The following is a 576,716-nucleotide window of genomic DNA, read 5'->3' on the forward strand; positions in this document are numbered from 1 at the left end:
TGGAGTGAAACGATAGCGATTCTCCGCGAAAATAAGAACAACGTCCCAATCAGGTTTGGGCCACCCTCAATGTCATCAGAAGGTGAATTAAGAGGATTTGCTAATTCCATGGTCGGTTTCAGAACAGATCTTCCCAGATGCAGCTGTTATGACCAGCTGGGTACCACGCAGTGCTCTGCACAAGCACATACGCATAGACATGCATATAGACAGACTCACGTACAACTTCCTTGCATGCCGAAGAAAACTCCTCCCACAGTCTATCCCTGGCACACATTTAAACGGCTATTTTATACATATTAACCCTGTGAAACGCTGTAGGACTTTGCTATTCACCTCCTAGATAATAAACTATCCGTTTGCAAGCCTGTCACACAGTTCACAGATCAAAGAATCAAGGTGTCACCAGCCTTCTTTAGTATAGATATCACTGGTTCTTTACTGCCTAGTTATGCTTGCATAGCCCTTAGACACTTTTTGTCTTGAGGTTACTTACCCCATTCAAGTACTCTATCTTCCTTTTCACTCCATCTGTGCCACAGGCTTGCTGGCTGAAGGAATATCAAACAGAAAAATGCAACCGTGCTCCCCCCATTATTTATCTTATTTTCCTCCCATCCTGCTTTTCTGGTTTTGAACATAGTTTTCCCTTTAAAAATAAATAAATAAGTAAATAGATAATTATTAATTTTAGACGAAAATATAACAAGGGAATCTTTATTAAAGAGATTATTTTATTTCACTGTGTGTTCAATATCTTTATGAGATAATCTCAATTCTGTGTACCTCAGAAAAAGATAAATAAATAAACAAGGGGGGAGAGAAAGTGAGCCTTGGTGTAAGGTTTATATCTCTTGTAGAGCAAGAAAGTTGCTTAGTTTTCTCTCTGTGCTCTTTAGACCCAGTCTTCATCACTTACTTAAAAGAGAAGCATGATGAACAAGTTCTTGTACAACTCTTTCTGCCAAGATAATGCCTGTGCCAGTAATTTACAAGTAATGGGCTACAGCTGTGATCTCCAGCTCTTGAGCTGTTTTGGTATTTCAGTAATTACAACAGTTTCATTAACATTTAAAGGGAATAGTCAGCTCAATATCAGTAAGAGACTATTTTGTACAGCATGGATCCATTTTACATTTGCATTTGACATTTGATAATCTCTACACATAAGTTCTGAGCTGCAGAAATGAGATGTCACACAAAGGAAAAATTAACCTAGATATAAATTCTTAGTATATCCAGGACTGGTAGTATTGTGAAAAGCACCCCTTTCCCAGTCTAATATTCATTTGAAACATGAAACATAATTTTTATGCCTTTATTGGGTACTTGTGATATCTGTGGATATTTAAAAGGAATGCAAGTGGGAGGCTGGTTGAATAATAAAATAGTTAACAGGACATATATGTGGACATATTGTCTATATGTTCATAATAAAAACAGGTATGTTTCTGAGACGTCAACTATACATTTTATAGTAGTCTTCATTTTTGACTACCATTCTCCTTGGCAACTATTTCTACCATGCACAACTGAAGCAATTAATGAGAATCAACAAAGAAGCATCATTACGGTAGTAGTAGTAGAGGGTGAGTAGTAAACAATAAATAAAATTCAGTTTAGACAGGTTTGAGCTGATGAACTTGGGAATAAACAATCTTAAATTCTGCATACCCTACAAACTTAGGAATTGGACTGTTCTATAAAAATTATAGCTCATTTTTTATTGAATGATAGTTCAACAGTTGTAAAAAAAAAGCAAATTAAATGTTAGGAACTAATGGTAAAGGAGTAAGGAACAAAGCACATGGTCCACTTTCATTAACCGTGGATTTTCCATGTCCTGAACGCTATATAGAGTTCTGATCCCCCATTGCTGAAGAATATGACAGATATGTAGAGGGATTAATAGCTACAAATATATCATATGTAAAGACTAATTTGCTTATGAGGAAAGATCAAATAGATGAGGACTCCTCACATTCTAGGAAACCAGTTACCAAAGAGGGATAAAATACTCTATGAAGTGGTGGGTTACCTAACAAAATATAGTTTTTAGTTCTAAACTGAACAATCATAGAATAATAGAATGGCTCAGGTTGGAAAGGACCTTAATGATCATTCATGGGCAGGGATGTCACCCGCTAGATTGGGTTACCCAGGGTCTTGAACACCTCCAGGGACGAGGCATCCACAGCTTCTCTGGGCAAACTTACTTCTTTACACACCATGTATTTAAACTTTAAAATTTCTTGCTGTAGAGTATGTGAATGTCAAAACTTTATATGTGTTCAAAATATCAGGTCCTCAGAAAATAAAATTCTGTTCTCACAGGTGATACTTTCAGTTGAGGAAATTTCTGAGCAGAGAATTTTCTGGAGGCTGGCAGAATATTCTGGAGAACATTTACTATAATGATTTGTAATGTTTTTATATTCTTTCCTATGCATCTGCCATTGACTACTCTCAGAAGTAATATGGATACTATGAAGATGGTGGTTTGGTATGACCAAACTTATTTTCTTCTGAAATAGTCAATCCCTTTAAAAAATTACAATAATAAAATACTGTCTTTACTAGCAATGCAGATAATTTTCTCTTCCTTCCTAGGCTTTTTTTATGCCAAGAAAAATGTGATACAAAAACACTTCAGTCACTGTTAAAGACAAATTTGTTTCGTCTTCTAAGAAATTATAAGTGCAAATCAAGCTCTAAAAACTTCTTAGTGAAGCCTGGTGAAAAAATCAAGGCACTGACACCATCTTGGGAATAGTCAGGCAAGAATGATTTGAAAAAATATCTTTTCACACTAGATATAGCCTTTAATATTTCAACATTATTGAGCCATTCAATACAGAAAAAAAAAAAAATCTGATAGCTCAGTTCTATGTATGAATCATTAATTTTATTCTAAAAATCAAGGGGAGCATCAAGGGGTAAAAACACTTAATAACACTTCCCCTGTGCTGCATCTTCCTCAGTATAAATCCACACATTTTCGGGTCAGTGAAAGTAGTAGAAAAAAAAAAAAAAAGTTTCAGAATTTTTATTATTTGTGTAGTTTTATGTAGTTTTATGATCTTTTGCAGAATTTGCAAGGGGAGTACTTTGCATGGTTTTAAAATGACATATATTTACCTATGTACAATGTATCACTAAAATGGTTAATAAATAATTAAATATAGTTAAATTTGTAACTTTGGAATTTTGTCCACTCTCCATGTATACAGAAAAGCTGGGGAGGGACTCTTTGTCAGGGAGTGTAGTGATAGGACAAGGAGTAATTGCTTTAAAATAAAAGAGCACAGGTTTAGATTAGATATAAGGAGAAAATTCTTTACTTTAAGGGTGGTGAGGCACTGGAACAGATTGCCCAGAGAACCTGTGGATACTCTCCATCCCTGGAAGGCCAGGTTGCGACCTGATCTAGCAGAAGGTGTCTCAGTCCATGGCAGGGGGGTTTGAACTAGATGATCTTTAAGGTCCTTCTAATCCAAATCACTATGTGATTCTAAGATTCTATGATTTTTCCATTCCTTTATAGCACTTAAAATAGCACTTTCTCAAAATTATAAGGTCTGAGCTGCAATTCAGTTTTGGATTTTAAAATTTTTGTGTTCTGTTGCTCATTATCATTGTACAGTTGATTTGCTATTCATATAGCCTTTTTTAGAGAGCTGTGAAGAAAAGTCTTGTGTTTGTTTTATGATAAAAGGGCAATTGAGCTCTGATGTCATCTAAATAATTTGATCTGCAACTAGAGCACTTTGTTGAATATATGTTGCATGGGCATTAAATATGTTGCACAGCATCAGCCTAGAAACAAAGTATTCACAATATCCATGCATTTTAAGCAGGCTGAAAGTTCTAGCCCTAATTCTCATTGATTGAAAAATGAAGTTGCACAAACTACATCTCTCACTGTGGTGTCATTGAGATGGCTTTAATATATTTTTCAGGCAAGCAGAATTCCTTACTTTAATGCAGAAAAATAAATGAACTACTGTGTAACACTTTACACATGCAAATAACAAGAAGAGCTTTGGGGTAAAGACCAAATATCAGACTAGTGTATAACACAAATAATGGTTTTGGTTGGGACAGTTAATTTTCTTTGTAGAAAATTAACACAATGTGTATGCTTTGGATTTTTGATGAAAACAGTGGTGATAACACACCAATGGTTTTAGTTATTGCAGAGCAGTGCTTACACAGAGCCAAGGATTTTTCTGTTTCTTGTGCTGCCCTGCTAGAAAGGAGGCTGGGAGTGCACAAGGAGCCAGGAGGGGACACAGCCAGGACAGCTGACCTAACTGATCAAAGAGATGGATGATGCCATACCATATGGCATCATGCTCAGCAATAATAGAGGGGGTAATGAGGGAAGAATGGAGAGGAAGTTTGGAGTGATGGCATTTGTCTGCCTGAAAAAACATTACGTGTGATGAGCTCTGCTTTCCTGGCAGTGGCTGAACACCTGCCTGCTGATGGGAAGTAGTGAATGAATTCCTTGCTTTGCTTTGTTTGTGTGCTTTGTTTAACCTAGTAAGCTGTCTTTATCTAAACCCTTGAGTACTTTTACCTTTCTGATTGTCTCCCTTTTCCCACCTGGGAAGGGTGAGTGAATGGCTGTGTGGGGCTTAGCTGCCTGCTGGGGCTAAACCACAAAAAATGGTAACAGATACCCTCTTGTCAGAACTTGCTTATTTGCAAAATACACACAAGGTTCTACAGCTGCAGTAGCAAAGAGAAGATGTATTCTCCTGCAGGAACATTACTGTCTGATTTGATGGGATTTGGTTTGTGGCTTCTTGGATGTGGTACTTTGGGACATGGTTTCATAGGTGATACTGGTGGTTGGGGGAGGTCTTTTCCAACCTTGTGATTCTTCTGTGATCCTATGATTCCTCTGTGATCCACACTAGGCTGAGGTAAAATAGATTCTTCTCAAAGCAGAGAGGTTATAAAGGTCACTAATCATTGAACTGGAAGTGAGGAAAAGAATAGGAAGCAGTAAATACCATACACAACCAGACTAAAGCGAGAACTGGAACCTGCTCATGTCTCTCAGCATTTATTTCACTGTCAGGAAATCAAACGCAGACACCACCAGAAGTACAAGATAGGACCGAAATGCTGACACAAGAAGGTATCAGTTTCAGCTGGGAAATGGGTCACTGTTCAATGTGTGTGTGCATTTATGTGCATGTTTGTGCATGTACTCATGTGTGAGAATTTCCAGTGCTTGCCACCTTCCAGTGGGCTGGCATCTGATAGTTCGCATGTGCCCACAGTTCCACTATGTGAAAATGAAGTTAGCTTAAGTCTGTAAAGGCACAGCAGAGATATCTCACAGGAAAATGTGTCTAGACCAATCACATCAAAATAGTAATCCACCCAAAGTACACCAAGACCCATAGTCTATACCATTCTAGCAGTGTCCGTGGAGGCATTTGATACATCAGGCAAGGAGGCAAGGAGAGCAGTAATCTCATCCGGGCACATTAGTTGTGAGAACAGTCACATGGCTATGGTTATCTCAACATGAAGCTACACATCCAGTGTAGACCCACTTTTACTTTCTCTTCATAATCACAGAGTCATTTAAGAGATATAGATGCCATAAAGTTGCAATGTTTAAATCTGTAGCAAGCCATAATGTATTCAACAAATACAGGAGATAATACAGAGCAGACACAGCAGATTCTTGGGCATCTCAACTCATTTCATAAATTTCAGATGGAATTTCATCATCACTGTTTCCATAATGATGAACACAATCATTTCAATAACTGCATCAGAAATGAGTAAAGCCCAAGTCTGTTGAAGAGATGAACTGTGATCATTTTTAGAACAGCAACGAGAAAAATTAGACTTTCATTCTGGTGTGCTATTGTTAACATTTTTTTTTTTCCCTCTCTTTTGGAGTTGAAATATTTAGTAATTTCTTGTCAGCAGTAAAATTGTTTCACTTAAGGCTCTTTAAAGCCCTTTCTGAAAACTACTTTAATACTTTCTGACAACGTCTTTTTTGTTGTTGTTCAAAAATGCAATTAATTTACTCTATCTTTTGCTATATTGAAGGGAAATAAAACCTAAAACTGCAAATTTATGTATTTTAGATAAACAAATATAATGCTTATTATGATTATTTTTTTTCCTCCTGGCTTTGCAGAATATTTATTTTGATCCAAAATGTTTTTCCCTTATTTTTCTATTTGATATTGCAAACAATGAAAACACATTCATGAACATCTTTTTTTCAGAACTGAAAATTCTGTTCTTGCTCTGCCACAGACTTCTGATGCATAATTCTGAAAGACCTGCAGGCATGGATAGGTATAATAAAGATGGGGTTTGGTCATCAAAACAGGGAAAACTCTAGGAAGAGTAATTGTGAATACATTCAGAAGTTTCTCCCTCATTGACATGAATAAAGCATTAAAATAATTTATTTTTAATTGAGTTATTTTTTTTTCCTGCCTTGACAAATGTTCCTGATAAAATAAAAAATGCAATCCTTGATTTGATAAGTTTTGGAAAATAACCTTGGGAATAGTGGGTCAAATGTCCAAAAGACATATTCCTTCATTGTAAATGCAGCTGCAGAGAAAAATGGTTGCTAAAGAAGCTGGAAGTTTAAATATCACATCCTTCTTTGTCCTTTCTATCTCATTTTCTGCCTTATGCATAGACCTTTGGAGAGATCTCAAAGGTTTTCCCACTATCTAGAGACAAGAATTAATATTATAGAAGTTTCTCACTATTTTTATACTAGCAGTCTTAAGGAAAGTCCCCTTCCAAACATGTTTGAAAGTTAATGTATTCTCCTTTTCCATTAGCAAAATGTTAATAAACCCAAGTTTTTGATAACTGATAGTATTTTATTGAGGTAACCATAGTTCATTAGTAAATGAAGCTATTTGTATTGTTTGCATATAACTACAAGTTAATACAGTATTAGAACTTGTTTTGTGTGGAAAAAATATACAAATACAGTATATATACACTGTTTAAAAATTATTCATACAACTAACAATTATGAATAGTGACAGGGGGCTTAAAATGAAACAGTTGTCAAAGTAGTTGACATTATCCTGACTATTCTTTTTTCTTATACGTACGTGGAGTTGGGATATTAATACATTTGAATATAAAATGATTATTTTTTTTTTTTTTAGTGAAAATAAATAAATAAATAAATGGATGAATAGAAGCAATGAGATTTGCCACCGAATCTCTGGAAACAGAAGTAGAATTCTGAAATAGATGAAAAATTCAAAGATAATATTGAGTTATATCATTAACTGTGACATTATTAGATTGTCGTTTATATGCAATCATATTCTACAGGCTCATTGAAGTATTCTCTAGAAAAAGTTATTAGGTTCCTTTGTTCAAAGAACTGCTGTTTTTAGCTTAATTAAAGTGTATTTTAAATCCTTATTGCAATATGTTTTCTCCACTGAGCTCATGCTATATCTAGTCACCTTTGAACAATGTCTGCTATTGTAATTTTCAAGACTGTGAATTGTAAATCAATGCAAAGCATTTTTCTATTTCTGCTTTTAGTCTATGCAACTTAAGCTTCAGTGAGAATCACAGTGAAGATTTCCCAGAATAGGTTTCTTGGGCAGATCAAAGTCACCATTTTCAAAGAAAATAAGACTTGCTATACCGGATTTGACCACACATTAATTGGCTCTTGCCTTGGGCAGCAGATTCAGAGTGAAAAACAAAATCATTAAAGAACATTTTTGCCAGTTGTGAAAAGGTGAAATAACAGAAAAAAAAAAAAAAAAAAAAAAAAAAAAAAAGGAACAGCAGTGCAATTTTTGTTTTCCTACACTAATACTTGAAGGCAAATTAAGGTTATGTCAACTTCATTAAGCTACACATTTTACATTAAAATTATCAAAAGATATTTCAAAAAAATCTCTCTTATACTTTCAGCCACAGTATATAGAGAGAGTGTATGAGTTGGTGAAATATTAATTCCAGGAGTACAATATATGCACTAAAATGTAAGATTTGATCCCTGTTTGAAGTTTTCAGATCTTTGTGTATCAGCTTGTTTCCATCTTCAGCATAAGTTTTGCTTTACTAGAGAACTTAACACTTAACTAATATAAAGTATGTACATTAAATTAATTGCAGACAAAATTATGCACATCCTGATGAATTCAGCTGAGTGATGAGAAAAAGTCGCAATGGATAAATCACCAAATATATAAATGATAGAAATGAAGACCTAGGTTCTTCCACACAGAAATGGATGAGTACCTGGGTAAGATGGAAAAAAAAAAAAAAGAAAAACAAACAAAAAAGTATCTTCCCTTCCCTTCCCTTCCCTTCCCTTCCCTTCCCTTCCCTTCCCTTCCCTTCCCTTCCCTTCCCTTCCCTTCCCTTCCCTTCCCTTCCCTTCCCTTCCCTTCCCTTCCCTTCCCTTCCCTTCCCTTCCCTTCCCTTCCCTTCCCTTCCCTTCCCTTCCCTTCCCTTCCCTTCCTTTTTCTTTTTCTTTTCCAAAGTCATAATAAATAAACCAAACAACAAAAAATTAAAAGTACAAGTGAAACTCTAACATATAAAACTAAAAGACTCAGCTTTTGTCCTTCTGACCTTCAGTCAGCTTCTGTCCTTTTGTCCTGTTGCTGAAGTAACTTTGCTGTAAATAAATAAAGAAATAGACTCAGTTTTTTGTTCCTCAATACAAAGCTGTTTATATCCACAATCAAATTTTCTATCTTCTGAAATGGATAAAGAGAAAGTTCATTATCACATCAGCTCTAGCAAAATAAACTTTCCTACAAACTAGTGCTACTACAATTTAAAACTCTTCTCGCTGATGTAACAGTCTGCCAGGATTTGATTAGCAACAGCAAGGGCTAGGTTCAATTTCAAGGGGTCATATCAAATTGAGTCCCCATCTAAAAACCTGAGAAAATTAAATTAAACTGTCTGGGTGCTCAGTGAGCTGTACTTCTCTACTCTCAAATGATGAATCAACTGGCTTAATGAAACAGTAAGATGTTGAAGGGAGTAAAAAAAGAGGAAAACAGACATTTAAACAGCACAGCACACAACAGTTGTCTATCTATTTGTAAAACAAGAAACAGTACTCTTTTTTTTTTTTTTTTTTTTTGATGAGTGAACTATTGTGGTAGCTGATCTACTTGCAGACTTCTTCCATAACACTCAAATATTTACTGTGCTTGCGAAGTGTGATGGCTGTATCAGCTATTCTGCTAGGTAGCAAGAGCTCAACGAGGATCCAGCTGTCTTGATCCTGCAAGCTGTGCACTACCCTCTCCTGTGGCTTGGGGAGCTGCTTTTTTTCTGCAATGCTTTATGCTCTTTGTCAGGAGAATACAGTACGCAGAATCAGACAGAATTTGTAGCCTTTGTAAAACATCTGAAACTAATGATCTTTCCAAAGGAACACTTTTCAGGAAGATGTGGCAAAAGGATTTGAAAATTTATAGTTAGAAGAAATCCGGTAGTCCCATGTTCAAGGTATATGCTGATGCCATTCATTCGTTGTTTGTACGAAAGAAGCAGTCATATCCTGCCTCTCCTGATAACAGAAGTGTAAAGGAGATTTAAAAGACATGAGAAAAGAGCTCCAGTGGATAAGGTTTTGGACCATGGCCAACAGAGTCAGCACAGCAAAGCTCTCCTTAGCCCTAAGCAATGCAGCTAGGCACTCCTTTTCAGCTTTTTGCACTAGCAAAAAGCTTGTAGTGTGGTACTCATAGTGCTGGCTCATATGGTCCCCAGTGAAAAGCATCAAATTTCTTCAGGCATCACCTAAATTAACTGCGTCTAGAGCAGAATCTGGATGCCACCTTAAGTGCCAGAAACCCAGAGGCTGACATGACAAAAACTAGCATGAAGCCCCTTTTTAAAACTAACCTTAGGTTCATATCCTTTAAGCATCCCTACTAATCCAAAATCCCTAAAAGAACTTCTAATCTGCTCAGTCAGTAGTGTATTAGACCCTTTCATCTGAAGGTAAAGAACTCCATAGGCAATTACTAACCCAGTGAGCTGTTCATGTCCCTTATCAATGAAAATACAAAATGTTAATGAACAATGCAAGATTAGCCATTTAAAATCAGTAGATCACTGTGAAAAAAGAGTTCCCAGTCCACACCCCTAAAGAAAAGAAAAGCAATGTACCCTGAGTGATTCTGGTAACTAATCAAACATATCCCACATGCTATAGCAAGACCTATAGTGAGATCTCTATTTAATAAGGCCTCACACTGTACAGCAATATCAGCTTTATCCTAGGTGGCAGCTGTACTTATCAAAGCCAATGTCTGCAGAGTCAGAAACCACTTTTAATCTGCAAAAGCAATTATTCATTTATTCATCTGGATTCTGATTATATTTCATCACTACTACATTCAGTGGCAAGCAATGTTATAGTTAGACCTAAAGCATTCTAAAATCCTTCTGATGCTGGCTAGGAGCTGCTGACTAAGAATGCTTATTTAAAGCACTGTAGTCCCAAGCTGTCTAACCTTCAACATTTTAATGCTCAATATGATCACCTTATTAGAAATATAACAAACAAACAACAAACAAACAAACAAAAACCTCAAATGAATGGCACACTCCTAAAAGTGAGAGTCTTGCTGTTAAAGCTATTTGATACTGGTTGCCTTTCTGGTCTCAAGATGAATGAAGTTTTTTTTTCATGGGAGCAAGGCATACCACTAACAGCACTAAGTAAGGGAAACTAAGTAAGGGAAATTTTAGTTTAAACTAAATAGGCCCCATGAATATTTTTACTATTTTAGTTCCATTTGGCTTTGACTATCGAGTTAAAATATGACTTCATTATTATTATTATTATTGTTATTGTTATTGTTATTGTTATTGTTATTGTTATTTATTTATTTATTTATTTATTGTTATGATAGTACAAATATCTGGACTGCAAACCAGGTTAAACTCCCCTGACTTCTTTGAGGGTCATTGAATTTGAGGGCATTTCTATTGTGTGAGGTTCTATTCATCCTAAAGACGATGTTTAAAATATGATAGATGAAGTACTTCTGAGAATGGGATGTTATCCAAGACAAACATGTGCAAAGTTCTTTCTTTAGATATGACTAAATAGGATAGAGGAACCACTGGCTAGTCACAAATCTATAGAAAAGGTAAAAGACTTAAAATGGATTACTAAGCAAAAATCAACAATGACATGAGGTTGTGAAAAAAAGCACAATTGCAGCTGTGATAATAGAAGTATTTTATTGCATAGGAAATAAAATATGTGTATTAAATATGTAACTTTACATCATAAAAGTGGGACCTCAGCTAGATCAATCTGTTCATTTTTTGGGCACCACTTATTGGGAAAGATGAGAAAAATCTAAAGAAAAGCAATAAAATTAGTATCAACAGAAACAATAGTAAAAAGCTGGACAGCCACTTGCCACCTATGAGGAGGATATTGAGAAGATAAGACCAGGCTCTGCAGAGTGACGTGTGGCAGAAGATGAAGAGACAATAGGCATAAGTTGAAACAAGATATGGTCAGATTGGCTATGAGAGAAATCTTTCTCACCCAGAGGACAGTCAAGTGCTGGTGCAGGCTAAACAAAGAGGTTGTGCAGTCTCTGTGCGGAGATTTTAATACCAGTCTGGATACAGCCCTGACCAATCTGGTTTTGACCTCACCATTGCTACTGTTTTGAGCTGGAGATTGGACTGGAAACCTCAACATTGAATTATTTTTTAATCCTAAAAATGATGTTTGGAAAACATGGTTTATGTAAAAGTTTTGAACAAAAACATCAGTTTAACCCAAAGAAGAAAGAGCAAATAGTTTGTAAATATAGCAAGAAGGGGTAGGAAATATTTGTTCTCTACATCTTTGATCAAGTGGGACTTTAAATGAAGCAAGAAAGATTTAGCTAAGACATTAGGAAAATTCTATTTAAATTGGAGAGATGGTGAAATAGGAGGATTAAGTGCCAGAAAAGACTCTGAAGATGCCATCACTCAAGGTTTTAAGACAAACTCCTGTCACTAAACTTACTAGAATAGATGTTTATGTTCAGGCAGAAGGTCTGAACTGATTTCCTCAAGTCAAGCACTGATATTTCCACGAGCTTCTTGCAGCCTTTAGAATTATCCTATGGCCAGCTCAGTCCTCATTTTTCTCAGTTTCTATTTTTTGTTCTTTCATCTTCATCCTAGCTGTTGTTCTTCTTTGGCAGCAAATTACAAACTTTTTCTCCCTTTTGCTCCTAAATTTCCCTTCCCTTCCCATATCTGAGTCAACCAAGCCCCCTCAGAGTATGCTCCTCTGCCTCATTGCTAATATTGGTGTACTGTTACTGTTTCTCAATTTTATTTATTCTGCTTTGATGATACACAAGTCTTTTTCTCACTGACTAATATCTTCTCTTGTAAATAGTAAAAGAGCAGTGACTATATAACAAAGCTCATTTTCAGATGCTTTCTTTCAATACCCAGCACCAACTAAAACTTTCAACAAAACTGTATGAGATAAATAAAAAAAAAAAAAAAAAGAAAAAAAAAAAAAAAAGAAGCTTTATTTTTGAAGCCCTGAGATAAGAAGGGCCTTTCCTAACATTTCTGTGGTATTAATGAATTATCAAGTCATACCAGCACTTCTAGGAAATGTAATAGAACATGAACACTCACAAGGATTTACAGGTTGGTCCTTAAAGTGAAGATGGAATCTTTGAAAAAGATCAAAGGAAAACCAAAAATTAAAGAAAATTCTGTTCAGCATATGAGAATGTTAAACTTTCATACAGTTTAAATACTTTGTAGATACAGTTGAAGATGAATGGCAAAAGGCATTTCTGTGACCCTAACGGGAGACCTGTCTAAGTGAGTGTGCTATTATCAGAAATAATTGACAGAAAGTTTTTACACAGGTAAATAAATAATTTCCTAAGCTGGAATTCCTATCTTTAAAAAAGAGAAAAGACCTAGGCAGCTTAGTTTAAATTCTTCAGAAACAGGGAAACAAATCATAACCATTATCATAAAAAAGTCCAAATGAAAACATAACAAGTAGCAGACAAAATCAATTTAGTAAGAATAAATTATGTCAAGTTTTTCCACCTTCCTTGCAGGAGAGGGTAACAGCCTTGTGAATAGAGGAGTAGTAGTAAATACACATATATTTTGAGATCAATAAGACTTTTGACACTGCTTCACAAGACATCTTACAAGCTGACGGCAAAAACATAGATTAGATAACAGAAAGATAAAAAAAAAAAAAAATCACTAAAAGCGTGATTATCAGTGATTCACTCCTAAAACAGAAGGATGTAGCAAATGCATCTGTTTAGGTCCAGTAGGTCCTGAATAATACAGTATTTCCACTAACAGTCTGGAAAATGGAATCAAGAGCTTGCTAATGACATCTACAGAGATCACCAGGCTCCGTCTGTCTGTAAGCAGATTGGGGAACAGATTTCAAACTCAAAGTGACTGTGACATACAGTTTTCACTTCACTGAAGACAGGTGCAAATTCTACCTAGGCAAGAATTATGAGCTAAATGATCCTGGATAGGGAAGAGCTGGAAGAGAGGGCAGACAGCCAGACGTGAACCAGAGTGAAAATGCTGAATGTCAATTCTGATCTATAAACAAAAGTATAATCCCTGCTATAAGTGAGGCAGCCTGATCTGAATCTACTGCAATCGTTGAAACTTCACCATTTCAAACAAGACATTGGCTCATGAGAAAAAGATCCAGATATGATGATAATAACCATCAGTTTGAAAAAGGTGGCTTCAAAGGAAAGACTGAGAGAACTGGAATTATTTACTATATTTTTATCCATTTTAAAGAATATTTCTGATTCTTACATTTTGTCTTTTATATTAATAATTTTGGTAGATATGTGTGGTAGTTTTACCTTGATGAGAAGCTAAACTCCACCACAAATTCTCGCTCCTTCTCCTCGAAGTGGGGGTGAAAATATGATATAAAGGGCTCAAGGGTTGAGATAAGGTGAGGCAGATTGCTCACTAATAGCTGTCATGACCAAAACAGACTAAACATAGAAAGATTAATACAATTTATTGCCTATTGCTAGCAGACTAAAAACACCTTCCCCTCTGCCCAACCTCTTCTACCTTCTCCTCCCAAGCGGTGCAGGGGAATAGGGAATGGGGGCTGCGGTCAGTCCCTTATGCTTCATCTCCCCTGCTCCTTCACAGTCGCTCTGCCCCTGCTCCATGTGGGGTCCCTCCCACAGGATGCCGTCCTTGCCAAACTGATCCAGCGGGGGCTGCCCACAGGCAGCAGCTCCTCAAAAACTGCTCCCACATGACTCCATACCATAGGGTCCATCCCCCAGGAGCAAACTGCTCCAGCACGGGTCCCCCACGGGTGGGCGGAAGCTCCCCCCAGACCCCCTGCTCCTGCGTGGGCTCCTCTCCACGGGCTGCAGCTCTGGCCCGGGGTCTGCTCCTGCGGGGCCCTCCATGGGCCGCAGCCTCCTCCAGGCCACATCCACCTGCTTCACCGGGGGCTCCTCCACAGGCTGCAGCGTGGAGATCTGCTCCATGTGGGACCCATGGGCTGAAGGGGGACAGCCTGCTCCACCAGGGACCTCTCCACAGGCCGCAGGGGAACTTCAGCTCCAGCACCTTCTGCCCTCTTTCTGCACTGACCTTGGCATCTGCAGGGCTGGTTCTTACTTCTTTCTCTCCCACCTGCTGTCATGCAGCAGTTCCAGTTGGATACGGCTGGAGCTGGCTCTTATCTGACACGGGCCCCCCCGCTACCAAGTCCTTACCATGTAAACCCAATTCAATACGATCAGAGTATTTCTAATAACACAAACTAGTAAAAATAATATATTATGACTAACATTTTCACCTTTGCTTCTTAATAATTTGTGCTAAAATATGTTAACACTCTATCACAAAAGATTAAAACAAAGATGGCAGACAAAAATAGATGAGATATATTTGCATATTTCATAGTTGTTAAATATCACTTTTTAAAAACCTGAGACTCATAATTAAGGGAAAAGTATGTATTTCATTTTTTTAGAATACATGGGACAAGTTCTTTATTTACAACCAAGTCTTGTAGCTCTACTGTGTTAATCTAGTAGAAAAAACAGAGGACAAATAAAAATAGCTTTTTTCATTCCTTTCTAGGCCTTGCTTCTCAAATGGATGAATAAACACTCTTTAGATGTGACAGAATGAGGAAAATCTTTATATAATTAAGGTCCATGTACATTTTATGTAGAGAACAATTAGAAATTAAAGATATTTGGCTAAGCACACAGAAGGAACCACTGAAATATACTTGTTATCCGTTATCTTAGAAGAATGTGATGTTGCATTGCTCTGAGCAGGGAATCTCCAACTTATTATTAAGTAACTGGGATAAGTAACTTCTGCTCCGCTAGGACTTTCAGAAGGGAGCAGGAACATTAGGGACAGGTTTTATTTACTTTGTGCAGAACCAGTGAGGGTCTTGGATCTTTCACTTATACTTTGGCAGATTTTGTCATACCAATAAAACATTATTGCTTGAGTTGAACTGAGTAATGGACTTTGCCTTCCACGAAGGATTAAAAAAGTGTAGAGTTTTTATGAATATATCCAATGTGCTACTGGAATTTAGCCGTGCTTCCTAAATGTGAAGTATTATATAGCAGATGAAATCTGGGAGCAGGCTTTTGGCAGAACTGGTAAATCTTTTGTTACTGTGATCTGGCTGCACTTGCTTTGTGCATTATTTCCTCTGATGGTGCTTGGGCTGTAGGAAGAGAATGTGGCTGAACCAATCATGTATGTATTCCCCAAATTACATACATTTTCCCAGCCCTGGACCTGTGAACCCCGATATGTCCTTAGGATGACATACTCACTGATGCTTCCTGTTCTACTTTCTGCACCTCAGGCTCCACAGGAAGAGACGCAGATGGGATAAGAGTGGCATTCAGAACTGATCCCGAATCTCAGTCTCTGGGTGTGCTGTGATGGAGTCCCACAGGACTAGCCCAATTCAAATTTGCTTCTACAAGAGAACTTTAAAGAAAGTCACATTAATTAATTCGGTGAAAAAATACGTCTTCAGTTGTACAATGTGAGTAAAATGCTTATAATTTATTAGAAAGTTATTTATATGTCTCCCTGATTTCCATACTATTACAAAATTTTTTAGAGGTAGAAAAAATGCAATCATCTTCCAACCTAGAAATTCTGTGATTCTGTGACATGAGAAGTGTTCGGAATCCGATACAGTAAATCTTAATGGATATGAAAAACACAGAACTTTGTAGCAGAGTAGGATATATGGTAAAGTCAGCAGTCCCAATTTTTCTAACACATAAGCTATTTGACACTTAATGCTGTGCAGATGCTTTTAAAAATAGTGACTCTGGCTTACTCTGCATTGACTAAATTAATTCACCTAATCTGATGTTAGTTTATTTGTTTGTTTTCTGATCCTGTGAGGAGAGAACTAGATTAATAAAAACACTCCTCCAATGTTTCTGTTTTTCTTGCAATCCAGCTGATTGATTTTTGGGACCAAACAAGAAAGCACAGCCCTCCAAATGAATACATCTGAATGTGTCTCTCAGGTTCCTTTGTTATCTGTTAAAATCTTTCTTGCAATTAGCACCAAATGAAGAAAGACACAAATCATTCTGATTTCTGTTTTTCTGATATATTCAATTTGTATAATCTATCACCAATGTAGCTGTGACTTCTCTGGAAATGGTTCCATGATCAGGACATCCATGATTCACACCACCAGCACATTATAAAAGATCAATCCTTACTAGTGGAAATGTATAGATAATTAACTGATTATTCATAACCTGCTTCAATGAGGACTTTGCGGACACAGTTCTCCATTAAGTGAATGGATTCATGGCTCATTTGGATTAGACATGTAACTCTATCTTTATTAAACTGATCTGCTTCTGCATTCCTCCCCTCTCTTCAAAAATTCAGAAAACCCACATCTACTTTTACATTTCAGTTTCTCTCACTCCTCCTCTCCCTCTGTTCATCAGATTCTCCTTCCTCTTTCTTTTTCTTTCTCACCATTGTCCATTTTTATAAACAATGTTATCTTTTGACCTCTGTATCCTCATACTCCACGTAAAACTATTTTCTGCATCTCCATTATCACTTGTCTCATTTTTTTCACCTCCCACTCTTCTGCTTTTTTCTTCCTTGCTCCTTTCATATCTACTTTTCTTCATTTCTTTCTAGAATCCATTGTTTTTTTTTGCAGCCTCCCATTTCATTTTTTCCTCTGTGACCTTCCTCCTGATATTTCGTGTTATTCATTAATATGCCACCCTCATCTCAAAAGGGGAAAAAAAAATAATCTTCTTATGTATGGATGACATATACAATTTTTGTGTTATCCATGCTCATAGTTCCACCTTCCTTTATTCAATGACCTGTACCAGTCTGTATCTTCTTCTTTCCACATTTTTTTCTCTTCCTGGTTACTTAAATAATTCCAGATACCTCGTTCATTTTTGTGCCATCTAACAAAATTTTCTTCCTTCCTTCCTTCCTCCCTCCCTCTCTCCTTCCCTCCCTCCCTCCCTCCCTCCCTCCTTTCATTCCTTCATTCCTTCCTTCCTTCCTTCCTTCCTAGCCTCCTTTGCAAAATTATTCTCTCCTGATTGCCAGAGACTTAATATTGTCAGACATTACAGGTGTCTTTTGGAGACACTTGCCTCCAAAATAGATCAGTGCCTCTGCTCTCCAAAATGTCTGGATGTTTCAGCTTTTGTTTATTATCACTATGTTTTCTCCCATGTCTTGGTTTGCAATAGATTTAGTACCTCTATTCTCCATACCTTTATTTGTCTTTTGGCCCTCTTTCTCACCTTAGTACTGCCGTACTAAAAATGGAAGTTCTTTGTTGTACTGGTATATTTTCCTTTTTCACCTTTGTAGACCAATATGAAATTCTTTCATTTTCATCTCATGTTCTTTCATTTTCAACTCCTTTTGCTGACACAGATTGCATTTCCCTAACTCCCAGCTCTACTTAACAGAAAATACCTATTTATTTATGTATATTACATCCTAATTCATTTTCTCACTACATTCGCAGTATTTGTTTTTCTATATCTGTATAAAATTGACAGTCTGATAGTTACAAGATTCTAGCATTGGTGTAACTTTCTGAAATGCTGGTAAATATGAGTACAATCTTTTTTTATTTCCTTACATGAGTTTCAATTCACAGAAATCTTTACCTTTGTAGTTGCTCTCTATTCATCTTTTAGAATAAATTATGCAAAAAATATGTGAATACTGCTGATTATAAAGAGTGGAAATCTCTAATAACTGTTTACAAACATATACTTATTGATTACTCAAGCTGTAGCCACCTTACTTGGGCTGTAATATAAGAATAGCATTATCTGATACTTGACTTGACACCTCTATGGCACCTGTAAAGTAATGTCATCTTCATCATATTGTGAAGTATGTGTATGATATGTGTATGATGTAGATGAGTAAGTCTTCTGGCAAGTTTTCCTGGTATATAATCAGTGAAGAGAAAGAGCTGCCCCTAGAGAGGGTTCAGGACACTTGAGTTAGTCCTGACCCTGTCATCTATTAAATTAGATTCCTAAAAGTTTGGGTAAATGCTATGAACAGGATCTTGAGACGGCGATTGTACTTGTGAATGTTTAGAAATGAATATTTAAAGGCCCTCAAGGAGCATAATAATTAGAATCTTACTAGATCTGAAGGTCTATGAGAACTTTAGTTGAAAAAACAGATTCTACCAAGGAAGACAATCTCTCGTCTTAGTATATTCCTCTAGAAATGGATGACAAAAAATATATATAATAAATAAATAAAAGCACAGTCTTCATATTTGGCATACCTAATACTTCTTGAGTGAAAATATCAAATTAAGTATTTAATATTCCCAAGATTCATGAGTATATGAAGTCTTAATTAACATCAGAATAAAATTTTCCAGCAGAAAAATGTCAACACTTTCCTTCATCTCACTTGAATCTCATATGGGAAATGTCAGAATCTCTAAATATAAATGTATAAATATTTACAGTTTTCAGGGTTCTTTTTCATTCTACACCTAATAAAGGTGAATGACAGTGACTTCATGAGTCTTAAGCAAGCCTAGAGGAACTTTCTCATCTCTGATGTGTAACTTGGCAGAGCTCAAATGTTTACAAAATGTATCAGATAGATAATGTTCTCTTCCAAACTCAAGTACATTAAAGAATGACAAGCCTTTCAAATTTTATGATACCTTAATGATACCTGTAATATGAATCCTAAATAAGGATAGCACTAATAAATACATATCCAGCACTATTATTAGAAAATAGTTTTGCAAAATAAATATATGTATGCCTAATGAGCACTTGAAAAAGTGATGAATGTATATAATGTTGAAATAGAATTAAAGTTGTTTTTCTCCATAGGATAATGAATATTTCTCCATAACTTATTTTGCTGAATAATTTGCATAATGTGACACCACTTTGTAAAACAAAAAAAAAAAACGTGTTTGTTAAAAAATAAAAATAAAAATAAAAATAAATAAAAAATAAAAATAAAAATAAAAATAAAAAAATAAAAATAAAAATAAAAATAAAAATAAAAATAAAAATAAAAATAAAAATAAAAATAAAAATAAAAAAATAAAAATAAAAATAAAAATAAATGAAAGAGTTTCTTGGAATTTACTTACATATAGTGAGAAAGCAGAAACTGCTCATGTTTCAAAGATAAGCTGGCAACTGTCACAGTAAAACTGACAGCTTCACAATTTTTTGGCATTTAATATAAAACTTTTCTCCTGCAGACACCTGTTTAAGTCAGAAACTCTTAAAATATTTCTGACTGAAGAGCAGAACGTGAAGGCCATAAGCTCTGGGTATACTTTACAGATTCAGAATTAGTACGCTAAGGCAAAGCATTTATTTGGTCTTTATCATTCTACGGTTATCCTCCCTGACTGGTGTTAACATGGCAAATTCATGTTCCCTAAAGCAGAATCACTGGCAGTGGCATTGCATCTGGCTGCATGGCTTCAATCTTGAATCTGAACACATACCTTCAGACTTTAAAGTGGACTAAACACCTGCTTGAGAATTTTAGGGAAATAAGGCTCCTGGTAAAACACTGCAAGCCATTTGGAGTATGGAGACAGGAAAGTAGGTAGCGACATACTGTGTGTGAACAGTAAGTAAGCTGGGTAGTGAGGGTAAGGGCAACCTTTTGCCCTTGCAGCCCGATAAAAGTGGATGTATTGAGCAGGTTCTGGGAATGCATTGGTGGGATTTCATACTTCAAAAACCTTTAAAATGTATTCTCTCTTTAAAGAACACTTTTATTTCTATCCCTGAAATAATGACCCTCTCGATATGGTGCAGGCAGCCACAATGACTGGGGAATGGGGAGGCTGATAAATATTGATTTTACTATTAAAATCTCATGGTTTGCTTTGTTTTGAAGATTTGTCTTTTTTTTTGTTTTGTTTTGTTTTTGTTTTTGATGTCTTTCAGACATATTTCGTAGAGAGTTATGTAAAAGAAAATTTTGAAATTAAGTCCAAGGGAGATGTGTTTTGGAAAGCTATGCTGACATGCATAGCAGGCATGTTTAGAAGTAATTCTAATTTGAATAGACTGCCTAGATATTACATCAGTAAAAAGTTACATTGAAGAGACAGAATGATGTTACTTTGTCAAGCTTCAGAAAATTAAAAAAAAAAAAAAAAAAGCTGTTTCCCAAGACTAATAATTGAACACATAGATATTAATTAGCTGTACAACTATTTCAGTGCTTTTCTTTTTGTAGATCATTTATTTTGGGAAATCTATTCTGTAAAATTCTAGTGAAGTCTTCTGCATTCGGTATCACATCGTTATAAATGGTCACATTATGAATAACTTTAAAATGAAGGGAATGATCTTCAACATTCATGGTCTTTATTATTCTCTCTTTTACCATCTCTTTCATTATATGTTGTCTTACATATTTATGTATGTATGTATCTATGTATAATCAGGTATGTACAGGGTTCATTCACGTGTACGGATATATACATTCAAACATGTGTCATACACAGGGAAAATGCTTAATGAAAAGTCCAAATAAGAATAGCAAATATAGAGCAAATATGATGAGTATGAAAAAAGCCATGCAGCAGATGACAGTGTGTTAGACTATCAACTTGTAGATGATTCATTGTATATGAATCCTTTCATCTAATATTTGTAAGCTCACAGCAGGCACATTCTCTAGTCTATTGCAGAAAGTTTTATTGATTTACAGAGGCAAAACAAAATTTACCTGAGGCAGCAGTTCTTCTAAAACATTGTTGGTATCAGAAGAAAATAAAGAAAATCTCATTGTTAGATATGATTTGTGATACAGTTCCTCTCATGCGCTGACTATTAAGGCCTTTTTAAAGAATTGATCTTTACTGACCACACAGAAGATATAAGGATATCTTATAAGATATTAGGATATCTTAATAAGATATATTTTCTTCCTGTAAGAAAATCAGTCTTGAAAACTTAAGATTTTTCAATCACTTAACCTGCTATTAAATACCACTGACAGGATTTCATTCCAAGGTGAACTTTGCATTATGCAGTTAGCTGTGATACCAGAAGAGAGAAAAAATGAAGGGAAACAAACAATAAAATAAGGCCCACAACATGATTCTTATCAAAGTCCATGCTATTAAAGTAATGAAATTGCAGCTATACAAAGCTGAAGATACCGATTATGTGTAATGGTGCAGATCCAGGTTGCATCAGCACTGAGTTTCAGGCAGTTCACATTCCATTTTACCTGCATTTGCAGAAAGTTGAGCAAGTGTCAACTCCCACTTAGGATTCGGTTGATCATAGTGTTACAGAAAGTCAAACTGACAGTTAAGAAGAAACAAAAGGTTCTGGGTCAAGTCTCTGCTGGGTTTTAATTCATTCTCATTATGAACAATAATATACCAAAGTGCTTGTTATATTCTGAAACTGAAAAACATGCATAAGTATGGAATATGGTTAAATTGTTTGCTTGGATAGAGGAAAGGCAAGTAAAAGCTTTTTATTTATTTATTTATTTATTTATTGGATTAATTTCAGTAAGTGTGTGTCTCTGTCTGTCCAAAATGAGTGTTAGGTAATATATTGTCTGGGCTAGGTGAACATGGCATGATAAGCATAGCATCAGGTGTGCTGTCTCTTTTAATTGTGTTCATTTCAGAAGGACCGATTAGGTCCTAAAAGTTCCACCTAAAAGATAGAAAATAATATGAATTGGCCCAAAAAAGAGGGGATGTCAGGGAAGATACCACCGTCAGGGGAGATACCATCCCAAGGAATTACAACATCCTTAGGACCTCCTGACTCCTGGGATCAGTTGACGGGCTGACCCTCTCTTCCCCCCCCATTGGGACGCCTTTGGGTGAGATCTGAATACTTGCTTATAAATCTCTCTAGAGTCTTTGATCTTTTTAACGCGTTTATTTCTAGGCCGTGCACCTGTAACACCTGTAACACCTATAACACCTGTAACACCTGTGTATTTCATGCATGCTAGCTTGCTTTTGCAGACAGTCACTATCACTGGCTATCCAAAAGAACCTGGTTATCTGTTGCTGTAATAAACCATACTTGATTGCATTGTGATAGCTCTCATTAAGTGCAACTAGGGTAAGGGTGGTTATCCATGATAGTTCAGTGTTCTGAATCCAACCAGACCCCCAGACGGTTAAATGCGTTTTTGGTGAATGTCTGAACGGACCCCCAGACGGTTAATGCGTTTTTGGTGAATGTCTGACTAGACCTCCAGGTGGTTAACGCGTTTTTGGCGAATGTCCGACTGGTTCAGTACCCTGAATCCGACCGGGCCCGTAACAGTTAATCAGCTACACCCCTTAACGCGATGGATGCTTTAATTCTGTTAATTTCAATAGGAGCAATAAACATTAGAAGCACTTTAACACCCCTTTCTGAATTGTCCCACTTGACTAAATTTGATCTAATTTAAGCAGGAAGGACTGGATACAAAGTTTATTTAACTCTTTGCCTGGCAAACTGTTCATTTTGAAGTTATCACGCTAAAAGAAAACTAATTGCACTAGTAAAAAATATTATAGATATGATTTTGTAGCTCCAAATGCAGCACGCCTGAGATACTTAGGCATTTAAGTCACCAGTTACATAGGTCTTAAAATATTTTCTGCACCCATACATTTAAACCTGTTTAACATACATGTTAAAGTTAATACTGTCATATGGGTTGCACAAATGAGTCATTGTAAAACATTACACAATGTCTGATATTGAGATGATCTATTTAGAAATTATGGCACTTTTCTTCCCATTCCATCCTTAGACATTTTTGGTGGCTTGATCCTAACCAGCAGTGAAACACCTATACAGCTGCTTGCTCATTCCCTGCCCCAAGTGGGACAGGGGAGAGAAAAAGTGCAAAAGTGAGAAAACTCATGGGTAGAGGTAGAGACAATTTAATAAGTGAAGGAAAGAGATTAAAAAAGCAAGTGATGCAGTGGCAATCTCTCTCAATGTCCCACAAGCAGACCAATGCCCAGCCAGTCTCATAACAACTGCTGCCTTGGAAGACCCCCCATGAACCCCAAACATGTTTTTATTGCTGAGCATAGCTCTATATAATGTGGAATAGGCCTTTGGCCTACATTTACCTAACATAATTTTACATTATGTCATATTATATTTTTTTTAAAACATTCTGCCGTTGACAGAGATTTATTATGGACTCATGTTAACTCCTGTTTAAGTTGATAGTTAACTTTTTGGGAACTACACCCATGCCATGACCTAGTCAGCTATAATTCAAGAGTGTCCTATTATTTCTACTGTCAAAAATGCCAAACAGCTGTTCTATCTTTTCACATAATGAATATGGTATTTCATATTTAACATAATGTACTCAATAGGTGCCCGTTAGAGTTTATCTCCTTAAAGTTAATGAGAATCTTCTCATCAGCTTCCCTTGGATCTGGTTTTAATCCCACATCCTTTTATTCCTTATTTTCAGTTCATAGTGCATTAATATAACTTGGTCAAACAGGTTCTATCTGTTTTTCTATCAATTAAATCAATCCATGTGGCCTTTATTAACATAATACCTCAGCACATCCCAATATTACATGAATGTTATTTTTTAAATGTTGTGGCCAGAATTCAACTAAGAACAATATCCTGCTTCTACTTTGTTTCTCCTATGTCAGGAATTTTCAACCAGTTTTACATGGAGTTGGAAATGTCTGTATCTGTGAAAAGTTTTGTTTTGTTTTGTTTTGTTGTTTTGTTTTCCCCATTTATGTTTATCTTTGGTAAATATACATATACATTTTGACTGTATTCCTTCAAGAATATGTCTGTGCTCTCTGTCATGTTGTGACTTCTGACACTGAGCTTATGATTTCCTGGAAAAATATGAAATCAGATTGGTATATATTAGTATATATAACATCTTTAGACAAACATGTTAACTCAAGTGGACTGTGCATCCTTAGAAAGAAGAATAAATATCTCAATATGCTGTGATAAACTGTTTAATAAAATAAAATAATAATGAAACCCTTCTTTTCAGTCCAGGCTGCTATTCTGCCATACATTTTATTGGTCTGAAAGGTAGAATTCTTGGCAGAGAAGTTGTCCCATGGGCCGCATAAAGGGCACATGGTACAATTCAGCATAGTGTAACTATAAATGACCAGAATGGAGTCTGAAAGGTCTGCTAAATTCAATATCTGATTTATGTTTCATGCCGGGGTTAGGAAGTTTTGAATGTGATCCAGGCAGAACGCTAGGTTCATGCTACAGCTGAAACTATCCAGGTGAGAGAAGGTATGTGGAACAGGAATGTTTCCTGGTGATTAATACACCCAACGCTCTTCATTTCACAGAAAGATATTTATTTTAAAAATTCTTCAAGTAGTCATATGTGATAGACATTTATAGGCATGTGTGCTATCCATTATCTTTTAGTTCCAAGTGTATTTTTCTTTGGTAACACTTTTCTGCGGAATTCATTATAAAGGGGAGGGTAAGGTCAAGTCTAGTGAAAGTGATGAAAATTAATGAAAAAATGATTAATGAAAAGACTATGCAAATAAGGTAGAGTAGAGGGTAGTTTTGTCTTTTTTTACAAACTATCAGGAGCTATTTTTTAAATGACCTGTCTTTGCTGGACTTGGTTAGCAGATTCTCACATCATTCTTCAACTGCTGCTGTTTTCAGAGTGTGTTCTGTATACAGCTTATAGGTATATACAGACATATGCAGAACATACACTTCATAATATATACAATATCGACCTTGAACAGTTCTAATTTATAAAAACTACTGATCAGAAAAAAAAAAAAAAAAAAAAAAAAGTTTAAATATTTCCTGAAAAATATCTTTGGACCTCACATTACTTTAGCTACACATATACATACAATGCATAGTGTATATGTGCATATGTGTATATATATATATTAAATAAAGATAGAGATATAGATATATATAGATGATAGATATAGATAGATTAGATACAGATATAGGTAGATGATATAGATGATGCAGATATATATAAATACGTGGCTGACCAGTCAAACATCAAGTTTTATAGAAACACAAAGTTTTATAGAAAATGTGTTTTTCCTAATTTTAGACAACACTGGAGAACTTGCGTCTGATCAGATCTGTAGAACTACTCGATACTTTCTAGAAAGAACACTTTTGACCCCTCAAATATATTTTTTTTTCTAGAGAGAAAAATAGAAGTTTGGAAACAGATAATGGTTATTAAAAATGGTTAAAAGGAAAAGTTTTTTAAATTATTTCTTTTCTAAGGCAACATAGAAATGTGAAACATGCATGAACTAATAAACTTTTATTTTTTATATAATTAATTATATAAAAACCTACTAAATGTACAATTCTTTAATTTTCTGAAAATTACTGTAGACATCAGAATAAGAGGTTGTAGAATAACATATTTATCAGTGCTTTGACTAAAGAATAATTATTTAAATATATAAAAACAAAGTAAGCTTGACAAATAATGAGCTGTTTGAAAAGCAGGAAAAAACACTTCAACACTTTTTCCTTGAGAAATTGGTTTGGATCGAAATTTTCCAGCATGATGCTATGAACAATGACATTTTATTGGTAGCCACTCCCAAATGATTATACACTGCTGATTATTTTACTTTTAAGATGGTGTTTATTTATGTATTTTAGCAACACATTTTATTATTCTTTGCTTCTTTGCTTGTACTAGAAAATGTAAAGAACAAGTGGGTAAGGAATTGGCTGTATGGTCTCACTCAAAAGAGTTGCAGTCAATGGCTCAATGTCCAGGTGGAGGTCAATAAGGAGTGGTGTTCCTCAGGGGCTAGTATTGGGATGGGCACTATTTAACATCTTTGTTGGTGGCATAGACAGTGGGATGAAGTTCACCCTCAGCCAGTTTGCAGTTCACACCAAGCTGTGTGGTCCAGTCAACATGCCAGAGAGAAAGGATGCCATTCAGAGGGACCTGGATAGGCTTGAGAGGTGGGACTGTGCAAACCTCACGAGGCCAAGTGCAAGGTCCTGCCTCAGGATACAGGCAATCCAAACACAAATAGAGGCTGGGAGGAGAAAGAATTGAGAGCATCCCTGAGGAGAAAGACCTGGGGTTGTTGGTTGATGAGAACCTTGACACGAGATGGCAATGTGCACTTGCCAAGAAAGCCAACCATATCCTGGGCTGCATCAAAAGCAGTGTGTCCAGCAGGTCGAGGGAGGTGATTCTCCCCCTCTGCTCTGCTCTTGTGAGACCCCACCTGGAGTGGGGGTCTATTCAGCTCTGGGGCCCCCAGCACAAGGACATGGATCTTACTAGAGCAAGTCCAGAGGAGGGCCGTGAGGATGACCAAAGGGCTGGAGCACCTATCCTGTGAAGACAGGATGAAGGAGATAGGGTTGTTCAACCTGAAGAAGAGAAGGATTTAGGCAGATCTTATAGAAGACTTACAGTACCTATGCAAGCCTACAGGAAAGCTGGGGAGGGACCCTATCAGGGAGTATAGTGCTAGGACAAGGAGTAATGGTTTTAAATTAAAAGGATATATTTAGATTAGGTATTTGAAAGAAATTCTCTGTGGGTGGTGAGGCACTGGCACAAGTTGCCCAGAGAAGCTGTGTATGCCCCATCCCTGGAGGTTTTCAAGGCCAGGTTGCATGAGGCTCTGGGCAACCTGATCTAGTGGGTGAAATGCACATGGTAGGGGTGTTGGAACTAGATGATCTTTAAGGATCCTTCCAACCCGAGCCATTCTATGATTCTGTTATTCTATGATTATTATATATATATATATATATTTTTTTTTTTCCTCCAACCATTTCAGTTGAGACTCACTAGTTTAGAATGTCAATGGTCAGTGAACCATTCTCATGTTGAACCTTTGTCTTAGGAGACTGACAACCAGAGGGTTAATTAACTTTGGCAGACATTTGTGTACTTCCATTTTTTTTAAAGGAGTGAAGAAGAACTAAGATAATACTATTCAAATTTTGGCAATAAACATACTTAATGGAGTTTTAAATGGTATTTAAATTATGTCTAAGTAGATCTCTAAACTCATTTAGCAACCAAATGACTACTAATGCTTTAGATAAAAAGACTGCTGTATTGGGTAATGATCTTTGAAAGGAAAGTAATATGGGTCAATGGAAAATTCTCTATCATATTAGTTAACAATTTATGTTTTATTTTATCTTAAACATTTGAGGGTGGATTGTTTATTGTGTTCTTTCTTTGTCCAGAAATAGAAGCTGCAGGAAAAAAAATACTGTGTAGACTTCACAGCAAGGAAATTTGTACTGCTAATTATGATTCTAGCAGGAAAAAAAAACAAAAACAAAAACAAAAACAAAAAAAAAACATGCACAGGTCTTTTCAGAAGTCTCATTTCCTTAAATGATTCACTAGATATAAAATAATAATAATAATAATAATAATAATAACAATAACAATAACAATAACAATAACAATAACAATAATAATAATAATAATAATAATAATAATAATAATAATAATAATAATATGGATGGACTCATGAAGCTGGGGATGGCATTAACACTTTGTTTAAATGTTTTTGTAAGGAACACAAGGTATGTTGCCTGGGCAATCACAGTTTATTTATTTATTTATTTATTGTGTGCTTTCCAGAATAATAGCAGAGATAAAAGCTCAGAAAATTGACCATAGATAATTTATTTTGATAGGAACATGTGAAGCTTTTTTACCAGTTTCATCCGTCTGTCTGGATAATACACTAGATGTAATTCTATTCAACTATCTTTATCTATCTGGAAATTAGTTATTCAAAACTTCACCTAATGCTAGGTATTTAAAACAGCTATTTAAATCTAAATCAGAGCTAGACGATATGCTTTTTCTGTATAGTCAGTAGAAATCTAGCCAACACTCTCACTTATATTTAATATGTAACTCTTCTCACATTAAGACAGAAACACAGGCTTGGTCAGATATATTCTAAACTACACTGTTAGCAGGTAGAGATTTCTCTCGAATGAGTTTAAAGGAAAGCTTGATGACTGCTTTAAACTTGATGCCTGATTTCTGTGCGAAAATGAATTCCACAGCAGGGGGTGTCTGTTTACACAACAGACAGAAACATCTCACTAGTTCCATTGTAAATGCTAAAAAAGACAGAAAACAAATTAGCTGGTAAGCTAGAGAAGAGAATATACTAATTAGCATATGGTTCAGGATAAACCTAAATGACAGAAAAAGTAACAAAAAAACATTTTTTGCTTAAATAAAAAAAAAAAAAAAAAAAAAAAAACACATCATCACCATTAGAACAGATTCAGAGCAGATACAAATGATTAACCTTTTTAAGTGTTCCTTTGTTCAGCTTTGTATCACTTTGTTAGGCTGCTACTTAAAAACATCCAGAGAGAGCACTCTATACTATAGTTAAAAAAGTGTATATATTTAGTTGGCTCTCTTTTTATACCATACAGCCTTCATAATTGCATCTTCAAACATAGTAACTATGGTTGCAAACAGCAGGTTAAACATTTCAGTCATGACCTTTACTTGTTATCTTCTGCTAAATTTGTTGCATGACCAGGAAATTTCTGTGTATGCTTTTTCTGCCTTTTACTTTCCTCACCCTCACACCCCTGCATCCTGTCTGCCAGAAAGGAGGAACAATAAGATGCCTTTACACAACTGTATGTATGGTCATTTGCACTGCCTCCTTTTCCCTACTCTCCTTTATATACAAACACTTAAATAGGCTTTTGTTCACATTAATTAGTTACCATTTGTGAAAAACAATGTAGGCTGATAATGTTCTCCGGATGATACTTTCCATCATCATGTCATTTTGTTATATATAGAGTGGTAATTCGTGTCGAGAAAATGGTTGATATTAATAAAGAAGGGGGAGATTTGGGAATGTGGCCATGGGGGTTGGAAAGCCCCGTGGTTGAGATAACATTGGACTCTTAACGATGAGGCCATCAGGAATGTAAAAGAGTTTAGAGGGAACAAAGAAGGGTGATTCAGGAGACTCCATGCAGTCTCCGGTTGCTTGTTCCCCAGCCGTTAAGGCATGGAAGTTTCTGGGTGTTTGCTGTTGTTATGTTCAAAGTTGTTTTGAAAAGAACTGCTGTGGAGAGAAGGGTATAAGAGGAGAGCCTGCCCTCAAAAAAAAAAAAAAAAAGAAAGAAAAAAAAAAAGGAAGGCAACACGATGTGATGAAGTTATGATCAATAAAGAAGCAGGAAAAAGGAGCGAAGAGAAACAGGTTATCAGAACGGAGACCAGGACGGGCACAGGCACATTGATCACCTCATGAAGATAGGTTCTGCCAAACTCAGCAAACCGCTCAGAGAAGCTCGTACAGAAAGTCCTGGAAATAAGCGCACCGGAGCTGGGAAGAATCTCGAGCTGAGTGAAGCGGACCCATGCACACAACTGCCTCTCTCTGGTAAGCAGTTGTGCATTATGGGGAATCATACATCCTTAGGAACAAAGACTGTCCTGGTAACCTTACAGCTTATTCTCCTTATTAACGGTCGGACAGTTTATGAGCCCGAAATATGGGACCAAATTGAGGTCAAGGTGTGGGACTCAGAAACTAAAAATGACAAGGTTGCAGTGGGAATGCTCGGCACCTGGCGAGCAATCTCTGAGGCCTTAAAGAGCCGTGTGGGACCACAGTCAGAAGCATGTGTTTTGCCAGATAGTGAGGGAGCTGTGGGCTTGTTTATTGATCTGACTGCTACGCCATGGGCCCCTCTGCCGCAACAGCCATCGAAGGCTTTTGCTGTTACGCCCCCTGGTGACCTGAACGTGCCTTTTGACCCAGGCCTATTGGCCTTGAGAAGGAGATGGGTATGCTTTTCTTCGATCTGGGAAGAACGGGATACATAAGGCCTGAAGACCGAGTTGCTTGACAACTTAAAGCAAGACATCTTGTTCAAAAGGAATGGAAAATGAAGACTTATTAGTAATCAAGAAAAGGAATGGAAAATGGAGACTGTTAAGTCATGGAACTTAAAGGATTGTTTGTTACCTTTTCTGATCGTGAATATGTATAGGCGTACTCGATTTTAGTAAGTTATAGAACTTAAAGGATTGTTTGTTACCTTTCCTGATTGTATAGGCATACTCGGGTTTAGTATGTAAAGCAATGTTCTGTATATTTAGAATGTTTGATGTTCGTGTGTGCATGTTGGTGGAGCGTAAACTCCCCGCACACCCAGCGCTGTTTACTTGCCTTTTATACCTTTTAGAAATATTTCTTTTATAAATATTACAAAATTCAGATTGAGTTGAGACCTCATTTATAACAATTTGATATTTAGAAAGGGATAGATATATATCTGGTGGTGTGTATTAAGGGAAGTTATTATGAATATAACACAGGCAAAACATTTAACAAAGTACAAAAGAACAAGCAGCAGAACATGTCTGTAAAGCAGTGAGTCCTAATGCAATAAGATAAAGAAATTTAGAATTGTTTTGAAGGGATTTGCGGATGGAACAGTAACATTCCTGACTATAGGGATACAGATGGAACACGGTTTTCCCTGTGGGGAGTGGCCAGATGAGAGCGCTGCAATCTACAGCAGTCCCCAAGCATGTAGGCGTGAACTGAATTGCAGCAGGATGAGGTGAAGTATGCTGTTGGCATCAGGACTTCAGTATGAAGTGCTAAGCAAATGGGCAAACATTGTCAACAAATATGAGCAAAATAGACCTGAGTTGTAGAGGATGTGCTCCCACGCGCCAGGTGAAGGGATGAAGGGAACAATTTAACTTTTTTTCTTTTATTTTTTTTTTCTGTTGTGTATCACAAAGGGTATGCGTTACTAAAGTAAGAAACCTGCAGAAGTCATGGCCAAAGAAGAGAAAAGGCTGTATCTGAAGTTTGTGTGGACATAGGACAGAAAGTGAATTTTTTAAGAGGTAACAAAATTCACACTGAAAACCCAAAGGAAGAATATCTGATTACACTTGCAAACTGCTAACAGTGATGTTTCTTGAGAACGCAACCTGAAACAGCAAGGCGATGTCACAACAAACATTCCCCAGAGTGCTGAGTCTCCTCTTTGCTGTCTGCAGTTGGTGTCAGGAACGTGCTGAAAACAAAACAGTGAACAGAGACACTAAAGCTGTTTTTGGCTGGAATGCTTGGATGTTTATAACTTATGCATATTTTTAAAAGTGTGGTCAAAACATGAAGCACAGCAGTACAGCTCAGCCATATGTGAGTGGTCATGAAGTTGGAAATATGGATGCTTTGTTGTATCCTTTGCAAGGCAATTTTACTCTGTTGCTTTTGTTGTTAGCCTTACCAGATCACAAACTCTTGCTGCAGGCATACTTTTGTCCTGTAGTTTCAGAGATGCTAGGTAAAAATCCTGCTCTGCTGAAAGCAGGAACTTTCTGTGGCTTTGTCTAAATTGGTTGACCAAGAAATAGCCCTTACCAGTCTGTCTTTCTTTCTTTCTTTCTTTCTTTCTTTCTTTCTTTCTTTCTTTCTTTCTTTCTTTCTTTCTTTCTTTCTTTCTTTCTTTCTTTCTTTCTTTCAATAAATTCTACTCGTGGAGGCACTCCCTGGCCAGGACTTGTGTCTGTCTCCAATGTGCATACACATACATACTTGTTTTGTCTGAATATTTAATCTGTAATTTCTTATCTTTTTAATTCACACACAGAAAATAACAGTTTTCTATTAAAGAGAAAGAAAGAAAAAAAAAGTCCATAAGACTCCTAGGAGAAGGAAGTAAAAAACTGAAACAAAATGGCATTTAATGGCACCAGAACCTTACTTACACCTAAGTGCCACTTCTTTTACATCTGGGTCAACGTGTACCTTATTTGATTAGATACATGACATGCTCACTGCTTATTGTTTCATCAGAAAGACCCACACTGTACATAAAAGCAAGAATAGGCCAGAATATAAAGATAATAAAGATAGATGTATAAACTGGAGGATATTTTCAGACTTATAAGTCTGAAGGGAAAATGAGAAAAGTCAAAACAGTGCTTGTGAAATGATGTAAAGACAGTGATGTAAACATATTTTTCACATCTTTTACAAGGTGCAAGACTGAAACGTATAGGAGCATATTGTAGCTACAATGCTTTGGCCCAGCAGAGGCAGCCCAGTATAGAATTTTAATTTTCCAGGGTAAGGGGCCCATAAAAACTAAGCTTCAGAATCAGAAAAAGGAATGGTCATATATTAGAGGAGTGAGGAAGCATGCGTGCTTAGATCCACCTGGAAAAGATCGAAAATGCTGTCCCTACCATATAAAGTTAGGTACTCAGTGTGTTTTCAAAAAGGACAGAGGGAGTTAAGAAATACTTTTTTAGTACAAGAGTTGTAAAAGATTCTAAAAATTTTCTTCTAACAGTGAATAAATCATTTTTGTGCATTATATTCCATGATGATCACTATTTATTATTATTGTTTCCACTCAGGAAAGCTAAATGTATTGGAACAGATTCCTCCAGCTGTGTTTGGCTTGCTTGAATTGTTGGACAGGTCTAAAAAGAAACTGGAAGCTGGCTGCTGTTGCCCATTCAAGATTTCCCCTGAGGTGAGAAGAAAGGAAAACCTTGGAAAAGAAAACATAGTTGCTTTTTCAGCTCTTACACTTCCATATCAGTTTAACCATTATGTTAGGAGTAACAAAAGACGTGCCTGCTCTCACTTGCACCATAATGAGGGCACCTACAGTTTAAGAGCTAAGGAGTCAGTTCTTGAGGACTCAACAGGGTCCTTAATAGATTTCTTTAATCAGTCATTATCTCATGAGAATCAAACCATATATTAAATGCAAAAAGGTAGAACTGAAAGATTAAATTAGGACATGTACAAAGCAATGGGGAAAATAAGAATTATTTCAATCCTGACCATCTCTAAGATTATATGGTTTTACTTTAATAAAAGCAGGATATTTGTGAAATCAAATAGAGTACATGCATTTAAAATAGGTAGTCTTGTATAAAGATGATCCATACTGCATGAGAACTAAGGAAAAAAAAAAGGAGTTGACCACTGCCAGAGTTGTGGCAGTCACCGTTAATGTCCTTTAAAAAATGTCTTTGTAGATTTTTAAACAATGCTATCAGACTAGAGATGGAATTAACATTAAATATGGATACAGCAGAAATGAGACCTGTATCAACTCCCCAGATATCTCATCTACCTGTTATTTGCATGTGTTTTCCTTTATATAGGAAAAAAAAAATAATAATAAAATCTTACCATGTCACACTGCAGTCCTTTAATAATGTTATATCTTTTAAAGAAAATTAAAATGCATTTATGTCAAATTAAGTCAGTCTTCAAAAACTTAGGCAAATATGCTTTTCTTGAAAGACAGATTGTAGGGATTTGAACATACTGCTAAGTTTCTTTGTGAAGGAAAATATGTAGTGCTGCAATATAGGATTTCAGTACTTTCAATGTAACTGAAAGAGCCCCTCTTAATAATTATGTTGTTTCCAATGACCAAAAACCCAACGAGAGAACATATATCTAGGAGTTGATCTGAGCCCAAGAATGCAATTGATTTCCATTCATCTGTTTAAATACTTAGCAAAAATGTGATAACTAACTGCCTGTGAACTGTGTCTATAAATGTCTATAGATCAATACATCTTATTTAAGATTGTCTTAGTTTAAAATTTTAAAGATTTTTGTGAGGTATTTATGTTTTTTATTATTTTTTTTTTTATGAAAAAACTTCCATCTTATCATAATTATATCTAACTAGGAAATAATATAGCAAAAGCAAAGGTTGGTAATTCATCGTGGACAATAAAATTTTAAAGCCAGGTATTGTCAAATTGTCATTGTGTTTCAGAGAATTTTCCTCTGGAATTATGTCAACAATGTAAATATTGAGAAGATGATAGGTAAAGTTATCAGTACCTGTTCCTTTTCTGCATTTCCAGCATAGTTTTTACAGAAGTGCTTGGCTATTACAAACAGGGAAAGAGGTGAGCTCTCTTCTGTGTCATGGGAAGAGGAATTCTGCAAACATTTAAATTGAATTTTTAATAAAACATTTGGTGGGAAAGGCATGTCGTTTCCCTCTGGAGGAAATAAAAATGCTCTTGTTTGGTTTGGATTTCCAGTGCTCTGATTTTCTTTCACAAACTACTAATTAGGCTTTCACAGATCCACAAGGTTAGAATTTCACTGCAGTGTGAGCTCAGATGAATACTTTAGCAAGTCATTGTCTATGAAGTCATGAAATGCAAGCTTCTTTTTAATATGATACATCAAGTAAGTGATCATATCCTACTCAGATTTCAATTTCAAATTTATTTATTTATTTATGTATTTTAAAGAGTAAAAACAACAGTCCTTAATTTGTTCTAATTCACTGTTTCATTAATTATTTGAACCAAAGGTGCTCCCTCAAAATTACTGTTTAGAATCAAAGGACAGAAAAATCAGTTCTTTCTGCCACTGTTTATCAGGCAAATGAAAACTGTGAATGCTCAGTGGCATACTGGCTCTGCTCCTGTGTGCACCTCAGGTACTGGATAAGCAAGAGGTGGACCACACAAACCTTTCAAGGCTTGAGCTGAGTGATTGCCAGTACCTTATAAAGCTTAATATAATATGTCTCCTTTGATAATCAGAGCTCAGTTAAAAATATGTGCCAGTCTGGTGAGAAATGAATAAAGCTGATGCAAAACCTATTTCAAGTGGTTATATCCAATACCAAATGTCACATTTTACTGGTTGACACACATTTATCACTTCATTTCATAGTACAGTAAACAACTCATAAGTCACTGGCTAATTTGATTGACAGTAGCCTTCGGCATTCTTCAGCAATCATGTAGTATACTACACCAAGTCAGACTTTTAGGGTAATTTACTTCAACAATATAAAAAAAAAATAAAAACAAAAATCCTGTAGTCTGTTAAAAACGAAACAAAAAGGGGAAATCAAAAATGAGAGAACAATAAATTATAGAAATTTCTCATTTGAGTAAGTAACAGCTTTAATAGCTTTCTCTAAGTACTGAGTACACTCAATTGAACATCTGCTTTCCAGCTGTGTATATTGATATATTACCAGAGTTTTATTCTCTCCTACTTTAAATATATCCATAAGTTTTTCAGGGCTCCACTACCTGACTTTCTGACAATGCCTTGATTGTGAAAGATATAAAAATGTCAAAAATTCTGTAGGCCATTTTATGCCCAGGATATTATTTTTCAATTGAATCCAAAGACAGATGTCTATGAACAATTAAACCATTCTCCAATCACACCTTGTTCCAGCTGGGATCATAGAATTAAAAGGAAATAAGCCATCATGATTCACTTATTGCTGGAGTACCTAGTGTTTCCTGTACTGCTGATAGATTCTTATTAAACAATTCTGTCAATGGAAAATGAATATTGTCCGCTGTTTGAACTTCTAAAGTTAGTTCTTTGATATTAAATTTGGTTTTCTTCTCTTATAATAATTCATACACTTAGTGACTGGCTTCAGAAATTCCCATTAGATGGAGATTATGTTATCTAAAGCTTACTAAATCCCATGTCAGGTCTCAGGGAGTTTATCTGTAAAGCAGAACACTGAGAAAGATCTGTAGCAAAAAGGGGAACTTACTACTAAATATATACATATATATACACATATACATATATATACATATATCCCAGTGTCTCCTCTATTAAAAAAGATGTGGAAAAGGCTTCTTTATTTCCCCTCAACTCAATACAAGGTTAGCTTTCTCAACTCCCTTTGTCACTGTTTTTTGCATGGCAACCACACAACTCAGAGTTATGTCTTTAAAAGAGACCATATAATGTGCATATGAACGAAATATCATCAGTATGTTTATGTTTAGTGATTCACAACAGCCATATTCTCACTCATATGGGAAGCATTTGATTTCCAGACTGTGCCCAGAAAGGTTGTTAATAAAATATTTCTGCACTTTGTAGATAGACAGTTTATGATCTTAGGTTATATATTCTAAATGCACTCTTATTATTTTCCCTGGACACGATAGAACAGACACAGGCATACTTAGTTTCAAAAAGCTAATATAAAATTGAAATAGAAATTTACTGATTGATTTGTTTAATTTTATTAAATGACACCAAAGAAACATGATTGTGTCTTTCAGAAACATTAGAGATTAAGAGGATACATTAAAGTGTGTAAGTTAAATCTGTCTTAGTCCTGGTAAGTTTTCTGAAAAGATTGACATGTATTAAACTCCTGACTGTGGAAATTGCAATCTAGTGAGAAGTCATTTCCCTTAAAACCTTGAGATTCACAAAGCATTAAAGGAGGTGATTGAAAGATAAATCCAAAAGGCAGAAAGTTGGCACTACTGATTTACATGACTTATCTGCATTTCTGAGTGCCATTGTAAACCTGTGCACTGCACTGGTGTACATTACACACTTCCTGCATATGTCTGTGCACACTTGACTTGGAAAAAAATCCAGGGTCAGCTTCTGTTCACAGGCCCCAGCCAAACAAATCCTTTAAGCATGTGCTTAAATTCAGCAGAGGAATAATATCATCGACATCAATGAAACTCCCCACATGTTTAAACGATTTAAATGTTCACAGGTTCAGGGAAGTTTTATTTAGGATTTATACTGTTGTAACAGTAACCACTAACATGACTTTTACTTTCTTTCCCATCTGCCCACTGTTTATAGTAGAGAAGAGATTTGTAGGGGCAGGCAACTATCCTTTTTATTTAAAAACAACTGACTTGCAGAACAAAGGGCTGCTGAATAAACAAGTCCTGCTTCAGGCTGAAAGCATAACCAGCGAACTTGGCTTAGGTATAGGTTTATACAACAGCAGTAATCCCTTGTGTCCTCTTCCGTTCTCTCTCTCTCTCTCTCTCTTTTTTTTTTTTTTTTAAATCTAACAAAATTTATGCATGCATCATTAAGTGTGTCTAAAACCCTAAAACCAAAAATAACGTAAATACATTAATTGACTAAATTTTTGAGAAAAAGATGGTCAAATATCTGTCTGGCAAAGAGAGATGCTGAAATAGCACTTCACAGAAAATTAGATTTTATATTTTATATACATTTAGCATTTAGTATCATCTTTTCTATAGAGGTTATTCGAGCAGTTAACACACGTACATATTATCTGAAACAGACATTTCAGAAAGGAAAAATCCCAACTTTCTTCATATTAACAACAGTTGCAAACTTTTGTTTGTTTGTTTGTTTGTTTGTTTGTTTTTCCCTTTGAATTAAAGAAGACTGTGAAGGAACCTAATCTTTTTATTCTTTCTACCCACCTTTTTTCCCCACCTGGATCCAGCTAGGAGTAAGCTGTTTAGCATTCATAATGCGGCTTGATAAAAAACAGTCCAATTCAAATGAGGAACGTTCTTAGGTATTGAATACATCTACCTAGAGGTCCATGCATTTATTATGGCTGATGTAGAGGGAGTAGTATTTAGACAGAGAGAAATTTAGCAAAACATCCACAATCACACAATGTGTCAGAAAAGATGTTTTTAGAATTCCTGAGATTATGACATGTTAAACTTCAGACCCGACTTCAGCTCCAGCAATTCACCTACATTCAAAGCTTGAGAAATTATAACTGGATACTCCACTATGTAAAAAGTTGTTTTCTGTTTATATAACATACTTAAAATCTACTAAATGTGGAATAAATTTTTTGGGCTGATGTAGAACAGGAAGATTTTTTGTGCAAATGCTTATTCTTCTGATCTTATTGTCATGGTGAAAAGTCACATAATATTTGTTTTATTTTCTTCAACCCATTTTGTTATCTTTTGGACTTTTGTTGTTGTTGCTAATTATCTCAAAAAATAAATACTGATATATGCTTAAAAATCAAGACCTTTATAAGACTTACAAATATTAAAATTTCCACAATGCATCTAGGATCTTCCTGTTTCAAAGATATACTGATTACTTTGTGTTTTATGCAATATAATTTGAGGCAGACAGATTGGTAGGTTTGAGCCCTAAATTGCCCTAAGCTACCTCTGCAGTGGAGGATTTTCATCTCAGCAAGAAAATTCCCCCATAGATTCACTGAGAGCTTAGATGTACTCACTTTTACCCTGGTGCTATCTAAGTCCCTGCATTGGTTGTAACATCTTGGTAAAGTGGTAAGCTTAAAGTCTGCACCAAAGTGCCAGTACAAAGCAGAATCTTGCTGTCTTATTTTGCAAAATCTGTATCTTCTCTGTATTTATTGAATCTTAAATAAAAAGATCCTCCCTCTGGATTAAGATGCTCAAAATCTTCCAAATCAGCTTCACTAAATGTTGTGGGTCAGAATGGACAAGATTTGCCAAGAAATCATTTTTGCTATTGGCTTGGATTATTGACAAACTGCAATTATTTGGAAAAAAAAAAAAAAAAAAAAAAAAAAAGCTTAATAAATTGTGTTTTTTTTTTTTTTTTTTTTTTTTTAACATCTGAAATCAGAATAGTGACAAACTAATTAGCATTCAAAGGCATTCTGAAATGGGAAAATGTTGCTGTAGGAGTGAATGTGAACAGTATGAAAGATTTATGCTTACACCTGGGAAAGTCACAGCAGATTGAACTCCAGCAGGTGAGATACCACTGTGTAGGAAAGGCAAGTAATTGTATGTCACAATATCAATGGAGTGCCTGAAATGTTAGAGGAAATTACTACACAAGTTTGGAAGAAAGGTTTGCTCCCTTATGCAAAGTGTGCTCTGACTCTTGTATGGGGCCTGTGACAGAGACCATTTCATGTCTGTGGAGAATAGTCAGACTTACTAATGTCACTGATAAGCACTGGTCTTGGGCAAGGGGGGAGTTTGCTTCTGCTTCTCTCTTACACAAACTTTGTGGATGGATGTCCACAGGCTTTGGTATGAGAGGTTACCAAAAGAGGGATTTTAGTGGTGGCAGGACAGTCTTGTTTTGTCAGCCAAACAGAATCTTGAAGGCCATGGTGACCAGAGTGAAATCTTTTGCTTGTAAAATTAATATTAAAATTAACACCCCTGGATATGATAATGAGCTTAATGCTCATTAATGCATGTCAGTACATGCTAAACATGTAAGACTATAGTACTCAACTGTCCCCACAAATCATGCTAAATGTCACCCGAGGGCAAGGAACAGATAAGAGTATGATATAAAAGGAAGAGTGTAGAAAAAGTGTTAGTGTTAGGAAGAAGAGTTAGTGTTAGAATTAGATGAAGTGACAGAAAAGTTGGAAAGGGTGGGGCAGAAAGAAGAGACTGGAGACCTGGAAGAGGCAGTCGATGTGCTGTGTTCCTTCTCCACAAGACAGGGACACCTGCTTGGTAAGCTCTGTGCTTACACCTTTTGGTGAGGAATACCCAGGATAGAATTTTCCTAGCACTATTATCATATATTAGTGCTATAACTGTAACTGTATTTATAAATGACAATTTTGAATTTGTTATTTCTGTTGCCTTATTAAATTCTTTCAGCTTTATGAAACTATCTCAGTGAAAGTCCCTGAAAGGGCTCTGAAACAGGTGAATATTTGACTCTGATAAGTACCCTTTAACACAACAATGTCCTAAGGGAGAACATGAATAAAAATGTCAGGAGGGTATTGCCAAGGAGATTATGAAATCATGCTGAATTTAGGCATATGGGAGAGGCTGACAATGTGAGGTTTCAAACCAGAGACTAAGTGAAACTCCCACAAGAGCTGAGAGTTAAAAACAAACAAACAAAAAGTGATTTGTGTAGCCATAGGATGAGTTTTATTTTGTCAAGAATTTCCAGGTTTGGACCTCATCATTAAAGCAGCTTCTTGTAAAATGTAAAGGAGGATGTAGTTCATTCTTCTGCTGATTTTTTTTTTCCAAGTAAAACTGTATTTATTTAACATATCTCTGTTTCATGATCCATTGATTCAGTAGTCATAGAGTTTTTCCAAAGAGTTTTTCAAAAATATTAAATACATGTGTTAAAAGAAAGTAACTTCTTTCTACACTTAGATAATTTAAACTGATTAAACTGCCTTCAACCTCCCTTTAGATGTTAAATTTAGTGTCTTCAGTAAAAGAAAAATAATAAAATCTTTTTGCCTCCAAAGACAGGAGTTTGCCAGGAAATTTATCCAGATGGGTGAGCAGGAATTTTAATAAAAATAGAATACTGACTTTAGGATTTGGAGTTTTGACAGTCCTTGAGATTAGCCTCTCTCAGTTTCCCTTGAAATTAAAGATGGCAACAGAATTGATTTCAATGAGAATGTAGTGAGCTTAACCAAGAGCAAATCTGCAAATCCCACTCTATGAACATCTAAATCAGAGAGATTAATTTACAAAAAGCATTTGTAAGGTTCTTTTTCAGCTTTCTTCCTATGGAGCTTTACCCTAATGAAACAAACATGCATTTTGAGAGGATGAATTTTCAAAAGAAAAAAATAGTCTCATTTTCTGTTCTGTGGATTAGTCATATACTCTAAATTCACCTTCTACATAATAATTGTGTATGTAAATACACGGATAGGACGCAGTTATGTGTGTATAAGGTCATATGCACAAACTCACTGGAAAAGAAGATGGTAATCATGCACTCTAATGAACTTCTCTTGTTTGTAGAGAAGATACAGATAACAATAATGATAAATGTATATATATATATATGTATATATATATATATATCTGTTAACCTATTTCTTTCATCCAAAATATTAAGAGTAGTTACTAATTGGGCCATATTCCTCCATGAGTTACTTTCATGATGACAGAAGTCAATGGCTTAGTTATTTAAGATACTTCTGAAACCTAAAGTTTCCCCATACTTCTTATCATAATATATAGAGTATTCAGATGAGAAACTTGGAACTAAAATATCTCAGCTTGTTTGGGGAGTGTGCTGAACTGTGAGGACATTTTTTTTTTTTTCTCCAGCCACACTTTTTACCTTTGTCTCAAATAACATGTCTAAATTTAAGAGCAGCATTGTCTGTTTCGGCACTGGCGTCATGCTTAGAGTTTCTGCTTCATCTGCCTTGTAATATCTGCCTCTTCTTAAACTTATTTTCAGTTTTCATTTCTAACTTGCATTTGATTTCTCTTTTCATAATATGCAGGTTCAAAATGAAAAAATATACTCTAAAAGACTCTGAAACCTTATGGAGTAACACTAGGAAAAAATAGGTTTTCATGTCCTAGAAGAAAATAAATCTGCCTCTTTCCTTTCTTTTAAGAAATAAAATTAGACCGTATTAGATAGCACTTACTTTGGTAGTTTTTTATTTAAGCAAAGTAGATGTATTCTACTTATGTCACAGTGGAAATGGACTTTGCTGCAACTTATAAATTTCTGACATTATGAGTCATGTTCATTAATGGCATAGATTTCTACAGTTCAGACAGCCATCCTTTTTAATTTGCTAGAAATAACAAATTGGACTTTTTTCTGTTCCCACTTTCTCATTTACTTAATTTTCATTATATCTGGCTCTTTATCCTGATAAGAATGTTTTGAAGCAGGGTTTATATTAAGTTTTTATTTCCTTAGAAATCAAAACACAAAACAGGACTAAAGGGAGGAACCCAAGTTAAAAAGGAACATTAGCATGAACAGTTAAATTTCCCATCACTAGTCATGTAACTTAGGAAAAAAGAGAAAAAATACTTAAAAATGGAAATGGAAAAAAAAAAATGCTAAATGGCATTTTCAGTTAACATTATTGACTGAGAGTATACAAGTTGGTCTCCAGCAGAGTCTTCAGTTTTACACAAATAAATAAATAAATAAATAAAGCAGTGTAAATGACAAATTGTCATACAATTCTGGTGCTTGCAGTATATCAGATCATGGGTAAAGAAGCTGTGTTGTATAATTTCCCCAGAGCAGTCAATAAAGTATTTAAGGAAATACTTTCAATCTCCCTCATTCTTAAAACATCAGTCCCTGAAATTTTAAGATAGGAAGCTGCCAATCCTTTGTGCTGTGATTTTTCAAAACAAGTGCAATCACCATGGAAAACACATTCTCTCAAGGCTTTCAGTTGTTTACAGAGTCAACAGATTTGTGTAATGCAACGAAACATTCTTTTGCAATTTAGTTGTTTTAAAGTCTAAATGGTTCATCTGCTTAGCTTGTTAAAGTCTCCTTTTCCTTGGCAAGCTTTCCCAACAGAGCTAAAGCATAGATAAAGAAGGCACGAATGAATACAGAAGGGTTCATTAGGAGCACGTGAACGATTCATTTGAGATAACTGCAAAATTCAAAATGTTTTTCATTTCTTTCCCAATTATAGTAAAATCTTAGACAATCCAGGACAAGATTTCTCATACTTACTTTTGTTTGTTTGTTTGTTTGTTTGTTTAATTCCCCAATTTACAAGGTGTTTGTTTACAAATACCAGCCATTGAATGCCCTGTGTAACATTTTTCAAGGCAATCAGACATTCCATTTTAAATCCTAATATACTTTAGAGTTAAAGAAGAAGCATCTAAACTTTTCCTCATTGCCCTAGTTCTCAACTAAAGACACAGAGTAAATTAAACATTTCTTTATCTTTTTCCCTACAAAGTGCCAAAAATTTTTTTAAACCTTTTGAACACTTGTGAACACCTCCATAACCCTTACCCAATTCACTTCAAATATGGTCAAAAATCTTAAAACAGTATTAGCTGTGACTTGCCAAGTTTGAGGTCAACATTTCTTTAGTTGCAATCATCACTCCAAAATAAAATTTAATTAAGCAGAGTTATATCAGTCTACAAAGTATTCTGATCTGGCCCTATGCATAATGTGTTATACCTGTGCTGTACATGTATTTTAAAAGACAGCTGTGACAACATGAAATGTATCTGGTATTTTTAGATCTGCCTACTTCTTCTTTTCTTCAATGAACATACCTTTCTACCCCTTCTGAGGTCATAATTTCCATATTTAACGTGCAAAATATCACCTCCTGCTTTAGGTAATTACACGGTAAAGTTCCTGAAAACCTTGTCACCCTTATTAAAGCTTAGAATATCTTCCAGCCATAGTTTTGTTAAGTGTTCTCTGCCTGCAGAGTCTTGATGACATAATTCAGACCTGTATTCAAGACCCTCACCTTAGGCCTACTTTCTAACATTCTAATTGCATGACATTATGGTTTCTTGGAAAAAGAGAAGTAAAGCATTCCATGTTATGTATTTTGATAGTTTGTGGAGATGTTGGGGTAGGGAGGTGTGGTGGTTTTACCTTGCTGGGCAGCTGAACTCCACCACAACTCCCCCTCCTCAAAGGGAAAAGGGTAGAAATTGCGATGAAAAGGGCTCAAGGTTTAGGATAAGGAAAGGTAGATCCCTCACTAATTGCTGTCATGGGCAAAACAGAACTGGTTCTCATTCCTTGTTCTCCCAGCTGCTGTTATGCAGCGGTTCCCTTTGGATATGGCTGGAGCAGGCTTTCATTTGACATGGAGCAGCTCCTGGACTCTGCTCCCAGAGGCTAACCCTGCAGCCCCCTGCTACCATGGGGGCTTACCATGTAAACCCAATACAATATGATGAGAGCATTTCTAATAATACAAACTGGTAAAAATAATGTATTATGACTAACATTTTCACCTTTTCTTCTTAGTAAGTATTTTTTGTTTTGCTAAAATATGTGACCACTTTTAAAAAAAAGAGAAAAACATCCAAGCTTTTTTAAAGGAAAACCCAATATTTTGATATTTCCCCCTGTAACCCTGTTGTTATTCCTTATCTGAAAATATTGATGACAATATCTCCTATCATGTGTTTAGAAGCAAAGTAAATAACTACTGTGATATCAATAAATATATACCACAAAGCCACATATCATTTATTGTGAGAAAAATGAATGATATACATTTTTCATAATATATTAAAAACAAATCCAAACAAGATTCTGATGGTTTCATTATTTATGAGACAGATTTTTTCTCTACTTTAATTATGTAAAATGTAGGTATCTAGTTTAAGTTCATCATATAGACCCCACTCTATATCTTGTCAATGAAAAAAACAGTCACCTTTACAAAATAGTTCATCCTTACTGGTATGTTAGATAGGAATCTTGACCGAGAACAAATATCACAAAAAACAAACAAACAAACAAACAAACAAACAAAAATCTGTATTGAATATATAAGCAACAGATATTAGTAAAATCATGTTCATTTTTATTAGGGTTTTTCCTTATAATTTTAGTTTGAATCTTGCTTCATCAATAAAAAATGGCTTACAAAGCCAAACACTGTATGTATAATCTATATGTCTTCAGCCCATTATCCTACCTGAACTGAGTCATTCAGCTTTATTACGGTTAAAATGAAGAACACATATTACATTAAATTTCCTTTTTCTTTTTTTCTTTTTAAATCACTGGATGATCTATTATTTAACATTAGGCATTCTTATTCTTCAGTTTTTAATTACATTATCAATCACTTTTTTTTTTTTTTTTTTTTTTTTTTTTACTTATCTTATTCTTAATGGATATTTGAAAGTAGTTCACTGAGGATTTTTATTACATTTTCTTTGCTATGCTTCTTTCAAGAGTGGGTTTGTATCACACCAGTTGCTAAATGCACCAAGTTAAAGACCATACCTATTCACATAAGATTGCTGCACTTTTTGAGGGAAGTGAGTTATATAAATAACAGAAGGGAAAATAAAAGAGGAATGAAAACTTATTAAAATAAGATCCTAGGACAACATGGTTTGGTACCTAGTTACTGAAGTTATCTTTAAGGTAACTACTAGAGTGGCTGATATGTTACATGAAGAATAAAAACAAACGAGCAAAAAAAACACAAACAAACAACAACAAAAACACAATAACACCTCTAATGAGGGTACATAGGGAAGAAAGAGTTTATTTAATGAAGGAACTATTCCTATATAATAAATGTTTAGAAAAAAATAGAATGACTGTGAGGTAGGAGTATTAGATCACTGACAAATTGTTAGTAGCCTGATATGAGTCAGAAAGAAGGGAGGAAGAAGAGACAGAACTGAATACTAAGAGCCACTTCAAACTCACATGATGAATGAAGGCATCTGGTGGAATCTGTAAATTCAATAATTAATTCTGAATGATGGGGGTGGGGGGGCTGGAGAGGGAAGGGGGAAATGGGTTGGAAGGATGCTGAAATATCCAGAATTTGAATTTCAAGTGGGGAATGTGCTAGGAAAAAATAGTGAAGACATCAATGACTGTAAGTAATGACAAGCATCTGAATTAGATCTTTACAGCGTGTGTCTGTGAATAGAGTCAAGTCTAATAGAGTGTGCGTTTGTGAATAGATTAGAGACAACTCTAATATAGACTTGCTGTATGATGTTGCTTATGCAACAGGTATGCAAAATGGAAAGCATGACATTCAAATCTTGAAAAGCACTCAAATTAATGTGTTAATAATTTATGAAGACTTTTTATCACAATGAAATATAGCAAAGCAATCAGAAAGTTCTGGTTCAGTAATGACAAAGGATGGAGAAAATCCAGTGCTTAAGGTCCTCAGGTTCACACTAATCCTAGATGATTATCTAAGATTAGGACCATAACTTCGGGCTGACTAGAGACTTGTTAAAGGTTTTCTTTACACTTCTGTTTGCACTTTCTTGTTCATTAGGCAGTGTTTCTTTTTAAGTATATATTTAAAGCAGGGAGAAGGTTTAGGTTTGAAATATTATATATCATATGCCTAATATGTTACGTTCATTATGTGCATTTATAAATAAAATCCCCAAACAAGAAGATTCAGAACTAAGTCATTAATATATGTATTATGTGTTTACATATTAATATATGTATTAGTGTTTTATGTATTATAGTTTATTGCTGGATTTTAAGATTTCACTATGTTTTCTAAAAATATTAAAGGACCAATTCAGTGTTCCAAATATCATCTACAGTCATTTTAAATGCTGCAAGATAACCAAGACATAAGCATGAAGTTCTTATGCTTTCATTATGAATAAAACTATATCATTTCCAAAACTTTTTTTTTTTTTTTTTTTTTTTTAGTCTGAGATAAATGAACATTATGTTATACAAAGCATGTTTTTGTTGTAGAGCAGGTTTTCTTACTAATTTGATTGTTAAGTGGAAATAGTTGACCTAAAATTAGATAAATTACTGTTTAGTGGACTAGCTTATAAATTGTAGAGTAGAGAAACAATGTGCTGAGATGTCTAGGTCTCTACTAACATTATAAGTGCTGAGAGTGATAAGTGATAATCAGAACAAAATAAAATTGTGACCATCATTAAAAAATGCATATCCAATACTCCATGGATCTGCAGGGTCTGCTACTGTCGACTGTCTCAAAAAGCAGGTGCTACACTGCCATTTTGAAGTATCATTTACTGAAGTTTTAATAGAATTCACTGTATCAGAACATCTTTGATTTTTTTTTTCCATAGTTTCAAATGCATACTTATTCTTCATTGTTTTTTTTTTAGCACCTATCCTTCATGCTTCTTTGAAATCCATAATCTAAAAGAGGTTGACTTTATTTTTAACTGACATTTGAAAGTGGCAAAGTTTCTTCTACAAATTGCTTGTCACTTAAAATAGATTGTTGACACTCTGTCATCAAGAGATAATGCTACCTATAATTAGTCCTCTTCAAAAGTTTATACCTTTACATACAAAAAATATACACATTAGGCATGCCTCTCAAAAAAATATGATGTATCAATGCATGCAAATCACCGTGTCTTTATAAATATTTTCTTAGGAAGCAGAACATCCTATTAATATACAACCAACCAGAAAGCACTGATCAACTTTTCACAGGGTCAAATTTTCAGTCATCCCAGATTTTCAGGTAAAATTTGGAAAGATGGAATATTAAATGCAGTCAAAATGTTAAAAAAACAACAACAACAACAAAAAACCTTGAAAAACTGTTAAAAATGTAACTGCTCAGAATTATTTAAATTTACTAAGATCAAAATTTACTTGTTATGAAAAAGACAAAGCTTATTTTCTGCAAAAAGATAATCAATATATTATTTATCAAGAAGTTTTTTAACGTGTGTTTCAATTCAAATTCAGACTTCTAATATATGAGAAAACCTGTTCGTTCTGCATAAATACATTCAATTTAAAAATGGGATAAAAAGAATTTTTAAAATATTGAATTTATGTCTTACTTTTTTTATATTTTTTACAATCTATGTTTACATAATAGGTTTGAGCAAGGTATTGAACATAAATTTAATTACAGGAGAACAATGTCCGTAACTCAGTCAGCATTCCATTACCACTTGTTTCTTGTATCCTGCCTTTCTAGCAATCAAGGTTTTCATTCAAACCATGAACTGCATCACAAGTTTATAAAAAAAATATGGAAATAATATATATTGCAACATACACAAAAAAATAATTTTTTATACTATTTTGCAGCTCATATCTTCCAGCTGTACATTCATTTCAATTATAAACACCACTCTCTCTATATAAATATATATGTATGTCTTCAATATCGCATAAAGTGCAAGCACTGGTATCTATCTATGACCAGTTTTTGCAGCTGACACCTTCTCATAAAAAGAGAAATACACTGTAAAGTGAGCTGGTCCTTAAAGGACAACTAAAAAGACCGACAAATAGGACCTTCCGCTTGTGCATTTTAAGATTCTGACAGAATGACCTGTGTTTCTGCCACTTCATAACTTTTATGCAAGAGTTGTCACAAAAATAGCAGAAAAATATTGTCATGATAATCTGATAATCTCTGGGTTTTGGTTCTGTAATGAGATCTTTATCCTCATTTCTGTGAAGAAATAAGAAATAATAAGAAATGAAGAAATAAGAATATTAGAATGAAGAAATAAGAATAAGAAATAAGAAATAATAAGAAATGAAGATCTTTATCCTTATTTCTTTGTTTGTTTGTTTGTTTGTTTTGTTTTTGATTTTTAGGGCTAGACACGTCATTTATTTTGAAAAATCTAAAAGTCAATTACCTAGACAAAACTAGAGGTTCTAGATACTGTCTCTAGAGGGGGGGAAAGGCTCCACTAATATTTAATTCATTTCAACAGCTTCAGAACACGGTGAATTCCAATATAAAGACTAGCTTAAACATACAGAACTGATTTTAGTTTTGGATATCACATTTTCCAAAGTTAAGCCCCATCATAAGAGATTTCTTGAGGTAAATTACAGACTGGATGTTCATGATTGAACTTGTAGCTAAAAGCACACCTCCTTTGTTCAGCTGACTGGACAGTTCTTTCAATCACAGGGTGAGAGTTTTGAACTGACAGAAGAAAAAAATAAAAATAAAAAATCACATAATATACTAATATTGCAGAAATAAGAATGGAGATATGAGGAAGTTTTCAAAATTTAGAAACTTGTAGTGCTAAAGTGCTATGAACTGAATGTTTTGTAGTTTGCTGACTCACTTGTTTTCATTCTCACTCATAAGTTATTAATATTATAAGCAGAGAAGAAACATCTATGATAAAGAATGTCCCCCCAAGATCTGAAAACCTTTGTCACCTTTGTAATTAAAGATTCATGTAAAGGTAACTTTTTAAAAATCCATGTTTTTGGAATGACTAGGATTGTAATTAGAATAAATAAATTCTGAACCTTAAGATTTTAATCAGGTTTCTGATTTGCAGATATAACATATACTGTGACTTCACTATTTCCTGTACTCACCCATATGTTAACATTTTAAAATAACCCTTTACTTTTTGTTTTAAGATACAGAATCATTCTCTCCTATTCACTGTGTTGACTGAAGGAGGGAGTCCTAAGATATGTCCCAGGAGAAATCTGGTGTGAGGCTGGGGACATTGCAATGTATATGGATTGGCTTGCACATGGACATTGCAATGAAGTGGACTTCCCTCACAGAATCACAGAATGGCCAAGATTGAAAGGGACCTCTGAAGATCATCTAGTCCAACCCCCCTGCCAAGCACACTGAGCACATTGCTAGAGCATATTGCTCAGGATGGCATCCAGGCAACATTTGAATATCTACAGAGAAGGAGACTTCACTGCCTAGGCAACTTGTTCCAGTGCTCTGTCACCCTCACAGTAAAGAAGTGCCCCCTCATATTCAGCCAGAACCTTCTGTGCTTCAGTTTGTGCCCATTGTCTCTTGTCCTGTAGCTGGGCACAACTGAAAAGAGACTGGCTCCATCCTCTTGACACCCTCTCCTCAGATATTTATCTATACATTAATGAGGTCAGTCTTCTCTTTTCCAGGCTAAACAGGTCCAGCTCTCTCAGTCTGCCATCACACTACAGACCTCTGATTGCCTTTGTAGCCTTCCCTTGAACTTGCTCCAGTAGTTCTATGTCCCTCTTGTACTGGGTAGCCCAGAACTGGACACAATACTCACATTCCAGTTCAAAAGTAAGTAGATTCTAGCTGAAACCTTCAGCCCTGCAAGTGTACACAAAGTCAAATGTTTGTTTTAAACAACAAACAAATAACAAAAACAAAACAAAACAAAACCACCAAACAAACACAACAACATCAACAACAAAAACACCAAAGTTCTGCTTTGCATGTGAAGAATGCTTTTGAGGTCAAGATTTTATATATATTTATATATTTATATTTATATTTATATTTATATTTATATTTATATTTATATTTATATTTATATTTATATAGCGCCTATCACTGTATTGATAAACACTGTTTGGAACTACTCTGATGGCAGTGGTAAGAACAGGAGTTGGCCTGTTAGTACCTCAGCACTTCCATTTCCAACTGATTTAAAAAAGAAAAAACACACCACAGGACTTGAGGCAAGACCGTATTTGAGAAAACTATGCGATGGGCTTACCTAAGAGGCTGTACAGTAAGCAGCGTGGCAAAGGTCAACCTGAGAAGACTGTAATTATATTACTTAATTGCTTATAATGGCAGCTGTCAAAAGAGTACATTCAATATATGAAATTACATGTATGCTTGCAGTAAGTGTAACTTCACTACTCCTTATGCAGTGAGATACCTCTTATACTTGCCAGCATATGATTGTGGAAGACTTTACAAGAAGAATCCCTGAGGACTTTCTGCATCTGATCTCATGTCACTCAAGAACCTTACTCTTTTCCACCAAAACATACAGAGAAATAGCTCTTAAAATATATAAATAAATAAATAAAATCACTATTTAAGAAAAATAAGCATATTATAAAAAGCTTATTAAATATTTTGCTTTTAGCTAAAGCACTGGTATAGTACATCTATTTCAGATGCTATCACAGAATCACAGAATCACAGAACTGTCTCCTCTCCTCTCCTCTCCTCTCCTCTCCTCTCCTCTCCTCTCCTCTCCTCTCCTCTCCTCTCCTCTCCTCTCCTCTCCTCTCCTCTCCTCTCCTCTCCTCTCCTCTCCTCTCCTCTCCTCTCCTCTCCTCTCCTCTCCTCTCCTCTCCTCTCCTCTCCTCTCCTCTCCTCTCCTCTCCTCTCCTCTCCTCTCCTCTCTTCATATAAAGCCAATGAAAGAGAGAAAGAGAAAGGGAGAGCGGGGGAGAGAGGGGAAGATTATTAAAAAGATTGATTTAGAACATCTAATTGGTGAGTTCCTAAAATCTTTTAAGTATTCCACAGAATATTGGACAACCGATAGAAAATCACTAGACCAGAACGTCCCTATTATTATTATTATTATTATTATTATTATTATTATTATTATTACTTATTGTTATTGTTTTATTGTTATTGTGGACAATTTACCACCTATACTTGTTATTATTTATCTCTTATTATCTAGTATTCCTGATTTCTATGTCATTTGTTATTTTCATACAATTGCATACAATCTAATTTGGAACATATAACATCAGAGAGAGGAATAAATTTTAATCAAAGAAAGAAAATTCAAATAACTGAGTGAAATGTCAAAGTCTATAAAAGACTAGTGCCCCACCCCCTCTGATATCTACATAAAACAAGAAAAAGTAGAGGCAGAAAACATCAAACTGCTCAAAGATTTCTCCTTTCCTCACACACTAATAATTCACCTATGGAACTCATTGATACAAGATATATTTAAACAAACAACAACAACAAAAACAAACAAACAAAAAAAAACAAGTAATCTAAATTATTTTAGACACTTACATGAAAGACACAAGGGACATGGAAGGAAATTAGATGGTCAGTTTGAAGGGAATGTACCAATGTATCACAGATACATTGAATTTGAGAGAAATTCACTATTAGAAAAATCACTGTGAACAGAATATTATTTTTGTGTGAAAAAACTATTTTACATGAAAATGAGTTAAAAAGGAATACAAGAAGATGTTTCTAACCAGAGAAAGTACTATGGTCTATCAGGACAACTGGACTGGACCAGAGACTATAACCTCTGTATTACTACCTTTATGTTTAAAGTTCCTACATTTTATCTTTTTATAAGACGTCTACAGTTATTTGACAGTTATTTGTTCTAGACTTTTTTTTTTTTCTTGACAAAGATGTTGCTGGCTAAAAGCATACTATATTTTTCATTTTTAAGGTACATGCACTCCATGTACTGCTCATTTTGAGGCAGTTTTGCTTTCCAGAAATATGCTGTAAGTTTAAATCACAAGTGTACTTTTATATTCAGTTTAAGACCAAAATAAATATACCACCAGCATGAACACTTTTCTGAGAAGGCAAAAGGATTTCTGCTTGTCATAACTAATGATGGTGATCAAAGCCAACCAGGTGCTCACACTGACCCTGAGCTTTGATCATTTACTACACTTTTCAATATCTGAGCCTGGGAGTGAGTTGCCCTAATGGCCTCTGATCGGATTAATGGCATGTGGCAAGAAAAAGGAGCAGGAGATAAGAAGAAGTGAGAAGGAGAGGGGAATGTCTAAGTATGCAGCATGTGTAAATCTAAAAACCCCTAGGCAATTGAAGTAAGCTCATATTCAAAGCTTTTCACACACTGAACATGGTGATGTTAATGAAATACTTGTATTTTTTTATTGAATACTTTTTCATGAAAGCTGCTCCCAAAGGGCAATGACATGATCCTTTATGCAAAAAAGTAGCAGTTACTCATATGAGCAAACTGAGTAATTTCAAAGGTTTTTTGTGTGTGTGCAAGTGCTTTTCTGAAGTCTATAAATTTTTTGACTCCTCCAAAGTAGATATCAATGCAACATTTAATACATTATAGGTATTTCTACTGAGTTACTATCCTTTCACCCATGGCTGGTAATATTGTTCATGACACCGTTAACTTCAAACTATGAGGCAGTCTGACTAAAAATGTTGCTTATCTTGCTAACATTAGTTTCTCATTTGTTCTAAAGATGGATTATGTGATTGTGTTGATAGCTAAAGACATTTTGTAAGACTTGCTCCTCCCATCAAGTCTGATTCACACATATGTGAATCTTTCTGTAAACAGTTGTCGTTTTTTTTTTGTTGTTGTTGTTTGTTTGTTTGTTTGTTTTTGTTTTTGTTTTCTTTGCCAGCACCTGGCTAATTTTAAGTACAGAAGCAGCAAATTTAAACATACAGATATCATTTTTTTTATCAAGGTTCTCCGGCTGCTGTGCACATTTCAGATGTTCTACAGCCAGAAAAAAAAAAATAAAATAGCAGATGACATTATTGCATGGGCCAGAAGCTGGCCCAGGAAAAAGCAAATATAAGAAAAAAGAGCTCTGGTAACATCTTGGTAAGATTCTTCTTCACAAGTTCAGATAGAACTGAGAACACCAGTGTTATGTTTTTTCTTTCTAGAAAAGTGGAGTCCTTTTCTCAGCACTTTAACAAAGAAAGAATTGAGGACTGTCCTTTTAATAAAAGAAAGAAATTTCAGCCTTCAAAATACCTGCAATTCATAAATTCCCAGCATGGGAAAGTTTTTGTTTGTTTGTTTTTCTGTGTTATGCCATCATTTCTTCTCAGAAAGAGTAGTCAGGCATTGGAATGGGTTGCCCAGGGAAGTGGTGGAGTCACCATCCCTGGGGGTGGTTAAGGAAAGGTTGGACTTTGTGCTTAGGGACATGGTTTAGTGGGTGACATTGATAGTAGGGTGATGGTTGGACCATCTGGGAGGTCTTTTCCAACCTTAATGATTCTATGACTCTATCACTATTGTAAACAAGAAAAAGAGAGTAATCAAAATTACATTATTATACTGAAACCTACAATTCTACTAACATTGCATGTTTTCAGCTGCTGCTGGCCATCAGCAGCTATGTTAAAACATAGTTTCTTATCAGTAACATTCCCTCTAACTGAAATAATATCATCACAGTTAAACGAAACAGACACAATTTTTATGAGGAGACCCAATAGTGGTCTTCCACTGCTTAAAGGGGCCTACAGGAAAGTTAGGGGAATGTAGTGATAGTTTAAGGGGTAACAGCTTTAAACTAAAAATAGATATTAGAAAGAAATTCTTTCCTATGAGTTTGTTGAGGCACTGGCACAGGTTGCCCAGAAAAGCTGTGGATGCCCCATCTGTGGAAGTGTTTAAGGCTAGGCTGGAGGGGGCTTTGGGCAACCTGGTTTAGTGGAAGGTGGGAAGGGGGGAGGAGTGGGAAGATGGAACTAGATGATGTTTAAGGTCCCTTCCAGTCCAAAACATTCTGTGATTCTATGAAACAGAACAGTCTGAATATCTGCCTTGCTGACATAATTTTGCAAGATTACTATTTTATACAGAGTTCAGCTGTCAGTGTTCATTCAGCATAACCCCACATGTTAAAAAAAAATTGATAGAATAAATAAGATCTTCTCAACTAATTTACTTACTTTGTATGTACATTGCTCTATACCATTTCAGTTACCTTTGGACTGCTTGTTACTACTGATGCTCCAGATATTTGGCTTTTCAGTAGTAACAGTTATAAAAAGAATAAAAGAAAGCCCCCACAGTTGTTTTTGTTTTTTTTTTTTTTTTCCTCTCAGCATTTGTATGTTCACCCTTACAAACTTTTGAGAGTAGCTGCCACTTTAATCAATTCTGCTGATAATGGAGTAAAAGTATATTTTAAGATGGAATTATGGTCAAAACAGAAAATTAAGCTGAGATCACACACTTTCACTGGCAACACCACAGATGAATATATTTGCAAATAGATGGATGATGTTCAGTATCGCAAATAACAGTACAATGAAATGGTGTTTTGGTCTTCCTTTGAAGTGTCTTTTCTATATAAATGGTCTGCTTTAGGCTTAATTCTTCAGACAGTTCCCTTGTTGCATGTTTGTGTGGCCTCAGAAGCCACTGTACTATATTAAAAGTAAAGTAACCTCTGGTAAAGGTTGGTATTTGCATGGTGTCAGACTGCACCTCATTTAATTCTGTGTCACAGTAAATTATGGTTGCAGCTTTTGCAACTTTAAAAAGCCCAGTGATGCAATTGTGTTGTGTACTAGGTGATATCATGAAGCGCTGTCCTTGACATGTAATTTAAATAACATTCAGTGTATTAAGTCTACCTAAAGGAAGTATTTAGTGGTGTCATGGGCAAGAGAGATGAGATAATCTGTCTTATGTTCCCCAAACCAGAGTTCTGTTACCAACTAGAAAGTAAAGCTGATATGGTGCTGTATGGAAAAATCTGTTGAAATGAAGAATTCCACAAACTTCTACTATGGTGTTATTTATATCCTTCTACTGGTATGTTTGCCATTTTCAAGGCTATAAATGGAACATCCAAAATATTCAGCAGAGGCTGAATCAATTCTACAACTATTCCTGTCTATATGCCTTAAATCACACTAAAGATAGCGCGACATGTGGAACTTCATTAAAAATATATATATATTTATTTATTTATTCATTCTATTTCATATATTTTATTATTCCAGGGGAATTAGGGCGTGTCCAAGATGTCTGTGACACCAAAATAAATATTTTTCACCTCAGCTAGCTGGCTTTAGAAATGCCACCATGTAAGGCATATTCTCTTCTATATAATTACATGTTAAACTATTTTTTCTACTCCAAGTATTTATACTATGAAGGATCACCATCATCAACAGGTGACAGTTCAAAAAAGAAGTTTTGACTTGGCTTAATGAAAGATGCTTGAGGTCATAGGAGCAGACATTGTATTTTCCTTGTGATAGTCCACTATGCTTTTTACAAAAGGACCGTACTCCTTTTCTGCAGTGCCATCACAGGAGAAGGTAATTTTAGTGGAGTGAATGTGTTCCTTGGAATAGAAAAATTCTAGATCTGATCCAGACGTAATTATTGTCCACCAAAAAGCTAGGCTTCAATTTTTAAAAAGAGATAATAAAACAGACTTTAGCTACAGGAGGAATTTAGCTTTTATGGAATGCATGTCCCAGTTGTACTAATTGTCAGGCTTCCATATGCATAAAAATTGAGACATTTAAAAATATTCTACTCTCAAAATAATAACACAGACCCCAATTTCCAAATTTTCTAAATGTTTCACAGGATAGGATTTACACCAGCTAACTCTAAGGATGTTCCTAAATCTAGGGCAATTCACTCATTCTTTGGTGGAAGCAGAAGGTCTCAAGGCTGAATTCTGCAAAAAGGAGTGTTAAAAAAGTATCAGTAATTCCATGAAAATTATAATTGCATAGCCAAGTCTTCTGAAGTCAAAAAATTCTGAAACTCCTGAGATGCTGTTACATTTCCTTTTCCACATTGAACCTTGTGCTGTTGGTGGCAGATAATTTTTTCAAATTCCATTATGTGATTGATTTAACAGCCTAAATCACATGTTAGAGGTGATTTTAGCATTTAATAACTCACTCTTTACTTTAAAAACAACTTGAAAATTAAATGCCATCTATTTCTCCCTTTTTGAAAATCACACTCTGTGCTTAATGCAATCTTTAGGCACCTTGTTAGAACTGGTTCTAAATCCCTTTTGAAAATGCCACACTTGTAAAGATGCTTCTAAACAATGGCAGTCAGAAGATTTCAGTGTATGCATGGAGTACTTTTCCCTGCCTTTTCCCTCTGTTAACATAGCAATATCTGAGTCTTTTTTTTTTTTTTTTTTTTTTTTTTTTTTTTTTTTTTTTTCTCAGTTATTTCACAGAAATGCAATGTCATGCCTGTACCAGGAAAATGAATCAAAACATTTTTTACCTGTGTACGGTATGTGTGGAAATACAAGGGTCAAGAAAGAAGAGTGTAACAGATATTAGGTATATCAATGCCTTTGATTGATTTGCTGAAACCAAAATGAGTCTGTAAAATGCAGGGGATGAATACAGTTGTTATTAGGATTGATTTGCCTGGCTTGTATGTAATGATCTAACTAGAGCTGAAACTACAATATTTTCCCTGTTTGTGTGTGTGTGTGTGTCTGAGTCTGTGTCTGTGTGATTGCTCTCTAATATTCACCTCACCTGAAATCACATGTGCTAGAATATGTGAGAAAATATTACAGTTAATAAACCTTCAGTGCTTCTGTAGGATGCATGACAGCTGCAAAGAGAGTAAGACTTTGAAAGCAACTGGTGTGACCCCAGTTCTGCAAAGACCATACCAATTTGCTTCATGCTGTGAATTCTGAGTACCCGTATTGACACTAGGTAGACTGTTTATTGCGTGGCTAAAGATGCACATGAATCTTTTCAGGATAAGGCCCTGTAGCTTTGATAGCTTTAGAGCTAGTCCAGAAGGACTTTGCACAGCATATGGATACATGCGTGCATACCACATGCAACTGGTCCTACACACCCAGTGAGTTGTTCTTTATCCTTTTTATTATTTATTTTATTTTATTTTATTTTATTTTATTTTATTTTATTTTATTTTATTTTATTTTATTTTATTTTATTTTATTTTATTTTATTTTATTTTATTTTATTTTATTTTATTTTATTTTATTTTATTTCTCATGAGTAATATGAACTAGAATGAAACACGGGTAGCTGAAACAGTACAAGCCATGATCACATTTAGAAACAGCAGGATACAACATAGCAACACTGCTGTGCTACAAATGCAGTATTTAATGCTGGTAGACTGCTGTTGTGACTGGAATTGGAGTTTTAGTCAAGTAAAGAGATATTTCTTGGTTTTACAGGGTCACACCCTACTGTCTAGTTTTAAGTAGCACTCTGCATTGATCTCAGTGGGTAGTTGTGTTTAAAAATTGATGGCGTGACCTGGCCCTTAATATGGAGTGACATCTGAAAGGAACATATGCATTTTGCATATGTATTTTGTTGTTCTCTGCTCAGTGAGAAAAGGGAGAGGAGGAAGGAGAAGGAAAAACAACAGGTTTCGTGCTATCATGATGCGTGTGGAGGGCAAAAAGTTTAAGCAGCATTAATAGCCTGAGCTCCAGCCTGCCCAATAACTGATATTACCTTATTTTATTTCTACTGACTTGAGTGTAATCTGCCCTGCATTTGCATCTTTCCAGAAGTAATCAGAATATACTTGAATATATATCTGTAATTAGATATATAAAATACAAATATTTCTATAAAAAATGAATAGGTTTTATACAGAAGATTTTTTTTTTCAATCCATATATTAGTACATTAATACATAAAAATATTACCCTAGAAATATGATGAATAATAATGATAATAATAGTAATAATAAATCCTGTTTGTTTGAGACAAACATAAATTCTTTACCCACTTTGCACAAAAAATACTAGTCTTTCTGAAGATATTGGGACAAATTTTGCTGTCATCTATAATAGACAAGAGTTAGAAATGAATATGGAGTAACACAAAATGGTATTTCTCCTTTTATTTAAGACCAGAAATGTACTTTAAATAGATGTGAAGTCAAATGCAGAAATATTTTCATTTAAAAAAAAATAATAATAATACATGAAACATCTCACAAATATTCTGCTAATGAGAAGATTTGGGGTTTGGAAGCAGAGCCTGAACGTTCACATTAACATTTCCAACTATCTCTCTCTGGTTGGAAGCTTATGGGTATTTCATGTCCCTTAGGGTGCAGTCTTAAAGCCTACAACAAACCTTAATTTATTTATTTATTATTTGGCCAGAGAATAATTACAGTAAGCTTTGTCTATCTAGACTTAAATTCAACTTTTCCATATGATATCTGTCTCGCTTATTTGTGAGTTCATATGGTTTGTATAAACTTCTATTTTCTTTGAATGGCCAACGATCTTTTTATTATATTAAAAAAAAAGCCTTCAATTCAGACTTTCAGACATATTGTAATCATTTTGATCTTACTGTTTTGCTTTTCCTTATCCCAACGTCCGCACATAAACTTGCATCACATAGCAAGGCTACATACTCAGTGTGAGACAAAGCTTCTTGTTCATGTTTTGTTTTGTTTTGTTTTGTTTTGTTTTGTTTTGTTTTGTTTTTGTTTGTTTTTGTTTGTTTGTTTGTTTTGTTTTGGTTTGGTTTGGTTTTACTTCAAACCTTACCAAAGAGTGTGATCTGGATCAAATTACTATCTTTACAAATTACTATATATATTATATATATATATATTTACAATATACTATATATAAAAATTACAACACAGACACAGGCATATATACAATGAAGATTAAAAATAAGTCACTACCCTTACTGTAACTTCCTCAATGTCAAAAACTGTGTTGTAAATTCTCTGGGACCGCCTGAACAACACATGAGTATTTTAGGTCTTATGTCAGCCTGGTACCTGCCTGCCTATTTGCTGGGCACTGTCTGTCATGTCCTTTATGGTATCACTCCCTCTGTTGTGAGTGAATGAGAGAGGAGGGGTTCTAAATAGCTCAATCTATCTTCCTTTTGTTCAAAGGTCCCTTGGACACACCTTTTCCTGACAATGTACTCTTATCCTATCTGTGTGCTGCTGTAGGATAGGTTGTTAGGAATTCTGAAAGGGTTGTTAGGCATTGGAATAGGCTGCCCAGGGAAGTGGTTCAGTCACCATCCCTGGAAGTCTTTAAAAGACATTTAGTTTTAGAGCTTAGTGATATGGTTTAGTGGAGGACTTGTTAGTGTTAGGTTGGACTAGATGATCTTGGAGGTCTCTTCCAACCTAGATGCTTCTGTGATTCTGTTCTTGTGCTAACTCTAAAACAAACAAGTTGGCAACACAACATTTTAAATAACCTAAGGTATTGCTATTATATCTGAATAATTTAGGTCATGTCCAACTTACTTACTGGCTCCAACTTACAAATGAATAGATTTGATAAATCTTATTACAAGGGCTGAAGTTTTGTAGCATGCACAGTACACAAAATTTGCAGCCAAGTCAGAAAATAGCATCAAGAGGCAACTTTAAGACCTTCTTCTGATTCTGCACCACCTTAGAGCTGAAGAGGTATCTGGCATAATTTTGCAACCTCTACAGGATTGCCCAGTAAACCAAAGCTCTATGCATGCTCTTGAGAGTGTGATGTGGCCTTATTAATATCTTGATGCTTGGAGGATGAAAGAAAGGATGCAGTTCTCAAGAAACATGCTTTATTGGCTTCCTATAGGGTGTTACTTTACTTTCATTTACTATTTTCCATTAATTTACAGGCTCAAAAGTTACTAGGGGAGACCTGGCAGGCAGACAAGATGTGGATGTTCAGCCTATAGCTGAATGGTAAATGATACCAATGAAAATATCTACTATTGTCTGACAATTATTTGATAATGGATAAAATGCCATCTTCAAAGGGCCTATAAACCAGTATGTAACTGTACAGAGACTTATTACCTAAGAATATGGTGACCTATACAGATATATTATAGACTTTTTCAGCTCTTATTATGCCCCTAAACTATCAGATACTTGCATAAGCAAACATAAAGCCTTTTGAGATTATTTGTGCAAATTAATTCTTGTCTATTTGACTGTCCCTAAGAAAAATAAAAGGAAAAAAAAAAAAAAAAAGTAACAGACCTCGAGGGTCTTTTCTCTGAATGCCTGCTTAGATGTTTTTGTTTTCTGACTGCCCTCATGACTCTTGTTTTGTTGACTTTACAATGGCTTAGTTTCGGTAGAAAAGAAGATAGTAATACTTTCAATGTAAACATGGTCACTACCCATCTTCCCTGATTTTTAAGTCTTATCTAAGTGTGTGATCTTATTTTCTTATTTTATCTGTATTGTTTGCACTACAAAAGCAACTCTAGCTTTGCTAATATGTTTACTACTTTATAGGAGAGTGCAGAAACTGCAAATTCAGGAAAAAGCAGTTGGGGAATTTAGGTTTCTCATTTTGAAGGCAGCACATCTCTAACTATCTGTCTCTAAAGGACTATCACTGCTTAGTTAGATTCTACATTCAGGAAAAGGAAAAACAAAAAAGGAAGAATAAAAAAGAAAAAAAAAAGAAAAAAAAAGAAACCTACCTCAGTAGTCTGAATGCTAAATGAGCAGTGCTGTCTTAATATGTAGTCTAGACCATTCACCAAAGCTCCAGATAAAAGAAGAAAGTAATATTTATTCCTGTACTTTGAGTATCTAGTAGTTTCTTTTTAGGTAACCCTTCACTTGTCCTGTAAACATTCTTGATTGCCTGAGTTTATGGTAAAAGGAGCCTAGACCCCTGCCCCTAATATACGCAGCCTGAATTGTCCTGCAGGGGCTGGATACTCACTCTGGAAGTAATGTGGCATCTATACACTTTGAACAATCCTGTACTTGATTTGTGAGACCAATGAACACAAATAATTCCTTGGTATAATTTAATATTCTTTTCTTAAATATCTGGCATTATAATTCATCATATAACCTCCCATAAAAGTTAGGCAATAGTAAAAATGCCTTTTTCCCAATTCAATGGAGATGGAGACATCTTCCCACCACATCATCAGGAAACAACCCACAGTATGTTTTTGTTGTTGTTGTTGTTGTTGTTGTTGTTTTATTATTATTATTATTGTTGTTGTTGTTTTGTTTTGTTCTGTTTTGTTTTTCCCCGTTTAAATAATAGTTCTTGTTCCTGAACTGGACAATCTACTTTTCTCAGCAGGAAATATTTTCCTCATGCTACAAATTAAGGAGAGGTTTCTGGGTTTAATGCTATATACGATTTCACTTGCAGGTTCAGCCATTTCAAAGGTAGCGAATAACCACATATAGAAACTGAACAACACTCTTCAGAGTGAAGATTGAATATGCCACACATCTAATGAATGGCTGCCTGTCGCAAACTGCTGTAACAGTAATACTGTACTGTGTACCTGATCTTCAGACCACTGCAGAGCTAAAATGTTCATATAGCATGTCATTATTCCTTCAGTCAATTCTTACTGTGCTTTTATTTCCCTACATTATATTGTGCATTTTGGAAATTCTGCAATACTGCTTATCTGAAAAAATATATCTCAATGTACTGTTTAAAGTGTAGTTCCCAACCAAGATTTTAAAAATTAAACCCAAAGGAATAGAGTGAACAGAAATAGATTTCTGGTTTTGCACTGATTGAAAACTGCTGTTGTATAATTCCCACTTCACTCTGTTAAGATGTCATAATTTAGATTTCTGTTTGCATCTTTTTTTCTTTTCCTTGTGCTTCTTTTCAGAATGAGGAAACAGCATTCCTTTTCCTTATGGGTGTTACAGGACTATCTAATGACAAAATATTGTATATTTTGACAGCAAATTACTCATCTTTCACACCAAGAAATCATTTTGTGCCTGTGGCCCTATGTTAACTAATATGAGAAAGGTATCTTAAGCTATGTCTCAGATCATCCAAAGGCATCTTATACAATAATGCATGCCATTATACATGTATGACTGAATTATTGCTTTAAAATTTCAGAATCTTGTCAAAGTAGTGTATAATTGCTATGTAGCCTATTTGACACATTCTTAATGTGTTCATAATCTCTTAATGCAGAGCAATATTTTAAGATATCGATAAACAAAAACACTCTTAAGTAAGCTGTCTAAATAGTTTTTAGTCCAGATTTGCTGTTTAAGGTGCTTTTCCCATATTACTATTTGAAGTATACAAGGAATTTTTCCAGGACTTGGTAAACATTATTCCATTACTTGGTCTTCTGGTTTCAGTTAGGATAGAGTTAGTTTTCCTCCTAGTAGCTGGTAGGGTGTTATATTTTGGACTAGGATGAGAAGAGTGCTGATAACATGCTGATGTTTTAATTGTTGCAGAGCAGTGCTTACACCAAGCCAAATTTATAAATGAAGTCTCAACTCAATCTGAATTTAGTAATATTTATAAAAGAAATATTTATAAAAGTTATAAAAGGTAAGTAAACAGTGCTGGGTGTGCGGGGAGTCTATGCTGCACCAATATGCACACACGAACATCAAACATTCTAAATATACAGAACATTGCTTTTACATACTAAACCCGAGGATGCGTATACAATCAGAAAAGGTAACAAACAATCCTTTAAGTTCCATGACTTAACAGTCTCCATTTTCCATTCCTTTTCTTGATTACAAACAAGTCTCCATTTTCCGTTCCTTTTGAACAATATGTCTTGCTTTAAGTTGTCAAGCAACTCGGTTTTTGGGCCTTATGTGTCCTATTCTTCCCGGATTGAAGAAAAACATATCCATCTCGTTTTCAAGGACAATAGGACCTGGATCAAAAGGCACGTTCAGGTCACCAGGAGGCGTAACAGCAAAAGCCTTTGATGGCTGTAGCAGCAGAGAGGCCGCTGGCATAGCAGTCAGATCAGTAACGAGCCTGCAGTTCCCCCACAGTCTGGCAAACCACACGTTTCTGACTGTGGTCCCACATGGCTCTTTAAGGCCTCAGAGATTACTTGCCAGGTGCTAAGCATTCCCACTGCAACCTTGTCATTTTTAGTTGCTGAGTCCCACACCTTGACCTCAATTTGGTCCCATATTTCAGGAGCATAAACTGTCCGATCGTTAATAAGGAGAATAAGCTGTAAGGTTATCAGGACAGTCTTTGTTTCTAAGGATGTATGATTCCCCATAATGCACAACTGCTTACCAGCGAGGGGCAGTTGTGTGCATGGGTCCGCTTCTCTCAGCTTGAGCTTCTTCCCAGCTCCGGTGTGCCTATTTCCAGTGACTCTCAGTGCGAGCTTCTTTGAGCGGTTTGCTGAGTTCGGCCGAACCTATCTTCATGAGGTGATCAGTGTGCCTGTTCCCGTCCTGGTCGCCATCCTGCTTGCATGTTCCTTTTCATTCCTTCTTACTACTTCTTTACTGATGACATAACTTGATCATGGTTTTTTTTTTTATTATTATTATTATTATTATTTATTTATTTATTTATCTTGAGGACAGGCTCCCCTCTTATACCCTTCTCCCCACAGCAGATTTTTTTTAAAAAACAACTTTTCATTGGTCAAACAACTTTGCATATAACAGTAACAGTAAACACCCAGAAACTTCCATGTCTTAATGGTTGGAGAACAAGAAACCGGTGACTGCATGGAGTCTCCTGAATCACCCTTCTTTGTTCCCTCTAAACTCTTTACATTCCTCATGGCCTTATCGTTAAGAGTCTAATGGTATTAATCACGGGGCTTGCCGACCCCCATGGCCACATTCCCAAATCTCCCCCTTCTTTATTAATATCAACCATCTTCTTGACAGAAATTACTACTCCATATATAACAACAAGGACTTTTCAGCTTCTCACTTTCTCTCGCCAGCGGGCAGGCTGGGGGGTGCAGCAGGAGCTGGGAGGGCACAGACCCAGTCTGGCCAAAGGGGTATTCCATACCATCTGATGTCATGCTAAACAATACATAGGGTTGGCTGGCCGGGGTTTGGGGTGTGGGGAGCGGCTGCTCGGGGATAGGCATTGGTCATCAGGTTGTGATATGTGGAGTAATAATTCATGTCAAGATGTTTGATATTAATAAAGAAGGGGGAGACGTGGGAGTATTGCCATGAGGGTCAACAAGCCCCATGGTTGATGATTACATCAGACTCTTAATGATGAGGCCATCAGGAATGTAAAGAGTTTAGAGGGAACAAAGAAGGGTGATTCAGGAGACCCCATGCCGTCTTGGGTTGCTTGTTCTCCAGCCATTAAGACATGGAAGTTTCTGGGTGTTTGCTGTTACTGTTATATGCAAAGTTGTTTGACCAATGAAAAGTTTTTTTTTGAAAAGAACTGCTGTGGGGAGAAGGGTATAAGAGGGGAACCTGTCCTCAAGATGAGAATGCAACACGATATAATGAAATAATGTCATCAATAAAGTAGAAAAAAAGCATGAATAGGAACAGGCAAACAGAACAGGGACCAGGACAGGAACAGGGACATTGATCACCTCATAAAGATAGGTTCGGCCGAACTCAGCAAACCGCTCAAAGAAGCTTGCACTGAAAGTCTCTGGAAATAGGTGCATCGGAGCTGGGAAGAAGCTCATGCTGAGAGAAGCGGACCCATGCACACAACTGCCCCTTGCTGGTAAGCAGTTGCGCATTATGGGGAATCATACATCCTTAGAAACAAAGACTGTCCTGATAACCTTACAGCTTATTCTCCTTATTAACAATCAGACAGTTTATGCTCCTGAAATATGGGACCAAATTGAGGTCAAGGTGTGGGACTCTGCAACTAAAACTGGCAAGGTTGCAGTAGGATTGCTGCTGAGCAGTCTCTGAGGCCTTAAAGAGCCATAATCTGAAATGTGTGGTTTGCCAGATAGTGAGGGAGATGCAGGCTCATCCACAAATCCTTCTGCTACACCATTAGCCTTCCCCCACCTCCCCCCGCAGCTACTGCCATCACAGACCTTTGCTTTTATGCCCCCTGGTTACCTGAACATGCCTTTTGACCCAGGCTCTATTGGCCTTGAAAATGAGATGGATCAATCTGGGAAGAATAGGATATATAAGGCCCGAAGGCCGAATTGCTTAACAACCTAAAGGAAGACATATAGTTCCCACAACTAGCCCTGGAATTCTCTCGTGTTAGTACTCAAGAAAAGGAATTGAAAATGGAGACTGTTATATGATCTGAGAAAAATTAATGAAGACATGGAAGATACAGGAGCACTTCAACTAGAATTAACAACTCCAAGTATGCTCCCCCAGTCATGGACATTAATAGTAATAGACTTAAAGGATTTTTTATTAAACACTTTCCAGAATTCAGAAAACTTTGTCATGTTTATGTTTCAATTGATACCTTTTCTGATTGTACATATGTACAGGCGTACTCGGGTTTAATATGTAAAAGCAATGTTTAGAAAGTTTGATGTTCGTGTGTTTGTGTTGGTAGAGCAGACTCCCAGCACACTCAATACTGTTTACTTGCCTTTTATAAATATTACTAAATTCAGATTCATTTACAACATGATGGTGAGCAATTGCATTGTGCATCACTTGTTTTGTACCTACATTTATTATTATTGTTGTTGTTTTGTTGTTGTTGTTGTTGTTATTATTATTATTTCCTGTCTTAATAAACTGTCTTTATCTCAACTCACAGGCTTCACTTTCCCATTTCTCTCCCCCATCCCAGAGAGGGAGGGGAGAGGGTGAGTGAACGGCTGTGTGGTTAGCTTCTGGCCGGGTTAAACCACAACACTTGGCAATCCTAATTCTTAGGAAGACAAGAAGACTACAAAAGCTAATTCTGAATATGCACAGCTACAACTACTGAAATTCTTTGCCAAAGAAAATGTCACTACTATTGAAAAATTTCAGTGACGGTTTTATAAAACTGATAAATACCTGCACGTTTTCATAGGAGACACACAAAAATGTTTTACGTTGGAAGTTAATTGACTTTTAGGATATGAATGACAAAGAAGAACATCATGGCAGCCTAGCATGAGAAATTCTTCTCCAAGCATGTGAAAAATTGCTGTTGCTTCCTACCACATGCATTTTACTCATCATTGCTCTTCAGAAGGAAAATCGTTTAGATTATGAGTTTCTGTTTAATAAAAGTATGTCAGATGTGTCAAAAAACTGATATCAGAAAAGGTACAGAGACATAATACCTAACATTTATGTTAGCGGTTTTGTATTTTATTTATTTATTTATTCATTATTAGGATTTACTGTTGTTAACTTGAAAATGAACATTTATTCTTTGTTCATTAATCTCTGAAAATACAACTAATTTCACTCTCAAATATAGACTGCTGTATTTTATTTTATTTTATGTATTTTTTTTAAGTTTAGATTGTTTTATTTTTATTTTAAAAGAAGTAACACATAAAAATATGAACCTAGAGTAAAACATCAGGAGTTATACTCATTGTAGCACCAGTTACAACCAGGACATTTCTCCCTTATCATCTTCACTATATTCTGTATGTACCTCACATCAGTGTAAACTCCTTATAGGAGCACTAGTTGGGTTTATCATACTGACATAAAACATTATAAAATTCCATGCAGCATAACTCTGGTTAGTGTGAAATTTATTATTTTTAATGGATATTTAGAAGTATTAAAATGACATATTTTACATGTTTTACTTGAAACAATTGTAAACATTTTAAATGTAGTATTTTGTTTTTAAATTATACTGGGACTTCATTCTGTATATATCATTTTTTTATATAAATTAAACCCAAACGCTGGGGAAAAGAGTTGCATTAAGAAGCAAACCTTGAAAAAAAAACAACCAACCAACAAACAAAAAACACATAATGCAAAGTACACTCTTAACGAATTCAAAACTAAGAAAAGTGGAATTGATTGATATTCTAATTTATGCAAGAGATAGCATGCAGTCACCTTCCTTTTACTTGCTAAAGTCAGACTTTTCATGAAAATTCAGCATTTCAGAAAGCTGTAGACAAAACAAAAACAAAAAACATCCCACAAACCCTTCTAAAAGTTATTGTTGCTATTACTGAGGTGCTATTTGTAAGAAAAACAAAATGCTGACATTAACAATGTTTCTCCAAGCACACATTTCATATCCTGCTTTTTCACACTATATTTTAATGAAGCTGGCAAAGGTCTTTCTAAACCAAAAGGTTTCATTATGTTATATAACAAGACATTTCAAATTTCAGATTTTAATTATCCTTTCCCATATAAGATATTTGTATATAGGAAAAAAATATTTCTAAATATATATTTTAAATTACTGTCACACGTTGTGTACTGAGTCAGTAATTTTTATTTTTTTTTTAATTTCACTAACAATTATTTTAATTGTTGTAATTTAGCATCTTGATATACAAACAATTCCTGGAGTACAGATATAAATAATTATTTTACCTTTATTTGGAAAAAAAAAATAATATGTTATTTGCAGTTTGCTTTTACTGTGTTTGCAGTTGGAATTTTCCATTTATTTTTATCATATGTCAGAACAATACTTAATTTTCCAGAAGAGAAAATAACTACTGTATTTGCAAAATTATCTAAAATTTTAATATTTTGCAAAGCACATTTCAGTAAGTCATTTCTCTTTATGTGGAGTGGCACACATTTCAGTTTCAACTTATGCTTATAAAATTCTTCCTACAAATATTTGATTTCTGTGGTTTATTATATTGTAAAAGAAATTCATTTTTCAACACTGTGCAATGTAATTTTAATTTAATAAACAGATATATGTTAAACATCTTTACTAGATTAATGTAAATCTGTTATATATGTTTTGTTGTTGTTGTTGTTGTTGTTGTTGGCTTTTTTTATGTCTGTACCATTTGCAACACTTAGAGAGGAAACTGCCAATTTTTGAAGATAAAAAATAAAATAGCTTGATTTTATATTTAAAATTAATTCATTATTTCAGATAACTGAAATGAAACAAATTCAGAGTGACGTGTCTCATCGCAGATAGAGCTTTTCCTTGGAGATACTGTTCTCTTCATACTGTGGACAAAGAAGAAAGAAGGCTAATATCATAACGTTTTCCAATTGATGAAGAAGACAATAAGATAGTTATATGTACTGAGGGAAGTGTCTGGAATGTAATGTTATCCTCAACCAGACTAAGCCAGATGGCTGTACTTATGCCACAGGAGTTGCTGGTCAATGAAATCCCAGTGAGCAGAGGACCCAGGGATGGAGAGATGAAGAGGCACAAGGGAAAACAGTACTTAAAATGTAGTGTTTGAATTTTTCAATCATTCTTTGAACTCCTTTGAATTCTTGACAACAGGGGACTGGTTACAGAATAAGAGAACCAATAGTTCTGCATTGCAAAAGAAACATTAAATCTACTCTAAATTATACATGCTGAGTGGGCATGTGGCAGAAAACATGCATAAGTTACAGCTTGTGTTTAAGATCAGAAGCCAAATTAGTGAGCCTACATACTTCCTAAAATATTGAATAGAAATCATCATTCCAGGAGGTCAGAGTCAAATATATAGAATTTAGATTCACAGTTGGCCTCATTAACACCTGCTGCAAACACTGAAATCTTTGTAATGATTTTAAGAGGTTTCAAACCTGGCTATAGTTGTCTGTCTCTTCCTTCAGCAGAATAGCTTACTGACATCAATGAAAATCTTTCCTTCCTTACAAATCTTTTTTTTTTTTTTTTTTTAATTCTTCCCTTAATCCATGTTTCTGCTGTTCTCTGACTACACAAAGCATGTACTAGTAGGTTTTTTTTTTTTTTTTTTTTTTTTTTTTTTTTTTTTTTTTCCTTAAGGGTAGCTAGTAGTCTAGATTTAAAAATTTTAAGGGACTAATTTTTGTAATTAAATGCAAAATAGCATATTGTAACATTTAGATGGTGTTTTCAAAATTTTTCTGTACTGGCCTAATTTGGTTTTTATTGATGTCAGTGGGAGTCCTACCATTAGTAAGAACAGAAAGAATCTCTTCCTAAAAGCTTTTGAAAACCTACCTGTTTTTTTCCATGTAAGATGAAAAATATATTGAAACAGAATCTTGTTTACAGTAAGGTCTCTTTCTATTGAGCCAAATATATATATATATATATATTTTAAGTGCAAATATAATTTACAAGTTCTTTAAAGCCTTTCTCCCCCCATTTTCCCCTTTAGAAGTACAGTAAAAGGTAAGATAAATGGAAATCTGATCCAAGGGATCTCCATATTTTTAGGTCAATAGAATCTGAAATTACTGCTATGTAAAACTGAGTTCAGAAGAGTCTGAAAATATATGTTTAGGTTTTAGGTTATTCATGAGAGTCACAGAAGCAGGGCAGTTCAGCTATGTCATTGTGGAGAAAGACCAAGGAGCATTTCTGTGGACTTTCTGTAGTTATTCCCAGATGAACAGATAAATTCCTGTAATCTAGTTTATCCTGGCAATCAAATCAGATGGGAATTGACTAGTTGAGTTCTTGCCTTGCAGCTATAGAAAAAACTTTAACTGTACTAAACCACCTAAACCTGAGTAGAGTTTCCATACTGATGCTGTCTACCAATGCCAAAAATTTGTAAAGAACTTGACATTACCCTGGTGCTTTATGAGCTAAACCTAATGAGAGGTCAGCTTGGTCTCAGTGGCTGTCAAGAAGGCAGTCTGTGAAAAGGCATCAGTGTCTTCCCAACTGAAAAGTCTCCTGGAAGGAAGGCTGGCTAGATTAACACCTTATTGAAATTGCACATAGTTACAGTCCACAAATGAAACTGTATTAATCACAACAAAGCTTTAGTGAAAGATCAGCCAGGCTCCACATGTAAACCTTTTCAGTTAGGCCGAAGAGCAGATGCACATCCTGGGTCTCTGAATGTACTGAATCTTGTTATTATCTTTATGAATACTCAGTGCATCAGGAACACAACAGGGATCCGATTATTTTCCCCAGGAACAATCAAGGGATTAGCAGAATATAGACAGAGATTGAATCTGCATGAAAAATTGTCCATGCTGGGTTCTATTAGAAGGTGCTGCTGTGCAAAATTTGCTGCTAATCATGTGGCAAAATTAGAAGAGACTTCATAAAGAAAAAAATAGTAAACAGAATAATAAAAGTAATTTTAATTATTAAACTTAAATATTATAAATTATATGCCATTCATCACTGCCACAAAGAAGTATTAAAAAAAAGCCAAAAATCCATATGCTCCATGTACTCTAATTTAATTCTGCATAATTAATTAATGTAATGCAGAATGTTTAAAAATATGAATAATCGTCAAATTACTATCCATTTTTCCACAGGCAGTATCTAAGTTTTAATACAGAAAACTATTACTGTTAACCTATGCTTATGTTGACTGAAACACAATAAAACTTCAAATGGGTATTATAGACACAATTGCAGTTATCAGCCACTAATGATGCTAAATGATGAATCACTACATTTTTAATAGAATAATCAAAAACCAGTGTTTTCATGATCTTTCTCAGAATATTTTTTATGCCTTCTATTGTTCTTCCAATTAATCAATAACAAAATGCACTGTTTGAATAGGAAATGTTGATACAGATATAACAGATATAACAGGTAATTCACTATACTGCCTGGAAATAAATGTTTTCTTGATGTTAGTTCTGGTCATTTTCCATCATTTTTCCAAGACACTGAAGTGACAGTGTCACTTTAGTACAGAAATCTTTTACTACATAAATGAAGACTATGGAAGTACAATAAAACGTTTGCTAATAAAGCTTTGAGGGCCATATTGATCTGTATATTTATCTTCATCTCTCTACTACTTACTCTACTATTAGTGAATCCTCTCCTAAGTTAAAACTTATTATTTACTTAAAAAAAAAAAAAAAAAAACACCAAATTGGGAAAACTCATTTCAGTAAACATCTGTTTAACTACTTCCTTAAATGTCTTATTTTCATAAAGAAACAATGGGTAATCTAGTTGTTCATCATAAAGTAAATTATTTTATAACTAACATTATCCTGCTCACAGCAGAGAAGGAGTTGAAAAGATCTTTCATATATTGGAAGTAGAAAGATACAACAGTTTAAAATGATATTAAATAATCCAGAGATGTCTTCAAATACTTGTGTTCATGGGATTCTATTCTTAGAATATGCCGTAATAACCTATAATGGGGCAGCATTTTTCTCCAAAATAGTTTAGTTGAAATCACGGGGAGATTTTGAGTAATAATAAGTGTAGTTCTGAGTAAATTATTGCTACTGATTTTATTATTATTATTATTATTTTCCCTCAGAATGTCTTTTTTTGTTAGATAGACAAAACATTTTTACTTCTCCTTAAGCAGGTCTGAAGTTCCTGGTATTCCTCAGACAAAGGCTTTGAGTCCACTGCAGTGATGTCCCTAAGCTCTTGTCCAATACTCACAGTATAGTTTAGAAAACCATTCCCTAGCACACCAGGATACAGAGCACCAGTCATATATTTTAACTGCTTGGACCAGTTTCTTGGAACACATGAAAAAAAAAAAAAAGAAAAAAAGAAAAAATAAATAAAAATAAAAATAACCTGCAACTATAACAAATCTTCCCAGTTCAGAGGACTATTTTTGCACTAGTCTCTAAGTCTCGTGACCACAAGAAGTCCTGTTCATATTTGGCTTTGGCTCTTGGCTTCCCTGTTCTCTTCAGTGTCAATTGAGAAACATTCAGCTCTAAACTCCATTGCTTAGAAGTTCCCAGAAAAATCTTCTTTTATACATATCTCAAATTAACTAATTAACTCTTGTTCAAACCTGCCTCTAGGGGGGGGGTCCCACTTATTTGGCTGTCTCATTCTTCCATGGCACTTATTATAATTAACATACAAGATGATTTCTCTGCCCAGTCAGTTGTAATAATTTAATTTACATCTATTGAACAAAATGCAGACATTAAAACCTTCCACCACAACATGAACTTTTCAAAACCTCAGTTAAAACTAATTTATTTAGTTCTTGCCTTTATTTTCCTGTGTCTTTAGATGATCCTCAAATGGACATATACTTGGAAAACATACTCTAATTCATGTAAAATGACCTTGGGTTCAATTAAGAGTGTTATTTGTATTTGGTAGCATGGGACGAATTGAAAAAAGTTTAAGAAACTATGCAAATAAGGAACCATATATGCAACCTATGTTATCGTTCACATTTGTGCTTGAAGATTGAAAGTTGGCAAATATGACACCAATCTTAAAAGCAATTCCCAGAGAAAACCTGGAAAGCACATTTACACCAAACAAAATAACGAAAGACATACTGCGATTGTTGACTCTTGGTCATATCATATGTTGACTCTAAATATAGTCTGCTAGAAAGACCCAACCATGGGAAGATCTGTGAACTACTTGGAATACCTGGAAAATCTATTATCTCCATATCTAAATACATGAGCTACACCAAGTAAAGAAAAACTTCTAACAGAAAAGTTGTTATAAGCTGAATGAGTATTGCCATTATAGATGTTTGCCCTATTCTTATCCATCTCTAGATGGCATGGTGATTTGTGGCTTCTACCGCATTTGATTTCTTAGGTCCTTTTATAGTTCTTCATTGTAAAATTTCCTCTTGTTTTTGGAAGATTTAAGGCAAATTACTGGAGCTTGTGAGTTCAGTCAGCTTGGAGAGAAGGATATTGAAATTGGTAACCATCTTCAAAAGAGGGATTGTTATTCCCATGGTAGATATGACAGCCCTATATGACATTTCCAGGCTGCCTAGTTTAGCCTAGTATACTATCTACTCCACTGTCTTTGTATTTCTCTCTCTGTCTCTCCCTCCATATATATATATATATATATACAAATGAACATGTCTGAGGCAAAGATTTGATTTTCTTGAATCCTTCATTATTCTCCTATGAGTTTTCCCTATGGGAGTCAAGCACATTGCACTTACCTTATTATTTCATTTGAAATAACCTGAACTGGATTTATGTACACCTTGAAACATATTCTACTTGCTCCCTCAACACTGCTAGACAGACATAATATAGCAGTATGCTTCAGGGAGGCAAATGACTTAAGTTGTGAATGAAACAAATTATATTAACCGAGGGGCACAGCAAAGAGTGTTGTTTTAATTACTACAGAAAAGAGTATATAGAAATGATTTACAGCAGGAAATGATAAGTCTGGGAACACAAGGTGGTGCTATTTATGCTTTACATAATAGCGTAAAAGTTCAAAGCTCTGTGCTGCCTGCTGGCATTCGCCATTTTCCACATTAACTTTACAGGGCTTTGGACTAAGTGGGAGGTGCGATTGAGTCCATAGTTCTCCTCATGTACCTGTTCTAAAAATGACGGGACATTTCCTTGGCAACAGTTACCTGAGTTCAGCTTGACTGGAAGGTATGCTAATTTGTCCTTGTCATCTCTTGAAGGCAGGACAGCAGTGTTAGGTGTTTTGCTGTACCAAGTACCACAGGGAAATCCAGTATTACAAGAAATGACACACTTGGCTGTTTCTGGATAGAAGGAGGTTAGGAGCCAAAACAGCAAATACTTTCTCTGTACTATTCCCCAGATTAAAGAACTGCCTTAGAAGGATTTAGGATACCAGGTGGCATGGTAGACAGATGATACTTTGCTTTTTCACCAGCTTGCTCCATGAAATTGCATTGTGCTTTCAGTTGTAATTAGGCAAGGTCATTATCAAGCGTAGAATAATAGCTTCTATTCAGCTGGGTGAATCCCTTTGAATTTCTCCATGGATGGTAGATCTCCCACTGCAACTACTTTGTTGAAAAACTCAGGGAATAGTTGTCCAAAGAAAAATCATAAGATTACTGTGAATGTTGCTTGGAAGGGAATAGGACGTTGGTAATAAGTGATGACTTCACTGAAATTTAAGTGTAATACAATCACTGCATTCATCAACTGGATCCATCCAGCATGTCATATTAAAGACATTGTCAGAGTAAGATTTCTCTCTGCTTATTGATTCACGAAAACAAGAACTATTCATTTTCTTCCAGAATGAACACAAGAACTCAAGAAAAAATATTTAAATTCAGGATTTTTTTTCTCTCTTTCCAATTAAAAACAACAACAAAACAACAAAAACATATAAGTATATAGTATATATATCTTCTAATTTAATAAGCCTGAATTAAATCAGAGCAAATTATTTTTTTTTTTTTTTACCTTATACCAGATTACCAGATGGTAGATGACTAGTTTAGTGGCTAAGGAGCAGTAAAAAGCAAAGAAGTTCATAATGTTCTTCATAATGATCATAAGATTGTCTTGTCTTCATTCATTGAATATTTCACTATTGGTATAAAAGAAATTTATAAATAATCAATTAATAATTGAGCCAAAAAAAAAAGATTAATGGAAATATTTTTAACCTTACTTATAGGAACTTGAGATTTTGATAATATTCTTTTCTTTTTGCTAAAAATATACTTGAGAAAAAAAAAAAGGCAAGTCCAAAATATTTGTGGGAAATAATACTAATTTTGATTCTGATTGAAATCAAAAGTAGGTAAGTTTCATACTGTTGAAATCATACAATATATTTATACTGTGTTTTTTTTTTTTTTTTTTTTCTGATGCAAATCTTTCTTCTTTTGTATGTTCATTATGAATAGAGAAAATAAAACACTACATGATAGTTACTTTACCAAGGGTTCATGGTTCACGTACCAGGACAGTAAGCTCTAACTGATAAGCAAAAATATTTTGGAAGGAAAAATGAAATTATGATGATCAGAAGAAATCAGATAGTTTTTGACACTTTGGAGAGAACATCAAATAAAGTTTTGGAGCTCTTTCACCGTCTGCTAGTATCTTTGAAAGCTCTGTTTTTTCAGACTTTACCTACCTGGTATTTCACTGGTATTTCACTTAAGTTTAGCAGCAGTCTGTGCTTTCTGCTTCTCTTCATTAGCTTCAATTTATGCAGTCAGCTTTTTTTCTACTGTTTTGCTGAAATAGTTGTTTTTCTAAATTGTTTTGTCAAGCAGTCCTTATTTGCTCAGCTGCTTGTTTTCTAGACCTTCACTTTGCAAGACATTTCTTTTACAGCTACCAGTTGTCTCTTCCTGCGCCCCCCTTCCTCCCCCCTACGTTCTGGGCCTGCTCTTCAATCTTCTTTTGAAAAAGTTTCAAGTAATTTCTTTTTCTGAAAACCGAAGTGCTGGAATTTTAAGCTTTAATTTTTCAGCACGAATTGTTCAGTTCAAATAGTTTTGCAGAAATAAACTTGTTGATTTTTTATTCTTGATAGTATTAGCAATCTGAAATTTTTTCAAATAGAAAGCCCCACTTGGTTTAACCAGACATTCGGAAAAACCTCTAATCTAGAAAGGAATCCAAAAATGCACTTTTTTTTTTTTTTATATCACTTGTTTAAAAGGGAGTTATGACAGAGTTGCTGCAAGTAATTCCAACTTCCCATTTATTTTCAAGAAGTTAACAGGTTAAAAAAATAAAACAAATGGATATGGGAACCATAGCCTACATGTGTGCTGTTATACTTGATGGTTTTAAATAATCCACATGAATTAAGGTCTTTTTGTTAATCTCTAAAATACGAGCATCTGTTGTGGTTTAACCCGGCCTGCAGCTAAACACCACACAGCCGTTCGCTCACCCCTCCCTCCTCCCTCTCTGGGATGGGAGAGAGAAATAGGAAAGTGAAGCCATGAGTTGAGATAAAGACAGTTTATTAAGACAGGAAAATAATAATAATAATAATAATAATAATAATAATAATAATGACAATAGTACTACTACTAATAATATGTACAAAACAAGTGATGCACAATGCAATTGCTCACCACCCGCTGACTGATGCCCAGCCTAACCCCGAGCAGTCCAGCCCCCCTCCCCCGGCTAGCCACCCCTATATATTGTTTAGCATGACATCAGATGGTATGGAATACCCCTTTGGCCAGTTTGGGTCAGCTGTCCTGGGTCTGTCCCTTCCCAGCTCTTGCTGCACCCCAGCCTGCCTTTTGGCAGGACAGAGCAAGAAGCTGAAACATCCTTGGCTTGGTGTAAACACTGCTCTGCAACAAAACATTGGTGTGTTATCAGCACTCTTCTCATCCTAAGCCAAAACATAGCATTCTACCAGCTACTAGGAAGAAAATTAACTCTGTCCTAACTGAAACTAGGACAGCATCTCTAATTGGAGTATAATGGAACAATCAGTAGCCAATGTATTTTCAAGAACAAAAGTTCACATTTGTTGTATTTTTGGTCTCTTTTTAATAGCCTGCTTTATTAGTTTGTTGTTTATTATTCAACAATTGAAATATCTGTATAAGGAAGTCATACAGCTAAGAATCATTTTAGGTATCTTTCTTAAATACCAAGTGGCAATTCAATAACAATTTACATCTTTAATCAATGTGCTTGTCTCTTCAAGTGTATGGTTACATTGGTTTGCAAAGGGTAACTACTGAAGGAATATGTTGAAGGAATTTAATTATATTTAAACAAGTTGCTTCCAATCTTCGGGTATTACGAAATTAAGAAGGAATGATCATTAATCTCAATGGAGCTATAACTAAAACTGGTGGAGGACTAAGACAAAGCCTATCAAATAGCAGATGTAATAAAATTTAATCCCAAACTATTCCGTATTTCACTTGGAAAGATGCATGACCTTGTCTTACTTATACAAGTCTTACATTTGTTTCTGCTTCTTCATTTGCTTCTGGTGAAGGTAACTTAGAGCAGAAGTGCAATTGGCTTACTACACCTGGAGTGCTTAAAGCCAGTGATGGTGTAATATCCCTTGATTAACAAATTTGTCTCACCTACTGTTCAAGGTTGGTAATAAATGTACAAAATAAATAGAAAGATTGATTTCCCTGAGAGGACAATTGTATCATCCATGACAAAACAATTCATAACTAAATCAACATATTGCGTAATACTTTCCAGATGTTATATTTCTGTGTGATATGGTTTGAAGGATGAAGCACAGGTCTTGCCCAGTGCACCTGGCCAATTACTTTTGTCAGTTTCTTGTGTACAGACAGTGTGGTTTGATAACTTGATAAACTGTAGAAAGTGTAGATATTTGGGGAGAACTCTCTGAAAATGAAACAATGAAACTGTGTTTTTAATCTGGCATGTGGATCACATCTCACAGTGCTTGTACTACTTGTTGTCAGTGCCCATACAGTAAGGCTAGTAAACAAATAATTCTTCTCCAACCTTCCAACTTTTTTTTTTTTTTCCTTTTCCTTTTTATTGTCTATAGAAATCTTATCCTGCTGCAAGCTAACCTAAACTTATGTACGTTTTGTACGTTAATTAGTGTTTTCTTCTTTTTGTATTTGGGAGAAGTCTTTAAGTGACTTCTGAAACATCAATTAACAGTGCAAATTGCAATCCACTGAGTAAAATCTAATTCTGATTTGAACTTTTCCCTTCAGTCCCTTAAACCCCTTCTTTCCTAAAGGATAGAGGTTCAGATTTGTTTTCCTGACTCCAAGGAGATTCAAGAGATCCTTGCAAGCTGTAGAAAGGAAACAAGCTCTTATCTCAGTGAATATCCTAATTATGTCTGGGAGGCAATAAAGTTGAAGTGATTTACCTTTTCCGTAAGATAGGCATTGAACAGGCATGGGACAGCCTTCTCTGAAAAACTTTATAACTCATACCTGTTTAAAAATATCCAGTCTCTTCCATCAGTTAAATCAATACAGCCCTACAAACTAAAATAATTACACATTGTAATTTTTATATTCTTCAAGTTGCATTCCACTCATGTTGGGTGTGATGCCTTTTCAGTAGGTAATCCATGAGATAAAATTGTGTTTTTTTCCACTAACGGAAAGATTGTATGGACAAGACTGGCCAAATATACTTCTGCAAAATTCCATGATGTTTGTGACAATTTTTTCGTCTATCCGTGTTTTACCTGGAGCACTAGTGGGGAGAGAGGCCATGCCCACTTCTTGTCTTGTAGAGTTCCAAACATTTCAATAATCTGGACTGTTGTCATTTATTTTAAGTGTTCTTGGACAGATTGTTCAAAATGTCTTTAGATAAATTAGAAATAAAAATATATTTTCTTCCTTGAATGTAACGTTTTAGTAAACCACTATTAAATTATTGACTTTGAACACTGGTTTTGTTATAATTATACCAACAGAAGTTACACTTAGTTGGGGGTGAAAAAAAATATAAAAAAATCCCAAACCATTCCTGTGCAGGCAGTTCTTAGAAGAAGACAAAACATCTCAAAAAAAACATCTAACCACACTATCTATACACCAGGAAATAGAAGAAAATGTTGCCCTTGATCTGGAGCCATACCACATTGTAGAGATTATAGGCTCTCAGGGTTTTTAGGATACATTATTCCTTCCCTAGCAAAATACCCTTTTATGCTAGTGCTGTTTTTTATTTATGGTAACTTATTGATCAAAGCAAGGAATGCCTTCAGGGAAACAAAGAGTCTTGCAAGGAGCTAAATCAACTGCATATCTTTCACTCACAGCACACAGACCTTTCTTTGATTCTGTGATAGGGAGGGAGCATACATATTCAAAACACTGCTTCTGGACCTGCTATCATCATCACTACCACCACAAGCACTAAATAGGGACTTTGGCAGCAAAAGCAAATTCTGGTCCAGGCTGCATATTTCCCTCAAATTCACACAGCTGAGAATATTTAAAACTGGATCAAAAAGTGAGGGATATTGGGCTTATTCACATCTGTTGTTTCATCCATTACTCTCACTTGATCATGCTGCTTTCTGATAGTCTCTGGCAGGCATCAGATATTTATAGTATGGTAACATCCAGGCTGGTTAGAACAAACACGAATAACATGGACATAGAAATAACTGCACGACACCCTTATAACACAGGAAATTATATTCAATTAAATGCAGCATTAAACGGGTGGAAGATTTTCTGGTGAATTATCAGAGATTCAATATCTTAGGATCCACCATTATATTGGAGAAATATTTGCCTTTTTGGGTTGCTCTGTGAAATAGATTGACATATCACTTTCATATGTTGGTAAAATCAACATTGCAGTATGATGACCAGCAAGGTGCCTCACAATGGCTTAAATTGAATGGCCCCCTTAATCACTTTATAGTGGTTTAGGAAGGAAGGAAGGAAGGAAGGAAGGAAGGAAGGAAGGAAGGAAGGAAGGAAGGAAGGAAGGAAGGAAGGAAGGAGCTTTGAATATCATATAATCATATACATATAATAATATGAATGTCATAGAAGCTGTAGTTGTGAACATGAAAAAGACTTTGTTGAAATTAGGTCTCTATCCAGCATATAAATAATAGAATCATAGAAACACAGAAAGGCTTGGGCTGGAAGGGACCATAAAGATCACCTAATTCCAAACCCTTTGCCATGGAAGGGATGCTAGATCAGGTTGCCCAGGGCCTCGTCCAACCTGATCTTGAACACCTCCAGGGTTGGGGCATCCACAACTTCTATGGGGAGAAAACAAAGTCTATACCAATAAATATTGGTATAAAAAATTGGTCTGTACCAATCCACTTTTTAGATAGTACCTGAATATCAAATTACAATTTTCTGGCAATGTAAGAAAAACAAAGCAAAACAAAACAATAAAATTCAACTCTCCCTCAAAATCTGTTTGTATTGAAACAGACTTAAATTACTTAAAAAAAAATACATAAAATTTTGTTTGGTTTGAAAATAAATTCCTATTTTGGATAAGACCATAGTTCTGAATTCACACTATTTCCTTTAAAACCAACTGGAAATATTAGTATTATTTTTTTGTTTGTTTGTTTGTTTTCAGAAAGAAGGCATTTATACTCAGATTATTATATTTTTTTAAAGATTTCAAATTTGAAAATATTTTAGATATCTAATCTGTTTATCTTTCCTGTGTAGTGTGTATTCAGTGAAGAAAGGTGAACATTTTCTAGTGGGTTATTCATTCTTCCTACTTTAAATGGCTGATGAATAAAGTTTCCTAGAGATTTTAGATTCCTTCTTCAACTACTAAAGAAATTTTGACAATGTAGTTCCATACACAATAAAGTCAGGATAAACAAACCTTTTTTTCTCCTTATTTTATTTTTATTTACTTATTTTATTTTACTTTATTATTTATTTTCTGGAATACTTAAATCTTATTATAAGCTTAGGCACATTTTATGTTTCCAGCTAAAGACTTACATATGAATATTAATATTTTCTCACTCTTCAGCTTAAAATGTCCTCAGTGATACATATACCTTTATGTTAATTAACTTGGGCTTGCTGTGATCCTGTCAAGTTAGAATTAAATGGAGAACTTACTCCAAACAGGACACACGTGAGTTTCAACTGTAAATAGATCCCCCTGCTATAAGTGGAGAGCCTGTACTTTGCATATATGTGAATCTTCCTGTAAGGAGAACTACTGCTTTTGGTGTAAAGAACTTTCTATTTCAGAGTAGGTTTTATAGCTTACCTACACAGACAAGCTCTCTGACATGTATATATGGTATTTTAAACAGTGTTCCTGATGTGTATTCAAGACTTACAAATGTTTATTTACTTTAAAAGCAAGCAAGATTGCTTATTTATTATTTATTTATTTATTTTAAACCTTGTAGTACTCAATACTGTCACCTTTCAGAAAAGATTGTTCTGACCACAATCATGAATTTCCAAGTCCTACCTTCTAGGAAAGTATCTTAAAGATGATTCAAAGGTACTTTCAAAGTGTGGTATTACGATATAGGAGTTAAATAAGGTGGCCAGCAGAAAAATGTATTATGGTGGTGTTGAGGAAAGAGTCAGCTCAGCTCAGCTTCACATTTCAAGATGAATTGCAATAATTTAACTTTATATATATATATATATATATACATGCATATATATATATATATATATGTATGTATGTATATATATATATATATCTGCTTGTGAACTCAGCAAATCTAGGTTGGCTCCAAGATAGAAATATGAAGTCATATACTGCCATTTTTCCAGGTACATTTCACAGCAGAACAAACTACAAGTTATTAGTTGGATAAATACTTCCAACCTGAGAAACAGTGGTAACAATGATACAAATTTAGCATAGGGTTGCATGTAAATCTCATAAACTTTCAAGATCAGCAAAAATTGAATAAAGTCAACAAAGACAGATCATTTAATAAAGTACTTAGATAAATCCTAGACTGTGATCCACTTTTTGTCTTCCTTATTGGTTTCCCTGAAATAGACAGGTGAATCAAGCAGCGTGGCCACTAATAGTCTTCAAGATTATCAGTATTTTCTAATCCAGCAGATTATGATTATGTCCACACTTCTGTTCTCATGATTATACATGGCAGATTAAATTTGATATTTTGCCATGATTTGAAAGTGTCTGCAAAAAGTACTACGTTTGTGTGGACCCTAACAAGAAAAGTGTCCCATGTAGTTGGTCTGAAATGAGCAATTTTGATACCAGACAGGATAGCTGACCAGCAATAAACTTTGGTAAAAATTTAACTTTCACTGCAAGCTATCAAGTTAGGATGTTATTCTCTCTTCCCGCTATAAGAAGAGGTGAGACTGATGTGCTGAAAGGCCCCAGGACAAACCAGAGAAGGAAGAGGCTGTATCAGGGCAGCTCAGAACTGATCTGAGACAGAGGATTCCTCACCAGCTGGGCTTCAATGGAGCTCTAACTGTAAAGTCTACTTTTTCTTTACAGCTCACTCCCTCTTGCAGAAATTCAATAAAGATGACAATGCAACTATTGTCTTGTATTGGAGTGAATCCCATTCAAAAGAAGTGGTCCCATAACAGCATGTGTAACAATCAGGACCTGCCTTTAAAATCCAAATAAACCAGATAGAGACTTGGAACTTGATTTTCTGTGGACAGAAGATTCCAAATTAAATCACTAGTTAAAAAATGTGCAAGTCACTCTGTTTGGATACTTTCAAACTGAGGGGGAAATTAAATGGCAATTTTTTATTATATTCTGTTTTACTTAGTGCAACAAGAAAACCTTTCTGAAAACAAGTATTTTGATTCAGTTTACATTTTCTTCTAAAATGATCACAGGTGCATTCATGAAAGTCAGATCTACGAAGTAAGATTTTCTAATTGTTACTCTTAATAAAATCCTAGTCTGAATATTTTCTGTTGTGTCAGCAGTCTCAGCAAAAAAGTTATGTTTGTACTTGAATATGTTCATACATTTATGCAAATCCATGCATATATATAAATATATATCTATGAATATATATATTTACAGAATATATGTATATATACACAGAAAGGGAGACACACGGATTTCTTCAGCTGAATGCCCATCTATCTTTCAGATGGTGATATGACAGAATCACAGAATCACAGAACTGTCTAGGTTGGAAGAGACCTCAAGATTATTGAGTCCAACCTCTGACCAACAAGTCCTAACAACACTAACAAGTCCTCCACTAAACCATATCACTAAGCTCAACATCTAAATGTCTTTTAAAGACCTCCAGGGATGGTGACCCCACCACTTCCCTGGGCGGCCCATTCCAGCACCTAACAACCCTCTCAGTAAAGAAGTTCTTCCTAACATCTAACCTAAAACACCCCTGGCGCAACTTTAGCCCATTTCCCCTTGTCCTGTTACAAGGCACGTGGGAGAATAGACCAACCCCCACCTAGCTACAGCCTCCTTTAATGTACTTATAGAGAGCAATAAGGTCTCCCCTGAGCCTCCTTTTCTCCAGGCTGAACAAACCCAGCTCCCTCAGCCGCTCCTCGTAGGACTTGTTCTCCAGACCACTCACCAGCTTCATCGCCCTTCCCTGGACTCGCTCAAGCACCTCGATGTCCTTCTTGTAGCAAGGGGCCCAAAACTGAACACAGTACTCGAGGTGTGGCCTCACCAGAGCCGAGTACAGGGGGACGATCACTTCCCTAGCCCTGCTGGCCACACTGCATCCTATACAAGCCAGGATTCCGTTGGCCTTCTTGGCCACCTGAGCACACTGCTGGCTCATATTCAGCCGACTATCCACCATCACTCCCAGGTCCTTCTCCACCTGGCAGCTTTCCAACCACTCATCTCCCAGCCTGTAGCTCTGCTTGGGGTTGTTGCATCCCAGGTGGAGGACCCGGCACTTGGCCTTGTTGAACTTCATGCAGTTGACCTCAGTCCATCAGTCCAACCTATCCAGATCCTCCTGCAGAACCTTCCTACCCTCAAGCAGACTGACACATGCACCTAACTTGGTGTCGTCTGCGAACTTACTGAGGGAGCGCTCGATCCCCTCATCCAGATCATCGATCAAGAAATTAAAGAAAACTGGCCCTGGTACTGAGCCCTGGGGGACTCCACTTGTGACTGGCCTCCAACCGGATTTGACTCCATTCACCATGACTCTTTGGGCCTGGCTATCCAGCCAGTTTTTAACACAGTGAAGTGTATGCTAGTCCAAGCCAAGAGTAGCAAGTTTCTTCAGGAGAATGCTGTGGGAAGCGTTGTCAAAAACCTTGCTGAAGTCAAGGTAGACCATGTCCACAGTCTTTCCCTCATCAATGAAGCACATCACTTTGTCATAGAAGGACATCAGTTTTGTCAAGCAGGACCTGCCTTTCATAAACCCATGCTGGCTGGGCCTGGTTACCTGGTACCCTGCAAGTGCCACATGATGACACTCAAGATAATCTGCTCCATGAGCTTCCCTGGCACTGAGATCAAACTAACCAGCCTATAGCTTCCTAGGTCTACCCTCCAGCCCTTCTTGTAGATGGGCGTCGCATTTGCTAGCTGCCAGTCGACTGGGACCTCCTCTAATAGCCAGGACTGTTGATAAATGATGTTAAGTGGCTTGGCCAGCTCCTCTGCCAGTTCTCTCAGTATCCTCAGGTGGATCCCATCTGGCCCCATCAACGTGCGTACATCCAAGTGCCGTAGCAGGTCGCCAACCATTTCCTCATGGATTATGAGGGCCACATTCTGCTCCCCATCCCCTTTCACCAGCTCAGGGTACTGGGTATCCAGAGAGCAACTGGCTTTGCCACTAAAGACTGAGGCAAAGAAGGCATTAAGCATCTCAGCCTTTTCCTCACATTTTGTAACAAAGTTTCCCCCCGCATCCAGTAAAGGATGGAGATTCTCCTTAGTCCTCTGTTTTGTGTTAATGTATTTGTAAAAACATTTTTTGTTGTCTTTGACAGCAGTAGCCAGACTGAGCTCCAGATGAGCTTTGGCCTTTCTAATTTTGTCCCTGTGCTGCCTCGCAACATCCTTATAGTCCTCCCAAGTTACCCACCCTACTTTCCAAAGATTGTAAACCCTCTTTTTCCTCCAAAGTTCATGCCACAATTCTCTGTTCAGCCAGGCCGGTCTTCTTCCCCACCGGCTCGTCTTTGGGCATGTGGGGACAGACTGTTCCTGCGCCATTAAGACTTCCTTCTTGAGGACTGCCCAGCCTTCCTGGACTCCTCTGCCCTTCAGAACTGCCTCTCAAGGGACTCTACCAACCAGTGTCCTGAACAGTTCAAAGTCGGCCCTCTGAAAGTCCAATACAGTGGTTTTACTGGTCCCCTTCCTGGCTTCTCCGAGAATGGAGAACTCTACCTTTTCATGGTCACTCTGCCCAAGACAGTTTCCAACCACCACATCTCCCACCAGTCCTCTGTTTGTGAAGAGAAGGTCTAGTGGGGCACCTCTCCTAGTAGGCTCACTAACCAGCTGCGTCAGGAAGCTATCTTCCACGCTCTCCAGAAACCTCCTAGACTACTTTCTCTGGGCTGTGTTGCATTTCCAGGATATATCTGGGAAGTTGAATTCCCCCACGAGAACAAGTGCTGACGATTTCGCAACTTTTGTCAGCTGCCTGTAGAACTCCTCCTCTGTCTCCTCATCCTGGTTCAGTGGTCTATAACAGATCCCCACCAGGATGCTAGCTTTGTTGGTCTTCCCGCTGATCCTAACCCATAGGGACTCAACCTTATCATTCCGAGCCTCAAGTTCCATGACATCAAAACTCTGTCTGATGTAGAGAGCCACACCACCACCCCTTCCATGCTGTCTGTCCCTTCTGAAGAGTCTATAGCCAGACATTGCAGCACTCCAGTCATGAGAGTGGTCCCACCACGTTTCCATGATGGCAACCAAGTCGTAGCCTGTCAGCCGCACGATAGCTTCCAGCTCCTCCTGTTTGTTACCCATGCTGCATGCATTAGTGTACATGCACTTCAGCTGGGCCATTGCTTTATCTCCCGGCCTTGCCATTGTTCCCCTGGCACAGCTCCAACAAGCCTTGTTTCAGCCCCTTCTTACCTAGTTTAAAGCCCTCTCAATGAGCCCCGCCAGCTCCTCACCTAGGATCTATTTTCCCCTTAGAGATAGGGACCCATCTGCAGCCATCAGGCCGGGTGCCAAGTAAAATGCCCCATGGTCAAAAAAAAACAAAATTTCTGTGTTGGCACCAGCCTCTGAGCCACGTGTTTATCAGGTGGGTTTTCCGTGCCCTCTCTGTACCCCTCCTTGCCACCGTAGGGATGGATGAAAACACCACCTGCACTCCCGCTCCATCCACTAACCGTCCCAGTCCCCTAAAGTCTCGTTTGATAATCTTCAGGCTTCTCTCTTCAGTGTCATCACTGCCAGCCTGGACTATTAAAAGACGATAATAGTCAGAGGGGCGAACCAGGCTGGGAAGCTTTCTGGCAATGTCCCTGACCCTGGCCCCTGGCAGGCAGCAGACTTCCCTACGGGTAGGGTCAGGCCGACAAATATGTCCCTCTGCTCCCCTGAGAAGGGAGTCTCCCACAACAATCACCCTTCTTTCTGTCCTGGTGGAGGCAGTCCTGAGGCGTGGAGTTGAATTCCTCACCCTAGGCATCTCTCAAGCTCCAAGGCCTTAAACCTGTTGCTTGAGGGCACCTGGGAAGGTGGGGCTGGTAGCGGGGGGCATCGCCTGCGATGTTGAGCAGGGACCTGTTTCCATTCCTCCTCAAATCCTAGGTCCCCTGCCTCTGCCCAACAGCAACAGGGCAGGGGGTCCACCCCCATTTGGGGTGTCTCACCCCTGTACCTGTCCTTCAGGCCGCGCAGGGAGTTGCTCCACAAGTCTATCTCCTGCTCACACTCCCTGATATCCCTCAACCTCTCGACCTCCTCATTGAGTTCTGCCACAAGGCAGACCAGGTCATCCACCTGCTCGTACCTCATGCACTCAGTCTCTCTGCCCCCCGCAGGTGGTAGCAAGAGGCTCAGGCACTCCCTGCACCCGGAGACCTGAACTGCCGCAGCTTTGAGTGGGCAGTCGGTCTGGGTGTGTACTGACTTCCTGGAGAGCACACTGTGTCTGGTGTACACCATTGCAGCTGAGCTAGCAGTAGCCCGCCATTACAGGAGGTGTTCGTATGGGTGTGGGGGAACGCTCTGCCCTTCCTGCTTGCCCTGCCTACATGAACTACTGTGCCACTCCCTTCTGATGCGCCACGCCCTGTTTGCCATTCTGGTTGCCATGCTCCTGGTCACTTGCGCTCCGTAGGGGCAGCTTTTGAACGGCTGGGGAGGGGACGCTGCTGGATACGCCTACGCCTTGTTCTTGCCTCGTTCACCTCCCTCGGGAGGGCTGTTGGGTCCTGGCAGCTCCCTCGAGTGGGCTCGGTGCAGGTGCAAAAATTAGCCCTGCCCGTCAGATCCCCTGCTCCGCTGCAGAACGCGTCTGCCCCAGAGCCTATCGCCTTGTCAAGTGGCTTGTGGTATTGCTATTTAAAGTAGTATTGCTATTTAAAGTATTGCTATTTAAAGTTTTATAGCCAAAGGCCAAAAGCTTTGCTCATGGACTTTAGACAGATGTACAGCCTGATTACTTAAGGACTTCAGAAAACAAGTACAGGCTAAAAGTATGTCAGATATAAAAGAAAAAAAAAATAGATAAGGGGCTAGAAATTTGTCAGATCCTACAAATTTGAAATTTGTTTTATCACAGTCTTTAAGAGCTTATTTAAAGCCTGAATGCACTAAGAAAGTCAGCAGCAATGATCGAAGAACAAAATATTTCCCCAGTATTAATGACTGGCTTAAATCTCTATACCTTGGACAATGCATGTCTTCTAAAAGATCATTAATTGTCAAAGCCTGAAATGATGAATAGGCAGGAAGACGGGAGTCTACTGAGACTCCAGTTTACAGAAAGATGCAGAGGTCTGATGGGTGATACCTAAATACAACAGAAATATGTAGCTAACTGGAGAAGGCAACAAAGCCTACGGCAGTCTTGTGAAAAAAAAAATAATAAATAAATCATAAAACTTCCACTGTATATCAACAGCCTGAACATATGAAGGAAAAGACTGTGAATTCATTATCTAGTGCTGGAAGTGGCCTCCAGAGGTCACTTATACCAATCTAAAATTCAAAGACAGGTCTAATCAGAGTAGGTGTTTGAGGGCTGCATCCTGTTGGGTTCTGAACACCTCCAAAGACATAGATCTCACTACCTTTCTAGGCAGCCTGCCATAGGATTTGACCACTTGTGATTAAAAAGTAAAATTGTATAAATAAATAAATAAATAAATCTAATATCTAACTGAATCTCCCATGTTCCAGGAAATAACAATTTTCATGCCAATTAGCTTGTGTAGCTTTTATTCTACAAATTATATATTTATTAAAAAAAATAACTAAAAATGCAGTGATGTTGTGATATAAGTGGCTCCACTGAATTGGAATATGTCCCTCTTATACTAACAGAGATATGTGAATACAACATTGTAGATAGGAAATGCATTGATTCCCTCATCACTAAGGCATCTAGACATTTATCTAGTAATATGCTTTGACCTTGCAACAACATTTGAGTATACTATGAGTGTCATCAAAGTAGTTTTCTCAACATTAAGGGCTTTGTAATCCCCTTTCTAGCCAGTTTTATATTCTATACATTAAATAATAGGTTATAATTTAATTTTTAAATAAATAAACATTATTTTAACAAATTTAATGATTATACTATAAAGAAAAAATACATAAAGTTTCTATAATGTTAAAGCAAACTTACCAATATGTACATTTAGGTTACAGCAAGCCTTTTTTCCAGTTTCTTCAAGTTTATTATTTGCTTTGGGAAATGTTTTTTCTTCAGCAAATCATTCCAGGTGCAGCCCTCTGTAGCCATTTGATCCATGGAAACACAGGATTCTACACTGAATCCTCTCATATCTGTGGGAAAAGTTATTTCTCAGCCTGTAATGTGCATATCAACAGCAGAAACTTTGGACCTACATGTATTCCCTGACTACCTCTTGTCTTTCCCTGCCTATTCAAGGTTCAGTGTAGCCCCATTAAACTCAAAGTGTATGTAGCCTGCACCAAAGAATAATGATGTTTTTTATTTGCCATTTACATTAACATGAAAAAATACATTCATAATCCTGATCATTAATATTTTTTGGAACTACATAGCACATATTAATCAATGGAAAACTGCTAAAAGTCTCTAATATTTTGTTACAGATAATGTTTATCATGTTTTAGAGAAATACTTTGGAATGTAAAGTATGTTAACATTTTACCTAAGAATATTATGATGCAGCACATTTCTATATCATTTGTCTGAGATGTGGAAAACAAAACAAAAATGGGATCTTTCATCCTCCTCTCTTCCAAATTTAGGTAATTTAGTAGATGAAGAAAAAAATTTTGAATTTTAGGGACACACACACTCAGGCACATCTATAGATGTCTAAATATGACTATATATATACACAGTCATATGTATGTAAGAGTATATGTATTAAAAGCTTTATTTGACTCAATTCCTGTATATGTATTTGTTAGTGTATGGCATTCATAGTGAGACTATGAGAGTGAGTGTACACATTCCCTCATATTTCCATACATAATTAATTTTCAGTTTTCTGGCTTCTGAATTTAGAGAACTAGATATGCTATAATGCCAACTGTGAGTCACTGCATTAGAAATAAATGCTTAATATAAACACCCCGTCGAACAATTGTATTTAATAGAATACGTCGTAAAAAGAAAAAAAAAAAAAAAAGAAAAAAAAAAAAAGATAACAAGGAACAATGATCCTTCCACATGTTTTAGAATATTCATTTTTTTTTTAAACTTTTCTCTGTAAACAGAAATCTAATCAAAACCAGTACTGAAGAAACAAGTTATCTTTTGTTGTGGCCTTGAACTCAATCAACCCAAGTATGTAGTCATCTGGTGAACATATGGGCATTGTTCTTCCTATAGATAAATGCAGTCCAAATCCACTTTTTCTCTATTTTTTTTATTTTTTATTTGTTATTTATTTATTGTGTGTTTGTGTGTGTGTGTGATGTTTTAGGACTACCAGCCAGACAATACAATGGCTGGATTCCCCTCCCTGGACTTAGTCAGGTGGTTGGGGATATATTACCTCTGAGATTGTCACTTGAATTTATGCAATGGATTTTTTTAGTCTAATGGCTAGGTGTTGGGTAAACATACACAGACAGCAACACAGTGCAGAAGACTTTAACCTTAAGACCTTGCCAATTCCAGAATCAAGTTTTTCTTGAGATAATCAGAGAAGTTGTACTGGTGCTATTTTTTCCACGTCTGTGTTAAAGATTGTTCTGTAAAGAGTTAGAAATCTGAAGCAGTGTGAACCATTAAAATAGGCAGCAATTGGCGTATTGCTGGTTTTTATTTTACATTCTTAGTGAGACAAATTTAGATGTAACTTAAACTGACTGTGCCTGTTATCTTTCATTTATATTTATTTTTTAGTGTTGTGGATAAATTCCTTATTTGCTACTCTGCATAGGCAGTCTTGTCCTGGAAAAAAAAAAAAAAAAAAAAAAAAGTGGATAAAATAAGCCAGTGAATATTATATTTAGCACCCAAAGGAAGAATTCATGGAGCATAGAAACAGACAAAGCACCATTTGCATTCTTTTCTCATCAAGCATAAATGTGTAGAACCAAATTCAGAAGTGTTACTGGTTACACATCAGTAATTCACATGAAGTCTGAGTGTAAACGGGCTAATGGAAAACAGAACGGGGTTGTAGCAGGTAGGGCAATAAGGTAAGGATATAAATGCTCATCAGTGTTACATATAGGATGTACTGAAAGGATACTTATTGCTGCTCAGCACTGGAAAGAATGGGGATGACTGAGAGAGAGTTTCAATTATATTTGTCCACACAAGGGATACCCCACTTTGGGGACAGATAGAATTTGAAAAACAAATTTTAAAATTTAGAATTTGAAAAACAATATTTCTATTGTTTTGGAGATGGAAGCACTCTTGTGCTGCCATGCATTTAATCAAATAGCCTATTAAATCTCCCTCACAGTAGTATTATTACTTATTTTTTAAGGGAAATATGGATGAACACTGAGCAGAAGAAAATTTAACTTATTTAAAATGGAATGTAAGAGATGTTACTTAAGTTGTTAATTTGTGTAACAATTATGATTAGAAAGTTGCTTATATCAGGCTTTACAAAACACCTCAGTAGAAAAAATTCAACCTGTCAAGGCTGCTTGTTGTGCAAGCATTGCACAACACTTTCTTGGTATTACGCCAAATTAAATATGTCTGTGAATGGCTATACAATGTCTCTTGGCTGAGGCCTTAAATTCATCAGCAATCTTCTGTCTTTGCATTTTAATAAGATATTCTCTGAAATAGTGGAACTGATCAGAGTCTCATTTAGACATCAGTGGACAAAAACCCTGTCTCCAGGGAAAACCTGCATTTTAAAAATGTAGACAGATGAAGGAGTGGGGACTTTTACCTGGTAGCTTACATGCTCCTGAAAATGCAAAGAATGAAGAATTAATTGATAGCATCCAATTAATGCCTTCTAGCATAACAATGCTCAGCCTTGCAAGAAAATTCATTAGGTTCATACCTTAAATAAATTGCTTAGCAGAAAGAAAGGCTTGTGGTAGGGCCAATGCAGAGGTGCATAGAGTCTCTTGTGTACTTGACCTTGGGATAAGGGACAAGAATTATATATATATATATATATAAATAAAAAACTCTTTAGACATTCTGATGAGGAATGATGGGTGACATGAAATCTAAGCCACTTGAGGAACTTGGATGCCAAATAAGCATGCATTTGAAGCATACTGCTGGTCTACTACATTGACTCCTACTTGCATGTCACCATCTTTGGAAGTGAAATTACCTTTGTTTAGTGAGGAATATCATCTCAGTGAGAATTATGATTGGATTGCCACTTACCAAGATTATAACAAGTATCTTGGTGGGTGTATTATAAACAAAGTCCTTGAATAATCTCAAGTTTAGCTCTCACTAGTCTTTATTGCAACAATTTTGAAACATGGATTTGTTGAAAAATTTCAGAGGATAGAAGACTGAGTGAATTTTTAAGTAGATGATATCATTTGGAGGTACAAGTTGTTTGTTTTTGTTTTTTTTTTTTTTTTAGAATTGACCAGGAAAAACAACAACAACAACATTAAATTAATGTAAATTTGGGAACCCTACATTTATTCTGCATAAAGATGAAACTAAAAGCTTGTTCTAAGACTTCACCTTCCCTATCCTACACCTCTGCCCCTCCACGCAAAATAAACAAACAAACAAAAATCTAAAGCATTCCATGTTATGAAAACCACTACATCAGTAAATTTGCCTAGAAAGGGTTAGCTTAGGATAAGAGATGATGGGATGAAAAAAAGATCTGAACAATTTCTTATTGTTCTTATTATTGAAAAAAGATCACTACAATTTCTTTGTTACCTATATACCAAGATCTGAATCTGTGTTTCCCACATTTACAGGCAGGTTAATGTCTGAAGGAATATTAATAGCCTGTGTCACGAATACCATTTTCATTTTGAGCAGAAATACAATCCTGCACCTAACACTTCACATGAAAGACAATTCCTTTACATGAAAAATAATTTGGAAAAAATGATATTTGACAATGAAAAAAATGTTCTGAAACATTTTCCAGCCAGTACACTCAATACATACAACTCAATACATCATAATCACTACAGTTAAATTGATAAAAAAAGATTACTTAACTGAAACTCATCATTCCTGTAAACAAACAAACAAACAAAAAAGAAACAAACAAACAAAAAAAGTGTAGAGATAAAACAATTTATGAAAACAAAACCAACCAATCAACCAAAAAACTCAAAAATTTATATACCATAAAATAGAGTCTGTTCACTGAAGTTTGCATGGAATTCAACTTTATGTCATTTAACTAGAAAACCTCTCGCTTTCATGTTTTGACATTTTCAATATGTTTTACTTTCCTTTTGACCCTTCCAATAACAAGGATATTCTCAGACCTTCTCCAAAGGAAAGAAAAGAATAAAAACAATGGAAAATGACAGAATGCCATGAAAGCAATTTTGCAGGATCAAAATTTAAATGAGCAGCAGGGTTTTTGGATGCTTATCAAAACCAAGCCAACTAATATTTTTAAGTGTAGCCATTATTTCTGCATACACTAAAAATGATAGAGTGAGCCAAACTCAGTAAAATCCTGTGGCATCCTAGAACACTACAATTTGCACCTCTTTCAAGCACTAGCATGTGCAGGGCTTCTGCGCTTCAGGCTATAGGAACTCATCTATAAGAACTCAAGCTGACTTTAGTACTGATATAACAGTACTGATATAACTATAACAACTGTTGCTTTATTTAGAAGCCTATGCACTTCATTGTTTTGCATACCTGACAATAACTACTTTGAATCACAATGACCATGTAAGCTAGGAAAAAGGAGTTCTTTTGTGAGAGCCTGGGTGTGTTTTCTGAAAACATTTTGTAAGCAATTCAGTTTCTTAATTTGAGTAATATTTAATTGCTCTTTCCAGAACTATAATGCATTTCTTACAACATTATTTATTCAGGGAAAAATTGAAAATAGTATTGAAAATACATACCTTAAAATAATAATAAATCATCATTCAGTTTCCCAAGATCAGGTCCAAAGGGTAACATAGTATGCAATGGGCTAATTATATTAATAGTATATTACTTGTCATCTGTATTTTTTCATATACTGTTTAACTGCGAAGCAAAAGCATCAGAAAAACAAATAAAAGACTTAAGACTTTAACACGGAAAAAAACCACTCTTTTCAAATAAAAACTAAATAAACAAACAAACAAACAACAACAACAACAACAAACACAGTTTCCCCAAGCCAATAGTAGTCTTCATACACTGATTCTTTAACATCAGCTTCATAACATTTACTTATTTCCCTCACGCGCTACCTCATGGCAGAGCGGATAATAATGGATAATCATTAAAACAGTATTTCATTGGAAAAGGACAACACAATACTCTTCACAGAATTGCAAAAGGTTTAGTTAAGGATTTATGTAGATAATTTCTTTAGGATAAAATTTGTTTTAATGCTTATGGTACTTATTTGGGATGTAATGGTAGCTCATATCTGGGGATTGAACTGATATTTCCCATCCCAGAGGAACACTCCATACTGTTGGATTCCTTAGCTGAGTGTCTTCACTCAGCTAAGTGAACTCCCAAAAGACTGAAAAAAAATGACATCAAGATGGCCTATGACCCCACAGCTGAGCACTCCCTTAAAGTAAGGGAGACATAGGTTCATACTCCTCTTCATGATCAGACAAGACAGAGAGAGATCAGGTTCTGGTATCCTTTCCTACAGTCATTATCTATGAAATATATTCATCTGTAGTATTTTTCTATTAATAATATTAAAATCAGAGTCTTGAGTCATTCAAAGGGAGAAAAACAGCCTTGCAATTCTTGGAAACATGCAGAAGGGAAGAAAGCCCTCTTGCATTTAACTCTACTTGCGACCCTTGCAACTACAGGACTTTTACAGTCTTAGTCCCCAGCTGTAGAATAGATCTTTCAGCGACTCTTCTTCTACCTCCTCTTGCTCATATCAGTTACTTTCACCCTGAAAATCAATCTACACCTCACCTATAGCCTGCTGCCTTCTTCCATGAACTCCTGCTCCTATATGAACTACCTCTTTGTAACACTGATGCCTGAGTTCCCATAGTTCTACTGGAGGAGACTGTATCTTAGTCATCTGCCAGCTGCCCCATTGATTACTCTTGGAAGCAGATGATGCTTGGTATTAGAGTGACCATACCACCCTGTATCTGATGGGAAAGGAAATATTTTGATCAAAATTCATCCTGTGTTTCCAAAATAATTCATATATTTGCAGATTCAAATTTCAGTTTAGTGTGGAATTCATAAGGAAAGTTTTGCATAACTCTGCTCTTCATTCACTTCATGAACAAATTACTTGAATTGATCAGCGATGTTTCATTTGGATAAGACTCTTAAACCTCATTTTCAAAATTCCATAACAATTTTAAGAGCTTCAGGAATTGTGGTTCCTTGAACTCCTGACATTAAAAATATATCTATATAACCAGAACACATTTTTACTTTATGTCCTTTCTAGTCTTCTCCCATCTATTCTGATCTGGGGTAGTTATCAGTTCTTACTATAAATGTTGACTAACAGGTGAAGGAAACAAAAACAAACAAACAAACAAAAAACAACAAATGGAAAACTAAAATATGTATTTGAAAACTGTATTTTGTGTTGAATCCCAAAGAGGTAGAAATAATAAAATCTATTGTCTCTTTATCTGATTTGTGTTTGCAGTTATGGCCTGATACTAAAAATTACTTTCAAAAACAAACAGCTGTCACAGAAACATTAGGTGGTTTCAGTGCAAAACTGAAACTGAAAATATGCTAGTTCAAAGACCACCTAACAGTACAAATACCTCAATCTCACTTCAACTGCATGATTGTTGAATCAAGAACAGAGAATTCAAGGAGAAGAGACAATGAAAGTAAATATAAGACATATAGAACAACTCTGGTACCCAGCCTCTTTTCACACACTATTTTTCTTTTATTTAATCTTAGTAGCTGTTGGAGAAGATGTAGTTCAAGCAGAAACAAGTACCAGAAGAAAACAGTGCCTGTTTTTTCCTTGTTTTGGTGAAGATTATAAGCCTCTGAATCAGATCCATACTTCCTCTTGTTTTCTCTGCTGAAGAGCATTCCCCTTTTTAATATACTTTAATAATTTAAATATGCATATCATCAATATTCAATGGTATTTAACAAAACAAAACAAATGAAAAAAAACGATAAAGGCCTGGATAGGTTTTGCACAAAGAATTTTTCATAATTTTATGTACAAAACTTTTCCAGAAAAGAAAGGTGAGGTAAAATAATAAAATAAAAATTATATATATATATATATATATATATATACATATATATAAATGACCAGTTCTGAATATTTTCAGCATAAATTAGACCTTGCAACAGTTCTCAGGAACTGTTATATCCTTTAGTAATATACTTTGTTATATCCTTTCCCATGTGAAGGCTCAGGAAAGCAAAGTAATTTTTTGAAAATCACAAGTGACTCATGAGTAAGACAGCAGTTTCATCCCTAGGGGTTTGAATTAGTCCCCTGAAATAGCAAGCAGATAGCATTGCTCCTTATACTGGCATCCTTATTGAAGTATGTGGAAGTGTTATCTGTTCCAAGTAGGTAATTTTGACAGCAACTGGTATTGCTTAAACATATATTAGCTGTGTTAAAGTGGACTGAATGTGATGGTGGGAAACTTTAATGTAGGCCATTAGGAGACATTTGGAGATAAACTACACACAAGGAGAAAACTCTGTCTCTGGCCATCTGCTTGTCCTGGTAACACACAGAAAATCTGCAATATGCAACAATTCCCTCTTCTTGCTGAACAGCAGGTGCCCATCTTTTCCTTCAGCTGTCCAAAAACTGTTCTCTTATAACTCTTTCCCTTCTCCCTAAAGCACCCTTTCATATCTTTGTAATGCAAATTTACAATGGGAAAGAACAGATTCTGTTAGAACTAGAATTATCTCAATTTACCTGGTAAGCAATAGATCTAAAATCTTATTCTGTCCTGTGAGCATTCTACTTAAATGAGCAAACAATCACTCTTATTTTTTCCTAGTGTCATCTCAGTTACAAATGAAAATGACAGCAGTATTTTACAAACAATAAAAAGCACAGAGTGTGAGGATTATGAAAAAGGAATCCTTTTTCTACTGTACTAGTTTTCTCAATAAATACTAAGCAAAGCAATACACTATACCAGAACAAGATATTGTCTTATATCCTTGGAAATCAATTTTGTCTTCAACTGAAAGGGATCGCTGTTAGGTAAGGACCAGGGAATAAGAAGGTACAGAAGGTGTAAGGAAGAGTATTCTATTGAAAACATAACACCCACCAGTTAGAGGATCAAAAGTCAGGTTATGACAATATTAAGTTTGACAAGCAACTTCTACTAAGTCTTGCGTGCATAAATTTTGAACATCTATGTTTTTAATGACACATGCATTCTGGAAAGGTTTTATTCCCTGTTCTTAAACTTTAACGCAACACAATAAGATTTGCCACATACATTGAGATTGATAAAATAAAGAATTAAGGCTTGATATCCACAGTCTTATCAAAAATAAAATGTAAATAGCAAATGTGCTATTTACATATACAAATGTGTATTTAGAAATTTACAAATGTGATATTTAATATGCTGGGCACATAGTCCAAAACTGTGAGCTCTTCAGCCACTGAGTGGCTACCTGCCTTTATCTGACTCCTCATTCATCCTAGAGGATCTATTGGCATCTAGATACTTCTGCACATTCTGCACCTAATTTCTACGTAAGTGTTGTTATTCAGAAAGTAGGTGGCACCATGCCCCCAGTCCTAAGGAGTCTGACAGTTCTAGCTATATATCTAGCTGTCACAAATTGCAGTTGTGGTTGCAGTGATTTGTGGTGCTTCCACAATCACTTTTTGCAGCATTTTCTAGGTTAGAGAAATTCTCAGAAAAATGAAAGGCACGAATTTTAAGTGGTCCTTAAACCTATGTTTGCGCAAGTGTTTTGGTTGCCAACTCTCTAGGAAAAATGGATTTTTAGCCCTTCCACTAGAGTAACTATACAGTGAAAACTCATGAAAGAGTTATGGGCAAAGAATAGTCTTGGGCACTTATCAGGAAAACAATACAATGTGTTTCTAAATTCCAAGAGACAGGGAAAGGAATTAATTAATTTCTACATCCTAGGTAAAAGGTTCATCTCCTACTAAATAAGACAGGAAAAATGGCACGAGCACCTTTTTAACTTTTCAAAAAAACCTTTGCATTTTCAGAGTTTTCAGAGAGTTCTGATAGTCCTGTTGGATAAAACCCTGAAATGGGTTAAAGGAGGGTTTTTGACATCCTAATTGTGTTTTTCCAGGAGGCCCAAATCAGAACCAATCTGTGCTTGAGTAGGTCAGAATCTAAAGTACCAAACAGGCTACAGAAGACAAACTATGGGACTTAGTTTGTCTATGACAAACTATGACATGGATAATTTCTCTCATCAGTATGCAGCTATTATGAGGATAAATTTGATATACAGAGTTATTGTGATGATGATAGTAGCATCTTAGATAATAGATCAAAATAACATGACATAATACCACTTAAAATGTTGCAAAGTATTACAGATACATGTTTTGATTCTTAACATTTTTTTCATTCTTTGCAGGTTACACTAATCTTCTGTTTCGATGACCGTTTATCTCTGACATGGACTGCAATTTTAACACCAGCATCTCTCCTTTTGAAGTTGTTTAGTTTCTTAGCATTCAAAATTAGAGGCTACTTGTAGAGTCAGGGTTTACATCAGCCTAATGGTTGTGTGTCAGCTTCATTTCCAATAACAGTAAATTCTATTTATTTATTTTAGATTCTGCTCGCTTTTAGGGATATAAAAGGGCAGCAGAGAAGAAAGTTCTTTGCTTTGCTTTGTCCAAACAGCTCAAGTCTTCTTTGGGACAATCCTCTGGAAGAAGGGGAGATGCTGCTTTCCATGACAGCATCTGACCTTGCTCATTAGGGAGATGTTTGTGTGTGAGAAGCAGAATGCGAAGAATAGAGCAGAGGTTTTATGGCAGAAACAGAAACTGGATGACCCCAGAAAGCATGCAAGGAACAGGCAAGCAGCCAAGACTCCCAGAGAACAGAAGAAAAAATATATATATATATTATTGGGACAGAGACTTCACTTAACTTTTTATTCTAAAAGTCATTGGTGTGCTCACTCTACACAAAATGTTTCTGCCATTTTATCAAAATTCTCTGTTTCAATGGTAGTCTTATCATAGCCAGACATGTTTCTTATACAACCTCTTTTCATTCTTAAACAACTATTATCTGTTCAGTAAATCATTATGATTTCTAAAGATTTGTAGCTATTCACTTAAGGAAAGGGCTTGCCATGTCTTGATCTAGCTAAGACTGGATGAGAAAGTCTCATCAAACTTGAGATTTACATAGATCACTTGAGTTTTCATAATGGGGAAAACAGTGACACACACATACACCCCAAAGCAAAACAAAACCAAAACAAAAAAATGAAAAGCTGGATTTTCTTATCAGTGTCATTTCACATAATAAATTAGCTGTGTAAGGTACACTAGAAAGAAAATTCATTCCCATTAGAAGTTTGAATAAAAATTTATTCTGTTGCTTGAGCCTGAAGACAGCCTGAAGACAATATCCCATAGAAAATTGTGTCCACAAGGCATTGTCCAGAAAGGATAAGGCCAAGGATGTCATGGTCAGTTCAGTTCTTCAAGGTGCATCAACTTTGTGACTAAATCATTTTTGACTTTAGAAGGAAGGAAATCTAGTGGCTGCTGATAATAAATGGCAGGACCAACATTAAAGGGCAATCACATAGGAAATACTGCAGCCTCATATAAATGGACCATGGACAGGACATACCTTCTGGCAAAGGAATTATGATAGTGTTTCAGCAGAATACAAAAAAGGAACTGTGTTCCCTTGAACAACATTCCGAGTCATTCTCTTAGGACATGTATGTATGTATGCATGAAACCCAAAATCTGACTTGGCCATCTCTCTGGCAGCAGTATTGACCCACTTTGGGCATAGATGAAGCAAATCCAATGAATAAATGTTTATGAACCAATATATGAAGTGTTTATAGGGTTCTCTCCCCACTTTGATCTCTTTTGCTATTTTTTAAAGGAAAAATAAAATGTGGCAGCACTATTGCTATGCAAGTGAGCACTCAGTTTATTCCTGTCTTTAAGATAAGTATATATTAAAAATGAAACATCTTACCAAGGCCATATCTTTTTAAGTTGTGTTACCTAAAGATGCTTTTTACAGCAGAAGACCTGTTAGAAGAGTACAGGAGGTCTCATAAGAAAAAAAATAATTGCAGTTTCATGCAACTTGTGAAATTATAATGCATCTTATGAGTAAATCAAATCACTTTTTCTTTATAATTTCTGAATTCCATAGGGACTAAGAAACACATATTTAGAAGGTGTGCAGAAGGACCTTATTCATTAAACTGCAGAGAAAAGTAGTTGAAGTTTTATTAAAAATTGACTAATAGACATTCCAGATAATTGAACTGACAGCCTGTTTTGACAGCTGCAAGCAAAAATATGCTTGCTCCAAATGGTGTAAATCTTTTAGATTTCTAGAAAGAGAAATGATGTACTGGTTTAACTTTAATCAGTTTATAAAGTTAAAAAAGAAATTCCAACTGTTCACCTGACTAGTTGAAGTTATGCTAATTGGAGGTACCACCAATCATTTCAATGGTAGGTTTTGAATTTAAAGAATTGCTAAGTTCTCATACAATGAAAAGGGTGGAAGGTGAGTACTCATACATTATTATTATTATTATTATTATTATTATTATTATTATTATTATTTATTTCTATAATATAATATACTATAGTTATGTATATAATTATAATAAATATAATACGCATCATGTAATATAATAAAATATAATAGTTATATGTATTTATATATATTTATAATATATAAAATTTAAATAAAATATAAATTATATAATGAATACAATACAATAAAATTCAAGAAGAAGAAGAAGAAGAAGAAGAAGAAGAAGAAGAAGAAGAAGAAGAAGAAGAAGAAGAAGAAGAAGAAGAAGAAGAAGACAGAATAATAATTTTGGCTAGCAGAAAACATAAATTAAGATGAAAACATGATTTCCAGAAAGGTGCTGAAGACTAACTTTGAATAAAGTTAATGGATGATACAGGTGTCTATCTGTTTTGAAAATCAAGCCTCAACTAACTAACAAGCATGACAAACAATCTGCTCACATGAATTGATAGCCAATCTTCTTGTCAGAATAGGAAAAAAAGAAAAGGAAAAAAATTTAAGAGGCGTTATCAGATTTTACAAATATGAGAATTGGAAAGTAGCAGAAAGAAAGAAAGAGAATAAATTGTAAAAGCTAGCAAGATGAAATTAAAATTGGACTTGTAAATGTGGGGTTCATTAAAAAGGAAAAATTAACTGGCAGCAAGTCTTAAAAAAGAAAGAAAATCTTTAAAATTACTGTCAAAATATTCAAAAGGTAATGTGATTAACTTAAAAGAGCTAGCAGAAGGTTAAATATTTTAAGAATATCATTTAGGTACTGACATACTACATAATTAGAATTGACATGTGTGCAGAACTTGCCAATAAATCTTTGAGAACACAAACACATTGCTCTGTATCTCTGTATTTGACTTTTAGATGTTCTTTTAATCTATGTTTCCAAGTATACATTTAATGTCTTGAGTTAGAAAAGATCCATCCTCTTCATAAGACTTACAAAAAAAAAAAAAAAAAAAAAGAGCAAATTAGGATGAATTCACCATAGGTATGTCTTTTCAACTATAGACACATAGGAATAGCATAGCACCTGCAAGACAAGGGAAAAAAAGAAAAAAGAATAGATGACACACTGAAAATAGTTAGTCTCATATTTAATTACAGCATCTCTAAAACAGAGGGGTGAGCCATTCATTTTTTCTATTTTTTTTAAGTAAGAAAACAAAAGTTTTATTTTCCAATAGTACCATGCTGAACTTAACTGATTATTTGACTGATGTATTAAACTTATATATAATAAGTGAACAAGAAGACTACATGTTGTTTTGAAGAGTTTATTTTATTTGACTGTAGAATTGTTTTAGCCCTTCCATATGAGGAGTGTTGCTGAAAATACGTATTTCACAGTTATCAGCTTTAAACCAAGCTTTATTCCAAGAGGGAAGAACAATTGAACCACTGACTATTACTAGAATTGGTTTGCAAATGGAATTTTATTGCATATTTTTAGATTTCTCAGGACTATATGTGTTACAGTTTTGTATAAAATACATTTGTTTAAAATGCAACAGAACTCAGAATTGCCAGGAACAGTTTAAATCCCATAAATGTTTCCTCTAAATTGAATCAGAGAAGGCTGAGAAGCCTCTAAACACTGTACAGGGATTCAATGTTTAGATTTTAAGTGAAACAATTTTAAAAATTGGAGCCTTGCCATCATTTATAACATTGTCAGTCAGTGCTTCAGTAGAATAGGCTGATTTTCATCTTCTCTTTCTAGCTCATCTTTAGTGGGGGCTTTCACTGTTAAACATAGTAAATGAGGGGAAAATACGGGAATGGGGGGAAGGGAGAACAAAGACTTAAATGAAACCTTATTATAGAAAAAGGTAATTCAGTAATTTCATTTTATATTATAATAGGGATATTTTTGGCTTGTACTCAGCTTAAAGACCATTTTTGTGAAACACAGGGAAACATCTCAGACATTTTCTTCTTTCATTGTATCCAAATATATTAATTTATTGGTCTCAATGAAGATTTATGCTACCTATATTGCACAAGGTAAGTGTAAATAACAGCTATAAATTGCTAAGCAGTTTATGTTGCTTGTGAATGGACCCATTGTTCTCAAAACAGCCTGATTTTTAGAGAATTCAGCTAACTTAACACCTATGAGGTGCCATACAGGAAAAATACTATAAAAATCTAATAACAATAAATATGCATTGGTATTATGTTATATTAGTTTGGGTGAAAGTGCATTCATTTAGAATTTATTAATATATATACAGTTAAAAGCAATTTAAATTAAAAATGGTGTGGGCCCATGTGTGTCCAGCTCACCACATATAAACTTATCAGCTCTTGATTTGATTTGACACTTAGTTATTAATTCTTGGAAATACAGGCTATCTGGAAGTGTCTGAACTGAAAAGAGTGAGATTATGGCAAACTTCCACTACTTTCTGCATTGAAATTCTCATGAGTGGAGACTTTTGTCTAACAACAGGGCAGTCTTTCTCTAATTTTCAAAAAATTAATGCTTTAAGGCATGACCTAGATCTAACAGCCTTGAGAACATACCAGATCTTAGACGAAATATTCTGTGTGGCCAATATCAGTATTCAAAGTAAAAGCTTAGATTTCAAAACCTTTTCTTCATGCCAAAATTCTAACGAGAGTCTGAGTATAGTGGCAGGGCTCAAAGCAATTCCTCAGTCCTCCACAGCTGTACTATACTGGAAGCTAGAGATAATTGCTACATGATATTAAAAAAATAGAAAAGATTAACTGGTACAAACAAGTTGTACTATAGCTAGTATCTGTAAGTCTAGCAAAGAAGAAAACATGATAAAGGAACATCAACCCTTAGGGAGGTTGTGGAGTCTCTTCTCTGGAGATACTAAAGGCCTGTCTGGACGCCTACCTGGGTAGCCTGTTGTAAGGAACCTGCTTTGGCAGGGGGGTTGGACCTGATCTTTTGAGGTCCCTTCCAACCCCTTCAATTCTGTGATCCTGTGATTAACCCTCACTGCATCAACCTATGAGTGTCAAAGTGATGTAGATAACAGCAACAAATTACCTATCTGACACAATATGAACACACCATAGCCAGTGCCAGACCTAGTTCATTCACAGACAGTTTTCACACTACTACCATTCTCTGTAGCATATAATATAGCCATACTCTACCACTACTTTACTGCTTACTTGAAAATCCTTGGCCATATAAAAAATAATTTCTGAGCATTTTTCATGTATGATAAATAAATGTCTTCATTTATTTGAATATAAAATGTGCTAATAAGAAAAAAAAAAAAAAAGTACTACTAGTTTTATGTTAGGGCATCCTGAGGCTACTATAGTGATTTTATGATTTTATGGTATAAGATCATGCCTTGAATTATAACCATTGCCTATAATAAAACAAAATTATCACTCATCTTCAAGTTAAACTATTCCTTAAGCTTGAATGAGTGTGGGAGGCATATAGGGGAGAAGACACAAAAGACAGCATCAATAAGAGGTGTGAATAGGATATTTCTTACAGTAACAGAAGAGAGTTTGAAGGGAACTTCCTCAGTTCATTAGGGTTCATTTACCGTGGCTTTTGTTGTTGTTATTTTCTATATTTATACAGGCCAAAATATAGCCTGTTGATTCAGGTTCTCAGGATTTCTTCAAAGACCTGTGCTCATAATGCTTTCTTGCATGCCTAGTTAAGAATTCTCTTTCAAGTACCTTTTCAAGAGAGAATTACCTCATTTTCTCGTTTTCACTTAATGCATGCAGTAGATAGTCCACCTTTTGTTAAATACTTTACCGTCTTGTTTTATACCTCTCCAAATAGCAACTGTGTGTTTCTAAGTCAAATTTTTGAGAGAATTAAACTGGGCAGGTGATTAAAATAAACCAATATAGTACACAATATGTAAGCACTAAATAATCAGCGTCATTAATCTTTTCCTGAGCCACAAGTCCTCATAAACTGTAGGTATACTGCAGAGTGGCAATGACATAACAGTGAGTGCCCTCAGCCATCCTTTCCAGAATCACCACTGTTAGGTTGTAAACATCATTGATCATCTAATGTTTTTTTATGTTCTTATTAAATGTGGAATTGGTAAGGGTCCATCTTTACTTTGTACAAAGAAAAGAACTTAGCTAGGCTGGCCTCTGGGAACACTTTCTTATCAAGCTAATTTTGGCTGTTTTCAGCTAGTCACAGAAATAATTGTAGGCACTGGAAGGCCGGAGATATGTGAAACCAACAGATAAAAGAATAGCGCATCATAAGTATTTTTGTTTCAATATTTTTTTTTCTTTATTTGTTTTTAATAATTATTATGCATGCCTGTACTTTGGGCTATAAGAATAAAACTGAAACATTTCAGTATTTCCTTTCTCTTCCTTAGAGGCTTGCCTTTTGCCTAAATAGGTCTTCCTAGGCAGTTTCAGGAAAAAGAAAAGAGAAAGAAAGGGAAAACAACAACAAAACAAACAAACAAACAAACAAAAACATGATGAGAACTATTTGCTCATATTTGCCCTACAAATCTGGAATTGTGTCTGCTTGGAGTTTCCTCTGGGATGAAAGGAACTATTCAGTATTTTCCCTCTCTTTTCTTTGGTTTGAATGTGTGTATCATATTCTATCAGTCATGATCCAGAGTTAAAACTGGTTCTGAAATCTTTCAATTAAATAGTGCATGCTGATAAATAAGATAGATGTCCTAAACTTTAGCACTTTTTGTATGTTTCTCCTTTGCTGAAAATACCATAAAACTGTGATGTATTTTAACGGTAATACATCATCTATTTTTAAACAGGACTACATGATTGTATACATTTGTTCCTTTCTATAAAAAACACATGCACATATATATAACTATATATATATATAACTACATATATATAATATATATATATATGTAATGTATATATAACTAGTTCTCCACATAATTTCTGTTCAGAAATAACTTGAGTTGGTGTCTGGATACTAGAGGTATAGAATAAAAATAATGCAGTAGAAGCATGTGAGATTTGATTCACTGAGAATTCCTGCTGGCTGCTTCAGAGACAAAGCTAGTGGTAAATCTATGGATAATACAAGTACCACTGCAGTGAAATCTGAAGACTAGAAAGACGAAGCAGAAAATGACAAGGGAGAAAGCAATATTGAACCTTGGCCACAGCAACTGTCTGACATTATCCCTTTCAGCAAGGCTCTTGCATCTCTGTTACTCTGTAAATAGAACTCTATTCCGGGAAAACATGACATGAAAGTGACATGATTTTATATTACCTTAAATAATCCAGGAGTTTTACTCAAAGTCGTCACTATTTGACTAATGAAAGTGTTTGACTCAAGGACTATAGGACTTCATAACACACAAGCTACTTCATGAACATTCAGGTCAACATATAGACTACAGGAAAGGTCAGCTTGAGTTCTGGTCCTTGCTCTTCTGTGAAGCAATTAACCATTTCTTTCCCATTCCTCGGTTTTCTCACCTGCAGAGAAGGAAACCTATGCTAGATGAAACATGCTAGATAAAGTACTATAAAATAACCAGGGCTGTCTACTCTTACACAAACCATCACCAGAAATTTTAAAAAGGTTGATTGTATTTTCAGAATGTGTACTGTGAAAATATACTTTCAAAAAATGCAAACTAAATTTATGATTAGACTTATAATCAGTGCAAACTCAATTTTGACACACTAATTGGGATTTTATTAATTTATTTTATTTATTTTTATGGTAGCAGAAGAGAGGTATTTGAGGAGCATTTACTATTTTTGTGTCCACAGAAGTTCAGGTGGACTTTGAAGAATTTTTAGATGAATACAGAATCATGCTGTTATGTTTTTATTGTTTCAGTGGATTTTTTTTTCCTCGTCTAGACTCTCATATTTAACAACAGGGGCACTAAGGAGCATGTTTCAGTGAAGTATTATCTCCTTAGGAGGTGCAATGAAGGAATTGCTGAGCTGAGAAATATTCAACAAGTTGCATTTCATACCTACCTACCAGTCTTGAGATGATTATTAAGGAGAGGCAAAAGGGATAAATTGTATCTTGTATAAAGACATAGCTTCCAGGACAGAAACACCCCTTGGAAAAACAAATCTGAAAAGCACCTATTTGTGTGCATTTATGTTTTAGCTGTTTTGGGAACCATGACAGTGGTGGAAGTGGACAGATACACATCATCTAAAGGAAAGGACATCTGTGGATTCCCATGAGATAGTAAGAAATCTAATAGCAGAGATTTTGATTTGCTCCAACCTCTTCTATATACAGAATCCTAAATTTAATGAAATAGTCCCTTCCTTTGCACTTCACATACTGTGTCACAGACTGTTGTGTTGATGTTGTGTCAGATTATATGCGCTGATATACTCCTTAATCTCATGGAATCAGGAAAGAATTGCCTCTGACTTATTTATGAGAAGTTCATATCATAAAGCTTAAATAAATAAGATCATGATTGGAAACTAATGCAATCATTTAAGACTTAAGCCATTTTGAACTTTTTTTTTCATTGAGTCACAGTTACTCTAACGTCTCTAAATGATGCTCTCTGAGGAAAATGTTCTCATTGCCATCTCTAAATTTGGATATTTCAATAAATTTGGAGGAAACCTTTTTTTTGGGGGGGGGGGGGGGGGGGGGGGGGGGGGGGGGGGGGGGGGGGGGGGGGGGACGGGGGGAGAGATTGTTTGTTCGTTCTTTAAGTGTTGTCTTTCCCCTGAACATAATAATGGTTTATTCTCTTTTTCTCTGTAGATTTGACTGATTTTTGATTGCTGATTGGTTTATAGATTGTCTGATGATAGAATAGATTAGGACAGTCGTGGGCTTCTTTGTTGATTAAGATAATATTTGTTCACAGAATGTAAGAAACCACGTTACAAACTGGAGACATTACTGCCTCTTCCTCTGTGCTTTTGATCAGTGAAAAAAGGGACTTTATAACCTATGTCACTCCACAGAGAAATATGCATTAGTTTTCAAACAAGATGCTAAGTGGATAGGTGGCATATCATTTTGGGGTAATGTTTGTAAATGTTGTAAACCTGCAAGAATTTTTGTGTTTGCCCAGAGATTACTTAGAAGCTTAGAGCAAGGTTGAGTTTAGAGTTCTGAATGGTTTCAAACCAACATCTTGAGTGAATTAAACGAGTCAAGGAAACATATTTTCAGAAGGGCTGTTTCTACTTGTTGCCCTTCTGTCTCCTTGTCTTCCTTTTTAAGGTGGACCTTTTCATTTTGCACCTCTTTTTTTTCTTCTTTTTTTTTTTTTTTTCCTTTGTTTCTTTTTGGGGGGGTTGTTTTTGTTTTGTTTCATTTCTTCACAATTCCTAGATGAAATCAAGACATTTTCTCTCTCCTAGACTGTGGTTCCAGGCAGTGGAACCACCAGTTCTTCAAATGTTAAGGCTTGACAGAGTTTGTTGAAGCTTATGACTATCCAAGTTCAGTGACCACCATAATCATCTAATAAATCATTATTTCATTCTTTTAGTGAGAAAATCTGTTGTATTATGGAGATTTATATGGATTTATTTTTCATTCTTTATATCCTTTGTCAAGAATCATATTATTCATTCACTTATTATGAGAAAAACAAAACCATAACCTTCTTCTTTATAGTGTAGGACTAGTCTATGGAATTAATGTATACTTTCATTCAAATGGCAGAAATAAAAATAGATGAATATAAGATGTGTAGTTAGATCTAGCTCTTCACATTTGGTGTAATTTGATGTTTTTCCATAGGCTTTACTGGAATTATAATCTGTGCCAACGGGTATAACATCAGGTTTACAGTAAACTTCAGTACATTCATTCACTTGGATAAACATGAATTTCTGTGGATGAAGCTTAAAAACACATCTTTTCATATTTTTTCTTGAATATTTCTTTCAATGTGATAATTAGGATAATGGATCGTGCCCTGGCTACAATCTATGAATCAGTGAGTCAATAGTGCTTGTCTACATGTATGTTAATGCATATCACAACCCTGAGGCAAAGCACACAAGGCGGGGGGGGGGGAAGACATTCTCAGGGAGAGTTGTCTAAAAACCACATTTCTAACTAAGTGTCGTGGTTCCGCTCGAGTGGGCAGCCGAGCTCCACCACAGCTGCTCTCTCACTCCCCCTCCTCAAAGAGGAATGGGGAGAAAATATGTGAAAAGGGCTCAAGGATTGATATAAGGACGAGAAAATCACGCAATAATTATTGTAACGGGCAAAACAGACTCGGCATAAGGAGATAGTAAGATTTATTGCCTACAACTAACAAGCGAGAGGAAGTGAGAAAACAAAGGAAAAAAAAAAACAAAAGGACCTTCCCCCCCATCCACCCTCTTCCACCTCCTCCCCCCGAGCGGGCGCAGGGGAACATGGGAATGGGGGTTATGGTCAGTCTACAGCACTTCTTCTCTGCAGCTCCTTCTCGTCCACTCTTGTCCCCTGTGCTGTGGGGTCCCACCACGGGATGCAGTCCTTGATGAACTGATCCGGCGTGGGCTTCCCACAGGCAGCAGCTCTTCCAGAACTGCTCCAGATATGGGTCTGTACCACGGGGTCCATCCCTCAGGAGAAAACTGCTCCAACCTGGCTCCCCTACGGGCAGCAGCTCCTGCCGGGTCACCTGCTCCTGCGTGGTCTCCTCTCCACAGGCTACAGGTCCGGCCCAGAATCTGCTCCGGCAGGGGTCTTCCACAGGCGGCAGCCTCCGTCGGTGCAGGGCCACCTGCTCCACCGTGGTCTCCTCCATGGGCTGCAGCGTGGAACCCTGCTCCACCGTGGTCTCCTCCATGGGCTGCAGGGGGACATCCTGCTTCACCATGGTCCTCACCACAGGCCGCAGGGGACTTCTGCTCTGGCGCCTGGAGCACCTCTCCCCCTCCCTCTACACTGACCTTGGCATGTGCAAGGCTGTTCTCTCACTCCCTTGACTCTCCTGGCTGCTGTGTGGCGCAGCGTTTTTTTCCCTGTCTTAAATATGCTCTCACAGAGGAGCAAACAACATCGCTTATTGGCTCAGATCTGGAAAACAATGGGGCCCTTCCCAAACATGGGGCAGCTTCTAGATCTTTCTCACAGAAACCACCCCTATAGCCCCCTGCTACCAAAACCTTGCCACATAAACCCACTACACTAAGGCATCTAATATCCTTTGAAAACTATAAGTCTGTGTTAGCAACTCTAACTTGAAGGGAATTCCAATTAGGGTGTCCTTACTAAAGATGTCTCTGTTATAGATAACTTTGGAGACCACCTATATCTCCAGTTAGTAGCTCTGGAGATGCATGAAATTCTTTCTTTAAATTAATATGTACATATTCTTGGGGGTTCTTTTGATCCTTCTATGCTCGTACTGCTTTGCTTTGTTTCTTCAATAACATTTCTTGTTGTGTCAGTCTGCGACAATGATGACCATTGAGCTAATTTTCAGAGGATCATATTAACGCTAACCTTTGGCTCACCCATCTGTTCCTCAGTTTATTGCTTTAAATGTCTCCTCTCTGGCTCTTTGTTAAACTGGAAAAGAAGCAAAATTCCTCCAAGCCCTGCACAGCTTTACTGGGGCATTTATGACTGCAGAAGGCTGCTAGCATGGCATTCTGAATCATTTGCTCTTATCATTGAGGCTTTCTGAACACATTCAGCCTCTTGCTGGATGTTGACTACAAAGCAAACATCTGTGGATGATAGTAAACTTTCCTCACAAAATAACAAATGAACACATCTCAGCTCCCATCTTTTGACCAGGGAGTTGGTCTCTTCTCTCCAGGGTATGCGTAGCTCCAAGCTTTATAAACTAAGCACAAATACAAGAAACTAAGAATATGACATAGGATAGTTCTGAAAACCTCTTCTTTTGTGTAATGACACAATAAATAGTTCAGCACAGCTACAGGTAAATTTATGCTACAAGTACACACAGACATGTCAAATATGACAATATTTTCAATGCAGCCATTTATAATTCCATGTATACTTATTGGTAAATACTTTAGTAGTGTCTGGGTTGTATAAACAGAGAAAGTTACTAAATCTAGTGTATACTAGGAATTTAATACTCACTGTATTAGCACTTCCCTCCTTCCCAGTAAGAGTAATTAATTTTTAGTTCTGCTTTATTTCTTATTTTGTCTGACATTACTTTAATAGACAGTATTCCTTCTTATCTTTCTCCCTCCAAAAATAACTATACAAATGCAATTTAAAATAAAAAACAAACTTCAGAATATGGGAACATAATAACACCATGCCGGATTTGTTGCTGCTGTGAAATTTTGTCCTCCAGATTGCCTTGCTTTCAGTGCACCATCATAAAATATATTTTTATGTAATTTAAAACATATGTTTTAAAGTGTGTTCTACAGCAACTGAAGAAAAATGTGAACAACCAACCCATTAAAATTGCTGTACATTTTGCATACCTTAAATGCAGATAATAAGAATTATTTTACATTGCAATAATCTTATTCTTATAAATTAAGTTCAGGTGTCAGGCTAAAACACTGGGTCTGGATGACAGCTAAATGAAGGATCTTTACTCTCCATTCTCCAGTACAACAAGCTACAGTAAGAAAGAAGGAAGGGGGAAGGGAGTTAACAAAATTGTCAAGTACATGAATACAGCTTCTTAATATCAGCAATAATGGAGAAACTGTTTGCCATCATGCAAATCTGTGCTTAGTGAGCAAAAAACATTCTCCAAGGTTTTCCATCAATGTCAGTTACATACCTACATGGATTTTTTTTTTTTTTAAAGTAGCCTACTGCAATGCAAAAGTATCAAACATTTATTTCCCTTTTTTTTTTTTAGCAGAGTATTTTAGTGATTAAATTAGATATATATATATCTATGTGTATCTATCGTCTTACTAGAATATATTGTGTTTAATGTAAAAGGGAAATTATTTGGTGCATATTTTGGTATGCCATAATCAATGCCATGGAGAAATAGAAAGTAAAACCATACTTCACTATAAAGAACAGATGTACTTTAGCTGACTATTTGCAAGTATAATAGGAGGCTATGAGGTTGGGACTTGAAAAATGGTTATCTTACTTACAGGAAACACATTAAAACTGGGAGACAGCTGGAAACCATGGTAGATGAGACACTGGAAAATTTCAGGATTCTCCTGCTGAAATCAGATATATCAGTGTTAGATCCAAATGGATTTATTTGCGTTTCATCTACATAGCTACCTGCATACGCGCATGTTATACATCACTTTGAATTAAGTCTTTATTACCAGCATATTTGAGAGACATTTGGGTTTTGTTTGTTTGTTTGTTTTTCTGGTCTAAGGGCATTAACTAGTTCAAAATTTGATCCCCCTCGAAGAGTACATGTATATTCTGACAAACTTGAGCAGCTAACAACGTGTCTACGTATAAGTGGAATAAATGCCAAAATCCTTCAGATTACAGTGGTTCTATTTGTACATATATATCGACGGGCTTCCAGAACTGATGGTTTCAAGACTGATGGGTATTAATAGGTTTCCAGAAAGACTTCCATGACTGATGTCATTTCAGTGTGGATGGTTCAGATCATATAATTTTTATATATAACCTCTTTTGAAAGTATTTTTAATCCTTCCTGTTCCTGGAAAAAAAAAAATAAAAAAAAAAAAACTGCTTTTTTTTTTTTTCTTTTTTTTTTTTCACTTATTACCCCCAAACCACTGAGTAATATGAAGCAGAATCAAAGCATTCACCTACAGTACTGATAATATTTTTTGCAATTTAAATACAAGGGATATAATTGAACTCTTAGAAATTAAAGTCAGAGAAATAAAATATATCATCATTGTAGTTAATCAATTAAAATGAATGGGCAGAGTCTTGTCCTTACTGAAGACATCCCACAGAGTATTTCCAAATTCCCAATGTATTTTTTCAGTATATCTGTGCAAAATCCCTATGTAGAATTTCCTCCTTCAAAACAGAGAACAAAAACAGGTCTTTTGAACTGTGTGTTGTCTGATTTTGCCCTTATTCATTGGATCTGCTTTATGCATTGCCTGTTGTTTTTTTACTAATAATATATGTTGACTTCTTGATCATATATCTTGAATCTTGATCATATATAACCTCAGGAACTGCAGATTGATGCTAAAAGTGAAATGAATCAGGATTTTATTAAATTTATTTTTTCAATGAGAGAGTCATGAATTACATGAGTTACCTACCTTTTTTTAGCATGGATTTATTTTTCAGTGAGAATGTATCCAGGGCACACCCTTGGCTTGTTTGCTCCCTGGGAGACAGAGATTTCAGCTTTGGACACAAAGGCTGGAGAAATTGCATTGCTGTGAATGTCAAATCATAGTTCAGATTAGTGTCCACTGAGATTACAAACTGGTCCCCCAAAAAAATCAGGTAGTGCAAGAAAAGTTTCAAAGAAGGTTTGATGATATTAGAAGATATTGTCATTCCAGTGTTCTGGCCAAAAGAACAAAAAGAGGAGTAATTTTTGAGACCAAATGTAATGGATAACTTACTTTGTTCTACTTCACCCTAACTTCCTTGATTTTTATCCTTTCTCTGCCTCACACATCTCAAAACTGAGGTCTCTGAAGTCACTTCAGCTCTACTTCCTCATGCTGAAGATTGTGTGTGTGTTACCTTTTTCTCCTACCATTACTATATATTTATTTTTCTCGTAAACAGTAGGATCATCTAGAGGGCACATTTTAATCTTAGTAACAAGAAATGGCCATGCTCTATAGCCTCAGTGAATATGATAATTTGATGCATTTTACTGTTGATTTTTATTGTTGAACTACACAGACAGTTTAAACGAAGAAAACAAAGAAGCCTTTGTCAAGAATTTTGTTTGCCCTACATTTCAGTCTTCTTCTATGTTTCTAATTCCCATGGAAGCTACAGGAGTTTTCCTTATGAGTTTTTTTTGTTTTTGTTTTTGTTTTTTGAGGGGAGAGGAGGAATTGGGATAAGGGTTCTACATTTATACATGAAAAGATAAACAGAGAAAGGCTATCAGTGCAAATGAATAACTCTGCTTTACTTGACTAGTTGCTTAGGAATAATTAACAGTTTCATTGTTTGCTTTCCTACTTTGTGGAGTTTTGTGGCAAAGAACTCAAACCTGACAAAGTGCTCTTCATTAACACTAATGAAGTCTTGGAAGATGCCGTGAGCCAGGTAATTATTATTAGACTAATTCTACAAGTAGGTAAACTGCATCACAGGAATTAAATTACTTCTGTATCAAAGAAGAATTCAAAGACAGAGCTTAAAAGAGGTGTATTCCAGGTCCACTTCTTTTACTAGACAATGCTGCATCTCTTAGGATCGTCAGTTTTGCTTTTAAAAATCCCTCACCCAATATACACTGTTATTTTCAAAGAACTGGAATGATTAATATTTATATCAATATTTATAAAAAGGAAGACAAGTCCTTGACCTAAAAGGAAGGAGTTACACGCTGATGTGGTTGCAGGCAGTAGAAGAGACAAGGGACTGAAACAAGCAGGTGTTAATAGCAATGGATGAGGAGCAGAAAGAAAAATTAACCCTCTGATTCCCTCTCGTAAGTCTCATTTCCCATCCTTTGTAAAGGGATGGAATGATGCAGCAGTCTGGTCACTCCTCAGAAGAATAACATTTATTTCAGCAGAGTATTTTCTCATTACATACCTCCTCCAGAATGGCTGAGAAATTTCTGTCAAGTAACCCCCAGAGACAATATGAGATTTGGCTGCTAATATTTGTTATTTGTCTTGATAATAGTACTGAAAGAATAGAATAGGAAGTAGTAGTAATTAGTTTAAGTATGGAAATGTTACAGGAATAATAAGAAATGTAGAGGAATAGCATAGGAAGAATCAAGACTGTTGCAGTGGACATCCTTCCCTAGCACTACAGAGGTTAAATCTTAACAACTGTCCTTATGGCATATACATAAACTGAGTCTCGCTGAGCTACCACTCTTCTGAAATATCATTTTTGGACAATGTACTGGGGACTGGCTGGAAACAATAGTATGCACTGAATTTCGCAAAGGAATATGGCAAGTGAAAATACAAGAAATGTATATGATACTATTTATCCTCTCTGATTATGGTCCACATTGAACAATGATTTACTTCCTAAAATAAAAAGAAGCTGAAGCCAAGCATCTGAGGTGTATAGTAATTCAAATTCAAATCCATTCCTTTTACATGAAGGCCACAATATCCCTGACAGGTTGGGAAACTAACCAGGGAATTTCAAAAGCTAAATGCCTAAGTCTCAGCAATTTGATCCCAAGCTTTTCAGTTGAGACTATGACAAGCCAATGGCCTCTAGGTGCTCTAGACCTCTCGCAGGAGAACCTGTGAGGCATACTAATGAGTCCTGCATCATGTAGCTCTTCACTATTTTTTTTTTTTACCAAGATACAGCTATGTATTTGTGATCCATCAAGACAGCTTTGATCCTCTGAAACAGCAACTAACAAAAAACAAGGCTAAGAAGGGACGTACATATAAAGAATTAAGAATTATAGGGGTTTGTCTATGATGGACAAACACAGAGACTCTCTAACTGGTATCACTGGGTATAATACTTTATTATTATTATTATTATTATCATTTAGTTTTTATTACTTTTCCAATACCCTGTATTTATTTATTTATTTATTTATTTATTTATTTTACACAGAGAAACACACAGATACTCCAAATAATGATTATAAGGAGCAAAGGAACAAACAGACAAAGACTTGGCAAGTTGAAAGGGAAAGCTCATTGATAAAACACCCATGGAAGAGAAAGAATCCAGTCAAGCTTTGCTGTATCAGACTTTGTTATAAATAACTTTGTGAAGGTTTACTCTAACCTTTGTGTACAACACTTCAGTACGGTAGCATTGAACACTACAGAAAACAAATCAATACAGATATGTGGATATATTCAAGGAGACTGCTCTCTTGACTGCTTTTTTTCAAGCTGAGCAGAGAATTTATGCTAGCATTTGTTTGTCAATATTTGACTCCAACTTTTCATTCCCACTGCTTAAACAAAAAACAACACAGGCAATTCAAAGTAGAGAGAGGGTCCATTTATGATGAATAAACCAGAAACTATGAAATAATGGGAAAATAAAATATTTCAGGATTCGTGAAATTCAGCTACTTCACAGTTATAGCAAAAGGCTCATACCCTCGACTTTAAATGCTGTGATACACGATTATGTATTTAAAACAATAAGTGGACACCACTCTAAGAAAAGACATTAATGGGAGTGAAAACATGCAGTGAAACAATATTCCAATTAAAAATGCAGTCTAATTTATACTGGAATGCTTGGCCAATTTCACATTAAAATGCCAATGGTAATGTTAAAAAAAATAGCATTCTGGTTTTTTGTTTGCTTGTTTGTTTTGTTTTGTTTGTTTGTTTTTACACTAATACTTCAAGCATATATTTATTTTCTTTTTTTTTTTTTTTTAATTATTTCATATTCATAAGCTTATGTATTTTTATTATAATGGCATATTTTAAGTTAGGCTTATTTTTCTTTATGTATTTGCCATGATTTTTGTAGTTTACTGGTGTTGACTGTTTTCAAATACATTTTATTTTGTCAGATTTAGGGAGCAAATCTATTTAAAATTCAGGATATTGACACCTTTAATAGCAACATACCTATTAATGAAAACACAAGGATTCAACAAGAGAAAATTTACTGTTCTTGCTAATTCTAAAATGTCTTTTTCCAAAATGTTTACTTTGTGTTAAATTTAGGGACAGTGCCTTGGATCTCTAGTGCTTAGTTTTCTGTGTGATTTTTTTCACCAGTTTTCTGATCTAAAACGAGTTTTATTCAAAGAATGAAAATATATCACGCTGATAAAACTTCCACAAAACATGAGATATTTATAATATTTTTACAGAATATAACTGAAATTATCCTAATGCTCTTTCTTTGCAGTAAACTTTCCCAAACTGGATCAGTATCCAAAAGTCCTTAAAGTAGTTTTTACTATAGTACTTATGGACTGTCAGGGAGAAAAAAAAAAAAAATAAAAAAATAAAAAAAGAAAACACTCGGCATTTCAGTGTGAAGAGCTGCCCTGAACATCTGGACTAAACCACCCTGATATTTCAGAAAATGCTACATATGGTTCTATGCTTCTTTTTCTTTACTGTACACTATTGCCTTTCTTTTCCTCTCTGTTCTCTCAGACACATTTTAGCTTTATTTCTAAGACTATGCTTGAAGTGGCTTAACTCCTATAGGCTCTTTCCAGCATCTCTGCTCCCTACTGTTACTTCACACCTAAACAGCTTCATTACTGATGAAGTTTGGCAGCTTATGTCTCTGTCTTGCCTGCTCATGCTCATATCCTTCACTTGATCTTGTCATATTCTCCAGTCCCTAGAAATGATTAGTAGTGCTTCTGTGGCTCATCCCTGGTTTACTCCTTACACATTTTGCCCCTCCCCTGTCTCCCTTGGAAAACTTTCAGCAGATTTCTCCTAGGTTGCTTGTTTTGTTTCACACAGGTTATAGGGTTGTTTATTACTGCTGTTATTACAGGATGTTCACTCATCACTATTCTGATACAAATCCCTTCCTCCCTTTCAGGAATAGTTTTTGTTTTTACTGACTGCCTTTCAGAAGGACCTCTTCACTGTTGTCAACGGACAGTTTATGAAACTATTATTCAAAAATGGAAAAAAGAACTAGCCAACTTAATGAATATGTTTACTGTGATGCCAAAGTATTGTTGGATAAAACATCAAAGATATAAAGGTTTCTTGCACAATTGCTACAGAAATATGGATTCCTTTATATTTCCCTGTGGTACTGAAGAAGCATTTCATTCATTACAAATACTTTCAAGATACGTATTTTATTCTGGTTTTACCTGGCATACCAAATTCTACATATATACAGAACTGTAAGAAGTTCTAACACTTATCAACTTATTGGGTCATTCCATTCAACATTTTCATCCTGATGTTAGTTACTTACTGAAGTCCTGTAAGAACATAGCAAAAGATTTGTAGTGTATCTCAGCATTTCTCTGGGACTCATCTCTTTTATGTGCAGAAAAGACTGAAATTTTCATTAGCCTGGGCATTTTGCAGACAAACTTTGGATAATTATATATCTTATTTATTTATTTATTTATTTTCCCCCATGGAAAAATTCTAAATAAAGTGGGATTTTTGTGAATTGATGTCTTGAGGAAAAAAATATAGTATAGAGTATACATGTATACTTAAATATATTTCTAAGTTGAAGAAAACTTGAAACTTGTACTTATTATATGTTTATCTCACTAAAAGCAATATTGTGATAAAACTGGGATGAAATCCCATTTTTTTTCATACTCCAGGGATGATGGAAGTACAATAGGTTTTATAATTTGGACGCCTATGTCAGGAATAGTTGGTTTCCAAAATTTATTTAGGAAAATTAGATACCTAACTCTTTTGAAGTTGCTTCAAAAGTCTTTTGAGATCTAGTTTTCTTAAGTAAAAAAAAATTACCTTAAAATTACAATCCCAGTCTCCTTAAGTTTCAGCAAAAATATCCCCATTGACTTCTGCTTAAGTTTTCATTCTCTGAAACGATGATCATAATGAAGAGTTAAGTAAAAAATTTAAATTTCTTTCTCTTTTGGCATATGTTGAGTTATTCTTTAGAAGGACACTGAACTAATGTCCTTGCTGTTGTAAAATATTAAACAAAAATATATAATGTTATTTGACATGCGAGAGTGCACACTTAAATGAAAGCAGAGCTCACATATTGCTTTTACATAGTATCTGCCAGTCAAGTTGAAACTTTATGAAAAACAGCAAAGTGATTTTCAATCATGTATGGTATATTGTGTAGGTCAAATTCTTTTATGTAAATCTCTTTCACTTGGGTGTTTAAATTTCAATAAAAATGTAATGATAAAAAGTGTGGCTTTTATATCTCCATCTTTCTCTAATCCATTCTGAGTTTTGGAGAACAAGTGTTTTATTGAGCATGACACCTAAAAGGGGCATTGTTTTAAAAAGGTGTTAAAACAAGAGTCACATATGTTTTGGATAATGGAAGTATTACAGAAGGCTTCCTCACACAACCTTTCTTTCCTGTAAGCTGAGGCTCATGGATCTGTTTATGTAGGCTAGCTTGAGTCTATCTGAATTCTTCAGATCAACAGATGAGAGTGTTACACCTGATTGCTAACAACAGCATGGTCCATTTCAACATTTCCCATTGTTCATTTGCCTTTCATTTCTGTGTTTGTACAGGAGATTCCTTGTGCTAGGCATGTGCTGAAGTTTCTTAGTGCTAAAATTGTGCCTAAAGTTAAACTGTAACCTGTCTCTCTCAGAGCCATTCAAAAATAATAAATAAATAATAATAATAAAAAAATGCCCAGTTTCAGTGCTTGACTAATAAAAGTTGCTTTTGTGAGTCAGGACTCAATTTGCATGTCAAGATTTCACTGTGTAGTGAACATCTGAAGAAAATGAATAATGAACTGACCCCTCTTCAATATGCAAATGAATGTATGGCCTCTGAAACAGCCTTTTTCCCTACCTCATTATTTGCTTTTGAAGTGAAGAAGAAAGATGACGTGCACCTCTGAGAACTAGGGTATTTCTTAGCAGGGAGGTTTGCTTTCATATGTCATGTGGGTTAGACCCCAACATTGGATAATATGGCACATACTGTGCTATTGTACAAGTTGTGAATAATAAATATTAGAGAAAACCACACAGGGAATACCATATACTTTGGGCCAAATTCTGATTTCAGGAACATAACTGCAGCTCAGAGGAGAATTTAAACACCAAACTTATGAAATGCATTTAGCTATATCTTCAGCTGAATCACTATCATTCCTCACAAGTATGAGAGGATAAGTTGGTTTGCACCAGCTGAGAGTAAAAATTGTGTTTGTTGTTGTTGTTGTTCCAGAATATTTTTTTTCCAGGATTTTTTTCAACCAGTTTGTACCTATACAGGTAACACAGAACTAAAGAAGGGGTGGAGGGAATACAGCTTAGTAAGAATCAATGGTTCTGATCCTTAAATTACTTGGAGATTTATTTATTTTCCTGTTCTTAAAAAAAAGTTAGAGTAGGAAAAAAAGGAGCAAAAATATGAAAACAAACTGAATCTAAAGAAAATTCTTTAGTGAGATTTACTCAACAGTTAAAAAAAAAAAAAAAAAAAAAACTATCTTTGGATTTTGTCATAAAAAAAAAAAAAAACAAAAAACAACAACAACAAAAAAAACTGTGATAATGAGATGAAACCAACAACAAAAAAGAGTTCTAAACAGCAATATTCCATTCAGTCTTTTTCCAAACAATTTCAGGCAGCACAATGAAATCCACTTTTACCTCCCTGAATTGTTTTAACTTTGACAAATCAAACTTGTTAATTATTTTATTTTTCTGATTCCCAGTCACTGGCAGTAGGATTGACCTAGTCATTAAGAATGAGGAAGGGGAAGAAATAATTTTCAGTTCAATTAATGTTCCAAAAACTGTACTGAAACCTGGTCAGATTAAAAAGAATAAGCTGAGAAAGAATAAGCTATAACTTTTTTTCTTCCTAACCATCCTCGCTCTTAGAGACAAATTATTTCAGCTTGTTCTTTAAGTTGTTCTCCCATATGTGATACTGTTTATATTTATGGCACAAAATATAGCACCAGTGCATGGTATACACTGATACACTGGTGTTGTCAGTGATATCACTATATTGGATAACATTGGTGACATTAATCTTTTTGAAACTCTTTCAATAGGTTTATGAGAGTTCACTGCCTTAGTCAATAAAAAGGATTCAATGACATTTTGAATTTTGAAATATAAAGAAATCTATTTCCTTTTGTCATTTAGTAACTTGTCAGGAATTACATAAGTGCACTTCCACATGCATTATGTAGTTTTACATATTTTTTAATTTGCTAACATATAATCACCTGATAAATGCTCTTGATAATATCTCAGCATGTTATCTAATGGAGATCAACTCCCTTCACTTTCTCCTGCAGCCTGGAAGTCCCATCTGGAACAAATCGAGAAGTTATATTCCTCACTAAATAGTCCTACCAACAATTCTGAATGTTTTCTGTTCAAGAAAAACATTTATTCCTCCTCACTAAAGAAATTTCTTCCATCTACAAGAAGGGCCGGAGGGCAGACCCAGGAAACTACAGGCCTGTCAGTTTGACCTCAGTGCCAGGGAAGCTCATGGAGCAGATTATCTTGAGAGTCATCATGCAGCACTTGCAGGGCAAGCAGGCGATCAGGCCCAGTCTGCATGGGTTTATGAAAGGCAGGTCCTGCTTGACGAACCTGATCTCCTTCTATGACAAAGTGACGCGCTGGGTGGATGAGGGAAAGGCTGTGGATGTGGTCTATCTTGACTTCAGCAAGACTTTTGACACTGTATCCCACAGCATTCTCCTCAAGAAACTGGCTGCTCTTGGCTTGGACTGGCGCACGCTTCATTGGGTTAGAAACTGGCTGAATAGCCGGGCCCAAAGAGTCGTAGTAAATGGAGTCAAATCCAGTTGGAGGCCAGTCACTAGTGGTGTTCTCCAGGGCTTGGTGCTGGGGCCAGTCCTCTTTAGTATCTTCATCGATGATCTGGATGAGAGCATTGAGTGCACCCTCAGTAAGTTTGCAGATGACACCAAGTTAGGTGCGTGTGTCAATCTGCTTGAGGGTAGGAAGGCTCTGCAGGAGGATCTGGATAGGCTGCACCGATGGGCTGAGGTCAACTGCATGAAGTTCAACAAGGCCAAGTGCCGGGTCTTCCACCTGGGATGCAATAACCCCAAGCAGAGCTAGAGGCTGGGAGATGAGTGGTTGGAAAGCTGCCAGGCAGAGAAGGACCTGGGAGTGATGGTGGATAGTCGGCTGAATATGAGCCAGCAGTGTGCTCAGGTGGCCAAGAAGGCCAACGGCATCCTGGCTTGTATCAGAAACAGTGTGGCCAGCAGGGCTAGGGAGGTGATCGTCCCCCTGTACTCGGCTCTGGTGAGGCCGCACCTCGAGTACTGTGTTCAGTTTTGGGCCCCTCGCTACAAGAAGGACATGGAGGTGCTTGAGCGAGTCCAGAGAAGGGTGACAAAGCTGGTGAGGGGTCTGGAGAACAAGTCCTACGAGGAGCAGCTGAGGGAGCTGGGCTTGTTCAGCTTGGAGAAAAGGAGGCTCAGGGGCGACCTTATCGCTCTCTACAGGTACATTAAAGGAGGCTGTAGCGAGGTGGGGGTTGGTCTGTTCTCCCACGTGCCTGGTGACAGGACGAGGGGGAATGGGCTTAAGTTGCACCAGGGGAGTTTTAGGTTTGATCTTAGGAAGAACTTCTTTACTGAAAGGGTTGTTAGACACTGGAACAGGCTGCCCAGGGAAGTGGTGGAGTCACCATCCCTGGAGGTCTTTAAAAGACGTTTAGATGTAGAGCTTAGGGATATGGTTTAGTGGGGACTGTTAGTGTTAGGTCAGAGGTTGGACTCGATGATCTTGAGGTCTCTTCCAACCTAGAAATTCTGTGATTCTGTGATTCTGTAAAACAGATATAAGTAACTCCAAGTCTAGACTTTAGATGAAATCTCCTAGGTGGATAGAGATCTGAAAGCTGGCAGGAACATAGACTGTAGTCTTCCTGCTAATGAGAAGATGAAGACTTGCACAAATGGGTCCTTTTCATCTTAACATATGAACAGCTTTGAGTCCTTTCTACCATATTTCTATGTTTTTATAAAATAACTAATACATTATAAAACCTGATTCGGATAATTCTGCATTATGCACACAGTTTCTGTCACTTATTCTATAGTATGGAACAGGAAAGATATTACCTTTCCAAGTCACCTAAAAGTGGTGTAACTTCTAAGATCCCAGTTTTACAAATATTCACCCATCTGTTTATCTTTATGGTCTGAGAACAACTTCAGTGGTTTCTCTGGAGTTGCCTGCTGAGCCCTAGAGTTAACATGTGTGCAAGTTTATGTGGGATGACAGTCTAACAAAACAAAAATCTTCCTGTTAGTGCAGTAACATATTATCTACTGTGAATGAGCTCAGGGCTTGGCATGGGATTTGTGGTGGTAATATTGTAAAGCACAATCACATACACAGTACGATACATAGAGAAAGCATGTCTAGATCATTGTTTTAGACTACAAAAATTAGCCTGATCACACAGAATCCTAAGAATACTGACAAACCCCTCCATGTTTAAAACACATCATTTCTTCTGGTATTAAAATTGAATGGTGACAAGTTATGTGTATGCTTCTACACACTTGGATTGCATTTGTGAAATCAGTAATTTTTAGTAACATAACATCGTGGAAACCTGCTGTGATAGAGGACCATATGTCCTCGGATTCTGTAAAATCCTCATTTTTTATTAAATTTAACACAAGCCTTGGTAACTTTTGTGTATGAGTGTTCTGAAGGCAAATTACTGAATACCCCTGCTGAAAAAGATTACCCATGTCCTAGGTGCACAGTACTAATATTTAACTGAAATATATAAGAAATTAATTTCTTTCTTCCTGTCTTTTTTTTCTTTCTTTTCTCCTCCTCCCCCCCCCCCCCCCCCCCCCCCCCCCATTTAATTTTAAAACACCAGGCAATACAGTAAAAAAATGTAAAGTAACAGAATAGGTCTCTGTAAAATTGGCTTGACTGCATTTAAATGTTTTGGGTTTTATTTTTCTCTTTTAACTGCAATTAGTGTTAATGAGAGTAATGCACAAGTATTAAGACTGAAATCCTGCTCTGCTGATGAAGAGCTCTTTCAAGGCTGCTATGCACATATCAGTGACTTCAACTATATTCAGAAAAGGCACTTACAGAACACCAAAAACTTATGGAGAGGAGAAACACATTGTTAAGACTGATAAACAACAGAAATGATGGAAAGAGAATAGCTTCCTTTTGTGCATATTACAGACACTTTAAAAAAAATTGCTTTTAAAATTTGTATTGATGTCAGTTGCTTATAATGAAGCAAAATGTAAAACTGGACTTGGTAATTGTTCTTCGTTGCTTCAAATTAGTATTGATTTCCATTAAATCTTAGTGATAATTATTGACTGATAGTAAATAGCCCCATGATTTACAATCTCAGCACAGTTTGCATGGCAAACATCTTCAAGAGTATTTCCCCGCAGCTACTTTTTATATTAGCTACTTTTATATCAACATCCTTGTGAATATGAATAAAAATAAAAGATTTTCTGTAATCTCACTGATGCTGATTTGATAGGAGAGTGTTACCACCTGAGGGATACACAGAACTTAGAATTTAAATAGAAGCAAATAAAATGAAACGTTAGTAGTAATTAGTTTCCTATGGACCTGCCTCTAAATGACTATCCATACTTCTTTTAATTATTCCACCCCAATATGTTCACTTTTCTGGTCTCTGTGCCAAGCCAGTAAAGTACAGTTGGCTCTTTTCCTTTTTTTTTTTTTTTTTTTTTTTTTTCTTTTCCCCAGAGACTGACAGTGCAATACAAAACCCTTACAAGTGTAAAGCCAAAGCTGACTGTGTACCATACCATATAACCACAGAACAGCCTGGGTTGGAAGTGGTCTTAAAGATCATTTATTTCCAACCCCCCTGCAGGAGTGCAACCCACTAGATCAGGTTGCCCGGGGCCTCCTCCAACTTAGTCTTGAACATCTCCAGTCTCTCTGGGCAACCTGTTCCATAGCCACAACACCCTCTGAATGGATCAGTTCCTCCTAACATCTAATCTAAACTTCCCCTCTTTTAGTTTAAAGCCATTCCCCCTCGTCTTGTCATTGCCTGAGCAAAAAAAGATGCTCTCCATCTTTTTTATATGCCCCCTTTAAGTATTGAAAAGCTTCAGTAAGGTCCCCCTGAGACTTCTCTTCTTCAGGAACATCCCTGGCTCTCTCAACCTGTCTTCACAGGAGAGGTGCTCCAGCCTTCTGATCAACTTCATAGTCCTCCTCTGGCCCTCTTCTAACAGATCAATATCCTTCTTATGCCGGTGTCCCCAAACCTAGATGCAATACTCATCCAGGACAAGGGCAGAGTAGAGGGAGACAGTCAACTCCTTCCCTTAACCAAATGGCCACTCCTCTTTTCATGCAGCCCAGGGCTGTTAGCATGCACTGCTGGCTTATGTCAAGATTTTTGTCCACTAGCACCCCCAAGTTCTTCTTTGCAGGACTGCTCTCAATGAGTTTCCCTCGTCTGTACTCATGCCTGGGATTGCTCTGACCCAGGTGCAGCACCTTGCACTTGGACTTGTTGAACAACAAGTTGAACTACTTGTTGAACTACAGGCTGGGAGATGAGTGGTTGGAAAGCTGCCAGGCAGAGAAGGACCTGGGAGTGATGGTGGATAGTCAGCTGAATATGAGCCAGCAGTGTGCTCAGGTGGCCAAGAAGGCCAATGGCATCCTGGCTTGTATCAGAAACAGTGTGGCCAGCAGGGCTAGGGAGGTGATCGTCCCCCTGTACTCGGCTCTGGTGAGGCCGCACCTCGAGTACTGTGTTCAGTTTTGGGCCCCTCGCTACAAGAAGGACATGGAGGTGCTTGAGCGAGTTCAGAGAAGGGCGACGAAGCTGGTGAGGGGTCTGGAGAACAAGTCCTACGAGGAGCGGCTGAGGGAGCTGGGCTTGTTCAGCTTGGAGAAAAGGAGGCTCAGGGGCGACCTTATCGCTCTCTACAGGTACAATAAAGGAGGCTGTAGCGAGGTGGGGGTTGGTCTGTTCTCCCACATGCCTGGTGACAGGACGAGGGGGAATGGGCTTAAGTTGCACCAGGGGAGTTTTAGGTTTGATCTTAGGAAGAACTTCTTTACTGAAAGGGTTGTTAGACACTGGAACAGGCTGCCCAGGGAAGTGGTGGAGTCACCATCCCTGGAGGTCTTTAAAAGACGTTTAGATGTAGAGCTTAGGGATATGGTTTAGTGGGGATTGTTAGCGTTAGTTAGAGGTTGGACTCGATGATCTTGAGGTCTTTTCCAACCTAGAAATTCTGTGATTCTGTGATTCTGTGAACCCCATTAGGTTCATGTTGGCCCACTTATCTAGCTTGTCCAGGTCCCTTTGGATGGTCCACCCATCAATTCTATAGCTCTCCACAGTTTGGAGATCGGGATGTCTTGTGGGACCATGTCAAAGGCCTTATGGAAGTCTAGGTCATTGGTCGGTCTTCCCTGCTCACCTGATGTAGTCACTCCATCACAGAAGGCCACCATGCTGGTCAGGCATGATTTGCCCTTGGTGAAGCCATGCTGGGTGTCTCGGATCACCTCCTTGTCTTGCATGTGCGTTCATGTTGCTTCCAGGAGGATCTGTTCCATGATCTTGCCAGGCACAGAGGTGAGGCTCAACAGTCTGCAGTTCCCCAGGCTCTCCTTTCTACCCTTTTGAAAAATTGTGGTGGTTTCATCCAGATGGGCAGCTAGGATCCACCACAGCTGCTCTCACTCCTCCTCTTCAAAGGGAAAGGCAGAGATAATTTAATGAAAAGGGTTCAAGGGCTGAGATAAGAACATGGAAATCACTCAACAGTAATGATGATGGGTAAGACAGACTCAGCATAAGGAGATGAGAGAAATTTATTGTCTATTATTAACAAGCTAGAGAAGTGATAAACAAAGAAAAACTAAAAACACCTTCCCAATCCACTGTCTTCCATGTCTCCAACCACCCTGAGCAGCGCAGGAGAACGGGGAATGGGGGTTGCCGTCTGTGGCACTTCACCTCCACTGCTCCTTCACAGTCACTCTCTGCCCTGTGAGAATAGAAAGGGAAGGGAAGGGAAGGGAAGGGAAGGGAAGGGAAGGGAAGGGAAGGGAAGGGAAGGGAAGGGAAGGGAAGGGAAGGGAAGGGAAGGGAAGGGAAGGGAAGGGAAGGGAAGGGAAGGGAAGGGAAGGGAAGGGAAGGGAAGGGAAGGGAAGGGAAGGGAAGGGAAGGGAAGGGAAGGGAAGGGAAGGGAAGGGAAGGGAAGGGAAGGGAAGGGAAGGGAAGGGAAGGGAAGGGAAGGGAAGGGAAGGGAAGGGAAGGGAAGGGAAGGGAAGGGAAGGGAAGGGAAGGGAAGGGAAGGGAAGGGAAGGGAAGGGAAGGGAAGGGAAGGGAAGGGAAGGGAAGGGAAGGGAAGGGAAGGGAAGGGAAGGGAAGGGAAGGGAAGGGAAGGGAAGGGAAGGGAAGGGAAGGGAAGGGAAGGGAAGGGAAGGGAAGGGAAGGGAAGGGAAGGGAAGGGAAGGGAAGGGAAGGGAAGGGAAGGGAAGGGATCCCTCCCACTGGATGCCGTCCTTCCCAAACTGAGCCTGCAGGGGCTGCCCACAAGCAGTCGTTCTTCAAGAACTGCTCCAACATGGCTCCATACCACGAGGACCATCCGTCAGGAGCAAACTGCTCCAGCATGGGTCCCCCATGGGTGACAGCTCCCCCCAGGCCCCTTGCTCCTGCGTGGGCTCCTCTCCACGGGCTGCAGGTCCGGCCCAGGGCCTGCTCCTGCAGGGGCTCTCCATGGGCCGCAGCCTCCTCCAGGCCACATCCACCTGCTCCACCGGGGGCTCCTCCACAGGCTGCAGCGTGGAGATCTGCTCCATGTGGGGCCCATGGGCTGCAGGGGGACAGCCTGCTCCACCAGGGGCCTCTCCACAGGCTGCTGGAAAACTTCCGCTTTGCCATCTGGAATACCTCCTCCCCTTCCTTCTTCACTGACTTTGGTTTCTGCAGGACAGGTTCTCACTCAGTCTCCCAACTGCTGTTGTGCAGCAGTTTTTGTTGTTGTTGTTGTTGTCACACAGAGGCCTGTGTGACTTTTCTAGCAGATATCCATGTGGCTGATGTTCCCCATCAGGATGAGAGCATGTGAGCATGACATTTCTTGTAGTTGAAGCAGTAAGGCCTAATCAGCAGGTTCCCCTTGATCAGGCAGCCTGTAGTAAACCCCAAACACAAGGTACTTTTGTTGGTGTGGTCCTTTTTTTTTAACTGCAAGCTCTCGACCTGTCCATGGCTGTTTCTCAGAGGTATCTCTTTGTAATCACTTCCTTCCCTAACACAAACGGCAACATCCCCTCCCCTCCTTTCCTGCCTATCTCTTCTGAAGACCTTGTAGTCCTCTATTCCAGTGTTGTCTCCTTCTTTTTGGAGTCCCAGTCACTAAGGGGACAGAGAACACTATTCGCACTCCTGATCCCTTTAACATCTTTCTGAGGGACATAAAGTCCTTTTTGACATTTCTGAGTCTCCTTGTTGCAGCCTTGTTTGATCCTACGTAAAGAAGCAGGAAAGGGTGCTAGTCTTTGAGACCCACCGGGCTTGGTAGACTCTTCATAATATCGCCAATGTGGGCCCCAGGCAGGCAGCAAACCTCTCTGGAGAGAGTATCTGGACAGGAAGTGGGTGACTTAGTGACTGTCAAAGAGGAGTCTCCAGTTACTAACACCCTTACTGTCTTTTTTTTGTGACACTTGTTCTGATGAAGGTGGTAGACTGAGCCAACTTTGTATGGTTGGCCTTTCTGAGGTTTTTGCTAGTTCTCTTGCAGTCTCTTCTCTCCTGTCCTAGACTATCACGTGTTGCACATGAGCACTTCAGGGGTGTGATATATGGAGTGGTAATTTGTGTCAAGAAGATGGTTGATATTAATAAAGAAGGGGGAGATGTGGGAGTGTGGCCATGGGGGTCAGCAGGCCCTGTGGTTGATGATAACATCAGACTCTTAACGATGAGGCCATTAGGACTGTAAAAGAGTTTACTAGGAACAAAGAAGGGTGATTCAGGAGACCCCATGCCATCTCCAGTTGCTTGTTCTCCAGCCATTAAGACATGGAAGTTTCTGGGTGTTTGCTGTTACTGTTATATGCAAAGTTGTTTGACCAATGAAAAGTTGTTTTTAAAAAGGACTGCTGTGAGGTAAAGGGTATAAGAGGGGAGCCTGTCCTCAAGATGAAAAAGACAACACAATATAATGAAGTTATGTCATCAATAAAGAAGTAGAAAGAAGGAATGAAAAGGAACAGGCAAGCAGGATGGAGACCAGGACGGGAACAGGCACATTGATCGCCTCATGAAGATAGGTTCGGCCAAACTCAGCAAACCGCTCGAAGAAGCTCGTACTGAAAGTCACTGGAAATAGGTGCACCAGAGCTGGGAAGAAGCTCAAGCTGAGAGAAGCGGACCCATGCACACAACTGCCCCTTGCTGGTAAGCAGTTGCACATTATGGGGAATCGTATGTCCTTAGAAACAAAGTCTGTCCTGGTAACCTTACAGCTTATTCTCCTTATTAACAATCAGACAGTTTATGCTCCTGAAATATGGGACCAAATTGAGGTCAAGGTGTGGGACTCTGCAACTAAAAATGGCAAGGTTGTGGTGGGATTGCTCAGCACCTGGCGAGCGATCTCTGAGGCCTTAAAGAGCCATGTGTGGGACCACAGTCAGAAACATGTCGTTTGCCAGACAGTGAGGGAACTGCAGGCTCATTGACTGATCTGACTGCTATGCCATCGGCCCCTCTGCCACAACAGCCATCGAAGGCTTTTGCTCTTTCGCCCCCTGGTGATGTGGACGTGCCTTTTGACCCAGGCCCCCTATTGGCCTTGAAAACGAGATGGATGTTTTTCTTCGATCCATGAAGAAGAGGATACATAAGGCCTTAAGGCTGAGTTGCTTAACAACTTAAAGCGAGACATATTGTTCCCATGACTAGCCCTGGAATTCTCTGGTGTTTGTAACCAAGAAAAGGAATAGAAAATGGATACTGTTACAAGTCATGGAAGATATGGGAGCACTTCAGCCAAGCCAACTATGTTCCCCCAGTCATGGACATTGATAGTAATAGACTTAAAGGATTGTTTGTTGCCTTTTCTGATTGTACATATGTATAGGCGTACATATGTATGGGTGTACTCGGGTTTAGTATGTAAAAGCAATGTTCTGTGTATTTAGAATGTTCAATGTTTGTGTGTGTGTGTTGGTAGAGCATAGATTCCCCGTGCACCCAGCACTGTTTACTTGTCTTTCATAAATATTACTAAATTGAGATTGAGACTTCATTTATAACAGGGGCAAGGGTGGGACTAATCCTCCGGCTCTGAGCAGAGACAAGGGTCCACTCTCCCTTGTCCTGTGAGTCTTTCACGTGTTTTTTTTTCAGGGCTGCAAGCTTGTTTATCTTCCCCTTGCTAGGACTTAAGGCAGGGATGTTACTCGGAGCATGTCAGTGCATAATACCATTTGTCAATCTCCCACTCAGAATCCTGGATGCTACATTGCCTGGTGAGTTCCTCTTGTAACAGAGTCACCTATTTGAAAAGCTCATCAATTTGCGCACACTTACATCCATGACACCCACCTCTGCCTTCAGGACTTATGGGGATTTCCTTAAGATGGAGTTCTCCAGAACTGAGAGTCTGGGCAGCTCTTTCTATCCTTGAGAGGTCTGTTTAGTTATAGGTATCTGCCTTGGGGAGGTAGTGGCCCCTTCATCTGGGTTTCAGCCTCAGACCAACAGGCTCTGCAGATGGACACCATTTCTGTGAGTATAAGAGTAGAAGACCCTTCCTCTGCTACTTCCAGAATGCACAATGACCTACCTTCCACCCTCCCTGCTCACCTGGCCTGCGCAAGCTGCATCACAAACTGCCACACTGCACCCTGACTGTCCGTTCTGTTCATTGCACTCCCTAGGGACTGCCTTCAAATGAGGGAGCCTTCAAATGAGGGAGGCACCTGCTCCTGGCTCTGCCCAAGCCTCATCAGCTGCTCTTGCAAGGGCTGCTGTCCCCTGGCAACTCCTTTGGCTGCCTTGAATAGCCTCAATACAGAAAAATCCCTGCATGCTGCAATCCCCAGATCTGCTCTAGAATGCATCTGTCCCAGAACCAATCATGTTGGCAAGTAGCTTGCATGCTTTTTCTGATGGACTACCCAGCAGGACAAACAGATCAAATGACTACCCTAAACCATGGTCTTCTCCTCAATGAAAGTTCTTGTTTTGTTTTGTTTTAGGCTTCCCAGGAAAGTGGTTGAGTCACCATCCCTGGAGGTCTTTAAAAAGATGTTTAGATTTAGAGCTCAGTGATATGGTTTAGTGGAGGACTTGTTAGTGTTAGGTCAGAGGTTGGACTCAGTGATCTTGGAAGTCTCTTCCAACGTAGATGATTCTGTGATTCTGTTTTGTTTGTTTGTTCATTTGTTTCTCTATACAGGTATTGGTATAAGAAGTACATACAGCCCGTACATGAAATAGAAGAGTCAGACCTCCCTCTCCTAAATTTGGCTGAAATAAATATCTGAGGGAAACAAAAACAAACAGGTGAATAGACAAAAAGGAATTCCAATCCAGTTGCAATCGATTTTCTGAAATTATGCTGGGGGGGGGGGGGAAGGGGGACGAAGGGAGGAGGCAAGGGGTAGAGGGAAGGGGGTATGGTGTGGGTGGGTGGGAGGAAGGAATTTAAAGAACTGATGTCCCAACCTGGGATTCTGAGAGGAAAGTCAGGGGAGTTGCTGACATGAACTGTATTACTTTTAGCCACCTAAGTCTGCTGCTTAATTTGCTTTGGGAAATTCAGGGATGTATGAGCCCAAGGCCCCTATCTTAAGCAAAGTATTAAGCGCCATTTCCCCAAAATCTACTATACATTATTTACAGGTGTATTTATTATTTTAAAATAAACAAATAGAAACTGAAGTCTATAAGCTCTGTTGAAACACAATGCATTGTAAATATAGATATAAAAGGAAAGGTACAAAAACTAGGAGTTCATTAAACAGTATTTAGCAAACATATTTCATATTACGCACTCTGGAAAATGAACTGTATTCAGCTAAAGATGTTAAAAGGGGAAAATATATTAAAAATAATCAATAAAGATGTGCCACAAATTCTGGAATGAAACAAATACCTAATTTTTCTTCTGAAATTTTTATGTCTTTCCTTTTTACTTAATACAGTATCCACACCTAGGGAATGCACTTTACAATTATATGTAGCATTGTGTAAAGGATTATTTCCCTGATTAACCCTTGGAAATATTTGTGACAATTAACAAATATATACCTCTTGTTTCCCCTCTGACTCTGGAGAAGAACTGATTTACAACAGTTTTAGATCATTATCCAGATATTCTCAATTGTATGGCATTCATAGCCCATCTGTGCTTTTGAACTCTAAATGTCAGTTTTGAGCAGCTCCCTGAAAAATGTGAATTGCAGTAATTAACTACTAAGGAATCTACAATAATGGTTTATTCTTATGTGGTTGTAGCTCTATTATTATTATTATTATTATTATTATTATTATTATTATTATTATTATTATTAAATACTACACATTTTACATAAAAGATTAATTTTCTTCATTCTATTTGACACAGTAAAACAGTGTTTTCTCTCATGAGATAACTTTTTTTTTTTTTTTCCCCAGAAATTCCCTGTTTAATTCGTCTTTAATTATTGCACAATTATTTTGTAATTAATTTGATTTGTATTCACATATTGAATAGCTGGAAATATTCCATATATTTTAGGTGAAATTTTTTAAAATTAATTGTGAAGAGTAGTGTTAAAGCAGTTCACATAGAGTTACGGTGCACTCCACATCATTTGGAATTATTATTATTTTTGTTTAAGTTGTAAGATTACTTTTAGAGAGGTTCTTTACTCTGAATCCTCTGAAACTGTTAAACAGTCTCTGCAAGCAGTAATTTAAACACAGTTGTTTACTTTTTGCTTGCTGAAATTTTGGGGCCATTGTGTTCATCTCCTCTCTTTATGCTAGCACTAATACAGATTCATAGGATGGGCAGATCTGCATGGAGACAGCAACATCAATCACATCTCATGCCTCAGCATTTCAGCCACTCAAACTTTCAAAAATTTTCTCTAGAACAAAACTATATGGATATATTCTGGCTCTGTTTTGATTATCTACCCATTCCTGTACCCCTGCAATCTCTTCCTTCTGAAATAATAGAAATGAAGCAATGGCTGGGGCAGATAAGGGACATGATGAAAAACACTTTTCTAAATGCTTTGGTGGCAGCTGGTACTGACAGCTCAGAGACTGGCAGACCACAAGATTTGAGGTCAGGAGGGTAAATGTCCTCCCCGTCAGATTGCAGTGAGAGTCAGAATGGTGTTCCTTTCAGTTCAGGATATTATGTTTTTTTCTTGGTGAGAATATCTAGTTGTATGTTCCCCAGGCAATTTCCAACTGAAGGAAGACATTTCTAAAACTGGCAACCAGCTTTATGTCTTCTGTGATCAGCCTGAAAATATATGTTAGTTGCCTGGCAGTGCTTTAGATTAAATACAGTAGATCAGACTTTGAAGTGAACAAAGGATGCTTCATTAAAATTTAGTGTTTGCAGTAGACAGGAGACATTACTTTAGTCTACTCAAGACATTTCAGGTAAAAGAGAAGAGTTTCCTTCATTTCTTTTCTCCTTTCTTTTCTTCAGTATTCAACACGAACAGGAAAAAAAAATGTAGGAAATTCCTATTTAGAATCTCCTCAGACATTGTCATCTAACTCAATGGAAAGGAACAGAGTCAGAAATTTTATCTAGTTGGTCTTCCATAGTAATTTTACCTTTCAAAAGTTTCTGCAAAATGTACCAGAATAAAAAACTTTTAGTAAAATTAATTTAGGCTGTAAATTTTAAATTGTAAATTTATTTATTTATTTATTTATTTATTTATTTATTTATTTATTTATTTTCCTGGGAGGAAAAAATTTATAATCCCTCCACATAGTAAACTTAATAGGAAGTAAAACATCAACTACAACTTCGAGTCTATTAATGAAAGTACAAAAGTAATGGCTTGACAAATAAGAAGAGGTGCAATTTTTAAGTAAGATCTGGTGTCAGAAATACTGAAATTGTATCTGCCAGGATGGAAAAGGAGAAATGGGGACACACTAAAGTATTGATTCTACTAACAAATTATATACAGCTTCTGATGAGACACAGAAAAAGTTGTAACTACAAATACACACTCAAAGAAATATGTGAGCCACATCCAGGGAAATAAATAAAGCCCTTTCAATGGGCATTCACTATCAGTTTTATCTCATTTTATTTGGTCATTATTCTTCTGCAATATGTATAAGAAAAAAAGGAAGAGTTTGCTTCGTACAGAGGTTACAAAGATGTAGTGAGGGTTCCTGAAAATGAATGTTTGTGGTTGTAGACATGCAGCCTACTTCTCCCCCATCCTACTCCCCCATCATTTGGTATATAGGGAGGTGTAGATACAAATTAGTTTAGGTTTGCCATAAGAGGAACACAAGGTAGTCATTAAGATCTTTGAATGGGAAAGAGGACAGGTAGTTCTCACAAAAAGCAGAAACAATGAAACAACATGAAAATGAAACAACTTGAGATCTGAGTTGGTCTCAGCCGCACTGGCAGTTTGCTGTAAAACAAAACAAAACCCTAAACATGCAAAAGCTCTTTACCAGTAAACAAGTGAGTTTGGAATCATGAAGAGCTTGCATCTTCAACACACAAGCAGGTGAGACATCTTATTCCATAAGTGGCTTTGTTGGTCTGAAATAGGAGAGCAAATAATGTGTAAGAATAGCATAACTGTCCCTTAGGAATATGTCTCAATCCAGATGTAAATTCTATGGAAATTGTAAATTGAAGTCAGTGGGGTTACAGTTAAGGGAAGAAATTAAAGCAGTATTTCTGTTTTTTTGTTGTTGTTGTGTGTGTTTTTTGTTTGTTTGTTTCTTTTTTGTTTTTTTTTTTTTTGTTTTTTTTTTTTTTTTTCAGGACAACGATGAAATAATTCTATTGCAGTAGAGGTAGATTTGCTCATTATTTAATAACTTTTTCTAAAAATTGTGTGTATATTTTCATTGGCTAAGCTTAACATACATAAATAGTCTTTCTCTATTTGTTATAAATGTTGATTTAATATAGTGCATTTGCTTTGACACTACATTTTCAATAAACCTCACTTCAATGCTGAGAATACTGAATGGATTGAAAGAATTAGCATATCTATTTGAAGTAGTATTTATGGAGAAGGAAAAAGCCTGAATATTTGATTTTCAATAAAACTTCTGGTAAAATTAGAATTTGTATAAACTGATTACTGGCTTTTTGAAAATAAGAGAAACCAATTTAAAAATATGAAATTGAAGCATAAACTGGAGCAGGGGAGAGTAAACTAGCAAGAAAATAGTGGTCATTATATTATATATTATCAACAGACTCCCATAAATAGAATCCTAGTATCTAAAATTAAACACACCATATACAGGGGGAAGAAGAAGTATCATTGGTTTATTCTGGGTTGGTTGGTATACCCAAGTCAGAGGCATGTATTTTCAATCTCCTATTCTCTTTGTTGACTGCCTATTTTATTTTCTTGTCTTAATGCAATTTTTGTTTGTGACCGGTATTTTCAAATGAGATTTACTGTTCACTCGTCATTACATTGACATTGGGGAACACAAACATTTTGTGTGAAAATAAAAAATACAAAATGAACTATTACCATTTTGAAAATCATTTTGTAGGAAACTTGTAAGAGTTCTATGGCTGTAGAAAATACATGTAGATCCTGCTGAAGGAGTTGCCAATTCTTGATTATAACAACTGCTGAGTCAGCTGTGTATTTAAACAATCATATGAAATAAAGTATACAAAATAAAGTAAACACAAATATAGTATTCTATCACTGCTGTACAGGACAAAATACAGCACACCACATGCATTTTAGATTTTACTTTGAATTCTTATTTTGAATTACTTTGAATAGTGGAGGATTTGTTAGTGTTAGGTCAGAGGTTGGACTCGATGATCCTGAGGTCTCTTCCAACCTAGACGATTCTGTGATTCTGTAATTCAGGTATGGGAAAAAACGTAAGATTTTAAAATGTATGCATATTTACAGCAGAATACATATACAGCATAGTCAAATCTAAACTGAGGTAACCAACAATCTCTCATTTCATGTTTTACCTGTTGCTTCAGTGTTACAAATTTATAAATAAACAAGCCAGGTACTACGTGAAGAGATCTTTCTTCAGTTTTGCACTAGAGTTTCATTAAGACGGAAGCCAAGGCAATCAGCTCCAGGGCAGACATGTTCTGCAGGGGAGTGGGGGATCGAGACGGGCAGGGCTTTTTTTTTTTTTTTTTTTGGCATCGAGGCCACTCGAAGCAGTCAAGTGAGCCACCAGGGCCTGGCAGCCCTCATGAGGGAGGATGACGAGGCAGCAGAGCTCAAGGAGATGGAGAAGTTGAGGGCCATCAGGGAGTGTGAGCAGGAGATAGACTGGTGGAGCAACACCCTGTGAGGCCTGAAGGAAAGGCAACAGGGTGAGACACAGTGGTGGACCCTCTGCCTTGTTGAGCAGAGAGAGGGGACATAGGAGATGAGGGCAACAGAGGGCCCTATTTGTAGGCGTGATCCTACCCATAGGGAAGTCTGCTGCCTCCTTGGGGCCAGGGTCAGGGGCGTTGCCAGAAACCTTCCCCAGCTGGTTCACCCCTCTTATTGTTATCCCCTTTTGACAGTCCAGGCTGGCAGTGATGATTTTACAGAAAGAAGCCTGAAGGCTATCAAACAGTGCTTTAGGGTACTGGAATTATTAGTAGATGGAGCAGGAGTTCAGGTAGTGATTTCCTCCATCCCTACAGTGGCAGGGAGAGGTACAGAGAGACCATGGAAAGCACACCTGAAAGCACGTGCTCAGAGGTTTGTGCCAACACAGATTTTTTATTTTTATTTTTTGTTATTTTTTTTCTTTCACCATGGGGTGCTTTACTTGGCACCTGGCCTGATAGCCACAGATGGGTTCCACCAGTCTCTAAAGGGAGAAAGGATCCTAGCCCAGGAGCTGGCAGGGCTCACTGAGAGGGCTTTAAACTCAGTAAGAAGGGGGGTGGGCAGAGTGCTCTCCCTGTGGCTCTCTATATCAGAGAGTGTTTTGATGAGGTGGAACTTGAGGCTGGGAATGATAAGGTTGTAGTCCCTATGGGTTAGGATCGGTGGGAAGGCCAACAGGACAAGCATCCTGGTGGAGGTCTGGAGACTGCCAAGCCAGGATGAGGAGACAGATGAGGAGTTCTAGAGGCAGCTGGAAGAAGTTGTGAAATCATCAGCACTTGTTCTTGTTGGGGGCTTCAACTTCCCAGACATATCCTGGAAATGAAATACAGCTCAGAGAAAGCAGTCTAGGAGGTTTCTGGAGAGCACGGAAGATAGTTCCCTGATGCGGCTGGTTAGGGAGCCTACCAGGGGAGGTGCCCCGCTGGACCTTCTGTTCACAAACAGAGAAGGACTGGTGGGAGATGTGGTGGTCGGGAGCTGTCTTGGGCAGTGAACATGAAATGGTAGAGATCTATATTCTTGGGGAAGTCAGGAGGGAGAATCAGTAAAACTTCAGTCTTGGAATTCTGGAGGGTAGTCTTTGAGCTGTTCAGGACACCGCTGGTTGTCAGAGTCCCTTGAGAGGCAGTTCTGAAGGGCAGAGGAGTCCAGGAGGGCTGGGCAGTCCTCAAGAAAGAAATTTAATGGCTGAGGAGCAGTCTGTCCCCACGTGCCCAAAGATGAGCTGGCATGGAAGAAGACCAGCCTGGCTGAACAGAGAGTTGTGGCTAGAGCTTAAGGAAAAAAAAAATAAATAAAAAGAGGGTTTATGACATTTGGAAAGGAGGGCAGATCACTAAGAAGGATTATAAGGATGTTGTAAGGCAGTGCAGGGACAAAATTATGAAGGCCAAAGCTCATCTGGAGCTCAGTCTGGCTACTGCAGTTAAAGATAACAGAAAATGTATTTATAAATACATTAAGACAAAACGGAGGACTAAGGAGAATCTCCAGCCTTTACTGGATGTGGGGGGAAACTTAGTTACAAGAGATGAGGAAAAGGCTGAGGTGCTTAATGCCTTCTTTGCCTCAGTTATTAGCGGCAAGAGCAGTTGTTCTCTGGATACCCAGCACCCTGAGCTGGTGGAAGGGGATGGGGAGCAGAATGTGGCCCTCATAATCCATGAGGAAATGGTTGGCGACCTGCTACGGCACTTGGATGTACGCAGGTCAATTGGACTGGATGTGATCCACCTGAGGGTACTGAGAGAACTGTCTGTAGAGCTGGTCAAGCTGCTTTTCATCATTTATCAGCAGTCCTGGCTATCAGAGGAGGTCCCAGTTGACTGGCAGCTAGAAAATGCGACACCCATCTACAAGAAGGGCTGGAGGGTAGACCTAGGAAGCTATAGGCTGGTTAGTTTGATCTCAGTGCCAGGGAAGCTCATGGAGCAGATTATCTTGAGTGTCATCATGCAGCACTTGCAGGGCAAGCAGGTGATCAGGCCCAGCCAGCATGGGTTTATGAAAGGCAGGTCCTGCTTAACAAAACTGATCTCCTTCTATGACAAAGTGATGTGCTTCTATGACAAAGTGGATGTGGTCTACCTTGACTTCAGTAAGGCTTTTGACACCGCTTCCCACAGCATTTTCCTGAAAAAAACTGGCTGCTTTTGACTTGGACTGGCATATGCTTCATTGGATTAAAAACTGGCTGGATAGCCGGGCCCAAAGGGTCATGGTGAATGGAGTCAAGTCCAGTTGGAGGCCGGTCACAAGTGGAGTCACCCAGGGCTCAGTACTAAGGCCTGTTCTCTTTCATATCTTGATCGATGATCTGGATGAGGGGATCGAGCGCTCCCTCAGTAAGTTCGCAGACGACACCAAGTTAGGTGCATGTGTCAATCTGCTTGAGGGTAGGAAGGCTCTGCAGGAGGATCTGGATAGGCTGCACCTATGGGCTGAGGTCAACTGCATGAAGTTCAACAAGGCCAAGTGCCGGGTCCTCCACCTGGGGCGCAACAACCCCAAGCAGATCTACAGGCTGGGAGATGAGTGGTTGGAAAGCTGACAGGCAGAGAAGGACCTAGGAGTGATGGTGGATAGTCGGCTGAATATGAGCCAGCAGTGTGCTCAGGTGGCCAAGAAGGCCAATGGCATCCTGGCTTGTATCAGAAGCAGTGTGGCCAGCAGGGCTAGGGAAGTGATTGTCCCCCTGTACTCGGCTCTGGTGAGTCCGCACCTCGAGTACTGTGTTCAGTTTTGGGCCCCTTGCTACAAGAAGGGCATCGGGGTTCTTGAGCGAGTCCAGAGAAGAGCAACAAAACTGGTGAAGGGTCTGGAGAACAAGTCTCACGAATAGCAGCTGAGGGAGCTGGGTTTGTTCAGCCTGTAGAAAAGGAGGCTCAGGGGTGACCTTATCGCACTCTGTAGGTACTTTAAAGGAAGCTGTAGCAAAGTGGGGATTGGTCTATTCTCCCATGTGCCTGGTGACAGGACGAGGGGGAATGAGCTAAAGTTGCACCATGGGAGGTTCAGGTTGGATGTTAGGAAGAACTTCTTTACTGAAAGGGTTGTTAGGCATTGGAATGTGCTGCCCAGGGAAGTGGTGGAGTCACCATCCCTGGAGGTCTTTAAAAGACGTTTAGATGTAGAGCTTAGTGATATGGTTTAGTGGAGGACTTGTTAGTGTTAGGTCAGAGGTTGGAATCAGTGATCTTGGAGATCTCTTTCAATGTAGATGATTCTGTGGAGGGAAAAAAAAAGTCATCAAAGGAGGTAAGCAGGAACATTATAAAAGCCAAGGAGCCTGTTCCTGATGGTTTCAACAATTTTTCATCCTCAGTTTTCTCAGTTAGAGAATTAATGACATATTTCCTGTACATAAAAATTGTTTATACTACTTCAATAGAAGGCAGTTTAAAATTTCACTGTTATTCTAAGTACTCTGGTACAGCTGGGTGCCAACCAATGCCTTTCTGTCATTAAAAAAATATACAGTGGGAATATGAAGTATTTTACAGAACAAAAAAAAGAAAAGGTTGAGAATATACTTTTGGACAGAGAGACAGTGCAAGAGAAAAACATACCCATTAATACATATATATATATATATATACACACACACACACACTCTTTTCAGACATGCTTAATTTATTGAAGTATGCACTGGAAATAAAGCAGCCATTTCAAGTGCAATTTTTTTTCTGGTCATCTTTATTTTTCAATTTTTTTCAAAGAGTTACACATTTCAATTTGAAAATAATTCACTTTGTAAATTATATTTACTCAATAAAAAAAAAAAAAGATTTTAAAATAAATAAAGGAATGAGTGAGGCTCTCTCTTCTGATATTTAATGTCCCTTCCAATCCAAGCCATTCTACAATTCTATGATAATTTTTTCCTGAAATTTCTTTCATTTCTCATAGTCCTAAATTCTGAAGACATTTGTGTGCACCAGTTTGTCACCAAATGTTTCACTTACAGAACTTTCTTCAGGAGCATCAAGAGCTAGACGAGAAACAAACAAACAAAATCAAATGTATTTTTTCTTTTTCAGAGCTTTTTTTTTTTTTTTTTTTTTTTTTTATACGGTAAACTAAATTATCTAATTTAAGATTTTAAAGCAGGTTGCCCAAACTTAGGCTGCCTGGACCATTTTCTCTTTATTGGCAAGTGATTAATCTCATTGAAAAATAGGGGAGATTAATCCTCTATACGTCCCTTCTTTTCTTCACAAAAGAAGCTCATAGTGATTACCTCAAAATTAGTGGTCAAAATGTTAGATTCTTGTAATTATTTAATTAACCTTAAATCTCTCTTTATTTGAGACAGCTTAACTCAAAATTTTGAATTTCTGAAGTTAATAATGTTAATTGATCAGGAGATGATTATATCCTGTAATATGATTTTAATTTTTACTTGAATCAGTATTTGTCAGTACTTACTTGTCATAGAAATGTTCATTTTTTTTCTACGCAGTAGCTCAGATACATCAAAATTAAAACGTAGACTAGAAATTATAAGAGATGTATGGGCAAAAAACATCCTGATATTTCTAAGAACTCAGCTCTGATCTCTCTCCAGAGAGAGTATGATGATGTAAATATAATGTAAAATATCATGGTGGGCCTGGCTGCGTGGTAGTACTAGAATGTCTGAATCATGAAAAACAAAGGGGTGGATTCTGAAAGGTATTATATTTGGCTTTACCTAGTGTCTTTGTGTTGGTCAGCAGAAATGAGCTGCATAATAATAAAGGACTGCAAAAGGATTAAAAACAAAACAGAGCAAAACAAAAACCAACCAAGCCTACTGATCCTGCTGGGGAGACACCTACAAAAAAAGGTTTTATTTGTTTGAGACTGATTTAGGTTTAAGTTTTTATTTATTTATTTGTTTGTTTATTAATTACCAGTGCTTAAGTGCTGCTTTGGATCAGGGCCTGCACATTTAGCACGTAGGCTGAGCCCATCAGGGTTGATAACTAGCTTCCATTCCAGAAGCAAGACCAGATTAAATGCAGAATGATCTTCAAAAAATGTCCAGTAAATATAGTGCTTTCTGCATATGGAAATCTTTTTTTATTATGTGGTGACACAAGCTGGGGAATTAATTGTAACCACCCCAGAACTGTAATTTTAGTTTGGTTATTGTTACTGTGTATTGACTTGGATATTTCCCAGTTCTTTGCCTCAGTTTTCCTGCCTGTAAGAACTGGAGATAAGTGAGACCTAATTAGCTGTTTGTATAGCACTGTGGAAACATGACCTCTTGCAATGCTATTAGTATGACTGCCTAAGAACTACTGTAAAAAGCAGCTTAGTGAAATCAAAAGTGGTTTTGTGTCTTGTATTTATGTGTACTTGTCCCTCTACAAGACCTGAACGGGATTATCGGCTATTCCTAGGTTAATTGGCTTCCATGGCATCTTTCTTTCTGAGTCTTGAAGGGATATACTGTCTGCAAATCCAAATCCCCAGATGCATTTTAGCAACTAATATGGTAAGTGAATCAGCTGGTTTTTATTAGTTATTCAAGCAGTCTGATGGGTTTTAGTTATCTAGAATGGTCCAAACCAAATGGCAGCTGTTTTTGCATGTTTTCTCTGCAGATGTCATTTTAATAACTAACATTAGAGCTATGTATACCTCCCACAGGCTAATGCTGGAATTCTTCAGCTTTTCAGATACCTTCTGTGCTGAAGTATCTTTGTAGAAGAATAAGAATAATAAAAAAGGTCCTACAAATCAGAACATCATTCTTCAGAGTTGTAGGAGGGTGGCAATGCTTCCCTAGTTTTGTGTGTTGGACAGAGAAAAGCAGTTGTCATCACATACTTTTACTTCAGTTCACTTTCCAGCACCATTCAAAATGGTCTGATATGCATTGCGTTATTTGACCAATTATAACATCCTTACAAATGTTTTCAATAGCTACAAGAACTTTTCAGTAGTGGAAAAAATATTTCAAGGGAAGTTAGACTCCTAACTGCCTTTAAATATCTAACCCTTGGTCTTATTTTCTAGCTATTCAGCCAAAATTATCTTTCCAGTATGCCAAATTATTGAGTTTCCAAGCATCAGACGGACTATGTTTATTCATTGGGGCATGAAATCACATTGTTTCTAAACCTATGAAGCTGTTACTCAAAAATAAATCTGTAAAACTTGTGATGAAGAAAATGCAAGTCATAGATTGACTATGAAAAAATTACAGGATTTAAAAAGCTGAAATCTTGGAGAAAGCAGCACTGTACACACAGATTTCCATAACAAGATTTAGTGTTTGATCACAGGATACTACAGTAAGAGTTGCATGCTTTATCACAGAATCACAGAATTTCTAGGTTGGAAGAGACCTCAAGATCATCGAGTCCAACCTCTGACCTAACACTAACAAGTCCTCTACTAAACCATATCACTAAGCTCTACATCTAAATATCTTTTAAAGACCTCCAGGGATGGTGACTCTTGAGCCCATTTCCCCTCGTCCTGTCACCAGGCACGTGGGAGAACAGACCAACCCCCACCTCGCTACAGCCTCCTTTAATGTACCTGTAGAGAGCGATAAGGTCGCCCCTGAGCCTCCTCTTCTCCAGGCTGAACAAGCCCAGCTCCCTCAGCCGCTCCTCATAAGACTCATTCTCCTTTTATTTTTTAAACTACAAAATTAATTTTAAATAAACCATTTATGAAAAGAAACAGCCATAAACTTGATAAGACTATGTGCTCTGGACTGCCAGAAGATAGTGTATAACTATTCTCAATTAAACACACAATGTTTATGTTGTCTGCTGAATTTATCAAATGATCTTTATAGAAACGGAGATGAGTTGTTCTAGTAGTTCATTTAGGGTTAGTGCTGCTCCAGAACAGTAGAGAGTCTTTCAAGTGTTGTAACCTCTACGGTTATTTTATCTTTTGTTTTCTAGTTAGCTCTTGGTTTATGTTAACCTTACCACTGGAAACGTTGCTATATATCATTCAACACAAAGAGAACAGGGACTTTGGAAAATGTACACAGATCTGTGTATTCTTATCAAAGATCAAGTAGAGCAAAAGATACCCACAAGTAAGAAATTCTGGGTATTCTTTAGCTTGTGATTATAACAAACTAACATATAACTTACAAGCATAGATAGCAAGCACTCAGTGGCATTCTGGTGCTGGCAGTAAAGATAATATCGATCCTATCAGTGACTCATTGTTTGGGGAAAATGGGGAGAGGGGTATTAAGGATTGTAATTTGTCTTACTTTTCCTGTGGTTAAACTTTTTTTTTTTTTTTTTTTTTTTTTTTTTTTTTTTTTTTTGTGTGTGTGTGTGTGTGTGTTTTTTTTTCCCCTAAGATTATTTATAGCAAATTACAGGACAGACCAGTATAGAAAACAGAGTATGTGGATTGGATATAAAGATCCAGTGGCAGAGGGAAGTAGAGCTATCTAATGGCAAGAAGCAGAGAAAACTTTTGCAATGGAAAATGACTGCATCATACCACGAATATATGAATATGAAGGTTAAAAATACAGAGGTGCCAACACCACACATGCATAAAAGCATCTGTTAGTTATCATGTAAAGGGTATAATAACAAGGAAAATTTTCTGTCATATGAAGGGCTGACCACAGGAAAATATTGAGCTTGGTTTTTACAACGTTTTTAGAGAACAGAATGGAAAGAAAAGGGATAAAAACGATACCTCTCCTCTCCTCTCCTCTCCTCTCCTCTCCTCTCCTCTCCTCTCCTCTCCTCTCCTCTCCTCTCCTCTCCTCTCCTCTCCTCTCCTCTCCTCTCCTCTCCTCTCCTCTCCTCTCCTCTCCTCTCCCCTCTCCTCAATTCTTCAATGCAGGAGCATTTTGCTTTTTTACACTTACGACTTTAATGTATAAACACAGACTTTGAGAATAAATGTTTCTTTACCTTTCTGTCTATTTATCTGTATATACGTGCTCACCTTTCATTAAGCTGTATGTGCACTAAGCTGCTATTTGATTAATGAGTTGTATAAGATGGTACTATTTTGCTGATGATGTATAAGACATCCTATATAAGAGGATGTTATTTTACCAGGTATGCATGTACATTTAGGGATTTTTATTCTTTCATTTTCTGAAAGACGGAGAGTGAAGGTTGTCCAAATAACATCAGTAACACCACCACCTTGAAAGCCTGAGAGCAACGTGATGAACTTATACAAATGCAGAGAATCCCCTAGCTGATACTTCCAGTCTTGTTGATCATTAATTATTTTATCATGTTGCTTGGCATGTGACTCATCATATCACAACATGATGCACTGAAAATAGCTCACTGCAGTATAATATATCAAACGTAGAGCAGCACAGGAGGAAATTGATGCATCTCACCCTAATGAATTTTTTTTTCTTCTATCCATTTTGTTAATTAGTGAAGTACCCAAGATCTAATTATGAATGTATCTTTAATGTGCTTGCTTCACCCTGCACATCATGGGTGTACCATGATAATTAGCTACATACAACTAAATAGAAGTTGTTATGTCCTCTGGTGTTGCACTGCAGAATCTTTAATTCTGTGGTTGGGATATTTTAATTGCCTGATGAATTTTATTAAAAATTACTTAAATCAATTCTTCCTTCCAATTCTTAATTTAGCTTTGGAAAATCTGCTATGAATGTCATGTTATGAATTTTATCTATCACATCTTTCATACATGTTCTAAACAGATATTGGCAAGCCAGTCTTTCCTGTGTCATCTGAACTGCCACATCCTACAAAAATGAAGAAACAGACTTCATGAACAATCATCTCTTTTAAGGAAACATGAGGGGAAAACTGTTTTGTTCCTTTGATATATAGAAACTATGGACTAGAGGTCAGTTCTGGGGTGCTTTGGAAGTCTAGTAGCACTGTCAGTAGGTAGAGCATGTTACATCAGACAGCTGAGTACCAAAGCAAAGGTTGTTTTGGTTGCAAAGCCTATATGATTTTCTGTACTCCTTGTATTAGCTCATGTTACATCAGACAGCTGAGTACCAAAGCAAAGGTTGTTTTGGTTGCAAAGCCTATATGATTTTCTGTACTCCTTGTATTAGCTCCCAAGTTTCTTCTAGTGTCCAGGATTGAACAGCAATCCTGGGGCAGGGAAGAGATCATCTCTCTGCGAATTGGAAAGAGAGGATCTTTTTTTTTTTTTTTTTACTACCCAGTGTGAGAAACAGGAGAATATATTGCATTTTAAAACTCCATAACAATGAGGCAGAGCTGGCATAACATCTGGTAGGAAAAATGTGTGTGTGTGTGTGTGTGTGTGTGTGTGGAAAATGTAGTAAGATTTCTCTGAAAACTCAGTGTAGGCAAATACCAATCTGATTCAAAATTTAAATGCCTCAGGAACCTTTTGAATTAAAAATGCCTTAAAAAGGTAGGATAATATAATAGTTCTATTATGCCTGAGAACTTGAAAGCAGAGACAACAGGAGAATTCAGATCTCATGTTCACTGTAGTAGTAGGATGTAGCACTCACATAAAAGAAGCAAGATGTGTTTATAAAAATGTCTTTTGTCTCATTAAGCTTTTGTGCCTTTTTATACCTCAGTTATAAATTAAGTCAGTGTATCCTAATAAAAGAGGATTTTTTTAAAGGAGAACACAGATGATTAGAAAACTAATATGATCTGCTATTAAATGTAGAACAAAAAAACAGTAATGCAGTATATTAAATACATGAGACAGCTATCATATGCATTCTTATTCAATACTTGAAAATATATCAATTTCTCAAACTCATCCTTAAATAGGAATGTTGGCATAAATGTTCTACTATTACACATAGATTTTTAGTGTCTATAAAATTATAACCTGTGTGTTCATATCTTTATGATAACAGCTATTAGATAAAATTAATAAGAAGTCAGGTGCTAGTACCCACAGGATTTGATTGTTATTTTCAAGGAAGAAGCTGAAAATTTAGTATCCTGTCCTTGTGTCCTTGTAAATTTAGTATCCTATCCAATATGTCCTTGGTCAATTTTTAACTGTTTAACTGTTTAACTTCAAGTGAATGTATTTTCATGGCCATCTCTCAGTTTAAGAGCTGTCTTTCAAAGTTAATGAACACAGGGACAGAAGAATTGGAGTTAGGAAACGAGGGGATACCATGCACATTCCTCTAGATACTCTACTTCCAATGAAAATAAGAAAATAATCTTTGAATTGGAGTTTGTCCATGTTATTATAATTTTTAATGAGGAAAAGGAATAGTCAACAGACATATAGCTTTTGTATGAACTACTAGAGATTGCTGCAGTTCATGCTCTCCCTGAACTAGGAAAGAGATACCTTATCCATTGATTTCTAAATTGACTTATGGTGAAAAGAGTTCAAATTCTATGTCCGTGTGTCTTTTTTTTTTTTTTTTTTTTTTTTTGAGAGCTGAACTTTAAAGTAGAGGGAAAATCTGGCCTGGACTGAAAGCAAAATAAAGTGATGTCATTGAGAAGCCAAAGTGGGAGCTGTTATTGGCTGTTATTGGAAGATAATGTGGGAAGTAAATGAGAAGTATAATCTTTGATCATCCTAAACAAACACATGAGCATGCTCATATAGTTATGAAATTCTGGTTTCTATGTAAAGTATTTTTGTCTTGTCATTATATCTCCTCTTCATAACTTCTCTTCCACTGAATGACAGTTTTTTAATTTCACTGCCTAGTATTTAGTAAGTCTTTCCTAATGCACGGACAGTTTATCCTTGAGCCAAAGAAAATGCTTATTGCATTCATAGGAGCAAAAGTATACTAAACACGAGTTAATAAACATTAACTTATTTTAAATTTAGACTTAAGCACAGTAAAAAATAGTTATAGCTGTAAAAACATTTTTGCACCCTATGGCCCTCCAAAGAAATTGTAATGCCCTTGTTGTCTATAAGCTTCCCACCTTATGTGTCTTAGAAGACTGTGCAAGGTGCCAGTCATGGTCTGTTATGACTGTTGACAACTTTCTGTGAGAACCTGCAATGTAATCTGAAGCTTAGCACCTGGTGTCTCTATTTTTAGAATGCAAACTTTGAAATTAATTCAGCATTAAGGTGTTTAAAATATGGATATATGTTGAAACCAGAATTATAAATGGCCCATTGGAGATCAGTTGCTGTTTGCTAAAAATATACAGCCTTTAAGAAAAGGAGAAGTCATGAAGGTATTGCTTACTCACTGAAGGTGTATCATGTGGCTTCTAAGGACTAACAGCTTTGAATGTACGGTGATAGTAATCAAAAATGAGTAGGAAACTATTAATGAAGGGTGTTGTTAATAAAAGTCAGTCTAGTTAAGTTCAGCTCTGGATTTTAAGCTTATCAATGTTATAATCACAGAGATTTGTAGGATCCTGATACATATTTAGCATATATTCAGTTGCTGAAATACCTATTTATTTATTACAAATATTATTTTCAGTAGTTCTAGCCCCACATGCTGTACTTACAAAACAGACCTCTGCAAGATTTTATTCTTTCTCTGACCTCAGTCTTCATATTGCAAAGATAAACAAGCCAAGTCTCATTTCCTTTTCTGTTAGGGCCGCAGGCAGATATTGAAGCATCTGAATAAGCCCTGGCCTGGGGTTAAGCTGACTGTACAGGACATGAGAAACTATGACATGAGAAATTGCCAAGCATGACAGATAAACACGGTAAGAAGCTGGCAAGTTACAGATAGTGCTGTGAGGGCTGCAAGGGATGCCTGGGTCTCACAGATTATTAAGGGGGAGTTAAGTGAAAAAGGGCTGAACATCACAGGCAACTGAAGGGGACCTTCTGGGAGAGAAAAGTCTTGCAAGATAAACACCTAAGTAGGCATATCAGTAAGGACATAAGAGAATATATGACTGAGATTACCTAGGCAGAACAGTATGAGAAATTCCATATTTTCATATGGATGTAGCAAAATTGATCTTAAAGGGAAGAAAAAAAAAAAAAAAAGAAAAAAAAAGAATCAGGGAGTTTCTTTATTTGGGTCAGAGCTGCAGTGAAGAAAGATTGGCAAAAAGGAGAGTAAATGAATAGGAAAAAGGATAATTAAATATGAAAATAATGTATTCAGGAATGTCCAGGGATATCTCCTGTGTTCCACTGCAGCTGGAGGAGAACAATAAAGCAAAGTTGTTCCAACCATAACACATGCTTAACGTGTTTCCACAATCAGGAGGACTTTGGGAAATGGGATGGGGTGTCTTCTAGCAGGGAAAAACCTGGGATATAATAACAATATAATTGAGCGTAATGATATCACAGTGTCCATACCTGTTTTAGGCTTGAAAACATCAGCATTCTCCTAAGCATTCTTTGACACTTTTGGTCTTCTCTATTATGGTAGATGCCTAATATCACAGTTTTGCTAGCTATTGCTTAGGGAACTTCATGTTTCCTGGTATTAATCAGACTTACACATGACATTCTATACATGTTTTACAATGATAATTTACACTTTTCCTATTGTATCTATTTGAATTTGTTTTAAACACAGGCTTGACTTTTCGACCAATATCTCAACAAACTCTAGAAACTCAAGGGTAAATTAAAATATAACATATGGTGATCTTCTGACACCTATTATAGAGTTAACATCTAGGATCCTGTTTCTGTCATAACACAAAAGCTCTTTCAGGCATGGAATTATTCAAGAGCTTACCAATTCTAAAATTTAATATGTCAAAAGTCAAGAAACATCTAGGCTTCTTTCTCTTTCACAGCAATGGGTGTTAAAATGAGAGAAAAACAGAAAATATCTAATTTCTCTTGTATCTATGATTCAATTAAAGATAATGAAGAACTTTTAAGAGAATAAAATTCCTCTAAAGGACAGTAAGTGTGAGTACATATTTCCCTTGGGAAGTGCTTTGTTTATGATGTACTCAGGCATATTGATCTTTCAACAAAACAAACAAACAAACAAAAACAACAGTTGATTTAATTTGTCCCTGGGCGGTAATTATACTCAAAGAGGAAAAAGTGAACATGTATTTACAGCTAATGAACTGTATGATAGGGTTATTATTCCAGTTTCCACCATGTTTTGTAGAAAACTTTACAGTGAACTCAGTATTTGTTTCTTCATATGGTATCACCAGCAAAAAGAATACATTCTACCTTCTCCAAACTATCACTATGTCACTCTTCATTGTGAAAATTGCAGTTGAATTTGAGACTCAGATTCAAAATAGAAAATGTGTTTCCTGTAATTCCAACTTGAAATTTTAACTTTATTCCTTATTCTTACTAACGCAGTATAAACACCCATGGACCCCATATTTGCTGAGTAGGTCAGATTCTGTCTGGATAATTTGCCATAGTCCAATAAATTATAGTGATTTTTTTTCAGTAGTTGGCATGCAAATCTAAATTGCTTTTGTAACTATAGATCAGCTTGGTCCAGATTCTATGTTAAAACAAAATAGATTTATCTGGTAAATGTTATTGGTAAGGAAATATGTTTTCTGTCAAATAATGCATTTTTTATGTCTTCTCACATTAAGAGAAATTGATAGGAAATGAGGTGCATAATGTTTGCAAAAGTCAGTGAAGAAAAAGGCATGGAAAAAGTAAAAGATATTTATGATAGAATCATAGAATGGCTTGGATTGGAAGGGACATAACAGATCATGCAAATCCAAAACCCTGCCAGAGGCCAGGATGCTACCCATGAGAATAGGTTGCCCAGGTTGACCCGTCCAACCTGGTCTTCACCATCTCCAGGAATGGGACATGCACAGCCTCTCCGGGCAACCTGTTCGAGTGCCTCATGACCCTCTGAGTGAAAAATTTCCTCTTAAATCTAATCTAAATCTCTGCTCTTTTAGTTTAAAGACATTCCCCCTTGTCCTGTCATTGTCTGCCTATGGAAAAAAAAATCACTCTTCATCTTTGTAGTGGTTTTATTTGGGTGGGCATCCAAGCTCCACCACAACTGCTCTCTCACTCCCCCTCCTCAAAGGAAAAGGGGGAGAAAAATATGATGCAGAGGGCTCAAGGGTTGAGATACGGACACAGAGATCACTCAGCAATTACTGTGATGGGCAAAACAGACTCAGAATAGGTGGAAAGTAAGATTTATTTCCTATTACTAACAAGCTAGAGAAATGAGAAACAAAGGAAAGAAACCAAAAGCACCTTCACCCCATCCACCCTCTTCCACCTCCTCCCCCCAAGCGGTGCAGGGGAATGGGGGAATGGGAGTTATGGTCAGTCTATAGCACTTCTCCGCCGCTCCTTCTCGGTCACTCTCATCCCCTGTGCTGTGGGGTCCTTCCCACGGGATGCCGTCCTTCCCAAACTGATCCTCTGTGGGCTTCCCACAGGCAGCAGCTCCTCAAAAACTGCTCCCACATGGCTCCATACCATGGGTCCATCCATCAGGAGCAAACTGCTCCAGCACGTGTCCCCCACGGGTGGGCAGCAGCTCCCCCCAGACCCCCTGCTCCTGCGTGGGCTCCTCTGCACAGGCTGCAGCTCCAGCCTGGGGCTGCTCCTGTGGGGGTTCTCCATGGGCCGCAGCCTCCTCTAGGCCACATCCACCTGTTCCGCAGGGTGCTCCTCCACAGGCTTCAGTGTGGAGATCTGCTCCATGGACTGCAGGGAGACAGCCTGCTCCACCAGGGGCCTCTTCACAGGCTTCTGGAGAACTTCTGCTTTGGCATCTGGAGTACCTCCTCCCCCTCCTTCGTCACTGACTTTGGTGTCTGCAGGGCCTCTGCAGACACCTGCAGAGTCTGCAGGGTGTCTGTTTTTTTTGTTTGTTTGTTTGTTTGTTTGTTGTCTTTTTTTTCCCTTTCTTGAATCTGCTCTCTCAGAGGTGGAAACAACATTGCTCACTGGCCTATCTCTGGCCAGCAGCAGCTCCCTTTGGAGCTGGCTGAAACCAGCCCTTATCTAACATGGGTTAGCTGCTAGATTCTTCTCACAAAGGCCACCTCTTCAGCTCCCCACTACCAAAACTTCGCCAAGTAAGCCCAATATGAAAATGGGAGTGATGTTTCCCCTTTTCCAGTCAGCAGGGACATCACCTGACTGCCAGGACTTTTCAAATATGATGGAGAGAGGCTTGGCAACTACCTCAACCAAGTCCCTTAGGACCCTGGGATGCATGTCATCAGGCCCCATAGACTTGTACCTGTTTAGTTTCATCAGGTGGTCCTGAATGTGCTCTTCGTTTACAGATGGAGGGACTTTGCTCCCTCAGCCCCTGCCTCAAGGTTCAGGGACTTGAGAGACATGTTAAGCCTGGTTGGCAGTCAAGACTGAGGCAAAGGATTTGTTGAATGCCTCAGCCTTCTCCATTTCTGTCATTACCAGTTATCTCTTCTCATCCATCAGAAGGGGTATACACTCCTTGGCCCTTCTCTTCTGAGCAATGTACCTATAGAATCCTTTCTTGTTATTCTTTGCATCCATTGCCAAGCTCAGTTCCATCTGTGCTTTGGCTTTCTTGATTCCACCACTGCACATCTGGACAGCATCCATGTACTCTTTCCAGGCCAGAAGTCATCGAGAAGTCCCCGTTTCCACTGCCTGTACATTTCCTCCTTGTGCTTCAGTTTGACCAACTGGTCCTTGCACAACCATCCTCATTTTCCTTCTTCCCTGCTCACTTTCTTACATAGGGGGATGAAGAGCTCTTGTATGGTAGAAGTGTGTCCTAAAAGATTTGCCAACTTTGATTTCTCCCTTTGTCCATGAGACTTGATTGATAGCAAATATTATTTTTTCTCAGATATCTAAGAGAGATGTTTATTCTTATGTTGTGCTTTGGCCCTTCCAAAACATCAGGATGAGACAGTGTACTGCAGATTTTGTGTAAGGACTTAGATATAAATCTCTTCCTAATCATATTTCATCATAATTTTGACATTATCTTTACCAAAATAATACAAAACTATTGCCTTTTTAGAGTCTATGTAAAGAGTACATCATATGTTGCATGCTGCAGCAGTACACATGCATGTCTGCCACACACATGCTCACTCCACACATGGAGATTGAACTTCTGCTGTCTTTTGTTGCGGTCTAACCTGGCTGGCTAAGCACCATGCAGGTATTCCGTCACTCTCCCGCAGCAGGATGGGGGAGAGAATCAGAACAAGGTAACACTCATAGCGTGAGATAAGGATAGTTTAATAGGAGAGAAAAGGAAGGGAAAATATTAATTATGATAAAAATTAATAATGATATATAAAACAAGTGATGCACAACGCAATTGCTCACCAGCTGCCCCAAGCAGCAGCAGCAACCCCCAGCCAATTTTCCTCCAGTTTTAATGTTCAGCATGACACCATACGATATGTAATATCCTTTGGGTCAGTTTGGGTCAGCTGTCCTGGTTCTGTGCACACAGCTTCTTGTGCACACCCAGCGTCCTCACTGGCAGGGCAGTATGAGAAGGTGACAAGTCCTTAACTTATTTTAAGTGCTGCTCTGCAACAACACTGTGTATATTTTCAACACTACTCTCATCCTAAATTCAAAACACTGCACCATATCAGCTAAACACAGCACCATATCAGCTACTAGGAAGAAAACGAACTCTATCCCAGATGAAACCAGGACTTCTTTTACATCTAACAAAACAGATTTCCCACTACCCGGTGTCCTTTTTCAAGCTCAGAAACCAAGCAAGGCCTCAAGGCAAGTAGGATAAATCAAAGAGAAAGTAACTAGTAACTCCTGTTTTCCATGACATATCTTATAAGCAGTTGGGAAAAAAAAAAAAAAAAAAAAAAAAAAAAAAGCAATAAATACAATTATTCTTTCTTAAATGTCTGTGTCTGACATCTCTGATTGCTCTTCCATTGAGAAAAAATTAGTAAGATATCCAGTAATCCTATCTCTGCTTTCTGGAAAGCTTGGTCTTTCTTTTCCGTATAGCACTTCTGTCCCAATGTACAGTTGGATGCTGAGTTCTTATTGCAGACACAGGAACAGAGCTCAGGATGGTAAACATTCTCCTGATTCCTAGAAAGCTTTTCCTTTTTCTCTTCCTTTATGGGATATAATAAGACTCTGACAATTTTTAATTTTATGGTAGCTGTAATGTCTTCTTAAACTAATACACATTTTGAGGTGATGATTGTTTGTTAGTTTAAATGGCTTTGGCCTCATTAGACTATAATGCCTTTTCAAGGTTAGTACTGTATCATGTAGGTAGTAATAATAAATAATTTCCTTGTCAGCAGGGAGTCAATGAATATTTTGGGACTCCATCTGCAGACTATTTGGCTAGCAGGAATATACTCTACATATAGTCTGGTATTGATGTGCCTGTAAAACTCCTGTTAATTATAATGGGGATTTATAAATGAACATCAAAGGCCAGTTTGTGAGCTCTCCGAAGCCCTGATCCTGCAAAAGCTTATGAATGTGCTTAATTTTGCACACTGTTAGTAGTACTGTTGAAATCAATGTGACTTACCATTAGCTACATGCTGAGTGTTTGTAGGACTGGGGACTGGTGGTGATTTTATATAGATTTTACTTCACTTACTCCAGTAAGTATACTTGTGATTTGCATTAAAATGACAGTCAGAAAACTATGACCTGAAGGGGAAATGCAATCCTAATTCTAAATAGATTAAAGATCATTACAGACCTTTACACTGAAACAAGACCACCCCTGCACAATCCAACTGAGTTAAAGGAACAGTTAGGCCTTGTATGCCATAAATGTAAGTTATGCAAAAATAAAATTATATACAAAATGAATCTGGCTCTATAAAGAGGTCACAAAAGCATTAATTGAAAAAGCATTTAGGTTTGTTCTTCACAAATTTTTGTGCTTTTTTTTCATTGAACAAATGTTATTTAAAATTATCTTTTTTATTGAAATAATTCTTCCTAAAATTTAGAAATTCTAAAATTTAGGAAGTCTTATCCTGTGAAATGCATGGCAATACAGACTTTTACACAGGACAATTTCAGCATAACTTTTTAAGTCAGGAGAGTCAGCAAAAAGATCAGAACTGTTCACATAAAGAATATGGCCACTGTTTGCCACAGCTCTGTTGTAGCAGTGTAACCAGAAAGTATTAGATTAGCACCTTTAGCAGAGAGCATTGAGGGTATCAGTAGGGGAACTAAATTATTTCAGAACCCTGAACAACATGTTTATGCTAAAAAAAAGATAAAATTTCAGGTTCCTTAAAAATAGAAAAAGAAAAAAATAATAATTAAAGGAAAGGTATAGGGTTGAGCAGAAATATATCTCTGTTCCCCACATCGTAAATCAGGGACTTCAAAAAATTAAACCTCTCCTCACATCATATAATGCATACAGGGGGAATCTAAGTGGGCTTCATTTTCTCACACAGTGGAGGCAAAATGTCCCTTTGTCCTTGCTTGGTTAGTGCAGTCCTGTGCTATTTGTCTTTGTCAAACCTGTGCTTTTGAGTACCAGCTCTCCAGAGTCCCAGTTTGGGCAGTGCTCCTTTGCTAAATGGATGCGCTGTAGGATATTGACTACTGTGAGTTTGACAAGGCTGCCCTTTTGACAAGGTGAAAGAGGTCATTATATTCACCTCTGGGATGCAGCCAATATAAATCTCATTCTTAAGGAGACACAATGTATTTAGAGGCCAAGCCACAAGTCTAATGGTCTCCTGGATACTGCCTCAACAGCAGAGCTACCCAAACAACACAGATTTTAAAAAATTGTTGCATAGGTCACCCAAATATGATAGGAAGCAATCAATACCATTTATTGCTCTCTGTGGTCTAATATCTTTATGTGACACAATTACAGGAGGCTTTCTTGGGGCTTTCTGTGACAAACAAGAGTTTCTGTTTGAGGGCAAATTAATGAATGCCAACCTGTCCACAGGGGAGATGAAAACATATGCAAATGAGCAAACATCCACAAACTACTGCATTTCTTAATCTTCTTCTTCTATCCCACCCCTTTTTATGGTTAAGTGAGTTATTACAGCCCTAAAGCTGTAGAAACCTTAGCACAGTTGCCACCAGAGAAAAGGGCTGAATCCCAATGAGTGGAAAGCACTGATTAGATGACAGAACAGTCTTTTCCATTCCAGTAACTCCAGTGGTCAGACATTGTGATAGCAAGGACTTTGAATGTCACTGAGCTACAGGAGCTTTCACACTCATTATCATTCTTTGCATGGTCTGCTACAAGACAGGCCCTAGGCTTCATGGCCACCTTAATGATCAGGCTGAACAAAATTAGGGATTCTCACTAAAAAATCTTATATGGCACCATGGAAGCTGGCCCACTTTTACAGACCAACAACTGATATTCTGCTGTGAGGAAGTCTTTCTGATGCCCAAAGGAAAAGCCTGGCTCAAATGTAACAGAACATATACTGTCACTGAAGCTTTAAACTGCAAAAATCTGAGTAAATGCAGAAAAATATTATACAAGCATGAGTCCTCTGAAAATAAATAAATAAATAAAATGATAAACTGTAAGGGGCTTCTTTGCATAGTTGTTATATACTCTTCAGTAATTTTCTGTGTAAGGAGAAAATAATCTATAACACCTGAAAATCTGCATAAATTGGTATCTGGATTATGCCTCTCCTATAAGTCCTTGGGAAAACTGATCATTTATAAGACAGATTTTGGTCTGATGGCAGATATGCCTAGAATCTTTAATAAATATTTATAATCAGAGATATCTATATCTTTGCCTTTTTCCTTATTTCTGTCAAATTAAGCCATAGAATGTGCCTGTGGTATCTCTACATTGAAGTCTAAATAATAGATACATAAAAGCCTTTTGAATTATACTCTGAAATAAGCATAGGTATGCTGGTAGAATGATATATAAAAGACTTAATATGGTCTAAACCACAAAATAGGATGCAGGATCTAATGAAGCAAAAGTCCTTGAGTCTGGCCCTGCTAAAACCAAGTGTTGAACCAAATGACCTCCTGAGATCCCTTCTAACCTTAAGTATTCATTGATACTACATTTTGAAGAAATTCATAAAAAGTTTTCCTGCTACCCGCTTCTCACATATTTCTCCCCTGTTTCGAAGGCATAGCTTAAGTGGAAGGATTCTGCTGACATGCTGAATATCAACGAAATGAAGGTTATGTTTGCAGGAATGCCTAACAGCTGTACAATTGTCAGACTGCGGTACATGCTTTCCTTTCAATCAATCCCTAATCATTTCATTTTCCAGATCCTTTCTTTTATATTTGCTTCATATTTCATGATCTGAACATCTCTCTTAACCTAAATCTCTACATTTTGCTATGCATGGCCATAGGCAGCTAATTGTAAGAATCACATTTATTTATTTATTTATTTATTTATTTATTTATTTATTTATTTATTATCTTTCTGCCTGTTTCACAATTGCCTTTCCTGATGGCTCCATGCAGTCTCCTGTCAGAGCATCTTTCTTCCCCTTGTTTAGTATTCAATTCACTGCTCATTGGCTTAATCCTCTTCAGTTTCTTCTATTAAAGGGGGATTAAGCATATCTAAAAATAAAAATAAATGTTTAAAAGTTTGAAAAGGTGATGCATCAACTGTGAGTGACTAGCAGTTTAAAGAGTTCAAACATTCTTTAATTAAACACCAGTGTCAAAGAATGCTAAATTATCCTAGGAGATGAGATCTTCAGGGGCTGGAAGATGTCATTGATACAGCTAGGAAAGCTGCACACTGTTGCTGAAAGAACAATTATAGCCCTACATTCTGCCAGAAAGTTTGAAAGTTAGACTATTTTTTAAAAAGTGACTTAATGGAAGATGGACAGTGAATCAAGTTGAAAGCTCAAGCCCATTTTCTTTATATGCTCTGAAATATGTTGCTCCAAGCTTATTCACTACTGTTCCCAATAGTAAAAAAAAAAAAAAAAAAAAAAAAAGCTACTCAGCAGAAAATTCTGCAGAACTTCAAACTTTATCTGCCCATTACAAATTACTGCCCATTACAAATTAACTACTTTATAACTGTAATCCTTATTTCTGCCTTTGACTTTGAAATGCTTACTACCAATCCCCAGAGGAAATGGAAGCTTAGGTCACCTAGGCTTTAAAGGAAAATTCTGGAGATGTTGATAGACACTTCTTGGCATATATTGTAGACTAATGCAATTATACAATCAAAATTGGGCTTACCCTGCACTCTATAATTCTCTTGTAACACATAAACTCTAGTTACAGAGAGGGAAAACTGAAGAGGTTTTGGTTGGTTAGGGGTTATCTATCTCACTGAAGATATGAGTCTTTGCCAGTTCAGTCTGTCTATACACCAGTTATGCATACCCTTTTCTCTGCCATTTACTAATCCCTCACTGGCATTGAGATGACAAAAGGCTTTCATAACCTTGGGGAAATGCTGTGTGATTTTTCTTAAAGTATCTGAAAAATCAGGTAACAAATGGGTAACAAAACAGGGTAATTAAACTGAAAACTATAATGGGGAAAAATTAATAATAATATTAATAATAATATTAATAATAATAATAATAATAATAATAATAATAATAATAAATGAAGTTTTCAGCATTAAAAAGAGTGCATTTATTTCTATTCCAAAATTAAGACAAAGCGCATTTTTAAATTTGGTGAATACTCTGCAGTGCATAGATATAATACTGAATAACGATTATGAGAAGGTATGGTGGCAATGAGAAGATGGTGGTTTAGATTTTCATGCTTGTAAAATGTAAATGTCAGTGGAAGATCTATACTGAATTCAAGACCTTTAACTGAGGCTTAAAGAATGTGATAGGGCATCCACAAAACTAAATTTGTGACAAGAAATTAATAAAAGCTGAGTGACTTCAGAAAAGCACCATTTAGAGAGAAAGCTATAAAGGTCTAATCAGTAACAATGGTGTTCCTAAGAAAAAGAATATGGAAAAGAAAGATCATGTACATAAAGCTGATAAAAATGTTACATGAATGTAACATTTTTGACTACAAGGTCATCGCAAAAGCCACCACCTGTTCCATGGAGTTTCTAGAGATAGTTTAGAGAAGTAGTCGGGATGTAGAAGGTGTTTTTTGTTGTTGTTGTTGATGTTGTTGTTGTTGTTGTTGTTGTTGTTGTTTGTTTTGCTTTGTTTTGTTAGTTTTGTCCTGGACAAAATACTTATGACAAGATTTTTCCGGACTGTGACTGACCACTGACTTTTGGACCATTTAGAACATTTTTAATCACATCTTTTTTGTCATTACAACCAAAAAAGTAAAGCAGTAAGTACAAATTATTGCAAAAATCGGAGAAGATTCAGAGGCAGAAGAATCATGAGGGAGACTAAATATTTCTTTGAAGAGGAAAGACTGAAGAGATTTTGATTGCTGCACTCATAGACTTGATGAAAAGGTTTGTCCAACATTTTAATGCTGTGATTAACTCCGTATGCCTCTTTTTTTTTTTTTTTTTGTGACTTCAACATGTGTAATTTCTAACTTCCTTAAAAAGTATTCAAGTGGCATTGGGGAAAACATAATGATCCATTTCCAAATAATTTTGTGCATTTGTACTTCCACGTACAGGTACATGCAGATCTTTTTTAACATATATATTTAGATCAAAATTAGTTTTTGATGTGAATGGATAAGTATTGTGCCATATTTCTGAAAGTTAAGGCTGTTTATACATAAGCTGAAGTGAAACAGTGCATCTTGTTAAAGCCTATTGTTCCAATATGTTGTTCAAGTAGGTTGAAAGTATGGAAAAATTTACACTGAGAAGTGTAACATGGTAATTTAAAAGCTACAGTGAATGCTAAGGAGAAAGGAGGGGGAGGGAGGGGAGGAGATAGCTACAAGTTTTTATTTAAAAATAACTTACAAATATCAAGGAAAACCATACTGCCAGATGCATTTCTAAAAATACAAAGTGTTTTATGCAAACATTATATTAAAAAAAAAAAAGAAAAATAGTTGTAAAATAATCAAGCAAAAGAAAATCATAGAAATATAAAATAGTATGAAAATAAAAAATATAAAAAATATAAAACAGTGTTCATAAATAAAATTTCTATGTTTAAGGACAAAAATTATGTAAAAAAGAGAGAATAATAGTTGAGGTTATTATACATCTTTACTCCACAGCAAGGAGTGAAAATGTATAATAAAGATCAGAAAGCAGGAAAAATGCATAGAATCGTAGAATCATTTATATTGGAAAAGACCTTCAGGATCATCAAGTTCGACCTTCAGCCTGACCTACTGCATCCCATCACTAAACCATGTGCCAAGTCTGGATTCTTTACCTCCAGAGATAGGGTCTCCACCACTTCCCCGGACAGCTTGCATCAATGCTTGAACACCTTATTCATGAAATAAATTCTTCCTAATATTCAATCTAAATCTCCCCTGGCAAAACTTGAGACGATTTCCTTGCATCCCGTCACTCGTAACCTGAGAAAATAGACTGATAGTCTCCCTTCTGCAGCCTCATTTCAGGTAGTTGTAGAGAATGATGAGTCCTCTCTCCCTTCAGCCTCTGTTTCTCCAGACTAAACAACCCCAGTTCCCCCAGTCTGCAAATGTCTTGCTTTCTAGTCCCTTCACTATAAACATGACCTGTTCTGGACCAAATGGAAGCAATAGCTGTTATAGACTTTGAGGTTTTCTTATGACAGGGTTACAGTGGATGCCGTTTATTGAGGACAATTAAAGAATGAAATGAAGGGCTAAGAATAATAACAGTAACTCTGTGAGGTTAATTGTAAACAAACTCAACTACATGTGCTATTTTCCTTGAATTAGTGAACTGGTATGACTGGCTAGGTTTACAGAGAAATCAGGTTAAAAAAAAAAAAAAAAAGAAAAAAGAAAAAGGAAAAAGTATTTTAATTGGAAAATGGCAATCTATTTATATCAAAACCTTTCTTGTATGGATGTGAAGTATTTTTAAAGTTACATCGTACAAATTTCATGATTCTTATGTACTTTTTTTGTCAAACCAAGTGTGTGCCCTACCTGAGAGCCTTGTGGCTAGGCTAAATATCCCACTAACTTATGTATACCACATTTCACAAGATTAATCAACAGTCTGAATTTTAAGACAGTATGATAAATTTATTATGAAAATTTAGATCCTGCACTTGAGAAATTGTTGTCAAAGTCAGTACCTTAAGGTTTCTACAAGTCAGAATAGTAGATGATGAAAATTGTTTTGTCAGAAAATGCCCTAGTTACTTGATTAACTCCAATACCTTTCTTAACACTAGTATAAGTTTGAATTTCCTAGTTTTTGGGAGAAAACCTATGCTCTTTACCCAAGCTTGTCCCATTACCCTAGTGGAAACAAATTCATCTGTTAAATTGGATCTTTTCCTCTGAAGTTTTCAAAAAGCAGATAACTTATCCAATGTCCTCTTTGATGCCATATTTAAGCTAAATCATGAGAACATAAATCAGAGACTGAAGTAACAGTCCTTCAGTTGACGGATCAGGTAGGAGGGAATACTTAGTCACAGTGATTAATAGGTCTTTTCAGGAAGCACTTAGATACCATGGTGATGGGTGTTATAACAAATCCTCAGATAGTCCTTGATGACTTCATATGGTCTAATTCCTTTTTGACAGTAAAAGGAGGGTAAAAATTAGACTTCAAAATTGCCTGTTTGGTATTCACTTGGAAATAGACTGAACAAACTACCATGACTGCTGAGGTCTAGGTTGAGACTGTCATTTTCAAGGACTCTTTAAAGGACAGCTCCTAACTTCCTTAGACGATTTTGAAAAACTGTTAGTTTTTCAAGGTATCATCTTCTGAGCTGTTATGCACAACTCCACATAGGTCAATTCCTCTGAAGTTTTAGGTAGATTGTTGTGTAAGCACCAATCTTTTATGGATCGATGCTTAAAACACTATTTATAATTCCCTGATTAGAAACCTTGGGCATAGACTCTAATAATTTTACTATTATTATTATTTTTTCTCCAGTAAATGTTTATGCCTACAGCAAGTTCCATGTTCTGGCTGCAATCTGATAGAATTGCCACAGTTACCTATTTCACCCGTGCCTCAACTTCAGCAAATCAATCTCATTATTCATATTGATAGAATAATCAAAGACTGTGGGAAAGCAGTCATTACCCTGATGGAACAGTTGCTGCCGTTATTCGTCCTGTCCCACAAGAATAGGGAATAATGCTTATTATCAGTGTTGTTTAATACGCTCAAGAGCTTTCATCCCACCTCTTTCCCCTTTCCCATGGAATGAACAACTATTTCTCACCCTCCTTCAAGTCAAAATATTTGAGTTTCATGTACAGCATTCCCAAACATTCTGAATCACTTCTTTGGCTTAAATGATAGCTACCATTTCCACTTTGAAATAGTGCTGTTGTAGCAGTTTTAGTATGAATTTGCCTAGAAAGAAAGAAAGACTATTAAGAAGAGAACTAATTTTTGATAGGATGACTTAAAAAGCCTGTTATATTTAATATGACTATAAATTAGAAAGAGAAATACAAAAACTGTGGGGTTTTTATTTATTATATTTAAATAAGATTCCTAAGCATATTAGAAAACACAAAAAAAATTGTTGGTGGTTTACCTTTCAGAAATAAAAATAGGTACATTCCTTGGACATACGACAGTTTTGATATGATACTGAGCTGGAATAAGTTATCCACTGAATATCCAGAGATATCCACTCAAGTGAATAGAATTGTGTTGATTAGCAGCAGCAGTGAATCTAGCTTTTATATCTCAGCTGCGACCTAATAATTACTACATCAACTCTTGTACAGAGAACCAACACAACCTACTAATTTTATAAGGAAAAAAAAAAAAAAAAAAAAAAAAAAAAGAGTTCATAGTCTTTTATTGTGTTTGCAGAAGCATTGTGTGAACTGGAGTGAAAATTGTAAGCAACTTACAGTCTTACAGTGTACTCTGTAATCTTTCTGCCTCCTGACAGCCCCATTTCTGAAGTTATTTTAGTGCTGGCATACAGATGATTTTGAAGTTCATTCTGAAGCATCAAAAAAAAAGTGATCAAGTGAGAACTTCTAGAGCTCCTGAACAACAGAGGTATTATTGATGGGTCACATCCCTCCCCCAGTGTTGACTTGCCTTCATTTCTAGCTGGAAATCACAGAATCACAGAACTGTCGGGGTTGGAAGGGACCTCGAAAGATCATCGGGTCCAACCCCCCTGCCAAAGCAGGTTCCTCAGAGCAGGCTGCCCAGGTAGGCATCCAGACAGGCCTTGAATATCTCCAGAGAAGGAGACTCCACAGCCTCCCTAGGCAGCCTGTTCCAATGCTCTGTCACCCTCACCGTGAAGAAGTTCTTACGCATGTCAGTGCGGAACTTCCTGTGCTCTAACTTGCAGCCATTGCCCCTTGTCGTATCCCCACAAACCACTGAGAAGAGGTTGTCTACATCCTTCTGTCCCCCACCCCTCAGATATTTATATACACTGAGGAGATCCCCTCTCAGTCTTCTCTTCTCCAGGCTGAACAGACCCAGGTCTCTCAGTCTTTCTTCATAGGGAAGATGCTCCAGGCCCCGTATCAGCTTTGTGGCCCTCCGCTGGACTCTTTTCCAGGAGATCCCTGTCTTTCTTGTACCAGGGCGCCCAGAACTGGACACAGTACTCCAGGTGAGGCCTGACCAGGGCAGATTAGAGGGGGAGGATCACCTCCCTTGATCTGCTGGCCACACTCTTTTTAATGCACGCCAGAATCTCTTGGCCACAAGGGCACAGTGCTGGCTCATGGTCAGCCTGTTGCCCACCAGGACCCAAATAAGATTCTGTTTCTTCTGCAAACGGGAACTCATAGGCTGAGTGGGATCATCTCTTTTTTAATATGTTCATTCATTTATTCACGTTAAATATATTCCCTTCAACATCCCATATTTCAATCCATTTGATTTTTCTTTATGCTTGGCAGAAACAGCTTTTCAAAAGAGTATATTACTTGAGCCTAGTGTACCAAGAACACAGTCTTATCCTTAGGGCTCCTTACCTCAGGAAGAGTGGAGCTGCTGATCGCTATTGGCAAGCACAGCTGAATGAGAAAAGAAGATATTTAATAAGGGTTGAACTTTTTCATTTCTATGAATTGATGTATTCCTTTAGCAAGAGAAACTTAACATTAGTCTTCCTATGATTCTGTGCCTCTGGTTAGAAGAGATCTCTGGAGGTCATCTGTTCCATCTCTTCATCCCCAGGCTGAAACAATTAAACCTTTAGCAACCCTGACAGTGGTCTGTCAAGCTTGTTCTCAAAGTCCATAGCTGATGCAGACTCTTACCACTTTCATTATCTGTCTATTTCTTCACTGTTCTTAAAGTTAGAAAGTTTGTGTAATGTCTCATAAGGCTCTTATGCTGCAATTTCAGCTCATGGCTTCTTGACCTGTCCTCCACACAGATAGAAAGCAGATTGTTACCTCTCATTTTGCAGGAGCCTTTTACATATTTCAGAAATGGTATCATGTTTTTTTTTCTGTCTCCCTGTCTAGACTAAACAGCCAGTTTTTTCAAGCCTTCTCCACATGTCATATAAGTAAAATCCTACATTATTCTTGATAATTTATTTCACTGCCTCCATCTTACTTGTATCTTGATGCTCTTAAAAGACCACGTTGAAGATGTGCTAACATTGGTAGAAGGGTAATATTGCTAATTGTCTTTCAGATTTGGTTTATGTATTTTATTGTGCTGATCTACACGTTTACCCTCCCTCTCTCCAACCACCCCCCCAAAAAAAAATAGTAATAAATAATAAATAATAATAGTAATAAATAATAATACATGCCTAGATAATTTCCCCTGTTCCATTTTTTACCATTATGTACTCAATGGGACAAATAACCATTCTATTCACACTTACGTTTATTGACTTTTTTTTCCTTCCCAAATATGAATTCAATTTAACAATATTGTTTTGATTTTGGAATCGATCCTAAAATTTATGTTTACAACTTCCAAAATGATATGCTATGTCAACTTAATAAATGTGATTTCTACTTCTACTTTCTAAATTTTTATATATTGAATAGTATGGGATCTCAGCCTTCCATTCCAACTTTTAATTGTCACTGCTTTCTAGACAAGTTTTCCCATCACCTTCTACAGTAAGCCTATTGAATTACCAATATTTAGGCCAAATTCAGCTACTTTCCAAGAAATCACTTGGGTCCTAGGTACATGTAATCATGAGATTGTAACATTTTTCAGGTTTGAAGGGACCTTGGGACCATCTAGTACAATCTATCACTCAGAGAAGAATGAATTTAGACTGGCTTGCTTGTTTTCCACTTGATTTGAATCTTGAAAATTTCCAAGGATTATGATCCCATAGCCTCTCTGGGTATCCTGTCCCAGTGCTTCATGATACCACAAGAACAGATTCTTTTCCAATAAGAATCCTTATTTCTTTACCATCTCCTTATCTCCTTATTTCTTTTTTATTTCCTTCTTTTCCTTGAGTGTATCCTGTTTCACTTTATTACCAGTGTGTCTTGTTCTCTCCCTGTCCAGTCTTTTAAAGAAACTGGATCTGTCTTCTTGGTAGCCTCTTCTTCGATATTAGAAAACTGTTACATTCATTCTTTTCTCCATTCTTTCAAGCTCTCCTCATAGAACAATTGCTCCAACCCCCAACAATCTTGGTAGCCTTCTGCTGGACTTTGGAGTCTTCTGCGCTCATTCAACTTTACACTTCTTGTACAGAAGTCCTGAAAACTGATTGCAGTATTTATAATGTAGTCTATTAACTGCTGAGTAAAAGGCAAGAATCACTTCCTTTGGTCTACAGGTGATGTTATTTTATTATTTTATTTTATTTTATTTTATTTTATTTTATTTTATTTTATTTTATTTTATTTTATTTTATTTTATTTTATTTTATTTTATTTTATTTTATTTTATTTTATTAACTCTATATATGATGAGTTTTTCTGCTAGGGCAAAGAGCTGACTCATATTTGGTCTGCTGTCCAGTATGTCCTTTCCAGCAGAACTGCTTTCTGGCATTCATTCCCCAGCCTGTACTGTTTCATGGTGTTCATCTGCCTCAAGCACAGGACTTTGCCATTGTTATTACTGCATTTCATGAGTGTCTTTCTAGCCTGTTCCTCCAGCTTCTTTATAAACCCCTCAATAGCAGCCCTACCCTTGAATATACTGAATCGCCCAGCTGAGAGTTACTCATAAATTTAATGAAGGTACACTCCATCTAGTCCTACAGTACATTGACAAAGATATTAAACAAGATATGTACACAGATTAGTCCCTGAGGAACTCCACTTGAAATCAGTCTCCAGGTATATTACGGATCATTAACCACTACTTTTTAATTAGATGATGCATCCAATATTTTGCTTGCCTGGTAGTCAATCCATCTAGACCGAAATGTTCCAACAAAGACACAGAGGAAGAGTCAATGTAAACACTGTCCACCACATTCACAGATCTAGTAATTTCATAATAGAAGTTGAGCAAATTGAAGCATAATTTACCAGTGGTAAATAAATGTTGGTTATTCCCAGTCACCAAAAACAGCTTCTAAGGGAATTTGATCCCTGGGAAGTTCTGGTACACCAAGATGAGACTGACTGATTGTAGATCCCATCTTGATTTCTGAAAAGGGGTGTGATGATTCTTATTTTTCTGCAGTTCTAATATAGTACTACAGAAAACAGAACACCAAAGCAATCATCAAAATATCAACACATTATTTTGGATCTGGGTCCTGGGGGCAAACTGAATTTACACAGTGACATAACAATATTCTATTTTGCTCTCTATTCCCTTTCTAACATTCTATTTAGTATTTTCTACTGTGCTTCACTTTACATTTATCTTCACTGACTTTAGTTTGTTATTGATGTCTCTGGTATTAGATTGTGTAAGAGTCTTCAGTCCGCAAAACTGCTTTTCTTCTTTCTTAGATAACTTTGTTTCATTGTAAACTTCATCAACTCACTGTTAATCTCTCTTTCTGGATCTTTTATTAAATTTTCAATGGTTCAAACAAAGATTTCACTGAGATTCCATTCAAAAATGTCCTACACTGCAAAATGTGATCTTTAATGACTTTTGTCCTTCTTTTCTGCTTTTTAATTGGTTATTAATTTGTGTGAGGATCTTCCCTGGTCTTCTTCTTACATATCAGAAATTATTAAATATACAGAAAGAGTCATTTTGAACAGAAAGTAGAAACATACAGATAATTTAGTTAGATGATGTGTTTACCCTACTTGGAATTGGCTAACATAGGATTTACACAAGCCTGTCTATAAGACATGACAAAACAATTGCAACAATTATATTACCCAAGATACTAAAACCAGAGTTCCAAATATGACTTTGAAAGGGTTCTGATTTAGAGGTAAAAGTATTACTTACTGAATCAATAGTAACATCTTTTTCATATAAGTACTTGGTGAAGTCAATAGAAGTTTGGTTATTGATTTCAATTGGATTTCACATTTTAATAGCTCTTAGATGTTTAGACATGCAGAAAAAGCTATTGCTGACCTTCTTCAGAATCTTAGATATATGATTCCCTTGAAAGTTGATATAGCTGCAATAAATTCAGTCACTGGATATAGAAAGAAAATATGTTGCATTGTCAGATTGTGAGTAGGTAAATACGGGTAAACAAAATTATAACAACATAAGGATGTTTTTATAGTCTCTGCTTGCCATTCATTGTTGAAAGCATACCATCTTTAATTTTGAAATATTTGTTACTGTAATTTAGTAATAAATCATAAAGAATCTATGGTGATAATAAATTTTCTGACAGTTTCTTAATGTTGGTATCTCTTAACTATGCTTATTGTTACAATTCCATTTCTCGTGCTAGATCTGAAGATTTTAATAGAAGCATCTTCTGCAACTTACAGTATGATACACAAGGATACACTTTGACTTGTTTTTGTAATAAAGATTTTGAGTCAGTGAGTGAGGATGAATCACTTAAACTGATCATAATTCACTTGTCATCTGTCTGAATCTCAGAGAATAGAGTTGTGGTTGATGGCAGTCATTCTTGGACTGCTGCTCTGAGTGCCTCTAGGTTGCTTGTGAACATGACAGCTGTTGAGCGTTTTTATGAGAGATACATTGCACACATCAAGATCTGAAGGCTCTTTCCCTATATCTGATAGCTTTTGTAAGCATTTTTAACTAAAATTCTGTCATCTGATTCTAAGGCAGAAAATTGGTGTTGAAAACATGATTATAGAGCTTGTTTTCTGTAAGTTTTACCTACTTAGGAAATCTATTTTTTATCACTTAGTAAAAGGGTTTCCGGGTTTTATTTGATTGTTTGTTTTTTGTTTGTTTAAAATTGCTGTTAGCAATTTATCAATTAAATTGAGGTGTTTTCTATCACAATTTTCTAGTATTTACTTCATCACTTTGCAAGACTTTTATCAATGCTGAACATAATTTAGAAGATACACCAACTTATGTTTTATCATCATTCTAATGAGTTTCTATGTTGATTCTACAATGTTCTTATAATTCATGGAATATTACCTTATTTTTTTTTTTTCTTTGTTTTTCTTTTTCTTTTTTTTTTTTTTTTTTTTTAATGCAGCTTTCGTGGAGTGTTTTGATTTAAATTTTACACAGTGAAATAGGTTAAAATAAAATCAATAGGTTTATGTTTGGTGCACTTAATGTTGAAGAGGGTCTTATCTTTTCTAATTTCTGTGCTTACTGCTTTGTTTGTAAATACTGCTTTTAAAACCTGGACTGTGAATTTCTTTATAATTTCTTTTTCCTCTGAAGAGTGACCTTAGAATTTGATCCATAGCAAGCAGAGAAGAGTAGACTGATGTATTACCACATGTATTGTCATATGTGTAACCACAATATTACAGAGTTCATATAATGGTCTTCTGACAGTCGGGGCTTTTCACTATTTAAAAACTGATACAATGTTGTTTCCCCTTAAACCAATATGCATTTTATTTAACTTATCTTCTTTTCATGTTGAAAAGAGATGGTTCAAACAACACAGGGATTTCATAGTGTCCTATAATACAGAAAGTAACAATGGATAACATTGGATAATTGAAAGTTTTTGTGGATAACATCTAAATAACCCTTTATATTGTTTTTATTCTATTTTTATGAATATTTAAGCTTGATTAATAAGCTGTTAATTCGTCTGAGAAGTACTCCTGATTTATTGACAGGACAAGGTCCTGTTATACAAGATGACGTATTACCAATGTTTGTTTTGTTTTGTAATAAAGCAGAGCTCCCTTTTCACCCATTTTACTCTACTGTAGAGTTAACTGATAGTTCTTGACTGCTGGATAATCCTCCTTTTCTTTATTAGATCAGCCTTTAAAGCTCTGGAAATATTTCTTGGTTTCTCTATAGTGCATCACTCTGGGTATGAGAAGCTGATTGTGTATAAGTGCCTTTAGTTGCCATATACCAGAACCACCACAAATGGTGGTTAGTACTCATATCTGTCCTCTCTTCTCCACCACTGTGAGATAAGCCACACTGGAGACCTGGTGGAGCTGAATAATAACCATTTTCTTCTTCTTTGTGCGTTTTCATCAGGATCACTCTCTTAACATTTTCCACCACTACAAAATTAGTCTGGAAAGATCTGACATGGAGACAGGACTGAGTAACTGAGGACACTATTAGCAGCAGTAGCAGCTTAAAAAAAAAAAAAAAAAAAAAAAAAAAGTCAAACTGCAGTTGAAGCATCTCCTTTTTACTTAGTAGCTTTCATTCCTCTTTCCATGCATTTCCTGTTTTGTTTTTCAGGATTAGGTATTTATCGTACTGCAGTAACTTCTTCATAGTTGTCCACTGCAAATTACTCTCAGGGTTGTGTATTTGCTTTAAATTAATATTTGGATAAAAAGTTAGGGAGTAGAGTGTTTTGCTGGTATCTGAGTAAAATCAAGGACATGCTTCCATCTCTGATATAGATGGAGGTGAAGGCAGGGAAAAAGATTAGTGGTGGGAGGAGAGGTTGTGCAGCTGTGTAACCACAGCTGCATCACAGGTTGCAGGAGACCAAACTGCTGTTGAGTGCAAATGGTGAACCTGAGTGCCCTTAACACACCTGAATATAAGTATAATTAGTAGTGTGCTATAAATTTTAGAAAATTACATATTTTTAACTGTCTGAAAGGTAAGAAATAACAGGTGGTATAAATCAGACTGTGGAGATGACACTACTTTCCAGAATTTAGACTGGCAACTAACTTCTGATATTTATGTTGCTCAGACACCTACAGACTGAGTGTTTGCTAAAAACTAATTCACCAGGATCTTGGCATAGGATAACACTTTTGTAGGGAATAAAATCTCTCAAATGGGAGAGCCAGTGGCAGTCCTAACAGCAAAAGGCATCTCCATTGCAAGAGTCTTTGCAGTAGTATCTTCATCTGGATTGGCTGAGACTCCCTGACCTGCTGTTCTGCTCAGTTCTTTTACTGACCCAGTCCTGTGTGACTCCTCCATCACAAGCAAGTCCTATTGTAAGGGATTATTTCAATATGCAGACAAAACATCTCCCAATTTTTAACCATCTACAAAAACATAGAATCATAGAATCATAGAATATCCCGAGTTGGAAAGGACCCATAAGGATCATCAAGTCCAGCTCCTGGCACCGCATAGGTCTACCCAAAATTTTAGACCATGTGACTAAGTGCACAGTCCAAATGCTTTTTAAATTCAGACAAGCTTGGTGCAGTGACTACATCCGTGGGGAGCCTGTTCCAGTGTGCAACTACCCTCTCGGTGAAGAACCTCTTCCTGACGTCAAGCCTAAACTTCCCCTGCCTCAGCTTAACACCATTCCCGTGGGTCCTATCAATGGTGTTTAGAGAATAGGTCACCTGCCTCTCCACTCCCTCGCAAGGAAGTTGTAGACCACGATGAGGTCCCCCCTCAACCTCCTCTTCTCCAGGCTGAACAGGCCCAGTGACCTCAGCCGCTCCTCATATGTCTTCCCCTCTAGGCCCTTCACCATCTTTGTCGCCCTCCTCTGGACACTCCAACAGGTTAATGTCCTTTTTGTACTGTGGTGCCCAGAACTGCACACAGTACTCAAGGTGAGGTTGCACCAGCGCAGAGTAGAGTGGGATAATCACCTCCCTCAACCGACTAGCAATGCCATCCTTGATGCATCCCAGGATACGATTGGCCCTCCTGGCTGCCAGGGCACACTGTTGGCTCATATTCAACTTGCTGTCAACCACAACCCCCAGATCCCTCTCTGCAGGGCTGCTCTCTAGTGTCTCATCGTCCAGTCTGTACATATTGCCAGTGTTGCCCCATCCCAGGTGAAGGACTCGGCACTTGCCTTTATTAAACTTCATGTGGCTGGTGATTGCCCAGCTCTCCAATCTGTCCAGATCTCTCTGCAAGACCTTTCCATCCTCATCTGTGTCCACAACTCCTCTAACTTTGGTGTCGTCGGCAAATTTGCTCAAAACACCTTCTAGTCCTACATCCAAATCATTTATAAAGACATTGAAGAAGACTGGCCCTAAAATGGAGCCTTGAGGGACCCCACTAGTGGCCATCCGCCAGCCAAATGTGGCCCCATTTACCACAACCCTTTGAGCCCTGCCTGTCAGCCAATTGCTCACCTATAGTATGATGTTTTTGTTAAGTTGTATGCTGGACATTTTGTCTAGTAGGATCCTATGGGAAACTGTGTCAAAAGCCTTGCTGAAGTCCAAAAAGATCACATCAGCTGGTTTCTCTTGGTCATCTAGATGGGTGATATTATCATAAAAAGAAATCAAATTTGTTAGGCAGGACTTACCCCTCATGAACCCATGTTGGCTGGGACCAATGACTGCATTGTCCCCCAAGTGTGCTTCAGTAACTTCAAGAATCAGCTTCTCCATAATTTTACCAGGCACTGACATGAGACTGACAGGCCTGTAATTGCTAGAGTCTTCTTTCTTACCCTTCTTGAAAATTGGCAAAACAGTTGCCAGCTTCCAGTCTACTGGGACCTCTCCAGATTCCCAAGATCATTGAAAAATAATTGAGAGAGGTCCAGCAATGACATCAGCCAGCTCCTTAAGCACCCTGGGATGAATCCCATCCGGACCCATGCACTTGTATGGATCCAGGCGGAGCAGAAAATCCTGCACATGTTCAAGGTTGGTTGAGAATTTGTCATTCCCACCATCACGGTCCTCCTGCTCACGGCACCCATGGTCCCAAAGCCCATCATCAGCATTGAAGACAGAGGTGAAGAAGGCATTAAACGTCTCTGCTTTGCCTATGTCATTGTCTGTGAGGAGACCTTCCCCATCAAGTAGCGGACCTATGTTTAGTTTGGTCCTCCTTTTTCTGTTCACATATCTAAAAAAAACATTTTATTGTCTCCCACAGACATGGCCAGCTTCAACTCTAGTTGGGCTTTGGGCACACGAATTTTCTGCCCACAAAAATGAACAGCATGTATTCCTTCCTCATCACCTGACCCTCCTTCCAGCAGCCATACACTTCCTTTTTTTCGCGTAAGCTCCAGTAGAAGATCCCTGGTCAGCCAGGCTGGCCTTTTGCCCCGCCTACCTGACTTCTGATATTTTGGAATTGCTTGATCTTGTGCTTTTAGGAGGCAGTGCTTAAAGATTGACCAGCACTGACGGATGCCAATGCCTTCAAAAGCAGGGAAACTTGCTGACTAGTTCCCTGAGCAGCCTGAGGTCTGCTTTCCCCATATCCAGGGCTGAGGTTTTTGTGGAAGTTTTCCTTCTGTCACCATAAATTCTAAACTCAACCACTTCATGGTCACTATGACCGAGATGGTGGCCAATTTCCATGTCTCCCACAAGACCCTCTCTGTTTTCCAGCAATAGATCTAGGAGGGCACCTTTCCTAGTTGGTTCCCTTAGCACCTGCACCAAGAAGTTATCATCTAGGTGCTTTATGAACCTCCTGGACTTGCTCGTGTCAGCTGTGTGGTGATCCCAGTTGATGTCTGGCAAGTTGAAATCCCCCATAAGGACAAGGGGGGAGTTGATCTCAAGGCATCTCATAGTTCTGCAAAGAATAATTCATCAGTGTTGTTGTCCTGGCTGGGTGGTCTGTAATAGACTCCCATTATGACATCCCCTTTATTTGTTTGTCCCTTAATCCTTACCCAGAGGCTCTCAACTTTACCATTGCAAACTTGAAGTTCCACACAGTCATGCCCATGCTTCACATACATCGCCACCCTGCCATCTTGCCTACTTTGTCTGTCCCTCCTGAAGAGCCTATTGCAGCACACCAGCCACAGGACTCATCCCACCAGGTTTTGCTTATGCTGATGATGTTGTAGCTGTGGGATTGGGCCAAGACTCATCCATTTTATTCCTCATACTGTGTGCGTTTGTGTAGAAGCACTTCAAATGTGCCTCCCTACACGCAGCACCTTGTGGAGCCAACCAAAGGACCTCACCGGCACACAGTCCCTCTGATTCTAGTGCGCCATCCCTTAGCTCATCATCGGCATGCCTGGTTTTATCCCCTTCCCCCTTCAACTCTAGTTTAAAGCCCAATCTATCAGCCCTGCCAACCCCTGAGCAAAAATCCTTACCCCTCTCTGAGAGAGGCACATCCCATCTGGTGCTGGTAGGCCTGGTGTCACGTAGACCTTCCTGTCATTGAAGAACGTGAAGTTCTGCCAGTTGTACCAGTCCCAAAGCCATGTGTTAATGTGATGAGCCCGCTTGTCAATATCAATTCCCCCTTTCAGAAGGACAGAGGCAAACAGAACCTGTGCCTGATCCTTTCAGTAGTCGGCCCAAAGCCCTAAAGTCCCTTTTGAATGTTCTTGGACTTCTCTTTGCTACCTCATCACTACCAGCCTGAAAGACCAGTAGTGGGCAGTAGTTGGTGGGCCATACCAGGCGCTTGACTTTCTTAGTGAAGTCTCTCACTTGAGCTCCGGGGAGGCAAGAGACTTCCCTGTGGGTTGGGTCCAGTCGGCATATTGGGCCCTCTGTCGCTTTCAAAAGGGAGTCCCCCATGACAATAACCCTTCTTTCTTTTTCGACAGATGATGTAGCAATGCAGGGGTTGCCTTGCTTTAGGCACCCTCTCCAGCTGGGACAGGCTTTTGTCTACTTCATTGTTCTGACTGTTGTGTTCTAGACCCTCATACCTGTTATATAAGGGTAGATGGCAAGGTGAGGTGGGCAGGGAAAGGGCTCGCCTACCACCCTTAACAGGAACCTGCCTTCATTCCTCCCCCTTGGCCTAGGTCTCCTCCTACTGCCTGGCTGGATGAGGGAACTTCTGTCTTCTGAGTAGCAGGAGACACTTGTGCTGTGGCAGGCTCATGAGTTTGTCTCAGAGAGAGCAGAGTACACCTCCACCAGTCAGTTTCCCTCTCTGACTCCCTGATGCTCCTGAGCCTGCTCACCTCCTTCCGAAGCTCCACAACCTGGCTGAGCAGCTCTTCTACCCAGGCACAACTCCCACAGGCATACCCCTCGCTGCTGCTGTCAGATATCGACAGAAGACTCGGGCACACCCTGCAGCCCAAGACCTGGATGGTGGCATATTTCCTTGAGCCCTCTGTCTGAGTGGCCACATTGGTGACTGTGGCTGGAGAGGCCGCAGGAGATGCAGAGGCCATGGTTATCTGCCTGGTTGATACCATGACCAGGTTCCTCACAAGCAGGTTACAAGTATGGGTGGGAAAGACCACTGCAAAAGAGTGTCAAGGGGCCCTCCCTGCTCATCCTGCCTACGCGAACTGCTGTGCAAACAGCTGTGCCAACTTCTGCTCCCCACCCTTCTGATGCACCATGCCCTGTTTGCCCATCCTCGTTGCCATGCTCCTGGTCGCTCACACTCCCTAGGGGCTGCTTTTGAATGGCCAGGGAAGGGGCACTGCTGGCTCTGCCTACACCTCGTCAGCCTCCCTCACAAGGGCTGCCAGGTCCTAGTGTCTCCCTTAGCTGCTTTGAGTGGCCTTGATGCCAAGAAAAAAAGCCCTGCCTGTCTCGATCCCCTGCTCCACTGCAGAATGTGTCTGACCCAGAGCCAATCGCCTTGGCAAATGACAAAAAGACTTGACACATTTGACTTTTCAATGTATAATTTGATCAATTTTGCCATAGAAACCTCCTGAGAGTTTCTGAGATAGCAAGTTTCTCCATCCATGATGTTAATCAACGTATTAAGACATAGAAATTGGTCTAGGCATTGACAGGTTGCCTGGGAGATATCTTCAGGAAAGTCTGAAATTGCCACCTGGAGAGATCTTGCATCAGTTACTTAAATCCTTAATTGAGAGGATGTCCAGGAGTTTGGACAATCACCATCTTGTCAACAACAGCTGGTTTACTGTTTAAATGGCTCCATTATCTCCTGTACACGGATGTCTACATGAAGAGTTTTGGGATTATCCAAGGAATTAATGACTAGAGTGTACTGGGTGTGCACATGGACACAGGCCTGTTATCCAGCTACACCACAGTTATATCTCTACGGTATATTTGAATTTTTACATTATTTTTATGCTTAAGTTCTATACCTCTTTTTGCAACTAAAAGGTGGGCAAAGATAAACATCAACACCTCAGTAGCTGCAGCACTGACTATGAAGAAAGACTGAAATTTCGGCCATTTTTTTCACTGAAATGATTTTAAACAAGAATTTTTGAATCCTGTTTTTTAAACATTTAATGTATTTAAGTTGTCTTCATAGAAAATGCAAAGTGATTAAAACATAAAAGATAATCAGTAATAAATTTAAAGCATGACTAATTTTCCTAGTGTAGATAGGGACTGAAGTAAAAGACTTGCATCTGTTTCCCACTGCTTAAGAACACAGAATATATTATCTACTACCTACAACCTGAAACATGACTAAATCACCTGGATGAGCTTTACATAGCTTACATCTTTACATATTTACCATGTGAGCACACTGTTATCTTACAGTAATGTCTAAACAAACTAAGTGTTCACTCAAGGAAGTCAAACTCACAAAATTCTAAAACACTAGACTAATGAAAAACTGTAGTTCTTTGTTTATTTCCAGGTTGGGAGCTGTCGGGTAGAGTGACCATGAAATGATAAGAGTTCTCTATTCTTGGCGAAATCAGGAGGAGAATCAGTAAAACCGCAGTCTTGGACTTCCATAGGGTGGACTTGAGCTGTTCAGGACACTGGTTGGTAGAGTCCCTTGGGATGTGGTTCTGAAGGTCAGAGTAGTCCAGGAAGGCTGGGCAGTCCTTAGGAAGGAAATCTTAATGGCACAGGAGCGGTCTGTCTCCACATGCCCAAAGACGAGCTGGCACGGAAGAAGACCGGCCTGGCTGAACAGAGAGTTGTGGCTACAGCTTAGGAGAAAAAAGAGGGTTTATAATCTTTGGAAAAGAGGGCGAACCAATCAGGAGGACTATAAGGATGTTGCGAGGCTATGCAGGGACAAACTTAGAAAAGACCAAAGATCATCTGGAGCTCAAACTGGCTACTGCCATTAAAGATAACAAAAAATGTTTTTATAAATACATCAACACAAAACGGAGGACTAAGGAGAATCTCCAGCCTTTACTGGATGTGGGGGGAAACTTAGTTACAAGAGATGAGGAAAAGGCTGAGGTGCTTAATGCCTTCTTTGCCTCAGTTATTAGCGGCAAGAGCAGTTGTTCTCTGGATACCCAGCACCCTGAGCTGGTGGAAGGGGATGGGGAGCAGAATGTGGCCCTCATAATCCATGAGGAAATGGTTGGCGACCTGCTACGGCACTTGGATGTACGCAGGTCGATTGGACTGGATGTGATCCACCTGAGGGTACTGAGAGAACTGTCTGTAGAGCTGGTCAAGCTGCTTTTCATCATTTATCAGCAATCCTGGCTATCAGAGGAGGTCCCAGTTGACCGGCAGCTAGCAAATGCGACGCCCATCTACAAGAAGGGCTGGAGGGTAGACCTAGGAAGCTATAGGCTGGTTAGTTTGATCTCAGTGCCAGGGAAGCTCATGGAGCAGATTATCTTGAGTGTCATCATGTGGCACTTGCAGGGTACCAGGTAACCAGGCCCAGCCAGCATGGGTTTATGAAAGGCAGGTCCTGCTTGACAAAACTGATCTCCTTCTATGACAAAGTGATATGCTTCATTGATGAGCGAAAGGCTGTGGATGTGGTCTACCTTGACTTCAGCAAGGCTTTTGACACCGCTTCCCACAGCATTATCCTGAAAAAAAACTGGCTGCTCTTGGCTTGGACAGGCATACGCTTCACTGGGTTAAAAACTGGCTGGATAGCCAGGCCCAAAGAGTCATGGTGAATGGAGTCAAATCCGGTTGGAGGCTGGTCACTAGCGGAGTCACCCAGGGCTCAGTACTGGGGCCAGTTTTCTTTAATATCTTTATAGATGATCTGGATGAGGGGATCGAGTGCTCCCTCAGTAAGTTTGCAAATGACACCAAGTTAGGTGCGTGTGTCAATCTGCTTGAGGGTAGGAAGGCTCTGCAGGAGGATCTGGATAGGCTGGACCGATGGGCTGAGGTCAACTGTATGAAGTTCAAGAAAGCCTAGTGCTGGGTCCTGCACCTGGGGCACAACAACCCCAAGCAGAGCTACAGGCTGGGAGATGAGTGGTTGGAAAGCTGCCAGGCAGAGAAGGATTGGTTGTACTGGAAGTATTGGTTGATAGTTGGCTTAATATGAGCCAGCAGTGAGATCATATGGCCAAGAAGGCCAACAGCATCCTGGCGTATATAAGAAACAGTGTGGCCAGCAGGGCTAGGGAAGTGATTGCCCCCCTGTACTCGGCTCTGGGGAGGCCACACCTCGAGTACTGTGTTCGGTTTTGGGTCCCTCGCTACAAGAAGGACATCGAGGTCCTCGAGAGAAGGGCAACATAGCTGGTGAGGGGTCTGGAGAACAAGTCTCATGAGTAGGAGCTGAGGGATCTGGGTTTGTTCAGCCTGGAGAAGAGGAGGCTCAGGGGCGTCCTTATTGCTCTCTACAGATACCTTAAAGGAGGCTGTAGTGAGGTGGGGGTTGGTCTGTTCTCCCATGTGCCTGGTGACAGGATGAGGAGGAATGGGCTAAAGTTGCACCATGGGAGGTTTAGGTTGGATATTAGGAAGAACTTCTTTACTGAGAGGGTTGTTAGGTGTTGGAATGGGTTGCCCAGGGAAGTGGTTGAGTCACCATCCCTGGGGGGCTTTAAAAGACATTTAGATGTAGAGTTTAGTGATATGGTTTAGTAGAGGACTTGTTAGTGTTAGGTCAGAGTTTGAACTAGGTGATCTTGTAGGTCTCTTCCAACCTAGACAATTCTGTGATTCTGTGATTCTGTGATTTAGCTTTTTATAGTTCATGGCAAGTCAAAGTCAAAGAATTTCTTTAACTTGTGCAAACTCAATTTAAATTTATTCAGAATAACAAAAAAGTATATTTGTAAAAAAAAAAAAAAATTGTTAGAATGATTTATTTATTTTAAATAATGTGCAAATATTTATTTTTATGATTTAATAATTTTACTTATAATCTGGAAGCCTGAAAATAGGAAGGCTAGGAACTGGATATATTCTTTGTCTGTGCATTCAGATAAAGCAATTAGTCTTTATTTCTTGTTTCTTGCACAGACGGTCTGTACTCTGGCACAGACTGGGACAGTGTGACTATACACAGCTTGTGCTGAATGCAAATTCAGCACCATTTATACTTCCATTCACCTGTCAGAACAGCTGAGCTCATCCATGGTCACAGCTCTAGTGTGCAACTGAAATAAATCACCAGCTAATCACAGCCAGGTTTATTCAAAAGTGTAGAGGGAGGGAATATAACAACACAAGTATATATATTCTGAATATAATGTCCCTTGGACATAATCTGGTGACCTCAGGCAATGGGAAATTGTTAGGCATGATCTATCATTGAATATTATGAATCTATGACTACTTTAGTTTCACATTTTTTCATTTAGTTTACAAAAAAAAATCAGCATTAATGTTAAAAGAAGGAAAAAAAAGAAAAAAGAAAACAAGGTATATGTTTCCCGACACCCCCCCACCCCAGGAACTCACATTAAAAATTTCTCACTGCTCTTAAAGTTCTTTGTTAACATCTTAGCATTCACTACCAATGTGTGATATGCCTCTTGAGTGTTCCTAAATCACTTTAGCAGCTGCTTTTAACAAGCATTTTTAGAACAGAGAAACAGAAAAAGGAAAAAAAATCTTAATTGAGGAGTTGTTAATGCAGTGTTCTTAATCTCAAAGCTTTCTTCCTCCCTGCAGAATATCAGTAGTTTCCACAGACTTTAACAGAGGCAGTTTGTGTCCTGCAGGGAAAAAAAAAAAAGACCCTGGGAGCTTTAACTGAAGCAGCTTTAATACAGAAAACTGTAACTGAGGTCATCTTAATTCAGGTATTTTATACTGTACTGGCCTTAAATGAACTACTTTGAGACCTATGACCTTAGCAAAGAGATATCACAATAGACATACTGCTAACTAATGCAACATTTACCTGAGATGGCCTTAGGAGCTCTATATGACTTTTGGCTTTAGTAGAATCATATTTTCATATAAGAATTCTCTGAACAATCAGTTATGAGCTGAGCTTCAACTTGGTTTTTTTTTTTTTTTTTTGAGTAGAAGGAAGAACATAATAAAGAATTCTAATATAAATGGATTAAATTATGAAATTACAAACTCTTCCTCTGATATACATGTAAATAACTATGTAAAAACCACGTTTATCCAAATAAATAAATGGAAAAATGGAACCCAAAACTGAAACTTGAGTTCAATGCCAAATAAGTAAATAAATAAATAAGCTAGTTTATGTCCAAAAAAATTGGAGTAGCTCTGTCTCTAAGAGATTAGGCTTGGAAGTATCTTGAAAAAGCAAATTAAAGCCAGAGGTATATTTAAGAGTATTTGAGAATTAAGCAATATGGATATTCAGAACTCATGATCAGGAATCAAACTTATCTTTATTGCTATTTTCCTTTATTAACTATAAGAGATACCCAGAGTAGTAGTGTTTTTGCATGTTGAAGGAGAAGCCCATTCCTAGGTATTAAATGATAAGGTTAAAAAGAAAAAAAAAAAAAAAAAAGGAAAAAAAAATGAATATATATATATTATATATATATATATATTAAAGGGTAGACTATAAACCTGTTTTAACTAACCAAAGGAATAATGCCTTTATTCAGCATGTCACTCTTCACCCATCTGCTTCACCTATTAGAACCATAAGTCTATATCTGGTCTGGGACCTGGTGGAACTATTTAGTTTCTTCTGTGACAAAGAGAACAGTGGGTTGAGGGTCTCATGTCCTTGTGATGACAAAAGTTCTATCCAAAAGGCTGAACCCACACTTTCTAACTAGTATCCAAACCATTAAGGAAGGATTTCAGTCAATTTCAGACAGCTTGACTTCAATCCTTTTTAGTTGGCCCAAATATTACATCTTGTTCTGGCAGGTGTTGACAAGATGGTTTTAGATGTCCACTCCAGTTTCTCAAACTGATCCTGCTATCTCAGTGCCTTATGGCTATGTGATTTGGTCAATGGTCAACATATGACAGAACACTTGGTTTGGGGTTGTGCTACCTGAGAGAGTGACTGGGGTAGGAGAGTCCCAGGGCTGGATAAGTAAATGCAGGGACTGAGCATCACAGGCAATTGAAAAGAATTATGACTGTCTTGAATGCCTGCCTCCTAAGCATTTTCCCTAGTCTCATTGACAGCTGAGCTTAAGAACTTAAACTAGATATTCATGATCATATTTTTAAAAGAGCTACAAGAGAGAAAGACAAGGACAAATGATAATAAACCAAATGAATAAATTGTATATAACAAATATTTAATAAATTTTCCCAAAATATGTGCATGAAATGACAAGCAGAACCACACTGCTCAGAAATCTGTGCACATGTGATTATGCACATCAGGCATTTGGCATTTAAACACATAGACAATTAAAAACATTTGGACTTTATTGCATTATCACAATTTGATATTTGGCAATATCAATAGAGAACATCAGTCTATATTCTGCAACTTTTCTAATCTAAAGTCATGCACATAGGTTTGGGACAGAAACAAAGCAAAGTATTATTCTCTACTCAAAATTGTGTATTAGGTTTTGCACCGGAGTTTACATTTTCATTCTTGTGACCTTTTCTTTTTTTTGTGGTTTTAATACAGATAATCAATTTTGGACTGCTGAGTATGACTGCTTATAGCAGACAGGGGGGACTTGGATGTGTCCCTTCAAAGTGTCCTTCACTTACAAAACTCACTTTTGTGAAATGACAGAAATGACACCTCTAGTGTAACAAATTTTACGGTTGTGCTGTGGCTGCTAGTTTATGCTCTCTCAGAAGGATGTTTTTTGTTGTTGTTGTTTTTTTTCCTGCCTATTTTTTTTTCTCCTGTGTTGTATTCATTTCTGATTTTGGTTAAAAATGATGCATTTGATGCTTGTAAATGAAGGAAAAATTCCTTCATATACAGTTTCATATATCTCAACCACACATGAAGACTTACATTTGTAATAATAAATGTTCTTCAGAAAAAAATATATATATATATGTTGAAACATGTATATTACAGGGAACTTCTGAGTTAAAGAAATGAGTAGTTAACCTGTGTTTCTCATTTTTTCTCTCAGATCACATTATTTTCCATCTTATGCTCTTAACACTTTCAAGGTTATGATCAATATTGTACAAAGCTGCTCATGTATCTGATAATTTATCTTCAGGTATTTGTCCATTTGGAAATATAATGGAAAATTGTATTATCTTGCTAGATAGTGTATTTATACTACAGAATTCTGACGTATCAGTCCTGTCAGTTGTGGTAGATGAGGTGTGATTTGAGACTGATTTAGCTGTAGCAGCAAAAAATATCATAGAGACAGTGGCAGAACTGTGTTTTTGTCAGCTCTCCGTGAGAAAGGTATGTTTTGCCAGATATAGTAAAGATATATGACCACAGTAAAAAAATATTTGCTGACATCATGCAACAATGCAACACTGTAACTGTGCATAGAAAGTACAGTTAGGGTAAACATAACCAGAGTAGTGATTACTTGTGTTGGTTCCGTTTAGTTTGTTGCTTTTCCCTTCCCCCTCTCTCCCCTTTTTTTGTGTGTGTGTTTATTGTTCTTTATTTGTTTGTTTTGTGTGTGTGTTTATTGTTCTTTATTTGTTTTTTGTGTGTGTTTATTGTTCTTTGTTTTGTGTGTGTGTTTATTGTTTTTTGTTTGTTTGTTTTGTTTTGTTTTGTTTTGTTTGAATGGCCACTTCAGGGGAACTTCTCAATGACAGAAAAATCCATGGCAAACTTTTAAATATTTCTACATCTCAGCATTCCCCTATGATATTAGCTGAATAAAAGACTTCATAAAAACTCATAAGATTTATTTCATTTTGCCTTCTAGATTATTTGTCAATTGGATCCAGTTAGTTCACTAGGTTATTTGTCAAGAGATTAGCTCTTGTAAGATAAAGAGCCCAACAAAAGTTAACTTATATCTTAAGTGCTTTAGCATAGAAAAAAAAAAAAAAGTAAATAACTATATGGCCCCACTACTCTGCTTTATGTGTTCTTTCTGAAGTTTATTCTAAAGAGTATGACAAACAGCCCTACAGCGTGATGCACTGTGATTCGAACAGTGATTTTTTCACCAGCATTTAGGATCTCATAGTCATTTTAATCAAGCACAATTTTCTTGAATATGAATCTGTATGAAAAGCCAAGACCAAGCAGTTGGGTGTTCACTTTATCTCAGAAATGTAGTCAATGTATTTCAGGTGTAAAGACTCCCATTTTAAAAGACTTTTATCAAATTCTAGTTCTGTCACTGCGAAAGATGAAAATGACAATAGAGGAAATCACTTGGCAGATAATTCAAAGAAATAGTGCTCCCTCTGTAAAGCTGTGATGGACAAAGTCTCAGTCTCATGCAAGTCAAACATGTCCCTCCAAAAAACAAACAAACATACAAAAAACACACGCACACACACACACAAAAAAAAAAAAAAAAAAAAAAAAAAAACATATAAAGGCATTCTTGTCCAATAAGGATAAGATTTTGGTGACAGAAAAAAATGTACTCCTTAAGGAGAAAAATACTGAATTTGTGATAAGTTGTACACAATTAAAACTTGTTTCTCCACTAGACTTTTTAGAAACGTTAAAAAAAAAAAAAAAAAAAAAAAAAAGAAAACAAAGGAAGGAAGGAAGGTAGGAAGCAAGCAAGGAAGGAAGGAAACTTCTAAAGCTGCCATGTTGACTTGCAAAATTACACTAAATAAAGAAAAACAAGTCAACTCTTAAGAGATGAAGGACAACAAGATTCTTCATAAACCAAGAGAAGGTTCTTTAACGTTTCTTTCTCTATTCATAGGAAGATATCTGTGTGCTGAAAGGTAATACATTTCTCAGTGAATTAACTGGTTTACTTGGTCCTGTAGTATGTTGTAATATGGTAAGTGGCAAATAATATTATCTGGGACGCCTTACAGAAAAAAATCTGCTGAGGTGTTTTCTTTTAGACACTCAAAACTTTCTAAAAGTTTTTCATTTTAGGAGAGTACTTTTCACCTTTTAAGCTTTAAAATTGCTATCTTGTCAAAATAAAAAGTAGTTTAAATCTTTGGTATATTTTTCAGAGAAACATAATTATGTCTATTGTTTAACAAGTCAATTTGCAAAACAGTGAAATGCAAGTTCACTAAAGTACCTTTATTTTTAGCAAAAAATCATCCAAGGAACTATCCTCTTAGGAATTAATATACAATTTTATGATATCTTCTTCTTAAATTCATTTTCTTTCCCTTCTTAAGTTCTGTTTTCAGCAATGATTGAAGCATCAAGTACCATATAACTGCCTGCAATTTTTCTCGTGTGGCATAGGCAATCAAAATGATTGACTCGTTGGTTTTGCTTATCTAATTAAACAGTTAACCAAAAACGGTACCTTGAGTTAAACTAATTACAGCTGATCAAAACTGAACTTCAGGGACTAGGCTGTTGAAATATTCACCTGAAAACTGCTTGAGTGTTGGAGCCACTTTCACTCTGTATCTTTGACATCTGCACCAGACTAGCAGCAGCTTGGCTTAAACTCATCAAGATTTTCTTACCTTCATGCCTGCAGCTGGAATCCCTCTGTGAGTGAGTAGGCTGCTTTACAACTAAAACCTTAATTTGAGATAAACAACATAAAACTAGCACGTTGTTTTGCTTGTTTTGCTACTGGAAGAGAAAATAAACGAACAAGTTGTCACATCAGATACTTTACTCACAATCAAGAAGCTGAAATTTACCTCACCATTGTAAACACTTGTAAATCCTTACAAGTCATTATAGGCAATGACTATCACAAGGAGTTCAGATCTCAAGAGTATGGTTCATCCTATCTTATTTAAGAAAAAAAAAATTGTAGAATAAGGATTCACTGTTTATTGTGCTATGTACTGAGGCTTTTGACTATGTTAATGGTTAAAAACCACTTGTGTTGTACTTGAGAAGAAATACCTCAGCAAAGCAATCTGAGCAACAACCACTGTAGATTAACTGATGTGGGATGCCGGCGAGAGAAATATTTGAAATTACATTTTTTCTCCATAACTTTATTACTCATGTCTAGTCTAAAGTAAGACATACATTTTAGGTAGTTCTGATTTCTCCAAATATACTTTCAAAATGAGGGGATAAGGATACTGCAGCTTCTTCACACCTTCCATTGTCTGTGCATTTAAAATACTAATTCAGAGAGAAGAACTTTTAGCTCAACATTCTTTTATATATATATATTATTTTTTTTTGGTGTGTGTGTGTGTTTGTCTCATGAGAATATTCTATCCATGTGGCTGGAGAAACTAGCAAGAAAAATACATTCAGCTTCTCTGGACACTGTCTGCTTTAAAGATGCCTTGGGCAAGTATGAAAGTAAGAATGAACAAATTACCATAGAAGTGTGAGGGCTCTTACTCTTGAAAACCTACTTTTGATTCTTTTTTTGGGGGGATCATTCCTGTACTTTATAAATGACCCTAGAGTATAAACGTTAAAATAATTCCTACATCAGATTTTATTATAAAAGGCCTTTTGGTTAAGATCAAGTGTAGTATCTGTTCTTATCAGTTTAATATTTGTGACTCTGAAAGAGAAAAACAAATTTATAAATGAACTGTGCTACATAAACTATTTCACAGTTTTATAGAGCTTTCTAAAATTAGCTTCTTTCTGCAATCTATTGCTGTCTCTCCTTGAATGTTTGATAAATCTGACACATACTGATAGGTCATTTTATCTCTGAACCTTGGTTGCATACTGCTGATCAGACCAACAACAGAACTTATTGGTTGTTAATTGCACAACCATATATTTCACAATTTATAATATTGTTTTACAGATTAGACTCTAAACTAACTGAACAGTATTATCATCTCAGCTGAGACTGATCATTTCTGAAATTAGATGTGAATAGTTTGTCTTTCTATGCACAAATTCTTTTTGCAATTGCTGTTCATTCTCATGTTTACAGTACAATTACAGAACGGCCTCCACAACAATTTTTATTGTATTTAGCAAGGTTTTGCTCAGTTTCCCAAGATAACAATACAAGTAACATAGACACATACAAGTAACTAACCATATTCATTGTAAGTCATCTTTCTGAAGTGAATAGTAGTGAAAGGTATCACCCAAGAGTGGAATCTGTCACTCTCTAGAGGTGCCTAGATCTTTCTAATGGCTACTGAAAAACTAAAGGTTCATTGGTTTTGAAGATGCCTAATCTATGGAAGATGAACCACAGCCTTGTGAGAAAATTAATTATTTAAAAAAACAACCTAGACAGGATAATGGTCTTGCTGAAGGTCAGGAATACGACAGTCAAGAGAAACATGGAATAGAACTTGGAAAAAAATGAAAAATATAAAAAAAAAAAAAAAAAAAAAAAGTAAGACTAAATGAAATATAACTAGAGAGGAAAAAAATTGGCCTGGGTTTATTTTTTGTAGAGTCATTTGAGATTATGAACTGAAAAGACTGAATTTTTAAAAGGAGAAAATATGGGCGATAAATTCAGGAACTGCTAGCTAGTATTCTTTATCATCTGTTCATCCTTCTACTGGGCTAGGCCAAATAACAGACTTCTACTGTTCAAGGACAAGTAAGAACATGAATAAACTTCCTGTTTCATGATAATAAATCCTCAACGTCTGCTGCTAAAAATACTGATAAGCAATTCTACATGAGGAAAAAACCTTCTGTTCTAAAATGTAGTTCCTAGTCAACTTTTACAAGCTAATTATATATTGGTGAAGAATAAGATAACAGAATTGCTGACATAATCTTAAACAAGAGTGCCCTACACTAAAATGCCTAAATTGGATAACTTAGGCTTCTTATGAAACTTTGCTCATCTGCATGTGCAGCATTTGCTTTGAAGTAGACAAGTGTAGCCAAATATAGTACTATATACAATGATAAAACTGTGATTACTATGTCACACTGAGATCAGCACACATTGTACATCCACATAATACAAATAGTCCCCACACCATTTAGATTACGGACTAAGTAACAGAGTAAATGCAAGTGCTATTGTGCACCGATTGTGGATTGATTAGGGGGATTATTGACCCTGCCCAAGAAAGTCTATATGGAAGTTATGAAGTCTACTAAGATCTTCTTGATGTCTACCTAGTGTCTTGAAATTCTATTATCCTACTACACAGTGGTTTGTTTTTTTTTGTTTGTTTGTTTTGTTAGTTTATTTTGTTTGTTTGTAAAAATATGACACTAACGTGTCTTTTTATTGATTTATTTTTGTCTAAATCACTTAAAGTTTTTCAGATTTAGGTAGATCCTGAGTCTTCAAACTCAATTCAAGATTAGCAGTGTTTACTTACATAGACAAAAGAATGGAAACTAAGTTTATGACTAGATAATTTAATATATCTAATTTTGCACACAACACTGGGGATTATGAAATACAAAACAACAAATATTTCCTTACTCATCCATTTTGGTCACTTCTTAATTCATTTGAATATAATACATACACCTTCTAGACCATATTGGTAGAGAAATTAAGTTCTGCCTGTACAGCTAGACACAACTTGAGGTTGTCAAAGACAGAAAACCACAGTTTTTGTAGAGATAGAGGCAGGTAAGTAGTAAAATGTAAATGTACTTCTAAATGTACCAGCTTGGTATAGGATTACTTTCATCACTATCTAATTTGGCTAAGGTATCTATGAACACGGATATTTTTACCCTAATTCTCCGGGTGTATAGCTTTTTTAATAGCTGCTCATTTGGAATAAAGGAACTTGCTAGCATGCTAAATCTGGATGTCCTTGTTTGGAAAATTTCTGTTGCTTGGGAAGAGAGACAGTGATCAGGATGACATGATTATTTTCCACTGCTCTAACACTGTTTCTATGTTTCTCTAGAGGAATGATGAAGACCATCCATAATGTGATAACTTTGCAAAGAGCAGAAAGGTTGTTGCATGCTTTTGTTGCATGTAACAAGCTCTGTGGGGCTTGTTATCAACAAATGCTTCTCTCACTTGTTTGTATAGGTGATAGTTTTTTCATATACTTCAAGAAAAAGAGTTTAGATGAACATGTCAATCACTGCACTAAGGGAGCTTTATCCCTGTAATCTTAGGGGTCATACAGGGAATGTTTCCACTACTGCTTTTAACATGCAAAGATAAAATCTAGAAGAGTTGAAGCCATAAGACCAGCACATGTTGAACTTCCTAGAGTGCAGTTTTTTTCTTACCTCTTAGTAAATGTATGTGGTCTTAAGATTAGCAATAATCTATGAAAAGTTAAATATTTATGAAAAAAGTTTCACTTTTAAAATATCATCTGCACTTTTATCATGCATGTTTATGGTGGATAAGAGGAAATGTGTTTTCAGTCAAATGGAAAAGCATCAATGTTCTCTTTCCTGTAAAGGGAGTAAATTCTTTTCCCTAAATACAATATGCAGGAAGTTTCCAAGGGCTCCAAGATCACTTAAACAATCACCTTTCTGACACAGCTGCCAACCCTCTTCTGGCTTTAAAAGAAGCAGCTACACTGTTTTCTGGAGTGTCTAATCTCTGTTAGATAGATTCCATGGAGACACATTCCAGTAGTTTATTCTCTGTTTCATTGTGTTTCGTTAACCCAAAGAAAAAGAGAGAGGGGGAGAGAGGGCTGGGGGGGGGGGGGGGGGAGGACAGGGACAGGCTGGAGAGAGGCACTTCCAGGCCAACACTGCTATTTTCTAAAATACATGCTTTTTATCTCAAAGTAGGAGAAAGAACACTTGCAGTAACATTTATCTTCAGTAAGGGATACCGTAAGTTTTAGGTATTATGACGTTGTTATATGCTGTATTTATCCTTATGTTTCAAAAAATTACAAGCCTAATATTGAGCAATTAATTAATCAAATATTTGTGGCTATTGTTTCAACAAAGACAGATATAAAGTTGTATGTATACATGTTTGTAGGGCCAAAAATATTATTAGAATTCCTTCTTAAAATACCTTTCTCCTTTCAAAATACCTTTCTTTATCCTATATCTAAACAAAAATTGAAAAGGAAGTCAAACCCACTGTAGTTCTCACATTGTGAACTATCAGAGCAGAGGGAACAAAGAAAAGTGTACTCACCTTTTATGAAAAGAAATCATAACTGAAAATCAAGGTGGAATGACAAATGGAGTCTGTTTGCATTATAACAATTTTATATGGGGCCTTAGATTAAGTTCTAATTATAAATAATAGTTGCTTCTAAATAATAGTTATGTCTCCCTTTACATAAACACCTGCTGAAAACACATTTGAAACAGAACTTTGGCATTTGTTCTTTTATACTGTGGTGTTTCTTCATCCATTAAGTTAAATCAAAACAAAAGGATAAAATGGAAATGCTTCCAAAAAGTACATTAAGGAAAAAAAAAAAAAAAAGAAAAAAACACAAAAAAAGAACATACACTGAAAGCACAAAAGCAAAATCATTTTATAGGTTGTCCCAGTAGTCAAGAAAATATGCCTTATGATAAATCATACCGTCAGACACAATATTTATATGACCTAGATACAGCTAATATTTTAACAGAGAAATATTGAAATGTGAAACTTGTACAAGAAATTACTGCTGACTCACTGAGACAAAAATAATAATAATTAGTTCTCAGTAGGATAGACAATCTTGAAATAATAGCCATGTTTAGACTTCTATTAAGTAAAAGTAGGATATCTGTATACAGAAGAGGACCCAGAGGGGAAATGTACAAAAACCTGTTTGATTTATATAGTTCAATTGTTTAGTATTGCCCAGGATTCTCATTGCAATTCCACGGTCAAAATAATAACAAATGTTCTCCTGCATCAACTGATCATTTCTAAGTAATAACCATTCAAGCAATGGTTTATTAGATTTCCAGTGTCAGTTACCGATGCAAATACAGGAAAATATTATTTTTTTATACATCATCTCTATTGCTGATGAAATATCTGACATAGATTTTTAGTTTCCCATAGGAACATTTCTAAATGTATTCATATGTATATCTGGATTTTCTGGGTTTGTTTTTGTTTGTCTTTTGTTTTCTTGACAAGGATGGCAGTGATATCTTGTCTTACTAAGATTCTGTGATCATCACCTGCTCACATACAGATAAGGACACTATTGCAGTCCTTGTGGTAACAAAAACTCTTATTTAAAATCCTCTAAAGATCCATTTAGGAAAGGATATGAGTAATATTTGAAATTCAGTGCATATGACCTTGACAGACAGCCAATACAGAGCACTAGAGAGGAACATATAATGAAATCAGAATGCAAAAATACCCATCCTTTTAAACAGATCCTATCAAGAAGGAGTTTATTTCTCTTCATCACTCATTCACAATGGAAATGGGTTTCAGTAAAATGAAAGTTTCCATATCCACACGTATGGACTGGAGCATTCACCAAACTACTATTCTATACAGTACCACATCTGAAAAGGATCAAGTGGATCTACTGGAAAGTCTTCAGCATATATTTGCCCATGAGTATAAGAAGTTAAAGAAATGAACATCTCAAAATGGTACATGCATTTAATTATCTTCTTGAGTGAGGCTCTGATTTTTCCAGCTAAACATCTAATAGGTCACTGGAATGCTTCTGGCACCAGATTAGAATGTCCAGAGGTCCCTTCTCTAGCTCATAACAATTTTTTCACATGGGTCCTGAATTACTTAACACTCTCTTGAATGGATTCCTCTGTAACTCAATAAAATGTACTAAGGGGAACCAAGGAGCAATCTGGGTGCAAACTTAATTTTATCTACCACCCACCCTTTAATCACTTCAGTGACTAAAGTCTCTGACCATTTAATTATTGAGGCACTAGTAATGTGCCCAAATGATCAGTTACAATTTTTTAAAAACTGTCTTGTGTGGTTGCATTAGGAGCTCTTGGTAGACTGCAGTGAGAAGGAGTTGCTATAGAAACACCGCCTTAACACACTCCATTCACTGAAGGCTATAAAGAGATACAATGGTCGCTGAATAACTACTGCTAATCCACATAACATTCAGAAATTACTATTTTTTTGCTCTCAAAATCTCACTTCAGATGCCAGAACAACTCCCCCTACTTCTTCGCACCACAGCCTCCCTACTTTACAATCCTGATTTCCAATTCAAACCTTTTCAGATGGAACTTTGTTTCAGTATCTACTTGCACATGTTATTTAGTTTTGCTCTGCACAGGCAGCTAAATTCTGCAGTGATTAGCACAGTATGAAAGACTTGACAGAAGTAAGCAAAATAAATTGCTTCATCTGATAAAAATTGTGCCAAAAACTGGAAAAAAAAGAAGTTGTGATCATCACTTTGGACTAATGTTTGGGGAAAAAAAACAAAACAAAACAAAACAAAAAACACTTTTGTTTCCTTTTCCTGTAGATTTTCCCTTGTGATTCAGACTACCTGAAAACTGGAGTCCCAAGCACTGATTAAATTCACCTAGTTTTTAGAATTTTCCTCCTTTCCCCACTGGGTTATGAGATGTGTTCTTTTAGCCACTCCCTATTCAGTTTTAAACTTCTTCAAATCTTTAATCACTTGTAAGTGGATAGAAGCGCATGCATGGTACAATTAATCTCCTTGTTTGGGTACTACTGTGATTTAGTCTGAGATGACAATCACTGAAGAAACGTTGAAAATTAAATCCATAGAGGACTAAAATTAAATCCACACCACCTCATGCCTCAGTCTAACTTTAAACATTTCACTCAGGAGGTAGATCTGCCTCCTAGGCTATCATCAGCATGGGGGGAAGTTTAAACCCAAGAGAACATAATGAACTCTTTTCCTGTTAAGACTTTCTTCTTCTGTTAAAAATAAAAACAAAAGAACACATGAAAAAATACTAATGATTGAAAAAATGCATTTTTGCCCCCATGAAGCTGTGTTAGTATCAGGTAAGTTTTCAATGGGAGAGAAACAGAGAACACATTTTGGTTTCTCATTTTAACTGGTAAAACAGTGAAGTTTCTTTAATTTTATTTGTACTCTATCCCAATTTTTTTCATGGTCACCATTACAGAAAGTTCAACCTTATTTATAAGATTTAACAATTATTGTCCTTCAGTAGGCATTGGGATACCTTATTTTCTAGACATAAAATGTATTTATATTGAAATTGATTAACTTATATGTTATAGTAGCATAACATAATGTGCATGTTTATCACAAAATAAATAAATAAATAAATAAATAAGGATATGAAAACAGAGGGGAAAAATACAACTCCTGGTTTAGGGAGCTATTTTCCTTAAATTTGATAAATGATTTGCAAGAAATCAAAGCATTCCATGAATATTGCTGCATTTATTTATGAATAAGGTTCAACTCACTTGGTACGATAAGCCCAAAAGTCACAGACAAGTTGAATGTCAAGTTCTTTATTGTTATGTAATCTCAGCATGTTCATATGAAACACTGTCAAGTGAGGTGCTAAAAAATGCCCATAGATATTTTATGAACTTTGTACAGGTGATATATAGAGTATTATTAGCTGTTTGGGGAATTCTTTTTCTCCAACACCTATACTAAGATATACGATAAGAGCTATCTCACTAACCTATACTATACTCAGGATTATACCGGTCTGTGATCTGATGTAATGAAAATAATCTCCTAATGTATTATGCCTTCTCTGCTTTTGTGCTGTGTTTTCCATTTCAAAGATACTATGATGATACAAAAACTCACCCTATAGTGTAAGTACACAGTCCCTACTTCTCTCTGCTGTTAAGCAATTAAATTATTATTCATTCTGAGAAGTAGTTGGAATTTCTTTTCTGAAATTCCATTTCTGAAAGTAATCACTCCTGTAAAAGTTCCCCCAATAAAGTTGTTGGATTTCTTATGTCCTATATCTGCTTGAAGAGAACTTGTGTTTTATTAGCAGATTAGCCATTCCCATGGCAAATATTAATTTCCATCCTTTCTCTTTTCTTTTAAAGCTTCTTACAATGTAAAGACAGGCTGTGAAAACATGTCACTCCAGACAACGAAGTTAAAAAGAAAGAAGGAAAGAAGGAAAAAAAAAAAAAAAGAGAGAGAGAGAGAGAGAGAGAGAGAGAGAAAGTAAGATAAAGACTGAGAGAACAAGAGAGAGAGAATGAAAGGAAAAAAAGAATTTGAAAAAAAATCAGAATTTGCCTTTAACACTGCTTAGACGTGAGCACATGTACAAATTCATTGTTTAGTGGTAAATCATATCACAAGATGAGTATCCTGAATTTTAAGCAAGTTATTTTTTCACCTCTAACCCACTCACCATGGGCACAGTGATTTGAAGTAACTCTGAAGTTAAGTGACTATGCAATGGTAGCTCACTGTATAAAATAACAAAATTAATAAATAACCCTGATAGGTTTTGGGCTTAATTAGATATTAGAACTATATTGTTTAATTTTAGACCACTACCTATTCTGAGTTATATACTAAATTAAAGGAAAAAAAAAAAAGTTATTATTTCTTTATTATTTCTGTAATCATTACATGATTTTGAAGGTTAATTGGTAATAAAATCTGAAATGTCCAAGCTGTTTCAATCACACATTTTTAGAATAAAGATCACATAACTATTGAACTATAACAGACCTCCTAGTTTTTATGAAATATGTCTCAGGAGGTCTGTTAATCTCTTCTGGGCCATCTGTCCTATTTGAATCAGAGAAGATAAAGACTTTCAGGATCAGGTGAAAGTAGGGCGATGCATTCTGGGACATATCTAACTTAGGTAGACACATCCAGGAGGGGCTGTTAAATTAGAACCATTGAACAGGGAACATGAATAGCTAGAAATCTGGCTAGAAGACTTCTAAAACTGCAGTTCTTCACATGGAATTTTACCAAAGCTTGCTTAAGTTAGTAAGAGAAAAAAGAGTGGTTGAACTTGGATTCTCCAGACTTTATCAGAAATTACATCCCTTGTCTTTTTGCTTTATGTCTCCTGTTTGCTGTTGTTCATAGCCTAATAAATAAATAAATAAATCCCTTTACCAATTATTCTTTTCATGGAAGCGCATACTGAAAAATAGCAAAATAATTTAATGTGACTGTTGATCTCAATTGTTGAGCTTCTGCCAGAGAAAGAACTGGGGCAGACTGATGCACTAATGTTTTTTACTACAGGATGTACTCATGATATAAAACATTTAAACAACCACTAAAGAAAGCAGCAATATACTTAACAGACCACAGAATGATGACAATGAAATTTACTAAATCCTGGTAATTGTCTCAGTGTCATGGGCAGATCTGTTTGGCTGGGTAGAATGAGCTGTTGAAACAGAAGCTGTTTCCAGGAGCTGGTGCCAGCAAGGGCCCAGTAAGCTCAGTAACCAGTGTTACTCCTTGGTGCTCTGCTATGTTTATATGGGAAATCTTCACAGTGCTTGTATATATCTTCACTTCCAGAGTAGTTTGCTGTTGGTTTATCAGCTCAACCCTTGAAAAGGAGAATGCGGAGACTTCTTTTTAATTGAAGCCATAGATTTTGGAGCAGCTTGAGAAATTTTAATGGCCTCCTAGTTGTCGATGGGGAGCTGGAGTTTTTTTCGGGTTCAGCAATTCAACAAAGAGCAACCTTTTCAAAGCACATTAGTGACAGTGAGTTTAAAATGCTGTATGTGCATTTGCCTCTCTTTGAATGCTCCATCTCTCTGCAAGCAATATTGTCCAACAAAGGAAAAGTACTTTTTATTATTTTAACTGTAAACATCAAAAGCTGGCTCTCATCTTTTGCCTCTTCAATTTAGTATAAATAACGAACTAGTCAAATAGCAAGAACTGCCTTAAGCCCAATACAAAAGAATCTGAATAGCCAGAATGAAAAATCTGAGTTTCAAGTGTTATTGCTTTCTGATAATATGGTTATGTTAAGCCACTTAAGTGGTTATGTTAAGCCACTGGGTTGACTAGACTGAAACCTCATGATGCACCTTGCTTTCAAGCACATAATTTTAGAACCTCAATTTCAGACCAGCTTTCCTAATCTCTGAAACCAACATGTACAATGAAGTTAAAATATCATCTTTTTACATTCCATTTTTTTAAAAGCCATACTGGTCTTAGTGTTTTTCTTTCTTGTTTTGTTTTGTGTGTTTTTTTCTTTTTTCTTTTTTTTTTTCTTCTTTTCCCCAATCCATGTTGAAATACTGTGCAAAACCATAAACAAAATTCAAAATTTAAAAGCATATTTGGAACAAAATTGTTCATATTGGCATCCACCTTCAATATTTCATAAAAATCTCTACTGTACCAGATATATTGATTACAGAGTTCTCAATACCATTTTCTCAAGACAGTGTGCTTCACATCATCTAATAGCACACATATGTAAGCAGACATAAAGGACTTTTTAATTGTGATAAGACCCGGTGGGTTTTGCAAACATAGGTGTATTTTTGTTTTGTTTTGTTTGTTTGTTTTTCCTCTTGGAACTGAACAGTTGTCTAACTAGTAAGTAAAGACAGTGGGAGGATTCCCACTGATGAGAAGACACTTAGAAGAAAATAATTCCAAACATTGAAAAGCCCCTGATATTTCATTAAATTACTGTGGCTCACTGAGGTACCACATATGAGCTAAGCCAGTGTAACAGACCCGTTGCTTACTCTCATCTCATAATGAATACAAAGTAAAACTTACCAAAATAAACCACTTTCATTACATGTTTTACTTATCATTTGCAAGGGGTTAAGTATCCATATGAAGTCAATTATAACAGCTGTCTGACATGTGTTAAGTCAATTACGTGGCTGAGTCCTGTATATCCTGACCACGGACCTATACTGATACGAAAGAATTATTCACATTCTCCAATTTAAAGTGGCTTTACAGAGGAATGCTTGCCATTGTTTAATTTGTTCCTATAACATTTATTCCTGTTTTTTTGTTTGTTTGTTTTTGTTTGTTTGTTTGTTTGTTTTTTAAATCATGGCCATGACCTTGCTTTTCGTATGACCTCGCCATCTGGAAAGCTGGTATGATTACAACCAGATCACAGACCAGCCATGCCTCTGGCCCTAAGAATGCCATTAAACGGAGAAGGGAAAATACAAGGGAGGTACGTTATTCAATTTAATAATTCAGTGTCAGCTAGGAGATGAGACCCCCTCTGGCATTCAGCCAATGGGAGAGTTCCTTCTATTATACCAGGGTGCTCCACCTATATTCTTTCCCTACCTGGTGATACTACCTGTAATCTACAGGTCACTAGGGTCCAAGATAATCTCCTGAGATATCAAACAAGGAGCTGGTGCCAATGCCTGGTGATTTCATTTTATGTGTTTCCTTGTCCTAAGGGATTTATTATACAGTTTAGAGATGAAGGGAGGTTACAGTATATTCTAAGTTTAAAAGAGATGGGCTGACAGTATTGAGGGCTAAGCTCTCAGATGAAAGCACTTGAAAACAGTCAGGGTACCTTACTTCACCTAAGGTTTATTTAAAGACAATCTGGCAGAAATTGAGATCTAAAACTAATTTTTCTGTGGGTGTCAGGCTGCTTTGGATGCATATCCATTCCTCAGGGTAGCAGTGGCACTGTTACCAACAGTTGTTTGTTCCCACACTACTGGACCTCGTGTTATCAGACAGGAAAGAAAATGTCAACTTTATTTAAGATGACCGGGTTCCTAACATGAGTGTCATGGGATAACATTTTTTGTACATTAAAATTTCATGATCCTGGCATATTCTTGGCATCTTCTGTAGTGACTGGATTTTATTTGTATGTGTGTGTCTCAGACCATTGCACAGGATGGTATTTTGACTTAAGTCTCTAATGACTTCTAGAACACTGCAGATAATAGTCAAAGCAGTAGGCATGCTGTGGGTAGGTGACCTCAAACACATCTGATAACTACAATGAACATGCCCACACTGATAGACAGAGTGATAGATTTTTTAATATAGCCAGCTTCTGGATGATGGCAATTCACACTGGGATTAGGTCTCCTGAAGAAGATGTGCTCCCACATGCTGCCTTGGTCAGCTTGTTATGGAGAGCATGAACGTAGCCTTGCCCAAAGGCAAGCCCACTAACCTCTGCTGTTTATGCCTTATCTGAAGGTCTCCATTGTCTCCCACTATATGCAGACTGCACCATTAAAGGGACATAACAGACTCAGGTCTGAGTGCCAGCCTTTCAGGGTGTCCCCAGGCAAGACAGAGAACATATACTGGGTTTGACAAGGTTCTTGACTTTTTATAAGCTTCCTGCGGATGTCTGTAGTCATGAGGTCATTGTGAAGCCAGCAGGTCTAGTACAGCGGGTGTGTTGAGAGCAGCTGACCATACTGGCCAGCAAGGGGCAGTAAAAATATGACTACTGGTGTGTGAGAAACCTCAGCTGTAAATACCTATTGTATATCCAGTCTAAATGTCTAAAAAGAAAACTCTTATAAAAGCTTTTAGATATTAGTGTAGTTGTAACTATAAAGACAGGCTTTTAAAGACACTTTGGTGCATATTGTTCCCATAAAACTGAAAATTAGGCACCCAGATACTTTTGAAAATATTCACTTCAATGACTTTATGGACTCTGGTTAAACTATAGCTATTTAAGATTTTGCAGCTAATGATTATATTAAATCTTATTTCATGGATGGTATTTCATAATTATATTAAATCACATTTAAAGTCTGTCCTAGACTGGAAAAGTGTTTTGTTGTTTGCTTTTTTTTTGTTGTTGTTTTGTTTTTGTTTTTAAATTACTATTCCTATGGAAAACAATCCACAATCCTTGTTTAAGAGAATAAAGTAATGGAACTGAAAAAATGTCCTAATTTCCCTAGGCTGTGAGGAAAAAAATGATACATAGAACAAAAAATCCTTGCACTTGTGTGAGAAAATAACAACGCGGTAGCAAAGGAAGTGAGATACCGCTCCTTTCTATTGCACAAAGAGGTATGGAGAGCATCATAAAGCTCCAAGCTTCCACAGAACTTTTACTTGGCTATTTTCCTACCCTTCCTATAACCCTGACAATTAGAAAATTATTTCAGTGGATCTCTGGATGTCACTAGCCCATGTGATACTTCCTCAGTGCTATTAACTTCCTGAATGATTGAAAGCACCCAGGGGAGTTAAAACTGCAGTGAAAGAACTGATTATGGTGTAGTTCAAAGTATTTTAAAATGGATGCATAATAGAAAAAATAACTAGCCCATAGGTGCATCAAAATTGTCCTAACTTGGAAGAATGCAAATTTCAGTTGTGCTCCAAAAGGGAATCTAACCTGTGTACTGCACTAATTCTTATGAAGTCTTTTTTGAAAATCAGCCAAGGATTTTTATTCTCCCCCCTGCTCCCAGTCTCACCATTCCCCTTCACCTTTGTCTTGCTCCCTTAACACAGTTCCTGGATGCCCTGTCTTAGGTAACAAAAATAATAAGATGTCTGTGTTTCCCTTGTACTTTCTTGTTAAACAATGAAAGATCTAATTTCACTATTTCTGCTGTCTACGGTGAATTTTTTTCACACAGCTCTAGATGGCAGTGCTGATAAATAGCTAGTACATTCAACCGGGACAGTTTTTGCTTGGTGAACTGCTACAATTGATTTGGAGTCCTAACCTTTCCTCCATTTACTCCATTTCCCACTCTACCACCTGCAGCCCTATAAACAGAAAAGACTTGCATGATGGAAGCCATCTGTACAGTAACTCATCTCATCAGAGTGCTGAAGAGCTGTTCTGCTCAAGTGTTATCAATGTCTTCCAACTTACTGTGTATTTTTCTTATTGCTAAAAACAATCCCAAGCATTCCTTTTGGCAGATTAGTATGGAATTCAAGTAGCAGATGTTCAAATCACTTTTTTTTTTTTTTTTTTATATTGAGTCTCCATAAGGATACTAAGATGCGGATCTGTTTCTAGGTTTTTGTGCTAAGTGCACCAGTTCAACAATCTCTGATCTATAGGCAGTAACTATGACGTTATGAAACAATTGTGAAATTGTGATTATATTATCTGAAAATCTATGTTCAGTATTTTTATTATGTTTAGCCTTCCTGGGAAATGCCAGGAAAAAAAAAAAAAAATGCTGATTTTTTTCCTCTGTTTTCCCAACAAATAATGAATGAATGTTGTAAGAAATACCTGAACAGTTTACAGTTTACAGTTTGCTGCTGAACAAACTTCCTTCAATCAAAAATCTACCTAATGTACTACAAGTAGAAGCTTCCACATGGCATTCCTCAGCATAAATTCAGCATAGAAAAGTGTCCCTAGAAGATACGGCTGAAGTTGTCTGCTGGAATAAAATCTACTGGATTAGTAGAGCTGCTAATCTTTTTGCTATTAAACGTGTCCCCTTCCTTGAACATATTGAGGCATACATACAGACATCTCATTATAGTCTTTTCCAGAGTAAATAATTTTAAACACATTTATACTAGTGTGGTAATAGTGACAGGGAAGATTCTCAGGCATTTGAATATGTTCATCTACACTGATAATTCTTAGGACCTACTTAAGCACAATTTTAGCACGTGTTGACTGGGATGTCATGATTTAGGAGCTGGAACCTTCCAGGAATCATTATCAATGGACAATTTGCATTTAGATAACATGTTTTAGAGACAATGAACTTTACAAGCATACAAGTTTTTCTATCCCAGCTAGCTTCAGTGCTCCAATATATTCTTGAGCAGCTTTAATTTGCTGGTACAGAAATAGCCTAAATGTTCAACATCTTCTTTCTGCAGAGAAGTATACTGGTGCTTTCATACTAGAATTTACTAGAATTTTCTGAGCAGGCATGGATACTGTAGAATCCAGAAGAAAAAAAAAAAAATGAAGGAGGGCAATGGAACATATCTATTTAGACCATCTCATTCTAAGGAAGTCTTACTGAGCCATGAGGAGTATTTTGGATTTTGCAATGAAAGTTTCACATTTAAGAACACCAATATTGATATTGGTTGAGTTTGACACTTCACAGAAAAACTTTTATACTTGGTCAGAGAAAGTTTTTAAGTTGGTCATTCTGGGTATTTACCAGATGGGAGGTGAAATACATAATCTTTGTGAATCTAAATTTATCAACAATAAAATGGCCGTAAAATTAATGTTTCACATTAATCTATATAAATCATCTTTATTCCTTCTTTTTTTTTTTTTTTTTTTTTTTTTTAAATCCTTAAGATTCCTTTAAATTAAAGGAATTTTCTAGCATTAACTGCTATACTTGTTTTCAACCTTGTATTTGTTTTCAGTTACCCTGTACAGTTTACCCTATAGCCCTGATAATGTATCAAGGCATACACAAACACAATTTGGTGAACACACTTCCATATCGATATGCTTCGAAGCACCTCAGTTGAACATTATTTAGACCAGTTGCTGATAAGGTTTCTGAACTTTTTTGTTCTATGATGCCAGTAGTCAAATAGAAACTTGTCTGATAACCATGTGTAGTGATGGTTATAAATGACAGAAGTGCAGGTACTATTTTAACTTAATCTAGTCAAGCAAAAAGCACAGATGTCCACCTCAAAAACAGAAGAATACACCGTATTACAACATGAAATCTGCATACAGAACTCATAAATAGAGAAATTAAACTACTATATAATACAAATTGGACCACTGAAAATGTAGATAAATTAGATAAAAGTAATATATAAAAGTCACTTCTGTCATGTATTTAGCTCATAGGAGAGGTCTGACACCCTTTTATCATTATTGCCTAGAAAGCTAATACACAGAAACTATTCAAGGCTACTCCTAATTACAGAATCAACATTTCCTATCTGGGAAAAAAAAAAAAAAAGGAATATTGCTTTTTTTTTTTTTTCTAGGAAGTTCCTGCAGTCATTTCCTGCAGCTATTAAACTTGTGATGTTCTGTTAGACCTGAAATATTGTATCACTTTTGATAATGATTCTGATAGGAAGTCTTCTGAGAGGCAACGAGGATTCCATAATGAGAAAGCAGAAACTAAAAGGAAGATATTTTAGTTTTAGAAATACGATGACTAAAATGCTGTTTTATAATAAAGGATGTATTATATATATTGTGCACCTTCTGTAAGTTTGTATGCTTGTACTGTAAGATTATTCATCAGGTTTTCATTCTATAATAGTCTAACTAACTGAGGAAAAAAAAAAAAATTTGAAAGGAAATTGTGTAAGAGCAGTCTGGAAAAGCACTGACCTCTTCCCTGATTATTTTGACTGTTAGTATAGAAGAAAAAAAAAATTAAAAAAAAATACCAGAGCACTGAAAATGGAAGCCTTGACAAGATTTTTAAGTTTTGTTTCAATCTGTACTTACATTATTTTTCTTGTTTAGTGTCTAGTCATCGGAAATTACAACAAGTAATTGTTTAGCTTCACCAAAGTAAGATCAGTATCAAACTAGCTTTCGTTAATAAGGCACACAGCTCCTCCAGGAAATATAATACTAGATGAAAAAGTAGGTGATTTGTCCTATATTGTGTGTTTGCTTGTCTGAGATAGGCACACCAGGAGGCCACATTAAATATCTTAAATGATGATTTTTTTTTAATTCCTGTGGCAGTTTTTATAATTTCTTAATCTTGTTTTATCAGCTCAAGATTTTCTTAAATCAAGCTAAAATTTTCTGGTTAAAGATAATGCTTATTCCTTCATATGCTCATTCATATGCTCATTCCTTCATACCAGCCCTTGCTGGCTAATGAGAATAATTGGTCTCTGTCCTCTTACAATGTTTCTTTATGTATTGTAGACAGTTGTTATAATTCCCCAGTGATCATTGTTTAGGTATTGAGCATCTGCTCAAGAGTTCATTGATGCAGCAGATAGTACCAATATCTACTGGGAGTAAGAGCACTTTGCAATGTGTGGGAAATTCTGGGAATCCTACTTGCAGGAAAGTCACTGTAGTAGATCCGAGACACCTACAAAATGCAAAGTTCTCATCATGAATCCTAAGAAGGTATTTCTTAATGTGTGAATTAAGTCTTTGCAAAGCAAGAGGAATGACTTATTAAAAGAATATAAAACTGTGATATATGTATATATATATATATATATAATCTGTATCTATATTTAATCATTATGTTTTCATGGTGTCTTAAAGCATCACATAAAGTGTTGTTTATTCCCAGAAATTTTGTGCTGAATTCCCATGAGTTTTTGACATTTCTATTATACCTTCCATGCTTGAGAAGAAAATATTACAAGCCTGACAGGTATTTACAAGCAAATCACTCATTAGTGAAGTATGTTATTAATTATAAAGTTTGTCTTTTTTTTTTTTGATCCCTACCTTATCTCAGAGTAATTTTCAGGTAAGAATCACTTCCTTTTAAAGTCTACAGGAAAAAAAAAGAGAAAGTTTTCAGCAAGATTATAAATAAATAAATAAAAACAAAACAAAAAAAAAACACTGAAGATTACTTCAGGCTAAAATAAAATCCAGATCTAAAGATCATTTCTCTTTTATTAAATAATTAATGCCAGCTACACCAGCATGCTTATATCCTCCACAGATAAGAAATAATTGTTAACGCCAGTAAAAATGCTATGTCTCAATCAGTGAGAATTTTTAAGTGGGAACAGGGGGAATGAAACCAAATGAAAATAGGCCTTTGGGCTTCCTGAAGTTTAAGCGAAAGGCACATTCACATAGATGCAAATTCTATTTCACTTTAAGAGCTTTGTATCATGTTATAACAATCACTGTATCTGCCAGCAAAGTGATGATGTTTCAATGTATATATACTCTATGTATGTATGTATTTCAATGTATGTACACTCTACACTTACGTTTTTCCCTCCTTTTTCTCAGTTCCCAACAATGTTTTGTGAGCACAACTAGACAATTTTGTTGAGGCCTACAATAATAGTAAAAAATAAATAAAATAAAATAAAATAAAATAAAATAAAATAAAATTAAATTAAATTAAATTAAATTAAATTAAATTAAATTAAATTAAATTAAATTAAAAAAAAAAGGTATCTGCTATTGTCAGTCATCATGATATATGTAAGTGGAAGTTATTATCTCTTTTACTTTCTCATGCAGCCCTCAAAATCCATTGCCGTGTACTGTGATAAAGATGTGACTGAATGCTAATATTGCTGTAGTATGTTTATATACTGATGGAGCAGTGTGGTGGCATCTTATTCTTTGTAAAAGCTACTGGCAGATTAGCAGCCAGAATACTGAAAGCCTTCCAATTTGAAAGCATGGGGTGGGCCAACTGGCGCATACTTATGAAAGGGGTATTCATACTATGCATATTGCTAAGCTGCCCACTGTGAATGAGAGAGAGACCAGCAAAGTGTTATTGAAGCAAAGCCTAGAAAAAGAGCATCGAAGAGATGAGAACAATGAAAGGCAAAAACGAAATGTCAGAATAGGATCACAAACGCCTGAAGCCCTGTAGCAAGCTTGGCAGGTGGACACATGCTGCTGCAGATTGCAGCAGCAGGACAAACCATGAGGATACTATACAGAGTTGGCAAGGTTGTTAGAATCCAGTTGGGGTAGATTAGGAGCCCTGTAGAGAAAGGATTAGCAGTTATGAGCATAGTTTAAATAGCAGGAAGTTGGACTGAAAATCTACAGTCCACTAACATCTATAGTTTGTCTTTCTTCCCTGTTGTCTGTGAAAGACCCTTATAAAATTAAATGTTTTAAAGTTTTGTTTGGATATGCCTGTCCAAAAATAAATTTATTTTCTCAACTCTGGAAACTGATAATTGCTTCTGTAGAGGAAAAGGATAGAAAGGTCAAGGTGTTTTCACTTTCACTAATGTATCTCTGCTACATTCAAGAAACATCATGGAATCATCAAGTCCATTCAAATTTCTGTGGAAATACTATAACCAGGAAACACTCTGTTGCTTTTCATGAGTGCTCTGTCTTCTGATTTTGCCCACTTTCTTGTAGATGTTCTAGAAATCCAGCATGTAAGCCTAGAGATACCCTGAGATATGATGAGGATCCATATTCACAATGGATCTCATTGAAGTCTCATGCCCATTTTTTTAGCATGGACTCTGTGTGTTCAGATGTACCAACTTTACCACCCGCTTTACCATTTACTCTGAATTATGATTGAAAAATAAATATATAAACTTTGCTTGTACGGACTTTTAGCTTGGATCTTTTCATTACAATTGAGCTTGCTATAAATGAAGTCTCAACTCAATCTGAATTTAGTAATATTTATAAAAGAAATATTTATAAAAGGTATAAAAGGTAAGTAAACAGCGCTGGGTGTGCGGGGAGTCTACGCTCCACCAACACGCACACACGAACATCAAACATTCTAAATATACAGAACATTGCTTTTACATACTAAACCCGAGGATGCGTATACAATCAGAAAAGGTAACAAACAATCCTTTAAGTTCCATGACTTAACAGTCTCCATTTCCCATTCCTTTTCTTGATTACAAACAAGTCTCCATTTTCCATTCCTTTTGAGCAATATGTTTTGCTTTAAGTTGTCAAGCAACTCGGCTCCCGTTCTTCCCAGACCGTAGAAAAAAATATCCATCTCGTTTTCAAGGCCAATAGGGGGCCTGGGTCAAAAGGCACGTCCACGTCACCAGGGGGCGAAAGAGCAAAAGCCTCCGATGGCTGTTGCGGCAGAGGGGCCGCTGGCATAGCAGTCAGATCAGTAAAGGAGCCCGCAGCTCCCTCTCTGTCTGGCAAACCACACGTGTCTGACTGTGGTCCCACAAGGCTCTTTAAGGCCTCAGAGATTGCTCGCCAGGTGCCGAGCAATCCCACTGCAACCTTGTCGTTTTTAGTTGCAGAGTCCCACACCTTGACCTCAGTTTGGTCCCATATTTCAGGATCATAAACGGTCCGATTGTTAATAAGGAGGATAAGCTGTAAGGTTACTAGGACAGTCTCTGTTCCTAAGGACATACGATTCCCCATAATGCGCAACTGCTTACCAGCGAGGGGCGGTTGTGTGCGTGGGTCCGCTTCTCTCAGCTTAAGCTTCTTCGAAGCTCCGGTGTGACTATTTCCAGCGACTTTCTGTACGAGCTTCTTTGAGCGGTTTGCTGAGTTTGGCCGAACCTATCTTCATGAGGCGATCAATGTGCCTGTTCCCGTCCTGGTCTCCATTCTGCCAGCTTGTTCCTCTTCACTCCTTTTTCCTGCTTCTTTATTGATGACGTAACTTCATCGTGTTGCCTTTTTTTTTTTTTTTTTTTCTTTATCTTGAGAGCAGGCTCCCCTCTTATACCCTTCTCCCCACAGCAGTCCTTTTCAAAAACAACTTTTAATTGGTCAGGCAACTTTGCAAATAACAGGAACACCAAACACCCAGAAACTTCCATGTCTTAACGGCTGGGGAACAAGCAACCCGAGGCTACATGGAGTCTCCTGAATCACCCTTCTTTGTTTCCTCTAAACGCTTTTACATTCCTGATGGCCTCATCGTTAAGAGTCTAATGTTATCATCAACACGGGGCTTTCCAAGCCCCATGGCCACACTCCCAAATCTCCCCCTTCTTTATTAATATCAACCATTTTCTCGACACGAATTACCACTCCATATATAACAAGCTATACTGGTTAACTCTTATATCTTACAAACCTATGATTACCTAGGTATATTTTTTCCACATTTTACTACTTGAAAATAAGTTTTAATTTATTCTAAAGAATAATTTCCACAAATACCACTGTCTATGTACTGTGATTTTTATTTATTTTTTTTTAACTCTTTCTGTGGCTGAATCTTACCTTTCCAGAAAATTATTGAATACATAGATGTTAGTGGGGATGGTGTTGAAATAACAGGGAAAATGGCAAAATGTTTTGCAACATCTATTTTTTCCCTCCACTGTCTGACACCCTGAGACACTATTCTTTCCTCATCCTCATGTACATGGCTGTACTTTTTTTTTTTTTTTTCCTCCAGTTTATAGTTATTTCTTCTTGGTCGCATTGTTCTGTCAATGACATAGTTCAGTCTCATCAAAACAGAACTTGTTTCTGTATGTGAAAGTATGTGAAAGGGCATGCAGGTTTGTTTGTTTGTTTGTTTTTGTTTTGTTTTGGTTTGTTTTCCAGGTAACTAATATTGCTTAAGCTCGCTGGTTTCAGTTTGGATAATTATTGCCTTTTTTTTTTTTTTTCTAGCAATTCATTTTCCTTATTCACATATAATCAGAGTGATGCTGCAAGAAGCATTTTAGATACTGCATTTTCTTCCTTCCTTCCTATCTTCCTCCCTTCCTTCCTTCCTTCCTTCCTTCCTTCCTTCCTTCCTTCCTTCCTTCCTTCCTTCCTTCCTTCCTTCCTTCCTCCCTCCCTCCCTCTCTTCCTCCCTCTCTTCCTCCCTCTCTTCCTCCCTCTCTTCCTTCCATCCTCCCTCCCTTCCTTCCTCTCTTCCTCTTTCTTCTCTTTCTCTCTCTCTCTTTCTTTTCCTCTCCTATTTGGGAAGAGATGATCAGGAAACGTCTGCTATATTACATCATTACCATTTATTTTTTTACCTTTCAAATAATTTTTGTTTGATCTGATACTAACAAGAGATTTAACAGAGGTAATCCTCCAGTGAGAGTAGCATTGGTCAGAGCAGAGTTTCCCATTGTTTTGTTTTAACCCCCCTCTCCCCCTCCCCCCCCCAATTTGAAACTATTCACTTTTGTTCTGTGCTTAAATAATAAACTGTAAGCTATTTGGGGTCTTGTTTTTTGTTATATGAGTGCACAGCACCTGACACCAGAAGGCCTGAGAAATGATTAAGATTCCTAAGTGTTAATTGTAATCATTATAATCAATAATCATTTGCATGATTGTGATGCCATCTTCTTTCTTTTTTCAAGCTGGAATGACATTTGATGTGGTTATGCACAAGTTTAGCAGCTTTATCATATTTCACTTTCTTACACCAAAGCAAAACCGAGCTAAAAATGGGGAGCTGTATGATGAACTCAGTTTAGATTTAATTAGATATGGAAGTTAATAATAAAAGCCAGGCAGGAGCAAGCTGCTAGTAAAGGTTGAGGCTGTTACAAACCTGATAAGGAAGAAAGTGTGGGGTTTTAAGCTGAGCTGCTGGTAGGGTAGCTTCTGTAGTGACAAACTACACTTACAGATCCAAGGAGCCCCTGATGAAAAGCTGTTCTCATTCCCTAATACTTTATGGGAAAACTGCAGCCACTTGGAATATTTTTCAAGCAGAAAGCCATCATCATGACAACACTGTAGAAAGAAGGGGAAAAAAATCTTTCTGGTAGGGAAATAAAGACATCTTAAGCTTGACTTCAAAAGCTCTCTACAACAAACGGTAGCTGCGGAGATACTGTTTCATCTTTGCCTCTGGGATATTATTAAGCCTTTTTAGTAGCTCTAACTGCAAGAGAAGGGATTACAGAAGTTGCTGCTGTGTAGCTGCCTGACATACAAATATCTGGAAAAGCACAGATCATGTTTTGGTACAAGGGCCACTTATTAGACAGTACCATAAGCTTAACCTAGAATGAATAGCATGGCACACAGTGCTTGCTACGAACAAACAAAAACTTCGAAAGACCCTCACAATTCACGCTGGCCTTTTAAATGTTTTGGGAGAATATTCATGCTCTTGGCTCCCCTTTTGTCACGGCAGTGTATACAGAGATTGGTACCAATTGAGGCTGGCTTCTTTGGTACAGAGAACCATGCCATGCCATTCACCCTGCTTCAGTTAAGGCTATGTCAGCATTTCCATGACAAATCCTCACTTTCAAGGGGCTACAGCTTAATCAAAACAAAATCCGCAATTGGCTGAAATGACACACACTGTTCCAGTGTTGAAAAGCTTTGTGTGTGAGCACTAGAAACATAGAGAAATAAACAGTTTCAGGTGCTTCTACTTACTTCATGCTACCACTTTGGCCTTGTAATGGCTTTGTATTTTAAAATGGGTAATGCAGAGTCACTGTTCTTATTATGATTTAATTGTTATATTTGAAAGGGAAAAATAAAGACCAAAAAAAAAAAAAAAAAGCACATTTTTTTTTCAGAGCTTTTCAACAGGTCCACTAAGATACTTATAAATCCACTAACAAATTTGAAGTGATAGAAATTGGTTTAGAAGCAGTTGCTCATGGAACAAGTCCACAGTTTCACTTTTTTAATCCCACACAACTGTATTAGACTGTATTAAACTGAACACATGCTTTCTAGTCCTCCACAGAAGTAAATCTCAGGCAGTGGATAGTACATAAAGTCCTTAGCTACATCCTGTCAAGTCTCCACCACTTGCACTGAAAGGCAGATTAAGTTTTTAAAATATTAGCATGAAAAAAATGAAAGTCACCTCTTGTAAGTACTGATAAGACACTATGTGAAGTTATAGAACTGGAGAGCTGTCGTGATCCGAGGACGGTCACTGCAATAAATAGTCTTTAGGGCAGCAGTTGCAACCTGTTCCTGGTTAAAGGTGAAGAAGAGTTAGGTGCTTCAGTGTGACAGCATGTCTGTGTAAAATCAGGCACATGAGTAAGTGTTTGTAGGTTTGGATATAAGCTCGGTATTTTTCCACATCTTTAAATCAAGGGCTTTTGCTGTCATTTCCATTCTCAGGGAGCTGCTGTCTGCTACTTACAACGCTCAAAACCTCAAAACCAAAACAATTACTATGAATTTGAGTGGAATCCACCAAATCTTCTCTCATCACAGATGCAGTTTTATGTAGAGGGCTTATTTGGCCATCTATGCTCAGCTATTTAATACTATGATTAAAGTAAGGACATTATTCTGCCTGAATTTAAATCTTCTGTTAAAGTTAATCTTGCTTGATTCACACAATACCTTTCTCACTTTTAAGTTGCAAAAATAGTGTGAGGCCAGACAGCATCTGTGTGTATACTTTACACAAAAAACTTTAATACATTAAAATATATACTTTCAGAGAAAGCATTTAAATTATAATTAATGTTATTTTTCTTATTTTAAATAATTATATATAATAATGAATACCGGAATCCATCTCTTCTATGTAACTATGAAAATCTACTTAATACTTGGATTTTTTGGTTCATATGTGAATAATACTTAATTATTAATTTTAGGAAAGATAATAGATGAAAATATCATTAATATGTAGGGTATTGAAAACAAATCAGATTCAAATCAGATTAAGTGGGGAATATTGTCACCTATTTAATGGAACAAAGAATAAGTAACCTGGAAATTTGAACTCTGAATGACCTAGTGACTAGAAATGGGAAAGCTTCTTTAAATAACTATTTGCAAAACATGTCCAAAGTTCCACTTTGAAGAATTTATTATCAGCTTCACTATGCTCCCTTAAATAGAATATTACATATCAGAGCATTTTGATGAATAATGCATATAAAACATAAATGAATAAACAACCTTACATAAAGTGATGAAACAGAAAAAATAACCTGGGCATTACACTGGGCATTACATGAAATAAATGTGAAGTCACAGAAAACAATGTATGAAGAAGAGAGCATTGCTTCTGTGAAGGAATTAAAAAAAAAAAAAAAAAAAAAAAAAAAAAAGAGAGTGGTTCATGTGTCATGCTTCAGTTTGCCATAAATTAATTGTGCTGTATAAAAATGACATGATGTCATCAGACCCAGTGGAGTCTGAGCCAAGGACGTCTCTTATGAATGCAGTTTTAAAGGAAGGGAGCTCAGGAGATCACTGAGTTCAACCTCCTCTTTCACTTGGAGTTTTCTGTTTCTTTGGGTGAGATCCTACTTGACAAGTCTACATGACTTGTTTTAACTTTTACATTACTAAATTTAGGGTAATGAACCCTGCCATCTGTTGCAGTTTTAGCTCACTCTAGTTCTAGTGCAAGAGGCTGTATGTAATGATATTACAATTATTACAACTACTAAGCCATTAAAAAATAAAAGTAGTGAAGCAAAATTATTTAAGCTGTTAAGACTGGTTGAAATGCAGACATCTGGTAATAATCACATAGAGCTAGATTCATTAGAAAGAAAAATATAGATGTTGCCATGCAAAAGTGAGAAAATTGCCAACAATATTTGCTTATTATTTTAAACTATTTCAAATCAAACTACAGCATTTCTGAGAAGTACAAGTGGTAGCACAGCTCTGTGGCACAACACCTCTTCTCCATCAGCTCTTGACAGGCAATACAATGTCCATGTAAGTACATTGTTCTTAGGCAAAACTGCACTTGCATCTGCCAGTTTCAGGAATCTAATATAAAGGTTCTTTCTGAGGCCTACACCTGATTGTTCCACATTTTTGAGAACCAACAAGGGTCATATCTATGGTCTAAAGGTGAGGCAAAATGAAATCTGGAATTTATCTTGTGTAACTTTGTTTTCAAAATCTAGATTTTTTCCTTTCTCTTCCATTCTCCCTCCTTCTCTATATTAATCCATACACTGCATACTGTAAGTGTGAAATAAAATATACATATAACGTTATTTTACATGTTATTTTCCACATAGGAATGGCTTCAATGTTTTGAAGTATTTTAGGTATTGGCTTCATATCAGAGCTAACTGACTAGCCTAATCGTTCCTTCTGAATTTATAGTCCTTGAATCTGTATATAACTGTAGCAGTAACTTGAAGATCTCATAACACTTTTAATATAAATTGGGTGCTCTAAATACAAAATATATGTGAAGACAAGGAAAAGTCCTTTTGGCATATTGCCAAACTAACACATTGTAGAAAATTAATTTTCATGCTTGTGCTTTCAACAAGAAATATATCACTATGTAGAAACTGTATGAAAAGGATAAACATGTGTGTTATAACAACATGTGCTGAAAAAGAAAACTTGTATAAACAGTTTAGGTACAAATATATTCTTTATTTCTCCTCTTTGAAAAAGCAAAATACATTTTAAATTACCTAGTGTAAATGATGTATCATGATATGATTGAAAAGCTTGTATTTTTAAACCAATGTGGTATCAAATCATGCAATGAGGTCAAAATACTGATTAAATGAGTTTAAGTTGCTGAATTGCATTTAATAAATTTCAGAGAAAATTTAGAATTCTATCAAATCCATTTTGTAAGTTAAGTATAAAAAAAACAAACACTCCTATTTGAAAAGAACAGTTTTAATTTTTATTTTTCAAGCTGGGTAAGTAAATGGAAAATACAATACAATAAAATGATAACCTTAAATGTTTGAAATCATGCGTTTTTGCTTTACGAAACACATACTGCTTTACAAAATCCTAATTTATTTAGATTTAATTTTATTTACATTTAATGAAATTGCATAATTTTAAAAAAATCTGTAACTAAATTGACAGTGGTATATTTCAAGAATTATTAAAACAGATAATATTATTAAATATTCTAAGTAAGTAAATATTCTGATGATTTGTGATACCATGTTTATGAATCATATTGATAATGTTTTTTCAATAACTTTAAATATAAAATGTTTGTTTATTTATTTATTTATTTCAAGTAGACGTTTGCTTTGATAGTACAGACTAATTATTTTATGTAATTGGTCTTATACCATGGAAATGGTAATGGTATTTGTAATTCCTGACTTTTTTTTTTTTTTTTTTTTTTTTTTTTAATTCATGGCTGTTTGAAAACAAATTTGGGGGTTTTATTTTTCAGTTAAGATGTCTAATTTCTGTAAGTTTTATTGCAAAATATATTGTAAAACTATCTAATTAATTAATTTAAACTTTTAATTTGTGCATATCAACTATGTTAATTATCTTTGATGAGAAATCATATATATGAGTTAAATGTTCTCTTTTAAATTTATGCAAATAAATAAAGATCATTAAACAATAAAACAATGTTTATATTGATTTGTTCAGTGTAAAATATATTTTGTTTTCATAAGTTTTAACAGAATTAAAGCCTGACATACTCTTTATATTTGATACATAACTGATACACATGTAGACATTACCTCTTCAGTATTTTTCACTTCAGTCTTACAGAAATGCCTTGCCTATACACTTTAAAGAATAATTAAAACTTAATATCCTAAGAGAAAAAATCAGAAAAACTAAATCTTTCCGAAAAGATCTACAAAAAACTATTTATCTGTAGAACAGAAAAAAAAAAAAAAAAAAAAAAAAAAAAAAAAAAGAATAATGTCAGAAAAACTCTTAATGTACAGATGAATTGCTCAAAATCAATTTTAGGAACAAATACTGTGGAAAAAAAGAAAAAGAAAGCATAAATTACTCAGTGGAATAATCTATGCAGCTAAGAGAGTAAGAGGAAACATTTTATGAAAGTCACTCTCATAAATTGTAATATACAGCTTTCAGTTTGCTTATGCTCTGTAATAAAAAGGTTTTTTATACTGTGTATTTAAAATTATGGCTCTCTATGTCAGTGATGTACTGGAATGATAGCAGGTGATGTGCCAACAGTGCTGGAAATATTATGTCAGGGCAGAGGAGCAGATCTTTGTGGCACTGGTGGAAGCATGACTGTAAGAAACATTTTCTATATATCTTTTAAAAAAGTGCAGCATGCATTCTTCCATCACAACTCTGCAACAATGGCCTTTTGAGAAAAGCAAGTGATACCATGTTATGATAATCAGAGCCTTTGAATAGGAGGTAAGAGCAGTGGAAAGGAAAGCAAAGCTTTCATCTTCCCACAGTGTACCCTCAGGTATCTTTTGCAACTTCTATCAGAAGTTAAGAATTCTATAAATGTTGTCAACCTTGATGAATGTATAAGTGGTGGGCAGGAAATACTTTAAACATTTAAGTTGGTTGGAAAATTAAAATGTAGTAGAAATATAAAATGTTAGAGTACATAAATTAAAGGTAGATGTAAAATCACCATTTCCAGAAGACAAGAGGAATCTTGTCCACAATCTACGCATATTTTGAGAAAGTAGCTAATAGGGGATAAAATGAAACAAAGAGAGAGGCAGACAGGGGATGGGTGGCAGTGAGAGGAAGTTACTGCCTAGAACTGAGCAACTGCCTCTGGCACAACTGCTCTGAGAAAAAGAAAAGTCTCACATCTCCAGGCTGGTGTGCACAACTCAAAGATCATACAAAGGATGAAACCAGATGCAGAATTGGCGCAGACCAGGATAGCCCCATGTGCATTATTTGATCATCAGCTCTGCTGGAAGTTTCCTCCTGTACTGAGGAAGTTAGCTGGCAGGCATGGTGCTTGTAAATGTTGTTTTCCAACAGGGACATTGAAACTTCTGTGAAAGAACATGTTGCTGTATATAATCTAGAATTATGAATTATATATATATATATATATATTTCATAATTCTTTCCATATTTCTATACAGCCTGCTACTCAAAATGGATCTATTAACCTAACTACCTATCTCAGAAGGTAGAAAAAAGACAACATACACTTTCCCAGAGGGTTATGTCTTTAATTGTAGAGCACAACTGAGTATGATTCTATGTTTGCAGGCTGAAATAGTGACTATTGGGTATCTTAGTTATTTGGCTCTGTATTATTGTTACATGAGAGTAATTTTTGTGCCCCAGAAAACCCATGGGGAATTCCCTGCACTGGCGTTTCCCCAGCCTTGTGTAGGAGTATCAAATAGGGGAAATCTGAGAGTTCAGACACTGAGTGATTTATCATATGACTATATATATATCTATTTAAAGCCCGATAAAGCAGTAATTTATTTAGAAAAATGGGTAGTGAGAAGGATTCTGACAAGGTTCCTGTGAAGGAAGATTTTGAGATTATAAACTCATCTTGGCCCAACATACAATATTGGAAGTATCAAAATCCGAAAATGTTCCCTAAAATCTGCCAGATAAGAAGTAATGCAAAAATTATATATATATATAAGTATAAATAAATATATATATTATATATATATAAAATCTGAGGTAAAAGAGTTTTCCTTTATATAAGTATTTTGGGGAGGTTTTGTTATAATAAATTGACTGCCAAACTTTTCTAATAATTGATATTTCTGAATTACTTTTTTATGAGAAAATTTCATTAAATTTTCTTAGAAAATTATAATGAACTGTAATTCAGTCCCCACAGACTGCTAAGAAAAGTGCTAGAATTCAGTTAAAATCATGATTTTTTTATCTCATTAAAACTGTCAGTAACATTTCCCTATCATCATTAAATAAAAAATACATTAACCTGAAAAAAGAGATATAATTTTAAACAAAGAGATTTCCAAAGATGTTTTTGTATGTGCTATAGTTACATTTCAAATGCTTTTTATCTGCACCTTCAAAATAAGCAGTGTTTATATATTTTCCATTTGTCTATTTTTCTTTGTAAATTTATTTCCCTCTAAGATTTGATATTATTAATTTCTTCTCCTCTTTCCTCCTCTTTTTCCTCCTTGCTTAAGTGCATACAGCTTTTCAGTCCCTTTAGAGTCATTTTGAAACCTGTGAGAGATGGCTGTATGCGATATCTTCTCTGATCATAACAATTCAATCTCGACTCATTCCCTGTGTAGAAAAAGTATTTGACCAGAGAGAGAGAGGTAGAAGACATCAAGTGGCTTAACTGAGAGATGAGGGTAACAGTCTTCAAATATACTGAGTGAAACAGCAGTAAAGGAGTACACTGCTCACCATGTCCAGTATGACTAAGATGAGGAAAATTTTTCAATTAGAACATGGAAAATACCAGTTCATTATTAAGGTAAAACTACAAATGTCTAAACATTCAAGTAGATTGGCAAAGGAGCGTATGAGCTTCATCAATGGAAGTTATTAAGAAGAAGTTTAGGCAAACAGTTTTCAGGAATGTCATTGGAATTAACTGATTTGGATACTCTCAGATGACATCTTGGTGTTGTTGTCAGCTTTAATTTGTATAATTCTATGCAGGCTGGCCAGGGAGGTTGCGAAGAGCACCTAAAACTTCCATGAGATGTTAGAAGCTTGTCCAGCTAAAAAAAAATATGGAGTTTGCCTACAGATTTACCCCCAAATCATTTCTTATCTGCTTTTCTTCAATGAAAATGAAAAGTTATGTTTGAAAAATCCAACCTATGTTATGAGCTATTACGTTCAGAAATTATTTTTTCTTCATATATTCATACCATGTATCATTTACACTAAAGAAGTGCGCTCCTAAATTTTATTCTGATGTATTTTAAATAGTACTTATCATTATTAATTTCATTTCAAGATCCATAATTACTTTGTTTTTACTTCTTGTGTCTGGAACATTTTTTAATTTCAGTTTCTTTAATTTTTCTTGAAAAGTAATGTTTTCTCAATACTAAGGCATATGAAAGCTGATATCCAACTATAACTTGTTTGATAACTGGATATATGCAACAGGCAGCAGATAACTTCTGATTATCTGTAAACTCTTAAAAAACCTGAGTGCTGTTATTTGCTGCCTACACATCTGTAAAGTACTACAGTATTGGAAAACTATAACATGAGGTGTGCTCTGTTTCCTGATGTGATTTTTGCTCAATTTTTTTAGGATTAGATTTAAATAATGTTTTTATGCATTGTACTAAGAGACATAAAGTTAATCTCCAAAATGATTTACTGTTCTGTATACCTGAAAAATATATCTATGACAATAAATCGAATATTAGCCACTTTCCCTGTGAATAAACTTCCTTCATAGAAAGACTAATAAATGTTATTCCACATGCATAGCATCATTACAAATACAGCTTGTTCATTTCCTTCTGTTGTGCCTTTTATTTCTTCAGATTTCAGGCACCAAATGGATGACTATGACTTATGGATTTTTAACCGCACTCAGATACAAAAAAAAAAAATACATTAAGATTTTTCAATATAATAAATGTCAAAGAATTTGGAATAATGTGAAGCTCCATTACTGAAATATTTTCACTTATTCCGTTGCTTGTGAATCATATGTGCACATGCAAACAAATTGCTGTTTTCACAAATTTGTTCCTTCTTTGAAGTCATCGAACAATTTCAGTATACTCATATATTCAAGCAAAAAAAAAAAAAAGTCACGAGCTGCTATGGATACTGTTTCAAATACTCAATCTGTGCAATTTTGAATAGCAGCTATGTGATAGGCTACGAAAGCACATGACATTTGTCTATCTCCTCTCTGGATCAATCTCTCTTTCACTTTACAGTTCCCAGTTTTCACAATTATCAGCTTCAATCTGCTGCAAAGACTGCAAAATCTGCTGCTTTGGCAGCCATTCCAGTTGGAAAGCCTATTCACTACAGTGCTCTTAGAAAACAAATAGAAAGGTTCATGAGCACAGATCAAATGAATATATGTGAAATGGGGAATAAATGAGAGTATATGTCTGGGATAACACTGAGGTGCCATAGTAAATCTAGGAGTGTTGGCTGAATTTAAACACAGCTGTGGAGTTCCTGATTCCCTTCTCCACTCATGACATTGATGAATCATTGGATCATAGAATGGCTCGGGTTGCAAGGGATTTTAAATATCAACTAGTTCCATGCCCTGCCCCGCCCCCCCCCCCCCCATTGGCAGGGATGCCACTCACTAGATCAAGTTGGCTAAGACCCTTTCTAGCCTGGGCTTGAACACCTCCAGGGATGGGGCATCAAAAACTTCACATGGCAACCTGTCCCAGTGCCTCACTACCCTTACAGTGAAGAATTTCCTCCTAATGTCTAGGCTAAATCTATCCTCTTTTAATGTAAGATCTTTTCCCCCTTGTCCTATCATTATCTACCCGAGTAAAGAGTCCTCCTCCATCTTTTTTATAAGACCCTTTAAGTATTGAAAGGCCGCAATGAGATCTCTCTGGGGCCTGCTCTTCTCCGGGCTGAACATCCCCAGTTCTCTCTGCCTTTCTTCATAAGGGAGGTGCTCCAGCCCTCTGATCATCTTTGTGGCCCTCCTCTGGACCCACTTTTACAGGTCCACATCTTCCTTGTGTTGGAAGCCCCAGACCTGGATGCAGTATTCCAGGTGGGGCCAGTGTGAATGTCCTCAGTCTTTCAGTGATCCTGACCTCCTCTGTAAAGTGCTTTTTAAATCTATATTAAATCAAGACTGGGTGCTATTATAAGTATAATGGCTATGTAAGCAAAAGTGACTGACTTTGTCACTCATCTGTTAACATAAAGTTGGAGCCACCAGAATCTGTTTTACTAATAGAAGACATACAGACACCATTGTCCCATATTTAATACAGACATCTTAAGTCCAAAACATCCTAAGTCATTTGGATTCTTAATATCTGCCACAATAAAAGCAAACAAACAAACAAAACCCACTAAAACAAAACAAAACAAAACAAAACAAACAAACAAACAAAAAACACCACTAAACTCAGGCTACAGACTTCACAAGAGATAACACAATAAAATCATAGATTTTTCTAATACAGGACCATATATTTCAATGAGAAAAAGTAAATAAGAAAAGAATATTCCCGCAAGACTTGGAGAAGCAGTTCTTTCTTATAAATTCTTGCAATTAACTCAGGGATAAAGACAAAAGATTTTGAGTTGGCAGCAATCAAACATTAAAGAAGTCAATATTAAACATATCAGGTTTTCATTGCTTCTTTAAAGTGAAACCATATCTTTAAACCAGCATTCAGTTGATCTTCTCCTTACAGACAACACAGATGTAGAAATCAAGTTGAAAACATTTACAGACATTTGTACTATTCTATTATTATATCTTATGCCTTTTAAGATTAAAAATAAACATTTAAACGCAGAAAATAAAAACATAATGATGCTATTAACATACATTCAAAGAAAGCACAAGAGATTGTGTGTATTAAAGCAAAGCTGATGGATACACATTATAGAACTTGTGACATCAAGTTATATGAGGATTTCCATTTTTTCTAATTACTTTCAAATACTTATATATAACTACTGAAGTGTCCAAGAAGCATTCTTGGTATTTCCAACTATTTGTATTAATCACAGATGTTGCAGGCCAGGCTGATCAGACTTGAGTAGTTGCTGGTGCTGTAAAATAAATTGTTTACTGAAGTGGCTTCTTTGTAATGAATACTGACAATTTGTAAAAAGAAAAAAAAAAAAAAAAAAAAAGATTTTAAAGATTAGTAGAAAAGAAAAAAAAAAACAAAAAACAAACACCTCAATTACTAAAATACACTTTGCATTTTCCTTAGTGAGCGTAGTATGAAGTAATACAGAACAGAGATATTCCAAGTTCAGAAGTGCTTAGGACTCATGCTAATAAAGCACATACATTAGTTTTTACAGATTCAGCCTTAACACAGAGTGACAACACAAAGTACTCTCTGTTGTGCACTCTCTGTTGCGTTGGGCTTATGATCTGGAATAATTTTAAAAGATTTTTCATGTGACCTTTCTCAATATAACAGATTTACATCCAGAAATATATAAAGTAAAATAAGGTATGAATAATGAACCATTCTCTGCTTAGCTGCAACTTGTTCATTCATACTTGGTAATTGGACTTGAAGATGTTAAAACATTAACAGAATGGAAACCTAGAGCACAATTCAAATATTAAAATCTGCACATTTTAGTAGTTTCTCCCTTCCCCCCTGCCTTTTTTTTTTTTTTTTCTTTCATCTTGTCTCTTTAGAACTTTTGGAAACACCTGTGCACAGGAGGAGCATGAATGAAATGTCTGCTGTAGCACCTTGCTGAGGCCTATCTGCCTCTTGAGAAATGTATTAACTCACTCCAAAACATTAAGCCAGAAAGAATCATTTAAATTCTGTGCTTCAGCTCTATAAGCAGAATGTAGAAGACAAATGCTTTCAGCTTCATTAAAACTAAAAAAATCTATTGGAAAAATATGTCTTTTCTGAAAATAATTATAAATTTTAAGGAATAGAAATAGTAGCAGTAAATGTATTTATTTAGAGATATCAAAATTTTCAGCAGCATACTAAACATTGATGGCTGATCATTTAAAGCACAAAAATCCACTCAGATAACAATTCTTAGTGCCTTTCCCCATAGTGCCCTCATGAAGGTTGTGATTTTTTGACAGATTTAATGCATTTTATTTGTAGGTGTCAGTAGTTAGTCTATAATGAGAGCAATATGCTGATTCATGAGATAACTTTTCAGTCGCAGATATTCTGTGGCAAGAGGAGCAGGACAGGAAAGAGTAAAAGAGTGTGCATTCATTTCATTGTATGTCTTTTGCCATTTAAATAATTGAAAACAAATAAATGGTTCTTGAGAAAGGGATGCAGAAGAATGGGATCAGGAACACTGTTGAGGCATAATTAGGTTGAATGCTTAATGTAAAAGAAAAAAAAAACAACAACAAAAACAAACAAACAAACAAACAAAAAAAACACCACCACCAACAACAACAACAAAAAAAAAAACAACAATAAAGGTAAAAGACCAGTGCTGATTCACTCTCAACAATAGAAAGAGAGGTCTTCATTTCAATAACGTCCTTTCAAATTTTATCCACACCAATGTGTATCAAGGACCAAGAATTAAGTGCCTGAAAATGCTATGAGGTCAAGCCACTGACAAATTTTGCCCTAACTGTTGCTAACAACTTCTAACTAGCTCACAAATTTGTGCAGACTGAACGAAACATTTAAAATTCTGCTAATGTTTGTATATATCCACAGGTATTTTACACCAAATTGCATCCTTGTGAGAAGATAGCCAAGAATGGAATATTTGTTATTTTTATAAGTAATTGTTTCCAGTAGAGTCTGTGGTGTATGGTTCCTGTTAATGTTAACTCTTTTTTTGTTTGTTTGTTTGTTTGTTTTTTCTTTTTTGTTTGTTTGTTTGTTTTGTTTTGCTCCTCATTTCTACTTTCCTCCAACTCAGTCTGCAGCCTGTTTTTGTCTCTGTTGCCCAGAAAGAGGTTATTCTGTCTTTTTATCCCTCCTCTCCACTCCTCACTCCTCCATTGACCCACCTGCTTTGCTCCACCTGCTATTTCTTCTTTCCTTTACCAAACTTCCCATTGACCTCTTACTTTCCTCTGACGTTTTCTTCTTCAAACTATAGGTATGCTTTAAATCTCTATCTTAGTAAAGCCAAAACAAACCCACCAAACAACAGATCTGTCTTGATTCTGTCTGATTCTCTGATTATTACACAATCCAAAACTCATGTTCTTTTATCCCACTTCAGCTTGTTTAAAGAATAGGCTATATTTTTTCACCAAAAAAAGCAACTTTAGGGCACAATGAAAAAATGATTAAACATTTGAATACAGGTCAACTCACAGTTTTCCCAGGGAGAGAAAAAAAAAAAAGTTTTAAAAAGCACTCTGATATTTAGTGAAAATCCCTTTTTAAAATATACAATTTAAACTACTCAGTTTATTTACCTGAAAAATCTTGCATTGATGGTTATAATATAAATTAGAGAACTTCTAGGCTTTAAAGTTCATTATAAATGCTTCATAATTTTGTTAGAATCATTCTGATTGACAGTGAGCTACGAACTGACTTAAATGAGCAAATACGCAAATACTACTTTACATCTAGGAGATGATATGCAAAAAAATACACAAAACGAAACTAAAACTCAGTTAAATAAAAACTTCTGTATATCATAAGGATATCCAGGATAATCTTTTCAATTTAATTAACTTCAGGAAAAATGATATTTTGTAGGGTGAATATTCTCTTCGCTTTAGTCTTCTGTCAGCTATTCACTTGATTGTAACAACCAGCAGAAAGTGTAGTTGGGAGTGGCAGTGGTCTCATTTTAGAGAAATATGAAACAGGTTGGAAAAACATTAATAAAACTGGGGAGGAAAACAGCCTATGATGTCAACACAACTTTCATGTCTGTGGTCTGCATTTATTAAAAAAAAATAAATATACACTTATGTCACACTCTTGTCATTAACATTTAATGTGCAAAGAGTGGGCACATTCTACATTTAATTAAAACACAAAATTATGACTTCCATCTGCACATGCAGACCTGGAAAGGGGCTTAAGGTGCACGCAAATTTACATCTGGTATTCAAATACTTGTATGTGTGTGTGTATGTATTTTGACCATATCAGATATCACATCATTCCTCTAGAGTAGAATAAATATGATACTTTATTTATTGTTTGAAGACATTTTCAATATTTGAGATTTCTCAGGCATTTTTACAGGATTTAAATTATTCCAAAGAGCTCAGTTTCTTAGGTTAAAGAGTTCTCTTCAGTCATGTACTTTCCTTATTTTTATTTTTTTGTTTCCTTTGGAAACATATAGAAAATACGTTTCTATACACATTGTTTTTTCTCTAATACTTGTGTTCTAAATTTGGTACCAAGAAGTATAGACCACGTTAAATCCATACAACAGTCTGCAAGCTCCTTAACCATATGCTATCTTTAAAACAGGTTGCCTGTACAAACGCTTTTTATCAACCATATCCTCCTCCTCTTGGCTTGTCATTCTGCTTGTTCACACTGGGTCTAATCCTGGTGCAGTCACTCTGCAGCCACCAAAGACATCATCTGCTCTTTGCCCTACTCAGGTTTTGATCAAGCAGTAAGTAAATCCTTCAGGATAGGAAAGGATTTCCTGGACACTAGCCAAATGGCAACTTACTTGGTCATTGCATGGAGCTCTATGTAACACTGGGAAATAATGTGCCTAATTATTTCTCAATGAAAAAAATCAGTCATTGCCCACCACAGAAGTGGTAAAGAAATCTGCACAAAGTTTTGAAAAAAGGTAACATCAAGTTGATATCAGAGTGGTAAGATTAACCCCATCCATGAAAACAGAAAGAATGGTTTTATATTATGCTGACCACCCTGCAGTCCCACCTGAAATATATCTGCTGATGAGGGAAACCCAGAAAGACATCAAATTGTAATTGTTTTCTTGACTACATGTGAACAGTCCTGAAAGACTGGATGGTTACAAGAAGAATTCCAAAATGCCAAAGGGATCCAGATTTTGTGATAGATGAAGGGAGCCATAGCCACTAAACTAATACAGTCTAGTAAGCCTTCACAGAGCTTGCTTCTGCTGGGAAGGAGATTGCTGAATAGTGATGGCCCCCAGTATATCACCCATCACTCTAATGGGGGTGTGGTAGGTGCACTTTATGGTATATTTTGTGCTAAACCCTGCAAAACTGCATCTGATGTTGCTTGGTGTAAGACAGAATCTAACACAGTCGCTGAGTAAGCATAACTGCTGGGCCTTAAAATATGTGTTTACCATAACAGAATTGCTGAACTAACAAACTGCTGAGCCAGCATAATGAGTAGAACATAGCAAAAATAATGCAATAACTGTGTGGTTAAGACAGCTGTAAATGAAAGAAAGGGGAAAGGATGTCTCAGCCAAAGAGCTGGCTCCGTGATCTCTGGTCTTTGTGCTGAAACAGATTCAGCAGCGGAGCAGAAGGACGGTCTGGACAGTTGAGAAAGGAAGTGCCCTGTGGGTCACAAGGATCACAAGGGGGTAAAAGACAACTCAAAAATCATTGAGTGGGATCAGCAGAAGAGAATCAGCATTGCACATGCCAGGGGCTGAGAACCATCTGTTGTAAAGGTCAGCATTTTCTCCATATCACCTTGACACACTGGGCAGAATGTGGCTGGATCCCCTGCGATGTGCATGTGACGTCTAAGTGACAATAGAGGAATCTTGCGGAGTTTATTATGTTGGGAGAACTTAGGGATTTGAGCAGAAGAGGGCTTGTCATAACCAGAATGATATATTGCTGATGAATGTATGCTATTGAATTTACCATAAATATCCACTGTCATTTATATCACAGAATCACAGAATTTCTAGGTTGGAAGAGACCTCAAGATCATCGAGTCCAACCTCTGACCTAACGCTAACAGTCCCCACTAAACCATATCCATCTCATTGATTATCCTATAGGTTTGCTGCCTAAGTTAGATAGGCAGAAATATAGGTAGATAGAGATATATGTGTATACATATAATCTCTTTCATGTTTAGATTATCATTATCTCATTCTGTTGCTATAATTGCCTGTAGTAGTTAGCTGATTTTGGTTGTTCCACAGTTAAATACTGCTATCTCTAGTTATATTTGCTGTTGCTGTACTTGCACTTAGGGGAATTTCTATAAGCTATCAGTCAACATAATCTATAAAATCATCATATATGCCTCCTGAGTAGCTAGTCCTCTTCCTCGTTGGAAAACACACATTCCTGTGGTTGTACTCATCTTCAGGAAATTACAAGGAGGTAATGTACTGATATTACTAAACTATTAGCCTGGATTCTTATACATCTGCTCCAGGACAACTAGCAAAACTACTAAACCACCAAGCCAACTATCAGAAATGCTTGATTATGTTTCAGTGTATGGCATAGGTTGGAAACCATTCCCAATCGGCAGTTTGGAAGTCATCACCATGCTTTGGCTTGAAGGGAGTTTAATTATATGGTCACAGACTTCACTATGTCTGTTGGCTTCAGAAACAAAGGAAAAAGTCTAGCTCACTTTATATAACACACCCAGCCTTATTAATCTTTATTACTCATGTCCATTAAACTTTTGAACACAGTTCTACGTGTTGTAGCAGGAATACTTTTCCATTAAAACAGCAGCTGCTTTTGAAATGAAACTTGTAGAAAAAAATCCTTTCATCAAAATAGGGCTGAAATCAATTGAATTTTCTGTAAATATATGTTCAGATGCTACAGAACTTAACAGAGAATGATAGCTTCTCATAAGGCTATGAAACATCTTATAGAGTAATTTAATTCTGTATCATATTCAGCATATTCTAAGAGTCATAAACAGAATATATATATTTGACTTTATTATTAAATTGTTACATTTTCATCTATGAGACTTAATATTGTCCATAACAGAGAACACGTTTTTTTCAAAGTTTTTCCTTGAGATTTTTTCATTTCTTTCTTATTCAGCTTTTTAATAAAAAGCAGAAAAAGTATGCAAAACAGAGCATAGTGAGCCATCTTTTCAAGTGTAAGCAGAATATTTACTCTTGAATTAAAAAACAAACAAACAAACAACAACAAAAAAAAAACACAGAACGTCAGCATCTCTAATTTTGAGTTTATAAGAATTTGAGTCATTAAGCTTAAGTCTAGACTCTGAATGACTTTTTTTCCTTGTCATCTGGTTTTAATTGGATCATATTTTTATGTCCTTACAAAATGACTCTCACAGGTTACTAGCTATTTTAACAAATATATATATATGAGACATGATTTTTTGCTATCACTTCTTACTTCCTTTTCTCAAAGACTTAAAGAACTATTTAGCACTTTAAGGACTATTCCTCTCCTCTTCTGTGTCACAGACAAATTTCAAAAAGGGGGGAGGAAGTCCCCCTTACATCTATTACAAAGTTAATTGTTCCCTTGTGGGATAAGTCACCGAAATGGGAAATGTGAAAAGAGACTCTGACATGCGAGCTCCAAGGGCTCACATGGATGCTCATTTCAATCAGCAAAAGTTTAAAAATGCAATGAGGTTTAGATATGTTAATTGTGGAAAAATGTTGCCTAAATCCAAATATGCTACGGTGAAAGTACAGAAAGGTCTCCCTTCCAGGAAGAGGCATTTCAGTTAGCAGCCATGTTGACACCAGCTGTTCCTGCTGTGTCTGAGTCGTCCTCAAGCCCCTTAAGGAGTGCAATATTAATGTCTGTATTAATGCCAGTGCTCAGATATCTGTATTTGCATAAGCATCTATTTCTCATTTCTTCATTTCCAACACAACAACAGTCAATACATAACCATGGCACTCTGATTTTATGGTGCCTGTTATAAAGCAATATGCTAAATAGGGAAAAGTGCAGTACTGTCACCAAAAGCATTAATAATTCCTGTCAGGCAAATAGACGTGCATAGTGATAACCTAAAGAACAGACAAAAATATATTATAGATATAAATAAATAATAATAATAATAATTAATGAATAAACAAGAGTTTAAGAGCTAGTTTTCCTTGTATTTTTTTTTTTTATTATTATTTTTATTTTTATTTTTTCAAAAATCAAGAGGTAAATTCAGGCACATTTTCAACAAAAACTCTTCAAGTATAAGAAGTTTGTACTTCATTACTATTTAATAAAAACCACGATTCCAAGTTAAAAATAAAATGTACCTCCTAGAGCTGGAGTTTCAAGTAAAAAAAAAAATAAATAAATAAAAATATATATATATATAATATATAATATATAATATAATATATATAATATATAATATAATATATATAATATATATATTATATAATATGTAATATAATATATATAAATATATATATTGCATGATTCATGACAAAATCATAAAAATAAGAATACTGCAGGGATGTTGGTTCTTGTTTAGCCAAAATTAAGATAAATATTTCACCTTGCTCTCACAAAAATAAAAGCAGGCTTTGTTCTGAGAGTCAGTTTTGTAATCCTTATTTTTTCTTCAACAGTAATTTGCCTAACTATATAGGAAAATAATTGCTCTTAAAATGTGACTGCAGAATTTACTCTTCATCTCTTCTTTAATTTCTTTCCATTTAGTTAGCAATTTCTTCTGAAACTACCTCTGCTTTCCATCTTCTTTCCAAAGGCTCAGGGAAAACCTGTGGCTTTGCCATTTTCTACCACATCTGATATTTTATTTTCTCAGCTCTATCCAAATTTATGCATTGACCTTAAAACACGAGTTTGTTCATGAGTCAACTCTTTGCTTACAAATTCACACAAAATGGCCAGTGGTGACACAGGATTTATTCTTCAACCACTGCATATGGTTAAATTTACAATTATGTTAACTGAAGTTCTGTGTATAAATTAAAGGGAGGCTGGAGGCCTAACTGGATTCCTTTCTGGTATATTCAAAGTCGCCATAGGTTTTATTTATGACACTTCTGTGCTTAGTGCCTTTGCCAAAAAATAAAAATCAGTCCAACACAGTTGTCATCTAAAAATAAACACCAATGAAATCTTCTTCCTGCAGGCTTTAAGGTCATTCTGTTACTCTATATGGTTCATTGATCTCTTCTACCCCCTGTGCCTTTCCAGATTTATTGGAAATCTGTTCAAAGTAGAATATATCTTCCTGCCCACTATTGTAGAAACTGCTGCTAAATGCTGAGTAAAAGATTCTCTTCTTCTCTCTTTATTCCTTGTCAGCCAGAATCAAAGAAAATCTTCCAAAGTCTCTCAGCCATCAGCTTAAAACAGATGAGCTGGGAATACAGGTTGAATACTTTCTGCTGCTCTTCCTTTGGACAAGTTCAGTAGTTCAGAAAACACCTCGGGACCAATTCATGTCAGTGTGTGTCTGTGTTGCTTCTTTCATTAGCTTGAAGAGCCTCAAAGTAATTTAAGTCAATGATCTGATTATTAATAAAGAACAGCACTAGACACAGGTCAGACATGCCTGCTTTGTATTTTTCTTCCTTTTAATATATCACGGTATTAAACAGTAATGTGAAGAGAGAAACCACATTGCAACCGGCAAGAGAGATATCCATCTACCCATTTACTTCCTGATGACCTAATCATACCATGGTATAGGACAGTTTAAGCACTCGTGTACACATATGTAACTTATTAGAAAAAATGGAGTTTCATTCACATTCACACAGGTTATGTCCCCTTTTCACACTAAATTCAGATATGCACACAAAAACACAAACATGTGCTGGGAATTTTACTGGAAGCTCAGTAGCTGGAATTTTATCACTGAAGTATTTTTTCCTCCTTTCCTTTTTTGTTTATTTAAACTCGAGGTTTCTTGCAAGACTAACGTATGTGCACTGAAGCCAGCAGTGTGTGTTGGATTAATACAGTGGCTCACACACAGTAGGATCCTGAGGTCTGCAGAGCTCCACTGAAACAAAGGGTATGCCTTCAGGCTGTCACTGGAAAGCAGTGTGCGAAAAGGGACAGGGGCTCAGTACTTTGAAAAAAAAAAAAAAAAAAAAAAATGAAACACTTGAATTCCTTTGATTTCTACTGCAGAGACACATCTGACAAAACAAATTTGTGTCAGTTTTTTTATAAAGTGTTATCCTCTTCTTTCCCCTGCTGCTGAGCGAGTCAGCTGAGTGCCCTTTCCCCATCTGTACCTCATTCCTCTTTTCCCTCCCTTCTCCATTCATTTTCAATGTGAACATTCACCTGCTTTTGTCCTTATGTTTTCACTGTCAAATGTATAACTGGTATAGAAGGCAACGAGCATGAGCCCTAATAATGGAAGACTCTTCCTCACCCAGTAAATCTGATAGGATATTCTCATTATCTGATGAATAATAGATAACATTACCAGTATGTGTATATATATATATATATATATATATATATATATATTTTTTTTTTTTTTTTCCTCTACCTAGTCTTCCTCCTTTTTCCCTAAGGAGAAGATACACTGAAGAGGCATCAGGTTTCAGAAAGGGAGTATTTCTCACTGACTAGACATTTAAACACTTCTGTGTCAAGCAGCCCCTCTCACATTCTCCAAAGACATTCATGATCTCTCTAGTCTTCATGATCTCTCTAGCCTTGACCCAATCAATTCCTTTGCTCTCTCCACAAAATCTACCATGCTGTCCATATTGTGAAGCTTAATAAAATAAATACAATGGTTTTTGTAAACAGCTAAGTGTATGTATGAAAGGTATTTTTGCCCAACAGAATGGTGTGCAATAATCTTTGCTAACATGCTCATGCTCTGAGAGTAGGTTCATTATGAATTTCTCTAATAAGAAAGTCTTAAGACCTTTTTCCTGCTATCACTACTCTGTACTTAATATTTCAGTTAGGGTGAATTTTATCTAACAGTAATTAGTGAATTAGGTGGATAGAAGAATTGCTCAAGTAACAACTTTATTCCACCATGGAATAAACTGGTGTAAACTGTTGTAAACGTAGTGTAAAATAAAGTGGTGTAAAATAAAGTGGTGTAAACTGGTGTAAACGTGTAAACAAAGCCATTTCAAATGAGGAATGATCTAAACTTTGATAGATACATACAAGCAGCTGTCCTATTCCTGCATACATCCTACAAGCAGAGTGGCAGCCTGGTTTGCCTGGTGGGTTACACTTGCATCAGAAGCACATAAAAGTGCTCTGTGTGATTTATTTTCTTAAACTAAGTAAACATCATCATAAACCCAGGCCAAAATATTCTGAGTTCCTACATACAGCTGGGTTTTCTTCTCAGCATGCAGTAATTCTAGCTCAGATTTGTAACCCAGTCCATCAAATAAACAGAGATATGCCCATCAAATTCAGTTAAAATCATAACTAATGTCCTACCATTTAAATAAGCTCTATTAATATTTGTCTTCCATTAGTGCAGCTTCCACTTTGTGATGCTGGCTAGAAGATGTCCATTGGTTTTGTAAAATGGATGGTACTTTTTGGTTTAGTAGCTTTCCTAGGAAATCTAAGATATCTACACACATTTTACAGGTAAGTGTTTATCATTACAGAGTCAATTCAGATTAGATGTTAGGAAAAGATTCTTCACCGGGAAGTTGCAATGGACCAGATTCCCCAGAGTAGTGGTTACAGCACCAATCCAGCTGGAACTCAAGAAGCATTTCAGCAATGCTCTCAGACCTATGGCTTGATTTTGGGGTGGCCCTGTGTGGAGCCAGGAGTTGGACTCAATGATCTTTGTAGGTCCCTTCCAACTCAAGATATTCTGTGATTCTGTGATTACCTGGAAGGGTTTTTTTTCCATCTCTTCAGTCCAGAGTGATAAAATCTTTTATTGAAAGAGCACTGATAATCTGTAGCCTCCCATACCAGATGCATTTAAATCTCATGCCATTCTTAGATTTTCCTGATAGTTCCATAAAAGGATTTTGAATTACTTCTTTTGGAGAAGCTATTACAGGATCTTCTACCTTAACTTTACAGTTAAACCCAAGTGAACTAGTGCTTTCATAAGTATTGAAAAGAAATAAAAGAGAACTTCTTCCTTTCCCATTATTTATCGTGGTGAATGTTATGTATATACACACACAGGATGTTAGGGACTGGAATGGGCCTTGAAAAATCATCCAGTTCAATCCCCCTGCCGGAGCAGGAACACCTAGATCAAGTCATATGCATCCAAGAGGATTTTGAATGTTTCCAGAGAAGGAGACCACAACCTTCCTGGGGAGACTGTTCCAGTGAATATCTAGACAATGAAGATCTAGCCAGACATCTTGTAAGTCATAATTACAGCACCACAATCCTAAAAATAGACTAAAAAGTGCTCTAAAATTTGTCTGATCAGATCAAAGATTAATACAAGCAAAACTCCATCTAGACACAGCTTTCATATACATATGTTAAATGAGACAAAGAGTAAAGAATATGGCCAGCTCCTCCACCCACTCTGGTCCAACTCCTGCCCAACCTTTTTCCTGGGACCTGGGATCTCTGCCCAGGCTGGGAGTCATGGCTGCAGCTTTCCCTTTTGAAGGTTCAACTGGTAGCAAAGCTGAGCACACATCCCAAAGACACAGACAAACACACAGAGACAGAACACTGACTTGGCCAGTCACACAGCCTTTTTTTTTTTTTTTTTAAATGGTGGCACTCTTGGACAGCCACAGAATGAGATTATTTTTATTTTTATTTTTTTATTTTTATTTTTTATTTTTTGAGGAACTCATCTGCTGAAAACTGAGTCATTTTCAGAGTTCAAGTGCTAGCAGAATAAAAATAAAAATTAATAAACAAACAAACAAAACCAACCAATCAAACAAACAAAACCAACCAAACAAACAAACAAAAAATCCAAGCTGAAGTTCTAAGGATGACAAGGAGGATTTACAGTGCACAAATTCCGCCTGACTTCTACTTGAGGAACTACAACCTTTTCTGGAATTTCACATCAATTCACAACCGCAGGAAAAAAAAAAAAAAAAAAAAGAAAAGAAAATTGTACCCCCACAATATTGTTTTTCCCACAGGTATAACTCCCCTTACATATGTAAATAAAATATAGACCCAGATTTCTAATTCCTTACATTTCAAAATCAAATGTGAAAGAAAAAGACCACCTACAAAACATTCTGAGGATCTGTAACAATTTTGCAGCTAATGCTTTTATCCAGACATGACTGAACTTCATGCCCTCCCCAAGCTCTTCCCATCTGCTCAGCGAAGCACAGGGTAAGAAAACATGTCACTGCTGTAAATTGATCTTGAACTTGCCTGTCTCATATCCAGCCCTTGCAAAAAATACTTAAAGCCTTAACTACAGCTGTATTGTACTCAGGTAAGAAAGGATATTGATTGAGACAGCCAAAAAATCTGGTCATTCCTAGTGTGAATCTGGAATAATTTCACTCAAGTTAAAGGTGTAAGTCCTGATTTACATTAGTGGAAATAAAAGCAAAATTTGGCCAAGATAATTTTTAACTTTATGACCATAGTAGACTGGCTCAGGCTGTCTTTGGGCCTTAGTCATAAAATAACATTCAATGTCATTCAAACCAATGCAATTGGGGCAGCTTTAAGCACTGCAATTCACTTCTGAGTACAGAAAATGCAAGTTATTGTGCATGGGGGATCTTTTATTTCATCAAGATTGCGAAAAATATAAAGGAAACTAAATATACTCACACTAAAATTACCTCCAAAAGCACATCTAAACGAGACTTACACAATATAGTTAGAGGGAAACAGCAAGTTCAGAAAATGTCTACTCTGATTTACTGTAAATCTCTCCCTGGGTGATTTTGACGACTCAAGACTTGAAAAGCTTAGAAAAATATACATGACAGAGTCAGCTGTTGTTAACTCTATAAATACAAACAATAAATACTGTATCCCCCCACTAGAAAGAAAATTATACTGCCCTGAGCACTAAAAGAGGAATACTACCGCCAAAAGAATATTACATCATAAGAACTCATTATTAACTATCAAAATAAGAAAAAAAAAAAAAAAAAAACAAACAAACCAAACCAAACAAACAAAAAACACTCAAGTGTTTTTTCATAATAAGTTTTATATTTGTGAAAAATAAGTTAGTAGGCATATCTCAGTTCAAATACTTCTGTAAATATTTTTTACTTATCTGGATAGTGACTGAAACATTTTAACATAGCAAAAGTTTCAACAGTGCAGTTTGAATATTAGAGGTAGGAAGGGACATCTTGATGTCATCTGGTCCAACAACCTGCTCTAACAGAGCCTGCTAAAGCAGGCTGCCCAGGATCACATCGAGACAGCTTTTGAAGATCTCCAAGGAGGGAGACTCCACAAACTCTCTGGGAAACTTGTGCCAGTGCTTCGTCGCCTGCACATCAAAGTGCTTTCTGATGTGCAGATGGAACTTTTTGTATTCCAGTTTGTGCCCATTGCCTCTTGTCCTGCCACTGGGCACCAGTGAAAAGAGCCTGACTCCATTTTTGCACTTTTCCTCCAGGTATTTATAGGTATTGATAAGATCCTCCCTTCTTTAAGGGAGCCTTCTCTTCTCCAGGATGAACAGTCCCAGTTCTCTCACCATTGTCTCACAGAAGAGATATTCCAGTCCTTTCACCATCTTGGTGTTAGAAATGGTTCAATCTTCAAAATAGGATTAAATTAAAAAATAGGATTTATTAAAAGAATAGAGGTAAGCAAACAGCACTGGGTGCACTGGGAGTCTCCACTCCACCAGGACGCACACCAGTTACATCAAGTAGCTGATTTTTATGCTCCTAGACTAATACATATTCATTACTACTTCTGAAAAAAAGTAGGTTATTATAATTATCTTCCGGGGTCCAGTCCCTCCTACTGGAGCATGCGCTTCAGTCTCCGGTGGTCCCTCTGGGGGTCTCTAGGGGTCTTTCATGCTGAAGGCTCGTAGTCTTCCTCTCCAAGTTTTTTTCTTGTCCTTCCCCTTTGTACTTCCTTGGCACCTTGTCAAGTTTACACAGCATCCCCTGCAGGTCTTGTCTCCTAGCCGTCCTTCAGCTTCTTTTTTTTCTTCTTCTTAATCTCTTGGCCACCTGGCCAGATATCAGAGACTTGCATAGTATCCCATAACAGTCAGTAGTTGTTATCAGTTGTTCTGAAACCCCCAGACGTCAAAGACTTAACACAAACACAAATAGCTTTCTTATTGACACTTCACAAGTAATTAAAACATTCCTCACCAGCCATTCACAGGGACAGTCACACCTATAGCAGTGTTAAATTAATCTCGAAGAAGACAAAAAAAAAAGGCTGTAACTGTTAGAAATAGAAGTTCGGAATAACAAAAGCAAACAGGTTCATAAATTTGAGGAGTATTTTCTGAAGACTTGATAAATTGACTAGAATGAGGGGGAGACTGGGACACGCTGCATCTGTGGTTCAAGAATTAAATTGCCAGTGCAGGACCCAGAGGCAGACAGGACTGTTCTTTATTGACACAAATTGTTAAAACATTCCTAACATTGGTGACCTTCTGTAGGACTTTTTCCAGTATGACCATGTGTCTCTTGTACGGGGGAGCCCAGAACTGGATGCAGTAGTCCAGGTATGGCCACACTAGTACTGAGCAGAGGGGAAGCTATTATTCTTTGAACCTGCTGGCAATACTTTGCCTAGCAAAGCTACGGATGCCATTAGCCTTCTTTGCAGTAATAACATAGATTGCTTATATTCAAAATCTGCTCAGTGTAATTAAATAGATCTACACACATAAAAAATAAAAGCAAAACCAAGAAAAACATTAAACAGCAACAATAACCAATCCAACCCAAATAAGAAAAAGACAAGGAATTAATCTTATTTCTGTATTCTGTTCACACTTCATAATTTAAACCAGTCCACATCTAGATCCAGATTTTAGAGCTTATTTATGTGATAAACATAAATATTGAACAAAATAACTCTACCAGAATTTATCAGTGATTGAATGAACCAGATCCAAATTCCATTGATACATTTCTTCACTCCATCAATACATCTCAAATCTCTCTAATAAACTTCTATTCTACTTTTAATCTATTTTTGGTCTTTATTTTCTTTTGGGCTGATTTTACTTGGTACATTTATGCCTTAGCTTTCAAGAGTACCAAACAGTCCTTTTCTACAGATAAAGAGAACATTTTTTAAATACCACAAAAGCACAATTTAATTATACAAGAATGTAGTTTAAAATATGTTGCATAACATTAGTGTTCCTTATGTAACATATGAAATTGAATACTTAAAGCTTTTAGGAAAAAGATAGTCATGTTCACATGGAAAGTGCATTAGGCTAGGATTCAGAAAATCTGTTTATCTGTATAGGCGTAGCTTTTATTTTTCTCTTCTGTGAGTAGGGCAACTTGATACTTACTTTCCCTACACTATGCTTTGTAATCAATAAAGGAAAACATTAGCTATTAGGTAATAAAAATAAAAATAAAAAAAAAATGAAAACAAACTGCTAGAAGATACAACATATACCTTCTTCCCTTATAATCACTGTAACTCTTCCAGCCTGACATCCACAGCAACACCTGTGTGTCATTACCTCACCTATAATGAAAATATCCTTTTGGAAAGGTAACATAAAATTTTAAAAATGTCTACTAAATATGTAGTAAAGATTATGTTAGGGATATAATCTTAAGAAATATAAAAGCAGAGTGCTATAATTTTCTCATAATGCTGATGAAATAGATTTTATTATTATAATTCAAATTGGAATTACTACATATTTAATGCTACCTAATATAGTAATTATTGAAGATGGGATATATATATATAATGGGATATTTTTCACTAATTTTAGGAGTCAAAATTGAGAACAAATAAGTGGCTTGAGTCAAGTGTGGGCGGAGGGAATAATAAAAAATTTGGAAGCTGAGAACATTTTAGTTCTCTATTTAATTTCTTGATGCTTCAAGCGATTTCATTTGATGTTATATCGTATGTATATCTGGTATTTTTTTCCCACCTAAAACCTTTGGTTTGTATCTATTTATTTATTTTAAATAAACGGCATCTGTTCATGTTCTGTGAGTGTTTATATTGAGTGTTTATATTGTAAGGTCCTTATCCTACAAGTTCTTACATGTGTGAATAATTTCAGGTGGATGAGTAGAATTAAAATGTTTGCCAAAATATTTATACGAATAAGGCTTAAATCCAACTGGTAGTAACTGCCTGTGGAAAAGGAACTCTGTCCTGACAAAGCACTTGTTTGTGATGCTACAGCTTTGCTAGTTCCCTCCCAAGAAACATTTCTTATGTCTGTTCATGGTTTCAGTTTTGGTTATAAAATTCCTTAGAAAAGACAAGAGCCATGATGTGTACTATCAAGGGCATTTTCTTCCTTTATTAGTAGAAAAGATAGAAAATATTAAGCAAAACAGAATTAAACAAAATTCTTTCCATACCTACACAGACAGACTGAAGAAGAGGAGTTAATAATTGGATACCAAAGAACAAACTCTGTTGTTGTGATGGAAAAAAAAAAAAAAGTATTTAAGGTATTGCTTTTGGTCTCGTAATCACTTAGAGGTACTCTAAAAACAGGTATCTTACAGGTAACCTTGACCTTGTAAATGCTAAAAAAAGACAGGCATGGTCAAGGGGATCCTCAACCACTACTCTGGATTTGCATTTGAAACATAATTTTCCTGCTTATGTGTCAGCCTGGACATGGCAGCCCACACTGCAGGAAACAGGAGCAGTAGGAGGGCCCAGAGACAGGGCAGACTGGAAATGTTCCTAAGAGTGGGCATCCCTAACAGTCCTTAACATCTGTGAGATCTCTTTTCTACCTCGTTAAGAAGGGTGGAAGAGTGGAGGGAAGAGGTTGGAGAACAGTGTGGGAATAGGGAGAGAGTGAGAACAAATTGGCTGCTTGCAAAGTTGATAGACAGCCATGTGGCCTCGTGTTTGTCTTTTAATTCCCTAGGCACCGGATGCGTGTGGTCATACGCTAATCTTGAGCATCTCTGGGCCTTTCTTGCCACGCAAGCAGCTGGGAGGCAGACATCTGCACTGTGAACTCACGGTGTGAGATGATTCTCTCACCTCCCTTCCCCCCACTCCTGATCAGCTCTGTCTCTGATGAAGCTGTGTGTGTATTTTCAGGGATGCCTGCAGAGGTTCCTCTTCCGCAAGAAAGTCAGAACTAATCTGAGGAGTCTGGTTCATAGACAGTTTTGCAGATATTCCCACAGAGGGAAGTGAACATAAGACTAAGAATGAATGGCCTGGTTAATAACATTGTTTTGGCAGGATTGTCTGTGAGAAAATTGGTGGCAATAGTTGTTACTCTGACTTTCACCAGGAAACAACAATTAAGGGCAAAACATGATACACTTAAGGCATTGACAGGTTATTTTCCAAACTACTGTCTTCATTCAGCTTCTTCAAATGCATCCAAAAGTCACATGTGGTTCCCAAAGAGACTGTCTCAAAAGTAAAAAAAAAAAAAAAAAAAAAAAAGACAAGTTCATAGACAAGTTCATCTGTCTTTCTGTCTTATTGGGATTTGAATTGATATTTTGCCTGAGTTGGAAACATGCAAACATACCTGAATACCTAGTCATCTGTGATCAAAGCTAACTAGGATGTTAGGAGCAGCATTCTGGGGAAAAAAATGGACCATCTGAAAAGTCTGCACTGAATCTGGCAAGGATGGAGATAACTTCCTTCATAACAGCCTGTATTGTGGAGTGCTTTTGATTGGTGACTAAGATGGTGTTGATGTTTTGGCTTTTGCTGAACAATGTCTGCACAACATCAAAGTTTTCTCTTATACTCCCTCTGCCCCACATTGAGTTGGCTGGGGCAGTTGACCTGAATTAGCTAAAGGGATATTTCTTACTATATAGTGACAAGCTTCACAATAAAATATTGTGATATTTTTTTCTTTCAAGGTGGTTGTTACAGACTAGTAAAGCATTAGCCTTCTTGCAGGACCTGGTGAGTGCCTTTTCACCTTTGCATCTCTCTCTCTCTTTTTTTTTTTTTTTCTCCTTCATTTTTCATTAATTCGTTAAACTTTACTTCTAATTCATTAAGTCATTAATCTTTATTTCTACCAATGAGTTTTCTTGCTTTTTCTCTTCTTATTCTCTCCCTATCTTACTGGGAGAGGAGGAAAAGTGAGCAAATGGTTGTGTGGATGCTTTGCTTCTGGCCAAGGTCAACCTGTCATAGCTTGTATGACACTTGCTCACAGTTGTGGTGCTTCTTGCCCAACAAGTATTTGGTCTGTTTGCATAGTACTACTCTTACAGCCTTGTATGGCATATCAAAACTGTGACTCAGAAGCAGGGAAAGAGGGAAAAATGATTCCTTCAAGATGACTGTGGCTAGGCACAGCCTCAAGAATGTTTTGTTAGTTCATGCAGAAAAACACCTATTTGGCTTTTCTCTATCTGTGTGCTTGCATGGCCCTACACACTGACTCTGAGTACCACTTCTGGGCTCTTCAGGTCAGTGAGGGATCTGTAGTTTTATATTATATCTCCTTGTAAGGCAAAGGAGGGCTGCTTTGTATTACTGCTGCATTTGACTTCCATTTCACTGAAATAATTTGGATCAGTGGCCTTTCTCAGACCCCAGTCTACATGCAATTTTTACTCTCTGGTTCATTCCACTTGTCTGTACTGTTCTACTGTCAATGCATGCTGCTCAGCCTAGCACTTCCTAGGCTGCTAAAAGCCTGGAGTCAGCAGCCATCACTTTACACTGTTAATTCTTCCTTTTACTCCTTCTGACTGGTGCTGTGAAAGCAAACACTGCAGCTTCCTACCCCTTGCATCACAGGCAGCTGTAGTTCTTAGATCTGAGAGGACGAATCTGCCAATAATTTTTGTTGGTCCACAGTTATCTGATCTTCTTATTACACATACTCTCATGAGTCACTGAGAGACAGTATTCCTTACAGCACTATCACAATGTTGAGCTAGTGTCAAGGGAACATGAGTGTGTATCACAATAACACATTTGAGTACTGCTTAAGCCCTGCAACACTCACCTAAGAAAGCAGGGTTGTGCTTTTGTGGATTTTTTTTTTTGTGTGTGTGTGTTAATCTCCAATAAACTGTTGCCCTATTGCCTTTTCACTATCTGGAAAATAATATAATCATTTCTTTTAAAAACAAACATACAAACAAAAACACAGTCTACTTCACATAACTATCACAGCATTTGATACCTCACATTTTACTGTATGTCACTGCAGCTGCTAATTTACAGCAGTGGAGTGGCACGGAAGAGAATCAAAAAGCAAATAGCTTATAATGAGGTTTTGCAACTCATCACGAGGTGTAGCACTGCCAGTGGATGGTAGGGCTGGGTCCAAAGAGGTGTATGTGAGATAACAACTTCTATTGCAAGCCAGTGGATTTCTTAGATAGATGCAACTATGCCTCTTTGTTTTTAAAATGCTACCTAAAGTCAGAAACACTTCTGATTCAGAGGGTAAGAACATAGTAAAATGTACCTTGAAATGTGGTGAAGAACCATTATTTAAAAGATAGTAATTATCGTTGTAATTTCATTGCAGTTAATTGCATTACAAATGAAAAGTGGAAAGAGTGTTTTTATTTGTTCTTATTCTCGATTAAACCTTAAGACTTTATTTTCTCCTCTTAAATAAATTCTTTGTCACTCTAAGTGCTAAATCAATGTTACAACTGCATTGTTATTTGTTTTCCCTTCAAGAGTGTATATAGCACTACAAACAGATGCTATATTTTAATAATAGCTATTTTGCACTGAACTTCAGAGTAATGGAAATGGACATTCTGCAGCACACATTCAACTATAATAAAATAGATTCATTATAGTACAAAAAGGATTGTGAGTCTGAAAATATGTTTTCTTCAGAATATTTAATAGAAAATAACATAAAATTCCTGTACATAAATTGATAGAAACAGGATTCAATCACGGTAAGTATGCGTGCCCATTAATAGGAACAGGAAAAAAAAAAAAAAAAAAAAAAAAAAAAAAAAAAAAGAGGACGTGATCAATATGCTTGCAATTTTCATGTCTCATAGATAAATTCTATTATTCAGAAATGAAAGTTATTTTTCCCCCTAAAAAAAAAAAAAAAAAAAAAAAAAAGTTTTATGTGAACTGTATGGTAAGTCCTTGATATAGGATACCTGGATACCTCATAAAGTAATTGGAGTAGTAAATACTCTACTTGCTTATAACTAAATCTGATACAAATGACAGTAAGATGTGACTAAATTAAGTAAACTAGGACAGACACTGAAGAAAGGGATTGTTGTCTCATAGCAAAAACATAGTCTGAGCTTTTGTAAGGCTGAGGTCTATTTTGTAAGGCTGGGGTCTGTGATTTTTCTCCAGAGAGTCTGTGCACCCTTAGATAAAACATATGGAGTCATTTTTAAGCAAAAGATGTGAACTTGTTTATCTGGCTCTGTTGTTCTTATCTGAAAACTGTTGTGGCATCATATATTTCAAGTCAATGAAACTGAGGCAACCATATGCTTTCAAAGGCAGTCTGAAATGTGGTTACAGAGAGGTGCAAAGCCCATGATTACCAAATCATTTGTAAACCACTTTATTGACTGCTTCCACTTAGTTTTTAAGTTATTTTCATTTTGCACAATTTTCCACACTTTACAACAAGGTTTAAAAGAGACAGAACAGGGTATATATTGTCCAGTTATGATATAAAACTGAAACCTTGGAATTCATTGACAATAGATTTTGTGGATGTCAAACATTTGCATAGATTCAGAAAGCAACTGAATACATTCATAGAAGAAAAATCCATTGGGAACTATCAAAAAGAAAGACTATACAATCAGGTGACAATTTCTGCTAAAAACTGGGTTTACATAAAGAATTATTATCCGTATTTATCCTTCCTCTGCAAGGCAATGTTATGGAAAAAATAGACGGACTCTGGATTTCTGGATTCACCTTGATATGCCTATTTTAATGTTTTTCATTACTGAATGACTAATTCATGCATTCAAAACATTCTCATTACAACAAAATAATGAACTACATGTATTTTTGAATAGAGATAAAAATAATTCAGGTTAAGTATAGGGTAACCAAGTCAATGAAGTTCATAAACTTGTTTCTGTTTTCACTCAAAAGAGGTTAAGAAAAGACTGTTACTTCAAATTGCTGTAGCTTCCAGAGAAACTATAATCCAGTAGCCATATGAGTCTCATCATATAGTATACAATGCAAGAAATGAACAAAATCTCTCATAAAAATATAGCTATTGCAGATGCTGATTCCCTTTTTATTCTGAAAGAAGATATAAAAATGTGTTTTTTTTTTTTTTTATTACTTACTATTTTCTAGAAAGAACTGCAGTAGCATATTGCTCCAAATCCTAATTATAGTGGGTGTGATATATAAAAAATAATAATAATAAAAAATAATAAACCTAAGATGTATACACAGAGAAATAAAGAATTTCTATTTAAGAAAGTCCTGGGGATACAGCTTGCTGTAATTTCAAATGGTAAATAGATTTTTTTTTTTTTTTTTAGCTTTATAGTAAAAATCCTCTCTGCAAAATTTTCCTTTCCATGTGGTAGTTTTCCCCCTTCCATTTAAAACCTCAAATTTCCATGACTCAATGACTCACTTAGTGCTTACACAAATATTTCACACTTACGATCAGCATTGCAAAGATTGAAGAAGTGTCTGTCCACAGCTTTATCCAATACTAAAAGTTATTTCAATGAAAATGGAATACAAAATTCATTCTCACACTTCTCAGCTAGGTCTTGCAGAGATTGCAGCTTTTGAACAAAAGTATTATAAAACACAGAAGGAACCCTTTGAATTTTGCTATTTAAGGAAATTGTCTATAGTATAAGAGAAATTCTCATCTGAACCAAAAGATTGAAATTGCCCCTTACCTTTCTCTGTAAGTTTGTAACTGTTTATAACATTCAGTTTAATAATACATAGATACCAAATACATAGAAAATTCTCTTCAATATGTTTCAAGTTGCCAAACACAGTAGTCTGACAGAGGTGAGGCTGCCATAGTGCCATGTTCCTAAGTCCATCCAGCAAGGAGGCTGAGGATATATCCTTGGTAAGCACACCACACTTCCACAATATGCATATACATACTCACATATCTGTCCACACAAATTAACAGAGGCTGACACATACGAAACATCACAGAATCACAGAATTTTCTAGGTTGGAAGAGACCTCAAGGTCATCGAGTCCAACCTCCAACCTAACGCTAACAGCCCTCCACTAAACCATATCCCTAAGCTCTACATCTAAGCGTCTTTTGAAGACTTCCAGGGATGGTGACTCCACCACTTCCCTGGGCAGCCTGTTCCAATGCCTCACAACCCTTTCAGTGAAGAAGTTCTTCCTAACATCTAACCTAAAACTCCCCTGGCTCAACTTAAGCCCATTCCCCCTCGTCCTGTCACCAGGCACGTGGGAGAACAGGCCAACCCCCACCTCGCTACAGCCTCCCTTGAGGTACCTAAAAAGAGCGATAAGGTCACCCCTGAGCCTCCTCTTCTCCAGGCTGAACAAGCCCAGCTCCCTCAGCCGCTCCTCGTAAGACTTGTTCTCCAGGCCCCTCACCAGCTTCGTCGCCCTTCTCTGCACCCGCTCAAGCACCTCCATGTCCTTCTTGTAACGAGGGGCCCAAAACTGAACACAGTACTCGAGGTGCGGCCTCACCAGAGCCGAGTACAGGGGGACGATCACCTCCCTAGCCCTGCTGGTCACACTGTTCCTGATACAAGCCAGGATGCCATTGGCCTTCTTGGCCACCTGAGCACACTGCTGGCTCATATTCAGCCGACTATCCACCATCACTCCCAGGTCCTTCTCTGCCTGGCAGCTTTCCAACCATTCCTCTCCCAGCCTGTAGCTCTGCTTGGGGTTATTGCGCCCCAGGTGCAGGACCCGGCACTTGGCCTTGTTAAACTTCATGTCGTTGACCTCAGCCCATCGGTGCAGCCTATCCAGATCCTCCTGCAGAGCTTTCCTACCCTCTAGCAGATCGACACACGCACCTAACTTGGTGTCATCTGCGAACTTACTGAGGGTGCACTCGATGCCCTCGTCCAGATCATCGATGAAGATATTAAAGAGGACCGGCCCCAGCACCGAACCCTGGGGGATGCCACTAGTGATTGGCCTCCAACTGGACTTGGCTCCATTCACCACGACTCTTTGGGCCCGGCTATCCAGCCAGTTTCTAACCCAACGAAGCGTGCGCCAGTCCAAGCCAAGAGCAGCCAGTTTCTTGAGGAGAATGCTGTGGGAGACGGTGTCAAAAGCCTTGCTGAAGTCAAGGTAGACCACATCCACAGCCTTTCCCTCATCCACCCAGCGCGTCACTCTGTCATAGAAGGAGATCAGGTTCGTCAGGCATGACCTGCCTTTCATAAAGCCATGCTGACTGGGCCTGATCGCCTGCTTCCCCTGCAAGTGCTGCATGATGACTCTCAGGAGGATCTGCTCCATGAGCTTTCCTGGCACTGAGGTCAAACTGACAGGCCTGTAGTTTCCCGGGTCTGCCCTCCGGCCCTTCTTGTAGATGGGCGTCACGTTTGCTAGCCGCCAGTCGATTGGGACCTCCCCTGATAGCCAGGACTGTTGATAAATGATGGACAGTGGCTTGGCCAGCTCCTCTGCCAGTTCCCTCAGTACCCTTGGGTGGATCCCATCCGGCCCCATCGACTTGTGCACATCTAAGTGCCGTAGCAGGTCACCAACCAGTTCTTCATGGATAGCGAGGGCCACTTCCTGCTCCTCATCCCCTTCCACCAGCTCAGGGTACTGAGTATCCAGAGAACATCCGGTATTGCCGCTAAAGACTGAGGCAAAGAAGGCATTGAGCACCTCTGCCTTTTCCTCATCTCTTGTAACTAAGTTTCCCCCCGCATCCAGTAAAGGATGGAGATTCTCCTTAGTCCTCCTTTTTGTGTTGATGTATTTATAGAAACGTTTTTTGTTATCTTTAAGGGCAGTAGCCAGATTGAGCTCCAGATGAGCTTTGGCCTTCCTAATTTTGTCCCTGCACAGCCTCGCTACTTCTTTAAAGTCCTCCTTAGTGGCCTGCCCACTTTTCCAAAGCTTATAAACCCTCTTTTTCCTCCTAAGATCAAGCCACAATTCTCTGTTCAGCCAGGTCGGTCTTCCCCGCCAGCTCGTCTTTGGGCACGTGGGGACAGACCGTTCCTGCGCCATTAAGACTTCCCTCTTGAAGAGCGCCCAGCCTTCCTGGACCCCTCTGCCCTTCAGAACCACCTCCCAAGGGACTCCACCAACTAGTGTCCAACATATGGACATAGACAACAAAAACATCCTAATCCTGTTCCCATCTCTGACAGCTCAGAATGGAGGTCTTTTAGTGGACAATTTATACATACATACAGTATGGATGCATCCAGTGTTAGGCATTAGACACTCAAGTCTGTCCAGTAGCTAGACCTGAAGCCCCTTGTCTGCCAGTTACCTCACACAACTATGTGTACATCAGCTCCACACATATGCAGTATAGGTCACTTCAGTAGCTAGCCTTAGTACTTGGCCCCTGGATCCCCAGGTTTCCCAGTTGCCTCATGCACAAAGACACACACACACAGATGGGCCTCTCACCTGATCCCCAAGCCCTCACAATCTCCCCAGTTGTTGGCTTGGGCCTCCGGGTCTTTCCATTAGCCAACTTTTCTCTCCACAGCTGCTCCAATACTTGGCTTGGAAGACTCTGTCATACCCACCAGCTAGTCCAGCTTGATGTTCGCTAGGGATCACATGCTGACATGTGCACCAACACATTATGTATGTCCTCCAGTCTCTCAAATTTCTGGCACCTGAAGCATATGGCTCCCATGACCTGCAGTCCCTCCTTCAGGCTGATGGCACACAGGCCTCCATGTAGACACATACAGACTAAAAAAAGGCTCTCACCCAGGAAAATAGTCACAAATTAAGTTTAATGAGAAAACAAGACAAAAATTAGGTTTATCAGGCACAGGACAGAAAAGTGTATTGATCAGCAGCCTGAAAATGGCATCTGGTCCCTCCTATCTTTTTATCCCTTTATTTCTAAATTCCTATTCCTCCTAAGACCACCTAAATCTCTCCTGTTGCCTGCCTTTTATTCCTCTTCTAAACCTTCAACAATAAGCCTTGTGCAATCCAAAAATACTCCTCCCTACATCCCACAGTGAGTTCCATATGACTGCAGTATCCACCCTCAGACTCCAAGATGTTTCAGAAAGCTACCTGTTCACTGATTATGATGGGTCTCACTCCTGTTCCATGGGGCAGATGCCCTCCTGGGATGTCCTGGGATGGACCAAGTCAGGGGGCTTATTCCGCTGACTGGGTTAATGGGGATTCCCTATCTACTCTTGTGCCTCTGGGCTTCTTCATGTGTGAGGAGATGAACCTTTAATCACAAAACCTGACACTGTAAATCTGTCTGAAGTTGGTTTAGCCTGTTTTGCAGTCAGATCAGGACAATGCTATGCATATTGCAAGTCTGGCTGAGCAGGGTCAAAGGCACATTTTTAAGCTCTGTGTGCTCATATTTCAATCATCTGCAGCTTTGGGGCAATCTCTATTTAAATAGAACTAGAATAAAATTGTTCAGTTTACTTAACTGAAACACATCCCTTGCACCTCAACTTTGTAATTTATGTTCCTGAAGTAAGTGGTGATCTTCACCAGGTGGAAGGAATTGCTTTTTTTCTGCAAGCCTAACCTTTAGATGAAAATTGAAAGAAAGATGGAGGATACAGTCACCTATGGCACTTCAGCACTGACACTCTGCTTCTTCTCACCTACAAGCACATATATAAAAAAAAAAAAAAAGCACCTTAAATCAGATGTCTAAACAAAGCCAGAGTTATTACAGACAGAAACAGCTAACATCTCTCCACTGATAGATGCAATCCAGGGTGATAAATTCAGATGTAAATACTGTAGAGATCAACATATAGTCTGATGAATCTCACCTTAAACTTATTAGTTAGATGAGTTATAAGTGTTAGATGTGATATAAGGGAACTGAATGTTGCTGTAAAAACCTTCAAAGTCACCTGCCTCTGAGTACACTTAATATATATTACTTGCCATAAGAACTGATGCACTAGTAACTTAAATTCAAGTGTTGGTCAAGTACCTAAGTAAGGTATAATGCATCTATTTTGATAGATATGTTATGAAATTCAGAATCCTGTAAGCTCAGCAGCTGTTGAATATTTTTGACTTAGTTTCAGAACAGGATAAATCTAAGTCAGAAAACTCCAATCTAGAATATTCAAGGGGAATTTTTTTTGTGTGCGTAATTTTTTAAAATTTTTTCTTTGTCATTTTTAGATAATTTATTAATTAAAACATATTGAGACATTGAGACATGATCAAAACAAAACAACATAAGAAATCATCACATTACATGGAAAAAATGTTTGTTTGTTTGTTCGTTTGTTTTTCCAGAGATATTTTTTATAAGCACTTGTCTACCAAGTCATGTGCTATTTTTTTCATTTGATGAGCCAGGCCTGACCTAAAAGTAATGTAGGACAAGGATAATATAAATTAGGATTTGTGCGCATAAGTTCCTGTTCACCACTACTCAAATGTCTTCTTTATTTGATATGGTCTGCAGCTTACTTTATGACCCATTTTTCAAGTAGTGTTAGCAGCCCATCTTACTGTTTATTCCTTTTTATCCTTCTCCATCCCCTCCCCCCCAAAACAAAACAAAACAAAACACAACAACAACAACAACAAAAAAATATTTTTGGTGGGTTTGATTTGGTTTGGTTTCCATCCTTGGTGTGCTGTATACATTTTGCTAAATGCTACAGTTCTTGTTGCAGTTTCTGTAAGAATGATTTGACAGCTGTCAAGATGCAGTCAGAGGTGCATGCCATGATAGGAACATACTTAAGCACAGATGATAGGCTGCATGGCTGCATGGCAGCATCATGACATCTTATCTGGGCGTTGTATTTGATACACACAGAGGACATCTGTGGTAAGTGTGACAGTGCAGAAATAAGTGCTTTAAAAGAGAATGACAGGCAAAATCTGATTTCTATTAACAAATAGAGGGAAAAAAATGTAATGGAAACCAAAATAATAGATTCTCTACTTTGAGATCAATCTCATCCTACATTAAATAAGCTGTATGTATACTATGCGCACAACATTTAAAAATACTTAAAAATATAGATTATACCTGTCAGCTGCAAGGTTTAATTCCAGGGAGTCCCAGCCTTTGAAAAAGCTTGAGTCTACCTGTCTGATATACTTTCAATATAAACTTGTTCTATGAGCAGTTCTACTGACATAAGTAAAAGTGGCAGTGTCTAGGTTGCTAGCTGACAGAAGCAAAATCAGGTATCAATCATTTATTTTGGTCTTGGTTACCCTTTTCTCAGCAGGAAAAAAAAAAAAAAAAAAAAAGGAATACTGATCTACCCCAAGATTCTTCTAACTTTAGTTAGAAGTCACGAATTCAAAATAAAGCATTAGTATCTCTCATTCTTACAGTGCATGGAATTTTGCTTTAAAAGACTCCAGAAGAAGGAGAAGGAAGGATAGAACAGCTCATTGAGAACCACCATTGGCTAACTATCTGTACTGACGTTGATCTTTTTACAGATCAATCCTGATGTTGTCACTGAGCTGTTAAAACCATGAAAGTTCCAGCAGTTGAGGTGTGTAGACTTTCTGAAACACTATTATCCCCACAGCTGGTAGGATTTTAGACAAAAATATTCCTGGCATTCTGGAATGCACGTAGAGAGAAAGTGAAGAAATACATTTGCTGTCTTGCAGGGAAAACTTGCTTGTTGTTTATTCCCTCAAGTTGTTTGAAGTTGTATTGCCTCAAGAAAATGTTTGCTTGCAGGTACAGTGGGAAAAGGAGAGTACCAGTCAAAATGGAGGGTAAGAAAGTGAGAAAGACAGAATTTAATACTATAGTAGGAAGACCAAACCAAACCTGAAACCAGCACATCTAAAGTAGTGAAATCAGATAAAAACAAAAAATAACAACAACAACAACAACAACAACAAATCAGGAATGTTCTAATTAAGAAACAAAAAGGAATGTTCTAATTAAGAACAAAGGAGAAAAAAAAAAAAAAAGCCATAAGTAATGTGACACCTAAAACTTGTAGAACACTGTTAAGAGACACAAAAGAAAAAAAAAAAAAGACAGAACCTAAGATACTCTGAATTATAAAAAATCTGGGTATACGTATAGCAGGGAAAAGCTGAATACTACAATATTTCATCTGAAGTGGAAATGTCAGAATTTGTCAGCAATAATGTGAAAAGAACTGTTTAATAAATATTTCTTTTCACTAGTTATTATAGTAAAAATATAGTAATATAGAAATAATTTTAATTCCAACAATAACATTAAAAACAGCTGCTGACCTCAGATATTTTAAAGAAACACATTTAATAATTTAAACATTTTTAGCAATGATTAATACTCAATAGATATTTGGAGAAAGTAAAAGAAGAAAAAAAAAAAGAATTATAAGACATCAAAAACAAGTAGAAGTAATTGAGCTATTTCTGAGTATGAATTATCATCAGATAATATATATGCATGTCACATTTCTCTGTCTTGACTTGAGTTTCCTGAAAATGAAACAAATTAATAAACTTTTGATCTCAGTGGTATGATGAATCCCAAAATCTAAAATACACTGTTTCAAGGTAATTCTTATCATGAAAATTTACAAACTAGGATTAAGCCAATCTATCTGCCTGTTGAAACAAATCTAATCAGCCTGGGTCTTCTTTTTGTAAAGATAGGAACGATTTCATACCCAGATAATATGCTTAAATTTTACTGCAGTCATACCATTTAGTAAAATGTATACACTGGAATAAGAATGACCTAAAGCAATTTTCCTAACATTGAAATAATTTCATAGCTAGTTTGAATGAAGTTGAAAGGACTATTATTACCATATCCTAAGAAACAAAATTTCTGAGTGAAGATCCCATTACTGGAATATGGGGGAAAATTTTATTTATTTTGGAGAGGCCATCTTTTCACCCATACCTCTATCTGGCTTACTGCTCAGATCTAGCTATACCTGGTTATATCTAAAGATGTATTAAATACTAAAAGTCAGTATTTGAAGAAGACAGGTGCTTATGACTGGAAGTAAAGAGTAATAAAAAGAAATAACATATGCACCTGTTCTAGAGAGGACTCATTCAGAGAGGTACATAATGTAGCTCAAGCGCACAGTGCAGCTGGGTGCTCTATAGCAAGAACTATGTTTATACCACCTAGTAGATTACAACTCTTAATAATGAACTGATATATATGCAAATATCAACTTAATCTGGCAATTAGGAAAAAAGCCTTTTCAGATTTATATCTGAATCTGGCAAAGTAAGGAGGGACATATAAAGGAATAAAATTTTTATCCTTGACTACTGGCTAATAATTTGCCATTAGTAACGTCAAATTATGAAAAATTTAAATTGCAATAAATACTACTGTGATAATATGTGAAGGAACAAGTGAAAGGCTAAGTATTTCATGACTATTTCGTGGCTGTTTACTATCTTTCATTTTTGTGGTTTTGTTTTGTTTTGTTTCCTATAGTTGTTGTTTGTTATTATTTATGTCACTATCAGATGGTTAAGCACATCTTTCTGAGATAAATTAGATGGTTTAGGATTTAGAGATTGATTGCCTAATCAGCTAGTGTCTGTTAAAGGTACGTGTGAGTAGAGAGCAGACACCCCATAAAAGTAAGGTAGCCTAACACAGACCAAAAGAATATGACTGACTGAGAAGCTTCGTAATTTTTTATATGCTGTGGGAAAGATGATAGCCTGATCACATCAGTAAGGTGCAGAGTACAGCTTCACCCTTGCCATTTTTGTTGTGCTGTTTGCTACTCTCAACCCTCAGGATTCCAGTAATTTCTCCACATTCTGAGCATTACTTAAAGTAAAAGGTAGGTCCTACACTGGATACTATGAATATCACAGTGAATACCATATCTTGTTAAACAAAACTGTAGTGATTCTTAAGACATGAGTTCACAATCTCATTTTTGTACTGAATTTGAGATCACAAGAAAGAAGATGACACTGCTGACAATTTATTTATTTATTTACAATTTGTAGTGTAGCATTCCATTAAACAACAACCCTGTGGTGAAAAGGACAATATAAATGCAAAATAAAAATCGTCATTGCTCAGCACTGCAGCTGTTCAGGGTTTGTATATTGAATAAAATTGATTGCCTTCCAAAACTACTCCTTCACTAATAATGAAATTGTGTGCAAACACATCCCTTTTATAGTCCCGTTAAAAGCACTTGCTCTACCCTATCAACTGTTTTAAAGACTGAAATTTATTTAGACCATTTTGGTCTAAAACTTTTGACATATTGGAAAAAAAACTTTTTTTTTTTTTTTTTTTTTTTTGTGGGTAAAGACAGCTGGCTTATGAATGGTTTCTTAGCTCAGATATTTTTTAGTCTAAATGAAGTATGGCAAAATAGACAGGCTCCAAAATAGCTATCACCTAAAATATTGGACACATACAATCACAACATAGGCAGACATTGGACTTGAATTTAAGGCCTAGACTTGCAAGCCAATTACTTGACCATGAAAGTAATGTTTTTGTAATGTTTTTCACCATTTCTCAGACAATCAGTTACATTTTATTTAAATAATTTTTCTCATTGTGCTTGAGGGTAAGATATTTTTATTCTGTATTTTGGTGGTTAAGGTGCTCAAATGGGTAGCAGCAAATTGATACAAAAGGAAGGTCCGGTTAAACTAAGAGTTCAGAAATGGAACCACTTTTTTTTTTTTTTTTTTTTTTTAATAATTGCATCACACAGATTAAATCTGCATTTTACTTGTCAAAAAATATTTATTGTAAATGATATCATCTAGTTACCTACAATTTACCTTTGGTACTGTCATGTGATATAGCATCACATTTTCCATTTACCTCCATATTCCTACATTTTGTTTCAAATTTTGTTCCGTTTTGCATGCTATTAAAAGACTGATGTCAACATGCAAAAATATCCCTATTAAGTTACAATGCAAATATACTGTACCATTACAAACTTAATAGACCAACTTAAATCACTAAAAGGCTTATGTTAGATTTTCAGTTTTGGTGATCAGATTTCTTTTTATTCATTTGTTTTGAAATTTTTGAAATTAAAATTGAAATTGTGGGTGTGTGAGGTAGTTCTTTTTTTGATTTTACCATTGTGACCAAGTTGTTTTCCTTACACCTGTCCTTGGCATTTTTCCTTTCTATTTTTTTTCAATATGTTTTAATCTCATTGAAAAAATATGTAGCTATATATAAACCTTTCTGATATTTTCTTTGTTTGTTTAATCTGACTGTCTCACCACTGCAGAGTGGCCTCTTTTCTATTTTCTTATCCATCCACTCCCATCCAAATGCCCTTGCAATTATTTTTTTTTTTGAATTGCAAAACTTTCTTTCAGTGGACAGAGTAGAAATATTTTAAAGTCTGTTATAATAGGCTAAGTTACTTAGAAAATCAAGATCTGTTTCCCTCAATATAAAAGGGAAACATAATAAAGGGCCTTTTTTCTCCTTCCCCATAATTTGCATCTTTAGACTGCAAGCATTACATAGAATGTTTTCTAAATTCTTTTAAAGGGTCTAGCTAACTGTAGTTTCTGTACTTAATAGAAGTAAGTAATCATTAGTATATGATGTGAAAAAGTTGTTTATAGTAGAGTGGGGATGCAATGTGTTCTCTGTATAAAAAATATAATCTGCAACATTTTTTTATTATTATTTATTTTTAGTGGAAATCCACTGACTAGGGAGTTTCTATGCAAAGAAGACCTTCCCTATTAGTCTCAATCAGTACATAAGTTATTTGTTCACCTAACCATAAAGAATTAGCATCCATGTTAAAACCCTATTAAAAGGTAGGTACTAAATAAATGACAGAAACAGATTTCTGTCATTTAGCACTGACTCTGTCTTCTCTGAGGCAGTGGAGTCATTCAGAAGTCATAGACAGGGAAAGAATGTTACAAAGAGATAACCATGGGTCAACATTTTCAAATGAATTGTATAACTTGAGTAACTTGATTTATTAGTTTTAAAATGATTTATGATTTATTAGTTTTAAAAAATACAGTATTTAAGTTGTGAGACTTCCTCAGCGCTTACTCACTCTTTTCTAGATAGATCCTTTGGCATTCAAAAAGTCCGCTGTCTTTACTAAGCTTCTGCTGCTTATGTATTTCTTGTATTTCTTAGTTACAGGCCAGTCCTCATCTGATATGGGTATATGTGGTAACACTGAAGTCACTGAGTCAGTTTAAGGAGCTGTTTCTAATGCTCCTTATATGATCAACTTACTATGTTTTTGAGATTTCTGCTGACTTCTGATTTCTGTTCGGTTGTGCTATATGTACATATGACAGCTACATAGATAATGAATGTCAAAATATACATAAAATCTTGAAAATGTCCATTTCTGCGGTATTGCTACTCTGCATATGAACAATCTGAGGTTCAGCTTACACCTGGAGAAGCTATGAATCCCACTAAATTTTGTTTAATCATCAAACGATCTCTGACATATTGTCATACATGTCATCAAAGATGACATGCGTAACAAAATGGGACTGAACACACCTGACCTCAACCTTTAGGCAAAACCTTATGTTTAATTATATATTAGATGTAAATAACATTCCAGTGCCTCGATTGTGTAGTGCAAAGATACAGGCTTGCAGTTGTGCAGTCAGGTCTGGGAGTAGGAGAACTCATTGACTGGTGCTATGAATAAAGAAGAAAAATGTCTTCTAGTATGTGGCACTTCTGAGTTCAGAAAGAATGGCTAAATTCAGCTATGAGAAGGCACACAAAGCTGCAAGTTGACTGCAATAAACCATTTGTGAGAGATGGCAGAAGTGACTTTTTTATCACTTGGCAGTGCCAGTAATGTCATAGTCTATTATATACTCAGTAATTTATGTTATTTAATATCTGTATAACTGGCTCTTTTTTTTTTTTTTTTTTTTTTTTTTTTTTTTTTGTAGCAATAGAGTGAAAACCAAAATACATTTAGTGTTTTGTTAGATAACAGTAGAATTTACCTACTGGCAATCCTGAGCCTTTTATTTCTAAAAATGGAAAAGCAAGAACTGAAAGTAGTCAAACCTAAAACAATATGAGGGGGACCTATCTTGGACAACTATGGACAACATCTACTATGTATTTTTAAAATAACATAACACATGTTTCCAAACCTGATTGTTTCTTCTGCAACTTTCAGTGAACAGTGTTCTTGATGGTGAGAATCATGTAAATAAGATATGCTGAGTTAAAAAAAAATAAAAAAATATGCTCCTGTTACATGGGGTGAGACAAGGATCTGATTAAAAATATAGAATTAACTAAAGCAGTTACAGGAGTCTTTTTGTTTTCTAAAAACGCCTCCTTACTGTCTAGTTTAAAAATAGCAGCTAACTGTTCAGCCAAGTACCTTGAGTTTTCCCTTGATATATTAAAAGCTAACAATAGAGCAAAGGGTCACAAATCATTGTTCTCACTCAGCTGGCTCTGTGCAGGTAAAGGACTAAGTACTAGAGGAAATAGTTTTTGGGAGCAGGTATGGAAAACTTGGATAAGATTTGTTATGTTGTCTAGAGCCTTGCTTCAGGAACATTCACAGAGGGCAGGTTTTTGTAATCACTTCTTCTAGATGTCATAGACAGGATTCAACAAAAAATGCGACTGCATTGCATGTACACTGTCATTCAAGTGAAAAGTGCTATATATGAAAATGCCTTGAAATGAAAACTGCAGCTTTCATAAATAGTTTGAATCAGTGAAAGTAACTATAAAAGAAGAAAGTAATTCAGCTTAAAGGCTGGTCTGTTTCTTTTCTTTTCTTTTCTTTTCTTTTCTTTTCTTTTCTTTTCTTTTCTTTTCTTTTCTTTTCTTTTCTTTTCTTTTCTTTTCTTTTCTTTTCTTTTCTTTTCTTTCCTTTCCTTTCCTTTCCTTTCCTTTCCTTTCCTTTCCTTTCCTTTCCTTTCCTTTCCTTTCCTTTCCTTTCCTTTCCTTTCCTTTCCTTTCCTTTCCTTTCCTTTCCTTTCCTTTCCTTTCCTTTCCTTTCCTTTCCTTTCCTTTCCTTTCCTTTCCTTTCCTTTCCTTTCCTTTCCTTTCCTTTCCTTTCCTTTCCTTTCCTTTCCTTTCCTTTCCTTTCCTTTCGTAGCATTATGTTTAGTATGCATTACATTCTGTTTTCTTTCATGTTCACTGGCAATTACACTTTACAATCTGTTTACATTATACAAAAAGTTTGATTAATCTTTTCATAGTTCTTTGTATGTTTCTGTTCCACTGATGGAATCTCTTCTTTGGTTCATTTATGATCAGTAAGTTCTCCTGGATATTAATCATTGACAGCATAAGCTAATGGGGAAAGTTCCTTGCCACTGTGTCTTGAAAACATCAGTACAATAAAATCCTATATCCATTACATTTCATAAACCTACTATGATATATATATATAGCTATATTTTGCCAGTACTCAAAAGTAGTAAGGCAAACATAAAAATGAATAATTGTAGCCTTCCTAATATAGATTTCTCTTAAACCTACCCATAAAAAATATATTACATTTTGTATGTATACAGAAAAAAAAAAGCAAACAAACAACAACAAAACACATTAATAAATCAAAGTAGTCCATTTGGAACATCTCCTGTTTGCCCACCTTTTTACACATTAAATATATATATATATATATATATATATTTTTTTTTTCCAGGATACATATTTACTCAATACATCAAAGAGACTGATATTTAGGTAAACAACGTGAGGTTCAAAATAGGTTTTGAAAACTAAGTTATCTATGACAGTGGAATAATTTTCCAAGGTTTTGTAGCTCTAACTTGGAGGACACTCATTATCAAATCACACAAAAATGAATTTAAACGAACCATGTATATTATGTGCATATATATTTATAAACGTTGTTGAATGAATGGTTAAATATCAGAAAACTTGTTTACTATAAATTAAAATTTGCAATAAAAGTTACAAAAAGTTAAGCGTACCTAAATACAGTAAGAAGCAGGCTTGGAAATCTGAAATCAAGACTTTCTATTTTGATATCATTAAGTCATTTTGGGACTAACATTTGGGACTAATCAGCAATGAGTTACTTTTCAGTAACACTGATATCAGTAAGCTCACTCTCATGCCATTTGTCTTTAGCTTCTGACTGTGTTCCCTTCTGAAGTAGTAATGGAAGGGATAAACAGCTTCAGAGCCAGGTTTGCATAGACATGTTTTGTCTTTGAAATCCTCATTTAATTTAATGTATTAAATTAGTGTACACATGCACACATATATGTATAATCTCTTTCAGAATACATAAATATTTAATATAACTTATTTTGTACTTTCACATTTGAATTGAGCAATGGAAATTCTCTTTTGAATTGAAATTTTATTGATAACAGCATGTACTTATCAGTTCAGGAGAGAAAAGTTGTCTCTGCTACCATGCTCTTACAACTTGCAAAGAGGTTGTTGTTTCAAATGTTATTTTTTCTAGTAGACAGCTCATTAGATCTCATTACTAGTCAGCAGCTGTCACAGAGAATGGATTTCAAACTTATGGCAATGCATCTCCTCACAAAAGCTTTCTCCAAAAATGGGGAAACAATTTATTTTGTCATTAACCTTGAATGACATTATACATGGCTTCATTTACACCTTTTGGTCTGCTGAAGAGCATTTCAGAATTCAGTAGTTTAAACGTGCTTTATGGCATTTGTTCCTTTTAAAATGCTGATTTCTGCTGTCAGAAAACTGTAAACCAATAAATGAAGTAAAAAAAAAAAAAAAAAAAAAAAAAAAACAAGATATTTCATCTCCAAATTCTGTTATAAAAACAGGAGGGAAATATTTTACTTGATTCACCTCACAGGCTGTTTGCAAGGAAGGAGGGATGTCAGGGATTCATTGCTCCAATCAAAACAAGAAATGAACCTGAACTTAAAAAAACATCTTCTTAATAATGGTGACCTTATTAAAATTTGAAGGCCTATGGGTGCTTACAGAAGACAATAGCTTCAGTGAGAAAAAAATTCCAGCAGCTTTTCAGGCAGATTGTTATATATTTCCTAAGAAAATGAAATAGGAAAGATCTGATTTACAACATAGTTTGTGACTCTGACAACACTTTTTTTGTTGTTGTTGTTTTGTTTTGTTTTCTCTTTGATTCTTAGTACCACACTTCTTTTTTTTTTTTTTTTTTTTTTTCATTTTTTAATAAAGCACTTTATAGGGCTTTTGTTGTTGTTTTTCCTCTTGATATGAGGCATATATGCACTCCAAATTATTGCCTTCCACAGGAGAAAGGTGTTCTGTTCTATTGTCAACTGTTTTTATTGTTAAACAAATGGTTTCTAGTTTTACCATCTGCCACTTTGGGAATATTTAGTGTGTAACTACAAAATTCTATTAAATATTTTATACAAAGAACAAATTCTTATACCTATTATGTGCAACTGCCAAAAGATAACATAAAAAAAAAAAAGGAACATTAATGCAAGATACAAAAGCTACATTTTAGATTCTGAATATGCATGTTTGTATGTTTTATATATGTATAAAAAAATAAAAGTGTTATCTATCTCGACAATTGAAACTTGTCTTACGTTTGCAAAGGGAAAGTAAAATAAATAAATAAATAAATAATAATAAATACTCAAATAAAATCTATACGAAAGCAATCATAATGAGTTCTTAAAAAGCAATGACAATGCACACATTACTTTAGCCTAACAATGACAACAACCAGGTCAATGAATCTTTACATGGGTATAGTTATGTTTCATCTACTTAGTCCTTGTTTTGGGGGCATGTAACTATTAGATACTGCACCACCCTTGCAAATTTAGGGTCTGTGGTCTCTCATCCATATATAAGGTTTCCTTCCAGTTGGCTGCCAGTGACAGGCCTTGCAACTAGAATGAATTGATGCCACCTGAAGAGGTGTGCCAGCTTTCTGAGCTGCACTTTGAAGGCACCACAGTGTGGAATCCAAAATACTGACGTGTTGTTCAAGTCACCATAGGGGAATTCTTCACACCCAGTTTTATGCACCTAGAAATGGCTTTGTAAATTTGAGCTAGTCATTGTGAATTCTGTAATCAATGGAAGAAACAGAGATTTCCAAAATATGATTCAGCTACCTCACAGGTGACTCATGATACTTCTGGCTCTGTATGCCAGCATATTTATAGTGAAGATACTAGGTGGCAGGAATATATCATGGCTGTCTTATGTTCAATATTTTAAAAGATATTAATGAGGTAGGTTAGTTTATCTGAGGATACTGTTCCTGTGGTAGGTTTTAGGAAAGTTCTTAGAACATCAACCAGATAGAGGATTTAGGGAGAGAGACATGCAGTTTCTAAATTCCTGACAAGCTAGATAGGACAGCTTGCAACCATGAATGTAACAGGTCTAAGTAATAAACCAAACTGCACAGAACATACGGATTCCTGTCAATATGCAGTTACGGCACTTTTAGGAACTCTAAATGAAAGTGTAATGACATCTGCAGAGTACAAGTGCTTCCACAATGAAGCACACTTGAGATCACAACTTTGAATTCAGGCATGTAAGTACTTTTCTGATATCTAGATTTATATGATATGCTAAATATCACCAAGGCAATCCAAGGCATGGAAAGGATTTGACCCAAGACCTCAACTTCTGAGCTAATATTTGAAATAGTCTGTAAATCAGTCTTTCTTTTTGACAGTTCACTATGTGAGAATGTAATTTGTTTCTAAGCAAAACATGTTCCAGATGGTTTGCATTTGTAACCATACTTGAGGAAGAATTATGAATGTACTTGTTTGGCTTCCATGTTAGAATTACATGATGAAATACTTCTCATTTATGAGTGTCTGGACCTAATATTTTCACACAGCTTTTATTTTCAAAAGTCAGATTCATACCCATTTTTATTTTATTTTATTTTATTTTATTTTATTTTATTTTATTTTATTTTATTTTATTTTATTTTATTTTATTTTATTTTATTTTATTTTATTTTATTTTATTTTATTTATTTTTATTTTTACCCTAAGTTGCCCTTGATAGAAATTGTGTTGCATAGACACAAACAAAAATGTCACCATATTTCAGGATTTTGTGACTGCTAAAGAAGCTAATGGTAAATCTTTCAAAATGTTAGTATTTGTGGGAATAACCTCAAAAGATTGAACTGAAAATGTGATGAAACAAAATAAGGGAAATGAACATATTTTTAATACTTTTTTTTTTTTTTTCTGCAAAATATATGACATAACCCTAACTAAAACAGTTCAACTAGCCTTACTAAGTGAGAGATCAATCTGCAAAAAGAACTCCAAAGGCTTTGAAGAATCACATTTCTATAATTAACTCTTCCAAGAGTATCTCATGATTCAGAACAATTTAGCACTGCAAAATGCTCTGAATCCTATGATTCCTCACTTTCTCTTTGTATGAATGTGAATATTTTTTCAGGTCACTTTCATGGACAGTGGAGCTAGATTACGAATTCAGCTAAGAACTAGATTGGAACAATCTTGACTGATATACATTTCCTTTGAAAACCAATCCACAGTTTCATTAAAAATGAAAATGGTATATTTAAATAAATAAGCTAATTTATGGAGTTTAGGTGTCTTTGTTTTTAATATTATCATCTGAAGATGTGATAAGAATTATGGTTTTGTGTGCTTGTTCAATTTGTTTTTGAAGTGCTATTTAATTGTTTTACATTGTGTAAACAAAGGATGTCTTTATTTTCTTTGTCACAATTTAAGATTTCTTTCTAGAGATAGCATTGTTTCTGAAGCTTTTTTCAAAATGTTAATCAAAAATCTCTCATAGGATTAAAACAGGCATATTTACATTGAAGGAGACAACTGAGAAGAACCATAAAAAGCACGTGAGGTAGAGGAATAAGAATACAATTTTTGCAATAACCAAATCTATTTAGCCATAGTGCAAGACAGTAAATTTCAGATTGATGAGGAAAAATAATGTTTTTTATTTTACAAAATTAACTGGAAATTCATTGAAAAAAGACAAAAAGATGTCTACTGAAATTGGAAAAAAATAAAAAATGAAACAGTGTTGGCTGACTCAAAATATTGGCTGACCCAGAACATTGGCTCAGGAAAAAAAAAAAAAAAAAAAAAAAAAAAAAAAAAAGAAAGACAAAGAATCTCCACATGAATAAACAAACAAAAATAAAAATTAAATAAATAAATAAATAAACAAATAAACCTTTCATGAGGCAAGTTTCATAAGCAGAAAGCAACTTCATAAGCCAAAGTTAAAATAGCCAATAAAGCACTGATTCTGTCTTGATATTTATCAGCTTTCTCTAAAACATCATTTCTCTAAAACATCATTTCATAGAATCATAGTATCATAGAATATCCTGAGTTAGAAAGGACCCACAAGATCATCAAGTCTAACTCTTGGCACCACACAGATCTACCCAAAATTTAGACCACATAACTAAGAGCACACTCCAAATGCTTATTGAATTCTGACAGGTTTGGCACTGTGACTACGTCCCTGGGAAGCCTGTTACAGTGTTGCAGCTTCCTGTTGCAGCTTGACCAAATTCCTTCAGGTCCTATCACTGGTCACTAAAAAGAATAGATCGGCGCCTGCCCCTCCACTCCCCCTCGTAAGGAAGATGTAGACTGCGATGAGATCTCCCCTCAGCCTCTTTTCCAGGCTGAACAGGCCAAGTGACCTCAGCCGCTCCTCATATGTCTTCCCCTTTAGGCCCTTCACCATCTTTGTAGCCCTCCTCTGGACACTCTCCAACAGTTTAATGTCCTTTTTGTACTGTGGTGCCCAGAACTGCACACAGTACTCAAGGTGAGGCCGCAATAGCGCTGAGTAGAATGGAACAATTACTTCACTTGACCAACTAGCAATGCCATGCTTGATGCATTTGTGCTCCTACTTCTCTTCACACAGTGGATAAATAACTTCACACACATGCACACAATCCTGCTTATTCATTTTATTTTTTAATTAGACTTTAGTCATCCTAGGACACGGTGGCCATTATTACAATTACTAAATAGCTCTGATTATGATTGAAATCTGTGGCTGTTATGGCATACACCTCTGTCCTATTATCGATGACTGAAACTGTTAAAGACAGTTATACATGTACATTGCAAAGGCTGTCCCCCTGCAGCCCATGGCTACCACATGGAGCAGATCTCCATGCTGCAGCCCATGGAGGAGCCCCCAGTGGAGCAGGTGGATGTGGCCTGGAGGAGGCTGAGGCCCATGGAGAGCCCCCACGGGAGCAGGCCCCAGGCCAGAGCTGCAGCCTGTAGAGAGGAGCCCACGCAGGAGCAGGGTTTCTGGGAGGAGCTGCTGCCCAAGGGGGACCTGTGCTGGAGCAGTTTGTTCCTGAGGGATGGACCCCATGGTACAGAGCCATGTGGGAGCAGTTCTTGAAGAGCTGCTGCCTGTGGGCAGCCCCCACAGGCTCAGTTCGGGAAGGACAGCATCCCATGGGAGGGAACCCATGTGGAGCAGGGGCAGAGAGTGACCATGAAGGAGCAGTAGAGATGAAGCATTAGGGACAGACCACAGTCCCCATTCCCTGTTTCCCTGTGCTGCTTGTAGGGAGGATATAGTAGAGGGTGGATGGGAGGAAGGTGTTTTTAGTTTGCTTTTAGTTTCTCACTGCTCTAGTCTGCTAGTGATAGGCAATAAATTATATTAATCTCACTACACTGAGTCTCTTTTGCCCTAAGTGGTAACTGGTGAGTGATTTGCCTGTCATTTGCCTGAGCCCTTTTTTCATCATATTTTCTCCCCCTCTTCTATTGAGGAGGGGGAGTGAGAGAGCGGTTGTGGTGCAGTAAACATGTAGGTGCCCATTTAGTGTGAAACTTCCACAGTGATAATAAACATATGGCATAGGTTTAAAAGATAGACCAAGAATGAAACTAACTCCTGTCACCCTAGTCATCAACACCTCTCCCCCCACCTCCAAGTGAAAATCCAGAAGAGAAATCTGGGTGAGGTTTGAGTAAGATTTTTAGAAAACACTATTTTGGTGGAGAAGTTACATTTTCTGTACTGTTTATTATTAATAGATCTCAGCCTTCCATGGAGGTCTCTATTTTACAAAAGAGGAACTGAGGAACCATAGTATGACCTTATTTGTCTAAGGTCAAAACTGCTGCTGAGCAGGAAATGGAAGCTTAAATCCTTCTCCAAACCAGCTCATTGACTATGAGCTGAAGAATCCAGGATTAACCTGTGCTATCTGTTTGTTTGTGGGGTTGAAGAATGTGTTAGGGGCTACAGTCAAGCATCAGTTTAAGCTTCCCTAGCATTCAGTAAGAAAGAGAATAGCTCTTAACAAAGTGTTTTAAGAGTCCAGATGGTTAACTGCACTCTTGTGTTGCAAAATATTTCATTCTGCCAACTTGGACAGTCAACTGTAAAATACCCCTCCTGTAGGGACATTAAAAAAAAAAAATAAAAAAAAATCTATCAAACTATCAACAAAAAATCAACAAATTGAGCATATTCTTGTACCATAACAGGGTATGATATTCAAGTCCAAAATGTTTACCTAGCTTAGAAAACTTAAAGACAAGTATCTGGATTCCTGAAAGTCTATTTCTGCTGAAAAATACCTTTGTATGTCTTATTTATTACCTCTTGCTTAAGTTGTGCCTCTCTGTATAAACAAGGTTACGTGAAATGGAGTAGGGAGCAATTCAAATATGTGTCTCTCACTTCCTAAACAAGTCTTGTATGTGATTTTCTTCTCCATTCTGTCTTGGTTACCTTTTGTCAGTGTATACCCACCAATTTAGAGACAACTGTATGCATAAGGGGCAGCCTGCGTGGTTAGCTGGGGCTTATTTGTGGGTGTTAAAGGTATGGGCACAATTATAAGATGCAAACAGATCTCAGATGCTCATCAGAATAAAATATGTAACCACTGGACTTATTCATAGAAACTTAGGCTCCATGTGATTCTAAGCATGAGCAGGGCTAGGATGCACATTAGTGAAAGCTGTGTGTTGGTAAGGATTGTTTGTGATAGGTGCTATAAGACTCATGTGCATCCAGTATTTCTTTTTGAAACCCCTCATAAGTTTTTGTTTTGTTGTGTTTTTAGATGTAACTGAATTCTTGTTTTATTTCTGAATGAAAAGTAGAGAATTAAGAACTGAGTCACAGCCTCATAATATAGGGTGTTGTGTCTCTGGTTAATTGAGGTTTTATCACAAATGTAATTAAGCTGCCTGGTCAGTACAGGGAATGAATAAAACTCTGTGCTTTAAAAATGTTTTAGCTTGGAGCATGCAACTTTATATGCATTCTCAAACCATATTTTTGCCACCTTCTACTCTAGAAAATTATTAAGGGAAACCGAGTGCTAGCAAAAAGGGAATAATCAATAATTTATTAGGATTAATAAATACGAGTAATATTATATGGTTGCATAATGAAACTGGAGCCTTGTATAATCAATGTACAAAATACTGCCTAGATTAAGTTTATGAGTTCAATGGGGAGAGTTGCGCATTTTACCTCAAGACCAAAGGAGTTCATGTAAAAATAGAGGAAACTTGACAAGGTTACAATGCAGGAACCTGCATGCCCAGCTGTTACCAATAAAATGTCTAGCTCTTCATTTTCCAGCCAAAATGATGGAATTAAGATTTAGATTTAAATCATTTTAGGTCAGTTGCTTTCAGTGGAATTATGATGACTGCTACCAGTGCAGAATTTCACATGCTTAAAGACTCTGTGTATTACTATTTTCTCCACTTGTTCTTCTTCTTCTAATTAATGGATCTTTAACTTATGAAGTCCTCTGTTGCAAGATAAATAGGTGATATTAATCAATGGGATTTGCATCAGAGAGGTGTGTTACATGATTTGTTTATGTAAATAACACAAGAAGTAAACATTCCAAGGGCAAACAGTAAGTGATATTTGATTGGAGCTATTAAGAACAACATGAAATGCTGCTTAATAAAACAACACCATGTGACTTCTACTGCTAGATTAAACTAAAAGGTTAACGTGTCATTTAAACAGAAAGATGGAACAAATAGAACTTTTATTTACTGTTTATAGGTAATGAATGACATTTCTGCTCTAATAGTTAAAACAAAATTACTAATAATTGTCCATTATCATTTGAGAATGGCCTGGTATCTAATGAATGTGTGTGCTCAGAGATTCATTTTCTTGATAATAAATTGTTATTATTAATTTGTAGATAAAATAAATGTATTTTTGCATGAAGAATGAATTTGTTCTGTGATTTCTTATAGAAATGTGGTTAAGAAGGTAACAATTTATGAATCCACTAACTAATAAAGGCAGTCTTGAGGAAAAACACAGATTTTCTGGAAATGAACCAAACTTTTCCTGTCTTCTTCTTTAGCAAGGGCAGCAGGGAAGATTTAATACTCCAATCTCCTCTTCATTTCCTTTCAGGTCGTGTCTTCTTCTTGACCTCTGAAAAGATATTTCTTACACATGTTCTATATGCATCATTTTAATCAGTCATATGAAATTTAAAGAACCATGATAATTTAAATCCTATTTAAGTATTACCATAAATAAGAATTTACGTAATGCATAAGGCTTTCACTTGAGGCTTTGATGCAAGAACGAACTCCTTTCTTGTTCTACACAATTATTATGTAGTTAGAGAGCAGAAACACTATTTTCCAGTTTAAGTGACCAAACAAACTTAAGTGACCAGTCACACAATTGGGTAATTACAAGAAAAAATATGGTATTTTCAATGGCATAAATAGACCCACAGACGTATGTTGTCTCAGGAGCTCAGAAAATCACTGAGTTCCAGCTCTTTGCTGATTATATAGCTTCTGCAGCCATTCATCTAGCAAGGCTCATTCATCCCTCTGCATTAGAGCAATGATCAATAAGGTTAGTGACTGTGCATATAATTCTATCAATATGTTACATTTCCACATGGAAAAGCCTTGGGTTTCTTTCTAGTAGGGTCACACAAACACATGCATACAGCCATCCCTCTCTTGTCCACTAGGTTCTTCACAATCTCTAGCATTGTGCTAATTGCTATTTGTAGGACTACTGCCCTTCTACTGCAGAACATTAGCAATAGAGTCTATGATGGGAAGTATCTCTTTGCTCCTGGAAATTATTTGACCAAGACAAACACTTTGAAGAAACAGAGGTCTTAATAAATTATTTTTTGACATAGCTGTGTTTCTTTACTCAGTTTCACTGAAACAATCTTACTGTTACTTCATGATGCAGATCACAGAATCACAGAATCACAGAATCACAGAACTGTAGGGGTTGGAAGGGACCTTGAAAGATAATTGGGTCCAACCCCCCTGCCAAAGCAGGTTCCTCAGAGCAGGCTGCCCAGGTAGGCATCCAGACAGGCCTTGAATATCTCCAGAGAAGGAGACTGCACAACCTCCCTAGGCAGCCTGTTCCAATGCTCTGTCACCCTCACCGTGAAGAAGTTCTTTCACATGTCAGTGCGAAACTTCCTGTGCTCTAACTTGCAGCCATTGCCCCTTGTCGTATCCCCACAAACCACTGAGAAGAGGTTGTCTACATCCTTCTGTCCCCCACCCCTCAGATATTTATATACACTGAGGAGATCCCCTCTCAGTCTTCTCTTCTCCAGGCTGAACAGACCCAGGTCTCTCAGCCCTTCCTCATAAGGAAGATGCTCCAGGCCCCGTATCATCTTTGTGGCCCTCTGCTGGACTCGTTTCCAGGAGATCCCTGTCTTTCTTGTACCAGGGAGCCCAGAACTGGACACAGTACTCCAGGTGAGGCCTTACCAGGGAAGAGTAGAGGGGGAAGATCACCTCCCTTGACCTTCTGGCCACGCTCCTTTTAATGCACACCAGGATCCCATTAGCCCTCTTGGCCACAAGGGCACGGTGCTGGCTCACGGTCAACTTGTCATCCACCAGGACCCCACAGGTCCTTCTCCTCAGAGCTCGTCTCCAGCAGGTCGTCCCCCAGCCTGTACTGATACTTCAGGTTGTTCCTTCCCAGGTGCAGGACTCTACACTTGCTCTTATTAAATCTCATTTGGTTTCTTCCTGCCCATCTCTCCAACCGGTCCAGGTCTCGCTGAATGGCAGCACAGCCTTCTGGCGTGTCAGCCACTCCTCCTCCCAGCTTTGTGTCATTGGTGTACTTGTCGAGGGCAGACACTATTCTCTCATCAAGGTCGTCGATGAAGATGTTGAACAAGACTGGACCCAGCACCGACCCCTGGGGAACACCGCTAGTCACAGGCCTCCAGCCAGACTCTACTCCTCTGATCACCACCCTCTGAGCTCGGCCAGTCAGACAGTTCTCAACCCACCTTACTGTCCACTCATCTATACCACACTTTCTCAGCTTTGCTAGTAGGATGTCATGGGAGATAGTATGAAAGCCTTGCTAAAGTCAAGGTAGATGACATTCACCGCTCTCCCCCCATCTACCCAACTGGTGATGCCATCATAGAAGGCAACGAGGTTGGTCGAGCATGACTTCTCCTTGGTGAATCCATGCTGACTACTCCTCATAACCTTCTTCTCTTCCAATTGCTTGGAGATGGCATCCAGAAAAAGCTGCTCCAATACCTTTCCAGGGACAGAGGTGAGACTGACTGGCCTGTAGTTTCCCAGATCCTCCTTCCTGCCCTTCTTGAAGACCAGAGTGACATTGGCTATCCTCCAGTCTTCAGGCATCTTACCTGTTCTCCAGGACCTTTCAAAGATGATAGAGAGCAGTTCGGCGATCACATCTGCCAGCTCCCTTAGCACACGTGGACGCATCCCATTGGGACCCATGGATTTGTGTGCATTGAATCAGTTGTAGCTTTAGATTGAACCAGATGGAGTAGCAGCCATTTTGCCTGAAGGTAGCACTACAACACAGAGACTGTTCAGAGAAACCTTATCCACTGTTTGTGATAAAGAAACACGGGCATTTAGGAAAATAAGAATTACAGTCTTGGATTAGATCCACGTTTTGTCTGATTACATGTCCTATGGCCAACAGCAGACTGTTCACAAGTGTGACAATTTAAAGAGTTATTCTACACTACCTTGAATAGGAAAGAACTTCCCATTCTTCTGAGGAACTTGTCTGATATTATTGATTCCAGCTAGATTTCAGGCCCCACAAATCAAGAGTTATTACCTCCAGAGGAGAGGCAGAATAGGGTTGAAAAGATGTTTGCACTGTGGATGCTCTCAGCTAGAACAACTAAGGCAGATTCTGACACATACTGTTCTGGAATATGATGCCAAAAAGCAAAATTGAAGATAGTGCTATATGATGTCTTCAGATATTCAAGTATCATGTCCCTGTCACTTGTATTGGAAGGGGAACATTCACTCAGATGGCTGAAAAGGCCAACATCTACCCTGTAGTTTGTAGTGCACTGCTGCAAGGCACTGAAGTTAGTGTATGTTATGATCCCAGTAAAAAGGGTAATTGGCTTTAGAAAGCTATTGTTTAAAATACTATTTATTGGAGCTAACACTGCAGGGAAAAAGAGGATATACTGCATCCCTGACTGCAGGGTGCAGTACATAGTGCAAATCTCATCCATAGAGAAGTTCAACAGCATTTTGGTCTTTAGAGTTCTTAAACAATATTCTTAAAAGAGAATAATTCTATTAAACATTTCTACTTTCAAACAAAAGGAAAATCACATGAAAACATGCTGTTTCATTCTAAGATAAATACAAGGACATACAGGTGGTCTAATTGCTGATTCAGCTGCCTACAAGCTCCTTTACTATTATTAGCCAGCTAAATATACCCTGGAGCCAAAAGATATACAAAGCACATCACAACCCTGTCAAGCTATACATGAAGTATAATACAACATAGCACAACACTGGCTTGTACCTTCTTGGGTGAATCACCAGTTCCTCAATGTCTCAATGTTTCCATGTCTCCTTGTCTCAACGTCAACATCCCATCGGTCTTTGCTTGTTGTTCTGGAAGGAAATGTTTCAAATGCTCATATAGCAAACATTATTCTGTATCTGCATCTCTGTGACCTTGACTTCAGCATATTACAGCTGTTCTCCACCACAGAGGTAGCATACTCCACTAATGAGAGTATACAATAAAAAAAAAAAAAAAAAAAAAAAAAAAAAAAAAAAAAAAAGAGCTGAAAACAGAAACCTGGGCACACTTTACTTTTCCTTGATGCATACTGCTGCAGACTTCATTTAGGCATATGTTAGTCCTGTCTGCAGTACATACATGGAGGAAACCTGACACTTTCCCTGTCCCTATTGGCTTCATCTTGGCCTGCAATAACTGCCTAAAGTCTCATGCCAACTCCAAATACCAATTAATTATAATTCCAAAGCATCTGGATGTGACTATATCATCTGTATCTACATTTCTATATCTAAAGGTGTATGTAATTCTCCTTGTTCTAACAGGCTTTTAGCTTATCCCTGTGAAGTAAGGTACCAGTATGATATATGGCCGTATATTATGTTTCTATAGAAGTTGTAGATGTCCCATCCCGGGAATTATTCAAGACCAAGTTGGATGGGGCACTATACAACCTGATCTAGTGGGTGGCATCTCTGTCCAAGGAAGGGGGGAGGAACTAGATGATCTTTAAGGTCTCTTTCAACACAAACCATTCTATGACAATTCTTTGATTTCTACACGACACTAAAAGATTTGCTGCAGAATTATCCAGTCTCATTGCTGTTGTAACCATATATCATTGCTATTTAGAACCTACCTATGCAGTGTGATTTTCCAGTGAAGTCTCTGAAGAGCCACTACAGTTAAAACAAACAAACAAACAAACAAATAACAACAACAAAAATCCTACCTCTGCCCAATGTTCATACAGGATCTTGGTCTTGACAGTTTCTGTTCAATAGATGCTGCAGTTTCAAACATTTTAATTTGCATTACATGGCATCTTATTAGAAATCTAAACATTTCAGGTACATATTGCTATTTTTTTTCCATTATGCTCCAGGTTTTGTGAAGCCTTACATATTATGTATTTATTTTTCATCTTTCTTTTGTGTAGTTTTAATTATATTTGTTATTCCTGTCATTCCCTAGAATATCATATATACAGCTCTTGAAGGCCCATTGAATAGCTCTATATTTTCACCTGCAAGATTGTAGGTACATGTCCAAGCTGCAGTGCAAATAAGAGAAGTTCAGAAGCTTACCTTTGTTCCCTTGTTAATTTATATCATAATGGAGTCCCTTGTTTTATCATTATTTGGCACTGTTACAAACCTCTTGTTAATGAGATGCTCAATGATTTCTTTACGAAGTTTGATGGAAATGCCAATGTAGGTTCTAAAAGCAGTCCAAATTATGTTTCAGTAAACAACCATTTGAAAAATTAATTACTTCATATGTGTGAAGATAAGATGCTCATTCTGATAAGAATAATTTTTACAGTTTCAGATTTAAAATATGCATACACCCCAAGATAATAATAGATTCATGATCAAGAGTACTGATTATTCCCTCTTTAGTAAAATGTTGCCAGAAGGTGACTGTAGTAAAATTGCAATGGCAGCTTACCCCAAACAATACAGGTCCTAGTAATTTGCAAGGTATGTCTTATTTCTGGCATGTATTTTACTTACAGAGGTATGAATTAGTAGGTATCTGACTATGACAGATGAAGAACAATCAATAATTTTATATTTTTTCTTTCAGAAACAGAAAAGAAATAACCTTACATGTAGGGAAATGACCTTACCAGCCTGACAGAATTTGAGACTTGTCTCAGGAAAATGAACATCGGAATTAGCCCTTGTAGTTTCTCAGCTGACTACCAAAAAGTTGACACTTTTATGTAGACAAAAGTTGATCATGAAAATTTTCCCCATTTTTCCACATGCAGGTCATGTGTGATGCAGTCTTACATATTCCATATTTTCAGGTATTTTACTGAAATGTAAGTCAGAACTAGGTATAAAAGGATATAAAAAGAAAGCCTCCAAAGGAGGCAAAGATGGCAAAGGGTCTAAAGGGACCCTCATATAGGGTGAAGTCCCTTGATTTGTTCATCCAAAGAGGAGACTGAGGGGAGGTGTCGTGACAGCCTGCAGCTTTGTCACGAGGGGAGCGGATGGGGAGGCACTGAGCTCTGCTCCCTGGGGACAGTGACAGGACCTGAGGGAATGGCATGGAGCTGGGACAGGCTAGGTGTTAGGAAAAGGTTCTTTGCTGTGGTTGGGTGATTGAAATAGGCTCTCTAGGGAAGTGGTCACAACACCAGGCCTGCTGGAGTTCAAAGAGCTATTTAGACAATGCTCTTTAGAAACGTGGTGTGATTTTTGGGTGGTCCTGTGGAGCCAGGAGTTGGACTCAATGATCCCTATGGGTCCTTTGTAACTCAGGATGATTCTATGATTTTTTCTATGATTTTTGCTCAGCCTCTATATTCATATCAATTAAAACAAAAAATGAAAGATAGTGGAAATACTGCACTTCCATATTTTGACATTCTCTGTTGATATGTTCCTTGTTTTCTTTTTTAGTGATAGAGTGTACCCTTCTGCTTTTTCTTGATATCTGGGAGGAACGAATGAAATTTCTTAGCTTTTCTCAAAAAAAAAAAAAAAAAAAAAAAAAAAAAAAAAAAGTTTAATAGAACAAGCATATATTTATAGTTTGTTTGGCTAAGAATTTTTCTGTATCCCAATAGAGTAAAATGTATGTTATTTTCATGAGAACTGTAACTCAAATCAAGGACATCTTAATTTTATTAGCAGCAATTTGTCTAGCTACAATAAATCTTGACTGATCTGGGTGTACCTATCTAATGCACTTTTCTGTACATTTGCCAAAACTGCAGAAAGATATAATATCTTATTTTATTTGAATAATATATAATATTTTAATGATATATCCAGGGAATGAAAATTATTCTTCTTTTCCAGTGTAAGGACATGCAGGTTTTGTTTGTTTCATTGCTTGGTTTTGGTTTTTGTTTGGTTCTTTGTTTTGTGTGTGTATCTTCTTAGTATTAGTATCAGCTGTTTTCAAACAATATTTAAAGTTTCACATATCTCAGATAATCCTTTCTGGAGAATGTCTTAGTTGATCATAAGGTGCTACTTCTTTTTAGTTAGAAATGGAAGACAGATACTCCCTCACAAACTGCATGATAAATGTGACAGTGGGTATTGTCTTGAAGACAGAAAGGTCTGGATTGGTGGTAATTTTACAATGTATTTTATTTCCTATATCCATACACTTATTTAAAGTGATCGCATTAAATGCTGATACTAATACTAAGAAGATCATTTGTAATCCTCATTAGTGGGATTACTATAGTATCCATTTTTTGTAGGTTTCCTACAAAAGGTTCTTCACACTTTTCTATTTTTAGTACCGTTGCTACTTTAAAGTTATTATTTTTTTTAAATTACAAATTTATTGTGCTATGATAACTTAAAGGAAATTAATTTTAATATATAATACTCTATATTATATTATATACTATATATATATAGTATATATAATAACAATAATAATACCCTATAAAGCATTTTAGCAAAATTTTTGATTCTCTTTTAGTTCAGATGCTTTTCTTCACTGTTTTTTTTTTTTTTGAGCATTAATAGTATAATTTCTCTTGCTTTCCTAATAATTTTCACTTCTCTAGATAGCTGTTAACTATTTAAAAATAATTAAAATATTATTATTTTTTTAAACCAGGATGTGTTTTAACTTTAGTTGTAGCTATTAATTATAGTTAAAATATATTTTACTATACTTTACTATACAATACAAATTATATATATATTTACTATATATTTGCTAAAATTAATAGTTGAAATATATCCTGGGCTGAATTTAAACCTTTGCAATCTTCCATTCCTAGAGTTATTAAAAACACAACATTCCTAGAATTATTAAAAAAACAACTAACCAAACAGAAGAAGAACAACAACAAAAAGAACAAGAACAGGAACAAGTAATTATCAAGGTCTTATATGATTTCACAGAATCACAGAATCACAGAATCACAGAATTTCTAGGTTGGAAGAGACCTCAAGGTCATCGAGTCCAACCTCCAACCTAACGCTAACAGCCCTCCACTAAACCATATCCCTAAGCTCTACATCTAAACGTCTTTTGAAGACTTCCAGGGATGGTGACTCCACCACTTCCCTGGGCAGCCTGTTCCAGTGCCCCACAACCCTTTCAGTGAAGAAGTTCTTCCTAACATCTAACCTAAAACTCCCCTGGCTCAACTTAAACCCATTCCCCCTCGTCCTGTCACCAGGCACGTGGGAGAACAGGCCAACCCCCACCTCGCTACAGCCTCCCTTGAGGTACCTAAAAAGAGCGATAAGGTCACCCCTGAGCCTCCTCTTCTCCAGGCTGAACAAGCCCAGCTCCCTCAGCCGCTCCTCGTAAGACTTGTTCTCCAGGCCCCTCACCAGCTTCGTTGCCCTTCTCTGGACCCGCTCAAGCACCTTGATGTCCTTCTTGTAGCGAGGGGCCCAAAACTGAACACAGTACTCGAGGTGCGGCCTCACCAGAGCTGAGTACAGGGGGACGATCACCTCCCTAGCCCTGCTGGTCACGCTGTTCCTGATACAAGCCAGGATGCCGTTGGCCTTCTTGGCCACCTGAGCACACTGCTGGCTCATATTCAGCCGACTATCCACCATCACTCCTAGGTCCTTCTCTGCCTGGCAGCTTTCCAACCATTCCTCTCCCAGCCTGTAGCTCTGCTTGGGGTTATTGCGCCCCAGGTGCAGGACCCGGCACTTGGCCTTGTTAAACTTCATGCAGTTGACCTCAGCCCATCGGTGCAGCCTATCCAAATCCTCCTGCAGAGCTTTCCTACCCTCAAGCAGATCGACACACGCACCTAACTTGGTGTCATCTGCGAACTTACTGAGGGTGCACTCGATGCCCTCGTCCAGATCATCGATGAAGATATTAAAGAGGACCGGCCCCAGCACCGAGCCCTGGGGGATGCCACTAGTGATTGGCCTCCAACTGGACTTGGCTCCATTCACCACGACTCTTTGGGCCCGGCTATCCAGCCAGTTTCTAACCCAACGAAGCGTGCGCCAGTCCAAGCCAAGAGCAGCCAGTTTCTTGAGGAGAATGCTGTGGGAGACGGTGTCAAAAGCCTTGCTGAAGTCAAGGTAGACCACATCCACAGCCTTTCCCTCATCCACCCAGCGCGTCACTCTGTCATAGAAGGAGATCAGGTTCGTCAGGCATGACCTGCCTTTCATAAAGCCATGCTGACTGGGCCTGATCGCCTGCTTCCCCTTCAAGTGCTGCATGATGACTCTCAGGAGGATCTGCTCCATGAGCTTCCCTGGCACTGAGGTCAAACTGACAGGCCTGTAGTTTCATTTCATTGCTGTTAATTTTCTTTTACGTCTGACAGAACATCTGTCTTCATATACTATTATGATTTTAAATCTTTCTCTCTTTATGATATGTATGCATACACATAAAAAAAAAAGTATATATAAAAAAAAAAAAAAACACCATAAAAAACCTGTATGTAACTAACAAAATTGCTGCTTTTACCTATTCTGACCAATTTAATGAATTACTATTGTTATTATTTTTCATGTCCTTTTTTTTTAGATGGATGTTTGAACTGAAAAATCAGTTATTCATAGAGCCTGAATCCAGATAGTACTTCATTTCCCTTGTCTAAAAATTCACATATCAATAAACATATCTGATTAATCAAGCGTGAACTACCTTTGCTAAATGTGTGTTGTATTTCATCTCATTTTCCATGTTCCTCCATTTCTCTGATTATATTTTCCTTCAAAAGTTTGTTCAGAGGTTTCAGTACTGTTGATTCATGCGACAATGAATCTACATTTATTCAGATTGCTATTTTGCTTCCTCTTAAAAGTGTGCATTGTGTTTTCACAACTCCATCTCACATACAGAACTTTCCAGTATACTATGATACAGAGCATTAGTTCTTTTGAAATCTTTTATGTGTTTTGCCAACTTAAATTCTTTTATAAATTATTTTTATTTATTTATTTATTTTTATAACCACACTATCTAAAAACTCTTTGCTCTCATCCTTAGTATGGATAAAAATAAGTGGATTATTCATTTAATTTTGAAACTTCATGTCAGTTCTTTCTTGTTATATCAAACAAAATTGTCAGGTTTGTCAGATACATAACATTTGAATTAATAACTGGTTCAAAAAGGTATGAAAAAGTTATGAAAATGGTAGGCTAATGAAACCTATTGATACAACAAAAACTGGAGATATGATCAATATTTATATATATATATATACATTCAAAATATACCGTGATAAATTGAATGAGAGAAATTGGTTGAATTGCAAGTAAAATTATGCAGTGGCAGGTCTACTGCCTAAAGACAGTAATTCCTGCAACCATAAGCATCAGATAGGAACAACTGAGCTAAAGGACATGGATTTACAGAAGAACTGAGGCTGAAAAGGAGAAAGCACTACTGCTAAGGCTACAGAAAGGCCTGTGTGACTCAAGGACAGAAATGGAGATATTTCAAATTAGATGTCATTTCTGTATGTGAATATACCATGGGCATTTTCTAGAAGATGGAAGGGAGAAAAAGCAGGTAATCCAGAACATGTGACGGAAGAAGGACAAAAGGACAAACGGAGTAGACTATGCATGATTTTATTTTTTATTTTTATTTTTTATTTTTTCGTGAAGAAAATAAGGATGTTGTTAACTTTCAGAGTGGTATGCTGAAACAATTTCCAGTAAGAAATGTGAAGGAGAGTATCTGGTTAGTGAGCTCACCGGGGGAGATGCCCCACTAGACTTGCTGTTCAATAACAGAGAAGGACTGGTGGGAGATGTGGTGGTAGGGAGTTGACCAGAGTGACCATGACATGGTAGAGTTCTCTATTCTTGGTGAAGTTAGGAGGGGGGTCAGTAAAACTGCTATGTTGCACTTCCAGAGGGCAGACTTTGAATTGTTCAGGACACTGGTAGGTAGAGTCCTTTGGGAGTCAGTCCTGAAGGGCAGAGGGATCCAGGAAGGCTGGACGCTCCTCAAGAAGGAAGTCTTAAAGGCGCAGGAGCAGGGTGTCCCCATCTGCTGTAAGATGAACAAGTGAGGAAGACTGGCATGGCTGAACAGGGAACTTTTGCTGAGTATCTGGGAGAAAAAGAGAGTCTATGTGCAGTAGACATAGTGGTAGGGGCAACTTGGGGAGAGTACAAGGAAGTTGTCAGTATATACAGAGAAAAAATCAGGAAAACCAAAGCCCAGCACGAGCTCAACCTGGCCACTATGGTTAAGGATAACAAAAAATGTTTTTACATATTAACAGCAAGAGAAAGGCCAAGGTGAATCTCCATCCTTTACTGGATGTAGGTGGGAACATGACTACTGAGGATAAGGAATAAGATGAGGTTAAAGCCTTCTTGAGAACTGTCTTTACTAGACAGACCACTTATCCTCAGGGTACTCAGCCTCCCCACCTGGAAGTCTAGGAAGGGGAGCAGAAGAACCACCCCTTCAGAACAGGTAGAAACAGTTAAAGACCTGCTGCCCCACTTGGACTGTCACAAGTCCATGGGACCAGATGGGATCTGCATAAAGGTGCTGAGGGAGTTGGTGGATGTGTTTGTAGGGCTGCTTTCCATTATCTATCATTGTTCATGGTCATCCATAGAGGTCCTGGATGACTGGGGACTTGCTAATGCGAGTTCCATCTCTGAGAAGGGTTGTAAGGAGGACCTGGGGAACTGATGCAGCAGGTCACCTTGAATGCAATCACACAGCATATGCGGGATAACTAGAGGATCAGGGAATCAGTCCCAGTCAGCATGGGTTCATGAAAGGCAGGTCTTGCCTGACCAACTGCATCTCCTTCTATGACCAGGTGACCCGCCTAGTACAGTCATTAAAATTCTGTGAAAATTTTGTTCATCTCATTGCCCAAAGTTTTGCCTGTTATATCCTCAAGAAGTTTAAATATGTGTTTTTTTTTTTTTTTTTTTTTTTTTTTTTTTTTTTTTTTTTTTTCTTGGTGCTCAATACCACACACAAGTTCTTCTTCTTAAAAATAAAAATAATAAAAAAAAAAGTTTTATCTTTCAGTTATTGACACTGTTTGGGCTGACACTCTCCTATTAGTCCTTTCCCATTTGAACTGTACTGATTTACAGTCTTTTTATATATTTGGCCCAGCTGTACCTAGAACTTACATGATGATAGTATTTGTTGCTCTGTAGCAAAAAAGCTTTTTAAAAATATGTGTGCAGCTACACTAGAGCTGCTCATACAACATCTGTCTTAAAATAGAAGAGACTAGAAATGTTTTTAAAAAAGTATAATTTCAGGATTTTTTTTTTTTTTTAGTAGCTTTCATATAATTACGCCAGCATCCAGAAATAGTATAGAAATATTTGACTGCTTGCATATGATTGGACTTTAAATGGATTTCTCACATATTCAAATTTGCATCATAACCCTTTCTGTTTCCTAATACCCATTATCTTTAATACAAATATTTACTTACTCCATCTTGGGTATATACAAGAGTTCTGAAGATTCTGCCTACAGCTATTCTAAAATTGCCCATTAATATTCTAAAAGTGATAGATGAAAAGGTTTCAGGATCTTAGTGGTCATTGGATGTAAACAGGGAGCTGCCAAGATAACTTCCAAAATCTGGATTTCACTACCCAGTGAATGTCTCTGTTGCTATTGGTCATTTACAAACAGTTACAGTATAGATAAAAGCCTTATAGAATAGAAAATTTTTAACCTGAAACTATGTTCAAAGGACTTTAGTTATAACTTGAAGAAATGTAAGACCAATTGATTCATCATGCTCATTTATTCTTTATCCATTTGAAATATGGATATATTGGCACTTCCTATAATGGCACTTCTACAACTCAGATTCATTTGTTGTGAGTGAGGAAAATTAATGGATATCATTTGAAAATATCACTATGTAAGTGTTTAAAAAGGATATGCATTCAGTTCATCTATATTTTGTCCTCCAGGCCTACAATTCTGAAGGAGGGAGAAAAGTTAATTGAAAATACGCATTTTTAACAGTGTTTCTGAGATACCTCTATTGTCTAATTTTATCTGAAGAAATGCTACATATTACTTTTTTAAATAGAAAAGGCTTATGAAGTTCAAAGAACAAGTTATCATGTCCTTACTTCAACAGACAGGAAAACTAGTAAGAGAACCAGAAGAAACCATTAAATATTCAGCAAGTCAGAGTAATTGATGGAAGGCAAGTCTGGAACATGCTGTGAAATATGTTCTCCATTAATGCTAGGAACCTGCAAAGAGAGGTGAAACAGAAAGTAAAAAAAATCCTTGCTGGATACTACTTCAGTCTTGAATGTTAATATCAAAAGGAGCCCAATTAGTACATAGCAGAAATTTGGAGTGATTGAAATATAGGTCCAAATGAATCAGAGAATATATGCAAAAGACAAATAAGAAAGGCAAAACAGAGGCAACTGAAAAGAGAACAGGATACAGAAACCACAAATACTGAGGAAAATATTTTGTTGCATATACTTTAGGCTTTATTTGCTGTAAAACAAAAAAAGTGGTATTTATTTTCAGAAGTTGAACCAAAAAAGAATGTAGAAAATGTATTAAGAGTTAGACACGTTTAATTTAAAGATATAAAACTTGAATTGGGAGCTAAGGGAACAATGTAAGCATTTCATAAAATATAATAATTCTGTGGTTAATTAGTATTTTCTAGTATACAAAGAAATAGTGCTCTCTCCATTTTAGTAGTTCTTTGGGATAATACATATTACCAGATTGCTAAACAGTTAAGGGAAAACAAATCAATACTCATAGTTTTTGGCAATGTTTTTTATTTTTGGGGGTTATTAGAGTAACCTTTCCTATTGCCTTTCTTCTGCACACTCCACACAGTAGAAACAGAGATATCTATTTGCTATCTATGAAAAGTGAAAAAAATAGCCAAGGAAAGGAGAAAGGAGTGTTGTACAACTTGTTGAACACAAAGTGTAGATAGATGCACTAAAAACTTACTTGACAACTGGCTCCATTTTCAAGTTAGATAAATTCTGGACAACATATTACTGACAACAGAAATGTGATCCCTTTGTCTATTTTTAGTGTGTTCCCCACTCAGTGAAAGAAATTCTCCTCCAGTCTTATATATTTTAATGATAATAATTAATTATAGGTATTTAATACTATAATAATATTAATATATTACAAACAACTGATATAATTATTTAATATAATAAGCTCTGCAATGAGAAACATAAGAAACAAACAAACAAACAGGAAAAGACAGAGAAAATAAGTAACTTCTATAGATTTATTGAAGTATTAGATTTCCTTATCACAAGAGTCTCCACCACAGTTATGACTACTTCATGAAGTGAACTACTTCATGGTTTATAATCAGAAGCTGCTGTGAATCATTCTCCAACAGAAAAGAAATTAATTGTGGTAAACAGCAGAAAAAATCAGAAATAACTGCTGGAAGGCCAACCAACAGGCTAAATGCCTCTGTGAAGTGGTCAATGTTTGATATGTCTTTTGCTGCCTGGCAAAGGATTGTACTATATAAAAATACTTTGATGTGCCGTGTGTGAGCTTATTTGCTCTTATTCTTCCATTCTCAACAAGCATTAAGGCATATAATTAAGCCAGAGTTCCCTTCCTTCAATTCAAGATAAAGAAAGAACTTGTTTGTAAACAGAAGATCCAATTAGGTCAACAACAGAGGGGGAACTGAAGGTTTAGTTGCTGAAACCTGCCAAAAATATTTAAGAATGTTTCCTCATGAGCTAGCCTGCTACAAACCTAGAAATTCGGTGATTCTGTGTGATTCTGTGAAATATACTCCTTGTTCACTTGTAATGAAAAGACTCTGATGCTACTAACACAACTTCATGGGCTTGTTTGTTCTCTCTTATTTTAGTCATCTCATGATTCATGCAAACATTCATATTAAACATGAAAAAGGTCTCTTCTAAATCCTTTAGAAGTGAACAAAAACATTCTTTTGACTTAAGTAATTTCAGGATCAACCTTTTTGCTCTAATCTTAAAGCAATTTCTGAACAGATGTATATGAGGCAGATTAGCCAGAAAAATAACACATTCATGAATGATGTGATAGGAAGGAATTATAGGCATTATGTATGCTCAAGTTCTGTAGGTGCTAGAGAAAAGCTGAATTCAAGAAGTGATTTAGTGTGAAGTGCTTAAAATAACTACATGTTCCTAACTCAACACTATAAAATACTTGGTTGTGAAGTAGTATGGCTTTGCATGGATGTTGTTCAGACCACATTTACAAGGAGTACATAAAAGTCTCTGCTAAAATTGCCTTTAAGATGTTAATGGCATTCTCCAAAGACCTGTCTTCAGTCTCTTAGCCTCTGAACTGCCTAGGTTTACACTTCCAGACTTTGCCACATGCCTAAATACATATTAATGGGAGTATGCACAACTGTTTCTGACAGTTCAGATGAGGCAGCTCTGTACTGTGCCCTTCCTACTTCCAACATGATAATATTATGATAGCTTTTTTTTTTTTTTTTTTTTTTTTTTTTTTATTGTTTAATGAATTAATTGTGCTGAAAGAGGTTATTGGCCTACAGATGGCCCAAACACTCTTGAGATTGCAATTTAATAAACATTAGTATGGCTATAGATGTACTGTCTAGCTATATGGAAGAATCATATAATGTTACATTAAGACCATTAAGCACAAGAAGCCAAAACCTGAGGGATGAATTCAGCAATGATAAAGAGAAAGGAGATACAGCTAAGCCTATAACCATGACCTACCTCATTATATTCATATCATTACTATTTCATTTTATAATTGCTATTTTAAAATTGTGTAGAAGGCAAAACTTTATTTCTAGCACACACTGTAAAATCTGTTATGTTAATTGCAGGCTATAATGGCTTTCTTGCCATGATTTTCGTTTGATTTCATGTTATTACCAGAGTTACATCCTACATAGACGACAGGTTAAATTCTGCAGTCATAAATTTACTAACTATACAGAAACACTATTAGATGTGAGTCAGCACAAGATTTATACCACTTCGTAAAAATAATTTGAACTTCATAGGCATTTATTAAGGTAATTTTAAAACATATATGTAAGAGAAATAACATGGAAATTCATGAGTAGTTTCAGAAGGTGTTAGAATCAAAATTAAAAGTAACATTTGGACTTCTGAGTGAACAATAATAATAATAACAATAATAACAATAATAACAATAATAATAATAATAATAATAAAAGACTGTATATACAAAGTTTAAAAAGAGGAAGTGTAGAGTCCTGCACCTGGGAAGGAAAAAACGTGTATCATCAGTACAGGCTGGGGGATGACCTGATGGAGAAGAGCTCTGTGGAGAAAGACCTGGGGGTCCTGATGGATGACAGGTTGACCATGAGCAAGCAGCATGGTGTGCCCTGGTGACCAAGAAGGCCAATGGGATCCTGGCATGCACTAAAAGGAGTGTGGCCAGCAGGTCAAGGGAGGTGATCCTCCCCCTTTACTCTACCCTGGTCAGGCCTCACCTGTGTCCATCCAGTTCTAGGCTCCCCAGTACAAAACAAAAACAAAAACAAAAACAAAACAAACAAACAAAAATCAATCAAACAAACAAATAAAAACAAAAACAAACAAACAAACAAAAAACAGGAATCTCCTGTTTGAGTCCGGCCAAGGCAACAAAGATGATACGGAGCAAGACTGAGGACTGAGAGACCTGGGTCTGTTCAGCCTTAAGAAGAGAAGACTGAAAGAGGATCTTACCAATGTTTACAAATATCTTAAGTGTGGGAGACAGTGGGATTTGGCCAATCTCTTTTCAGTGGTTTGTGGGGACAGGACAAGGAGCAATGGCCATGGATCACAGGAAGTTCCACACCAACATGTGAAAGAACTTCTTCAAGGTAAGGGTGACAGAGCACTGGAATGGGCTGCCCAGGAAGGCTGTTGAGTCTCCTTCTCTGGAGATATTCAAGACCCACCTGGGCAACCTGCTCTAGGGAACCTGCTTTGGCAGTGGGGTTGGACCCAATGATCTCTTGAGGTTCCTTCCAACCCCTACTATTCTGTGATATAACAACTCTGGCCTATTAAAATGTTTTCTGACATTTGCAGCACATTAGATTATCTCATAGCTTCTATCTTTGATGAAGCAAAATAGTTAGACAATATGTGTCAGTTCTGCAATGTATCAGTACCTGTACTAAAAGCCCAGTGGACTCACGGTTTGGGTCTCTACCATTCTATATCAAAGTCCTCCAATGTAGGTATTTGTTCAGTTCAGATGATGCTTCTGAAGACATGTCTCCAGATGAAGTTCTAACAGGAAGCATAAAATTATGAAATACTCATTATTTTAACACATTCCATTTGAGTTACATAATTGCCTTAAATATATGACTGAATGAGGATTTTGGTAAATATTAATCTAATTTTGCTTTTAGTGTGTTGAGTATTTTTAATGAGCCACCTTGTTAAATTCCTTATATTTAGCACACTTTAGTCCTGTTCCTTCTATTTTTGTATTGGGTTTTCTAAATTCAATCTTTAAGGCTTGATTCTGTTGCCTAAACATAGGGGGCTTGAAAATATCCTATGCAGTTTCCTGTGCTATTCTAGAATCAGCCCCTTTGTGGACTTCTCAGATGTCCTTAGCATCTCAAATGGCTTATTTTTAAGCAACTTGATTGAGCCATTGGAGTGAGATTTAAAGTTTGTATTTTTGTCTAAGTCTAAAGAAAGACTTTAGTTAATTTCATAGTCAGTATAAAAAGATAGTGACTTCTTATATTAGGATGCCGAAGCACATGAAATAGATTGTATTCTCAACATATTTATCTCCTTTTTTTGGCTCTTCAATGTGCCTTAATGTTTATCTCAGAGTATGCATGAAACCAATTTAACCAAACAGCCACGTATATCTGTATAGAAAGAAATTTATAGTCCCTGTACTACTGATGAAATAGCACGGGATCTTTGAGGATGCAGGTGGTCACATCCTAATTTAGACAGCGACAGCTCACTGTATTAAATACAAAGAGAATAAATAGCAATTTTTATATGTCAATTTTGTGTTGCAGAAGAATAACCTTAGCTGAGTTCTGAAGAATCTAAATTTTTGATTCCTTCATTAAGTTGTAGCAGTTCCCATTCTAAACCTTTTTACTTTTGGTAGTACTGAGCTAATTAAGCTATTAAAAGAGAATGTTGATAAAGTTAATATTATATTCAGCAGCAATCTGAAGATTTGGACATTCTTGTCCCGGTTTTCTCAAGATTAAGTTTAATGAATTTTCAACATGTGTAGAAGTACATGGAAAATCAAATTTTCTTTTATAACCACCATAATAATTGCCTAATGTTCTGACCTAAGCAGGTTTTTTAAAAGAAGGAGAGATTGGAGACCAGCCACATATTTTAATGATGCCTAAAGAGGAAAAAAAAATCCTAACTGTAGATATACTATTTGACTAGCATCTGCCAACAAACAAACAAACAAACAAAAACAACAGTAAAACCTATATGGTTTTCTTTAGTAACATTGCAACTGGTATAAATAGAGGAAAGCATAAAATATTGAAACTCCTGTTCTGCAACTCTGAACTTTTAAAGACATTATTAAAATGTCATATTATTATTCATAAATGCTTGATTTTGTAATATTTGCTTTTCAAATTTATGTCTTTCATATTTCCATTAATTTTAAGGGAAGTGTAAAGATATTATCTCAGAGGCAGCAGTTTAAAGGAAGAAAGAGAAGTAAAAAGAAGAATCAATCTAAAACCTCCCCTCCCAGCCCCCTTTTATTTATTTATTTTTTTACTTAATCTGGAAAGTGGATGTGTGCTACATGGCTTTTCCGGATTTCAAATCATTTAGCCTACTTCTCATTATTTACTATCCCTAAGATTACTGACTGATTAGCCCATGTGTATCAAATAAATGAAGGTGACCTTAGAATCATGTCAGATATACCTGGGATAGCTAATAATTGTCAAAATACAGTTTTGTAAAGTTTGATCGGGCTCACACTTGAACATATTTAAGATAACATGCAATATTAATAATTTTACAATTTTATCTTTCTAGTGCACAAAACTGGAATAATAATTTTAAAACGTGTTTAATTTTGACTCATCATTCATTGTGACACATCATACAGTATTACAGGAATGAAGTTAATTTTTTCTTATATCAAAGAAAATGGTAAAATTCCACAGATATTTTCAAATTGAATTTGCCTGTATTAAAAAAAAAAAAAAAAAAAAAAGAGAGTATCAGGATTTCCTTTCACCATCCACAGTATGTGAATCAGCAGTGAAACCTTCTTGTTCCACTGCCGTGGCAGGTTTTCTGATCTGGAAAATTATTTTGAGCCAATAGCTATGAACCATTACTATGATTTACATCACAACTAGAAATGATCAATAAAGTATTGTACTTTCAGGACTCATTTGTTAATTAAGACCTGTCAGGCACTTCTCAAAAATAAAATTATTAAGGAAAAAAATAACTTATTTGAGCTAATTTCTTTGAGGCATTGACTTTTGAGAATGGTATCAATTTAATGGTAAACAATGTATGTGAATCCATCCCAGTTAAAGTCACAAATTGTATCTAAAGTGTGTTTTGTTTGAGTGATTTAATTTAAATATCTTTATTTTAAAGTTATAAATGTTTCAGGAAGAGGAATATCCACTGGAATTTCAGTCTTCAAGAACAATAAAGGCTGCACAATGAATTGATAGAGTCATAACAGGGGATGATTTTGTTGATTCTGACTGACAACTAAGGATAGAAGCTAAACTAAATAGATCATTACTAAAGGGTGTACAATAGATCCTAGGAAAAATGGAGGGAAAGGTTTTTATTTAATGTACATTAACATTTTACTAAGTGGTCAAACCTTTCAAAGAGTAATTAATACATGAGGAAGACTGTTTCTAAATGTATTAAATGAAATAAGGATATGTTTCTTTTACCAGTTTTTCTATTAATGTTATTATTATTTACTTCTAACAGTTACCTGATATGTTTGGAAATGATTATATTTGATTTTTTTTAAGTCCCATATCATATGTTAATATCTGAAAGTACTTGAACTGTGGTACCACCAATAGGTAGACCTCTCTAGATGTGATGTGGATATGTAACAGGACATAGAAATAAACTTGACACAGCGTTTTGAAGGGGAAAAACAAAACAAAACACTAATTTAAACAACGGCACATGAAACACATAACCTTTGTACTTTATTTTTCCTCATTAGGTATCCTATGTAAGCTAGTTCTCAGTTTAACAGCTAGCTAAACATCTAGCTTTAACTAAGTATCTAATTTTATAGGATAAAGATCAATCCCATCTTTAAAATATGTAAAGGATAGACAACAAGAATTCAGTCCATAACATCTCAGCTAGCACAGTCACAAAATGAACTAGGACCTGTTCCCAGAATCAGACTTCTGATAATCTGAACCTCAGATTCTTAGAAATCTTGCTTACAGATACACAATCCAAATCAAAAGGGTCCACAACTGGTCAAGATGGCCGCCAATTAGCACTTAAACCATGAGATTGTATTTTTTTTACAAGAAACAGGTATGTCTGGGAGGGCACCCTTATTGGTCAGCTCCCTTAGCACCTGTACCAGAAGTTACGTCCAATGTGTTTTAAGAATTTCTTGGACTTGCTTCTATCAGCTGTGTGGTAATACTTAATGTCTGGCAAGTTCAAGTCTCCAGTAAAGTCAAGGTATCTAGAGACATCTCTTAGCTCCTTAAAGAGTAATTTATCCATGATATTATCCTGGCTGGGTGACCTATAGTAGCCTCCCACAACAACAACCACATTACTTGCTTTTCCCTTAACTCTTACCCAGAGGCTCTCAACCATATCATCACCACCTGCAAGCTCTGTACAGTCCAGTCCCTCCATTATATACAGCATCCCCCACCTTGCCTGCCCTGCCTATCCCTTCTGAAGAGCCTATAACTGTCCATCATAACTTACATTTATATAATGTGTAACCACTACAAAACCATTACAAGCTTTTTGCCTGATAAGTACCTCATTTATTAGGAATCAAATCTCCTTAATCATAAAGAAAAACCTTTTTACACATAAGTAATCATCTTCTTATATCTATATATGACATATATAGACTTGCCAAAGAGTTGCTGAGGTTATTGGCTCTGGGACAGATGCATTATGCAGCAGAGCAGGGGATCACGGTGTGCACAGGGTTTCCTGCATCGAGGCAACTCGAGGCAGCCAAGGGATCCACCAACATCCAGCAGCCCTTGCAAGAGCTGATGATGAGGCTTGGGCAGAGCCAGGAGCCCCTCTTCCCTCAGCATATTCAAAGGCAGCCCCTAAGGAGCAAAAGCAATCAGGAGCACAAAGAACAGAGCAGACACACAGGGTGTGTCATGGCAGCTTGCACAGCAGTTAGTGCAGTGAGGGCGTGTAGAAAGGATAGGAGGCAGACCTCTCTCTACTCTCTATTTTGGGAGCAACATAGAGCTTCTTTCTAGTGAGGCAAAAATGGTGTCCACCACAGGCACCTGCCAGGCTGAGACTGAAACCCAGATGGAGGGGCCATCACCCCCACAGCAGACACCTCTACCCAGACAGACTTCCCAGGGACTGAAAGAGCTGCCCAGACCTTCATTTGCAGAGAACTCCAGAATATGGAGGTCCTCCTAGGGCCTGAAGGCAGAATTGTGTGTTGTGAGTGCAAGTGTGACCAGATAGACACATTCTCTGAAGAAGTTGCTGTGTTGCGAGAGGAGCTCATCAGGCTGTGATGCATTCAGGAATCTGAGTGAGAGATTGATGTGTGGTATCACGATGTGTAGTGCAGGCTGAGCAACAGCCCTGCCTTAAGTCCTGGGGTCGTAAGGTGGCTTCCAAACCCAAACCAGCAGAATTGGTGGACTCACAAGACAAGGAAAGCTAAACCCTCATTTCTGCTTGGAGCAGAGTGAGGAATCTCTCCCTTGTCCCTGAAGTGGCCCTGCACAACAGATATGATGCTCTGGGGCTCAAAAACATAGAGGGTGTCAATAAAAACGATAATGGTCAAGACCTGGAAAAGGGCAACTGTATAAAGGTAGACCAGTAAACCACTTGTATAAGAAACAGTGCCACCAAAAAAAAAAAAAAAAAAAAAAAAAAAGGAGGGTGTTGGTAATAGGAAATTCTTCTCTGAGGGACACTGAGTCACTCGTTTGGTGCCCAGGCAATCTCTCAAGAGAGGTTTGCTGCCTGCCCAGGGCCTGTATTCATGACATCACAAAGAGGCTACTGAATTTGGTCAAGATGGAGGATTGTCACCTATAGCCCAGCTGAAGAGCCTCTCTACATCAATGCATTCAATGGGAAACAAGCAGAAGGAGTTGGAAGCCATGTGGCAATTAGAAAACTATGATCTAATTGCTGTCATGGAAACATGGTGGGATAAATCACACAACTGGAACACTGGAATGGAGGACTACAAGATTTACAGGAGAAACAGGCAGGGAAGGACGGGTGGGGTTGTCCTCCATGTTAAGAAATGGATATACTGTGAAGAATTCCCTCTAAAAGACAGCCAAGAAGGCTGAGGGCCTGTGGGTAAAACTTAAGGACCGGACAACCAAAGGACATCTTGTGGTTGAGGTCTACTATACGCTGCCCGATCAAGGGGAGCCTGTTGATGAGGCCTTCTTGCTCCAACTACAAGAAGCATCACTCTTACATCCTCTTAGGGGATTTCAACCACCCAGATATCTGCTGGGAAAGCTACGCAGCAGGAAGTAAGCAACGCAGAAGAATCCTGGAGTCCACTGACAACTTCCTCATCTAGGTATTAGACAAACCAACCAGAGAAGCATTACTGGACTTGATGCTTGTGAAGAAGCTTGTGAAGGACTTGGACTTGATACCAGTGAAGAAGAGTTTATTACAGAAGTTAAGATTGGAGGAAACCTGGGTTGCAGTGACCACACCCTGGTTGCATTTGTGATCTCATAGAATATGGGCCTGAGAAAAGTCAGGACCCTGAACTTTAGAAGAACAAACTGACAGCTGTTTTTTCTTAGACAGGATATTTTCTTCTTTTTTCTTTCCAGTATATTTTTCTTGGAGCACAAGAGTTCTATATTCCCATATATATATTCAAGAGTTCTCTATTCCCATATATCTTTAACTTCTTCACTGAAAGGGTTGTGAGGCACTGGAACAGGCTGCCCAGGGAAGTGGTGGAGTCACCATCCCTGGAAGTCTTCAAAAGACGTTTAGATGTAGAGCTTAGGGATATGGTTTAGTGGAGGGCTGTTAGCGTTAGGTTGGAGGTTGGACTCGATGACCTTGAGGTCTCTTCCAACCTAGAAATTCTGTGATTCTGTGATTCTGTGATATGTAATAAATCAAGCAGGGAAGGTAGGAAACCTACATGAACCTACATGAGAGTACTGGTCAATGGTTCTGTGTCTAGGTGAAAGCTGGTGATGAGCAGTGTCCCTCAAGTTCTATCTTGGAACAAGTGCTTTTCAATATCAATGACATAGACAATGGGATTGAATGCACCCTCAGCAAGTTTGCAGATGCCAACTAGCTGAGTGCTGCAGCTGATACAATGGAAAGAAGGGATGCCATCCAAAGGGACCAGACAAGCTAGATAAGTGGGCCCACATGAACTGCATGAGATTCAACAAGTCCAAGTGCAAGACGCTGTACCTGGGTTGGGACAATCCCAGACATGAGTACAGATTGGGAGAAGAACACATTGAGAGCAGCCCTGTGGAGAAAGACTTGGGTGTTCTGGTGGACAAAAGGTTTGACATGAGTCAGCAGTGCATGCTTGCAGCACATGCAGCCCAGAAGGCCAACTGCATCCTAGGCTTCATCAAAAGAGGAGTGACCAGCACGTCGAGGGAAGTGATTGTCCCCTTCTATCCTGCCCTCATGAGACCCCATCTGGAGTACTGCATCTGGGTTTGGGGCCCCCAGTGAAAGAAAGACGTGGACCTGTTAGAGAGAGTCCAGAGGAGGGCCACAAAGATGATCAGATTTTTTTTTTGTTTTTCTCCTGTGAAGAAAGGCTGAGAAAACTGGGGATGTTCAGCCTGGAGAAGATCAGGTTCTGGGGAGACCTCGTTGCAGCCTTTCCTTAAAGGTAAACTAAAAGGAACTAAATTAAATAATTTGATGTCAGGCTTAAAAAGAAATTAAAAAGAACAATACAAGCATTGGCACAAGACATGATTATACATATGCTTTCCTGAGTTCAAAAACCAGACAAATGAAGAAAAAAAAAATCACTGATTTTAAAGGATGTTCATGAGGTGCAGGGTGCTTGAAGCTAAGGAGCTTCTCCATCTGCCTAACCTGTGCTCTTTCCCAAGACATTTACTTGGCAATGGGCTGATACTACAGACAGGCTGCTGAGCTAAAGGGGTTTTCCGACTAATCAAGGATAGCCATTTTTATATTCTCATAAAAATAATACATAAGAGGTTGAAGCAGAAGTTAAATGTTTTTAAGCTTCAACAAACTTATGGTACATCTGTGTTTTCTACTTAAGAAAAAACATAAAACCTACCAAGTAAAATAAATATATATCTAAATTTGAAAAACCCTCATACAGAAGACTAAAATAGTAGCTAGCCCCATATTTATGAATGGTTTAATGACATCTAAAAGATTTTGACTATGTTTTTTGATTTTTCTTGAGTAGTTAGTTTCAACAGTTGTGAGAATATTATGTATTTGTTATATAAGTAACTCTTACTCAGTTTTCTTCAGCATTCATAAAAGCAGCAAACAGCTGAGCATGACTAAAATTAATTCAAGATTAAAAAACAAAAACAACCTTGGCCTTTAATAAAAATTGAAAAATATAATAATTTTTAAATTAAAAACAAAACAAAACATAATGTTGGAATGGAGAAAGTGAAAAAAATGAAATAAATGTTTGAAAAATGATGCCATAGTTAGTACTTGAATAATTGTTTGATAGTATGGAAATCAAAAAGGAATGCATTGTGCTATTTCTTGATTTATTTTGTCTGTCCCCTTTCTCCCCATCCCCTCCCCTCCCTGCAAAAGATTTTTTATGGCTTTTCTTTCCCTTGAGAAAACTCAGAAATCTAAAAGACATTCCATACCTGCAGAGCAGAAGGGAATGAGCAAGATGTCTAATAGTATTGAGTAAAAACAGTTTCTAGCATGGAAAACTGTGACTCTTGAGGGAAATCAGAAACTTCAAAGTAACTGATGTAGGGGCCTCACCTGAACTATTTTACATTAGCTTAAAACAAAACAAAACAAAACAGATAAATGTCTGAGTCAAACAACTATGTCAAAGATTGACAAGTGAAAGGTAGATGATATGCATTACATATCTTCAAATTAGTTTAAGTCACGCTCTTTTGTCCAAGATAATTGGATGCATCATTATCATTCATGCTTGTAATAAGATACATACAAATTAGAAATAATGTGACGAATCATCTGCTGGTGAATATCAGCATAACTCCATTTACTGAAATGGAGATGTATTGAATTCAGTTAATTGCATGTCCTGGTTTATACCAGCTGAAATCACTATATATTAGTGATTTCACTAATATATCTTAACTATTATTACAGCATTAGCAGTATTATCTGAGAATCCACCAGTTGGGATAAAATGATAGACAACATTAAATATGCTACATTTGGATATTGCACTTATTAAAGGAAACAGATGTTTTACTAGAAAATTTTCATGGATTTCAATGGAATTCAATAATTCATTACAATTGTTTCTTCCTTTCATATTCTATTGGAATTTTCATGGAGTATAATACACAGGCAGAAATATCACATCATTTTAAATATATAAAAAAAATAAGACTAGATAAAATATTTTATGACAATTTTAACAAATAATCAGAATCTAACAATATATAAAGTGAGAATATTTTTACAACAAAGTACCAAGAATGAAGTGATTTTAAATCATCTTTTTTTGTGTGTTCTGATTTTACTAGAAATTGTGTCTTAGTATCATTTACTTCAAGTATTTAAAGTGATTGTTAAATTTAGATGTTGACAAAGATTTAGAAGATCTAAGTTAAAGAGTAATCAAGTTTTTAATCTGGGTATGCTGAATTGCCTTCTGGAAGATTCCCACAATGTTAAAAAAGAGCCTCAGAATTACATAACCTGTAATGGGTTTACGTGGCAAGGTTTTGGTAACTGGGGAGGTGTGGGGGTAGGGAAGAGGGGTTGGAATGTTGGGAGGGGGGCATTGGGGTGGGTTCTGCAAGAAGAATCCAGAAGCTGATCCATGTTAGATAAGGGTCCTGATGCTGGCCAGAGCTGAGCCAATAAGTGATGTTGTTTTGTGCCACTGTGAGAGCATATTTAAGGAAGGAAAAAACCTTCCGTGGAACAGCAGCTGGGAGAGCAAGAGAAGTGGGACCCAGCCCTGCAGACCCCAAGGTCAGTGCAGCAGGAGGTCAGGAGGTGCTCCAGGCAGGCAGCAGCAGGCCTGTGGATACGCCCCTGGTGGAGCAGGCTGTCCCCCTGCAGCCCATGGGTCCCACACAGAGCAGATCTCCATGCTGCAGCCTGTGGAGGAGCCCCTGGTGGAGCAGGTGGATGTGGCCTGGAGGAGGCTGCGGCCCATGGAGAGACCCCGCAGGAGCAGGCCCCGGGCCGGAGCTGCAGCCCGTGGAGAGGAGCCCGTGCAGGAGCAGGGGGTCTGGGGGGAGCTGCTGCCCGTGGGGGACCCATGCTGGAGCAGTTTGCTCCTGAGGGATGGTCCTCGTGGTATGGAGCCATGTGGGAGCACTTCTTGAAGAGCTGCTGCCTGTGGATAGCCCCAGCAGGCTGAGTTCGGGAAGGACAGCATCATGTGGGAGGGACCCCATGTGGAGCAGGGGTAGAGTGACCGTGAAGGAGCGGCAGAGATAAAGTGCTGTAGACTGACTGCAACCCCCATTTCACTGTTCACCTGCACTGCTCAGGGGGAGGATGTGGAAGAGGGTGGATGGGGGAAGGCGTTTTTAATTTCTTTCCTTTGTTTCTCACTTCTTTAACTTGTTAGTAATAGCCAATAAATCTTATTGTCTCCCTACTCTTAGTCTATTTTCCCTGTTGCAATCTCCCCGTCTTTACCTCAACCCTTGAGCCCATTGTATTTTCTCCCCCGTCTACTTTGAGGAGAGGGAGCGAGAGAGAGGCCATGATGGAAATCGGCTGCCCACCTGAGTAAAACCACCACATAACCTTACCCAAAGAAGTATTCTACTTAGTGCTAGGCACCTCACCTCACTTAGGAAGCCAGGAGCTTCAGACTTACTTACTTTCTATGTCTCTATATCTGTGCAGAAAAATATATAATAACAATAATAAAAATATAATAATAATAATAATAATAATAATAATAATAATAATAATAAAGCAAACAAAACCAACCAACCAACAAAATGAAAAAAGCATGTTCAGAAACTGATTAAGACAAGCCTGAATTCTGTATTATGAAGTTATCAAATCTGAAAGTGCTTCCCAATTGCTATGTGAGGCCATATCCCATTTACATTCAAATTTCATAACATGAGTTCCCAGATATACAGGGGTTTACCAGTTGTTTCTTTGCATGCCATCATTTTGTAGGCTTCTATCCTTGGTATGTAAACCTATAGTGCACTTCAGCTGGCAATTCTGGAAGCAACCTGAATCTGTGGGAGTATAAACAGACTAGTTGGATGTGGAGTTTAAATGGACTAGTTTGTCTCTTGTAATAGGTTGCAGCCTATTTTAATTACATACATAATAATCTGAGCTTTATTGTGTATTTACCAAAAAAAAAAAAAAAAGAGGAAAAATCTCTGAAATTATGTTAGTGTTTTGTAGATAAAACATGAGTCACAAACATTAAACCATTAAGATCAAACTTCTCAGACTTCACTTGAGTGAATTGAGTCCCACTGTCTTCAGGATTAATTTTTACTCCCTTATGTAGGGTAAGTCTTAGGTTTCTCTGCAGCCTTAGTATGCCACAGGCCATCTCAGGGTGTGAAAGGCGCTTTTTTTTTTTTTTTTTTTTTCTGGAACTTCAGCCCAAGGGAAACTACAGCTTCCAGACAATTCTGGCTCAGTGTTCAAAACACTGCAATTCACTTTCCTGGTTGTTTTGCATGCAGTATTTGAGACAGCAAGACCTATCATTTTAAATAAATTAACAACTAACATAAACAAGGAAAAGGAATGGAAGAAAAGCTACATTGTCCAGTACAGAATTTTATATCTTAAAAACAACAGTGACAACAAAAACAACCCTTAACACAAAGTGTTTGAGGATTTAGGGATGTAACAGGAATCAACACAGGAATTTACCAAGCGCTTTCACAGAATCACAGAATCACAGAATTTCTAGGTTGGAAGAGACCTCAAGATCATCGAGTCCAACCTCTACCTAACGCTAACAATCCACACTAAACTATCCCTAAGCAATACATCTAAACGTCTTTTAAAGACTTCCAGGGATGGTGACTCCACCACTTCCCTGGGCAGCCCGTTCTAATGCCTAACAACCCTTTCGGTAAAGAAGTTCTTCCTAACATCTAACCTAAAACTCCCCTGGTGCAACTTAAGCCCATTCCCCCTCGTCCTTTCACCAGGAACGTGGGAGAACAGACCAACCCCCACCTCACTACAGCCTCCTTTAAGGTATCTGTAGAGAGCAATAAGGTCGCCCCTGAGCCTCCTCTTCTCCAGGCTGAACAAGCCCAGCTCCCTCAGCCGCTCCTCGTAGGACTTGTTCTCCAGGCCCCTCACCAGCTTCGTTGCCCTTCTCTGGACCCGCTCAAGCACCTTGATGTCCTTCTTGTAGCGAGGGGCCCAAAACTGAACACAGTACTCGAGGTGCGGCCTCACCAGATCCGAGTACAGGGGGACGATCACCTCCCTAGCCCTGCTGGCCACACTGTTTCTGATACAAGCCAGGATGCCGTTGGCCTTCTTGGCCACCTGAGCACACTGCTGGCTCATATTCAGCCGACTATCCACCATCACTCCCAGGTCCTTCTCTGCCTGGCAGCTTTCCAATCACTCATCTCCCAGCCTGTAGCTCTGCTTGGGGTTATTGCGCCCCAGGTGCAGGACCCGGCACTTGGCCTTGTTGAACTTCATGCAGTTGACCTCAGCCCATTGGTGCAGCCTATCCAGATCCTCCTGCAGAGCTTTCCTACCCTCGAGCAGATCGACACATGCGCATAGCTTGGTGTCATCTGCAAACTTACTGAGGGTGCACTCAATGCCCTCGTCCAGATCATCGATGAAGATATTAAATCTTTCTAATACTTTGATAAAACACTGTGTGAGCAGTGTGTACATTTGAAAGGTGGTTGGAGGAGAGACAAGAGTGAAAAGAGAGGAATGTGAACACAGGAACACGAGTTCTCATGCTGCTCAAACTGAGAAAATAACATCAATGAGAACTTGTTGTGCCACTGAAAACGGCAAAAGCTAGCATCAGTATCAGATAACTCTACTTCTTAAGCAATACAACAGTGGAGAGTTTGTAGATTTCTGAAATCTTTTAGCAATGATCCTTCACAAACCACTTGCTGATAGCTTTGTAGAGCCCTTAAATAACTTGTAAGACCAAGAATAGACTGCAAACTCAGTCAGAAGCTCTTAATGAAAACAGTTTAGATCAAAAGCAGAGGAAATTTGCTATTTCATTGTCACTGTATTTCTTTTGCTTCTGCTGCTTTCAACAAAAGTTTATGAAGTGTTTTTATTTAGGTGAGAAATGTTCATTGTAATCTTAAGCATTCTGTTCTGTTCTATTCATTCCATTCCATTCCATTCCATTCCATTCCATTCCATTCCATTCCATTCCATTCCATTCCATTCATTTGCACTTGCAGCGTAGGAAGCCAACCATATTTTGGGCTGCATCAGAAGAATAGTGGCCAGCAGGTCAAGGAAGATAACTTTATTTATGAAAATAGTGAGAAGATAATTTTATTTCAGAAAATTAATTAGGAAAAATAAAAAGATCTGAACATTTGACAGCTTAACCTGGGATGTTTTCATTTTAGGTCAGATAGTGAAATGTTATTTCATCACATAGCATCAATGCTATAGATGTTGATGAAGTTCCTTACGGAAGTACAAGAGTACAAGTTGATGAAGTTTCAAGATCATTACATTGTGTTATAGTATAGCTGACTGTAAGAGCTCTAGGATAAAAAGTGCTTAATTTGAAGCCACGAAGGAAATCAGAAGTCATGGTAACAAGGAATACATCCAGTGATCTCACCTGGGGTCACCCTGGGGTCACTGCATATTTCTACAGAAATGAAAAGAAATATTGGAAAACAAAAATACTCTATCAGTATATTACTCTCTTTTTTTTTTTTTTTTTTGTATTATAGTTCATAGTGTTCATATAGTTCATGAGTTCTGAACTTTTCCTTTGTTTAATATGTCTGCAACACTGTTTCAGAAGGGATAGGTCCAGTAAATGTCATAGTACCTTTCTCACATTATTTAGTTTCATATTTGTGGAAAAAATTTACAGTATTTGTGAGCTGAGATGCATATGATCCATTCAAATAACAGGAAATACCTTCTCATGTTTTTGAGAGTATTGTTGAGTTGGGGGCATTTCTTAATGATTACATTAGGAGCAATAGTTGTGTTTAGTCCAGAAAACATGGTTATGATTAGAAAATGGAAGTTGATACTGAAATTGATTCCCTTCACTTTGACTCATCCAGCTGTGATAACATCACTAGTGAAAGAAGGGGAATTCCACTCCCACTGCTCAGTAATTCTACTCATGTCTCTGCTATTTGTTCTCTTGGGGCTCTTTTTACCATTTCATTATGATTTAGTGAACAGAAAGTTTGCTTCTTAGCTGTTGCTTCTGCAATTGTTTCTAGTCCTTCTGACTGTAAATTTCAGCTGACAGGTGAAAGATAATTTTCTTGTTTCAGAAAAATTTCAAAGTATAAATTTGGTATGAAAAAATCAAAATCTCTTTCATGAAATCAAAACAGAATGAAAAAAGAAAAAAAGCTCAGATCAGCTGAGTGAATACATTTTGTTTACACTAGATTCATGATGTTTCCCACTTATTTTGACTGTTTTAAATGATCCGTACAGAGCTTAACATTCAAAATGAAAAGTCATGGTGAAGACATAAACATATTTTTATATATTTATTGGCATCATTCATATTCATTTTTTAATTGAATGTTTGTTTTAAGGAATGAAATCTTCTAAAATACATCCTTCGGGAAAAAAAAGTATAAACTAGACTTTTTAAATAACAATGTTATCATTTTAAATGCTTGAAAAGAGATTTGACAATTTAGTTTTAATGTTGCCTTCATTTTTTTCTACTAATCTTTTTATGATGAACTGCAATCTGTATTCCTGTGCTTTCTGTTATTTTTTTTTTCTTACTCATTCTGAGTATAACTTCTGAAAGAAGTCAGAAAGTCAAGGAGAGAGAGAAATGCTAGGAAAAACTAGGTAAACTAATCTTAAACCAGAATGGAAGGAGATTAGGGTTGCAAACAACAGAGCTTTATGTCCTTCCTTGCAGATTCCATCAGTCATTAATGCTTCTGAGGGAGTTCAATTCAGAGACCTACAGCTAAACAAATGGATACAGAGTGCACTTCAAAAGTTTCTTTAGAAACAATTACAGCATCTAGTTAGTCTCACTAATTGACATTTTAATGCTGTGTTAAAAATCTGTACTTAATTCAACAGCAACAACAAAAAAAAAAAAAGGATAGAAATGGGACAAAACTAAAATTCCTGGAAGAAAGCAGAAGTGAAACTTTTGAAAGACTATCTTGACTGTAGAATTAGCTTTTGATCAACTGAAGTATTTTGAAGCTATTCAGAATTAACTGCTGTTTTTGTGCAATTTTCTACCGTAATTGAGGTGGAACTATATATAGTCAATAAAGAAGTGTAAAGGAGATGCAAGATTTTAGAGGTGGCAAGGTAGATGCAGAAAACAGCTAGGTATTGGGAATGTAGCTGAATATAATGTTGGAAAGCAATTCTGATACATTCTAAGTGGTATACCAAAACTAGCTGATATTGAATGACAGGTAGTTTCAAAAATACAGTGTATTTATGAATCTATGGGTATACACCCATCTTCTAATTGATTTTTTTTTTTCTTTTAGAGGGAACTAAAAATGATTCTATAACAGGGTTGTACGTGTGATTACGTTGTACTAATAAAGAACTAGGCAACCTGAAGGCTGTCTAAGTCAAAAAATGAATTAGGCATCCCCAAATATGCAAGAATAGGATGATGTCATAGGCCTTGAAAGTGCAAGGATAGGGTGATACCAGACATCCCAGACCTATAAATACTATTAAAAAAATGACCAATTACTGTTTAATAAAGGAATGCAGCTTTGAGAATAGAGCAGAACCAACAGAGAGCAATGAAATGTATCCAGCCTACACAATACTTAGATGTAATGTAAAATTTTAAGATAAAGAATGGTAATAAATGTGAAAGAAGAAAGCTAACTATTAGCAAATTTAAGAACTAAACTCAAGGACACCCAAGAACAAAGAAAAAGACCCCATCATCAAAACGTTGGGATGCTTATGACTTGCTATAACAATACACTAAAAATATTAGGCATAACTTCAGGAAAGATGGTAGATGGACACTATAACCTTATATGTGTTAGTTGTAACTGTAACTTAATTTGGAAGGACTGTAATTGGATACTTTGGACCATAAGTATTAGTACAATTGTAAGGAGACTAATGTTAACTCTGATTAGACTGTTAAGATTTTAATTATATGTCTTAGTTTCAAATATAAGATGTGCATCCCTTGCCCACATAAATGCATGAGGTGTTTCATCTAATTGCTGTTTAATTTTAAATCGAATGGAAGAATAAAAACAGGAAAAAAAAAAGAAAAAAGGAAAAAAAAAAAGAAAGTAATATCACATTGTTAAGATTCTGATCTTTTTGCTTTGTTTTTATCTTTGCACCATTTTTAGAAATATTAAATAAAAGTGCGATTTATATATGCCACATCATGTATATGTTTCATGCTTTAAAATTTTGAATTTATTTAAGGTATTACTGTAGATAAAATTGTGTTTTAATTTACACAGTAGTAACGCTTAGTTTTTTCAACTGTACATCTTTTCCTTTGACACCTGATTTTGGCTAATTGTCCTTGTTTTTAGCACGAATAGTTTGTCAGACTTTACACTACAACCCTGAAAAAAAAAAAAAAAAAAAAAAAAGTTGAATGAAAATTCATCTGGATTTTATAAAGACTGACTGTACAAGTAGTTGCAGGTATTTACCTTTGAGGAATTAGTTCATTATTTGTTCACATTGGTTATAAAAAATATTGTTTAGAAGGAAGTGCTCAAAGTATTCCAAGTTCTGACAGAAAAATGTTAATACTAATTTGTTAATTTGTTAACATCTGTTAACTAAATTTTAATACTAATAACTAATAAGATCTAAGTTGAAATATGTCCAGTTCTGTTTGCAAATTTCCAGAAACATAAATTCAGACTGGAGTCTTAGAATGTATATTCATATCACCAGTATAAAGTACATTCTAAATAAAGTACATAAAGTACATAAAGTCTTCATAAAGTACATTCTATAATATATATATATAGAATATATATAGAAATAACTTATATGTATGAGAGAAAAGTGAAGATATGATTTCTCTCTATGAACATATTGAGAAAATAAAACAGAAATGATCCGATCCACTGAAACATTATCTATCTATCTATCTATCTATCTATCTATCTAATTAGAATTCCATCAAAAGAGAAGGAAAGGTTCTAAACAGATTTTTGGAAGAGTTGTTTAATGACAGTAGTCAGAAATACACAGATAATTTAATGATATAAGTTGATATATTTTTGAGTTAAATTATGTGACAAAAGTTAGACTTTGAAATCAGAGGGTTTCACCAGACCATCCATGCTAGCACCTACTCAGTTAATTTCGACTTCTAAGTCAGAGAATCACACAGAAAATTTCCCATCCATAAGAAAAAGTAAAATTATCATTGCATTTCATTCAATTCATATTAAACATCCATTTTAACTCTAACAGAAGAATTGAATACCATCTTTTTCTGCTCCCATTGTACTAAAGCTCGTAAGACCAGATCTGCTGACTGTTCTAGAAGAAAAAGTAGGCCAGTACAGAAGTAAGGAAAAATAAAAAAAATAAAATAGTAAGGTCAAGCAGAGAGTAAAGATGGACAAATTCAGAGCCTTCTTAATAAGAGGAAAGACTTCAGAAGAAACTAAAACTGTATGGAAATGGTATGGAGGATGAGCAATATATTATCAATCTGTTATTATGATTTCTTATCAGTTAGTTTTGTGGTTTTATTTATTTATTTATTTATTTATTTGTTGTTCTTCTTCTGATTCAGCAGGTTAGGAAACTGAGCAGTAGCATGATGATATCTTCTTAGAGATATTCAGTTATCCTAATAATGAATATTCCAAAAGAATTATTTTGGAATAGATTTTTTTAATCTGGCTATAAAGAGTTAACATCTTTCTTGAATGTTTACTACTTTTTATTTATGTTAAATGTAAGAGGTCTCTTTAGCTCTGTCTGAGATAAGTCTTCTGTAACCAAGTTTTACTTTTATTAGGAAACCAAATCCTGTTTGTTTGTTTTATTTTTTTTCAAATATATTTGAAACAAATATATTTTGATTTTTGATTACAATAGTCATAAATGCATTTTCCAAATTAAATAAATAATAATAAAAAATAAAGCAAGTAAGTAATTATGTGAAAAAATATGGAGTTGAAATTTACATTCTCTTTGGAACCTTTACCACAACTGTGATCGATTTTATCTTGAATTGCCCTGGATTTGAGCTTCAGCTTTTTAAATTTTTTCTTGAAAGTACAAAAGTTGTTTTAGCATTTATGAGAAAATTAAGGTAATTTTGTTAAAATGAAAAAAATATTTCATCACTTTCTTCTACTAAGTGCATAAACACAAATTAGAATAATAGAAAAATAGATAATAATTAAAAAAAAAAAAAAACATAATAAAAAGAGTAAAATACAGATTTTAAAATTAAGCTTGAATGACAACAGCAGCAGCTCTTGAGTAAGGAATGTATATTGTCTTTTATCCCTGAACTGGACTTTCATTTGGAATTAAGGAAGTATATGTCCATTAAGTAATTAAGAAAGTATATGGCTATTAAGTAATTAAGGAAGTATATGGCTATTACAAAAAGAGGGATATGAAGGGATTTTTTAGACACTCTTGGTCAGGATGAGCTGTCAATATATAATCAATGTAAAAAATGAAACTGAAAACTAGATACTTTCCCCTATAAATTGTTATAATCATGTAAGATCTCGAACTTTATAACTGAAGATTTAAAAAAGTAGCAGATAACTGTTACTTTTTAGTTTCTGTGTTGCAAACATACTATCTCCCTACCAATCTTCATCTACTGCCCAGTACATCCACAGTATTATTTAGTTTTTAACACAATAGTTGCTTATTTGAGGTCTGACTGTCAGAGCACTAAATATAGATTTGTTGTTGTTTTATTTATTAAATGATGAGTGAGATTTGTTACTATGTTAAACAGTGCGTTCTTAGTTATGCCTTGAAGGATATTTATACCAATACTGAATATTTCAGTTAATTAGAAGTCATACAAATCCATAAAATTTGAATAGAATTTTACTGTAGTCCTGTTATGACCACTAATAAATGGTTTATCTAACTATTCTGTCTGAATTTGTTTAGACTGTGTAAAGATTCACTAGAACTGTGGAAGCACTATTGAATGCCTTTTAGAAAACCCACACCAAATATTGGCTGGATGAAAGTGATATGGTGATATCAATTGGTACTATCCATGATCCCTTGCCAGCTTTCCTGTGTGGCCTCATAGAATGCATCAGTAGTGTGTAGTACCCAGGCAAAGTTATGTTGAACACTTCCATCAGAAGAAAATGCAGGAAGCCACAGAACTGTGAATGCAATAAGAAAAAAATGTTATTTAAGTAATAATACATTTTCTTAAAAGATAGAAAGAAACAAACAAAAAAGACTGATGGTTTTATGACAGCTGTTTTTTATTCATGATTAAAAAGTATGACCTAGACAGCAATACTGACATGCTGATTTCAAAATTCCATGTTGTGTTGATATAAACTGAGGAAGTGAATTTTTATGACCACTGTCCAACAGAAGCAAGGAAATAATTTCCTGGAAACATTTGAAAGAAGAACATTGGCAACTGCATGTTTGGAAATGTGGCAATAACGATTCAGCACACGTAACTGAATATTGATGTTGCTAAGCACCCACCTGCAGGTGCAGGAATAGGTTGGCCAGCACAGAGTTATTTGAATCATTTCTGAATACAATTTGGCAAGAAAAAAGGTGGTATGAGGAAATCAGGATTTCTAAAGATACATATACATGGAAATGTGAAGAAAGTTCACACCATGCAAACAAATAAAAGTTCACACCAAAATCAAAAAATAAATAAAATAATAATAATAATAAAAAAAAAAGAAACAAAAAATAAAAAGCAACACTGGGATACTGAGTGCCACATTATAAACTCTGATTTCTCTTCAAATGATAGATTTTGAAAATGTTAGCATAAAGATATATTAGACTATTAAACTGTGAAGATATATATATATATTTAAGTTTTCAAAAAAACTTCTAAACAAAACATGAGGTTTGTAATGTGAAAGTATTTTTTTTCATTTTTTTCTTCATAAAACACTAATTTGAAAGAAAATATTACTATACCATATTAATAAATTTATTCTACTTTTAAGTAAAAATGTATTCAAAAATATACATTGAAAACATGAAAAATGGAGGAATTATACTGAGTCCATGAAATGTCAATAATTGAAAATGAAAACATTTACAAAACTACTTCTATCCTAGAAACAATATTTAAAAATAAATCATGAAGTTGATGTCCTAGAAGTCAGCAAACATTAGTAAGAAGCAAGTTGGTTTAAGAACTATGAGTCATAACAATAGAGCAGTATCATTCTGTTGGATAATATTTCAAGTTATGGCTATAGTGCTCTTCTCCAGGTCTTCCTTTCCACAGTATATTTCGAATTTCTTAGTTATGTTTTGGCATGGTACTCTCAGTCACAGATTTTCCCTTCTGCTTCTGCTTTCTCTTCTCTAATCTGGACTTTGGCTCCCCTATTGTTCTCTTGGACATGATTTTGGTCCCTTGGTCTCTTTGATCCACTTTCTTAGCCTCTTCATATCTTTCTACATTATTGTTTTTTTTGTTTGTTTGTTTGTTTGTTTTTCTTTTCTAATGTTGCACAGTTTCCCACGTGGCTTTGATTAATGCACTCTTCCTTGTGTTTGCATAAGTAGGAGTAAGCTAAAGAATTCCACAAAATATTTTTAGAAGCAACTTAAAAAGAAATGTATTATCTCCTCAGGTACTCTTTAATTTCTGATGGATTTGGTTTAAAAATGTTGGCCAATATTCACAGTGAAGAAGACAGAATGTTCTCCCTGCCCCCAATCCCCAAGAGCCTGTGGGCTCTTTTATTTAACACAATGAAACACAATTGAGTTGGTTATTTATCTTGCCCTACAGAATCTCCTCTTCCAATGCTATATGCAATCTGCTTTAACCTTTGGGCACTAATAGATTTCTACTATATGAAGACTACTGTCAGCCTGACTCCAGTAACTGATGTCTGAAAGGGTGGGAGCTATGCTTCATCACTATGTTGCTTATTTTTTGGACTGTAGAAATTATCTAATGTAGAAATATCTAAGTCACAACAAAAAGGATCATTTGTCTCTACCATATGTATACAATATTCTCCACTTCCCGCATTTCTTTTCACCTTCATGGCTCAATCTTCTAGTGTAGATTAGGTGAAACCACAGTTAGCAATGAGAAAAGTTAGTACCTCTGACTGAATACATATCTTCATGGAGGAAAAAGGTAGGAGAGCTAAAATAAAGTCTTCCAAATGTGTGTGTTCTTATTTAAGAAATTAGCAATTGCATTATCTAATTGTAGTACTTTTTTTTTTTTTTTTTTTTTTTTTCTTTCTTTTTTAGGATCACAGTCAGTTAAAAAGACTAAAAAGATCCATTCCAGCATGAACGTGGCATCTCCTCAGAGCTGAACTTTCAGAACTTCATGAGAAGAGGCACAAAAGGATCAGTAAGAAACATGAAAAATCCTTGTGGAAGGAAAGATAACAGACAGTAACTGGCTAATTCATCCCATCTGATTTGAGGCATCTAACTGATATACTTAGGAGTATAGTCAATCTTGTAAGGTTAAAAGATGGAGATACTTGAAGGAGACACCTAGATACTCTGACAGGAAAGTTCAGGTCTTAGACTAAAATGCTTTCTAGAGAGCTGTATGTCTCCCTTTGATCAAGGAAAATAGAAATGTTAGAACCTTACCTTGGACACCTTCCTCATTTTAAAGTTCAGTGGAATGAATATAGTTTGAAAAGTCCATGCAATCAATTGGCACACATGCAGAGGATATACTTTTGCATGCTCTTGAGCAATTCATTCAGAAATTTGGTAAATCATTTTATCGTTAAAACAAAAAATAAAACAAAATAAAATAAATAAAAGAAAAGAAAATAAAAATCACTATTAAAAGCAGTATGCCTACCTCCAAAACCATTAGAAGAGGCAGTTTGATTCAGTATTGGGTGGAAAAGGAAAGGAGTGTCTTATACATAAGAAAATGCTTAGACATATTGAGAAAGACACATAACTAAGTGTGGAATGTGAATCTGGGTTTTAGGTGTAAGAAGAGAGCATTAGAAATAATTTAATGTTTGCCATTTTTTCTAGTATTGACAAATAAATCAAAATGTTTATACTGAAGAAAGGCTAAATAGAGATTCAGTAGTTCTAATCTGAGACATAAGAATATCGTTGACTAAATCTTCCATATCATCTTAACTGTCATGGGACACAGTTTAAAAATCTGTCCAAGGTCTTTCAAAACTTGGCTGTTGCCACAGAATCACAGAATCATCTAGGTTGAAAGAGACCTCTAAGATCACTGAGTCCAACTTCTGACCTAACAAGTCCTCCACTAAACCATATCACTAAGCTCTAAATCTAATCATTTTAAACACTGAAATGTGTTAAATGCTTTAATTGCACTAGTTTAAGTGCCCAGACTTTTGAGGTGTTTTATGGACAGTGATGAATATTGTCGGCTTTGTTATATCACTGTCTGGAGGCGATTGCTGTGCTCAGAATAGATAAGGTAATTGGCACCATACTAAAGTAAGATTAGAAAAGGCAGACCCATAGTGCTCTGGGTCATGTTGTGAGGGCAATAATTCTGAAAGAATACAAACAAACAAACAAACAAACAAAAAAGTCGTGTAAATGCAGGCTGTTTATCATTTAAGGCAGTGGGAGTAAAAAACCTCCAAGTAAGCAAACACAGAATCATAGCATCATTAAGATTGGAAAAGACCTCCAAGATCATCTGGTCCAACCTTTAACGTAGTACTGAGAAGTCCACCACTACACCATGCTACTAAATTCAACATGTCACAAAGGCATTTCAAGTGTAGTGGCAGTTCACAAATAAAAAGAGAGAGACATTGCTTTCCAACCACCAAATGACTGCTCCTTCTGAGAAACAGTAAAAGAGTTTCTTTATAAGCAAGCTTTCACTTGATGTTATGTCTTTCCGCACAAGGTTCTAAGACCACTTCATAGTTCCCTCATTTTGGTTTCTCAACAATGTTCTATGCAAATCAGCTGCCAAATATCTAGAATTAACCTGTATTTTTACACAGATAGGACTGCAGACATTAGACAAACTTTCCCAATGAGAGGAGAAAGTTTGTGATTTACTGGGAGAATCAGCCATGCTTATAGTGCCAGTCATCCTGTTCATATTTGGGTTGAAACATGAATCCTGTTTCCTCAAAGGAGCTTTTTTACACTGTTCAGACTTAATCTTTGAAGTCAGTTTCCAGTCATTGAGTGTAGAGGAGGACTCAGACAGTGTGAAAACTTTCATAATACTACTGCTCATAAACCTGAGATTAATCTTGAAAAACACATTGAGATAGTTATGATATTCTGTAATAATTTTCAGAAATGATTGTTCAGCAAAAGTGTGTATTATGAAAGCATATCACCAGTTTAGGCCCCAAATTAGGATGGGTGTGTTCATTTACGTTTGTGCCTGTACTGAAAACATGATAGTCCTGAGCTTGCTTTTGTGAATCCAGTTTCGGTATCAAGGTATCACAGGATTTTGAAACTATATAAATTATCCATGCACAACAGAGCTCACTGTCTAAAGTTGTCAGACAAATCAAATTAACAGGCAATCAGTAAGTTAAAGACGGAATTTAAATCTGTTAAGTAGATAGAAATTAGAAGAAATACATATAAAAATATACCAAGAGATTCTATCTTATGTTTAGCAATTAATGCTCAGGGAGAGAATAAATTCATTTTGTTTGTTTGTTTGTTTTTGTTTTGTTTTGTTCTTTCAGACATTAGAAGTTTATATATATATATGTATATATTGGAGTTTAATGTTTAATTAGAAAAGCGACAAACTCCTCAAATAAATTCCTCATCAGCAGGTCCAGAGAATTGATCCTTCCCCTCTGCTGTGAATTGGTGAGGCTGCACTTTTGGAGTATTGTGTCCAGTTCTGGGCTTCCCAGTACAAGAGAGAAAGAATGACACGGACATACTGGAAAAAGTTAATGTAAGGACACCAAGATGATGAAGGGACTGAAGCCTTTCTCCTATGAGGAAGAGCTGAGAACAGAGCTGGAATTGTTCAGTCTGGAGAAGAGGAGGCTCAGGAGAATCTTATGTCTATAAATACGTGAAGGGAAAATATAATGAAGACAGAGCCATGCTCTTTTCAGCAGTGCCCAGTGCCAGGACAAGAGGCAATGGACACAAACTGGAACGCAAGAGGTTCAGTCTAAACTTCCAAAAGCACTTCCAAAAAGTGTTTGTTATGGAGCACTGGAACAGGTTGTGCAGAGAGGTTATGGAGTTTCTTTCCTTTCTTTGCTTCCTTTCCTTCATAGAATGAGAAAAAATTATTAGTCAGATGTGCCAGTGGTGAGTTGTTGATAATATAGGAAGAACTGTCTTTTTAGTGACACTGTCAGTGTGAGGAAACTGAGATTGTGTTAAGCAAAAGGAGGTGAAGCTGACTAAATGCTTTTATGGACATGTGTGTCATGTTGAAGTTTTGGATTTTTTTGATGGTGGTGAAGGAGTTGATGAGGACGATGCCTTGGCTTAGAAATTTTGATTTAACTAACTGTGTGTATTAACTAATATCAACTGCAGTTGATATTTATTACCAATTTCAAAAATACCTCTGTTTACTCTCACTATCCAATCTGTGGTAATAAGTTAGTACATACATGTATTAAAGGTGATTCAGAAAGTTAACAAATGCTACCAAAATATGTTCAACAAGACATAGTACACAGAGGGGTGAGGGAGATCAGCTGTCCCTCTTCAGAGCAGGAATCAATACATAAATCCCATCTTTGGGGATCCTGCTTTTAGCCTTACTTCCTTTGCCTAGTTCCATTTGGAACTCCACAATCTCATGGTCGCTGCATCCCAAGCTGCCCCCAACCTTCACATCCCTAACAAAGCCATCCCTGTTGGTAAGAACGAGGTCCAGGAGCACCCCCTGCCTCGTCGGCTCCTCCACCACCTGCGTCAGAAAATTGTCCTCAACACATTGTAGGAACTGTTTGGACTGCTCATGCCTGGCCGAGTTGCTTACCCAGCTGATGTCTGGGTAATTGCAATCGTGATCATGAGGCTACTAGCAGCTGCTCGTAGAAGGCCTCATCGATTTCCTCCTCCTGATCTGGAGACCTGTAGTAGACCCCCACCACTGTGTCTCCCATACCAGCCCACCCCTTAATTCTTATCCACAAGCTCTCCACTTGTCCTTCACCCTCCCCCAGCTGGAGCTGGGTACACTCTAATTGCTCCCTCACATAAAGGGCACCCCACCTCCTCGCTTCCCCAGCCTGTCTCCTAAAGAGGACATAGCCCTCAATGACAGCGTTCCAGTCATGCGAGCTGTCCCACCACGTCTCAGTGATCACAATGAGATCGTGGCCCTGAGACCGAACACAGGTCTTGAGCTCATCCGGTTTATTTCCCATGCTCCGTGCATTGGTGTACAGGCACTTTAGGGAAGTAGCAGGTGCAGTTACCCCTGGGGGGATGCAAGAAGAAGATTCTGGCTGGGGGATCAGGAATGCTACCTTCTTTGAGAAGCCCTCAGACAATCCTATGGGAGAGCTCAGAAGTTTTTCCCTGTCTTCAACAGTGACAGTAGTGACAACTTCCCCCAGCCCTTCTCTGTCACCTTTAGCTCCCCTCCCTTCCCCCATCAAACCTAGTTTAAAGCCCTGGTAATCAGCCCAGAGAGCTTGCTCCCCAACACACTTGCACCCCACTTGCTCAGTTGGTGTCTGTCCGTAGCCCACATACCCGGCTTCTGAAAGGACGGCCCAAGATCAAAATACCCAAATCCCTGGTCCAGACACCACCCCCTCAGCCAGTCATTTACCTGTCCTGTTCTGGTCCTTCTATCTGCATCCCAGTCACCCAGTGGGAGGACAGAGGAGAACACTACCTGCACCCCTGATCCCCTCAACAACCTCCCCAGGGATGCAAAGTCCTTTTTAATGCTCTTCATTTTTCTAATAGCAGCTTCCTGGGATCCAACCTGAATGACTATGAGAAGATAGTAGTCCTCTGGTTTAATGAGTCATGGCAGAGCCTTCCTAACGTCTCTGACACGTGCCCCAGGAAGACAGCACACTTCTCTGGATAGGTTATTTGGGCGGCACATAGGAGCTTCAGTGCCCCTCAGCAAGGAGTCCCCCAATCACCAGAACTCTCCGTTCTTTTTTTGTGGCACAGGTTACAATGCAGCACTCCATCCGGCCCCAATCCTTATGTTTTGCGCTTCCCCCAATCTTGACTCTCTTCTCGGGGTTGCTTCCCAGGTTCAGACTACTGTCCAGACCCCTCAGCCTCTTCCGCAACCTCCCTGAGAGCCTCAAATCTATTTCCCAGGGACACCATGCGGGTAGGTGGCACCGTAGGTGTCGGGGGTAGATGTCTCTTTCTGCTCTGAGCCAAGACAAGGGTCCAGCCCCTTGTCTCTTGCGGACAGTCTAGCCCTCTGTTCTGCATGCGTTCAACGGGGGCAGCTTCTACCCCTTGTCGGGACATAGGAGAGGGCTGCTGAGCAACAGCAGGGACAGGGAGACCCCTCCTATCTGTCACCCTCAGAGACTCCCTCAGGCTGCTGATTTCTCGCTGCAGCCCAGCCACCTGCTTGAGGAGTCCCTGAATTGTGACAGCGCTCTTCTCCATCATGGCCCAGATGGGCCTCCAGATTCCGGAGCTCCCCGCAGTCACCTGTCTGGACTGCTGCCTCCCCCCTCAGGGGATCCACCTGGGTACCCACATGAGCCCAGAGAGGCAGCATCTCCTCCGTTTGGGTTGCTGCCTTGGACCGACCGCTGCGACAGGTGCCCACCATGGCGAGGTCTAGGTTCTCCTCCCTGTCCCGCTTGAACTGCCCATGCAAACTGCCTGTGCTAACTGCCAAGCTGGTCCTGTTAGCGCATCCTGTTTGTGGTGCTCCCTAGGGACTACTTTTATAGCACCAGGGGTGGGTGGGCTGTTGTCACCCCTGGCTCTGCCCTCAGCACGTCAGCGCCCGTGGCGGCACAAGCACAGCTCCTGCCTGCCCGGGGGTGGGGGGGAGGGCAGGGCTGCGGCTCTCTTCTGCGTTAATTAATGATCCTTCTGCAGGTTCACCTACGGAAACCTTGTAATGACTTTTACTTCCTCTAGATAGTTACGTTCGACCGTCTTCTTGACGCTCCGGCAGGGCGATAACAATAAAAAAGAAGAAAATAATTTCTTGGTCACATCCATTACAAGCCTATTAGCATTTTTATTTTTAATAATAATCTGAATTATTAAAAAACTTTACACAAGTTTTGAAAATTATTTTCCAAAACTACTAGGAAATTAAACCTTTTAAGAAATGAGCAGTGAATACTAATTAATACTAGAGAAAATAGGCCATAAAGCAGTTTTGCTAATGATAGACAGGAAATTATTATTATAGAAGTGGCTAGAGTTCATTTTTCTGATATTAAGCCCCTATTTTAAACTCTTAAAAAAAGCTAAATACATTCTATAGGTAAAAATTAACAGGAGCTGCAGAAGATCATTGAGAAAACTGAATTTGTAGAAGACAAATGAGTAGAATTTAAAGACCGTAAACATTTTAAAACGCTAATGAATTAATAACTGGTAAGAAAATGTAATTAAAACACAGAAAATATAAGAAAAGCTTTGGAAAATCTTAGGCCTTATCTATGTGATTTAGAGGATTTTAGAATTTTATAAACACTAACGATTAAAGAGCTTGTCATTTTAAGGTTAGAATTTTTGAGGGATTTAATTGAAACCTTTGGTGTCCAAATTTTAAACCTCAATCCGTGGTGTTTTCAGTCAGCTGGTACTCAAACTACTTGGATATGCAAGTTCCCAGTAACATCTCTACTGCTTGTCACAAATGTCATTTACCAGCTGAACTGCTGGGAGGCATCTGCATCTTTAAGCTCTTTACAACTAATATTAGTTGGAAACACTACTAGTTGGAAATACTACTAATAGTAGTTGATAGTAGCAACTGTTCTCAAGAATGATCACCAATCTGGTCCTTGTGTAGAACCCATTAACCTAATGCTTACCGAGTCACTGGGATATTGAAAATTTGAGAATGAGAGATTTGAATTTGCAGGAGTAGCTGGCATGTTCTCCAGAAAGCATCTTACACTGTGGCTCAAGTTCTTATACTAATCCTCTTTCCCATTGTGAAAATTATTTAAATATGAGTGACAAATATTTTGTTAAAAAGTGTTACTGATCAGTTAGCTTATTTACATGAAAGGCACAAAGACCAGTACTTTTCTATATAAAATAGAATAACTATTTTTATGGAAGTGATTGAGATACACAACTTTGAGTGCCCTTAAATAAATGCCTATAAGGCAATGAACAATCTAAGTTAAAATGACTGTCAAATAAAAAATGGGGAGCTTTCTTTCTTTTTTTTTTTTTTTTTTCCCTACAAAATTGTATTCATAGCAGTGAGTTCATAGCAGAAAGAACAGACCTTGAGGTGGATACTTAATTCACTAAGCAAAGTAGGAAAGCCCACACTTTCTGTGGATCTACATTTCTGTGGAGTAAATGTCTCAATACTCTGCACATTGTTTTGTAAATCACAGAATCATAGAATTGTAGAATGGTTTGAGTTGGAAGGGACCTTAAAGCAGCCCCTTTGCCATAGGCAGAGACATCTTTCTCTAGATCAGGTTGCTCAAAGACCCATCCAACCTGGCCTTGAACACTGGGCAACCTGTTCCTGTGCCTCACCAGTTTTAGTGAAGAACTTCTCCCTAATATCTAATCTAATTCTCCCCTCTGTTAGTTTAAAATCCTTATTCTTTCTCCTATCACTATACACTCCGACAAAAAGTCCCTCTTCTGCTTAGTGTCTGTAGGCCCCCTTCAGACACTAGAAGGCTATAGTGTATCCCACAACCTTCTCTTCTCCAGGCAGAATGATCCCAGCTCTGTCCCCAACTCCCCAGTCCCAAATCTTATTACAAGACAATAATTTTTCCTCAGTGTTGTTAAGTCTATGTCTATCAATTAGCAATGTAGATTTCCCAGGGTGGCAGAATACAAAAGAAGAGGATGTTGCATTCCTGAGGTTCAGGTACCTTTGTGGATTTTGGTCTTTAGGGTTGTTATAATTCACTGAAATATAGCAAACATGGCCCTTATACCCTAGATGAATATAGCAGTGGTACGGAGGTGCTTGCTTTTCTCTTGTGAATACAGTGACTGTATTTACACTCAGAATAAAAGAATAAAGAAATAAGTGATGGTCATAAACCACTCAGACAGCAGCATATAAAGAATTCAAAAATAAAAAGAATGACACTTAGTGAAGTGAGTAGCTTAAATGCATTTCATCCAGAGTTGCTTAATAAAGAGGCAGGTCAAAATATTGAACAGAATACCAAAAGGGGCAAGATGGAAAGAGCTATAAATTGCTTTTGAGATGCAGAAAGGAAGAACTCTGGAAAAACTTTCAAAAAGGGGTAAAATGCAAGAGTGCATAGAATAATGGGATCAAAATGACAAGATAAAACTTGATAGATATTTGTTTGGTGTTATTATAAGCTGTTCTCAAGAGTCAATTAGTTTTCCTCTGGTCATTAACCATATTAATGTGTTTGTGTGCCACATTGGAATTTGAGATTCCCATGGAAGATCTCAGACTGTTATTTCTATAGAAATATATATATGTATATTTATATTTCACAGAATTGTCTAGGTTGGAACATTGCTTAGCAATATTTTCAAGTCAGAGTATCTGCATATCAGCAGGGAGTTGGACAACACAGAAAGTTTGAAAATATTTATCTTTTTTTTGTTGTTGTTTTGTTTTGTTTTAATATATATATAAAGAAATGGTAAAGAAAAGTCAGGCTTCTTGAATTCACTGTCCCTTAAAAAATGGAAACCTTATCTTCTAACAATTATCTGCAAACCAACAGGAACCCTTAACCCATTGCTCACTGTTCCTAGTCCAATATAATACACGTTCTCTGACTCAACCACATGTTGTGATTGCTCCTGCTGTCATGAAAGAGTTCCTTCCTAAAATAACAGTATGAATCTATCTCTGTTCTTTCACTGGATAATAAAAAGGTATTACTTGTTTATTGCATGCATACCTAATAGATATAACATAACATAATATAAATTCTAATATAATGAAAATATTAATATATAGCAATATGTGTATATTATTATATGTATGTATGAAATTATAATATGAATATATAGGTACATAGATCTTGATACAAACATGTACAAACGTAACCAACTAACTCCTGGGAAGCCAAATTTGTAAACTAATTACAAATTATTTTTCTGTGTTGAGAATGTACTGTTACTGTAACTAAGCCTAACATTCTATTAATGAGAAAGCTTTGACTTAACTGATGATTAACATACTTTTTATTTATTTATCATTACAGAAAGTGTATCTGTTCCTCGGATAGGAATTTCTGAAGTATATGAGGTTAATCCCACTGAAAAAAAAAATCTTTATATTTAATAGCAAACTGAAATAGAGAGAAAAACATACAGGTGATTTGTTTGTATCAACCCATGAAGTTTATGAAGATTATCTGCTTCATGCAAGAACAATATTTTCAGGATGCCTTTGTATTTCCAACCTGGATGTCATTGATGGAAGAATTACCATGACGTGCAAGATCTATCCCTGATAAAATGAGGTTGCCAAGGAAGGTAGATTTTTCCCACAGTGCCATTTGCCTTTCAGTAACACTGGAGTCAAGGGTAATGATATAGTTTAAAATGATTTGGTTAAGGGTTTCCTCAATAAATGGGAAATATGAAAGAGAGATTTTTCAGTGACTTACATATTTCAGCCAGCAGCCAAATAGCAAAATAGTCTTGCTTGTGTTTGACTTACCTCACATGAAAATGTCAACAGCTAAATAGACTAGAGCTGCCTCATCCACTTTGTGCTATAGGGCTATAAAGACAGACCCTATTTGCCATCTGTTATTGTGTTCATCTCAGACTGCTCAAAGTTTAGGGTTGCACCAGCTCTGATTTAGTTTCTAGACAAACTGTAGTATAAACAGGGCAGTTTTCCATTCCCATTTTAAAGGTACCTTAGTTTCAACATTGTCAGCATTCCAAAAGCAGTTTCTACTGTCTCTAGTAAACAGGGATTTCCAAAAATGTTCAGTCAGTGTATACGATGAATTAAGTGTCTCTAATTCTGAATAAACAGTATTTCCTGTGTAGGAAAGCATGTACTAGAATCTAAAGGAACCGAAGTATGTCCTTATAAGCAAATCACATGTGGCCTAACTTCTTAAGTCAAAAGGGAAGCAAGAGATGAAATGATGATAGGACATGACAGCTCTTGACAAAGAAAGCAATTAGCTTGACAAAGACAACAATTAGTTTGTATCCCCTGTAATGGAAGACAAGCTTGAAAAGCTGGTTTTAACAGGACAATGATAATCTGAAAAGTCAGAGACAGCAGAAAATAATGAAAAAAGTTACTAGTATGACAACATAACATACAACAAATAAAAGATTTCTGATCAGAAAGTCATTAAATATAATAGTTATAATGAGGTACATTGGCATGAGTCAGACATTTCAAATTATTTTTTATAAGGGGTTATTACTTACATATATTACTAATAGTAGAGAAATTATGACTACATGATTACTTGGGTGGGGGGCTGTTTCACCATCAAACATTGTTTGTCCACAGAAGAATTGCTTGTAGATTGCTTAGTGACTGATTTGATCACATGCTGCAGGCATCCCTCCTTCTTTCAAACTGATAAAAGTAAAACGACTAAGCTACTTTATAAATGGGAGACAGAGAGACATCCTGATTAAGAAAATAAAGGGAAAAGAAAACAAAACATGAACATAAATGTGGAAAGGTGGAAGTGAGAAGTAACAGAAACAACTTAGTAGTATTAATATAAATGGTTATGACTAATTCTGTTCATTACCCTGACTCAAATGTACCTGTACTCTCATGGAAATCTGACTACTTACACAGCCATACTAACATTTAGGAAAGCAAAAATCTAAGTATCATAACATGTATTTATTTAAAAATATTTGATGACTCTGAGATACAGGATTTGCCAGGGAATCTCTGCTTGCTGTATCTGATCATACTTTATCATGCATAATCATCACTTTTTTTGTGTTAAAAATCTTTTAAAAATTACCTCTTATTTATACGCAGAGCCATTTATACACATATTCATTTGTACATATAAATGAAGTGCTTCTATTTCTAATTTCCAATACAGGATCAGTTATAATTTGTATTAAATAAATAATAAGGACTGTTATTTGCATAATGTGCATCTTAGCTAATAAGTAGGTGTTTAAAATATTGAATACTGTATAAATAGCGGTTTTTAATTTTTATATAGAAAGATTGAGTATCAGATCAGTTATTGAATTGAAAGAAGAGAGTGATATTTAATGGAGGGCAGTAAGGACAGCTTTTTATTGACTGAATCTGTTTCTATATTAAAGATAAAATTTTCTGTTTACTACTCTGAAACTTAAGAGTTATAACTATAGTTCTCCAGTCTGGCCTATGATTAATGAGTTCTATCCTCAGCTGTATTAAAGAATGGAATGAAAACTTAATGGCCAAAGAACACATATATCTTCAAATATAACAAATAAAGCTAAGAGATAAAAGGTGTCCAAGTTGTTCACAATTCCCTTGATGCAGATATTTTTAGAAAATTAAGTACAAGCACACATACACAATCAATAGTTGTACATCTTTTAAGACATTCAACCAGCTCTCACTCTAATAGCTCAGATAGTTAAGTAAAGGTTGGAATACATACTTTGTGTGTCACTGAGTTAAAATAATTCAATGAACTAAGGAGAAATACAACATAAGCTGAAATCCCAAAGAGGAACGTGAAAAGGGGGGAAGCAAAATGAGCACTTGTTCAGGATGGATCTGTAGTTGAAATTATAAGAGAAAAATCATATTGCAAACTTGAGATATTTATCTTAGAAGTAAGCTTGTCTATTCTCCTTTGTTGTAATGGAACATTTCTATATGTACATATACACACACACTAGACTATTTCAGGTTGCTGTGATGGGAGTGTTTAGAAGACAGACACATCAAGCTGGGCATTAACTTTGAAACAAAATTTTGCTAAATTCATCTATTAAGAGCATACATTGTGCTCATGTTGAACTGTTACACATGATCTTCTGCAAACAAAAAAACTCCTGGTCTTTACATTTATGTCCCAAATTAGTTCTTGGTATACAATATGATGGATCTACTGCAATGTAGTTAGTGAAGATAGGAACGGCCCTTGATAGATTTTAGTCATAGAGATTGAGGCCCTTCTGTCAGAACTGAAGAGGGCTGTCTTCTCTCTTATTTTCCTTGGTTACACTTGATGATTGTATGCTATTTCCTCCCTCCTAAGAAGGATATGTTCCACTTTCTCCTGAAAGTTCTTATTTGTATATTTGTTTTTGCTTTGTTTTGCCTGTTTCTGTGGGCCAAACTTTTACATATTGAAAGGAAGAATTGTACTTTTCTCTGAGTGAATGACATTCTTTTATGAAATTTAGAGTCCATTAAAATAGCAATAAAATTGAATTCTGAATGTTTGAAGTAAAAGAAAAGAATGCATCACCCTGGAAGAAGTAAAACCGAGAGTGAAGTGGACAAAGGTATTTAGTTTCCTGGGTTGGCTGGTATTATTTATCTGTTTGTTTTTCCACATTTGCTCTTTGCTCAAAACATTGCTCAGTGATACAGATTGGTTACCATGGGCCATGGTAAGGATGTTAACGATGAAAAAGGCCAGGCAACCCTCATGCTCATGTTAGCCTTTGCAGTCTTTCTAGCCTAAAGGCAGAACTTTTAAAATTGTATAGCCCCCTTTTGAACTCTTATATATAACAAAAAAAAATATGTTAAAGAAACAGTAACATTATTACAATTAAGTTATCTTCAATCATATATATAAATGTAGTTTGTTTTTCAATCATAAATATAGTTTGGAGTTGTTTTGTGTTTATAAAACAAAAAACACAAACGGTGTTTTACAAACCTCCAAAAAAATATTAAATCTTTTTCAGAGGGAGAAAACCAAGCACATAAAGCTTAACTAAGTAGCCCAAAGTCACTTACAGAGCTAGAATCTGAAATAAGAACTCCCAGACACAGGTCGATAGTGGTGGAACCTGCCTCTATTTTAGTATGGTAATCAAGATGATATGACTCCCTTAAGAGTTCCATTTTAATTTGCCCTGCATGGACAAAAAGCATTTTAAACTGAGAAATAACAAATGTCTTATTTCATATAAATAAAAAATGGAATAGAAAGAAGGTCAGAGAAATGACTCAAGCAAAGAAAAAAAATATCACTGAAACAGAGTTGAGCTTTCAATCCAGAAAACGTTGCTATTGTCTTATTGATACCACAAAACGGGTGGGGGTGGGGGTGGGGGGGAGGAGGAGGAGGGATTCAGAAAGGATACAACTATTGCTTTATTTTTCCAGAAAAGTAAAAAAAAAAAAGTCATCATTCTTCCAGTCTTAAAACAGACACATCATTTAATAAATTGTTATCTTGTCATTTAAACAGCAACCTCATGAGTATATTTGAGCTCCAAATTACTCTCCTAAAATATGCCAGATGATAAACTTTGTTCCATATATTCCAAAGAACAATTAGGTAAGCTGAAATTATTTTACTATGTGGAGAAACAAAAATAATAATAATAAAAGAAAAACCTGTAGGAGAAAAGAAAATGTAAAAGGAAATGGAAAAAAGAAAAAAAAAAGAAATTAAAAAAATAAAAAGGAAAAAGGGGAAAAAAAAAGGTAAAAAGGTGAAAATGGAGAATCAGAACAGAAGAATCAGAGAGTCATGAACACTGAATTAACCATGCTATTCAGAAAAGCGAAGAGGCTAAACTATGGATGATAGAGACTGGAATGATTAACAGGGAGCTGGGAAGAAAAACGGAGAAAAGTAAGATGTGAATGGGAGGTAAACTGGAAAAGTAAGTTTTTACACATTATGGACACACGCAAAAAATTATGCTTTCTACAGTATTTAAAACATCACAGGTGTGTAAGCACTAAGATTTTGCAGCCTTGCTTTAGCTCTATGAAATTAAAATATGGCTAAAGTGATCATAATTTTATATTTTTTCCTCTAGAAAAGCCTCCTAAATACAGTGGAAAAAATAAAGTTATTTCAAAAAATTTTTAGACATGTTAAGGGTGGAAGAACTGGCATATTGTTTGAAAATAAACATGGAAACAAACAAATAAAGAGGTATTTTGTTTTGCTTTGTTTTCATATTATTACCAGATAATTTTATGAGAGAAATTAGTGAGAAAATGTAATAGCATTCCTTCCCTAGTAGCTATCCATCATCTAGTGAATACATGAGGCCATAGTGATTCACAGGACACCAAATATAAATTAAAGTCTTCATGCTGAATTTATATTTTAATAAAGTCTTCATGCTGCACATGTTCAGCAATTTAGAAGATCAGAATGCCAAAATACAGAATGCGGGTATTCTGATCTGATTCTGAATACTAGGGTCTGGCTTGTGCCTGAGAAGCACATATTAAGGCTGAAATCATGAATGAGTTTTCCTTGTGGGTAGGAAAAAAAATGCAGCAGGTTTTAAAATTACTCAAATACAGTAAAGTCAGTATTTAAAATAGCTCATTATCTAATCCATAAAATCTTTCTCAGTCTTTCAAATAAGCTGGTAATGTCCTTTTGTCTACCAGAATCAGACTACTCTCAGTATTGCAGGGATTTAAGTGCACTTGGCATTCAGCAGAATCAGACAGAGGATATTAGGGGACAAGAAAAAAATATTTTTATGACAGTCTCTTACATAAGGCTTTGCAAATTTGACTTTCTGGATTACCATACTCAACTTTCTTGAATGAGGGGAATGATCTGCTCTTTAAGTTAACACATCATGAGCACTAGGAATAATATATTTGTTATGGTAGCAGTATATTGAAATGGCTTATGCTATGTTTATCTTACAGCAGTAAATTAATATCTATAGTAGTTTAACTGGAAAATTAAGTGTGCTAATTTCCTGAAGAAGGACTTTAGGTGACATTTTTGATTCTACTATGGATAGTGGAGAAAGAAAATAGCTTATGTAACATTAGTCTCAGATGCCTTGATTTTCAGGAATGGAACAGTTTGAAATCCTTCCATGGCCTACCATCTTTCAGGGAAAGATAACTGTTACTCCAAGACAGTCTTTAGATTTACCTCTGTGCAGACTCAAAGGCTCACAGTAAAAACAATACATTCTTCTTTTTTCACTGTCACAGAATCATCTACGTTGCAAGAGACCTACAAGATCACCTAGTCCAACCTCTGACCTAACACTAACCTATGGAGTGTTAGTGGAGGACTAAACCATATCACTAAGCTCTAAATCTAAATGTCTTTTGAAGAACTCCAGGGATAGTGACTCCACCACTTTCCTGGGCAGCCCATTCCAATGCCTAACAACTCTCTCAGTAAAGAAGTTCTTCCTCACATCCAACCTAAACCTCCCCTGGTGCAACTTTAGCCCATTCCCCCTTGTCCTATCACCAGGCATGTGGGAGAATAGACCAATCCCCACCTCGCTAAAGTCTCCTTTAAGGTAGCTGTAGAGAGCAATAAGGTTGCCCCTGAGCCTCCTTTTCTCCAGGCTAAACAACCCCATCTCCCTCAGCTGCTTGTAGGACTTGATCTCCAGACCCCTCACCAGCTTCGTTGCCTTTCTCTGGCACTCTTGAGCACCTCAGTATCCTTCCTGTAGTGAGGGTCCCAAACAGAGTAGTTTTGGTGCACAAAGAGACATACCATTGAATCATAGAATCATTTAGGTTGGAAAAGACCTCTAAGATCATCTAGTCCAACCTGTAACCTAGCACTGCCAAATCCCCCATTAAACGATGTCACTACACTCTACATGTATATCTACATGTTTTTTGAAGACCTTCGGGGATGGCGACTCAACTGCTTCCTTGGGCATCCTGTTCCAATATTTCACAACCCTTTCAGTGAAGACTTTTTTTTCCTAATATCCAACCTAAACCTCCCCTTACACAACTTAAGGCCATTTCCTCTTTTCTTATCACTTGGTGTTTGGGAGAAGAGAGCAGTCCCCATCTCGCTACAGACTCCTAATATCAATCATGTGGCAAGAGAAGACAAAGCTAATATTACAATAACCAAGCTGAAAGAAAATTAAAAAAATATTGCAAAAAATCTTCTTAGCAACATTCAAATAACTCAGTTGTTTTAAAGCTTCCCTCATGATAAATAAAAATCACTGAGAAAAAATGCTGATTTTCATTTAAGCCACTTCTACCTTTTTAATCAAATTTAATATGTATTACACAATAATAATCTACAGAAGCTATAAAACTCACTAGAAGAAAAAAAATCCAATACTTGTAAAATATTATATAAAAAGCACTTAATTTAACTAATGTTCTGTGTAACAGAAGTCACATAAATAGCCAAGTTATAAAAGTTTCTGTTACTGAAACAGATTCTACTGCAAGAGGTTTAAAGTACAAAGTAACATGAAAATCTCATGGAGACCTTATTTAGATGGATAATGACTGTGATGATTCTCTTGCACTTAGGCAAATGAAGAACAACCTTACCAATAAATGCAGCATCAGAATCAAGGCCAGTAATACTTTCCAGAAATGATTGACTTGTTCATTTGGAATATTGCATATTGGAATACTTCCACTCTACTTTGCTACCACATTTTTTTTTCTTCATGCACACTTGACAGTCTTCTACACCCACCATCTTTCCACTCATCATTCACTGTCTTAAGAAACAGATAAATTTTAAAATAATTAGCAACGTCTTACACATAGGTTTCTCTAATATGACATCTCACTTCATTTTGCTCTTATTCCCACATGTTTTTGTATTTATTTGATGTTAAAATTATCCTTAAAATCCTTAGGTTAAGGAAATCTTTTTTTTTGTTTCAACTAGAACAGGTTGTACTGCCAGTAACACTGAAATGAAAGCAAGAACCATTCTTTCAGTGGCTTTACAAGACCTTTCATCTTCTAAATGGCCTGGGCAATCTGAAAAGGTAAGCATATTTATTGTAGTGTAGTCCTTCAAATAAGAGGTCACTGGGCTTAGTCCAGCTAAACAACTCCTGAAGACAAGAAAATTAGACTGAGAAAGGAGCAGATGAGATTAATACCTTATGTCTGTACTGCCAGTCCTCCTTTTCTGCTAGCATTTATGAGTCTTATTCTTTACTATTCACACATATCAACATTCCAAGACAAAGACATTATTCTAAGGTCCATAAAAGCCCTAGAAGCATGCTAAATTCAACTGACTCAATGAGGATGAATAACATGAGCACGCGTGTAAGTGTGTGTCTGTGCATACATGTGCATGTATATATATAAATGTAATAAATTAGGTGTATGCTATTGGTAGATAATCATAAGGATCTGGGTTCTACAGCCATTCTCCTCATGCCTAAGGAAGTCAGGAACATGTAAAAAGCTGAAGGCATCACATCCCGGCCAACATGGGTTCATGAGGGGTAGGTCTTGCCTAACAAATTTGATTTCCTTGAGATAATGAGGAAACAAGTGGTAGAATTAAAAACTTGAGCAAGGTTGAGATAAAGTAAATTGGCTACAGTGTTAAAGATGAGCTTTGGGCAGTGGCCAACTGCTGGCTGGCTCGAGGTGCGTGTCTGAGGGTCTCTAACCAATTGTGTAACAGATTCAGGCACGTGGACAGTGTGTGGGGCTACGGGGAAAGTATATGTAGTAGAGAAAAAGGGCAATAAACGTCTCCCGTTCAAGTGCCATCAGGAGTCCGTATCTTTCAGTGAAGGGCCTGAAGGGGAAGACGTATGAGGAGCAGTTGAGGTCACTGGGCCTGTCTGGAGAAGAGGTGGCTGAGGGGAGACCTCGTCACAGTCTACAGCTTCCTCACGAGGGGGAGTGGAGGGGCAGGCACTGACCTGTTCCCTTAATCACCAGTGACAGGACCCGTGGGAATGGTGTTAAGCTGAGGCAGGGGAGGTTTAGGCTTGACATCAGGAAGAGGTTCTTCACCGAGAGGGTGGTTGCACATTGGAACAGGCTCCCCAGTGAAGTAGTCACTGTACCAAGCCTGTCTGAATTTAAGAAGCGTTTGGACTGTGCACTTAGTCACATGGTCTAAAATTTTGGGTAGACCTGTGTGGTGCCAGGAGTTGGACTCCATGACTTATGGGTCTCTTCCAACTCAGGATATTCTATGATTCTATGAACTTCACATTATCTTCCCAGATGAGAGGAAAGCAGAGTGAGTACAAAACAATTCATCAGCTACTTCTTTGACACTCTATTTTGCCAGCCATCCTCATGTCACTGTCTCTTTTGCAGTTGTCAAATATCTATACAGTCTAAAAATTACATGGCAGCATATCATGATAAATTAATATTAAATACTGTAGTTGTATGAGAAGTTGTAGAAGGAGAAGGCAGTGCAACTTCAAAGAAACCTGGGATTCCTGCTTTTCAAAGACTGTCTGCATTGAACAATACTAACTGGTTTCAAACAATGCAAGACAGAAAATAAGCTAATAAAAATGCAATTCAATTTATTCATCTTAAGTCAAAGTGGATTTGTCCAGTACTCTCCAGTTTTTCTCCAAAAACTGAAGCATACAGGAAAACCAAATAACTTTATAAGCTATAGTATATCACATCTATTTCACTAGGAAGATTCAAAAGGGGAAAAAAATCAGAAATAAACTTTCAGATTAAAATCAATGTAGATAAATGTGAAATGATTCATGTAAATTCATGTGTGCACACATACACAGATACAAGAAACAAATACACACAAGAAATCAACATTTGACAAAAATTGAATCAACAATTTGAATTGATTGAAGCTGTTTTAGAACAATTCTCAGTTGACTGTTCTAAACCGGAGCATGGGTTATGGTTCTGGGTTATGAAAAATAGTTCTGTAAAAACATAAGCTGTAAGCACATCAGGAAGCAGAAAAGCTAACCAGATGTAGGAATTGCACAGGAAAATTATTGTTTCATTGAGAAGAAAAATGTATGGGTCATCCACATCTTGAATATTGATTTCATTTATGGACCTTTATCTCAAAAGATTATATAGACCTAAGAAAATTTTCAGAGATGGCAACCAGGAGGATTGGCAGAATGGAAAAAACATCCATATGAATAAGAATACAAATAGTTCAAGACTCTTGAGTGTGGAAAAGTTCTAACTAGAGGAAAGGGTAATTAGAGGAAGATATAATAAAGCCCCACAAATGCATGAGCAGCATCAAGACTCTGTATGGTGACTAATCATTCACTGCATCACATGCCACAGGTACTAGAAAGCTCTGACTAGAAAGCTATTTAGATCCTGGTTCAAAACAACTAATAGGAAGCAGTTCTTCAAGAGTCGAAGCAGACCTGTGCAATTTATTGACAAGCCTGCAGAAATTTACACTGATTCAGGAGAAAGGAAGATACGTTCATGTTAAAGGAAAGACAGAATCAGATATTTCCTTTGAAGAAAACAACTGGAGATTAAGAGAGCATTAAAACGAAGAATATAGCTACCCAGGTTTTACTCCTCTACAGACAAAATTAATTTAAGAACATTGACACAGACGAAATAATGGATAAGGGGTTCTTCTTACTCCTTGTGTTCTGTCTTTTCTCTGAAAAGGACAGTTCAGCTGGAAACAAAATCAAAAAGGATTTTTGTAAATTTTTGTAGCATTAATAATATTTATAAGTTGATAATAGTTATATGCTGATAAGGCCACAAAGGATGAGGTCTACTTTTATGCTCAGAGACTTTCAAGAAAGAAAATATCAGAGGTTAAGATCTTCAAGGTAGTTCCAGTGTGACTAGCTGAGGTGAAGAACTAGATTACCATGAAGACTGGAGTTATACTCACTCCATGAGTAAGATATTTCTAATGTTTCAAGCCAATAAAGGACCTCTGTAGAGAAATTAAAAACAACAGCTGCATTTCCTTTAAAAAGTTGTCAGATCCATGACATCATTTTGTATTCAAAGTGTATTGTTTAGTTAATTAAAGTTTGTTAAATCCTTTTTTCACTTTAAACCTTTAGAGCTTCAGATGAGCCCTTACAATAAGGATCATAATATATTTATGCCTCAGTAGGATTAAACAAACAAACAAACAAAACATTAGTTATTTTTAGTAATGAAGTGGAAGAAAAAATGAACAGTGCATTAATTACATTTTCAGATAGTAAATTAGGAGGTGTTGCCAAAAAAAAAAGTAAAAAAAAAAAAAAAGTGAGAAATTAGAAATATAAAAAGACCTGAAAAACTAAGAATTGAAGTATGAGCTGGAAATAACTAACTGAGCTTCAGCCTGCAAACCGGCACACGAGTATCTCTGGGAATTAATAATCCAGATATTCTTAGATGTGAGATAACACATCAGTAACACTGATATATAACCTTGAGTAGGACTTTGGGCTTTAAATGGACTGTATGTTGAAAAAAAAAAAAAAAAAAAAAAAAAAAAAAAGATTTGAGCTGTTTATAAACAAATATAACGATATGGAGGAAAAGACTAAAAAACAGGCTTTTTAACCTTCTGTAATATACAAACCAAACAAATCTGAAGACAAATGAAAATTCCATATGATATGTGAATATATATTCTATATATAGAATACTTACACATTTCTGGGCACTTTGTTATCCAGATCACATGAAGAACTGGAGGGAATTCAGGGAAGGACAATCACTTTGATTAGACATCTGAAGGGAATAATCTATGGGGAAAGTTAAAAACTATTATAGGCATTTATTGGCTAAACAATAAATTAAAATGTTAGCTATTCAGTTGATGCAAATATAGCCATTTGTAAATTAAATTGTGAATAAAATCTCCTTATGTACTTTGCAGGTTTCATTTCTTTTCATTCTTTTATAGATATCAAGGTGGGAGGTTTTTTCGTTTGTTTTGGTTTGGTTTGTTTGTTTTAATTTCTCAAGAGTATGTAAAAAAGGATAACTTTTAAAAATATTTATGCAAAAAAATATGGGAGAACTTTTCCACTGGTAGTGATCTTGTAATTATTTGGGAAGTAACTTTTAAGTATTTCAAAAAAGTGTTCTTTGAAAAATTACAAATTACAAAATTACAAATTACAAACCCCAAACCCTTGAGTTCTATCTCTAGTCACCAGAGAGCAGAGCTCAATACCTGCCCCTCCACTTCCCTCATGAGGAAGCTGTAGGCCACCATGACACCTCCCCTCAGTCTCCTCTAAGCTAGACAGTCCAAGGGACTTCAGCCACATGAGTACACATTCCCCTCTAGAGAGTTCACCATCTTTGTTGCTTTCCTTTGAACACTCTTTAATAGTTTGTCTTATATTGTGTCACCCAAAACTGCACACTCAAGGCTGCACCAGTATACAGTAGAACTAGACAATTACTTCCCTTGGCCTGCTTGTGCTTCCCTTGGCTATGGTGTGCTAGATGTACTCCATGAATATTGGTGCGATTGGAGTGAAACTTTATGTTTATAAATTTGTAGAGACTAAAGAGAGAAAGAAAAAATATCGCGATATATCGTGATATCTTTCAAGTCATAAATTGCACTGTGCAACTAGCAATGAATAAAAAGCAAAAGGTAAATGATCATCTAGGAAAAAAAATAAAAAAAGGAAAAGGTGGCAAATACTATCAAAGTATTATCACTTGCAATGATGGATCATTTTGCAAATGTTTTAAGCAGCTATTGAATTACAAGAGCTATGATATAAGACTATGAAATTTTCAGTACATACTCACTTGCTCCAGTCCCACAGGTCATGTCATGCAAACACGTTCCCCTCATGAGTCTTCTGGAGGTTTTAGTAGTCACATTTTCCTAGTCAACTCTGTATTTCAGTATTTATCCTGAATGCCCTAAAATTCAGACTGCAATCAGTTCTTTGTATTAGACAGACTGAACTCCTAAACTGGCACCTATATTATTCAATATCAAAGTTAGTTGTACTTCTCTGGTCGCATGCATCTTTGTAATTGTCAAATTTCTACCCATTTCTGTCCTCTAGCTTTTGCTTTTTTTTATTTATTTTTATTTTTATTTTTTTTTATTTTTAATTTGATACGATCACTGACTGTATTTTCTGTTTAAAAATATTATTCTATTTCTTTAATTAATTTTGTTTATTGATACGATAATCAGATCATTATCTTAATTTAAAGAATATTTTCACATCTCTATTCAAAATATAATTTGCCAAAACAAATGAGTTGATTCAGATTCGTGTTTTCTGACTATTAAAGGTATTTTGTTTAAATGAAGTTTAATCCTTCCTAGAACCCTCTTTCTTTCTTAATATCACGAGGAAGTTGCAATATTGTATGTTTCCATATCATGTTTATATCAACAAAAGATGATGGCATAGTGTCTCCTTGAAATACACACACATATTTTGGCAAAGTAACAATGTCTCAGCAAGATCAAGAAGATGGGGAATTGTGATATGAGAGAATAATAAAAATAAGCTCCTACTCAAATCCAAATATCTGAAATAATAGCAAAAGGATTACTGAAAATTACTTTTTTACCTTTTTTTTTTTTTTTTTTTTTTTTTAATTTGGACTATCCTGCAACTGCCTTTTTTAGATCTAAATATAAGACATACTGTTTTTCAGTGGAGTAGTTATTCTCCGTGTAACTATACAGAAATGATAGAAGTTGCACACATGCTGAATTTGGACCTTTGGATTTTATCTCATTTTATCTGAACAGTAAATCTGCAAAAAGGATTACCTTTCAATTTTAATGTAATATTGTAAAGTATCATAAGATGGCTCGGTGTGATAAGGTACTGTATAAATTTAAGTAGCTGTTCTCAGGATAACTCTGTGATAAGTGACCACCAGTTACAGGCCAGTATCTGACTTATTATAGTTTTTTCTTCTAGCAACTGGTTTATAGCTTCAGCTAGTATAAACACTGGTGAATACAAAGAGACAAGCTTTATACTTTTCAGATGTTTTAGGTATCTACTACATTCATAAACATTTTTTTTTCTCATCTTTCATCACAGATAACTGTGAATGCTCACTTTTTCCATTAGCAATTGGTGTTTACTTAGGCTGAAATAAAGAAGAGTGCCTTTTTTGTACTGAATTACCAAGGTAAAATAAAAGTCAAACATCACAGACTTTTCCCATGTTTCTTGATGTATCACCAGTCCAAGTGGAAGGTAGATAGTATGACAATTCCACATCAATTTATTTGACTTTCCTTTTCAAACTTATTTTCTTGAGTGTTAGAATAAATAACAAGATGATGAAATACGGTGTTATATTGAAGCCTAAGTATCAGCTGGAAAAGGGAAGGGAAAGGGAAAGGGAAAGGGAAAAGGGAAAGGGAAAGGGAAAGGGAAAGGGAAAGGGAAAGGGAAAGGGAAAGGGAAAGGGAAAGGGAAAGGGAAAGGGAAGACACCAAACAGTACATTTTATGGTTACCACTTGAGCTGTGATTTCTTGTTCTAAAAATACTCAGAAGCAGGGTGCATTTATTAATAATATTTTATATCACCTTGACACATGATTCTGTATTAGTTAAAGGCCATAATGTGTCTAATTACTAACGTGCATGTAATAAACAACAGTTGGTCCTATAAAATTAATTTATTCTTTAAATACACATTTGCTTCACTATTATATAAGTTAAAGCCTGTTAATGAAATTATTTTTAATTTTTGAGCTTAATTTTCATCATCAATAATTTCCTTACAGCATTATGGTTTCTGTACAATCCCATGAGAATGCCGTTATAGTTTTAATATTATCCAAGAGCTTAGTAAGAAGTGTTATAAAAGACTTGGATTGTAAAAATGAGTTTAGTAAGGAGTTTGGGTTCCTTGAATGTCATTTCTACATAACCTTGAAAATGACAAATGAGGATTTGAAGAACATTAATAATGTATGGGAAATGCAATCTATTTTCTGGCTCCACAGTCATAATTAGGTTCTGATAGAGCCGTCTGTACCAATTTACCAAGAAACTTTTACTAAAAAAAAAAAAAAGCAAAACCAAAAACACTTCTGATAAATATCAGTAGTAGTGAGGAGACATCAAGGCCAAGTTTAGAAGTAAAATGATTTGGAAGTTGATGTAAGTTAGGTGCCTTTATTTTCAGCTATTGTCATCAGACATTTGAGCCTGAACTACTTTGAACTAAAGCAAGTTATATTATAATTTGTGCAGAAAGAAACAGATTCTACAACACATCAGAGACCCCCATGAACCTAGATCTATATAACCTAAATAATTAGAAACAGAAAACAGGTAGCAATAATTTGTCGTAATATTTTGTATTTAGTTAGTAAATAAGAAAACACTAGTACTGAAGATGTTTTATTGTGAAGCACTCCAGAGCTGTGCTTTTGCATTTTATATTACAATTACTGAAGTCAAACTCATGTTTGTTTTTGTATTATTTGTTTTTATATTATTTTCTAAACATTTTCTAGAAATAATAATTACATATTGAGATTTTTTTCCTTCATTCCTAACATAATTCTTTATGCTTAAGAGAACTGTGTACAGCACTGAAGACTGAGTAGGATGGCATTTGGAAATGAGAAAAGACAAAACCTGAAAATTTGACCATAACATCTGCAGTTATGATTGACTATAGTAAGCCTTAATAATTATTCTTTGTTTTAGTATTTTCTTTTAAAAAATGATTCCTATAAATTATTACATATTTGCATACTTTAATTTTGGGTGGATCACAAAAGCATCTAATACTAAATCTTGTTTTCCTGATTTGCTATGACTTTAACTCAGAAATGATAAAGCAAGCCACTAACCAATGGAGTGTACTGAGCTGTACTCTTGCAGCAAATGCTTATGCAGGAGAAGCCATGAATCATTGGAATTCTTTGAACTCCAAGGCTTAAAAATCATGAGTCATCTACTTCCCTTTTCCTCACTCATCCAGTTGTATCACTGGATAAAAAAAAAAAAAAAAAAAAAAAAAAAAGTGTTTTGGGACTTTGGGGGTTTGGGGAGAGCTTTACGTTCTGGCATCAAAAACACTGGCATGCACATTTTAATGATTTTGTCCTTAAGGGTTTGAAAAAAATTTTTATGGCAATAAAAGTTGAGATCTCAGTCACTGGTTGCATTTGCTAAAGCTACAAGTATCCGATGATTAAGTACTAAATTCACTGTGTTTGCATTTATATCCACAGTTAATATGCTCAGGAATGCCTATATGGCAGGAATAGGTAAACCCATACACATGCATGAAACATTAGATATTTGCATGTACACAAGTCAGGCCCTCATGAGCCAGAATGTCTATTTCCTTCATAGATGAAAACCCTCTTTCAAGAAGTTAACAAATTGTAAGGGAAACTTCTATGTCATCTAAAAAGTACTTCACTCCCTTCTGTGCAAGGCAACACTTTTCAGATTTACTTGTCTCCCCTGGATATACATTCAGATAATTTCACAGCAAAAGTAAATTAATAGCGTAGGCGGGGATCTGAAATGACACAATGGTTTTATTCAGTGTAAAGACTGAGAGATTACAAAGCATTGCAGGATAGGGAATAATTGCTAAACACATGTGCAATCAGTGTCTTGGACTACCCAACATATACAATAGTATGAAGGATACAGTCTGCAACAGTCCTGAACAAAGACGTTTCAGATAATAATCATAACAGTGGGGCTCTGAGCTCTCAAGATCAATGTTGCATTATCAGACTCATGAAGAAAATAAGTTGAAGTCGACTCCAATTCTTCCAGAAGATTTTTATGTATTTCAGTCAATATCCACATTAGAAGCAAAATGTATCTGCAGTGCAGGTGATTCAGTTTGTGTAAGTATGGTTACAACAGCGAAATCCATTTCTTGTAGTAACAGGACAAAGGGTGACAGCTTTAAACAAAAAGAGTGTAAATTTAGATTAGATATTCAGAAGAAATTCTTTATTATGAGGATGGCGAGGCACTGAAACAGGATGCTCAGAGAAGCTACAGATATCCCATCCCTGAAAGCATTCAAGGACAGGTTAGATGAGGCTTTGAGTAACCTGGACTGGTGGAAGGTGTTACTGCCAATGGCAGAGGGGTTGGAAGTAGATGATTTGTAAGGTCCCTTCCAACCCAAACCATTCTATGATTCTATGATTATATGATCAGTTGACAAAACCACAATATTAAACCGCATAAATAGAGAGTCTTGTGCTGGGGTGAAGCAGGTTTTACTGTATTCCAATTTACTGTATCACCAATTATCATCATAGGCAAACCAGATTCAACATAGGGAGATTAGGGAGATTAATATAATTTACTGCCTATCCCTAACAGACTAGAACAGTAAGAAACTAAAAAGCAAACCATGAACACCTGCCGTTTTCCCTCCCCTCCATCAACACTTTTTTATATCCTCCCTACAATCAGCACAGGGGAATGGGGGCTGTGGTCAGTGCCTAATGCTTTGTCTCTACCGCTCCTTCATGGTCACTCTCTGCCCCTGCTCCATGTGGGCTCCCTCCCACAGGATGCCGTCCTTCCCAAACTGAGCCTGTGGGGGCTGCCCATAGGCAAGAACTGCTCCCACATGGCTCTATACCACGGGGTCCATCCCCCAGGAGCAAACTGCTCTAGCAGGGGTCCCCCATGAGTGGCTGCTCCCCCCAAACCCTTTGCTCCTGCAAGGTCTCCTGTCCATGGGCTGCAGCTCTGGCCTAGGGCCTGCTCCCGTGGGGGCTCTCCATGGGCCACAGACTCCTCCAGGCCACATCCACCTGCTCCACCGGGGGCTCCTCCACAGGCCTCAGGGGAACTTCTGCTCTGGTGACTGGAGCGCCTCCTGCACTGACCTTGGGGTCTGCAGGGCTGGTTCTTACTCCTCACTCTCCCAGCCGTTGTTGTGCAGCAGTCTTTACCCTTCCTTAAATCTGGTCCTCCAAAGGCCCAACCCTCATTGCTCATTGGCTGGGCTCTGGACAGAGGCAGGTTCTTTGTGGAGCCAGCTGAAACTGGCTTTTATCTAACAGGGCAGCTTCTGGACTTTTCTAATAGACAGCACCCTTGCAGCTTCCCTGCTATCAAACCCTTGCCATTATAAACCCAATACAAGAGGGAATCAACAAATAAGCAAGTGAATGAAAGAATGATATTATTTGGTAATTGAAGTTGGTTTTGTTTTTGTTTTCCTTTGACAAAAAACAGTGTAGAAAGATAAATTCTTTAAATAGAATGATACATTCTATTATGGAATTACTTTCTAATTGGGATTCTTTTAACCTTTAGAAGTTAGAAGAAAATCAGAAGTATTTCAAAAGAAACATTTTTTATGAAAGGATTCAGAAGCAAAGGTTTCAATAATTTCTCAGCAAAATGCAGCTCAAAATGAAATCATGGATAACTTTTTATTATTGGACTTGCATATTACAATCAATAAATTACTTAATGGGAAAAAATCTACTGGGATTTTCTGATGAGACTATATTAAGATTTAGAAAAAGATTAATGTTTAAATACTAGAAAAAAAGTAGAGAAAGTGTGGTGAGGTTAAGTCAGGAAGTCTTCAAACAGGATTTTAAGCGGATGAGAGAAAAAAAAAAAAAAAAGAAAAAAAAAAAAGAAAAAGGTGGAGGGAATTCAAAGAATAAAAGCAGAAGGAAACAGTACCTCCTATTAGAAACTTTGATTAGGTACCAGTAGTGGAAGCTGGAAAAGCATGTTTTTAGAGAAGATTCACCACTGTCCTGGTTTCAGAACAGAATTTTCTTCCTAGTAGCTAGTAGAATGCTGTGTTTTGGCTTGGGATGAGAAGAGTGCTGATAACACCCCGATGTTTTAATTGTTGCAGAGCAGTGCTTATACCAAGCCAAGGACATCTCAGCCTTTTGCTCTGTCCTGCCAACAGGCAGGCTGGGGGTGCAGTAAGAGCTGGGAGGGGACAGACCCAGGACAGGTGACCCAAACTAGCCAAAGGGGTATTCCATACCATCTGATGTCATGCTAAACAATATATAGGGGTGGCTAGCCGGGGGGAGGGGACCGGACTGCTCGGGGTTAGGCTGGGCATTGGTCAGCGGGTGGTGAGCAATTGCATTGTGCATCACTTGTTTGTACATATTATTAGTAGTAGTACTATTATCACCATTGTATTATTATTACTATTATTATTATTATTATTATTATTATTATTATTATTATTATTATTATTATTATTATTATTATTATTATTATTTTACTGTCTTATTAAACTGTCTTTATCTCAACTCACGGGCTTCACTTTCCATTTCTCTCCCCCGTCCCAGAGAAGGAGGGGGAGGATAAGCGAACGGCTGTGTGGTGTTTAGCTGCCAGCCGGGTTAAACCACGACAACCACCTTTTTTCAATTCAGGAAATAAAGAGGACAACTGCAGCAGAGATTAAGAATAGCTCCTGGAATTGAAATTCAGACATCCCCCTTCTCTACGTTTTGTCTGTGGACAGTAAGGAGCTTCTGACTGGGTTTCACTCAGCAAGCTGAACAACTACATTGGGACGAAAAACTGTCTTCCTCACAGCAAACAACTTTGCAGTCAGAGTGCCCCTGTTAGCAGGACTCTCAAATAAGACTCACTTAATTCTGAGGCCTATGTCACCCCAGCTCACTGCTGCAGTGAACCTAGGCCTCTTCAAAGGGGTGACAAGTTTTTATGTATGGGGACATTAGGAGCATTGATATGCGATAGGCAGGAAAAAAGGGAGAAGAGAAAGCTGCAACAGGAATCAGAGTGCTTCTTTGTCTGGGTTCTCACGTTGTACCAATTTATTATAGAGTTTTTTTCTTACATTCAGGTCAATTTAATTTTGACATTACCAGGTGAGGAGAAATTAAAATCAGTGACATCAAAGGTCATCATATCAGTTCTCTCCTTTGTTACAGGGACCATTGAAACAAATAAAAATCCTGTGAACTGAAAACAATTAAGAACATGGTATATTATTATAATGTTAAAAAACAAAGCCTAAAAGCTACAATGCCTAACAAACACTCTAATCCATTGCTTTTTAAACTGTTGTGTGTCTTTAAGGAATGGAAAGGGAAGATTTTCAGGAACATAGTTGCCATTAGATGAGCTAGTCAATATATTCCATAATTCTGTAACTTCTGCTCTGTGTTTTGCTTCTTGTAATCATAAAGAGCTATTCCTGTGTGGACCTTTCATTAATCTCCAGCTAGACTGTCAAAGGTGTGATACCTTTCTCTTTTTCTTTATTTTACTTATTTATTTATTTATTTTATTTTACCAGGGACTCAGGCACAATGTGATCCACCACATATTATGCTAATCAGTAATTTTATAATTATTGAGAAATCAACTGAAGTGCAACCTTCATTCAGAACTACTTATGGTGAGTTTGCTCCCCAGCTACTCTCTTATAATAAATCTATTTTCCTATCAAACAGATTCAAACTTGATTTCTTCTCTGCATTAAAAATGATGATTATGGTAAGAATGTAACTGGTAGAATAATCTTAAACTTCCGCTGCCAGTTCAATATAGGTGCCGTAAAGAGACTCCAGTCAGTCCTTGGTGACTTGCTTATACATTATACATCTAAAATCTTGATTTCTGTTGTTAGGTGGAGGTATATGTCACTAACAAACTTTGATATGATTGACAGCTTGCATTAGAATTTTGAGCTTATTTTTATATATATATAATTGATTTTTCACATGAAATAAATTAATCTGAGTATAGTAGAGGTTCATGTGAGTAATGTGTACAAAAAATTAATGGTAACTGAATTTGCACCAATATCCCTCATAGTCTCATTTGAACATTAGTTCTTTTTCTTAGTGCTTAGAAGCCTGAGGTGTCTCAGGCTCAGAAGACTGAGGTGTCTGGAGTCTGGTGTCTGGAGTCACATTTGGTGTCTGGAGTCACGTCCAGTCACGTTTCTAGGAGTGCTAGCATTGCCTGTTCAATGCACAAGTAGACTTAGGGGCATAAGGCAGCTGGTCTCCATGTAACATCGTCCATGGCCCTTTTCATCTGAAAAGATGTCTAGTACTTCTCAGGCAACATAAATGATTTAGACATTTCCTCTTCCAGCCAGCATTTAGCCTGAGATAGTGCAGATATAAATACACAGACTGTGTTGACTTTGACACCTGGAAAGGTTAATGCAGCTATGGAGTTAAAAAAAAAAAATAATAATAATAAAAAAAAAAAATAATTATAATAAGAAGAATCCTAAATAAGATAAAAAGGTAATGAAAAAAAAAAAAAAAAGTAGAAGTTGTGGGAATTGAAGCCTAAGCTTATTCTCTAACTTTTGGGCCATTCTTCCTTTATGGTAATGATGCTGTTGTAAGAGCATATTCTCTGTTCATATGCAGACATAAGCATGTGTACAATCTGAAGCAGGCTGAAACCAACAGAAGGATTCTCAGGGGGTTCATTGAATTCTAGTTCCATTTTAATACACATTTCAAATGGAAACCACAATTTAGAGTTGTGTTTCAGGCAGCACAAGTCATGCTATAGCATTAGAAACTGTTTCAGCTCATGATGAAGCAGTTAATAAGCCTTGAAGGATATAAGATACACTCAGAAGAATCAAAGCAATGATACTTAGCTGAGTCATCAAAGACTTTTACCCTCATCTAGTCTAGCATCTGTTAAAATGAAGATATTTCAATCTATTCCATTAATGACTGATTAATGATGTATGGATTTTCTCTGCCTACTGAAAATGTGCCCACAGATTCACCAACCTTTTCATGACTGCTTATTTTATTTTATTACAGTGTCCTGGAAGACATATTCTTTATATTGCACATAGAAAATATCTACATCATTTATTTATTTGGCAACCTCAGTGAGTACTGTAAGGTCATCTTTGTAAATTTATTTCATATTTGTCACATTAAATTTTATTTCTGTTTTCATGTTTCTGTTTCTTTTTAATCCTATAATCATAATTATAATAATTATTTTTTTTTTACTTTAACATTTGATTATTTTTATAAGCTAATTCCTACCCATTTTTCTTTCTTAGAAATCACTGTACACAGTATATAACATTGAAAATATTAAATTTATTCCAATCACATTTACTGCAAACTACATATAGATCAATGCACAATGATATATTTTGTCACATACTTTAGGAAAAAATATTTCTCCACATTAAACAACAAAACCAACAAAAATCTAGCATTTTATTCCTTCAATAAACAAAGAAGGAGGTTCTTGGGGGGTTCTGATGGATGAAAAGCTTGACATTAGCTGGCAGTGCATGCTTGCACCCCAGAAGGCCTAAAAGTGTTAAAAGAGCCAGCAGGTTTAGGGAGGTGATTGTCCCCCTCTACTCAGCTCTTGTGAGACCCCATTTGGAGTGCTGTGTCCAGGTCTAGAGCCCCCAACACAAGGAGGATGTGGAGCTGTTAAAACAGGTCCAGAGGAGGGCCACAAAGTTTATCAATGGACTGGAGCACATCTCTCATGAATACAGTTATGACTTCATTGCAGCCTTGGCTTGTTGACCCCCATGGCCACACTCCCACATCTACCCCTTCTTTATTAACATCAACCATCTTCTTGACATGAATTATTACTCCATATATCACATTTTCATAAAGAGAGCCCACTCCTCCCCACTTATTCCCCTTTCCCACCTTTTATTGCTGAGTGTGACATCATAAGGTATGGAATATCCCTTTGGTTGGTTTAGGTCAGATGCTCTGGTGATGTCCCCTCCTCACTTCTTACCCAACCCCAGCCTGCTGACCCTTGGGGAAGGGTTGGAGGGAGTCCTGATAGGGTGCCAGTATTGCTCAGCAGTAGAAAATACACTGGTGTGATACCAGTGCTGTTCTAGCTACAAGTGCAGAGCACAGCACTGGATGGGCTGCTGTAGGGAACGTTAACTGCATCCCAGCCAGATTCAGAACAGGAAATTAGGAGACGTTTCTTCTCAGAAAGAGTAGTTCAGTATCGAAATGGGTTGCCCAGGGAGGTGGTGTAGTCACTGCCCCTGGGGGTGTTTGAGAAAAGTTTGGATGTGGTGCTTAGGGATATGGTTTAGTGGGTGATACTGGTGGTAGGGGGATGATTGAACTAAATGATCTTGGAGGTCTTTTCCAACCCTAATGATTCTATGATCCTAAATCATTGAAATAAACATTACAGGATTGTAGGTAGTTTTCTTTAGGCATGCACAAATCTTTGTCTACTACTCAGCACATATAAAGTAAGAAGCAATATTTTTACTGTTGTATTCTCAAGATACTTTCAGAATAATAAAATAGCAAAGTAAGAAAAAAATAGCTCTAAGTAAACAAATTGTTATTTAAACATACTTACTTAATAAAGTGTAATTGTAAGAAAGTGTCATCTGAATAATAGATTAAAATAAGATGAAAGTATGATAATGCATTCCAGAAATCACAAGCTGTGGAGGCTTTATCCAAATTGATAATAGATAACTGGAGGAGTGCAAATTTGAGGAGAAGGAACTGTCTGGGTGGTCTGATGTGAGTTGATTTCAAGAGATCTATTATCCTAAAAGGGATATGAAGTATCCAAGGGGAAAAGAATGCGTAAATATTACATGTGAGTAGAGTGCTGCAGACAGTGAATCCATAGGGAAACAAGAAGAAACAAAGGAAGTGTAAACATTGATGCTGATTGCATTGTACCATGGAAAGACAGAGACCAATAACATCAACAGAGCCTGCAGAATAACTTATACTGTCTGCAATGAAACCTTACTTCTGTGGTCAGAAGGGACCATCCTCATGATCTAGTCTTTCCTCCTAACTATAAAATTCAGCTCAATAGTTGCTGAAGTAGGCCTATTCCCTCTGACTGAAGTGTAATTTTAATTAGTTTTTAATACTGAATGAATAAACTGTTCATTAATTTGGGGGCAGGGGGGAGAGGGGGGAGGTTGGGCCGGGGGAAAGAAAAAAAATTATAAAAAGAAATATTCATGTTAGTGTTCGCATCCTCCCTGGAAGAAGTTATTTGAATTTTAAATTATAGTGGTTGATTTGGCATTCTGTACAAATGAAGAATGGAAATCCTTACTGGCCAAGATATGGAGGGAGGAAAAAAGGAAATAACCTTCAGAATTAGATCTGTTCTGGAGCAAAAGTTCCAATCTTCTGTTTCAGGAACAACACTCTTTTTCTCTGACACTCATTCTGGCTTCTTCTGTCATACCAAATGTCAGTTGAGGTGTTTCTATGACACTAGTGAACTGAGGGTTCAATAAAAATAGGGAAGAGCAGGAGAGCAGAGATGATAGGAGGAAAAAGGAGAGCAGGGAAAAAAGAGAAGAGTTCTTCAACAGGAATAAAACTGAATGTATGTACACCAGCTATTGTTACAATAACTGGTAAGAGATGTTCTTATCCTAAAATTTGAGATTCAGAGAACATTTATTGTCTTGGTAAGGTTAGTATCCTCCTGTAGTCAGTGTTGAAAACAAACGTACTCCAATTTGAGCTTTACTATTATGTGCCTTTGTCTGGTGAATTAAAGGGCTCTATAGAATTTCCTTACTTTATTAAAAAGCTTTAATGTGATAGCAAGCATGAAAACAATAAAATAACAATAAAATGCAATTTTTTTTTTTTTTTTTTTTTTTTTTTTATACAACAGAGTCCCTGGAAATCAAAGCTTTGGCAAAAAATATTTTCTTACTGTTCTGAGAGGAACTCATTCTGGAAAAAGAAGTAGGAATTTTTATAAAGTTACCCTCCCAACAGAATTGTGCAATTTTATGTTATTTTTGCTGTTTTCAAAATGATATCATTATCCTAGACTGTTGTGATGCACAAAACCAAAACATTTTTGTAAAAAATGGGGCTATCCCACCCCCCCCCCAAAAAAAAAGTATTAAAAAAAATAATGCTATTCTAAGAAAAAAGAAAAAAATCTATTTAAATCTATTTCAAATATTTTTTTTCAGTCATTCAACAACTCTAGGGAGCTATTGTGAAATTCTAAATTCAAGTAAACTGAAGTTAATTTTCATATGTTGAATATGTAGGACTTTTTATTTTATCACATTAAATATACTTTTATGCTACATAATAAATACAATATCGGTGGCACAGTTTTGGAGAACTGATATGCAATTTGATGACTTTGCCTGATTAAACTTGCTTAACACCTATTTTTGGACTTCAAAGATAATTCTTTGATGATCTCTGTGCAATCCTACCCTTTGATTACTGTGTGCGTATATTTATTCTTACATGGTTCATATTGTTAGACCCTGTGCTGTTTCTATTCTGAGATAAGGGGATAAATTCAACGCATTTTATGATCTGAAAATTTGTGAAAAGGTTTTTTATTTTCCTCTCTGTTTAATTTAAATTTCTGACTCAGTAAAAAAAGTTTCAGGACTCCCCTATTGCATGATGGTAGTATCAGTCAGGCTATAGCATTACAGCTTGGGGTAATGAAAACCAGGCGGTACTCTACTATCTAATGACAAAACATAAATGCCTAAAACGTAATGCCATTTCTTTATTTGTTTAAAACATAATCAGGTCTGTTGTAGCCAAACATTTTCTTTTTATCTATCCCCACCTTTTGTGTTAGATTAGGTATTTTGCTTCCCTTCTTGCTAAAATTTTACTCACATTTCCTCTGTGCTTTCAGTACCTTTTATTTTTCTTTCCAAGCATTTCTGATTCTGATTCACTTTCTCTCTTCCCGTTCCCTGTCAGAGTTTTTGTTCTTCTTTTTGTTCTTGATTTAGAGAAAGAAAGAAAAAACAAACAAACAAACAAACAAAAAAGTAAAATGAACGGAAAAAAAATCTATCTTTCTCTATTATATATTCAAGATTCCCCAAATACATTTTTCTTCTTTCCTATGGATCCTTACTTGGTGTGTCTCTGATATAGCCAAAATTGAATCTAACATTTTTTTTTTTTTTCAATTTAGAGTAGATTTGATTAAAGAGTGCAATGGAAAATTATGTCATCTTGCTGGGGAAAAAAAATGAAACCATTGCTCTCTGATTTTTATTGACTATAATATAGCATCAAAATTAGCAAAGCTTGAAGTATCATATGAGGAAATTTAAATGCTTTTATTATACTTCAGTTGTACATGATAGTATATCTTTGTTAATTTTGCATTATATTTTCCTTTGACATCCAGAATAACAGAAAATAGCAACCAAAGGCACGGATTAGATCATCTAATATGTGGGACCTAATCTAATCATAGGACCATTTTTTTTGCCCATATGGAATCTAACTTGCCCAGTCTGATTTTACATATCTCTCGTTCAGGTCTTAAGACATGCAGGGCTATTTCTGCTGATATTCATAGAGCATTTTGCAGTACTCAGTACCATCCAAGTATTTCTGCCTAACATGCTCTCACATTATGATAAACATGTTTTTCAGTTCCTTGTGCAAACTCTTGACCACTGAAATGCATAGATAACTCCTGAAATGTACAGGTAACTCACCCTGAAGCCAATAACATAGACGTGTTAAAGGATTAATTTGGGTCTTAATATGTAATGATATTAAATTATTCCTATTATTCTTACATTGGTAGAGACTGCATGGAGAATTTTAAATTGAATCAGATATAGGTCTTGGTGGCTCAAATTCAGATAATTTGTTATTTGTTAAAATGTCACTGAACATTTTTTAGCACCTGTTTCCCAAGAGGCTATTCATGCTCAAGGCTCCATGCAAAATTCATGGAGTGTGGTAAACACTACAGAATATACAAAAATCTGTATATTGTTGTTTAGAGACAATACTAAATAATGAGAGGTAACTAGGATTTCTCCTATCATTGCTATGAAGTCTTAGCTCCTGGCTGCTTCTTCCAACCATTCAACATTCGTCATCTCAAATACTATTTTTGTGGAAACAAGGCTTGTTCTTCTATTTCAAATCATAACCTGTAAAAAGTATCACCACAAATTAAGAAAAAAAAAAAAAAAAAAAAAAAAAGGAGAAAAAAGGAGAAAAAAAGAAAAAAAAAAAAAAAAGACGACTGGTCTTCATATAAAACTGCAATTATCTTTCCTTAGATGCGCTCCAGTGTGTGCATAATGACATATAACCTACAGCAAAGCAAAACAAAACAAACCCATAGGATATCTGCCTTTCTGATGCACTTTCTGCCTATAAATAATGTTTTTAATGAAAACCAATACGCAATATTTTCAAACAATCCCATAACTCCAGAAGCTGAACCTAAAGAAAAAAAAAAAAAAAAGCAACCATCATTAACAGTCATTGAAAAAAATGGAAGTTGGCAATACTCATGTCATGTTTATCAACCAAGTACTTAAAAGGATTTGGCAAAATTAAATTAAGCCTCTCAGTACTCATGATGATAAGATAGTCTATTCTTATGGGAAAATGAAATTTGAGAAGGTTAAATATTTCAACAAAGTTCACAAAACAAATGATTATTAAAGCTGAGAATTCAATAGGTCTTACGGCACTCTGCTTCTCTGTCCACTGTGCATCTTCCTACATTTCTGATATTTGTATTCAACATAAACTCAAATAACCTTCATGCAGTTCTAAACTTTCACATAAGCCTGTCTTTTTATATATATATATATATATTCTTTCACCGTTCTCTTTTTATTTCAGTTTTTCACTATATTCTAATATTTTTCTGTAAGCAAGATTTGCAATTATAGAATCACAGAATCACAGTCATAGAATTGTAGAGTCGTAGAGTTGAGTTTTGTTACTTAAGAAACCTGAATTAATTTTAACCAAGCAACCTGAGTTGCTTGAGTTGATATTTCATAGAATCATATAATCAAAGAACCATAGAATCATAGAATGATTTAGTTTGGAAAAGACCTTAAAGATCATGTAATTCCACCTCCTTGCCATGGCAAGGACACCTTCCACTAGACCAGGTTGCTCAAAACCCCATCCAACCTGGCCTTGAACACTTCCAGGGATGTGACATCCAGCACTTCTCTGGACAACCTGTTCCACTGCCAGTGCCAGAGGGATTCTAGGCCTTTGATCATCCTCATGGCCCTCCTCTGGTCTCTTTCTAATAGGTCCATGTCCTTCTTATGCTAGGGGCCCCAGTGATGAATGCGGTACTCAGGTCTCACAAAGGCACAGCAGAGCAGGACAATCACCTTCCTCACCCTGCTGGCCATGCTTCTTTTGATGCATCCTGGGATGTGGTTGGCTTTCTGGGCTGCCGGTGAATGTTTCTGGATCATGTTGAGCTTCTCGTCAACCAACACCCCCATGTCCTTCTTTTCAGAGCTGCTCTCAATCCATTCTCCACCCAGGCTGTATTTGTGCTTGGGATTTCCCCAGCCCAGGTGCAGGACCTTGCACTTGGCCTTGTTGAAATTCATGAGGTTCACAAAGGCCCACCTCTCAAGCCCATCAAGGTCACTCTGAATGGCATCCCTTCCCTCTAGTGTGTCAACCATCTCACCACACAGCTTGGTGTCATTAGCGAACTTGCTAACAGTGCAATCAATTTCACTGTCCATGTCACTGACAAAGATGCTAAGCAGTGAAGGTCTTAATACTGACCCCTGAGGAACAGCACTCATTACAGATCTCTACTTGGACGTTGAGCCATTGAATGCAACTCTTTGAGGGTGACCATCCAGCTTATTCCTTACCCACCAACTGATCCATCCACCAAATCCATGACTCTCCAATTTAGAGACAAGGATATTAGAGACAATTTAGAGACAAGCCAGCAGCGAAGGCAGAGCCAACAGCGTCAGCCGCGGACCATTTAAATTGGGTGCCACTGCCATTTCACAGCCACTTGCCAAGGCAATCAGCTCCGGGGCAGACACGTTCTGCAGCGGAGCGGGGGATTGGACGGGCAGGGCTAATTTTTCTGGCACCGAGCCCACTCAAGGGAGGGAGCTGCCGGGAGCCGCCCGGGCCCGGCAGCCCTCACGAGGGAGGTGAACGAGGCGAGAACGAGGCATAGCCAGCAGCACCCCCTCCCCCGCCATTCAAAAGCTGCCTCTAGGGAACGAAAGTGACCAGGAGCATGGCGACCAGGAGGGCAAACAGGGCGTGGCACATCAGAAGGGAGTGGCGCGGCAGTTCACACAGGCAGGGCAAGCAGGAAGAGCAGAGCGTTCCCCCCTGCCCATACGAACACCTCCTGTAATGGCGGGCTACCGCTAGCTCAGCTGCAATACTTTGTTACAAAAGATGAGGAAAAGGCTGAGATGCTTAATGCCTTCTTTGCCTCAGTCTTTAGTGGCAAAGCCAGTTGCTCTCTGGATACCCAGCACTCTGAGCTGGTGGAAGGGGATGGGGAGCAGAATGTGGCCCTCGCTATCCATGAAGAAATGGTTGGCAACCTGCTACGGCACTTGGATGTACGCAAGTCAATGAGGCCGGATGGGATCCACCTGAGGATACTGAGAGAACTGGTGGAGAAGCTGGCCAAGCTGCTTTCCATCATTTATCAACAGTCCTGGCTATTGGGGGAGGTCCCAGTCGACTGGCAGCTAGCAAATGTGACGCCCATCTACAAGAAGGGCCGGAGGGTAGACCCGGGAAACTATAGGCCTGTCAGTTTGGCCTCAGTGCCAGGGAAACTCATGGAGCAGATTATCTTGAGTGTCATCACGTGGCACTTGCAGGGCAACCAGGCAATCAGGCCCAGTCAGCATGGGTTTATGAAAGGCAGGTGCTGCTTGACGAACCTGATCTCCTTCTATGACAAAGTGACGCGCTGGGTGGACGAGGGAAAGGCTGTGGATGTGGTCTACCTTGACTTCAGCAAGGCTTTTGATACCGTTTCCCACAGCATTCTCCTCAAGAAACTGGCTGCTCTTGGCTTGGACTGGCGTATGCTTTGTTGAGTTAAAAACTGGCTGGATAGCCAGGCCCAAAGAGTCGTGGTGAATGGAGTCAAATCCGGTTGGAGGCTGGTCACTAGTGGCGTCCCCCAGGGCTCAGTGCTGGGGCCGGTCCTCTTTAATATCTTCATCGATTATATGGATGAGGGCATCGAGTGCACCCTCACTAAGTTTGCAGATGACACCAAGTTAGGTGTGTGTGTCAATCTGCTTGAGGGTAGGAAGGCTCTGCAGGAGGATCTGGATAGGCTGGACCAATGGGCTGAGGTCAACTGTATGAAGTTCAACAAAGCCAAGTGCCGGGTCCTGCACCTGGGGCACAACAACCCCAAGCAGAGCTACAGGCTGGGAGATGAGTGGTTGGAGAGCTGCCTGGCGGAGAAAGACCTGGAAGTATTGGTTGATAGTTGGCTGAATATAAGCCAGCAGTGTGCTCAGGTAGCCAAGAAGGCCAACGGCATCCTGGCTTGTATCAGGAACAGTGTGGCCAGCAGGGCTAGGGAGGTGATCGTCCCCCTGTACTCAGCTCTGGTGAGGCCGCACCTCGAGTACTGTGTTCAGTTTTGGGCCCCTTGCTACAAGAAGGACATGGAGGTGCTTGAGCGGGTGCAGAGAAGGGCGACGAAGCTGGTGAGGGGCCTGGAGAACAAGTCCTACGAGGAGCGCCTGAGGGAGCTGGGCTTGTTCAGCCTGGAGAAGAGGAGGCTCAGGGGTGACCTTATTGCTCTCTATAAGTACATTAAAGGAGGCTGTAGCGAGGTGGGGGTTGGTCTGTTCTCCCACGTGCCTGGTGACAGGACGAGTTTTAGGTTGGATATTAGGAAGAACTTCTTTACTGAGAGATTTGTTAGGCATTGGAATGGGCTACCCAGGGAAGTGGTGGAGTCACCATCCCTGGAGGTCTTTAAAAGGTGTTTAGATGTTGAACTTAGCGATATGGTTTAGTGGAGGACTTGATAGTGTTAGGTCAGAGGTTGGACTTGATGATCTTGAGGTCTCTTCCAACCTAGACAATTCTGTGATATTGTGGGGCACAGTGTTTTGCAGTAGTCCAGACAGATGATGTCAGTTGCTCTTCCTCTGTCCACCAATGATGTAACCTCATTATGGAAGGCCACCAGATTTGTAAGGCATTATCTGCCCTTACTGAAGCCATGTTAGCTGTCACCAGTCACCTCCTTATTTTCCATGTGCTTTAGCATAGTTCCTGTGTGCCTTAGCATAGTTTAAATATAAATCAACCTAATTTTCCTATTGCAGAATATTTTTGAAATCCTGATAAAAAAACTTTTTATTTTTTCTTTATTGTTTTCAAAATCAGTCAATAACAAACAATTGTGTTTGATAGACGTCTTGTTATTTTTGTGAATTCTGTTGCTCTTTCACCTTCTAGACTGGATTTTGCTCCTCAGAAATCCATAACAATCACCTGATTTTTGACCGGAGGTTCACCTCTAAGAGATGAATAGGTCTCTGTGTTTATGATACAGCCTTCAATGTCTTATTGAGGTTTCCATCTCTCATTATGTTTTTCATTTTAAGAGAAATTATGTTGTAAAAGTCCAGCTATTTCTTAGCTTCTCAGTGTCTGGCCCATGTTTTTGTTTGTTTGTTTGTTTTTGTTTTGTTTTAACATCTAATATATTTTTTGAAATAATTCATTTGGACCGAACATTTCAGTTTGTCCTTCTCTCTAGCCACACTAAAATCATAAAACTTACACAAATCCTTGTTATTCTGGCAGGATTTGATCTCCATGTGAGAGAGATCTTCATCTACCAATTACTTACTACATTTTTTTGACTCTGATTTCAAAAATTCATTTTTTCCTGGTATTCAAGAAGTCATTTTCCAGTGTTTAAGATAGCTCTAGATAGTTTGCATTAGTTTAGAAGGCTTCAAAAGGAGACATCAATGAAGTGAAACAAACATATCTTCCAATCTCTGTGTTCTATATGAAATATACTTTCTCAAAAGATGAAACTTACTTATCTTGGATATCTGATTTTACCAAAAACAAACAAATAAACAAATAAACAAATTAAAAAAGACAAATCATTTGCAATAGGCTGATTAGGAGAACCAAATAAATAACATCGAACATATACTATAATGTCCACATACTATTGTCATCAAGATAAAAACATGCATGCAGAAATTTAGTTCTGGCTTGGCTGCATTAGTTTACAGCAGTTTTTACTACTATTTATTTTGCTGGGGTCTCTTTTACAGGAGATTTAAATAATATGTATTTAAAGTAAATTTAAATGTTTTTAAAAGAAAGGTATATTGAAGACTAACTGTAGGTTAGATGTCATTCCCAGGGGAAACACTCAAGTATTGATTATGCATGCATGTTCTTAATTTGGGGTGAGATCTATAATAATTAACTTAAAACATCAAAAAAATGAGAGAGCTTACTAAATCTTGTCATGGATACTTGTAAATGATAGTTTGGGTAGGAAATAAATGTAAATAATCATGACCTGTGAGAGTATGTCTTTCTTTCTCTCAGGTTATGAAAGTTATCTAGATCACTAATTTGTATTCAATTTCTTATTTTCGTTTATTTATAATTTTATGTCTTACCTTTATTCTGCTTGATGGAATTTCCTGTTCTTTTACTATATGAATTCTTGTTCAGGAAGGTCCCTTTCAGAAGATCACATTCTTCAACTTACCACATGCCTGCTTAGCAAATACTTTGAGGTATAACTAGATTTTTTTTTTTTTTTTTTTTTTTTTTTTCCCAATGATTAAGGTTAACTTTTCTATCTTATATCAAATCTCTCTCTTTATGTTGGTCCTTTTTCAGCTGGTTAGAAAAGATGGAGGTGAGTATTTCAAGTAGAAAAATCCAGTCTTAGCAAAAGGATTTTCAAGGGTATACTGTCAATATTATCTACACTGAGATTATCCTTTTTAAGGGTATTATAGTAATGACAAAATTAACAGAAGCATTTTCTAGTTCTTTTTGATGTTTTCAGTGATAAATATTAAATAACCTGAAGAGCATTGAAAAGCAGTCTTATTCATTAGTAGTGTTATTAATTTCATTTTTCAGTGTACTGTATTTGTAAGATTAAGGAATAGAGAGTAGAGCAAATTTTCAATTTTAGGTGATTAATAAGAAAATAAGTGGACAAATCCATCTTCTAGTTAAGACCTACATTTCAAAGGATGTTCCACAGCCTTGCCATACTGAGCATTTCACTTTTGAATCTCGGATGTTGTAAAATTCCTCCCGTCAAAAATTCCTCCCATCCCTTGTGTAGTACATAAAGAACATTGACTAGTTTTGCTTCTCTCTCTCTCTCTTTTTTTTTTTTTTAAAAGTAACCATAACAAGAACTGGTTGTCTAGGAGCATGGAAAGGAGGGGGACTATAATGTCCTTGCTGTGCCTTGCATAGCAGTGGTAGAAACAGTCACTGGGAATGGCTAACAGGCAGCAGGAATATCTGACAAAGTAGGGTTGTCTGTGTCCCATCTCATAAGAGCAGGCATTATCTTTGGAGACCAGACCAGCAGAAAAGTGGATAAAGCTCTCCACCACATCTTACTCTTCCTCCTTCACCCAGTACTACTTGATTAGAATTTTCACTTCTTTAATAACGGGCACACTAAAGCCATAGACAATGGGAGAAAAGTCAGGCTTTTCACAGAAGTGATGAGTATAGTGTCCTATCACTGCATCCTTAAATAGGAATAGGAAAAACATTTCTGTCCCTTTCTCTATTTAGTTTTATTCTGTCTCAAAGTTATTAATGAGTGTGAGATGCTGCTCAACATCTGTACAAAATCCTTCTTAAGGAAATACAGTGAAAGCCTGAGTGAAGTATCAAGCTGGAAAAAAGCAAGAGACCAAATGATCTGACTTGACCTAAGAACATTATTTCAAACGCATGAGGCTGTTTACAGCAAACACTGAGAGACACTTAACTCTCCTATGCCAACCACTTATCGTTGCTCAGCATCGCAGTGTGCAACTCCATACAGAAATAAGGTGAACTAACTCCTGGGTAGAGCTAATTATCACAGATGTGGTCCTGCATTTTCCTTTCTGTTAGTTAAGTGACCTCTCTGAAAGCCACTTTAAAAAGTGCTGCATTGCATAACTCTATATGATTTCACCTCTTTTCTGTATTGCCTTATTCCTCATCTTTATCGATGGTATATCATCAACATGAATGCATTACTATGCATTCATGCAGTTGCAACAGGAACAACTAGAAGAGCTGGAGGAAACAAGCAGATATGTCTCAGTAAGATCCTGGGGCCTGAGCCAGGGGGACAAGGCAGGGAGTGGTCCATTTTTTGCTTCATGCTTGCAGCACAGAGTGCTTGCAGCACAGAGAATTCGACTTCATGGAGGGGAGGAGAGAGAGGGGTGAGAGAAAGAGAGAGAGAGAGAGGGATGACTTTCCGCTTTTCCTTATTCCTTTCTTAGATACTTGAATACAGCCATGCTCATAATAGAGAGATGAAGTTGTGCAAAATTCATTCAAAACTAAAAATTTCATTAGGCAGTAGGATTTCTATGTGCATGGTTTAGCTGTGTTCAGTGGAAAAGACTAAATCCTTCTAAATCTCTGGCTCTGTTGGCCTAAAAAAGACATGGTGATAACATGAGATTTTGCTGATAGAAGCTATGTGCAAAATGCATGGTAAATTGAAATTTATTAGAATCCTTTGTTAGTCAGAGAAATAGCTTGCTGCCATCCAGCTGAATTAAATAAGTAACTCCCTGAGTGTATTCAGAAAACTAGCTATGTTTTAGAGTATGTTCTTTTCATTTTAAATGTTTAATCTATATTTTCTTTATTTATTGAGACCTTAGGCAGTAAGAATAATGATAATTAGATACTTGATCTGCATTTGAAGAATTCTATGTAGACCTTAAGAGATACCTATTTTGTGTGCTCTTTCACATAAAATCCCAGGAAGTAGAAGAAGCAGAAAAAGTAGAAAAAAGCAGACAAAGAAGCAGAAGCAGAAGACGCAGAAGCAGCAGAAGAAATGTACTAACTGAGCAGTATTGAGATTTCATTTAGCAAGTCAATATTTTTACATTAATAGAAAATAAATAAAATAATAAATAAAAGCCTTGCCAAGGCATTCAGAGGCAGAATGTAACAGAAAAAAAAAATAAATAAAATAAAATAAAAAAAAAAGCTAATTGTGCATCATCTTCTTTTTACCCCTTTTAGATTTATAGGACTCCAGAGCAGACATTAGTGCTATTTTAGTTGCTGTAAGTAGTTACAAACATTAGTTGGAACACTACTATTTTCTCAGACAGAATACACAATAAATGCTGCCTGTGTGCTGTACAGTCCCTCAAGACAGCTAATATATCCATGTATCTAAGCAGCTACAGTTCCTCTCCCACTCTGAAGAGGTATTCAGATGCTTAGTCAGAATAATTTAGCAGATCCTCTGAGAAACATGTGCTGTTCAAAGAAATATTATCAAGAGTGAGGATCTCTGATCTGATGTTTTTCCACCTATTCATAGATTATTTTTTTTTTGACTCAGGCTTATACTCTACCTGGTGTGCTGAAGTTCCTTGCTGCAAATCCAATTTGCCTTCAAATATTTGGCATTGCTTCAATAAAAATGATCAAATGATCAAGTTCACCTTGATCCTTTAATTTTGAAATTGCTTGGCTTGCTCTTTTTCCGACAGTGTTGGGTCAAGATTTTTTTCCTGGGGTGAGTTTCAGTTCATATTCCCTATTTTCACCAGCTGAGTTGCAGATCTGTAGTATGTCTGTCAATTTGTATTTTTCGTGTGTCAGGCTGCATGTCCTTGAATTTTCACCAGTATAAGAAGAAGGGAAAATTTCTAACTAACCAAAGAGAAAAGAAAATTCTGAGTATGCCATAAAAAATATAGCTCAAAAAATTAAAAGTTTTTTTTTTTTTATTTCCCTTTCACCCTCAGTTTCCAGGCTCAGACTTAATCTATAAACTATTTGAATCCACAGCTTTGAGAAACAGCACCTTCAGGAGAAGCCTTTCTGTTGGCGTCATTCTGTCATCTTACCTAGCAGGATTCCAAGGAACGCAGTATGGCCTGATGGTTTTCTTTTTCTTTTCTTTCACAACATGAAAACTTATAGGGCTTGGAGTGCTAATTAGGGAAACAGAGATGTGTACAAATTGCACCCCTAGCATTGTTCTCCATCACGAACATTATCTTGACCAACCATAGGCCCAGAATGGAAATTTCAACACATTGCACCTCCTCAGTTTGAACTAAAGAAACAGGATATGTCTGTAGGCAACTCATATCTAATTGAGATCAAGCATAAAGGAAGATTAAAATTGCTGTTGCCAATGGATATATGCTTACATTAGTCTAAACAGTAGTCTGCATGGACATAGTTATTTCTCTGAAAAAAAAAAAAAAATAGTCTTCCTTCTTTTCTCTTCCTAGTGCTTTGATTCAACGTGCAAAAAGTAGTATGATATTAGTTTTTCATGTGAAAGGCACTCAGACTTTTAGTTCTTATCACTCAGAGATTTTTTTTAACTTATATTATCATATTGTAAATCATCCTCGCAGTAGGACACTATTTCTTTGTCAAATTATTTTTCTTCTTGTACAGATGGTCCTTCTCACTAATGTACTATGGCTCTGAATTGCTTTCTAGAGGACATTTGCTTTCTCCATTCCATATAGAAAAATACATTTAAAAGGAGTCTAGTGAAACTAACCTGGTATTTCAGGAGATTAAATGTAGACAGTATGAGTATTGTCCAATAACATTTCTTATGTCATAACAATGATTTTTTTTTTCTTTAATCTTGATGATTGTCAAACAGAAACTTTTAACAAAGCTTCTTCCTTTCATAGAAAGAGAAAGAAGGCCTTGCAGAGGGATTTGCAATAAAGGGAACAAGGGGAAATGTAGGACAGTGGGCATTTTTGTCTATCTTTTGTTAAATTCCTCAGCAAAGATGAAACAGTGAATTGAAAAAAAAATCACTTTAAGATAAGAAGGAAGCTAAATTCAAGATATTAAATAACTTCAAACTGTTATCTTTATTTTGTGATAAAACTGAGTCCACATTTAAGATATTCAGTGACATGATTCTGCACTGTTAGCTGATGCATCAGAATACAGGTTTTGTTTTACAAATGAGTTGTTTTGCATGGATGGTTTTTGTTTTGTCTCTCTTTTGGATATACTAGAATGGGAATTTACTACTGATCCTACTGAATGTTTACAATAAATGTGCACAGCTACAGCAAGCCTTGCAGGAGGGATTATTTAACCTAGTCTAAGTGCAGTATCGTTATCACACAAAAAAAAAAAAAAAAAAAAAACAAAAAAAAAACACACAATTTTCAAAATAATGAGTAATCATTTTCTTTTTTTTCTTCCTTTTTGGGGGAGGTGGGGGGACAGTTGTCTCAAGAAAAATCTTTAAAAACTGTGGTAAAAGCACTTACCAAAGTACGATTTAAATTCATCTCATTCATTTTTTTCATAATCCCATAAAAATAATATTATATTGTGCTTTTTTTTTTTTCCTTAGTTGAGATTTTTTGGCTGATGGTCTGTGCTGCCAGAAGACCTATTTCCAAAAGCACTTGCTGACAGATAATTGACCATCTGACCACTGATCCACATAGCTGTGGAACTGTGAGTATAACTTTCAATTTGCCTTTTTTTTTTTTTTTTTTTTTTTTTTTTAATATTCTTCTGCTTTCAATTTCATAGCATTCTGGAATGTCGTTTTCTTAAGCATTGTCAAGAACGAGCACAGTAATAGGGTCTTCTGTGAACATAATGAAAAGTCTCATAGGAATCAGTCTACACGCACAATGTCAATGGCGGTGTGAGCTTTGCTGATTTTATTCCAAGGTTGCAGAGCTCTGTACATCTCTTTTTTTTTATAGCCCTTAGTTCAAGTCATGTCAATTGTTTTGCATAACACTCTCTCAGATTACTTTGTTCTCTTTGTACATCTACAGTTAACTATCAGTTAGGAGGCAAAAGCTAAGAAAGTAGTTCTATAGACGTCAGGACATTATTTTTAAACATCTTTGCGGTGAAAAAAAAAAAAAAAAAGAAATAATATAAATACCATTGAGATCTCCTATTTACTTTTGCAATTAATATTTTGTTATCATAATAAATCTGCAGAAAACTATAAAGTCATGTAGAAATTCATTGTATTATAAATTATTTTCTATTAGCTGAATTTCATCTTATTTATAATGTATAAATAACAGTAAGTCCAAACATATATTTTCCATATTATGATATCACAAGACTGTAGGATACACCTTCTCAGTATTTTATGCAGTCTGTTGTTTATTGATGTAGAAAATTACATCTTTTCTTCTCAGACTAGTAGTTGTTTTATTCTGTTTTGTTTTTAAGAACATGAGGTACTCCTGATTCAAACAGATTTTCCAGATCAAAATATCCCATTTGTACTGTAATTAAATGTTTTGATATTTTCAATGTGAAGAGAAGATAACCATCCAATGTACCAGAGAGGGAAGCAGATGGCTTTAATGCACTAGAGATGTGATACAAAGGTAGCACCAACTGTTTGGTTAGATCACTTTGGGATCAGGACTAATTAGAATTAATAATAAATTCTATATATTCTATAATTCTATAATAAATTCTTAATGAATTCTATTTAGAATTAAATGAATGAAGAGTGCTTAATAATTATCAATCAATCAATTAATTAATAAATAATAATTAATTATTAAGCACTCTTCATTAATTTAAACATTAATGGTTAGACTGGTTATACTGGTTAGAATATGAAGTTACAATAATATTTGCATCTGATTCATGCAAAGTATTTTGTTTGTTTAAGTGTATTTTTTTTACAGTTATATATATATATATACAGTTATATATATATATAATCCAGGAATGGAAAAAAAAAAAGAATATGTCATTTTGGCTTGGAAATTGAAATACTTTAAAAAAAAAGTAGAAGAAGAAGAAAGACAAACCAACAAACAAATAAAAACCATTTGACTTTATTTTCACTCTTCAACAACTTTCCTGAAAATCTTACTTTTAACTTATAAGTGTGATCATTCTGACTTTCTGATGTCTGAAGCCCTGTAGGGTACTATTGAGGGCCTCACAGAAATCCCTTTTAAAATGTCATTCACCAGATTGGAAGGAATGCACAGTGCATTTGAAAGAATGCACAGTGATGTCTGCTAGATTTCTGCTCTCTCTCCCAGGGATGACTTACCAGATACTCCTGAGTAGTGTCTTTGTTGAACTGTCCCAGAGCAAGTAACAACAGCTTAGAGAGTCACTATCCTTTTCTGTAGGATGCCTTTGTTGAGACACTGTAATGTGACATAAAGATCAGAACCTCTGCCACATTGTTATTAAGTAAGAAATATTTTTGCTATGTCAGAAATTAAACAATTTCAGAAAATCATATTTAGTACTTGTTTAGTTATAAACCAATGTTATATATAGATACATATATATTTCAACCCTAGCTATGAGGAAGCCTTGTCATTTAAACAGAAAATTAGAAAATTGCATGAAATTAAATTACATTTATTTATTTATTTATTTTTAAATAGTTAAATATTTTAGTGTATAATATTGAAATTGAGCAGCCATCTAGATATAGTTTCTATATTTTGGGTGACCTTTAAAGTAGAATTGTTAAGAAAAGAATCCAAGGAAAGGATACCCTTTGTTAGAAAATAAAATGGAAATGAAAGACGAAAAGGTCATATTAAATGTAAAAAATATATATTACTACCACCGAGAACATACTTTGATCATACTGGAGAGTATACTTACTGTGTAAACATATTAAAGGCCATTTACATTTTATGCTGAAGTAATATTAAATCTATTCTTTGCTTATGCACATTCATGAACTACAGAAAGTAAATGTTTAGTTGAGCTTAAACAAAGAATCCAACATTTCATTTAGAACAGGTCATGCTGGAAGCAGAAAAAGTATCTTTAGAAACAAAGAAAGTTGAAAAAAATAATTGTTGCTGGGTGAGAATGAGCTGGTAATCTAACTAAACACTTTTCCGTTTTTCTGTGTTATGTCTGATCACCAAAGTCATATAGTACTATGACTGCTTGATCATTATATGATTGGCAAATTCAAGCCAGCAAAATGATTACTGAAATTCTCCTGCTTAGATGAACAGGGAATTTCAACCAAATGAGCATATGAAAAAAAGAACTTAACTGCTTGTATGCCAAAGCAGTATGTCATCTCTATTAAAATAATTTCTACTTCTACTTTTTCACTGACCTGTTAAAACAGAGCAAGTACTGACTTCATTGTTCCATTGCTGACAATATAATCCATAGTCTTCCAATTTCTTTTGAATGGATCTGAAATATATAGATTTTAAGTCAGTTCTAGCTACTATAATATATATATACATATATATATATAATATATATATATATTATATATATATATATGTATATATACACACATGCTGTAGAAATCATACCTATGTATCTTATCAAGTATAATTTTGTAAACTAGATCCCGGAGACTAATTGCAGTCAGAGTGCTTTTAAGTTGAGGAGGCAAAGTGCTATGACATTTGAAGTACCAGTCTAGAGGAATCGTTTAGTTGTGTTTTTATTTTTCTCTATTTATACAGCTGAACTGTTTTTATAATCGTTGTGTCCAAAGTGTGTGTGTGTGGATATATTAAGCTACTTTCCCTACAGGAAAAAAAAAAAAAAAAAAAAAAGTATATATATATATATATAAACAAACACATGAACTCTGAAATTGTGATGTCTTCTTTCTAAAACTCATAAATCACAGATTACTTTCATGTTATAAGCAGTTTATTTGGAACTGAAAAATCTGTTTCAGGATTATGTTTCTATCCTAAAGTTTATGGATATAAGAGATTCCCCATTTGTGTTTTAACATATAGCAATTTTTGTTGTCTTTAAATCTTTTGACAATAAATGCAATATGTGAATTCAAAAAATTGTATATGTTCTTTGTTCTAAGGGAAAAGCATGCTTGTAAATCTTTGAGTCAATAGACATAATGTAGGATATGATTCGTACTACAAACAGTAGAAATGGAAAAGCTGAGATATATTGTTATTACTTCTTATTGTTATCTACTTATATTGGTACCTCTAAATTCCAAACAGCATTTGCCTATACTAGTTGTGAACTAGCATTTACCTCCAAATTTTATGTTTAATCAGTGCTTCAGGTTAGGGATGCCTTCAGTATTCTGAAGTAGTATTCTCTTCTAGAAAAAAGTAGCATTCTTGTCTGCAAATTTTGTGGAGAAACTTTATCTTTCTGTTTCAAATATAATTTATATTTGTATAAATTATATATGTAATTTATGTATATGTATTATATAAATATATGTATATATACATATATTCGTTTACAATAAATGTGTACTTTTATCAGTTTTTACACTGTAATACTCCAAAGAATCCATACAAAGAGAAAAAACTACCACCTCTTTGTTGAAGTTCTCAATGTGGAATACAAATCAGCTTCTAGAGTTCCTCAATGAAATAAAATAAAACCTGTATCTTCAAAAATATAGTCATATAGGGATTAGGGGTAATGCATGCATAAGAATGAAAATCCTTATAAAATGATATATGTCATGTTTTGATTTTATGACAATTTTGTGATCAGATTATATCCTAATTCTGTTTATTGATCTGCAAATTTGAGCTTTTTGTTCAAAATACATATTTTAGAAAAAAAATGCCTTGATGTTTATATCTCTCTGTTTATATCCTCACCATTATGGGACTGTTCTCTGTGTATAACAAGTATTCTAATTATATATGGCTCTCTCTATATATTTAAAACAACAATCAGAATAAATTATGTATGAGAATAATTATACATTCACCTGTTTTAACAAACTAAGCTCAATCTGAAAGACAGCAGCCTTTGTTTTTGACTATCTTCATGCCACGCTCTTTATGTATGAGTTTTCCCTTGGAAACAAATTATGTAAAATTTCTACTGGAAAAAAAAAAAAAAAAAAAAAAAAAAAAAAAAAAAAAGCTACAAACCTGACAAAAGCTTTGAAATCAGACAGAGGAAATAAATATAATGTCCAATGTTGAGTTTGCAGAGTTGTGTGACAAAGTATATTAAAAAAGAATTAAAATCATTTTTTTCTTGCTCTTATATCTCCAACAGGTTGAGAAGGCTTAAAGGAGTTAATATTTGAATGAAAACAGTATACTGCTAGGCAGGTACTGATAAACATACAGATCTTCACAACTTATTTAGCATAGTGCAATAGTTCATTGCAAGATCTTTTGTGTTGTTGAAAAACTTAATGCCTGTTTCTTAAACTAGTTTTAATTAAATAATACGTTTTTTTTTAATTATTTTTTTTCCACAATCCAAATGTCATATGCTATAATAGAAAAGGATTCAGAAGAGTTTCTACAAGTGCATAAGCAGCAAAAAGACTGAGGAAAATATGAGCCTGTTGCTGAATGTGTCAGGAGAAATGATGACAAATGATACATAAAAGGCCAAGGTTGTCAATGCCTTGTTTGCCTCAGTCTTCACCAGTGAAACTGCCCTTCAGGTATCCCAGACCACCTAGACCAAAGTCTGGAAAGTCTGGAATTTGGAAGGACCAGGTCCTTCAACGAAGTGTATTTACATAAGCCCATGGAAACCTGATGGGTTTCGTCCATGAGTGTTGGAGAAGGTAGCTGATGCCACTGTGAAGCCATTCAATTATCTTTGAATGGTCATGGTGAAAGGGAGAGGTTCATGAAGAGTGGAAGAAAGCAAAGTCACTCCTATTTTTGAGAATGGCAAGAAGATAGATCAGGTCAACCTTACCTCTGCCCCTGGGAAGCTGATGGAGTAAATCCTCCAGGGAAGCATTCCCAAACACATAAAGGGCGAGAAGATGATCAGGAGTAGGCAGCATGGATTTACAAAGGTGAATAACGCTTAACCAACCTGATATCCTTCCAAAATGATATGGCTACTTTTGTGGATGAGGGGAAAGGAGTGGAAGTTGATTATACTGACTTCAGTCTTTTCACAGTAGGTCCAATATCTATCTCATAGACAAGCTGACAAAGGTCACATAAGTGTGAACTGAGCTGAAAAATGGCTGAACAGCTGGACCCAAGGGACTATCGCATATAGTCCAAAAGCCAGTCACTACTGGTACACCCAGATGTCCAAACTGGGGACAGTATTATTTAACATCCCCATTAATGACCTGGATGCTGGGACAGCATACATCCTCAGCAAGTTCACAGATGATCCAAAACTGGGAGGAGCAGGTGAAAAGATGATCTTTAAAGTCCTTTCCAACCCAAGCCATTCTATGCAAAATCAGATGATTGTGTCATAATTCAGACAGATTTCGATAGGCTGAAGAACTGGTCTCTGAGAAATCTCATGAAGCTCAACAAATCACAGAACCACAGAATGGTTGAGAGAGCAGGAACAAATAGAAACTTATGGATTTCCATTAGAATGCATACAATTTTTTTTTTATTTCCCCTCCCCCCCACCATGGAGGTGGTTAACCACTAGCTCAGGTTTCCCAGGGAGGTTGCAAAGTTTCCATCTGTGGATATGTCCTTCATGCAACTTGCTCAAGCAGGGTCACCTAGAGCATGTTACACAGGATTGTATCCAGGTGGGTTTTGAATATCTCTAAAGAAGTAGATTCCAATGGAAATGCAAAGTCCTGTACATAGAGTGGAGAAACCCTAGGCACCAGTACATGCTGAGAGTTAACAAGATGGAAAGTGGCTTTTCAGAGAAGGCCCTAGTGATTCTAATGGACAACAAATTGATCATGAACTGGCAGTGTACCCTAATAGCAGAGAAGGCCAACAACTTACTAGGCTGTGTTATGAAGAGTGTTGTCAGAAGGTCAAGTAGGGTGATCTTTTCCTCTTCTCAGCCTGGAGGACTGTGTCCAGTTCTGGACTCCTCATTACATGAAATAGGTGGACTGACTAGAATGAGTCCATTGAAGGGCCACAAAGATGATTAAGGAAACGGAGTATCTGGCATAAGAAGAGAGGCTGAGTGTGCTGGGTTTGTTCAGCCTGGAGAAGAAGATACTTATAAGAGTCTTATTGATGTGTATAAATGCCTTATGGAAGGGAATGAAGAAGAGAGACTCTCAGTAGCGGCCAGTGACAGGACAAGAGACAGTAGGAACAAACAGAAACTTATGAATTTCCAATAGAACACATACAAAAAATAATAATTATAACAACAAAAAAAATCCTGACTGTGGAGGTGGTTTATCACTAGCTCAGGTTGCCCAGAGAGGTTGCAAAGTCTCCATCTGTGGATATGTCCTGAATGCAACTTGACATGGACCTAAGCTACCTGTTTTAGCAATAACAATAACAGTGGATTCAATAGAGTGAACCAATTAGTGTTGAGACACAGAAGTAAAACTTCCTGTATCTCATAGTAGGGGTTTTGACCTAATTCTAGTCTGATTACACATCCTGAACTATATTAATGGCTGGAAATACGGGTGCTGTCTTGGAGTGCATCTTCACTCAGTTTCACTTTACCTAAGAGGCATATATTTAAATCATAGAATCATAGAATCGCTCAGGTTGGAAGGGACCTTGAAGATCATGTGCTTCTGAGCCCTCTGCTATAGGCAAGCCACCCACTGGATCATGCTGCACAAATGCAATATTTCACAAAACTCTTGCATGACATAAATCAGTGATCAGTGAGCAGAAATGACTGAGTTATTTTATTCAAAAGTGATTTCATGGTTGTAAATAAAATACTAGTACCTAGTCAGGCCATAGAAGTGTTATTTAGGCATTATCCTATGACTAATAATTTAGATATTTGTTTTAATACTGTGGACCGGATGCTGAGTTGGGACTATTTCTTTGTTAGCATCCAGCTGAAGTTCTGACCCTGCCGTTCACTAATGCAAGAACTGTGAATGCAGTACTTAGGAGATTCAATACAAGTACATCTGGTGTGTGTAGGGCAATGTGAATGAGAAGTCTGTGTTTTGCTTCAGTAGAATATTTGATATGTATCTGAGATAATTTCCTTGATTATCAGGGATTTATCTCTGATATTTAACAATGTAGGCTATCCTGTGTCTTAATATAAAACTTAAGAGCTGAAGGAGACAGAACCTTCCCATACCTACTCTATCAGCAGCATTTAGGACAAGACTGCACAATACATGTATCGTTAAGATGTTGAGGGCTGATATACCAGCACATTGTGTGGAGATTAGGAAATAACATTGATGGCATAATACATTCATCCTAAATAGCTTAAAATCTAAATTTTCCTACAAGCAACTCCATGTATGAACAAGTATCAGATGTAGAGTGCTACCTGCAGGTTCAAAGTTTAATAGTAAGAAAAGAAGAAAACACTGAGAAGCTTGGAGACAGTGTTATATAAATAATATAAATTATTTAATTTATTAAACATTATTAAAAAATACAGTTTCATTAAAACATTTAAACAGCAGCTGTGGTTGCTTATTCTGGAGAACAGGAGGCTCAGGAAAAAGCTTATTGCTTTTAGCTACCTGAAAGGAAGTTGTGGAGAACTGGGGCCTCTTCCCTCAGATAACGGGACTAGAGGGAATGGCCTCAAGTTGTGCCAGGGGAAGTTCTGGTTGGAAATTAGGAGACACCTCTTCTCGGAAAGAGTGGTCAGGCACTGGAACGGGTTGCCCAGGGAGGTGGTGGAGTCACCATCCCTGGGAGTGTTTAGGGAACGGTTGGACCTGGTGTTTAAGGCCATGGTTTATTGGGTGACATTGGTGGTAGAGGGATGGTTGGACCAGATGATCTTGGATCCAACCTTAATGATTCTATGACTTTATTTTCAATTGTCTTAAATAGAAATATGGACTATATGAACTAAGAGTATTTGTATTCAAAAAGAAGTACATTACAGTCATTTTTACATGAGGATACCAAGCACTTTCATGAACTATAAAAACTAAGGAGGCTGTTAGACATAGTAAAGAGTAAAATTATTCTAAGCGCATACCCATACATTAGCTAAAATTGTTTTCTAACTTAGTCAGATCATTATGTTAGCTTCTATTAAATTTGAAATGGTCTGTTCCTTTTTATGTCAGGTGTTTACACAGGTAAAACTGTCCCCAGCCTTTTCTTCAGTGACTACAAGAGGTGATTTAAGAAGGAATCACTGTGTTTATATTGGAAAGTAATTCATTTTCCATGCTATGGTCCCAGCAAGCATTTTGAACTGCTTTAGTGATATACGATGGCTCTACAATATGGGCTACTAAGGGGAAAATACAAATCAGAAACTATCAAACATATTCCAAAACTAAGTGACAGACTTCAGCTGAGAAAGAAGCTCAAGTAGGGTTTAATCCACCACACCAAAGTAGTGTAGATGTAGGATGCTGGGAAAATAAGACTTTGGCAGAAATCAGTGCCAAATATAAGCTTTTGTTTTAATGTTTAAATTTAAGATATGCTAAACATCTTGAAAACAATTATTGGTGATTAGTTCAATCTGCTGGTTCCTGAAAGATGCAGATGGTACAGCACTAATGACAGTAATTACAGTTCAGATACTTTAAATCCACTTGCAATGTACGCACTTTAAAAACTTTTATGAATAAGCAAGATTAGAAGTGTGTGTACAAAAATAAAAGCCCTCAGTCCTATATCCTGTTTAACAGAAAACTTAGTTGAATATCTTTAGAAATTAGACACATTAAATAAGAAGTAATGTATCTGAGAGATATGCCTAGAATGTGCATGTATAAGAAGAATGGACTCTGAAGTACACTTTTGTGTTTGCGTGGGGTTTGTAATGACTATAAATGCTGATAATGACTATAAAGCTGGTACAAAGGATCAAACAATTTTATTGTAACAATAATATAAATAACAATGTAAAAAGGCTTTCATCTGCTCTTCTTGGTGACGTTATTTGAAGTAGCAATTCATACATTGGCACTATGAATGTGAGGTGTAAAGCCATCACATGACAGAGGAATTAATTACATCTATTTTTTTGGAAAGTTTTTATTTGCAAATAATTTTAATCCAAAACTGAAAAAAAGGTCTAAATATTTAGGCTGAAACGTATTGTTTAGATTCAGTTACAGAAACATTTGATGGAATCTTAATAAAAGTGTAAAGTCAAAGTCAGCACTAATTGGATATTTACATGTTTAAGATGTACAAAGGTAATGACTGATTCACTACCCATTTTAGTTAGTGAAAAAGATCAAAGGAAGGATTTAGTAGAATATGTGTTTGTTGTAGTGCAACATGACAATGAGGCATTAAGACAAGCAGGACAAGGAAGCATTTTACAAATTTATCTCCATTAATATGAATATTTCTAGAGAGAATTAACAATAAAATCCAGAACAAAGCCAGAAATAGAAAAAATGTTTGCTAGGAACACCCTCAAAGGAATCATAATCTAATAAATTTAATACTTTATATTCATAAACAGGAATGTGTTATAACATGTTTTGTATATTATAATGTGCTTAATATATTAGCATGCATAAAGTAATATTTTCATTCAAACAATTGAAATATCAATACTTCAAGGGCATTGTTATAAGACTACATGTGTTTTCTGCTTAATGTCCTAATTAAATCTCTTTCAAAATATTCCATCAAAGTAAGACATTACATCATTTATACAATATACTTTAAAAGGTAAACAACTATTTTGTGAATTATTGAATTATTGTTGTGAATTATTTTATGAATTATTTCTTGGAGATCTGTCCCTTATACACACTGATGGAAGTTTCAGAATGCCTACAACGGTATAAATACAGTCCAGTAAGTGTAAAGGAAGCCATTTCACCTTGAATATTCTGTTAGTCACCTCCCAGTTGGAAACCTCATGAGCAGTTAACAATATTGGTAATTTAGCCTCAACACAGAAGGCCTGTTTTTGCCTGCTTCAAGCTATACCTTATCTCTGACCTCAGGTTGACTCAGTAGTTACCATTTTTTCTTGTCAACAGATGGCTTCTAAATTGTTGAACATATACAACTTAACCTTTGCATCATGTTGTGATAAAGAGTAGATGTTCCTAGCACTGATAATCAATATAACATTATATGTCTACAAATGTGAAAACTTGCATAATTTTAAGCATGTGTAGCAATTCAGGTTCAGCATCTGTCCATGTGTGCAAGCTCTCAAACCCTTTGTTTAAACCCAATCAATGCATGTTCTACTTTTCAACAGAGGGAATGGGTTCTGTACCCAGTTCACATACAGATTCATTGAGGTAAGAACCCTAGTGACTTGCCTCAGCCAATGCAATGATACAAAAATCCATTCCTGAAAGTATTTTTCTAAATTGCCATTAGTTTTCTCATTAATGATCACTTTTAGTAGTCAGAATCAACTGAAGTGTTTTGCAGAATTTTTATCTTCATACACCAAGATGTATGTGTGTACACGTGTAGAGTTTCTATGTACGTTTACATTCAGGCTTTATTATTATTATTCCTTTTTTTTTTTTTTTTTTTTTTTTTTTTTTTTTTCTTGCCTAGAGCTCCAGTAATGTTTTGGATTCCAGTTAAATCTAAACTAAGAAAAAATGTGTTTTGACATTTTAGAGTTAGGATTATTCCTCCTGTAAGCAGAGAAAAATGAAATTATTATTGCAGTGCATAGTAGTGATAAAAATAATTTGATTACAAACATCAAATATGATCTATCTCAAAGTGCATATACATAAAATGTTTTAGTACCATATGCAAACTTATAGAATGTCAGTACTGAGAGTTTGTTATTGTTGTTGTGTTTTGTGTGTTTCAGACAGCAACAATATAATATTGTTGCAAAAGAGTATGTTAAATACACGGTTCAAAGAACATAAATGGAGGCTTTTGTACAGGTTGTGTGAGCTGGAGAGAAATGATGGATTTGTGACCCAGTCCCAACATTACTATAGCACCATATTGATTGCAGAGGGTATCAGAAGAGCTGTTTTCTTTGAACATTTACAGAATTTAACATGTTTTGATCAGTCAGCTTTCTATCCCCACTCACCTATTTTACTTAAAAATTCATGTACTTCCTCTGTATCTAGAGAGCAACATGTAGCCAACATTGAAATAACAGCTGAATGTATACAAAATGTATAGAGGACTTGAATCCTGTATGATTCCAAAATGAATGAATGAATGAATTAATTAATTAATTAAGACTGGATCTTGTTAGCTTGAAATATCATAATGCACATTAATGTATATATTCACATCTCTAAATAAGGAGCATGCAGGTAATATTTCAGAAATAAAATCCATAATTTTCTCATCCTATGCAATTTGAGAATCATTTCAATCAGTTGGTATTGTCTGAAATAATGTATGTTGTTCTTTAAAAAAATAAGGAATTAAACATTGCGGAAATAAACTCTTATTGCTTCTAACTTTCACTTAAATCTTGTGTTATATGAACCCAGTCAGGATATAAGCATAACATCCAAATGTACGCAAATCACTAGGCCACACTGGAAAGAATTATAGGACACATACTCTTACATTGTTTCACTTTTGATCACACAGGTGAGAAGTAGGTAATATAAATACCTTGTCTCCCTTATGACTCCGGTATACCTATGCACTAGAAATGTGTAAGCCAGCTGCAAAAGGGAGAAATGAGAAGTAATTATTTTTTTTTTTCCTCCAGTACAGAGCTATGCTTCTGAAAGTCCACATGTTGAGAAGCATGAAGGAGATTTAGCAGTAGTAGGCAACAAGATTGCTGTTTTGTAGAGAGAGTAGAATCATAAATTAATGAGAAATTCGTGCTGAATATGATAGTAACTACCCACTGAAGACATTAGATGAGTTAACGGAGGTAAAGGAAAGAGGAAGATGATAAGAAAGAGGACCCTTAGGGAGGTACCTTAAGGAATTCAATTCAATATAAAGTGGAGAGCAAGAGCAGAAAAGTATGCAGCTCAGACAAAAGCTAGGAGAATTTATTAAAAAAAAAAAAAGTTAAAAATATAGCAGATGTAGCATAATCTACATCTGCTAAATGTAGCAGTTCCAGTGTAACCCATCCAGCAACACAAACATCCATGTAACTTCTGCTTATTCAATAATAAAAGACAAGATTTCAAGTTCTATAACAACATATTTGTTCTTTATCGTAAATAATTTTTCAAGAGAATGTCTGGGAGACATTGTAAAAATCTACAAATTGCGCAAATCCTCAGAATCAAGTCAAAGCTCAGGAAAATATAAGCTTTACTCCTGCTTCTCAGTGCTTCTTTACTTCTCTAGCTATTTCCAGACTTCAAGGTCTGCTCCAACAAAACAAAATAAAGGAAAAAAAGAAATTGAATACTTCATGTCAGTGTCCTATCAATTATAAAGAAAATACATGTGCTGGAAAATAGGAAGAAAGGTTCTCTCCAAAATTATGTAAGTTTTAAAACAGAAAATCTTATTTTGTAAATGTTTACAAAATATTTTGAAGCACAAGGGCTTCAAAGGGTACCAAAGCAAGAAAACAACTAAGCTCATGTCCCTACAAAATCCAGTCTTATACAGCTCTTCCCAAAGAGCAGAATAATATATATGTATTTTTTATTAATCATTTCTCCTTTATTTATGATTTGATCAGTTCACTTTGGTATTTCATTGAACCTCAGTCTATTACTGTTACTAAATTAATTTTAAAGTGAACATTCCATCTGAGACTGTTCTCAAAATAAATAATCTAAACCTAATATTTTAGTTTTAACTAGACCTAAATAATAATAATAAAAAAAAAACATATCTTCTTTGGTTAATAGTTTTCTTCTTGTCTCTTTCTTCCATTGATCTTTTTGCCTTTCTCTAATATAGCCTGCTTACCCTTTGCTTCAGTTAAACTTCAAATTTAATTTAAATGGGTCTATTGGGTTCAAAACAAGTTTGGAAATCAAATGAGGTGTTCTTTATTTTTGCATTGTTCATTTTTTTGGAACATACATCTAGATATCAGGTTTTGTAACATTAAATCAGAGTGTTCTTTTTCCTCATGACAAGACATTCCTTTGCCTTAAATGTATGCATCTCACTTCTGCAGACTTCCTTATTATTCCACAGTCGCATGTACCTTCCCCATTTTTTTTTTTCTCCTGTCTAATCAGCACAATAAAGTAAAGCCTCTAGCCTGCTTTGCAAGGCTATATAAACCATATAAAAAAGTGCACATAGAACAATATTTTAACAAAATACTTCTGCTCTGAATACTGCCAGTTAGTTCAGAGGCTTGACTGGTTTGAACACCCAGGTGCAGGATAAATTTCCCACTGGCCTGGTGAAATTGTCAGTGTTTTAGGTTCAGTCCTCAGTGTGAACCTAAGGAAATGCGTTCAGGTTCACAGCAAGGAGTCCCAAAATGGTATCTAAAGATTAGAAGTTATGAGAGGGTTGCTTATCAGTGTTTGTAAGAATGGTGAAAATGTTCACTGCTGCTCTAATTAAAAAAAGCCTTGGGATGATTTGTTTTGTTTTGTAAGACTGGTGTGACACTTACTAAGTATCTGCTTCATAGTGTAATATATTTACATATTTTTTGACTTTATTTTAGCATTTCAGCTATATCTTTCACTATACATACACAGTTCATGTCTTTAATGAGGAAAGTTCTACAGAGGTTGCTAAAAAATAGACATAAGGTAATCAAATAGCTTTTTTTCCACCAAAAAAAAATCATTTTATTTTTTTTTTATCAGCTAAAATTTTTAATTTTAATTTAATTTAATTTAATTTTAATTGTAATTTTAGGTGTTTTTCCCCAATATTGCATTTACATGAAAGTTCAGTTTCATTTACATGAAAGTTGCTGAAAAGTAATCAAAGTGATGACTCAAAAATTACATCACTTTCAGTTCAATTACTTTTCTTGAAACACTATCCAATAGATGTTATTTCACTCTCTAAAAATTTTAAAATTTCATTTTAAAATTTTATTCTCATACATATTACGTGGAAATTTAAAGCAATATATTGCTGTCTTTCAAATATTTATATGTAGTTGTGTATTTGACTTAGGTTTTTGTCCTGAAAGGATTTGTACATGTCCATAGCTTTTCCTTTAGATGTAAAAACCTACAAATCAATTTGAAAGATTGGAAAGTAGAGATTTCCTTGTATTTTTGAGCATATGTCACCAAATAAGGAACTAGTATCTGCTGCTGATTTTTGTGAATTTAGGCAACTTCTTCAACTCTTCACACCACAATAGCATTTCCAGCTCAGTAGCAATTTTATTTGATCAGTGTCTAGTGATTGGAATGTCACTTAGTGCACAACCTATGTAAAACTTCCAGGACTAATTCTAACACTTCTAGAGTCTTCCATAGTTAATTAATTCTAATTAAAGATTTAGAATGAAGGTTAGAAGTGACTACATACATAGTTTTATAATTTGTTTAAGTAACTTCATTATGTAAGAAGAATTGCTTAGGCTGATTGAAAAACAGGCCATGTGATCTCTTTTTCTAAGACAGTACTCAGATTGACTTAGTAATTGTATTCATTGTTTTGAGTATCCTTCATGTGTCTTTCTATTCCTCTCTTTAAATGAAAGTATTTCAATATTTTTTTCCTATTTTTACTACTAATAAATTTAATTATTACATACCTTGATATTTTTTGGATACAAGATACGCTATACATGTAAATATGTATAAAACTAATAAATGCTTTCAGACATCCATTGTCTACAGAGCTCTCAGTGTTCTTGCTCATTTTTATTTTATTTTATTTTATTTTATTTTATTTTATTTTATTTTATTTTATTTTATTTTATTTTATTTTATTTTATTTTATTTTATTTTTCACCTAAAAGAAAATGTCTTGAAGTTTTCTTAAAGTTCCTCTAAAAGGGGAACTTTTTTTTTTTTTTTTTTTTCAAGTCTTTCAGAAGCTGATACATTGAATGATGGGTCCTGACAATTCTTACTAGTTAGTATAGCTTCAAGGAAAGCATCCTGGGGAAAGAATTCTCTCATCTGTGTAACAGGACACCTTTTGTCATTGCATAGTTATTATTTTAATGTACGCTAAATAATGCAGAAATTTTTGGATACGTCTCTCCACGTCCAGCTCAGCTGCATGGATTAACTCTCAACAACTTCTGAATATCATATTTAAATGTCATCAGGAAAAGACAAGCCAATGTTATGTAATTTACAGACAGATTTTAAGATTTAAGGTTTATGGCTGAGCTTCTAACTTACTTTTAATATCAAAACTACATATCTTATATCTAAAACTACATATCTTAATGTGCCTCTGCACCTGTTTTTTTTTTTTTTTTTTTTTTTTCTTCTTCTAGATTTGCATTATTATTCAGACAAAGTCTTTTATATGTGATACCCTGATAAGTGTTAATCCTTTTAAATCCTCCATTTCACCCACCCACACACTTAGGGCCCAATTTTCTCTGGTTTCATGCATCATTTGTTCTTAAAATCTGTGGAAGTTACACAAAAATGCTTGATACAGCAAAATCTGCAAAGCATAAAGGAGTCGTACTTATTTTATGTACAGTCACTCTATGTAGTTGTTTTATCTTTAATTAAGCACTGTCAAGAAAGTAAGCTTTCTTTACTCTCTAAAGGAAATTGAGATTTTTAATCACAATTAAATAAGTATGTCAGAGACAGAAAGGAATCAAATGTTTTAGAATAGAAACATAGAAACAATAGAAACATGCATTTCTCTTCATGTGGACTGTAATCCAAAAAAATATTATTTTTTCCAAGTTTAAACCTAAAATTTTAAAATCCTTATTTGCTTGAACATATTTTCTTCACATTCTTTTTTATTTATTTGCAGATGTCTCTGAGTGAAACCCTAGCTTTACTTCTGCCTATACAGACAGTGTATATTAGATAAACTGTATGTAATGCAGTGGCTCTGGAGGCTGTAAAAATAGAAAAGAAACAAAGCACTAACCATGCTGAAATAGATTTTTTACCTGTAAACCCAATAATAGTGCCAGACTTATGGAAACTGATCAAATGGACCTTCCTCTTCTCTCAAGATGAAAAATAAAACCAAACCAAACCAAACCAAACCAAAACAAAACAAAACACCTCTTATCAACACCAGTTTGAATGAGTGAATGATACCAGTCTCATTCAGCCACGAGTCTTTGACAAAGCTCCTGTGATAGTCCAATCTGTGAATATGCTGCACTATTGCATGATTATATTATTATACATATTTAATATGCATGTAAGTATATCTATTTTTTCAAAAGGAAATTGCATTACCATAAAATGCCAAGTGTACTAAACATCATTTTCCATTTTAAAGCCTTCGGTGTGTGAAAATGAAATCATTCTGCAGAAGAAAGTGGCTCAAATGGGGCACATACCACAATGCCTACTTGCTGACCTCTGTTTCTGAGTATACTTTGCACAATTATATTACTCACAATCCCTATAACTTTACCATGTGTTAAGGCCAGGTGTATACCTTCAGAAAGGATATGGAAGTTTAAAACATTGCTTTCTTAATTTGTTTATGCAAAAGCAAAAATGTCATTTGTACAACTAAAAGCTTTTCATTATTAACAACTAATCAAAATGACCACAACGTTATTTTAAAGATACTTTAGGTCAAATATGCATTTACTATCATGGGTTGTATTCTCAGTGTTCTACCATAGCCATGCTGAAATTCTTATTCTGTGCTTTGGCTTTCCATTACTTAAATAAACTTATTTGTATTGTTTAATTTCATGACAGCATGTCCTTTATTTATTACCATAGGCTATTTTTTATATTTTAGTATGTCCTAGTATATTTAGAACGTGGTACGTTTAGAACATTTTAACACTTTATATGTTAGGCATATCATAAAAAGTTATTCTAGGCACTCAGATTGTTTCAGATTCTATCAATTTTCTTTTTCTTTGATGAATGTGCTCAGTTTTATGGTGTGAAAATGTGTTATAGTTGTATTACTTTCTAGGGTGGGATAGTAAAGCTGGAGGTGGATCTTTAGGCAAAGTTTTATATATACAAAAGTAAACAGAATCTTTGGCTTTCTGCTGGTTATAAAGAGGGTAGAAAAAATAATTTCATTTGAAGTACTTTAGGGAATTCTGCCTTAACTTAAAAGCATTTTTCAGTTGTTAGAATTTATTTATTTATTTATGGGTTGGGAGAGCAAATTGTATATATTAAAGTGAAAGAAGGATCTAAAGGTCAAGGGATAAACTGTTTGATGCAACGTATCTCAAGCTAAAAGCCCCATGATCTGTGGCAGAGTAGACTGAACAGGAGCTAAGGCAGAGCACAGTGTTTAAGGGATATTTAAGATACTGATTGCCTAAAATGGCACCAAACATTTTCTTTTTGATTGGTGTTACTCTAAATGCTTGAAAAGCATTGAAACATCACTTCTTCATTTAAAGGGTCCTGCCACATGCTAGGAAGTAGCATGTGAATTTTCTTGCCCTAGGACAGAAAGGAGTTCCTGGTTAGGATCCTGGCTCTCACTCCAGCATGTTTGTATTGGGTTGAAACAGCTAGAGCGGTGTGGAAGAAGCAGAACATTTTTAGTTTTGCCTGGGGTGGACTTTCTTAGGACTATCTTCTGAAGATGTTTTGTACTTCCCATCACATGAAACAGATTGAAATCAGAGCCTCAACATATACTCAGGCTGCTGTCACCCACTCAAAGAAAAGTGCCATAAACATGTCTGGCCCCTGGCAGAATCAGTTTGGGAAGCATGGCATCCTGTGGAAGGGACCCCACGTGGAGCAGGGGCAGAGTAACTATGAATGGGCAGCCAAGATGAAGTGTTAGGGACTTGACTGCAGCCCCCATTCCCTGTTCCTCTGCACTGCTTGTAGGGAGGATATAGTAGACGGTGGATGGGAGGAAGGTGTTTTTAGTTTGCTTTTAGTTTCTCACTGCTCTAGTATGCTAGTGATAGGCAATACATTATAATAATCTCCCTACACTGAGTCTGTTTTGCCAATAATTGGTGAGTGATCTTCCCGTTCCTATTTCAGCTCTTGAGCCCTTTCCATCACATTTTCTCCCCCATTTCCTTTGAGAAGGGAAAGTGAGTGAGCCTTAGTAGTGGAGTTCAGCTGCCCAGGAGGGTAAAACTATCATAATTATATTAATAATCGGTATTTTGAGGAATGGAGAAATCACTTCAAAACATTTCCTTGTCTTGCAAAAATTATCTTGAGCACTCTCTAAAAATCTATGATTGGGAAGGGCCTCTGGAACACACACAAATTTCTAAAGTTTCTAGGAGGCCAGACTTTCATTAAAGAATGATCAGGATCAACTTCCTGCTTAATACAGGTCACAGAACTAGAAATTTCTAAGTTCCTTGATACTATGCTGGATACATAACTTTCAAGTTGACAAAAGCCAACTTATCTCTCCCAATTTCACCATCTACATCTAGGTTGTTCTTTAACCTAGGACTCTCTTCTCCTCCCCATTTTCTCACATGTATCTCTTAGCACGTCATAAATTACCCTCCAGAAAAATATATAACTTCCCCACATGATAAAGCAAGACCTACATTACTTACTTGAACTAGCAGTATAGTTATGTAAGGAATGTTCCAGTAATTCATGTCAATAGAGGGTTTGAAGGGTAAACCTTGAGTCTCTGATATCCGCAGATAAGAGAACAAAGGGGTTTCAGAATAACTGCTAACTGTTGTGACTATTGCATGGGACACTATACAAGTCTCTGATATCTGGCCAAGATGGACAAAGGAGAAGGACATGGAGAAAGCGTGGGAGGAAGACAACAAACCTTCAGCATGAGAGACCCCCAGAGGGATCACCAGAGACTGATACACATGCACCAGTGGGAAGGTTCGGATTCCAGGAACTAATTATAATAACCCTACATTTTCTAGAAGTAGTAATGAATATGTATTAGCCTAGGACCATAGAAACCAGCCACCTGATGTAACGTATGTGTGTGTTGGAGGAGCCCAGACTCCCCGTGCACCCAGCATTGTTTACTTGCCTTTTATTGACACCATAAATAAATCTTATAAAGCTAAATTGACTTGGAATTTATAACAGTTAGATGTGCAAGTAGCATAGAATTCATCAGATTTTTAGGTCAATTATTCTGCTGTTTCTACTTCTGTATGATCTTTACAGTCACATTAAAATGCTTCCTTTTTCACTTTTTGAGTTACATTTTCAAGCTTTGCGTTATTACTGTGTCTTTGTTACTTGATCCAGGAGACACCACCTGTGAAAAAAAAAAAGAAAAAAAAAAAAAAGTCAGAGAATCTACTATGCTTCATCTCCATAACATCTGTGATCAAACAAAATGTACTGAACTTCATTAATCTCTCATTATAATGTGACTTATTTTTTTTCAAAGTCAGGCTTGGATGTCTTTAGGTACCCTTTTAATTTTTTCATAAATATTTGAAAATACTTTCAAATAAAAAGTATTTTAATGTTTTGATATTTGATACTTTATAAATACCAGAAACAGGCATACCATCCCACTAATAACCTTCCTCTGTCACCTTAGAAAATTATTTTGGAGCAATGAAAATCATGACACATAGCAGCCTCCTCCCTTGTCTTCTCCTGCCTGTCTGCCATGTGGCTTGTCTCTTTGACAGACCGATGACTGCTTGTGAGCATTCTGGAATGTTTTCCTGAAGGCATGACACTGGCACACCAGAATCTGAACCTACCCCAGGCTTGTCCTCAGCATGTTGTGTAGGCATGCACATTTTTGTCATACTCCATTCTGCTCATAAAGAAATATTTTTGTGGTATAAAGACTTCTTCATAGTTTTTATTTCCCCTGTTATGGTCACCCTGATTTCCTCATTTATCTTGATAATTTCTTGTTGATGAAGTGCATAACAGTGCCCTGGACACTATGGTTATGGCTTGTCCTCATTAGAATGAAATTATGTTAGGTCTGGAGATTAGTTGTTCATTTCCTCCAACTAGCTGTACTATTGATCACCCAGGATTAATATACTTACACCAAAAGTCAATGTGTCCTGAGCCATTATCCAAACAAGTTCCCTCTGAGTCATTAGCTCAAGATACACATCACACTTTTATATTGGTCCTTCAGGCAGAATGATCACAGTATAGTATCTGTATGTCTCTGTACAAACTGAATAACCATTAAAGAAAATAACAGACAAGGCTATCTGACAATCATAGTTGCAGTCAGCAGATCATATCTGTATATCAGAAAAACTTAAGTGAGTCTACATTCCTCTTAGGGAAGAAAATGAGATTTGTTTATGTTGTTAATGCTTTTCTCCAATACAGTGAAAACTTTCACAGAATTGCAATCGTGTTAAGGTGGGAAGTGATGTCTGTAAATTACCAAGTCCAACCCCTTCTCAGAGGAGGGTCAACTAGCAATCTTCAAAGACCGAAAAGCCACAACTTCTCTGGTGTTGTATTTAGCATATATTAGGCCCAACTGACAAAGCTGGTAGCATGTCAGAATTAGCCTTCATTCTGTCTTTTAGTTGTAAACTGCAACAGCTGGGCAAAATGTTCCGATGTTTAACTGATGTTATTCTTCCTTTGTAAGAATAAAGCGGTTTCTGATGTCACTGGGCATACCCGAGAAGTCTGGCTTTGTATTCTTTCTCCCCACCACCAGGAGACTGATAAGATCCCTCGATATTTTCTCAAATAGAGTCATTAGCTAAATAGTAATTTTGGTTTAAAATCAGAAATAAACAACAATATAGTTTTCCATTTTTCTCCACAAGCTCTTTTCCCGAATCTTTAAAGAGGGTCAAGCCCTAGAATTATGAGACAAACATAGGTCCACTGAAGAATCCACTGTGGAGCCCTCAAGAAAAATACAGTTGACAAGATTGGCAAAAGTGCAGGATTTGGAGAGGGCATTGCTTTGGCTATTGCTTACCCTGTTAAGTCCTTAGTGGGGAAGAATTTTAGGATCATCTTGTGTTCTTTGCACCTATGGCTTCCATGAAGCAGAATTTTCCCAGTGGCTGTTGGAAAGAATCCCTGAGTAGTAGAAGACTCCTCCATCATGTTCTTGCAAAGACATATACAGAACCTGTTGACACTTTCAGTTTCAGGTATCTATCATCCCATACTGATATTATATAAACTCACTTTAGGATAGAATAAATCTTGTGGTTAAAAATTAATGAGAACAAAATATGCAACATCTTGTTATCTGTCAACCTTCTGTTATGTTGAAGCATCTTGTTAATTGAAACATCCCATTATCTGTCGACCCCCAGTTAGGCTGAAACTTGAGATAACTTGAGCCAACTTGGCATTCTTTAGCAAAAGGTGAAAAGTACATCATGAGTATGTACTCCCAAAGACCACTGCCCATGTCCTGAAGATCCCAGCCCACAATTCTTGTGAGGCTTTGTGCAAGCGCAAAGACTGATAAGCTAATTAGCATATGAAGCGAGAGTAGGCAGGTTTAGGTAATGAATATGTATAGGCATTAATAGAATATTCATTGTCTTGCTGTTTAAATATGCGAGTTTGTTACTTCAAACATGCACGTTAGGTGGAAGGATCCCCCATGCATCCAATGCTGACAATAAAGGATACTTTGTCACTTAGAAATTTCGGCTTCAATCTTTGAATCAATACATATCTATCAGGGTATCAATGCTGATCTACCCGAAATAAAAACCGCCTTATCACTGCTGAACCACTGATTTTTTTTTGTGGCCACATTCTTTTCAGCCTCTCCATATAACACTGCATTTTACTTTAGCAGGCTTTAAAATATCTTGCTGGTTTATGTCCACTACAGAAACTTGCCTAGAAACACATTAATGCTCTGTTTGCTCTGTTTTATCATTCTTTTGACTTCTTTAATTCAGAACAGTCAGAAGAATGTAAGGAATACACATGGGATGTCTTATTTGAGCTCACTAAAGACATAAACTGGAGGATCCTCCATGGACTGATGTGCAGAGTGGCTGGAAAGCTGTGCAGAGGAAAAGGATCTAGGGATGTTGGTTGATACTTGCCTGAACATGAGCCGACAGTGTGCCCAGGTGGCCAAGAAGGCCAACAGCATCCTGGCTTGTGTCAGGAATAGTGTGGCCAGAAGAATCAGGGAAGTGATCCTCCCCCTTTACTCTGCTGTAGTGAGGCTGCACCTTGGGTACTGTTCAGTTTTGGCCCCTCAGTACAAGAAAGACATTGAGGCCCAGGATCATGTCCAGAGAAGGGCTACAAAGCTGATTGGTGAAGGGTCTGGAACACAAGTCTTATGAGGAACTGGGGCTGTTATGAGGAACTGGAGGCTAAGGGGAGAACGTATTGCTCTCTACAACTACCTGAAAGGAAGTTGTAGGGAGTTGGGTGTCGGTCTCTTCTTGCAGATAACTAGCAGTAGGACTAGAGGGAATGTTCTGTGGAAGGAGGACTCCTAGCTTAATTAATCCTTCATTTTATGGAAGCTGTTCTGGACTCTTGATATTCTTTATTGCCCATCTCTGAAATCTTTCCAGAGGTATTTATTTTGATACGACATCATCAGAGCTATGTATAGTACTCATGATATAGATGAAACATGGATTTATGCAGTGGAATATTCCTGTGATCTTTCTTTTGCTCTCTCTTTCATTACAGTCCCTAATCTTAAGTTTGCTTTTTTGACAACTAGCAAGTCTATCCCCTAAGATCTTAAGGCAAATGTTAACCATCATTCTGCTATTTTGCATTTGAAATTGTCATTGGTTTCTTTCCCACAAGTAACCCCACAAGAACACCATCATGTTACACTTACCAGCACTGAATTTAATTTGACATTTTACTTCCTAGTCACCCAGTTTTAAAGCCTTTTTGCAATTTTCCACAAGATACTACTTTGAAAAACTTAGTTTCATCAATGGACTTTTTCAGATTACTGCTCGCTTCTCCACCTTTTCAGTTCATTTACAAACATATTCGACAGCACAGGTAATGAAGCAGCACAGCAGTTAATGATCAAAAGCTAGCTCAGTTATTGCAGATGCTCCAGTGCCACAGTCACTGGAAATCATGGCTCTGCTTGCCAAAATTTCTCTCTCTTGTTTCTTTTGCCAGTAGGAAAAATATAATTCAAACAAAACAAAAATCTGAATAATTTATGTGACTAAACAAAATGGAATATATGTTTTCTTTTGTTCTTAATAATCTCTATTACTGGTTGCAAAATGATCCTAAAACAGGCGATAAGGATCAAAAAGCTAATATTTTAAAGTCAATGTCTGAATATGGTTTAAAATGCATCTGAAGTTAGAGAGAGCTGCTGTAGTACTCAATGTACTTGGGTACCATGGAAACCTTGTGATTTATCACATACCTGTGATGCCAAAATATACTTAAAATCACCTGTGAGAAATAAATATTTATTGAAATTTATTTCACATTTTGTTTATAGTGTGTATGATAAAACATTATTTTGTCTTGATTACTTCAATAAACTATATTTTAAAATTGTTCTTTAGAATGTTTTGGAATGGTCATTTTTTATCCTTTTTTTTTTTTTTTTTTTTTTTTTTTTTTAATAACAAATTAGTTTTACCCAGTCTTGACATCATCCTTGAACAGATTTAGCATCCAGCTAATCTGTGGTGCTGAGACTGAATAAGGAATATTTAAGATGACACATTTTAATTATGATGAGGATCAGTTTTCAGATATTTATTTTCAGTTTGTTTAGCAGTCATGTATCGTCAGAATGGAATATATAAAGCAAAAAAAAAAAAAAAAAAGAGAGAAAACATAAAGTGTCATTGAAAACAAAACAGGTTCATTACTGAGGTTCAGAAAAACTTTTTTCATATAAACTCCTATTTTCTCTGTCATGCATGACTGAGATATTTTGAAAAACTATTACAAAAGTTTGATAATGATCTCACATTTCATATCGGAAATTGGTCTGTGGCACACCAAATGGATCACTAGCAGTTTGTTTGAGATAGTGGATTGTAAGAACAACAAGGTTGTAAGAACTATATTCCAGCCAGGGAGTGGAATCAACAGGGGAATATGGAAGGTAAAAAAATCAAGTACAACACCTTGTGTGAACCTTTCAGAGGCTATTAAACACTATGAATCATAGAATCATTAAGGTTGGAAAAGACCTCCAAGATAATCTGATCCAACTGTTCCCCTACCACCAATATTACCCACTAAACCATGTCCCTAAGCAACAGGTCCAACCTCTCCTTTAACACCCCCAGGGATGGTGACTCTGCCACCTCCCTGGGCAACCCATTCCAATACCTAACTACTCTTTCTGAGAAGAAAGTTCTCCTAATTTCCAACCTGAAAATTAATGAAAATAAGTGCCATATATTTGCTCTGGTCTTAGATTTCTCCTGTTTCTGCTTATAGTCACCATTAGCTCTTCTTATGTTCCTGTATTCTTAATTATGTCTGAGGCAACCCACAACTGAAAGAGACATTTAAATACCAACAGCATATGGAATATAGAATCATAGAATCATTTAGGTTGGCAAAGAATCTAAGGTCTTCAAGTCCAATTTTTAACTCAGCATTGCTATGTCTACCACTAAACCATGTCCCTAAGCACCTAATCTACTCATCGTCTGAATACCTCCAAGGATGATAACTCATCTGCTTTCCTCGGCAGCCTGTTCCAATACCTCACAACTCTTTCAATGAAGTTTTCCTAATATCCAACCTAAACTTCCCCTGGCACAATTTGAGGCTATTACCTCTCATCCTATCATTTGTTGCTTGGGAGGAGAGATTGTCCTCTACCCTGGTACAACTTCCTTTGAGCTAGCTGTAGAGAGTGATAAAGTTTCCCCTGAGACTGCCATTCTTTAGGATGAATAACCCCAGTTCCCTCCATTGCTCACCATAAGACTTGCTCTCTAGACCCTTCACCATCTTTGTTGCCCTTCTCTGCCCTTCTCTGTTGCTCCATCACCTTGATATCTTTCTTTTTAGTGAGAAGTCTAAAACTGAAACCAGTATTTGAGGTGCATCCTCACCAGAGCTGAGTACAGAGGGACGATCACTTCCCTAGTCCTGCTACACTATTCCTGATGCAAGCCAGGATGCTCCTGGCCGTCTTGACCTTTTGAGCATGCTGTTGGCTCATATTCAACTGGCTATCAACCAATACCCCCAGGTTCCTTTCCATCAGCGAGCTTTCCAGCCAGTCCTCCCCCATCCATTGCATGGGTTTATGGTGCCCCACATGCAGAACCTGGCATTTAGCCTTGTTGAACTTCATGCAGTTGGTCTTGACCCATTGATCCATTCTATCCAGATCCCTATGCAGAGACTTCATACTCTCTAGCAGATCAATACTCCTGCCCAAACTGGTGCGTGGTGGTTTTACTCAGCTGGACAGCTGAACTCACCACAAATGCTTTTTCAATCCTCAAAGGAAAAGCGGGAGAAAATATGATGAAAAGGGCTCAAGGGTTGAGGTAAGGACAGGGAGGTCACTCATCAATTACTGTCAAGGGCAAAATAGACTCAGCATAGGGAGATTAATGTAATTTATTACCTATTACTAACAAGCTAGAGAAGTGAGAAACTTTTCAGAAGAGATACTAAAAATGCCTTCCCCCCATCCACCCTCTACTATATCCTCCCTACAAGTGGTGCAGGGGAACATGGAATAGGGGCTGCAGTCAGTCCCTAACACTTTGCCTCCACCACTTCTTCATGGTCACTCCCTGCCCCTGCTCCACGTGGGGTCCCTCCCATGGGATGCTGTCCTTCTTGAACTGAGTCTGCAGGGGCTGCCCACAGGCAGCAGCTCTTCACGAACTGCTCCCACATGGCTGCATACCATGGAGTCCATCCCTCAGGAGCATGGGGTCCCCCACAGGCAGCAGCTCCCACCAGTCCCCCTGCTCCTGTGTGGGCTCCTCTCCATGGGCTGCAGCTCTGGCCTGGGGCCTGCTTCTGCAGGGGCCGCAGCCTCCTCCAGGCCACATCCACCAGCTCCACTGGGGGCTCTTCCATGAGCTGCAGCATAGAGATCTGCTCTGCCATATCCCCCTGTAGAGGGAAGCCTGCTCCACCAGGGGCCTCCCCACTGGCTGCTGGAGAACTGCTCAGACGCCTGGAGCACCTCCTGCCCTCCTGTGCTGATCTGTGTGTGTGCTAGGCTGTTTCTCACTCCTCACTCTCCCAGCTGCTGTTGTGCAGAAGTGCGTTTATTTATTTTATTTTATTTTATTTTATTTTATTTTATTTTATTTTATTTTATTTTATTTTATTTTATTTTATTTTATTTTATTTTATTATTTTATTTTATTTTATTTTATTTTATTTTATTTTATTTTATTTTATTTTATTTTATTTTATTTTGTTTTATTTTATTTTATTATTTTTTGTTTGTTTGTTTGTTTAGTTTTTGTTTTCTTAAGTGTGCTGTCACAGAGGTGCAAACCACATCACTTGTTGGCTGGGCTCCTTTTTGGAGACAGCTGAACCTGGCTCTTATCTAACATGGCGCAGCTCCTGGACTGTTCTCACAGACACCACTCCTGCAGCCCCCTGTTACCAAAACCTTGCCACATAAACTCGGCATATGTTGTTATCTGCATATTTAACTGAGGATGCACTCAGTCCCCTCATCATTGGTAAAGATATTAAAGATGTATAAAATATTAAAGATCTATAATTTTATATACATATTAGATATATAAAAGAAGTGGCACCAATACCTAGCCCAGGGCAACACTACTTATGACCGGCCTCCAACTGGATTTAAACCACAATTCTTTAAGCCCAGCCACCACAGCCAGCTTTTTACCCAGAAAACTGTATGCTCATCCAAGCCATGAGTAGTCAGTTTCTCCTGAACAATGCTGTGGGAACTGGTGTCAGAAGCTTTACCGAAGTCTAGGTAAACAATATCCATAACGCATGAGCTATGTCAGACAGGACTTAGAACTCCACTGAGAAGCAATGCAAGCCTGAAGTGGTGTGGATGACTAGTGTAAAGTTAGGTCTAAAGCTACTTTTCATAAAAACAGCCTTTTAAGAATAATTGCTACAAATGATTCTTTTGTCAAAGCCTGCTAGAGCCCTGTTGACCCTAAATGAAGAGTTGGTCCAACTTTTTTTTTTTTTGTTGTTGGAAGATTTTTCTATTTATTTTTTTTCTTAGGTATTTCTATCCTAAGTAGCTGGAAATTGTATGGTACCATATGATCTGAGTCTGATATTTGAATTATCCAAAAATTATTTCTGAATTCAGTATAAGAAATAATGCCAATATGCTAATCTTCTGGCAACTTCTTTTTATCCATGTGTATGTTTACATTTTCAACAACAAAATATCTGACCAAAGCAAGAAATATAATATTCTTACCTGTTAGAATAAAACATTTAATAATTCAGCTTCTGCTTTAAAAGAGATGAAGTGTACTATGTTAGTTGATTTTATGTAAATTAAATTGAATTTTAAATGTTACGTTTGAATTAAATGGTCTTTTCAGCTTCCAAAGACTAACATGTCAGTCCTACCAATCAAATATTCAGTTGGTATGTACTCAGCAGAAAAGAAAATTAATGCATTGTCGCGTTAAGGGGTGTAGCTGATTAACCATTATGGGTCTGGTCAGATTCAGGGTACTGAACCAGTTGGATCTGGGGGTCCAGTCGGACATTCACCAATAACGCGTTAACCGTCTGGGGGTCTGGTTGGATTCAGAACACTGAACTATCACAGTCACGGATAACCACCCTTACTCTAGTTGCACTTAATGAGAGCTATCACAATGCAATCAAGTATGGTTTATTACAGCAACAGATAACCAGGTTCTTTTGGATTGCTGGCGATAGTGACTGTCTGAAAAAGCAAGCTAGCATGCATGAAATATTCAGGTGTTACAGGTGTTAAAGGTGTTACAGGTGCACAGCCTAGAAATAAACGTGTTAAAAGGATCAAAGACTCTATAGAGATTTATAAGCAAGTATTCAGATCTGTCCTGGTTTCAGTAAGAACAGAATTAATTTTCTTCCTAGTAGCTGGTGGAATGCTGTGTTTTGGCTTAGGATGAGAAGAGTGCTGATAACACACCAATGTTTTAATTGTTGCAGAGCAGTGCTTATACCAAGTCAAGGACATCTCAGCCTTTTGCTCTGTCCTGCCAACAGGCAGGCTGGGGGTGCAGTAAGAGCTGGGAGGGGACAGACCCAGGACAGGTGACCCAAACTAGCCAAAGGGGTATTCCATACCATCTGATGTCATGCTAAACAATATATAGGGGTGGCTAGCCGGGGGGAGGGGGCCGGACTGCTCGGGGTTAGGCTGGGCATCGGTCAGCGGGTGGTGAGCAATTGCATTGTGCATCACTTGTTTGTACATATTATTAGTAGTAGTACTATTATCACCATTGTATTATTATTATTGTTATATTATTATTATTATTATTATTATTATTATTATTATTGTTATTGTTATTGTTATTATTATTTTCCTGTCTTATTAAACTGTCTTTATCTCAACTCATGGGCTTCACTTTCCATTTCTCTCCCCCGTCCCAGAGAGGGAGGGGGAGGGTGAGCAAACGGCTGCGTGGTGTTTAGCTGCCAGCCGGGTTAAACCACGACAAGATCTCACCCAAAAGCAGAAGGGGGGGGAAGAGAGGCTCAGCCTGTCGACTGATCCCAGGAGTCAGGAGGTCCTAAGGATGTTGTATTTCTTCGGGATGATATCTCCCCTGACAGTGTTATCTTCCCTAACATCCCCTCTCTCTTAGGCCAAATTATATTATTTTCTATCTTTTACATGTAGGTGGAGCTTGAGTGGCTCTAGTCAAGCATATCTTAGTTATGATTGGTGAAAAGTTCTCCTGTCTCCGTTTAAAGTAATAGGCTCTGAGAAATTCAGGGCATGTGCTCAGTGAGGGGTGATTACACCTTGGAGGCGGGTAGCTTTTGGGATGGAGGTGTGTTTTGGCATTATAATGATATTATAATGAGGAAAAAGTACACTAGGGTACAGCATTTGTCAAAATATGACGGGTCTTTGGCTCAGGGTGGCAAAAGTGCAGCTTATTGGTCTCAGTGTGCACAAGAACAATAGAGTTCCCACCTAGTTACAAAGCCGAGCCGTGGTGTCTCCACTCCACTCTACACTCCGTACTGCTCCTTAGGGCTAGCACACCAAGTTTCCCCAGCTCAATAGCATCTAAGGTTGGGAGCCTAGGGAATGCTCAGGTAATGCAGCTATGCCCTACCCTGAAAGCCTCTTCAATGCTGTACATTTTCTTTAAAATGTGAATGTTAGTTTTATTTTCCTAGTTACTTCAGGCAATTACACCACATGCATTTGACATCTTACAGAAGGTACTGTAGCCTATGGTGTAGCCTATGGTTTTCTCTCTTTTTTCTCTCTCTCTTTTTTTTTTTTTTTTTCATTAGTTTTTGTAATGGAAAGACCATGTCTTCAGCACTGACATTTGTTTGAATAACTGATGAATACATTTTGCCTAAAGTCCAGTGCTTTGGGCTATGTCTTTATCATTTTCCAACTTGCCTGTACATAAGACCAATGCAACAAAACTTTAAAGGGTTTTCCAGTTAATTCAGAGGAAAAATTGGCATTACTTAGTCATACTTTGACTTTTGCAAGATGACTGTATTAAACTTCAACCAACATATAATGTCTAAGGTAAAACTGAGGTTTGTGGAATTACTGTATGCTCTTAGGACTTCTCTGTACAAAGTACGGAGAAAGATGTCTGACTAAAAATTTTTTACATTTTTAAAATAAACTAGAGTTCTTAATGTAAGAGTGAGTGTTCAGGGATATGTAACATTCTCTGGAAATGTTGGGGTTTAATGAGACATTCCTTAGAAAAGACGACTCCATTAATACAGGTGTTCATTTAAGATTGTATATATGACACTACTGTTGAACAGATATACATTTATATGATCTCATGCATTTATGCTAGAAAGAAAAAGACTAACAATTGCAGCTGGTACTGGGATAGAAGGCCATAGGGCCACATGACAGTAGCTTTATTAAAACAAAATACATGACAGTATTTGGTTCCTGTGTGAACTATTTGTGGCCATAGTCAGAGATAAACATTTGGTCTGTCTTCCACAAAATTAAGTTTAATTGTATTAAACATTTAGGTTACATCCCCAGTGATTACATCTGAGTAGAAAATTGTATATGTTGCCTGAAAGTATAGAAAAAAAAAAATAAAAATCAATAAACCTTTCTGTTGGAAAATACCTTTTTATACAAATCAAAATATTTATAAGAACGTTCTTGAAAACCCAGAATACTTTTATAATTTTAATGTCATTAGCAACATTTAATGCAACTATTCTTACTACTATCTTGTTAATTATTTCAGATGTTTGAAAACTTCTTTGCCTCTGATTAAACTATGGAAGATGCTTAAATCAAGAAAAATGTTTTAATTGTTTGTTTATAATTACACAGATAAAAAGACTTTAGGCTCTTCTTCATTCAGTGATATTTTATTTCTATTTTTCATATGAGATTGTCAGACTATTTTAGTATTAATTTTTAAGGAAAAGTGTATCTGTCAAGGCTAAGAGATGTAAACAACTCATTCAGAATCTGCAATAGCTATGACATTTCTTTATTATTAGATGTTGTCCTCTGTGTTCTATATGGAGCTTTACTGAGGTATATTAAATGGAGAATTTATAAAGCTGGAGATCATGGCTTTTTTTCTGCTGACGGCTGTCTCCTCCTCCTGCACTACAGTGCATTAATCCTTCCTTCTTCAGTTTAGCTTTTCCATTTCAGTCTGACCCCACATCCCATCCCCTTTCTTCTGTAGCAGAACAGCACATGTGCTGAAATGGGATCCTTCACACTGCAAATATGGAAGGGGATTTGCTTCTTAACACTAATGATGGTTACAAAAATAGTCTGTAAGGCTATGCTCACTGTGTTAATCTTGCAAAGACATTCATAGGACACCTGTTCTGGATTAGACTGCCAGATCGATTTTTCAACATGGTAGTTGCAAAAATGCTTACAGACCATATATAGACATTTGCAAAGCTAAATACAGACCATGTTTGGCAAATATTTCAATCTAAAAACTCTGTCAAAGGGAGATCTCTACACTGAGACCTGTGGATCAAAGAAGCAGCTCATTTGCTTAAATGGTGTATAAGGTGGATTAAAGGGTTCAGAAAATAAATAAATAAATAAAAGGCTTATAAACATGCAATCATTTTGTAGGTGCTTTGCACATGAGAGAAGCTAAGCTGTGAGGCTTTCTTTCTTCTTTTCTAGCTATTAGTTCCTCTTTCTCCTTACATATGCATAAAGAGCTTGCAGGTAACTTCACATGTAACTTCCAGGTGAAACTGAAGTCACATCAACAGGTCCAAACACACCATTATTTTATGTTTATAGTGTTGTAAAGTGACTTAACAATTAGTGTTTCTGTATCTGGCTGTGGTCATTTCCAGTGTCACCAGCTTTAAACTGATATATTTTAAATATATAATATAGCTGGAGACACCTGCATATGCTGCATAGGGCTGGAAGTTCTAGGAGAGCAAAAACATCTTTGTTAAGATATGATCTAGCTTTTCAATTTCCACTAGGTAAAACTATATAAAAATGTTTCATTTTAATTTGTTTCATGTGTCACTGATGAACAAAATATAGCAGGTTTTCCTGTGTGAGTTCATAAAAATACCCAGAGGCTCAGATGATTCATATTATCCAGCTTTCTGAAAATACAGGATAGGTTAGTAGGATTGATTCAAACATGTCAGAGAAATTAGCAATAATCTTAAATAAGATTTAGGCTAACAAAAACATTAATTTACAAATCATAAACAATCTACCTCACATTCCATCATAAATTCAGGGTAAAATATTTTGATTTATAATGTAAAATACAGCTTATTCCATATCGTGGCTGTTTTATGTAATACAGTCTCCTCGTTTATACGTTTGCCACAATCCTAAATCTCTTTCTTGCCCATGCTGCAGTTTTTATGCATTTTTGAAAGCAGGGTTTCAATTATGAAAGTGCAAGCTTGTAGCAGACAACTTATTATCATATGTTACTGAATTACTCACATTGAAGAAATGATCTGTAGAGCAGCTGGTTTATAACAGCATAAACATTACTAATTTTAATGGTTACTCATAATATTTTACTATATTTTCTTCTATTTAAAAGCAGCGACAATAAAATCTGTAGGGGGTCAAGCAATTACCTACTAGAAATTGTTCCCAGCTACTTATGCAAATCTGGAGTTGGCTAATAGTCACTCAGATCTGATCTCTTCTACTGCAGGATTCTATAGTTGTGCCAATCCACATTATTTTTGAATATATTCCATGTAAAACTTGCAGTAAATGTGGAAAGAGAAAATGAAATCCAGGGAGTTTATGGCATTTCCCTACTTGCAATGAAATTGTTATGGTTTTGCTGATTGTTTAAAGTTACTGATCTTGTGGTGGTGGTTTACTTGTTTTTTCTTAGCTTAAACAGCAACAACAACAACAACAACAACAGCATTCTTTTTGCTTGGAATCTAGTACGGGCCACCTGATAAAGGAGAGCTTGTTGAGGCCTTCTTAATTCAGGTACAAGAAGCTTCATGCTCACATGCTGTCATCCATGCACCCAACCGGATGTCTGCTGGAAAACCTAAACAACAGGCTGTAAACAATCCAGGAGATCCCTGGAGTGTGCTGAGGATAGCTTCCTGGTCCATGTATTAGACAAACCAACCAGAGGAGAAACGTTACTGGACATGGTGCTCACCTACACAGATTAACTCATTAAAGAGGTTAAGATTAGAGGCAATTTGGGCTGCAGTGACCATGCCCTGGTTGACGTTGTGATCTCGAAGAATGTACACCTGGTGAAGAGCAAAGTCAGAACCCTGAACTTCTGAAGAGCAATCTTCCAGGTGTTTAAAGACCTAATGGGTGAGATATCCTGGAATGCAATCCTTAGGAACAAAGGAGCTGAACAGAGCTGGCAACTCTTTAAGGATGTTTTCCTCAGAGCACAAAAACTCTCCATCCTCCTATGTAAGAAAGCAAGCAGGGAAGGCAGGAAAGTGGAATAGCTGTGCAAGGACCTTCTAGTCAAACTGAAGCACAAGAAAGAAATGCACAGACACTAAAAGCAGGGACATGTGGCCTGGGAATCGTACAGGGATGCCATCTGGATGTACAGGAATGGGATTAAGAAATCCAAGGAACAGATGGAACTGAGCTTGGCAAGGGATGAAAAGAACAGGAAGGGATTCTGTAGGTACTTTGTCCAGAAAAGAAAGGCCAAGGAGAATGCACTCCCTCTGTAAATGTGAAGGGAGAACTGGTAATGACAAACTTGGAGAAGGTTAAGGTACTCAATGAGTTCTTTGCCTCAGTCTTCAGTGGTGACTAAGCTGAAATTCCTGAACCCATAGATGAGGGTTAGGGAAACAAAGTCCCTCCCACTGTAAGTGAAGAGCAGGTTTAAGACTACCTTATGAAACTGAACAGGTACAAGTTTATGAGGCCTGATGACATGCATCCCAGGGTCCTGAGGGAATTGTCTGATGCCTCTCTGCCAAGCCTCTCTGTCATATTTGAAAAGTTCTGGCAGTGAGGTGATGTTCCTGGTGACTGGAAAAAGGGAAACATCACTCACATTTTTAAAAAGGGTAGAAAGGAAGATCTGGGTAGAAAGGATAGAAACTACAGACCAGTTGGCCTCACCTCTGTGGCTAGGAAGATCATGGAACAAATCCTCCTGCAAGCAATGTCAACGCACATGCAAGACAGGGAGGTGATGCAAAACTAGCCAGCATGGCTTCACCAAAGCAAATTGTGTGTGACCAACCTGGTGGCTTTCTATGATGGAGTGACTGCATCAGGTGACAAGGGAACACTGACCAATGTCATCTAACTGGACTTCTGCAAGACCTTTGACACAATCTCACATGACATCCTGATCTCCAGATAGGAGAAATACGGATTTGAAGGGTGGACCGTTCAGTGGATAAGAATTGGCTCAATGGCCACACCCAGAGAGTTGTGGTCAATGGCTCTATGTCCAGGCGGAGGCCAGTGATGAGCAGTGTCCCTTGGGGATATGCCCTGGGACCAGTACAGTTTGACATCTTGATCAGTGACATAGACAGTGAGATCGAGTGCACCCTCAATAAGTTTGCAGATGACACCAAGCTGTGTGGAGCAGTCGATACAACAGAAGGAAGGGGTGCCATCCAAAAGGATCTGGACAAGCTAGATAAGTGGGCCCACGTTAACCTAATGAGATTCAAGTCCAAGTGCAAGGTGCTGCACCAGGGTCAGGGCAATCCCAAACATGACTGGAAGAACTCACTGAGAGCAGCCCTGCGGAGAAGGACTTGGGGGTTCTGGTGGACAAAAAACTTGACATGAGCCAGAAGTGTATGCTGGGAACTAGGTGATCTGTAAGGCCCCTTCCAACCTCAAAAGGTTCTATAATTCTATTATTCTATAACTCTTAAAACACCTTAACACTAAGAATGAAATCAGAACAACAACATCAGGGAAATTAGGTCCTTTTTTTTTTTTTTTTTTCCTGTCCTTCTCTACTTTATTTATTTATTTATTTATTTTTATGTTTTATTCCAACTTGGACTCCACATTGATGTGTTTACTTGTTTGCAATCTCCATATGTTACTGCAGCAAGAATGAAAAGTTGTAAGCCTTCACTTCTCCTCTGATTTATAGTGAGGTCTGAATCCTGCTTATACAGAGAATCCATTTATGCAAACCATGTGATATTTAAGGGGCATATTTGTCAATAAAAAGGTAAGTCCTTTCTCTCACAACTCTTAGAAGATCTTTCTTCTGATGCCTTGTTTCTGGAGCCAAATGGGATACTTCTACTTAGCTACAGAAAAGAAGTTTCACAGTATTCTTTAAAGTAATTATTAAAATATTGGTCTATGAGGTTTGAGGTTCTTAAAGAAAGCAACAGCAACAAAATATCTGGATTGCAATTTTCCCCCAAATGCACTTATATCTAAGAATAAGATTTCTTTATCATTTTGGTTTCAGTGGTTTTATTTGTTTGTTAGTTTTATTTTGTTTGCTTTTTTCTTTCTGTTTTGCTTTGTCTTTTTTTGTTGTTGTTCTTTTTGTTTGTTTGTTTGTTTTAAACAGCATTTTCTTTAACCTAGAGTTTGTTAAAGTATTAAATGTTGAAAGAAATTAACCAGCAAATGTCATTATTCTGTATTTCATTCCCAGTGAAACTTTAATACATCTACATTTTGCATTCTTCTTGACCTTTCTACTTTTCAGTTCTATGAGGATTTCTGTCAAAGTACCTATTTGCTAAAACAACCATAGAGTATAAACATACATATCCTGTTTCTGGATGAAATTCTGATTCTGTCAGATCCTACATGTGCATTATGAGTCTCCTAAGCCCTTTTGATGTTTACTATGTTTCTAAAAATACCAGGTCTTAGAATCATCTCTTTTAAAATCACAGAAATTGAGTTTTGCTAAATATGTTTCTAAGCTTCACAGTGAAAGAAAAGGTGCCTAAGGATATAATATGTAATTATATCTTTCTAATATATATACATACATATAATATAATAATATAATATATATACACACATATATATATATTATATATAATAAACTTCAATACTGAAGTTTAGAAGAATCAGAAATTAAGAAATTATAAAAATATTTTAAAATTTTCATAGTTTTTATTATCATCATGGGTTTAGATGTCTAACATATAATTTGAATTTGATCCTTTGTGAAGAACAGATGTTTAGGGAACTTTTTTCTTCTTTACATCCCTCCTCAGTATTTTTTCTTTCTTTGCATAGTTATCTCACATATTTATTTACTGTATGAGGCAGATCTCCACCACAGTGCAACTCACCACCCACAGTTAAGTGTAGTGCCACATGAAAATAAAGAAATGTATCCTGTATCGGATGCTTTCTTTGTGAATGAAAGAAGAAATATGTTTCCAACATTCCAGCTTGACAAGTTATGTATAAACCACAGAGTGAATCCCTTTTTATTTATTTTTTCTTTGTTAGCCACTAGGATGATTATGTTTATATATACAAATTATATAATGAAAAGCAGAAAAAAAAAGTGAATAGAAAAGATGGATGTAATTACTTTAGTGCTCCTTTTAATTGTCTCCAGAAAGAATATCTTCCTCTCATGCTACTTTGACAAAATAAAATGTGTTAGATATGGAGATATACTTACTATTTGACTTTTTTTTTTTTTTCTTTTTTATACTTCACAAAACTATGTGCAAACTTCAAGGTATTTTTAATGAGGTTTTAACCTTACATTTACATGAACAGTAGGAAAAACAGATTTCTTTTTCTAAATAATTATTTTGAAATTCTCAGGTAATAATCAGGTAACATATTTACTAAATACAAGGATGTTTATACTGGGTCAGTCCAATGGTCAGTTTTTTTCAATGCTCCTGAAAGTCCTAGTTTCAAGAGCCATAGAGCCTAGAGGCATAGGTGGTCTGTGTGTTCATGTGTCCTTAGCACAGAAACCAGAGGATGATGTTGTAGTGTTAAACCCATCTAAACATGGAGCTAGGGGTGCCACACCTCAGGACTGGGAAATGTTACCAGATCCTAATATATAAAAAAAAATATATAATTCTTTATTTGTTGCTGAGAAACATCCCTGAAACATCTCAGTGCTTGTGGATGTAGGTCTAAAAGGAAAACAAACAAACAAACAAACAAGAAAAACATATCAACTAAGATAGTAAAATAGAGAAATAATAAACAAGCCCAGCCAAAGACTGATTCATCTCACTTACTGTACACACGTATCTTATAGAAAAGACATTCATCATCTGCAGGGGCCTATTTATCCCCACTCATTCCAACAGGGATGTTTGACTTAGACATAAATAACTAACTTTCAGATGCCTACACCACTCTGGTGTAGGCACCACCTATTCATGCATTTATATGTATTTAGAAACAGTCTGGTATAGTCTTAGAAACAGTCTGGTATATTCTTATCATGATTAATTATTTTCTTCAGAAGACATAATAGTTAAAAAGAGGCATAGAAAAATATTTGAACATATTATAACTTACATTCAGACATATTGAACATTTACTAGTCTAAACCGTGTTATGAATATACTTTGTGTTTTAATATAAACATAATGCAAGGATTATACAATATATACTGACACACCAAAAGAAAAGGAGAGGTAATCCATATTGGAAAATCCACTAGGCACAACAACAGTGATGCTGTGGCACCAGAAACAGCTGGAACTCAAGCTCATATATGCAGTGTCATACATGTAGACCATTAAACTATCGGATTTAGTTAAGCAATGACACATCTGCATACCTATGGCTCTGAGCCTGAATCTGCAAGTCAGAGAGATCTCTCAGATGGCCACCGGGCTCCTGTCTGGAGCTTCTTCCTGCATCTGCTCTTAACTCTAGACTCTGTTGTAGCTCTGACAGATTTCTCAGTTTCTTTATAATTGCAGGGTAAATAGGGACACCTTACTGATGGCTAAAATCAGTAGTAAAGGCTTTGTATTTAACCCTTTTATCACTATTTGGATTATTTTGCAGGGATTATGTTTCCCTGTTTATTTTTATCATAAAAATAAGATTGGATAGATTTTTAGATGAAAATAAATTGTGAATGACATAAAATTTTGTTTTACAATATATAAAAAAAGACAAAAAGAAAACATTTCTCTTCATTTTCAGACGGAACAAAAAGATTTTGAGATAAATACACAAAGCGTTGATAATAGGAAAATATTTTTCAAAAATTATCCTGTATGTAGATACAAGTCAAAAATATTTTAAACTTCTCCTTGTACTGTGAGTTTTAAAGTCTTTATTGAGAACATAACTTTAAAGTCATTCTTTCTCTAATACCATAACTACTTGAGTTCTAATTTACTCTTTTCTTTCATTTGGTAAAAATAGTTTTCCATCTAGAAAATGTTGTAATTCAAGACCGGACTGTAAAATATTTACTCATGCTCAGTAATTGCTTAATCTGTAGATGGCATAAATGAAAATGAAGGCATTAGAATTGCTGAGAGTAAAAAAAAAAAAAAAAAAAGAAGAACAAAATTGATTCTAAAATCAACTAGTTGATCTAGTTGATTCCAAAGTTTTCTTAATGCTATATTTTTCTCGATGCTATATTTTTCTACTAAATATACTATACTTCAATTTTTTTACTCTCTCCTGATTTCTGGGAAATTGAATTTATTATTTCATTTTACATAGTGCTCTGGATTGAATCTTTGTCTGTAATTTACAATCCTCCAAATCCTGATATTATCTAAATCTCCTGTTACAAATGTACTTGGCTATTTGAACTTGTCAAACTTGTCAGTGTGGATATTACATACATTACTCTCTGAAACAACAAAAAAAAAAAAATTAATTTAATCACTGGACAGAGTCTTTAGATGATTGCATTCATATAACTTGTGTTTGCTGTTTACACAGTGTGGGGACCATCTTAAATTTAATTACAGTTCATAACTCTGTCCATTTTGCAGATGATAGAGTCACAGAATCAGAGAACAAAAGAGGCTGGAGAGTACCTCCAGAAATCATCTAGTCCAATCACCCACTCAAAGCAGATCTGATCAGATGCAGATGCTCAGGGCTATGTCCAGTCAAGTCTGTGTGCTACAAAGACATATAAGAATTCCTCCATCATGTGGAAAACAAATGAAGTTTAACAAGAGCAAGTGTAGAGTCCTGCACCGGGGAAAGAACAACTGGATGTATCAGTACAGGCTGGAGGACAATCTGCTGGAGAGGAGCTCTGTGGAGAAGAACCTGGTGGATGACAGGTTGACCATGAGCCATCAGTGTGCCCTGGTGGCCAAGAAGGTCAATGGGATCCTGGCGTGCATTAAAAGGAGCATGGCCAGCAGGTCAAGGGAGGTGATCCTCCCCCTCTACTCTACCCTGGTCAGGTCTCACCTGGAGTACAGTGTCCAGTTCAGGTCTTGTACAAAAAAGACAGGGATCTCCTGGAAAGAGTCCAGCGGAGGGCCACAAAGATGATACAGGGCCTGGAGCATTTTCCCTATGAGGAAAGGCTGAGAGACCTGGGTCTGTTCAGCCTGGAGAAAAGAAGACTGACAGGGGATTTTATCAATGTTCATAAATACCTGAGGTGTGGGAGACAGAGGGATTTGGCCAACCTCCTTTCAGTGGTTTGTGGGGACAGGACAAAAGGCAATGGCCATAAAATGGATCCCAGGATGTTCCACAGCGATGTGCAAAAGAACTTCATGGTAAGGGTGACGGAGCACTGGAACAGGCTACACAGGGAGGTTGTGGAGTTTCTTTCTCTGAAGATATTCAAGGCCTGTCTGGACTCCTACCTGGGCAACCTGCTCTAGGGAATCTGCTTTGGCAGAGAGGTTGGACCCGATGATCTCTTGAGGTCCTTTACAGCCTCTACAATTCTGTGATTGTGTGATTCTGCAATTCTGTGATTCTGTGCTGCACTGCTCCACATTACCTAAATGAAACCTCCTAAAATGCAAATGTAAAGCTTTATCAGGTATGAAGGGAAATAAGGTTGGGAGAAAGTGTAGAGAGAACTCAGGGTGGCTGGTGAAACATGGTACTTTGTAGCCATTCATTATTCATTAATATCTAAATTAGCAAGATACATTAGTTTCCAGAAGTATTTAACCCTCTAGTGAATTATGTCAGCATCATTGTAGTAATCCAAATTCTGAAAAAGGACAACAAGAGGCAGAGGCTCAAATCAGGAACAAAGGAAATGAGAAAACTGAGAAAACATTTCCAGCAAATGTTTGAACCTTTATTCTTACTTGAATGCATATGCTATCAAAGTGGCACAAAACCTTTGAACTGTAGTCTCATTACTCCTAAAACAGATATATTTCATGGGTAAGATTTAGAAAGGGAAGCTATGATCATATTTTCAAAAACTAAACAAAACAAACGAACAAACAACAACAACAACAACAAACAAAAACAAAACAAAACAAAACAAGACACACACACACACACAAAAGAGAAAACCATGGTAGCCATGGTAGCCATATGTCCTCCTTTCTTGAACATCTGTAGTTTTCTTCAGACTTATAAAGAGGAACCCAGTCTTTTTTTTCCAGAATTTCCATACAAATGACCACTGTGCATGCACATTTTACCTGTACACATGCTACACAGCTCACTTGAACATTGCCCATAGAGGTAATGTGTTCCAGATGCATTAGACTTACTATGCATGTACAGCATGGTGCATGCTCACATATTTCATTTAGAGATTGTGCCAGGAAACATGGGAATGATAGACATAATACAAAATTCTGCTCAAATACTTTTAACATGATATTCTGACAAGGTTAATTTTGTTTGTTTGTTTGTTTCATTGATCAGAACTCTCTGAACGGATCTCAGTTTCTTCAGATAACACAACAGTGTATCTGATCTTTCAAATTTCTCAGTTACTATTACCAAGATGTTTCCATTCAAGTTAAACTTTCAAATGCAAACATATGGCATGATGGCAGGTTGGCTCAGAACAGAATGAATGCCTCCATATCGTATTTTTGTGCTTTTAGTGTTCTTAGGGATAATTATGTTCTAAAGCAAATAAACAGAAATGCCTAATATTCCCATGTGTTTTTGTTGTTGTTGTTTTCTTGTAATATTTGGACAAACGGCCACTAGTCTTATGATTTCCAAAAATCAGATTAAAATAGGATTATTTCTGCATTTGTGTGAACGATTTTTCTGTTTGCTTGCTTTTAGTTGTATTTTTATTACGTATAATAATGAGAAAACTGCTAATTCATGTCCTTGAGAGCTCTGGACTCCATTTGGTGGTTCTCTATTTGGTGGTTCAGGAGCTGGACTCAGTGGTCCTTGTGGGTCCCTTCCAACTGACGATATTCTATGAGTCTTTAATTCTATGATACCCAAACACCACTACTGCTAAACTTCAGAGTCTCAGCCTCCAAAAGTTTTTAGATACAGTATCTTACTGGTCTACCTTTCAGGGTGCACCTTACTAATCAGCATCCAAGTAGCACAAAAAGATGACTTCACCATGTTCTGCCTAAACGGAATTGGTCTTCAGCAGGTGTTCCTTCTCATTCATTTTCATGTATCAGTGCCTGTATTTCCAAGAGCATGGCAGCATGCTGTTCATTTTAATATTTATTTTATTGTGTTGTTTGTTGTAGGCTTATAGGTTTTCCAGGAGTATAACAGAAAGCACATGGAGTCTTCCGGACAACTGGAGAAGCTCCACAAACTAAACAGTGAACAGCCCAAGGGGCTTGTCTGTGGCAGATCACTCCTAATTCACAAAAGATTCTTCTAAAAGAAACAGAACGCATGCTGTTTGGGAAACCAGGATAACAAGGAACAGACCCATGTTTTGTTGCCATGGGAATACTTTTTGTTATATGTCTGGAGAGTGTAGAAGTATTCATGAGTAATCTATATAAATCACATAATGAAAAATAGGGAGAAAAAGGACTTATATGTAGGTTTTTTTTTTTCAGAAAATCATTCAACTTCTATCCATAGATAATTTTAGAACATCTGACACACACACACACACACGCACACATAAAAACAGCAATAACAACAAAACACATTACTTTTGAGAGAGGTTTTAATAGTCCAAGTTTCAAAAGAAGACATTACCAAAGAAAAAATACCTCCCGAGTACTCTATCAAGGTCACTTCACTAGCAAACAGTGAAACTTTCAGCACTGCTACTTTATCGGTCTTCCATTATTGTAGATGTCTAATAAGTCCCTGATTTACTTCATTCTACATTCATTTCAGTGGGTCACAGATCTGGTTTATGTGAAAACGGAAATATTGAAAACAGACTAAGGCACTGTCAACACTAAGAAATAAAGTATTTAGCTATTCTACAGTGACATTAGAGGAAAATAACTAATTAATTATTTATCAGGAAAGAATAATTTTTAAAGCAACTGATGTGGCCTACCAGTCATCCTTTCAAATATTTAGGAACACGGATATCACAGCTGTGCTCTGCAGAGTATTTAGGAGGAATCCTTTACCTCCTCTTAATAGACTAGAGAAATGGGCAGACAGGAACCACATGAAGTTCAACAAACAGGCATTAAAATGCTTGCACCTGGGGAATAATGAGCAATAGTACATGCTGGGAGCTGGCTTGCTGGAAAACAGATTGGCAGAAAAGGATCTCGTGCCCTTGATGGACAACAAGCTGATCATAAGCCAGCAATGTATCTTGTAGCAAAGAAGACTAACATAATTTGGTCTGCATTATGAAGAGCATTACCAGCAGATTGAGGGAGGTGTTCCATCCTTTCTGCTCTGGTGAGATTCATCTGGAGTGCTGAGTCTGGTTCTAGGTCTCACAGATTAAAAAGATAGGGTTGTTATAAATGGCTAAGTCCCAAATAGGGTTACAATCAAAGTTTGCAATTTATTAAAGGAATAGAGGTAAGCAAACAGCGCTGGGTGCGCTGGGAGTCTCTGCTCAACCAAGACGCACACCAGTTACATCAAGCAGCTGATTTTTATGCTCCTAGGCTAATACATATTCATTACTACTTCTAAAAAAAACAGAGTTATTATAATTAGTTTCCAGAATCCAAACCTTCCTACTGGAGCATGTGTATCAGTCTCCAGTGGTCCCTCTGGGGGTCTCTCGTGGTGAAGGCTCATAGTCATCCTCTTTTTTGTCCTTCTCCTTTGTCCTACTTGGTTGTATGCCAGAGACATGTGCAGCATCCCCTGCAAGATTTGTCTTTTAGTCGTTCTTCAGCTTTCCCCTTCTCCTTAATCTCCTGGCCAGATATCAGAGACTTGCATAGTGTCCTATGCAATAGTCATAATAGCTTGCAGTTATTCTGACACACACACCCCCTCCCCCCAGATATCAGAGACTTCAAAGAAAAGCCTACAAATACATTTCCTTTCAAGCTCTCTATTGACACAAATTGCTAAAACATTCCTTTGCAAGATACAAGAACTATATACATTAACCACTCTGTTTTTCTTAAACTTGTGGTTATACAAGAGTATGTAAGACAGAAGGTCACATTCATCATACCATGCAATGCTAGGTCCTAGCATTTGTTCCATATTGACACGAATCAGATGAACACATTTCACAGGGTGTTCCTGGAGCAAGTGCAATGAAAGTCCACAAAGGTGATTAAGGCACTGGAACATCTCTCATACAAGGAAAGACAGAGAGCTAGAGTTCATCCTGGAGAAGAGAAGGCTCAGGGGGAATCTTTTCAGAGTGTATAAATATCTCATGAGAGGTCAGGTAGGAGATGAGAGAAGACAGAATCACACTCTGTTTGGTGCCCAGTGACATTAGAAGAGACAATGAGCACAAACAGAAATACATGAAATTCCATCTGAACACAAGAAAACACTGACTTTTTTTTTTTTTTTTTTTTTTTTTTACCTGCGAGGGCTGTCAAATACAGATTGCCCCAAGAGGTTGTGAAGTCTCCATCTGTGTATACAACGTGTTTGCCAGACTACTCCCAACATGCTAGCTATTAGACATACTGAAACCAGTGTAGTTTTTGTCTGTTTGTTTATTTATTTTGGTGATTTATTCATTCTAGGTTGTTATATTTTGGAAGTGCTGATATTTTATTTCTTCCTATTCCTTTTGAACTCACATTTTCACCTTTCAGATTCTGTCTCCCATCCCACCTGAGGAGAGTGAGCAAGCAGCTGTGTGTTCCTTAGCTGCCTTCCAGGATTAAATCACAAGAGGAGAGAAGGAATGTCAGTATTCAATCATTCACAGTTGTCTAAGAAGATTTAATAGTCTCACACTGGAGATGTTTTAAATAAAAGACATAATTGGACACCTGTGGTTCATTTGTAGCACTGGATTATCAGATTAACATAAAAGACTTTTAGGATATATAAAAGCTTGACATGAGCCAGCAGTGCAAGTTTGCAACCCAGAAGGCCAACTGCATCCTGGGCTGCATCAAAAGAACAGTGGAGGGAGGTAATTGTGCCCCTCTACTCTGCTATTATGAGACCTCACTTGGAGCACTGCATCCAGGTCTGGGGCCTCCATCACAAGAAGGATGTGGATCTGTTAGAATGGGTCCAGAGGAAGGCCACAGAGGTCCTGACGTCTGGTCCTGACCAGAGGGCTGGACCACCTCTACTATGAAGAAAGGCTGAGAGACCTGGAACTGCTCAGCCTGAAGAAGAGAAGGCTCAAGGATAACCTTGTTGCAGCTTTCCAGTAATTACAGGTGGCCTATAAAAAGACGGAGAACAACTTTTGGATTAGAGGTTAGGAGGAAATTCTTCACTCAGAGGGTGATGAGGCACAGGAACAGGTTGCCCAGAAAGGTTGTGGATGTCCTAACCCCAGAGGTGTTGAAGACCAGTTGGAAAAACCAGGTTGGGCAACCTAATCTAGTGGGTGTCATCCCTGCCCATGGCAGGGTGGTTGGAACTAATTGATCTTTAAGGTCTCTTCCAAGCTGAAACATTTTATGATTCTGCGATAGCTTTTAAATACCTAGGTTTTCAAAGAGTGGGGTGATCAACAATTCTCACAATTTACCTCCTAAACCCAGGCAAACAAGAAAGATTCAACCTGACATGTAGTATAGAATATTAACACTTTATATAGAATAAATAGGCACTAAAATATTTGTAGTACCCTATATTCATTAACTATTACTTAACTTAGAATCACATACTGCTGTTGGTATTGTTAAAATTATGTCTTTCTGATGATTTTGTTTGGTGTCAGATTTTTTGACATTTAACTTTCTGAGTTCTAAAATAATCTTGGATCATGATTTTACTGACTGTACACTCTACTCCATCATCCAGATCATTAATGAAGATGTTAAACAGGACTGGACACAGTTTTTTATATAAGATTAGGAATAAATTTACATTCTGTTTACATCTACTTTCAGGTAATCAACAGCATGCCTAATTCAATAATCTCATATATAATTATAGAGAAGAAATGTGTAGAGTGCTAATAATGTGATATTAAGTTGACAAGAATACACAAGAATATTGAGAGTAATTAGGAATACACAAGAACATTGTCAACTCTTTCCCTGGAACAGGGAGAAAAGCATCTGCTTTAAATTGAAAGATTGCATTTGGTGTTTGTCAATTATTAATATAAGAGCTGAGTCTATATAAACTGATGACGATACAGTAACAGAAAACATTTAGTGGTAAGACAACTGCTATTAACTAATTAAAATAAGTTTGGGTGAATATAATGATATCATTCATAGAATATTGTCCATGAATCCATGGATCCATCAGGGAAATTAAAATGCTTTTCATGCATGAATGTTTGATGAAAGTTTCAAATTTTTTATTATTCAATATTACTATTCTGAGAATTTATACAAGCAATTCTAAATAAATACAGAGGTCTTTTATATCCTATATAATTTTGAGAAAGCATAGTCTGATAACATTAAACCTTAAAATATACACATTAGTGTCTGAACCATGACATTTTGGAGTTTGTCCCTCTTCTTAACCTACTGACCCTTAGAGGTCAAACAAGATCATGGTTTAAAAGTTATTGGAGTGGGTGAAAAAGAAATACTGTGGGACCCACAGATGGAAGGATTATAAGAGACTAAATTAAGTCGAGGAAAATGAAAATATAATTTAGTCCATATTTCTTGTTTATGTATTTGGCACATTTTAACATTCTTTGAGGCAAATATAACAGACACATTATGAGTTTAAAGGGAAGCCAAGAATAATGTTAATTATTATTAAATCAACATAAAAAGAAAGTGGCCAAAGGAAAAAGTAAGCTATTAAACTAAGGTAATCTCAGTCAGAAGGAAAGAATAGATACAGGTAGAGCCTATTTTACAAAAATCCATAATCCTAGTTAGTGCTTCATATACAAATAACATGGCAAAAAGTTGCAAATAACTGTGACAATGTCTACAATGCTGTCAACTTTACTTTCTTGTAGAAATATGTCATTGAAAGAGGTCTGGGAGAGAGAAGTTCTGAAGTATCCTCTCATACTGCTCTGTCAGGCAGTTTAGCATTGCTTTTTCTAAGGGCAGAAATAATTTACTTCAGTCCCTTTGTTATGATTTGAAATCTTGAGGTACCTGTGTGATTTCATACTGGGTGTGATACTTTTATATTCTCTTTGATTTTCAATTGCTCTTTCTGGGTTGTGCTTAAGATGAATTTACACACATGAAGGGGAATGATGAAGAGCTTCTACAGTTGTATGTAGCATCATACATCCTTCTGCTCTTTTCTAGACAAGCATCACATTTCCCTCTTGTGCTAACTTATCCCTTAGACATGGCACCTCTCATAGAACTCTGTTAATGTGTACTTAATCTACTTAATCTTTCTCTGGAGAAGAGAGGATTCTTGCCTTTTTGCTCTTCCATGGCTTAAACACTGACAGGTCAGTTGTTTGTTTTTGTCTTTGTGTTTTATTTTTTGTTTTGTTTTGGGGGGCAGGGTAAGTGGGGTGGAAAGGTGTGAAATAAGAGGACAACCTATCTTCATTACGGTGTATATGCTCTGTGGTATTACAATAAATGTCTTACACCTGTGATTGTAAGGATCTTTCTCAAATGTTTCTAAATTAGAGATGGACCACTCAGTGGATAAGGAATTAACTGAATGATCACACTGAAAGAGCTGCAGTTAACAGCTCAATGTCCAGGTGGAACAATCCAGTAAGGAGTGCTGTTCCTCAGGGTTCTGTGTTGGGACTTCTATTATTTAACATCTTTGATGGTGGCATGGACAATGGGATTGAGTGCATTAAGCTACATGGTACAGTTGACATGCTGGAGTCAACATGAAGGGATGCCATCCCAAGGAACTTGGACAGACTTGAGAGGTGGGCCCATTTGAAAATCATTAAGTCAACAAGGACCTGGGTCAGGGCAATCCTAAGCACAAATACAAACTGAGCAAGGAGTGGATTGAGAGCAGCCCTGAGGAGAAGGATGTCGTGGTTCCACTCGAGTGGGCAGCCGAGCTCCACCACAGCCGCTCTCTCACTCCCCCTCCTCAAAGAGGAATGGGGAGAAAATATGTGAAAAGGGCTCAAGGGTTGAGATAAGGACGAGAAAATCACGCGATAATTATTGTAACGGGCAAAACAGACTCAGCATAAGAAGATAGTAAGATTTATTGCTCATTACTAACAAGCTAGAGAAGTGAGGTGAGAAACAAAGGAGAGAAACCAAAAGCACCTTCCCCCCCATCCACCCTCTTCCACCTCCTCCCCCTGAGTGGCGCAGGGGAATGGGGGTTATGGTCAGTCTACAGCACTTCTTCTCTTCTGCTCCTTCTCGGTCACTCTCTTCTCCTGTGCTGTGGGGTCCCACCCACGGGATGCAGTCCTTGATGAACTGATCTGGCGTGGGCTTCCCACAGGCAGCAGCTCTTCCAGAACTGCTCCAGATATGGGTCCGTACCACAGGGTCCATCCCTCAGGAGAAAACTGCTCCAACCTCGCTCCTCTACGGGCAGCAGCTCCTGCCAGGTCACCTGCTCCTGTGTGGTCTCCTCTCCACAGGCTACAGGTCAGGCCCGGAATCTGCTCCGGCAGGGGTCTTCCACAGACGGCAGCCTCCGTCGGTGCAGGGCCACCTGCTCCACCATGGTCTCCTCCACGGGCTGCAGCGTGGAACTCTGCTCCACCGTGGTACTCCATGGGCTGCAGGGGGACATCCTGCTTCACCATGGTCCTCACCACAGGCCGCAGGGGACTTCTGCTCCGGCGCCTGGAGCACCTCTCTCCCTCCTTCTACACTGACCTTGGTGCCTGCAAGGCCGTTCTTCACTCCCTTGACTCTCCCAGCTGCTGTGTGGCACAGTGTTTTTTTCCCTGTCTTAAATATGCTCTCACAGAGGCACAAAACAACATCGCTTATTGGCTCAGCTCTGGAAAACAATGGGGCCCTTCCCAAACATGGGGCAGCTTCTAGATTTTTCTCACATAAACCACCCCTATGGCCCCCTGCTACCAAAACCTTGCCATGTAAACCCACTACAAAAGATCTGGGGATGTTGGTGGGTGAAAACATGAACATGAGCCAACATTATATACTTGCAGCACAAAAAGCCAATTGTATCCTGAGGGACGTGATTCTCCCCCTCTGCTCTGCTCTCATGAGACACTATCTGGAGTACTGTTTTCAGCTCTGAGGCCCCCAGAATAAGGAAGACATGACCCTGTTAGAGTGGATCTAGAGGAGGGCTACAAGGATCATCAGAGGGTTGGAGCACCTCTCCTATGAAGACAGGGTGAGGGAGTTGGGGTTGTTCAGCCTGGAGAAAAAAAGGCTCTGGGGACACCTAATAACAACCTTCAAGTACTTTAAGAGGGCCTACAGGAAAGATGTGGAGATACTCTTTATCAGGGAGTGTAGTGTAGGCAAGGGGTGTTAAACTGAAAGAAAGTCAACATAGATATTTGGAAGAACTTATTTTCTATGAGGGTGGTGAGGTACTGGAACAGGTTGCCCAGAGAAGGTGTGAATGTCCCATTCCCGGAGGTTTTCAAGGCCAGGCTGTATGGGGCTTTGGGCAATATGATACAGTGGGAGGTGTCCTGCCCATGGCAGGGGGGGTGGAACTAGATAATCTTTAAGGTCCCTTCCAACCTAAACTATTCTGTGCTTCTGTGATCTATGAGTCTTTCTCTATTTTATTTTGTATTTCTGCCTTACACACTTAGTCTATATGAGTATTCCTTTTAAAAGAAAAATACGGAACACAAGTTTAATTTTTACATGTCTCAACAAAACTTTGTAGCTGAGTCACAGAGATCTCAATGTCATGTGAATCTAACCCTCTATCTCACTCCCTTAAAGGCAGTAAGATATTCCCTTCAATAACCAGGATATCAGAGAGGAGAATCTTCAGTGAGACAGAACTGTATATTTGTAAAACTGATGTGAGCGCAAGAAAAAGGAGAGACAGTGAGTTTCTTCTGACAAGAATAAGTTACTTGACTTCCCTGATTTATCCAAGAAGGTCAGTTGTAAAGTCAAATAACAGCATCTTACATCATTAAGAGGAACAGTTTTGAATGCTAGTTTAACACAGATCTAAAGTTTTCTTGACAGCTTCTCTGGTTGCTTGGATGTCCTTGGCAAAACAGTGATTGAAGCTAATAAATGCCTTCTAGGTTAGATTTTCATTACAGTTTCATGTTGTTAAAAGTATTGCTGATATTGTTATATACAGTTACAAAGAGTGGAAATGGAGAAAAGGAGGTAAAATAGAAATATAATGTGTAAGTTCAAAAAGGAAAGGAAAAAAAAAAAAAGGAGGAAAAGAGTTAAACCCTTACATTATAATATACATCATACCCTTCATATCCTTACATTATAACAAACATTATTTTGGACTAGAAAACTGGACATGAAATAGACTTGATTAGGTCAGAGATTGGCTAAAGTGTTGGAATTTGATGTTGGGAAGACAGACATAATTTTGTAATTGTTAGGTGGAAAGTGCTCAGAATGAAAAATAATGAGAGACCATATCATCTCAGATGCTTTTAGTCTTTTAACATTAAATAAATTCACTTACAAAGCCATACAAGATTGCCTGCATCAAGCCTGAATCTATGCAGGTATGCAGGTCTTACAGTATGATATCACAGTGATTTCAGCAAATTAAGCTATGATTGTTCTCAAATAGTTGTACTAGACAAAACTGTTATACAGACCACAAAACTAATACACTTGTACCTGACAGCTTTTGCTTCAGATTGGCAGTATATGTGCTTTTTTTTTTTTTTTTTTTTTTTTTTATATCATCAGAAATATTTGCACTATACAAATTCTCTAAGTGAAACAACAGGTTGTGAACATTTATTTCCTCTCTGGACGTTCTGACCACTGAAACAGATCTGAATAAAGTAACTGATTCCACATTCTAAACAAATTTATACAGACTTGTATAAATCTATACAAATTTATCCATGCTTCATAAATCAATTTTATCCTTTCTTTTTCCAGTTTCTAGATCCATCATTAATATTAGATGGTATTTTCCATATTCCCTGTTTTGTAACATTTCCACATTTATTCTCTCTCTTTTTTTTTTTTTTTTTCCTCATCTTCTACATTACTTGCACTTTATATATTTTTTTTTAATTTTGCTTTCTAGTTGCAATTTTATGCACCAAATAAACTCAAAAAATAAAAGACAAACAAACAAAACCTTATTTTACATTATTTAGGAACAAGTCAATGAGAATAATCAATATATGAAATTTGAATATTATTGGTTATCTTTGATTGAATACATGAGGCATATAGTAAGTATATTTTACTCTAGAACTGAATCAGCATGACTTTTCTGCTTTCTTTCAAATAATTGTGTTTACAAATTTCTATGAATATATTTCATTTAAATGAACTCTTTGAGAGAACATTATGCCAGTAGATCTTGTATGATAATAATCACAGAAGGGAATACATAAAGCTATGACTGAAGAAGAAGAGATTTTGATTACAATTTTGAGCAGTATTTCATGACTTTTTTATTTTATTTTATTTTATTTTATTTTATTTTATTTTATTTTATTTTATTTTATTTTATTTTATTTTTATTTTTAATTTTATTTTATTTTAATTTGCTCTTCTCTACTTTCAGTTACCAGGAAGAAAAAAGCATATGGCTCAGAATGTTTGATGAGATTATAGGAACTGCCAAATATGACTGTTTGTTAGGAATACAGCAAATTTCCCATTGTCACTTGTCAAATCAACCTTCAAGTGTAATTATAAACATTATTTCTAAACAGTATATGCAATAATCACTGATATAATGCTCTGTTCCAATCTGTGCAAATAGATTCTAAAATATGTAGCTATTACATTCTGAGGTAATTCTATATTTAGCATAATAATTGTTGTAAGAATCCAAGGTCATTGGAAAGAGTCATTTAAATAACGTTAGTACTCAGTTTAAAAGTCATCATAGGTATTTTGAATCTAAGTTAGACCCAGTCAGCTTTCAAGACCTTGTATATTATATTCTGATCTGAGTTGTAGGAAGGAAATTTAGCACACATACAGCAACAAGAATATCTGGAAACAGCAATTAAGCAGAGCAAGTGTTCTGCTTTTCACTGGCACAAAGCAGCTGCTGGAAAGTTTACAGATGCACAAATTAAAGAAACCCTGCTCTGTATAAAATCAAGTTAGACAGCTGGCATTGACCAACTACCCAGTCCCAGTGACTACAGTGACAGGTTGCTGAGGTAAATGAGAAATGTTTGCAGTGGTGTTTTCCTCATAAAAAAAAAAATCTTAATGAATAAGTTTCTTTTTGCCATCAACTGTCACTGAAATGAGCATAAAACTTTGACAAAATGTTCATATCATTTGTGACTTTGGTCATTTCCAGAGTAGTACAGGTGGAGGGATGAACACAACTAATTTTATTCTTTATTTTTTAAAGAATACCACCAGTTTTTAAACCATCAGTCTTATACCATCAGATTTAAAAAAAAAATAGTCTCAGCAATTTGACATCATAGTCATTATATCATGAGATTCATTCTCAGAAAAGGAATAAAAACAATAAATAATAATAAAAATACATTTAATTTCTTTCCTTCTTTTCTGTTCTTTATTAAAAGCAGTTGAAAAGCTAGACAAAAGTATGTAGTCAACATCTCCAACTGGAGAAGTCAATATTTGTTTAGGGCACCACATTTCAAGAGATTTGTGGCCCAGCCAGAGGAAATCCAGAGAAGAGAAACAAATAAGATAAACAGTCTAAAAATCATGATTACAAAGGCAGACAGGAAGAACTGTGACTGTTTGGTCTGAAGAAAATTATACAGAAGGAGTATGCAACAACAGTCTTCAAGTGTGCAAATATTACTTTAAAGAAGAAAAAGAAGAATGGAAAAGTCTGTTCTCCACATGTCAGTTGGGAATAAGACTATAAATAACGGGATTGACTTGCAACTAAAGTGATTTAGTTTAGATATTAAATATATATACATATATATATGAAATAATAACCCCAAATTGATAAGCTCTAGAGAGGATTGCCTGTGAAGGTTCTGGTTTACTCACTAGTAGAAGTTTCTATAAAAAACTTTGGCTAACAGCAGTAAGGAATAGCAAATATAGAGGTAGAAGACAACTCTTGCAGAGGGCAATTTACTTCAGAGAGCCTAAGAAGACTAATAGAAGTCTTTCGGGTCATCTGTTGAAGAAACAGTCTCTTTCTGTCCCTCTCAGTATCCATCACTCACTTGGCTTTAGGTGCACAGTGATTTAAAAAACAAACAAACAAAAATAAAATAAAAAAATAATGATGATGATGATGATGATGATGATGATGAAGAAGAAGATGATGATGATCATCATTATTATTATTAATATTAATGTTAATATTATTATAATAATATCAATAATAATATTAATTATAATATTAATATATTATTAATTTATTATTATTATTATTATTATTATTATTATTATTATTATTATTATTATTATTATTATTATTATTATTATTAATAATAATAATAATAATAACAATCTTTTGCTTTCATAAATAAATTATGACCAATGAGATGCAAATGTTCATTATAATTTAAATGCAAGTGGTACTGAGGAAAACTTTCATCTCCTTTTTGTATAGGACTAAGATGGATACTGAGTGAACAGACAGAACCAGAGCATCTGATTGAGGAAACCATCAATTTCATCAGTCTCCTTATAATAGTTGCCCTGGTGATTCCTGTCCCCTGTTTCATGCTGGTAGGATGTTGTGGTCTGTGTCATCTGTGATGAGAACTAAGATACAGTGAGAGACACTTTCCAATCACCAACCCTTCCATACCACATTCAAGGTGGGTTTCTTTAAAAGTGATGTCAGTGACAGGCTTGTATAATAATGATTTTAGTTTGTGTTACATTAAGAAGATAATCCCTCATGGACCAAAATCGTATTATGCCAGACATTGTACAAACTAATGTACAAAGATGACTTTTTTCTTCTTTTCTTCTTTTTAATCTGCTTCACTGATATATATATAGAGAATTTATTTATTTATTTTTTATATATATATATAAGGAGACAAAATGCACCACAACTAGAGTGAGATAGATAAAAACAGTGTAAAGGAAGTTGCAGGTAGTTGAAAACTCTTTTTCATTACTGTTTCAATGGATCAGAATATGTGTAGATATAGAGATAGAATTATACTTTATATTCTGCAATAAATAGTTTCCAGGATTCAATGGGAAACTGTGCTGTTTACAGAAATTCCAAAGATCTATGCTTGGATGGCAAATCATAGGGAGTGAAAACTGCATAGTTTTTAGTTCTCATATAACTTCACAAGTCTAAACATTTGTTGTGGCAGCCCACACTAATCAATTTAAGTTTCTTTCACATCCATTGGACAGAAATAATCACTTACGCAGGACAATTCATCCTGTCTTAACCAAACTGCCTAAAATATTTAGAACAGATTAGGTCACTTTGCTTGCAGAGGTGACTGCCTCTCTTGTGTACATGAGGTGCATGGGCACCATGTACACAGGACTGGTAGGAGGGTTTCTGCCCCAAACAACTACCAGCAGCCAGATCAAAGAGTGATCAGGGAATTAGCAGGAGAGAATGAAATTGTATCAAAGAGAATAACAGAAACAGAGATTAGGACAGAGCCAGCCTTAAAAGCAGCATGAGGATGGAGGTTTTCCAAGTGGGAGACTTGGAAAACCTCCTTGGGACTTGGACCAGCACCCACCCAAGCCAGGCTGAATGGACTCAGGGGCACTGGAATCAGCAACCCCTCCCCTCCAGGGGTGCCAGCAGAACTGGGGGGGGGGGAACGACACAACCCCCAGGTGGGGGAGTGCAGGATGGTGACTCTGGGTGTCACTTACAGGGGCTGGGAAATGTGTAGCTGCTCATTAGCTCTCTATAAGTGCCTGGTATCATGATTTATCTGTTATATTACCAGTATTGATCCTGAATGCATAGTTCACTGCAGGTTAATTACACATCATTTATAAATTAATAAACTGCTCTGATCTTGATTTTGGCCTGAACCATGTGAACAGACTATTTTTTTCCCAGTGACTGCATTTCCTGGGGATGCATACATAGCAGTCAGTTACAATTAACACTGGATCAGAGTTCAAATGATGAAGGCAAATGCTGTTGACACTTAGCTGTGATGGTGAGAACTTTTAAATCATTTCACTTTTATATTGAAAATGTAGTATCTAGAACCTCCACAAAGTAGTCTGAGAGATTTGGAATTACTGAGGGATTTTAATTCCACATTTTTTTAATACACATTCACAAGACTATTAGGCAATATTTTTAAGTCATGTATATCATTAATCCTCAACACTGCTATCAAGACATAATTTTAATAAGAGCAGAAGTTTGTCTTATCCACTGGATATGGATGCATTTCTGATGTTATTTCATTTCCAGTTTTTAAGCATTTGAGCAGATGACCTTTATTTCATCTTGTTATTCATATCATTCATCCAAACTAAATAATCTAAAATAAATAAATAATTAAATAAATAAACCATAACTTGTGTATTTTTTTTTTTTCTTTCTGGAACGAAAACCAGACATGTTCAAAGATTTGACTAGTAGTTAAAGAAGAAACATACTTTACCACACTCCAAAAGAGAAAAATACAATGCTTATTTATTTTTTTTTTTACAGTCATAATTAGATTCATTCAAACAAAAAAAGAAAACAAAAGCAGAACAACTGATGTTTTGCCAAAGAACTGTCTTCCACGGAACTGTAAGTAAATGATTAAAGGCAGAATTAAGTCTCTAAGATGTTTCAATTTCTAGCTGTAGTAATATCAATCATTTATACATATAGTTTACTTATATGTGTATAGTGTACTTGTATATGTATGCATACACATACTTATATATACTCATAAATGTACATGCACAGACACCCTGGAAATGAAGGTGGAGGTGTTAATTCCAGAGGAAATGTGTTTTGCAAAATAAAGTGTATTTTTCCTACTGTTTGTGGAAACAAAAATGGAAAATTGTTGTGTGTGCAACACTCCTCTTAACTCATATTTTTCCTAGCCCAGCTGGAGCTGTAGGTAAAGGGGTGCTGTAGATCATGTGAAGTGAGCCTTTAGGAAAACCATAATGAAGTCATATTCTAGAGACCTGCTGTACACTAATGCATTCTTTGTTCAGTTGGATGTTGTAATGTATCTATATAATTAGGCTATGCAGCACTGCTGTTAAATAATAATAATAATTAATAATAATAATAATAACAACAACAACAATTCCCACCCCAAGTTAAACAAGATTTTGAGTACTGGCAGGTTTGTTCATTCTACCCTCATGAATCAGGATTCTTAATTATGAGAGTCACTTAAGGATCATGCACTTTGATAACATAATGAGGCTTGAGATTTTTTATTTTGTCTCCTAGCTCTCAAATGAATCAGCTTTTATGTGCCTCACATTGTCATATAACTTAACATTAAGTTACAAATTTACATTATCCCTGCCAGTGCAATGGAATGTTCTTTCAGGCTTTTTCCTCCAAAATGTAACTTAAAAACCAAATTAAGGTGAAAACTGAAGTTCTTGAAACAAATTTAGAACTGGACTAAAAGAGGACACCTGTTTTTTATGATGAAGTATATGAGTTATACTTTTTATTTTCCAGAAACACATAAACACAACTCAGAAAAAATGAAAATTGCCTGTTTCTGTGGTCCTAAGCATCAGATAACATATCCTACTCTATCATCAGGATTTGTTAACTTAAAATCAAGCTAATGAGGCCACTCAATTTATTGATCAACTTGAACTCAATAATCTTTTCACAGATGCTCACTATATATAAATTATGTTTGTGAGTACATTTATACATAATACATACCATAGAGTGGTTGCTGAATATGTTTCATATATGTGATGTCATGTGCATACACATATGTGTGTTCATATAAAGTACATGCATACACACCCTCAGGCAACTGCGTACAAATCACAACCTTTTAATGCATTACTAATCTCTAATCTCTAACAGGGACATGTTATGACATACCTATCATGTTTAGGATTTTTTCTGGGACCTAATATTTTGGCCATTATATAGAATAACAATCTGACCCAACACAATTCCTATGTATCTAAAAAAGCATTTAGAAATAGACTTTCTCAATGAGACTATGGGAAAACATTTTACTGACTTATAGAAGATTCATCTATTGTTGTTAGCACTGCATGCTTAATATATGTTCTCTGAAACAGCCTTTCTTACACTGCATGGCTATTACAATTCAGGTTTGACCTTCAATACTTCTGATAGTTTACTTTCAAAGCTTCTCATGATCATGAAAAGACAAACTTATAGCACTTGTTTATTAATAGATCCTAGTTCCTAGTTCCTAGATCCTAGTGTTTATTAATAGATCCTATGTTGTAATTGTTTTTTGCTGTTATTAACAAAATGTGCATTATAATTCACTCAGAGAGATAGACACTGTACAAATAGTGAGAAAAATGAATGCACCTGCTTTGTGAGAGCTTGTTACATACACGTGTGATAGTGCATGTAACAATAGTGCCCTTCACACTTCTGCAGTTAAAACATAATTTCAGAGAGTTCAGCTGGTATAGTATTATTGTAGCCATGACAGGTTACAATATTAAATTAATTTACAATTAATTTACAATTTACAATATTAAATTAATACAATATTAAATTAAGGCAATATTTTTTTCTAGACCAAATGACATAAGCAGGAAAGAAGACAAGGTTTTGGATACATTCACACTTTTTTTTTTTTTTTTTTCAGGAAACCCCTTTTCACCTTGTAGTAAGAGGGAGAGATTGAAAAACATGTCCAATATAGGTAGTATCTATCCAAGTCTTCATCTAAGTACCAACTCAAGAATCTCTTGTAAAATCTAGAAGGAATGCAAAAAGCTTTGAAATAAATATTGATGTTACCGTAGTGGTGTATTAAACCTTCTTAGTTTTTCACTCAACCCTTACTAAAATAATATATTTCCTCAAAGTTTCTCTTAGGGGATAGATATCAAAATATCTTGTCTATTGAATGACTCAGAAATATTTAATAGAACATACTAGTCTACTGGGTCAGACAATACAGAAGTAATATACCCGTGATATATAAAAATAGATTAAAGAAGACTATACCCCACAACATCTTTGACAGTGAGTTCTGTAGATAATAATGTTATTCTAATCAGTGCTTAATTTGTATGTTCTGGACACATGAAATGCTAACTTTCATGAACAGCCAGCTACAGGGGATATTCAAACAGATTTATAGCAAGATTTTCATGGTTATTTTAATAAACATCTTCTAAAAATGCATTTAAATTAATATCATGAACCTGAAGAAATAATCTGAATAGTAAGGAAAAAAAGAAAAAAAAGAAAAATTGTTTCCAGTAACTGTTCACTTTACTCAAAATAGGGTTTTATCTATTTATTTATTTATTTATATTTTCCTACAAAATTGAGTCCAACAATGTTTCTTTGTCTGAATGCCTCACTTCAGCGGCAGGCTTCCCCAGAACATGAAATACTTTAGAAAACTCAGACTAAACTTTGCATTAAAGGTGACCTTATCAACATATTCCTGCTTCCACTTATTTAGTTATAATCAAAACCTGTTCTGACACATGAAAGATGTTCTCATTATGCAAAAAATATCTGGACTGGCATAATAATTTGAAAGACATCCAACAGCTTTACTACATAGCCAGCACTGGAAAACATCCTCTCACTACGTTGATGCTTACTTCTGTGTATTCTGAGGTTCAGAGTGAATACTCACAATAGACTTTTTTTCCTTTTGTTTTTATCAGACAACTCCTACATCATCCTGTTAATAAATATGTAGCAGATCAGTCAACAGAGAATTGCTATACTACATATATCCTATTCTAAAAAAAAAAAAGGGACAAGCAAACCCACAAAAGTAAAAATGCAGATTTCCTTTTGTTGTTGTTGTTGTTGTTGTTGTTGTTGTTTTTTTGTTTTGTTTTTTGTTTTTTTTTTTAATTCAGACTTTTCATTTCATAGCTCAAATTGATGTTTATATTCTGAAGACCTACAGTCATATTCCATAGGCTGACTGAATTTTTCTGAACAAGATCATACTGTGTTTCAAATAAGAAAATCTTCAGCTCTTGTTTTCCTATTTAGTGGTGTCCAGCCATTTTCAAGGGCAATATTATACTGCATTATTCTCACCTTTCTAAATAAGCATTATTTTCCAGAAGGCATGTGACTAAACCCATGCATTGTTTTTAGTTATGTTTCAGTTCTCTAAATACTACAGACATGACTGTGGGTTAAATGTCCAAATACATTTGGATGTCTAATTCCTATTGGGTTGAGTATTCCAGTGTAAGTGTGTATTGCCAGTGTAAGTAGTTCAGTGATGTTACACTGTGTCCAGTCAGATTAAAATTATATTGGATAAGACTTCAAAGGCAAGGACTTTAAGGGTTTTAAATTGTTTTCTGACTTGGGATAAAATAATTTTCAGTTTGTTTTCATCAAGCGAATTTTCACCTGAAATTTATTTATTGTTTCACTGTATCTAAGTAATAGCGTTTCATATTTTAACATATAATTCAGTATAAAGGAAAGAAAGAAAGTCTCCTTGGATTCAGAATGACAGTAAGTCATAGAATCATAAAATCATAGAATGGCTCAGGTTGGAAAAAAAGGTCATCTAATTCCAACCACCCTTCTTTTGGCAGGGATGCCACCCACTAGACCAGGTTGGCCAAGACCCCATTCAGCCTGTCCTTGAACAACTCCAGGGATGGGGCATCCACAGCCATCAACCACTACACTCTGGGTGCAGCCATTGAGCCAATTCCTTTAATTTCTTATCCATGGTATGACCCACCCCTCAAATTCATATCTTTCCAATTTAAAGATTAGGATGTCATGCAGGATCACATCAAAGGCCTTGCAGATGTCCAAGCAGATGACATCCGCCAGTCTTCCCTTGTCAACTGATGCAGTGACTCCATCATAGAAGGCCATCAGATTGGTCAGGCACGATTTACCCTTGGTGAAGCCATGCTGGCTGTCCCAGATCACCTCCTCGTCCTGCATGTGCCTTAACATTGCCTCCAGGAGAATTTGTTCCATGATTTTCCCAGGCACAGAGGTGAAGTTCACCAGTGTGTAGTTCCCTGGGTCTTCCTTTCTACCCTTTTTAAAACTAGATGCATTGCAGCATGCTGAGCTCCTCTTGCAACATGGCAACTTGATCAGAAAGTGTGTCTATCTGGTCACGCTTGTGCTGACAACACCCTTCTCTGTCTTCAAGCCCTAGGGGTACCTCCAGATATTGGAGCTCCCTGCAACAGATGGCATGGGTGGCTCTTTCAGTCCTTGGGAGGTCTATCTGGGTAGAGGCATCTACCAGAGTCTGTCTGGGTTTTGGCCTCAGCCCAGCAGGTGCAGTGAGTGGACACCATTTTTGCCTCACTGGAAGCCTCTTCATGGTGCTCTGAGAATACAGGGTAGAGATCAGTTCACCTTCCTCCCTCCCTACACACACTGCCATGCAAACTGCTGTGCCATGCCCTGTTTGACCACTTCGTTCATCCCATTCTTTGTTGCTCATACTCCCCAGGGGCTGCCTTTGTACAAGCAAGGAGGGGCACTCCTGGCTCTGCCCAAGCCTCGTCAGCCACCCTCATGAGGGCTGTTGGGTCCTGGCAGCTCCTTCGTTTGCCACAAGTGGCCTCCAGAATGTGTCTACCCTGGAGCCCATGATAAGAGATAGTGGCAAGAATTTTTTACTCTTATAAAATACTTACCTGGAGACTTTAGAGGCTTGTCCTTTAAAACCAGGTGGTAATAAGGAAGATGAGTAATAACATAACTCTATGTGATATTTGCATGATGAAGAACTTTAAGAGCTTGTTAAACATGACTCAGGACTGCCTCAGGACTGCCTCCATCAAGAAAGACAGGAGGATTATTGTTGTTGGAGACTCTATTCTTAGGGGAACAGAGGGACCTATTTGTCGGCCTGACCCTACCCGTAGGGAAGTCTGCTGCCTCCCTGGGACCAGGCTCAGGGACGTTGCCAGGAAGCTTCCCAACCTGGTACGCCCCTCTGAGTATTATCCTCTTTTGATAGTCCAGGCGGGCAGTGACAACATTGAAGAGAGAAGCCTGAAGGCTATCAAACTAGACTTTAGGGGGCTGGGTCGGTTAGTGGATGGAGCGGGAGTGCAGGTGGTGTTTTCATCCATCCCTACGGTGGCAAGGAGGGGTACAGAGAGGACACGGAAAGGCCACCTGTTAAACACGTTGCTCCGGGGCTGGTGCCAACGCAGAAATCTTGGGTTTTTCGATCATGGGGCACTTTACTCAGCACCTGGCCTGATGACCACAGACAGGTCCCTATTTTTAGGGGAAAAAGGATCCTGGGCCAGGAGCTGGCAGGGCTCATTGAGAGGGCTTTAAACTAGGTAGGAAGGGGGATGGGGCTGAAGCTAGGATTGTTGGGGCTGTGCCAGGGGGAACAATGGAAAGGCCGAAGGATAAGGCAATGGCCCAGCTGAAGTGCATCTACACCAATGCACACAGCATGGGTAACAAACAGGAGGAGCTGGAAGCCATCGTGCGGCAGGCAGGCTACGACTTGGTTGCCATCACGGAGATGTGGTGGGACCAGTCTCATGACTGGAGTGCTGCAATGCCTGGCTATAAGCTCTTTAGAAGGGACAGGCAGCACAGAAGGGGTGGTGGTGTGGCTCTCTATATTAGAGAGTCTTTCGAGGTTGTAGAACTCGAGGCTGGGAACGACAAGGTCGAGTCCCTTTGGGTTAGGATTGGCAGGGACAACAAGGCTAGTGTCCTGGTTGGGGTCTGCTATAGACCGCTGAACAAGGATGAGGAGACGGATGAGGAATTCTACAGGCAGCTGACAGAAGTTGCAAAATCTTCAGTGCTTGTTCTCGTGGGGGACTTCAACTTCCCTGACATATCCTGGAAGCACAACACAGCCCTGAGAAAGCAGTCTAGGAGGTTTCTGGAGAGCGTGGAAGATAGCTTCCTGACACAGCTGGTTAGTGAACCTACCAGGGGTGGTGCCCCGCTAGACCTTCTCTTCACAAACAGAGAAGGACTGGTGGAGGATGTGATTGTCGGGAGCTGTCTTGGGCAGAGTGACCACGAAATGCTGGAGTTCACTATTCTTGGTGAGGCCAGGAAGGGGACCAGTAAAACTGCTGTATTGGACTTCCAGAGGGCTGACTTTGAGCTGTTCAGGACACTAGTTGGTGGAGTCCCTTGGGAGGCGGTTCTGAAGGGCAGAGGGGTCCAGGAAGGCTGGACGCTCTTCAAGAGGGAAATCTTAATGGCGCAGGAACGGTCTGTCCCCACGTGCCCAAAGACGAGCTAGTGGGGAAGAAGACCAGCCTGGCTGAACAGAGAATTGTGGCTTGATCTTAGGAGAAAAAAGAGGGTTTATAATCTTTGGAAAAGTGGGCAGGCCACTAGGGAGGACTATAAGGATGTAGCGAGGCTGTGCAGGGACAAAATTAGGAAGGCCAAAGCTCATCTGGAGCTCAATCTGGCTACTGCCCTTAAAGATAACAAAAAACGTTTCTATAAATACATCAACACAAAAAGGAGGACTAAGGAGAATCTCCATCCTTTACTGGATGCGGGGGGAAACTTAGTTACAAGAGATGAGGAAAAGGCAGAGGTGCTCAATGCCTTCTTTGCCTCAGTCTTTAGCGGCAATACTGGTTGTTCTCTGGATACCCAGTACCCTGAGCTGGTGGAAGGGGATGGGGAGCAGGATGTGGCCCTCACTATCCACAAAGAACTGGTTGGTGACCTGCTACGGCACTTGGATGTGCACAAGTTGATGGGGCCGGATGGGATCCACCCAAGGGTACTGAGAGAACTGGCAGAGGAGCTGGCCAAGCCACTGTCCATCATTTATCAGCAGTCCTGGCGATCGGGGGAGGTCCCAGTTGACTGGCGGCTAGCAAATGTGACGCCCATCTACAAGAAGGGCCAGAGGAATGACCCGGGAATCTATAGGCCTGTCAGTTTGACCTCAGTACCAGGGAAGCTCATGGAGCAGATCCTCCTGAGAGTCACCACGCAGCACTTGCAGGGCAAGCAGGCAATCAGGCCCAGTCAGCATGGGTTTATGAAAGGCAGATCCTGCTTGACAAACCTGATCTCCTTCTATGACAAAGTGACACGTTGGGTGGATGAGGGAAAAGCTGTGGATGTGGTCTACCTTGACTTCAGCAAGGCTTTTGATACCGTTTCCCACAGCATTCTCCTCAAGAAACTGGCTGCTCTTGGCTTGGACTGGCGCATGCTTCGTTGGGTTAGAAACTGGCTGGATAGCCGGGCCCAAAGAGTCGTGGTGAATGGAGTCAAGTCCAGTTGGAGGCCAGTCACTAGTGGCATCCGCCAGGGCTCGGTGCTGGGGCCGGTCCTCTTTAGTATCTTCATCGATGATCTGGACAAGGGCATTGAGTGCACCCTCAGTAAGTTTGCAGATGACACCAAGTTAGGTGCGTGTGTCGATCTGCTAGAGGGTAGGAAAGCTCTGCAGGAGGATCTGGATAGGCTGCACCGATGGGCTGAGGTCAACTGCATGAAGTTCAACAAGGCCAAGTGCCGGGTCCTGCACCTGGGGCGCAATAACCCCAAGTAGAGCTACAGGCTGGGAGAGGAATGGTTGGAGAGCTGCCAGGCAGAGAAGGACCTGGGAGTGATGGTGGATAGTCGGCTGAATATGAGCCAGCAGTGTGCTCAGGTGGCCAAGAAGGCCAACGGCATCCTGGCTTGTATCAGAAACAGTGTGGCCAGCAGGTCTAGGGAAGTAATCGTCCCCCTGTACTCAGCTCTGGTGAGGCCGCACCTCGAGTCCTGTGTTCAGTTTTGGGCCCCTTGCTACAAGAAGGACATGGAGGTGCTTGAGCAGGTGCAGAGAAGGGTGACGAAGCTGGTGAGGGGCCTGGAGAACAAGTCCTACGAGGAGCGGCTGAGGGAGCTGGGCTTGTTCAGGCTGGAGAAGAGGAGGCTCAGGGGCGACCTTATTGCTCTCTACAGGTACCTTAAAGGAGGCTGTAGTGAGGTGGGGGTTGGTCTGTTCTCCCATGTGCCTGGTGACAGGACGAGGGGGAATGGGCTTAAGTTGAGCCAGGGGAGTTCTAGGTTAGATGTTAGGAAGAACTTCTTTACTGAAAGGGTTGTTAGACATTGGAACAGGCTGCCCAGGGAAGTGGTGGAGTCACCATCCCTGAAAGTCTTTAAAAGACGTTTAGATGTAGAGCTTAGGGATATGGTTTAGTGGGGACTGTTAGCGTTAGGTCAGAGGTTGGACTTGATGATCTTGAGGTCTCTTCCAACCTAGAAATTCTGTGATTCTGTGATTCTGTGATGACACATAACATTAGTAGAAACAACTGTTTCTTTTGCTACTTTCCATTCATCATGCTTTGGACCTCTTGACTAAGTTTTACTTAAGTTAGTTTCCTTTTTTTCAGTGAGATGAGAAGACAAAGCCTCACAGAAATTATGATTAGAAGGAACAAAGAATATCTTCTCTGCTTTCACAAGATATGGTGATCTAATAATTTTTGAAATGATACTATAATTAGCAGACTTTCTTGAATGCCAGAATAATTAATTTAAAAGTTACTATGAAGTGCAATACATGTTAATAAGAAAAAAGAAAAAGAAAGCAGTATATTAGTTCTCAGAACATCAGAAATTTTAACATCTCATATATTATATTACATACAGCTATTCAAAAGTATATCAGAAATGCAGTACCTGTATTACAATTTCTGAATTTAAAGATGTACAGCTTTAAAATGGCTGTTTCCATTGTTGTATTTTTGATTTCTGTATTTTAACCTAAACTTATTCCTGATAGTAATCAGAAATTTAAGGATTTTTGACATCATTATAGCTGATCTTACACTCTTTGGTCCTTTACATAGAATTGTTCTAGACTGGAGGTTCCAAGGACTACAGAATGATTTCACAATGACCCTGTAATGTCCTGTACAAATGTGTTTACATTACATTATATGTTCTCTATAAAACAAAATAGAGACACACACACTCACCCCCTAAATCATTCACATCTAAATCAGCTAATGCTCTGGGGAAAAAGTAGTATTATAGGATCAGGATAATGAACTGAAATAAGACCTAAATACAATAAACACAGACATAAAACTAGGTTTTTCATCTATTTCAAGAAAATTAGCAGTCATATTTTAAATATACTAAGAATTTTTAAATATAGTTCTAGGTATACATAACTGCAATTGCAATTAATGACTGAAAAAGTTTAAGGATTCATCAACATGGCAATGATATTGAAAGTGTTTTATCCAGCAATAGAAGGTTTTCTGGAGTGACAAAAAAATATTTGTATTTATGAGACATATGGCTACATGTTGTGAGTCTCAAGTATTTACAATAATCTCAGAGAAGGGTATTTTTATCATAATAGAGCGGAGAGGAAGAGGAAGTGGAAGTGGAAGCAGAAGGGGAAAGGGAAGGGGAAAGGGAAGGGGAAAGGGAAAAAGAAAACACTTTTGAGATCTTACAAGAAATAAATATATGGGCTGTTCCTTATACCACAACAACTAGAAGCAGAGAGGCTAATATGGAGATCAGACCTTTTTACTGAGACATTTGTCATGAAAAATATTTTTGCAGAGTTTACAATTGTAGGATAAATATACAAAAGAATGGAAAAAAATAAATCTGTAACTTTAGAAATGTGGGTAATGTCCAGAGGGTTTCTTCTGTTTGTAGCGTAAAAATCTGAAGCTATAAAATTACTGTATATACAAAAGCTGTTCCTCTTTGCTAACAAGAGTTAATCATATTTATGGACTGAGATTTAACGCTGTCAGTGGAAGTAGGTTGGAAACAAAACATTATTTTAAAACTTTTCTATTTTTTACAAAGTGCAATTTGTAATTTTCTTTCAATATGCCATGCAATGATTTTTAGTTAAAAATAAAATAGAAATAGAAATAAAACCAGGAAGTAAGCAATTAAGATGGTTTCAAGATATTGAATAATTTATTATCTAGAGCAATCCCAATTTTATGTGAAGTTTTTATTTTACTGTATTGAATATTTTCTATGAAAATTTTAATATTTCCACAAGCCTTTTTCACACACAATAAATAAATAAATAAAAATTAGAAAGTCATAAAAAAGAGGTTTCTGTTAGCAGCTAAAATTTCATTAGAAGATTGAAATATAATTACCATGGTCAAAAGTGCCATGCATTAAATTATTTTCAGAGTCACCATGTGTTGAATTAAGGAACCCAGTTTCACATACTGTCATTTTACATGCTTACTAATCATCAGTGTGTTTGTCATTTGAAGCATTAAGTTGCACTAGAAGTGCTAAAGAATCATAGAATCATAGAATATCCTGAGTTGGAAGGGACCCTTAAGGATCATCAAGTCCAACTCTTGACACCGCACAGGTCTACCCAAAAGTTCAGACCATGTGCCTAAGTTCACAGTCCAATCTCTTCTTAAATTCAGACAGGCTCGGTGCAGTGACCACTTCCCTGGGGAGCCTGTTCCAGTGTGCAACCACCCTCTCTGTGAAGAACCCCCTCCTGACGTCCAGCCTAAATTTCCCCTGCCTCAGCTTAACCCCGTTCCCGCGGGTCCTGTCACTAGTGTTAATGGAGAAAAGGTCTCCTGCCTCTCGACACCCCCTTACGAGGAAGTTGTAGACTGTGATGAGGTCTCCTTTCAGCCTCCTCTTCTCCAGGCTGAACAGGCCCAGTGACCTCAGCCGTTCTTCGTACGTCTTCCCCTCAAGGCCTTTCACCATCTTCATAGCCCTCCTCTGGACACTTTCCAACAGTTTCATGTCCTTTTTATACCGTGGTGCCCAGAACTGCACACAGTACTCGAGGTGAGGCCGCACCAGCGCAGATGGTGCCCAATAAAATTACAGGTAAGTACAACATAAGACAAGAATTATCTGGCAAGGACTGTGGACTTCCCAGAGCCAAATATATCTTGTTATAACTAATTTTTTATTTGAATAGCCATATATAAATGGCTAAAAAGTTTGTGAAAAGTTTATAACATTTTTGCATATCTTTTATATATTGTTATCAATAACTACTGTCTTTGAATACATTGTCATTAATAACAACTTATAGTAATTATAATTTATAGAAATTCCAGGAATTTGTGATACAAAATAGAATCACAGACCTAACAGGACACATATATTTATAGCTGTGAGGCTAGAATGAACTGATTGTTAAACATAAAGAAATAGTTTATGGTCAATGAAGACAGAAGGGAAACAAACACGTACAAAAATTGGTCTGGCTCATTTCTGATGTTTAGAAACATTCCACTCATCAGCCCTATCAGCCCCCACTGATTTTTATTTTTGGATGAAATCTATGTTCTTAATGTATTCATTTATAAAAAGGCCTTAAATAGCCTGTATGAAAGGAATAAATAAATAAAATTAAAGATTATATTTGTTCAACCATTATTCAATACTATATTGTTTCAATTAGAAATATAGTCAGAAATAAATAAATTATATGAATGAATAAATTAACCACATTTATTTATTTGGTTAGATATAGTGAAGCACTAAAAATTAAAATTTAAAAAAAAAAAGGCAAACAAACAAACAAACAAAAAAACCACATACCTTTTCATTGATGATAAAGCTTATCTTGACAAGAGTTTTAAACTTCAAATTGCATGACATAATCTTCTTTCCCTCCTTCATTGAATTTGGGTCATATAATTGAACATGGATCCTTGTCTTCTCCAAAAACCTAACCACTAGGCTATGCTGTTGCTCTGCAAATACACAAATGTATATTAATTAAATACAAAACAAGGAGATTGGCAATGACCTAGTAATTAAAGCTCTAAGCTATGATTCAGATGATCCAAGGCTCAACGTGCTGTTCCTATGATCATTTAGTATGTTACTACATCATGTTGAGCAATTCCAACAGAATAAGCTATTGCTATGAGAAAATACCCAATAGTGTGATCATCAGAGCAAATAGCCTTAGATGCAAAGCCCAACATGTCCTTTTGATGGACATCCACTAAACATAGTCTAAAACACATCTTGATGTTGTTTAGCCAGAATCAAGTCCTGTCTGAGATGAGAGAAAAAATAAGTAAAAAATAATAAAATATTTTTTTTTAGTCATAACCTAGAAATATTTTTAAAGATAGTCTTTATTATAATTCATAGCTTGATGCTAAAAGATTCTGAACATTATGGGCCAGTTCAGCTATCTACTTAAAATAAGTATAATTTTGAAGTAGATTTCCCATATATTTAATCAAAAATGTACTGATTTTTCTGACTTTCACTTATTATAAAATAAATTATATATAATCAGCACATTGAAAGGGCTATGTCATTGGTATTGAAATCTTTGAAACAAAAAAGTAATTTTTTAATTACGCTGTGTGTTTCCTTTGCAGTCAAATTGCTTCTAAGCTTTAGACTGCCAATTTAAGAACAGAATTTTGAGAAAAGGCTAAAAATTAAATCACATTTTAAGCAAAGTTTGGGAAGACTTTATTTATTTATTTATTTATATTCGTATTCAATTGAAGTCTTCCATGCATTATAAAACTAATTCTTCTAGGCTATTGAACTTTAAATATGTGACTATTCTCAGCATTTTAATATGAGAGTTCCAGCATTTTTCCACTTCATAGATCTGGGCCAAGTAACTTAGTTGTTTTCAGGAAGGAACTCCCATACCCTACTATAACCATAGTAAGAGATCTAATCCATTAACTGATATATAACCTTAGACTTAGAAGAACTAAGGTTAAGACATATAACCTTAGACTCAAATTTAAGTCATTAAATACTGTGTTGAATAAAGGCACTGTATAACGTGATATCTGCATGAAGATTTAAACTTCTTTAAATTTTATTTTATTTATTTATTTATTTGTTTGTTTGTTTTTTCCTGAAAGGTGTCACTGATCAGTGATTAACCATCAGAAGACTAAATTTTTAGGGACTCACAACTGTGGTAAGACCAATAGTTTTTGAGTCTTCTTAAAAGAAAACAAACAAACAAACAAATAAAACAAACCACCAATAATACCCCCCCCCCCAAAAAAAAACAAAACAAACAAACAAACAAACAATAAAAACCAATAACCCACCCTCCCCCTGAACAAACAAACAAACAAACAAAAAGAAACAACCAAACAGCAACAACAACTCTTTAAGGAATAAGATAACTGTAGAAAATACATCTAATGTTTAAGGCAGGTGCTTTGTGTGATTTCTCTAGGAATATAAATGCGGGGAATTCCTCTTGCTAGGCATGCTTAGAAGGAAAAATATCAGATGATAAAGCCAGCAAACAGTTAAAGAAGTAGCTTTGTCAGGAACCAAAAGATATTGCTTAGTCCAGAACAGAACCCTGGGAAAATGCCTGCTTTTATTTCTTCATACGGTGTTGAGGTAAACTTTCCATAGCAAAGAGATACCTACCTCATAAAATTAGTAGTAACCTAATAGATTCAGTGCTCACATAGTCCATCCCAGCCAGACCCAGTCTACCAACTTCTACTAATTATCTAGCAGGCAATTACATATTATAATACATGTAGTATCCTGTTTTTAGTAACATGAAACTTTGTTAAAAGTTTAACTGCTTGCACTGAACAAGGAATGGACCCATAGATGGGAGGAGCAGGGAGAGTATAAATCAGCTCCTAACTTCAACAGCAGAATTCAGCAGTCTAAATGGCATCCAGAAATATGTTAGGTGCCTAATGGTAAATCTCAGGGTAACCACAAAAGGTCTGAGATCAATGTAGACCAATGTAGACCAATGTTTTTCTGGATTAGCAGAATCCCTAGGGCTCAGTGCCAACAACATCCAAAGGACATCCACAGATTACTCTCCATCAGACAGATGGATTATAAACAGATGGTTACTATAAACAATGGAGATTAGTCGGTAAAGTCAATGTAAAAGAAAGAGTAATACAATTCTTCCTTCATCAGGTTCATCATCAGTTCAGTTACTGCAAATTGATATATGCATGTACTTGAGAGTCCCTAAGACTTGCCAGTCCCTGAAGAAGTTGATACCCTCTTTGCAGGAGCTAAACCAAAAAGGAAAGGAAAGCAATGGAAAATGTGGAAAATGGAAGCAAATCAGTGCTGATCTGTCAAGCCATGTTAGAAAAGAGTATACCAGTAGTAAGACTAGAACTAAGTAGGTAGACTGAAATAGCCAGGAAAACTTGAAAAGGGTAACAGATGGAGAGACTAAAGAGAGAATGAATTTGTGAGTTAAGAACTGTGGCTGGCTAAGGGAAAAGGTTAGGAGACAGCTTAGAATTCAAAGTGAAAATGGTAACTTCTGAATAAGACAGCCAAGGCTGTCTCGTGAAGTATGGGAAGAAAATTAGAGTTTCACAAAATATGAAAGTATAATACATAAAGTTATAACCCCCAAAAGGTGGAGTCTGGAACCATACAAAAAAGAAAACTTAAACTTAATCAGGAGTTAGTGTGGAGGAGAAATAGCACTGGGACCCTGACAGGTTGGTAGAAAGGGAGAAGAGATATTCTCGAGATGTGGCAAGAAAATATATTCTCACAGAATTACATGTTCATGTAGAGTGGATTGGCACCCTAGATTGAAAATCTTAACATTGTCCTATTTTCAGCAAACGTCTATGAAATGTGTTTGGCACAATGTCACAGACTCCTGAAGCGCTGGCATTCACACAGGGGACTACTCCCACCTGCTGCTATCACTTACGGTGTTACATGGAGTGTCAGAGGTCTGAAACATCCATCCAAAGTTTCCAGCCAAGCTGCCAGGCAATACTGTGTGATGTGCTTTCTGCTTTTTTTTTTTTTTTTTTTTTTTTTTTTTTTTTTTTTTTTCCTAAATGGATATTGTACACAAATCCCATCCTCTTCTTCTGCCCACTTAAAAAACTGTGATGCTGCAAATCCAAGTCAGGATATCTGCACTCTGACTTTATATTGATCTTACATAATTATGTGCAATTTATTTAAATTAATTTTTCACAGATGGTTACTAGTTTTCTAGTCCTTATCTCTGTATGAATTTATAAGCACCTGGAAGCTGCATACAGATCATTTGATCTACAGAATTGGATACCTCTCATTCCTCTCTTTGCATCAATTATTAGTGTTAAAATGTCCACTTCATTAAAGAGTATTGTGAAAATGCAACCATGATTTAAGTGCCTTTGTCTGTAATGTGTGAGTCAGTTCTATGGTAGCTCAGGAGATGCTTCTAGCTTCCTGGAACATGGGATGGGGACTGCTCATGTCACACCATTTGCAGTCACATCTGGTGTGCATCATCTACAAGACTTCTCTGAGTTAAGCACAGAGCTGCTTCAGCAGGGCCTGCCCCACCCACATGAATAGCTGGCTGGCAAAACAGAGATCAGGGTGTGAGGGTAGGAAGTGTGAGAGAATCTATGATTTCACCATGAAAATATGGAGGGATGTTAGTGGGGGTTGAAAGACCCACCCAGTGGGTGGGTCTGACAATTAATGTGTGGGACTGGACAGGTCTGCGTTCTTTCATGTCTGTGATAATATGGATATTTCAGAGAGGAATGCCATAGCAGAAGAAATAAGTAATTCTTCCTTCAGAACAGGTTTTAGAGTAAATATGCAATCAAACAGGTTTGGGCCTATATATTCAGCATCAGAAAACAAAACCAAATATTGAATGCTTTTCATGAAGTGAGCAATATCCACATTTCCATCTGTGCCTTGAATGAAGGAATTTCCTATGCAAAAATATCATGTGATCATGTAATCAAAAACTGTACTGAATGCATAATAATAGACAAGAGGCAAAGATTTATACAGGCAACAATCTCATCCTCACACACATAAATACATATATGATTTTGTATTTGCCTGTGTCATAAACTTAATCCAGGATTAAACACTGAGTGAGAAATATCTGACCAAACACAGAATCGAACGCATCAATCTACATGTAAAGAGAGCTGCTTAGACACTTGATAGTCAGTGGAGAGAGAAAGACATTTAATGCTTTTCAAAGTCTGATTTGGATACATATTTTAGAAAAGCCACCCTAAAACTACATAATTCCATGGCACTGATTATAAAAAACAAAACAAAATAAATGTCTGAATGACTACTTCAGTTGTAAGCAACGTAGGGTTCTAGGACTAAATAACATGAATCTCATGCTGTGTTTATTTAATGCTGCAAATTCTTACCAATAAAAACAATGCCACGCATATTGTAAAATAGATTGCAGTTAATATTATAGCAAGAAAGAAGAAGCTTTGTAACAATTCTATCTAGGTTAAGTACCTAAATATTACCTGCTGCACTGCAAAATACTTGGACTAAAGTAAATAAAATGAAAATGTGTTATGACATCTTGAAATGCATACTATGCTTTAATAAAATACAATAATAATAACAGTAATAATAAAAAGATATAATAAAGGTGAAGAAGTTAAATAATTCATCTTTGGTTACTAGGTTTTAGAAAAATGGCAGAGAAAACATACATTTCCAACATGCAACTATCTAGTTAGTCAGAACAATTCATTATTTTTTCCCAAATCAGTATTACAGATATTCAATATTTTCTTGTGTATTTTGAAATTAGACATCAGTCAGATGTAAGTAACAAGTAGTTATGATTTGTAGCTCTAAAAATTATACCTGATCAAAATCTGATTGTAAAATTGATTGTAAGCATGGAATTTGATAATTTAGTAATTATATCATATTACTTCATGTGCTAGTAGAGTTCCTTTCATTAGGTGTTATAGAGGCAAACTACATGTGAAGTGACAAGACAAGTAAGTTATATCTGATTTCTTCAAATGTAAATATGATTTTCAACTCTACACATGATGAGAAAGAGAAAAATCCAAGGATTTTCCATTTTAATTTAAATTTTCAGTGAAGATATAGTTTATGGTATGGCTGCTTTTAGTATTCATGCAATTATTCAGAAATGTATGTAAAATGCATAAAGATACATAATGGACTGAACTGATAAATAATAGGGCAAGGAAAGTGATTGACATTCTGACCCAATTCCATCTGAGAATTTTTCCCTCATTCTTTCTTTTATGATGTTTAAAGAGGAAAAATATTAATAAAATAAAGAAGCATGCATAACATTTATCAGTTGCAATAGTGACTAAAGAGGAGTGCAACTCTGCTGGAAAAGTACACCATCATGTACTCTGTGTGGACATATCAGACCTTGACTTAGAAAACAACATTTATCCCTTTGTATCCTTTTTTGTATCCTCTTAACTATGGATCAGAACAGCTGAAGTAGATGCCATATTTGAACTTAAGTCATCATATATCAGTTGATTGATTTACCAATAAAATGGTAAAAGATGGCATGGATACTTAAGAATTCAAGTGATATCATCTGAAACACAGAAGTGTAATGTTATCACAGTGGCTACACACGCAACCCCATAAGATTTTAGTGGATTTATATATATGGTGGAAGAAGATGGAATTTATAATTCCTGTACATAGATTCAGAAGAAATTTGATCACAGAGACAGAAGATAATGTTCAAGCACTAGGTTCATGTATCTATGCATTTAATTTTATTCACTGATTTCTTGGAGCAATGGTAAGGAAATCAACAGTATATGATACTTAATGGTGAAAAGACCTGTAATCATCCTGATGTGTCTAAGTAGATTTTAAATCGTTTTCTCCCAAGTCATGCTTTCAATGCACTATACCAACTAGACAGTGTCACATGTCACTGCTGCTCAGTGAATTGATTTAACAATCGTATTTACTGTGAAATGTGTAAATTTTTCAATTGTTATAACTAGAGTTCCTTCAGACTCTATAATATTGTAAGTTTTCCAGAACCATGTCCAGACTGTTGTTGAAGATCTCCAAAGAGTGAGACTTCACAGCCTCTCTGGGCAACCTGTTACATTGCTCAGTCACCCAGTCAGTAAGAAATCGATTCCTTATGTTTAAGGGGATCCTCCTGTGTTTCCATTTGTGTCCATTGTCTGTTGTCCTATTTTGTGAACCACTGGAAAGAGCTTTTCTCTGTCTTCATTGTACCCTCACAATGATTATTTTGCAAAGTTTCAGAATTCTTTTCTGTAAAACTAAGTCATGGAATATGAAGTCAGAACCAAGAAATTTTCAGAAAATGAAATTAAATTGATACTTTAATGAGTTTTAAACACAGCAAGAAAATTAGAAGTCTGGAAATCAATAACAATGAACAGAAATTAAATGTGTGTGAGCATATGAATGCCTTTAGACTGTATTGAAAAAAAGTATGCAAAAAAAAAATATTCTGTGACAAGCTTTTGTTGATAGTCAATATGTTATAAGATTAAATCTAAAGTAGTATTTGAGCTATACTTAACAGTTTATAAGCCACATGTAACTTGTATTCAACATTCCTTCAAAATAGATATTTTAAGAAATCTGATACTAAAATAGATGTTTTAATAAAATATCTATTAAAATAGACATTAAATATAAATTATCTAATAAAATATCAATTGAAATATACTAAAATATTAAAATAGATGTTTTAATATTTAATAAAAAATATTTTATTTATTAAATAAAAATATTTTTTTTCAGAATTAGAAATAAATATTCAGCTTAAGTGCTTTTTTTTTTTAATTATTATTATTTAATTACTGTTACTTAAAACCATTATTTCCCTTGGAGATTTCAACCAAGAATTAAAAATATCTGTAGGATGAAGAAAATAGCAAAACCTAACGTTGTGTCAGAGAGCAATGACATCCACAAAATTGCTGAGGAGGGAAAAAAATGATAAAATATATAGCTGAAGTAGCTAACAAGAGGTTAAAATTAAAGCCTTGGACTTTGGACTAACTTGGACTAACTAACTAAAAAAGCAAAAATTAATTAAATAAATAAATAAATAAATAATAAAACCTAAAATGCTGATGAATACTAATTCCATAAAAGACAATTTAAAGCTTCACTTAATAATTCAGAGTGAATGAGACATTTTTGTTTCCCAATATTTTTCATTGTAAAATATTATTATTTTTTCATTTAGATTCATATATTAAATGCTGCTTGTTTTCTGTATTAATTAATCTACCGGAGTACATCATTTTCCTGATGGCATATACAGTTACAAAATATTGCATTTCTGCTTCATTGAAATAAATAAATAAATATTAAAATTAAAAAACAAAACAAAACAAAACCCAAAAAACAACACACAGATAAATATTGTTTCCACTTGGTGTTTGAATAACTTGCTAAATGTACTTAATAAATTGTATTTTAAGAATTAATTATATTATTAATTAATATAATAACAAATTATAAACATACAGATGGGAAAATAATCAAGATGCATATTATAAGTTTGCTAGTGTAAAAAATGTGACTCATTTTCATCCTTCCACTGTTAGTCAATAGTGAACTGGAAAGTATAAAATATAGCCCAGGCTTCTGTTCATTAGTGTCTCTCCCCAGTACTTCCTCTCCAGCATCTTTTTTTCTTTTTATATCTGAACTCTTAGAGAAACTATTGAAGACAAAGACTTCTGTAGAGAAGAAAAACAGAAGAAGAGAGGTCTCACTGGGCCATTGTAGCCCACATGTTCCTAAGGCAGAGGGGGTGGGGGGAAATCTCTGACAGAGATTATGGTTAAAATGACATGCTCCTTATTCACAATGCCCTATGGTTTGGGAGAAAGGAACCACACAGATATTGAGTAGAAGCAGTAAGGCCTCTGGGACATTTGGAATACTTCCCTTTTTTTTTTTTTTTTCCCCTTTTCTTTTTTTCTACCTCCGTTAACTTCTTGCTGCTTGATCTGTTCTCTGTCTCAACATATCCATTATTCACTAACAGTAATAAATTGGGCCATTCTTTTCCCCACAGTGGTCCTATCTATATCTCTTTCCATATCTCTTTCCATTTACCTAATCTCTTCTCCACAAAAAATAATCAAAACTTACTTAATCAAAACTTACTTAATCAAAACAAGACTATATAGTCTTTGTTATTATCATCTGCTAACAAGTCATATAAATTTCACCATGCTTTTGTCATGTTTATTTTTTTCATGATGCTTTTGCTTTGTTTATTTAAGTTCTTCAGCAAAAGAATGGTCTACCCAATTCTTTGGCTTGCCAGGAGAAAATTATTATTATTTTCTACTACTACTAAAGTGTATAATTCAGGGCTAACTGAAAACAATGGGGAAAAAAATAAAATTAAAATGAAATAAAAATAAAATAAAAATAAAATTAAGTCATCTATTGCTCTGTATTCAGACTATTATGACATATGCTTTGTAATGTATGAGACATCATTCAGTGTTTCTTAATTTCTATTCTGCATAGACATTCACATAACCAGTACAAAACCTAGCAAATAGTGTAATAAAAATAAAAGAGTTATTCAAGGGAGATTTATTGAATATAACTTTAAACACTATTGGCATCTACACCTCAGCTAATCTCTCTAGGCTACCTTTATAGTCAGGGAAGAGAAACTAAAATACCTTCTGGGGTCTAATTTATCTCAGTAGACATCTAGTATAGGTCATACCAATTGCACCCTAAATGTTTCTATTTCTGTATTTTGGCTACAAAGGGAAGCTAAAGTGACTAATAATTGCACTGTAGATGAATGAGGTCAGATGAAATGCCTCTCACCCTTTGTTATCAATTTCCATGTTGACTACAATAAGCACAAATATTTTCTGAAAGTTATCAATGACTTTATTACTACTTTGTCATGTTACTTCCCGTGACGCAAATAACCTATAATTTCTTAGGCAGAGTTCATGAAAACATTCTTAAAATCTGTAATTTTACAATATTTAAGAGAAGCACTTGTTGTTGCTGCTGTTTATTTTGTTGCTGTGGTTTGGGTTTGGTTTGGTTTTCTTTTAGACTTTTCCTTTGATATTAGTTTCTGATATCCTGTATCAAGAAACTGGCCTCTGGGTTAATTTTGTCCTTCTCTGGTATGTTCATAGATTCCTGCATATTAGCTGCTAAAGTGCACTCACCCATAGAAACATGAACACTTCAGTATTAAACATTTGATCAATATGAAAGTTTCAGAGGAGAAAGTAGTGTTAAAAGTTTATTCATTCTGTGCACTCTTTAAAGATGATTAACTATCTTTATTATATTAAAGCAAACCCAAAGCCATCTGCCAAAGGCTATTGTGTCCAAGCACTGAAACCATTTCATGTGAAAACTCATTTTCAGGCTCCTAATTATTTTTCATTATAGTGGCAGTGTGGAATAGATTGGAATTGGACAGTAATTGCCAGGTCTGAGCAGTGCGGACCATTGCAATGTATCAGTTTAGATGAAGTGTGACAAGGATACATCTAGCTACTATATAACTTCCATTAAGCAACTTCCCTGTCCCTGATCATGTAACACTTCATAGAATGTGGTCAGCACAAGGTCATCATAATGGCTTTCTGTCTGACTTCAAGTATTTTGTACACGCACAAGCGGCTAACCCCCTCCGTTAACATCCCTCTAACAATGTCCAGTTATTACAATTGTCAAGAATATTTACAGTATTTCTCCGGAGGGAATAGGAGAACTTTAAAAGGTTGCAGAACTTATATATGTATATTTTAATGCTTTTTGATGTTAAAATACCCTGGAACTGAGAAACAAATTACCCAGACGGTAATAAAATGCTTTTTCACAGCAGCTTCTGTGTTAAGTTGTAGTGTAAATTGGAAAAGAAATTATCTTAGGTTAAAGCTCTTCATCTATAGGCATTTCTTGCAACTAAACTCTTGTATCTCATATTTCAGCCTTTAATTCACTTCTTCATTGCTCTCTCTTTCTCTTTGCCTTCCAGAACAAAGGCATTACGACTTGATCTAACCTCCTCCGGAGTCAATAATAACGCTCACATTGGCTTTACTAGCCTTTTAGTCCCTAGCTTTAACATAATTCCCCAAGATTCACACTAATACTTTCCTTGCTAATTTTGGCTTACATGGTTTGGTTTAACAAAGTGTATTCTTAGATCTGTGTGTGTACCTCTCTATTTCTGAATACTCTCCTTATTGCCTACAGAAGAATATCCAACAATCAAGCAACAGAAGTTAAAGACAAGTTTTGAAAATATCCTGACTTCATTTTTTGTCCTTTTTGCAAGTTAATGGAAGTACCTTTTGACAGCAGTTGCACTAAGGAGAATGTTGGCTGTTCACCAATGATGCCAAATACTATAACTCTGACTCCATGGCATATATTCAGTCACATACAGCTTCTTTTCAAAAGGTGAGCCCAAAGTTCATTTTATCTCTTCTTACATATCTAATCTGTACTTTTCATACAATGAAAACATGTGTCTCAATATTTTTGTAATATGACAAAATTGTACTGTATTTAGAAACATGTCATAACACTAGCTTAGCTATTTCTCAGAGGCATAATATACTGTACAGATACACTCACAGTTAGAATGAGTGTGTTCTCACAGCTCAAGTCTTTGCTGTTCAGCATTTGGATAAATGCTGGATAAAATGCCAGTTCAAGCACAGGATGATTAAAAATAATATTGATTTTATCTGCTGTAAACAGTACAAATCCTCCAAAATTCCCATGACAATATATTATGTTACTTTCCATGTCATTCACAGAAGAGACACTTTTAAAAAATAAAAAATATATAATTAATGAAGTCATCAGTCATCAATGAACATCTAAATTAAAAACACCTTAAAATGTTCTGTAAGTATAAGGAATTCATAATAAGGTGAATTGAAATTGATTTTTTTTTTTTTTTTTTTTTATTATTGTTATTATTTCTCTTAAAGGTATTTTAGACAGTTTATTTAATCACAGTAGTTTATTTTCACTTTCCTTTTGGTAAAAGCTAAACTATTAAGAAAAATGAAAAAAAATCCTTTCCACTATAGTACTGAAAATGAACAATATTTTATGCTCAATAAAATAATAATGATAATAAAATAAATTGAAAAGTCTATGTTTTTTCTCAGTGTGAATGAAACATGCTACCTAAACAATTAAAATTAATTATTAAAATAAAACTTTTAATATGTTTTTAAAAACTACTAGGACTCAATGATCTTGAGGTCTCTTCCAACCTAGAAATTCTGTAATTCCGTGATTCTGTGATCATTATTAGTAAAAACTATCTCCATAGAGTGTATTTTATCTTAACTTGATATCAAGAGTCAAGTTAATTTGAAATTAGGACTGCATTCAAATCTTGAATTCTCATTTAGCTTTACTTTCTACAAGTCTGCATATATACACGCACAGCTTTGAGATATACTCACTGGCTCCTCTGGTATTAAATGTTCAGGGAATTAGAGTTGATTCCACTTTTATAGGCAGTATAGAAGTTGTGTTGTTGGACTTGCCTTGATTGAACCAGTCTTGCAAAGATCTTTCAGTGGATTTTGTGTCTTTATCCATGTACTGTAATGCCAATATCCTCCATGCTGTGTTGAGACTACAGTCACATTAGATAAATCCATTCGCAACGCTTTTGTCATGGCAAAATTTCTAAATGGCTATACAAAGCCATGGCCTACAACACAACTCATATAGCCAGACAATTGTGTACAAGGAGTTTAATAAATTCAAGTGTACAAAAATTGCAGATCTGGGGTCTAACTGGACCTTCCTGGATATCACATCACACTTAACTATTAACTACAGTGAATGAGATTTGTGGGAAGGAAGTGACTACCAATTTCTGGATAAATCATGAACCTTTTTGAACTCTGTACGCCTCATCTCTACACAAGAAGCAGTTAGAAATTCAAACATCTGTGCCTGAGTGCAGCTGTGAGGAGCCAAAGTCCATTGCCAAGTCAGTAAGCTCATACAGCAGTATATCTCTGGGAACTGCTCTGCCAGGTCATATATCCTCCATTTCTCCTCCAAAATCCAGCTGGTACAACTAAAACAATTCATCACTTATGCAATACATATATGCATGTGATATTTGAGAAGGACCATACTTGAGCTAGGGAATGCATACTTTCCACATACATGCTTTGTTCAAGGTAAGAAACCCATTTTTGTAAAGACAAATAGAACATCAGAAAGGCATGGCTCTTTTGAACGACTTTCTCTTTCTTCCTGTGACCTCACACACTGAACTTCCCAACACACATTCTTCCTACTGAGTCCCAGACACAGTTCATTCAAACCATTGTTTCCAAGAGTATTCAATAACCTTTGCATTTTAATAACTTGGATGATGAAGTAAAAGTGTATTTCTCACATTTACAAGCAATATGTTGAGAATGACTTTAGGCAAGCTGGAGGATAAGATCAGTATTAAAAAAAAAAAATCAAGATGAAATTCATTAGGGACAAATTCAGGGGAAACAACAACAACAAACACAAACAAAAATATAAAAATAAATAATGTGAAATTGAAGAAAAATTTAGACAAGCATGTGTTTACTTGGGTAGTGGCAGGACCATCTCAGGAAGCTATGGGGTCACAAGACCTCTGTAATTGGTGGCATACATATTAGATCAGCCTGTAGAGATCTTTCCAGACGTCTTTTTATTTTTTGTGATTCTTGCTTTGTACTGAGGTGGCACAGGTCACCAGATGTGCAAGTATACAAAAACAGCAATAGAAACTGTCTGTGTCATTTCCAGGACCTGTGCTGCCTGAGCAGAGCATGTCTGGTCATTACTTTTTTCTGTGCTCATGGCAGAAGGAGCGTAGGAACATGCACAGTCATTTCATCAGTGCTGCTCTTAGGAATGTTGTGCTCCTAAAACAACATCCACATAAACTACATCCCTAACACCTACGTCTTCAACTATGTTGCTTACATTTGATCTGAATTGGAACAATCCTGGGTTTGCAGAAGCAGTATAAACCAATTTGTAAGGTTGAAACACATCTGCATCCTCACTGTCCCATGACAATCTTGAAATGCTGTCTCAGGGACTTTGTGATTCCAGCAGCAAGCTGAGACTTCTTTTATCTCTGTCAGGACAGAGTCAAATGGTTTATTTGAAAGAACAGTCAACAAACCAACAAATATATGTATGCTGTTGTATGGCAGAAAAGGCTAATTAGGTTCAGGATTTTGGGGGACGTCCACATCACTATGTCCTGAGCCACAGCTTGTGCAGAATCAATGGTCTGAGCTGTACTCTTTTTTTTTTTTTTTTTTTTAATTCTCACCTATGTTGTCAGCAAATGCTTCTGGTCATGTAGCTCATTGCATTAATTGAAGCATATTTCACAGAGACGTCTGTCACTGAAATACAGTTTAGACAAACCAGTCCACACAACATAGCACAATGGAGATAAGGAGGACATTAGCATCTGACTGTCCAAGGAAAGAGTGATCTCATAAGGTGTCATAGGGTGCATGAAACATGGACAAGCTAGAGTCAGGAAACAAGTTAGAGAAGTGGATGTATAGTAGATGGGAGAACATGTATAGCTGTCACGTGTCTTCGCATTGTTGAGCTGTCAGTCTTGTGTGAAACAACATTTGAATACAACTAATAAAATCATGTTAGTTCTATGTACCTGTTATATGGACACTCGTGATTTAAACAAGATGTTTTGGCCCATCAAATATCAGTTCTGCTGTGGCTACCAAAAGAATAAATGATATAGGTAAAGATGTCCATAACAGTTCAGTTATTATAGTTTACAGAATGTCACTGGCATCAATGGCAATCCTGCTGACAATATAATTAGAATTTTTAACCTCAAAGTGTATGAAGTATTTAACTTCATAACCACAGTCCAGTGTAGGAACTGTAGGAAAGGCCCAAACATATATCCTTCAGAAGAAAATGTAACCTGAAATTTACCCAATTTGTTTAGCCACCCAGTGTTACAAACCAAAAAGGGTTACTCAGTCACAGAGTCAACTGATACAAGAAGGTTCCTTCAAATCATGAAAATTGTCCCTGAAACTTCCTTCTCAGACATTTAATTATGAATATATAATACATATATATATTCTAATATATTCATATATATGACAAATATATATACTATATACTACATAATATATAGTATATAATATATAATATATATTAATATATACTATATACTAATATATAGTATATATTATTTACTATATATATACTATATATGTATATATAATATATATATATAAATATTATATATATTGAATACATATATATAATAAATAATAAATAATAAATAAAAACTTTTACTGTTAACATCTTATGCCTCAGGAACTTTGGTAAGTTATGGCATAAATGGAGGATAAACATAAAAAGTGATTACCTATTGATATAGTTGAAAAATCACAGTTATTATTGTTAAGAAATTTAAATGTGCCTAAGTAATACTTTTGTATTGCATTGAAACTGTTTAAGAAAATTAACATAGTTAATTTTCCCTTGCTCACTGAAATCCCATTAAAGTCACTTGCAGTTCAATGCATTAAAGGCATTTAGTATCAGAACATGTTACTCACCATAATTGATGACACCTTTATCTTACCTGTCATGCGAAGATTTAAACATAACAGTTGACTCCGGGCTTATATTGTTTTCTACAAAAGAATAGAAAAGTAGATGTTTTCCTATTTCCTTGTAGATATTAGGATTGCAAATTTGATGCAGTTCACTTTGCTGTGTGTAATGTTTGCTCTTTTTACTATGTAGTCCCTTGAAATGAATGGAATGATCACCCTTCAGGAGTTTAAAGAGGAACTCAAAGGAAAATGAAAGAAGAAATAATGAAGATCAGGTTCACTAGCCTTCTATTGTATAATAGCTGTCAAAATGAAATAAAATTTATCAGAATGATCATATTAAGGGAGATAAACTGTAACAGAAATCCTATATATCAATGTCAATACCATATCTGCAGTGAAAGTGCAAAAGTTAAGCAATGAGAATTTCCTAAGAATGCACTGATCCTTGCAATGTCATAGTGTAATCCATGTAATTTATGCGAATTATCATCCCTTTACTCTCTTGACCTCGGGGCAACTGTATATTCAGCTATCTTTATTCAGACTCAATCATAAAACTACCAGAGAGAATAAAAGATAAATACATTTTTCAACAGATTTCCAGATGTTACATGGTGATTGAATTTCATAACAGATCAAATTGTGATTTTGTTTGTTTGTTTGTTTGTTTTTAACTTATTTATTTATCTACAGACCTAAAGTACTTACAGACTTCCTGTTGCCAAAATAAAGCAAGTCTTAAAAATCCTTAATGGAAAGTTCTATGATCTGATCACACATGCATGAGTTTTCATTTTACCTGTGAAAATTAGATGTATGAGCAGATTTCATGACCAGACAAAAATTACCCCCAAAAGAAGTCTTTAACACACAATGCCACAATTGTAATTGCATTTGCAATCTGAAAATCTACAGTGAATACCACATGCTGGTTATTAGTTCAACACTGGTTAACCTTGTGTTGTTAAAATACCTTTCAGTCTACATTACTTGGATTTTTTTTTTATTATTTTTATTTTTATTTTGTATTTGAGCTGAAGGAGGATGGTTGAAAAGGTGAATTCCATAGAACAGTTGTTTTCAAACAACTTCAAAACTGTGCTTCTGTGAGCATCTTTATGTATCTAACTTGAAAGTTTAGAGAAAACTGGTATCCTGCTCACTTGTGAATTTACTGCCTCCTTGACATATGTGAATGAAGGGGTAAAGATTTAGCAAACATTTTTCAAGCAAGTCTCCTGGTTCTGCATGAAGTTTAAGTACATTTTCCAGTTTCCTTCTGAAGCAGCAGTTATTGTTGATTTTATATAATATTTGAGAAGTGGTGGTTAGATCACATACATGCTGATAAGACTGTGATGCCTTGCAAAAAAACAGCTCTATTCACAATTGCTATTAGGAGGTGGTTATTGATGGCATCACTGCTCAGGTATTATTTAAGTGCACAGTACTTCCCAAGGGAATGAGAACCCAGAAAAAAATCCTTCATTAGATAATAATGGGAACACTTTTTCGTGGTATCTACTATTTAATTCTCAAATTTTCATGCTATATATGAGGCTACAGGTAGCCTAGTAAAGTGAATCTGTGTTCTCTGTTTGCAAGGCAAACAGTCAATATGATTTAGGTTAGAAGGATAGGTTATGCATAACTTATGCATAGGTTAATGTCATGGTGGTGGTAAGACAAGGAGAAAAACAAAACAAAACAAAACAAAAAAATGATGCAAAGAAGAACTTTGTTTCAAAAATACACATTTCTAATCTGTATTCATTTGTTCTGACTACCACAAGACAAGTAGCACACTGGAATTGACAAATTCTCTCCATTGACAGCAAAGATATTTTGGGGTAACTAGCTCAAATACAGTTCTCTGTGCTATGGTAATCTAAATTTAAAACAATCAATCAAGCAAATAAATAAATAAACCTTATCTGTCCTTTGCTACCTGGAAGCTAAAACAGTTAGAAGTCTGAAATTTAGTATCTTTCCAGAAGACTTTACATTAATTATATAAATATTTTATCATAAACTTCATCAGCTGATGAGCGTTAATTAAACAGGAACTGAAACTTTTCACATAATATGTTCATGAAAGGGTAGAAGAGGGTCTGTGATTTTATTATTTTTTTCTTTTAATTTGGAAGACATAATAAAAATGTGTCCGGGCTGTCAAAAATTTCATCAAGTTCAACAAGGAGAAGTGCAGAGTCCTGCATCTGGGAAGAAACAACCCCAAATACCAGTACAGGTCACCCAGATGGAAAGCAGCTCTGCAGAAAAGGACCTAGAAGTACTGGTAGACACCAAATTGAACATGAGTCAACAATGTGCCTTTGCTAATGTGCTGAGAAGGCTATTGGTATTCTTGGCTGCATTATGCAATGTATAACCAGCAGGTCAAAAGAAGCGATCCTTTATTCAGCATTAGTGAGACCACGCCTGGAGTACTGTGTCCATTTCTGGCTCCTCCAGTACAAGAGAGACTTAAGCAGACTTGAAAGATTCTCCAGAAGAAGTCCACCAAGATGATGAAGGTACAGGAGCATCTCTTCTATGAGGAGAGGCTGAGAGAGCTGAGACTGTTCAACCTGGAGAAAAGGAGGGCCAGGGTTTATAATATTATTTATAAATATTTATATTTATATCAATGTCTATAAATACCTGAAGAGAGAACAGAACCCAAGAAGATAGAATCAGTCTCTCTTAACCATTATACAATGGCAGGACAAGAGGTAACAGGTGCAAGCTGGAACACAAGAAGTTCCATCTGAATATCAGGAAGCACTTCTTCACTGTGAGGGTGACAGAGCACTGGCACAGGTTGACCAGAAAAGTTATGGAGTTTTCTCAAAACCATCCGGACTTGCTCCTGGACAATGTGCTTTAGGTATCCTTACTTAAGTACTGGTGTTGTGTCCCTTCCAACGTTAACCATTCTGTGATGGTGAGATTCTGTGGGGTCTGCTAAGAGAACAAGCAGACAGTGGAAACAAAGATTAACTTTATTCATGGTATCAGAGCAATTGTTGGCTGATGAAAAAATATTTCAGGTTAAATTTTAATATTATGTATCATATATATATTGTACACAGTGTAATAATATATTAATGTTTATAATATATTTATATTTATATTATAAATTCTAATGTTTTAAATAAGCAGTAAAATGTCCCCAGGGAGACAGCAGGATATTAATATGGATGGATATAGGCTTGGACAAAAGATGAAAAAGCAAAGACAGAAATTCACAGTTTGAAATTGTCAATACTTGTCTGCAATACAGTAATACATTCCTGGGGAAGAGGAAATGGAGGGGCAAGAAAGGAAGGACATTAATGGAGAATGCCAGCAAAGAGGATTCAACAATAACAACAGAGTTTGACTGATTATTGTTGAATAAGTAAAGTGTTATTAAAACCATAAGGAGCAACCACAAAAGAAAATAATTCCAGATGATAAATAGAATGAAATTTCATACAGCACTAGGCAAAAATATTTTGAATCCTCAAAATTTGAATATCTAGCAGCATAAATGATGCACTCTTTTTTGGTTGTCTCTGAGAAAAATGTTCGAGAACACAACTAAGAAAATGTTCCTGTTTTTCACTGGTATGGCAGGAGAGTTAGGGCAGATTCCAAACTGGAGGAAAGTGTCTTTGTTTAAGCATGTGATTATGAAAAAGAGATTTTTCTCTATGTTTAGATATGAAATACTTCATGGGCCTGTTGCTCTGATTACTTTATTGTTTTCTTTTGAACTTTTTGCTGTTGACAAGAACTTAATTAAACATTTTAGTCTCCATGTCTTTAAAATGATCAGCTCTACTCTGTCCTTTTATGCCTAACCAGTGTCTACTTTAAACACTGGTCACATATTATTTTAGTATTTTTGGAAGTCTACATTTAAATTCTGAATATATAATAAAAAAATGATAAAACACTTATTTTGCACACTTCTGTAACTACATCCAGAGACTGGCATAATGTTGTCAGAAGTTCATCAAGTGTTTATCACTCTTTTTATTAAACTGAATTTCATTGCAGCATCATAAGTTTAAATGCAAGGAGTGGATATGCATAATAATAATAATAATAATAATAATAGTGTCTATATACATTTAGGAAAATGAATTCTGGTTATTATTAGCTCCAAATTAACTTGACCTTATCCCATTAAATGACCTCCCATTCCACATCTCTTGGAATGATTTCTATATTTGTACTAAAAGAATGGTGTTTCAAAGTCTTTTATTAAACAATACCAACTGGGAGTCTGACGCACATGTGTTATAAACAGATTGTATTTTTATTTTCAAATATGACATTATTACAAGAGTTATACTAGCAAGCTGAGTAACTAACATCCATACTTCATGTTTATGAAGTATGCCTGCATAAATTTTAATTAGGAAGCTTTAAAAATGTTCAAGTAACTACAGTATAAGCAGAATAACTATTAAATACCTGTTAATGCAATTATAATACAGTTATCTATTTTAATTAAATGAGTTTGTCATTATTAGAAAAACAAGAATATCTATGAGACTGCAGGAAAGCTTCTCCCAAAACTTCTTGTAAGGCAGTTCTGTTCATCAGTATCTAAAGGTAAATCAAAGCTAATGCCTTCTCACTTAGATAAACCATTCAGTGAATAGTAGAAAGCATGCTTCAGAACTGCAGGAGGTGAACTACCCATAAAGGTAGTCTAAAGGGAGTCTTCTGGTCTTCATTAGCAAAGATGTCTTATGAGAGATCAGAAGGTAATGAATTGTCAGTACCCAACAGAACTGGGAAACAAACACAGTGTAAAACTGTCCAGGACCTTTTGCAGGACATTCCTACCCTCCAGCAGACAACCACTTCCCCCCAGTTTGGTGTCATCTGCAAACTTACTGAGGGTGCACTCAATTCCCTTATCCAAATCATCAGTAAATATATTTAAGAGGTTGGGCTTCAATATTGACCCCTGGGGATTTGTGCATATAAATCTTAAGTTTCTGGTTAAGCACACTGCTGAATAACAAATTATTAATTCTATGTTGTGACCTGTTCTGATGATGGCAAAGACTTTTGAAAAGATCTAATTTAGGAGATCTTTTCCAAGCAGATACAAAAATGTGTCCTCAGTGAATATGTATATTTCTTTTTCTGTGTTATATGATCTAATGAAGCTTAAAATATTCATCTTATGAATCATGATTGAAACTGTATTTTATTAGGAAATACCGAAGCTTTTCTGATGTTAGTACCAGAGGGAATCTTATTTCTTGCCATCTTGAAATTGGTGCTATTGGTCCATCGTATGAAGAAGAATATTTCATATAGGCAATATTCAAGACCACTTTCCCATATTGGACAGGTCTTCAACTAATAGTTTCAGCAAAGGTCAAAACATTTTCATAGTTGATTATTTTGGTTATTTACACTTGTGAGTAGACAATAACCCAAATTCTCAGTTGATTTCAATAGGTTTTGAAAAAACAAGCAAACAAAAAAGCAAAGTAAACCCACCATATACAAGCAGATAAGTAGCCAAAGGGTAATGCACTGCAAAGTAAATAGGTAGATAGGTAGGTAGGTAAGTTGATAATTAATTTCCTATTCTTCCCATTCTTTTTCATTATAAAGTGCTTTCCGTAGCAGATTTCCTTCATCACATTTTTTTCTCAATGGAACACTGTACATAAATTTAAAACTTTTGGGTAGTTATCACATACTGACAGTACTACAACAAAGGAGGATAAATTCACACTAATCTATAATCACCTGAGACCTATTTTTTTTCTTTCTGTTTTATGTATTTCTAGTACAAGAATTTCTAGACTATTCTGAAAATATCCTATTTCCAAACAAGCACCTCAAGGCAAAGGTGCTCTTTCAAAAGAACCTCTTGTTCTTTGTAAGGTTACACAAATCAGTTGTCTGTGGTGTAAGCACCACACTCTGTAATTGTAGTATTTGGCCTTGGAGCAATTGTTGTGATTAATAAATGTTGATGGATCAGTAAACTGTTTGCTTTTTAAAGTTCAGGATTTTGTAGATTAAACTCAAACTGTTGTGATGTTGTCAGTCCAACACCAAAAGGAAAGATGGAAGAGATGAAAATTTGGCAACACTTCAAAAAATATCATGACAACTTATTAATCCCTTGAGCTGATGCACAATTTCTGAATTACCTAGTTAACCTCAGTTTATATTACCAAGTGTAACACACTAATGCAGTAGGAATTTTCTTTTGTTGTTATCTAAACTTGGGATTATGCCCACAGAAGGGCATTGTAGAAGCTTGTTTTTCAGTGGTTAGGTTGGCCAGCTTCCCTTATTTACAATCTTCCTTCTCACAGAAAAAATAAATAGTCTTAATTTTTCCAATTGACCAAGAGATTTTTCAGTGAGAAATGGAGAATCCTGGAAGAATAAGGATGACTTCTAATTTTAAGAATTACAAGTAACTCCCTAGAGAAGGCAAAATTAAGTTTTACTAATGTTTTATCATGTTTTTCCTTTCCTTCTTGTTTAAATAGTAACACTCTTAAGGCTCTTTGAAGAATAGTTTATTAAATATGGCAAATGAGCTTTTCATAGGAATACTTCAATCTATTCTTAATTTCTTTCCTAAGTGTGCAGCTATAAAGGCTGTGAAATTGGCAATTTTGAATATTTTTTTGGAAAGAGGAGATTTTTAGTAATAGATTAATGGTGATGACCTCTCTTCTTCCCTCAGAGACACTGGAACAAGTTGCCCATATAGGTTACAGATGCCCAGTCCCTGGAGGTGTTCAAGACCAGGTTAGATGAGGTCCTGAGCAACCTGGTCTTGTGGGTGGTGTCCCTGCCTATGACCAGAGGTTGGAACTAGGTGATCTTTAAGGTCCCTTCTAACTCCCCCCACAACCAGAGTTGGCCTTGTGAGCCAACCCTCAGGTCCTTATCTGCAGGGCTGTTTTCAAAGAGTTCTTCTCCCAGTCTGTACTCATGTTTGCCCCGACCCAGGTACAGCACCTTGCACTTGGACTTGTTGAACCTCATTAGGTTGAAACTGTGGGGTTGGATCAGAAGACATCCAGAGGTCCCTTCCAACCTCAGCCATTCTGTGATTCTGTAAATGCTACTCAGAGAAAGATAATTCCGATCTGTCTCACTAAGAACGTATGAAAATGAACACTCTCATATCTAATTACCATAACTGTTACATTAATATTTACATCTATAAATAGCAATCTTGACTGAATTTCAAATGAAATTCAAAAACTGAATGAAATTTCAAATGAAATTCAGTCAAGATTGCTATTTTGGTTTGCTTTGGCTTGGTTTGGCTTGGTTTGGTTTGTGAAAATGTGAGTATTAGCTCTGTGTTGCTGGCTAGAAGGAACTGAAAAATAAAAGTGAAGTAAAAGTAAATGACTAAAAGTAAATTAATAAATATCCCTTACTACTGCCATAAAGTGATACTCCTGGGTTTGTTTTGGGATGATATATGATTGAAAAATATAAAACATATTTATGCAGAAATAAAAGAATGCATGTATTCTTATTTATCAATCAAACTTTTTGTACTTTTTCTTTACTCTTACATACTCTATGTTTGTAACTTTGCGTGGGAGGGCTATCATCCCACTCACAGTTATTTGCCTTTCCCTTTTTTAATATGGATATGACATATTGACATATGACATCTCTTGAACTGATATGATATATCACTATTTTCTTATCACTTTTTATTTATTTATTTATTTATTTAGCCAAACAATTCCATTAGGAACAGACTTATTTCAAAGTCCTATAATGTCACTGTGAGCACTCAGAGGGTGGTGAATGGAATCTTGGCTTCAGTGTGCATGGAGCCACTGACATTATGTGATCCAAGATTTCACTCTTCATCCTTAGGACTGTGTTATATTTAGAAGTTTCCCAAGACCTTTGTGCTGTTGCATGAATTGTGAAAAACATGAGCTTGTGTTCTCAAAACTATAGCCCAATTGTGCTAAACTATTTTTCAATTCTGATCTCTCCATAGTCAGAAATTATTAAAAAGGTGATGAATTGTTTCTTTTATTTGTTAATGCTCTAGCGAAACTGTGGGGCAAAGAAGTCTGATGAATTGGTTTGATGATAACTCCAGATCTCTGTTCAAAAGGACTGTTTTACAATGTAATGACTATTTCATCTTGGTACCTGGCCCAAGGAGTAGGTATCTATTCTGGATATCCTAAGCTCTTGTCTGATTTGTTCACCTAAAGAGGATCTTCCCTGTTGTGTGATCCCTTAGAAGAAGTCCTCCCTTTGATCAAGCTTGAACTAATTTGCATAGTCCAATGCATACTCATATTTGTTTCAGTCCACTGTCTTGTGCAAAGTTCATTTGTCACCCTTCTCTAACATTAGCAATAAGATGATTTTCAGGAAAACTTAACTAGGTAACTCTGCTTGTATTTCAAATGAAATCTCATAAATGATGCCACACAATCTGGTACTCTATGTAAAAGGAATTAATAATCATTACTTCTTCATCAAAATATCAAATAATAATATTCAAGTGCTATAAAAGCAAGTATCATTGGAGTAAAATATGAACACAATAGCTTAAATCTGTTAATAAAATTCCTCAAGTCAAGTCTAACAGAGACTGGTATCTTGCATACCTTGATTTTGAAAATGCAATAATATTATGGACTTGCAATAGCATCATGGACTATATGAATAGACGATTGAATGTGAAAAATATATTCATTAAATATATACATGTATACATATATAGTAATTTGGGGCTTGTCCATTAATGACTTAAAGTGATTGCAATCAGAAAAACAAACAAATAAAAATGGTGAGAAATAAAATGTTAATTCCTCTTGTGATATGAATTTTCGTAACTTCACTAGGGTTGTTAGGTAACATATTTTCAAATGAAAGGACCAGAAGGACATTACATTAGATATCTTTTCATATAGTGGATTACCATTTTGATATCTTTAGTATGTAGCTATGCAATCTGAGTAAATATAAAAACACTTAATCAATTTAATATTCTGTTGCTCTTTAACATTCCTATATATCTCGACCTTTCTGTACTGAAGAGTGTGGGCTGCAGTTCACTGAGACAGTGAAAAGGCTGTAGAGAGTTCCACAGAACCTGAAACTGAAGTTTGACATTAATAGCAATATTAGTATATCTGACATGAAAAATGTATCAATTTGTCAATGACTTCAGAGGAAAACTTTGCTAAAATGCATTCCTCTTGGTGTTATCTACGAAATAATCCTTCAGGTCTCTGCAAAATGTAACGTACCTTATTTGTCTTAGATTTCACAGCAGATACTGACATCATCTTTAAACTAGTCGTCTGAGAGGGAATTATATGGCATTAAAGTATTTCTTATCCTTACAAACAGATGGCTCATATGAGAAGGAAAGATCTGATGTTTTTTGGTAGATACAAGTTAACTTCTGTTTAAGTTTCAATAAGCAAACAATACATCTTGGTAGTTTTCCTTTTTCTTTTTCTTTTTATTTTTTTTTTTTTTTTATTTTTTTTTTTTTTTCCTTTTCTGTCTTTTTCTGTCCTTTTCCTGACTTCTGTCTCTCACCCCCACCCCCCACCAAGACAGTATCTACATACTGAATTAGAAGGTCAATTGATCTCTGGTATATAGTTTTTCTCGGACAACATTCTGGACAAGATGGTATTTAGTTACCCTTCCACACCACCAGCAAAACAGTAATACAAAAATGTTGAGATTAAGAACAGTATTAGAGATTATTAGAGTATTGAGATAAAGAAATTATTAGAGTATTGAGATTAAGAACAGTTGATGCCAGATGAACCTCTCCTCATTAATTGACTTTGCGTCCGGTTTCAGATATGCACTAAGGACAATTAAAAGTTTAAATTATAGTAGAACGAAGCTCCAGTATAGAAGATATGGTTTTGGTAATATTATCTCTTTTAGTCAGAAGTGGGGTACAATGACTCCCTGAGGCCACTTCCAATCAATGTTTCTAAGATCTTGTGGCTGATTCTGTGAGAAGATTGTTCTGCCTCTGATTTTCAGATAGTTTCAAAAAAAAAATGCATTTTTTTTTTCTTATGTTCTGTAAAGCATTGACGTGGAAACATGTGACCAAGTTCCAGCATCTTAAAAAATTACCTGTTTTTCCCCTAGATAAAAAGACACCATGGAAAACTGCATATGCATATCCCATAGAGAGATTTTAAATCATCTTTGGTAGTTGTAATGCCTTTGAAACTCCAGCCTCATAGATTCTGAGACATTGCTGAGATACTGTGCTCTGGATCAAAACCGTAGTAGTTTAAAAGGATCAGAAAGTATGGTCTTGCATGTTTTCTCTATGGAATTATTGGATAAAGCTTAGGTTTTTACAGTAAGTTAATATGCTTGCTTCTAGGATTTTATTGAGAAACAAGCAGGGGAAAGAGAGATCTTTATATCTGAAGTAGGAAATCTCATACATACACACATACATACATACACACACACAAAGTATGGCTGGATATTATTTCCATTTGTACTATATAAACAAGGCATTTAAACTTTGAAAAAGCATTAAGGTATATAAGATTTGGTTTGTTTGAATTTTTAACAATAAAATATTTTTTAGACCAGCAAAGAACAGTTATTCAAATGGAATACTAAAACAATACCTATGTATATGTACATATGCTCTACAACTACGCTCTAAGGAATAAGTATGTAAAGCCTACTGAAAATAGTGGGATTTCTTCACATATCATTTTTTGTTGTTGTTTTGTTTGGTTGGTTGTTTTAGGAAAGACACAGATACATGACCATATAATATGGCAGTTTTGAATGCACAATCTTTCTGTTTCAATCCAGATAAGAAATGTAGAGTCCCCTTAAGTACTGATTAAGTACCTACCTAAGGTCTGTGCCATAAAAGAGAGCAAGCCCCTCTCCCTGCTACATGCCATGTCCTCTTATCCTCCATATATTTTACATACCAAATACATTCCATCTGGCACAATATATGTAACAAAATTATCCTTATCTATGCCTGATTCTGAGCCATTACAAGCAAATTCAATTTCTTAAAGTAAGGATTTTAAGTTAAAAAAAATATAGCTGTTCTGAGGAAAATATACCAAATATGTAGGCATTAACATATACCGAATATGTAGGCACTAACACTAGGAATATACAGATTTAGAGATAAATGTGAGATTTTATTTGACAAGGAATTTGGGGCCCAGACTCTTGTCTTTTTGAAATAATTGGTAAAACAAAACAAAAGAAAACAAAACAAACAAACAAACAAACAAAACTGATTAAACTGGAAGCATGATCAGATCCTAAAATGTGTTGCTATAACTCTTCTTAGGACTTCTGTAGCTTATGTTAGGATCTAAAATCTTGTCTGTTTACTTCAGGAATTAGAAGGGTATATTTTCATAGTGGTTAAATGTAAACTTCACTGATTTAGAATGTGTTTTGCAAAGCTGTCCTTGTCATTGTTAGACTTATATATTTACATGCACTTTCCCCTTCCAAATTCTGTTTAGATATCTGTGGGGAAAAATAATCTGTCTGCACTACTGCAGTATGTTGTATATATAGACATAATTTTACTATTATCACAACTGTAAGACTGTTTTCTGACAGGGTTATGAAAACAAAAACCTTTCTTAAAGACTATCTTGAAATTAAATTTAACAAGAAAAAAAAAAAAAAAGAAAGAAAGAAAGAAAGAAAACACTAAAACACTTAACAATGTTTAAAATCTTCTTCATTACTACTTTTTATATCTGTGAAGAAGCATACACCTTCTTCCATTCCCTTAATAAGTCCTACCTATCTTAATACCTCCTTAACAATATTAAATAAATAAATAAATAAAGCCCATGGGTCATCTATATCAAGAAGTAGATGTTATGTCAAATCTACTGGCATTTAATATTACCTTTCTCTGTTTTCTAGTCTCCTGCTCAGCCTTGGAGTCTTTACTTATTGAAATGTTTCTGGAAAGAAAAGATATCTTTGTTCAATGTGTTGGATAGTCTTGATTATACACAACGAATCACATCAGGAGACTTGAAAGCAGTTGCTCAGCTTCCATATTTTTATTTGCTAATGTGAGATAACAGACGTTACTTGTTAGTTATTGAATTGCTTAAAAAAATAGATGATATTTTATAACGTTAGCTAGCAAACATGAGGTGCTTCTGCACAGATAACCTCCTAGAAATTGAAAAAATATAATTTTTCACTTGGGTGCTTGATGTAAGCACTAAAAGTACTTCCAGCAGTTAGCCTAGCACCCAGTGCTATATTTCTGTTACCATAATTCCTTTTAGGTGCCTATACTCAGCACAAGGATACCCTGTGCCGGCTTTCTTCAAGTATTAATTTGAAAAGGTAGCTCAGACTAGTAAGAACTTGTGAAAAGGTCATATTATGTTACCATAGAGATGAGTTTCTACTGGTTAGCACAAACTTTATGAAGGAAAATGAAAATAATCTAGGGAAAAAAGGAGCTAATAAAATGTTTTGATAAGGCCTGACTATTTCTCATGCTTCCCCAGATGCAGAACCTACTGAAAACTAAATAAATGTAGCAACAGTCTTGCAACATCTCAGTCTGCTACTGTTCACACTCTGTGACTTTTCCATTTCTGATGTGCACTGTCTCACCTTTTCCATTATTCTCTAGTTCCCGTTTGTAGTATTGATAACAGTAGAAAAGTTATTTTTCAAATAATGATATATAATCAATAATTATATAAATATCCTTGTCTATGCCATTAAGCTAAAGGGTAGAAGACTGTGGCCTCAGTACTTCAGTCCACAGTTCAGAGTTTTGAACTGCAGACACTACTGTGAGTTTGAGCTAGTTTGTAATACATTCTTATTATAATCCTTTCCAAACGAATGATTAAAAGTTTTCAAAAGCTTCAGAGTGACTTTGTTGGAGGGAGCAACATTAACTGGAGTGAGAACATACCTTACCTTATTAGCAAGAATTCTTAAAGGGGTAAAATAGGAAAAATAGGAGACTTCACTTTCTGCTTCTGCCTCTTCTGGAGACCACAAAAACAAACAAAATCAAAATAGAAACTTAAATCTAATAGACTAAATTTACTTTTCCCTCTCTCTCTCTCTCTCACTCTCATTATTATTATTATTTTTTAATAAGCAAAGGAGAAAGGTACGAAATGAATCCTGAATACAAGGCTATTGTTTGCTACATGGCTATTCTTAATCCTTAATCTTTCTTTCACCACATACAAAGCAGTCAGATGTGAATTTTGTCACAGGTAGTGAAAGCAAGACAAAGCTCATATCTTTCCTCTGAATTATTTTTCAACAGGTCTAATTTTTTTTTTTTTTTCAGTTATTTGTTCAACTGTCAATACATATTTTTTTTTCCTATTAAAAATTGTTTCCCCCTTCTTGTATAATTTTAAATTCTGATAGGTACTCCTAGATTATAACAATAATGATATTAACAATATCATGATAATGACAATAGCAATAGCAATAACAATAATAGTAATAGTAATAATAATAATAATCATCATCATCATCATCATTTTCTAGAAAACAATGGCTGGGAAATATTGTGTCTGCTGCTCAAGATAAATATTTACCAAAAAGCTTGCAACCAGTAACTTTTTCTGCTGCTAAGAAAGATACTTTATTGTATCTGTCAAATAAATACACCATCTCAGAACATTCCACATCCATCCAAGTCCTAAGAATTACCCTCAGAGGTCTTTAAGGCAATCAAAGTTTTGAAACATGAGTTTAATTCTAATTTCTCTGTTATTATATTGACAGAAGAGCAATAAAAACAACTCTACTTGGAGCTTGCAGTAAACTCATCTGGTAGATTGAAAACTCTATGGTTCAAAGGTTCCCCCATAGAGAAATAAAATAAAAACAAGAAGATGTTAAAAGCAACATGCTCATATTTCTTCACATGTACAAGGCTTATGCTTATTTTCTGGAGGAAAATAAATAAATAAATAAATAAATAAATAAATAAATAAATATATTCACTGGACTATTAGGTTACATTCACTGATAAATATAACTTTCCATTACATACAGCTTTATGTAAAACAGCCTTTCCTGAAATAAGACCTAGCTATTTCAGCTAGTCAAAGAAGGCTCCTTCTACTGTTTTGTGTTTTGTTTTGTTTTGTGTTTTTTTTTTGTTTGTTTGTTTCTTTGTTTTTTTACCTGGTCCATATTCTGCAAAGCTTCCAACATTGATCACCAGCTTGTTTTGTCATAGTTCCCAATGGTTCCCATATACTCCAAAAGTGTTTTTGTTGTTGTTGTTGTTGTTTTTCTGGAATTAAAATTAATATTCAATGCAAGAGTGACAGAAGCTAGAAAGAAGTTAATATCTTTTGAATTCAGGGGATAATGTATGAACTGGTCATCATTATTTAATGTTTTAGCCTATAACTCAGTACAAACCTGACAAAACATTTTCTGACATAGGCATTTAGCATTTTAATTTTTACTACAAAAGTGGACTGCAATCTACATTTTATTCTGGAATTTCACAAATGTTCCATGTTAAACTAATTTTGTATTTGTTTAGGACAGAGGTTTAAGTTACTTTTTTTTTTTTTTTTTTTTTTTTTTTTTTTGCCAAGTAGGTGATAATACAAGACTTTTTCCATCTGTTTCACCTAGTTTTCTGTTCTGGTTGAACTCAGTTCACCATTCCCTTTTGTAAAATGCATGTTGTCAGACATTTAACAATTAACCTAAAAATGTTTATTCTTCTAGATGTCATCTCCTATATTCCCTTCCTAGTTCAAACCTACAGTGAATTAAAACGAATGTATTTTTCTCTCAAGATTTTTGTGTATCTTAGCAAAATGCTGTTTAACTATGAAACCATGCTCTAAATCTCTATTTCAAGACACTTAAAATCCATAAACCCTTATATTTTTACCTTAGTATTTAGCTCCTTAGATCATGGAAATTTTCTGAAGTTTCTGAATTTTTTGAACAGTAACTGGACTGCATTCAAACCTGTTGATGCAGTGCATTATTTACCTCTCTTATTACAGGCAACAAAGACTGAAATTCAGATTCAGATTCAGGTACCAGACACCATTTAGGTTTTCTAAAATTTGGTAACTTTATATATATTTTCAGTCTAAGATCCCAGAATAAATCAAATCTACAGACTCAAGAGTATTTACAGAACATACACATACAGACATAGTTTTCTAGTATTTTAAAACGTCTAGACTACTTTACCTAGCCTTTTCTCCAGAAGTGCAATGGGGTTAGCTGTGCAGATGTTACCTATGGCACATCTGCTAGTCATGTGGACAGCTTGGATGATCTAGGGTGTTTCAAGTGTCAGTAAACTTCTTTATCTAGGTGAGTGAATTACATACCTACTAGCTAGTCTGTTGAATAATTTTGTAGGTTCTTTATACTCAGTTAGATATATGATAAAAGTAAACATATCTAATGTCAAATTCTATTAAATCTGTAAAAATTGAATTCTCTCTAGTGAATGTTTACATGAAAGTAAGTGATAGTCTCTTTACTGAATTTCAGTCCTTTACATTGACTGTAAGCTCTTTATCATGAAATTAAAAGTTCCCATGAGCTATTAAGAGAATTAACCTCACTCATATCCTTGAGTAGGCGTCATACTGGAGTATATGGAAGTTAACAAATGGTAATTTTGGTCTAGAAACTACAGTTAAGTATTTGTTTGATTGATAATTATTTAATTATTTAATTATTGAATTAATTGTTTATTATTTAATATGATTTAACGTTTAATGAGTTTAAATATTTATTATTAAATATTCTTTCATCATAGCTGCTATGGACAAATTCATCCTAAGAGAAGAGACTTTTGCAATTCAAACTTCATGAAGCTCCTTTTTATGTGAGATGGAAACCAAACACAAATGCATAAGTATCGACATTCATTGTTTTATGCTGGGACATAAAATGAAGTGATGATATAACATTTGTGACTTTATCAAGCAATAATTATGGAGTATTTTCTCTCTAGTAAGTTATATAACTTTTCCCACATATTTATATGATTTTACCCAGATACAGTCCATATTTACATTAAAACTATTAATTTTATCGCTGCTGAATGGGGCGGGTGCCCTGGTGACAAAGGATACAGAGAAGGTAGTGTTGCTGAATGCTTTTTTTTTTTTTTTTTTCTTCTGTCTTTATTGTTAATACCACCTCTCAGAAATCAGACCCTGGAGAAAGAGAGGAAGTCCAGAGAAAGGATGACATTCCCTTGGTCAAGGAGGATCATGTCATTTTGGCGAATTTGACATCCACAAATACATGGGACCCAATGTAATATACCCGTGGGTGCTGAGGGAGTGGGTCGATGTTATTGCTAGGCCACTATCCATCATCTATGAAAGGTCATGGAGAACAGGAGAGGTACCTGAGGACTGGAAGAAAGCCAATCCAATGCCTGTCTTCAAAAGGGCAAGGAAGAAAATACAGGCCAGTCAAACTCATGTCCATCCCTGGAAAGGTCATCCTGGGGGTCATCTCCAAGCACGTGGAGGATAAGAAGGTGATCAGGAGTAATCAGCATGGATTCACCAAAGGGAAATCATGCTTAACCATTTGGATAGCTGTCTATGATGGGATGACTAACTGGGTAGATGAGGTGGATGTGGTCTATTTTGACTTCAGTAAAAACTTTTGACACTGTCTCCCATAACATCCTCACCGGTAAGTTCAGGAAGTGTGGGCGAGATAAGTGGATTGTGAGGTGGATTGATAATTGGCTGGTTGGCAGAGGTAAGAGGGTTGTGCTCAGTGGTGCAATCTAGTTGGAGACCTGTAGCTAGTGGTGTCCATCAAGGTTCAGTACTGGGTCCAGTCTTGTTCAATTTACTCATCAACAATCTACAATGGAACAGAATGCACCCTCACCAAGTTTGCTGACAACACAAAGCTGGGAGGAGTGGCTGATACCCCAGAGGGCCGTGCTGCCATTCAGAGGGACCTTGACAGGCTAGAAAGATGGACTGAGAGGAACTTCATGAAGTTCAACAAGGGCAAATGCAGGGTCCTGCACCTAGGGAGGAATAACCCCAAGCACCCAACCCCAGTCCCAAACCATGGGGGCTGTCCTGCTGGAGAACAGCTCTGCAGAGAGGGACCTGGGAGTCCTAGTGGACAGCAGGCTGACAATGAGTCAGCAATGTGCCCTTGTGGCCAAGGTGTCCAGTGGTATCCTGGGCTACATTCGGAAGAGTGTTGCCAGCAGGTCAAGGGAGGTGATCCTGCCCCTCTACTCAGCCTTGGTGAGGCCACAGGTGGAACATTGTGTCCAGTTCTGGACTCCCCAGTACAAGAGAGACATACATGTAGAACTACTGGAGCAAGTTCAGAGGAGGGTTATGAAGACAAATAGAGGAGTGGAGCACCTGTCATACAAGGATAGGCTGAGAGAGCTGGGCCTGTTTAGCCTGGAAAAGAGAAGATTGAGGAGAGATCTCATTAATATATATAAATGTCTGCAGGGAGGGAGTCAAGAAGATGGAACCAGTCTCTTTTTTGTTGTGCCCAGCAACGGGATGAGAGGCAACGGGCACAAACTGAAACATTGGAAGTTCCATCTGAATATAAGAGGGCATTTCGCTACTGTGAGGGTGACAGAGCACTGGAACAGGTTGCCCAGAGAGGATGTGGAGTCTCCTCTGAAGGTATTCAAAACCCATTTGGATACCATCCTGCGCAACATGCTTTAAGTGATCCTGTTTGGCAGGGAGCTTGGACGAGATTATCTTCAGAGGTCCCTTCCTACATCAACCTTTATGTAACTGTGATTCTGTGATTTTTACTTTTCAGTGGTTCCTTTACATTCAGCACAATCTTACTGTCTTCCTTTAATAATAAAGTTAATTTTAGCTTACATTCAAGATTTTGAGGCAATTTTAACATTAAGTGTTACTGAAACATATGGCTCAATGTTTATGTTGTCTTATGCAACATCAGTTTTCTATATTTCTGTACTTTCCTGCAGCTGTTAATCTTATGAGACAATGCTTATTTTGCAATTTTCTTACTCCAATATTTTGAGAGTGAGAAACTGGTGTAACATGAATCTGCATAATGACTGAAAACTATTACTACTTCATTGTAGAGTAAACCATTAGACCAAGACTTTAAAATCAGTTAAGAGATTGTCCAATGAGATAATTCATAGTACAGAGTCTCAAGAAAACAAGGGCTGTGCTCCAAGCCAGAAACAAACTCATGTAAGCTGAGTAAAGAAAATGATGGGAATTTTCCCTTCACTGCACAAAATGAATGAGAGAAGGGCACAGACTGGTCATTATATATACAGGTATATATAAGTATATATACTTTTTTTTTTTTTCTTTTTTTCCCCTGAAACTTGTCTAATTTCCTGTAATTGTAAAAAAAAATCATGTAATATACTTTACATACAGTATAAAGAGGTCAATTTTTGAATACTCTTTAATAGGCAAGGTATACAAGACATAAGAAAACATAAGTTATCAATTAAAGTGATTTATATTTATATTTTTATTACTATCAGATTTGATCAAAAATTTTAAAATTATAAAAGAAGTATTTTATTGTATGTCAATTACAATAGGTATTAAAATTAGAAATTTTAGTTAGTTTTTAGAGATAAAGCTTTAACTGTACTTATCTTTGATATTCTATACATATTCAGAGAGCAATTATCCACTTACCTGGTAAACTAAGTTTAGCTCAGTTGTTCTTTAAATCAAATGTGGACATTAAAAAAAGATAAAACTAACAAAAGACTAGGTTTTGGTTCCTTAGATGATGATGATGATGATGATGATGATTATTATTTGTTTCTTTGTTTTGTTTTGCTTTGTTTTAAACTATGATTATATACAGAAAAAAAAAATCTGTTTTACATTCTCTGTTTTGTCTCATATTTCAAATACCATAAATTTATGTTTGAAAAAGTTTTCTCTTTATGTTATATCTGAATATTGTGCAAATGCCAGAGACTGCTTTGCTATTTAAATGTGGTTAGTGTTTATTACTCAGTAATACATATATTGACAATAAAATTAATCATAACATTGAAATTTTTTCCAGAGATTACAAAAGAATCTTAAAACCCTAATGAATAATATTCTCATTCTCTGCGTATGGGAATTTGAGGCACAAAGGAGAACAGAATTTGTCCAAAATCTCACAGTAAATCAAAAACAGAGTGATAACCAGAATATAGGTTTCCTGACTCATATCTCTCCTTTAACCAGAAGATGACCCTGACCAAGTGAGCAAGAAGTTAGATGCATACACATTTAAAGTATGTATTTTTACTATACATGGAATGCTTAGTGTAAAATGAAATTAATGATATTTAAGCAAGCTACAGTGTGTTTTATTTTAATGGATAAGTTCACTGTAAACAAAATAGAAATGTGAGGAAGGGTAGAGAAAGAGATATGCACATGTCAGAGATTTTCTTCTCATTAATGACTGTTCTTGAAATGTAAAAGAAAAGATGTCTCCTGTAGACCTATAGAAACCTATAATTAATTTTAACCAATACTAATAACTGTGTTAATACATGATGAATGCATTCAAGTGAATGACTAGACTTATTACAAGGTAAATTTATTTGGAACTAAGGTAGGAATTTCTGGAAGAATATATTTGAAAAGACAATTGTACTATTATAAAAAATATTATTTCCTTTCATTGCCTCAAACCCCAAACAGCAATGAATTTATTGCCTCCTTCACTAGAGACTCATTTGTAAGAAATATGGTGGCATAAACATCTCTCATTTTTTTTTTTCTACAAAATAAACCATCTGGGAGACAGAATTAAGTACATGAAATTGTATCTTTGGTTTACTTTCAGAAATTCCCATGTTGTTTTCCCCTGGAGATCAGATACTGACCCAATTTGAAAACTCCATAGTTATATGATTAGCCCTCATTTTCCTTAGAACATTTTCTTCCAAAGATATATGTCAATTTTGTGGGGGTCTAAATATATAGGAAAATTGTTCTAAGGAAAGTAAAGTTACTTGGAAGACTGTGGAGCAATAAATCAGGGTATTTAGCTCATTGGAACAAAGTGATTTTTCCATTGGGTTGTCATGTAGTTTCTACTGATTTTAGTGGACTTTTAAAAACATGTGGCTAAAGTATATTATTGCACATCATTTTTGATGCTGCTCTCTTTGGTCTCCTTATGACATTGTGGTGTTTTGTATTCTCTTCTTGTAACTTATTTAGATGTTTATTTCACAAGGGTTGGTGTAACATTTTTTTCCTCTCTTTTTAATCCAGTAAAATTGGACTCCCATCTTCCTTGGCCTTTGAGGAGATAAAAATTAGTAACAGTTTAAAAATAAAAATTAAAAATAAGTTACTGTGTCTGAATATAAAATTTCAGAGGTGGAATATATCCATTTGTTTTGTGATTTTAAATGAAGAGATAAATGTTCTGTCAATTTTGGTATTGAGTGTTGCTTCAGATAATCTTGTTTTTATGTGCTCCATATCTCAATGCTCCATATCTAAATTGATTTATTTATTATTATTATTTTCCCAATATAGGGAAACATAGAAAGTTATTTCAGAGAACCAAAATGGGAAAATGGGAAAAGGAAAGTGTCTCTCTCATATATATACAGCAGCACTGAACTTATGACATGATGTGGAACCTAGCCTACAGCTATACTTGAACCATAATTAATAGTAAATGCAATTTCTGACTCAAAAAAATGTGATTGCATTGTCTTCTAATTTATGTAGAAAATATTTTAGCTTCTGGGTTAAATTTTCAAAAGTTCCTAAATAAAATAGGAGATTATGGGTAGAGCTGGCTATGTTGTTCCAGCTGGTGCTGATCTAGGCTGAAATGATCACAGTCTACCATCAGCCCCCACACATTGTCATCCCACATACATGCTGCCTGTTGTAGGTTTCCGCTTGCACCATCAGAAAATATAATTACAGAGGTGGCTGCTTCCCAAATCCAGGTTATCTTTAAAGATTTTAAATAAAATTTCATTTGTTTTTTTTTGTTGCTAAGCTTTAACAGATCATAGGATGATGAAAAACATATTAGAATGTGGTTTAAAACCATATTTTGTATGAGAATCATCATCAATTTGGTTGTAAAAGACCTCCAAATCATCACCCTACTACCAATGTCACCTACTAAACCATGTCCCTAAGCACCAGGCACAACCTTTCCTTAAACATCCCCAGAGATGGCGACTCCACCACCTCCCAGGGCAAACCATTCCAGTGCCTGACTACTCTTTCTGAGAATAAATTTCTCCTAATTTCCAACTTAAACCTCCCCTGGCACAACTTGAGGCCATTGCCTCTAGTCCTAGTGCTAATTATCTGTGAGAATTATCTGGGCACACTGCCAGCTCATGTTTAGGTAGCATCAATCAGCACCCCCAGATCCTTTTCCTCTACTCACTGTCAAGCCACTCTGCCCCAAGCCTGGTTCACTGCATGGAGTTGTGGCCAAAGTTCAGACAAACCTCAGACCTCAGTTGAGCTGAAGATGACCTGAGTAGTTTACCTCTTTTGACCATGATGAAATATGTATTCATCTAAAAATAAGTTAAGTAGCTTTCCAGCCTAGACTTCTCAATTTGGACCACCAGCTTTAAAAAGCTGTATAGGTGGGAAGTCTATATTATTGTTCCTCCCTGGTAGGAGGAACTGATGCAGAGTCAATTATGTACATTACCATGACATTATTATATACAGGCCCTGGTTACTCAGATAATATGTTATTAGATGATGGCATGAAAGCCTCAGATAGACAGATGCAGTGAAAATATTGTGATTTTATAAAACTCCTTCTAGACGAAATCTTATTTTTCACATAAAAACAGACCTATGTTATAGGATAAAAATATTGTCTTTGCCAGTATCATGATATCCTGTTGCTGAGACAAATGGTCAAAAGGGAAATCATCTGACAAAACAGAGCTTCCACATAATGACATGTGGCATCATTTCATTATGTTCGTACACTCTAATTTTATACACTCTGATGAACTTTGAACCATTGGATTCATTTCAGGTTGGAAATTAGGAGAAATTTCTTCTCAGAAAGAGGCATTGGAGTCACCATCCCTCAGGATGTTTAAAGAAAAGTTGGATGTAGTACTTAGGGACATGGTTTAATGGGTAATATTGGTGGTAGGGGGATGGTTGGACCAGATGACCTTGGAGGTCTTTTCCAACTTTAATGATTCTATGATTCTGCGATTTACACTAATCGGACTTGGGTTTGTTTATCCATGTACAGTACAGCTTAGTTTTATTCCACCACTCATGACTAATGGAGCTGGCCTACAAATTTGTAAATAAATTACAGAGTTTCAAGGAAAGCCATGCTGTATTATCTGTATGATACATTTCTTTACAGTATGTAAACCACTGGGATTATAATTTTTAAAAGAACTTCTTGCCTGTTCTTTAGAGGCTGATGACATCTCTTTTGCTTTCCAGGGGCAGTTACTGCTGCTTCATTTTAGCTTTGCTCTCCCACTGTGTTGCACTGTCTTAGCAAAAGTATCTAAAAAGTAAGATTCCAGTTTTCAGTGCTATGCAAATGATATTGAGTCAAGTCTTGAATAACCTCAATTAAAGTGCCAATTCCACCTTCTCTGGGTGATTCATTAGTGGGGTAACAAAGAGGCCCTGAGCAGTCCTCTACCCCAAGAGAACTTTGCACACCTGGGGAAAGCCTTTTTGAAATAAAATTGTTTTATACATATAACTGTATAAACTTGGCATTATCCACACTCAAAAGGAAGAGTTGATATCAAGTAAATACAATTTCTGACTAATAAAGAAGATGAAGTTGTACTACAAAGCATGTTTGAGACAGCTCTATGCCTGGTAAAATGTCTGAAATCAAGTTATCTTTAAAACCTTTTCTCCAGAGTAAAGTTTGCATTGTTTTGTCAAGGTGATCAATTTATCCAGATGTAATGACAGTTCCTTCACAAAGCCTGTTTTAAGTGCAAATATGAGACTAAGTGGGATTGAGATTGCTAAATTGGAGCACAATCAGGAGCTGAAATGTTGTGTAGAGAGTTGTAGTCTGTAGTTGGAAAATAATGGATTAAATTAATTTTGGTATGACTCCTTCAATATCAGTGGAGTTACACCTGTAATAACATAATGTGAAGAAGGAAGTTTTCCTTTCTTTTGTTGTATCTGAATTCATAATAATGTATCTGAATATCTGTAGCAGTTGTATCTGCATTCAGAATAATGTTGTTTCAATGGAAAAAACTAGTAGCAGATTTTCACACAGTTATCTTATACCATAGGAACTTAGAAGTTTGTAAGAATGTTGTAACTTGTTAACTCAGTGAAAAACAGTATTAAGGACAAGAGGCTATAGGCACTAACTGAAATGTGGGCAGTTTTGGCTGAATTTTAAAAGCACTTCTTTATGGTGAAGGTGACAAAGCACTGGAATAGGTTGCCCACAGACGCTGTGGAATCTCCTTCTCTGGAGACATTCAAACCCCCCCGGATGCGATCCTGTGTAACATCTTCAAGGTGGTCCTGCTTGGTGGGGGTTGGACTAGATATTTATATCCAGAGGACACTTCCAACCTCAACCATTCTGTGATTTTGTAATTAATCCATTTTATTTTAAAATGTGCATTCTTATACAAATGAAAAGTGTTACTGCCTGTATAATTTTTCAGGGATCTATTCAGAGATCATTTCATTACTCTCAGGTTCTTTTCCTCATGTCCAAAAGATCTCAGAGATAACCAATATCAGAAACAACTGAAGTTCATGCTTAACGAAAGAAAATCCTGGTAGCAAGAAATATGACAAGTTCTCGAACAACTACTCTTTTTCAGTCTCCAAAAGAGGTTCAGTTGCTTGCTGAGAAGAATGGTAGACATACCAGTGCTATTAAAATCTTGTCTTCACTCCGCTGCCTAGTAAATCAAGCACTGGTAACCAATCTAAAAGGGAAAACAAACAGTTTGTCCCTGCACAATGAAAGTGCAGCGTAAGCACTAAGCTGATAAATTCTAGTGACATTAATCTTTTTCTACAGGGCTACCTGTTACCACCTCTGTGTTGATGACACATACACAAGTCTGCATTGTGAATGAAGAACCACTTTGCATTGTTTTGAATCTGTCTAGCTCCATTGTTGTAAATGTTCTCTTTCTTTATGTGGTAAAATCAAAACAAATGAATGATAACAGATCACACATTTACTGAGAAGAATGTTTTTCACTCCTCTATCTCACAATGTATCATAGTCCCCTATCAGGCCCAGTCAGCATGGGTTTATGAAAGGCAGATCCTGCTTGACAAACCTGATCTCCTTCTATGACAAAGTGACGCGCTGGGTGGACGAGGGAAAGGCTGTGGATGTGGTCTACCTTGACTTCAGCAAGGCTTTTGATACCGTCTCCCACAGCATTCTCCTCAAGAAACTGGCTGCTCTTGGCTTGGACTGGCGCATGCTTCGTTGGGTTAGAAACTGGCTGGATAGCCGGGCCCAAAGAGTCGTGGTGAATGGAGTCAAGTCCAGTTGGAGGCCAGTCACTAGTGGCGTCCCCCAGGTCTCGGTGCTGGGGCCAGTCCTCTTTAATATCTTCATCAATTATCTGGACAAGGGCATTGAGTGCACCCTCAGTAAGTTTGCAGATGACACCAAGTTAGGTGCGTGTGTCGATCTGCTAGAGGGTAGGAAGGCTCTGCAGGAGGATCTGGATAGGCTGCACCGATGGGCTGAGGTCAACTGCATGAAGTTCAACAAGGCCAAGTGCCGGGTCCTGCACCTGGGGCGCAATAACCCCAAGCAGAGCTACAGGCTGGGAGATGAGTGGTTGGAGAGCTGCCAGGCAGAGAAGGACCTGGGAGTGATGGTGGATAGTCAGCTGAATATGAGCCAGCAGTGTGCTCAGGTGGCCAAGAAGGCCAACGGCATCCTGGCTTGTATCAGAAGCAGTGTGGCCAGCAGGGCTAGGGAGGTGATCGTCCCCCTGTACTCAGCTCTGGTGAGGCCGCACCTCGAGTACTGTGTTCAGTTTTGGGCCCCTTGCTACAAGAAGAACATGGAGGTGCTTGAGCGGGTGCAGAGAAGGGCGACGAAGCTGGTGAGGGGTCTGGAGAACAAGTCCTACGAGGAGCGGCTGAGGGAGCTGGGCTTGTTCAGGCTGGAGAAAAGGAGGCTCAGGGGTGATCTTATTGCTCTCTACAGATACCTTAAAGGAGGCTGTAGTGAGGTGGGCCTGTTCTCCCACGTGCCTGGTGACAGGACGAGGGGGAATGGGCTTAAGTTGTGCCAGGGGAGTTTTAGGTTAGATGTTAGGAGGAATTTCTTTACCGAAAGGGTTGTTAGACATTGGAACAGGCTGCCCAGGGAAGTGGTGGAGTCACCATCCCTGGAAGTCTTTAAAAGACGTTTAGATGTAGAGCTTAGGGATATGGTTTAGTGGGGATTGTTAGCGTTAGGTCAGAGGTTGGACTCGATGATCTTGAGGTCTCTTCCAACCTAGAAATTCTGTGATTCTGTGATTCTGTGATATCTACCTCCAAAAATATGCACTGTGACTTAATACAAACACACATTAAACTGTGGCAAATCTTCAAGCAAGGCTTGATGAAAACAAAGATACATCTGTTTTATTTCCATTTAATCTATGGATACTCTCGTGCATTCCCTTTATGTCCTAAACATTTATTGCCAGTTACTACTACCTAAAATAACACAAATTGAGGTGTTTAGGGTCTAGCCTGTAATGGTACCTTTATTAGCAAAAATACATTTTAATAGTATGATTATACATTAATTATAAAATGTAGCCTTTTTCCCAATCCTCCATCAGGCTGTTCTATGCTCTCCAAATGTGACACCTCATGTTCACCCTGGTGAAGGCTGTTCTGAAAGGTGAAATAAAGAAAATATCACAGCAAAAGCACCAGATCAAAATATGTTAATTTTCTAGAATGAAGCCAATGGGTCTTTGTAGAGTACTAAATTCCTTGCTTCACAATGTGCTGTCACAGCATTCAGGAAAATGTAATTGATGACAATTATTGCAACAAATGTACCGTAGAATAGATTATATTAGTGTGCTTATATTGTCAGATATGTAACATGGGCACCAGCAACTCTTAAAAAATAATTCTATTACTATTCTTACATACTAAAAACTGTGCATTAAAAGGTTTAAAGACCAAGTAGCCAGACCTTAGAAAAGTGAAAATTAATCACAGCTTGGTAAACTAACTACACTCAGTCAGCAGCTGAACAAGTTAGGAGTTTTCTTTTCTCACAGGGTATATTCCCAGCTCCATTGCTACAGAGGATTGTCCTAGTAGCAGGAATATATTTTGGTAGAGAGTAAGTTGGAAAGTTATTAGTTATGTGAAATCAACACATCTTTCCCCTACCTTCCACCAGAGTCACAACTGCATGAACTATACAATGGATGAATTAAATTAAATCACTCCATTTCTAAAACTTGAGAATATCAGAAGTTGTATTTGATCCTACACCGTCTGAAAAGACAAACAAATAAATAATGTAAAAATACATGTACATACTTGACAATATATTTGACAATATTGGCACTATATTTTTGTGTGAAAATACTTACTTTTCAGCTTCTCACACTGCCCTGCCAGTGGGCAGGCTGGGGGTGCAGCAGGTGCTGGGAGGGGACAGATCCAGAACAGCTGACCCAAACTGGCCAAAGGGGTATTCCACACCATCTGGCATCATGATGAACAATTAATATGGGGTGTCTGGCTTGGGTGGGGGAGACTGGCTGCTCGGGGAGAGTGGCTGGGCATCGGTCAGTGGGTGGAGAGCAATTGCATTGTGCATCACATGTTTTGTACACACTATTTTTAGTTGTATTATTATCGTTATTATTATTATTTTCACTTATTTTCTGTCTGAATAAACTGTCTTTATCTCAACCCATAGGCTTCTATTTTATTTTTTCTGATTCTCTCCCCCATCCTAGAGTGGGAGAGGGGAGAGGGAGTGAACGGCTGTGTGGTGCTTAGCTGCCAGCTGGGTTAAACCACAACATTGTGACATAGAGTAGTCAAAGTTAATGCAGACAATATATAAAAACAAACATAATAATTTATCTTATTTCAATAAGTTCCAGTGAATGCAAGGATCAAAAACTCCAGAGAAGATTAAAAACATCAGCAACAGCTCCTGGTTTCCCATCTGTTTGTTTGTTTGTTTGTTTTTTGTTTTTGATAAATGTACTATGAAATGATAACTTGAAATCTTTGTCATAGAACTATTTATAAAATATTAAATTTGCTTTCTTTGTTTCCGTGTGACCAAAAATTGTGAACATCTAAGCCTCTGAAAGTACAATCAGTGTTTACTCCTAGTGGAGGTTATTATTTCTTTTTTTTTATCTTTAATTAATGTACCTTAAATTAGTAGAAATACAACTGAGAAAGAGTGTATCACTGCAATTATATATATAATAATTAACCAATTAAAATAGGCAAGACATTCAAGAAACTGGGCCTGTGCAAACCTCATGAAGTTCAGTAGGGCCAAGTGCAAGGTTCTGTGTGTGGGTTGGAGCATTCCCAAGCAGAAATACAGGCTGCATGGAGAATGGATTGAGAGCAGCTCTGAGAAGAAGGACTTGGGAGTGTTGCTTGATATGCAACACTCATGTTGTTGCTCAACATGAGCTAGCAATATGCACTTGCAACCCAGAAAGCCAACCATATCCTGGACTTCATGAAAGCAGTGTGGCCAGCAAGTCAAGGGAGGTGATTCACCTTCTCTGCTCTGTGAGATCCCAAGTGGAGTAATGCATCCAGCTCTGGGGCTCCTAGAACTAAAAGAGCATGGATCTATTAGAAAGAGTCCAGATGAGGGCCATGAGGATGATCAAAGGACTAGAATGCCTCTCCTTTGAAGACAGGTTTAGAGAACTGGGGTTGTTCATCCTGGAGAAGAGAAAGCGGAGACCTTATACAATGACCTTTCAGTAGCTAAAGGGACCTAGATTGGGAGAAACTCTTTATCAAGGAGTGTAGTGATAGCACAAGTAGCAATGGCATTAAAATAAAAGAGTGTAAACAGAGATTAGATATTTGGAAGAACTTTTCTATGAGGGTGGTGATGTTGTCGAGAGAAGCTGTGGGTGTCCCATCCCTGGAAGTGTTCAAGGCCGGTTGGATGCAGCATTGAGCAACCTTGTCTGGTGGGAGGTGTTCTTGCCATCACAGGGTGGTTGGAATTAGATGGTCTTTAAGGTCTCTTCCAACCCAATCCATTCTATGATTCTATGATTCTGTAGTTCTGTGATTCTACGATTCTATGAAATATTAACTCAAGCAACTCAGGTCTCTTGATTAAAATTAAATTCAGGTTGCTTGATCAAAATTAACTCAAGTTACTTGAGTTAAAAGATTAGCTCAATATTTCCCACCAAAATATATTTCCCACCAAAATATACATGTATATACATATATATATATTTTAAAGTTATAAATCTCATAGAAATCATGAAATAGACCAATTACAGTAGGGGTAAACATACATGGAAACAAATATTTCAAACTCTCTTCACATAGTTGAAATCAGATATGTTCCAGTTTCCTTCAGCTTTTTTTTTTTTTTCATACAATAATATAAATATTAGCAAGATGAAAATAATTGACACATATATTTTAACAAAATTCCTTTTTGCTCTTCAGAGCAATGCAGAACAGGTCTTCATTAAAAATATTAACAGTTCGTATAACTAAATGATAATTAAAACTGTCTTAGCTAATGAACACGAAAATTTAGAGAAATACAGGTAAAAGGACCAGGACAGGCCAACTCAGAATTAAAACATCCCTAATATAAGGATATTTTTTGCAGCCCTGAACATTGAATGTCATAGATGCAACCTCGGAATCCAAGGATGATTTTTTTTCTTCTGCATAAGAAACTCCACTGTAGTTAACATATTAATTTAAAATTCAAATATATTCATTTTATCAAAATTTATTTAACAAGTGATTGTTGTGCCTTATTCATTGTCATATTCGTTGCCTTAATATGGAAAAAAAAGAGAGAGAATAAAGTTCACTGGATAGACCACATACCATAAAATGTGTTTTGAGGAAGCTAGGACTTATATCTATGATGAAATGCAAGATGTTGCATCAAAATGTCAGTCTTACACAATGGAATGTTGAAATAGCTACACTAGAAAAGTGCTTCAATGAAGTAAGTTACAATGGTTCATTGTGCATTATGATATCACTTTTTAAAATGTAGTTCCAAAGAGATGTTTGTGAAAATTTATTTTTCTTTTTTTTTTTTTTACTCAAGTGAACTTATGGTGTGAAAGAATTTGAAATTAATGGCTTGAAACAATGCAGTTAAACAGGTATGTAAATGTGTTTTAACTTCATACTTGACTAGAAACTCAGTGTAAGGTCTGCTCACATGCTCTTGTGTGCTTCAATCCTATACAAGTGCATGCCAAACTTCTTTAATTGTTGTCTGGGTGTGGAAGAAATGTTGATTTACTGTCAAACTCCTCTACAATTAAAGTATATCCACAGCTGGAACATTTACTCAGAAATATTTATCTCCTTGAAACCTCAAAAAGATGAAGCATGTTCTGTCCTGATGCCTGCATCAATCACAGACACGTGTAAAACAATTTTATTTTGTTTTCTATTTCTCTCTTCATAATGCTGCTGAATTACTCAATTGTGTGGATATTTCAAATCCATTCTTTGATCTCTTAGCTGTAATAGTGATGGAGACTGTCTAAATTCCCAAGAAGTATGGTCTAAGAGACAAAGAGCAAACAAAGCAAAAAGGTTGTTGCTGAAAACCTATTGGGTACACTATATACCTCTCAAGAACATTTTCTTCAGATTGAGTCCAGTCTATTCCCAAATACTAGACAAGGCCCTTTAGTTTATTTTCCACCAAATGGAATCCATTCTATGTACTGTATACAGGGAATCAAAGTATAGGTAGTGATAACTTGTTTCCAAAGTACATTTCCAATATGAAATACTGCATTAAATGTATATAGTTGGACATGATTATATCTCTAAGTGAGATAAAATAGAAAATGTCAAAATGTTTGATTTAAATTCAACTAAAATTTTGCAGTCAAAACTCCCAGTTGAGTGCAGCCTGGTTTGTTATCATCTCATAGGTATCATAATTGTGACTCCACTTTACTTTGTCTTGTGTAAAGTCTATGGACTAGCTTATACATGTAGTTTATAAACTGTATTCTCTGAATAGTAAAATTTTTTCATGACACAGACTCCAAGATCAGCTCATACATGGCAGGTCTGAAGTTTATAAAGAAATCAGAAGTAAATCAAGTCATAGTGCTTGTCATGCTGACAAATCAAAACAGAATTTTAAATTATAGCTGATCAAGTAGAGAATCCTACTTCTTGACTTTTTTTTATTATTATTATTTATTTATGTTCTGAAAAAGTCAATTATTTTACAAGTAAAATATAAGCTTTGTTAAAATACTTTTAAAATAATGTGCAAAATAGAAAACCTTTATGCTTACATTTTTAGTCGCACTGGATTTATTTCTTATTGATAATCAACAATTTTGTCATTTAAGGTGATAAATAGCAGTGCGATTTTTGAATAAATAATATGTTCAGTCAATAAGAGCTAACTCCTTTTTAAAAATAAAAATAAAATAAAATAAAAAGTAAAAAGAGGTTGAATTAGTGGATTTACTTAATCATATTAAGAAAACCTTGGTGTTTTCTTCACATGTAATTTTAAAGAACACACTGCCTAGAACTACCTTCAGTTTTCTTCAGGATAACATCTTAAACATAAAGATTGTCAAATACAGTTTTGAACTATTTGAGATTATACCATGTGTTACAGAAAGTCTCTCCGTTACCTGTCTGGCTGTTTCACTTCCGGAGCCTTCCACCCAGCTACCCACTTTGACATGCTTTCACAATGAATCCCACTGCAAGCCACTTGCACTGTAGTGTAAACTGTTAATCTGATTATAATCTGATAATTAAATTAATCTGATTATAAAACAGATTTTCTACTCTTCTGCATTATACCTGAGTCAAATATGTGTTGCATGCTGTGAGCTAGTACTTCAGGTATTACTGATAGCTGCACAAACTGAAACTCACAGTGAGTCATAGCCATAGTGTCCTGATACACTGGAGTGGTACAGGTGATTGAAAGATAAAATCCATATACACAGAAGTACACAGAGGCAAGGCAGCAGGTGGTGCCACCCCAACAAATTAGTCATAGAAACAAGCCCTTGACATGACTCCTTCCAGGGCATCCAAGCAAGGTGTTAGCTTCACGGGCTGGGATTGAAACTCATCCAGAGCACCTTACAGATTGCATGGGGAATACCTGCTCAGCCTAAATATTGTCTGGACCAACAAATGTGTAAATGTGACAAGTTCACCTATATGTGATATATGTTCATATGTGATATGTGATCACTTGGTGATCTTGAAATTCTTTTCTACCTAGATGATTCTGTGATGCTATTCTATGATAATGAGATGTTTGAAAATTCTACTCCCTGTCCTGGAGACTACACAGTATATACTCAATGAACTTTAAGACTGTACTTTTTTCTTGATTAATAAATAAAGAAAGAATTGTCCACATATCTCTAAGACTTGAAAGCAGCATAAATAGTTTCTAGCTATGATCAGACTATACATGCCTTAAAGAAATGAAATGTCAAGGCACATCTTGTCTTACATTCTGAACAATAGTATAGTTTAGAAAGAGATAAAGTTAAAATGGAGTTAGGGATACTGGAAAATGAAAAGCTAAGGACAAGTCTCTCAGTGAAAACCATAAATGCCTTTCCCAGGCTGCATTACACAAAAGAGCTAACTCTAAATCATCCAGAAAGCAGATTAGAAAATGTATCTCCCACATCTCAAATGAGTTTTCTAATCACTTGCATTCTAAAACAAGTCTCCTTGAATCTTTGTTAGTGGAATTAAATTATTTCTGAGACAGAAAAAAAATGACTGAAGTGACTGAAGTCTCCAAGGATGTTGGACACTAAACTAAGAGATAGTTTATCTGCATCTCCACACCATTGTAACGAATGTTTAAATATTCATAAACCATAAAACAGTATCAACAGAGAAAACACAGAACATCTCCTACACCTCCAGACTACGTACCTCATAACTTCTAATAGGTGGGAGTTGTGTTATTGTGCTTTCTGTCAGAATAAACACAGTAGCTAGATGAGATTTTTTTATTCCTAATACATGGCTGAAAATTGGATGTCCTATCCTGTACTATCAATCTAACCCCTGATTAGGATGTAAGGATGATAAATATTTTGCTTAAAATTTTTGGCATGTTCAGGCTAAGTATAATTTTTTCAAACAAACAAACCTCTTTTTTTTTTTTTTTTTTTTTTTTTAATATATTTGAAATATTTTGATTACCTTTGGTTGGAAGGTGGCATTGTTATTTAGCATAAGTGAGACCATTACAAAAAAAACGATCTTCCTGGAGATGTTACATGACAGCTTCAGATGTGATCATTGTCCTTGGAAGATACATTTTGTAGTGAGAAATGAAAAGAATCCCTATCTAAATAGGGATATAATATGATATATAATCAAAGGTTATGAGACAACCCACATAATTTTGTGATTTATGCATGATACATTGGCAGTGAGTAGGTAGAGAGCTCTCTAATCCAGAAAAGACAACAGAAAATTCAATAGAAATTTTTTCTTGAAAGAAAAGCTAGACAAATAAAAACAGAAATGAAGTGCATGTTTTTTTTTTTTTTTTTTTTTTTTTTTTTTTTTTTTTCCATCTAGGATTGTAACAGCTTTGAAAGATATTCTGCCACACAGGGACTTTGATTCAAGATTCAGTGACAAGTTATCAAATCCAACACTGGCATTACTTGTTGAAGTTGTATCTCTGGTACTATGCAGGAAATCAGTCTTGATAAAAGTAGGTCACTTGGTCTGAAAATCTTGAATCTAAACTCAGTTCAGTTTAGCAAGGTAGTGATGTTCCTGGAAGCCCAGAGTACTCAATTAATATTTAGTTGCAAGATCTTCGGAGTTATTTTTATTTTTTCTGTTATTGTATTACTGAGTAATGTATATTCCTTACCATGGATAGAATCACATGGAATGATCATGATTGCTAGTGGTATTTGTGACACACATCAAAAATTGTTATGTTAGCTGGGATGTAAAAAAATAATGACACATTCTTCTCCCTGGAAAACTGAGCCTCTTTGAGGCTTTGAGGATGACTGCTAAACAGTGAAGACTATATTTTTTGCTGAACTAAAAATAAATAAATAAATAAAATAAAATAAAATAAAATAAAATAAAATAAAATAAAATAAAGTAAAATAAAATAAAATAAAATAAAGTAAAATAAAATAAAATAAAATAAAGTAAAATAAAATAAAATAAAATAAAATAAAATAAAATAAAATAAAATAAAATAAAATAAAATAAAATAAAATAAAATAAAATAAAATAAAATAAAATAAAATAATAAAAGGAAATAAAAAGAAATACAGGAAAATTCTTCATTTAAGGATTAATATGAGCTGTATTTTACTTGCTAGGAAAGGACACTTCAAAAAATGCAATCTGTTTTATTAGGAGAAAGTATTTAACCTATAAAGTAACTGCAGCTGAAAAATATTTAATTAATGAATGAGAAAAGGTTACTTTTATGTTATTTGATTCCCAGTTGAGAAGACCAAAAGCTTAGTTGCCCCACTGTAATCTTGAGGTATCACTATGTGATGTACACTAATATCTTTTTTAGAAATATCATGTTTTAAAAACAAAATGTTTCCTTCCTTCCTTCCTTCCTTCCTTCCTTCCTTCCTTCCTTCCTTCCTTCCTTCCTTCCTTCCTTCCTTCCTTCCTTCCTTCCTTCCTTCCTTCCTTCCTTCTCTACTAATATACTTATGCTCTGAGACCAAATTCAATTGTTGGTGTTTTTCCATTCATATCATAAATATTTTTTAATAGCAGTAAATGTTGACTCAAAGCTGATGAAATTTCCAACTCAGATAACTTGTATCTCATGCTGTTTATTTATTAATCTTTCTATTTTAATTATTGATGATCTTACAATTGCACTAAGAAAAACATTTTTAAAAAGTGATGGATGCTATACAGTTGAGAGTATGACAAATTGTGGGACCAGTGAAAAAAAAAAACAAAAAAACAAAAAAAAACATCTCAGCAGGACAGTGTGGCAACAAATGAGTATTAATTTTTGATATTCAAAATCAAATCAAGTTGTGCTTCTGCCAATAACCACTGCTGGTGTACTGGGGCAGAAGAGAAGAAGCAAATACTGTAGAATTCAGAAAACTATTTTACATACTGTGAACATATCTAATGGACTATTTAATGCCTTGTTTTAAATTTTAACCTGGTTTTGACCTTATGAAATCAACACTTCTTAATGGGTCAAATGCAATGCAGTTAATTAATTTAGACCATACAATTAATTTTAATGAGCTGGTTGTATTAAACGAATACAGAGTAGACATTTAATAGATATACTTTAAGTATTCTTTGTACAAGGCAAAGTATATCTAGAGTATCTAGAGTTAGTGGAATGTCTTACAAAATTGAATGGAGATAAAATGAATTGGATTTTATATAGGTAAATGACTCTTATAATCTACAAAATTTAATATGTCATATTTTTTGTATAAGTGAAAATCTGTAAACCTCCCTTTAAACTTTAATTATACACACACACACACATATATATTAACATTATAACCAGGATATTTATGTCAATAATATGTTACTCATAGGACATTTTCATAAGGTTATTACTATTATATACTATAGTTATTTGATGTTAAATAAAAGTCAATTTACAATTCACAACATAGAATTGCCTTGTGAATATAAGCCAATTATCTATTTATTCTGTTTAACTAACCAAAGTGCAGGAAACAAATTAATTTGAGACTTTTTCAAGACATAAATTTCAAAATCATCAAAGTATCCACTTATGCACGACTGCAAGACTGACAAATTTGTAAGCTTCCCTAAAATCACTCAGATATATATATAGGGCTTTTGTGAGGTCAGACTCCAAATCCCCTCCATCTCCTACAGGACCTTCAGTTTAGACTGGACTGGAAGGCATCACACACAATGAGGTTGAGAGAAGAAACAGTTAATGAAAGCTCTCAGGCCACCAGTACCTTCTAAAGATGTCATACTTTTACTCACTTTTTCAAGGTGTTTGCTTATGCAAAGAACATAAAATAGAAGGTGGTAAATCTTTAGGTCTTTATGGGCTAGATATAAAATGATTAACATAATATGACTATGCAAAGAATGTCATGAAGACAGAAAGAAAACTCAGACAAGTCACAAAATAGTTTCCAAAAACAGCTTTTTGAAGTTTACTGGTTTACCTGATTGATATTATAATACTTGCATTTAAGGAAATAAATAAATAATGATTATAACCAACATTTTTAATAGTATATGTTTTAATCCTTGAAATTTCTGTAGATGTATCTTTTTTTTTTTTTTTTTTTTTTTCTAATACTACACTGTGGAAGATCTTCACTTTTCCAAGTTTTTCATAAAAATCCATCATATTTTTGCATTGAACAAATCACTGGTTAAATAGCTTAAGCTTTATTTAGAAAAAAAATATAACATTTGATCCCCCCAACCCCTCTTTAACAACTTCACCAATTTTTTAAAATGATCTTGAAGTACTTCAAAAGGATGAGTTGAATGTTCCTCTCTCGTTCTTTCCCGTATCAAGAAACACACTCTGGAGAGCTGAGAAATGTATGTTTACAGAGGAAAGAACAAACTCTGAGTCCTTCATATCTTTGAAGAGTTGTAAACACAGAGGTTTTTAATATAGATAAGAAAGTTGTCTTTTTGCTACAATTTAAAAGAAGTTTCTGAATTACTGTAACTGAAGCATGCTTTATCAAATGAGCATAGGGAATATCCTCAACATGAGGCCTTCTGACACACAGTAAGTGGAACACTTACGTTATGGATATGGTTTAAACATAATCTAGTTAGAGAGCTGGTCAGACTTGTCAATTGAAGATTTGACACATGGGAATCTCTGATTGCAGAAAATCCACAAACATAAAAAATAATATAGTCTAATTTCCAGGGGATTAGTAGTTGATTGACTTCCTAACTGAATCAAACTTCAGGCCATTTCCTGTTTTAAAACTTAATACTTGGGAGAAGACATCAACCCCTACCTTCCTATAGCCTCTTTTAAGGTAACTGTAGGGAGAGAGAAGGTCTCCCCTTAGCCTCCTTTTCTCCAAGATAAACAACTCCAGATCCCTCAGCCACTCCTCATAAGACTGGTTCTCTAGACCTTTCACCAGCTGTGTTACCCTTCTTTGGACACACTCCAGCACTTCAATATCCTTCCTGTAGTGAGGGGCCCAAAACTGAAAACAGTATTCAAGTTGCAGCCTCACCAGTGCAGCATACAGAAGGACAAATCCCTACTCCTGCTCACACTATTTCTGATACAAGCCAGGATACTGTTAACCTTCTTGACTACCTGAGCACACTGTTGGTTCACGGTCAGCTGGTTACTGACCAATACACCCAAACTCCTTTCTGCTGGGCAGCTTTCCAGACACTCTTTCCCCAGTCTGAGCATTGCTTTGGGTTGTTGTAGTGCCCCAAGTGTAGAACCTGGCACTTAGCCTCGTTGAACCTCATACAGTTGGCCTGGGCCCATCAATCCATTCTATGCAGATCCCCCTGTAGGGCCTTCCTAACCCTGAGCAGATCAATATTCATGCTTAACTTGGTGTTTGAGAACTTACTGGGGGTACACTTGATCCCCTCATTCAGATCATTGATGAAGATATTGAAGAGAACTGGCCCCAGTACTGAGCCCTAGGGAACACCAGTAGTTACTAGCCTCCACCTGCATTTGACTTCATCCATCACAACTTTTTGATCCCAGCCACCCAGCCAGCTTCTAACCCAATGAAGCATGAACCTATCCAAGCCATAAGCAGCCAATGTCTCCAGAAGAATACTGTGGGAAACTGTCAAAAGCCTTACTGAAGTATAGGTAGACCACATCCACAGTCTTTCCTTAATTCATAGAACTCATCACCTCATAGGATGAGATCAGGTTCAGGAAGCAAGACCTTCCTTTGATTAACCCATGCTGATTGGGCCTGATCTCCTGGTTGCCTGGTAGGTGCCACATGAAGGCACTCAAGATAATATTCTGCATGAACTTTCCCAGCACCAAATTCAGACTGTCAGGCCTGTAGTTTTCTGGATCCTCCTTCTGGCCTCTCTTGTAGATGATCATCACATTTGCTAACTGTCAGTCAAGTGCGACCTCTCCAGATGACTAGGGCTGCTGATAAATGATGGAAAGCAGTTTGGTGAACACTTCTGCCAGCTCCTTCAGTACCCTTGGCACCACAAACTTGAGTAGGTCTAGGTGATTTTGCATGTCACTAACCAATTCCTCATGGATTATGAGGGCTTTGTTTTGCTCCCCATCCCTGTCTACCACCTCAGGGGACTGGGTACACAGAGAATAACTGGTTTTACTGTTAAAGACTAAGACAAAGAAGGTATGAAGTACCTCAGCCTTTTTCTCATCTGTCATCACTGTTTCACTCCGCATCCAATTGAGATTCTCCTTAGTCTTCTTGTTTATGCATTCATAAACACATTTTTTATCTTGAACAGAAGTAGACAGATTGAGTTCCAGCTGGGCTTTGTCCCTTTTAATTTTCTTCCTGCACAGTCTCATGACATCTTTGTAGTCCTCCTGAGTGACCTGCTTCTTCTTCTGTGGTCTATAGCAGACTCCCGCCATGACTTCTGCCTCTTTGGCCTTCCTCTGATTCTTATCCATAAACACTCAATTACCACTGTTCAGCTTTAGACAATCAAAACACTCCCTAATATTCAGGGCTACACACCCCCCCCCCTCCACCCAGTCTCTCCTTTCATCCCTTCTGAAGTGTTTATAGCCATACATTGCAGCACTCCAATTGTGTGAGACATCCTGTCATGCTTCTGTGATGGCAACTATGTCAAAATTTCCTTGCTGCACGCTGTTTTCCAATCACCATCTGATCTTCTAGGACAAAACAAACAAATGAACAAACAAATAGACAAAAACACTTTGCCATAAAACTGAGTTTGATAGACTAATTTGGCTCATTAGTTTATTCAAATAAATTTAGTCAAAGCAATTCTGTTTTTCTTTGTTGTTTCTGAAAATTGTTACTTATGAAATACAGAAAGAAAGAAGAATAAGTGTTTTGTGCATGAATTAATATTATCAACCAGAGCCATCAAGCTCTAATTTTTAAATGATGCACTTCAGAGGAAGAAGCTAAAATTCTCAGGTTAGAAATGAGAAATTCTTGGTTAATTTCCTAGTTTTGACATTGACTCTGAAGAAGTTACTTCATGACTCCATACTTCATTTTCCCCACATGTAAAATTCAGCCATTACCTCTGACTCTTGCTTTTTAATTTCAGGCCCTATGCAACTTTTACAGCACTGAAAGATAAAACACTCAAAGACTTCAAAAAGGACACAAAAGGTGCTCTACATTTGTGAGATGTCAACAACCAGCATCAAAAATCCTTGCTTTTAACAGTTGCATTTTATTATTTTTATTTTATTTACAGAAATAAATACAAACTATTTTTTTGCAATGATTATGGGTGATTTTTCAAAATAAGTTTTGAATATCATATCATCTCACTCCCTAAGGAAATAAAAAATATTTAGAAAACATAAAATGTGTGTGCCAATAAAGGGACATCTTGAGAAGAAAAAGAAACCTTTACTAGGAAAGGAGAGCGACAACAGAAAACTTTCCAACATATAAAGAGAAATTATTCCTTTCAAACAAAACGTAATTGGGAGAGATGGTAAAAGATTATCACTTCACACTGGATCTTTGGATCTCTTTGGTTCTTGCCAAAGGATTTTAAGAAGCCAGAGCTTAAAAACTGTCTTTTGTGGGCATCTTTGCTCCCATTGTTATTGTATCACCAAAGGAAAACCAAACCCAAGGTCCAGGATTTCCCTACCAACTGTATGAAATATGCAGGGGAAGTTTTCTTACTTAGGGGAATGTTACTAAGTTTTCTTACTTAGGGTTTATGAAATGTGACTGTAACTCCCAAGTTGTGTACTTAGATCCCAAGATGTGTCTGAGATACTGCTCTTCTACAGAGTAGAAACATTTTTATTTTTGTTTAATTTTTTAACCTCAGTTTCTGAGAATGAACTTGAACAATAAGCATTAGTCAAACAGTTGAGGTTTTGAAGGACCAGTCTGAACCTGTACCTTAATTTTACATCAGATTTTACAGCTTCTACTTTGCAGCTTGTTCATTTTACTGGTAACTGAGAATAATCCCTACCTTTTGCCACCTATGGTAAAAGCAAGGTATATGGCCCAGTGCTAATAGAAGTAATGCAAGTCCAAAATAACAAGGCACAACATTTTTGGAAACTGGACATTTCTGTAGATTAGAAGAGATACAAGAAGAATTGGTATGTTAAGGAAATTATAACCAAGAAATTTAAAAAACAACAGCAACAAAAGAAACAAACAAAAAATCAAAACCAAAACCAAATGTGGATAAATGAATTTAAAACATTAATATTAAAATATGAAGAAAATAATCTCATAAATTAAATAGTACTGGAGAACAGAGACAAAAAAAATCTAAGCGCAGACAAAATTGATGACATAAGTTATAAAGAAAAGGCAGACTAAATTAATAGAATTGGCTGATAAATAATACTAAAATTCTAAAGTGATAGAAAAATAGAAAACCAAAAATTAATAAAACATCCAAAAACTGATCTTAAAGGCAAAATATGTCATATGCTTTTACATTAAAAAAAAAAAAAAGTATTTATTTCATTTATTGAGTATAAGCGGTTACATTAAATAATTAAAAATTAAAAAGAGGGGATGGCAAAAAATTAAATAGTAAGGGATACACAGCTGGTGATATTAAACTAGGCAGAATTATTGTGAATATTCCCATATAACTGGAGAGATTGAAGAACTGCCATTCAATCCAATGATGAGCATGGAGAGAAGAATTAAATCTTGCAGTCATGAGTTGTCAGAGGGATAATAGACAAAACCAATAAGCAAATGATTTTTCCTATGATGCAAAGGATGAGCATGAAAGTAAACATATCTTCTACATTGTCAACATGGACATTGAAATCATATAAGATTAATAGTCTCAGGGATTCCAGAGACAACTGAGAAAGAAAATCCATAAATTCATTAGGGAATCTGTGTTAGATCTTGGAAGTCTATAAATTCAAACTATTGTGAAGGTTACAAAAGTAACCTAAAAAAGATGGAAGATGCACAAAGCTGGTGACATATTCATTCTTCAGGAAGAATTTAAAGATCTTCAGTACCACACCCACTTCCTTCCTACTCATAAATTGAATGCACTGCATAGATAGTTCCAGCACAGCCAGACTTCACAGAATCACAGAATCACAGAATTTCTAGGTTGGAAGAGACCTCAAGATCATCGAGTCCAACCTCTGACCTAACGCTAGCAGTCCCCACTAAACCATATCCCTAAGGATTTGATGTTGGTTTATGAAGTAACTTTTAGATTGTGTCAAATATTAAAGTACTAATAATATAATTAACCTAGTTTGAATTTAGAAATTTAATTAAGATATAATTTAAGCTCCATGATGGGGTGTCATTTAAATATCGGTAGTAGAATACAGGTGAATTTCTGAGTCAAGATATATAATAGGTAAGTGAAAGAAAATACAAAGAGTTAGACAATGCTTATGTATGTCAGAATGCTCTGTTTTTGACTTTCTGCTTTGAGTTTTCACTTAGTTCTAGGAGATATTTAGGTTGGATTTATTATTATTATTATTATTATTATTATTATTATTATTATTATTATTATTATTATATTTTATTTTTTTTGTAAGAGGCTAATTAAAAATTCTCTAATTAATACAAAGCATAAATTAGTCCATTTGATGCCCTTCTTGTTCTGGCACTGCCAGTTAAGTCATTCTTGTCAGTGGAACATTCTGTCTTCTGAGTCTGAAAATATTTCTTTTTTATTGATTTCAATTGATTCAACCTAGAACAGAAAGATAGCATCACAGGCACATTGAACGTGTTAAGAATTAGTTTGTATGTTTGTTTGTTTGTTTGTTTGTTTGTTTTTGTCATGATACTTGCATCAATAAAAATAGTATCAACCTCATTTCTTGCAGATGTATCTGATGTTTTGGTCTTCAAAATATACCCTGTTTGAAAGAAAATATCCTATTTTGGTCCCTAATCCTTTACTCATTTACAACGCATTTGCACATAACGAAGTGTGACAGCACCTAATACATAACATGCAAACCTAGCAATACTGCATTTGTAACCTAGCAACCACCCAAACAAGTAGAAACATTGCGTGAATCAATGCATAGTTTACACAGATTGAGGTTGTAATTGATACTGGTATAGAGCTTCACCTGTAGCTTGAGGGTTATTACCACAAGCTTTCAGGTATCAGACCTTGTGTCAGAGTTGCTGTGGGTGGGTAGGTGGTTAGGTTATTTTGTAGACAGATAGAGGTGAGTACGTCCTGCATGCCTAAAGATCTTTGATATATAAATATTTTCACAAATGAATATTTTAAAATATAAATATAAAACAATAAATATGAAAAATAATTCCAAGTATTCACATTTCTCTCATTACTGAAAGGAGTTATTTCTTTTAATTAGACACAATACTACACTGGGTTTTGTTTCTCTCTGGAAAACACCTAAGACATCTTAAGGAAAGAATATGATAAAATCCTGACATTCTGTAGCATATTATCTGGTCACAATTTTATTTAGTATTGTTTGTTTGTTCTGAATAGTACCAAAAATTACTTGTGTTTAATCTGTTTTTATTTTTAATTATCTAGTGACAGGAAGTCAAACAATGTTTCAGAAACAAATTCCCCTTTCTAAATATGTCAAATCATAGTGTCGAAATTTATTTTTTTTTTCCTCCTGTGGAGAAAAAAAATATGTTTTGTTAAGAAATCTACACAATTAGAAAAAGCAAAACATTCTTTTTATGTAGCAAAATGCTTCTAAAATGCAAATACCCAGGATAAACTGGGTCATACTGGGGACTATTCAAGTTAAGTAATACCAGTACTTAAGGATGAAAAATTAATTAGTGTGAGTGGTCTTCGGTTTCATGCTTTTTAAAGAGCTCTGTACTTCCAAATGTAGTAATTTAAAGACATTGCCAGCAGTATTCTGAACAACAACACTTAGTTTAAAGTGAGAAAAATAAAAACAACAACAAAAATTACAAAATGGAGAAAAAAAGGAAAAAAGAACAATGAAAAATATTATCAGCCAGGAAGTTTCCCACCATAGATCACTACATGAAGTTTCTTGGGAAATATGAACACTGTTTTTTTTGTTTTGTTTTGTTTTGTTTTAATGATATTTTTGCAGATTCTTGCAGATCACAAAAGATTTGTATGTGTATGTGCATAAAAATAGTAATTCAAACAACTTATTGGAAGTAAATATTTAACTGTAAATGCCATAGAGATTTGAAAAACTGGAGAAATTGGAATCAGATTTTTTTTTTTCCCTCTTCTCAGTGTCTTAAAGACAAAAAGAAGACAAAACCTGGATCCTCATTTCTTCATCTTCAATGCATTTTTGTCAAATGCTGAAGCTGTATGGATCTGGATTTGTTTTTTCCTTAATGTATTTTTTTCTTTTAATCTCTTTCAATCAAATTATCTCTGTTCCAGCCTTAATTGTTGTCAGTCAGTGTGACTCAGGGGTGTTGCCTCTGTTATATTTCTAACCTCTTATGTATTTTTTATTTATTTATTTATTTTTATGAGAAAGCATTGTTGCAAGACTATCCTCTCCTTTATGCAGAAGCTCTGGGCATTTCTGGTTTAAGAACTACTGGCAGACCTGTCAAGTGTCTAAAATAGTGATGATTTTTTTCAAAGTTAATAAGTCCAAAACTATGAATGAGCCTAAAGGCCCAGTCTGACCTTGAAATGGATTTGGGTATGGCTATCTCTTCCATATTTCCCTAATTACAGAGGAAGAGACACTCAGAGCCTGGCATTCCCAAATCCAGTGGCTGTATAGTTATGTTTTTCCCCTACTGAATCAGAATTTAAATATTTATATGACAGTGGAATAACTCCAATGGGAATGATAAGAAGAGCAAATAGATTGGTAATTTCCTTAATGTTCCCATGAAAAGCTTTGTTTTTCAAAATCCATATCTGCTAATGAAAACCTGTGGTTTTGGATTTTTATTTTTTTGGCCAGATCTAATATTGTTGTATCATATTATAGCTGCTGCTGTTCAAATTGTTATGTTGTAGAACCTATAAGCATAGACTATATTAGACCCAGAAGTGTCATCAAGGTTTGCATGAGAGTGATCTGGCGTGCTGAGGCAATGAGACATAAGTGGAAACAGAAACTTCAATTGCCTGTATCACATCTCCAGGGTGTTGTGAGGCAAAGTACAGCTAAGCCATGCTTCCAACACCTCAGATCTCAGGAGTGTGTTATCCAATTATCTCATGGCAACCACCCCATTAGGGCTCTCTCATTGCTATTAGGAAACACTTTGATGATGGGTGGAAAAAGATATTTTTGGAAGTGGAGGTAGATGTTGTTCGGAAGAGAGAATTACTGTAATCAGTGCATTGTGTTGCTAAATTGGAAAGGAGAGACAAAACATTGTTCCATCTTTGTTGGCTTCAGTAGCTGTTAAGAAAACAATACCTCAGCCTTGCAACTTCTTTACATTTCAGCAAAATTCAGATGAAAGCTTCTTGAAGAAGACTAAAAATGTTTAAGCATCATTAAAAAAATATAAAAAATGAACAAGAGGTTGTAGAGTAAATTCACAATGTAAGCTGCAGGGTTTATTTAGAGCTCACCAACTACTCCTACACTCTTACCCTGCTACAACTGCAATGTAACCATAGTAAAAGTTCTTGTTACTGACATCTTAACACCAACATTGACTGTCTTGCTGTGGCAGTGGGATAACATTAAGAAAGCTTGCACATGCTTATGTAAAATGCATATACAGAAACACTGAGGTGAAGGCAGACCAGGTTGGGATTAAAAGAAATAAACCCTGGAGCTCAGTCTCCTTTTAAATTTGAGGACAGGCAGAGGTGAGAGTTGCTCACTACTTCAGCAAGTCTTCTGGGCTATGTCACTGTGAGCTACTCAGGGTGCAGAATTCACTATATAGGCATCCATATAGACATGGGCTCAATTTGAAGACAATGTCCCAGGCACTTCATGGTGGGGTGATTAAGAGGTGGTAGTGCCTAGCTCTTTATTCTGTCAACCAGTGAGAAGTTAACGCTTCTTTGCCCACTAGATACAGTGGAGTTACTGGAAAAGAAAGTATGTCCTCAGCTCAGATGCTTCAGCACCAAAACCCCAACCTAAAGCCACTTCTATTAGCAGTTTGATAAGATGAGGACTTTCTACAGAGGCCAGTTGAAGTGCAGACATTCTTTCTTTTGAGACAGTTCTGACGTAGGGTGTTGGAGAGGTAGAACTGAAAGTAACTTCAATCATTTTTTAAAGACAAAATCACCATAACTCCTTAGCCACTGCTCTACGTTCCATAACTGGAATAACTATGAAAGAACATTGAAATATTACAGTTTTTCACTTATCCACTTTTTTTTTTTTTTTTTTTTCTTTTTTCTTCTCTTATGCTAATGGTAATGCAAACCATTACTAGGAAATAACTAGGAAGTCCAGATTGTTTTCATACTCTATCAATTTCCTTTTCTGTTGTTATTCAGTAACAATGGATCTTCTTAATGAAATTTGATTATTGCTTTGGGGACAAAATCCTGAAATAGTATGCCTATGTCTCCATTTAAGATTGGCTAGATATCCTATCACTGGCCTCTTGCTAAAGCAAGCAAAAATCTCACAGATACTGAGCTTTAGAAAAGCTTTAGTCAGCAAAGGTTCAGACAGGCCATTTCCTCATTCGCTTGAGTATTCCTCTCTCCTTTTAAAGCCAATTGAACCTTTGGGATCTAGCAACTATCTGTAAGTTATATGCTGATGCAGCACCTGTAGCAACAGCCCAGGAGTGTTGCTGAATCTGAAAAGAAATCTAAACTTTCTTTTCACACCGTTATAGAATATGCGGCTTCAAATTCTTGCTAAGATTCAAATCCTCATTAGAGTACAGGGCAGCCACAAGGAAGAATGCAGGATACCCCCCATTATCATGGCCTTAACTATGATATAGGGGGGCATCTATGAACTATGATACTATGTAGAAGCTCTTGACATTCCTTTTTGTCATTTCTGTGAGCATAATGCACGACAAGATTTAAACTGGCACGAGTATATTGTCTGTCAAAGGCGCTTCAAGTTTTTATTTGGCTGTTAGTCAGCTCACATTACTTCAGGCTGTTTGATACACAGAGCACAAAACAGCTTAACACTGTTGCTATTAATGTTCAAACCACATTGAAAACACTTAATTAAGCAGCACACTGCAGTATAATTGTTTAATAATATTTTGATTAGGTTGTTTGGTAGACAATCCTTCCTGTAACACATTTTCTTTCTGTCGAGTGACTCTTTTTGTTTTTAACTTTTATTTGTTTTGTATTTTTGTTTGTTTGTTTTTCCACAGTATTTATTTATGAAAACTCTTAAACTTTCAGTGTTGTTATGGAAAATCTATTCCAAGTAATTATGAACAAAGTGCAACATAGGCTTCTCCAGACAAACAATAAATTGCTGAATCTATTAGGAATCTTGATCCAAATTCCTTCAATAACATCCAGAGCATTTTCCAATCTCTTCAAACCTGGCAGACATTCATAGGAGTTATGGCCTTCTTCACACTTTAAAATAGGACAGAATTTTTCCATTGGAAAAGATATTTGGGTAGACATTAGCATAATGATAACAGAAGTACATGACAGAAATTGCTAGCTATCTCTCAGAAGCCATGTAAAATATTAATTAAGCTTTGAAAATAAAAATATATATGATGGCTGGGGGGGGGGAGGGGGGTAAGTGTGTGTATATATGTTGTAAGAGGGAACAGAAATTATGGATTTGGCTAATTTATCAAAGGGTGTAAGGAGATATGACTACCTTGTGTAAAGTACATAAAAGATAAACAACATATATGTGAGACTGGCATAAGAACAAATGAACTGGGCAGTGATGGGCCGAGAATGAGAATATTCCTGAGCTTCAGTTAGATGAAGATTTTGGACAGTTATTCAGTAAATCTACAAGGACAAATAAACCAACCTGATGTTCAGGATTGACAAATTTAAGATATATGGTGGCTGTGACAGTATAGAAGTGGATATGATGACCTAAAATAATCTTTTCCATTCTGTATTTTAACAAAGGTTAAATCAAAACATAGTATAAGTTGAGCTGTCAAGACTTTCTACATAAAAAATCGGAACCAATTGTTAGGAAATTGTACGCCCCTTACATTTCAAGAAACATTAGGTTTAAATCACATAGAGTACAATTGTGGATTTAAGGTAAAAAATCATATTGCTGTTGTTGTGAAACCTTTGGTTTCTGTGACTGATGTTTATCTGCTTTTAAGAAACTAGTGTTTCTTAAGTGTTAACTTCATAAACAGTGATTTGAATAAAAAATAAAAGCTTATTGTGTTTTGTGGATATATGTATTAAAAATAACACCTTTTAAAAATAAATAACCTGTCTGTAAACATCACTTCAATAGCTTGTTTCCTTCCGTATTTGGAGGACATATTGAAATTAGTGGGCAGTGAAGTGCCAATAGACTTCCAGCTGTCTTCTCTCTGGCTCTAGCAGGGCTTCAGCTGCAGACTATCCAGCTAGAACACTAGACCGGCAGCAGGTAGCTAGGCAATGTTTCTGGCTTTAACATTTGAACTGTCCAGTCATCTGAAATTGTATCTTATGTGTCTTGGCACAGTCTCATGGCAAGGTCCCTAATGAGATATGACAGAACGGTGAGTGTTAAAGGAGACATCCCTTTACACTGTTGAAACTGTAGTGCATCAGCAGCAACTGCCGTTCATATTTGAGAAATGGGTCTTTTAAGTGGAAGCCATGTGCTAAATTCATGAAAAAAAGTAAACATTGGATTTGACTTCATATAAAACTTTCACTGCAATGTTTTGCTTGCCAGCTCAGCAATCTTGCCAAGATCTACTTTTAATTGTTTCTCCCTTAAGATACCTGTAAAGACAGTATAAGCCTGTTCAGCTTTATTCCCATCTGTGCCAGTTCTGGCAAACTGATATAGACATTAGAGTTACATTTCTTGTTGTTACAGCTTTCTCTCTTCTGTCTGGATTTAGTCAGAGAAGGAATGAAAAGGCCAAATATGTTACTACTCTGTAAAACCAAGTGAGTGTGCTGATAAGTTTATCCTGAAGCAACAAGTAATTTGAAGATTATGACATACTGTAGAAATAGAAATTTCAAATTATCTTAAGTGGCAGCTCTTTGTAAGTTCTCAGATGGCACAGAAATGAAAGACGTAGTAAAATTATCTAGCTAGAGCTGATGGGAAGGACTATATTCTCATCTTTAGCTGACAAAGGGATACCTGGGGAGTGGGGGAAGTTTCTAACCTAAGTTGTGGTCTCTAAATCTGGTATCAGGACCTTTAAAGGAAAATCAGTTCTACTACGTGAAGACCAATGTGGTAATGCTTTGACCACTCTGCCTTCCTCTTATGCTCTATTTTACTTTTAGCCATTATATTGCGTAGTCTTTCCAAATGCCAGTTCATCTGTGGATCATTTGTAAAAAATCTTCACAAATAAGATAATTAATTTAACTGAATGATGCTAACTTTTATATCTATCATATACATCATAAATTTATAGATTCTATCAATGTGATGCAAAATGGTACATAGTGCAACAGTTTACAACCCATGGATCAAATGTCCTAAAACTATTTAGATTTTCCTAGTGGGAAATTGAAATACTAGGAAACATATCATACTGAAATATAAACATACATTTATATACTTTATATACAAATAAACATCATTTCTTATTTATACCTGATAAATATTCATAATTATTTCCATATCAATATATTAAATGTATATTACAAATATAAAGATCAATATAATGAAAATATGTAATTAAATGTATATTTTTATTAATTTTCAATAAATCTGGATTAATAAATTTTATCATTAAGCTGATCATCATTTTAAATGGGCATATTTTAAAATAATTTGATAAAAGGAATTAAAAAAGATGTTCCATTTTGGATACAGAACTGCAAAGATGTGGAGGGGAAGACACTTCTCTTCACTGTCTGCATGAAATATAAAATAAGTATCCTGTGCAACATATAGGAAGAAAAATTTCACTCGGTGTAGTGCTGCCTAAAGCATCTCCCTCTCACACACACACATGCATCTTTCTTGTTCTCACACACATACACACACAACCCAGGTTTAGGATCACTCCAAAATACATGAGTGCTAGTCCAAATCAGTAGCAGGAGGTGAATGAAAACTTGTTTCTGTAAAATGGAAAGGAGCAAACAGAAGAATCAATGATATTCTGCAAGTATGAAAAATGGTACTGAGAAGAATATGGAAAAGTACCATTCTCCAGATACTAGGAAAAATGTTTTTTTCTATGGAGATATTAAATCTTTGAAAATTATTGCCAAGTAAAGATGTAGAATTTCTGTTCCTGGATTTTTATTTTATTTTTATTTTTTGTTACTGCTTTTGGTTTTGGTTGACTTTCTGTTTGTTTTATTTATTTTGTTTTGTTTTAGCAAAAAGTTACTCAAACTTTTTTAGGAATTATTTTTGCAATGGAAAAATTGTTTTATTGGTGTTCCTTCTTGTTGAATACTGTATGAGTTTCTCCCTCTATATCTCCTCTAGTCCTTTGATTCCTCCTGTCACTTATTTGTTCTCAGCTTTAAGGATTGCCCCTTAAAACCAGGAAAGTTTTAAGGGAAGAAAATGTATACAATATACTCCTGTATACGACACTGAATAAAAAATGTAAATGAGTTTTCATCAAAACTAATGTTTGTACAGCTTCAAATTACTTCAATATTGTCTTACTCTGCTTTCCTGTTTTTAGTCTAAAATATGATATTTTGACAAGCAAGGCAAAGTAAACTGATGTGCTTAGCCCTGTCTGATGTATGCACAACTCCCTCATACTGTGTATGTGAGTAGAAATACTCTTTATAATAAGTGACTGCGAAATGACATATAAAAAAGATGTTTCTACATAGATTCAAAATCTGGATTTATTTTTCCATTTATGCATGTATTTATTTTGATATTTTACTTAGGGTCAATTCTTACTGAAGTTAAGAGATTTTAAATAAATACTATAGTATTCAAGTAATATATACATGTTTATATGTTAACACATTTTTATTTGACTCATAAAGAGGACAGAAAAACATCTTCACTTACAGATAAATGCATTCAATATTTAATAAACTAAAATAACTTATTTATTTTCTTATTAGCCTTGTAAACGGATTCCCTTTTAGACACCTGATGTCTGTTGGTAGACTTTTGTGGGTGCTATATTTTTGCTACCATAATAACCTCAGACTGGTCATCTCTGTTTTAGAACTACTGATGAGAAAGAAGATTAAATATTATTGATGAGTTCTCCATTTCAGTTTTCTGGCACATGGACTGGAAAATACGTGTGTTTTTTATCACCTGCTTAAGCAATGTAACTCATTTTTTTGAAAGACAAAGTTTGAATACAGGATGGCTGGTCTTCCGCAGCTGATTTACAGAAAGAATTTAACTGTAGATGTCCTTCCTGTATATCAGGAGGTTTTTGCTGTTTTTGTTTGTTTGTTTGTTTGTTTGTTTGTTTTTTGTTTTGTTTTGTTTTGGGGGAGGAAGGTGGTTTGATTGGATGGTTGATTTTGTTTTGGTTTTTGGCTTCAGGTTTGTTTGCTTTCTTTTTGTTTTCATTTGCTTTCTTTTTGTTTTCCTTCATTCTGGAAATTATTATTTTTGATAGTTTCAACCTGTATAAAATGTTAAAATTCCTACTGGAGTTGTAATGACAACTCACAAATTTGCAATGAAAATAAAAACCATACACACATAAAAATTCTGTGGAGAATTAAAATAGATCAGTGTTCTCTTGAACGCCAATAGTAGCAAAATGCCCTCCTAGCTAGGTCCATTTATCTGTCTGTTTTGTATCTATGTCCTTGGAACAACTGGGGAGGTGTCTGGTTTGGCCTGGTCTGGTTCATACACTTGGATGAACCAAGCTTCTCAGCATGCTCTGCAAGCCTTGATCATAAAGGGTTTTTGAACACTGGGCTTTCATAAAAACAGAACATTATAAATTTTAGCAGTAAGCTTTACAAGAATGTAGCTGACATTCAAACAGTTCTGTACAAATAACATAGTTTGCATTTCCATATAAAGAGGTTTTGAGTGCAATGTCAGTGCACAAATAAGGATGCATGTTTATACTACTAGTTGTCCATCTCTTGGGACTACGTAAATGTAGTATTTCATTAAGCTGTGCATTATGAATGATCTTAAAAAATAAGTGAGAAAAAAAGATTCTCCAATGAGTTATTAAACTAGAGGATGTGATTTGATGCTCCTCAGTCACACATTCATAAACATATACATACATGCATATATTCAGGCAGTAACCTCTCTGTCAAAAATACAGTCCTGGTGCCTCTGAAATCAGTGACAAAACTGCCATTGAACTTTATAGACTGTGTTTTTACAGTACTGTGTAGAAATTACAGAGCCTTTTTAAAACAAACTAACAAGAAGGACAAGAATAACTATGACAACATTTTGTCTCTTTGACAAACAAGTCAATTTCTTCAGAAATGTGTAGATAACCTAAGCACCATGTTTTGAATCCTTTCCTAGGAAGTTATTCATTTCATTAGTCCCAAAAAGCTAATAGTACAGTTGTCCTACATACCATCCTGTGGAATCCCCTCACAGATGAAGGTTGGAATTTTAGTCTTGCTCATTATTTTAGGAAGGATGAGACAGCAGAGAATAAGAAGCCTACATAAAGTCATCTCTTCTTAACAGATTATGCAGAAAATATAAATTTTCTAGTACCTTAAAGATTGAATCATTTCCCAAAATAAGATCTTCTATTTCCTTCCTCTTAAAATTTCATGCAACTTAAGTGTTAGACCTTTTGTCCATGTGCTTCTTTATGTATGACATAGGACTTTTTTCAGGTAAAACTATTTTTGACAGCCATGCAGAGAGGTTGTAGTAAATTCACAGAATCACAGAATCACAGAATTTCTAGGTTGGAAGAGACCTCAAGATCATCGAGTCCAACCTCTGACCTAACGCTAACAATCCCCACTAAACCACATCCCTAAGCTCTACATCTAAGCGTCCTTTAAAGACTTCTAGGGATGGTGACTCCACCACTTCCCTGGGCAGCCTGTTCCAATGTCTAACAACCCTTTCGGTAAAGAAGTTCTTCCTAACATCTAACCTAAAACTCCCCTGGCTCAACTTAAGCCCATTCCCCCTCGTCCTGTCACCAGGCACGTGGGAGAACAGGCCAACCCCCACCTCACTACAGCCTCCTTTAAGGTATCTGTAGAGAGCAATAAGATCACCCCTGAGCCTCCTTTTCTCCAGCCTGAACAAGCCCAGCTCCCTCAGCCGCTCCTCATAGGACTTGTTCTCCAGGCCCCTCACCAGCTTCGTCGCCCTTCTCTGCACCCGCTCAAGCACCTCCATGTCCTTCTTGTAGCAAGGGGCCCAAAACTGAACACAGTACTCGAGGTGCGGCCTCACCAGAGCTGAGTACAGGGGGACGATCACCTCCCTAGACCTGCTGGCCACACTGCTTCTGATACAAGCCAGGATGCCGTTGGCCTTCTTGGCCACCTGAGCACACTGCTGGCTCATATTCAGCTGACTATCCACCATCACTCCCAGGTCCTTCTCTGCCTGGCAGCTCTCCAACCACTCATCTCCCAGCCTGTAGCTCTGCTTGGGGTTATTGCGCCCCAGGTGCAGGACCCGGCACTTGGCCTTGTTGAACTTCATGCAGTTGACCTCAGCCCATTGGTGCAACCTATCCAGATCCTCCTGCAGAGCCTTCCTACCCTCTAGCAGATCGACACACGCACCTAACTTGGTGTCATCTGCAAACTTACTGAGGGTGCACTCAATGCCCTTGTCCAGATAATCGATGAAGATATTAAAGAGGACTGGCCCCAGCACCGAGCCCTGGGGGACGCCACTAGTGACTGGCCTCCAACTGGACTTGACTCCATTCACCACGACTCTTTGGGCCCGGCTATCCAGCCAGTTTCTAACCCAACGAAGCATGCGCCAGTCCAAGCCAAGAGCAGCCAGTTTCTTGAGGAGAATGCTGTGGGAAACGGTATCAAAAGCCTTGCTGAAGTCAAGGTAGACCACATCCACAGCCTTTCCCTCGTCCACCCAGCGCGTCACTTTGTCATAGAAGGAGATCAGGTTCGTCAAGCAGCACCTGCCTTTCATAAACCCATGCTGACTGGGCCTGATCGCCTGCTTGCCCTGCAAGTGCTGTTTGATGACTCAGGAGGATCTGCTCCATAATCTTCCCTGGTACTGAGGTCAAACTGACAGGCCTGTAGTTTCCCGGGTCATTCCTCCGGCCCTTCTTGTAGATGGGCGTCACATTTGCTAGCCGCCAGTCAACTGGGACCTCCCCCGATCGCCAGGACTGCTGATAAATTATGGAAAGCGGCTTGGCCAGCTTCTCTGTCAGTTCTCTCAGTACCCTTGGGTGGATCCCATCCGGCCCCATCGACTTGTGCACATCCAAGTGCCGTAGCAGGTCACCAACCAGTTCTTTGTGGATAGTGAGGGCCACATCCTGCTCCCCATCCCCTTCCACCAGCTCAGGGTACTGGGTATCCAGAGAACAACCGGTATTGCAGCTAAAGACTGAGGCAAAGAAGGCATTAAGCACCTCTGCCTTTTCCTCGTCTCTTGTAACTAAGTTTCCCCTCGCATCCAGTAAAGGATGGAGATTCTCCTTAGTCCTCCTTTTTGTGTTGATGTATTTATAGAAACGTTTTTTGTTATCTTTAAGGGCAGTAGCCAGATTGAGCTCCAGATGAGCTTTGGCCTTCCTAATTTTGTCCCTGCACAGCCTCGCTACATCCTTATAGTCCTCCCTAGTGGCCTGCCCACTTTTCCAAAGATTATAAACCCTCTTTTTTCTCCTAAGCTCAAGCCACAATTCTCTGTTGAGCCAGGCTGGTCTTCTTCCCCGCTAGTTCGTCTTTGGGCACGTGGGGACAGACTGTTCCTGCGCCATTAAGATTTCCCTCTTGAAGAGCGCCCAGCCTTCCTGGACCCTTCTGCCCTTCAGAACTGCCTCCCAAGGGACTCTACCAACTAGTGTCCTGAACAGCTCAAAGTCAGCCCTCTGGAAGTCCAATGCAGCGGTTTTACTGGTCCCCTTCCTGGCCTCACCAAGAACAGTGAACTCCACCATTTCGTGGTCATTCTGCCCAAGACAGCTCCCGACAATCACATCCTCCACCAGTCCTTCTCTGTTTGTGAAGAGAAGGTCTAGCGGGGCACCACCCCTTGTAGGTTCACTAACCAGCTGTGTCAGGAAGCTATCTTCCATGGTCTCCAAATTCTCTTCAAATTCAACATTGTACAACTTTGCTGTTTCCCTCCCTTTTTATTTTCCTTCTGTCTCATTACTCCATTCCATACTGCTTAATCCTTTTGGTGTCTTTCATGACCTTTTTCTTTTCTTTATTTTGAATTCATTTATTTGAGCATTACAGTCCCTGCAGTGGGAAGAGATTACACAGACAGACTAAATTTTCCAGTATCTAGCTCTTCTACCAGCATTAAGTCTTTTATCTTTTATGCCTCAATAATTGTTACCATTTTATTTTATGTGAACAGAAGAACATTCATCTCAGCAAAAGAACTCTCGAAAGAGACTAACAGCATGTATAGATAATTTACAAAATAATACTTATACCAGCCTTTGAGCCTTTGGTCTACAGCAGGAAAAGCTGGTTCTTAAAATGGCTATTCTCACCTCATGAAAGCTGTTCTACTTCCAGTGTTCAATATACTGGTCTTTGCTTTTAATCAATTGCACTTTTTGCATTTTACTCTCCAAGAAATTTTATGGGTACAGTGTACTCTCTCATCTTCTCCAGTAATTATTTTGGCAACTACTTTGACTTGATTTGTTTCACTTTCTCATAGTGTTTCCTGAAGTTTATCTTATTCTAGTTCTACCAGTATAAGTAAGAAAAACACAATCTCACATTATTTACTAAGACCATTCACTTTTTTTTTTTTTTTTTTTTAATTTTAAACACATTAATTTCTTAGAATATACACACACATACAACCTTCTGTTCATTACTAAGGATCTTATTTTTCTATTTTCAAGAGTGGATAGCCTTTTTAGCATTTCATATAGATTTACAAAGAAAGAGACATTCAGAAGCTTTCAGTCATGCAATGAAAATTCAGACAATAGCAATGGTGAATAAGGACAAGGAGCATATTATGAAAAAATATCCTTAAGACTTAAGTTATCTTGGAGCATCATAGCAATAAAGTATGAATATCTGGCATCTCTACTGGCTTCATTTCTCAATGCTTTTCAATGTTGTAGCACAATCAAGGCCAGCAGCTGATATCCCATTGTAGTCGTGGCAGAGTTCTGCTGTGAGATTTGGCAATGTGTGACTGGATCAACTCATAATCCATATTCCTCCTTAGGCCAGAAAGGTGTTTTGGAGGGGGATCTCTCAGTCATGCTCACTTACTGTGTTCTTTTTTGCCTTCTGGATCTATATCAAAGAGCTTGAGCTGGTTTCCTTTGGGGTGAAACTAAATATAGATATATATCTCTAATGTCACCAAAGAGTATTTGGTGCTTGGGATCAGACAAGAAAAAATCTGAAGTAAAGACAAAACAAAACAATCACCAAATCCTGAAATATGGATAGTTTAGATATGAAAACTTAGCACAAGTTGTTTTGTTTAGCAGATTTCTTTTCCTATTGTTCTGTACTTCATGAATTAGACAGATATGTCTTATCTTCAATGTATCTTCAAAGCTCAGTGTTGTGGTTTAACCTGGCAGGAAGCTAAGCACTCCACAGTTAGTTATTTACTCACTCCCTCAACCCTATGGTGGGATGCTGTAGAAAATCAGGAAAAAGAAAAAAAAAAAGAAAAAAGAAAAATGAAAAAAAAAAAAGTAAAATCTCAAGGTTTGAAGACAATTAAGACAGTTTAAGAGGATGGAAAAGGAAAGGATAATAACAAAAAAAATAATTAATATCAGCAACATCTTTCTTGTGAATAGGGAGGGTCTTGTGAGTGAAATGGTGATAGGTGACTGCCTTGGCCATAGTGACCAAGTAGTAAAGTTTAAAATTTTTGGTGATAGGAAAACTGCCACAAAAAATTTAACCATAAATTTGGGGAGAACAGATTTCAGATGGCTCAAGGAACTAGTTAGTGAGGTTCCCAGGTAAACTGCTTTTAAAGACATTGGGGTCCATCAGTGCTAGTCAGTTTTTAAGTACCACCTTCTAAGAATGCAGGAGCAGGAAAGTCAAGCAGGAGGGGCAGAAGGCCAGCCTGGCTGAGTAGTAGGGATCTTCTTCAAGTGCTTAGGTGGAAAAAGAAAGTGACTGAAAACAAGATAAGGCAACATGGGAAGATTACAGGGATGCTGCTTGCCTTTGTAGGGAGAGAATTTGTGTGGCCAAGGCTTAATTAGAGTTGAAGCTGGCAAGCAGTGTTCAGGACAGAAAGAAAGTATGTTAACAAGAGAAAGAGGACCAGAATAAGCATTGGTCCAATACTCAATGAGGACAGTCACCAAAGAGGGACATAGATAAAGTGAAGATATTTAATGCACTTCTTTGCCTATTTCTTCTACATCAGAGTTGGCCTAGGGACCCCAGATGACCTGAGCTGGAGGACTGTGACTGCTGGAATGATAAACTCCCAGTTAACTCTGAACATGTGCAAGATTTTCTGATTCACCTGGATGCATATCAGTTTGTGGAGCCTGATGGAATTCATTGCAGGGTACTCAGAGAGATGGCTTCTGTCATTGTGGGACCTCTCTCAATTATTTTTAACAGTCTCAGGAATCTGGAGAATTCCCATTTGACTGGAAGCTGGCAAATGTGGTCCCAGTTTTCAAGAAGGGCAAGAAAGAAGATCCTGGCAATTACAGGCTCATCAGTCTCACTTCAGTGCCCAATAAAATTATGGAGAAGATTATTCTGGGAGTTACTGGAAAAAACAAAACAAAACAAAAAAATAAACAAAACAAACAAACAAACAAAAAAAAAACCTAAGGACAATGCAGACATTGCTAACAGTCAACATTCAACATGGGTTCACAAGGGGAAGGTAATGTTTAACAAACTTAATTTGCTTTTATGACACAATCACCCATCTAGTTGTCCAAAGGAAGCCAGTTCACATAATCTTTCTGTATTTCAGTAAAGTTTTCAATACTGTCTCTCACAGTATACTTCTGGATTCTGTACCTGGGAAGGGGCAACCCTGGTTTTATGTACAGAATGGGGGTCAAGATGCCGGACAACAGCTCTGCAGAAAGGGATCTGGGGGTTTTGGTTGACAGCAAGCTGAACAAGAGCCAGCAGTGTGCCTTGGCAGCCAGGAAGGCCAACCGTACCCTGGGGTACATCAAACACGACACTGCTAGTCAGTCAAAGGAAGGTATTATCCCACTCTACTTTGCGCTGATGTGGCCTCACCTCAAGTAGTGTGTGCAGTTTTTGGTGCCACAGCATAAGAAAGATATAAAACTGTTACTGTCCAAAGGAGGACTACGACGATGGTAAAGAGTCTGGAGGGTGAGATGAGTGGCTGAAGTCAGGTTTTGACTGAAGGTTTGTTCAGCCTGGAGAAGGGCAGACTAAAGGGAGACCTCATCATCATCTACACCTTCCTAATGAGGGGGAGAATAGAGGAAGGTACTGATCTCCTTCCTCTGGTGACCAGCGATAGTACCCAAGGAAACTGTCTTGTAACTGCAACAGGGACAGTTCAGGCTGGATATCAGAAAAAGGTTCTTGACCAAAAAGGTGGTCAGGCACTGGAACAGGATCCCCAAGGAAATAGTCACAGCACTGAGCCTGCTGGAGTGCAAGAAGAGTTTGGATAAAACTCTCAGACATGTGGTCTGACTTTCTGGGTGGTCCTTTGGGGACCCAGGAGTTGGACTTGATCCTTGTGGGTCCCTTCCAACTTAGGATATTCTATGATTTTATGATTGAACAATAATAAAAGAATAAAGTAAAAATAATGAAGAATAAAGCAAGTGATGCACAATGCAACTGATCACCACCCACTTACTGATGTCCAGACAGACCCTGAGCTGCAGACCCCCCCCTTTTCTTCCCATTTTTATTGTTCAGCATGATGCCACGTGGTATAGGATATCCCTTTGGCTGCTTTAGGTCAGCTGTCCTGGTTGTGTCCCCTCCAGCTTCTTATGCAGACCCAGCCTCCTCACTGGTAGGGCAGCTCAAGAAGCTGAAAAGGTCTTGACTTAGAATCTAAGCACTGCTCAGCAACAACTAAAACAATGGTGTGTTATCAGCATTATTCTCATTCTAAATCTAAAAAACAGCATACCAGCTAGGAAGAAAATTAATCCTATATCAGCCAAAAACAGGACACACAGAATTTCCTGTGCTGTCAAATGAAACTAAATTTCCTGGTGATGCAATATTTTGTTATATTAAGACAATATAATATTATAATAATATTATATAATATTCCCTCAGCTTAATGGGGAGGCATTCAGGAATTATCAAGCAGGGAAACAACTCAACACAAGCAAAGATTCAGAAGTTTTTTAGGAACAAAAAAAGAATACATTTCCTTTAGATTGGAAATTAGAGAAGAGAATGGGTACTATAAACATTTTAAAATAATTGTGTAGAGGATGGCACACTTAATAAAGAGATTAAATAAGTTGATCATATTGGCCATTCCCTTGTTCTAAAGGAGGGCATGCTTTCAGTAAAGACGGGTCTGAACATAGACTACTTTTCAGATCCACGTTTCTTTTAAATTCTTTTAAGTCATATAACGCTTTAAGAAGCTCAATTCATGGCTATGATGCGATTGTTCCTGCAGGGGAAAAAATACAGGTGTTGAATAGAGGGTAAACATTGAGTGATGTTAGATAAAAGCAGAAGAAACAAAAAGAAGTCTGCCTTGAGAAACTAGCTTGAAACCCAAGACTTAAAAGAGTGATTCTGAAAAGAATGTATGGAGAAAGTAAGTTAGACTAGAAAATATGAAAAAGCAAGATTTGTGATTCCCTTAAGCAATCTTTAAAGATAAAAGTCCTGAGGAAAATGCCTCTATCTTTCACCAAGGCAGTGGAGTAAATGCTAACAACGAGACACACCTATCTGGAGCCAGCCCATATTGTGTCTTGCTCACAGGTAGTATCAACAGCAGGACACATTAAGAACTCCTGTGGGACACAGACATTTAGGTTCAGGCATTTCTAAGCCATTTGTTATGTTTCATGAGTGAACTTTATGCAATATTGGTCAGAGAAAAAATTGCAGTTAGGCATATTTCATCACCTAACAACTAAGGATTAAATATCTAGTGTGGATTTTCTAGTTATAGTTTAAGCATTATCAAATCTATTAAGTCCTCTCTTTTATGGTTTTCACAGTTTTATGACTTGCCATGTCTCTTTTTGACATAGTGCCAAGAAGCCAGGTGCAAAAATGCCTGGCAATCAACCATACATTGGGGCTGATCCCGCATTCTCAGACACTTAGACAAAATATAGAATTATAATTTAAATACTGAAAAAAATATTTGGTTTATGTGAAAAAAAAAAAAAATAAGATTCATTTATTTTTTATTTTCTCTTTGGTTTCTATATAATGACTTCAGTATGAGGGAACATTACTGATTTCTGCATTACTGAATTAGTAAACTGTTTTTGATAATGCCTTGACAGTTTAAAAGTAACAGAGATTTGCAGAGAGTAAGGGCTGCCAATTTTACTCTAAATAAGAAAACTAAATACAAAAGAAATTATGTGTGAAAGATTTTGAAAGGAAACCTAAGGGAGACAATAGAGAGACAATTCAGTTTCTCTTGGATTTGGGTCCTTAATTCCCTTAAACTGCTTCTTCAAATCTAGCCATATACATTTCCATGGTCAGATCTGTAGTAAAATTTTCTGTTACATTACTTTCCTTGCATTTTAATTCAGATAACAAGGAGACAAACTTGAAGAGAGGATAGTTACAGCAATTCACTTAGATTTACTAGATGTGAGGAATTTCTGATTTCCTTATCTACAGGAGCTAATTAGTTATTATCTGTCCTAGCAGCATGGGATTAATCTATGCCCCATGGAAACCAGCAGAAAATAACCCAGATGTTTTTGTATGTGTTATAATGTTCAATCTGTAATAAAGTGAAGAAATTATAGATAGATAGATAGATAGATAGATAGATAGATAGATAGATAGAATAAAAAGAAACAGAAAATGTCACACAGCCCAGACATGGACAGGACTAGCAGATTGAGAGCTCTTAATTGATTCCTTGGGTGGTAGAGTGATTTGTCTGGTTAATTCCAATAATAAATGAGACTCTGGCATATGAACTAGTTACACATTCCTCAAGTAGTTGATGTCTAACTTCTTAGAGGGACAAGTGATGTTCATGTACATGAGATTGAGCAATAACGGGTCTGTATTATCCTTAGATGTCTGGGGCTGCACAAGCTTTACACTGACTGGCTCAGCTTGTGTCTACCCTAGCATAGCTAACCTGTTGAACCCCATTCATGTTCGGGGACTGAAATTATTCCCCACAAGCAAGGAATTCCCAGTAAGTGTCTGTCATAAGCTCACAATAAGTCCCCCCCATGAAAACAATATGTAGTTCAACAAGTCCAAGTGCAAGGTCCTATACCTGGGTCAGAACAATCCCAAACATGAATACAGACTGGGCAATGAAACAGCGGCCCTGAGAAGAATTTGTAGGTGTTGGTGTGTGAAAAGTTTGACTTGAGTTAGGAATGTGTCCTTGCAGCCAAGACAGCCAACCATATCCTGGGCTATGTCAAAAGAAATATAGCTAGCTGTTTGAGAGATTCTCCCTCTACTCCACTCCCATGAGATCCACCGTGAGATTGGGTGCTTTGTTCAGCTCTGGGGCCTTCAGCATAAGAAAGACATAGACCTATTAGAATTGGTTCAGAGTAGGGCCACAAAGATGATCAGAGCGCTGGAGCACCTCTCATGAAGAAAGGCTGAGGGAGTTGGGGTTGTTCAGCCTGGAAAAGAAAAAAAAAAAAAAAAAAAAAAGACTCTGGGGATACCAGCAGTTAAAGAGGGCCTACAGGAAAGATGAGGAAAGACTCTCTATCAGGGAGTGTACTGATAGCACAAGGGTAATGGTTTTAAATTAGAAGAAGCTAGATTCAGATTAGATATTTGGAAGACCTTCTTTTCTACAAGAGTGGTGAAGCACTGGAACAGGTTGCCCAGAGAAGCTGTGGGTATCCCATCTCTGGAAGTGTTCAAAGCTACGCTGGGGCTCTAGTTTCTCAATGGGGCTTCGAGCAACTAGATCCAGCAGAAGGTGTCCCTGCCCACGGCATGATGAATTAGATGATCTTTAAGGTCCCTTCCAACCCAAGCCACACTATGATCCTATAAAAATATTTTCTTGTAATTTCTATAAAAAATATGTTAGTTTTCTGTATCTTACCAATCACTTACCTGAGGAAATTTCTGGAAGACACTGGGTTTTGGCTCTTGGTGCTTACCTTCATCAGGTAAGACATTCAGAAGACTGCTTAATATAAAAGAGTAGATAGTTTTCTCAGTACAAGAGTTATAGTATCTTACACATATTTTACACCAGCCAATTTTCATCTATCTATTCTATTTCATCTATCTATTCTATTTTCATCTTCATCTAGAAAGTAAGGCAGTTGTTGGATTACATTTCCATGGCTCAATTCTTTTTTGTTGTTGTTGTTATTGTTTGTTGTTGTTTTTATTTTTGTTTTGTTTTTGTCTTCTGATGATGACACCTCTTTGTTTGAAGCATTTCTGATTCCCATGGACCTTTACTTCCAAGGATTTCCCTTGTTCTTTTCCCTTCTTCTTCAGAACCAAACCATTTCTGTCTTTAAACTGCAGAAATCATCTTCACATATCTTAACTAAGTAAATGTCATAACTTCTACATAGGATTTCTGTGGCTTTTTTTTCACTTATACATGTACAACTCACATAAATGTACAGCATTCTGTAATTATGTCCTGATGTCAGATCTGCAGAATGTCAACTATGTAGCAAGCAAACTAAAGAAATATTCTGCCAATCTAAGAGTCACTTTTAGAAATTATTTAAAATCAATATGAATGTTACCGTCAGTTCTTATTTTAAAATTATATAATTTGCATCCAATAAGTATATCATATTTGATAACAGGAGACAAGTCTTAGAACAGAGTTCACAACAGTCTGCTACTGATTCTGGTGGAACAGAATTGTCATGCTAATCACAGCTGAGCATTTCCTGACCTTAAAAATACAATCACAAATCTTATTTCATCAAACAGCATGACAAGTCTATTACACTCTGATGATTATGCCAGTCACTGCATTCACCACACTGGGCTGAACATTTTTTGATCAATGGTCCTGAATCATTATAGAATCTATGTTAGGCAGTATTTCACAGGAAAGTATATTTCACAAAAGAAGTGAAAGGAAAACTAAGAAAACTTTTTTTTTTTTTTGATTAATAGTTATGACCTGTATGTGACAAAAATGCCTGGTACTTTCAGGATTGTTATAGATAATGACAGTAGAAATATCGTACAATTGTGAAACAACAACAGAATGAAGATCGAGAGCATACTTGCAGAAAGAGTTAATAGATACAGTAAAGTATTCCTCAACTTCTGAATATTCAACAGTATTTGCACATTAGAGGGAACTAACAAGATATCCTTTAAGAATATTAATTTAAAAAAAAAAAAAAAAAAAAAGGAATTCAGAATTAGTAATATTAAAAAAAATAATAATAATAAAATAAAGAGAGAAAGAGAGAGAACATAAAAAGTTTAAATTGCATATTTGCAAAAAAAAAAAAAAAAAAGATATCAAATTTCAAACAGCAAATGAATCTGATTTCTGGAGGTCTTTGAATTAATGTACAGGTTTTTCTAACGCACCCTTTAACAGTCTGTGGAATGAACAAAAAAGAGTTAACTATTAACATTAACTATTTAGCTGTAAGCTATCGAAAGAACAAAGCAGGTGGTTTGCTGTTTGTTTGTTTATTTTTGTTTATGCTTCTTGATTTTCCTATACATGACAGTTTTTTCACCTGTACCTGTACCTAGGTTGAATTAACTTTTTTTTTTTTTTTTCATGAAAAAATAATTTCAAAAGCTTTGTTTGAAAACATATGAACAGTCTATAAAACTGAGATAAATGCAAAATTAAAAATCCACTGAGAAACCCCTGATGAGCTAAAAAGTAGATTAAAAAGTTTGGCTCAATTGACAGGTGAATCATATGATGACTAACTACTTGCGAAAATAAAATTGAAATAAGTCTTTGTCAGTTTCAGCTTGAAAACTTCATTCTTGTTTGTTCTCTCATTCTGAATACTTCAGCAGTCAGTTATGTTATCTGACTACAATGTTACTACTCACACAATTAAGTGTCAGTGACATGCTTATAAACCTTATTAAAATAATCTACTATTTTGTTACACATACAAAAATATAAAGCTATTACCCTGCAACAAAATAAAATAATGTGAGTAGAGTTGACCTGAAGCCTGAGTCCAATTCAGGTTAAAGGAACAAAATAAAAATAAAAATAAAAATAAAAAATCAGAACTTTTCCGATAGAGACTGTCATTCACAGAAAGTTTAAAATCCAGGCCACTAATGTAGTAGATCAATCTGTCCCATCTGGCCTCAGAGCCAGAAATTAATCTTGCTTTATCTACAAAGATATCTAAAGCCTACATTTTTTTTTCAGGGGGAACACAATGACAAAACGAATTGTGAGATAAATCTTAACCATAATAGAAGATAAACTATGAAACAGGAGAAGGAAAGTGCTTAGGAGGCAGAATGAGCTACTATAAGTTGCTATCTGTAAGACTTTCTTACAAATATAACCAGTCAAATGAAAATAACTTGAGATGTTCCAGTTTAACACATCTTAAAGTATCTTTACATGTCTTCCATCCAAAATACTTAATGCAAAGTACAGATTATACAACATACAAAGAGGGTTCCCAGTCAGTTGTCTTTCAAAGCCATCTGTGTTGGCTCTGGCTGGGATGGAGTTAATTTTCCCTGCAGCAGCCCATACAGTGCTGTGCTCTGCACTTGTAGCTAGAATGACACTGGTATCACACCAGTGTTGTGTCTATTGCTGCACAATACTGGCACCTGATCAGGACTCCCTCCACCCCCCCCAGAGCCAGCAGGATGGGGGTGGGCAAGTGATGGGAAGGGGGCATCACCAGGGCAGCTGACCTAAACCGACCAAAGGGATATTCCATGCCATACGAATACGAGTTTTATTACTCAGTAATAAAATGTGGGAAAGAGGAAGTGGGGGGGGGCAGCTCTCATTGTGGAAACCACTGTTCTCCTGAACAACCACTTTTTGGCCCTGGTATTGAGGCCCTGCTTCCCAGGAAGTGGCCAAACATCGCTCGTTGATGGGAAGTAGAGAGTAACTGTTTTTCTCTCTCTGTGATTCCTCACAGCCTTTGCATTTCTTCCCTCTCCCTTTTCCCTTTAATTAAATCATCCTTATCTCAAACCCTGAGCCCTTTGTATCATATTTTCTCCCCTTTCCCCTTTGTGGAGAGAGAGTGAGAGAGCGGCCATGGTGGAACTTGGGGTTTTACCCGAGTAAAACCACCACACCATCTCATGAAGTTTAGTCTTTGAAATGTTGGACACAGTCCTTTCTACTAAGTCTGTTAGATTAGGCAGGTCTTCTGTATCTCATACCATTCTGGCAAAGTTGGAATCAGACACCCCTATAAACAGGTACCCCTATAAACTGATACCCCAAATGATAAGATTCTAGCTCCAAAATTTTCTCTACTTTAATATTTGTGATGGAAAGAATGGAAATCAGTGTTGTAGTGACATTTTTCTCTACACTTTAAAGCACATCTCCAGAGACCTTATTCCACCTCTATATTTTCAAGGACTTTAGTCAATAATAGGCCTCCGGTAATATTTACAGGTAAAGTTTAATGTATCTAAGAGTGTAAGAAAATAAACAAGGTAAAAGGTAAGATAGGCCTATACCTTCCAGATTTTAAAGTCTAGGAATGAACTATATTCCCTTCTTTGATCTTGGTTGTTTCTGTTTATTACTGGCTTGGAAAAATCTCAGAGCTCTCACTGACAGACCATTGCCTACTCATCTTGTTTTCTGTTCTTACTGCTGTTTGCAGGGCAATTCTAAAAAAGAGCTTGAGGACAAACAGAGCTAGCTCCCTTGGACTGAATCCAATACACATTGTGTTTACAGATTTCTGCAGAAGTACAGATCCTGAGAGAAATACAAAGGAAAATAAATACTTTACCATAGCCCTGTAAGTGAAGTATAAAGTAAGGTTTATATTGGAGTATCAAATCTGCCTGTTGGTTGAGTCTATACACCACTTATTGAAACTATGTAAAAGTCACATAGTGGCATATGGAATTGTACCTGAAAGGCAGAGCTGTGAAAAGGAAATCTAGCTGTGGTCAGGTTTTGCCAGAGCCTCACTAACCCTAATTTCTTTGTGAAGCAATTCTGTGCATGTTCTAGCTGGCAGCTAAATAACAGACAAGCTAAATAAAGGACAAGAAACATGAGAAAGGACATAAGACAGGACCTTCTTTTTGGAATCTGAATTCTAATTTCAAAAATGTCACAGTAAATGGAAAGTGATTTTTATTTGAACAGAATCATGGCCTTAGTTGGAGATTTCATGAAGCAGAAATAGGAATTGAATATCAAATAACCAGATGCAATGGGTAATAATAATAATAAAATTAACAGTTCCTACTAGCAGAAGTTATTGCAATTTGCTGCATTCCTTTTTTTTTTTTTTTTTTTTTCAGCAATAGTTTCTGCTTTTTTCAAAAATGTTTAATCAGCAGTTGCTTTCTGAGAGACAGTTTAGCAAAAGAGATTTTCCTGAAAATCTTACAACCAGAGTGTTGTGGCAGATCAGACTAAATGACAATAGTAATCCCTTTTGACATTGAGATCTATGTTTAATAACACTATGGTGTTGTTATTAGACAAACTCAAAGACAGAGCACTTGGTTTGAAACATTGTACTCTAGAGTATTATACCAGCAAGCAAAATCAAGCAACAAAAGTAATTCAGAATGTCTGACCACCTACAGAGAGTCTCAAGGGGGCACATGTATTAAACGTCTAGCTATTTTGTCCTCTGTCACAGGCCTTGATACCACTTATTCACAGCAAGAAATGTCATGAGCACTATTGCTGTGACATATAATGCAAGACTTTTTAAATTAACAGGGGACTACATGTCAGATAATACAGATCTTAGCTCAGGGTTTAAAAACTCAGGCTGTAGTAAGAGGCTTCAGCTGAGGCTCAAAAGCTATTATCTAAAAGAACATATGATAAGAAATTAAAATAATAATAATAATAAAAAAAATCCAGTTATCTTCATGGGATACCCAAACTGAAAAAAACAAAAACAAAAACAAACAAAAAACAAACAAACAAACAAAAAAAACACAAACAGAAAGGAAACACAAGGAAAAGAGAAGTTGAGGTGAGAAATTCTGAGAAATTCTGAGATGATTAAGTCTAAAACACTGTGTATGAATAAGATAGACAGACTCCATAGCATTCACCTATTTACGAAAGCCTTGTCAATGTCAGTGTTTAATATTAAAGGTAAATAAAGAATACAGAAAAATCAAATATATTTTCTATCAATAGATTTGAAGTTTTATGGAAAAGCTGACAGAATATTAGACTCTTATGAGAGTTAAGGGTCATGGATCAATTGGATCAACCAAAGGCACTTAAATTTTCAGAGGATTTCTTTCAAAGTAGTAATAAGATGGTGATCACATAGAAAAGTGTTAATCTGAGAGTGAAATTTAATACCATACTTAAACTGAGAAAAGTTCTTGTGATTGAAATCCGTGCTCAGGAGAACTCTAGAAATTATTTCAGTGAATATTTTACTATCTAAATAAAGTTCAGGAATACAAATACTGTTTATAAATTATATATATTAAAAAAAAAAAAAAAAAGATTTTTTTTAAAAAAGAATTTTAGGCATAAAAATGATTTAATTGCATTATTAACCTATTTCTTATTTCTAAGTGAAATTAAATCTTTAATTTGGATAACATTTTAAAATTATTTTTGGACAGTAATGAAAAGCTTTCATTTGATTTGATTTGATTTGATAATGATTTTTAATATCATTATATAGTATTCTTTTGAGGCAAGAAACAGAAACATATACACTTTTATTAAAATTTGTCATGTACAAAACTTGTGAACTTCACAAAAAAGGTTTTCTAGAAACCTCCCACTTATTGTCTCTGATCATATAATATTTATCATATTTACTTTTCTTTAGTATTACATGACATATATATAGCACTTTTCATCAGAGATGAAACAACAGAGACTTAGCAATGATCAAAAAATAAATCTTTGCTAGAGGAAGGATTAGAGCTCTCCAGGGTAAAAGCTACCAAATATCTATGTTTGCAAAATGACTGTGGATATGTTCAGGTGCTACAATAATGCTACAATAAAAATATTAAATTTTTCACACAAACGTTTTTGGTTGGTTGGTTTGTTTGTTTTCCAGAGATCACTGCTTTTCATCTAAATATTTAATAGGCCATTACTAGAATAAACACTGTTTATTGTTTTAGCAATTGTTCACAAAAACTAGTCTGACATTGATTTTTGCTTTATTAAACAGCACAGGAGTGACTTAATTGGTTGTTTTAGAGATAGTTATACTCTCTCAAGTCAGTTTGTCTTCATTGACAGAACTGGGCAAAGAGTTATACAGAGTCATTGGAAAATAATAAGAACACCAGGACAATTTATTTATTTATTTATTTATTTATTTATTTATTTATTTGATTGATTTAGTTCTTAATCAATTGGAAAAATAAAGGAAAATAATGCAACAAAAGTTGAAAACCCTTTCATCCTTGGTTAGAACAAATAAGTGTTGTGAAAATACATATTGCTGGCATCTTGGTTATTTTCCAATTCAAGCTGATGAAAAATTTATTCTAAAATCAACACTTTAATTCAAAGGTATGCTAGAAGTTCAGATCACTGGGCAATAAGAATATTACTGAAAACAAAATGAAGGTAGTTGATATTATTCAGCAGTCAGATGTAACTAATGAGAATTGAAACATAGAAAAGACTAATAGTCTTCAGCAACTTTTTACAGATTGAATCATTTTAAAGACTGAGCATGTGTCCCAGTTTATTTATATGAAATATAAAGCTCCTAATTGCAAAAGAATGCTTGATATTTCTTCCACTTTTTGCTGCAAGTGGGATTGTGGAAAAAAATAAATAAAGTGGGAGTTCTACATTGAAAGAATAACACATTGAGAACAATTGTGTGTGTGACATAGGACTGCAAGTCAAACCTTTCAATTTCTGGTGACCACTGGAGATACAAAATACATAGAAAATAACAGATGAAAGCACAAAACCTGGTGTTTTCCATTGTATTTTTTGTTAACTCATTAGAAACTGCATTTCTTTTACTAAAACGCAAGAAGTTTTTATTTTGTGTGATGTGAAAAAAAAAAAAAAAAAGTAGTCTCATGAAATTAAGATCCAGCTAAGCTTTTTATGTTACAGCTATGGAACTACTAGAAAACACAAGGTTCTAAGCAAAAACCTACAAAAAAAAGAATCAACATGTTCATAGAATCATAGAATCATAAAATATCCTGAGTTGGAAGGGACCCATAAGGATCATCAAGTCCAACTCCTGGCACCACACAGGTCTACACAAAAGTTTAGACCATGTGGCTAAGAGCACAGACCAATTGCTTTTTAAAATCAGACAGGCTTGGTGCAGTGACTAGTTCCCTGGGGAGCCTGTTCCAGTGTGCAACCACCCTCTCGGTGAAGAACCTCTTTCTGATGTCCAGCCTAAACTTCCCCTGCCTCAGCTTAACACCATTCCCGTGGGTCCTATCACTGGTGTTTACAGAGAATAGGTCAGATGCCTCTCCACTCCCCCTCGCAAGGAAGTTGTAGACCACGATGATGTCCCCCCTCAGCCTCCTCTTCTCCAGGCTGAACAGGCCCAATGACCTCAGCCGCTCCTCATACATCTTCCCCTCTAGGACCTTCACCACCTTCGTCATCATCCTCTGGACACTCTCTAACAGTTTAATGTCCTTTTTGTACTGTGGTGCCCAGAACTGCACACAGTACTTGAGGTGAGGCTGCACCAGTGCAGAGTGGAGTGGGATAATCACCTCCCTCGACTGACTAGCGATGCCATGCTTGATGCACCCCATGATACAGTTGGCCCTCCTGGCTGCCAGGGCACACTGCTGGCTCATATTCAACCTGCTGTCAACCACAACCCCCAGATCCCTCTCTGCGGGGATGCTCTCCAGTGTCTCATCGCCCAGTCTGTACATATAGCCAGGGTTGCCCCGTCCCAGGTGAAGGACTCGGCACTTGCCTTTATTAAGCTTCTTCAGCTGGTGATCGCCCAGCTCTCCAGTCTGTCCAGATCTCTCTGCAAGACCTTTCCACCCTCATCTGTGTCCACAACTCCTCCAAGTTTGGTGTTGTCAGCAAATTTGCTCAGAACACCTTCTAGTCCTACATCCAAATCACTTATAAAGACATTAAAGAGGACTGGCCCTAAAATGAAGCTTTGAGGGACCCCACTAGCCAGATGTGACAGCCAAATGTGGCCCCATTTACCACAATCCTTTGAGCCCTGCCTGTCAGCCAACTGCTCACCTATTGTATGATGTTTTTGTTAAGTTGTATTCTGGACATTTTGTCAGTAGGATCCTATGGGAAGCTGTGTCAAAAGCCTTGCTGAAGTCCAAGAAGATCACATCTGCAGGTTTCCCTTGGTTGACTAGATGGATGATCCTATCACAAAAGGAAATCAAATTTGTTAGGCAGGACCTACCCCTTATGAACCCATGTTGGCTGGGACCAATGACTGCATTGTCCCCCAAGTGTGCTTCAGTAACTTCAAGAATCAGCTTCTCCATAATTTTACCAGGCACTGACATGAGACTGACAGGCCTGTAAGTGCCAGGGTCTTCTTTCTTACCCTTCTTGAAAATTGGCAAAACAGTTGCCAGCTTCCAGTCTACTGGGACCTCTCCAGATTCCCAAGATCATTGAAAAATAATTGAGAGAGGTCCCGCAATGACATCAGCCAGCTCTTTAAGCACCCTGGGATGAATCTCGTCTGGACCAATGGAGTTGTATGGATCCAGGCGGAGCAGCAAATCCCGCACACGTTCAGGGTTGGTTGGAAATTTGTCATTCCCACTGTCATGGTGCTCCCGCTCAGGGCACCCTGGGTCCCGAAGCCCATCATCAGTGTTGAAGACAGAGGTAAATAAGACAGAGGTGAAGAAGGCATTAAACGTCTCTGCTTTGCCTATGTCATTGTCTGTGAGGAGACCTTCCCCATCAAGCAGACCTATGTTTTCTTTCGTTCTCCTTTTCCTGTTAACATATCTAAAAAAAACTTTTTTTATTGTCACCCACAGACATGGCCAGCTTCAACTCTAGTTGGGCTTTGGGCACACGAATTTTCTCCCTACAAACACGAACAGTATTCCTTCCCTGTATTCCTTCCTCGTCACCTGACCCTCCTTCCAGCAGCCATACACTTTCTTTTTCTGTCTAAGCTCCAGTAGAAGATCCCTGGTCAGCCAGGTTGGCCTTCTGCCCTGCCCACCTGACTTCCAATATTTTGGAATTGCCTGATCTTGTGCTTTAGGAGGCAGTGCTTAAAGATTGACCAGCACTGATGGACACCAATGCCTTCAAAAGCCGTTTCCCAGGGGACCTTGCTGACTAGTTCCCTGAGCAGCCTGAGGTCTGCTTTCCCCATATCCAGGGCTGAAGTTTCGGTGGCAGTTTTCCTTCTGTCACCATAAATTCTAAACTCAACCACTTCATGGTCACTATGACTGAGACAGCCACCAATTGCCACGTCTCCCACAAGACCCTCTCTGTTCTCCAGAAACACCTTTCCTAGTTGGCTCCCTTAGCACCTGCACCTAGAAGTTATGATCCAGGTGTTTTATGAACCTCCTGGACTTGCTCGTGTCAGCCATGTGGTGATCCCAGTTGACATCTGGCAAGTTGAAATCCCCCATAAGGACAAGGGGAGTTGATCTCAAGGCATCTCGTAGTTCTGCAAAGAATAATTCATCGGTTTTGTTGTCCTGGCTGGGTGGTCTGTAATAGACTCCCACTATGACATCCCCTTTATTTGTTCGCCCCTTAATCCTTACCCATCTTTGCCATCACCAACTTGAAGTTCCACACAGTCCAGCCCATGCTTCACATACATCTCCACCCCACCACCTTGCCTACCCTGTCTGTCCCTCCTAAAGAGCCTGTAACCATCTATTGCAGAACACCAGCCACAGGATTCATCCCACCAGGTTTCGCTTATGCCAATGATGTCGTAGCTGTGGGACTGGGTCAAGACTTCAAGCTCATCCATTTTATTCCTCATACTGCATGCATTTGTGTAGAAGCACTTCAAATGCAACTTCCTACACGCAGCACCTTTTGGAGCCAACTGAAGGATCTCACCGGCAAAGTCTCTCTGATTCTGGCATGCCATCTCTTAGCTCAGCATGGGCATGCCTGGTTTTATCCCCTGCCCTCTTTGACTCTAGTTTAAAGCCCTATCTATCAGCCCTTCCAACTCCTGAGCAAAACCCCTTACCCCTCTCTGAGAGAGGCGCATGCCATCTGGTGACAGGAGGCCTGTTGTCATGTAGACCTTCCCTTGATCGAAAAACCCAAAGTTCTGCCAGTTGTACCAGTCCCAAAGCCATGTGTTAATGTGATGAGCCCGCTTGTCAGCATCGATCAAAAAAGAATCAATGTGTTGTGTACATGTATATATAGTTATTTGCTTTGTTATTTACATTGAGGTGTAAATAAGACATATAACCCAAATTAGTTTTTTTGTTTGTTTGTTTGTTTGTTTTCCTTTGCACCTATTTTTGAGCTGTTCGAGCTGCATTTGAGTCAGGTATTTAAGTTCTGCCTCATAACCATGAGGACTAGAGCTTTAATATTTGCACAGAAGCTGGCATTAATACCAAGTCTTTTGATTAAAAAAAAAAAAAGGGAACCTAACACAAGAGATCTGTGAAACAAATCAAGCACAAGTGCAATATCATTACTCTGTTACAATACATGAGAAACGTCATGATTAGATATTCATCTGAAACAGAAGGAGAATGCAAACAGGTCTCACCAAGATTTCCATTGTTTGCTATTAGCAAATTATTGCTAAAATAACTCCTATTATTTTTAATAGCTGTATGCTTGAAATCTTGGTGCCTATGAAGAAAATTATGCTATACAGTATAATGCAAGGTGGTATGCAGAAACACAAGAAGTCTCAAGGCTAGTTACTCCTTCAAAAGCAATATGGAATGATTTAGACAACTGGCATTGTCATGTAAAGTGGTTCTCAAGGTTTGTACATGGAGGAACAATTAATGCACTGATGTTTAAGGGGGCAGCTGAACATCAATATAAATGTCTTTGTGGGTGTGTCTACATAAATCTTTTAGTCTGAGCTAAGACCATTCTTCTGAAATGAAACACAGGATTGTTCTCAGTTACTATTTTTTGGTTCAAATAGCTTTTGAAAATGCTTGTAGCTAATTGTAGATTTTTTCACTTGTTTATATTGTTTTCTTTGCATCTCCCCTTATAGCTAGATCTGTTTCATTTTGCCACACCATAGTATACAGTCATTAATATAGATTAAACTTAAATTTTCAGTCCACTGTTGCCAGTAGTCCAACTTAGACAAATCTTTCCCTGAGTTAGTACTGCTGTTCACCACAGAGGTGTTGTCTTTGTGATGCTGTAAGCCATTTAAATGTTTCTGGTGCATCACCCATTCTTCCAGTGTGCAGGCTCTCATATGTGCCTTAAGGATTCCCAACTGGACACATTTTCTCTTGGTGAATCATTTCCTAGCTAAAAACTGCAGCTATCGTACATTAAAAATTGAAAGTAAAACATTTTGAAAATATTTTTTTAAAACAGTTGAGGCATTTTCAAAACATTATACCTTATTGCAAAAGGAAGATTTTGTTTATTTTGCCTAAAAGCAAAGCAAAACAAAACAAATAAACAAAAAAGGTCTGGTAAGGGAAACTATTTGACCCATCTTGTTTGTTGCTATTATAGTTCTTTTATTCATCTGATAAGCTAATTTAATTTAATAATTTATTTTTTTATTATTATTTTTTTTTTTTAATTTATTTTTAACCTCTATTCCGGTCTCTCTTCTGTGAGCTCTAACCCCCTTGCTTGGGTCTTATCTACTGAGTGAATATAACACAAACAGCCTCTGACATTTGCATCATTGTCCTGTGACACATCAGTACTTATAATATCCACAACAGTACTCTGAGTGTGGGGGTTATTCTCTGCTGGCAGCTGCTCTTTATAAGATATGGATGAGACCCCCAGAAACTATTGCTCTCTTAAAACTATGTCAGTGTTAAAACTTTTAGAATAAACTGAACAACAAAATGCTATACTACCTCCAAGTACGCACGCCAGGGTTCCTTGAGCAATCAAACTTAGTGAAATTAAAGGTCAAAAGATCAGGACTGTAACTTTAAGCAACCCTGGGGAAGGCAATAATCTTCCACCTTTGTCATATTATGCAAACTGCCCATGATCACAGAAGTGAAAAACGGCTATCAGATCACAAGATCTTTTCAGAGCTAGAAGCACCTGCAGTTAGGAACAAAAGAATTCACAAAGCCCTCCTTTCATAAGGGAAGCTTGCTGGCAGTTCAGTGTGCTACTCTTTGGTAAATGTGTGCACAATAACCTCCAGAAAAAGAGAATATTATGGACACTAATATTTTGTATTGATTTATTTTATTGTATTCTGCCTGTCAGAGAAAGACATAAATGTTACTTTATTGAAAAGAATGAAATCCAGAATACTGAAATAACTTTGAATTTTAAAATCAGCATTTGTTAAGGAACAGACGGTGGGCTAAGAGGAATGAGGGTAAAATGAAAAGCAAAAATGTTTTATTACCCACTACAGTACTATGCTGTAATTTGGAACCAGTGATGCAAAAGTGAAAATTTGCCTAAAATTTACATTATGACTTTCCTCTTTGATTACATTGTGACTGGACTGGCTCTCATATGGGGAACAGTGAGAAGTGGCTATGCACAGGCTACCTAACAGTATTGAGAGTCACCAGTAAAAGCTGTTCTCCCATTGCTGATAATAGTAGGCAAAATCTACATTATATGTAACGTAGTTGGTTCTAAAAGAAGTATGTATTCTTGCTCAGTACTATATTGTTGTGCCTAAAGTACCATTTTAGTTCAAGTTAGAACTGTGGTTTTCACTCAACTCTTCTGATAATCCCACTTCCTGCTTTTTATTGCACGTATAAATTAGCACGGGCTCAAAGATCACAACCTGGGTTCTTTTCTGATGAAATTAAACCAGAAGATGGGCTCCAGGAATGTACCTAAATGTTCTCTGTCTGCTAATAGTCATCAGTCCTGGAAACAGGCTAGAGCAAAATGAAATTAAATTCACCCAAGTGCATACTGTGTGTACAACAAATCTCCAGCACTAACTGCTTTGTTCAACACTTGGTCCTTTTTGTACTGCTATTTTAGACATAAGTTTTGCATTCTCTGTTCCTCTATGCAGTCTGCAGTGTGCAATGTTTTTCGCTATGCATTAAGGGAGAAGTGAAGATGTGGCTACTTGCAGATTTCATAAGCTTTGTTGGCTAATGAAATCAGGGATATATAAGTTACCCATTTGATATCATACATACCATAATACTCAGTGTAAATTGACAAGACCAGGTACCGGGCTGAATATCACGAATAGCATAAGTTTAAGCACATACTCAAGATTGACAGATCTAAGTTTTATCTCCTCATTTTCTCTAAAGACCACTAAAACATTTTCTTAAGTGTAAGCTTATCTACATTTTTGAAACAATGTATAACAATGGGTCATTCCTGTATACAAAATGCAGCGTGGGGAAACTCTAGTTTTCAGCAAAGTATTTACATCATATATATACATGTATATATAATATACTAGTACATGTACATGGCACACATAGTTTCCAGACTATTATCAGTTTAATATTTTGGTTTTCAAAGAGGATTGTGATAAAATTGAGTGTACAAATCCACCAGAAAAATACTACATTCAAGATTCAGATTTAGAGGAGGTGACTCAATCATGAAAGATACAAGAGCAACTGTTTCAAGTACTGGAGTACACAGTGCAGTATTTACTATATTAAGAAGGTCACTTAAAGCCTTATGGTAACTGAAGAATTATGTAATATACTATTAATGTCAGAGGTGTGAACTGCAGGTTGATTTCATGTCAGGTTTTCCCAGCACAGAAACAATGCAAGCCCTGTTTATGTGTCTTACAAACATATATCATTACACTGTTCGGTAAGTGACACCTGAGCAGTTCTAGTGTCAAATGAACTTAGAACAAAAGTGTTCATTGCTAAATTATTCCCATGTGTCCACTGGCGTAGGAGATCTGGTTTCCATCCTTTCAGATATCCATCCCACTGTCCATCCCACATCCAAGACCACAGACTAAGTCACAGAATCACAGAATTATAATCAGTGTGTACCTATCAAACAATGTTGCTTAATAATGTAAGGAATATAAATTCCTGCTTTCAGTGACTGGACTGAAACAAACCCAGGTATCTTTACATTATTTTTTATTTACTAATACAAGACTGCTATATATGACGTGAGTTAACACTCTCATTGCTCCTTTCAGCTCTACTTTCCCAGAAAAGGCAAAGATATTATACAGGAGCCACTATTAATGCTTTTTAAATTTTCTTAACATTTGTTTTATAAACATCTTTTTTTTTTTTTTTTTTTTTAAAGACTTTTCCATTATTTTATTTGAGGCATTAAACTTCTTCATGTGGGCTTATGCAGTTGGGATGAATACTGCTCCTAGGAGGACAGGAAAGGAAATAATTAGCTATTTCTCTTATAATAGCTAGATTCAGTTGGAGAGAAGACAGATTCAATATCTTCAGCTGGGAATAGATGTCAGTTCTCTCCTTAGCTTTGCTTCCCAATCCCAGTCTGTAATAACAACTGTATTAATATTTCTGACATATCACCGACACTTCTTTGCATGGCACTTGACACTTATGCTTCCATTCATCATTATTTGCTGATGTAGACATCAGCAATAAAACTTTCATACATCATCTAAGAAAATGGCCTGATTGTCAGTTTTAACTATGTCAAAAACATCTGAGTCAATTTTTGGAGCTCATTTTCTCATTCTTTCCTTGTTTTCAAGGAAAATAAAATCTGCCAGTAAGTAACAAAAATGGCAAATCCAGTTTAAGAGGAAATGTTAGAAAATGGCCATTTGAATTTAGGGTCTTATAATGGAAACTATTTTTCCATTTCAGTTGCAGCTGTTTTTACTGTTCTGCCACAATCTAGTAGATAATAGATGTTGTGTAGCTTTTGCAAAGTGTTTGCTCATTCAGGAAAGATGAGAAAATTCATAAAATGTCTAGAAAGATAGGATAGTTGCAAAGGCATATAAATGAATGCAGAGAATGTGGGCTATTTGCTGGTATGTGGAAACACCCTACTGTGGAAATAAGTCAGCTGGAGCAAAATCTGAGGTATATACATACCAAGCTTTAGAACATTAATACCAATTACAAAATTTTATGCATCTCCACAGAACCCAGTTGTTTTGTTGTTGGTGGTGTGTTTTTTTGTTGTTGTTGTTGATGTTGGTTTTTTTTTTGCTATCAGTCTAAGAATCTGTGAAAATAGTTTCCTAAACATCACATAAATGAGAAGTTGTAATGATGTTATTTTTTTGCACATATGAAGGCCAACTCATAACACATGTCAATGTCTCTTACAAATTCCCTGATTCATTCTTGGTTTTATTAACCTTCACTTTGCAAAATGCTGTAAGCATAATGCACAGATTTATGCATATATTTATATTAGGTATTTGTGAAAACTATGCAGTTAATATTACTATCAACATAAATTTTCTTCTTGGAAAAATACAGGATAAACATGAAACCCAAAAGAAAAGATAGTTCTGATTATGCTAACAGAAAAACTAACATCCAGGCTGTCACTAAGACTGGAACTCTTGAACAGAAAGGGCCTGTGCTGACTGCACTGCTTGATCCATATCTCAGGTCCATAATTAACACCATACTTTATTTTTACCCGACACTGTTTTCCATATCCAAGGAAATGATCTTATAAAATGTTCACCATTTGTGTCAGTCTCTCTAGATTTCATACCAGAGAGATAATAAAGCCCCATTTCCAAATTTAAAATATTATTATTAATAATAATAATTATTAATAATAATAATTATTATTATTGTTTTATTATTATTGGTTGTTGTTGTTGTTGTTGTTGGTTTTTTTTTTTTTGCTATCAGTCTAAGAATCTGTGAAAATAGTTTCCTAAACATCACATAAATGAGAAGTTGTAATGACATTATTTTTTGCACATATGAAGGCCAATTCATAACACATGTCAATGTCTCTTACAAATTCCCTGATTCATTCTTAATTAATTAATAATAATTAATTAATAATAATAATAATAATAATAAATCATTGCGTCTGAATTTGCAGAATGACGTGGTTTGCCCATTTTAATGGTCTAATGATACTTAGTATTGATGTCAATAGAACATTACAGAAATATTGTCACAAACAGTCAATTGAGATTTCTGGATAGCAAATAGCACTGTGAATCAAAATATCCAGTTTTCAGGTCTTACCTTTCACATATAATTCAGCTTTTGTATGTTGTATGATTTGCATTCTTATAGGAATTGTGGATTTAATAGGTTTAATTTATTTAATTATATATATTTTTTATCATAAGTGTCAGATAAAAAACAAAATGGTATATGTCTACCCATCAAGCATTTTCCACAAACATATGCTAGCACAGTCAGTGTCCTACTAAACTCCATCCCACAATTCTTAAATTTCTAAGACCTTCAATCCTTTGTGAATTTTTCAGCTCTGTAAGTGAAGAGCTGACTTCAGATATTTCCTTCAATGTGTTTATTATCAACTCTCTCCTCAAGTTTAAATCAGTGTCAGTCAAAGGCATCTGTACTGCCAAACAACATATGTAGGCAGAGCTCTTTGTTATCATTATTTGAAGGTCAATGTCAGTATTCAAAGCTCATTTCAATTCCATCTACTCACATATTGCTGTGCTTACAGAGAGAGTGGGACATGGATGAAAACCATGACAGGATTCAAAAGCTCCATAGATCTTGTGGTCCATTTCTTCAGAGTTTTAATTTTCTCATGCATTTTGTGTAGAACATGGACTTTAATTTAGATATGATTGATCTAGGTATCTGGAACAGGTAGATATTGGACAATGTAATTTTTAATGCTGTAATACACAAATGTTTGTGGGTTACAAAATCCTGAGTCTCCTGTTCTCACCTATTTTGAAACAATTTAAAATGAAAACAGCATTTAAGAAGCCTTTTTAACTTAAATCTATTTTAAACAAATGCTGGAAAAGATTTGTAAAATGTGTATGATGTTACTAGTCTTTTAAGGAAGGACTAAGTGTAGTTAATGTAAGACTATCTGAGTTGCTTTGCATTCTGATGGAATGGACCTAACACAGGATAATAAGACACCAGATTTTCCTTGTGCAAATGCAGGAGGTCCAAATACTACCTTCTCAAACTGTGCAGTCCCTGATATGGAGAAGGCACAATACCTTAATCTTTGTATATTTACACAGAAATTTCATTCAACTGAAAAATGTTATTTGAAATTTCATGTCTGGATAGCATGTATTTACCTGGAAGAGAGAATAAAGCCAATAATCATACACCAATCTAACCACACAACACCAAGAAAAAAATGTACATGCATATATTTAGTTTGTATCCTTTTAAAAAAGGCGAGTGACCTCACCAGCCATAGTAGGCATGCAAATGACCCTTTCTTTTGTTTTAGTCCCATGGTGAATTGCCATCTCCCATGTGGCTTTTCATAAAAATTCCCTTTTCCTCCATAATCCCCAAAGAATGGGTTGCACAGAATAACAACATTGCAAACCAATGTCAGCAGTACAACAACAAAAACAGTGATAATAATTTGTTTGCTTTTTATTGACGTCTGCATCCTCATTTGTAAAAGCAGTATTAAATGGAAGAACTATCTAACTCAAATGTAATCCTTTTCCCCAAATATCAGCACACTCTGGGGTCAGAGAGATGTATTATTTCTTTATTTTTTTCCCATTTTAGGTCAATGCAGCTGGCTTCTGAACATATCTAATTTGTCAAGATTTTTGTCACAAACAGCTGACCAACAAAGAAGTTAAGAGCAGAATTGTATTTGGGAATATGTAACTGCCACAGGCAAAAGAATTGAGTATACTACAGTAATCCAAAAGTGAAAACATTATGCAGAGATTTAGCTTTGTGATTTGAGACAAGTTAGTAAATAATAATAATAATAATAATAATAATAATAATAATAATAATATCATCATCATAATGGTCTGTTATATATTGGACCAATTTTTATGGGAGTTGGAAACTATTACTCCAATTATGACAGTCATTAAATTGCAATCCTTTTTGTATTTTTCCACACACAATTACTCTAGTATCACATCAAACATGATTTCGATAGACATTGCAACAGGGTGAAATTCAACTACTCTGATACATAGAACAAAGTAAATAGATTTTGTGCTATAAACAGAAGTGAAGAATAAGGCCTTTGACCAGCAATTACAGTTGTATAACAGATGTTGTGACTCAGGAGCTCTATTGGTGAAATGCATCCATGCTATAGAGAATTGGTTTACATTTTTTACATAATTTTAGCTCCCAATACAGTGTCAGAAAGCTCTAGTATGCCAATTACAGCCTCTGTGTCATTCCTATGTGTGCAGTTAGAAAGATAATAAAGGATTGTAGTGTAGGAAGGATTTCTGAGCAGATATAAAAAAGAAAACATATTTGGAAATAGCAACCATCTGAAAAGGAGGAAATATTTATCTTCACCCTCTTATTCTGTGTCAATGGGATGCCTATAAACTTCTCAAGAACCATGCAGTTTGAATATTTGATTTTGGGCAAACATAATGGTTTTCTTTTGACTGGGCTCAAGCCAGAAAAGTTAAAACTTTGGGATCAAGACAACCCTAGTATTTTAAAATACTCATTAAAAAAAAGAAAAAAAAAAAAAAAAGTATATGTGAAGGCCTGTGAGTTAATAAGGAGGCTGCTAGGATGATTTTTATTTACACGTGTCAAGTGCTTTCTATGATTCATCCTTATTTCAAAGAAATGTGGGAATCTGAAATGTAAAATAGTTTTGTGACAGAACTCTGTACAACTGCCTATGCTGAGAGTGCTAGATAATATATAAAGTGATGGTAGATGGTGGTCAAGAATGCTGAATATGAAAATTCTTCAGAGACATGTTAGTTTCCATAAAAATGCAAATGGTTTCCAGCATGCACCTTTTGGTCTTCTTAAATGCTATTTTTTTTTTTTTTTCTGGAGTGTAGGTAAGGATTTCTGAAGAGACCAATATTATTGGTCTCAAGTTATACAAGGGAGATCAGATATACAGTTTAGATCAGATATCAGGAAGAATTTCTTCACAGAAATTCTGGGTGGTTAGGCATTTGAACAGATTGGCCAAGGAAGTGGTGGTGTCACCATTGCTGGAGGTGTGTAAGAGATTTGTGGATATAGTACTTAGGGATAAGGTGCAGTGGTAGACTTCGTAGTATTAGGTGATGATTAGATTTTATGATGTTAGGAGTCTTTTCCAACCTAAAAGGTTCTGTGACTCTGTATTATCATATTTTTATACTGGGGAATAGTAACTTGGAGATAATGCAAAACAAAATGCCTGATTACATGTACAGTAGTTGCCACTGGAAAAACAACACAAAACAAAACAAGACATCTTGACTGCTATTTTAGTTATTTAAGACAAGAATTACCAGAATCAGAGTATAAAATAGCAGCAGTATAAATACCTGAATAGAAATATGACATATAAATAGTTGTATTTCATTTCATGTTTGTTTATCAACTATGTTACAGATTGCTCTGTTTTTCTTTCTCCCTCACATTTGGCGTAAAAGAGATTTTCATGATCTTTGCTCAACTAAAGGTGGAAAAGGGACTGGTATAAAAGAGGTGAGGACTGCATTATATGTGGCCCTTTGACACAAATATTGTAAACATTATGCTCTTGAACTATGCCATAGCCTTTTATATAAAAGAGAATTGTGTTTTCATAGAAAAATAAAATCATAGAATCATCATCAATCAGGTTGGAAAAGACCCCCAAGATCATCCGGTCCAAACATAACACTACAACCAATATCATGCATTAACCATGTTCCTGAGCACCTTGTCCAACCTTTCCTTGAATGCCCCAGGGACAGTGACTCCACCACCTCCTTGGGCAACCTATTCCAATGCCTAACCACAATTTCTGAGAAAAAATTTCTCTAGATTTCCAATCTGAACCTCCTCTGGGGCAACTTGAGGCCTTTCCCTCTTGTCCTGTCACTAGTTATCTGCAAGAAGAGGCTGACCTCTGGCTCCCCACAACTTCCTTTTGGGTACTTGTAGAGAGCAATAACTTCTCCCCTGAGCCTCCTCTTCTCCAGACTAAACAAACCCATGTCCTTCAGCCACTCCTCATGACTTGTTCACCAGCTTTGTAGCCTTTCTCTGGAAACATTCCAGGGCTTCTATGTCTTTCTTGGGGTGAGGAGCCCAGAACTGAACACAGTACTCGAGATGCAGCCTCACCAGAGCAGAGTACAGGGGAACGATCACTTCCCTGATCCTGCTGATTACACTGTTCCTGATACAAGCCAGGATGCTGTTGCCCTTCTTGGCCAGACTGCCGGCTCACATTCAGGTGAGCATCAACCAACACCCCCAGACCCTTTTCCTCTGCACAGCTTTCCAGCCACTCTGCCCTGAGCATGGTTCACTGCATGGGGTTGTTGTGACTAAAGTGAAGGACCCAGCACTTAGTGTTGTACAACCTCATCCCATTGGCCTCTGCCCATCAACCCATCCTGTCCAGGTCCCTCTTCAGGGCCTTCCTACCCTCTGGCAGATCGATACTTACCACCACAAGTTGGTGTCATCTGCAAACTTATTGAGGGTGCACTCAATTTCCTCATCCAAATCATCCATGAAGGTATTAAAGAGGATGGGCCCCAATACCAACCCCTGGGGAACACTACTCCTGACTGGTGTTCACCAGCTGGATTTCACTCCATTCACCACTCCTCTCTGGGCCCAGCTGCCCGGACAGTTTTTACCCCATCAAAGAGTGTACCTGTGCAAGATGCGGGCTTCCAGCTTCTCTAGGGGAATATTGTGGGAGACCGTGTCAAAGGTTTTGCTGAAATCAAGGTAGACTACATTAACAGCCTTTCCCTCATCCACCACGCTGTTACCTGGTCATAGAAGGAGATGTGGTTACTCAGTCAGGACTTGTCCTGCATGAACCCATGCTGACTGGGCCATATCTCCTGGTTGCCCTGCATATGCTGTGTGTTTGCATTCTAGAGGACCTGTTCCCTCACCTTTCCTGGCACCAAGGTCACTCTGATAGGCCTGCAGTTGGCCGGGTCCTCCTTACGACTCTTCTTAGAGATGGGTGTCAGATTAGCAAGTCCCTAGTTATCAGGAACCTCTCTGCATGACTGTGACTACTGATAGATGATGGAAAGAAGCCCAGAAATCACATCTGCCAAGTCCCTCAGGACCCTAGGGTGGATCCCATCTGGCCCCATGGACTTGTGACAGTCCAGGTGGAGCAGCAGGTCTCCAACTCTTTCCACCTAAACTGTAGGGGATTTCAGACTGAATTTAAGTTGCCAGATTTCTTTATGTAGGACAAATGAACAAGATATGAAATCTTCTTCAATATCTGTGTTTATATATATCTGCAGTAAAATTCTGGTACCTTTACTCAGAATGGGTCAGATTCTAGCTTTGTAGTTACAAGTTAGGAAGTGAGACTATGACTGAGCTTTAGCCTATCTGTTTCAGGTTAAACCTGCATCTAATTCCAGTATCTCTTTAATTTCAAAATGAGAAAAGTTTCACCAATATTTTCAAGAACTCAAAATAGAATGCCAAATGAATGGTGAAGTATACTAGCAAAGTACCCAATTTGAGATTTTGTCCCCTTTGAAAATGGATCAGAGGAATGCAAGCTACTTTGCTTCTTTTCTCTTTCTGTCAATCTAGCTAGCAGAATGGTAGCAGTCATTTCCCCACCAGGAAGAAATAGAGTATCCTCCCAGCTGCTACTGCTATCCACTATTTATCCCTAGTAATGTTAGTGCAAACCAATTTTACTTTTAGGCACAATCCTTGTCTGGCGATGATGATGCAGATGAAAAAACTGATGAAGAGTTAGACGCAAACTTGAAAGAGACCATCTGAACTAATAACATTGTTCTAAGAAAACATTAATTCACTTGTAAATAAGAACATATGGAATATATATGACATATTTTGTCTTGCTGTTACCTGAGAAATAAATTGATGAGCACTGGAATTAGACAGTATTTTGAAATCCATTCCATAAATATAGTAAGCCTTACTCTCAATATTTTAATGGTTCTACTTCTGATCTAGTTATTTTTTTTGGCATTTATTTCAGTCACAAATAAATGACATAAAACTGAACTGTGTTTTCCACTAATATGAGAAATATTAGAAATATTCTATATAACTTAATATAACTTAATATGATAAATATCTTGCAATGTTGCAACTGTGTGTTTAGTTTATATCACATATGATATAAAGATTTCCAGATGAAAATTATTAAGGGGTATAGGCTGTGGGCTTTAATATTTCTCTTCTTGTTTTGGGTGTTTATAGAGTTTTATACTCTTCAGATATATGGATGCAAATCAAAACACCAGACTTTCTTATAAGACTTCTAAAGGTGGTTTTCAAAATACTTTTTGCTTAGGATCTTTTTTAAAGCTTCTAGAATATATGAAATAACAGTCATCCTCTTCCTAGAACATCAATAATACCTTTTTGAATTTGGGAATACAAGTAGGCAATATCAAATATTGTGTTTGGACAATAGGAAGTAACCCTGTGTAATAGCAGACAACATTCATAAAATTTACTTAGTTTATCTTTTCTATTTGTTGCATCCCAATACTAGGACAAATCTAAAACATATGTATCTTCCCAGAAGAAATATTTCATCTCTAAAATTTCAGGAACCATCTTTAAATAATCTGTCAGGCATTATCTATGGAGAGTTTTAATTTAAACATAATGAACACGGGTAGAACCTTAAACACTGCTAGTGTTTTTACAAGTTATCTGTCATACCTCAACTGACATTTTCAGTCAAATCCCTTGAGGCTACTTAATTCTAGAAATATGAGCCAAAGCATACACTTTTGCTATCAAAATCTTTTTGTGGTGTCTAATGAATAACGCCTACCATCACAGAATAAGCATTTCTTGTGATGAATGAACAATATTTGCACTCCTTTAACCATTGCCAAAGATGATGTGTAACTACAAGAATTTAAAAATACAAGTGTAAAGCAGTGTAGTGATTATTTGAAGTCAAACTACTGAAGTAGGCTCTCCATCTGTAGCCAACTTTCAACGTTCCTCTGTACTTTGCATTCTTCCTACTATGACTTTTTCAGCAAAGTTTACCAGCAATTTTATTATTCCTATTAGAAGACTTTGGGTTTGATTTCAATATCCTTCATAACAGGTATTTAATTTGATCTGAAATACAAATCAGGTGGAAAAAGCAAACTCATGACAAAGCCATAAGACAGTAAATTTATTTGAAAGTATATGCCATTAAGAATTGAACACGGAATTTCATTTTAAAGCAGTGGCCACTTTTGTAAAGAGGGGAGTACTCCTTAAAGTGAAGAATACATACTTAAGAAATAGTCTTAAGGCTCACCAAAGTAGTTATGTATAGTGGGTTTACGTGGCAAGGTTTTGGTAGTGAGGGGTGGCAGGCATAGCATCTGTGAGAAGAATCTAGAAGCTGCCCCATCTTATATAGGGGCCAGTTTCAGCTGGCTCCAAAGGGACATGCTGCTGGCCAAAGCAGGGCCAACAAGCAATGTTGTTTGTGCCTCTGTGACTGCAGATTTAAGAAAGGAGAAAAACAAACAAACAAACAAACAAAACTGCTGTGCAACAGCAGAGTGAGAAGTGAGAACGAGCCCTGCAGACCCCAAGGTCAGTGCAGGAGGTGCTCCAGGCAGGCAGCTGAAGTTCCACTGCAGCCTGTGGAGAGGCCCCTGGTGGAGCAGGCTGTCCCACTGCATCCCATGGGTCCCACATGGAGCACATTGCAGCCAGTGGAGGAGCCCCCAGTGGATCAGGTGGATGTGGCTTGGAGGAAGCTGCAGCCCATGGAGAGTTCCCGCAGGAGCAGGCCCCAGGCCAGAGCTGCAGCCTGTGGAGAGGAGCCCACACAGGAGCAGGGGGTCTGGGGGGAGCTGCTGTCTGTGGGGAAACCATGCTGGAGCAGTTTGCTCCCGAGGGACTGATGGACCACGTGGTATGGAGCCATGTGGGAGCAGTTCTTGAAGAGCTGCCTATGGGAAGTGCATGCAGGCTCAGTTTGGGAAGGTTGGCATCCTGTAGGAGGGACCCCACATGGCACAGGTGCAGAGAGTGACTGTGAAGGAGCCACGGAGGCAAAACACTATAGAGTGACTGCAGCCACCATTCCCTGCCCCTCCTCTCCCCCCCTGCCCCCCAAACGCACACATTCCCCTGTGCTGTTTGGGAGATAGAGGTGGAAGACAGTGGATGGAGGGAAGGTGTTTTTAGTTTGTTTTATTTGTTTCCTACTTCTCTACCTTATTAGTAATAGGCAATAAGTATCTGAAAGCTCCCTACACTGAATCTGTTTTCCCCATCACAATAAGTGCCGAGTGATCTCCCTGTCCTTATCTCAACCATTGAACCCTTTTCATTGTATTTTCTCCCCCTTTCCCTTTGAGGAGGTGGAGTGAAAGATTGACTGAGGTGGAATTCGCCTGCCCAGTGGAGTAAACCAATCACAGTAAGAAACATGTATTAATAATATATATTAGTAATAAAAATCCAGTGATCTAATAATTCTATTTTGCCAAAATTATACTCATAAGAAACAAGAATTTATGAGGTCATTTTCTTGCCAGCCAGGAAGCTTATTTGCCTAATAATAACAGCAAAAAACAATATCCAAAGAGATATCATTACATTTCTATTAAGAAAAAATACTTGTGCTCATAGTGTTCAGTGCAGAAAGAATATCCACATTTATGCAACTATTCACAGTCAGTAAAAAAATGTGTGTAAAATGGAGTTGCAAGTGTAAGAGCTGTCAGACTATTAAATAAGAAATTTTCAGGGGTGTGTGAAAACATCCAGATATGATTCTTCAGACTTTGTATCTCTTTTGAAGTTGGCAGTTATCCATCTGTTTATGCATCTGAGCATCTGAACCGTTTTTTTTTTGTTTTGTTTTATTTTGTTTTGTTTTTGTTTTGCTTTTTTTTTTTTTTCCCCCTAGTATATTTAACTTATGTTTTGGGAAAAAAAAAAAAAAAAAAATTGATTTACCTAGTGATTATACTTTTTTTTTTTTTTGAATGTATTTCATTTCTGATTGAAATTTTCATTGAATGTATTTCATTTCTGATAATTCCTACTCTCCACTGCATTTTTTTACTTCTCCTGGTCACTTATGTACTTATTTTAAAGAACCATCCATGTAAATTGTGTGAATTTGAAATCTGTTTTCTGAATAAACTAGCATGCATAATTTAGTATATATTCGTACACTCATTGCTAAATTTAAAGAGAGTGTTATACTGCTCGTATGTATTACTTAGCATTTATTTGCATTGAATTGTATCTTCTGGGTACTCATTGTCCAGATTATTTGTATAGGTTTCCTCTTAAAGCTGTAAAAACGTAAAATATCAGACCTATGATAATTATCCAAGATTTCCCTATAAACAATTAAAAAAGTAGTTAATCTTTCTGTAAGCAGAAATGGATATATCATCATTCTAAGGTACTTTTTAATTATTATTATTATTTTCCCACACACCATACAGTGTGTGGGAAAACTTAACTGCTGAGTTTAGGCTGGATATCAAACTTATAGACAGCTAAATTTAGATTAGGTTAGTTTTATCCTTAGTATCATAAGATCTTTCAACTGTTCATTTTAGATATCTTACTCTATTTAGGTATCTTACTCTATTTAAAATCATCCCATAACAAAATCATCCCATCAGAAACCTCTATCACTTCCTTATCTCTACCATTTACCATTTATCATTTCATTATCTTTCCAGACCATTTGCAAATATACTGAAGAGCACAAGAAAGAAAGCGTGTGAGACCCCACTAGTAAGGACACTTTTATAGTGAAAATATATATATATATATTCCTGTTTAATTTTTTCTACATTTTAACAGTTACTAACAAGATCCACTAGAACATTTTCCTTTCATCATGGTTTCTTTAGTATCTTTTAGTGAATGTATGCAATGAAGAGGTCTCTTTTTATTGTATATTTTTTTAATTCCGTCAATATTTCTCTGTTTATCTTAACTAATTTTTATAGATTTATAATTTTTGATTTCCATCTGAAACATATTCTTGTTTAACCAAGTATCTTCTACTTTCATTATTTAATATGATTTCTATAGATTATGTTTTTTTCAACACAGAAAGTCTTATTTGAAATTAATATAGCTTTTGTTGTTGTTGTTGTTCTATTCCTCATGCTCTTTTGAATGCTAGGTTATAAAACAAAAATAGTTGATGTCAGATTTCAATTCCTTTAGAACTCTTGGGTGAATAGTCCCTGTTTCTGTGAAATTGTTTTTGTTCATGTCTATCTATTTTGTTTCAGTTAGAAAAAGTTCCTCAGACTTACCTCACTAATAATGTCTGTTATGGTCATATGGTTTTAATATCATTGGAAGTTCACTGTACACTTTGACAATTTTGAGCTCCACTAACTCTCGGACAGCCTTCTGTCTTCCAGGCAGGGCACTTGGAAAGCCTTTTATTACAATGATTTTCACAAGTTCTTCTTTAGGTGTTTTTTTTTTGTTGTTTGTTTGTTTGTTTGTTCATTTCTTTTGTTTGTCTGTTTGTTGTTGGGTATTTTTTTGAAATTCTACTTTCAGTGGAGAAGACTTTAACTTTAGGAATAAAACATTTCTACAACCTACTGCTTTATTCTTCTGGTTAGCCATGCTGTGCAGATGGCCATGGCCAAATCTCTTAATTTTTCTCTTCTTTTATAAAGCCTTATATCAAGCACCCTGAAAATACTTTTTTTTTTTTTTTTTTTTTTTTTTTTAAGGTAATCTTTTAAACTGCTTAACTGCTTTCCTTACTCTTACAGCATTTCTCTTTTTAGATAAAAATAAAACATTATTCTGTTAAATTATTATTAATTTATAATAAAATATAAACAATATAATATAAAATATGTATAATAAAATATAAATAATATATATAATATATAATATATATTTATATGACAATATAAAATAATATTACCTTTTTTTTTTTTTTTTTCTTTTTACTTAAAGAAATCACTGATGACACTATTACAATAATTCTTGAATCAGGTATTGTGCCTTTCTCAAGAACATGTCAAAAGAAGATTTCGTTTCTGTGATTTGTTAGATGCTCCAAAGAGCATTTGAATTTTTTTAATGTAATGTTTTATAACATAACATTAACCCCATCTATGTGTGAGTAACTGAACTCTCCTATTATGATTATGCTTTTCACTCTTACCATTTCAAAACCATTTCCAACATCCTGGTTGGGTCATTATCATACATAGCCTTAATTTAAAAATATTATTTTTGGTTATTGTATTTTGAGCTACTGAGATTCTCTGTTACGTTCAGTATGGCTAAGTTGTATTTACATTTGGTCCAGTTGCCTGTTTGTAAGAAGTCTGCTTACCATGGACCTTTATTTTCTCATTCCACTGATCTTTCCTGCTTTAATTCTATTTTAAAAAGTTTTCCTATATTCTAACATTAAATTTAAATTCCTCTTTTTTACATGGATTAATCTAACACCCAGGAAGATTCTGTCTCTGTTTGGCATTGCATGCAAAACACACCAGACAATGCTGCAGTGAAATTCTTACCTCTGGCTGGAGTTCACAACCTCCAGTTCCCTTGATAACTGATTCATGTGTCATCAGCAATTACATGCTCTGCAAATAGCAGGTCTGTCGCAGCTCTCTATAAGAATTTGCAAAGCTATCTCAACATGCCAATGTTTGCATACAGAGGGGAAATCATACTATCACAGAATCATTCAGGCCAGGGAGTTTACCTAGTTGCAAATTCCTGTTCACAAGAATAGAATTCAGCATAGAATTCAGACCAGGTTTCTCAGGTCTTTGTCCAGTAGTGTCATAAAAGCCTCCTAGGATTTCATTAATTTCTCTGGATGATGCATTTCAATGCCGTATTATTCTCACTGTGGAAAGTCTGTTCCTGATTCCTGGCTAGAAATTCACTGTCTTAGTTTGTGACCATAAATTTATTTATCATATATCCCCAAAGATATCATAAATCTGATCATCCATATCAATAACAATCAAATGTTTAGCCCAAGAAACAAGATTATTTAATTCAAACTAAGTATAAAATAAAATAAAAGACTAAATTAACAATTAAATTATACAATTCTTATATAATCAAGAAGTTTTAATCACCTACAATATACAGTACTAGAATACAGCTTTAATTTCTCTGAAACTTTAAGCACATTGTAGAAGCTGCACCTAGAATCAGGTGCTTTGAACTGAGTTCAGGAATCTAAAATCATTTAAACTGAATAATCTACAAATCTGAAATAGTGAAACCAATTTTTTGGGAAAGACCACATGCAGGACCATCAGATACAGGTCTTCTATTCATATATATGCAATTTTCATGTGTAGAAATGAAGGCTGAGCAGGCTGCTTAGGGAATGTTAACTTTGAGGTAGGAGTCATTTAGTATAATATTAACTATCTGAAAAATATTCGTCTGGTTTTGTTATCAAGACACCATCTATTCTCAACAGAGTAGGACTGACAGGTACATTTAATCTGAGTTGGGATGGCTCACATTCTAGATATATCTATCTTGACTATGGAGAAATACTAGATATGTAGCTTTAATGTGACATCTAACTTATAAACAGTTGAAGTTTTATGAGATATTCTTACTCCTTACCTACATACACAGTACTCCATGGTGCCACAGTAAATCATGCAATCTGAAAGTACACAGGAGGGGTCCTGCAGACCACCCTTATGGGTTTTCCTGACAGGCTGCCTGCCTTCATCTAAAGCATCATTCACCTGTCCTTTAATGAGTATTTTAATACTTCACACAAATATGTTTTCTTCCAAGTGAATTAAGGGCATGCTTCATTACCACTTGTGTATTCACTCGAACATATGAGCAGGAGTATTTTATTTAAAAATGATTTGCTTTCTAATGAGGATCAAGTATGTTTGAGGGTATCATAGGTATTCTACATCTTTGAAATCAGTGTTAAAATCCCCATTGTTTTCGGAGACACTAGATACAGTTTTAAAACGTGCAGCAGAATCAGGAAAGCAAAAAATGGGGAGTATACATTTTTATCTAAGGATGAAATTATTCAAGAGGCCCTGAAGATGCAGATAGTAAAGAACTTTAAGAAAATAGACTTTTATTAGGGAATCAGAAAAAAAAAAAAAAAAAAAAAAAAAAAAAAAAAAGCAAAAGAACAAAAGTTGGCATAAATGTTTAAGTTACAGACTGATAAAGCCTACAGTTACATATGACTTGGTGAAATTTGTTTTGGATATGTCCTCTTACATGATATCACAGCCAAGAACTTCATATCTGAAAAATGTATACTCAGCTAAACTTTGCTTTTTTTCTGTAATTATTATAATGGATACATTTGTCTTAGTTTTAAAATTTGTTAGATTTTGTGTGTGTGTGTAGATTAAAATGGTCAGAAACATAAAAAGTATATATATATATATTTTTTTTTTATTTCGTTAATGATAAATCATTCTCTTCATTTTTTGTTTGATTACATCTACATTGAGAGAAAAGTATAGCTCTACCAGTTAGTTAGGAGCACATTCTTTCTCAATAGGCAAGAGGCAACCCAATTTTGCTTCCAAATGTATTTGAGAAATCAGAGTACAATGACTAAGTAATCATTGGTACGACTCTTACGACTCTTCTTAGAGATGGGTGTCAGATTAGCAAGTCCCTAGTTATCAGGAACCTCTCTGCATGACTGTGACTACTGATAGATGATGGAAAGAAGCCCAGAAATCACATCTGCCAAGTTCCTCAGGACCCTAGGGTGGATCCCATCTGGCCCCATGGACTTGTGACAGTCCAGGTGGAGCAGCAAGTCTTTTACTCTTTCCAGTGTCATTTTTTCAGCCTGGGTCAGCTCTTCTGGCTGTGTCTCATCCCAGCTCCTTGTGCACCCCTTGTCTCCTTGCTGGAAATGCAAATACCATTTTGTGTGAGGCTATATGAAGAAAATTATGTGTCCCAGCTAAAACCATGTCAACAAGTAGGCAAGCATCTATTCATGGCTTCCAAGACTTTCAGAACCACGGTATTTCTGGATTTGTTTTGCCATGGGGCCATCCTGAGGGTAACTTATGTTTCTAATAAGAATTGCAAGGAAAAGGAAAGTCATCAAGAGAAACATAAAGAAATACAGTCCTCACAGTAAATATAAGATGTTAAGCAAAATTTTACTTGTGCAATTGATGTTCCAATTATATAACAAAATAGATGAGTACAATGTTTAGATAAAAACAAGTTTTTAAAAAGCACACTCTTATGAGCCCTTAACTTCTTTGCTTGTTTCTATAATTCCAGAAGATTTTATATATATATATATGTACATATACATATATATATATATATATATATTTTGAACTTAGGAGAAGCTCATATAACATTTTGCATAGTTTTCTTGGTTACAGAATTTTATGTGTAACTAGAAAAGTCTGATATAAGGAACAGTTTTCATTGAAAACTAGTGATTAAATGAGAAAATATGTGTTTTAGTGTGAAGGATTCAAAGTTACTTTCAAGCAACATGTGTACTGTAAAAGTCAAATCTAGTGTCAAATTTGTAATACTAGCATTTTATATAGAAAAACTTTATGTGAAAGCATTTCTGCTGATTTTAAAGTGCCTTAACTTGAACCATGACTTGAGGGCAGAAACAAGACTATCTGCTTTTGAAACTCAGCTACCTACGGCCATTCATAGTTCATATACAACTTGTGCAAAAGAAAAATTCTATGGACTCTTCTCCCATTTAATTAACTACAGGCAACAAATTCTTCAGAGGCAGTTGGTCTACTTTTAAGTTCTACTTTCTCTTCAGCAAGTAAATTAGAAGTATTGAAACTTTGGAAGATAAGCTCTTTCTGAAGCACTGCTGAACACTGCTGCTAGGCAAGAGGGAGGGGAAAGAAATTATATATTCAATGCTGACATTCCTGCTAAAGCCTGCAGTAGGTCTTGAACAATTCATTGAAGTAGCTAGTACTAGGAAATAGACTTGAAAATGTATTTATTCTTATTTCATATTATCTTCAGTGGATTAAGACTAACTCCAAATTCCTTTTTCATAAGGAAACTTTCCAATATTATGTACACTTATACTGATGGTGAACTGCTCATTTATTTTAGTGATACATCATCAATTCCACTGGAGTTACTCATAGTAATTACTTAGAATTAAAAGTTTTTCTTGAAAAACTCTCACTGTTTTATTATTTTATTTTTAATAAGGATTACTATAAAGAGAAACAACATTGAACCCTGATAACATGTAAATGTGTGAGCTACATTTCTGTAACTCAGCCTTAGTATTTTGATGGCATGCAAACACATGAAAAACACACAAAATATGAATTTTAGCAGTATAACTCACATTCTGACAGGTGTTAGAGTTTCATTATCCCTTTCTCAGTCACACCCATCATCACAACTACACAAGGAAGAACTATGACAAGCATAAGAAAATACTAAGATTGCATAAAGAAACATAAAAAAAAAAAAAAAAAAAAAAAAAAAAAAGACCACAAATGCAAACAGTACTGTCTTACATTTCCTGCAAAGTGTATATTTATAAAAGCATAATCACCTAGGTATTAAAGGTAAAGTGCAAAATATTTTTCAGAACAATACACAGTTAAGAGACTGACAGTTTCATTAAAAGTTTAGTACTAATGACTTTTGGCCTTAGGAGATACACTTAAATAAAGAATGTATTGCGAGCAACGTAATTTTGGGGAAACAACAACAACAACAACAAAAACAATAAAAATATAGATAATCTATTCTGATATTTAATTGGGGGGGAGGGGAGGAAGAGGAGGCTGTAGGAATGTAGGAACTTTTATAAGAACCTGAGTAACAGAAAATCAAAGAACTCAACAATGTTGTTATTCAGCATCTTTGATGGCCACAAGAAGATAGAAAGTGAAAATAATAATCAGATACACTTTTATTTAAAAAAAAAAAAAATCAGAAAATGAAAATAACTTGAGCCTGAAGCTTCTGAGTTTAGAGTGCTTAAAGCAGTGTTCTAACATTTTGATCCCAATGATAATTCTAAACAACTTAATTGGCTGAAGATATTTCTTAAAAACAATAAGAATATGAATATTGTTGGAAATATAGAATTTTCTGTATATATTTGCACAAGAAATAACTCTAAAGAAGCTCTCAATTTACCTCAGACTGAATATTGCAAACACTTAACGCTGTGCCAACTGGCTCTGTTGTACATGCTCTGATGTCTAAAAGTCTTTGTATGCATGTGTCTAAAGGTCTGAATATTCATGGTTTTACCATGATAGTCCTTGGGACAGAAATGACGATATAAGATCTATGGGTCTTTTGAATTACATTTAGAGTAGAATGAAAATGGCTTTCAAAATTATTTATTTATGGTAGATTTCTATGAGCATATGCAGTGTGGATTACAATTGTATTCCCATATATCACTTTCACTCATTGACAGAGAACATACATGGAAAAAGGCATTTGGAAGATTTGAGTAAATGTTTTGTGTTTAGACAGAATAGATTTTTGTTTTGCTTTGTTCTGACAGTAAGCAAACAATTAAGAAGACAGTTATAAAAAGATTGTTAGGCAGCTAAACAAACTTTTACATATCATAAACATGTCTGATAAACAAGCTTAGTTATTCAATAGACGTGGACTGCTTTAACTAACAAAAGTTCAATGAGAAGGTAAAGATACAGTGTGTGTTTTGCAGGTAATAATTGCAGTCCTTTGATACAGTGTCCAAGCACAGGAAATGGAATTTCAAGGATGTCATTACAAAGAGCTTCCAAAAGTTGTCTTAAAAATAATAGGCTCATATGCAAATAAGAACTGATTAAAGAGTATAAAATGTTTTTTTTTTTCCTCAGTTCATAGCCATAATGTATTTCTTTCCTCATAAGCTGTTAGTTAATCCATTCTTCATCAGAAGAATCAAAACCAATATTCTTCCAGAGCCAAACAGTGCCACATAAGCTAGGGCATGTTGGATGTAATTCACACCTCTGTGAAGTCTAGAACACTAGAACTAATTCTAATAATACTCTGCAGGCTCCACTTTCCAATACTGAAACCTGTATTAAACATAGAGAAGTTAAAACTGTGCCTTCACTAAAATAATACAAGAGATTTCTTTATAAATTCATCTAACCAGAATATAAATCTCAAGTTAAAATGTTAACATCACATGTAAAAGTTCATTTAAGTGGTGTCTTGTAGGACACACAAGCATGTTTTTATAGTGATCATATTTTGACAATAATTACCTGGAAAGATTATGGAGGCAAGAACTGCCTGTTCTTGTCTGTCTATACAATATAAACCCAGCTGAGGGCTGACCTGAATGAGATCTCTAGGTCTTTAACACATATGTAATAAACAGGCAACAGTAATAAATTCACTTTACCAGACTGTGAAAGTTCATTCTATTTGTTGCTGCCATTTATATAGCCAAAATGTGGTTTTGTGTGAAACTAACTGACATGAATTGCTATTTCTTCTCTACTGCAATACAGAGTTTAAGATGAATTGCCATATAAATAAATACAGCTGTCTTCACTATACTAGCTGAACTGCTCCTCCATGAAATCACCATGAGAACTGGAATTCTCCCTGAGAAAGTTATCATACCATAAGCCAATCAATTTTTTTCAGTATTATCATAACATTCCCAAGAGCACCTCCTTTATACTATGATAGACACAAAATTATAGAGATGGATATTAGTGCTTACCATCAGATTTTTTTTCAGGTTCTCCTTTGCAGTTTTCTGTTTCCAAGGTTATTATTTCCTCACATGATGTGGGAAAAATAAATTCCTTTAAACAAGGAATTTAGAAAAAGGAGTACACATTCTGATATTTTAATACTGCAACAATTCAAAATCTGAAGAAATAAACTAGGCAAATTCTGTACAAAGAATCAAAGTATTTCCAGCTTTATCTAATAGCTTTTATCTAATAATAAAATTGTATTTTAACAAAGGGTCAGCAGATCTGTAATCTTTAACAAACAATAATTTTTGTGGCCTTCAACTCATGTTTCTATATAAGAAGTGAACGAGCTTACTCCCCCTTCTGTTTTGAAATCTGTCTGCTAATGATAAATAATGATAAATGTCTCCTAATGATAAATATGGCAATGGAACATAGGGAATCCTGATGTCCTGGTTTCAGTTAGAACAGAATTAATTTTCTTCCTAGTAGCTGGTGGAATGCTGTGTTTTGGCTTAGGATGAGAAGAGTGCTGATAACACCCCGATGTTTTAATTGTTGCAGAGCAGTGCTTATACCAAGCCAAGGACATCTCAGCCTTTCACTCTGTCCTGCCAACAGGCAGGCTGGGGGTGCAGTAAGAGCTGGGAGGGGACAGACCCAGGACAGGTGACCCAAACTAGCCAAAGGGGTATTCCATACCATCTGACGTCATGCTAAACAATATATAGGGGTGGCTAGCCGGGGGGAGGGGGCCGGACTGCTCGGGGTTAGGCTGGGCATCGGTCAGTGGGTGGTGAGCAATTGCATTGTGCATCACTTGTTTGTACATATTATTATTATTTTCCTATTATCACCATTGTATCATTATTATTATTATTGTTATTATTATTTTGTTATTATTATTTTCCTGTCTTATTAAACTGTCTTTATCTCAACTCACGGGCTTCACTTTCCATTTCTCTCCCCTGTCCCAGAGAGGGAGGGGGGAGGGTGAGCGAATGGCTGTGTGGTGTTTAGCTGCCAGCCGGGTTAAACCACGACATCTGACTACACAATTTGTCTTCAATGCCACTAAATACAACTTCCTGTTTCTACCTTTTCCACTTCCACTTCTGTTATATTAAAAATGCTAAGTTTTTAAATATGTGCTTTTTCCCTGTAATATCTTGGAGATGTAAGTAAAATGAAACGCAGTGAATACATAAAGCCTGATAAAATATTGTTCATTTAAGTTTTCAAACATATTTAATATTCTGTTTTGCACATACCAAGATGAGGTTGGAAAAATGAATTTGAACTTGGTACAATACAGAAAATCTGCAGTGATAGACATATGCTACACAGAATTACCAAAACAAAGAAACAAACAAAAAACCTTAGCAACACAGTTGAGAAGCATTAAAAGTCCAGAAACACCCACATATTATTCATGTGTGATGATAAATTTTAACTAAGTAACTGTCACTGAGAAAACCTATATCCACAGCTAAGAGTCCAAAAACTATATCACAGCAACTCCTGATATCAGACACTAAAACAAAAAACACGCAACAGTGACAATTCCAATTTTGGCTGCCTGGCAAAAGGCATAAAGCCACAAGTAATTTGATTTCATTTTATAATTTAATTTGAAATACTTCAATTGCTTAAGAATTGTATATTTAAAATATGCACTTGCCATTTTATTTCTTTTTTATTTGATACTTGATTCTATTTTTGTGAATAACAATTCAACAAGGAGATGATGTATTGTAGAGAGAGATTTTACACATAATCATAGGGAAGCAAAGGAGCTAATAATATCCCAGAAAATATCTTCTGGAAAAGCAGTATTACACCTTTGTGCTGTAGCCTTGGCCTTAAATTGCTTTTTTTAAGGTAAGTTTTTCCCCTTTGATTTCACATCAGAGGAGCATTGAGCTGGTGTGGCCAGAAGCATCAAACCACACACTACTCAGTGACACACAGTTTAAAATTTCATAGGTAGGACAGGCATCATGGATGGACAGTCATTTCTAAGATTCCTATTCTGCAACATGTACAAAACACACCAAGGCAGTCCCAGAGGAGAACAACAGCATGCAAGGGACCCCCAGGAGACAAGGGCATTCAGTCTGACCCTTTGATGGGGCGACAGTCTGACTCCCTTACCCAGTGTGTTGCTCATGGTTTCGCCTTCTCCACACCACCAGGAATCTCTGAATGTGAGATATTCACCAATACAGGGGAGCTATGCTCCCAGCTGTTCATTATTTCCATATAACTTGGCAGCATAAATTTCTAGTGGTCTTGTTAATCCTGAAGCTGGAGACAATCTGATTTTTGCAACTGAGGTCAGTTAGTGGCTGTTATTGGGCTTTCTATCAGCAACTGCTCTTACTCCATCTGTGTTACTGTACAGGTGAACTCAGTGACAGTCATACAAGAAAGTTCCTCTATCATTTCTTTATTTTAGCAGACTAATTAAGTCAGAACTAGACGAAGGTAGTTGAGGTCTTATCTGTCTGAGCCTTACTTTCAGGTAAACTTTATCTGTAACATTTCTACAGATATGTGACTACGAAGCATTTAACCTAATAGACAGAAATAATAACAAGCTTACCTTCTTCTATGTTTTGTGGGATGAGACTGTACTGGGTCTGGCTGGAATGTTAACTTTCCCGGCAGCAGCCCATACAGTGCCGTACTCTGTACTTGTAGCTGGAACAGCAGTGTTATCACACCAGTGTTGTGTCTACTGCTGAGCAGCAGTGGCACAGCATTGGGCCTTTCTCTAACCCTCCTAGGGGGTGGGCAAAAGTGAGGAGAGAAACATCACTAGGGCAGCTGACCTAAACCAATCAAAGGGATATTCCATACCATGTGGTGTCACACTCAGCAATAAAAGGTGGAAACAGGAAGAAGAGGGGAGGGGTGGGCTCTCGTTGAGAAGACGTCGGTCCTCCTCTCGAACACCGGCTGCGTGCGTTGAGGCCTTGCTTCAAGGACGTGGTCAATCATCGCTCATTTGTGGGAAGTAGAGAGTAATTTCTTTCCTCTGCACTTCCATATAGCTTTCATTTATTTTGTTTGTTTGTTTTCCTCCCTTTTTCCCCTTTCCCTTTTATTTCCCCTTAGTTAAATTGTTTAGTTCATGGTAGTCTTTATTTAATTATTATAATTATTTCCCTTTAATTAAATTATCCTTATCTCAACCCGTGAGTTGTTCTTTGCTTTACTTCTCCCCCTCCTTATCTAAAGGAGGCGGAGTGAGAGAGCGGTTGTGGGGTTTAGCTGCCCAGCACGGTAAAACCACCACAGAGACATGAAATGAAATGTGTGTCCTAATATTGATCTGATTAAAAAACAGATATATGCATGTATCCCTTCCACCTCCAGAAGCTTCAGAAACATTGCACTGTTAACTTTACTAAGGACAGAGCTCATTGCTGTAGACACTATAATAACTGTCTATCAGTCTGCTGCAAATATCAGTCATTGTCAGTTTGAGATAGTCAGTAATGATATTTGAAGTTAATGCTTGCACAGATTGCTGCCAACAAACAATGTACAAATTAAAATAGGGTCATTATTTAATATACTGTACATATTCATTTTCTCATATAGTTTATTCAGTGCCAGTGCCAGTAGTTAAGACCTTCTAAAAACAGAAAAAATGGTTCCTGATACAGCATAGACCTGTGCCTTCCTGAAGACCCCCCTCTGAAAAAGACTCGGAAAGCCTTACAATTCATTGCAAGTTCAAATGTTCAGCCTTTCATGTTCAGCCTCAAAGCTTTGATCTTGAAAACAGGTAGGTATTTGGAAAACTTTTTCATGTGTAAGAAATACAAATTTTAACACCACTTGTTTATTCATTTGCATAATCACTGAGAGGTTCAGACCTTATCTTTGCAGAAATTAAGACCGAAGTAGCAGAGATTGATGTAGCATTCCCTGTATATGTATTCAAATAAAATGACACTTAACAAAATGAAAAAGTTCCAAACTCAAAAGCCAACTACAGTAGAAAATCATGCTTAAAAACCTCAAGAATATTGACATGTTAATACACAAAGACTTTTATGCTTGAGATCCAGAGGATCCAGAGAAGAGAACGGATAACCGAAAACCAGAGCTCTTGGAGGTTGTTCACTCTTACACCATTGACTGCACTTCCTTTTTTTTTTTTTTTTTTCTTTTTAAATGGTAATTCCAAGCTGTCCAGCCAGTTTTTAACCCAGCAAAGAGTCCACTTGTCCAAGCCATGGGCTGCCAGCTTCTCCAGGAGAATACTGTGGGAGACCATGTCAAAGGCTTTGCTTAAGTCTAGGTAGACTACGTCAATAGCCTTTCCCTCTTCCACCAGGCAGGTCACCTGGTCATAGAAGGAGATGCAGTTAGTCAGGCAGGACTTGCCTTTCATGAACCCATGCTGACTGGGCCTGATCCTGCACAGGTCCCACATACATTGCATGATTTCATTCAAGATGACCTGTTCCCTCACCTTTCCTGGCACCAAGGTCAGCCTGACAGGCCTGCAGTTGGCCAGGTCCTCCTTATGACCCTTCTTAGAGATGGGCATTACAATAGCATGTCACCAGTCATCCGGGACCTCTGAACAACCATGACTGCTGATAGATGCTGGAAAGCAGCCCAGCAATCACACACCAACTCCCTCAGCACTCTCAGGTGTGTCTCACTTGGCCCCATGGACTTTTGACAGTCCAGGTGGAGCAGCAGGTCTCTAACTGTTTCCGCCTGAATTGGGGGGTAGGGGGGTTTTCTGCTCTTCCTTGTCCCAGACTTCCAGGTTGGGAGGGTGTGTTGCCCTGGTGCCTTTCTCTCAGGTGTGGCAGGGAGTGACTCCATGGGTCTAACTCCTGTTCACACTCTCTGATAGTTCTTAATCTCTCCAGCTCCTCCTTGAGCTTTGCCACCAGGCTGATCAGATCCTCCACCTTCTCACACCTCGCACAGGCAGTATCTCTGGCACACACCATTGGCAGCAACAAGCTCAGGCACTCTCTGCAGCCAGAGACCTGAACAGCCGCATCTTTGGGCAGGCACTCAGTCTGAGTCGCCACAGTCTTTTTGGCGAGTGCTTTAGTGAGTGCTTGCCACCTGGTAGTGACCATGCTTGGGCTTGCTGTCTAGGAGGTAGCCAGTAGGTGGGCCAGTTTCCTGAGTGGCAACGAACCTCCACCCTCCCTGTGCCAACTGCCATGCCGTGCCCTGACCAACATGCACCATGCTCTGACTGACACGTGCCATGGACTGACTGATGCGCCACGCCCTGTTTGCGTGCCCTGTTCACTGTGCTCCCTAGGGGCTGCCTTTGTGCAGCAGGGGCACTGCTGGCTCCACTCGTCTCTCATCAGCTGCCCTCGCAAGGGATGCCGGGCCCTGGCAGCTCCCTCAACTGCCTCGAAGTCGTGTCGATGCATTATACTTGCATCTACAACACAGCAGAGAGAGAGCATTGGGTGTGCATGCGTGCATCTGTTGTAATTTGTGGCCTGTGTTGATGTTCTTTCACAGTATTATTGCAAACTTTTTTTTTTTTATTAATAAAGGTAATTTACAACATCAAGATACAGAATTTGAAAATGGCTGTACAATCCTAGATTAGCTTAAATAATCTGTTTTTCTGTTGTTCATTCATATGGGTGTATTTAGCAAATTTATAGTTCTTTCAAGGGAAACAAGTGCATAGTGTCACCCTGAAAGTTCATAAAGGACTCATTTCTTACATGTGGATGCACTTGGAAAAACAATTAAATAGAGGAATATGTGTGTCATATGACAGTTTAATTTTGCCATTGATTATTATGATTATGATGTTTATTAAGTCATATTATGACTTCCATAGAAGTAGTTTCTTGAGATTTTTTTTTATGGCAATCACAGTGTGATGCTAACAGAATCTCACCAGACCATGCACCCAACAAAAGGCCCCAGGATATTGTATTGGTTTACCTGGCCTTGCAACAAAAACTCACATAATATCAAGGGAAACTGCCTACTTAGCATAGACTTCTGAGCTGGTTAAACTGTAGTAGTGAGGGTGGGTTAAAATGTGATCCCACTTATCCTCTCTGAAAGAGAGGAATTCTGCTGAGCAAAGGCAGTTAGAGATGTATTGACTCACTGCTGAAGCAGAGCTGCATTTTTCTGTCATCGGAATTCAAATTTGCTCCATGCAAATTCGTACAGTCATTTCACAAATTATTACATGACATGAACATGTACACAATTCATTTGAGGTCCTGGCACTTACTCATTTCAAAGTCCTAGGAAGGATCCATGAGTTCTCTTTGTGTGTTTATACATATGCATCCATTTGAGGACCTGTCTTATGGTGTAATGAATAAGACAAACCTGTATTTCTATATATGTATTTGTACGTATATACAGATATTAATGTTGCTAGAATGATAAAACCATCAAAGTAGCAACTGGTTTGACTGACCTCACCTGATTTTCTCATCAGCCATCTCCACATAGAATTAATCTACAGGTGAATTAGGAGAAACAAATCAAAAGAAGCATAGTTAAAGGATGAAGTGTTGCATGCTTCCTAATTAGTACTAATATTTCAGTAATATTTTGCAATAAATCAACCAGTGATGTAACAAAAACTTACAGATCTACTTACCTCACATGTCATGCTTGGTATTTCTACATGTATACATGAGTGCATACAAATATACACACATGGTGACAACTAGATAGAGTTTATGTTATACAGTAAGTCCATATCAAGTTCCACTGCGACTCATAAACAGTCTTTAGAAGACACTGGGAAGGGGAAGTACACTAAAAAAAATGGAAGTGAATTGATTATGTGCTTTGAATTCCTATCACAGAACTGCTGGTTGTAATTTAACCTTGGAATAGATATTGATTGACATTTACAACAGGGGACTTCATTACTTTACAGTAGAACAGCTGAATGTAAAATGGTGCTTTCCAAATATCATAAGAGACTATCTTCAATGTAAAAATATAGGCACACATTTATCTATGATCTATTGAGGCACTCATAGTGACCTGGTCCCCAGGTTGCCCCAGAGTAGGTAGCTCTAGAACATATAAGAATATAATTCTTGATTTATTTTAAATGGAAATTAAGAGATAGGGAGAAAGTGAAGAGCAGTGGAGGTCACTTTATATGTCATCCCAGCCTATAACTGGGATGATGCATAGACTGAGAATGCAAAATTGCTTGTAGGTTTTGCTGGCATTGGCTTGGTGCTGAAAACCATCTCTCTATACTCTTGTACTTAACTAAGGTCATGTGAGATGCTCAATCTATATAATCTTCAGTCAATAAACAAGCTTAAGGAACTTCAGTGTTTGAATCAATCTTCTTCTTGACATTAAAAAGAACACTTGTTTCTCTATGAAGATATTTATTGAGCTCCAAATTGTGAGAAGAAAAATTTTTGCTTTGAAGTAGTAGAAGCTTACAAAGGGGTGACTTTTTTTTTTTTTTTTTTTTTGTATCTTAAAAGATAAGAATGCATTTGGTACTGCCAAAAAATAAAAATAAAATAAAAATAAAACCACCACCACCACCAAAACAACAACAAAAACAACAAAAACACTTGCCCAAATAGTTATTGTATAGACACGCTATGTCTAGAAAATATGTTTTAGTGTGTTTAAAAGAATAATTTCTTGCCAGAACTTGTACTTGACTTTCATTTCACTTGGAAAAGAAGAAATTGGAATCAACTCTTCAGGACTAATTACGTAAATTAAAATAAGGCAAAATACTTACAGGTTAAGTTTTTACCTTGCTATTACAAAAAGCTATTACCTACAATAATGTATTTCACACTTTGTTTCAACCAAGGGTTTACTCAAACAACTAAGATAAATTTAGTATGTCTGAAGGATTTAGTATGTCAGAAAGGATCTGTAGATTATTTACAATACTTCCATAGATAAAGGTTACCATGTAGAAACTACTTTCTTTCTGTTAATCTTTCCCATATAAACTCAGCTTGAAAATCCCCCTCAGCCTCCTCCATTTGCAGCTACTGTGCTGGTGCTGCAAAGGGAAGAGGCTAGCTCTTGGATAACTGACTTTCAGGAACTGTAACGATGATAATACCTTCGTAAAGATTAAGCAGGTAGATTATGCAGCACGAATGCAGCATTCTTATACTGTGAAATATTGCTAACAATTGTTTGTATACAGCACTATCCTCTTGTTACCTAAAGCTGCAATCTGATATGGAGACCATTATAATCTAGTTCTAAAGGAAATAATTATTCACTGAAGAGTGGCCAAATACAAATAAAAGCAAAAATCAGCTGGGATTTAACAGACTGAATCTATGTAACAAATAACAGGTGTATTCATTCTGATGAGTCAAATAGCAATCTTTTTCAAAGCTTTCAGCTGATTTCTCTGTCTATGGAGAATTGTGAGATAGGTCATGAAAATTCCCTGAAGTAAACTTCTATATGCAAGTGAGCTTTCCTAATGTCTTGGAAGAACTGACTACACTTTAATAAATATTAAGCTTTTTTTTTTTTTTTTTTTTTTTTTTCCAAAAATCTCTTTGGTATGTGACAATATAATTTTAAAACACATAATTGGCATTGTTTCTTGGCATACATACATAGATTAAATCAAAGAAGTAGCCTATACAACCCAATCAGAGTTTTTCACTATGTCATCTATTAGATAGATGGTGCATTAATGTTGCAATACAGGAACTGTCCATGACATTAGTAGGGAGACTTGAATTTGCACAAAAGTTCAGCAAGTCCATTTAACACACATCTACTTTGAGTACTAAATTCAGACTCATTAGCTGCACAGACAAGGAAAATTTCACAGGAGGTCCTGCATGCATACCTAAGTATACCTAAGGACCTAACTATATTAAGTTATTTTACCTGTTACAGGACATTTGGAATACATTTGTGAAGGTGGTAGGAGCTTTGCAATGAAATTTATGGGGCCTTTTACAGTATAACAGTAGATGGTCACACAGAGAGTTCCAGTCAACGGCTCAGTGTCTAGGTGAAGATCAGCAGTGAGAGGTGTCTTCAGGGGTCAGTGCTGGGACCAGTATTATTTAACATCTTTGTTAGTGACATGAACAATAGGATTGAGTGCACCCTCAGCAAGTTTGCAGATGACACCAAGCTAAGTGGTGTGGTTGATACACTAGAGGGAATGAATGCCATCAAGAAGGAACTTGACATGCTTGAGAGGTGAGTCCATGTCAATGTCATGAAGTTCAACAAGGCCAAGTGCAAGGTCCTGCACCTGTTCTGGGGGCAATCTCAGGCACTAATAGAGCCTGGGAGATGACTGTATTGAGAGCATCCCTGTGCAGGAGTTGGGGGGCTGCTGATGGATGAAAAACTGAATATGAGCTGGCAATACACACTTGCAGCCCAGAAAGTTGATCATATCCTGGGCTGCATCAAAAGAAATGTGGCCCCAAGTCAAGGGAAGTGATTCTTCTCCTCTGCTCCACTCTTATGAGACCCCACCTGGAATATTGTGTTTTCCTCTGGTGCTCTCAGCATAAGAAAGCCATTGACCTATTAGAATGGGTCCAGAGGAGGGCTGTGAATATGATCAGAAAGCTGGAGCACCTCTCCTATCAACAGAGACTGAGATAGTTGGAGTTCAGCCTGGAGAATAGAAGGTTCTGGGAAGACCTTATAAAGGCCTTTCGGTACCTAGAGGGGGCCTACAGGAAAGCTGGGGAGGGACTCTTTGTCAGAAAGTAGAATGATAGGACAAGAGGGGGGTTAAACTAAAAGAAGCTAGATTGAGATTGGATATAAAGAAGAATTTCTTTACTATGAAGGTGGTGATGCACTCGAACAGGGTGCCTAGAGAAATTGTGGATGCCTTGTCTTTGGAAGTGTTAAAGGTCATGTTGGATGGGTCTTTGAGCAAACTGTTTTGGTGGAAGGTGTCCCTGCTCTTTGCAGAGGGTTTGGAATTAGATGATTTTAAGCTCCCTTCCAACTCAAACCATTCTATAATTCTACAATTTAGCTATTATTGTATCTACTATTATCACAAACATAGTGCTAGTAAGATGTAGAAAATATACATTACTCTTCACTTTATTCCAATAAATTTACTTCTGGACAAAATACTGTATAAATGTATTTAAAAGGTAAATGTGTTAATATGAATCATGAATGTGCACATTAGGATTACTAAAGGACTCAGGGCTGCTTTCTCATCCTATGCTTTTACCTAAATTCCAGAATTGCCAAGTTTTACTAAGATTTTTAACAAACTGATTTATTATAGCCAGTATAGAAACTAACCAGAACATACAGGTTATGTCTCTAATTCTTATCTAAATAGTTACTTTAAAAAAACAAATACTACCTGAATATGGAATGCTGATGAATGAATAAAACATACTATTTTTTCTGTCAGCATTTGTCTCCCCTTGAAGTTATTTGCTGAAATATTTAATAGCCGATTAGAAATCTATTTCTCTGCCAGTTAAAATCTATCATTCATTTGATGTGATATTATAATTACTCATTTATAATCTGAAATATTTCACATCATTGCATTGAAGAAATAATTCAGAATTGTTTTCCAATTAATAAATAAACTTAATTGCTTGGAAAACATACTGTCTCTTACAGTCCCATAGAAGATGGCATTGGGAGCTAAGATGATACTACGTAAGGTTCTGCAGATCATTATTTAGCAGTTTAAATACATAATTAAAATTTTATAGATATACATCAAGGCCAATGGTGCTATTGATACCTTGCAGATGCATCTCTTGAAGCTTAAATCAGGGCTCTGCTAATGATCAGAGGGGATTTGCCTTGGGCTATCTTCACTATCTCCAACTCACAGTTACCTAGTCTAGAAACTTCAGTGAACTAAAGAGGCAGTAAGAAAAATTTAATACACACTTTTTTATTTCATGCTATGAATTAGCCATCAGAAAAGTGCTTGATTGTTCTTCCCCTCTGGAGACTGATGTCTTATGTCAATTTTTCTTAGCAAAATGTGTGGGAAAAAAAATTTGGAAGATGACATCTCTATCAATATTTTCTTTTCTGTCTTAAATATGGGTGTTAAAGGAGCCACACAGTCACACAGAACAGTTACCTGTAAAAAAAGTGATAAGCTTCAAAGTATTACCCTTTCCACTCTGTAATTTCTATGATCTCTCAGGACAAGTATAATGATCTTGGTATCCCAGGCTAGTTGGTTAATTTGCCACAGCTTAATATTTATATAATGAATATGGTATTGTGAGAATTAAAGTTGTGCTTTTGCAGTGGAAAACTCCACCAACCTTGCATATTCAGAAGTGGTTGTGCAGGCATAACAGTGGGGAGTATTTTAAGCAGATAAAAGGACAGTGGAAAGTCTCACTGTCCCAAAATAAGGAGGACAGCTAAGAAAAACAAAACAAGCAGCGTGAAATCAATAAACACAAGAGAAAAAGGAAAAAGGAAAAAAAAAAAAAAAAAAAAAAAAAAAGAATAAACTAACAGTTGGTCAAATACAATTGTACATAAATGGTATAGTAATAAGCGTCGAGTAGTTTGTGAACCTGTACTACTCAGCCAATGAAAAAAACAGGGGAGAAATTAAGTGTTGGCTAATAGGGAATATAAGGTTATGATATGTTTTTGCTATCTACTCCTGCTTACAGGATGCCTGCCATTGCAATCACAAATAAAAATGCTACTTCACTGAGATCCTTGCCTGAGCCTGTGTTAATGGCTGCAGATTGTTTCTCACAGTAGTAAGCTTGTTTGGCACAGAGAGATGCTCTGCCAGTGCTGAAATGTGTCCTATACAGATCCTCCTCCTCCTTTGTCTTAATTCTCCTTTTGAAGAATGTTTGCTCTGATTGACTGAGATGTCATCAAAACATGATTTTTAGTTCCTGTTTTAAGTGACAGAAGCTTGGAACTGTCAAAATACCACATGGAAAATCAGTCACCTCTGAAACCTCTTAAATTGGGCTATTTGCAAACACTACCACAAAATAATCCCAAAGCCATTTGGGGATCTTTTACAGAATCTCTGGAGATTCTGTAAGATCTTACAGAATCTCTGGATCTTATAGAATCTCCGGAGAACTTTTGGCTCCTCAGAAATGTAGCTGAAACAGGAAATACTGATGCACAAGTGCAATGGCAATCTGGTAAATGGTGGCCTCATCTGTTCTTAAAATTCTTCAGTGTCAAGGACATCTCAGTGAAGACTTCATAGCTAACTCAGATCTTATAACATATAGGTGAGATCAGAACCCAGAAGTAACATACTATATGTGTGAAGCATATATACAAGAGACCACAAAAAAAATGTTTTATTTAATTTGTTGTACTTTCAAAATATCTGTGATTGCTATGTGAATATATGATTTCAATATATCATTCAAAATATAAATGAATGCACTTTTCTGAAAGAGGAATTTTCGCTTGGAAAACTTCCCTCCATTGAATATTTTAGTCATCTGTCACTCATCTCCACATAATACCTTCAAATAAAAACATATATGTGCATATAAACAATTTACCTTTGTTACACCTGAAGAGAAATAAAGCAGTTATTAATCAGTGAGACCCCACAGCCCTCTAAACTTAAGTAGACCTGAGAGATCAAAAGAAGAAACACATATAAAGTTATTTCGTGAAAAAGTAGCAACATGACACAGTATATTGCTATACATGCTACTTTCTGTGTAACCACTCTACCCCAACATAAAATTGTGAGATTTTTTTTTTCATTACTCACTAAAACAAATATTACAAGACATCAGAGCTAGTATAACTGTAAATACTGCTCACTTATATAGTTTGAGGGCAGTAAGTTCATAAATGTCATAATGAGATAATAAAAGCATGTGTTACAGGTGAGACAGTTAGAAATGCATTCCCTTTGTTATAAAAACTGCGTATGAACATGGAGAGTATGTTCCGACATTTGAGAAAACAGAAATGTTTCTATTCTTCTCTATCATGAGTACATAACATGTACATAACACGTACTCATGATAGAGAGTACATTCTCATGAATATCACTTACTATTTTCCAGTGATAACAGAAAGTAGAATGATGAACATAAAACTGTGAAAAATAAATATTCCAAACTTCAGATAAATACCTCTAGAATCTGATGGTACTCCGATTTTACTCGGTCAAAATTTGTAAAAATCATATACAAGAAAAAAATAAATAATTAAAATAAATAAAATAAAATAAAATAATAAAATGGAAATTAATCCACAGAAATTATCATGAGTCAAAAATCACAGAGCAAAATGTACTTAAGTTTAGCTGAAGAAATTCAAGTAGTCCAGGCTGCTTGATATATAGATATGCTGGGGATATGCTTCAGATCTCCTGGTCATGTTGTCTAGATTTGGCTAAACACTTACCTAAGTAGCGAAGTTACAGAAGTGTTTGAGACTTCATCTTTAATTTCTGTTCTCTCAAAAGTTTACTGTAGTTGAAATTTAATACAGCAGAATGGACAATTTCTGATCTCAGAGTAAGCAGCAAGAACATGGAAAAAAAAAAAAAAGAAAAAAAAAAAAGCAACTAACATTTTCTGAAGAACCTATGTACCTATGTGATTTCATGTTTGGTTTGGTTTTGGTTTTGGTTGTTTTCATGAGCAATGAATGAAGCTAAATTTTAGGAAGAACTTCTTTACTGAAAGGGTTGTTTGGCATTGGAACGGGCTGCCCAGGGAAGTGGTGGAGTCACCATCCCTGGAAGTCTTTAAAAGACGTTTAGATGTAGAGCTTAGTGATATGGTTTAGTGGAGGACTTGTTAGTGTTAGGTCAGAGGTTGGACTTGATGATCTTGAGGTCTCTTCCAACCTTGAAATTCTGTGATTCTGTGATTCTGTAAATTGCAACTCAAACAATGCAAATTCCATTATTGAGCATATTGGTCAATTCATGAAATTTAAATGAGGCATAATAACTGAAGGTGAGCTGGTGGTGAAACTTAATGAAATTAGACACAATTTCAGTAATACAATTTAGACTCTTTTATAGTAAAAACATTAAAGTAACTAAGATGAAGTAAAATACAAACTGTATCCAAATATTTGTTTTTATATCAATTCAGTGTAATACCATTTCTGAGTTTGTCTCAGGAAAGAAAAGAAATCACAACTGCAATACCATACATAGAACATAGTTTGCAATCTGGATGGACAAACTTGATGCCATTGACCTATACAAACTGTGTGCATAGGATACTGCTTGTTTGGAATAGATGATAGATACACAGAATAAATCATGCACTCTTTAAATAATATTTAAATAATTTAATACAGAAATTATGCTTTCAACAGTATGCCTCATAGAGTGGGAAGTGTAGAGAAAGTGGGAAAGAGGGGTTAGTCTTTGCCAGTGGTGTAATCTGGGAGAACATTACCTTTCTACTTGTTTTATGTAATCCAGTATTTCAGTCCAATACTACTACTAATTATTTATCTACACTTCCTTATTCATTTTGTTTTGTGTGTGTACTAGTTGTTGATATTGGTAGGGTTTTTTTTTTTTTTTTTTTTTTTGGTTTGTTTGTTTGTTTGGTTGGTTGGTTGGTTTTTTATTTTGTTTTTGTTTTTTTTTTTCCCTTTAGAAAAAATATTTTGAGTTCTCTTTACTCTTGCAGCATGTGAAAGTTTCTTAGTTGACAGTAAGATAGTTAAAAGTTTGTATCTAGAGTTTGCTGTGTCTATTATGTCTTGTTTAGAGATATCAGTATAATTTCCAAGCTATTGTTTTGATGGGTTTGAGGCTGAACTGGTTTCCAAATTGCTGGATTGTTTCTTGCTTTCATAGCTCCCCATGTCTGTACTTTCACTACTTGTTCTCTCAAGTGCAGCCGGGGCCAGATTTAACTATGATATACACCTCTTACTATTTTGCATAGGATTTACACTTCTGATTTACACCTCTTGCTGTTTTGCATTCAGCTTTTGTGGAGTGCTGAATTTTATTAATTGCTTTTTTCTTCCTGGACCAAAAATAAATAATAAAAATCATAGTGGACATTTTACAGATCAAAAATGCTAAAAAAATCCTAGCATGGGCTACATTCAATTCTATACAATGAGAAAGCATAAAAGAAGAAATTTTAGTATCCTTTAACAGTGTCAGAAAAGCCTGATTCAGGATTTCAAAAACAAATTGACCTTGTGCTGTCCTCTGTATCAGGGTGAACTTCACCTTATAGTAATAATGACAGTAGTAACAACAGCAATTGCAGCAAAATGCTATTGGATTGTAACCAGACAGGGCAATTTCAGGAAAGCTACTACACAACTCAAATCACTGAGCAGGCAGATGCTTACCAGGTTATTATTTTATCTTTCAGTTATTGACAATGAAAATGTCTCCCGTGGGTACCACCAGGGCACCCTATTGCTGTACTAAAGCTGCTTAAAACAGAACCTGTCATGAAATCATTATTCAAAAATGAAAAATAAAATAAATAAAATAAAATGGAAGAAGAAAAACACAGCAGGGAACACTTTATGGGTACACTTTATGCAGGCCAGTGTTACAAAGTTATTCAGGTGTTATAGTGGCATCAGAAAGATCAAGATAGAGGTTGAGATACCAACTCTCAAAAACTATTTGATAAATATTTTCTGAGGATTTGTGAGAGGCTTGAATGCTTAAGCATACTAGGGAAAGAATGAGAGGGTTTTGTTTGTTTGTTTGTTTGTTTTATTTTGTAGTGCAAATATTTGAAAATACATAGGGAAAGGCTGAAATGTTGGATTGATACATAGCGACATAGATATTTACAATAGGTGTGTATAGAAAGGAAAATAAATTTTCTGAAGAAAAATCTTGCTCAATGATATTCAGACAAACATATATGTTGTCGACGGAAGGAAGACACAGACGCTCAATATAAGTGAACAGTGAACTTCAACTTTAATGGATAGCTCTGTCGCCTTTTATCTAGTTCGAACATAATCAACTCATACATATTGCAAAAACTAAGCTCAGGATTGGCTAACATTTCCCGCTCTTTTCAGGTAGTTCCTCCTTCTTTTAGCCACCGTCCCGCCTTAGGGACTTTCTCCATCGCTCAAAGGCATCGTGTCCTTGAGCCTGATTGGCTCTCAGCCAGCTGCGTACGTGCCAGACTCATGTGAGTTGAGTACGGTACTTCACTAGCCCATTGCCTCCTAACTGCCCAACATCCACGTGTCCTATTTCACTTAACCATTCCTCCACAATTCCCCCGTTTTTATTTTGCGCTACAAATACCTTCTGTGAGTTGCTCTAGTTTCTAAGTTAGGCAGTGCAGTTAAAGATTATACGTGCAGTAACTATAATCAATATAAGTAGAAAGCGAAGTCCCTCTTTAACTAAGAAAACCCATCCACCCATGTTCCCAAAAACAGATTTAAGCCAACCTTCAAACCAATTATCTTGTACTACAATTTTTTTTTTTTGTGTGTATGATCCGTTAACCATTTCAACTGGTCGTAAATTGACTAACCATGGTCAGAAAGATAAAAGCAACACATTCCTTCTACATCTTCACACCCATGTCCCTGAGCCAGCAATAAGAAATCAATAGCGGCCCTATTTTGCAATACAGCATGTCTTAGACTCTCCATATTTTGTGACATTTCAGAAAGAACTTATGTTGTTACATTTGATTGTTTAACAGCCCAACAAGCAAGCTTATTAGTCAGAGCGTGTGCAGTTCCCACACCAGGCACCAAAGAAGCAAAGAATCTTTCTGCTGGACCCCACAATTCTACATCATCATTACAGTCAGAACCCAAAGTTTTTAGTTCTCGTTTAATTCTTCTGCTCCTTGTCGAGTTCTGCCATGAGTGTAAATCTGGAGCGAAAAGTGTGAGTCGCCCTAGGTAACACGGTCCTCCAAAAGCATTGGCTGGTACTCCTTGCCATGCACGGTCTCCACAGATCAAAAACATGCCAGAGAGAAGCAGCACAGCCGCCGCTGCTTCCATGGTTACGTCAGACAGGCTGCAGGGTCCTGATGTCCGTCCCTCTGCTCTGTGCCGACTTGCCACACGGTGAACTCCAAGCGCAGCGCTGCTCGTGGCGGTGACTGAGGGGGGGAAGGCTCCGACTGCCCCGTAGCCCCAAGGCAGCGTTATCATTCTCTCTGAAGGCGGCAGTGGGCAATGCCCAGCTCCAGCACTTCCCGGCAATCCCAGTCGCTCTGTAGCGGCAGCAGCGACTCTCTGCTCAGCCTGATGTGTAGCTAAAGCGCTAGCGACTGTTCTCCAAGGCTTCAATAAATTTTTTAGCAGACTTAATATTATTAATAACATCAAACAATTTATCTCCAAATTTACGCCACTCTGTTTGTTCAAAGAAATATCAGGATTTGTAAAACAACCCTGCGCTACTGCATATGCTAATAACCCTGGCAAATCTTTTTCTACAATCTAAAATACTCCGCTTTTCTAAAAAGCATCTGAGCAAATTATACACCGCTTGTCTTTCATACCTTTATATATACAGTTGCAGCCTTTGCAAAGACCTCGGCGGCGCTTTTCCGGCGGGACCCTTTATAGGCTCATCCTGGGTGCGGGGACTCCCTTCCACCTTCCGAGCTGCGGGTGCGGACTCCACGTCCCTTTCACCTTCCCAACGCGGGTGCGGGGATTCTTGTCCCTTCCACCTCCTGGGCTGCGTTGCAGGACCAGATCCTCCCTTATTCCGTCGAACATGTGGCCCAGGATCACTGCCAGCAGTGTCCAAATCCCGTTCAGACCGGTCCCTGTTCGGGCGCCAATTTGTTGTCGACGGAAGGAAGACACAGACGCTCAATATAAGTGAACAGTGAACTTCAACTTTAATGGATAGCTCTGTCGCCTTTTATCTAGTTCGAACATAATCAACTCATACATATTGCAAAAACTAAGCTCAGGATTGGCTAACATTTCCCGCTCTTTTCAGGTAGTTCCTCCTTCTTTTAGCCACCGTCCCGCCTTAGGGACTTTCTCCATCGCTCAAAGGCATCGTGTCCTTGAGCCTGATTGGCTCTCAGCCAGCTGCGTACGTGCCAGACTCATGTGAGTTGAGTACGGTACTTCACTAGCCCATTGCCTCCTAACTGCCCAACATCCACGTGTCCTATTTCACTTAACCATTCCTCCACACATATATTTTATAATGAGTCCATTTGAGTGAGAAATCCTTGTTTCTGCATCTGCATTTGTTATTCCACAATCTTCTATATATGTCTGCATTTAGGACCTTTCTGTAAAAACTGAATACTTGCTCTACAAAAATTAAAAAATTGACCAAAGACCATTTTCCTCAACCAGTGATTGCCAAGGCCAAATTTAAACAGAATTTAAACTGTGAGGGAATCAAAAAAAAAAAAAAAAAAAAAAGTACTTGAGTTTTTTTACCAGTTCAATACTTATGTTTTGATCTAATTGAGGCAAAGATCTACTGTTTACAACTTATCTGACAGCTGACCACAATCAAAAATTTGCAATTGCTGTACTACGTCACAAATACTAAAATATCAGAAATATGTATATGGAAGATTTAGTTTAATTCAGAGTAATTCCAAAACTGGGAAAAAATCCTACTGTGGTTTTGGGCTTTAACAATCTTCCCTACAAAATTGTCATATTTGAAGACTATGGTATACATACAATCTTGTATCATATCTTGTTTCATATCACAGTAAATGTAGAGACATACACGCTTACATACATATAAATGTATATTAAAAAACACATGAAAGTCTGCCTGTTTGTATCCTACTGTTCCACTGTTAGACACAGATCCTATGACTATACAAGAATAGGAAGATACACAGAACAAAATGGGATCAAACCAAGTACTCACTGACAGACCTAACCAGGAAACTAAAGAAGCTGACTTACAGCAACGTTACTTAATAGAAGAGTTAGAGCTCATGAAGATTTTAAAGAACTCTTTGGAAAAGAGGGAAATTTGACTTGTAACATTAGGAACAGAGTAGTTAGTATTGTTACGAGGTTTTGGTGTTAATTTCAGTAAATTTCTATTCTTTAAATATTAGTTTTATCCTTTTATTAGTTTTATAATTTTATTAGTTTTATCTGCAGATTATTTCTAAACCACTTCTGAGGACTGAGTTTTTATTGTTAAATCACTGCTTATTTTTAGGCAGAGATAGGTATATTATTTTAAATGGTCTATTTGCAAACAAAAACCCTGGCCATGATGGGCTCCCATAATAAATAAATTAATAAATAAATAAATTAATTAATTGCTTAGAAATATAATGAAAGTGCATTGTATAGTTAGTGATTACTGTCATACTAATGTTGATCAGCAAGTGAAAATTACATTGAAAATTGTGAAAATTACTATTCATTGTTAAAATGATATACATTTCATAAATCTCATGTTATTTTTAAGTACATAAATTTTCATGGAATGGCTTTCTTATAGGAAAGATAAAAGTCAGAAATCACATCAAGCTTAAAAAAAAAATAATTTAAAAAATGCAATGACATGTTAACATTGTTATGTTGTTCACATTTTTCATAATTGAAAGCAAACATGAAATTAAATTGTTATGAGCAAGATGCCCACACTTTTAAATGGAAACTCAGCAGCAACAAACAGAAGTGTTTTTCTGTCTGCATAAGTGTGACATGTTTTCCCATGACATATATTGAACTCTGCCAGGAGAGCTGAGTCTACAGTAAGTTATTCAACAAGTGCTAGCTGGGAGTGAGATTTTTTTTCCCCATTCCTAGCTGACAGGACTTTACAGTGGTTTTATTCTTGACACATAAAGCAAAAAGCATGTGTAATTCATTGCAAGATTGAAACCTTCGATTTAAGACCTTTAAGACCATGTCTATGTTTTCAATAGTGTCTTGTTTATAAATACTTCATTAGGCCCTGGTTCCAGAGAATGTCTCTGAAGGACTGCAGACAAAAAAATTGTAATTAAAAATAACAGGTATTTACAAAATGTATGGAGCAACTTGAAGGCATTTATGGAACTGAGAATAGAGCTCAGAAAAATCAGGAGGAGAAAAGGATTTTATGACCTACAAAATCCAATAGATATAGCCACTCTAGATGCCCACACATTTGTACCAGTGTAAATGAAACATTTTTTCTTTAATAAAAGCTTTGGGGAATGTGTTGCAAAAAGGTTCTTGTTTCTTTTCATTTGAAAGTACCCTACCCCTCTTAATTAGAGTATTCATGCAGTCACATACTGCATAAAGCAGTTGTAGCCAATGATGTCATGGAATGCTTTAAATCAGAGAAGGCCAGAAGGATTTAAAAAGGAAAATATAATATTTATTGTGGTTTTCTTTATCTCATCTTCAAGAAAGAAAAAAAAAAAAAGTAGACAAGAAAAGAAGGAAGTATCAGAATTCACCTTATTTAATGAAAGTAAATATATTATCTATAATTTGCATTTTTGAGATTAAATATGTTTCTTTAACAACTTAAATTGCAATAAATATTCAAAGCATGTTTTCACTCTCACGGCTTCTTATAAAACAAAGAATTAAACCAGGAAAACTGGCAACAACCAAAGTCATTTAAAAATCAATCAAAAAATGATAACATCCATCCACTTAGATCTGGACGCTTTCACTTGATATGAAATATTGTATATACATTCCTTCATACTGTTTCTTACATTTCAAGAGGATTTTCTCCTAAGCAGTGTTCCTTGGAGTATATTCAAATCAGTACTTGTGCTATTCTACCATTGAAACAATTTGATAAGTAATGCAGTTTAAGATATATGTATAAATAAAATAAAAATTAAAAAAACAAATCTTAAGGATAAGAGTAAACCAAAATTTCATTAGTATGAAAGGATATAGGGTATAATTCAATACTGGAAATAACTTCATATGTGTGCTGGCACACAATATATGGAAGGTGGTAGAGATTTTAACCAAGTGAAATAGAAGCAATAAGCATACACAGAAAAGGAAATATAAAAAGCAAGTCTTCTGAATTACAGCTTTATGTAGGAGGCTTGGTGCAAATGAAACAGTAAGTTCACTGCCTGTCCCTCTTTTAAAGCCAAGAATAAAAATGGTAGGCTGTGATCCACACACGGTCAATTGATCACTGCAAGAGCTTGATGGCATTTGCATAGGACTTGCTCACTAGGTTTGACATGACTCAAGATCCTTCTTTGTTTTAAAGTAGCTGCTTCTGACTTATCATACTGTAAATCAAATTGAACTATGAAATGAAATTGACAATGCAACCTAGTGCTAGCTGCAATTTCTCATAGGTAAGGTTTCTTTCAGGATAAACCAAGTTTCTCAGAGAAGATGAGATACACTAATTCCTTTCAAAGATGTTGCTGAAAACTTTGTAATGTAGGGGGGGAAAAAAAAGTCTATTTTATATATTGTACATAAAAAATGTGTATCCACATTGCTTCCAATCACAGAATCACAGAATCACAGAATATCTAGGTTGGAAGAGACCTCAAGATCATCGAGTCCAACCTCTGACCTAACGCTAGCAGTCCCCACTAAACCATATCCCTAAGCTCTACATCTAAACGTCTTTTGAAGACTTCCAGGGATGGTGACTCCACCACTTCCCTGGACAGCCTGTTCCAATGCCTAACAACCCTTTCAGTAAAGAAGTTTTTCCTAACATCTAACCTAAAACTCCCCTGGCACAACTTAAGCCCATTCCCCCTCGTCCTGTCACCAGGCACGTGGGAGAACAGACCAACCCCCACCTCACTACAGCCTCCCTTGAGGCACCTATAGAGAGCGATAAAGTCGCCCCTGAGCCTCCTCTTCTCCAGCCTGAACAAGCCCAGCTCTCTCAGCCGCTCCTCGTAGGACTTGTTCTCCAGGCCCCTCACCAGCTTCGTCGCCCTTCTCTGCACCCGCTCAAGCACCTCCATGTCCTTCTTGTAACGAGGGGCCCAAAACTGAACACAGGACTCGAGGTGCGGCCTCACCAGAGCTGAGTACAGGGGGACGATTACTTCCCTAGACCTGCTGGCCACACTGTTTCTGATACAAGCCAGGATGCCGTTGGCCTTCTTGGCCACCTGAGCACACTGCTGGCTCATATTCAGCTGACTATCCACCATCACTCCCAGGTCCTTCTCTGCCTGGCAGCTCTCTAACCATTCCTCTCCCAGCCTGTAGCTCTGCTTGGGGTTATTGCGCCCCAGGTGCAGGACCCGGCACTTGGCCTTGTTAAACTTCATGCAGTTGACCTCAGCCCATCGGTGCAGCCTATCCAGAACCTCCTGCAGAGCTTTCCTACCCTCAAGCAGATCGACACACGTACCTAACTTGGTGTCATCTGCAAACTTACTGAGGGTGCACTCGATGCCCTCGTCCAGATCATCGATGAAGATATTAAAGAGGACTGGCCCCAGCACCGAGCCCTGGGGGACGCCACTAGTGACTGGCCTCCAACTGGACTCGACTCCATTCACCACGACTCTTTGGGCCCGGCTATCCAGCCAGTTTCTAACCCAATGAAGCGTGCACCAGTCCAAGCCAAGAGCAGCCAGTTTCTTGAGGAGAATGCTGTGGGAGACGGTGTCAAAAGCCTTGCTGAAGTCAAGGTAGACCACATCCACAGCCTTTCCCTCGTCCACCCAGCGCGTCACTTTGTCATAGAAAGAGATCAGGTTCGTCAAGCAGGATCTGCCTTTCATAAACCCATGTTGACTGGGCCTGATCGCCTGCTTGTCCTGCAAGTACTGTGTGGTGACTCTCAGGAGGATCTGCTCCATGAGCTTCCCTGGCACTGAGGTCAAACTGACAGGCCTGTAGTTTCCCGGGTCTGCCCTCCGGCCCTTCTTGTAGATGGGCGTCACGTTTGCTAGCTGCCAGTCAACTGGGACCTCCCCCGATTGCCAGGACTGCTGATAAATGATGGACAGTGGCTTGGCCAGCTCCTCTGCCAGTTCTCTCAGTAAATAGCAAATAGGTTTGAGGAAAGTGTAATTCTGTGGTCACTTTCAAGTCAAATTGTTCTATAGATGTTACCTCCTCAGTATCTCAGTTTGATGTCTTTCTCTCTTACTGAAACACATTATGCTAATAGTGCCATGGGACAGATGTCTGAAGAACCTCTAGTTCTTGTGAGACAGGTACAGTATCCATTAACAGAATTATTTCTCCTGAGTGGATACAGAATGGTCAGTAATTTCTGTACAACTCCCCTCTAGAGACTAACAAAAAGAAGTATATTAATTGTGTCCAGATTGGTTAGCTCACTCCAGAACAGATGCAACCCCAGATGTGGTTACTAAGTCCAACTTCTGACTGAATGTGGAAGGAACTCCATCATCCAAAGATGTAGTTAATGGAATGGCTGCCTGTGCCCCACTCTCAGACTTCATACCTACACATTTCATGTCTTCTCTATAGTGTTGTGGTGTATTTACAATGCGTAACAGAATACCATCAGCACATATTTCATGATGTAGCATTACAATACTATTACAATACTATACAATTACAATAATGCTAGTCTTAATATAACATAATACAAACATTAATAAATTATTAATACCTCTGGTTTACAGAGGGATTATTTTGATCCTTTCTCACCCTTGGGGAGTCCAGAAGATTCCATATAGTGAAAGTCCTATATGCTTCATATTAACAAAGTGAAATTTCTGAACATTCCCAGGAGCTTTACATTGTAAATGTTATACCAAGTCAGGAAAACAGCATTATGGGAGACATGGTGTTGTTTGTTTGTTTGTTTGCTTTTGAGAAAGTTTACGTCTATTTCTTATAGCACCTGTTACAAATAATTCCACAGATCATGAGCAAACAGTAAAAGTACCTCAGTATTTATATTCATTTGTGTGGTTTGTGATTTATTTATTTATTTATTTATTATTTATTAAATACACCCTCTATACTTTAGTTTCCACAGTAGAAGTTGATGCTCCCCAGGACTTCTCTGTGTCTTTCCTCTTCTTCCAGTGTATAGTATTCATGTCTCTGCATTTGTAGAGTGAATTAGACCAATTTGAAAATAATCTGAAACCAAAGAGGTTATTTTTCAGGGGAATAATTTCCCCTACTATTTCCATTATGAGCAAGTGTGATAGAATAAAGCAATAATAATAATAATAATAATAATAATAATAAATGAATAAAAAGCCATAGCCAGAGCACGCATTTCTACACAGCTAAAATAAACAAACAAACAAACAAACAAAGAAAAAAAAAAAAAGCAAGCTAAGTAACAGTAACTTATTCCAGGTATTGTGGTAACTCCTTTGCACAGGAATTTGTCCAGGTTTCTTCTGCTGATAAACTGGGGAAGAAAAAGCTTAACGTGTTCTTCTTCATTTTTTTGTGCTCTTAGGTTCTGACCATGAATGGAACCTAAGTGGTAGAGAATATATCCTGTGTTCACATGAAACAGACCCTCCTTTATTTCATGAACTTGAAATTTGACTAGAATTTACCTTTGCAACGCAGCAAACAGTAGATGAATATGCGCTAGAAACCCAGTTCTATTAATATGGAAGGATTTTTTTAGAAATTTAGAAAAAAGTGTATGCACTAGCCTAAAATCTGCACTAGCCTTGTGTCTGACACATTTTGATTGAGTCTTCTGAAGTCAGAGAAATCCAGGCACTGAAACTGTTGGTTTTACCCAGCTGGGCCGCTGAGCTCCAGACAACTTCTCTCTCTCACTTTACCTCTTCAGTGGGAAAGAGGGAGAAAATATGAAGAAATGGGCTCAAGGCTTGAGATAAGCCAGAGACATCACTCAAAAATAATCGTCATGGGCAAAATGGACTTAGAGTAGGGAGATTACGGAAATCTATCACTAACAAGCTAGAGAAGTGAGAAACAAAGAAAACAAACTAAAAACACCTTCCTCCTGTTGCTTGTAGCTTTGGGCCAATAAGCACACTGAGTCAAAATCAACAGTTTTTCCCAGCTTTGGACTACGCTCCCATCAACCCTCTTCCCCCTGAGTGGCACAGGGGAATGAGGGCTGTGGTCAGTCCCTAATGCTTCACCTCCACTGCTCCTTTACGGTCATTCTCTGTCCCTGCTCCATGTGGGGTCCCTTCCACAGGATGCCAAAGCTCTTCAATAACTGCTCCCATGTGGCTCCATACCATGGGGTCCATCCACCAGGAGCAAACTGCTCAAGCAAGGGTCGCCCACGGGCAGCAGCTCCTCCCAGACTCCCTGCTCCTGTGTGGGCTCCTCTCCATGGGCTGCACCATGGAGATCTGCTCCATGTGGGCTGCAGGGGGACAGCCTGCTCCACCAATGGCCTCTCCACAGGCCTCAGGGGAGGGGAACTTCTGCTGTGTCCTTGGAGCACCTCCTGCCCTCCTGCTGCACTGACCTTAGGATCTGTAGGGCTGCTTCTCAATCCTCACTCTCCCAGCTGCTGTTGCACAGCAGTTTTTGTTTGTTTGTTTGTTTTTTCCTTCCTTTAATCTGCTCTTCCACAGGCCAAACCAGCATTGCTCACTGGCTTGGCTCGGGCAAGTGACAGGTGCCTTTTGGAGCCAGCTGAAACTGTCTCTTATCTGACACCGGGCAGCTGCTGGGTTCTTGTCACAGATGCCATACATGCAGCCCCTTCCTACAAAACCTTGCCATGTAGACCTACTACACAAATCCACTAAATTAGCTTTATCAACAAGTGCTACTTAAACCTTGGCTAGCAGCTAGTGGGGAAATGGGAAGAACAGATGATTGGGAAACAAACGGGAGAACAGACTTTTGATCTTTTAGCCAGAGTTCATTTTTGCAACTTCTGGATAGCAGAAAGGCATTACTGATAATTTTCAGGTTTTTTGTCAGTTTGGCTAATATCTGACTCTACAATGATTTTATTTTCTTTGTTGAAACAAAGAAATATATATATGTGTGTGTGTGTATATGTTTACATATATACATATATATGTTTATAAGAAAATACAAAGTTGGTCTTTGTTTTTAGACCAACTAGTATAATTGAGAAAAGAGCAAACTTTCAGTCCCTTCCTATGTGAAAAAGGCAGCAAACTTCAGTCTAAACAGAGACTGACAACATTTGTTCTGAGTTTAACTTAATTATGTGAGTTTGGTTTTCTTAGTGCCTGACTAGGCTTTTGACAACTTGTGAAGTAGTATGTGAATACTGCTGAGAATGAGAACAAGATGCTGTTTTATAAATATATTTGGCAGAGAAAAAGAGAAATGCATAATGAAAATTAGTTTGTAAAGACTCCAGAACTAGGGTATGTGAAGTAAACTGGATTTTCACAAGTCCATTCAAGGAAATTTACCTAACATGTAAGCCTGAGGGAAGACTAAGCTTTTCCATTCACCCATCATTCATTCTCCTACTCCCATTTCAGCATCGAAACCCCATTCTTCCCTCAGGGAAAGCACTACTTACTGTGATTTAACTGGGAAAAAATGGCATCGGATCCTACACAAATCCAAAAATGCAGTATCCGTCCATCACTCCTCAGGTCTCTGACTCACTGTAGGCCTAACAAGTTCCTGGGAAGTTCCTGCTTTTCTCTTAAAACAGAAAAAGGGGTGGAAGGTCGGTAAGTAAGCTTTTCCCTTCATCTCTAAGGCACACAGTTAACTTGAAAGAACTCTTAAGGGGATCAAGGATGACTAAGAGATACTGGAGGCAAGTTCCTAGTGCAGCATGGTCACACAACAAAATAACAAGGTCAATGCATTGAAGTAAGTGAAATTCTATTAGATATAAAGAAAAAAACAAAATCACAACGAGAGTTGTTAAGCATTCTAGCAGGTTTCCCAGAGAGGCTGGGAAATCTCCACTCTTGGAAATATTAAAAATTTGTCAGGACACAGACATCAGCAACCTGCTTTTACTTTAGAATTAGTCTTGCTTGATTAGTGCATGCATGCTCACATGGCCAGTGAGGTCACTGCACTCTTTGAGAAAAGGAGCCAGGAGCTGAGATAGGCAGATGTATACAGCAGATACACACAGGTGCTGATGTCTTACCTCTAGCAGAAAGTAATTAGGGATCATCCAATGGTCCATTGAAATATCATTACTTTATCTATGCTTGTCTAATTTTAGCATAAATATATGCTCCTTGCCATTCCAAAATCCCTGAAAAGAGGTTTGGGCACAGGAATTGTTTCTTTTGAGCTATGTCCCTGATACTAAATCCCGTGTCCAAAGAGTGATACAAAATATGGTCTAAGCAAGTGTTGAAGTCCTGCAAGAGGTTCTTTTCAATATTCCTGCCTCCCACTTCAACTGTTTTTTATTTTTGCTGTTTTGTTGTTGTTGTTGTTTGTTTGTTTTGTTTTTAATTTAAACAATTAAATATCTTATTTCTGCTTGTAAACTTTCTTTTGTAAAAAAAAAAAAAAAAAAAAGTGTTCCCATTTCTGTTTGTTTCTTTTAGTATTGATATTAATTTTAAAATGCTTAGTGTTTGAGTTGCTTAGTTTGTAGCAGAAGAAAAATTTTCAGGGTCAGCCTTACTTTATGATTCTTTAAACATTTCCTTTTGGCACAGATGTTCTCCAGAGAAGTATTATTTATTATTATTATTATTATTATTATTACTTATCAGTCCTTACTTTAAGATTTTTTACTGCAATTTCATGGATTACCAAAATTAAAGCAGTTATTAGATAGTTCTAAAATATGCAATAATAGGCATTAAAAACAAAACAAACAAACAAACAAAAAAAGATATATATAGAGAGAGATTATTACAACTTAGTTTGACATTTTAAATTTATTCCTTCTCTATTTTATCCTGAAAATAAGTCTTGGAGTAAAATCTCATGAAAAACAGAAAAACTTCATAATATTATGTTTTTATATGAATCTTTAGGGGAAAAAAAAAAAAAAAGAAAAAAAAGAAAAACACAAACAAAAAACTTCTATTCACTTTATCAGCTTGCTTTAGCATATATGCTGAGAATATGCATATACATAGTTAATCCATCTGACATTATATGTAAATAAAGATGTGTGTATTTTCACTATGGTATAATTTCTTTTAATGATAAATAGACAACCTGCAAAATGTACAAATCTAGATCACCTCTATAAATGCAGAAATAAAGAGAGTAAACCTTTCCTCCCAGAGAAGTTCAAGTAACACATCTAAAGCAAGTTTAAAGTTTTTCTAACACTTAAACTAAACCATCGCTTCTGAAAATAAAGCTAATAACTTCTCATTCTGGTAATCAAAAGATTGAATACATATAAAAATCAGTATCCTTACAAGAAATATTTTAATCTTAGAAAATGGTTATAAAGTCTTTGAGACTCATTTCTCCATCCCTTCCAGGCACACAGCCTTCTATTTTTTAACCAAACACAGTCCTCCAAGTTTTCCACTCCTTATTCATTGGTTCTGCTTGCTGCATTGCAGTTTTATTCTCTGCCTGATCCCATTTTTTCCTCTGATTTCTAACATCTGAAACTGGAAACAGTTCTTTAGCTGCACTATTTGGAGAAGAATAATTATCCCTCATTATTTTTTTGTTTGCAAAACACTTCCTAGCATGTCAAAAAGTATTATTTGTCTTTTCAACAACAGTAGTTTATTTGTAGTTTATTATAGTAGCTTATTTGACCTAACTTCCAGCCCACTATATCACAGATAATTTTTTTTTTCCATCCTGGTTTCTTTTGATTTCTTTTGTCAAGGTATTTTTTTTTAATACTTTTCTTTATGTATGTATTTTGTTTTGCTTTGCTCTGTTGAATTTCACCTGAAAGACTTCTGAGTATTTCACCAATTTATCAGTATCAATTTAAACTCACAACTTATCCTCCAAAGTGTTTGCAGCACTTACTGTTGGGTGTCAAGGTTGATAAGTCATCTAATTTGTTAACGAAACCATTAAATTACACTGAACATAAGATAGATCTTTCACCAACATCAAGCATCTTCCTAGTTTCTTGACAGTAATTCATTGATAACTGCTATTTAAGCTTGATGATTTCAACCTGATATGAATGTGCCAGTTAGTATTTTAATCCATGCCATATGACAGTCTAAAAATGAGGAAAATATAGGAATCCATTAAAAAGTAACTGCAAAATGCAAGTAGACCAGATAACTGTCTCCCAGAAGTTCATTTATATTGTGCACGATATTATGGTTGTAAAGAAAAAGATTTAAAAAAATATGCTGAGCTATATATATCAGAACTTTAGTTAGCCATCCCAAATTCTGTCATAATGTGACATTTCCATTCAGATTCTCTTCTGTGTTTGCATTATGTACAGATTTCAGAATCATAGAATCTTTTGGGTTGGAAGGGACCTTAAAAATCATCTAGTTCCAACCACCCTGCCATGGACAGGGACATCTTCTACTAGATCAGGTTGCTCAAAGACCCATCCAATCTGGCTTTGAACACATTCATGGATGGAACATCCACAGCTTCTCTGGGCAACCTTTGGAGTACTGTGTCCAAATCTGGGCTCCCCGGTACACAAAAGACAGGGATCTCCTGGAAAGAGTCCAGCAGAGGGCCACAAAGATAATATAGGGCCTGGAGCATCTTCCCTATGAGGAAAGGCTGAGACCTGGGTCTGTTCAGCCTGGAGAAAAGAACACTGAGATGGGATCTCATCAATGTGTATAAATACCTGAGGTGTGGGGGACAGAGGGATTTGGCCAACCTCTCTTCAGTGGTTTGTGGGGACAGAACAAGGGGTAATGGCCACAAGATAGAGCACAGGAAGTTCCACACCAATTTGTAAAAGAACTTCTCCACGGTGAGGGTGACAGAGCACTGGAACAGGCTGCCCAGGAAGGTTGTGGAGTCTCCTTCTCTGGAGATATTTAAGGCCCGTCTGGATGCCTACTAGGGCAGCCTGCTCTAAGGAACCTGCTTTGGCAGGGGGGTTGGACTTGATGATCTTTCAAGGTCCCTTCCAGCCCCTTCGATTTTGTGATTCTGTGATTCTGTAGCAGTGTCTCACCCCCTCACAGTAAAGAATTTTCTCCTTATATCTAATCTAAACATACCCTCTTTTAGTTTAAAGCCGTTCTCCCTTGTCCTATCACTACACTCCCTGAAAGAGTCCCTCCCTGGCTTTCCTGTAGGTATTGGGAAGCTGCTATAAGTTCTCCCTGGAGCCTTCTCTTCTTCAGGCTGAACAACCCCTACTCTCCCAGTCTGTCTCTGTAAGAGAGGTACTCCAGCCCCTTGATCATCTTTGTGGCCCTCCTCTGGACTTGTTCTAATAATTCCATGTCCTTCTGGGAGCCCCAGAGGTGAAGACAGTACTCCAGGTGGGGTCTCACAAGAGCAGAGAGGGAGAATCACCTCCCTCAACCTGCTGGCCACTTCTCTTTTGATTCAGTCCAGGATACAGTTGGTTTTCTGGGCTGAAACTGCAAATTGCCAGTTCATGTCAAGCTTCTTGTCAAACAGATACTAGAGATGATGACTAGTAATATGCTTACTCTTTGCATTCCATCCAGTCAGCTATAACAATATCGTTCTTAACACTCACACTTTCAAAAAGTGTTAGGTTCTATCAGTCACCAACTTTGGTATCCATACCTGACAAAAATACATGCTAAACTCTTGTGCTGTTATTAATTGAGTAGTATGGAATATAGTTTGTCCTAAACTGAAATAAGAATAAACTCTACAGTATTCTATCTACAATTTAATTGTTTTTATCTTTATGACCAACAGAAATTCAACACATATAGAAGTATATCAAATGATTATGGGTTTCTTCCATATTCCAGTAACAAGATTTTTTAGATTTATTTTTAATTAGATTTATTTCTCTTACTTATACCAGCACAACAGTGCTTTTTTTTTTTTAAAAAAAAAAAAAAAAAAAAAAAAAGCAAAGAAAACCTTTATTGCAGAAGACTGAAGATGCAAAGAACACATACATTTATTTTTTTGTTTGTTTTCAGTAAGTTTGGGCTTGTTTGAAAAAGATGTCAGAGCCCTTGAATTTAATATGATAGTCTATAAGTAGAGCAATAAAACAGGTAAGTATTTAATGGGTAGACTGCTTTCTAGGTGGCAAAATGTAATATACTGTAACAGCTGAGCTCTTCATAGTACTGTGTTGCTCAGGCCAGAGGTGATGGAATTGTGAATAACTGAAGGGAGTTCATGATCCATCAAAGAGGAAAAATGTTTTAGCCTTAATAGAAATGAACTGGGAGGAATCACATTGATAATATTTCACTGACAGCTTGTTGGAATTTCTTTGAATATTTCTACCTAAGGGGCCTCACAGAAAATTATACTATCTTAGGAAATCAGAAAACAGGAAGAACTGTATTTCTATGATAATGATCAAAGGATGTGACAGTTTTTCACTTGAAAATGCTTCTCTGAAATAAAAAACACAGAAAAACAATATTATGTGGGAAAACAAAACAACACAAAACAAAAGCACTGTTCAATGAACAGTGTCATAGTAAATCTTATTTTATCTTTCAGACTTTGAGGAGAGAAATTAATGATCCCTTTTAATATATTATTGTATCATTAATCATTTTATCTTAATAACAGCTCTCCTGTTTGCATCATAATATGTTTCTGAAAAAGAAAAAAAAAAAAAAAAAAAAACCAACAAAATTGTCAATGTGCTATTGAATTGCCAAATTCTAACTCCCATTATTAAAAACAACAAAAAAAAAAAAAGATAATAAAATTTGAAAACCTTATTGAAGAAGTAACTATCTGTTTCATTTTTCAAGTTAATTTCATGATATATTTAGAGTTTGTTTGTCATACATCTTTACTTCAACTCACTAATTTCATGACATTCAGTAACTTAACAGGAATATGGTATTGTGTGGATGCACCAGGCCAAGGGAGCCAGTGTTAAAGACCAGGTTGGATGGGGCCCTAGGCAATCTGATCTAGTGGGTGGCATCCCTGCCCGTGATGTGTGTGTGTGTGTGTGTGTGTGTTGAAAATGTAAAATCCGAGGAAAGATTTCAGAAGTGTCGAAGTCTCTTTCATTTATCTTGCATCTTATCTTATTTTTCTTAATCTTATTTTCTTAAATATGACAAGACCATTGTGGGTATCTTCAAAGTACACAATATGATAGTCACTTCAAGTGCTTACAAACTAATTGCTTGCACTTTTAAGCTGCAACTTCTGCTACAACTGTCTGGAGCCATATTGATTTAAACTTGACTTCCAGGATGCAAGTGGTTGCCTCCACAGAGCGAATTTGCACTCATTAGTGCCTAACTGGAAAGAAAGAACAAACTCTAGAGTTAAAGAGTAGGTGATTTTCTGTGCACCGTTGATTTCATTTGGCTTTTGAATATCCATACACATGAAATTGCCAAATCAGTGTTCTGCAGAGCAAAATAAATGTATGGAAAGAGCAGTTCACTGGAAAGTCTTGAGTATAGAAGAAAGACAGGAAGTGGTAAGATAGAAGAAATAATAACAAAAACAAAAAACAAGTCTCTGTTAGGGAGCTCCTGAAAAGAGATGTTTGGTAGCAGTTTTATACAGAACATTTTTTTACATCTATATTGTCAGTCAGTTTTGATTTCTGTAGGAAATTTGTAAATCAACAGACTATCAGCTATGGAATTACATTACACAGATTTCAAGAGGAGTCATTGGGAGTGCTCAATGACTCAAACTCAAACTGTGGAGCAATTAAAACACGCACACACCAAAAAAAAAAAAAAAAAAAAAAAAAAAAGTATTTATTCATAATATTTCCCAATAATCAGCAGAAACAGTTTATAATACAAGGCTCTTGAACTTGTACTGGGATTCCCTGCCGTGACTACATTTCATAGAATCATAGAATCATAGAATATCCTGAGTTGGAAGGGACCCTTAAGGATCATCAAGTCCGACTCTTGACATTGCACAGGTCTACCCAAAAGTTCAGACCATGTGCCTAAGTGCACAGTCCAATCTCTTCTTAAATTCAGACAGGCTCGGTGCAGTGACCACTTCCCTGGGGAGCCTGTTCCAGTGTGCAACCACCCTCTCTGTGAAGAACCCCCTCCTGATGTCAAGCCTAAATTTCCCCTGCCTCAGCTTAACCCCGTTCCCGCGGGTCCTGTCACTAGTGTTAATGGAGAAAAGGTCTCCTGCCTCTTGACACCCCCTTACGAGGAAGTTGTAGACTGTGATGAGGTCTCCCCTCAGCCTCCTCTTCTCCAGGCTGAACAGGCCCAGTGACCTCAGCCGTTCTTCGTACGTCTTCCCCTCAAGGCCTTTCACCATCTTCGTAGCCCTCCTCTGGACACTCTCCAACAGTTTCATTCTCCAACAGTTTCATTCTCCATTCAATTTCATTAATGAAATAATAATTCAATAAAAATAAAAATCATAAATCATAATTCAATAAAAATAAAAATCATAAATCAATTTCATTCAGTTTCATTCAATAAAGTAGTGTTTGGAATTAATAAGATATAAAATTATTATATCATGCCTTACCTTGCCTCTTTTTGTGCGTTGTTAGTGTTGTGGTTTGTTTGTTTGTTTGTTTGTTTTTGTTTGTTTGTTTGTTTTTCTAGATTTCCTAGGAAGTTAAGGAATATATAAATAAAGCAGAATGCTCTGACTTATTTAATATTTCTCAAAACTCATGTCACCTATATTGTGCTTGTTGGTATAGAAGCTTTAATTTTTATCACATTTACTATGTCTGCTATTAAAGGATTAGTACCTGCAAACAGATCCCCACTTTTCTGGAATCATCTTGCTTATTCTCTAATATAACCCAAGAATATAATATCAGCTGTGCCTGATATAACCCAATAATTGAGGCTTTGGCTATAGCAATGAGAAGGGATAGGTAACTCCTAAGAGAAAATTATTCCCTTTCAAAACACCTGTCCAAGAGAAATGTGATACTTCAGTCTCTGAAGACATCCACCATTAACTACAAAAGTAGTGTAGATCTTAGACTATACTTTTAAGTGCAGGTGAGTCCAATCTCCTGTCCTTCCCTAAAACAATAATACACAGCATTATGAGACGTGCAAGAGTTCTTCAGCTAATTAGAAATTATTCTGTTCTACAGACATAGAATTTGTCGGCATCAGCAAGAATCTGTTTTAAATCATAATGCACAGTAAAACAGAAAATGTTAAGCGAGTTACATTCTACACTCTAACATCTTCTTTCTTGCAACTTTGAATGTTCTGAATTTACCCTTATGATATAGAAATAAAAGAAAAAGAAAAAAAAAAAAGTAGAAAATCTGGGAGAAAAGAAAACAAACAAACCAAACCAAACCAACCAAACGAAAAATGCCGAACAACTAACAAACACATGAAAAATAGAAACTTATATAACCCTAGATTCTGAATACACCCTGTAGGAATGAGACCTTGAACATGAGATGGATTGAGTTTTTCTGTGGCTCCATTTGCATTACTTCCTTGTTTGTATTTGTGCTTTGTTCAAGCTACCTTACAGCTGTCCCTTCACCAACTGTATATATATTGGCAGCACTAAATACAGGTGGATATTTCCTGTTTGCACTCCTCAAAGTAGAAACCTTCCAGCTAATATCTTGAGGACAGAATGGGTGATTCAGGAAAAATAGACAGAGGTGATATTCTACAAAAAAAATCACAGTTAAGTATGGATAAACTTAACTCATTCACATGAATTTAGCTATTCTTATATTCAAACTGTGTTTCTTGAGTATGAGTAGGATAATTTATCTGATCACTTGCTTCTGAAAAAAAAAAAAAAAGAATTAAAAAAAAAAAAAGAAGGGGAGGGAGAGAAGGAGAAAATGTGTTCCCTTTCCTTCTTTTTCCTCTGCTTACAACTGATGCTTCTTCTAGAAGTATGGTCACTCTCATGTGAGACCTGGCCTTCATAGGATCTTTCAGATCACCAGCTCAGAATAGGAAACTATCTGTTTTTTTTATGTTTCATTTTCTGGCAGGCACCAACATTAGTTCACAGCTGGTAAAAAAGCTTGAGTTGGAACAAGGTTAGCAGTGAGAACACACACCTGGGAGTCACAAGGACAAGGGCTTCCGTATTTCAGTGGAGATGAACACAGATTGTCTCAAGTTGATGGGAAATATAGCTGCAAGTTGTGATTTTGTGATCAGTTTAATACAGTCAAAGAACATTCTACCATAAGTTCGTACTACCACCCTCTGTCAACACTGATAATGCAATGTAAAATTATGCCAGCAAATAGTAAATGACTAGGTTTCTATACTAAGATTTGTATAGTTTCTTCTGCATAGGGAATCAAACACGAATAAGGTAAATCTATGGTTTGTGTTTGTAAGTTTGGACTACTGTATTCCCAAAGCTTCTAAAACAGTGGCAGAACTACTGGGAGCACACTTTTAAGACCTGAACAGTGTTTCCAGGACACTTGTCAGTGTGATGGCAGCATAAAAGGTCACTACAGTACTGTAAATGTCATAAATGCCATAAATGTAAATGCCATAATAGTAGTACACTAAGCAGCTTTGCTGTTTCAAGTGTATGTGATCAAATAATGAATTTGAAGAAAATAAAATCATAGAATATCCTGAGTTGGAAGGGACCCACAAGGATCATCTAGTCCAACTCCTGGCTTCATATAGGACTACCTAAAAATTGAGCCTAAGTCTGAGAGCATTGTCCAAATGTTTCTTGAACTCTGGAAGGTTCAGTGTCATGACCACTGCCCTGGGGACCCTGTACCAGTTCTCAACCTCCCTCCAAGTAAAGAACCTATCCCTAACACCCAGCCTGACCCTCCCCTTTTGCAGCTCCATGCCCTTGGCTCCTGCCACTGTCCTCAGAAAGCAGAGATCAGCACCTGTCCCTCCACTCACCTTGTGAGGAAGATGCCATGTGGCTTCCCCTCAGTCTTCTCTTCTCTAAGCTGAATCATCTTAACTCCAGTGGCATACACTGCATATATAACATTTTCTGGGAAACGTTAAGTGGCTATTCCTTCCGATGTATCTTTCAACAGATTTGCCTTCCTTAAGACTTCCTTGAAAGTCATCTTTGAAGTGAAGTGCAATAGCAATAATTCTCTTCTTCTGCATACATATATTCCTGTATATTCTTCAGCAACAGATTGACTAATAAAACCTTGTGCTGCATAAAAATAAGTAAGGTGTATAACAATGATTGACTTGAAGACACAGTTGACTCTCACCTTATGTGTGTGTGTGTGCCAGGATGTCTGAGACTTTAGAGCTGTACTGAAACACAAATACAACATCAATTTAATCACTATAACATCTTGCTGGGATTTCTCTGACCCAACTTTTGTGAGACATCAGGTTTAAGACATCATCTCAGTTTCCACCAAAGACAAGTGGAATGGATCATTCTCTGTGGGGTCCAAAGTGTCTCTATGTACCAAAGAACGTAGAAGACTAACTTTAAGAGTATGCCTAGCAAAAGATTAGTAAGATTACTCTTTTGTCTGTAATGAATTCACTGCTTCATGTAAATGGTGTACCTATTAGCACTAGTTTTGTATATAACATGCTAAGTGTTTTTTGGTCGGTTGTTTTTTTGTTTTGTTTTGTTTTGTTTTGTTTTTGGGGGGGTGGAGGGTGGGAGGGTGTTTGGGTGTGGGTTTTTTTGCCTTGTTTGTTTTGTGGTATGGTGTGAAATACTAAGTGAACTGGTTCCTACTGTATCTGAACAGAAGATGATAACCCTTTTTATTGGTGTAAATGAGCAGGATTGTCTCATACAACAATTAAAATCTTCCTTTTTCTGGTATAGGAGAAAAGAATGTACTTGAAGTAATCCATCAGTAGCTCGTTGTGAGGGTAGGTTGGACTTATCTCATGTTAACAACATTTCTCCAGCTTTTGCTATGCTGGACACCATACAATGTGGATCATGCAAAATTTCTGCTTATACTCTGTGTTATATATAAACAAAACATGGATGCACTAAAAAATGAAAAGCTTCATACTTGGTGGCTTTTAATATGTTACAAATTGATACTTACAAATTATAAGAAATATTTTTCCTTACAAATTGATACTTACAAATTGATAAGAAATTTGACTTTTAGGTGATAAGTCAGTAATTAGAATTTAAACTTGTTCAGTTGGAAAGGACCTAAAAAGATCATTGAGTCCAACTGTCAAATATCTGAAAGGTTCTCAAATTTTAAAAATTAATACCTCTGGCTATTTGTAAAGAGAAGGATTTGCTCTTAAACTACTGAAAACCAGAAAAGTGAGATATATTCTATCTGTTTTGCTGATGCACTCAACTTTTGAGTGCATCAAAAATGGCAGTGGGGCATTGTAGTAGCTGCATAATGGGTTTTATGGAATGCTGCCTCTGCAGTTTATGAACAATAGCTTATAAATGGTGGGGAATAATGAGTAGTTTCCGTTACATATATTTAAGAAATCAATGTCAACACTTTTAAAATAAAAGAAAACATTGCTCAATTTATACACATAGTATTCAGATTGTGTGTGATTGCTTCACACTGAAACACCTGTGGGGAAATTCTTTTCTTATTCAAAAAAAAGAAAAAAAAAAAAAAAACCTGCATATATAATCACTGCCTAGTTATTGTATCACAGTGATGATAGGATATATTAGCCCTTTCTCTGCACTCAAACTATTCCTTCTGAACTTAATCTAAATAAATCTTTTAACAGAAATGAATAGAAAATATCCAATATTCTGCATTAATATTTTGGAAAAATGTAAAAGTCCACTGATTCCCTAGTGTTTTCTTAAGACCAATACTGTAAATAGTATTTCAGTTTTAGCAATGATTTTTTTAAGTCACTGATAAAAGAGCTGAAGTTCTAAGAAGCACGTTATCATCAACAGCCAACGCACCTTATCATACTCATCAATCAGAGGGGGCTATCCATTGTAGTGTGTGACTATAGCACCGTCACGCTCTGGGCAATCATGACTTCTCTTTAGATGCTGGTGCTGCAAATCTCTCAGGAATGGCAGCTCTTTTGTGAGCGGAGATATACATATCCACAGACACAGCAACATCCCCTGAACTCTCTATCTGCAGCCACAGGAGACTGGGAGGACTGATTGACTATGAACGTCTTCTCAGAAAAATCATCTAAATTATAAAGAGTAAAAGAAACAGATCCTGCATGTGCTTCCACATGCCAAAATGGGGCCTTTTCATCCATACTGCAAAATGTTAATGCAAATAATGTGTTTAAATAATCAGATCAAGTACCAATTACAAAAAATAATCAGATCAATCAATTACAAAAAATCAGTGATTTTTTTCCCCCTTGCTATGCACAAACACAAACTTTCACATTTATTTTTGAAAAATTCCCCAAGATGGTTTAATATGCAAAATCAAAGATGAATGAAATGCACCTCTACATTTATTTTCTTGTTGTCATATGTGCTCAATAGGACAGTTAAATTTCTTACTTTATAAACACTGTGTTAATATTAAAAGCTTTTGCTTAGTTCATAACACTATACACTGCAATATAAATATAGTTAACCATAAAATCTGTTTCATTTTGTAGATTATGCAATTGTCAAATATTGTACTGAAAAAAAAATAGAAATTATATATAGTAGGATTTGATCTTTTGAGATCATTTAGTCCTAAATCCCCTTCCCCTTTTCACTACCCTAATATACTGAAAATAATATATTGAAAATGTAATTGTCTTTTTATAGCATTAGAGTTGTCACTTTACCTGAGACCATCAAAAGAAGTCCTTTTTACTGATCTGATGAAATTAAGAATATCTGCCTCTTCAAGAGGGAAAAAAAAAAAAAAAGTCTGTGAATACAGACTGCTTGTGAATACAGGGCTGCAGAGTTTAATTGAACCAGTCTGATAATACTGTATGAATGAAGCAAAGTTTTACTGACTGACTAATTGCCTGTAAACTGCATTTCATTATCTTTTTCTCTTTCATTTAGAGTTACATAGAACTCTGAGTTAGCAGAATTATGGATCTCAGATAAAGAGAAATTATCTAACTTGTGATCTATGTATGATATAGCATTCAAACTAGGATATAGTCACCCTCTTTCTGGTAAATAATGATGAATTCTTGATTCTCTCAATAAAATGCATGCATGCATTAGTTCAATGTGCTAATCATGCTTGTTCTTTTCTGAATGTTTTCCTGTCTGCTGTAATCCTACAATCATGGACAAAATTTAAGGCAGCAAATGGCTGTTATTAGTGTGCTGATGACAAAGGCAATATCTTTCTTGCCACTTCATGATACTTCTCTGCTCACAGATCTATAAATCTATTTAGATCTATAACTGCTCTACTATACTGTATACCTGTGTCCAATGGATAATTCACTACGAACATCAAACCCACTGCAAACTCCCTTCCTGTACCTGAGTATACTTCCCAACACAGGTCACATTCTTTTTTCATGCAACCAGGATTGCATCTGGCTGTACTTGTAAACTGTATATTTAAGCCACACCAAGTGTTCCAGATTGCGTTTTGTTGGGTGATCCTTTCCACTGCTTATCATTCTTTCATAAACTTTCCCACATTTCTCCTTGATAATTGGTAACACTGTCAAGCTGTGTCAGATCTGAAATCAGTTCCTGAAGGATTTCAGTGAAACATGGTTCTTCATGATAGTTTCGTTTTTGCAATTGGATGTGAAAGCCTGTCATTTTTACATATTTCTGTATCACATGAACTTTGTGTCACTCTTGTATGGGTCTTGTCATGTTACTTATTCATGTGGAATTTTTGTAATTTTTATCACCATTCCCTAGAGCTTAAATGAAATTTGAGTTCTATATTTTCTGGGTTTTCACAGCATCTTTTCGGAAATCTTGACATATCTTTTCTTTCTCTTCTCTTCTCTTCTCTTCTCTTCTCTTCTCTTCTCTTCTCTTCTCTTCTCTTCTCTTCTCTTCTCTTCTCTTCTCTTCTCTTCTCTTCTCTTCTCTTCTCTTCTCTTCTCTTCTCTTCTCTTCTCTTCTCTTCTCTTCTCTTCTCTTTCTCTTCTCTTCTCTTCTCTTCTCTTCTCTTCTCTTCTCTTCTCTTCTCTTCTCTTCTCTTCTCTTCTCTTCTCTTCTCTTCTCTTCTCTTCTCTTCTCTTCTCTTCTCTTCTCTTTTCTCTTCTCTTCTCTTCTCTTCTCTTCTCTTCTCTTCTCTTCTCTTCTCTTCTCTTCTCTTCTCTTCTCTTCTCTTCTCTTCTCTTCTCTTCTCTTCTCTTCTCTTCTCTTCTCTTCTCTTCTCTTCTCTTCTCTTCTCTTCTTTCTTCTGTCCTTCCTTTTTCCCCCTTCATTCTTGAAATACAACTATATTAACAGAAGCATAACTCTCCTGAAGGACATCAGTTGCTTATGATATTATTTTGTGGTTTTGGTTTAGAGATATGGAAGAAAGAGTATATGTGCAGTACATTATTAAAACAATATTTTAATTAGATGTTTTATTTAATTGTCACAAATCTTAAAAGGGTGTTTATTTTTCTTTCTTCTCCCTTCCAAGCTTCATGATCAGGCAGCCACAGCATAAGGGTAGAAGAAATATTTTTTGCCCTTATGGACAAAATGCCCTTATGCCTTTAGGACAACCAGGAAGGATACCTTAACTTGTTTGCTATGAGTATGCATAATACAGAAGTGCTGGAATGCTTCTTTGATTTAAGCAAAAATCTCTCTACCTTAAATAATTACTCTTCTGGTTACAACACTACTCAGACATCAGAGAGTTATCTGTGCACTCCCTTGTGCCAGAAAGATTCAGAAAATAATTGTTTGTATTTTCCTTCCTTATTTTCATTTTCATATCTCTGATGTTTTCTCAAATTTAATCCTATTCTCATATTTAATCCTATTAGATAGCTGTCAGCTTTTTATAGATATATAAGCACAAGACTATCAGGGAGGTCAGAAAATATATTGCTGTTCAACCTACCACATAAATATGTGTTGAAGCCTTGTCATCACTGGGACTCAAACACACTTGCATGCTAAGAACTTAAAAGGTTTGCAGAACAGAGGCTTTAGTAGGAATCACATAGCTCTTCTTCTGCCAGATCTCATTACTCCACCAAACTACTTAGTTGTCTGACAAACTGTGATAATTCATGACTTAAAAACATGTGACAGAAACAAATTCAGTGTGGTAAACTTATTTCATGAAATATAATACAAAATTGAGGTGATAAGAAGAAAATATATCTCCAAGCGTTTGGCTATTATAAAAGCCTAAGATAACCATCTTATTATAAAAGCCTAAGATAACCATCTGAGCACTTAGCTGTTTATATTATTGACTGAACTACTGAACTGAATCTCTGAACTTTCAAAAGTTTGTGTTTTTTTCCTTGTTTTTTTTTATTTATTTATTTATTTTATTTTTATTCTCCCCCCTCCCCCCTCCCGGTATTATTATTACCAGAGATAAATAGAGAAAGAAAAATGATTCAGTGATTCAGTGATCCAGTTCTTCAGAAGAGTATTAATGGGAGACAGAATCTTTTAGCTCTAGGTCATCAGTTTTCATCTAATCCAGTTTTTATAGATTCATGGATTTCCAGGCCAGAAGAACCACTACATTTCCCCATCCTGCATGACACAAACCATAGAATCTCAACCAATGTCAAACACTTACTAGCTATTAGAATTAAAGACTAGAGTATAAAGACAATTTTGTTGCTTTACTATGACTACTGAGTTGACTATATTAAACCACCTTGCTTTAGAATAATATTGAATAATACAGAATTTGTGCACAAATTCCCCTCATTTGTCCACATTCTGCCACTGTTGTTAACCAGAATGGGTAGTATTAGCCACAGTGCCAAGACCACATAGGAAATAAACTACTCAACATTGCAGGTGACTCTTTCTGTTCTAAATTACAGTGGAATCAATTGCCTGTGTTGGAATTTCTTACATGTGTTGCACTGGCTTTATCATTTGCATTAATCAGAAGAAGGCCTGTCAGAGTTCATCAAAACATCAAAAATTGTTCAGACTTTTAAAGTGGGAATGTTTTTCCTTCAGGAAATGCAAGTGTCTTTAATATGAAAGCTTTCAGGAAAAAGAAAAAAAAAAAAAAAAAAAAAAAAAAGGAAAAATAAAGAAAATAAAATAAGGAAGGAAGGAAGGAAGGAAGGAAGGAAGGAAGGAAGGAAGGAAGGAAGGAAGGAATGAAGGAAGGAAGGAAGGAAGGAAGGAAGTTTGCTTGTTTTCTTGTTTTTTCCAAAATGAAATGGTAGAGTTTTTTTATTCTGAAAATAAAATAAAATAAAATAAAATGATTTTAAAAGGATTTTTTGCCCAATGCAGGGTGGTTTTTTTTTTTTTTTTTTTTTTTTTTTTTTCACTGAAATTAGAAACAGTTCTGCATCCAGCTTTCCAATAAACTCAGATGAAATTGTTCTGCATATCTTATTTCTCATGGACAAGAACTAGTTCTAATTATATTTTATGGTATGGATTTCTTTGTGGAAGAACAAAGATTAAGCAATATTTCAACTCAGGGCAAAAAATGAATAATTCCAAACACAAATGGGATTGTTAATTTTTCTTTGTTCCCCATGGAGTGAGTGGAAGTATTGTTTCAACTGTGGGTGGAACTAAATATTTCCTTTTTGGTAAATAAGATCTATCTCATTTGTTTTCTGATATCTCCAGTTTAGGCTATAAACTTACATAGCATTTGTAAATTTATTTTAATTTAAAAGCCAGTATCACATACTATGTGATATATACATATATATCTATATAGAGATAAAACACATATCTATATCTATATCTATATCTATATCTATATCTATATCTATATCTATATCTATATCTATATCTATATCTATATCTATATCTATATCTATATCTATATCTATATCTATATCTATATCTATCTATATCTATATCTATATCTATCTATATCTATATCTATATCTATATCTGTATCTATATCTATCATCTATACCTATATCTATATCTATATCTATATCTAATCTATATATAGAGAGAGAGAGAGAGAAAACACAATTACATTTCATTCTTGCATCTACAAAGTACATGTCCTGTTCACTTGACATGCAAGCTAATTCAAACATGCTCTAGGAATAGCCTGGATCCTGTAGACAGATAAAGAGGGATCACAATGTGTAAATGCCTTCTTTGAATTAACGGAGTTTCAGTACAATCTGTTGTAAAATATGAATATGTACATCTTGTATACATTGTAATCACCTTATATATATATATAATATTATCATCTTACATAGACAGGAGCTACCTTTTCTTTGTTTCAAGAGGAGCAATCCAATGGAGTCTGTTCTTCCTCTTACTTCCAAAGTGCCAAAGGAAGAACAAAATTCAAAGATCTTTTTCTGACAAACAGTTTGTCTGGCTACCTAAAATATTATAGTATTATTCATATTTGAATTTATATGTTATTTATTTTTTTACTTGTATTTAGGATTTACAACACCCCTACCGGCATGTTTGAGAAGACCTGCTCCTTGTACATTTTTTTCTTTTTCTCCTTTTTACCTTTTCTATATTAACTATTATTTAACCTTACCTTTTAAACATGTTGTGAGCTCAAAGCATCCTTTGATGACAATTATATAAACAGGGATAAGTGTATATGATGGTGTCATAGAGGAAAAACATGCAAAAAGCTATTGCACTGGTAGTTTAATGAAACTAATTTATTAAACAAGAACTGCAAGTTCTTCATCCTGTTTAAAACTCAGATTGCTTTAATTTGGGAGCCTAAGGGGACATTTTTTAAAGCTTCAAATGACACCAAGATACCTAACCCCTAGTGAGATTTAGCAGAGTTAAAAATCTATTGCAACTTATGGCTTCAACATTTCCTTGTTCATGTTGATTTAAAGGGTTCAGACAGCATCAAATATAAGGGCATGAGACTGAACATATTACAAATACCCAACTATACAAAGAGATATTGCATTGATTTACTCTACTGAAGACTTCACAAATGCACTAAATACTATTATATTGGTTGTACATGAAAAAAAAAAAAAAATGTAACTAGTGCTTCACAGATATGAAATTCTCATTGTAAGATTTTTTGTATCTTGTATAGGGCAAGAAAAAACATGTATATATTTTCTCTGCCAGCTTTATGACATACTGTATGTTATTTTCCATACAGTTAATACAACAAATGTTTGGACATGTATTTTGTGATATAATATTGTAAATCTTTATAACTGCTCAGAAAAAAAAAAAAAAAAAAAAAAAAAAATGTAAAATTGAGCCCTACAGGGTATCAGGTCTGCAAAGCAACTTAATAATTTTTAAGGCAATGATACCAGGACAGGAGTTTAGTTATCAAGTTATTCTTGATTATGGTGTTTTCAGAAAGGGCAATAAACCCCTGGAGGCTTTTGAAACGTGGGAGGTGATAGGTTTTCCTGTGTGTTTTTTTTTTTTTTATATAGTTTTCCAGTGTGGTCTGTGTTGCTTTTTTTGTGCGTGTGTGGGTTTTTTGTTTGTTTGTTTGTTTTTTAATAATCAGGAAGGAGTTTATATAGATCAGTTGCTTTTAATGTCAAAGCATTTTCTGCTTTTCAGAAAAATAGTAAAGCTGCCTGAACAAATTGAGAATATCTTTAATTTAAAAAATTTAAATGTCACCATTGTTTTTTTTTTTTTTTTTTTTTTTTTTTCATTTTGTGAATTCTATACTTGAATTATTGTTTTTGTTTTACATCTTCAGGATTTGGTTTACCATGATTGAGTTTGAACTTTCAAACTTTTCCACTTTCAAAGCTGCCTTTACTATTTGCCAATATATCAAGACATTTTTTGTTTGTTTGTTTCTTTGTTTTGTTTTTCTCAAGGAAAATATATGCTGGAAAAATCTTTCATTTACTGACAACCATAAGTTTTAAATGAAAACTTCCAGTTGTCTATATTCTACCCACTGCTGATTAAGAATTGTTTTTATTTTAGTACAACAATGAGACAACGCATTGGTAGAGCAATGCTAAGAATAACTTTTCCAAATAGAGGGTATTTTGAGCAAGTTTGCTGATGACACCAAACTTGGAGGAGTTGTGGACTCAAATGAGGGCGTAAAGGCCTTACAGAGGGATCTGGACAGGTTGGAGAGCTGGGCGATCACCAACCGCATGAAGTTCAATAAGAGCAAGTGCCGGGTCCTGCACCTGGGACGGGGAAACCCTGGCTGCATGTACAGACTGGGCGATGAGACGCTGGAGAGCAGCCTAGAAGACAGGGATCTGGGGGTCGTGGTAGACAGCAAGTTGAATATGAGCCAGCAGTGTGCCCTGGCAGCCAGGAGGGCCAACCGTGTCCTGGGGTGCATCAAGCACGGCATCGCTAGTAGGTCAAGGGAGGTGATTGTCCCGCTCTACTCTGCGCTGGTGCGGCCTCACCTCGAGTACTGTGTGCAGTTCTGGGCACCACAGTATAAAAAGGACATGAAACTGTTGGAAAGTGTCCAGAGGAGGGCTACGAAGATGGTGAAAGGCCTTGAGGGGAAGACGTACGAAGAACGGCTGAGGTCACTGGGCCTGTTCAGCCTGGAGAAGAGGAGGCTGAGGGGAGACCTCATCACAGTCTACAACTTCCTCGTAAGGGGGTGTCGAGAGGCAGGAGACCTTTTCTCCATTAACACTAGTGACAGGACCCGCGGGAACGGGGTTAAGCTGAGGCAGGGGAAATTTAGGCTTGACATCAGGAGGGGGTTCTTCACAGAGAGGGTGGTTGCACACTGGAACAGGCTCCCCAGGGAAGTGGTCACTGCACCGAGCCTGTCTGAATTTAAGAAGAGATTGGACTGTGCACTTAGGCACATGGTCTGAACTTTTGGGTAGACCTGTGCGATGTCAAGAGTCGGACTTGATGATCCTTAAGGGTCCCTTCCAACTCAGGATATTCTATGATTCTATGATTCTAAATATTTCACCTTGATCTTCAGTTTTACCTATAAAGTTCCTATTTGTACATATTGCTTCTTCATCAGCAATCTCAATGCAAGAATTGCGATTTTAGATTCTGATTCTAAAACAGTATCATGAATAAATTGCATCAACCTCAGATTAGTAGGACTCAGTTCTAGCTTTTGCATATTGCTTTGTTTATGTTAAGAAGTAATCAATGTTCAATATACTCAGTGCCTTGCACAGAGAACATACTCCAGAGGGGATATGATAAGGATACCAGTCCTGCTTAATTGTTTGAGCACATGTATATATTTGTTGTCTTTAAGAGCATACAGCTCCAGCCTGTTCTAATACTTTGCGCAAACACACACATCTGAAATGTGAGCACTCTGTGTACACGCAGAGTTTGTATATATCATTTCGGTCAATTTTTGCACAGCAATATATAAATATTTGTCATTCTAGCTACTGCAGAGAGAAAGCTGTACAAGAGATAAAGCTGTGTAGACCTAGGGTCCTAAACAGAGTTGTTGTTGTTTTGTTTGTTTTTGTTTTTCTTTTTGTTTTTAAAAGGTTTTTGGAATATTTTGACAAAGTGAAAAGTTTTAGCACACTACTAAAAAACACCATGTAGTATTACGAGTTGTCATTCCACTTCCACTGAAATATCAGTTTTAGCAGAAGGACACTTAAAACTTAAAACTTGCTCTCTTAGCATGCAAGCTTTTCTCTGTAGAGAGAGCCATTGCTGTTCAAATGAATCTTTGTTTGTGTAACTTGCAAAAATGACGTGGTATGCCTGCTTCTCTTCCTCCTCCACAGAGGAGATATAGAAAGTTGTCCTGTTTTCAGTTAGGATAGAGTTAATTTTCCTCCTAGTAGCTGGTAGGGTGCTATGTTTTGGATTAGCATGGGAAGAGTGTTGATAACATGCTCATGTTTTAATTGTTGCAGAGCAATACTTTCTTAACTAAGCCAAGGACTTCACAGAATCACAGAATCACAGAATTTCTAGGTTGGAAGAGACCTCAAGATCATCGAGTCCAACCTCTGACCTAACGCTAGCAGTCCCCACTAAACCATATCCCTAAGCTCTACATCTAAACGTCTTTTGAAGACTTCCGGGGATGGTGACTCCACCACTTCCCTGGGCAGCCTGTTCCAATGTCTAACAACCCTTTCAGTGAAGAAGTTCTTCCTAACATCTAACCTAAAACTCCCCTGGCACAACTTAAGCCCATTCCCCCTCGTCCTGTCACCAGGCACGTGGGAGAACAGACCAACCCCCACCTCGCTACAGCCTCCCTTGAGGTACCTATAGAGAGCGATAAGGTCGCCCCTGAGCCTCCTTTTCTCCAGGCTGAACAAGCCCAGCTCCCTCAGCCTCTCCTCGTAGGACTTGTTCTCCAGGCCCCTCACCAGCTTCGTCGCCCTTCTCTGCACCCGCTCAAGCACCTCCATGTCCTTCTTCTAGCGAGGGGCCCAAAACTGAACACAGGACTCGAGGTGCGGCCTCACCAGAGCTGAGTACAGGGGGACGATCACCTCCCTAGACCTGCTGGCCACACTGCTTCTGATACAAGCCAGGATGCCGTTGGCCTTCTTGGCCACCTGAGCACACTGCTGGCTCATATTCAGCTGACTATCCACCATCACTCCCAGGTCCTTCTCTGCCTGGCAGCTCTCCAACCATTCCTCTCCCAGCCTATAGCTCTGCTTGGGGTTATTGCGCCCCAGGTGCAGGACCCGGCACTTGGCCTTGTTGAACTTCATGCAGTTGACCTCAGCCCATTGGTGCAGCCTATCCAGATCCTCCTGCAGAGCTTTCCTACCCTCAAACAGATCGACACATTTTCAGCTTCTTGCTCTGTCCTGCCAGTGGGTGGGCTGGGGGTGCAGCAGGAGCTGGGAGTGGACAGACCCAGGACAGCTGACCCAAACTAGCCAAAGGGGTATTCCACACCATGTGATGTCATGCTAAACAATTTATAGGGGTGGCTAGCCGGGATGGGGGGGGAGGGCAGCTTCTTGGGGATAGGCTGCGCATCAGTCAGCAGGTGGTGAGCAAGTGCATTGTGCATCACTTGTTTCATATATATATATATATATATATATATTATTATTATTATTATTATTATTATTATTATTATTATTATTATTATTATGTCTTCTAAATGCACTTCAGATTTTGTTTAAGGCTAAACAACTACTTAGGAATGTGATCCAGAGATCTGTCCTGAGGCAAGATAGTTGTGAGTGGCAGGGAATTTCTGAGGATATGGGCACATTTTTAGAGCAGTGGGCACCTCCAGTGTTTTGGAAATTCACCCCCTGAACAACTGCAAAGTCCTAAAAAAAAAAATGGTAATATGCTTGAAAAAGAGGTGTCATCACTCTGGCAATTCCAAAGAGATACAAAACACTGCAGCATGCTGGGGTCTGGCCTATGCCTATCAAGCTGCAATCGATGCTACTATAAACCTAGTGACAGACCTTGTGGCCACTCCAACTCCTGCAGCCACTCCAACCCCTATGACGGACCCTGCAGCCACTCCAGCCCCTGTGGCCACTCCAGCCCCTGTGGCCGCTCCAGCTCCCATGGCCCCTCCAGCTCCTGTGGTCCTTCCAACTCCCATGGCCACTTCAGCTCCTGCAGCCTCTCCAGCTCCTGCGGCTGCTTCAGCTCCTGTGGCCGCTTCAGCTCCTGTGTCTACTTCAGCTCCTGCAGCCACTCCAACCCCTGTGATGGGCCCAGAGGCTGTTCCAGCTCCTGTGACAGGCCCAGGAATCGTTCCAGCTCCTGTGATGGGCCCTGTAGTCGTTCCAGCTCTATTGGTGGTTTTTTCAAACCCTGTGGTTGGTCCAGTGTGTATTCCAACCCCTGTGACAGGCCCTGTGGCTGGATCAGAGAAAAAAGTTGTAGCAGTGCAAGTTGCCCCTGTCAACAAGGTGAAAAGATAGTATAGAGACTCAGGTCATTTATAATGCAGAGAAACTTCTGCTAAGACTAAGTATAGAGAAGACGAGGCTGGGACATCAGAGGAACAGGAGGATGAAGATGAATATGTCGGAAAAGCAACAGTAACTACCTGAAACCTATACCAGCATGAGCTATGAGATGTGTGAAAAGATTTTGTTCACTGTATAGGTGAGCAGCTCCTGTGATGGGACACCAGAGCCAATTGTCTGGAATTAGAGGGCAAAAAAGCCAGGCAGCTGGGATCCCTTGCTAGAGATGCAGGCATTGACAAAACAATTGGAGATGGAGCATGACCTTACAACCTCTGGAGGCATCTCCTGTCAGCTGTGAAGGAAAGGTATCCTTTTAAGGAAGAACTTGCATTTCTACAAGGCAAGTGGACCACTATGGAGAAGGGGATTCAGTACTTGAGGGAATTAGCTGTATGGGAGGTTATTTATAGGGACCTAGATAACAAACAAATATCCACAGATCCAGATGAAGTCAAGTGTACACTAACCCATGTGGCAAAAGTTTGTATGGAGTGCACCATCATCATATGCCAGCTCATTGGCAGCAACGGTTTGGAAAGAACATGAGGAACCCACAGTGGATGAATTGACTAAACAACTCCAGCAGTATGAAGAATGTCTCTCCTGTTCCCTACGGGCCTGTGTCTTGGCTGTGGAGAAATTTTTGAAGAGAATTTATCTTCCTCCCCACCTGAACAAACCAGTGTTCCACCAACTAAAAGAGAATACTTTGGAGAAACTTTCTGAGAAGGTTCACCAATTTGAAAGATTATCTTCCTCCCCACCTGTACAAACCAGTGTCTCAGCTATCAGGGGTAAGTGTCCATCCATGCAAGGAAGACAATACAGTGGGTATACACCCCGTGCCACCCTGTGGTTTTACCTACATGACCATGGAGAGGACATGAGAAAATGGGACGGAAAATCTACCTTGACCCTAGAGGCATGGGTACCTGAGTGGCAAGGAAAAACAATCAGGAAAAAGGGGTTCTCTGAGAAGCTTGCTGCTCCAACTTCCAGCAAGCAGTCCTTCAGAAACAGAAATGAAGATTCTGACTGTGGTGGTTTTACCGTGCTGGGCAGCTAAACCCCACAACCGCTCTCTCACTCCCCCTCCTTTAGATAAGGAGGGGGAGAAGTAAAGCAAAGAACAACTCACGGGTTGAGATAAGGATAATTTAATTAAAGGGAAATAATTATAATAATTAAATAAAGACTACCATGAACTAAACAATTTAACTAAGGGGAAAATAAAAGGGAAAGGGGAAAAAGGGAGGAAAACAAACAAACAAAATAAATGAAAACTGTATGGAAGTGCAGAGGAAAGAAATTACTCTCTACTTCCCACAAATGAGCGATGATTGACCACGTCCTTGAAGCAAGGCCTCAACGCACGCAGCCGGTGTTTGAGAGGAGGACCGACGTCTTCTCAACGAGAGCCCACCCCTCCCCTCTTCTTCCTGTTTCCACCTTTTATTGCTGAGTGTGACACCACATGGTATGGAATATCCCTTTGATTGGTTTAGGTCAGCTGCCCTAGTGATGTTTCTCTCCTCACTTTTTGCCCACCCCCTAGGAGGGTTAGAGAAAGGCCCAATGCTGTGCCACTGCTGCTCAGCAGTAGACACAACACTGGTGTGATAACACTGCTGTTCCAGCTACAAGTACAGAGTACAGCACTGAATGGGCTGCTGCCGGGAAAGTTAACATTCCAGCCAGACCCAGTACACTGACGAGGATTAGAGGGGCCCTGCCTCCAGCCAGAGGGACGAAAGGGACAATCGAGTTTATTGGACTGTATGGGTTTGATGGCCTGGCACATCAGACGCACAGAAGTATAAGGCTTTAGTAGACACTGGTGCACAGTGTACTGTAATGCCATCAAGCTATAAAGGGCCAGAACCCATCTGTATTTATGAGTTGATGGGGGGATCCCAGAAGTTGACTGTATTGGAGGCTGAAGTGAGTCTAACTGGGAATGAGTAGCAAAAGCACCATATTGTGACCAGCCCGGATGCTCCGTGCATCCTTGGCATAGACTATCTCAGAATAGTCTTTTTACAGACCAAAAAGGATTCTGGTGGGCTTTTGGCATAGTTGCCTTAGAGACAGAGGACATTAAACAGTTGTATACCTTGCCCAGTCTCTCGGAGGACCCTTCTGTTATGGGGTTGTTGAGGGTCAAAGAAGAGCAGGTGCCAACTGCTACCACAGCTGTGCACTGGCAGCAATATCACACTAACCGAGACTCCTTGATTCCCATCCATAAGCTAATTTGCCAACTGGAGAACCAAGGAGAGATCAGAAAGACTTATTCACCTTGTAAAAGTCCCATATAGCCAGTGTGAAATTCTAATGGTGAGTGGAGACTAACAGTGGACTATCATGGCCTGAATGAAGTCATGCCACTGCTGAATGCTGCAGTGCCAGACCAGCTAGAACTCCAATATGAGGCAAAGTACACAGCCACAGCGGCAGTGGGCTCTATAGGGCAAGGGGATGTAGCTCAGTGGTAGAGCCAATGCTTTGCATGTATGAGGTCCCAGGTTCAATCCCTGGTATCTCCAGTGGCTGAAAGTACTCCTGTGGTTTTATCCCAGCCAGCAGCTAAGCACCACACAGCCGTTTTCTTGCTCTCTGGGATGGGTATGGGGGAGAGAAATAGGAAAGTGAAGTGAAGCCTGTGGGTTGACATAAAGACTCTTTATTAAGACAGAAAAATAATAATAATAATAAAATGATAATATTACTAGTAATCACAGAATTGAAGGGGCTGGAAGGGACCTTGAAAGATCATCAAGTCCAACCCCCCTGCCAAAGCAGGTTCCTTAGAGCAGGCTGCCCTAGTAGGCATCCAGACGGGCCTTAAATATCTCCAGAGAAGGAGACTCCACAACCTTCCTGGGCAGCCTGTTCCAGTGCTCTGTCACCCTCACCGTGGAGAAGTTCTTTTACAAATTGGTGTGGAACTTCCTGTGCTCTATCTTGTGGCCATTACCCCTTGTTCTGTCCCCACAAACCACTGAAGAGAGGTTGGCCAAATCCCTCTGTCCCCCACACCTCAGGTATTTATACACATTGATGAGATCCCATCTCAGTGTTCTTTTCTCCAGGCTGAACAGACCCAGGTCTCAGCCTTTCCTCATAGGGAAGATGCTCCAGGCCCTATATTATCTTTGTGGCCCTCTGCTGGACTCTTTCCAGGAGATCCCTGTCTTTTGTGTACCGGGGAGCCCAAATAATAATGTGTACAAAACAAGTAATGCACAATGCACTTGCTCACCACCTGCTGACTGATGCACAGCTGTGGTGTAATTGCCTGAGGTAACTAGGGAAATAAAACTAACATTCTAATTTTAAAGAAAATGTACAGCATTGAAGAGGCCTTCAGGGTAGGGCATAGCTGCATTACCTGAGCGTTCCCTAGGCTCCCAACCTTAGATGCTATTGTGCTGGGGAAACTTGGTGTGCTAGCCCTAAGGAACAGTACGGAGTGTAGAGTGGAGTGGAGACACCACGGCTCGGCTCTGTAACCAGGTGGGGACTCTATTGTTCTTGTGCACACTGAGACCGATAAACTGCACTTTTGCCACTCTGAGCCAAGGACCTGTAATGTTTTGAAAAATGCTGTACCCTAGTGTACTTTTTCCTCATTATAATATCATTATAATACCAAAACACGCTTCCATCCCAAAAGCTACCCGCCTCCAAGGTACAACCACCCCTCACCGAGCATGCACTCTGAATTTCTCGGAGCCTATTACTTTAAACGGAGATGGGAGAACTTTTCACCAATCATAACTAAGATATGCTTGACTAGAGCCACTCAAGCTCCACCTCTATGTAAAAGATAGAAAATAATATAAATTGGCCTAAGAGAGAGGGCATGTTAGGGAAGATACCACTGTCAGGGGAGATACCATCCCGAGGAAATACAACATCCTTAGGACCTCCTGACTCCTGGGATCAGTTGACGGGCTGAGCCTCTCTTCCCCCCCATTGGGACGCCTTTGGGTGAGATCTGAATACTTGCTTATAAATCTCTCTAGAGTCTTTGATCCTTTTAACGTGTTTATTTCTAGACTGCGCACCTGTAACACCTGTAACACCTGAATATTTCATGCATGCTAGCTTGCTTTTGCAGACAGTCACTATCGCTGGCTATCCAAAAGAACCTGGTTATCTGTTGCTGTAATAAACCATACTTGATTGCATTGTGATAGCTCTCATTAAGTGAAACTAGGGTAAGGGTGGTTATCTGTGATAATTCAGTGTTCTGAATCCAACCAGACCCCCAGATGGTTAGTGCATTGTTGGTGAATGTCTGACTGGACCCCAGACGGTTAACGCGTTGTTGGTGAATGTCTGAATGGACCCCTAGACCGTTAATGTGTTTTTGGTGAATACCTGACTGCACCCCCAGACGGTTAACGCATTGTTGGTGAATGTCCGACTGTTTCAGTACCCTAAATCCGACCGGGCCCGTAACGGTTAATCAGCTACACCCCTTAACGTGACAGCAGCCTGATGCAATCCCTGAGCAGGTGCCCCCCCCCCCCCCCATCCCGGCTAGCCACCCCTATAAATTGTTTAGCATGATATCACATGGTGTGGAATACCCCTTTGGCTAGTTTGGGTCAGCTGTCCTGGGTCTGTCCACTCCCAGCTCCTGCTGCACCCCCAGCCCACCCACTGGCAGGACAGAGCAAGAAGCTGAAAAGTCCTTGGCTTAGTTAAGAAAGTATTGCTCTGCAACAATTAAAACATGAGCATGTTATCAACACTCTTCCCATGCTAATCCAAAACATAGCACCCTACCAGCTACTAGGAGGAAAATTAACTCTATCCTAGCTGAAAACAGAACAAAAGTGAAAAGTAAATTTTGAGACATATTTTGATTTCATGTTCATGCACAATATTCTACCGAAGTCAGAAATCTTGTACATATGCAACCGTGAGTTAAATGTGATCTCAGACATCTACCTATTATGGGTGCTCAGGGACCTATGTGAATAAACTTTATGCTTGACTTATTTTAAAAGTGAATATAAAATTTAGCAGTAAATTTAAGCCCAAAGGGAATTTTCCGTATTGTACTATACAGATATTTCATTGTATAATACTCATGAAAATTGAACTTGATATGAGCTATAATCATGGCAGAGGTAAGGGAGAGTGAGATTCTCACTTTGAGCACACTTCCCCTTTGTCCTTTAGCTGTACTTTCAGTCACTTTTAATAGCTAAGGAGATGTTTCATGCCAAAGGTTTTCACATATGATAGAAACTAATTAATTAGTTAATAATATATGAATCTTGCCCTACATTATGAGTGCAATCACCCAGATGAGAAACCAGAAGTATTGATGATGTTAAAGGTTTAACTGAGACTTTCATCCTGGTAAAGTTCAGTGACTGATATTTTCATCTATTTAGTCAGGCTCATATCACATTTTATAAACTGCCCTAATGCTATAGAATTTAACAACTTCCCACTGTTCTGTGTACAGCCAAGTTGTTGGTTTGGGTAGTGAGAGTCATGGTAAAATAGCAAAGTTCTATTTCCATTTCAGTGTAAGCTTCTGTTCCATTTGAGCTGTCCCAGCTCCGTTTGATTTAATCATTCTATCTTCCAAACTAGGAGGAGTGAAACCAGACCATATACTTTTCAGCTGCATTTTGAAAATACAATATCATAGGAAGAATCAGAGGCCCCTTCTACTCTGGAAAGCCAAAGCAGACAGTGTCATTGAGGAGAACATAATGGTTTCAAACACTTACTGGAATTACAGTATAATACAAAAAAAAAAAAAAAAAAAAGTAACATAACTTCATATTTTTACTATCAATCTCAATTAGATCTTTGTAAATTTGTGTGATCACTATCTTAGAAGCTAGTGGTGAGGATTTGCATATAAGAATAAAAAATTGTTGTTGTCTAAGTGTCTAGGACTACAGCTATCTTTTTTTTTTTTTTTTTTTTTTTAAGTGAATACCTTTCTACCTATTACAACTGTGGAGAAAGCTTGAAAGTGTAACTGTTACACCCCAGTTTACAGGAACATTAAACAATAACAGGTGAGACAAACATAGTCACATAAGAAACCACCGAATTTCAGACAACACTACAGTGTGCTGTAGTGATAATCAGTTCAGCTTCAAATGGCTTTGTATGCCATAAATTGTCTAATCAAAGCAACACTGAAATCTGCCTAGGCCAATATATTCCACTGACATCTGTGGTAAATTAACATGCACTGTGTTCTGTGTATTTTTATCTTAACTGCTTCTGGAACCCTAGTTAGTGTACTTAATCATAAATCATCTTTAATCCACATCAGCGGCATAACATAACCTGGATACCAATGTTGGTCACTTCAAATATTTTAAATATTTCCACTGTACTTCAATGCATTTAAAGTAGAAAGAATCAATATTAAGAAGTAGCAGTCATTTTACTCTTATTTAGATTCTTTAATATTATGTTGTACTATTTACATTATTTATATTGTAATAACAGCAGCAAGCTGCATGTATCTGAAACCCATTTTATGAGACACAGCTTAAAATATAATAAAACTTTATCAGCATTCACAGTACCTCAACAAAATTCTAAGCAAAATTGTAGAAATTATCTAACCTATCCAATTCCACTCTTTAAGTTTTTCCTACTGACAATGGAGAAATGTAAAATGCCACATAAATTCTTAGGAGATAATGTTGTTCTGTCTAACATCTTCTCACCATTAGTAATGGAAAATCAAATTGCACAAGAAGAAAAGCTGGATCTACCCTGAAAAACTGAGAGACAAAAATAGAAATCACTAGACATCTCCAACTAGTAGCTGATAACATACTCATTTAATAGAAGACATGATCAAAAGGGTGTCTATGGGCTCACAAAACTTTCAAGCTAAAATAGGACCACATATAAGCACTTGAGGAGTACCAGAAAAGGACTGCTGTCTGAGACTTTGATGTGTTTTAGACTGAGCGGATTTCTTTATGAGCAGCCAGATCTCTTGAGGTAAATGTTTTCCAATATGTGAAAGAGCAGAGTCTTGCATATAGAATTGGACATAAACTAACTGAGACAGGTTTCAACTTTGCTGGCCAGCAGCTGAGATTTGTGTCTCATCTCTGACACAAATAGTCAATGATAAAACTATGTCATGGTACTGTGGTTCTCTTCTATTTCGTGAATTCATCAATTCATCAGGTTCTCCAACAGACAGTTTTCTATGCAGAGACAGAGGAATAATGAGGCTTTTCTATTGTAGTTAATAAAAATGTAAAATATAGCATTAGCTGTGAAACAATGTAATGTTCATGATTAAAGTCCTGTATGACAGTCTGCAAGAAAACTTGCACAATTGACAAAATATAATTTTACACAATACATATTGTCATATTCAAGAAGTTACTCTCAAAGCTTTCCTGTCTTTTGTGAAGATGATATGCTGGACAAATGTTGCATGCTTCCCTATGCAGAGATCTGCTTCTGTTCCACTTCTTTTTCCATATCATTACTTTGAAACGAACATGATATCTTCAGCTTCCATTGAATCAATAAAAGCACAGGATGGTTTAAAATTCACATAGACCACAACTAAAGGTTTTGAAGTGCCTTC

At 36.6% G+C, this 576,716-nt stretch overlaps 1 non-coding gene and 1 pseudogene across 1 annotated transcript; both read left to right on the plus strand.

Moving 5' to 3' along the window:
• Window positions 1-183,319: 183,319 nt before the first annotated feature.
• On the plus strand, window positions 183,320-183,432 carry LOC116488369 (annotated as a pseudogene).
• A 388,149-nt stretch (window positions 183,433-571,581) lies between these two features.
• Window positions 571,582-571,653, plus strand: TRNAA-UGC. Its single transcript has one exon. It is a non-coding gene; the product is annotated as a tRNA-Ala (tRNA).
• The last annotated feature ends 5,063 nt before the right edge of the window (window positions 571,654-576,716 follow it).

Source organism: Aythya fuligula, chromosome 3 (genome assembly GCF_009819795.1).
Source record: "Aythya fuligula isolate bAytFul2 chromosome 3, bAytFul2.pri, whole genome shotgun sequence".
NCBI classification, from domain to species: domain Eukaryota; kingdom Metazoa; phylum Chordata; class Aves; order Anseriformes; family Anatidae; genus Aythya; species Aythya fuligula.